The following is a 442,709-nucleotide window of genomic DNA, read 5'->3' on the forward strand; positions in this document are numbered from 1 at the left end:
ATGTACCCAGAATGACGACTGCTGACGTGTAAAGGAATAACCCATTCTTACCTGCAGACGGCTATTTATAACCCACAAGGCCGGAGTTTATCCTTAATCCTGCCATTGTTTAACAAAGACACACACGCACACACTAACACACACCACACAAACACACACACACAAGCGAAAGAAACACACTCTCACTGTAATTCCAAGTGCAACATTTCCAGTAGTGTATTAACTCAAAAGTTTGTGTATTTGCTGTCAACCGACCTTTGACCTCCCTCCAAGTCTCTCCTCCTATTTTCGTCTCTTTCCACCGCTCTTTTTTATAATCAATGACATGTCTGATTCCTAACGTCAGCTCATGTGTGCGTATGTTCCTGCCTGTATGGTATTGCGTGTCACGTATGTATGGCTCGCATACAGAAAGAGGAAACCCTTTTTTTTATAGCCTGCCTATCTGCCAAACCCATCATCTGTGGCAAAAGATCCGCCGCCTCCTGTCCCTCCGTCTCGCTATCACCTTGGCAACCGCTGCCGAGGTGAACTGCCAGCTGGGATAGCCGACCTCTGTTGGCCACGATCCACAGAGCTGCAGTCCATCCATAGCTTCGCCACAGGATGGATGGATGTGAGTGGACTGGTAGGCAGAATAACACACAGTAAATGTAGAGGCAAACTTTGTGAACAGACGTGTGTGTTAGTTTGAAGAGCGCTGACAAAACTAAGGACAAATGACTTGAAAAGTGGGAAATGTAGCAGATTACATGGATTATATATATTTATGTTACAGTAACCATGAAGATTACTGGATGAAGGGGCTTGAGATGCAACTGACAGTTATTTTTATAATTTCTTTCCTGCATTCTCAGATTAATGAGAGTCAAAAACGCCTTTTTACCTCCTTAAATACATTCCACATCTGGCAGTTTTTTTTGGACCTGGATCAGTTCTACAAAACTTAATGAGTTTGTTATCAGTTATGGATCTGAAGTTCATCTTATCATCACATCTAAAGATGTTTTCTTTGTGATGGACATGTACAAGATTAGATTTAAGTGTTGCCATTTGATGCAGTGTACCCGAGTTAACTTAAAGCTGCAGTGAGGAACTTTTAGTGTGTGTTAATTTTGGTGCCCTCTTTGGGTAAAGATGTGCATCTAATAGCTTTGCTGATTTTATCTTACATGGTATTATTTCCAACAAAAACTCTTGCCCTGCTCTCTGTTAACACCTGAAAGTGTCGCTTAGTGTGAATAATTGCTATTTAAAGGCACAAAAAAAGGCTGTTTCTTCAGTGTGCTGTCAATCACCTTGTTTGACACCTACAGCTGTTTCAGGCATTCAAAATTAAGGTATAGAAATGTGCAATGTGGTTGTTGATGGTTTTGTACGCTTTTGATGGTCATAGAGAGGCATCACTATCAATTTCAATCTGTTTCACAACAAGTGCAAAAACTTCTCATTGTTGCTTTAAAGCAAATTAACATTTGCAGCCCTTTGCAGATCACAGTTAATACAACACATAGCTATAAAACAGCACTGGATAAACAGGACATCCACAGATAAGTTAATTCCAACACACAGACACATTCACACCAGCAACAAGGATATGTTTAAAGTTTAAAGCAGTGATATCAAATCAGTGGATACAGAGTTCAGTTTCTTTTAGCAGAGTTTCAGTTTGATTGTAAAGCTGCACATCTGTATGTATCATCCACCCAGGCGCTCCACTGAGTTGTGGCTTTCACAGATGAAGCTGACCGACCAAAGGCAGTGCGGCAAAAGAGTTCAGAACAATCTCGTATTAAAGATATCCTCTGCAATTTTATGGAGTGGGCAAACTGATGATTAGGAGGTGTGGCCAAATTATTTAAAATCTTTTGCATATGACACACAATTGAAAGTAACCTAAAATTCTCAAAGCCAAAAAGATGATGTTTCTCTGGTATCCTACAGTGATGACATTGCAGAGATTTTTGGTCAAGAAGTTTAGAGACTCTAAAAGTTTTGACTGTTTCTTCAGATTGTGCCCAAAAATCTAGGACATGCAAAACTGCAAAATTTGACATTTTTGCTCAGAAAGTGACTCTAACAACTGATCAATTATTATATTTTTCTCCTTTTGATTTACCAGAGTCATCGGGGCTCTGGAAACTGCTGCTATCAGGTAAGCTGAGGTAGAAAAACTAAATATCTTCATAATAAGACTTTAATTGAGGCCTTTACAAAAAAAAATTGGCTACTCATGTCTATGCCCTTTTATTTATCTGAACATATCAAAAATATGCTTTAAACACACTTAAAACTTTTTTGAATTTGAGGATTTTCATCAAAAAGCATGATAACACATTATATATTTTACTGTTAAGTTGCCCATGTGTGTGCCTGCCTGCATGTGAGTGTGTGTGTGTGTTTGTGTAAATAACAATGGTAAGCTCAGATATCTTAACACAACTCTTTCTTTTTTGGTCATATTTATTAAATAATTATACTATTCCATGAAAATAAACACAGTGGGAAGAAAATAAATAGTCCAAATCATCACACAGGAATACACAGCAGAATAACTTGTACATGATAAAGTCTAGGGAGTTTGTTCTAGTTTAAAAAAATAAGTTTCCTATGCAGGAAAACAAAAAAGTGGAAAAGTTTTAAATGTTCTTTGATTATGTTAAACTGTGTCACCACAGAAATCCACTGACACACAACACAAAGTGAGAAACATGTTTAAAGGAAGGGAAATTATTGCTCATTTAAAACAGCTTAATGCTTTAAATCAGTGTTTTTCTTTTATCTAAGAACACCCCAGCCTTGGGACAGCAAATCATCCAGGAAGTCAATGGAGTTTTAACGTTACAGATAAATGGAACTTTTATCGTCAGAACTTTTTGACGTGTGAATGATCAAATATCTCACCTCGTGTGGTAATCAAACAGAGCCTTTAGGAGACAAACAATTATTCTTTAAGTCCTATTTCAGTTCAGTTGTTCATTTATGGTCCCCAAGGCTGTTTTATAGTGCAGAAAAATACCCGGTGATGCATGAAGCAGACACAGGTCCTGCAGACACAGGTCCTGCTCTGAAATGGATACACAACATTATCGTGGGTCAAAGGACAAGTGGGTCTGTAAGAAAAGTTAATCAACTATCAGATTTTTTTTTTTTAGGAAACATGAAATATTTTGTATTCAAACACTTGCAGTCAGATTTCTTTTCACGTGTCACTGTACATCCTCTTGCAGTCTATGGAGGGTGACGGGGTGTCAGGTCCCATGCTGCCCACCTGTGAGTACGCGTCCTCCGGGGTGCGCGGCAGTCCAGGCGGCGTCATGCGCTTCTCTTTTTGCCTGCGGTTGCAGAACCAAACCCGGACCACTTCCTTCTCCAACTGCAGAGTGTCCGCCAACGAGTTGATCTCCTGTGCGGCGGGTTTGGGACACTTGAGGAAGTGGCTCTCCAGCGCGCCTTTTACGCTCACCTCGATGGAGGTGCGCTTTTTCCTTTTTCTGCCCTGCGTGGCGATCTTGTCGATGCTGGTCGGGCTCCCCGTGGTGGAGTCGGCCTCCTCCAGCCATTTGTTGAGCAGAGGCTTCAGCTTACACATGTTCTTGAAGCTGAGCTGCAGCGCTTCGAACCTGCAGATGGTGGTCTGAGAGAACACGTTGCCGTACAGCGTGCCCAGAGCTAAACCCACGTCCGCCTGCGTGAAACCCAGCTTGATGCGTCGCTGCTTGAACTGTTTGGCGAAATGTTCCAGGTCATCAGAGGTCGGGGTGTCTTCGTCTGAGTGCGCGTCGTGGCTCACACCGTGGTGCTGGTGATGGTGCGCGTGATGATCATGATGGTGGTGGTGATGATGGTGGCTGCTGTGGTCCAGCTCCGGGGATTCCCCGCGCACCAGCCCTGCATGCATGAGACTCTGGCCGGTGTGCGCGCTGAGCATCCCGTTGACAGTGAACCCTCCGGGCTGAGAGTAAATCAGAGATTGCTGCTGTTGCTGATGCTGCTGCCCCTCACTGATGCTGATGTGCGTAGAGGAGCCTCCCCAACTTCCCGCGTGCGCCTGATGATTTCCTAGATGTGGGGATCTGTGGTGCAGAGAGGAGCCTGGGTGGAGGTCCTCTCTGTTTCTCTTGACGTCCTGTGGCTGGGAGCTGGGGGGCCACGGGGAGCCAGCCTCGGCTGCAGCCACTGCAGCTGCGGCTGCTGCGGCTGCCGCGTGAGGCAACGATGTAACCCACTGGTGGGCATGGCTCAGCATGTGGCCACCGTTGCTCCCCACCATGGCACCCTGCATAAAGTCACTCTGCACCATCTTGACTGAAGGGTCTCCTCTGTAACCTGAAGACACCGTGGTGACAGCGGGGCTGCCCGGCTGCATGCCGCCTCCTCTCCGGTCAGAGTGAAGGACCGGGCCGGATAAAATCCTGCTGCTGGCGAGGTATGGGCTCGAAGTTGCTGTTGCCATGTCCCAAAGCATCAATGTGATGGTGTATTTCTTTCTTCTGAAGTCTCAGTTTATTCTAATCCATCGGTAAATTCAGTCTCAGCATGAGCGACAAAAGTAGCTTTAAAAAAGTGATGCGAAATCACTCTAGAGAGTCAAAAAGAAGTTCTGCACATGCAAAGAAGTGTTTGATAAATACACTTTATGTAATTCCTGTGTAAAGAAAACACAATAGTGCTCCAAACTTTTTGCTGTCCCGGGAGCTCCGCTGTGCGTAATCCACCAACCTGGTAATATAGGAAACACCGTCTCCAGTCCAAACAAAGCAGCCTTGAAATCGCTCCCAGAAGACCCGTTTCTCTGATGCAGACGCTTAATAAAAGCGATTCAATTTTAAAGACATAAACTTTAAAGCCTTATTGGTTCTCCAGTTTTCGTTTACTCCATCTGCTCTATCCGATGCGTCCTCCACGGAGCGAGGGAGACGAGCATGTGTGTTTACGTTGTGCCAAAGCTGCGTATTCCTTTCCCATCTCCATCCAATTAGAGTAGAAAGGCGCTGCAGAGCTCCCGCTGATTGGACGCACGGACAGAGAGGAGTGTGTGCTTTTCATTCGAGCCTCGGGTGAATAAAAGTTATAGGTGCAGGGAAAAAAGCAACAAAGAGCTAAAATATTCAGAATTCAAAAAAAAAAAGAAAAAGACGCAGAGCAGTGCATGTGTCTTTGCGGACGCGCAAAGTGAATTATATTGAGAGACATGGTAAGACATTCTGTAACAAAACAAAACGTCCTCCATAGTATATAAAACGAATAAGAAGTGACGAAGAGTATGAACGCTTATTATTAATATCCAATCTTTTAAACAAATTACGATCTCATCTACCGAAAAACGTGATACAAAACTCAAAGAATACGTCCCATAGGTGGTTGTATACTATCTCTTTGAACTTAACACAGCAACTGAGGCCTATGTCAAGGAGTATTCTTTGGGTACATAGGAGGATTGTACGCGTCATGCATCTTAATGCGCTCTGCTTTTCTCATGGTAAAGGAAAGGCCACAGTGGCGTGACGCACAGCTACAACGCGCGCTACACCAGTGAGCACAAAAACCGGTCAGCACTTCGATATTTACATCCTCAGAAAACAGGCTGGTTTTGGTGGGACCTTTTAATGCTGGTCAGATTATGGATCGTATGTTAAATAAACGTGTCTTTGGGAGCTTTCGCCTCGGATTTCAAGGCCTTCAGAGAGTAAAACATCGACTGAAACGCAGGAAGTTTTGTGAGCAGAAGAGAGACCAGGTGCAGCCTTATAAATGTGCTAATTTATGTTTTTCAGCGGATTTGTCTTGGATCGTTTCCAAAAGGTAAAAGATAAATGGTCAGACGAAAATGTGTTTGCCCAATCTGCAAGTGAAACAGACTTTTAATACAGCATTCAAATACACCTCCACCTCCACTGAGTTCAAAGCTATGTTTATCCAAAGTTTGAACAAGAAACGCAGTTTTGTAGAAATAAGAATATGCTTTATGATTCGTCAGCAAAGTTTTTTTTTTTTCTCCTGGATCTCTTTTGTAATTAAGCTGTGCTGAGGCTCTTAAAAAGCAGATGACAGCCTCAGCTAAAGTTAGTTTTTCATTCATTTCATTGAGTAATGCAGATACAATTTATCAAAACACAGTTGATGAACTTTGAAATAAACATGCTCTCAAGTTTAGATGGAAAATGACGCACAGGGAAACAATTCAACCCAACTACTGTCAGACAAAACCAGTTTCACAGCACAATACTCTGTGTGCAGTTAAAGAACACACAGAAATTCAGCTGTATCACTTTTTAATGATTAAAATTGTACAAAAAATAACAGTAGGATTTTACGTAGCTTGAAAAATACCCAAAGATTCAAGTAGTACATTTATTTTACCAGGCTGTTTAATGTCTCTATGGCTGATTTGTTCTCCTCTAACACTTGATGAAAATAAATGTGAACTAGTTATTAATCACAGGGTTTTAAAATAACTAGCTCTATAGTTAGCAAGCATTTAAAAGCAGGGTAACTTTGAGTGCACTGCAAAAGATGCAAGTTTCAAACTATAAGTCTATTTTTACGTTTACTTATATGTTTCAGTCTTTACTTCCAGCACAACTCTAATTTTCTTTGTGCTTCTAAGGATTTGTATTTTATTCTAAATGTTGTATCAATGAATGAACGTGAGCACCAAAGTGAGAAGACTTCATCAGCGTTGAGTTTGTACTGTGAATTGTTTCATTGATGTATCTCTGCAGTTGGCTCAGTGTCGATGAAACTAGAGATGTACTTTCTCCCTTCCAGCTCTGCAGCAGTTCTAGAATGAAGTGTTGTATCCTCTTGTACAGCCACATTTAATTGTATGTATATCCACAATATATATAAGATATAAACATGTAGTATATATCTGCAACTAGTCTGCATTAACTTTCCATAACATTATTTAAAGGCTCTTAGGTCACCATTTTTAAACCTCACATTCAGTGGTGCAGACTAATTGTACTGATGTTGTATCAGTGCTGGGAAGTAGAACATTTAAAATAAAGTATAGAATAGAAACTAACTTCTCCGTCTTCTTCATGTAAGCAAAGTTGATATTTGTCTTTGACTTGCGTTTGCACGAATATGCAATCATAAACACAAGGTAACAACTCAATGCGACACATTTTAAAGCAATAAAAACATGTTTAAAATACAACATAATCCTAACAAAACAGATGCAATAAAATAAAAGAAAAGAAGAGTACCAGGTTATTAAAGCAGGGGTACCACCACCTGGGATTTGGCCCCATTAAAATGATCACATTTGGCCCTGCCAGTCAGTAACGCAAGCATTCTAGTATTTTTCAAGGCATCTGACAGTCGTGCACCCTTAGAATGTGTCCCACCATTTGCTCCCTCATATGGCGCCCTGTATTAAAGTTACAGTATTAAGTGCTATGTGTGACGAGGCAGGCTGACCGTACAGTGCATTACTGTTTGAGAATTTTTTTTGGAAACTCTGATAAACATTTTTCATCCATATTTGTCTTTGCACAGGAGACTCTGTGCCTTTGTCCTGAAGGCAAAAGCTGAAAGCAGTGCTTTAATGAACAACTGTGGTCATCTAAAATGTCCTGATACAAGCGTTGAGCTGCCTAACCCTAACCCTCCATGTTGATGTGACGGCCTTTGTAGACCCACAAACTAAAACTTTGAGCAACTTGAACTTTACTAGACTTCACTTTTTCAGCGTGTTACTACTTTCACTCAAATTCAGAAGAAAATACTTTCACCACTCTACAGTGATTTGAGAACTTGAGTATCTTTGCAGATTCCGATAAATAATATTAAATTTAAAATGTACCCTTTTAAACCTTAATAGTAGTTAATATATTTAATTTGTTAAGGGACCATGTGAAATACTAAACATATGTGCATGCATATAGGTCATTTGACCTATTGTACCAGAGTTAGCTTAGAGCTAGGTTACATCTGAAGTCCCTTTGTAGGTCATATATTAATCATCTCATAGCAATAAATCAGCACCGGAAAAAAAAGATGAAAACACAACACTAAAAATAGAAAATATAATAATTTCATGAGCTTTATTGTGATTAGGATGAATTAAGTGAGACTTCTTTTTATCTGCTGTGTCAGTGAAGGAACCTGACTTTGATGCATCAAATTATTTTATTACAATATCCATTATTATGTAAACTGGATACTCTTTAGGTTGAGATGTACCTTTGTACTTAAAGCTCCAGTGATACGTTTTTAACAGGTTGTGAAACAGAGCAAAATATATACTGATGCAGTTTTATGACCTACAATTGCAAACAAGACCAACAGCAACAAGACTGACTGTTTTCATATTGTAGTGTTCAATGTCTAAAGCTGCTTCGAGGGAGTAGGTGTCAGAGCAGACGATTAACATCATGCTGACAAAAAAAGCCTTTCTTTGCATTTTCAACAACAAGAATTCACAACAAGTGACACATTTGACTGTTAAAATACAGCAGGATGATATTGTTTGTCCATCATTACAACCTCAACATGTACAGGCTAAGATAAGCAATGAGATGAGATTTAAATATTTGCCCACAGGGGGTGCCAAAACTCACACAATCTGAAAGTTCCTCACAGGAGCTTTAAAGTGTATTTCACTTTGCTTCAACTTTTAGTAAAAGTTGGAGTGCCTGGTATTTCTGAAGGACATTTCTGTCCTTCATCAATGACTTATTAACATTTGGCATTTGTAGGAAAACAAATATATAGGGATGTACTACCAAGTTTGATTTTAGCCCAAAAGTTATTATAAGGCTTTAGCTGATCAATAACAGAAACATTTCAAGATTTTTTACAAAATAAAAAATAAAATAAGTAAATAAATAAAAGTGACAGTTTATTCCATGGTCTATAAAACTTGTTAATTGATGATCTGTGTTCAGTGAGACGCGGTAAAAACATTGGAACTGTACAAAAACCAGCTCAGTGTTACGAGCCTCGCAGCACAATGTAAGAAACCAGACGAGTCGGGGAATGCAGTAATGTTTTTCATGTGTTGTGCTGGCTGGTCGCAGTGCTGCCTCTCTATTTGTTATTCATGAAGGAAGCTGGGTGAAGAGGCCTTCTTATGATGCACATTTTTCTCCCCGCTCTCTACCCCTCTCTGCTTAAAACGCCCTGACAACTAACTGAAGGATCTGCTGTAGTTATAGTGATACTGCAATGAATCCAGCATAATAAACACAACCCCAACAGCTAATTGACATTATTGTTTCTTCTAGATCCTCATCAAATCATTCACTCAGACACGTCCTCTCCCTCTCTCCCTCTCTCTTTCTTTCTCTCTCTGTCGGTCTTCCTCTCTTTGCCCTCTGTTGAGTCTTCAATATGCAGATCGGTCCATTTCTGCCCCCGGGCTATTTTCTTTGGTAGACTTTTGAAATATGCAAATGCTTCCAACAAAAAAATTGCAAAAGAAGGAAAGAAAAAAAGAAAACCTTCATCTGGGCTCCAGGAGTTTTCCATTCAAAGAAGCAGATGATTTTTGCAGCTTGTTCCTGCTCTTGTTCTTGTTTGTTTTGTCAGTCAGTTACAGTAAAAAATCATAAAACCTAACAGAACTGTTGTTGTTGTTGTTGTTGTTATTGCATTTCCACAACCATGAAGTTTATTCATTTTCTTTTCAGCAAAAAAAAATCTCACTCTGATAAAGTTTGCAGCAATTATCAGTTAATAACAGGTATGCAAATTAACCAATACAACTACTTTTTTAATCAACCTATTATATATAGCAAATCAAAACAAAATTGAAGGTCTACACTTAACTCTTTGTTACATTATTTACTGAGTCCTGACATAAATCCACTGTGAGAAAGCCCTTGACAACATTTAACAGTAGTGGCAAGGATAAACTTCCCTTTAGATGACATATTCTGTAACCTTGTCGCTTGTCTTTTCACTTGGTGTTATGTGGTGTAATATTGTGTTGGATAGGAATTTACACTTTTCCTTTCCTATCTTGTAACATCACCAAACAGTGATTTATCTTTCAGCCGCTTCCTTCATAATGGCAATATTAAATAGTTAGTGGCTCAATGCTAAAATTAGAAGTTGTCTTACTATTGCTGAGTATAAAATATGCAGTTTAACTTGAAATGAGACCTGGTGTCTCTCCAGGTTGTCACCATACAGTACTCTTTTAGTTGATACTGATCACACTTACAGTAGTGAACTGAAAACAAAGACAAACACATTTAGTATAAAAGGAAAACAGCCGCTATTGTTTTTTTAAGTTTTGATTTATCAATATTATGTAGGGGCAGCTTAATGTGTCCAGAACTTGTGTCCAATACACATTTTCCCAAGTAGACTATAAAGTGTCTCCCATAAGATAGTATTGCACCTTAAAGTATAATATATCTTATCATATCCTATCATATCATATATGTATAATATGGAATGGAATGGTAGGGTATGGTATGGTATTGAATCATATCCTGTTGTATTGAGTGTATTGTATGCTACCCTATCTCATCATATCCTATTGATAAGCATGTTATAGTAGGCTGTTTTATGATATTGAATCGTATCGTATATCGTTATTGTAGGGTGCACAATATAAAAGGGTATGGTATCATCTTGGATCATACTTTATCATACCCTATGTCATCATATCATATTCTATTGCTATGCATGGTATGGTAACCTATGTAATTTTATTTTATCGTGTCATGTTGTATCCAAGCGGCAACCTCCGGTGAAACCCATGCAGAAGTGTTATAAACTGCAGTTCATTGAGAATCTGCTTGAGGCTGGCTGCAGAAACACCGGAAATCACATAGACACCAATTTTAAAAAGACGATCTTTGCAGCATTAATAAACATGTTTACAGCCTGGTTCAAAGAACGGCTTGGCTCTACGTAGCTAATCTCTCAATCAGCACACACTGTACAGGGGGTGAATTTTTTTCTAACGTAACAGTTCAGAAAATATTAAGATTACGAGTTTTTGCCCAAATAAGGACATGACTGACTTGACTCCCGGTCGGGAACACATAGCTGTTGGCTAGGAGGCTCAAACTCCGCCCCTTTACGTCACACTCTGCCTAGTTGAGTTCTGCATTTCCAATATGGCTGCCGCCGTCGATTGGCTTTAAAACAGCGCTCAGGAACAGATGGGTGACGTCACGGATACTACTTCCATATTTTATACAGTCTATGGTCGTATCGTATCGTATCCTGTCCAGCTATCCTATCCTCTGTTGAAAGATGAATTTCAAAATAAGTACCCAGTTCTCTGTATGAAGTTATAATCACTGTTTTATCAAGTCCATAATCCAAAACCAGTTGTTAGCTTTAGAGTCTGAGTCTGAGAAATGTATTATACTACCCCAAATTTAAAATCAGGGAGAGCAACCCTGTGGTCTTTTCTGGACTTAGGAAAAGGAACAGTTAAGCGAATCTTGCTGACTACTTCTCTGTGCATTGTAAATATGAGCATAGGCTTTAAAAGCTACAAGACCAGGTATGCTGTCTCTCACAGCTCGTCCATTCTGAGTCGCACACTGTTGTGTTTACTGAGTGAACCGCACTGAACACACTGCTGAGAGAAGACAAACTTCTCTGCGTGCCTTTCATCCCCGCACTCTTTCTATTCCACCTCTTCAGTGTCATCCTGCGGTTCTGATCATGAGCGTGTTTGACCTTCAGCTCTCCCTGAGTCAGAGAGATCCTTCGCAGTGTGAGTCTCTTACCCACAACCCCCTGCTGTGTGCTTAAATCAGAAGCAGGAGGCAGCCGCGGAGAAGAGGAACAGAGAGAGGAGAGACAAAGTGTGTAAGAGAAAGAACAAGAGAGAGAGAGAGAGAAGAAAAAAGGGTCTATGGCGAGGAAATGATCAAAGTACATCCATTTCCAAAGTCCTCATTCACAGAGACGGAGAAATATGAGACCAACACAAACAACATATTCAAATTTAAAGGCAGATCTCTCTGAGGTTTGGCCACATGTCTGAAATCTCTGTGATGTGCTGCTTCAAAATTGCTCTTCAGTCAACAGCGAGTTTAAAGATGAGTCATCAGGCATGAAAAGTTTTCAGGGACAGACATCAATTTCTCAACTGCGCTTGATGTGGTGGAATTACTCGCAGTGAAAGCGAGAGGAAAAAGGAAACGAAGGAGTTGTGTTTACCAGCTGGAACAATAGTCAATTAGAACCCCCTGCTGTGATTTGAACGATGACACCCGACGGACAGATGCACCAGTTAAGCACCGCGGTGGTTCAGCCCATCATGAGTGAGTGGGGGAAAGTTAATGTGTGAAAATTACATTCATTAATCCCAATGGATCAGTTGAAAGGGGCCAAAGTGACAAGAAACAACACGGAGGATACAGCCGGGGAAATGTTACAAAGACTGGTGTGTGTACAGGTGTTTGCAGGTGTGTCCAGGGCCTGAAATTCACCTGTTTCTAAGTATCCGTATTCATTAACATAATGGTGAAAGATTTTCATGGAATGATGGCCTGTTACAAGCAGACGTCTTCCCTGCATATTTATGCTAAGCTAACAGGCCCAGGAAGAAAGGAGAAACATCTGGGCTGTCAGAGAAAAAAAGACAGAGGAAATTGAGAGAGGATGAGAGTCATAGGGTTTGGTGTATTTAGATAAAGTCATAGCTTATGTAAAAAAAAAAAAAAAAAAACAGGCTGCAGAAAATAAGACATGGAAGTTGGATTAGAAAAAAGGAAGTCTATGAGATTTTAATTTCCTTTCAGATTGTACAAAAGCACATGAGCTGAAACAGAAATAAAAAAAGGGCACGCTGCAACTACATTTGTGTCCTCCCACTATAAGGCATCTAATGAGATATGATCCATCCTCTCTCTCTCTCTCTCTCTCTCTCTCTCTCTCTCTCTCTCTCTCTCTCTCTCTCTCTCTCTCTCTCTCTCTCTCTCTCTCTCTCTCTCTCTAAAAGTCCCTCTCCATCCTCTGATTTCAGCTGCAAACAGTATGACAGAGAAATTTAGTCAGGAAATACCTGCAGCTCTGCAGCCTGTGGCTCCGGACAACTGCAGCCCTGTACCCAGTCCCGGTCCTGAGCCAAGGCAAACAGCGGGAGTCCCTGAAGGGGTTGGTCTGGCTCAGTCTGGCCGGCTCTGCGTCTTTCATGAATGGACAGATTTCTGTATGAAGCTGCACGTTCTTATAAAGGCTCTCTGTAGTTCAGATGATTTCTTAGGTGGCTTTGGAGGGAGAGAGGGAAGTATCACACATTGAAATATTAAGTGATTTCTGATACAAGTGGGTGAATGCTCTGTGGTGTTTTTATACATTAATTTGGCCTGTTACTCTGTGTTCCAGAAGATTATAACTGCATGTATATAAGTCAGTCCCTCCAGGGTTTTGCAGTTTTTTTTTCTGGGATGTTGCCGCCCAAACTACTTAAAAGAAGCAGCCCTGTAAGAGTTGCCATGTTTTGAGGCTTTTTTTTCTTCTGTCCACTGAGTAACCAACAGAAACACTCCATTATCAAAGACATACATTGGCCACTTGAGCTGTTTATCTCATAATGTCGCTTTCCATAAACTTCAGTGTTAAGACAGAAAATAAAATGCATAAAAACAGTATGAAGTGCTTCTGGAACGGTTAACATGCTCTCACATTACACTTCAGTGTTTAGTCAAGTCACCAAACATCAAGTCCACGTTGAATCTGAAGTCCAGTTTTCTTGTCAGAGTTGAATCTGAGCCACCAAAGAAGAATCTGAGTCAAGTCCTCATTATTTATATCACTTACAATGAGGAGAACAGCTGTTTCACTCACACTATTCACTGTATGAACCCCTTCTGACCTTTTGGATGAGAAGAAAACACATTGACATTAGATTCTGACTGATCCTGTCGGCATGTCTGGAAATGTATGATATAATCAATGATGTTACAGTGCTGTGTGTCTTGTGTAAATGCACACTGCACTTCTCTAAAAGAGACCGACTCATTGATTCTGCTGCGGTGTGATCACTGCACGTTTCCAATAACCTCAAAAATGCCTGCAACCAACCTGCTATTAGTCATGATTTTAACTTGCCAAACATATTGGCTTCAGCAGTTGAGTCATTTTAGTTGCTAACATTACTGTTAGCTTGTAAACAGCAACGTTATCAAGGGTCCGAGCAAGTTTAGCATCTCTGACTTTTCTGGGTGCATCCTGGACAGCTGCCTGTTAAAGTTTGAGTGTTTATTTTATTTGATTGTTCTTTTACATATTAAACATGTCACATTTCTCTTGCTGCATTTACTTAAAAATTGGCCTAGAGGTTAAGGCGTGCGCACCGTGTGCAGAGGCTCTAGTCCTTATTGCAGTGGTCACTAGTTTGACTCCCGACCTGGACTATTTGCTGCATGTCTTCCCCAACTCTCTGGTCCCTAGATTTCCTGTTTCCCTTTTGCTGTCCTATCCAATAAAGGTAAAAAATAAAACTCAAAATATAGCTTGAAAGCAAAACGTGATTCGTTTCACCTCTTAAGGCATCCTGGTGGGAACTGTTGTTAAACGAGACAACACGAAACTCGAAACTGAATAAATGATTAAGGCTTTATATTATTTTTAAAAGTAGCATAAACAATAAAACGGTCTCTGAACAATAAATAAGTCTAAGTCCTCCTCTGCATGCCCACACAGTGGCGTGTCCAGAGAGGTGGCCAAGGGTAGCACTGGCACCCCTTAAAATCCAATTGGCCACCCCAAAATCCTAAACTATGATTGGCTGTTTGCCTTGTCAGAGGTGGGGTTTCTGTTAAAATCTATAATTTGGGATGAGTTAAAAGGCTGACAGTAGATTTCTTTATTAGTGCCCTCAAATGTAACTTTGAAAAAACATCTATTTTAAGTCCTTAAATAATTAAGCTTAGAAGATTTATGCCACTTTGTCATGTTTTTTTTTAAGTCAAAAGGAATATAACAACTGTTTAATACTTTAATGAAAGTAGGTTGTGAAGACAGAAAGGGTAAATGTTATTTAATTGTAAATGCACTGGCCACCCCTGCCTATGTAAGAGCCTCAGTTGGGCCACCCCTGTCAAAAAGTTCTGGACATGCCCCTGTGCCCACAGTCCTAATACAATCAATACTTGAGTCCAATTCCAGGTCCTGGACCTGAGACCCTCAACACTGTTACAAAGCAATCAAATTGTGCAGGTGAGAATCTATCTTTGTGATATTACCTACTACTTGTTATAGTTTCTGCTAGATGTGTCACAACTATTTTACTACACACATCAGTGACAAATCTTGTAGTTCATTGAAAGTCAGAAGCAAAGCCTCTGATTGGTCAGTTGATTCAATCAGAGGTATAGCTAATCGAGCAGCCAGCTTTTTTCAAAGACTGAAAAATAAAAGTAAATAATAACATGAAGACTCTGAGTGATGGATTTATCATGTTGGAGATTAGTCAGGTACTGAAAGAGACACAAAACCTTTTGATTTTTTGGGGAATATTTAAGAGACTCAAGTTTAGTGATGTATGCCGACAGTGCAGGACAAACAGGCTGATCGGTCAAACATGCAGAAAATTGGCAGCGATCGGACAAAATTGCAAGGTCAAGCAGAATGCACCAGGATTGGTTAAATTTGCATAATTGTTGTGATTGCAACATTGAGACTTCCTGCCGGTATTACAAATTAAAAGCACTTGTAAATCAATGGTTATTTAAATTATGAATGATCATAGTATAGCCATAAACGACCTCCTTTGTCTTGTATTTCTCCACCCTCAAGGACAGCTTGCAAAGAGCTTCACTGTCTCTGTACCAGCATCACAAACCTGAGTTCAAACAAAAACCCACCTGTGATTATTCAGCAGGCAGAGGAAAAAAAAGGTCTGAATTTATAATTACTTTTTTGTTCAGGCGTGTTTGAATTATCTGAGCAACTTGAGAATAGCGTAAACAAAAGAACATGAATACGTCGGTGTTATCTTAAACGTATCAGCGCTGAGGAAAAATATGCCGATCAGCTGTGACATCAATCAAGACACCTTACAGTGGAATCTAATTAAGTAGACAGGATGAATACCTTTAAACTCAGCAGGTAAATAATGTCGTGCAGCTGTGGTGTTAACACTTATTCACTGCACAGTGAGGGGAGGTTCACATCAATACTGCACACTTGGGGAGTTAGAACTTCTCCTCACTAAAGCTAATTTTAGTCTCCCAATTTTAACTTTGTGTTAAAGTGACACATTTAATGTTTTACTGAAGGACAGCATGCAGGCTGGCTGATTAATTTAAGTGCAGGTGAAAGTTTTGAAAGATATTGTTGCTTCTTTACTGTAGTAGTAGTATTGAGTATAGCCTATTAACGTTACTCCGCCATGAGTACATATAACAATGACAAGCCTAGGTGGAAAATAAACCATTCTATAATGCAGACACACCATGCAGCCACTGAATCTTTGCTCATCTATAAAAAAAAAAAAGGTGTACAACCATCCTGACCATGTGATATGACTGACTAAGAGGCATTCAAAAAGTGCTTTTTTGAAGTATAATAGCACAGGGACTTTAAACTAGATGAGTAACTTGTCTGAAATGTTCTGGATATCATTGGTGAATGACAAATCATAAACCTTAAGGCAAACTGCAGCTTTTTGGAGAGTAACATCCTCTGCAACGTAGACATAGACTGATTTCTTCAAATCACATGCAAGTTTATTCATGAATCATCTTCATGAAAGGAGGAAGGGGAAGATGGAAGCTTGGCAACTTAGCACACCCCTTCAGGTGCTCTTTAAGTGAACGGTCTGAGGTAATATGAGTAATGTGCGTTATACTGTATGTTTTTTTTCTGTGGTTCCCTTCAGTTTGTGATTCTCTGTTTGAATTGTTCCTGTTTGTTTTAGTGTTTACTATTTGTACAGCTGTGGAGGCAGTTGAGCATGTGCAGCACTTAAGTCTGAGTTATATTTCTCCAAGGAGACAATGAAGTGCTTCATATCATGTCGTATTGAATTATTAAATTAAATTGTATTTAGTGGTATTTAATGGTAGTTAATCGTGTCGTGTTGAGTCGTATCATGTCAGTACGTAGATCCAAGTTTTTTCAAAGGGGACGTATCGAATCGCATAGCCTTGTACATATTTAATGGTATTTCATGGTAGTTAACAGTATCCTGTCATTTCCTTTCGTGCCATATCGTATCATGTCCTATGGTGTCTTATCCTGTCATATTGTGTCATATCGTGTCCTATCATGTCCTATTGTCTTGTATTGTCTTATATGGTGTCATATATCACGTCGTATCATGTCAGCACTTCGGTCCATGTTATATTTGTCCATGGGGACAATAAAGTGCCTTGTCCTGTATTGTATCGAATTGCATAGCATTGTGCATCGTGTCGTGTTGTGTCGTATCCTGTCATATATTGTGTGTATATATATCTGTGCAGTCTACTTGAATGCAGAGAATGGCGCCTTTAAATAAAATGTATTATTGTTATTATTACTATCATTATTATTATTATTATTATTATTATTATGATATTGTGTCATATTGTGTCCTATCGTCTCATATCATGTCACATCATGTCCTATCGTGTCCTATTTTGTCATACCATGTCATATTGTGTCCTATTGTCTCATATAGTGTCATATCGTGTCGTATCGTGTTGAAGCCCACTGTGTGGACACAAAGCAGAAATATTCCAGTAAACTTAGGTGTTGCTTGACCAAAGGGATCGTATCATGTCAGCACTTCGGTCCATGTTACATTTCTCCAAGGGGACAATAAAGTGCCTCGTCCTGTATCGTATCGAATTCATGGTAGCTAGTCGTGTCGTGTCGTATCATGTCGTATTGTTTCATATTCTGTCATATCATGTCATATCATGTCATATCATGTCATATCGTGTCATATCGTGTCCTACTTTGTCATGCCATGTCATATTGTGTTGAAGCCCACTGTGTGAACACAAAGCAGAAATAATCCAGTAAACGTAGGTGTTGCTTGACCAAAGGGAAGTTCCAGTTAAACTGCCGAACATAAAAACTAAATTAACAATTTATTGTTTTCTTTTACTTTTAACTCATACACTGAACTGTTGTAAAAAAGCAATATTGCACCAGAGCCGTGCTGTAGTATGGGAGTATGGGCACAGTGTGATAACCATGGGCACTCAGCAGTCTTGTGCCTTTCAACCAAATCACACATTCTGTTTTTTTTTGGTGTGTTCTGTGAGATGACAGTTTTTAAGGACTCTGATCAATTTTAGTTTCTGCCGGGGTCATTGAAAGCCAAAACATCTGTTTGATGCTTGCTTGTTGCTGCACATCAAAAAGCTCTTCATTGGACACTTAAGTTTAAGAAGTCCTCCGTCTGTCAGCCTGTGGATGCACAAAGTCCCGGGGCTTGATGTTGTAGTTTTTCAGCAAAGATAAAGATTTCCCACTGAGCAAGTTGGTGTGTCGAAATCCACAGATTTAATGGTGGTGTTGTTCCCGGAAGACATTTCAGATTTCAGGATATCAATGTCAATCAAGGACCACAACTTTAACCTATGATGAGTGTGTGCTGGTTTCAGTGTTTGACTTCCCATCTTTAGAACACATCCTGTACACCGAGCAGTTCACCTTACACCATCAGACCTGAAGCACACCACACGAGCAGGATCAGAGACAACCTTGGCATGCACGCAATGAAAACACAGCCTACTTCACGTCTCTCTTTGATGTACATTATCAAAGACCTCTCCTCCCTGGACCAAAGGCTACTATTGTTTTTGTTGTTGTTATTGATATTGTTTTCCACCCTTATAACACAAAGCAGTCTGACCATGACTCTGATGCTAATGCGGAGGTGGAGAGGGTGTTTTAATGAGCTGCAGAGGAGATCAGAGGGGCTCAGGGGGTTAGAGAAAGGGAATAGGTAGCACTGAACATCAAAACACAGCTAGTACTCCAGCTCCTGCTCCCCACCAGCCATGACCTTTCAGGGAAGCAGCCGCTACAGGATTGTATCATGGAAATTACGAATTATTGCTTTATTGCGGACACAAAATTAGCTGAAGGTTTTTCATAAATTAAAAGAATTTTAAAAAGAAGGGGGGATTACTTGTTTTAGCATTATTAAAATCAATGTTATTTAATTATGAAAGAAAAATCTACACAAAAAACTACTTTTGAGATTGGGCCAAATACCTTTGGAATATGAGATTTTAGTGTTGCTATTATTTTGATAATGGTGACAGAATTAATGCTAACCTTTATAACTCAACCACTCAGATGTTACAGTGTCTCTGTAGTCCTAGCTTGTCACATGAATCCCTTGTTTACCCAGCAGGCATCCTTCAGTATAGAGAAAATGAAACCAATGCCAACTGCAGTTCCTCAAGTGTCCACTTGAGACTGGCTCCAAAAGCAAAGGAAAACCCATTAAGTCCCATTTTTACACATGTTTCATTTATTAATGCTAAGAGTTATACATAATTTGGCATAATTATTGGTGTGGCTGATTTGATTAAAAGCTGGGCGTATAGCTGTAAGGGAAAGACTAATGGACGGCATCATCTCCACCTCTTTGCCATATCTGATATGTCAACTGCTATTAATGGCTTTTTATCCCCTCTTCAGAAACCCATGGGTGACGTCACTAAGGTTACATCCATGTTTTACCTCTCTTCTTCTTTTAAAAGATCTTTAAGTTTGTATTTTATGTGACAAATGAGGGGACAGAACACACAGTAAATGGCGATGATACTCATGCTGCTTTTTCAGTTAGCTGTACAAAAATAGTGTTTAATAAGTGGGTTTTCAGCTTACCTTCTTACTCTTTGAGAAATTTGCTTGTGTTTGCTGTTTCCCTAGAAGATATTGTAACTAATTCTTATTCCGTAAGCCGACTGAAATTGATGCAATTGACTGGACAGCGGAAGTAACTACTTTGAGCACCATACCTACATCCGTTTTTTAGGAACCCATGTTTGATCTGAAAAAAAAGTGCCAGTACTCCCCTCAAAGGATTGTTGTGGTGCAAGTTTTTTTCCATTTATCACATAAAACGTTTAGCACATACATTAAACACTAATACAGTGACAGTGACTGGTGGTTGATTAGTAATGCCTGCAGTGTTATGACGTCAGTCAAGTGCTACCCTTGCCTCTCAGCAGGCAGTACAAGTCAACCACCATTCTGTTTAAATCCAACACTTACATAACCAATCAGACATCAGCTTGACATTCTTAACTTCCTATATTTTTGCTCATGCTCCAAAATCTGAGGTAGGGAGCACCAGTGCTACCAACAGACTGTGTGAAATATGGACGTAGTATCCGTGACGTCACCCATCTGTTCCTGAGAGCTGTTTTGAAGCAAATCGATGGCGGCAGCCATATTGGAAATGCTGAACCAGGCATAGTGTGACGTTAAGAGGCGGAGTTTGAGCCTCCTAGCCAACAGCTATGTGGTCCTGTCCAGGAGTCAAGTCAATCATGTCCTTATTTGGGCAAAAACTCGTAATCTTAATATTTTCTGAACCGTCGCATTTGAAAAAAATTCACCCCCTGTACAGTGTGTGCCGATAGAGAAATTAGATACATAGAGCCAAGCCATTTTTTGAACCAGGCTGTAAACATGTTTATTAATGCTGCAAAGATCGTCTTTTTTGAATTGGTGTCTATGTGGTTTCCAGTGTTTCTGCAGCCAGCCTCAAGCAGATTCTCGATGAATTGCACTTTATAACACTTCTGCATGGGCTTCATAGTTTGAGACCGGAGGTTGCCGCTTGGTGCTACCCAGAAAAAATAGTACTTTCAAGGCCTGGGTGGTATGAATTGAGAAACTGGAACAGGAAAAGGACGTTGGCAGCTCCTGCCACTGCACCAAAGCTGGATCACCAAATGATCAACTCAGGAGGTCCTCTGGGAACCTTGAACATCAAATGTTATTGCTCATTCAATTTAAATTCATTTCTAAGTATGCACCCCTACAGCACATTATCAACCACAAATGGGCCCTGTTTGATCACTAATATTTGAAATATGACATGGAGTGCATCCCTGTTTCATATCTGTGACCATGACTTTTTCTGTTTTTGTTCCTTGATTGCATACATCCTTAAATTAATTGATTACCATATGGAGGCAGATCAGGCAGCAGTTCAAAACCCCTCCCAGTATTTGTTCATCATGAGTTTGAATGACTCACTCCGTCTGCACATATTGTTTTAATAGCTTAAAAGTAAACCTTCAAGAAATCATTCCAGCACATAATGTGACAGTTATTCAAAAATGGACAAAAGCTCTGGAGGAGACAATAAAAGGTAAACCCGAACTGATTGGAAAATAAATATTGTCTGAACATTTCTAGCTCCGACATCAGAACAATTTGTTGTTGCTTTGTTTTCTTAAAGAAGCCTGAAAATGACTTCAGACTGCTTCTTTCTGCTGCTGATCTTCAAAGTCAGAAGAGTTGTTTGAGTGAAGGCTAACAATTATTTCCTTGTGGGTGAAAAAAAAACTTCTAAGTCTTCAACTTCTCATATCTTTCTGTTCACATGCTCCAGCATTGCTCCCAACTTTCGGAGCAGTCTTCACGAGATGCTCAGTAAATACACACGTGTCAGTCTGTTTTTACCGCAGCAAAGTATGACCCCTATGCTGCTGCTGTCTGATATTTTGTTTTCCGAGCTCCTGCTGTGATGAAAGTTTATGAGCATCTCTCTCTTCTCCACTGTTTGTATAATGAGACAACAAAACATCTACTGCTTCTGTTGTGGTTCCTTTTAAACTCGTACTTTGGTGCCACTAAGGTACAGCTATTGTACAGGAAGCTGAATTTGACACAGACATGAACCATACAGACAGTTTCATACAGTGCTAGGCAGTGTATGCACAGCACCTAAATACCTCTTAGATATATTGTCAGAAGCTGTCCACAAACTGGTTTTGAATGAAGTGAATATGTGACCAATCAAAAATGATCAATCCCAGGGCGCCGGCTTCACTGAGTTGGTAGCACAGGTGGTGCATGTATAGAGGCTACAGTCCTGGTTGGTCCTGACAATATGTGGTGCATGTTGTCTTCTACTTTCTCTTCTCCCCCTTCACATAGAGACATAAAGCCACCAAAAATAAAAAATAAATAAATAAATACAAAATAATTCAGTTCCTCAGTTCCCACCCCCAAAGTCTCCCAAAAAGGCAAAGTTCCATCAGGATCTTTTTTTTTGGGGGGGGGGGGGGGGGGGGAGTTCTGGGGACCTCATTTATGCTGACATAGTGTAATGCAGAGCTGAAGATATTTGTCCGAACCCGAACCCGAGATGTGGAGACTTGAGACCCAGAGCTCTCCAGAGAAGAGAACACTCATCCTCAGGCAAAAAGAATGAATTTTGAGGAGTGGGAAAATGCACAGCAAGCTGACTGGGAAGACGACGAGGTATCTCGCTACATTAAAACGACTGTCATGGAAGATGAAACCGATGTTCTTGGCCTCTGGAAGATCAACAGACTAGTGATGGGAAGTTCGGCTGTTTTTGACTATCCAACGGCTCTTAATTTAGGATCTTTTGTAACTTTTCAAACTTTTTCAATTGCACAATTTAATAAAAAACTGCAAACATATCCACAGAACAGAACAAGGGGTTGTGATTACGGTTAGGGTTAGGGTTAGGATTAGGATTAGGGTTAGGATTAGGGTTAGGGTTAGGATTAGGGTTAGTGTTAGGATTAGGGTTAGGGTTAAGATTAGGGTTAGGGTTAAAATTAAGGTTAGGGCGAGGGTTAGGATTAGGGTTAGGGTTGGGATTAGGGTTAGGGTTAGGATTAGGGTTGGGATTAGGGATATGGTTAGGGCTAGGACTAGGGTTAGGGTTAGGGTTGGGATAAGGGTTGGGATTAGCGTTAGGTTTAGGGTTAGGGTTGGGAATCAGGATTAGGGTTAGAATTGGGGTTAGGGTTGGGATTAGGGTTGGGGTTGGGATTAGGGTTAGGGTTAGGATTAGGATTAGGTTTAGGACTAGGGTTAGGGTTGGGATTAGGGTTAGGGTTGGGATTAGGGTTAGGATTAGGGTTTGGTGTAGGTTTAGGGTTAGGGTTGGGATTAGGGTTAGGGTTAGAATTAGGGTTAGGGTTGGGATTAGGGTTGGGGTTGGGATTAGGGTTAGGATTAGGGTTAGGATCAGGGTTAGGATTAGAGTTAGGATTAGGGTTAGGGTTAGGATTAGGGTTAGGATTAGGGTTAGGATTAGGGTTAGGGTTGGGATTAGGGTTAGGGTTAGGGTTGGGATTAGGATTAGGGTTAGAACAAGAACTTAATTTAGGCAAACAGAACCAGAACAAAACTCAAGCAAACAGAACCAGAACCAAGTCAAGAAAACGGAACCAGAACCGAACCAGAACCAAACTCAAGCAAATATAACCAGAACCGAACCAGAACCACACTTAAGCAAACAGAACCAGAACCGAACCAGAACCGAACCAGAACCGAACCAGAAACGAACCAGAACCGAACTCAAGCAAACAGAACCAGAACCGAACCTTAACCAAACTCAAGAAAATTGAACCAGAACCGAACCAGAACCGATCCAGAACCGAACCAGAACCGAACTCAAGCAAACAGAACCAGAACCGAACCTTAACCAAGCTCAAGAAAATGGAACCAGAACCAGAACCAAACTCAAGCAAACAGAACCAGAACAAAACTGGAGCAAACAGAACACCGAACCAGAACCAAACTCAAGAAAACAGAACCAAACCAGAACCACACTCAAGCAAACAGAACACCGAACCAGAACCAAACTCAAGAAAATGGAACCAGAACCAGAACCAAACTCAAGCAAACAGAAACAGAACCAAACTCAAGCAAACAGAACCAGAACCAACTCAAGCAAACAGAACCAGAACCAACTCAAGTAAACAGAGAGAAGAACCAAACTCGAGCAAACAGAACCAGAACCAGACCCAAACTCAAGCAAACAGAACCAGAACAAAACTGGAGCAAACATTATTATTGTCCTCAGTGCAGGTTGGCATTGAGAAAAATCAGATGCTTCAGCTCTGATTTCTCCTCTCAGTGAGAATTTGCCCTGTCTTCGAGAAGACTCTCTCAGAAGGAACAGATGAAGCCAGGATACAGAGCCTCCCCTCCATCACCTCCATCCATCATCAATAAAGTAATATCTTATCTTATCTTATCTTATCTTATCTTACCTGTATCCCTTATCCTCACATGTGATTGGCCGCATGACCGCCATGCTGACCAATCAAAACAAAGTTCTGCACTGAGCAGAGCTGGGGCTGAGCAGCAAAAGGAAAAAACTGGGAGCCGGCTCTCTCTCGACCCGAGCCGGCTCTTCTGATTCACCATAAAGCATCGGCTCTCAGAGCCGCAACTCTTTTGATCATGACACATCACTACAACAGACCATCCTACCCAAAACTCGCAAAATTAGTCAGATCAGTAATGAATAATGTTGAGGCTTTAAAAAAATCTAGGTCACTCGAGTTCGAACGGGTTGGAGCAGAATTTTGTCGGGCTCGGGTCGGATCGTGTCTAACTTTTGAGGCCCAACTACAGCTCTAGTGTAATGTTTACCATATCAAATATAACTTTCTTAGTACTTAATAAGCCTAACACCATTTTTGATTAGAGTAATTAGAAAGATGCAAACAAAAAAGCATAGTGCAACTTTAATTTTGACCAACTGGTTCTATCTGTCTGCTCTAGCTGTCTTGTTAACACAGTGGAAAAGCAAAAGTAAAGGGGAAATCTATCAGGACTCTCAGAGCCTCTAAACAAGATTAAAGTTCGATACAGAGAGCAAAGTGTACTCAAACAAGGCAGATGGAAGGAAGGAAAAAGAAAAGACTTGTTTACCTTTCCTCCCCTTCTGGGTGGAGGGGGATTCATTAGCTGCTGTGTAAATCAATCTGCTTCTCCTTAAAGGCCTGTCAATTTAGCCCTGATGTCTGGCAGCCTGACATCGCTCACTGGATATTTAACTTGAAAGCCAATTAATCATCATGATTAATTCACTCACAAACCGCATGGAACTGTTCGGCTTTACCTTATGGAATAAGAGCCGAATTGGTCCGGCTTGAAAAGAGAGAGAAGTACTGAAAGTCTCACGGCTTAATTCACTCTTGATCAGTCTCTCGGTGCGCAGTTTCAGCTGCAACGCTACACTCTGCTGTTTGTCCAACCTCAAACCCAACGCTCTGTCTTTTTCACCACAAACGCATTTACACACTTCTACACACACACACAGTCGTTTTGCATGATTATAGTGAGTCTGGTTTTACTCTTCAAACCTATGACGTTAACACACTTGAACTGTGAATATAAATTCACATGTGTAGTGAAGTAACTCCTTTCCAAAGGAAAAGAGCAATTTTAAACACCGGCTAGCTAATATTTTCTTAGCTTAAATTAATATTTCCTTGTCTTTCTTATGCAAATAGTGGGATAACATATAAGTTCAATGTGAATATGTAATCATTTCAGCTCTTCAGTATTATCTGTGTGGGTCTCAGCTGAGGTAATGGAAATGACCCTACTGTGTGCAGAGTTACTGAGAAAGACGGTTCCTCTATCAGAAAAAAAAAGATGATTTCCCTCCTCTGTAATCATCTATCCTTGTTTCCTCAGTCAAGGGAGATATTAATCCATACTTTTGGTCTGATGTGGTTAAAGCTCCAGTGAGGAGACTCTGGCTTGTTACAAATCAAACTGAAATTAATACCAATGCTTCTGTATGAGATACAAAAGCAAACAAAACCATCAGAATAAAGATTAACTATTATATAGTTATTTCTAATGCATGAAAACGCTGATACAGCATTGTGATTGACAGAACGCTAATGAGAACAGCCTTATGTTTAACTTTTGTTGAAAAATATTCTCAATAAATGATACATTAAGCTTGGAAAAGACAGCAGGACAATATTTTTTTTGAGAACTGCTACTGCAACCAATCAGCAATGAGATCAAAATTTGCATTTGTCCTCAGGGGGTGCCTAAATTGGCACAACTGGTGAAGTTCCTCACTGGAGCTTCAAGCTAGTTTTTGTCTGAATCTCACAATAAAACTGAGAGACTACATAAATACAAATTTTGGCTGTCCAACAATACATTTTTTAAACAGATATTAATAATTGTTGTATTTAAATAGTGAATTGCAATTAATCACATTTTAATCAATGTTTAAAATTCCAATATTTTGCATTTCAAAACAGGTTTTAAGTCCATATCAACAATGTAAAGCAATTCTTACCAGAGTTTTGATTTGGGAATCAAATTAAGACAGTGAAATGTATTTTCTATTCTTGATTTTGATATTTATTAATTCAAATAAATGCTACACTGCCACATCATTTTTTTTAAAGAATAACACTGTTATGCATTAAGAAATATGCAGGAGTGCAATAAACAAAATGCTAAGCACATTTTTCTTTAAGTGCATAATAAACAAAAAACCCCAAAGCTCAATTACCATTGCCTGCTAACAGTCAGATAAGCTTCACCAGTATGCTTAGCTAATATGTGGGAACTCAAAATCAAAGTACTTTTGTGATCATTTAGTTCTGTTTGACACAAAGTGCATATTACCTTTGACTTGTGGGCTGTTTGGGAGTTCTTTAAAGTGAAATGTGTCATTCAAAAGCACAGTGGGGTTATTATTTTTCCATCAGCAGCAGGAACCAGGAAGACGCTGCAATGGGTTAACTATGCCACACAAAAAGGGATAAAATAGCATGCAATTTCAAAATATAAAACGTTAATTTTGGACCTCGATTGTATCACAATAGACATATTAACAGAACCAGAAAATTTGCAACAAAAACATGTCAAAATGTTATTCAATATCTGCACAACATGTCTTGTTCCTATCCTCCTGAACCGTTCAATGTGATTGGCTGAAGCTGACTCAACAAAGTGATGAAGTCAAAGGTTGAATGATTCATCACACCAATTGGCTGACTGATGACTTCCTGTTCCAGCTGCTTTTATGAAGCTGCACACTCTCAGAGAGCATGAGCAGCAGATCAATCAATCCATCATATTTCCCCTGACAATACCGAGAGAACATTCTTTAATCGCAGTCTAATCACTTTGGAAGCAGCGGATGATCACTGTCATCACAAAGTCCAAGTGCAACGGCTGACACTCGTACTGACAGACTCAGCACATTTCACTCAGGCTATCCCTACACCTTTGCCAAAAGCAAAGGGTCCTTTGTGTGCCGAAGCATCTGTTAAACACATGTCACAACTTTATATTGTGCCTGAGGTACACATGCAGCTGGACTGAAAACTCCTCTGCTCATTTCTAAGACAGACAGAGATACCTGTGGTTTCAGACCAGAACAAATGTTCCTCTTTGAGAAAGAAAAGCCTATTCTTTCACTGGACAAAACATTTCCTCAAAGATTAACTTGCTGGACATGCATCTTTGAGGCTGTATGATCGCTGTTTTATCTAATTATACAACACGCTGGCAAAGCTGAAGCTTGGCATGGCCAAATTAATTCACAAATGCAAATTGGTCTGGAACCTCTCCATGCTGTTTTATTTCTAAGGGGCGTTATTATCTGGCACAGAACAAAATGCCTCTGGACGCTTTAGCTATTCAGAACAACAACACTTGTCATGTAGCATTAGCCTGCTAGGCTAGGTAGTTATACCCAGCATTCAATTAATATAGCTTCAAGTTCAACATAAAACACAGACGTTTGGTATGACATGATATAGCGACCAAGACTTATCTGTTGTATGGAATTCAAACTTCTGTCCATTGTGTTTGATAAAATAGCAGGCTCAGAACGGCAGCCATCTTTGTTTTTTACAGAGCAGTTTCCAGCCCTCACCAATCAACCCCATACTATATACACAGTTATGATAAACAAAATTTGTCTGGATAGAAACCTGTCTTAACCTTTGACTGTATATTACTATGGACGACACACCTCCATCTCCTCAAACAGTGAAAGGTGAAGCCAAAATACTGCCTTGATGAATGCTGACATTTTGCACTGGTAGGGTTATGGTCAGTGTTGCCAACTCCTCAGTGAGGAAAGTAGTTATTGGCTGTCCTAAAAGTCGCCAGAAGTCGCTAAATAACGTCATCGCCCAATTTGCATAATGTGAATTGTAATAAACACTGCAGGAGAGACGTGTAACTTCGAGGGAGAGACACAGAGGTTAAAAAACACCCTAAATGTGTTTATAACTACACTTTAGAGCCTAAAAAAATCCAAGTAAAATATAAAATTTTTCAGCAATATAATTTTCAAAATATTTATTGTATACAATCCACATTAACTATCTAAATGGATTGGCCTGCAGTGGCTTCGTACATTCGCGATTCATTTGCAGTCTGGACGCGGAGGGGTTAACATCTCTGCTCTGACTGCAGCTGCGAGGGTCTGCTGCGCCACTCGGACTGAGCTGTTTGCGAGTGCTTTGGGAGCACCCGCTGCTCATTTAGAACGATAGAACGACATGCTTTCATTTCAGGGTCTCCAAAAGTCTCAAATAACACCAGAGAAAGTCACTAGATTTGTCACTAGTCACTTTTTTGAAAAAGAGTCGCTAGAGGGGTCTGAAAAGTCGCTAAAACTAGCGACAAACTCGCTAAGTTGGCAACACTGGTTATGGTACGAGTAGAAGCTATCTGGCTGTTAGAGCAATGGAACTGATGTAACTTCCCTTCCGCTAACCAAAACACACACTTAATGATAAATCACTGCAGATACCTCAGGTGGGCACAGTCCACAGCTAAACAGATTCTTGTGTTGATATGAAGTGGACACTCACCTTTCCTCCTCTACTCTGTTAATCTGGTACAGAACACTGCAGGGGAAACATTTGTCAACATAGCTGTCAATCAATCATTTGTCTAAACCTCATAAAAATAGAGAAAAAAATATTTAACATTCATTTTAATTTTATAGTTTGGCCCATGTTCCATCTGTTTTAATGGAGGAGGTGGGCTCTAAGATCAATAACTACCACCAGGGGAAGCTCTTAAGATTTGACTTCACTTTTGAGGAGCAGTTGTTCCATCCATTGTTTTATACTGTCTATGTTCTTAACCAAAGAGGAACCAAATGTACCTGCACCAAATGAGCTTGTCTGGTCCCCAAGGTACTTTATTATATAATTTGAGCAGGCGATGAACAAAATTTAAAGGAAAACCATCTTCTTGAACATTTGTAACTCCCTAAATGTTATGAGTGCATACATCTTAACTCTTGACTTGTTTCGTCCTGTACATGTATAAGCAGTTTTTGCTTTATTTGAACCGTCAAACGAATCACACTAAATATTTGCTTGGTATTGTTTTCTAAAGTTTTGTCCTCAGAATGATGTAATGCATTCCTTACAGGAGCTTTAACTTTCAGGTTTAAGTTTGATGGTAGACAAGGTATGAAAAGTGCTTTCCTTTTTTCCCCTTCTCATTTCCCTCTTTATTAACAGAGTCAAAAAAAAAGACTGGGTTTGAGATTCTACAAGCAAGAAATGCTTAGTCTGATGCACCACCAAAGAGTCTGTTTGTCAAACTACAGCTGTGGCTTAACACATTTTCTTACACAGCACAATATGAAGGAGGAGTTTGAACTGGAACAAGCTGTTTCCACATGACTGAAAGAAGTTAATCAATCACATTAGAGCTCTTTAAATTGACTGATCCACCCCTTGTGATACCTCCCTATTACACACACATCCACAACTCTCACACCCACACACTCCTCCCTGCACAACCTCCCAGTGAGCCAAACTCAGCACCGACTGTCCGCCACTCTCGCTCCGGCCTCTGCTTCAGGAGCGGGACATGAAAGCAACTGCAGACCCTCCGTGTGGGCTTGTATCGGATCTTAATTAAAAAGCTTGGCATATTATTTGCTGTAACAAAGGGAAATTTGGGGGTTCATTTAAATCCAATTAGGCCTGCGCTGATGCCTCAGGAGATGAGAGAGTAATTGCTGTTTGAACACGGAGGTCTTTGTTCTGGGCATGGGTAGATTGATAAAGGCAATGAGCACACAATGTGGAGCGACTGGAGACGGGACGGGGCTGTGAACTTACAGTACCAAAGCTTTAACACACCAGGACCGTATAACAAGACAATTAGTGGTATGGTTCATTGCTGTGATTGAGCTCTCTGTGCTGCAGGTGTGACTGGAGAGATCAGTAGAGTTAATTGCTTCAGTCATTATTTCCTTATATTGCACACAGTGAGCCTGAAGATAATCAAAGGGCAGACAGTTAGTGAATAATTCTTCTAAATGAAATATATTTCCTGTTGTTACGTGGTTTCATCATTTATCTGTTCCTCACTTCTAATGTCATTTCTCGTTCATGAGAGACTCAGGTGTTCTCTCCCATTGTCCAAGGTGGGTGGGGGTAGTGATCAATAACACATACAATAACCAACATCCTCAACACACACTGGTTTTATTCAAACAACATGTGCATTTCTAGAAAGTCACGAATCGTCTGAATAAAGAGGAATACATTTGCTTTGTCTTGAGAACCCAGATTCAATAAAATATCCTGACTCATTACACCTTCACAAAGAGTATGTGTATGCGAACACACAGACGAACATGCAAAAGCCATGACCTTTCACCTTTAACCTGGTGATCTATTGATTGTGTCTGGCTGAGTCTGAGCCACCACTTCATATCCAGAAAGAAAAAGGACATTTGTTGGGCTATATAGTGAGTCTGAAAAGAATGTTCCAAATTTCTACCGTTAATAAAAAATACCAGAAAATGAGTCCTGATTTTCACATCATGTATTTATTTAAAAAAAACGACCTCACTGTGTCACAACCTCTGCATCATCATGCTCCTACATGACTTAGAGCATCATTTAACACCAAAAAAAAAAACTCAATAATAATAATAATAACAATAATAATAATAACCCTATTCATAGAGCACATTTTAAAAACCAGGTTACAGATTGCTTTACATCAGCAGCAAAATAAAACAAGATGGTCATAATATCGCACAAGGCAGGATCAAGAAATATAACTTATTTTTTTAGTCAAAATGTTTTTACTGAGATACAAACAAGGTATACATGAAGCGCAGTGCAGATCAGTCACTGATATTAGAGGATGTTATAAATAAACACCAAACGCAGTTAGCAGTCACATCTACATGAGAAAAGTGAGAGACGCGCGCAAAGGGAAAAAAAAGAACCATTAATTGCACATGGTAAGTAAGTGAAGCATGGTTAAACCTATAACAACAGCCTGTGTTACTGTTTTGATTTTTAGGTTAAATGGATGTAATATAAAAATGTATGTCTGATGAGAAACATGATGCCTAAATCACAACTATTGAATGTATATTTGTACAGATTTCAGAAAGGGTCCCCAAATTTCAATAAACTGTGCATTTGAATGTTGGAGTGAGAATCTTATTTTCTCTAGCTTTAAGCAAACCATAATACCTGCCAACCATTGTGCATGCGTGGTCGGGTTAGCGTCTCTCCATCGGAGCAGCACTAATGTTACATTTTAAAGACATAAATTATTATAAAGTTCAGGTAAAATCAGGGAAATCTCTGCGGTAAAATAATGGTTTAAGAAGGGATTTAAGAGAGCTCACTGACTCAGTAGACCTGATCTAGTCGGGCAGATCGTCCCAGAAGTTTCAGACCCCTCACTGCAAACACCCTGTCCACTTTCGTTTTTATTTTGGCATTTCGAACACTCAGCAAACCTCTGCCCAAGGATCTCAATGCACGCGTCAGCTCGTGCAGTGTTAACTACAGCACCATAGGTAATATATTTGAGGTGCCATAATGAATTGCTGAGAGAAACTGTGTTATTGAGAGGACAGGAAAGGTAACTGGCGAAAAATATTTGTACGTCAACGGGGCACATTTAGAAGAGGCGGGTTTGAGTATCGACTTGCTTTAAGCACTTCTAACATCAACAATCCCTCATTTGCATTAAAGGGTGTTTTAGCCTCAACAGCTTAAAACTACCTTCAGGACAATTCCCACCAAAAAAACACTTTTTTTTTAAAGAGCTAGAAATCATGGCATATTCTTATCCTAACTTTTAAGCACTATTTCAGGCTTTTCTTGGAATCCTCCTTTGTTGTAGATTTACACAAAGAAAGCAAAGACTGACTCTGTGATCCATCACTGACTGTGTGTTTGAGTGTGTTTAATGCGTGCTCATGTAATTAAATTACCAGATCAATACCACTGAGCTTCTAGTAACCTCATGACTACACCTGCTTCTTGTTGGTGTAAAAGACACTCCTACCTTCTCACTGTACCCTTCTTTGTACTCTCACTCCATCTCTCTCTCTCTCTGTCTCTCTCTCAACTCTAACACTTTGTTCTCACCACTCTTGCCTAGAAGTGAAACCTTAGTCTTACCTCCACACTCCTCCTGAGCTCCCTGGAGTTGTTCCTATGGCTCAAGAAATGTGTGCAGGAGAAAGGTATAGCACACCCAGGACACTAAAAACACTGAGCACAGGTCACATCTGGAGCCTCCTGTGGGTCAGAGGTCACAGGATGGAGGTCAAAGGTCAGCTTTCTGGCTTTAGGCCAAGGTCAAGGTGGCAGAGGTCAGTGTCTGAATTGTCAGCCTCCTCCTGCCCTTGGCCTTGAGCTGATCAATAGGAGCAGGGTCTCTGCCTGCGATCAATGGAACATTTACATTTAGCCGGTCACTCAAACACAAAACCCCCATTCCACCTTTTTTTACCCAGCTTCCACTTTCTGTTGGCAGTTATTCTCTCAAAACGTGTTTTCTTTTTTTCTCTTTTCACTGACTTTCCTGTTTTGTTCTTCGGGTAAAAAGCTGCCTCATATCTGTAATGCAATCTTTTTATTTCAGAGTAATATTTTAGCATATTGCTTTCATTTCGTACAATGATTGAGTTGTGAGTTCTGAGCGTGTGGCTTTACACTCCTCTCTTTGATGTCTGGCTGAAAGTCTGCACCTCATTACAGTTGTGGTCCTCTTCTCTGAGTGTTTCAGGTAAAAGCTCACATTAGATGTTTTTCATTATTGTGATGTTGCTAAAGAAAATGTCTCAATACTATCAATATCAAGTAGACGCCCTGGCTCTGTTTGGTAAATGTTTGTGTGTTTGGTTGCTGGTAGTATTGTTCTCTATTTTCTGTAAAATTGGCTTTTTAGAATGGGTGTGTATGTGGTTTCCATGGCTTTTGCAGCCAGCCTCAAGAGGATATTGAACTGCTTTTTAGTACTTTTTTAAAGTTAGTTTTTTTTTTGGGCCCATTCAACTTTATGATAGGATTGCTGACGTGAGTAGGTTAACATGGGGGGTAGAAAGTGGGGGAAGATATGCAGCAGATGATCAAGGCTAGGAGGCGAACCACAACCTCTGCGACGAGGACTATAGCCTCTGTTTACCAGGCGCACTAAGACTGCTAGGCCACCAGCCTTAGTACTTTCTACATTGACTTCATGTCTCAAAAATAGACTGTATAGATAATGGATGTAGTATCCGTGACGTCACCCATCTGTTCCTGAGCGCTGTTTTCGTCGGCAGGAGCCATATTGGTAATGCTGAACTCAACCAAACTTAGTGAGGTAAAGAGGCGGAGTTTGAGCCTCCTGGCCAACAGCTATGTGTTCCCGCCTGTCAGTCAAGTCAGCCATGTCCTTATTTGGGCAAAAACTAGTAATCTTAATATCTTCTGAACCATTGCGTTAGAAAAAAAATCACCCCATACAGTGTGTGCTGATGGATAAATTAGCTACATAGAGCCAAGCTGTTTTTTGAACCAGGCTGTAAACATGTTTATTAATGCTGCAAAGATCGTCTTTTTTTGAATTGGTGTCTATGTGGTTTCCGGTGTTCCTGCAGCCAGCCTCAAGCAGATGCTCGATGAATTGCAGTTTATTACACTTCCACATAGGCTTCATATTTTGAGACCGTAGGTTGCCGCCTGTATGATATTGACTCACTTAATGATGATTAAAATGTAAATAAATGTGATAATGATTTAGAGGAGCCTTTTTTATTACTAATTTGTATTGTATTATTATTGTAATAATATAATAATTGTAATTATAATAATGTATATTTTTTCATTATAACTATTGTTTTCGTTTTTATTATTATTATTTGTTATTCTTTTTTTTTTTCTTTTAACCATTAACCTCCTTGCCTTGGAGAACCATCCACAATCACACACACACTACTCATCATCAAACACACAAACACACACACAAACACACACACACACACACACACACACACACACACACACACACACACACCTACTTATTGGAATTTTCGTAAATTTGAAATCTGTGCCTGTCACCACCTCTTCCTATGTTATAGTGTTTGTCTTTTGTCTTGCAAATAATTAAAAAATACTTTAAAAAAAAAAGACTCACTTTTCAAATTCCTTGAGTTTGGCATAGTTTTTCCATATTCATCTATGGAGAAAATGGGTTAACTCTGAACAAATAAGAAGAAGGAAGGATGATGTGTCAGATAACTAACTGACTGAATCTCCGAGAAGTAAGATTACACAAGATATCATTTAACTTTTGCAACTTCAAAGTGCAACTGTGCAAAAATCCCATGTCATATTGATGTAGTAAAAAAAGGCAGCAGTTTGCTAACCACCCTCATCCTATGGTAATCCTGCTGAATGTCCATGTGCATCACAGACCACCTCTCTGTTTTGAGCAATGAGTTAAATTACCAAAGAGCACTATGAATATTTTCCTCCCTTCCTCACCCTGTTATGTAAATCCCTTCCAAATAAGGCTAAAGCTTAACATTGGAAATTTGTATCTAACAGTGTGCTGTTATTAGCAGTCCTCTGTCACTTTTTATCTCCTCTCTTGTTCCTCCCTGTTAGCCTCTCTTCGTCTCAGTGCTGGTTGCTGCTATCATGAACCTCCTTTCATTCTCTGTGGCGTCTCTGTGACATGGGACATTTAGACAAACTGAAGCTATGTTGTTTGGACAGTGCTTCCTATTAAATGTCCCTTCCTTTATATTCACACACGGTGCATTTCCAGTCCCAGAGCAATTATACACATGACTACACTTGGAGCTAAAGGAACCGGCTGAATCTTTATCGGCCAGCCAAAGAGCAGCAGCACTGTGACTCCTACCAAGCGCTCGGCTGTCTGTGCCTGTGTCTGCAGTCCCAGTCACAGAAGAGGGAATATTATTTAGTTCTAATCAAACGACCACGACTTGGACAAGAGAAGTTAGCATGCAGCTCAATTAGCATTTTGCGTTCTTGGCAAAATCACTCCACTGAACGAGCTGAGATAATTATTCACCACAACTAAAAGTTTGGTTATGACAAAGGTTCAGTAACATCACCTCATAACTATGCATAGCAGTTGTACAGTGACAATAGCAAAGGGAAAATAGGGGTTTAAGTCCAGATGGCAGTGTCATGTTAGCAGTTGGTGTAACTAAAGGAAACAAGCCTTTCTTTTGTCAGACTTCCCGTAAAACGAATAAACTCTATTCTATCTTCTGAAGCTTTTGCTGATATTAAGATTGATGTGATTTTAAAAACATTGGCAGGCTCTTTATGCTAACATAATGTGTTAGCATTCAACACAGCTCAAGTGTACCATGATAGTATGACGTATTCTTTATCCATTGTGGAAGTTGTGGAGATGGCAATGGTATCTGGTTACTCTACAATGCTCCAAACTGAATTATCTCCAGATTTATTGGATGGAATTATGTACAGGCATGCATAGTCCACAGAGGGTATATCAGTGACACTTTGGTGATCTCCTGACTTTGAATCTTAAGCTAACGGCAGTGACCTTTCCTGTCCAACATATACAGGTAAATAAGCAAAACAAAAATCGTATGTATTGTACAAAGGAAATATATCCTGGCAACTTGATGATGACTTCCACAGGCATGTCTAAAAGGGTAGCCAGGAGTGGTACTGCTTAGCACAGGTAGTTAGCAGAGAAAGCATGCCATGGACAGATACTAAAGTCCTTTTCAATGGCAGAACCAATTCCTGATCCCGACAGTATTCAGTGCATGCAACCTCCTACTCTCTTTCCACATTTTCTCTCTCTCTGAAGCTGTACTAATAATTAAAATCTAAAAGCTAAAACGTTTTTTTTAAAAGAGCTAGCAGTCCTAGCTAGCTGAACAAAACGACCAGGGTAACATCAGGCTGGACATCCAGGCATGCCATGTACAGAGGCTCCAGTCTTAGTTTCACCAATGGTAGGACCAATTCCTGATCTCTACAGTATTTAGTGCATGCCATCTCCTACTCTCTTTCCACATGTTCTGTCTCTCTGAAGCTGTCCTATTGATTAAAAACTAAAAGCAATAAAATACATTTTAAAAAAATAGTAAGCTAGCTAGCTTCATATCCTTGTTATTTTAGTGCCGTAAGACAAAAAAGCAAAGCTTTGCAGATATTGCAAGTACATAGAATGTGTCAGCATAACAAGTCTGAACACCAACGATTAGCAGAATCCTAACACCGTCAGACTTCCCTCCACACAAAAGGACAGCCTAGCATGCTGCTCACACATGACAGAGTAAACAAACTTAAATTCAAACATAGAATTCTGTTGGAAATCCAAGATACTGAAACGGATACCCAATCCATGTCTTCCCACTACCTTTACAACTTTAAGCATTCATCAATATTCAAAATAATTTTAAAAAATGCTCATAATGTTTGCAAAGTTGAATTGACAATTGGACATTGAGTGGGGATAAATATGAATATCCACATGTGCTTCAGCAGCCAGGTTGCGCAACTTCTTCCTCCCTCCAGCCTGGACTTTAGGATATTAGTAAATGTTCCTCAGCTCAAAGAGATTCTTCCAGGACAAGGACAAATGTGCCCAAAAATGAGTGGCATTGCCCTTTAACAGTCGTTCATTGTAGGCACTACCTGCTGTAAGCAGTGTCAGAAAATCTGGCAGCTGTAAGGTGAAGGCAGGACGTTTGAAGATGAGGGAAGATGTTTGAACGTGCAACCTCTCCTCCGTGTCCCAGTGGGTAGAGTATCTGTGAAGGGGAGTCATGTATTATTTACAGTCAGATCTGCCTTTGGGTTTGATCAGGGTTTGATTGAGAGGGTCTGTGACTGGTGCTTTTCTCTCCCTGTGCAGGAACGTCGGCTCAGGGATGAAGGTGAACTTGTGACCTCTAAACAGAACTCGGTCAATACCTGCATAGATTGAATGCAAAAAAACGTAGGAAATGCATTACACTCCCGTGGTGTTGTGTGCATGATCAGGTCATCAGAATACAGGATGAAGACGGCTCCACTGCATTACATTATTAGACAGCTCTGGGATAACGTACAGTCCTTGTGGAGTTGTTTTAAACACTAATAGACTCGTGCACATGAGTATTGGTAATTTGTCCAGACTACAGGGAGATGTATTTTATCCAATCCCTAATTAAAGTAGCAACTCCAAGCACCGTGCTCCTCTGTGGTTCAACAAACGAACCACAGCTGATATGCTCTTTAAGTCATTAGCAGCTCTGTTTCAGAGCCACAGCAGCTTGTTAACAGAACAGGGCTCATAACCCCGAGACCACAAGATGCTCTCATGCTGGTGGAGCAGTGACTTTAGTCCAAATCAGAATACCAGTCAGTATTGAATGAGCAATTAGGCATTACCTGTTAGACTTAATTATCATACTCACAGCTGTAAAAAGCTGCTGTTGATGGTTTCTGGTTCAGTGTTTACAAGCAAGCAGAGGAAACAGGGTCTGTTAACCAGGCATGTGCACAAGGGGGGAGCGAGGGTGCTTGAGCCCCTGTCCTATAATTCAGATTCAGAAGCCTTTATTGTAATTGGCCACGGTTACATGATGTTTTTTAATTCGGAATTCATTTTTCAGAATTAAATAATTCTGAATTAAAGTATTCTCCTTCGTGTTTACATGGAAATAGTAATTCCGAATTGAGGTTTACATAGAAAACACGTTTAATCGTCTTTATTCAATTCCGCTTAAGGTCTGGGGGTTGGGAAGGGTTCTGATTGGACAGGGGCGGGCGTGACGTATTTACGTCTACCGGAAGGAAACAGACTCCAGTTCCTGCTTCTTTTATTTTTGGTTACAACATGGAAGACCACACAATAAGTACAATTTTCGTTTTGATTTTGATTATAGTTTTGAAAAAGCGACTTGACACAAACATACTGTTTCACTTTCGTCAGCTGAGGAGGAGAAGAGAGATAGAGGACAGGAGAAGGGAGGCAGAAGACTGTACTTTGGCGAATCAAAGCCCACGGTTAGTGCAACGGCTGCTCTACCTCATCCCACTGCCACATCCCACTCGCTTCCATCCATCAACTCTTTTCATGATATCCATTTCTTTTTAAGGCTCCTTTTAAATAAATAGTCTCGGCTCGAGTCCGACGCTTGCTTCGGACGGCCATCCTGGAATATGTGCCCGGCCGGCGCCAGCATGGATTATGTGCGTCATCGCAATAGGACAAGGGAACGAGCATGCGCAGAACGACCGGAATTAATTTAAAGCGAAATGAACGTATACATGATCGAGGAATTATTAAATTCGGATTTAAAATCAGAATAACCAGCCACTTACTTCGGATTTAAGTGTGATTCGGAATGGTCGTTTTAATTCGGAATTTACAAGGTCATTTTTAATCTTTTTAAAGAGGATTTAATTTTTATTCTGAATTAAAGAGGAATTAAAAGTCTCATGTAAATGTAGCCATTGTAGTGATAAAACAAAATTAATATTGACACTAAATTCAAATGATGCACTAACAGTCATAAGAAAATACACACATGTAATAAAAGACATGATATTCCATAAGACAATTTTAACCCCCCAAAGTGCCCCTTATTCAGGTTACTTTGTATTAAATGTAATTCAATTTTATTTTGAAGGGGAAGGTATGAAAGCCTGTTTTCTGTCCTTATCTAGGAAAACAAAATAACAATGAAAGTAATTACGATGTAGATAAAATGAGCTGACAGTTGATGGTGGACGTCACATGATGACCTTTAACCTGAGGGCATCTGTGGCATGCCGGATGCAGCTACAGCACATAGATGGGGGCGGGCTTTCTTTAGGAGAGGGGATTTGTAATGCTGCCGAGAAGTGTTTACAGTGCTATGAGTAGTAACTTTTATTTAATGATGACTAATATTGACACATGCTTGCTCAACTTTAAAGGTGTCATGCCCTCCTGCTTCTTCACACCCAGGATATAAAAATGATTTTGGCTCTTACCAAACGGGCTGCAGAAAAACGCTATGTTTCCCCATTTGATGCTCCAAAGTCAAAATGAGGTCAGGATGTGAGCGTCAAGTCAGTTTGATGCACATATTTGAAATACAACTACTGTTTTAAATGGCCAAACTTGCACCTAAAGCAATATGTAGCACATTAAACTGCCTTGACACATGAAATCTGGCCTTGTTTCAGTTTTGGAGCATCAATGAGGCTTCTCTGCTTTCCTGCTTTTCCTCCAGTTAGGAGGCAAAGGAAAGAAGGTAAGGAAAAAATGAACAAAATTCAAGGAGAGAGGAGGGGATGAGGGAGGCAGCGATATCACAGCTGAGGGGCTCCATTCTGCTGCACTCTGCACCTTAATTCTACCAGATTAAGGTACGATTAATTCCTCTGCCATAAAATCACACACATACATAGAGAGCAAATCACAGTCACCTTACTGCAGAATTTACCTGATATAATATAGTGTGTCCAGCTAGGTTAAATGTTACCTTCACATATAGAATATCCAAGTATGCCCCTTCCATATCATGAAATATATAGAGTCAATATTTGGCAGCAGTATTAACAAATCTGTGGCTATAAAAATACTGAGGGAACATCAGAAATGCAACATTTGTGACATCCATAAAAAAGTATGAAAGTGTCTTGACTTCATATTGTAACAGCGTCAAAGTGGTCCCATCCCAGAGATCTGATATGCTTCAGATATGACATTTTACAACGCTTTGGTCGGACAATATTGAGTATGGATTTCATCATTCATGTTTCATACTTTACAATATCTGGGTTCTCAGGGGTTTTGTGCAACTGCCTGAACATTAACTGAACTGTCAAAGATCTAGTTGCATTGTGGGTAATGTAGTGTAATGTGGATGTTCTTTTGAGCAATGCTAAATCCATTAACCTCTATGTCTGTATGTTCACATACCATACTGAAGAGAGGCACAAAATGTCAGATGTATTAAAAAGGTCTGAGGTCAACCTGTCTTCCCTGGAGAGCTAAGCCCTGCTCTTTAGACATTTTTGTTATCACTAAACAAAGCTTAAAAATATACAGATGCAACCCTTTCTTTTTTTTAAGGTCAAATGTTGTTTCATTTTATTTTTTACGATGACTCACAGACAATCAGTGGAGTATGCATAAGTGCTGTGAATAGACAAAGGCTGCCGTAGCAGGCGGGCTACATTTGAATAACAAATGTGAACAAAAAAAAGCAGGTTAACCTTCAAACTGCAGTGTACATTGATTCAGTGTTGAATATGCATTCAGAAGATTTATTGTCCTGCACTGATCGGTCTGTGAAGTCGGACAAACGCCACCTAAAGATGGTTTATCCTGATTCTCTCCCCCCACCCTTCCACCCTCTTGCTCTTGTCAACGCTCGGATCTACAATCAAGATAATCCATCATTGTGGCACATAATGCAAAAAAAGATATTAAACTCACTCTGAGAAAATGTATTCACAGGGACTGAAATGAGAATAAAATGCTGCTTAAGCATTTAGTGAAGGTTAAAAAAGGAGAAGACTGCAGGTGATGCACTTTTAAACCCATCATAATAAAAAGGCATTCATATCCTGATGAACTTCACGTACAAACATTTGAACCAAACACACTTTTTATTCACAGGGAACAAGGTGTATAAATATGTCCAAGAAGACGTCATGTTGCAACAGATACTGACATTTAAATTTTTACTGAAGCACAACTATGCAGGGTGTAGATCTTGTTAAAGTCTGCCAGATTTACAACAAAGATCAACATCACATAGAGTTCCTGTGATGTATTTAAAGTAACTGTGTGTTTGTGAGATGATCAACTGAGGTATTATAAACAAAAATCTAATATTATGTATTTCAAACTCAAGGCTGGAACTAAGAGCGTCCTTATCTCAACCCAAACCGCAACCTTTTTTCTAACGTTACCTGCTACACTGCAAAAACTCAAAATCTTACCGAGTGAAATTGTCTCATTTTTAGTCAAAATGTCTTATCCCACTTGATTTAAGATAAATTTATTTAACAAGTAACATTTGAGCAAGATAGAGCGACTTGTTTTAAGACAGTGCATCTTAAATATCTTGTTAAGTCAAACAATCTTGAAATGATCTTGTTTTGAGTTGTAATTTATAAGAAACAAGGTTTATTTTACATTTCATACATTTTGCAAGCTGAGATCTTATTTGTAGAAGACGGATAATCTTGATTTAAGACAATAATTTTACTTGATGTAATTAAATACATTTTATTGGAGAATATATCAGAAAACAGCTCCATTGATTAAAAAGAAAGAAAGAAAGAAAGAAAGAAAGAAAGAAAGAAAGAAAGAAAGAAAGAAAGAAAGAAAGAAAGAAAGAGGCTTTTTTTTAAGGGTGGCTTACAGTTTTCAGGCACTGTTTCTTCTAAATCAGATAAAAATATACATCCTCAAACCACATGCACACAATTAAACTACTTACTACCTACTTTTGAGCATAGCTGGCTTATCCTAAAAAAACAACATGACTGAATATTAGTATATCCAACTAACTATGAGAAGACATATCACAAAATGCTCAAATTAAACTTTGTAGTCTTATTTCAAGTACAAGATGGTCTTAAACCTAGAGAAGTGCCGCTATAATACAACTCAAATTAATATGAATATGAATATGTCTCAAATGAAGAAGTTGACACGAAATTTATTAATGCAGAAATCTTTTTTTGAGTGAAAAAATACTAACAGTTAGCATTCCTGGCTTATTCTGAGACACTAAGCCTTAAAATACTGGTAAAATATTGCTTAAAATATTTTTTTTCCTGTTAATTTTAAGATCACAGTTTTCTAAATATTACGTCTTATTTTAAGAAATCTTACCAAGCAAAATTTCACTTGTTCTATTGGCAGATTTTTTTGCTTATTTCAAGGTAAAAGTACCTTCAAATAAGGTTTTTTTCTTGTTTTTGGAGGGGCTTTGTTTCCAGTGTACATATATCTCTGATGTCCAGACCTTACCATAAGATATGCACCTGCATGAAATGACATGCAAAAAAAGATAAATATACATAGACATGTCGCCCAAAACTGACCTAAACAGTCCCATGTCATTTATCCTTGGAGAGTATGTTGAGAGCAGATGCCGAGTCCTGCTCAGAAGTCTGTCTCAGAGGACAACCTGTTTAGCCCTCTGTCTGCTCAACAGATGCCCCTCCACTCGTCCCAGGGTCTCATATGCTGCCATGCCAACAAGCAGGTGTCCTGTGTGTGTCTTCTGCAGAGTTTGAAGGGGGTTTCATTCAAAGGTTACGTAGAGGCTGGGATACAGTCTGATAGAAACAGAGACACATGCTCATATAAACAGAGAGACCAAGTAACAAAATCACGATTCTGACATCACCGTTCGCATTCTGCTGTGGTGATAATGTTGGATTCAGTGTTGATTCTCAGTGGGATTAGAAACATCACTGGCGTCACCATTACATATTCGATATTGAATTGTTTCTTATTAAGTATCCAAAGTTGCATTTAATTTCTTCCATCTCTAAACCCAGATATGCTGGGATAAAAAAAACGCAGTATCAGTATCTTGTTTCACAAGACTTATATGTTGCTTTGCCAAGTACAACGACATGTAGCAGAACATTTAAAACATCCCCCTAGTGATTATAAATATTCTACTTCTCTACATTTTGCCAGAGATAAATATGTTACAATCATTTTGGATTGTTCAGCAGGAGTGAAATGCACAGATGTAAACTTGTTTTCCGTTGCTTTACAAGGTGAAAGAAAAACAACAGAAAATACATTTTGATGGGTTGACAGGGTTTTAAACTCTTTATCTCACCCAAGCTAACCTCAATTTGAGCACCTAACACTAAAAACAAAAAGTCTTCCTATTTATCAGCAAATAAGGCCTGCAGCTGTCCCAAATGCTATTATTCAAGATTTTTTTTCATCATGCCATCAATGAGTATAATAAATTAACATGTGCCATAATGATTGGTTGATTTATAGATATACATTAAAGTAATTAGCTTCTAATTGTTTTTGAATAATCTTTTCTGTCATGGAAAAATCTAAACATTGCATCATTGTAGACACACATGTGATATTTTTTTTTGCTGTTTTTCAATTATCATTAATAGCGTTTTGGCTGTAAATTCATTTTGAAGCTCCAGTGAGGAACTTTTGGGTTTGTGTTGGCGACCCCTGTAAACAGAACAGTACCTTTTTTCTCCTTGCTGATTTCGTCCAAGTGGCAACCTAAGGTGTTGAAAATTAAGTTTATGCAGAAATGCAAAAAACTGCAGTTCCTTGAGTGTCCACTTGAAGCTGGCTGTAAAAGCTTCAAATCATCTCCATGCTAATATGTCAAAACTACAGCAAAACTAAATGTGTATTCAGTCTGATCCAAAAAAAGTTTTTGGCATTTAGCTTATTTATTTATACAGTAGTAGGGGGTGTTATAATGCGTTCGTTTTGGCTTTATACAAACTAATATTAATATAGAATGTAATTTAAGGTTGTTTAAGCAGTATGTAGTTAATTACTACAACTGGCACCTATCCCCCAGTGGTTTCAGACATATGAAGCAACCAAATATTGATGGTAAAATCTGATGTTGCTGGTCTAGTTTGCTTTTTTTGGGTAATAAAGGGGTGTCAATATTCATTTCAGGCAGTTTCATAACCAGCTTTTAAAGATTCCTTACAGGAGCTTTAACATTTTTTGAATATATACTGTATGTATATTTATATACACACACTAACAAGGTTCATGGTTGTTGTCATCATAGATACAACATCACGTCAGAGACCTGAATGAAAACTTCACATCTGTCTTTTTCTGTGTGTGTGTGTGTGTGTGTGTGTGTGTGTGTGTGTGTGTGTGTGTGTGTGTGTGTGTGTGTGTGTGTGTGTGTGTGTGTGTGTGTGTGTGTGTGTGTGTGTTTAAAATTGTCATATCAAATGCTAAAAAGTCTCAATCCTGACTTTAAAAATGTAACAATACTGGGCGCAGACTTAGCCTGATGGTTAAGTTGCACGTCCATGTAGAGGGTGACCCGGGTTCGAATCCAGCCGGCGGCCTCTTTTCTGCATGTCAATCCCCAACTCGTTCCTGATTTCCTACACTGTCCTCTCTTCTATAAAGCAAAGGTGTAAAAGCCAAAAAATATAACTAAAAAAATAAATGTAGGCTATATATATACTACCATCAGTTTTCTTTTGAAGTAACATCCTTTAACAAAGGCTGTAATATCTGCTGTTAAGACACCTTAAATACAATGATCCAGTATTGATGAGCTCCTCTGTGTTAACATTAATCTGTTTTCTATTTGAGTAGCTGATGCCATGTTTTGCTCAGGTTTTTCAAAGAAAGTGTGTAATGTTTCAACTTTTACATGCACACAGATTTAAATCAGCTCTATGTAAATCTTAAATCTCACTGCATAAGTCATCATGGATGTGAGTGCTTGTGGCTCCCAGGAAACAGTATCAGTGATTATTCATATCATTCAGAGCAGTGATTAAATATTCCTTTTACCCTCAGAGCAGTGAAACAAATGAAGCACGGCTTCGTTCTAACAGGGCCTGACACATCTTTTAAATAATGTTTATTTATCACCGGTAACATTTACCAGCCTGCGTATGCTCCCTCTGGCATGTGACTTCCACCGCCTGCAGCCCGCCAACGTCTCCTCACATGGCATTTCCCTTTTACTTTGTGAAACTTTGCAGAACTTTGAGTTGTGTTTATGTGGACTTTTCAGTTCATCTTCAGATATAAACAAGAAAGAGACGGAGAGAGGGTGAAATGAAGGAAAGAGATTCAGTAAACATGAGATTTTTACAAGTTCACACAAAGAGGAGACAGAAAGAGGAGAAAGTGAGGAAAAATAAACACTCCACTGCAGAGTGCAGTCTGAATTTTTCCTTGGTTTGTGTTGGGGATGTTTGGATTGTCCTTGCATTCCTAAAATGAAATTATCACAGTTGTAAAGAACTAAACATTTCTTTAACGGCAGATTATACCAGCAGAGGTATTTGCAGAAAAGAAATGGAAGTATAAGGACAATCAAAATTGCAATTCAAACGTATGAATTAATAAATGAATATATGAACATATTCATTTATCATCTGCATGGAGATACATTATTCACCACCCGCTTTCTCCTTTCCAAGTAAGGGATATCATTATACTTCAATTAATACAAAGTCTACTCTTTCCATTGCAAAAACCAAACACCACAGTCTGCGCATAAGATTTTACTTTCAAGGAATGTCAGCCCTACTCGGGGTCAAAGGTATGATTTTGCAAGTTGAAACCAGTATAAAAGCACGACAGCAGCCACAGGACCAGGACTCACGTGAAGCCTGGTTGGTTGCGGAGGTGAAGAAAAAGGATTGTAACGTTGGTTTTGTTTGAAACTTTAACTCTAAGAGGGATTTTTTTGTCAAAGAAGCTGCTGAAACATTCAACGGAAATCAGAAGGTAACGTGATCAGTTTGTGGCTTTCAATTTGAAATTCAGTCAGTGTTTGTGTCTGCTTTGCTGCATGAATGAGAGTTTTATTCTTCAAATTATAAAAGCATATTCAAATCTTTTGCAGCTTTTTTTGAGCTTACATTTTGAAACTTCATCCTCTTTCTCCTCCTGTTTTGTCTTCTTCTAACCAGAGCTGTAATCCTGCAGTGTACAAGCGTTACATAAAACCAGCTGATGGATAGTTTTTGAACATTTGTGTCACAAACTTAGCAAAAGTATTCAGCTGAGGCTTCTGTAACTTCAGAGATTCCTCCTACGTTAACATCCAGGCGATGTGACTCTAATGTCTGTACACATGTAGTTCAAGTGTTAATAATAGGGCCTGCTTTGCCTTGCTGTAATCTCAATACATAATGTGTGATTTTCATAAATGTTCCTCTAATGAAGTGAGGTTGCATATGAAGCTCCTCTAATGAATACACATGAAGAGTGAAACAAAGAGAGGAGGCAGCATTTGAATAGTAACATTAGAATTGTATATTTTTCTTCTATTAAATATGGTAAACAGTGTGTGCTCCTGTTTATTTAGCTGAATCCATTTACACACACTGACATGTTTAAGAGGAACAGAGATGACAGTGCCCCCTTGTAATGTTGCATTAATAAACATGTATAACATAAAGACACACTGAGGGCTTGTGGTTCAGCAGGACAGATCAAAAAATATTGAATTTTTCCGCTGAGATGCACTGATGGAGAATCAGAGGTTAAAAAGTGATTGTAAGAGCGAGGACATGAAAAAAAGAAGTAGTAAAAATTCTAAAAGCATCATTATTGTTTGAAATTGACTGTGATCAAAGTAGATCACAGTATAAGGAAGAAAGGCATTATTGATGTGAATGAAATAGCTTTGTTTTAGTGAGATGGATGTATATAACTCCATGTTTTTATGAAATATGTGTAACTTTTATCTTTTCCTCATTTTTAGAATCCTTGAGTGTTTTTAAGTTATTCAATTAGAAGTAGTAGTTTAACTCTTGCGCATCTCAGATTGAAGTTAAAATATTTTTCCACCGCCAGTCAGTTCACAGTTTAATCAGGCACAACTGTAACATCTCTCACAAATGTATATATACATATATATATATGTCCATATACCTTCATATTTGGAAATGTGTGCATCCTTTGAGATGATGCGCTATAGGCTTCATTTTACTGTGTATTAATTTCTATGTCTATGGGAAGCAGATTATTAGAAACACCTCTAAATTGAGGAATAAAAAATGATCACAAAAGAAACAACGCTGAATACACACTGCAAGACTACAAAAACATAAAACTGAAATTACACCTCTGTGACAGTGAAAAATAAAGATATGACGTTTTATTAAAAAGGAAAAGTATGCAAAGATAGTCATGAAATTTAGTAGGACTTCAGAATGATTTCAAAACCGGCATGAGCTGTAAAAATGTTAACAAAGCCAGTCATTCTTCTACGTTGATTAATGTAATTAAGTGTGTTTGAAGATTATTTAGCTGTCTTATTTATTTTTCTGAGTATTTAGTGAGACATTAGACCACTTTATGTCTTCATTATGTATTTTTCTAAGGTTGTTTCTTTTAAAGAAGCTTCTTCAGACTCCTTGGTAGTTTTTGTTTTAATGCATAAGACTGTATGTTTGTATTTCTGTACACTAGTGTGGTGCTGTCTTTCTGTTATTGTTTTTAATGCTTTTATTTTTTATTAATCGCTTTATTTGCTTTGATTCAATGCTTTAACGATGTTAAAGATCTGTCTGTGAATCACTTGTATTCCTTTTATTTGCATTAGTTCTTCTTGACTACTTGAGTTGCGTTTCTGTTTTTGCATTCACTGAATTTTCCAGACTACTCTCTCTTTAGTCTGACTGTTGAATGTTTATTCTGTTATCCTCCCAAGTTCCTGCCTTTTCTTTGTCCCGTTAAAGCACTTTGTAAGCATCTGTTTTTAAAGGTGCTGTATAAATACAGTTGTTATGATTATCATTTTTATTAAACAGGCAGTTCATAGAAAAGTTCATAGAAAATACCAAAATGACAGGTTAGGAGGGGAAAAGGGCAATAAAAGTGCAAAAATATGTTGGCACATTCTACAGTCTAACTTTAAAAAATAAAAGCGTGCTCTTGCTCTCTGTTCAGACGAGCACACGTACAGGAACCGTAACAGGCTCTGAAGCCATGCTGCCTGCCTCACATCATCAGCGGCCTGTGTTACAACACTGCATAAGAAATGATATGCACGAGGTAGATTTGAATATTCATGAGGCAGATCCACCGGCTTTTTGTGCTGTGGCATTAATTAATAGCTGCAGGGGAAGCTGTACCCAAATACAGAGAAACACTGAATCCCTACGAAAGCTTTCAAAAAGTGAGAAAATGTTGACCAGTGAGCGCTAAAACAGCATGAAATACACCTTTTTAAGGATTTCACTCATTTATTTCACACCTTACAAACACAAGGCGTAAAAATTCAAGCAATAAAGTTGAAAACTGGAATCTCAAATCTGTCTTTGTTTAGCATTTTTTTCGATATACATGTTCCATTAAAAAAGTATGAATATTCAAGAGTAAAGATGGCTGAAGAGTCCCCATCATCTCCTACACAGTTGCTCTGGCAGTTAAAAGAGGGCCGCTGAGAGGAGTTTCACTGTGAAAGACATTAGCATGCCTTTGAAACAAGAGACCTTGAGCATGAACGAGGGCTTTCCACACACACTTTGGAATGTAATTTATATGCACAAACTGAGGTGTGAGGCCGGAGCATGTGAGAGGGGCAGAAAGGAGCCACTCACAGGTGTAGTTTTTACTGGCCAACAATGTAATAAACTAGCAGCATAGACTTGACTGAAAGCATAAAGACAACTTATATACAGATAACTGGATGATGTTGTTGTATTCTCTCTCTGATCTCAAGACGTTGCCTCATGAAAGAGATGTTATTTCATGTTTTGAGTCCATAAAAGTGTTGATTTGTTGATGACCTGAGTTACTTTTTGTGCCACAGCCACCGGTGACCTATGAGCTCCCCTCTCTGAATAATGCATGCCGATTATACGCACAGTCCTCTGAATTGTAAATCCTCACAATTATACAGCCCATTGTCTATTCATTATTTCAAAACGAATGGGAAATTATGTAAAACTATCTCTAAAGAGGAAAGCAGCGTGTAATATGACTTGCCATATTGTTCATGCAATTCAAATACTTAGCTTTTTTCTGAGAGTTGAAAGTAATCTGATTTAAATGAAATCTGACTTGCATGTCGTGTGGGATTATGATACGTTTGGGAGATAAGCTATGATAACTGCGCTACGTGCCACGAGGTGAGAGCACTCAGGCAAAGAGTGTTTTCCAATTAACTTAAACCTCCCTCAAGGTTAAAAATACAAGTGTTGACTGAGGGTCCGACTCTTCTTCCTTTTCTCGACCAGACCAGGGAAGGTCTTCAACAAAGTCTCACTGCTCACAAGCTGACCACATTTCTTTACAAAGATAACACTATCTCCAGATAAAGAATCCTCTTATTTGAGGGATGTTTTTTGGGGGGGACTTTAGAAGTAGCAGCTTACTTTTATTAGTCTTAGTTTCCAGTATGCAAAGGTCCAACCTCAGATCCTGCAACGAAACTCAAACAGTGCTCTGGCAGCTCTCGTCAGGAGCTGGTTATTTAAGAGTCTAAAATGAATACTGATGCCTCTTTGTGACAGGAAAGAGAAACTGAGACCATCAGGGAGAAGATTGATTACTTTTATAGAGTTGAATTTATTGCCTATAACAACTGCCGTCAGGTCAGTGTCAGATGAGGGAATTTGTTATAGACTGCTACAGTATGCACATACAGGACAGGAATGAACATTCTTTACTGTAGCTTTAAAATGCATTTACTGGGGTGCTGGTGGCTTAGCGATCTAAGCGCCCCACATTACTGCCAAAATGCCAAAAAAATATAACTATAAAAAAATGCATTTGCTGTCCAAGCCTCAAAACTCTGTTACAAGTGTGCCTTTCTATCTTAGTAACTACTTTCAAATCTGGGATAAACACTTGTAGTAATATCTGCAGTTGGGCCTCATGTACCCTCACACTTTCAAAGTCCCCCTCCACTTTTAAGTTTTCTTCTACCTGTTCAGGACACCTGAGACACATCTGTGCAGTCTGACACTAGAAAAAAAAGATTTTCTATTTGTTTCATTCAGTTTCTTTGTGCTTGACTTTTCTTAAATTACTTATTTGTTTTTTATGTCTTTATTGAGAGACAGGGAAGTGGATATACTCAGAAACAGAGAAGAGAGCATCAGCACAGGGCCGAGGTAGGGAACTGAACCCATGACCGCTGCTGCAAGAAATTAACCCTCTGTCTGAAGAACACACAATTTAACCATGGAGCTAAACTAGCGTCTGTGCTTATCCTTATCTAAGTGTAGTTAGGTAAAGATGTCTGTGAATATGTGCAGGCAGGAGTTTTGAGACAACACAGCTAAGTTAATTTAATTTGAGTTTATTTGATTAGGTCAATGCACATTAATCAACATTTCAACAGTATGCCTCAATGTAAATATGCCAGAGTTAGCACAATAGCTAAATTTCATCCGTAGTCCTAAGGCAGGTACTTACATAAAACATAAAACAAGTTTTAAAATTACAGGATGTCACAAAACGGTTAACAGGACACTACACAAACTGACAGATTTTACATACAAAACGTTTGTGACATTATAAAAACAGGATGGAAGGTGAGGCCAAAGCCCCTGCGAACGGGCATCAAGTGAGAAAACAGATTATTCATGAGTACATGACTGGTTTGTTTTTAACCAATGTTTCACTGTTTTTTTAAAGGGACCATAGTTCTCAAGCTCCCGAATGTGCGCTGGTAGTTTGTTCCAGGACTGTGTGCCTCTGACAGACACTACCATTTGGCTGAATTTGAATTTTCGTCTCGGTAAAAACAGCTAGTTTGGAAGTCAGTCATGGTTCGGGGTGCGTCTTCTACTTGTGTGATGTAGGAACTTAAAGTGTGTCAGCACATGCATTCTCATCTCCACTCCATGTGCATCACCACACCTCACCATGCCACATCACACCAAGATTGGCTGTGAAGAGAAAGGATCAATCTGTGAGTAGCATTCCGCTTTGAATTTTTAAGTTTTTTGTAAGTACATTTTTGCCTTTATTAGATAGGACAGCTGAAGAGAGACAGGAACTGTAGGGAGAAGACAGTGAGGGAAGACATGCAGCAAATGGCCTGGAGTTGAACCACTAAGGGCTGCAACGAGGGCTAAAGCCTCTGTACATGGAGCTCACCGAAACTGCTAGGTCAACGGCACCCCATGTACAGATATTAGCTTAATAAGGCCAATTTACAACTTACCTCAACATTATCATCATTTACCAATGCTTATTAAGATCTATACTATTTCCTTCCTTTTAATTTTTCCTTTTAAAAATAATTAAGACCTAAAAAGTGAGCCTTGAATTTGTCTCAATGAACTGTTTAACTCCATATCAAACTCAAAAATTTAATTAGAGTAATTACATTTATTTAATTTAATAATTTTTTGGGTTTTTTTGTTGTTGTTTTTTCAAATACACATAATTTTTGTTGCAGGTATTTTTCATGTTTCTTTGTTTTTGTATTTTTTGAGGGTTTTGTATTTACACCTGACATAAAGTCACTTTAGCATGATGACATGTGTACACATAAATATTCTGTATATTTAAATTCCTCCATTCCGTTCTGTTTCTCTCTAAATTGTTCTATTATATCACATTCTGTTCTATTACATTCTCATCTGCCTCTTTAAATATTCTATTCTATTTTATTCTGTTCTGTTCTATTCTATCTTGCCATGAGGTAGCAGTGGCTCAATCTGTATGAGCTTGGCTAAGGAACCAGATGGTTGCTGGTCCAAGTCCAGGTAGGTACGTATATTAGTATAGAAATTGGACTGGATGCTGGAGAGGTGCCAGTTCACTTCCTGGCCACTGCAGAGGAGCCCTCAAGCAAGATACTGAACCCCCAACATACTCGTCCATGTGCAGCCTCCTCACTCTGACATCTGTCTATTAGTGCATGCTCATAGGACCCTGAAATACCCATACGTACCCTGCATGTATGTGTACTTCTGGCCTATGTGTGTTTTGCATGTTCAGTAACTGAGTGTAAAAATTTAACTACCCTATAGGGATCCTTCCTCGTCTTGTTTTACTTTCTATTCTATCCTAGTCAGTTCATTTTTTAAATTCTATTACTTTATATTAAATTTTATTCTGCCATTTACATTTCTACTCTTCCATGTTATCCTATTTATTCTTTTTAGTCTGTTCCTCAAAGAAGTTTTCTTTCTGATTATGTTTAAGATGCCATATAAGTACTATGCTTTTCCATTACTCTGCTAAGGTTGCATTATGAACAGATTACAAACCTGCAGTCAGACCACTGCTTCCTCCTCCTCCTCCTCCTCCTCCTCCTCTGGAAGTGTTACCCTCTCATCCTCTATCTTCCCCTCATCCGCTATTCTCCTCCTCACCTCCTGCCGCACTCCATCCCCTCTGCTGAGCACAGGTATTTGTTTAGGAATCTCTCGGTGGAAATTATACTCCATCTCCGGCGCTCCCTATCAACACACAATTATCATGGGCAATCATGCAGAACAGTGCTGAATTCAGCTGGGACTCTGATGACATTACTGACTGCTGAAGGCCCCGCTGCTGCTGCTGGAGGTAGCCTACACCTGCATTAAAACCACCACTCTCCCTCTCTTCCTCTCTCTCTCTCTCTTTCTCCCCCTCTCTCTCACTCTTTCTCTCTTCCTCGGATATGGATTGAGAAATTATTAAATATTTCTTTATCTTATTATGATTTCATTTAAACCGGGAAGTCCACCAGATAAGAAATCTCTTTCCCCAGGGAGACTTGGCTGAAAGGACCACTCCATGCCTGAATCAGAACAAATCCTGTGATCTTATCTCACAATTTATCATCAACTGCCAACCTCTGTGGCCTCCTCTTGTGACCTGTAGTGGTGTTGCCTCAGTGTATAGCCTCTCATACGGCTGACTTGAAGTTTTTTTTGTGGCTTCTCCCTTTTCAATTTGAAATTTCAGGAATCAGGAAGTGTGAATCTCCATCCTCATCCTCATCCGTAAAGGCAAAGTCAATCTCACAAAGTAATCAATGCCTCACATTGTGTCTCTCACTCCTACATTCTGAGGCATTTCCCTATGTATGATAAGTACATTTTTAAGCTGGAAAGGCACAGAGTTGATACAGACACATGAGAATCGACACAGGAGTCCATTCAGATCCTGATCAAATGCTCCATTCATGAGTGAAATTACCATCCGTCTGTCAGCCAAGGTGTGAATTCTTTCATCTACAGATCCTGCCTCTGAAGCTGTGATTAAATGCATAACGCCACATACGCTCCGCACTGACTCTAGATAAGCAAAATAGGATTTCTGCTGCTCTCCTGTAGGTTAATGTGGGGACCAAATGATGCAACGGTGCCCTCTTGTGGCTGGTGGATGCTTTTTGCTGCTTAAACACATTTATGACAAGAAAATAATCCCATGTCACTGAAGACTTCCCTGCATGTGTGAAATGATTTGTTACAGCAATAGTCCTTTAACCCTCCTGTTATGTTGCAGGTCAAATTTACCCATTTTAAAAAATGTTAAAAATGTTTTTTCGCCATGAAACTTCTTCTGCTTGGCTTAATTAGGGTGAACAACATATACAATGAAAATGGTTCATTACACACATTTACAACCCTCCTTCATGTTTATATTACAGAGATACTATTCATGGTTCAATTTGACCCTGCAGTCAAAGTTGAGGCTAAAAGGGGTCAGAAGTGTCAAATACTAATTTTTCTTTCTAACTGTGTCACCTATTTCACCCCAATCACTTTCCAATGTACATAAAAAAAAAGTTTAAACATTATTTTTTATTTAAAAAAATGAGTGAATTATAATAAATTCTAAATGGTAAATGGACTTGTACTTATTTAGCGCTTTTCTAGTCTTTCTGACTACTCAAAGCACTTTTTACACTACTCGTCACATTCACCCATTCATACCCATTCACTCACTGATGGTAGAGGCTGCTATTTAGTGAGGGACCATCAGTATTAGCTAATATCATTCATTCACATTATCCTCATTGAACCATGATCTGTGAGAATTAAAGAATACCAATGCACTAAATATTGACTGAAATGGTTAATAATGAGATTTAAGAAATGTTTATTGGGATTTTTTGGGGTTCTGACACTTATGAATCATTAAATATGCCCCGGGTCAAGTTGACCCTAGAAAATTATTGTTGTCCCTAGGAAACGAACAAACAGGAGGGTTAACTAACTTTACCAGTTTTTACACTATTTCAATTTTGACCATACATTGATACTGTTTGTGTCTTAAAGCCCCTGTGAGTAACTTTCTCTTTGCTGATTTCCTCCAGTACATCTGTAAGTTATGCTTGTAACAAGAAAAAAGTAGTCTGGATTTCTTTAATCAGTCAAATGTGTCACTAATTCACAATCTTTGCTGTGATATATTAAAGAAAGAGGATGATTTAGCGACATGCATTAATCACTTTGTCTGACACATCTTTCGCTGCAACTTTTCAAGCATTGATAATAATGAGGAAGAACTCCTAACTGGAGCTTTAAGACACTCTTCTGCATTTTCAGTGTGCAGGCTCTTTGTTAATGAAATGGGACAGCTGAATTTGACTACCTACGTCTGTCACTGTGTCTTAGACCAGGGGTTCTCAAACTTTTTGGAGCCAGGGACCCCTCACAGGTGACAACATTTTCCAAGGACCCCCTCATAATTGTAACATAGATTAAGGACATGCTTACTACCAATTGCACTCTTAGATGCCCTTGGAACTATTTGTATTGTAAAACTTATCAATCAAAATACTTCAGACCTGTTCCATAGTTATAAACAAATAACAATTCAATTTGAATCAAGTAAATACCACTTGCATACTTTAAAACTGAGGGTCATTTCATTCCTTGTGGACTCAACATGACAGCATTTATACTTTTCAAGTAATTGATCTTAAACGCTTTCAGAAAATGAACAGTGGCAAGACTGGCATATCCCTTCAAGCCACTACATGGTATCCTAACAATGGTATATATGCTGTTTTTAATGACACAGCACAATTTGATAATTTATTAGAAATGTATTCTAATTAATTCACGGACCCCCATACTATGGTACAAAGACCCCCAGGGGTCCCAAAACCCCACTTTGAGAGCCACTGTCTTAGACTGCTCTAGTTCAAGAGCCCAAATTGTTTCCAATTCTTTGACATGTTATAAAGAAAAAAACATATCAGACACCAAAGCTGTCATCACCTTGTTGTTTTAATTTTTAAATAGATCACAGAAATTACATTTACTTAGACATATATGAACATCAGTGTCTCAAAGCACACTTAAAACTGCAGTAGGCGATTCTTTTAAAGGCATTATTCTTATTATTACATTTTTCAATTTCTTTACTTCCTGGTGGCAAATAATAAATAAAATCCTCTGGGGAAAGAAAGAGAACAAATATGCAAATTATGCAGCAATCACAGGCCTGTAAATCCAGGAAATCAATGATTTAACATCTCACCTGTGTGTCTGTGCATCTGTACGACGACCTCCACTAAAACAGAAGTGAGTAAAGAATTGCTGAAGTATTGCAGATAAAAGCAGCTGTCTGATGTTTTTAGTCATGCAAGTTTCTCCGAAGATATGCTAGCTAAGCTAATGTTAGCCATACTCTGCAAACCAGTTTGACATTGGTTACCTGCAGACTCTGTGATCCCATGTTAAGCTATGGCACATCAATTGTGCTCATTTGTGTCTGTTTTCTGAGTGTTTTCTTACCATTAGACTCGTCCGTTAGTTTGAATTAAAAAGATCAGTCGCTTCAGAACATCCCTAATCCAAAGCCAACTTTGACATGTGTCCCATCTTTTGTTACAATAGACTTTAATGGGCTAATAATGTTTGTAAAGTGTATCACTGAGTCATACTGCTGCACTGAGTCTCATGTTCACTTATTATGAACTGTTTATACCATAGACATATAAAGAGTAGACACCGCATTGGCTGCTGGGGCGCAAGAAATACGGCTGCCATCTTGGTCCGGTCATCCTACACATGATCCTACCTGTAAACGTAAACTGAAGCAGCAGAGACTTCAAGATGCCAGAGCACTGTGCGGCAAAATACCTATCATACATCACACATATCACATATCAGAATATTCTATTACTGTTAAGCCCACTATGAATATCAAAATACGCAAAACCATGTGGCCTGTATCATACCTACATGTATGATGTTTGCAGAAAAAAACAACCCTACTTGAAAATCAGTTTAGTATTCAGCGAGTTATGATTGATTAAATGTGCTGATGCTTAATTGCGCCTGCCAAACAGATTACACTGAGTGGAGTGGGTGACTGGACCAAGATGGCGGCCCCATGGCTCGTCAGCGCCAATAGGTAGTGGCGGTCGATGCGGTGTCTACTCTTTATATGTCTATGGTTTTTACTGTGTTGACACACAGACACAGACTGCTGTCCTAAATGCTCACCAGAGCCCCAAATGTATAGCCCTCCACAGTTAAAAAGTAATCCCGAACAAATGCACTCTCATTAAGTAATGGCAGTTGTTGTTTAGAAACTTATATAAGCCCTTTTAAAAAAAAAAAAATTTGTAATTGCATTTTTTTTTAAACTTACATTGTAGAAATGAATTAGTTTGGAGCTGTTCAATGCTACAGACAAGGTAGGGTAGCTAAAGAGAAAGAATATTAAACATCATAAGTCTTAGCCTTTACAGTGACAGCAGAATCACCAGGTGCTGTTTGCCGAACACTCACTCCATTATTGTATATACATAATATAAAAATAATCATGCAACCATAAACTCCTCACAGGATACTTTTTTTTAATTTTGCAGACATTAAATTGTTTCAGCTGATATCATTCTATTCATCATAATTTAAATGCTGGTGATTGTGAATTGCAGGAACACACCAAGAGCCCTCACAAGCATATACAAACTGAAGTGAAAGGCACCACAGATTATTATTTTTACTGTAGGTGTGCTGAGAATTTGATTTATTGCTTATGACAAGAACAAAACAGTTTGATTCCTGCGGCAAAAAGTTCAAAACGGTCAGCGGATTTGTTGTTCCACGGAGCAACCATACAAAATCTACAGAGCTCTGCTATTATAGTGCAGACAAAATGGGCAAAATATCAACACTACATTGGACGAACAGAAAACCTCATCCACAGCCCCCACTGTTCCTCTAACCTGGATAAAGTTAGTGGCAGTGAATCCGAATGGTTCTGCCAATGAGGAGGAAAAGAAGGCCGGCCAATAGGCAGAAGAAGATGCCAACAGGGGCGAACATGAAGGATAGTCCGTAGTGGATGGACAGCTGGAAGTTTGGACACACTGTGGCGCGCTGGTGTTGTACGTACAGATCCACAACATCCAACACCTGCAGCCACAGGACGTACATCACCACCACACACAGCAGGAACAGAGCTGGGGCAGAGAGGGATAGAGACAAGATGGTGATGAGTCAGGGTAAGTTACAAACTTTTTTAAAAACAGAAAATGCAGAAAGGACTATTCATGCTGGTGAAGAAGTATTCAGATCAGATCTTTAAAGCTGTAGTAGGTAACACTTTTCCATTAGAATTTTGGTTAAAATGGGGTGCCAATGTGGTTGGCCTGGGGTCTAAGTGCGCCACATAGACAGAGGCTATAGCCTTTGTCACAGAGGTCACAGGTTTGATTCCAGCCTCGACCATTTTCTGTATGTCCTCCCCCTCTCTCTACTCCCCACATTCCTGTCTCTCTTCAGCTGTCCTATCCATTGGAGGCAAAAATGTCCAAAATAAAAGGAAATAGTTTTGGTCAAAATAGCAAATTTATGATTATTGCATATTGTAGGAGCAATGAAGGATTCAAGTGCTTATTGTATCTTATTTTGAGGTTTAGGGTAGGTTCTTGTTTGTATATTTTTTGTGGTGTTATTTTTCTGTTGTTTGTTTAAGATATGGTTTATTATGGGGTCAGTTAATGAGGTTATTTACGGGTCATGTGTTGGGGCGGGGATATTCAGTTCATTTAGGCCACCTGTTTTCTTTTGTATGGAGGTAGAGAGAGGGGGTAAGCTGGGTCTCCGTATTTGTTGTTGACCGCTCATTTTTCGCTTATTATCGCTTATTTTCGCTATTTTCTTTTGTGCTTTTTATCATGAGTTGATTATCCTTTTTCGTTAATAAAAAGTTAAATTTACTTTTTTGTGCATTAGTGATTTTTGCTTTTAGGGCGTCCAACACTAAATAGGCCCAACCTCAGCCTCTCAGCAGCTTTTGGCCTTTTGTAGGCACTGCACATATCTTAACAAGATTAAATTGAAATGTTGCTTTAAATAAATGTGTATCTGGCCTGTGTCTTTGAGTACCTGTCCCCTTTTGTGTTTAATTGTTTATGGCCCAGTCTTAATCAAACAACTAATCAGTGTTAGCTTGAATGCAGCCCGCAACTCTGTACAAACCAAGTGGCAAATTTGGTTTCTGATTTTTTAAATATGAAGCCAATGCTGAAGTGCAAAACACTGCAGTTCCAATAGTGTCCACTAGAGGCTGGCACTGAGAACAAATTAACACCCATTTTTACAACACAAATCAACTTATTCACAGCCTGATAAAAAAAAATTGCCGTTCTTAATTGCCAATTTATATGTTAGTGCAAACCGTCAGTGTTTTGCAAGGTAGCATAAAATGGTAAATTATTCAAGTACAGAACAAGAATCATAAGTTTGAAAAGTAGCGTAGTATTCACTACTGGATTAAAGCATATCAAAGTCTTACCTGATGTCAAGAAGAAGCCTCCTCCGGCTTTGTACAGACGGTGACTGGCGAACGGAGCAGCACAGATAATAAAGAACCCACCAAGCACCACAGCTGCCACACCGATCAGCATGAAGATGCTCCAGAAGCCTCTGTAGACTGGAACATGCAAAGATTAGTCCACTGTATACCGACAGCAAATGAACAAATAATATAATAAGAATTGTTTATAATATAAACAATTCTGTTGGGGGAGGGCGGCATTTCATTAAACGGACACTTACTTATAGCAGTGTCATATTCTGTTGCATTGTTGGGCTGTTGAGACAGGGGGAAGGGGAAGAGGTAGGCGTGGGTGCAAACTTTGGAGTGGGGCTGATTTGCTGGAGACAGAAAGAATAAATCAACACAACAAGTTAATGAGAATGTAGCCTTCAACGTAAACAAACACTCTGGATTTAAAGGACTTAAACCAAAGAACAACATGATGTCTTCCTGAGAGAACAACAAAAAAGAAACACGTCAGATATTGCAAAATTATACAATATGTTCTGTTCTTTACAATTTGATGATTCACATTCAATTTTTGAATATCAACTCTGGATAAGACTAAATTAAGTTTAAGTATGAGATACTAAGTAAACTAACTCAGATGTTTTTCCTCATAATGTTTTGTATTTTTCTTTCTGGCTCTCTTCTTCTCCAGCATGTGAAATTCAACAGAACCCTCACAAGGTCCTTTTAGTGCTGGAGGCTGTTTCTGACAATGAGCCACCATTCAGAGTCTCCTTCAGAAAATAGATGACACACAATCACCTGACAGAGACTCAAATAACATCACATGGCTCAACCTCTTAACAGTCACATGGGACGGTTTCTATTGATGATGCCATACTAGTTTAATTGACAGAAAAAAAACTGATATGCATTCTGCTGCTAAACACTGTAAACAGAGATATTTAGGGAATGTATAAAATAAAACTTGTCTTCCTTGTGTAAAATTGTATTTCGATCATGTTTCTGATCTGATGAAGAAACTTTATGCTCGTCTGACATTTGGATCAGCTTTCAGAGCAACTAGACACTTTAGCCACATTAGAATCAGAGCTAGATTTGCTCTTGTTGCATGTTTTGGTGGATGCACTCCCCTTTTATTGCTCTTTCTGCCTGTCGGAGCCATGGGATGAGTAACACCCAAGCGGCAACCTCCGGTCTAAAAATATTAGTCCAATGCAAAAGCACTAAAAACTGCAGTTCATCGAGGATGCGCTTGAGGCTGGCTCAGGAAGTACTGGAAACCACATAGACACCAATTCAAAAAAGCTGATCTTTACAGCAGAAATAAACATGTTTACAGCCTGGTACAAAAGACAGGTGTAGTCTGGATAGCTAATTTCTTGATCGGCACACACTGTGGGGGATGAATATTTTTGTAACGCTGCAATTTGGAAGATATTGAGATTGCGAGTCTTCTAATGAGAGGCACAGCTGACTTGATTGACAGGCGGGAACACTGTAGCTGTTGGCGAGGAGACTAAAAGCCCGCCTCTTTACGTTACAATCGATCAACAGCAGCAATATGGCTGCCGTCGACGACTGGCTTCAAAACAGCTCTTCAGAAACAGATGGGTGACATCACGGGTCCTACGTCCATATTTTATACAGTCTATGGTAATACCACAGTTTTACATGGAATGTGATCTCTGTAAAGTTGGTTAAATTGCTGTTGCTCAAAGCAAAATGAGTAGCTAAACTTCAGGCAGCCATTCCTCAGCTTGTGTCATAGCACACCCTGTGAAACGCATTGTTTAAAATGTAAAAAAACGTAGGCTTAATGGTTTTAAATGACCACAAAAAGATGAAAGCATAATAGGCATTTCTTTTTTCTGTGAATGCCTTTATAGCAAAAGGGAAAGGGTATTTGTTATGCAACTATAAGAGAGCATAAAATGTAACTTGTTATGGTGTAATAATACTTTGGTGGACTGATCACATGTACAAGCACAGTTTGTTGCATAAGGAAGGGTCACCACACAACATGATGTTTTCAGCACATCAAACAAAGAGAGAAAGAAATAAAATGCTCATAACAAAACATTAGTTACTCTATTTTCATTATAATACACACAGAAAGTTTAGACAATAATAATAATACTTTTATTTGTATAGCACTTTTCAATACAGGTAACTGCTTCACAAGAACAATAAAAACAGACAAAGTAAAGCATTAAAATTTTACTAAAATCACAGAATAAGCGCTTTATTATAAACGTGTGTCTTGAGGAGTGAAATAAAATTCAGGACTGACTCTTTAAATCTGATTTCCTATTGCCGTTACAAAGTCAGGAAGCTCTGACAGGAAAGACCCTGACCCTTTTAGTTTCAGTTTAGACCTTAGAGCAGCCAGCAGAGCAGTGCCAAAGGATCTCAACCTGGCTCATAGGGGGATAAAAGCTCAGAAACATATGGAGGAATGACATAATGTGTCTGTGTGACTTACTGAACCAGAGCTTCCACAGTAGGTCGGCATCATCCTCACTGCCTCCAAACGAACACTTCCAGAAAAACCCCTCATGGTACAACGTGACATCACTGGTTTCACTGGCTGCATCCTGTAACACCACATCTCCACGCTGACAGACATAATACCAGAGAAAATTAGGATTTCAAATATGGTTTCATTTTTAAAAAGCAAGCAGAGTAAGGTTTGTGTGAACACAGAATATGTTATCTGTGGATGTATGAAATCCTGGAGGTGGTCTCACGATCATGGATGGCAGGTGTACTGTACAAAGCAGCTGCTAATTCGGGTCAAGGGTTGAGCCGAGCAAGCACCTCCAACCTCACGACAGGTTTGGTGTGGTGCCGTGTGAACCTGCAGTTCAAGGGTGTTCCCACCCAGGAAACATTTGTCTATGGTGGTGGATATTTTTGCAAATTAAGAAACCATCCTAGATTGAGTATTATCTCACTCATGCCATATTGAGGAGGCAAGCTGTGAAGAAGGCAGACATTAAAGTTTTGGCATCTAATCAGGTTGTATTTTTGATTTTAAGATAGGCTTTGAAGACCATATTTTGGGGCATGTGGATGGACCTTATCTTCCATTGCAGATCTTATTACCCTGACAAAAGAGCCATCCAAATTAGGATTGAAATAAAATGACAGTTTTGATGGTTCAGTTGTATTACTGTATGGACTACTACTTTGGTTTTATTGTGGTGATATCATGTGTTGATTCCAGTATCAGTGCCCACTATGAAGAGCTAAGTATGTTCAAGTCGGTGATATTTAATATAGCAACATACCACGACTGGTATTTGTATTTCTATCATGAGGACACGTGGTATATGCAACGTCTCAACTACTGCATAGCTGCACACACAATCAGACACACACGCTGCATTAAACAGTGTCTGATTACATGAGGATGTCCTGCAGCAGAGATGCCTCTCCACCCTGCTAGTTATCCACTTAAAGAAATAATCAAAATAAGAAAAAATGGATATGGTACAATTCCAAACAAAACCATATAATACAATATAATATGTTATGATTTGATAAGTTACGATACGATACAATACAATACGATACGATCTTATATAAATGATTCTATTTTCTACAACATTTTGTGATATTACTCCAAACAGTACCATACAATATGATACAATACGGTACGATACGTTACGATATGATACGATTCAATACTATTTGATTTATGATACGATACGACATGACACGATACGATACAAAATGATTCTATTTGATACAACTTTATATGATATTACTGCAAACACTATGATACTATACAGTACAATCGGGTACGATCAGGTCTGATAGGGTACAATCGGGTACAATCGGGTACGATCGGGTACAATCGGGTACGATACGGTACAATATGGTACGATACGGCACAATACGATACGGTACAATACAATACCAGACGATACAATATGATGTGATACAATATAAGGTACACTTTATTGCCCCTATGGGGACATTTGGCTAGGACTAGAATATTACACATGTTTAGCTGTCTATTAGTTTAGTTTGGAAAAAAGAAACATTCAACTTGAATGAAACATTTACAGATTTGCTTTTTTTAAGACCAACACAGTTTAAAGGTCCACCATTAGATCTACCTATCTATACCAAGTAATCTCTAAGAGGGAGTGCTGTAAGTATTCACATTTCACCATTTAAAAGTTAAGTGCAAAAAATATTTATGAAATTACTGGTCTCTGGCCCTGAAGCAAGAACAACTGACCTAACATACACACATAATCTTATTTTTATACTAAAAACACACTCACACAACATTCAACTTGGACACAAGAAATGATAAGTTCCTATCCCTCTACCCTTCCACACCCACCTCTATGGTTACACCATCCGGGCTGACAGCTCCTCCAGGGTTTGGGTTGCAGGTCTCTGAGGCCAGAAGCCAATAATCAGTTCCAAAAGAGAGCAGGATGAAGACAGCAGCAAGAGCCCCAAAGAGCCCTGCAAAAAACAACGCCACACTGAGCTTCATGATCCTGGATTCACCAGCCTCTTAGATACTGAATGCAGACACTTGGACTGTTCCCTCCAATTACTGCAAGGGTATGTGACGAAAAGAGGCAAAAACAATCACTCCTTTGACATTTCAGTAAATCCACTTGAAAAGTTGTGGTCCAGCTTATTCTAAGTTTCTGGATCTTGACTCCTTTCCTGTCTCTCTGTCTGTGTTATGGGAGGACAAGGTTGAACACATGACTCCTCTGGACCCTACTGGGGTCTTCAGTCTGCCAGCCAGCCCGCCCTCCCTTTCTCCCAAACACCCCGAGCTATTTTGGGGGTCTGATTGAAGGCGGTTGCTTCTCTCCACTGTGGGACTGAGAGTGTGGAGCAGTTGGATAGTGTGAAGGGAGTGGATCAGAAATAACCTGTGGCAACTGGACACCCAGCGTCTGCATGGGAATGTCAGGGCAGGGTGGGACTGAAAGCACAGAAGAGGGGTGAAGAAGTATCCCACAACACTGGCCAAAGCTTCTGCCTCACTGGAACAGCACGCATGTAAACAGAGAAACCCAGCAAGTCTGTTTCCTGTAAATGGGGTTTGATAAACATTACTGTAAATGCACCCATGCTTGATGGGAATCTAGTTGCAATGACTACCAAATGAAGCTTTATAAACTTTTAGATTTGACATTATGGGATACCAAAAACTTCTAAAAACTGTGAAAGCATTACCAAGAAAAAACTCTCACATGAATTACACAGATACACAAATATCCCACTCTTTGGTTAAATTCAGAAACAGGGACTACATTAAACTAAAAGCAAGCGGCTAATTCACAACAACTGTTCGGCAATTTAGTGCGTGGCACATAAACAGAAGTTTTGTTTGTTAAATCTGTTTAGTATTATAACCATCAATGATTCATCAACATTCACCTAAAATGAACTGGGTTAAGTCCAGATCCTTTTTTTTTTTTAACAACACTTAGTTTGAGTTGAGGATAACTGCTGCTTAGCATCCAAGAGGCATTTTTAACTGTGAACCTAAAAGTAGACTTTACACACCGATGTGACCCAGGCCCTTCCTCAGCCTGAAGCATCCCACCTTTATCCACTGCTGTGTGGAACAGCTGACCAGTTTGGAAAACTTTTTTTGGCTTTTGGAGGCCAGTTGCTCCTTTTTCATCCACCTTTCTTTAGGCTAATCCTCGGATTAATTGGATTAAAGATACAGATATTTGATCCTGTTCATCTTTTTTTTTTTTCAACTTTATTTGTAGAACATTTTCAACATTTTAGACAGACAGTATGATATACAACATAAGGTACAAAAATATAGAATATAGAATAGACATCAGTTGTCACATCTGAATGTCAACACCCTTCCCCACCCATCACCCATTACAAGGACATTCAACAATTACAAAAAATAACAATAATAATACATAAATAAATAAATAAATACATAAATAAATAAATAAATAAATAAATAAATAAATAAATAAATAAATAAATAAATAAATAAATAAATAAATAAATAAATAATAAAATAAAATTTATAAATAAAATAAATAATGATGATAAATAAGTGGGAGAAAACAGTATTAAGGTACAATAGACGTATTAGATAAAATAGATAACAAAGAGTAAGTTAAGATTGCACACATCAGTCCTCCAACTCCGAGGAGAAATCTAGAGAATGTATATAGTTCAAAGGGATCCCAAGTAACAGGAAATGATTTCACCGTGCCTTTTAGTTTAAACCTAAGCTTCTCAACATCCTGTTCATCTTTATGCAACACTATTGAACATATGGGTGTGAATATATGAATAATATGTGTGATTCTGTCATGTATTTGAGTTGATTAACTGGTCAAATGATTAACTAGCTCACAAAATAGTGTGTAGGAAGTAACCATCGATGTTGTAGAAGCAAATTCTTTATCATCTATTGACTATTTTTGGACTTCTTTCTTGTTTTCCTTAAATTTGCATTTAGAGATGGCTCTTTTAACTTTTTTTTATTTACTGTGATTTTATCGATTGATGTAATATTCATCTTGTTTTGTTTTATTCTGGATTTAACTGAGGGTTACCTTATCTCATATCTACATAATTGATTGTGTCTGATTAAGGACGCCAACTCAATTACATGTACCAAATCTACCAACAGGTAAAACTTTAAATTACAAAACCAAAATCTAAACCTATTACTTATAAATATTTAAAGCATATATGTGCAAATTTTGTTTTGTCTTTTTTTTTATACTGGTTTATTTATTTTGGTCATATAACAACAAATCATATAATCTTAAAGGTTGTCTTCTTGTACAGGCTAACTTTCTAACAAAAAGGTCACCTCATTGGATCCTTTAGATGTGTTATTTTCATCATAACTTAGAAAATGTAAGCTGAAATTGTGGTTCAAAGTCCAAAGTTTCGAATGTGTAACTTTCGCATTCAGCTTTCGAGCACATCCAAAACACATTATTTTGTAGGTTTCTGATAAGGATCGTTCTGCTGGCTTAATGAGTTGCAAGCAGCAAAGCAGCACTACAGCTTGTAAATTACTGTTTGTCCAGCAGGTGGTGTAAAAGTTACTGAAATCTCAGTTTGTTCAATTGTTACAGCAGAATGCAAGGAAGCTCATTTAATACTATGAGAAATAAAGGAGTCAGAAGTTTGTTTTATAGTAGTGGGTAAGGAAGTATTCAGATCATGAGAAGAAAGTAGACATACACACATACAGTCAGCAATATTGTGTTTTATCTCAGGTACAAGAGGGGGAAAATGTTGGTAATTGATTTAACCATACATGAATAAATAATGGTTAAATAGATCATGTAAAAAAAATTAAAAAACAAGGATTAGGGAATCTGAAAATATTTACAATTTAGTAGAAGTGAGTGCATTAAAGGTATTTGTTTTGTTCTCTGTGTAACAAATGAGATAAGTTAAAGAAAATATAAAATATTGTGCAGGTCTTCAAAAGGCGATTGTTTTTTATATTCATTGGAAAACAATTTAATTAATACTAAATGTTATGTTACATTACTTTCTTGCTGTATCATATTTTATTATATTATATTATATTATATTATATTATAACTACCTCTGCAACTCACCACTGCACTTTATCATATTATTTTAGCCTGTACATATTAGTCAAGCTATTTGTTGTTTCTTTGTATTTATAGCTAAGGTTATTGTTATTATATTTTCATTTTATTTTTTATTGTAGTTCTTATTCTTATTCCTATTCTTATGCCTTGTACAAAGAGAGCACAGTTTACCAAAGTCAAATTCCTTGTGTGTTCAAGCATACTTGGCGAATAAAGCTGATTCTGATTCTGATTCTGATTCTATTATATTATATTATATTATATTATATTATATTATATCATATTATATTATATTATATCATATTATATTATTATATAATGTTATATTACATCATTATTGTTTACTACAAGTTATGGCCATATTATATACCCATATGTATTTATTATATTAATCTTTCATTACCAACCATAATCACATCATGTCAACCTGTCACCACGAAAACATTTTTAATACTGCCTGTAATTACTGCAATTTAATCCATTTGTAACATTTGTATTTATCTAAATTCCATTTGTAACATTGTATATATCTAAATTGTATTCTGTTGTTATTTATCAATTTTTATTTTTACTTATTTTATTTTACTAATTGGAACTTTTTTTGATTGTACTTATGTCTTGGTTGCTGCAACAACTGTATTTCCTCCCCGGGGGATCAATAAAGTAATAAAATATCTTAAACACGTGATCAACATAATTATATCGATGAATAGAATAGAGGAAAAAAAATTAGATTCATTAATAACGAAATGAAAAAATAGCAATACTACAACATTGCCATCTATTCATCAATATTTTACTTTTTATCTGATAATGTGAAAGAAATTTTACAATCAGTTATGTGACGTCAGAGGACGATACCAACTCTCAAAGCAGACGCGGGGGAGTCAGAGCAGACCACATCAAGAAATCCACCACGTCTTTCTAGGTTCTGCAACATTTTGGGACGAATATTTTGAACCCCTCTCAAAAGTCTTCCACCTTTCACCTGCTACATTTTTGGATGCCATCGAAACCGAGCCGTTTAGCCCCCACCCCCCTGCTCGTCGTGAGACCTCCACCAGGACGCCTCACAGTAAATAATCCGTGTGGATGATTTACAGTAGAGCGGAGGGACTTCCGCCTTTGCTTGGAGCGGTGCTGTCACAGCGGGAGGATGAACAACCACAAATGTAGCACTTTATTCCAGAGGCCAAGAAGGCGGTCAAGAATCATACAATGTATCTACGTGGTGGGTTTCATGGTGAGTAGCTAACTGAGGCATGAAGGTGCTGGACTGAGAGGACTGAGAGGACTGATATGGTCATGCTTGCTTTCACAACTAAACAGTATTGTGCAGAAATACATTATGCAATAACAAGAGTGAGTCTTAATGTTAAAACGTGTTCTAATATAAACAGTGGTGGACAAAGTACAGAGCCTCATTACTTAAGTCAAAGTAAAGATCCTCCAGGTCAAATATTACTCCAATACAAGTGAAAGTTGCTCTGTTGAATAATTACAGAGCACTGAAGTACTTGCTTTTAAGAGCACTTTAGAGCACTGATAGAAATGTAGTGGAGTAAAAAGTACAATAATTGTCTTCTGAATGTAGTGCAGTAAAGGTAATAAGTTCCTTCAAAAAATAATACTCAAGTAAAGTACAGATACTCAAAAAATGTACTTAAGCGCAGTACTCAAGTAAATTTACTTTGCTACTGTCCACCACTGAATATAAAGATAGTTGAATGTAGGAAGGTTTGTCATTACCTGAACTTTACCTGGAAAGCAAAAGCACAAGTTTTTACAGCCTGTATTGGTTTTAACATGTTACCTATCTAATTCTTGCACTGATCTTACAGAGAGATATGAAACGTTCAAAGAGGTATGTTGAATTGTAGCATTTTTTTTTGCCTATATGACAGTATAATTATAGGTCACTCAGGGGGTTGAACTTACTGACTTCAGTTTGCACCTGTTATTTTTTTCTAATTGAAAAAAAATGGCCTCATGTTTTATGGTTCAATTAAATATAAAGCAGCAATTAAATGAAACAAGTGCAAATGGCAGAGCTGTAAAGTGCAGGTTGCTGTGACACCTACAAGTGGTTGCTCTTGAACGCATCACTGTCAGTTCAATATGTTGCAAAGAGGATGGGTGCTTTCTGGACTTTGAATGTTAATACAACATGTGGTTTACGGAGATTTTATTTCCCAATCATCTCTTTGTAAAGATGATTCAAATACCTTTTAAACAAAAGTGTCTCTATCCTTCGAAAAACAAACTTGACATTTCCACCTTCAGAGTTAAAACATTCATTAAATACCTCTGTAAGAATCCAGGCACTACTTTTTTTTTGCACAGAGGGCAAATAGAAATAGCAGGAACAGTACATTGTAACCCCACTGAAAGTTAAGCAATTAGTGTAATAAGGTGAATCAGTGCACTTTATGAAGCACTGTGTGACTTGAATCAAGTGTTTGGCAAGAGCGGCTCTGATGTCAGAATGCAGAAAAACTGCAGAAACCCCAGACGAATGATGGACACTGGCTACATACATTTTAAAGCTGACATTTTCCTCAGATTCACCGCCTCCTTATCGAGAAGAAACTTAAAATACTTTTCCAGGGTGACTTTGGATTGGGCCATATTTCAGGGTCAACTAATATTTGTCTGGGTACTTACAGCTAAGTCAAAAGAACTAATTTTAGCATGAAGAATAACTTGCTTTTTGGCTAATACCTGCTGGAGCTTTCAAAAAACATCTGGTGCGTGTTCAATGCTGATAGGCGGGTATTTATGGCAGAACCTGTGGCCAATCAACTTGAAGCACTTTGTTGCACTTACTAAGGTTTTTCCCTCCAGTCTAAATTATTGCTTGTGTTGTACGTCGCTTTGGACAAAAGCGTCTGCTAAATGAAATTGTAGAATTGTAGAATTTAACACCTTGCAAGTTTAGAGACATGGTGGACCTTTAAGAGTCAATGGCGGTGAATTCTGACCTTTCTATAATCTTGATTTTAAGATTTTGCTTTTTGTTTTTAAAGCTCTGAATGGTCTGGCCCCTCCCTATATAACTGACCCCCTGAGCCTTACAAAACCTCCAGACCTCTGAGGTCTTCTGACATGGGTCTCCTGGCAGTTCCCTGGTCAAAATATAAGCTGAAGGGCGACCGCACTTTTAGTGTAAAGGCCCCGCGTCTTTGGAACAGCCTCCCCTCCTCAATCAGGGACCCCTCTGTCGACTCTTTTAAGACTCCTCAAAATGTACTTTTATATTTTAGCATTTGAGTCCTCTAGCCCTGAATAGGTTCTCATTTCCAATGCTGTGCTTTCCTTCTCCTTTGTTTGTCTCTTTTTAAATGATTGCTTGTTTGGTCTCACACTGTGTTTTTTATGTATTGTACAGCACTTTGGTCACCTTCTGCTGTGTTTTAAAATGTGCTTTATGAATGAATTTGACTTGAATTTGACTTAAATTCTCACTGTTTCCTAGTCTGTTGAGCTTCTTTCATTCATTGAAGATGATATGATAGTGTAGTATGATGAATAATAAAGGCTTTTGAATCACTTTGCTTCAATGGTTGAAGGTTCAGACTTCAACACTGGATGATGGCTTCATTAACAAGTCAAGCTGTAATCATTTCCCCCAACTTCTCTGTTTTCTTTAGGATTTGTTCGGGGTGAGCATGATCATCCCTCTGCTCAGCCATCATGTGAAAGCTCTTGGAGCAAGTCCCACCGTGGCCGGTATAGTAGGTAAGCGGTGTCCTTTGCACAGAGTAAATATTTAAGTTGCATCACAGTATGTACTGTAGTGTCGGCATTTTGAGCTCACCTGTAAAGCTTGCAAAGATCTAACATCCAACTTATAGACCACTACTTATCTGCAGACTGTAAAGACAAAAAGTTACACATGCAGTCTGTGCCTTGTGTTATATGTGCTCCATGTATTTTATGTCCATGGACACTTTCTCAAAGACTGTCATATCATGTCCTTATGTAGCTGTTAGTCTTTTTTTTTTACTTATATTTTATTTGCTTTTCTTGACGAGGTTACATCAAAATAAACACATTAAACAAACTTGGTGTCAGGTAACAAACGTCATTTGAGCCTCCTTTAAAATAGTCCATTCTCTTCAGACTTTCTGATGGGTTATAGAGTCAGTCCATCTTTTCCATTTTCCTTGGCTGGCAGATTGTTGAAGTCTTAAATTGTGTGTAAAGTGCTCCATACCGTGTAGTTTTTCAACAATGTCCAACCAGTTTCTCTGAGTGGGGGGGTCCTCCTTACACCACTTTCTTGTTATAGCTTTCTTTGATGCCAGTAGTAATATTCCAACCAGGTACATGTCTTTGCTTTGTATATTTTCCTGTGTTAAATCTCCCAGATACAGCACTTCAGAACATCTTAGGCAGTTCATAACCTTTAATTGCTGTCATTCCTTTGCACACTTCATCCCAGTATTCAGTAATTTTCACACATTGCCAAAAAAACATGAGGGTGATCAACATCATGCTTACCACACTGTCTCCAGCAAGGCTGTGGGACAGGTGAGAATTTTCCTTTAAGTTTCGGTGTGATGAAAAATCTCACAATATTTCTCCACCCGTATTGCCTCCACATTCTAGAGCTTGATGATCTACTCTGTGTCCTACACATGTTATGCCATTGTTCCATGTTTTTTTTTCTCTCCAGTTCCTTTTCCCATTTATCTCTAATGTACAGAGTGAAAGCTCTCCTATTTCTCACCATATTTTGATACAGCACCGAAATTACTCTCTTAACTGTACCTCTGTATGCAGCTTTTAGTCATTTTTAATCGTATGGTGTTATTTGTACTTTTGTTTGTTTGTTTTTGTTGTTTGTTTGTTTGCTTGTTTGCTTGTTTGCTTGTTTGTTTGTTTGTTTGTTTGTGTTTTGGTTTCTCCTCTCCCTTCTTATTTTGATTTTATTTTACTCTATTTTATCTTTGTTTAATCTTGATCTTTTTAGTGAGCCTTTTTAAAATCTGGCAATGGACTACAGATGTAACTAGCCTTTTGGCTAATTCCGGCATATTTACAGAAGTGTTAATTAATATGCATGGTCCTTTTAAAAAAATAAATATTAAATAATAAAATGTCTGATCTTAACAAATGTGTTGCAGGATCTACATACGGGATCTTACAGCTCTTCTCTAGCACAATAGTTGTAAGTATTGACTCCTCTCTCTGTCTCAAACAAATGTTCAGGCTCCCCTGCTTGGCATTCTTAACAAAATGCTTGCACTTCAGGTCATCTCTGGTATTTCCTGAAACAATAAACATGCCTGTTTAAGGTTGGTTGAGGTTACACAATTCATTCAGTCTCTCCAACAGCTACTAGCTAGCTGCATGCACACACTTATGGCCGAGTCGAGTAGAGCCGAGCCAAGTCGAGTCGAGTAGGGCTGGAACTGTGTAGTGGAAAAGGGACAATAGATCACTATTTGCGTCCGTCTGTGACTCCTCTGACAGGTGAGTGAGTCAGTTGTGGATGGTTTGAGGGGAAATCTTAACCTTGATCATTTAAACTTAGTCCAAGATGATAAGAAATGACTGGAAATACACACTACTCCACCATAAGAAGCTGATAAAAGATTCCCCACTTATCCATGCTCCTCTCTTCACTGCCTATCGCTCTTGAAATTGGTTAAATTCTCAGGGGTCATGTGACAAATTAAACTGATAAAGAGTCGACTGTTGGGTCATGCGTGCCGATGGCTGGATCCTGAAAAACGTTAAGATGCTTAGACAGCTGGGCCTCTGTGAAATTTCTAACAGGCTACATCTCGAGCACAGCAAACTCAATTGGTCCTAATTAAGTTATTTCATCAGTGTGTGTGTGTGTGTGTGTGTGTGTGTGTGTGTGTGTGTGTGTGTGTGTGTGTGTGTGTGTGTGTGTGTGTGTGTGTGTGTGTGTGTGTGTGTGTGTAACAGAATGAAAAAAAGACAGGGTGAGAATCTAATAAAATCCTCAGTTGCAAGAAAACCAAAGATTTAGTTTTCTGCTTCAAGGATTGTAAGAAGATACTTCTAGTTGTTGGATTTTGAATCTCTACCACATTATAATCCCATTGGATTGGAGAGAAACTGACATACATGATATGGGAGTATCAAATACTGATATCAAATGTAATGTTTTTAGTTTATGCCTTGATATGAAAACTTTTTTTATTTTTTTTATTTTCAGTGTTGCAAAAAAAAACAACATATTCTTCACATTTCAATTTACATACTACATTTACATTATTCATTACAACAGGTATATACTGAAATCAAACTTGTCTTTTGTTTAGACAAAAGCAGCACTCTTTCTTTTTTTAACTCCTTCAGACTTCCCCCATCTCCTCTCTTGATAAAGAAATAAAAAACTTACAAAGAACTGTACAATCCAGACTGAATACCACTTGGCCACAAATTGAATCAGGGAGCACAATGAACACCGCAACATACATTAAATAGTTGTATAGAAAAATAACTTCTTGATAAAACATCTAAAAAAAGTGTGGACTGGTGCCATGTATAAACAGTCTATGAACTGCAGCTACAAACTTCTATACAGTAAACTCTGGTTTGCAATGATTAACATGGCTATTATTTACAGACACATATTTTTAACAGTAGTAACATAGTAAGTCATTGAATAAGATTAAGAAACTGAAAGATCTATTTATATAAAAACTAGTTTTTATATATATATATATATATATATATATATATATATATATATATATATAGTAGGAGTAGTGTCTGCAGAGGAGGTGGGGAAAGGAAGCGGCATCATTTTTAAGGAGTTTACTTCTTAAGACAATATAACCACCAGAGTCGCTTGATAACGTAGAGTAATGTTCAATATTTTTCTATATAGTTAACAAGTTGGGTCTAAAAAATGTCTGTTCAGTATCTTTTCGTGGTTGTGAGTCCTCCCCTGTGTGTGATTGTCAGGGCAGCTGGAGTGATGTGGTGGGACGGCGGTACTCTCTGCTCACATGTCTGCTGCTGAGCGCGTTCGGCTACGGCCTGCTTGGGATGTCCAGCAGCATCGCGTTGTTTGTCCTGGCGAGGATACCTGTGGGTGAGTTCCATACTCCATCTGTTTTTACAGAAGATATTTTGCCATCACTGAAATCAAAGGTTTGAATAGTAAAATGAGTGATGGCTGAATCTCAATGGTTCACATCAGATTGAGGGTCCCGATATTTTGCATCCTGCATTCGGACTGTGAAGACTTTCTGGGACTCTTGACTGAAACAGAGTTATATTACTTGTAACTTCTGTGCTTCTTATTGTGACAGGTGAAGAATGACTTCCATAGAAAAACACATTAGTGTCATTACTTCTGTGTTTTTACAGTATTTTAAATGTTTTAACTCCTTGTTAGCATCAACAAGATTCCTGTCCTTGGATTTTTTACACCACATCCAGGTTAGGAAGGTAACCTATTAACTAGAATAGGTTCTTCATGGATTGATATTTTGAAAACAAAAAAGACTACCAAGTTGAATAATTTGTGCAAAGCTGAAAGCTGAAAACTGATTTTAACTCACTGTTTGTTTGACAGTCAAATCCAATCCAATCCAGCTTTATTTGTATAGCACCTTTAATGCATACAGGCTTGCAGTCAAAGTGCTTCACATAGATTAAACAGACAGAAGAGACAGTGTTCAATAAAAGACTAAGGCAAGAAAGATGATAGTAGAATGAGAAGTTCAGTAATAACAGATCACTCATAGTTTGCACAAAGCTGCTACATTTAGCTTGAAGTCAGTGATCCTTTTATTCTAACCAAGTCGTCATTTTTCTGTCTCAGGGTTGTTCAAGCACTCCCTGTCCATCTGCAGAGCTCTGCTGTCTGACCTGGTGTCTGACTCAGAGCGCCCCCTGGTGATGGGACACTTCAATGCAGCCTCCAGTGTTGGCTTCATCCTGGGTCCTGTTGTTGGAGGCTACCTCACAGAGCATGAAGGAGGATTTTATACCTCCTCTTTCACATGTGCAGCCATCTTTATTATCAATGCAGGTGGGTAGAAAACTGAAAGGGAAACAGTTTGAAGGATCAGATTGAGATATTTATCCTAAATTATGTGTTTGTATTCCAGGGTTGGTGTCGATGCTGCCATGGAGCGAGGCACTGGTCCATCTTAACGACAACAACTCAAGTAAAGACTGTCATGACAACAACTGCAGGAAGTTGGTTCAAAATGGTATTCATGCCAATAAACTCCACCCAGTGAACACAGCAGAGACCGATCCCGGATCCAAAGCTCCAGAGAAGCTTAGAGGTGGACTCAGGTGGAGGAAGGTGTCTTTGCTTCAGCCTGCCTGGAGACAGCTCTCCTCTGTCATCTCAAAGATCCACATTGTGGCTTCCTCTGACATGTGGGACCTCTTCCTGGTGCGTCTTCTGATGGCCATAGCTATCATGCTTTACTACAGTAACTTCTCTCTGGCCATGGAAGAGCGTTTCTCTCTCAAACCAAAGGTGACGGGTTATCTCATCAGCTACAGCAGCACCTTAGGGGCCTTGGCTGGGTTCCTGGTGGGTCCCGTCACCAAGCTGTACGGAAACAACATGCCCACTCTGCTGCTTCACTCCACTATTCTAACCTGTTTGCTCATACTCCTGTACGCTGCTGCTCCAAACGTGTGGCAGGTGCTGCTCACCTCCACCTTCTTTGCCATTTCCACCTCTATTGGACGGACTTGCATCACAGACCTTGAGCTGCAAAGAGGAGGGGTACAGGCCAGTGGGACTCTGATTGGAGCCGGGCAGTCAGTCACAGCTGTCGGTCGGATCCTGGCCCCTCTTCTGTCCGGTCTGACCCAGGAGTTCAGCCCCTGTGGTCCCCCTAGTCTGGGAGTGGTTTTGGCTCTTGCAGCTGTGGGCTTACTGCTCATCAGGATCCCAAATTGGGATGGGAGGGGGTTGACAAAAGCTGCCAAACTTGGAAAGTCTGAGTGACTGCATGAATGTGAGATAATGAGATTGAATGCGTGTCTTCCAGAAAGATAAGGGCTCTTATTTTTAAGGGGCCAGCTGTGAGGATGAACAGCAGACTGGTAATGGGATCAGTGTTTCCTGCTCTAATGCCTCTGAAAAACATGTGATGACATCACAGGGTCAAAATGGCACTTCATCACCAGCATTGCAGTCCTCCTCTCGGGGAGAGAAGCCTAAGATGAAGTCAGGGATGAGACGTTTAATGTGCTTCCCTTTGTACTGAAGTCCGATCAGACTCAAACAAATGGGCCTTGTTTTGGGTACATAGTATGCTGCCTGAAATCGTAGTTGAACAAACGTTGAATGCACACTTTAATTTCTCATGCATTCTCTAACCACTACATTATCTGAAGTCTGTGAAGCTACACTCAGGCTTTCTTGCTGTCCACAGGTAGATCACACTGTTTTTGTTTTGAAGTAGACATGTTGGCTGCGACTAATCGAACACTTTTTACCTCGATAGCAGTTGTTGTTGTTTTTTAATGTGGTATCAGAAAAGGGTCCTAACTTCCCACTGTGGCACAAAAGCCAATTATATCTTGTTTCTGACTACTGAGATTTTTTTTTTTATATAAAAAAGGATTTGTCTAAGCTAATTCTGTCTTATCTATGTGTAACTGGTGAATGTTGTCCTGCTTTACTTTGACTGTTCTAATAATAATAATAATAATAATAAACTTTATTTATGAAGCACTTATCAAAACAGATGTTATAAAGTGCTTTACATCATAAAAACCCACAATAAAGAGAACAAAGCATGGGGGGGGGGGGTATGGGCTGCAGTGGCGGTTCTGGGGAGGGGCCAGCAGGGCCCAGTGCCCCTGTGAAACTGAACCTGGACCCCCCTGTGGCCCCCCCTCCACACCAAAATAATATTATACAATAAAAAAGTGTGTGTGTGTGACTTAGGATTCTAATAAAAAATCATGTACCAAGGCCTTTCTATCAGTATTTGGAAAAAAATATATATTATACTGTTAATATAGGCCTCAAGACTTTCAGATGCTGCACTACATGGAATAGGGGTCACAGTAATGAAGACAAAATTTTTAAGTTGTTATTGTTCACTCTTTTACTTTAATAAAACCCATTAACTCTTAAAGTTATAACAGTTAACTGAATCAGTCTTCCTCAAATCTTGAGTAAACTGTCATTTTTTAAGTCCACGAGTTCTGCACAGAACTTCATTTCTTTTCTCAAACACAAATGTTAAAAGTTCAGCTGAGAGTCCTCATCAGGATCCCCTTCCCAGCTGCACAGGTCCTGAAGCATTTCCATTTGTTCCTCTTCATCCATGGAAAGGACAGTGGGAAGTTTCAGACCTCCTTCAAATTTTATCTTGCTGCACCATTCAGATGCAGCCATGGTGTCTTTCATGATAGTGTTTTCCTGTAATAAAGAAGAAAGAGTGACCAAAGTAATTAGTGCATAGCTGCTGTCAACAGTATCAGCTGCCTGAACCAAGTCATTGGGTGCGTCTCAAAGCTCTTAACTGCAGTCTCCTCTCTCCTTGCCTGCTCGAACCAGAAGCAGTTACTGACCCGCCATTTTAACTTGCATCCCAAAGCTCTTAACTCTGCTGGAGGAGAGAGGAGAGAGGACGGAGGAGACTGGTCGAGGAGGGATAATCAAGGAGACAAGAGAGCAGGCTTCGCGGAAGTCTTTTCTCTGACAGACGGTTTAACAGATACCTCTCACTGATTGGACGCTGCAGTGGCTCGGATTACTCTGAAACTTACAAGAGTTTAATGGCAGAAAAAAGGGTGTCCTGAGACAGATCATGAACATCCGTCGGTGTGTGATGAGCTGAGATTAAAAGGTGTTTGATGTGAAATTTAAAAAGAAAATACTGAACATAAAAGCAAAATCATCAAACCAAAATAACAGGATCACTCCTGAGTTTTATATCTGATTGTTTATTTCAGATTCACTGTCTAACGAAATAGAGTCACAATATATAATAACCTAGATAGAATATATATTCATGATCAGTTATTTCTCCTGTTAGTTTCCTGTTTGTTCTCGTTTTCATCAGTTTCATATAAGGCTGATAATTATTGCACACAGGGTTTGAAACGCTCGGGCACCCTTAGATTTTAACTTTGTGACCGGAACTTTAAGGAGGTTCCTCCCTGAGGATCTGAAGCTGCGCCCGGGCTGGTAGGGTGACAGCAAGTCACAGATATATTCAGGGGCCAGGCCGTGAAGTGCTTTAAAAGTGATAAGTAAAACCTTAAAATATATTCTAAAAGCAATGGGCAGCCAGTGTAGGGTCATTAAAACAGGAGTAATGTGCTCTCTTCTTGGTTTTAGTTAAATGTATAATGTATAATGTGTATGTGTATAATGTGCCAGAGAAACCACCTCCAGCTAAACGCAGGAAAGACCAAAGAGCTGGTGGTGGATTTCAGAAGACGCAAGTCCCCTCCTCCCACACCAGTGAACATCCAGGGAACGGACATTGAGATTGTGAAATCTTACAAGTACCTGGGTGTTCACCTGAACAACAAACTGGACTGGTCAGACAAATCAAATGCGCTGTACAAGAAGGGACAAAGCAGACTCTTTCTGCTCATTAGACTCAGGTCTTTTGGTATGGAGGGGGCTCTTCTGAAGTCCTTCTTTGACTCTGTGGTGGCATCAGCCATCTTCTTTGGAGTAGTCTGCTGGGGAAGTAGCATCTCTGCTGCTGACAGGAAGAAGCTGAACAGACTGGTGAAGAAGGCCAGCTCTGTCCTGGGCTGCCCACTGGACCCTGTGGAGGTGGTGGCTGACAGGAGGATGATAGCAAAGCTATCTTCTCTGATGGACAACACGTCACACCCCCTCCAGGAGACCATAACAACACTAAGTAGCTCATTCAGTGACAGACTTCTTCACCCACGGTGTCTCACGGAGAGATACCGCAGGTCTTTTCTTCCTGCAGTGGTCAGATTATATAACCAATAATATATATATATATATATATTTAAATATGTGTGTGTGATTTAAGATATGCTTATCTTAATCTTTTATCTTTAATCTTTTACCTCTTCAATTTTGATTTTAATTTTAATTGCTAATAACTTTTTGATAATTGTTCATTTATAGGCTCTTGTTTGCTTTATATATTTCTTTTGCACTTTATCTACTCTGTTACTGTAACACTTGAATTTCCCCGTGTGGGACGAGTAAAGGAATCTCTTGTCTTATCTTAACTTATCTTAAACATCAAGAGTCTTTGCCAACGGGTGCAGTTAATCACTTCATCTGACCGCGACCCCCCCACCTGCAGCTGTTTCAGACATTAAACAAACTAAGTCTTTATGTTGACGGTCTCGTTTGCTTTTGTAGATCATAAAGGGGCGTCAATATTGAAATCAGCTTGTTTCATAGCCAACTAAAAACTCCATACAGGAGCTTTAAGTCTATTTTAGGAGACTTTTTTAAAGTTTTAACTCCACACTGTAAGCAAAGCTTGTACGAGTGAATGTAAGTCAAGTCCATCAGGCACACGCTCATTTCTGACCTGTAAGCCACAAGGAATAAACAACCTTTTCTATTTGACTCTGTTGTGTTTTTTGTTGTGTATTTACGCTGAAATGATGCTGCTGTTTAACTTCACACATGTAATAACTGCTTCCAAGGGTGTCGTAGTGGGTAAAAAATGGGACTGACTACCTGGGGCCCAAGTAGGGACGGGGGACGGGACAGGGGGACGGGACGGGGGGGCTTAGTGGGTCTGATGGGGCCTACTGAGATCTTTTTAGGGGCCCATAATTCCTGGCGACGCCCCTGACTGCTTCTTTTCTTCTGTGTTCAGTGTCCCATTCATTTATCTATTTCTATTATCTAGTTATATTTTGGAGCATGTTCACCTTCAATGGGTAGGACAGCTGAAGAGAGACAGGAAATGAGGGAATTAGAAAGTGGGGGAAGACATGCAGCAAAGGGTTGAGGCCGGGAGTCGAACATGTGAACGCTGCAACAAGGACTATAGCCTCTGTATATGGTTCATGTGCTGAGACCACAAGGCCAACGGCGCCAACAATGTTGCATATATAATCTAACAACATACGCAGGGTTAAAAAAAAAAAAAGAATGCGTCATGACAGTTCTCGACAATATCGAAAATTTATTACAGAAAGTGAAACGATAATGAAATGGGCTCTGATTTATGAGCTCCATCAGTGAAACAAACATGGCCTCAGTTTTTCCTGAGAGTACTCTGCACAGCAATAGATCCTCATGTTGAATTCATGTGGCCTTAAATATAAAAGTAGACTCATTCATTACATACAAAAAGCAAAAAAATCATACATATAAAGACAATATTTACATGGAAAGTAAAGACATAAAATAGTTTAAATTAAACTGCATTAAAAACTTACAGGATATAAAGTATCTAAAATCACGTGATGGTTGAAATAACTACGAGTACAGTTACTTCACTGCAGTGTGCTCTGCCTCTCATATGGCTAAAAAATCTACTTTACTGTCCATTTCAGCTCATTTTGGAGGCACACTCTCACCTCTAATAAGAAAGTAATGGATCTCCAGTGTAAATTGGCTTAATGTTTCAGTGGTATGAAGGCACAGTTTTCTTTAGGAGCAGAAATTGAGTCTGTTGCAGTCCAGCTGCTCTTAAAGTCCCTGAGAGGTTTCCATTACTTCTTTGGGTTCCACTGCGGCCTCCTGAGTAGAGGGTTTCTGGTCGTGTTGTCTCTGCCCTCAGCAGCCCAGGCTGGAGGAGGAGACGTAGGCTCCTGCTGCTCCTCCTCTGCTTCATGATGACTGTTTCTCAAGTTATCAACGGAGCCCCTGTCTCCACCATCAAAAGGATGACGAGGAGCAGGAACACGGGAGTCACTGGCGGAGGAGTTTATTCTGGGCATGCCGCGCCCCGTCCCGCCTCGCTCCTCTCCTGAGGTTTCATCCAGCACGCTGACGGAGGGAGACTCCTGCAGGGTGTCGAGTCTGCGCAGGGGTATCATGGCTCTGGAGGATGAGCGGGACGGCTGGTTAAACCGAGAGTGTCTGGGTGGGTAGGCTGCTTCTGACATGGTTTCCTGATCATCTGGAACAGGTGGAGAAAATGGTAACATGACCTAAGAACTTATGCTTGATTAAATATATGTATATTTCAACAGGTTAGTCCTTTTGTATGAGCAGATAACTGTGCACACTAAAACCTAACTGAGCTGCTAGCGGATCGGGTCACTCATTACAAACTTTTGCTGTTAAAGTCAAATGAAGCATTATTTGAGATTCTGGTGGATTAAATGATCTGCAGAACATTTCCATTTGATTTAACTAAGACTGTATTTGGATAGTTAGTGAGAGCAGACATATGTTCTTCATATTCACCCTTTGGTTTACATGTTAGGATGTTAGTATCTGCTAATTAGTAATTGACACAAAATACAGCGGACTGAAATATTACTTTTACCCATATTTGGTCATAAATTAAGACACTGGAGAATTTTGATTTCTTGTGGCACTGGAGGAGTAATCAGGCTCCCAAAATGTATCAAATTTCATCAGGTGAGGACCAAGCAGCAACCTGCGGTCTAAACATGAGTCCAATGCAGAAGTGCTAAAAACTGCAGTTCATGGAGGATCCGCTTGAGGCTGGCTCCGGAAGTACCGGAAACCACATACACACCAGTTCAAAAAAGCCAATCTTTACAGCAGAAATAAACATGTTTACAGCCTGGTACAAAAGACGAGTGTAGTCTGGATAGCTCATTTCTCGATCGGCACACACTGTACGGGGGATGAATCTAATGTGGCAATTATGAAGATATTGAGATTACGAGTCCTCCAATGAGGGGCACAGCTGACTGCGGGAACACTGTAGCTATTGGCTAGGAGGCTCAAACTCCACCTCTTTACGTTACACTCACTCGACAGCAGCAATATGGCTGCCGCCCACAATTGGCCACAAACAGCTCTTCAGAAACAGATGGGTGACGTCAAGGATACTACGTCCATATTTTATATGGTGTATGGTGAGAAGTTGAACACAAATGTTCATCCTTAATATAATAACAATCTATATAATAGTTATTTAGATATTTTTCAGCTCAAACACAAGTAATGAATAACAATACAATGTATTTTTATAGCACTTTTCTTTACAAAGTTACAAAGTGCTTCACAACAAAAATGCAGAAACAGATCAAAATACACAGCATAGCAAGACTGAAAAAAATATGAAAAAATGCCTGATTACTTAGAAATTAGAATAGCTTATAAAGCCTATAAAATGTTCAAGTTTTGGTTTGGAGAACATTTAAAAGATGCTCAACAGCGTTACACAAAAAAACATCTGGACTGGAGATTGATTTAAAGACAGTGTGAGGATATCAAATGGGTGATTCCCTGCTTTAATCTCTCATTGTAAGACTTTGTTTTCCTGCATCATCATTGCCACACTGGTGACCAAACAGATAGCATTGTGCTGTAGTTAATAAACGCAGTTGTTTGTGAACATGATAATGCTGCACTTGAGCTGCTCTGCACTGTTTTTCCTGTCCTCCTCATTCTTGTAACGTTGAACATCTTTTTTTAATTTTTTTTATACAAACATGGCCCCCTTTTTAAACATGTCTAGTTTTTTGTTTAATGTTTTCATTCGTTGAAAAGAAGGTTGAAAGCTGCCGAATAGCTAACAGTAAAGTCTGGGAAAGGGAAAGTAAAAAATTGAAATAATATATTGAGTAGTTAAGAAGCCTACCTGTGTTGCTCAACCTCCTAGGAGGAAACTTTGAGTCCAGATTTTTCCCAGCAGGTAGAGAGAAGTATTTTTGAGATTTGGGTACCACCTGTGTGAAAACATAAAAACGGCAGAATAAGTGTGGAGAAAGAAAATAGAGAATGATGAAGAAGAGACCAGATATAGTAGCCAGAGAATCATGTCTCTTCTTACCGATGTCTGAAAGCTGCCAGGTCTGATGCTTCGACGGATGCTTGCATGGCGTCTGATCAGGATCTCTCTCGTTTGGGTGTCATTGGGAAGCTTGTGCTTGTTTGTGTATGACACCGTCTGGTTAGAAAACACAAAAGATACCACACTCCACACTGTTAGAAGACTTTGAAGGCTCACAGGTTTCACCATTTTGTACATAAAATCTGCCTACAGGCAACCACACTACTTCCCCCCCTGACATCTACAGGCGGCGGAGATAACAAAAGGTTGGGACAATCAAACAGTTTAGACTGTCTGAGAGGGGGAAGCATTCTTTAAAGCTCAGATTACTCAATGTAAACTGGCCACACCTGTTTGAGCAGCGAAGGTCCGTGTCTCTGTTTGGACACGTGAGCTGCAACACTAACCTCCTCCATACAGTGAACACATCACTGTCAACATACGGGTATATCTCTGTCCTGATGCTTTTAGTTCAAGCTAACGCAAAATGTCCCATGTTAACATTAAGCTCCTGTTTGTCTCAAATGTGGTTTAAGAACAGGAAACTATTTAATGTTCTCTTCTGTGGATTACATTCTTTTCTAATACAATGTCAACACAAACAAGGCTACACACACTGCTAAATGCTGTAATGTGACATGAGTTCAAGAGCGCTACATGTGACCGGTTTGATGCACATCACAGAGAGAAGGGGATGAGTCTGTGTGACGAAAAGTTGGATGAGATACTTTTAAAAGGGAGGTATTTAAGAACAGGAGCACATGCTCTGTTTGTCCATAAATCTAAGTGTCTCTTTGGGCTTTTTAAGTGGTGATGTCATTTCACTAATGGAAAAGAACTGCCAGCCACAGCCTGTGGTTATGCAAAACAGCGCCTAGTTTCAGAGGCTGGAGTAATAACATCAGTGTGTGTGAGGTGGTGTCGCAGGAACTCGATGTTTCACTTTAACAAGGGATGACAAATATGTCAAAAGGAATGAGATCATGAGACTGACGGTTAAAGAGTTTGATGTCAAATGAATGATTGATAGCCTTGTAGAGAGGCATGATAAACTGAGCTACTTATGATTCAAGCAGACGAGTTTTCAGACTTTTGCATGAGATGAAAGCTGTTGAAAGTTTACTCCATGGGGACCGTGCTTATATGGCAATTATTTAATCATATAATATCTACAGTGTAAAGAGATGGATATTTGTTTGTATTACCTATGTTTGCTGGGTCGCTTGCTGCTGCATGAGCTCAGAAAAATATTGAATTATACTGTATGTGCATATCCTGCATTGCTACTACTTGAGTTCAATTATTTTCAGGATGTACTGGCTCTGCAGAAACTCACAAATATCATACTTTAATATCATTAGATTGTTAATACAAACACATCAATTTTTTTTCCAATCTAAGGTCCTGAAAAAATATCTGAGGGGCCGTGAGATGACTAATGGCAGAGGTAAAAAAAAATGTAAATGTAAATATAACAAAACATTTTAGGCAAATACTTTTTAGACATTTCCATATCATTGCTGAGTTTTTTTTACATTTTTGTTATCACCTCTTTTTTTTCTTTATTTTATCTTTTATATATTTTTTTGTTGTTGTTTATTTTGTTTGTGTATTTGTTTTTTTTGTGAAGCACATTATTCTCAAAAGGTGCAATATAGATATAATTATTATTATTATTATTATTATTATTATTATTATTATTATTTTTATTATTATTAGACAGTTAATGCAATGAAACAATCTCAGGCACGAGCAATCAAGAAATCACTGAGTGTGTTTAAAGGCTCAAAAAAGCATACTTAATAACCGGTTTTAGCATCTTCTTTATGTATAATTTAAAAAATGTCAGCGTTGTAAAAACTAAAATGTTTCTCTTTAGAATAAAACTCTAAGAATTAGTTCTCATGCAAATTTCATGTAACTCAAAACTGTGCTGTAACATGTTGACTAAAGGTGTTTTATTAATTTCTATAACATGGATAAGTGATAATTCCACACAGCAGTTATCTTGTAGTGTTGTTGAGCATCTCACCCGTTGCCTGATATTATACATGTTCTTGGACAGGATGTCATGCATGTTCCTCAGGTCAGCAGCCAGGAACTTCTTCTTAGGTTTAGCAGCATTTTTCTTCTCCTCGCTGTTAAAAAACAAATTAAAAAACAGACAATGAGACAAAAGAAATCACCATCATGTAGTAGTAGGTGTGATGGTCAGATACAGAGACATAATAAATGTTCCATACTATAGAGAGACGATGGACGGAGAAGCACTGATGTCTCCAGACACAGTGTCCAGGATCTCCATGGCGTTCTGCAGCTCCAGCTTTTTGTACAGAGCCACAATACTGGACTCGGCTCTGCTGTCCCGGATCAGGATCCTCCGCAGGACTCGAGTGTTGAACTTCATAAATCTGACACGAGGAGAGAGAGGAGTATGTTGATACTGGTTCTCACATGGTGTGAAAGAGAGAGTCATGCAGAGGCCATGATGCTATGACACAGTAAGGCCTTATAATACTTCAGTGCAACGACAAACACACACAAATAAAGGGACGCATTCCTATAGTGTTTCTGTTCTTCATCAATCTGGAAGTAATCAATGTCATAATGACAATTATGAATTCATGATGAGCTTCCTTTTTGGGAAAAAGTCCCTTTTGAAATGAGATTGTAGCATACGATGGGTTCTTAATGAAGATAATGTCAGTCAGTGTAATAACTTTTCATAACTTTTTGTTTTTAATTAATGAGGCTCTAGTGCACAGAGGGATGAACTACATTTTCTTGGGATCTTTTAAGAAAGACAGAAATAATCAGCAGTCATATTCATTTAAAAAAGATAAACAAAGGTGGTGTTCCTCTACTTCCATTAGAGAGTTGCTCGTTAAACTAAACAGTGAGAATAATAAACACTCAACTCAGATGACAGAAATTAATAACTTGACATTTATAGTCTTTTTTTAATATATTAAATCTTGTTTATAACACTGTTCACAAGTATTTCTAATTAACTTTTCCTTCAACTTTAATGATCAATTCCTGTATTTTCCAACTTGTGTCTCACTCATAGGTTCAAGTTGTAATTTAAAAGCTAAAGAACTCAGCACTCGTCAGCGTACAAACTAGCAACGTTGCCAGTCCGTACTCCGCTTGGCTCAGATGAAAGTTGTGAAAGGACATTTAGTGTTGGCTTCTTTACCTGTCACTTGAAGTCTTCCTGTACTAATTAAGCTACTAACGTATACATCTTTCACTTTGATTTTAAATTGCACAATAGCAAAGTTTTTGCACTGTTTCAAACCTGTATTTTATTATTTTTATTAGCTTACTCTTTTTCATTTTAGCTTATCTTTTTCTAGCTATTTCCTATGTTTATCTGTTGTTGTCGTTCCTAGGGTCTGAGAGAGAAACGTAACATCAAATACTCTGTATGTCTGGTGCATACTGCAGTATTTGACAATAAAGAAGACTATGAACTTTTGAACTTTAAGTCCCTGAGCTCCCTTGTCTCGTAGGTTCCTCTGGCCTGCTGCTGTGGACGTGCCAGACTCCAGCTGCTACAACTACTACCATCTGTCTCACCACTATCATCTCTCCATCTCTTCATCTCCCTCAATCCCTCTTTCTAACCCCATCACAGCAGAGGCAGATGACACATTAACATGAGTCTGGTTCTGCTCAAGGTTTCTGCCTTACTTTTCATTCTTGTAGCTTGTAACAGGATACAACTTTGTGAATCAGCAGACACTATGTGTTTTCTCTGATATCCTACATACATCTTCATTATGGTGTATTGCAACTGTAGCCTAGGCACTTCTTGGTGATGTCAGCTTGTTAGGACTTGTGAAATCTCAACCTAAAATCAACATTGTGAGACTAGAGGAACCTGTTTTACGAGGCCAAACACAGCTGTTTATGTTTGGTGGCCCGGGCTTAGTATGAGGATGAAGAATAGAAATGGGGCTATGAGGAAGTAGGTGAAAATTAAAAAAGAAAATCCTCAATGAACTGATGCAGGGGGCTGAGCTCAGCTTCAGGGTCTGATTGTAGCTGCAAAGATTCCCGTGGCCTCGCAGCAGTGAACAATAGCAGCGTCACACAAAACCACAAAGAGGGAAGCTGAGAGCAGGTAAGCTAAAACTGCCATCCAGCCAATAGTCCCACGACAGTTTTCTTCTCTTTAAACTTAATGGAGTGACACAGCTGTAGTGTGGGTAGTTAAAGTTAAAGTTTGTGGACATTTCTCAGGCTGCTCATGACTCACAGTGAACATCAAGTGGTAAATGAAAGCTTTAGATTGAGCAAAAAGAGAGGGAAAAAACATACTTGTCCTTCCAGTAGAAATGGCTCCACTGTCCACACAGATCCTCGATGCCAGCTATGGTGTGCTCCATGAGCTGAAAGCAAAGGGAAAGCTGTTAACTCTGTGTGCTATGAAAACATGCCTGCAACAATAACAATCAGAGAATCAGTGCGTCTCACCCTGCAGTGAATCTCTGCGTTGATGGTGCCCAGATTGCGGTTTGTTTTGCGGACGTTGATGAACTCAATCAAAGGACGAATACTGATTCCCTGTGGAGGAGGATAACAGTTGTTACAGATGTAGTAAAAACAAAGCAGAGCCCAACATGCAGTTAAGATAGTAAACTAACACTGTGCAGAGGAATCATGTTTCACTACATTTTACTTTTATGCCCACAAGAGATATTTCAGTATAACTTTTTTACTTTAATCTTTTGATAGTTTTATCAAATTTGCTAATTTTAGCATTCATAAGACTCCTCTGGTGCTCAGAGATCTTGTGGTTCCACTAAAAATTTTGATGCTCAGAAGCATTAGAGTAACTAACTAGAATTATAAGATGTCTTATCACAAATCCTCACTTGGACAACAACCTTTGAAGTATTCTAAGTATCATCACACTGAAAACCTAACCTACAGAGGTCATGCCATCATTTCACCTCAAACTTTGACTTTAAAAAAAAGAATGTATCACCAGAATGCAGTCATTTAGTCAAGAATGATCAAGTGTTCAATTTAATCCAATCACACATATTAACTTCCAGGTTAGTGCTCTGAACGTTCCCTTGTATGTTGATGATTTTTTTTATATATTGTTCAAGGTCACACATTGAAAATTGTACAAGTAAATGCAAATTAAATTGTTGTGGTCTGTATGTTTTTTGTTTTTTTACTTGCCACCAACTTGTCCCTTAGAATAAATAAATAAATAAATAAATAAATAAATAATCATAGCATCTCAATAGGAAAGTAAAGAGATGAATTTGAAGCAGTAAATGAAGAAATTGTAAACATAAAAAAAGGCTAAATTCAGAATCTTTAATAGGTCATTAAGACAAAACTTACTGCTCAGACATCAAGTCCTATATCCTACATACTAGACAATTACTGTATTTAAAAATCCAACAAAACTTAACCCTCCTGTTATGTTCATTTCTCTGGAACAGCAATAATGTTCCTGGGTCAATTTGACCCGGGGGCATATTCAATTATCCAAAAGTGTCAGAACCCCAAAAAATCCCAATACACATTTTGTTAAATCTAATTTTTGACTCCATTACTAACCATTTAAATATAGAATTAGTCCATTGGTGTTCTTTAATTCTCACAGATCATGGTTCAATGAGGATAACTCACTCGTTTTTCATTAAAATTAATGTTAAAACTTTTTTGAATGTACATTGGAAAGACCTAAATATAAATATAATAGTTTTACATGACATATATTTTTGTTTATATTATTTTATATTTTGATTTTTCTTTTTTTTTTATGAAGTGATGTTGATAAACTAACACGACACCTCTTCTGTCACATGCTGCCCAGATTTTTATGCTGCATTTAGCCAGTTTGGGAGGCATATATTGCCTAAAATATACTTTAAAAAGTGTCAATTTGACCTGCAACATAACAGGAGGGTTAATGTAAAATAACGAGAGAAAATCATGGAACAATCTGCCTGTTCTTCATGACAATAGGATTTGGTTCTGGACTTTTTCTTTCTAATTTTTGAAGAACTTCTACTCCGACAAATGTTACTATGTGTCATACTAAACAAGTTATAGAGACAGATGATGGTTTGATAATCTCTTACCTGTAGAAAGACGGTGAAGAGGATGATAGCAATTGTGGCAGTGATGAAGAGCTGCTTGCGTTGGATGTTATCAGGAAGCGTAAAAGCCAAGGCGAATGAAATTGCCCCTCGCAGGCCCCCGTAGGCAAGACCAAACTGATCTTTCAGGTTGAAGGGGATGGTGCGGAAAGGGTTGATGATCTGAGTCAGCACCAGGACCCCTGAGAGGAAGGAGAAGAAAAACAATGTAATTACTTTTTTTTTCAGAGGACAATTGAAGCAACTTGTCACAATCCAAAATTTCAAGGTTTTACTGATATCTGTATCAAATAGAAAACTTTTGCTCACATCCCAAAATATGTTTGCATTGGCAGCATTTTTGTGTGTCAATACCAAAGAAGAAGAGTAACAAAGGCAGTAATAAGTAATTGAAGAAGCTTTACAAACCACTTCAATGCATTTACCCTCGTAAAAGATGTGCAAAGAGTAAAGAAAGGATATGATTTACACTGCTTCTGTGCTGTGCATGTAAATCCTCCAAATATATGCCAAAGAAATAGCATCCAACTCATGAAGTGTTCCTTCAACACAACCAGACACCTTTGACCCTGCAACAGGGCTGACAGAAGCTGAGTCACACAAACCCTGACCTGACCCTCTGCTTACCTAGACCTCTCCACACAAAAGCAAACAGCAGTGTGAACAGGATGTAGCCCCAGTTCCACTCATGTTCTGTTGTTATGGTGACCACCCCCAGGAAGAAGAAGATGAGGGTCTCTGAGATGGAGCCCAGCATCTTAACAACATGGCGGATGGTGGTGCACGAACGCTGGGACACATTTTCCTCCACGTAGTACTTCATGGTGAGGGCACAGGTTACAATGCTGCAGAAGAAATTATGTTAATGCACTCCTGCTGCCTCAAAAATATCAGTTTTCAAAGTACATAGACTCAAAAAAGTGGTCAAATCTACTCACGCCATGATGGATGAGATGGCGAACAGCTCAGCCACCAGGTACGCCAGGTAGCTGTACATGAATATGAAGAGCGGCTCGATTTCTCGCACCTTGGAGGTGAATCTTGTAGTGAAAGCGGCCACAAAACCGAACAGAATACCGAAGCCCATCCCACCGAACCCAACCACAAAGAACCTCGCCATTCCGAGGAAAACGTCCACCGGCTCCACCACCGGCATGTCCGCCACAAAGTTGAACATGTTGTACAACACCTGTAAATACAAACACAGGTCCATGCATGTTAAAACAGGGTCTTTGATGTGCAGTTTAAATGCATGCATGTGCAGCCCACACATCCCAGTGAGAGGTCATGGGTGAGGTCAGGGGTTGCGGTCTCTGATGACATGATCCTAGATAACAGTGATTTATTGATGTATTTACTCTGCACTGTTTGCAGATTGATAATTTCATTTCACCATGTAGAGTAATGACTGATGGAGACTAAGCCTGTGCCAGAGCCGCCAAGCTGTCTCCCTTTGTCCTCTAGCTCAGTATCTTAAGGTGGCTGGGTAACATCTCTGCACTGACTCAACACATTGTCAAAGAAAGCAAGATGTTTGCAAAAAAAACAAACACATCTGAAGCCTAATGCAAAGGACAGGACACTGGACACACAACTCATTTAACATTTCCATGCCATGTTCATGCACAATTGTTCAGTCACAAAGTTATTGTCTTTGTTTTTTACTAGTGTGTGTGGACAATGCAGAGTAAAGACTCCCAATAAAAGACAGCATCCCTTCTCTGCACAGGGCTAATTTTAGAATACACCTGGAGATATTTGATATGTTTGTCCCAATAAAAGAACAAAACCAACCAAAGTATTACGACTCGAACTACAAGGCCTGTTTGTGAAGCTGAGCACTAATTCAATTGTTCCAACCAAGTCTTTTTTCAGTTATTATCTTGAGGCTTTTTGACCTTTATTAGACAGGACAGCTAAAGACAGACAGGAAATATGAGAAGTAGAAAGTGGAGAAGACATGCACCAAAGGCTCATGGTCAGGAGCCGAACCAGTGACCACTACGACGAGGACTATAGCCTCTGCACTTGGGCCATGTGATTTAATCCCTAGGCCAAACTGGTGCCCCGAAAGATGTTAATCTCTACATTTTCTAAATACATGACTTATTTGATGATTTCCTGAAAACAGCTTCACACTGTTTTAATTATGAGGCTATGTTCTGCCACAGTTCTGATCTTCAAGTGAGTATTTTCATTGTCTTTTGTCAGCAATGGATGATTTACATTTCACTAGATTCTGATTGGATGTGTTGTATAAGGAGGGACTGGGGCCACTAAAAAAACATTTTTTGGGAGGGCAGGTGAGAAAAACAACATTATTAAGGTTTTTTCTAATTTATAGATTAGAGTCAATTTCTGGGATTAATGTCAGTATTCTGAGATTAAAGTCAGAAATCGGAGATTAAAGTCAGAATTCAGGGAGAAAAGTAATATTTCTGAGATTAATTTACAGTCAGAAATATGGGGAAAAAAGTCTGAATTCTGAGATTTAAGTGTTCTTAAAAAAAAAGGCAGAAAATGACACCTTGAACATTTTTTTTTGCTGCCCTACCCTTCAAACAATATTTTTCAGTTGCCACCAACTCTTTTGCAGTTGTAGGTACAAAATGTGTTATTTTCAGATGTTCTCTTTTCTGCTCTGGGATGAGACTCTCAAACACTGTGATTAACAATCCTTTGAATGATCAGAGAACAGTAGGAGCTTATTGGTGCTTTTTTTAAAATATCTTTTAGGAGATATGTTAGAGTGAGAGAGCAACAGTTCTCTTTTTCGAATTTGCATATTTGAAGATACAAAAGATAATCAGTATCACCAGTCGAATAATAGGATAAGCCTTTGCTCTTTTGCCACCAACCTCTGGCTTCCTAAAACTTACAACTTGTAGCCCAACTTAGAAATGTGACAATCATCTGAGACATTTATATTTGAGCATATGGCAGATCTTCTGATGACTGCTCTCTCTGCAGGTATCACACCTGGGCTTTCCCGGTCTTCAGAGTAAATGTTTGTCCTCACTTTCTGAATCAGCTTGGCTACTGTGTACCAAACAAAGGGGTCAACACCACACCAAAGCTAAGAGCCGCTTTAATGAGGTGGATGGGTGGGTGTGTTTGAGCACAATGAGACGAGGAAGAGGGGGGGAATTTGAGATCTGCTTCATTTCAGTCAAGTTTCGGAAGATGTGTGTGTGTGCGTGTGTGCGTGTGCGTGTGCGTGTGTGTGTGTGTGTGTGTGTGTGTGTGTGTGTATCCTAACTCCTCCCGCTGTACAACCAAATGAAACCATGACCTCAGAAACAGGTTTTGCAGCATCAGAGCAAACAAAGCAGCGCAGCTCAGATCTGCAGAAACATCCGTTTTAACGTCTCCAACAACATTCCCTCACTTCCATTTTTGAGCTGGTTATCTTTTCAAATATCTCACCAGAGCAGAGATATTTCTCTCTTACACACTCAGTCCTCATGCATGCACACTGAACCAGAAACATGAAAAATGTACAGTCACCAGTGATATCTGGTGAAACCTGAGCTCAGCCTTTAGAGAAAGAACAGAAAAGAATCAACATGATACTAAATCTGCTGTTCATATTAAAGCAGTTAAGTGTTCAAGATTGGGAGAGAAGTTCAAAGCACTGAAGCATAAAAGAAGAAGCAGGAGACAGAAGACAGGCAAATTAAGAAGAGCACAAATACAACCAAAACAGCATAACAGCATAAAAGACATACGTAAGAAACAGCAAAATATGAAAAAAAAAAGGCAAAAAAACATGATGCATGAAAACAATGACTTGCGTTTAAGCTAAAACAAGGAAAGGACAATGTGGCAGTTAGTTAAGTTACAAATAGTTACCAAAAAGCCATCCTTCAGAGTCAATTTTCTTACCTGTGTGATGATTTTTGTACTTTGAAAACTGGCTGCAAAGATTTGTGATTATGAAGGATGAAGATTTAGTAATGTGGGCCATTTCAAAAACCATTAAGAGCCTGTACAGCCATTAAACAACTTTAAAATCAATACAAAAAGATCCTAGGAGAGTGTGCAGGAGAGTTAAAACAGCTACTCTTATGAATGAATGAATTTGTGTAGTCACCTTTTTCTGTTATTTTGTGTTTACGTTATCAAGTTCAAGTTAAATCTATGGTGGTCATTTTGGAGACAAAGATGTTTATGCCTGTTGAGGGATCTCAACCTACTTTTTTATGTAACAGTCAAATGTATCACTCACTTTGAATTATTGCTGTGGAAAAAGTACTTCTTCAGTGTGCACTCAATCATCTGATCTGACACCTACCCTTCACAGCGGTTACTAACTTGAAAATTACAATATAGAAGCTGTCAACTTTGTTGGTGATGGTTTCATTTGGTCATAAAAAGGCATCACTGTTTATATCAGTGTGTTTCATAACATGCTAAAAACTCCACACAGGAGCTTTAAACTCTGACGGCAGTGTTTAGAATAAATTGTTGTTAATTAATGTATAGTTCAGGAAAACCAGAGAACAGAGTGTTACAGAAGTCATTCTATTTGGTTAAGAGGCATGAATACCTTGTTCAGCATCTTTGGGGATACTATAGTGTTACTAAAGTGAAAAAACCTACATGTCTGTGGATCTCATTTGTAGAATTTGAAGTGCACGGACCTCTTTGTGAAGGCGTTTTTCGACCGCAGGAACTTTACCCTGAAACTAGGGACTTTACCCTTGATCTACGTGCGTTTCGACCGGAGGAACCAGGGTCTAAATTTAGTTCAGGGGTAGATAATCTCCCCCTGAAAAGCCCCTGCTTGGGAGGGGTAGTACTTATCAAAGGTCCTGGGACTTTTGGTTGAACGTAACGGTGTTTGTGGAGTTTACACAGTTGTTGAAACACAGAGAGAGTTCCTGGGAATGCATACTAGTTTAGATTTGTATTAAGATTTCAAAATATTATTTAATATAATTATTTTTCTACATGCGTCATTGGTCTGATTTGCACAATCTACCCGAGACTTCAGCCCGCGGTCAAAACGCAGACAACAACGGGGGCATAGGAACCTTTTAGTTCAATATAAAGTAGTTCTGGGGGGTAAAAAGCCCCCCAGAACTCTTGGTCGAAATGCATCTAAAGACTCTTTACAGTCCCTTAATTTGTTCCCTTTTTGTTGGTTCAAGATTACAATTTGTACTCTTATCAGATGCATCACTTTCTATCTCTCTTTCTAGTTTTTTATCATCAAACTATGTTTAACTACGCCAAACAGTGCCACAAACAATTCTATAGAACAGAGAAGTGACACCTTGTCGGCATGTTTCCAAAACAAGCAGTAGCCTGGAGGTATCCAAAGCAAGACAACGTGTTGCTGCAGGTTTCAGTTTAGAGTAAAGGGCACTCTTAACAGAAACAATCCCAAAATATTCCACTGACCTGCAAAAAATATTCACATTCTAACAGTTTCTGCATCACCATACTCACCACAGTGACAGCATCATTGAAGAGGCATTCCCCAAACACCACGATGTAGAGCTGCTCGTTCACAGACACATCCTCAAACACGCTCAGCACGGCCACAGGGTCCACAGCTGAGATGATAGTGGCAAACAGCAGGTTCTCCTGGAGGTTGATGTCTTGAACGCCGAATGCCTCAATCTGACAGATAGCAAACAGAGACATGCCAATGCCAATGCTGTTCCACAGAGTCCCCACCACTGCAAACCACAACACCTGCGAGCAAAACAGAAAGAAAATATCAAATTTACTGCAGAGGGGGAGAACAAGTTGAACCTGTTTAGGAGGAAGCTGGGGCAGATTAGAAACGAACCGTGCCGATGTTTTCAAAGAAAGGCTGGGTGGGCATGAAGTAGCCTGAGTCGAGGACAATCGGGGGTAGCATGTAGAGGAAGAAGACATTACTGGACAGCACAGCAGGGGGTTCCTCATTGACAGAGTGCATGATGCCCCCAACTATCAGACCAATGGTGATCAGAAGGCATGACTCGGGCACCCAGATGGTGATCTTATGGTACACATGGAAACCTGAAACAGGAAGATTTGACTTTAGCTCAACATCAGAACAAAGCTGCTGAAAAAGGGACACTTTCTAACCATTAAAAACTCACTATGCAAAAAGATATATTACTACAGTGTCAGCATATGTTTCTGTTACTCACCAATCTTTGCAAACGAAGCCAGCAGAATCCAGAGAGTGATCTCAAAAGGTATCTGTATCCTCGGGTAATCCATGGTAAACACAGGTAAATTGTCTTTACCTGTGTCTGGATAGGCCTGAGGAACATCAGGCTGTATGGGAGGCACAATGGTGACACCACTGGTTGCTGGTTTAGGTGGAATTTCTCCTTTAGAGCCATAAAGAAGACTTACAAATGTAAAAAGAAGCAGAGCTCCCGTTAGTCTGGTAATCCTTAAATTCATTGTGCACAAACGCCAAAGCTCCACCACAGGAATCCAAACAGATGTCACAGTCAAAGAAGGAGAAAAATAAATAAGGGTGAGGAACACACGATCCTCTTCTCCAAAAGCTGATTGTCTTAATTTTCTCGCATCCTCGCGATTTTTTTCCAGCAGTAATCCTCCGTTGTTTTCCTCAGACTTAAAAGTTGTGTGATCCTGATGAGTCTCCTTCAAACTGCGGGACTACACACCTGTGCTTCACCTCCGGCGCGTCCATGAGTTCCGATACAGGCTGGGTGCGGCCACGACCGCGGCTCTGATTGGATGTCACCTGCAGACAGATCTTAAGGGTGGGACGTAAAGGTGTCTCTGCGGGACATTCAAGGCCCACTTTGTAGTTTCGGTGACACCTGTTTTCAGCGTTTCATTTTTCACCAGATTTAAAGGCATTTCCCGAAAGTGAGTTATGAATAACCCACTTAGACCCTCAAAAGGCTAATGGGAAAACACTTCCACCTTAGGATACAGTGTAAAACTAACAAAAACAACTGTAAAAGTTAGTTTGTATTTTTTTTCAGTCAAATATGAATTCAGCAAAGGGGTGGTGACATTTTGTAGTTTATGTAGGCCATGAAATAGGCTATTTCTTTTTCAAGAATTTCACTTTTTTAATTTGCTTGTACGTTTGACAAAAAATAATAATAAATAAAAATGTTTAATTACACACTTAATAGCCATTAATTCTTACATCCCAAAAATAACCTATAAATATCAAAATGTCGATTTAAAACTGTATGCAAATTATGCAAGTGCTTTTTAGTAGGCTAAATAAAAAAAATTATAGGCCTTCAAAAAATTACCATTATGAATTTTACCGCGCAGTGTAAAAAAAAAAAAAAGACCTTACCTTACAAAGTAGCCCACCAAAAATATACTTTGAGACTTTTCAGAATTGTCTGTGATATTTATAGCCTACCTTTAGTTTTGTTAATCATCTGAGTCACTATTCTACGGTGGCCCTGGAGGACAAAACAAATTTACAAAAGATGTAACACTTTTACAACGTTGTAGAAGAATTTACATTTCGGAAAATAAATTTACATTTAAGAAAACAAAATTACAAAAGATGAAACACTTTTACAATGTTGTAGAAAAATGTACATTTTGGAAAACATTTTTACATTTTATAAAACAAAATTACAAAATCAAAAAAAACACTTTTACCAAGGACAAACAAATTTACAAAAGATATAACACTTAACAATTTAACATTTCATTTTTTACGGAAAGGGAATGTACCAAGTGATCGAGTGAGGAGTCATTTAGTTTGTTTTGATGGAGGGTAACCAAACAGAGCGACATGGTTTACATATTAGGACATCATCGGGTCTCAGAGAGAGGTGTCAGACCTCAGATGAAAAAGGATAATGTCTCCTGGAAAAGCTCCATCATATCTCTGCAAAACCTTCATCATGTGTCAGAATCAAGCGGCAAAATCCGGTCTCAAACGATGAAGCCAATGCGGAAGTGATATAAACTGCAATACATCGAAAATCCGCTTGAGGCTGGCTGCAGAAACACCGGAAACCACATAGATATGAATGGGAAAAAGACGATCTTTGCAGCATCAATAAACATGTTTACAGCCTGGTTCAAAAAACGGCTTGGCCCTACAACGCTAATCTCTCTAATGGCACACACTGTACGGGGGGTGAATTTTTTTCTAACATGACGGTTAAGAAGATATTAAGATTATGAGTTTTGCCCAAATAAGGACATGACTGACGTGACTCCTGGTCGGGAACACACAGCCATTGGCTAAGAGACTCACACTACGTCACACTCTGCCTAGTTGAGTTCCGCATTACCAATATGGCTGCTGCCGTCGATTTGCTTCAAAACAGCTCTCAGGAACAGATGGGTGACGTCACGGATACTACGTCCATATTTTATACAGTCTATGGTCAGAATTCAGTTGAAGCGGCCTCAGACCACATCGCCTCAGGCTAAACGGAGTCAGGCTAAAAGGAGTCAGGCTAAACGGAGTCAGGCTAAAAGGAGTCAGGCTAAACGGAGTCAGGCTAAAAGGAGTCAGGCTAAACGGAGTCAGGCTAAAAGGAGTCAGACTAAATGGAGTCAGACTTAATGGTAAAAGTGGTCCATTGTTTGTAAATTTGTCTCCAACTTGGTAAAAGTGTTTCACTTTTTGTAAATTTGTTTTCTTAAATGAAAATTAGTTTTGGCCTTGGTAAAAGTGTTTTGCTGATGTAACTTTGTTTTATAAAATGTAAAAATGTTTTCCAAAATGTAAATTTGTCTCCAACTTTGTAAAAGTGTTTCATCTTTTGTAAATATGTTTTGTCTTTCAGGGCCACCGTACAATTCCCTATCCCACACATGTACCACAACCAGCATGAGGGCTTTGTGTTGATGGTGTTGATGCAGTCTGAGCTATGAGTCTGAGCAGCACATCAGTCCGTCGGCACCCCCTAGTGGACTGAGGAGGTACTGCACCCAAAGGAGGAATTACGTCTCGATGTGTCAGAGGGAGTCAGGGCGAGTCTTGACTGCAGACATCGTCGAGTGTGGAAGCAGGATGCGCATCAACATGAACAGAAACCTTCACATTTCTCATAACGGTATGTGATTGTTATTGTCTGATTGTGTTCAGCATTTGTCATGTCATCATTTCCTTTGAACAGGGCGTGTGTCCAGATGCCACCTCTCTAATGAGAGCTGCATATCGTAAGGGGATCAGAACAGTCATGAGAACAGCCACCAGCAAGGACTCAAATGTGGATTTAATTTGGTTTGTTTCAATACATAATGTGTCTTTAACTGTGCTGAACGAGGTGTACATCCTGCAGCATCATGCAGTAGCATCACTGTATGAGCATCAGCAGATATCATGACGCAATATTTGTTATTGTCCGTGTGACAGTAGGAAAAAAAAGATCCATCCATATATTTATAGTATGGTGCCATAAATAGATGTACAGCTTTGGCCTCTGTTCCTGTGTTTTTCCTCCCACGATTTCAGCCTGGTAAACAGACTGGATGACACCCGGTTTCATGCAGGTTTGTAGGGCTAGGTCAGTGTTGGCTCAGGATTATGGAGAATAATGTTCCATATTTGTTTTGTTTTTTTAAGACCTATTGCATCTAAAACCTAATGTAGTGCTCATGAAGAAAGTATCACGCTATGCCCAGGCCACGCAGATGCTCTCAACAGAGCGTGAAGGATTGGATTTGATCTGTTGAATCATAGTTTTCACTCATTTGATAACAGAATAGAGATTAAAATATGCTGAGGTCGTCTTTGTTTCACCCCAGAGTGTCTCATCTTTGAATAATTGCATCTGTGTGTGCTGGAGGGCTTGTTTTCATGAGGATTTGATGATGAATCAGCTAAGGAAGACTTCTAAACAAGCCCATAACTCAGAGTGTGAATCTGTAGCATCACAGTGATACTTACAGTACAGTAGGCCACAGTGCTACAATATGATACAGTAACATTATACAGTGCAATATAATATAGTAAGATTCAATATGATAAGATACAGTATGGTGCAATACGATGTTTTACTATATGTGGTGTTAGGAGACATTATGACATGATTCGATATGATAGGACACAATACAGTATGATAACATACCAGACGATACAATACAATAGGATACGAAACAATACAATATGATATCATATCATACGATCTACAATAAGGTATGATATGATATGATATGATATGATATGATGCAATAATATGTGCTGAATTATCCCCATAGGGAAATTCCCCTGTGGCCTTTGTGCTTCAGCAAGAGTTCATTATCATCATCTTCTCCAAGGGTCTCTTTCTTGGGCTTAGTTTACCGTCCGCTATATGTTCTTCTCATAGGAATAAACTGCTTTGCATGTTCTCCTCCTTTTTAATCAATCAAATCAGAAAGCAGTCGCTCTGGATGGAGTCAGCCGTCCACGTGTCCAGGACTAATGCATCAAGTTGGCGATTGTCAATCAGACTCAAGGGACTGCAGATCTGAACAGCTCAGCTCTGGACTGAATCAGGATCAATATATGCTGAAATTGAGAGGAGCAGCAGGGTTATAGAGGGACACAGGGAAGAAGGAGAGATAATTGGAGATAAAGATTGGGGGAAGGGTTGATGACAAAGCAGAAAAAAGAGGGATATGAGACCCTGAGAGTTAAAGCCATGAGGGAGGTGGTTGATTTATGAAAAAGGATATGTGGGAGAAAAGCTCTGCAGTGCAGCCGGTAGTGACAGCATCTGCAGGGGGCCAGCTGTGTGCTGGCAGCCAGCCGGACTAACTGGGTCAGTTTTACTTCCAGACCTTCCCCAGAGGACGGTCTACCACAAGGAACACCTGAATCCTCCCTTTCTGCTCACAAACAGCTCCCCTTACTTTCTAACTGCACAAGACTATTTGTCCTCTTCACTTAAATCCATAGAACTACTGAAACAACCATCCCACTGCATGACCCTCTTTGCTTCAAAGTCAGAGGTCACTGAACGAGCAGCAGCTGTGAGGCTGCTCAGACTTATGCTAACATGAATGATAGCAATGAAAAGGCACCATAACTCAACTCAACTCAACTCAACTTTATTTATATAGCACCTTTCAGACATAGAAACATGCAGCCCAAAGTGCTTCACAGAATAACAGAGACAGAAAACAACAGCAATGGTAAAATTATAAAAAGCATGATTATAAATAAAACACTTAAAAATAGAATAAAATAGAGTAAAATTAATAAAATAAGTAATAGTGGAAAGAAAAGTTAAAAAATAAGGTAGCGTTAACACGATCAGATGAATACATAAATAAATAAGATAAATAAATGTTAAAGCAATGATTAAAATAATAATTACTATTGTTGTTGCTACAGAACTATTGTTCTAAAACAACTATCACTGTTCAGAAACTGGTTATTAACATCAGCCTTTTGTTAGGAGGAATGACAATATTTACCAGCATCTAACATCACAAACACACTAAAATAGCTGCTGTTCATTGTATAAATGTGTTTCAAACGTCCACATGTTGGACTCAAACAAGCACTTCAAAAAGATCTCCTTTCATATCTGATGAATAAGATTTTTGTCATAATATATTTGACTTTCTAGTTACCAAGTGAATCGATTGGAAACTATATCAATGATGAATTTGATGCTTTTTTAAGCAGAAATAACAACCACTCTTTGCTTCCTATAGGCATGCCAGTTATTAGATTTTTGGCACTAGCCGTTATGTCCAGATTTTTAAACTCTTACACACACACCATCTTTTGACTGCAAAGCACACTAAGCCTCTCCTTTATCAAAATTCACTTGTTACACTTATTGTGAAAGTCTGAGAATTGCTATGGATTACATGTTGTCAATCCACTGGGCAGTGCGGCTCAACATGCTGAAAGGATCTCCACTCGATGTCCAGATGTCTGTGGTGAAGCTAATATGAGCAGACGAAGCTTTGCAGTTCATGTAAGGCTACATCTGAAAAGTAAGGCATAGTGAGGCTCAAAGAACATCATAAGCCTGCATCTTCATCCGCACTGAGAGACTGGTTACTTGGAGTAAAGAATTCAGTGGGCTTTTTTGTTAAGCTCCTTTACCTTTGGGTGGTCTCTGCAATATTTCTTAGCTTTGCTAAATGACTGAAGTAGAGACTGCTGACAGGTTTTCTTCAGGACCGATGCTGTTATGTTCTTACTTTTCAGAAACTCTTGATGCTTTTCAGGAGGACGGTTCTTGAGATGGACAGTTAAATTGGTTGTGTTGAAAGAGTGTTGTGTTGCTCCTCCTTGCATCAGCTGGGCTTTACAAACATTTAAATAGCTGTTTTTGCTTTCAGTTTCCAACACTTCAAAATGCTTCCATACAGCTGACATGTTGAAGCTTGATGTTGGTGCACAGACGTTGTCATTGCATGTGTATAATAAATGCTTTATCAGATATGCACATCAGCAGAAAATGTCAAAGCTGTCAATATCGACGATTCACTTTTTTAGTTATTATCTGCCAATAAAGATGTCATGCCGATAATATCATGGATAGTTCCAGCTATATATTTCTCTATATTATCATAACATCATAACATAGTTCATATTTGGGGTTTTTGACTATTAAAGATGTGTGTTTCTAGGATATTGTTAGGGGCCATATTATTCTGTCCTTTTAAAACCAACTACAAGCATAAATCATAGATGAACTTAAATTATTCTATCTATTCATCAGATAGAAGTGTACATAGTGTGTATATATCTGTAATATTTGCCATAATTTATTCTATTTCATTTTATTCTAGTTTATTTTATTCTAGTTTATTTTATTTTATGCTAGTTTATTTTATTTTATTCTAGTTTATTTTATTTTATTCTAGTTTTATTTTATTCTATTGTTGTTTTTATATCTTTAACTATGTAAGTACATTGCTATATTCCCCTGTCCCGTGTTGTAAGCTGCTGTAACAAAAACATTTTCCCCAATGGGGGATCAAATAAAGTATATCTCTCTTAAATCTCTTAAAAAAATCTTAAATTTCTGATATATATTTTCTTGCTGAATGTTTTATCTTCAGTCAGGTGTTAGGTGTTGTTCAGCAGGTCGCATATTCCTTTAATGGTTTAAAAAATGTGAAAACGCCGTCTACAGTTTTCTAACTGGATGTTGAAAGGTTTCTAGTTTTGTCCGACCTACAGTCCAAAATCAAAGATAGCTTGTGATGACATAAAAACAACAAAGTATGAATACAAATAAAGTACAGCAAGTCCAGAAGAGGTGAAACCAGAGATTGTTGCCTTCATTTCTTGGATAACTTACTTAAATGATTTAACAATCACCAAGTTGTTGCTAATTAGATTTCCATCCTCTGATAAAGCTGTAAATTGACTAATCGTCTCAGCAGCAGTCCTGGGCATTTCCTCTCCCTTCAAGCATGTCGCTTATGACTGTTAGACAGATGCAGTGATGATGATGATCTTGGCTCCCTGTGGTTTTGCATTAGATCCACATAGTGTTTCAGAGAGCTCCACGCTGTGCTCCAGGACGTGTAGATTACAGCATTTTATAGACAGCCCCCACTGACAATGACGCCCTCGCAGCTTAATGAGGCAGAGCTTCACGCTGTAATGTCATCTGTTTTGGTCTCACATGAAGGAACCAAAATGGAGATTATACTGGCCAAAAACATCATCACACTCACACTTTGGATTTCCCCTGTGTCACTATGCTGATTATTTGTTGTGTTTACACAGTAGTAGGGGGTGTTATAATGCATTAGTTTTGACTTTATAAAAACTAATATTTATATAGAATGTAATTTAAGGTTGCTCCAGCAGTATGTAGTTAATCACTGCAACTGGCACCTACCCCCCAGTGGTTTCAGACATATGAAGCAACCAAATATTGATGGTCAAATCTGATGTTACTAGTCTAGTTTGCTTTTTTGGGTCATCAAGGGGTGTGTTACAGATGGAGGTAGTCTGTGACCTCCAGGGCTCCTAACGAGCCCATCATTGAGAGCACCTGCCCTCATTGCACCCAGCTTGAGCTCATCAGCCTGGCTGCTCAATAAAAGGAGCTCCTTTCCCTCGGTTAGGGGTGTGCAACAGAGAAGACAACACCTTCAGTTGTTTCCTCTGGGTTTTGTTTGAAGAGTGTGTTGTGAGAAAGTGTGAATGTTTGTGGATGTATTGTGGAGGGAAGGAGGGTGGCAAAAGGATAATTAAAAAGAGGATTGATCTCTCAGGAGAGTTTTTTTTTTGCAGATTACAGTTGGTTTAGGCCATTTCCTTAGTTTGTCTACTCTTTGTAGTAGAATTAGTGGATGGCTGTGGAGCTTTACACCTCCACTCCACCTTTTAGACCCCAAAGGCCTTACATTTGTTTGTATTTGAGGGTTTTAAGTTTCTTTTTGTTAGTGTCCCTGTCCATGACCTCTGACTTCCGTGTGTGTGTGTGTGTGTGTGTGTGTGTGTGTGTGTGTGTGTGTGTGTGTGTGTGTGTGTGTGTGTGTGTGTGTGTGTGTGTGTGTGTGTGTGTGTGTGCGTGCGTGTATATACACTAACAATGGTCAATTATGAAGAAGCATTATTGGCAGATTTGTCATTGAATTTTGTTCAATGTGGTTGTTGTCATCATAGATACATCATGTCAGGGACCTGAACGATATTTCCACCTCTGTCTGTCTGTCTGTATTCTTATCTTACATTTGGGGGTCCTTTAACAAATTGGGACAGTGGATGTGCCCCCAAATGAAACAAACAAAAACAACAACACAGATTTGTGGGTCACTGGTTAGGGTAAGGCTTAGGTTAGGTTAGCCAAGTTGTGGTTAGGTTAGCATAGATGTCCAGAAAATTGAAGTAAGTTTCCATAATGTCCCCATATGTAACCTAAGCGTGTGTGTGTGTGTGTGTTAGTGTGTGTGTGTGTGTGTGTGTGTGTTCAGTTGGAGTGGGTTTTTATTTGCAAGTGGCGTGTGACGTCATAACTGATTCACATGTAAAAATAGACCTCCATTGCAGAAATCTTAACACATGAATGCACAGTACCGAACATACTCACTTGTGTTCTTTTGTCAGTGTCGTATCAACACACAGAGACACACACAAGACGTACACACACCCGTACAGTGCTAGATATTTCCTCAGTTTAACTGGTCTGTGTACATCTGGGCTAAGGAAAGGATTCAAGGAAATTTTTTGAACACTCTGTGTAAAGGAAGGTGGATATTTGTATTGTATATTCACTCAAGTAGTTAACAGTAAAATGTAGCTGAATCTGACACGCCACATGACATGTTAACATTTAGCTCTTTCAGCCGTCTGCAGCAGCTTTTCAGCTCAGATGAGTCATCATCAGATCACTTTTTCACCCCTCTTCACCTTTCACATTTTCTTCACGCAACCTTTTGATGTTTCATATTTCTCTTTCCGTCCTCATCTCACTCTTCTGTTGATCATATTTGTGCTCACCGGTGCTTTACAGGAACTGAATCAACAAGCTGACAGCTTGCTCGTCTTGTGGCTGATTCCCACTCTCGCGTCAGTGTTTCCTCCCAGTGTCCACCGTGTGCCACACTTGGCATGGCTGTAGCTTCCTGCCCTCTCACTGTTACACATAATTTTGGCAGGTATAGAGTTAGCTTGGTAAAAAACATAAGCAGCCCACTGAAGTGATGCTTTTGCATTAAGAGCTGTGTCTTGGCAGTGATAATTGATCAGAGTAATTTTCCATCCTGAAAAAATATGTATTTGAGCTTTCATATGTTGTTAGTTAGGCCCTTACAAGAGTTGTAAGGGTGGCTGTAAAGTGTGTGCCTGCTGTTGCTTCTGTTCTACACAATTCCTACATTTGAATCATGTCCCTCCTGAATCCGGAATAAATACCCAAAATGTGTTTTTTTCCCACCATTTATTTGGCATCAATTAATCTAAGGGTACCAGATAGCTAGCTTGAAGTTCATTATAACCAGGCCTCCATCACTTTGAAAAAGCTTTGGTTGACTTTTCTTTTTTATTGCTGAAATTCAGACTCATACGCTCATTTTGTGATTTTATGAAATTACGATTATTTGCCCAGCTTCGGTTTGAATCCAAGTTTGGCTTTTCTGTTCAAGTCTCCCTGAGGATAATCCCAGATCTTGATGGCCCCACGATCTTTTAGATGCTTATGAAAATGTAATATTTATGAGCACTTTGAATTGACATGTGGTAAAGATTTAGAAAACACTGTTGACATTCATGTTCCCCTGATGACAGTTCCTCATGTTACAGGTGGTGTGCACTTGTGGTCCTTGTCCACACAACCTCTGTGTTTTGAGTCCAACCCAGAGACTGTATAAAATACGGACGTAGGATCCGTGACGTCAACCATCTGTTTCTGAAGAGCTGTTTTGAGGCCAATCGGCGGCGGCGGCAGCCATATTGCTGCTGTCGAGCGATTGTGACATTGAGAGGCCGGCTTTGAGTCTCCTAGCCAACAGCTACAGTGTTCCTGCCTGTCAATCAAGTCAGCTGTGCCTCTCATTGGAAGACTCGTAATCTCACTATCTTCGAAATTGCCGCATTAGAAAAATATTAACCCCCCTCACAGTGTGTGCCGATCGAGAAATGAGCTATCCAGACTACACTTGTCTTTTTGTACTAGGCTGTAAACATGTTTATTTCTGCTGTAAAGATCGTCTTTTTTGAATTGGTGTGAATGTGGTTTCTGGTACTTCTGGAGCCAGCCTCAAGCGGATCCTTGATGAACTGCAGTTTTTAGCACTTCCACATCGGACTCGTATTTTTAGACCGAAGGTTGCCGCTTGGTCCAACCAGGGTGCTCTGTTATTTCCCATCTCTCTGGCACCTCTCTCCTTGTCAGCTCTCTGAAAAATTCTACATTTGGATCCTCTACTGAACAGATTAACGATGTGCCCGTTTAGTCTACAAAACAATGACATGTTGTCACTCCAGCTAGCCGGCTCTAGAACTAGTTGATTAACAAATTATTGATACTTTTTAGAATTATATGGTTAAACTGGCATAAAACCACTCGACTGAAGCAATGAGTAACCAGCACAGACATGTGGATGTTAACCTCTAAGGGGGACTGAAGGCTGTTGGAGCCACACACGGCTAATCCTGTGTTTAGCTGTTTCAGATAAATTGTACTAAATTTTGACTGGTTTCTGAGTGCTTTCTTACCAAGTTGACTCATCAGAATTCAAATAAGTAAACACTTAGGACATGAATCTCTTCTGAAAGTTCTTAAAACAGATTAGGATAACTGAGAGAAAAGTCATGCTCCTCAGGGGATGATGCAACAACAAACACTGTACTCTGATTTTTTGTGGAACACAAATTATTCTGTAGGGGCTGCTACTTGGCACTGTTTAGAAGCAAGCACTTACACTTAAAATGTCCTTATTTAACAGAAACAAGGCACCAACATATCAAATATTTAGTCTAGATGCTAAGAATCTATGCAAGATCATTCCCACAGTGTTCACAAAGCTACTTCTGAAAAACTGATGCTCTCTATGTATTCTTAGAAGAAGCATATCTGAAGTAGATTTGCTCAGGTTCCAAATACACAACAGTGGCACTCACTTCATCATCATTTTCCTGTGTATTTTATTTCTTACATTAGTCATTAGTCAGAAAGTAAAAGTAGCAGCAAGAAATGAAAAGTGAGGATTCAATCTGCTGCAGTGTTTCACATCCTGCAGATGTGTGAAAAGTCACACTTTGCCTCAGAATTCTTTCCACTGACTTTATTAGCACGTTTTTATAGGAATGAGAGAGACGTCAAGCACTGTGAGACACTACAAAACCTCTTACACGTTATTGATCTCCGCCTCGAGCATCATAGCAAATCTTCTATGAGTGATTCATTGCTTTAACGCTGTATACTGATGGCTGTAATGTGATGCTGCCTGAATGAAGCCAATTATGAGCAATTTTCTAATTTTCTGAGCTTCGCTGACATTTTGATGAACACATGTCTCAAAATGAAATATGTCACGTCAGTTTTAATGGCGAGAAAAGATTATCACTTTGTTGTTTTATTTTCTTTCTTTCAGTTTCCTCATTGACAAAGGTGTGAGTGCAGCTCAATTCAACACACAAGGACAAACGTTACCCTCAGAGAACCAGAAGACAAAAGAGTTTGAGTCTGATCTACGCTGCACCTCTCAGCCCTTCTACTGTAAAGTCCACCCTCAGCCCTGACGTGAACCAAGCCATGTCCGGGAAGGAGCGCAGCCCCCGCCATCGGCCATGGTCGGTCTACCGGGCCAACACCTTTGATCTCTCGTCTGAGATGATGGGGCTGGCTCTCTCAGGTAACCAAGTAACTGCAACCATGGCAACCCTTGTGTTTCACTGATGATGAAATAGCAGGATGAGGAAAAAAACATCCCCCCTTCCTCTTTCTCTTTATCTTACAGGCAACAGTCAGGATCCAGACGAGCCAGTGCTGGAGTTCAGCGTGGGTAAGTCCAAGAGGCTACACAGAGACACAATGCTGCACACTGCATGGATCAAACTGTGTGTAACCACTGATCATAAAAAAAGATGGAGAGTTAATTAATAAAAAAGACCCAACATCAAGAGAGGATAAGAGCCAGTCTCATCTTACTGGCTGGACATCTGTCTTATCTCATCTTAATCCACAATAAGCAGAGCACTTTGCAGCATTTAGGCAAGGAAAAATGTCCTTTTGACAGGCAGAAATCTGAGCAGAACCAGATTTGTGTTAGACAGCCATCTGCCTTGACCGAGTTGGGGTTAGAAAGAGGGATAGAGGAGATTGTTGGAACCAGAGTCTGCATAACAGGGATCCTTTGGTGGAGCCAGGGTATTGATGTCCCCTCCCTCAAACAAAAGCCCATAATTAACTTGCCGATAAAATCAGCAAAAATCCCTTGCTGTTTGGTCGGGTTGAGGTCGAGGATCTGTGCAGGCCAATTGAGTTCCTCTACATCAGATTCATCCAGTGGTAATGCCTTCATTGACCTCTGTTGTGCACAGGCACACAGTAGTACTAGAAATGTTCGTCTCTTATAATTAAATTTGGGAGCAACAGATATGCTAAACTTTCATTTTATTCTGTTGTATAAAGGAGACACTTCACTTAAACTCAACTCGCCTTTGTTAACCATCCACATCATCCTGGTATCAGCCAAACCATAATGAGGAATGCTTCATCACTCCAGCAAACACAATTATGCTGCTCTCTGGAGTCAAGTTGCAGTTTGCTTCACTTCACGCCTCAGTGGGCAAAATGTTGGCGTCTTGAGCATCATGTTGTGAGGCTATAACTGTCCATTTCATAAAGCTTCAGATGCAAAGTCTATCCAAAGGCAGTTTGTGGCTCTAGTGTGTGATGCGATAAATGATAGGCTTGTTTTATGCCTTTGAGCACTGGTTGGTCCATCCCTGCGATTTTCGTCTTCTACTTTGTGGCTGAGCTGCTGTTGTTAACTGAAACTTTTATATCACAATGACCAGGTGGCATATAGCAGGGCAAAAATATACCTAACTATTTTGTTAGCAAAGGTTGCATCTTATGACAGCACCACTATCGAAGGCATTGAGTTCTTTACAACTCATATATTTGCCTTCATAGCTACAGGCTTATTTTCATGCGCCTTTTTACAGAAAGTGCAGCAGTAAGTACCTGGAAGAGCTTACCTTAGTTCCTGGAAGAATAGTTCCGGTGGCTAAAGTTCCTGGAACTTCTGGTTGAAATGCACCTATAGAGTCATGATTAGAGAGACTGTCCACTGGCTTTTGGACATATAGTGTATGTGAATATTGTGTTTACAGCTGTTCCAACTGTGCCAAAAACATGCACTGCTGCTTTGAAGGATGACAGATGATGTGTTGTATGCTGAAGAGGTGACTACATCATTTCTATGAAAGGGCTTTCCTTCATTTTTATCCCTTGTTCAACCTTCAATCGTGAATGTAAACAACTGCAGCTCATCAAGTCACTACTCAAAACTACTGTATTACATTCCCTCCATGCTCAGGGATTAGTGAGCAGCCCACTATTAAATCCCACAGTTTGTAATCTCCTTCCGTGTTTTTATGTCACTGCAGCCTGTAGTGAGCTGGTTACTCCCTCTCTGGACCGTAAACCAACCAGCTTTGTTGCCGTCAGCTGCACCACTCCGCCTCAGGCCTTCTGGACCAAGCACGCTCAAACGGAGATCATAGAGGTACATGAGGATTCACTCCCCCCCTCCCCTCACTGCCTTCTCTAGAGAGTTTAAAGTGTTTTCACCTCCCTCTTTTGTCTCTTTCTTCAGGGCACCAGTAACCCCATATTCCTGAGCAGTGTTGCCTTCTTCCAGGACTCCATGATCACTCAGCAGACTCAGGTCAAGCTTTCTGTCTACGATGTGAAAGACCGCTCACAGGGCACGGTAAGTTCAAACACAAGAATCAGCTCTTGCAAAAAACCTTGACTCCACTTGTCCTTAAATCTCCTCTCAGGAAAGGACTGAAGTTTTATACACTAAATCCTGAACAGTCCACACTCATCTGTGGAAATCCTCTAAATCCTGTGTGCTTTCATGTGACAGATGTACATGCTCGGCTCGTCCATGTTTACTGTGAAAGAGCTGCTGCAGGACAAACACCACAGGCTGCACCTGACTCTCAGGTAACAGGCAGACATGAGAGACTGCTCGTTTGACTCTGTCAGCTGTAAAATGAATGACACGGCTTGATGTATTTGGGCTTAGGGACGTTTAATTCACTGGTTGTCACTGTGGATCAGGTCGTCGGAGAGTGAGCGCGTTGGGAACATCACTGTCATTGCCTGGCAGATAGAGGAGAAGAGAGAGCAGAGGGCTCCTGTGGCCAGATTACAGAGAGGAGACACTGTGAATGGAAGGGTGAGTGATATGGAAACTTTCAGGACAAACTTTTAAAGAGTTGGACTAATCTCTGCAAATTCTACTTCAAACGAATCCATAGGCACAGGACCAGATTTAGGTATTTGCTGTGCTCTGGCTTCTTACCGTCAGAGTAGCACTGTTAACGAGAAGTTCAGAAGTTCAGAAGTACAGAAGCTCTTTATTGCTAACTGCTTGCTTCAATGGAAGTCAGGGGAAGTTTGCCGTCATTTCCAGAATTTATATTGTCATCAGAAAAAGAACAACGGCTTCTGAAATTGTGATTTCTACATGTGTACAACTTTGCCCCTTTAATGTGGACATGATCAGTTGATGATAGATCAAGCAGAAAGAAACAATGAGTAACTATTCTAAAAATAGATCAATTCCAAATACTAAGAATTACTCATTACCAGCTTCTCAGCTGATTTTTTTTTCTCTTATTAAAGGTTATTTAAGTTTTTGAGTGTTGGTCTGACAAAAGAAGCTGTTTTTTAAAGTTTATTTCCGGACTTCAATGCCTTTAATGAGAGGATAGGACCGTGGATAGGGTAGGAAACAAGCAGCAACCTCCGGTCTCAAACTATGAAGCCCATGCGGAAGTGTTATAAACTGCAATTCATCGAGAATCCGCTTGAGGCTGGCTGCAGAACCACCATAAACCACATACACACCCATTCAAAAAGGCGATCTTTGCAGCATTAATAAACATGTTTACAGACCTGGTTCAAAAAACAGCTTGGCTCTTTGTAGCTAATTTCTCTATCGGCACACACTGTACAGGGGGTGAATTTTTTTCCAACGCGGCGGTTCAGAAGATATTAAGATTACGAGTTTTTGCCCAAATAAGGACATGACTGACTGGACTCCCGGACGGGAACACATAGCTGTTGGCTAGGGTGCTCAAACTCCGCCTCTTTACGCCACACTATGATGCCTAGTTGAGTTCCACATTTCCAATATTGCTGCTGCCGTCGATTGGCTTCAAAACAAAGTTCAGGAACAGATGGGTGACATCACGGATACTACGTCCATATTTTATACAGTCTATGGTAGGAAAGAGCAAGGGATCAAATAGGTCGAAGGTCACGCTCAGAATCAAACCTAAGCCGCCTGCTTCTAGGACTATAGCCTCCACACTATGTCAGCAATTTAACTGCTTAGCCAAACTGACGTCCTGAAAACAAACAATTTGATGTCATTACATTTTAAAAGTCATCAGCTTCAGTTTGTAAAAACTACGACTGATTTTTTGGGGGAGAGCTGCGCACAATCGTGTAAACATTAGATAAAAAGATTGAAGCAGTAGAACTTCTATTTAGCATTAATTGTTTTGCCCAAGTGAGTATATTTTCCTTCAGCCTGTTTCTGTGTTTTATTTTGTTTTAGTAAGATAAGATAAGATAAGATAAGATAAGATAAGATATTACTTTATTGATCCCCCGGGGGTGGGGTGGGGGTGGGGGGGATTCAGTTGTTACAGCAACCCAGACATAACTACAATCAAGACGAAGTTTCAATAAGTAAAATAAAATAAGTAAAAATAAAACTAGATAAATAAAGCTAGAATACAATTTAGATATATACAATGTTACAAATGGAATTTAGATTAGATAGCAGTAATTACAGGTCGTATTAAAAATGTTTCAGTAGTGGTGGTTTGACATGGTGTGATTATGGTTGGTAATGGCAGATTAAGCAATAAATAAAAATAAATATGGGTATGTAATATGACTTTGAGTTGTAGTAAAAAATAATAATGTAATATAACATAATATAGTAAGTCCTCTCAGATCAGAGGCTGAGAGTTATTAACAGGATTTTCTTTGTATGCTTGAGTCAGATGGTTCTCCCTGTTGATGCAAGCCTGACTGAATCCATGGGCATTAAATCCAAGTCCTCATCTCTGTGTAAAGACCCTCTGCTGAAGGCTGGTGAGTGTGTCTGCTGTGACTGAAAATAAACCTCCTGTTTGACTTTGTGTACGAGTTTTATCAAATGTGACATCTGGATTGTTGACCACGTTACAGTGATTCACAGCTGTGACGTTGTGTTTTGGTTTGGTTCAGTGTTCGGGGGCGTTATGTCGAGAACGTATCGCTTCCCCACCACAGACGGAAACCACCTCCGGATTCTGGAGCAGATGGCAGAGAGCGCACTCTCCCTACACATTCCTCGACAGTTTGTGAAGCTGTTGCTGGAGGAAGATGCCGTCAGGTAACGTCTGAAAACTGTCTGACCGGAGCCAGGGAAGCAGTAGGGTGTTTTGGTTAGACCCCATGGAATAAAGCAATGTCTACCTCCTGCTCTTAAGGGGTTTAGTGCTTGAGTCTGATCTCAACCCCTACTGGGACTCTTGATTTTAATTTTAAAACACATGACTTGAAATTGTGTCAGACTTGATGAGTCTTAAGTTGGCTGCAGCTCTATATTTCTTCACAGGTTGCAAATGAGTGTGTAACCAAAGAAGGATGTTTTACTCCCGGATGTTTTTTGTTTTGTATTAAGCAGCCAAGGGAGATAAAAGCATCTAGTGCTTCACAATGAAAGAGAGATTGATGAAGTGAAAAAAAGCTTGATTGCAGTATGTGTTTATAAGTAATTTCAGTTCTTCTTAATCTTGCCGTCCCACAGAAGTACATTCCATTCTTATTTACAACACATTCTTGCCAGTGTGTGTGTGGAATGTCTTAAATTAGTGTTTTTCATATATTATTAATTAATTAATTAATTTAATATATATTACTAACGATTAGGACTCCCACTGTTAACATTCTTACCGACTGTTTATTGTATTGTGGGTGTTTTAGTTGGAATTTCTGGAAGCTATGAGGTCAGAATGTCATTCGCTGCTTGTCTTTATTGTATGTGCATGTGTGTTTGTGTGTGTGTGTGTGTGTGTGTGTGTGTGTGTGTGTGTGTGTGTGTGTGTGTGTGTGTGTGTGTGTGTGTGTGTGTGTGTTACATGCAGGGTGTGTGAGCTGGAAGAGCTAGGTGAGCTGTCTGCGTGTTGGGAGAACCTCAGGAGGCAGATCATCACTCAGTACCAGACCATCATTCTTACCTACCAGGAGACCATAAGTGACCTGCACGAATACAAAGGTAACAACCACAAGCTATTTATAACAACAGCATCCACAAACTATTCATGACATATAATTATGCAGGAGCACTCCACCAATTTTACATGTCAAAGTCAATTAATCACAGGAGGTAAGGAGAGCTATGCGTTTGGGAGATATTTCCAGGCCTGAGGACGTCACATCAACAGGATATCTCAACGAGGACTCTGAATCCACTAATTTGTGTGGATTCAAATAATACTTTGAATACTGGGTGTTGTGAAAAAAAACCATACATTTTCATGATGAGAAGTGCAGAATCTCATGTTTTTTAGCTTAACTCGATTTACTGTTTTCTTAAGGAAACCAGTTTCCTCTGATGAAACTCAGGTTGTTAAAATGCTGACAGAATGTTGTACTGTAGTTGTTTAAGTGTTAGTTGAAGATAGGTATTATGTCACCACTTCTCCATAAGCATTAGGAGAGATAATTGTTAATGTAATCCAAAGAGGATAGGTCAAACTATACATTTGACGACTTATTAGATACATAATGATACATAATACATACGTTACATAATGTAAGCTAGGAGTATTTGCCTCTCCTAATGTATTGTGTTACACCCCCAAATTTTAAAATGACCTTTCAGTCACTTTGTAGCTGATGGTTTATGTAGAATATAGTTACCTACTACTGCAAGGAGCAGAATGTTAATGCTAGCTGTTGTCTGACTGTAACTAGTGAGTTGTTATACCTTGAAATATGACGAGATTTACTCAGAGTTTACTATTTTATGGTCTTTTTAGTTGGCTTAGTTGGTGATACATCTATTATATATATATATTCTATATCTAAATGTATAAGACTCACAAACTGTAACACAGCAGTTTGACACCTCCAGCATTAGAGCTTCCCATCCTGAGCATGACTTCAGAGGACAATGGTACTGTGTTAACAAGAAAGGGACTGAAAGCTGGATGTCTCGTACTTCTGCTTTTAATATTTTTCTTCATGTACAACTTTTGTTGCAACAGTTTTGATATTCTGAAATGATATTCAGAATTCCTGTGTGATGTCTTAAGCAAAAAAAATATTGTATATACAGGGCTCTCAAGTCTACCGCATTGGGCTTTAGACACATGCATTTCAACCTCTTCACACGCTCACACGTCACACTTTGTATTTATCACGCAGAGTAATTACTAGGACAACGCTATCCAAGTTGCGTCGGTTTTCCTTAAACTGTGGAACAGGAAGTAATCAAGTGGGTTCTCCGTAGAGTTCAGAATGAGCTTACCACGCACCAGCTAATCAAAAAGAAAGAAAGATATATAGCTACCTGCTGCCAAAATCTCACTCTGAACTGAGTTCAAAACTTGAGAGCCCTGTATATACTTATGGGGACACTGAAGAAGATTACCAGCCCACATCCTTTAAATGTTTATATTTTAATTTGAAGAATTACACTTTATCAATAATCTGCTGTATCTTCATAAAGAGAACCTCTTTCCTCCTCTCTGTTTCCCCCCAGGTCCATCCTTTAAGTCTAGTACCTTAAAAGCTGAGAGGAAGTTGGAGTTTATTCCTACAAACCTGCACATCCAGAGGATGAGAGTACAGGGAGAGACCGGCTATGGTCAGTATTTTCACACGCACAATATGTTTGCATCTACTACAAGTATTCAATAGAAGTGTTCTTCCAGTTTATTAACCCTCGTTTATCTGCTGTCCTCTGTTTAGACCGGACATACGATGTTGTGACTATTGGTGCTCCTGCAGCACATCATCAAGGCTTTAAAGGCTGCGGTCTCCGAAAAATGCTGAACAAGCTGGAGGAAGCTCGGAAACAGTGAGTAGAGCAAATTAGAAAAAAGTTTTTTTCTGTGTATTTATAGTGGATTTGTTTGTATGATTAACTTATCAATCTGTTTTATGTGTTTTTTTATTTTGTATAACTCCATCAGCACTCATGGGGAGGACAGGTGAGCTTCTACGTGATGTATTTGAAATTTCTAGCATTTTTTTCCTCATCACTGCTTTCTTTAATTTACCTTCTCTTTTATTTATTTTCTCTGTCACACACACACATCCAGCTCACAAAGCTCTGGCGGCTCTGGCCTCAAAGGAATGGCATACCAGCCTCAGGATGTTGTGAAAGCAAAGGAGTTGATCGCTCAGATAAACACTCTGAAGACACAAGTGTGTTACTACACTGAACGTCTGTCTCGAGCTGCAAAGGAGCGCTCGGCCAACGCTCTGGAGAGAACGCTGGCCATCCTGACAGAGAAGGTAAGAGAGGGAAGGGCGTGTGCTAGTTCTGCTCTGTTCAATCTCTTTTTCACTCCCTCTCTCCCTCAGGCTTTCACTGATTCTTCCACAATCTCGACTTTTTATCTCAGCTCTTATTGCCTAGATAAAAAACGAACTGTCCTTGTGAGCTAAAAATGTCTTCAAAGTCGATATCAGCGGTGGAGTGTAGACAAATTAAGGGCGAATGTAATACAGTACAACAGATAAAAGACTATGTTCTCAGTCTTGCAGAGAAGATGAGACTAAGACAGGCAGCATCATCAGCAAAGCTCTGAGTCACAGAAACACTGATGCATCAAGACTAAGAAGGTTATTTTTTACTCTTTATTTTTGTACCGTTGTTGTACTTTATACAGTGGGTATGGAAAGTATTCATACCCCTTCACTTTTTCTACATTTGTTATGTTACAGCCTTATTTCCCTCAACATTCTACACACAATACTCCATAATGACTAAGTGAAAAATGTTTTGTAGAAATTTTTGCAAATTAATTACAAATAAAACACTCAAATATCGCATGTACAAAGGTATTCAGACCCTTTACTAAATACTTTGTTGAAGCTCCTTTGGCAGTGATTACAGCCTCCAGTCTTCTCAGGTATGAAGGTACAAGCTTAGCACACCTGGGTTTGAGGAGTTTCTCCCATTCTTCTTTGCACAGCCTCTCAAATTCAATGAGGTTGGATGGGGAGCGTCAGTGCACAGCTATTCTCAGGTCTTTTCAGAGATGTTCAATCAGGTTTAAGTCCGGGCTCTGGCTGAGCTACTCAAGGACATTCAGAGACTTGTCCTGAAGCCACTCCTTTGTTATCTTGGCTGTGTACTGAGGATCGTTGTCCTGTTGGAAGGTGAACCTTTGCTGCAGTTTGAGGTCCAGATCGCTCTGGAGCAGGTTTTCGTCAAGAATCTCTCTGTACTTTGCTGCGTTCATCCTTCCCTTGATCCTGACTAGTCTCCCAGTTCCTGCCGCTGAAAAACATCCCTACAGCATGATGCTGCCACCACCATGCTTCACTGTAGGGACGGTATTTGCCAGATGATGAGCGGTGCCTGGTTTCCTCCAGACATTCAGGCCAAAGAGTTCAATTTTGCTTTCATCAGACCAGAGAATGTTGTTTCTCATGGTCTGAGAGTCCTTTAGGTTCCTATTGGCAAACTTTCATGTGCTTTGTGCTGAGGAGTGGCTTCCATCTGGCCCCTCTACCATAAAGACCTGATCTGTGGAGTGCTGCAGAGATGGTTGTCCTTCTGGAAGGTTCTCCCATCTCCACAGAGGAACGCTGGAGCTCTGTCAGAGTGACTGTTGGGTTCTTGGTCACCTCCCTGAACATGGCCCTTCTCCCCCGATCGCTTATTTTGGCCAGGCGGCCAGCTCTAGGGAGAGTCCTGGTGATTTCAACTTCTTTCATTTACGTATGATGGACACCACTGTGCTCTTTGGGACCTTCAATGCAGCAGAAATTTTGTCTGTGCTGTTCCCCAGATCTGTGCCTGGATACAATCCTGTCTCAGAGGTCTACAGACAATTCCTTCGACTTTGTGGATTGGTTTGTGCTCTGACATGCACTGTCAACTGTGGAATCTTATATAGACAGGTGTGTGCCTTTCCAAATCAAGTCCAATCAATTGAATTTACCACAGGTGGACTCCAATCAAGTTGTAGAAACATTTCAAGGATGGTCAGAGGAAACAGGATGCACCTGAGCTCAATTTTGAGTTTCAAAGCAAAGGGTCTGAATACTTATGCACATGTGATATTTCAGTGTTTTATCTCTAATTCATTTGCAAAAATTTCTACCAAACATTTTTCCTTTTGTCATTATGGAGTATTGTGTGTAGAGTGATGAGGGAAAAATGAATTTAATCCATTTTGGAATAAGGCTGTAACATAACAAAATGTAGAAAAAATGAAGGGGTCTGAATACTTTCCGTACCCACTGTACATTAAGTGAGACTTCAAACTGGAACATAGTTGTTTTTTGTTAGAAGCAGAGATATTTTCCCTCTCTTACATGATGGTACAGGATTTTTTTTGCACCCACTGCCAGCCCAAATTAGATATTTTTTATCCCAGGATTTATTTTCTTTAATTTTTCAGCATTTTGAAGATATTTTTCCTTCTATTGCTTTTAATTTGAAGCCTCAGTATTACCACTCATCACTGTTTAAACTTTATTAAATAGGGGTTTGAAAACTCTTATTTATACTCTGTTCTGGAACTGTTTCCTTCTAAAGAGATTAACTTAAGCTGAATTTCTTACGCTCTTATGTCTCTCCTCTTCTCCCCCTGCAGACTCGTCAGTTGGTAACCGTGTGTGACTCAAAGTTGCTCTCCACAGCCATCCTCGCGCTGGCAGCTGCCCGCCCAGAAATCACCCTGCAAAGCACCCCGTCCCCATCCTCCTCCTCCCTCTCACCCTCCTCTCGTTCCCCATCGCGCTCCCCCTCCCGCAACCCCACCTCCCCGTCTCGCGCTGCCACCTCGCCGTCCCGTCGTATTTCTCCCACGGACGTCAGCGATGGGAGTAAAAACAAGCGCGCCTCTTTGCAGGCAGATCAGCAGGAGGAGGAGTGGGTAAGAGGAGAGTTCATGTGCTTCGTTCATATCTCTGTTAATGCTTTTATTTCATTCTGACTGATTTTGTGGTGTGTGTGTTTGTGTGCAGGAGAAAGTTTGGCTAAATGTGGATAAGAGCCTGGAGTGTGTGATTCAGAGGGTGGACAGTCTGCTGCAGAGAGACAAACTACAGAGTGACAGCAGCTCAGAGGACGTCTTCGAGCTTGCCACAGAGGAGCCGAGCACTGTTAAGAAGGGTACACACACAAAAACAAACACACACGCATACATGAGAGGTTTTTGGCTGTGTGGTGCGTGAAAAAGGCCAAATCATGCACCCCTGCTGAGAGCAGAGGTGATAGGCCTTATATTCAACATGTCACTCTCATGAAGTATCCATAGTAACAAAAGGCTTTCCAGATAAATGGTGAGCATGACAACCATCACTTCATCCTCCATTAACCTCTCCATCCACCCATCTATTCATCTGTCATCATCATCATCATCCCTTCAACAGACTTCTGTATGCCTTTCACATCCTGTTTATCATCTGTGAGCTCAGTCTTATAGTTGTGTTCACTACTTATGTGTTTCTGGATGTTTGGAGCTCAAATAAAACAGTACTTTGCAGCTCTTCTAATCTCAGCTAATCTAAATGTTCTTTATTTCCTCTTGTTTATAGACAGAAGCCCAGAGGTAGAAAAGGCGTCCCCAGGTGAGAGCACTACTGCCTTTATAAATCATTCCATATAACAAGAAGGGGGATTAAACTGCAAAAATAAGATATCTATAACATCATCTCAGTTTAACAAGACTTGTGCACATTTTTTCAATTTAACAATATGTGCATTGTTAATGGCACAAGGTGCTTATATATGTATTTTATACCATTGATGTATAATCCAGTGAATGCCAAGACAAAAATGTAAAAAAAAAAAATACCTACTATATGTAACAAAAAATGTATTCCTGCAGTTTGAAATGTTTAGGTGTAGAATTATTACGTATATTATTTTTCAGTAAATGATGTGAACTATAAATACACTTTTAAATGAACACACTCAGCTGTATTCTACTTGAAACCAGATCTAAATTAATGATTATAGCTCCAATGAAAAACCAAATCCTGTGAGTTGTTCAACCTTGATCTCAGGAGTTCATTTGAGGAAGTATTTTTCTTAAATTTCCACAACAAAAAGTTTGGGATACTCTGTGACATAGTAGACCCAAAAGTACTTCTGGTTTGACCGAGGACCGAGGTAATATTATTTAAGAGCTTTGGGCAGCAGCTTAGTGTCGCTGTCCGTGGTGCTGAAAAGGAGCATAGTGACAGCTGTCCCTCAGAGATTGAAGAAGCACATCATAAACAGCTGATAAGTCTCTTAAAGACACCAAAGCAGCAAAAACTCTGCGACTGCTCAGCACCCCGGCTTTTGCCACACCCGGACATGCATTGCACCTCGACGTGCAAGAAGATGCAAGGGGCTGTTAAATTCTGCTTGCAGCTTGAATTTCTTTAAAAAAAAACATTATTTTCATATGAACCCCCCTTTATTCTCCTGAAAACATATACCATAACTGGAAATAACACGGCTGCTGAATTAATATAAAAGTATGCTCTGACCAGTAGAGGGAAACTGGTTACATGTATGTTTATGTATCAATTAAAGTATAAGCACTTGAAGTCACTTGTCTCATTTATGCCCCATGTATTCAATTGTTGCATTATCTTATGATCAATAAATGTTCTGACATAACTTTAAAGACTTCAAATGCTGATGCACTCAGACTTTTTCCATGCAGTAACACCAAAAACTGACTGTGTGTGTTTCACCTTTCTGTACGTCCACAGTTGAGTGGAGTGAAGCCCTGCACCCCCTCCTCACCACGCTGACAGACTGTGCCACTCTGATGAGCGACAAAGCAAAAAAGTCCATGGTGTTTCTGCTGATGCAAGACTGCGCTCCCACCATCGCCATGAGCCTCACCCTGCAGTACCGCCGTGATGTCGTCTTCTGTCAGACAGTCAGTCAAATCCTTTCTCCCGCGCATGCAATCTTTATGTCGAGATGAGAATTGCACAGTATGCAAAATGCGTGTTAACAACATGACCATTCAATGTGGTGCTTCCAGCTGACGGCGTTGATCTGTGGCTTCGTCATCAAGCTGAGGAACTCTCTGTGTGACTCGGGCTTCCTCAGGCAGCTGCACACCATCGGACTGCTGGTGCAGTATGAGAGCCTGCTCAGTACTTATGGTACCTTGTGTGTGACTGTCTGTGTGTGAGTGTATTAGAGTGTGCTTAAAATATATCACCCCACACTAAAAAAATCTTGGAATATCCAAGATGTCAGATTTTGCAGATATTGTTAAACAGTCATTTGACAATGATCTGAAAATTTCAAATTTCAGGTAGATCAAATATTAAAAATACATTTTGATAAAGTTTGTAAGCAGCTGTGATTTATTTAAAGTCATTAAAAAAAAATTAAATAATGACTTCTAAGCTTTCGTACCAAAAATACATCGTGTTGATGAGCTGCGTTAATTCATTAAATGCAATCAAAACTCCAACCAATCAAAATCACTCAGATAGACATAACTTAAATATGACACTGCCTGTTTTCTTCATTAAGAAGGTAATGCCATTTTTTGCTACACCTTGCCAAAGGACCAAAAACAAACAGTAGGTACAACAAAAACAAAAGCACAAGGCAGATTTTAGATATATGTTCTATATTCAGACATAGTAAGCACTCTGATCATGGTAATAAAGATAAGTAAGTATTCTTTATTCAGTAAGTTGTTTAGTTTTTAAAACTGACCTGTTCTCATAGATATCTGTTCTTCTTCTTTCTTAAAGGAGAGGAGCTGGCCATGCTGGAGGACATGAGTGTCGGAGTCACTGACCTCAGAAACGTCACCTTCAAAGTCACCCAGGCGACCTCGGCTTTCGCCCCGGATATGCTGCCGGTGATCACAGGAAACAGGAACGGCTTTAATGTCAGGGTCCCGATGCCGGGAGTGATGTTCGACACGCTCCCCCGAGAGATCCAGAACGGGATGCTGCTGCGGGTGCAGCCGGTTCTCTTTAATGTGGGGATCAACGAGCAGCAGACACTAGCTGAGAAGTGAGTCACTGAGGCCTTAGCTCAGGAAAAATGAAAGGCAAAAGACACAGAGAAATCATTTGGCATGGCATTTTTATACTTGATCATGAACTAAATCTTATGAATCTTTATATACAGCTAAAAAAACACAGTTATTTATCCCTCATTAATGCTGCTTAGCCATACAATTACTGTGTTAGCCTTCCTGTTATGTTGGTTTCTTAGGGACAGCAATAATGTTCCTGGGTCAACTTGACCCGGGGCATGTTTAATTATCCAGAAGTGTCAACTCAAAAAATCCCAATAAACATTTTTTAATCTCATTATTAACTCCATTACTAACCATTTAAATGGGTATTTGGTGCAATGGTGTTCTTTAATCCTCAAAGATCATGGTTCAATGAGGATAACTCACTCATGGCTCTTTTGACTCGGCTCCCAAAGATGAGTCGGCTCTTTCGACTCCCAAACGGCTCTTAATTTAGGGTCTTTTGAAGCTGTATGTTTTACCTTACTTTGCTAAAACTAATGGTTTGTGTGTTGAAAACCCTTTTACGTTAGAAGCTTTATAATTACCCAATTTTGTGCATTTATTCTGTTACAAAACCATTCTTACTTTTGTTTAGTATTTTAATCAATCTTTTTTTTGGACAAATTAACAAAAAACTGCAAACATATCCACAGAACAGAACCAAACTCAAGCAAACAGAACCAGAACCAAACTCAAGCTAACAGAACCAGAACCAGAACCAAACTCAAGCAAACAGAACCAGACCAAACTCAAGCTAACAGAACCAGAACCAAACTCAAGCAAACAGAACCAGAACCAAACTCAAGCAAACAGAACCAGGGAACAGAGAAGGTTCCCGTCAAAAGTCATGCCAACACCTGCATTCTCGCACTTTACAGATGAGGTCAAGAGATAGGGAGAGGGTGTGCGTGTGTGTGTGTGTGTGTGTGTTTACTTGTGTATGTGTGCGTGTGTGCGTGTGTGTGTGTTTACGTGTGTGTGTGTGTGTGTGTGTGTATGTGTACATGATTGGGGTGAAATATGTCACACAGTTGCAAAGAAACAATTAGTATTTGACCCTTCTGACTCCTTTTAGCCTCCACTTTGACTGCTGGGTCAAACTGACCCACAAACAGTATCTATGCTACATAGACATGCAGGGGAGGTTGCAAATATGTGAAAGGAACCATTTTTATTTTATACGTTGATTACGCTAATTAAGGCAAGTAGAAGAAGTTTCATACTGAAAAAACACTTTTAACAATTTTTTTTTTATTTTTGAACTTTGAAAAGGGTCAATCTGACCCTGAACATAACAGGAGGGTTAAACAGGGTTTTTTCCCCTCGCTCTGCTGATTGTATTGATGGAAGAGAACATGGGAAAATAAGGATACAGTGTTGAGTGGGTGGTTGAGTGGTTATGGTCTGAATCCCAAAACCAAAGCTTGGCTGTGAATATTAAATAAAAAGCATGCATGAACTGATTCAAAGATAAAATATTAAAAATGCTTTAGGTTGCACAGTAGAGCGATCAAATATTTCAAAATGAAGCAGCATCGTATGAACAGGACAAGTTTGACAGAAATGAAGTATTTAAACTCTTGTATCTTACATTTGTGTCCAGGTTTGGAGACACTTCCCTACAAGATGTGATCAACATGGAGAACATCACCCGTCTCAGCTCCTACTACGACCAATTCAAAGAAGTCCTGCCAGAAGACTGTGAGCTTATATACATTTTCTTCATAAGGAAATGTTCATCTTCTTATCATTTAACTCTGCTAACCTCCACTTTTCTCTCCTCAGGCCTGCCTCGCTCCCGCAGCACCACCAGTCTGCCTGATCTACTCAAACTGCTGAGCCAGAATGTGAACGCCAAGAAGAGCAAGAACGTGGAGATTCTTTGGCAAGCAGCCGAGGTAGACTTCTCATTTCCTTTCAATCCAGCTCCCAAATTGAAATACTCCATCCCTCTCCACTAATGTATCTCTTTCTGCTATCTTAAAAAGACATGTCGTCGCTTGAACGGAGTGCGCTTCACCAGCTGTAAGAGCGCAAAGGACCGCACGGCCATGTCTCTGACTCTGGAGCAGTGTCAGATACTGCAGCAGGAGCACGCCCTCGCACCCCAGGTCTTCTACCAGGCCTTGGACTGTATGCGCAGGTCAGCAGATGACAACACCCATCTCACAGATGTTATTACTGAACAGGGCAGATGTGATGCACTGACTCAAATATTTAAATGAATGGAAAGAGGCTGCAAATGATGACTTATTTTGTGAATTAGATATATACTAAAGTGCAAAACAAATAGAACAATGCACATTTGCTGCCAATGGGTAAAACCTGCTGAAAATTGTCAAGTCACATGCATTAACAACAATCGCACTGCAAATACGCAAACACAGAAAACTACTGCAGTAGAAAGTTGCTGTAAATCCGTCACAAACAGGAGTGCTCCAGGCCAGTAGGGGGCGCTTAAGGTACATTAGTTTGGTCAAATGATTTTTTATGGAAGCAAAATATTTTCAAAGAGATCAGGGCCTCAGTGAGGACAAGATTTTGCACATTTTGGGGCTTTTTGCTCAAGATTCAAGATCAAAATTCAGTTTATGGTCATTTCCTTTCGTAATTTCATACTCAGTGAAATAAAATACTGTTTCTCAACCAGCTTTACAGTGCAAAATAAAAAGACTTTAAAGACAGGCTAAAACATTTAAAAACAAGCTAAAACATTTAAAGACACGTTAAAAAAAAACTCATAAAACACAGTATTAGCAGCACGATAGATCAAAAGGTAGAAAGTGCATATTTTTCTAAATGTAGCATGTTTCCATTGTTGTATTTACTTTGGACTTAATGTTGTTGAATTTGCATGTCATTTTTTGCAGCTTGTTCCACCTTATTGAAATGTTTTTGGCAGTTTCAGTACATTTGCACTTGTTAACAGCTGCATAGTTAGCTAATACTATGGGAAAAAATAATGAATGGATTATTAATGAGTATGTTTCTTCACAGTGAGGGCTGCAGGAGAGAGAACACCATGAAGAATGTGGGATGTCGTAAATACGCCTTTAACGCTCTCCAGCTCAAAGCCTTCCCCAAACAGTACCGCCCTCCAGAGGGGACGTACGGGAAAGTTGAGACCTAAATGGACTACTCCACCAAAAAAAGACTGAAGGGGATAATGATGACAGCACCACACAAACAAAAATACCAACACAAACTGGAATAAAACATCCCTTTGTTTTGTGCTTAGTCACTGTTAAGATGTCCAAGTGCCAGTGCTACTGTAGATCGTTTTATAGCAGTACCCCCCCCTCCACCTCATCTAGTACTCACATCACTTCACAACCACTCCACAGCCAATAACTGTAAAAAGTGTCTCTCTGTGTTGCATTATAGCCACTGTGCAGACCTCACTGTCGGCTGTGCCAGTTGTAGCACGAGGAAGCAGACCGAGTAATTTTTAAGTTGCGTCCCTTTGAATAAGACGTGTAATCCCAGCCTTTAGGAGGACACACGGGGACACGTCTGCACTTGTTCTAATTTCTTTTTCTTTATTAGATCAGTTTGTCTATGAAAGGATAAGGCTGTACAGAGCCTGTGTTTTCCTTATTATGAAGAAATCCCATAAATAGATCAAAACATGCAATGAAGTGATCCTTGCCAAGAGTGTGTAGACAAAACCTCACAGCTTATTTCTTGTATCTTCAAGTATTGTCCAAAACACCGGAATGAGCTGCAGACATGACGGTAAACAAAGGCAGCTTCTTTTTGTTAAGTCAAGTCCACATCACACACTGCTTATGCTTAATAACTTACTGGAACACAAAATATTCCAACCTTTGTTGAAAAGAATCCCACACAAATCAACTCACACTTTTTAAAGATCAAAATGTTCGGCTGTTTTAAGCAGTGTATGGCTTGTTGGGTGCTGAGAGCCACAGACAATAAATGATGTGGGAGGATTTCTTGACAGTAAAAAAACAAAAAAAAAACACTGAACACTGCCAGCCTTAGGCAACACTAGAACAATGTTTATCAAGGATTTACTGGTCTAGTGTAGCTTTGACGACTGGATCCTTTCCTTTGCCTGTTGAGAGATTCCTCTGGACCTAAACTGCTCCGCTGAATGACAGCTGTCAAACTCGAAGCACTTCTTCTGTTTCATTTTAGTGCTTTAAGCCTGTCGTTTGTTTCCCTTCCACTGTCTCATTCCTCTTCAATCGCATTTATAGTCAGTATCACACAGTATCACTCCTGACAACAAGCACAGACATCGAAAGAGTACATATCTGACTCTACTCTCTGAGTGTGATGTCTCATCTTAAGGGATCTTTGAGGTTACCCTGATGCTGTTCTGGAAGCATTGATGTGGGACTGGATCACAAATCTTGGGCTTCAGAAGTGGTGCATCCCATTATTCTATAATACTTACATATTTGCAGATACTCAACACTGTTCTCCAGGTTATATGCAGCACTAAAACGGTATATAGCCCTTTAAATTATGGGTTTTATTTACTGACAGTGTATGTTTCCAGCGCCACAGCACTCTTGAGATGCAATTGGATTAGAACTTCATTAATTTAATCTGCATGATGCTTGAAATACACTACAGCTTTTTACTATTGCAACTGTATACTGTTGAGGAAACCCACGTCAAGAGAAATAATGCATATTGCGTTATTCTACCAAGCATCAACAACACTTCTTCTGTTGTAAGTCTACCAGCACTGAGCTCCAGTGTACCTTACTGTACAGAACTTACAGAGACAGTGGACTTTATTTTGAAAATGTTATTTTGCTTACAGGTATTTATGTTGAGATGGCTGCCGTTGCCAAATGCTGTTAGAGTTTTATCCATTGTTATCGAGTAAGTGATGGCCTAGTTATGATCAGTTGTACATGCACAAATGTTAGACAGGGCAGTGTGGGAGGCGCCTGGACTCTGACAGAGGTATGATGTGAACCCAGGTGAATAAAGGTTTGTCAATGCCAAAACAATGTGAATGTGTCATATTATAAGACATTATGGTTTGTGAATTGAGTAACAAAATTTGTCTTTAGTATCCAGTCATAATTCAATATAACTTGCAGAACATGTTCAACAAAGATAAGAACAGACTGAGAGTCAAGAGTTGTCTAAAAACAAATAGAAGACAACATATTTGTATGAATGTTAGTAAAATCTCAAAAGCAACAATTACCTACAACATACAGTGTCTATATGCCTAGTGTCATTATAAAATGTAGAAGAATAGTCCAAAGAAATGATAAATGAAAATGTAATATATAAATTAAAACTGCAAGCGGCGATGAACGGGCCCTCGCACATCTGTCGCAACCGCCTTATATGCAGCAGGTGTTGCTGTGCTGCAGCTAATTAGGCCTATGCTCAAACATTGGTCATTAGGGATGTGACGGTACACAAACATTTCGGTTTGGTTCAGTATTTTGAAGCTTCGATTCGCAGTTTTCAATACGGTAAGAGAAAAAAAAAAAAGCAACCATTAAAATTTGTTTTCCTTCATTAGTAACTTAGTAACACACACTATCTAAAGTGGAGCATTGTAAGTTGCGGCTTGGAGGATTGCTCAGGTTTTCCTTTCCTTATTTTACATTTCAAATGAAATATAATCTTTGTAAAGCATTGGAGTGCGCAGCTGTCTTCTTCTTGCGTGTGAAGAATATGCAAAGCTTGACTCGGTCTCTGCTCTTTAGCCTTTTGGCATATTTATTGAGGCCAGTACATGAGGTTTCATCGTTAATACCCTTGCATAAAAAACCACAGGTGTCGTGCCTGCACTGCTCATCATTAAAGCTGCTGTTGGTAGGAATGGTGTAAATAACTTAACTTTTTTTCTGCTGGGTTTGGAGAAAAGGTCATAATGCCCATCGGTACTCATCGGTAAGTGGAGTAATTTGAGACTATTGCACAATCTCTGTGTTTTCCAATGCCTTTGTATCAAGCAATGTTATTATTCCCCTCATTCCCCTTATGACGGACCAATCATAGCTGATCTCCAATCCTCTGTCCTGATTGGTTAAGGGGCAGCCCCTACTACAATATCCGATTGGTTATGAGTCCAGCACCATCATGACTGCACATGCCGATCTGTGTTGGGGGGCTAAGAGGAAATCTGGTTGGGAGGGATGTTGTTGACATTCAAAGTCCCTCTCTCAGAACAGATGTTTACTCTGTGACTACCAACAGCAGCTTTAATGGTTTGTTCACACCACACACGAATAAAATCCAGGCCTCCAAAAGCAGGGAAAGAAGTGGCAGAAAAAAGGAAAATAATCCTTAGGGTTCCAATAGAGCCTAGCTGCCACTGTGTGTCAGTGCCCGGGCCCAAAAAATAATGACATCAAATTTAGACTAAACTTTTTTTTTTTTGATTGGCTTTAGCTGAAAAAAGTTTAAATAAATGATGTGGAAAAAAAGTCTAAAGTTGTACCAAAGTAAACGTCTATTATCCTTTGCTTCTTTTACTTTCTTTCATTTTAATTGCTAATAACTTCATAATAATTTCTATGTTATATGCTCTTGTTTACTGTAGCTACTTTGCTGCTGTAACACTTTACATTACCCCTTAGAGCAGGGGTGTCCAAAGTACGGCCCGGGGGCCAATTGCGGCCCCAGGTCCATTTATTTATGGCCCCAAGCTTCCATCTTAAATTGTGTTATTTATAGCAAAGAAATTAATCAGTTTCTTTCTACAAACAAAACTAAAGTCAATCCAGAAACGTCTCAAAAAGCTTCATATGGACTACTTGTCTAAAGCCAAAGCTCTGGGAATTCTGCAAGGCGGCAATAAAGAAGAAACACAAGGACTCTTAAAGTTGACAAGTTTTCAAATTAATGTTTTTATCATGATGTGAAAATGTTCTTGATGAACACTAAAACTTCAGAAGACACAAAAGAGGACACAAGACAAGATCAAATTATGAAATTGTGCAGTAAAGGCAAAATTTGGTGCATCAAAAATGTTCAGAACGCAGGAAAACAATTATTTTGTTCTTAAAATGTTGTCTGCTGGTCAGAAAGGTCTTAAAAACCACATAAAAAAGAAGCGTGATGAAATCTAGATCATGATCCTGCCATAGGAAAATAATGATACAATACTTTTCCCACATTGCCCGACCCTAATGAGAAACATTTTCCTCCAGAAGAAGATAACGTTTACTCATGTGTACATGGCTTGTGGAGAACTGAGGACTACCTAGTTACTGATTTATTGAGACAAAATTTAAAATGATTGTTATTAAATGAATATTTCATATATAACTTTTGGGATTCCTAAGTCTCAGTAGGAGCCACTGGCCCTGAGGTATTCTGACATCATATGTGGCCCTCTTTGAAAAAAGTTTGGACACCCCTGCCTTAGAGGGACAAATAAAGGAATATGTTATCTTGTATCTTTAAGAGTCTGCGGGCGTGGCGTAATCATCACAGATTGTATGATGTTAAGAAGACTCACCTAATAAAGGATTCACTCTCCCTAAAGGAGCTGTCTGCGCATGCGCTCATTGCTGTTTGGTGTTGGAAATCGGTCAGAGGTTACCTTGACAAATTCAGTTTTTCTTCGAGGAATAAACCTGAAACGTATTCAGTCACACATTTAACCCTGACATGACATTTCTAAAAAAAAAAAAAAAAAACATTGGTTGGATACAATTCAAGAAATTCAAAACTGGCGCTTGTTGGCTTCGGCCTGCCTTCTTAACGCAGTTTGTGGCACCTGAAAAAAAATCAGAGTGAGACCTCACAGTGTTCTTATGCTCTCTGGTGTGAGTTTGTCTGCATGGCGGTGATTATTCGATGCTTTGCAGTAAAGTCTCATGTTTTCAGCGGCTGTGTGGGAAGGTGAGGAGACGCTCCACTCTTACACATTAGTTTTAACACTGTAGACATTTTGGAAACATTTCATATAATATACAGTCTATGATAAGGACACAAACTCTGCTTCACATTTCTTTCAGACGGCTATGTTGCTATAGCGTGTTATGTTTCTGAGCTTGTGTTGACCGCTGTGTGAACCTCAAGGAGGTGTCATGCTCTCACACGCAGAAATCAATGAAGTGTGATCTTCAATTAGGCTATTTTTATACACAAATACACGACATGTGTACTGTTAGCTGTTACTAGTGATCTAAGTCTTTTTACTTGTGGTTATGAAGGTAAATTGGCTGTGCTGAATACATTAACCTAATGCTGTTGCAGAATTTAGATACTTTTTTAATTGAGGTATTTATGTCACTTCACTATATTTCAAGTATTGGCTATATCTGAATACAACACAGCTTGTACTTTAAACAGTAAAATATTAATGTTTGGAACACAGATCAAGTGCTTTACACAGTGGTATAAACAGTGGTGGACAAAGTACACAGCTTCATTACTTAAGTAAAAGTATAGATACTCCAGGTCAAATATTACTCCAATACAAGTGAAAGTTTCTCTGTCAGATTATTGCTTGAGTTAAAGTACTGAAGTACCTGCTTTTAAAAATACTTAAGTATTCAAAGTACTTCTTAAAAAATCTCAATTTTCACATTACATAAGTGCAGTCAAGAATACATAGGAGTACATTCTGTTACATCATGTTTATTTAGAAAACATTACTTGAAATCTCTTAAAATCTATACCATGGAATAAAAACAGCAACTAAGTTACTCCAAGCACAGACAACTTGTTCAATGTTCATCTGGAATGAACCAAATGTTACGTAGCTCAACACGCTTTCTCAGGTTGGACAGTGAATTTTTGTATGTTTGTGCAGAGTGGGAAACATGGAGAACATTTCAAACTATACATATCATTCTTCATTTCAAAAACCTCTAACACGGGCTGAAGATATGGCCATGGGTGCTGAGGTGGAGATTTATAGCCATCATTACCACCTCTAAATGAACTGCCTGATCTGAGTGAAATTTGCTCTGTGTTTGCTCCACGTTCAACCGAGGAGACACACGGTATACAGGTACGTCTAAACCACTGAGACAAACAGAACTACACAAACACATTTTACTGTCTTAGGGATCAGATTTCAGAAAAGAGAAGGAAATTCATGAGCTGACTTCAAAGAAAAGTAGAGAGTAACTAGAGCATTGATAGAAATGTAGTGGAGTAAAAAGTACAATAATTGTCTTCTGAATGTAGTGGAATAAAAGTCATAAGTACCCCAAAGAAATAATACTCAAGTAAAGTACAGATACTCAAAACTTAAGTACAGTACTCAAGTAAATTTACTCTGTTACTGTCCACCACTGGGTATAACTAATATTACTCAAGCTCTGTATCTGAGCCTTTCCTTAAAGTAGACTTTACTTCTATGCAGGTTACACTTAGAATGTGTTTTACAGGATAAATAGGTCTGAACAAGTCTAGTGAATATTCCAGAAGTGATAATAGAAGTCACTGATCGACAAGACTCGGATAAATATTAACCTTTGTTCACTAGTAACTCCTCCCTTTTAGTCCACTCTCCATTCAGAGTTTGAATTCCCTCTCTCTGTTCAAAGATTGTTTGCAGCTGACCTCCTGCGGTTCCAGTCTGTAAGAGGAAGAGCACCAGACAGCAAACACTACAGTTCATCTTGCTCACGCTCAGCTACAGGTTGGTGTTGTCTCATAATGCAGATGTGCCTACTCTTTTAAATGTCATCATGTTAAATTAACTGAACTTTACCACCATTGTCTGGAACATGGTTGATGAAGAAATGTCATCTCTAGCTCACTAATAAACCAGGGCTGTCAGGACAGTGGTGTTTTGTTCTTCCTGGACTTAAGTCTTTGCTCTTCAGGGTCCACGATGAGAAAAAAGCTGCTGGCAGATGTGGACTGTGGGACAGACGATGCTCAGGCCATCATGTTGGCTCTGGCCGCCCCAAACGTGGAGCTGCTGGGTGTCACTTGTGTGCACGGAAACACCACTGTGGAGAACGTGTGTAAGAACACACTGAGAGTTCTTCAGGCCTGCAATAAACTAGAGGTGAGGGCAGCCCTGTTATTTATTGATAGTGATTTATGATCTGATCTGACCTCTTAGTTAATATTTAGTTTTTATAAGAGCAACATGAATGTATTTGCAGAACAGTCAGGTTTAATTGGTTGGAATTTAAATTGGAATTAACTGGTATCATGTGAAAAACTAGACGGCCTGACATTGAGTTGTTGTTCCTCAGGCCACATGACTTGAGGCAGAAACATGAGAAACTACACAACCACTATGAGCTCTGTTAGGTAGAGTGACCTATAGTGACCATCCCTGTTGTAGTCTGGTTTAAGCTGCATGCACTGAGGAAGGAAATGAAACCAAACTTCATCATAATTATTATGTCAAACAAAACCATTACCCTGTTTAATGATAAGAAAATCAATGTTATTTAGTTAGTTAGTTATGTAAGTGGTGTTATTAAATCAAGAGTCTCATGTCTCTTAGAATAAAAAAATAACCAATTTAATTAATCAACCAGTGCCTTTGACTTCAAGACAGCACACTCAGTAATTGTTAAAGGGTGACATGAGGTGAACTAGAGGTTTAGAGCTGCCACTTCGAAATGCAACTTCCCCGTAATGTTGTTTTTTCTCATCTCTGTCGGGCCTCATCTTTTGTCCTGCTCCTTATAACTACTGAAGGCATAAAATGTCCCTGACAGGACTTTGAAAAGTACTTAATGACAGAGTTGTCACTGTATTTGTTTGCAAATCTTAATGGATTACGAAGAATTAGTGACACTGTGATGATTTTTTTTTTTCAATTTCCCCGTCATTAATTCATTTTTAAATATTAATTTCAATACATCATCAGTTATTTGATAGATAAATGCTGCTGTATCAAAGCATGATCCAATCCATCCTCCTGTACTGTTCCACCTGCTTCTACAACATGTTATCTGTTAAAAACAAGGCCAACTCACACCATAACCACCACAGTTTCTAAAATAATCCGTCTCCCCACACCAAACCTCACAGACTTTAAACCACAAGGCCATCAGACGCATTGCAACCTCAATAGAACAGGACATCACACATCCACTAAACACCCACCTCATCCCACTCCCCTCAGGACATTGGTACAGAGCACTGAGGTGCAGAAGGGCTCGCCTTGGCAAGAGCCGGATCCCTGCCGTTATAGGGGCCCTGAACAACAGGCCTCGCTGAATAACACTACTTTCTCTGTTTGATTGTTGATGCCTCTGTGGATAGTTTGTTTAGTAGAGTTGAGCAATGTATGTTTTTGGTGAATGTCTTCATCTATGCCTGTGGAAACGCAGAGGGTGCTGTGGAAAAGAATTTCCCCAAGAGGATAAAGTCTAAAGTCTAAAAAAGTCTAGATTCGCTCAGATCCTGTGTGTTTATTGTTGCTCTTGTGTGTTTTGATTGTAGTTTAAGGTGAGATCCTTTTGTATAAGTCTGGTGGCGTCTTGACCTCTCCTGACACACTCTTCTTACTTATTTTATAATCACATCTTATGCAATCTTATGAGTGCAAATAAATAATACATACATTTGAAAATTGAAGGGGTGTGTTACATGATGAGAACTTTTGAAGTTCAGTATTAATTAGTGTCAAAACATCACACATTAAAACTTAATTTAATTTATGAAAGGAATAGTTTTCTTTTTCTTTAGTCAGTGTTCATTTGAAAGACATGTTTTCCATACCCTACCTTACTAAACTTTGAATCTGTAAAAGTTTAAACCATAAGCAGGATGTTGTCAATTTGAAATATATCATTGTCTTGCACAAAAGTAAAGGTCAATCTCTTGTTTTCACAGTGGTTTTAACATTTACAGAATTAGGCATCTTTGCTCACCTCCAACCTCCAAATTGTGACTGTTAATGAATGTCTGTTGGATCCCTTATAGTGAATAGAAAGCGAATGTTCCCTTTTAGAGAGATGTTTAATCCGAAGCACTTCTTTTTACACATACTAGATACCAGTGTTCAAAGGAGCCGATAAGCCCATCCTCGGGAACACCATAGATACTGGACACTTCCACGGGCTGGATGGGCTGGGAGACGCTCCTGACCCCAACCCTCCCGGTCTGGACCTGGTTCAGAAAGAGAACGCTGTGTCGGCTATGATCAGGATCATCAATGAGAACCCAGGAGAGGTAAAAGATGTGAAATGTCTCTCTCTTTTTCTCCATGTGTGGTCATTTAAGGTTTTTTAAGTCTGAGTGTTCTCCTTAGGTGTCTCTTGTTGCCACAGCACCGCTAACCAACCTGGCTCTGGCTGTGAGGATGGATCCGTCCCTACCGAGCAAACTCCGAGGGCTCTACATCATGGGAGGCAACACTGAATGTCAGTAGAGTTATTAATCCAGACAAGATGAGTCCAAAATGAATATCTTCCCTGAGCTGCAGGCCTCTGTGGTTATTTTATTGTGTCTGCCTCCTTTGAGGGTAGTCAGTAGGTAATCAGTGGTTTTTATGTGATTTGCTCTTGCAGCTCGAGGAAACACCACAGTGTGTGCTGAGTTTAATTTTGCTGCTGATCCAGAAGCTGCGTACATTGTGCTGAAGGACTACAATTGTACCACATACCTGGCCTGCTGGGAGTTCACCTGCCACAGCAAGCTGTCCTGGGTAAGGCCTCTTCTGCATACTGTAACTCAGAAATAGAGTTAAACTGTTAACGAAAATTATGAAGATAGATATTCGTCAGTGACTCATTTTTTCATGACGAAAACGAGACTATGACGAGCTTAAGTGCATCACTGATAATAAAAACTCTGACGAACGTATGTTTTGATTTTGTTGACAAGCCCATTACGAGATGAAAACTTAATTGGCCGACCGTCGGACATAAAGAATCCATGTTTCCCCCGCTGTGCCTCTTATCTTTAAAGATAAAAGTGATGCCTTCCTGTGACAGGTTGAGATATTATCTGAGGGGCTCAGTGTTAGCTTGGTCTCTACCTGCAGTATGATTTGCTTTATGAACCAGCTCTCCATGCATCTGTCTCATCTTCATTGAGGATTTTTACCTCCCGGTGTGCATAAGTGACAAAGACACAATCGGGGGACGTCTGTTTAATATTTGATGTTTGACGTTTTTGCCTCATAACCGTAAAAAGCTCTGTGTCTACAGCTTGATTTAATCCAGTTTGGTGATACATCAGACACCTTCAGTAAGTTTTGATCAACTCCTAGTCATCAAAGATGAAGGTGCATTTTTGAGTGCCGTGAACTGACTGACTGTGTAGTGCGCCTGTCACTGCAGGTGCATTCAAGGGCCGTCGTAAATGTGCAATACGGTCCTTTCATGGCATTTTTCTGTGAATCAAGAGAATCAAACAGTCACAGTGGTCACATCAAGAATGTTTTCTTTATGTTTTAGAGGCAGGTTGAATTATTTAACTTAAGATATTACACAAGCAAAAGTGTTAAAGGAGTGAAATGTCAATGATGTTAACACTTGGTATAACCCTGTTACCAATATCTGATCAACTACATGAATTATTTAAAGAGTGAAGATGTTTTGTCAAAAATCAAAGACTAAAATGTTTTGAGTTTCCGTCGACTAAAACTAGACAAAAACTATAAAGGGCTGAAAAGACTAAAATGTGACTAAAACTAACAGGCATTTTCGTCTAAAGACTAAGACTAAATCTAAAATAGTCGCCAAAATCAACACTACTCAGAAATGTCTTTGTCATAAATTAATGTGGACCAATAGGTGGCTGGTGAGCTAAATCTAACCTTCAAATCTGGCCATTCTAAAACTACTTCCTGTGGTAACTAAGTTAGCATCAGTAAAGAATTTCCTCTGCTCAGTGTTTACATCCCTCTTTCCTTAAACAGGACTTTTGTGACGCCTGGTTGGCGCAGGACACCGACAAAGCTCGCTTCATGTCACGGATCTTCCGCCACAGCATGGAGGCTTCACGGAGCGAGCGCTTCGAGAAAGAGTTCGTCGCTGGATCAGGGTTTGTCTCCTGTGACTCGTACGCCATGGCGGCCGCCATAGACGACACGTTCATCTTAGAAAGCGACGAGTACCCCGTTAGCGTGGAGCTGGCCGGCACACACACCAGAGGCATGATGGTGGTAGATACTGTGGGGTTCATGAAGGGGAAGGAGGCTCCTAAGAAGGCTTTTATTATGAAGAAGGTGGATATGAAGAAGTTTGAGCAGATGATGATGGCTGCTTTAAAATAAGAGCGTCTGAGCATGCTTAAAGGTGGAGTAGGACATGTTGTTTTGATGCATTTTTCTCAATCACGAGCAAAAAGCGATGTATACATCGATAGGGAGTAATACACAAAGTGATCTAACACTGAGATGAGAAATCTCAGTTGTCTGTGTCAGCAGCTAGACTGCAATAAGTTCGTCCAATCATTCATTCGCCACCGAGCGCAATGATTGGCTGACCGGCCGGATGACCTGTGACCTGCCGAAAGACACACCTCCTGTTTACAGGAGTGCGCGTGACCTGACTGAGATCGTCATCAACAGGCTGTTCACTAACGCAGAACATCTGATAAACATGTCAGAGAGAGAGTAACCAACGATTTAGCTCAACTTCTGCCCTCAAGTTCTGCCGCTAAACAGAGCAAGAAGAGGGAGACTGTGATGGAAAAGGAGACGACTTAAAAACACTGGATGAAGATACAAACACGAGTCAATATTCGGGCTGCATTTCTGCGACGGCTGAAGGATTTGAAGGGTCTCTAAAGCGACGCCATGGTTGCTGATTTTCTACTGGACAGGTAATCATGTCATTTCATTTGTCTTTGTGTTCATGGTTTAGTTCATCTATGAGACAGCTAGCGATAACTTTGGCTAATGCTAGCGGCCGGCTAACGTCTTGTAGCTCTGTTTATAGAGACCTGTACACAGTCTGTTAGCTTGTAGCTCTGTTTATAGAGACCAGTATACAGTCTGTTAGCTTGTAGCTCTGTTTATAGAGACCAGTATACAGTCTGTTAGCTTGTAGCTCTGTTTATAGAGACCTGTACACAGTCTGTTAGCTTGTAGCTCTGTTTATAGAGCCCTGTATACAGTCTGTTAGCTGGTAGCTCTTCGGTTGCTCTTTATCAGCATGAATGGGGTGTTGTACTAAGTCTAAATGCCGTCTTGCCTGTGTTTTCATAGCTACGAGAAGGAGACATCGACGTCCACACCGTTAAAACACGGGACGCAGAGGCCTCCACCCCAGCTGTTTCATGTGTTCGGAGTCCCCCTCTGACCGGTGAGTTTCAGGCCCGATAAGAACTCCATGAACATGAACGTTGCTTTGACCACTGCTTGCGTGGAGGTATAAATACTGCTCTCTTTTTTTATTGTGAGCTATTTTTGATTTACGTACGCAGAAGGTTTTTTTTTAATGTCCGCACAAAATAAAATCCAAACCATTCTCTTTCACTTCACGTGATCTGCATGCTAAATCGCAATCTGAGACCACACCATACAGACTAAAGAGATGAGAGACAAAAAGTTTGGCTGATAAAAAATCCTGTGAATGTTAGCTGCTTCTCTAAAAGCTTGGTTTGGTGAAGGAAAGCATGAATAAAAGTGTTCAACGAGGAATCAAATACACAGAATAATTGTATCAATAATCTGTGGGCACAGTCTTCCTCTCCAAAGAGGGAGAGAGCACATTTTGACATCACTTACTCTGAAAATATTAGATAATATTCAAGATATCAATAAGAAATACAGTATATGTACCATATGTGCACAATACACACTGCAGTAGGCACTAAGCACACACTAGTGATAGTGGTGTCAACTCCTTGCATGGCTAGAAGAAATAACTGTTTACATATGGGGCTGAAGGAAGGGTTATTATGATGGAAATCAAATGCACAGTGCTGTAAGATAACGAGAACCTTTGACTAAACTTCTGATTCTTTCTTCTATGTCAGGTATTGCACAATATTTAACAAGAAGTCAAAAAAGTGGAGCCTGTACACAATGAAGGTGGGTAAGGACTACAAGTACATCACAGACCTCCAGAGCACAATCCTGCACAGAAAGCTGACAGCAACTGGGGGGATGCCAAAGAAGAGAACAAGGAGGCCGGATGATCCACGCCAACATGTTTACCTTCAACAGCCATTCTTTTTATTTCTGTAATAAATACATTTTCTAATAAAAGTAAATGTAAAAAAACTCTTTGATATTGCAATTATTTGTTTATAATGTTGTATGTTACTTGATATGGATTTAAATTATTTTGTGATTTGAAGAGAGCAGGCCAGTGTAAATTTAAAGATTTATTTAACAAATGTAAACACAGCACACTCAAGTATTTTTTTACATGAAGATAAAATATATACAAAGGAACTAAAGGGTCACCATACAAGTATTGTATGTAATCATGTCATAGTTTCATTCACTCTCCACTGAAACCTTTATACTGTCCATGTGGAAGGTTCACGGATTTTCCAGATACAGCAACAAGGTATTACTCCTCTATGACCTGCACCAAGTGCTCCATGCTGCCAGACAACAACCTGTCAGTGCAGCATGGCGGAACTTTCTGTTGCTGTCCCCAGGATCTGGAGCTCGTCCCCGGTCGTTGCTCTCCCTCTCGCTCGTATGGCTCTGCCTTGCACTCGACCCCGGTCTCGTCCTCTCCGACCTGAGGTGCTTGGCTCAGGATCGTAATCAGAAGTCATCATGAGAGCTCTAACAAGCACAAAAAACAGTCAATATGTTGTAGTTCCAACACGAAAATGAAGACTGTCAACAATGGTGAACGCTAATAAATATATAGGCACTGTAGCCGTCTAGTAACTAAACATCATGACATGCTAAATCAAAATAAACATGGCTAGCCGGAGTTATTAGCCCGGCAGCAACAACTTGCTCTAGCTGTATTTCAGATGATAAAAAACAAACACACATAAAGCTAACATGCAGGCTATGCTGTGCATTCTAACTAATTACATAATTTTTTAATGTGGTAATATAATCGGTTTACTTACATGGGAGATAGACGTGTTTTTCCTCCGATGAAAATAAAGTCAATCGCTCGCAGCTCCACAGCTAGCTATCGTGACGTCATCCTCCAGCTGGAGTCTGCCACAGCGCGTTCATGTGTTTGGAGGCGTGTCCCTCCCCTCTCCCTACAGGCTGCTCTGAATGGAGGGGGAGGGCTCTGTTCGGCTGTGTGCTTTCAAAATCAAGCTAACTGCCGCGGCTTTCTCAGGATCTCCTACTCCACCTTTAAGAGGCATGAGTCAGAAACTTCTTACTGTTCCAGTGTTTGTTACATTTTTTTGAGTCTTCTGCGGTTTTATAATTGTTTCTACAGTATGTTTGTATTTTTTTAACAAGGCCACAAACAATAAAAACACTGAATTTGTTAGATGGAGTAGGAAACACTAAAAATTAGCTCATTTTTTAGACTGTAATAGACATTGTATTGTACATGCATACCTCAGTTATATGATGTCACATGTTTTTAATTTGATAAAAAAAAGACATCTACAACAAAGTGTTCCTCATCATTTATTCATTGTTTCTTTCATTACAGGTGTTGTTTCATAACAAACTCATACTCGTATATCCAGGAAACAGCTCCAGTGAGCTCGTCATTACCTGCTGATGAACAGTTCATCTTTTCACTGTCAGTGGAAACTGTCCTTTAAACATTACAAGTCCTTTTGAGTTCCACTGTCTTTGCACGTGTCCTTCAGATGAGATTGTAAAGCTGCACGTAAACTGACCTGCGAGCAGCACTCATTCATTATAATTCACGAAGAGTATTCAGTCTCATCCTGTAGCCGTTCACCAGTATGGTAGCATTCAGATGGTTCCTCAGTATCCTTTCCTTCCTCTGAATCTCGATCTTGTGTCCAGCTGTTTAAAAGAGGAAACAATAAATGTTTTTGTTGCATCTGGTCACTTTGGGGGAACACAGTCAAGAGTAATGTCAGAAAAGAGGAAGACAAGTCATCCCACTATTCCCTTTACTCCTCCATTACCCACCACTTCCTACTTCTCAGTGTGGTTCACAAATGTAACGTCACCCCTGCTGACTTACCATTGACCTCTTGCACTCAAAGAAAGATGTCTGCAAGGCTTTGCAGTGGCCTTCCTTCAGACATTCACTGGGCAGCTTCCCATCCTGAGAAATTACAAAGAGCAGTCAAAAATACAGGTTGGAAATCAGAGGATGAGAGGAATCTTTACATGTAAAGACCAACTGTAACTGCTGATGTGACTCATATTTATTTAGTAAGGTGCCTGATTCTATTGGTTAAAGCTGCAGTTGGTAGTCGCAGAGTAAACATCTGTTCAGAGAGAGGGACTTCGAATGTCAACACTTTCCCTCCCAACCAGATTTCTTCTTAGCCCCCCAACACAGATCGGTGTGTGCAGTCATGATAGTGCCGGACTTATAACCAATTGGAGGACGTAGTAGGGGCCGCTCATTAACCAATCAAGACAGAGGATTGGAGATTAGCTATGATGGTCCGTCATAACGGGAACGAGGGGAATGATAACATTGCTTGATACAAAGGCATTGGAAAAGACTTTCTCCAAACCCAGCAGGAAAAAAGTAAAAGTTTTTACAGCATTCCTACCAACAGCAGCTTTAAGAGGTAACTTGATCAGATGGAAGCTTTACCCATTAAATTATGTTGTGTGAATGGTTGAAGATTTGCAAGTTATGAACAGCAAGGTGCATATTTGTTTAAAATAATTAACTTGAACATTTTTATTAAGATCGTAGGAGTATGGTAATCTCATCTCATCATTATTTTCATTTATTATAATTATAATATAATATGAGGTGATGCATCCCAAGTATAAAATATCCAAAACAGCTGCAAAAATATTGATATAATGAAAATTAGTGTTGCAAAATTCTGGGAATTTTCAAAGTTGGAAACTTTTCATGGGAATAAATGGGAATAAACCAGGAATTTACTAAATTGAAGGTTGGCTCTAAATAGGGAACTTTAGTTGGGAATATATATTTTATCATAATCCTGACTAAAACAACCAGATTTCATGCAAGTACAGTTCAATATCTATGCAGAGCCATCCTCAACAAGGCTGGACAGTGACACTGCAGAGTCAGAGTCAGATAATGAGGAAATGGACGTGGAGGATGTTGGTGAGACCCAGGAGGAGCCCATTGTCTGAAAGGGTTGAGCAAAAATGCAGAGGCTAGGCTTGAGAAGCTTGAGGGAAGATGCTTTTTTTATTTGCATGTTGAATGGGACTTTTTTGGGATTTGTAAATTTTTGTTAATTTTTGAATGGGTTGGGTCTGAGGGATGAGTAATATTTAACTCAACATTCATGTTTTTGTTCTTCAATGAAATAATTGATTGTTCAATAAAATATTTGACACTTGATAAAGTTCTACTTACAAATAAATCTGTTTTAATTGTATTATTTTGGATGGATGTCTGCTTATAACAAAACAAATATTTAGGCTTGAATGTTATACCTTTCCATTAAATTAACTTCAATTCTCAGTTAATTCCCATTAATTCCCATGGAAAGTTTCCAATTTGGAATATTTCCAAAATTCCCCAAATTCTGCAACCCTATTGAAACCCAAAAAAAAATCTTAAGGAAGAAAAAATATGCTTAGATAAAGGACAATAGGATTCACAAATATGGACAGTTACAAGTCTTATCCTGTGGTTCTTCGTGTGGTCTCAATCTTTTTATTTACAGTCTATGATCTCAATGCAGTGTCTGGCCGTGACGTCACGACGCATAAGGAATCACGTATTATACAATGTATGGTTATAACCATAGACTGTATAAAATAGGTTATAACTCGGTCTGACGACACGAAGAAGGCAGGTGTAATAGTACTATAAGGAAACCTAAGTGATGGTGAAAGTGTCCCAAAACGTGTTCGTGTCGACGCACAGACATCAGGTGTAATAAAGAAACCAGACGTCATCTCCCTACCTGTGTATCAGACAACATGAAACGCTAAGGTATCCACACACACACTAAGGACGTTCACTCACCTTTACCACACAGTCAGTCTGAAGGAGACAGGCCTTGAAGTCCTCTCTGATTCCGGCGCATGCTCTGTTGTCTTCCTCTTTATCCTCGTAGTACTTCGGCATTTTGCAGAATCTTCTGATACATCCAGTATCTCCTTACAGAAGTGCAATAGTCAGCAATGTTATGGCTGTTACATCGATGTTATGAAGGCTTTCGGCCATGTTTCTCAAACTGCATCATGGGTAAACGGAAGTATTTGCCGCAGAGGGCAAAGAAATGCATGCTGGGAGCATTTGTAGTTTACTACGGGAGAGGATTAGGACCAATGAAAAATAATAAATAATTAAGGTTAATTTTTTTAAATTATTATTATTATGAGAAAAAAGTCACAATTCTGAGATTAAAGTCAGAATTCTGAGAAAAAAAAGAGAATTCTGAGATTAAAGACAGAATTCTGAAATTAAAGTCAGAATTCTGAGAAAAAAAATCTGAATTCTGAGAATAAAAGAGAATTCTGAGATTAAAGACAGAATTCTAAAATTAAAGTCAGAATTTTTAAATTAAACTCAGAATTCTTAGAAACAAGTCAGAATTCTGAGATTAAAGTCAGACTTCATAACCTTTGATCCTTGTCAGTGGACCTTATTCCTAAGACCTTGTCTCTGGACATGTCTTGTATGGAACACCTTACCCAAAATCTTGCCCTAACCACTCAGGCTTTTCAATATCCTTGGACAGTAATTAATGGATGGATTGACATGTCAAACTGCACAAAATCCAAGTGATACATACCTATGGCAAGGGGTTCTGAATTACAATGAAAGCTGAATTCTTAGAAAAAAAGTCAGAATTCTGACTTTTATTTCAGAATAATAAAAAAATAAAAATAAATTGACCTTAATTTTAGATTTTTTTTTGGTGGCCCCAATCCTCTTCAGTAGTTTTCCTTATAAGTCATGTTCAAAAGCTCGACATATGCATACTTCTGTGAAAAAACATTACAGTTCACGTCAGATAACTTTGAGGCTAGCCTGAAAATAGATGTACTTTGCTTTGAACCCGTTGCACTCAAATCAAACCTGGTGATGTAGATGGATGAATGATGCAAGTTGAATGAAATCACAACACAAAAATGGCCATGACTATTAACAATCGTATCATTTATTTCAAAGATGTCCATGAAAAATGATGTCCAAAACATCAAAAGGCAGGCATACACACATAAATGATGAAGGCACATGAACTGATGGGCGTATGAGGTTGTTTCAAGTCTACTTTCTGCTAATACAGTATGGAGATCACATGACCAGTCATGCTACTTTCATGCATTCAGTGTCTGTTTGAATGTGGATGCAGAGCAAGGAGGTGAAGCCATTCCTTTTTAGCAGTATCTTCCCCCTTTTAAAAACGTGTTGCATTTAAGTTAAAGAGGTTTGCTCTCATCTCTTAGTCTCCCAATTAAAAAACAAGCTGATTACGAGGCAGAGGTAAAGCTACGACAGACTTCTGAGCAGCTCTAGCGTGGAGGACCAAAACATATCGTTTATAGCGTACAACACGACCATGCAAATATTGTCCTGCCTTCATACTTATTCCACCGAAAGGCACTTCACTGCCTCCTTAAATAACCTTACGATAATGTAAAATAAGTGAGGTTTCACATAAAAATAGCTTCCACTTAAAACATTGGCCACACACACACACAAATAGAAAACATGTCAAGTGAGTTTCGATAAACCTTAAAGTGAGGGAGAAGAGAAAGAGAGTGAGGGAAAGACTGAAATAATGCTTGTTGCCTTTTATATATTTACAATCAGTGAAAGTACTACACAGCCTCAGCCAAACCATACAACAAAAGGCGCACTCTGCAGTGATCAGTAGTCATGATATTCTGTCCAAACTGAAAGACCAGACATTTGATTGGACAGAATAAATCGCTGCATGGATTTGGAGGAATCAGCGGAACAAGCGTCTACTATGGTAAGATGAAAAATTTAAAGTACACTGATGAAGGATGCGATGGTCACAAAACATAGTGAAAAAACAGTGCAAATCACGCTGTTTCAGATGAGTACTCAGAGATATTGTTCTTAAAATCCAATCACTTATTGGATGACGTGTTATTTTGAAATGGTTAGTATTCCAGCAATCAAAAGAGTAGGACAAGTGAAGGGGAACAGATTGGAATAGAGTTTCTGAGACTACTTCAAGGGACCTGGATGTAAGGCACATTTTCTTTAAAACTTGGACACAACTCCTTCAACAGCAAACCCTTCACACTCCTCCTACCGGTCAGCTTTTTAGCAGTGAAAATTAATCCTTTTAGTCGGAACATTTCAAATCAAGTGAAAAAGAAATGGCACAGCTACTTGCATCAACAGAATAAGCAACTTTGCAAGTAGCTATTAAATGAAAATAAAATGTTCATTAACAATATAGAAAAAAAAAACCCAAACACAAACGTAAACAAGTAAAACAGACTCTCAACTACCATAAACATCTCTCATAGAATAAAAATATATTTTACCTCTTGTACAAATTAAAGATTTATTTCAAATAAATTAAGTCACCTTCATAGATCGTCATAGCTGTAATAATATATCAATATAACAATATATTCCTTCAGGAAAATGACGCCAAGGCAATGTCTGATTGGTTTACTATAAATGGACACTGAGGTCACAGACGGCCTGTCAGACAGGAGGTGAAATAGATAAGGAGTCATGGTATTTATTTCCTTGATGGATCGGGGTAGTTGCCACTGAATCTGGCCTATTGGTCGTTGACGTTGTTACTGGCTGGCTCATCCTGAGTTTTCTTTTGTTTTCAGGAGAATTGGAGTATTTGAGCGTGTCTGACAATACTCTGGAAGTGATGGAAACATTTGTTTTAGTTGGGCTGGTGTTGATCAAGAGCTCCGTCACCTCTCCGTGGAGAACAGAGAGAGAGACCGGCCATTAGTGATGACAACATTCTTGGTCATCACGGGCTCAGCTGAGGCGCTAGTGACAGTGCAATGCCCCAGCTCGCCCAGAGGTGGCAGCATCGAGTAACAGAGAAAGATTTGGCAGCATGTACACCAGTGGCCAGGTGACTGGTTCTCCCACGTGATGATTTGTCTTCATTCATCCCAGACCTTTGTCTGATTGTGTTCAAAGCTGCTGACTTACACAGTCCTTTTTGAGAGCCAGAGCTGGGAACAGATGTCTTCACATACTTCACTGTTGTTTGTTAGACAGTAGTATTCACATTCTTACTAAAATGAATTAAGAGCACAAGAGTGATGGAGAGATGCAGATAAAAACTCAATGGATGGGAAGCAAAATAAAGTACGTTAGGAAGAGCGGGAAGAGAGAGGTGGCGTTCCTCAGACGAGCTCAGACGAGCTACTCTAGTGGGCTCTAATGACGTCACTGCTGGTTGCCGAGTGCCAGAGGGCCCTGCATAAGCAGTCCAGGACATTTTGGTTCCCCTAGGGCTATGATTCATATGCCCCAGACCAGAAGAGTCAGCCAGCTATCCTCTTAATGTGTATCTGCAGGAGGAGAGAACAGCATCACATGTATTAAACAAACAAGGAGGCAGTGGCATTTATCGTGCGATTGGAAAGATCAACAGAGCAGAAAGTTTTTGCTTACCTCACTGACGATGGCCCACACAGCCGAGTCTTTGATAACGGAAAGTCGAAGTGCAATGATGGGATTGAAGGACGGATCCACAGCACCTTCTGCCACACCCTTCACAAACTGACCTGTGAGATTCAGCACACACACACACACACACAAACACACACACCGAAACATGTATGAAGTAAGATTAATTATATTTGTGAAGAGGGAGTACTTGCCAATAAGTGACTGATTCCTTATGTGCTCAAGTTAGAGAATCCTTAATGTGGAACATACCTTGGCAACACTTACTGACTCACGTAAGGGTTTACATTTTTTAAAAGCTCATCTAAATTATCAGTAAAGCCAGAAGTATAAAAAAAAATGGACTAAAGGAAGAGCAGATAACTTCAGATGAAAAAAAATTGGTGTGAAAAAGGCTGTGACTGAGTACATTTCACACACTTTTGTACATAGTCTTTCACTGCAGGCACCATCAGTGTGAGTGTGTAATCTGATCACGATGCTTCAGTTTTTGTATGCACTCACACACTTTCAGGGTTTTAGGGGACTGTCAGATCCACTCACCGATCCTGTAAAAGCGGTCTTCGGTCCGTTTGTACTTGTCTTTGGTCTGCAGTCTGGTTTCCTAACGTGTGGAAAAAGAGAAGGATGGACAGCAGAGTCAAAAAAATGAGCTACAAATGTTAATGATTTCTCATTTGAGCAGCACTTCAACACATGCTAGCCGCTGCGCCTGCATGAACCACAGTGTGAGAATGCATCGCCTCTGGCAAACCAGCGATTCTGTCACGCTTACATTCCTGTCAATAATCAATACGCTACGTCCCAAAGAGCAACCGCTCAATGTAATCTAATCAAAACCGTTTGCACATCACACCACAAAAGGGGTGACAGACTGCGGGTGTGGGGTGGAGGTGGGAGCGGATGTGTGTGTGTGCGTGCATGTGTGCATGGGGTGTTTCCTTACCGAAACAGGCAGTATTTCCACTGTGGTGTTCTCGATCCTGTCCCCTGGGTGCTCCTGGTTACCACTGCGAAACAGGAACCTGCCAATCAAATCAGGCGATCATTTTAATATTCCATCCACAGAGAACAGCTTTTTACGCAGAGTCATGGTACACAAGTGGTGGCACAGGGAGAAAAATAGATGAACTTATTTGTACAGTAAGTTTGATTTGATTGTGCTTTGAGCAAACATTGCTTTCATTGGAGGCTTTCAAGGTGCTTTTGAAGAACTTGAAGGCGAGCACATCTAGCTTTAGATGTCTTTTTTGACATTCTTCTGAGTGTGGTTGGTTTTGACATATATTGGCTGTTGTACATTATAATATTTTATTTTATTTTATGTCAAGTTTACTACTCTGTAGTCTACTCTGTTGACTTTCTTCATCAGCAGTATGTTTTATAGTGTCACTCAAAAAACACACATCTTTTGGGATGTGTTGCTTGCAATTCTCTTATTAAAACTGGTGACCCGTGTGTGGAGGAGGCTTTAATGATGACATAGAGTATCAACCTCATCGGGGTGAGAGTGCACAGACAATTACTGTGAATACTTGTCATGTCTGCTGATGTGGTCTTATTGCAGTAATGAGAACAGCTACTATGGATAATTTGGAACTTGTTGTGTGGTGTCTAGCGTGCTTTTTAATGTTTGTATGCTGTTCTGTACCACAAATTGCCTCAAATTGAGGACATGAAAGTTCTCTGAAATAAACCAGACAAAGCGATCCAAAACTTAAAAACTTAAGTATGACATCAGCAGCGACCTACTCCAAAAACTCTTCAAACAACAGCTTCAGGAAATCTAAAACGAGACTTCACACCTTAGCCAATGTATGAACAAGAGGACCCCACCACTTATACACCAGGGCTAGAGAGTTAGCCTTTAACCCCCCCCAAGATAAATGCCACAGATATATTCAGTCCATCAAGTCCCTCATGGAAATGTGTTGGGGTTTTTTTTTTGTTAAAAGCAAAGCTCATGCCCTCCTTTTGATTTTGTCACCATGACTTGATTTGAAAGAAGAAGAAGATCCCCATGGGGAAATTCAATTTTATTTTTCTACTTGTGTTATGTTTTGGTCATGCTACACACACAGTTTGGTATATGCATAAAATTTTAAAATTGGATTAAATTTAATGTGATTCAAAAAAAGAAAAGTCATTATTCTGTTGCCATTTCCAAAAGGAGGCTTTTTTTTAACTCATGCCAGTTAGTGCTCAGAAACCACCTGTATTTAATGTCTCACAGCTAGAAAACAGGAGCCAGAGGAAGAGCTACAGCCTGAGGCTGAGGCAGCGACACATCACGCAGCACGCTGTATCTCTTGACCAACTGCTGATGTGATGCTGCCTAATCAGCAGGGCTAAAGAGTCCGAGCCAGCGTAATTGGTGTCATTCAAAAGCAGACAAAACACTTCAGAGTCAGACGGTGGAACAGTGCATGGCTCCTGTCCAACTCGCTGCCACTTCAATGGCAAGTGACTTGCTGTCTCACGCACTTGTCACACTGTCCTGAAAGTATCTTTACAGGAGCAGCAGATACACTTATCACTATCAAATGAGGCTTCACGTGAGGAGATGTAATGAACGGTTCAAATTAATAAGCTGAGACTTTTCTTAGTTTGCCCACTGAAGGCTTAATTTCCTCACATCTGTTCAAAATATATTTTTTAAATCTGTGTTAGTCAGTGAGCACAATTATCAGCATGGTTACTACAGGTGTGGTTGAGGGCTCAACACCATAAAACTCCACTATTAAATGAGTGTGCACATTTACTACGGATGACAACGCCACAGCTGATGCAAGATTTTAAAAAAGCATGTAAATGGCATGTTGAGTGAAAGAAACGTCCAGGAGAGTTCCTGCCTTTGGGTTAAATGTTCATCTATCTAACATTAAGTGTCTCTGATGGCATGTTTTGTAATTTGTCTGTACATCAAACCTGCATCACAACCAATCAACGCTAAGCACACCCCTAATTCAAAGTGTTTGTTTGTATATTTCTGTCTTATAAATATTAACAATCCTTTGCATCAGGTCATCAATCTCCTCATCATATCTCTTTATATTCACCGCCTTGCCCTTTCTCTACCCCGCTGTCCTCAGAGAGAAGGCTGGGCTGTGAATGCTTATTTTAGAGCACTCTCATTAGCTCACCCTGATCCCTGCAGACATGCAGCGCACACACACATTCAAACACACATTCAAACACACATTCAAACACACATTCAAACACACACACACACACACACACACACACACACACACACACACACGTTCACACGTGCACACACACACACACGTGCACACACACACACAGACACACACACAGTGGAGCTAAACCTGATTTACTGAAGGGCAGCAGGCAGAAAAGGATTTTGCATGTGCCTGTATGTGCAAAGGTAGTGGTAAAAATAACTAAATATGTCACAAGTAAGACTCCTTTTTTTGCATGCTCAGGATATTATTTGAATAGGAACAGAAAGGGTCCATGCACACTGTAGGTGAAGTCTTCATACCTTTCTATGCTGATAGGTCTGTCAAATTTGAAGAGGACGTAGTCTCCTGCGGTCGGGGTGATGGCCCAGAAAAAGTCCTCTCCGAGATACGTCTTCTCGAGTGTGTGACCCTGATAAACCTGTGTGAAACATCACAAATTTCAGGTTATAGGATAACTGATTACATCAAACACCATTACTATAACTCAAATAACTTAAAGTTAAAAGCCAGAGATGATGTACTCTTAAAAACCCTGACACAATACCTTCATTGAAGTGGAAACTTCAGCCGGGGGGTTGACATGCATCTTATGGAGCAGAGGCTTCAGGAAGTCCTTGTCCTAGACGCACACACAAAGGAGAGGCCAACGTTTCTAGACAGGAAGTGGACTGTGCTTTCCTGCAAACGATCGTGAGCGTCTAAGACTCACTGTGAGCTTTTGGATTTTTCCAGCAAGAGAAGAATGGAGTCCCACATGCTGAAAAAGGGAGGGCCTGAACCGCACACGTAGGCTGGACTTCTGTCGCTCACAGTGTTTCTGTAAAGATGGAAAAAAGGAACAATAATAGGACCGTTTCCTTTGAGGATCACTCAGATCTACACTCAATTTACTATAAATACTACACTGGGATTCCTTTTCCACCCCTCTCTCTGCCTATCACTTACTTTAACTCTTCCTGTTACATTAAAGTTACCAACCATAGGCCTTTCTGGAGTCCCTGAGCTCCCTTTTCTCGTTGGTTCCTCTGAGACGCTCCTCTGCTACATCTCCTCTGTCCCTCTTTGCAACCGCAACTCAGTCGAGACAGATGGCTGTCTAACATGAGTCTGGTTATGCTCGAGGTTTCTGCCTGTTAAAGTTTTCCTTGTCACTGTAACTAGCTGAATCCTGCGTGGTGCTCTGCTCATGGTTGATTAAGATGAGATCAGACTGAGCCCTGTCTGGAAGATGGGACTGTATCTTATCCTGTCTTGATGTTGGGTCTTTGTTAATCATATAACATAGAGTACGGTCTAGACCTGCTCTGTTTGTAAAGCATCTTGAAATAATATGTGTTGTGATTTGGCGCTATATGAATAAACATTGATTGATTGATTGATTGATTGATTGATTGATTGATTGATTGATTGATACGTACAGCATCTTTCTCAGGATTGCAGACTTTGACCCAGAGGATGTGGTCCAGCAGCCAGTCGATGGGCTTCTCTTTGTAGAACATGAATATAAACTCAACAATGAGGTTTAGGTCGGGAGCCTGGAACATTTTTCCTGTATGACATAGAACAAGAGGGGTTAACTTGTGCACAAGTATTCAGCATCATAATCTAAAAATAACCGGCCATGAGATGTGAAAGTTATAATGTCAACCAAATGGAATAAATATAAAAATCTGTTTCACTTCAAAGCAAAATTAACCTACTTTGAATCTAAATACATAGTGACATGTTTAATTTGAATTAGCTTTGCTAATACCAATTTCTTTTGAAAGCTTATTCAAAAGGATAACTTTAAAAGCTGCTGATTACACAAGGGTGGAAGCTTGACTCAATAAAGCTACTTAGAAAATGTAGTTTGAACTACTCTGTAAAACAATGAGGAAATTCTCAATGTAAACAATTTAACACAAAAAGGTCATATGTCAAAATATAAAAGCATTTTAGCATTCTCAGCGTAAACCCTTCAAATGCCATGCTCGGATGATTTGAAAATCCTAAACCCTGACAAAGGGATCATTTAAGCCAGAATGCCACACTGATTTTCCAATAAGCTGACTATTCAGGTCTTGTTTTATCTGTCAGATAAAACAGAGTATTGATCATGTGCTTGATGGATCGCACCGATGAACCCCAGCTGAGAGAACTCCAGGATCATCCAGTCCTCTGACGAGAGCTGCAGTGCAAAGTTCTTCATGGTGGCAAAGTAGTTCGGCTTTGCCACGATGTCATCCTCCAGCTGAATACAAAAAGGCACAGGAAGAAGAAAATGTAAGGCAGAGGGAAAATGTTTCATGAGGGATGAGTTTTTATTGATGCAGAGGGAGGGGACTCCTCTATGTCCACAAAAAGGGAAGCTTTCTGAACAGAAGTAGGAAGCTTCTAAAGTTGCCACACTAAACTAGAGTAGGTGTCAGATAGGAAATACCTCTTCCCTTCAGCTGAGAGCAGAGAAGGAAAATGACACATCCGGTCCATAAAACAGAAATGTAGAAGAATAACAACACAGTGAAACTAAGCAGAGGATGTCTGGTGTTCATATCTGCTGAGAGTTAGCGCAACATTACCAAATTGGACGCATAGTTTAGCCAAGACGCAGATAAGAGCTGTAGAGGTCTAAGAGGATTCGGCTAAGAATATTTGAAACTGGCTCTTGTCTAAAAATATACAACAGTGGCTCTAATGAATGACTGCAACAACACACATTCCCAGCAGGTTTTAATTTGGTAAGACACCTGTTAGCTGAACAACAGGCCTTCGCACTGAGGGTGTAGAGCAACCTTTAAAACATGCAGTTCAACAAGTTTAATATTACAACATCTACTGGTGTTGACTTTAAGATTCAAGATTCAAGATTCAAGAAAGCTTAATTGCCAAGTGAGCTCGCACACACAATGAATTTGATGTGGTGAATGGAACACTGGTACTTAACAAGATAGTAGGGACACAACAAGAGCACATACCTGGACATAATAAACCCCTTTGCTCACAGCATACATCATGAGGAAGGAATAGTCCAAGTTCTGCTTGGTTCGCCATCTGAACAAAGACAGAAATATTGGAAAACATGAGAAGTGAGTGAGTGAACGGGTCTTTGCCGAGTCGATGCAGCCTCTGGGGTTTCTCACCTTTGAAGAGCCTGTCAGAGACACCTCTTGACATGCAAAACTTAAATTGTGCAAATTAGGCCCTCCTAGGTATACTGAATGTTACAACAGCAGGCTCTGCTTGAATAATTTATACAGCAGCGCTGCCACTAATTGTTTGATCTGAATGATCTGCCCTTGTTGCGGTGTGACTCATGAGCTGCAGGTGTTCATGATGCTTCTGGCAGGTGTTGGAAGACACACACGCCAACACATACGCTGACACATACACTCACACATGTTTTTAACATTCAGGTGAGCAGACTCCAGAGATATGACGAGGGCATGGATGCACATACGCTCAAACATGGCCAGGTGGGTGCTGCAGCTTTACTAGTTAAGGAAGGTGGTGGGCCTTTTTCTTTACACACACACTTAGACACACATTACAGAGACATAACAGTTATAAAAAAAAAGTAACAGTTCAGACAGCCACCAGCAGCATCTGTGCTCACTAACTCCCACACATAAACATGCTTGTCAGGGCCTAAAGGCTATAGACAGGTATTATCAGAGACTTGATTGTCTTGAAAATTTAGTGGGTAGCGCTCTGAGACCAGAAACGTTAAAACAAACAGATAAGATACATGATGGAATAAGATAAAAGTGTAGTAAAAAGAGAACATTCAACAAAGAGTTTTCACAAACTGCAGCGTAAACAGATTTCTAATGTAACCAGTTGTTTGCCGACTATAAAGAGAAGATAAGTCCGGAGGATGATAGGAGGGAGCATTACAAAGAAAAAGAGATAGAGGGTGCTGCTGCTGATGACCGTGATCTGACTTTGAGAAATGCCTGTGGAATACTAAGTACCCAGGCATCCTACCTAAAAGCTCTCTCTCTCTCTCTTTCTCTCTCTCTCTCTATCTTGCTCTCTCTCTCTCTCTCTTGCTCGCTCCCTCCCACTTTCCCCCTGACTCATCCTTCCACTTTTTTTTTTCTGCAACCCTCATCACAGCTCGCCTGTGTTTCATTTCTCTCGGGGCTGATTTCTCTATCATTTGCAGAGCGATTTCTATCACATTTTGCTAATTACATGGCAGAGCAGCGAATAACACATAACACAGATGGTACGCCTTGAAAAAAGCTGCTTACCTGACTCTTTCTCTGGAGTCCCCAAACGTCTCTTTGAGGTTTGTGAGGTCGGGGTAATAGGCAGCGGGAGGGGAGATCACCTCCAGCAAGCCTGAATTCAGCTCAGTAGAAAACCTGTGGAAGAGAGGGTTTAGAAGAGTCAACAGAGTCTCGCCACCAAGGTTATAACAAGTTAAAATTTTTGATTTATTCATATTTCATTTCATTTTGACTTTTTGTTTCCAATTTAAGTTTAGTTTTAATTTATTTTCAAGGTTGTTTTTTTTAGTTCAGTTTAGTCTCTATCTTTTGAAATGCTTCGTTTTAGTTAATTTTTTATTAATTCTAGTGTAAGTTTGAGTTTTTTGTAATATAGAATGGGCCTGAACTCAAAGGGCCTGAAATGATATTATTTGCTATTTATTGACTTGGGCAACCCCTGCATATGCCTGTGCCCCAGTTAGACTCCCCATGTCTAAAAAGTCTGGTTGCGCCCCTGCTTGTTAGCGCGTACCTCATCGCAAGTGTGCCTTTTTACTTTGCTTAGCAACACATGGACCCATGTGGAATGGAGTGTTCCATTGATGGAATAAAGGCCGCTACAGTGAAAGATTAGGGACTCAACTTTCACCCAGTTAAAAGTCAGACTACTAGCTACTGAAGGATTTATGCCCATGTAGTGTGCTGCTCTCTCTCTCTCCAATTAAAAGCCAATGGGGATCGCCCATCAGTGACCCCTCTCCCTCCCTGCTATTAATATAACAAATAATAATCCATCCAGGTCATCAAAAAGGAGGGATTTACTTAAACCAAATTAGAATGATGGTGTTCTGAAATATTATGTGTATGTCTTCACCGTCTACTGTATAGCAAAAAAAGAACAGGACAGTGTTTTTGAAGAGCAGCATGCTTTACTCGGGTGTGTCAATCGGAATATTAACAGAGGGTGAACAAAAAGCTCTTTCTGTATAAATGTTTCAAAGAAAGATCTCGAGCAAGCTCTTTAAAAATTCTGCATAGAACATAGAAAAATTAAAGAGGAAGGCTTTCATCTTTTGCTGTTAGGAGGTCTAGCCAAGACTGAACTCCTGGTGCAGCGTCTGAGACAGACCATAAGGAAGGTGTCAGTCAGGCTGCATGAGTCAAAGACGAAAACTAAAAGGACCTTCTCTCTGTAATTACATTTTATTTTCGTACGTTTTCTAAGCAAACTGAAGCGGCTATGATAGAAAAAGTCCCGCTGAGACTAAGTGGGATTGAAAAATCATAATATCCAATTCGGTGAAAGCTTTCTAGTTTGTTAACAAAAGACTCAAAATGACTCAATACTAAATGATCTAAATGTACGATGACGGTCAACAGAAAATATTCAAACCCACTCACCCTCTTTGTCTGCCTCCCACCACACAACTGAACAGGTTCATTAAAGGTTAACCACACTCATGAGCCCAATACCAGACATGAAGGCATAGCCAAGAAAGGGAAGAATCATGATGGATAATCAACACAAATAAAACACATTATTGCTCCTGTACAAACAATACAGCTTTATTTAAGTTAGAGATTTTATATAACACCTTGGTTTTTTTTTCAGTTAAAGGTTAATTTTTGGCGTTCTATTTTCCCTTATTTAGTTTAGTATTTGTTGTTGATAAGCGTTGCTCTTCATTCCTTCAGGATATTTTAACATAATGTGAATAATAAACTCGCAAAACTCTAAAGAACCGATCTTATACAAGCCCTTGTGTATATAAATTGCCTTTATTCCACGCCTGAGAAACACCCTACCTGAAGATCTGAGGTCTGCACAGAGGATAAATATTTTTAAAAGCAAATTCAAGACCTACCTTTTTAGTCTCGCTTTTAACTGAGTTTTATTTTTCACAGTTTTATTTATTTATGATCTAGTTCAAATTGTAGTCACTTTTATTCAACTTTATTTATTTATTTATTTATTTATGTACTTATTTATTTTATTTTTTTAAGTATAGCATCTTATTTTGTTTTAATGGTTTAATATTTTAGTGTGTAATGTATTTTATTTTGGTGATTTTAATTTCCTGTGTTGATTTTTAACATCTTATTTTACCTCCAGTGTTTCCTCATTAAGATATCATGAGAGCGTTTCCTCAGTTCGTTCAGCAACTTCTGTTTTATTCATTTTTTATTTATCTTATTTGTATTGTTTTTATTATTATTGTTTCATATATTGTGTTCTTAACCTTAGAATTGTGGGGTGGGTTTAGGTCTGGGCTGGGGGTGGGATCTTTTTCTTAATTTATTCTATTTTAGGTTGTTTTTATGTGCAGCACTTTGTGTTACAATGCCATTGTATGAAAAGCGCTTTATAAATGAAGTCTGATTGATTGATTGATTTATTTGATTGATTATAAAGCATCTCCTTTTATATTCTAATAAGTGCATTTTTGTTAATAACAAAGTGTGTACTTTGTTTATTTTTATTCAGAAATTTGGCTTTTGCTTAATATATATATATTTTTTTTTTTTAAGCTGACTTTAGAAGCACAGCTTATGGACTCTAATGTATTTGCACACATACCTGAACAAATGGCAATAAGCATCTGTTCTATACTTTCTATTTTAGTCTATTCTATCTATCAGGAAGCAATGCAGTGCACTCACTCTTTCTCCAGGCCAGCAACCACACTGTGAACATAGTCCTCATCAGTCTGCAGGGAACAGACAAGAAACGCATATGACACACTTAACACACACAGCCTTTACATTAATTTTGAATGTGTTATGCAGAACAATCCTTGCGATGACTCATCCGGGTCAAACACCAGCTCTCACCTCCCCGACAAAGACGATTATGACACAGTCCAGTTTCTCCTCTGGCGACAGCTTGTCTATCAGCGAATGCAGCGTCTCTGACAAGTAAGACTTCACCTTTCGCTTAACTGTGGGGATCCCCATCACCATGGTGACTGAAAAGAAAAGACAGAGAGTGTGAGGTGAGAGAAGAAGCGTGGTAGGCTGCCTGTCGAATCAAACGGATCCAAAACCAAATAATGTTTGCTGTTGGATAACTGCAGATTACATGGGCCAAGATCCACAAGAAGGAGAAATTCGTGCCCAGGCTGACAGATGGCGGTGGGACGAAGGACTGAGGTAGTTTTGTAATGCATCTATCTACAACACCATGCTGCTTGTTATTAAAGAAACATGTCTTTATAATGAACTTACACAATGTAGGTAAACTTCTCAATCCTTTTCAAGTTTGAAATCTGGGACACAAGCTCATTTGTGTTATGACAACGTGTGGATTCTGGCGAAGGTAACCATCATTTATGATAGCTGGCAGCTTCAATCTCTCTCCAGCAAAGCGTGGCTAAGCTAATATATGAGCTTTACCTAACAGCTAAAATAAACAAAGGCAGGCAGGCCAAAGTAAACAGCAACAGGATAAACAAAGGAATTAAGTCCTGAGAGACCATTTCTGATTGATCAAGAATCCAACCCCAGAGGCTCGGAAACACCTTGGAGAAAAAGTTCAAAGGTCACACAAGGGATACCCTTAACATTCAACTGAAGACAGGCTACTGGAGCGAGACAACAGAGACGAGAGGACAGAGAGTGGCTATTGTTGTCTCCTTATCGCCCCCATTGTACGGCGCTTGGAGCGGAGTGGCTAAACAGACGGCCTCTTCTTCTTTATTGTCTGAGGATTTCTTGAAAAGTACACCAGATGAAAGACCGCAACACACTGACGCAGACATAAAGCCAGTTCATTTTACCCGCGAGGATACAAGGATCACTTTCACAAGGAAGCGGAGAGTGGCGAGTGCACAAAAAGCCCACGCTGGTGTGAAAAGCAAATGTGAGGATGGAGAAGTTTTCTGGCTCATAATCTGACACGACAACTTTTTCTTAATGCTGGAGAAAAACATCAACAGCATGATCTTGCAAATTAGCCTGTATGCTCCCTGGTTGTGTTTAGAGGACTCTTCCTTGAGGCGTATTGTACTTGTCCTTTACTGATTTCAAAGCAAGGAACAATTTGCATAATGTTTTGCTTATATGTACATCGCTCTTCCAAAGAACGTGAAAGCAGATTGTTTGTATTAGTGAGAAACAACTTGTCCTTAAGGAACAGCACGGATTGTAAAGAACATGGAGCAAGGTTACAGTGTGCATGTGCTTCCCTGTGTGTGTGAGTGTGCATGTTACAGAGAAAGCATGCTAGCTGAGCTTATGTAGGGGCAAAACAAGAGGCCCCGGTAATTGAAAAAAGAGAACAAAACAAAGTTGCAGTATGAGCGAGCAGCACAGTGGACTTGAGAGAGGGCGCAATCCTCCAGAGTGATCTGTGCAGCGTGGAGAATCTGTCCCAGTTTCGCTTTGTGTTTCTCACACTGAGCGACACCCACCACCACCGGGAAAGTAGGTCGAGGATGAAAGGAGAATGTGGGAGGAAGGAAAAGAGACAGAGAGTGACAGAATAAGGAGGGAGGGGGGGTGAGACAGTGAGTGAGTGGTAATGCATGCAAGTGCGGCGTGAGCAGGACCGACTTGGAGACGGAGGCCCCCCTCCCCGTGTCCCTTGATCAGCCTGCCCACTTCCCTCTGCCATTCTTTCATCTCATTCAGGACGGGGGGAAAAATATCAAAACAATCTCTGTCTGCTTCTGTAACATCATGTGGCGCCTCATAAACACGGAGGAGCTGCTGTTCAACTGTACATGTGACATCCGACAAATGTTGCTTGACTGTTAGTTTAAACATGTAGAGCAAGTAAAGGGTTTTACTTCCCTTCTTGTTGTCTAGGGTTCAGGTTGGTGTCACAGAGGGAATTGACATCAACATACGTATGCTTTTGAAGTAAGTATGGTGATATTTGCATAGGTGTGTTCGCAAATAACACTTTGGTTTGATGACTCATCAATTAGTTTGAAGTTCAGTGTGACCTTTCAAACTTATTTTGGGTGTTTTGGGGGATTTTTTCATGTCTATATTTAGAGGACAGTAAACAGAGTAAGGAACTGTGAGAGAGTGATTCTGAACTCAAGCTGCCCACTCTGAGGAGGATATCCTCTGTACATTGGGCGCTTAATTTAACCACTAAGCTAAAACAGCGAACCAAAACGTATGAACTTTTAAGTAAGTCATGAAAATAATCACTTATGGCTACATGTCAATAGGAGGAACCATAAGATATTTTTAAATATGAGTAGGTTTAAGTTCTTGTAGATTAGAGAAAAATTATTCTAAGATTTTGAGACCAAAGATTCTACAATTTTAATGGTTTAGGGGTTTAATAATTCACAACCATAGACTGTATAAAATATGGACGTTCGTATCCATGGCATCACCCATCTGTTTCTGAAGTACTGTTTTGAGGCCAATTGTTGGCGGCATCCATATTGCTGCTGTCGAGCGATTGTGATGTAAAGAGGCGTGCTTTGAGCCTCCTAGCCAACAGCTACAGTGTTCCCGTTTGTCAATCAAGTCAGCTGTGCCTCTCATTGGAAGACTCGTAATCTCAATATCTTCAAAATTGCCGCGTTAGAACCCCCCCCCCGTACAGTGTGTGCCGATCGAGAAATGAGCTATTCAGACTACACTTGTCTTTTGTACCGGGCTGTAAACATGTTTATTTCTGCTGTAAAGATCGTCTTTTTTTGAATTGGTGTGTATGTGGTTTCTGGTACTTCCAGAGCCAGCCTCAAGCGGATCCTTGATGAATTGCAGTTTTTAGCACTTCCACATTGGACTCATATTTTTAGACCGGAGGTTGCTGCTTGTTCACAACCTGAAATATGACAATGACATATAATTAATACAGTTATATGTGGTCACAGTCACAGTGGATGTAATACTGGGTCCATCTGTTTTATTCACAACAGCATGGTGGGGAGTTTGTTTTGTTTTAGTTGGAAGCAGGGCTTTGATGCATATTTGATGTCCTGGTTTGTTTTTGTATATACATGTTTGCTTTTGATATTTCATTAACATTTTCCAAATGAAGCCTTTGTAATGATTTATTCAAACACTTTGAGGTTAGCTGGGTATCAGAGCATCCTCAATATAATTTTGTCATTTTTGAGCCCACTTCTGTAAAGTGAGAATGCAACACTGGTTTCCAAAGGTGGGTAAGATTTTAAGGAGACCAAGGTCCGACAAAGCCTGAGGGAAGGGACACTAAGCTGTGTACAGTATGTGTCAATTCATCTTTATGTATATAGTGCCAATTAAAAGTTACTAAGTAACTAAGTTATATTATTATCCAAAGGGAAAGTTTTAAGAGTACTCCAAGCGACAACCTCCAGCCGTGAGAAATGAAGCCGATGTGGAAGTGTTATAAACTGCAGTTCCTCGAGTGTCCACTTGAGGCTGGCTACGGAAGTACCAGAAACCACATACACACCCATTCAAAGAAAACAATCTTTACGGCAGAAATAAACATGTTTACAGCTCATTTCTCTTTTTCCGCAAACACTGTACAGGGGTTGAATTTTTTTATAGCTCAATAGTTTAGAAGATATTAAGACAACAAGTGTTGCATGATTAGAGGCATGTCTGACTTGACTAACAAGAGCATAAACAGTAGCTGTTAGCGAGGAGGCTAAAGGCCGCCTCCTTGCCTCTTGCTAGGTCAGCCAAAATTAGGTTGAGTCAGCATTTCCAGTATGACCACCGCCGGTGATAGGCTTCAAAAATCTGTTTCAGACACAAATGGGTGACATCACGGAGACTACATCCATGTGTTATACAGTCTATGGCATCCTTAAAAAAGTACAGAGGGGGTCTGTCTCCTGTACCCTGACTGGCATATGTTTCCAAAGGAGAGGGGCCTGATAACTGAAGGCTCTACCTCCCATACTACTTTTAGAGACTTAAGGAACGACGAGCAGGCCTGCATTCTGGGAGCGTAGTTATCTAGAGGGATAATAGGGCACTATGAGATCTTTAAGATATGGAGGTGCCTGACCATTCAGAGCTTTGTAGGTCAGAAGGATATTAAAATTATATTCTAGGTTTTATGGGGAGCCAGGATAGGGAGTTCCAGTCAGTGTAGTACAGAAGTGTGTGTATGTGTGCGTGCGTGCGTGCGTGCGTGCGTGCGTGCGTGCGTGCAGACAAGCAAGTATGTCAGACCACCTGAGTGGAAATTGATCAAAGTCTAAGTGAGTATTAGTTCTAGACTAATACTAAGTCACATCAGTCACATTCTGCATGTAAAGGCAGATTTGAATATGTATGTGTGACCTGTGTCTGTGTTTAAGGTCGTACGGGGTTATTGGCGATCATTTCCCATTTAAGGTAGGAACCTTTGTTGTGTAGTCAGGTGTTCCGCCCGGAAAGGTAAAACAGTTTTTGTCCGCTAAAGCAGCCTGGTGCTGCGTGAGTTATGTGTGTATGTGCGTTTGTGATATGTTTGTATTGGACACTTTGGGAGCACAGAACATGAAAATAAACGGACCAGGAGTTCAACTTGCAAATATGACTTGGACTTTAATTCATGAAGCACGGTAATTCCCAGCGCGTCAAATAGGTATTCCAGGTGCAGCACCTCAGTGGCTTAAAGCTTTGGCTTGGCCTCTACACTGCATTTACAAAATATTATTGAGGGAGTATAATCCTTCCATAAAACTATCTGTTACAAAAGGGGGCCTTGTAAAAAAAAAAAAAAAAAAAAAGGCTAACTATCAAGAACTAGTCTTATCAATAAAACATGAACAGCTGTGGATTTTCAGAGCCTGAAGGTGAATAAGGACAGACCTGTAGATGACACACTGTGTGACAAGCATCCACAAACAGCCATATGTCAGTCAGGTGAAGACAATAAACGTGATTATTATATTCCAAAGTCAACAACGTGTGCAAATAGTTTACGCCCTGAGCTGGTGAAAAGCAGTGTGCAGATTCCACCTGCTTTGACGGGAGACTGTTGGGAACAAAAATAACTAGGGTCTCATTTGTTTTCCTTAAGCTATGCCTTGTAAATGAGGTGTGTACAATGACTTTTTTTTTCATATAATTCAAAAGAAACCAGAGACAGTTGAAAGCTTTGGATTTCACTGGGTGACGGTGAGGTTTGGTGCAAAAGGTTTGAAAACTTTGACTGGAATGCCAAGTTCAAAGATTGGATTAAACACAATCATTTAGCTTCTACTCATAGATTCCTAACTTTTGTATTTTCACAGTACAGATACTCTGCAGTGTGTAAAGAAACAAGAAAGCATGTAGGAAAAGGCATTTCTGTTTGCATCCTGCTAGCTTGACTATAAGAAAAAAAAAAAAGCAAAATGTAAAAACCATAGAAAGGAAACAGGAGGAAGGAGATATGTTTGATGTGTGACTGTCTCCTGGAAACAACCATTTTCGTCCCATTTTATTCAACATAACATTTTTATATACAGTATGTCTTTTGATATATTATTCACTGCATGTTCAAATCCCCGTCATTTTTTTTCCAATCTTTTAATTTAAAAAAATAACACACACCACTCCAGCCTTTCAGACTTAAGCAGCCGCTATGAGTGACACTGATACATCGGAAGTTGCTATACGGCTGAAAATGATCCACCTACTTCCTCTCACAGTGGAAACACTTCCAAAAAAAGACTCAAAAGTCTTAGACAATCAGGCGAATGTAAAGTGCTGCAGCAAAGCCAAAACCACAGAGTATCACCACCAGCATCTAAAACTTGACGGTATGAGCCAGAAAATATCAAATATGGCTTGAAGATGGCCATGATGTGCTTGAATATGCTCTCAGAGAAATCATAAAAGACTGCTGACAAACAAAGACATTAACTGTTGATAAAAAATAGTGAATATGTGAAGAGGTAGTATGTTTAATTTATGTCTTTAGGGAGCATGACAGAGTTTGGGAACACCTGCCCTAAAAAACAATTTAGGCTAACCAAAGCAACAAGTGACTCTTGGGTAAATGTTTGTTCTGTCTTCCCCTCTATAACACATTGGATTAAGACACAAGATCCTTTAAACCGAAAGAGATTGGGACGATTAAACACTGAAAACACTTTAGACAGGGTTTTAAGTATAACTGGGTATTGGTGAGTCAGTGTGTCTGTGTCCACTGAGCTGATTACATTCGTGTTGATTAGATTGCATTGATTAATGTAGCGAAATCAAAACTTTGCTAATCAGGCTGAACAAGCAATAGTCAAAGATTTTATCTGCTGTTTGATTCTCCTCTGATTGAGAACAAGCATTCCTATCAGAGGAAAGAAGTAAACACAGGTTGGCACAATAGATTTTGATTTTACTGTCAACTTGTAATTTAGCTGTTCATGCCTCATCCACAGAAACAGAAATCTGTGTTGCATTTTAACAAGCACAAATGGCAGCGTAATGAGCAGCAGTGAGTGGGAAGCTGATGAGGGGTCATAGTCTTGACACCGCACTGGCAACTGCTACTTGTTAGTCAGAAAACATGCACAGAGACAGGTGGGATCTGAGAGAGGAAGCATGAATCGTCACATGTGTAAAGCCCTTGCAGTGAATGTTGTTTTTTTTTCCGTAGCAGCTGGCACAGTGTCTTTAAGCAGACCCGTGATTGTCCACACAGTGTCTTCAAGCTAGTCGAAGACAGTCAGCTAAGACAAAGACTACAATGTAAGGAATGTTGAGAAGGGGGAAAAGGAAAAAAACAAGTTTTTCAACTGTAGCATGTGACATGTTTAATGGCTGGACAGTGTAAACAAGCGTTGGTGTTGCTTGGCAACATATCAAGCCATGACTTTGTGAAAAAAGGGCAAAAGTTGGAATGCTGGTTGTTTGCCAACTTCTTATGTGTTTCTGTTTGAAACAAGCACAGCTGTATAAAGCTCTTTTGTCAGTTTCAGTGTTAAAGTTCCTTCAGCAGACTCTCCTTCAAATGTTTTAGCCAGAAAGGTTCTCTGAACCGTTTCTTAACATAATCCTTATTTCAGTTTTAAAGAGGGATTATGTCCTAATTTGCACAGCTATAAATATCCCAAAGTCAGATATACCAGAACCAGCTGAAAGTCTTTCCTCTCATGAATAATCAAACTGTAAACCACTAAAGACTCCTGTGACTGATCACATACATGTGCAATACTTTGATTTCCAGTGCAATGCCTCATAACCATGTGCAATATTGTAATTTATCCCATAACATATTTTATTATCACATTCATCTACTAAATGTGCACTCTGGCTTAGACTAAGTTAACTTATTTCATGTTTTTAAAAGTACTTCTTTACCTTTCTTTGTACAGATAGTATTTTTATTTAGAACTTTTGGATTTGTGTTTAGGTTTATATATTTATTGTCCTTATTGTCTTGTTGTGTCCTTACTGTATTGTTGTGTCCTTACCAGTGTTGCCACAGTTACCTTTAAAAAGTAACTCAGTTACTTTACTGAATACTTGATTTTAAAAGTAACTAAGTTAGATTACTAGTTACTTTATTAGTTACTTTTGGCAGCTGCCGAAAACGACCCCCGCCTCAACATAAAAATGACAATCGGTCTTGCCAATACTCACATTTTAAGTTTAAGTCAAAGTGATTTAATGTGTCTTCATTTAGCTGGTCTGCAGAAAATGACCCTACCTATATGAGCATGTGTCTGTGGTTCATGTGCTGTTATGAATTAACCTACTGCTACTGATGCTTTTGATAATTAACTGTTCACTAACCCTAAACTTAGGAGTCATCTGGCAAAAAGAAAGGCAGAAAACTCATTACACTTTCTATTTGTCTTGTTGTCCTTACTGTATTGTTGTTTCCTTACTGTCTTGTTGTGTCCTCACTGTCTTGCTGTGTCCTACTGTCGTGTTATGTCCTTACTGTATTGCTGTTTCCCCACTGTCTTGTTGTTTCTTTACTGTATTGTTTTTCCTTTACTGTCTTGTTGTGTCCTTACTGTATTGTTGTTTCATTACTGTCTTGTTGTGTCCTTACTGTCTTGTTTTGTCCTTACAGTCTTGTTGTGTCCTTATTGCATTATTTCCTTACTGTCTTGTTATATCCTTACTGTGTTGTTGTTTCCATACTGTGTTGTTGTTTCCTTAATGTTTTGTTGTGTCCTTACTGTGTTGTTGTTTCCATACTGTGTTGTTGTTTCCTTACTGTATTGTTGGGTCCTTACTGTATTTTTGTTTCCTTCCTGTCTTGTTGTTTCCTTCCTGTCTTGTTGTTTCCTTCCTGTCTTGTTGTTTCCTTCCTGTCTTGTTGTGTCCTTACTGTCTTGTTGTTCCCTTACTGTCTTGTTGTGTCCTTACTGTCTTGTTGTTCCCTTACTGTATTGTTGTGTCCTTACTGTCTTGTTGTGTCCTTCCTGTCTTGTTGTGTCCTTACTGTCTTGTTGTGTCCTTACTGTCTTGTTGTTTTCTTACTTTCTTGTTGTGTCCTTACTGTCTTGTTGTGTCCTTACTGTCTTGTTGTGTCCTTACTGTCTTGTTGTTAAGTTCCAGTGTTTCATTCACCAGGTAAAATTCCTTGTGTGTGCGAGTTCATTTGGCAATAAACCTTTCTTGAATCTTGAAGTAAGGGTTACAGATATGTGAGGGCAAAGGAAACCAACAAGAAAATGATAAAAGTGAATGTCAAAGGGACTGTTGGGGCCTTGACGCACAAGTTAGCCTTGGCTATTTGAGTATGTCACAAGATAAGCACGGGTGGTGGGCAAAACTTCTGTGAGCCAGTCCTGTGACTCTCTGACCTTTAACCCCACAGATTCACAATCTCTTCACAGTGGCAGTATCTCCGGCTGGTTGGTGCATTCCACTGAACACAACTGATAGTGTTTAACAGGGGAAAGCCTGTGAGAACGCGACGGCAGGCAGCAACAAACTGTTCATTATCTGGGGGCAGGAATCTCTCTAGGTTTTCTTCTTTTAAAAGAAAGCCAAAGAAAGAAGAGTCTTAAAACCTTCTGTGGAGGTAACAGATACCTGCCCACCTGTCATAAAAGCAGACAGACTGGCAACGAGTAGGAGATGGCAATGATAGGCCTTTTTCTCTTGTTCCCGTGGGAATACCTCGTACCCAGTGATCAAACAGGCCAGGGACAAGAAACTCCCACTTGTCCCAGACTTCTCCCTCTGTCTTCTCCTTTAATTTGTCAAGGGCCTCTGTTCCTTGCCCCACTCTTTGTCATTAGGAATGTGGAAACACAATTCAAGCTGTTCAGCCCCCCTAAACCTGCACCCAAAATTCACTGCACACCTATCAAACTAGCAAAGCCAGATAAGTAATCCTCTTAGAGAGACCTTGATATAGCAGAGGTCACATTCACGCTGCTGCTTAGGCGTGAAAGGAAGAAATTTAAAAATAAAACTGGGGTGGCTGAAAATAGGAGTTAATAGAAAAGAGTGAAACAGTGGAGGATTCATTTAAATAAAAGAGGAGGCTGATGAGAAGCAGAAGCATTAACAGGTCACATGGGCTTAGTAAGGAGATTTGTTGGTTCTTCCCTGTTGAAGGCCAAAATAGCAAATAAAGCAAAACAAAAGGGACAAAGGAGAAGCACGTAAATGATTATAAAGAAAGAAATCCAGTCTAATCAGGCTGGAAGATGGGACACACAACATGCAAACAAACTGTACATACACAACAATTATCTTTAACTCTGAAAATGTTATTTAGAATCATCTAAATGCAAAGCTCAGTCCAAAGGGGATACTTGTTGTGAACTAGTCATCAACTGAAACTTGTTGAGACTTGGCTCCTTCCCTGGTGTAATGAGAGTCTCTGGAGGTTTCACTGTGTTTGTGTGGGATGAAGTGTACATATTCCAAAGAGGAGCCTCATTAATCAGTGCAGATACTGAATTTGCAGCGTGCGTGTATGCCTCTCACCTCCTGTGCGGCCCAGACCAACCTGCACGGCAGGGTGCAGGCTGCCCTCATTGTTGAGTAGGTGAGGCAGGTGGTGGTAGATATTTGGCACCTGGAGAGGTTTCCTATTCGCGAGCTCCTTCAGTAGCTTCTGTGTTTCATCTGGAAGCAGGAAGAGAAATGAGTGAAGAGGACGCTTAGTGAATTTTAAAGCACTACAAAAGCTTCAGTGGAGCAGTGATGCTCTATCTACATATGATTCTAAATACAGTAGCTGTACACTTACTCACTCACAACAGAGGAACACACTTCTGTCTAAGAATATCAGAACTCACAGGCTATAGGACCCTGTCTATGCTTGTAGGTTTCACCATACTGCACAGTGTTGAAGTTAGCACTGCGTTTCCCTTACACAAGGATCTGGATGTTTTCTCCCAGTCTACTGCAGCTGATAATAAGATGATATTACATAATCATGCAGACATTTCATTCAACATTTGTGTGCTCATGATGTATGACATAAAGGACTTAAAAGAGAGAATTGTGGCAATATCTACATTTTTAATAATACTAAATTGAAATAACTTTCAGTTTGAAATGTGTAGAACTCCTTTATGTCAATGGACTGAACATAAAAAGCAGTTTTCATTTTAAAATTGGCAGCCAACGAGCGCCATAAGCTTAAAAACTGAATTACAAACTCAACTTTTACATTTATTTTTATTATGTGCCATACCAAGCTCTGAAATGTTCTCATCATTGCCATTTTCCCAGCCAATTTGGTTTTATAACCCAGCCAGTGGCTTACAGGTGTACAGGATGGATTTAACAACAGAAGCTTGCAAGAGTACTGCAAGTCTGAAAATAAGCAAGTTAAATCTGGTTTCATTTCATTTTATATTAGAAATGACCTGGCTTTGAGAAAGGTGCTTCCCCTTGGTACCTTGTGGTATTTTGTTTGAACTCATACAGATGAGGTCTTCTTCATGAAACTGAAACTGTGACTAGAAATCTAAAAGGCAATAACCAGAAAGGTGGAGCACTGATTTTCATTTTAACCTTTTGACAAGGTGATGAAGAGCCAATGCAGGGAGGAATTCTTGATACTTATTGAATCTGCCAGAGCTGAGCACCAACACTCCATCTGTTTTGCACCAATCCCTGAAGAGCTTCCACGTTGTCTTAATAGAGTAACGTGGGACTTCCACCAGATCCGTGTCTGGTCCGTCTTCGAAAGGCTGCTGTCCAGAGCAGGACCACTGGACAGCTGGAGTCATGTGACCAAGGTTTTCCTGTGGTAATCACTGAATCAACAATTATCCGACTCCTCATCCATGTTGTCTTTAACGTCCTCTGAAAACCTCTGACCTGTTGACTCCAGCCCTGACTCTGCTCATCGTTACAGTTTGTTGTTGTAGTTAAGTGAAAAACGATCTGGCGATAATACGGAGTGTTTTATTCTGAAAATTAAACTGATGTTTTAGTTTTTGTTTTGGTGCCTGACTTCCTGTCCCGGACGATCTGCTCTGTGCAGATTTATGCATCATGCTCCGGCATCCGGCAAAAAACAGAAGGCTCCAACCTGCCAGATCAGAGTCTTAATGAAACTGAGCGGATCCAGAGAGAGATAACACATTGACTAGAATAGAAACCTATCAGATCTGGTGTAGTGATGGATCGGTGACGGACCGAATACAGATCTGAGGGAATTTGGTCATAAAAGCTCATTTAGGGTTAATACGTCTTTTATTGTGTCTGTACATGGCAGTTACCTGAGAAGTTGGTGAGGGCATCTTTGCTGCTGTTTGTCTCGGCGATGGCACGTCTGAACTGCTCGAGGATGTTGTTGAGCTCAGACGAGCGCTGCAGCGTTCTGTGCTCTGCCACACGGAGGCGCTCTTTCAAGGCATGGAACTCACGCTGGTATGCTATCAGCTTCTCTGTAGAAATAAAACACAAAGTAGAGGATGATGGGTTACATAGTGTCAACTATCAATACATACATTTCCAATCATTAACAATAGTCTGCCTAAAGACACTTGTACTTTAAACCCTGGAAGTGATGCACTTGGCCATGGCATAAAATGCTTAACAGACCTCTAGTCAGATCTAATGCTATAAGGATCTAAAAGTTAGATGACTGTGACTTGTAAGTTGATCAGTTTGGTTTGGATTTTGCTGTAAAATATTATGTGTAATGTTAATTTCTACTGACCCACCAAGGGAATTAAATACAGCTTTTGCAGCTTACATTTCATCACACTGTCCCCTTCTTAAGTGGCATGTATGAATAACCAGAATGTTCATAGTTAATGTTAGAGCCATATGTGTGTGTTGCAATATTATGTGTGCACTGTTTATTTGTTTGATGCACTTGTGTGCACACTAGGTGGCGGGTGTGTCAAGCCAGGTGTAAAAAGCATATAGGGAAGAAGACCCAATCAGTGAGCGGCCTACCAGTTTTTGACCGTCGTCACGTCTCGTCATCGTCACCGTGTTGGCTGTTTTCGTTGTGTTTGTCATCGTATCGTCTACAATAGCTTTATGCCTTTATTCTACAAGTAGTAAATGCAAGTGTGGATTGATCGGCTGAGCGTATATTGTCTGTGTAAATAAACCCTTGTTGATGTCAATGCACGATCAGACTTCATTCAGTCATCCTGGCGAGGAGGACGCGTCAACTGAGTCCTGGTAAAGCAGCCCCTCAGTGGCTTATAGGTGTTTGTTTCGTTTGGCGAAAGCAAGCCACTACAGTTAATCAATTAGACTCTCATTGTATCTAGTGTAACAGTATAAATACAGATGTTCTAAAGTGACTCATTTCCAAGTAATTTAAACAGAAATGACTTGGTAAACAAGGTTAGAAAACACTCAGAAAACAGTTATAAGCAGGAGTCTGCTGGTAAACTATGGCAAATTGGTTTGCCATGTGTGGCTAATGTTGGCTAAACTAGCAAAACCAGCCTTCAGTCCTCCTTGGATAATAACATCCACACACCTGTGCTGCTTACGCATTGCCCCAGTCAAGTGGTTATGTATTAGCATTACCAGACAGAGCCTACAAACAACTGTATCTCCATTTTATTGTGCTTCTAGACACCATCTAGAATAACACTAAGGAGCTTGTTCAGTGACAGACTTCTTCATTGGTCCGACTATATAACCAATAAAATATATTTACATATATATGTTGTAAATGTTTTGATTTTTTACCTCCTTAATTTTAATTTTGAATTGAATTGCTAATAACTTTTTAATAAATGTTACTTTATAGGCTCTTGTTTGCTTTATATATATTTTTTGCACTATCTACTTGCTACTGTGACACTTGAATTTCCCCGTTGTGGGACGAGTAAAGGACTTTCTTATCTTATCTTATCTTATCTGCCCTCTGTGTTCGTTTACATCCAGGTAGTAGAGCAATAAAACATAATGGCAGTAGTCAATAAACTGGAGCTACAGCCATAGCTAATGGCAGGTTACTGCACTGAAGCTTAAATGAAATATATGATGTGGTCGGCATTTTGGGTCTACAATAACTAAAATACTAAATACGGTTTCCAACAGTACCACCTCGGTTGCTCAATAAAGACAGTCTGAATTAGACGTTTTTCAACACCTTTACCGGAGCCGTAAGAAGGGAAGGGTATTGCATCTGTAGGGTTATGAAGACAAGATTCTAAGTGAGGGGATTAAACAGGTATTTATAAGTTATTTACAGTACTTAAAACCTCTGAACTACTGCAGTGTCATGTGATTATATATCATGGACAATGGTAAAGCTTTGAATATGTTGGCATTGCCAGTTACATGTTCATACACACACGTGCGTGTGGGTGTTCAACTTTTTGAAGTATCTGAAGGGGCAGTTTCCGGGAAGCAGTTGGTGGAAACTGCTCTTGGTGAGCTCTTATCAGGAAACAGAGGTTTGGTGGTTGATGTGGGTGTTGGAACAAAAGTTGAGGCTGTGAATTCTATGAAAAAAGGGCGGAGCTGTTGCTAGGTTAAGATTATAGATGGATAAAATGAGCCAAATGGTAGGAAAGCTTTGCAGCTTGTTCAGAGTTATTAAATGAAAATATTTTTAAAGTTAGGAACACAGTTTTACTATTTTATTTTTACAAACAAACAACATGGAAGTGCTTAATGAGTAAAGCTAATTTCAGTTATTGGGTGTGTAACAATATATAGTCTGAAATTATGTATTAATCCAATATCATTGATGTAAAAAAAGGGTTTGTCATATGCTTGTACTTTTTTGTACTTTTTATCCTTATTGCAAATAACCAAGTGGAAAGTCCTATTAGTAAAGAAAAAATTTCCATTCTGTTCCTATTGAAAGGCAGTGTTGTAGTACTCAAGTCCAGGCCTAGGGCTCAACTACTGACGACCCAGACATGTACTTGGACAAGAGCATTGACTAGAGAGGGGGCCTCAGACGTATTTATTTTTTTATAAACCACTTCCTAACTTTTTAAATCAGAAGAGGATTCTAAAGTAGTTTCTCTATTAGCTCGGCCGTTGTTTACTTCCGCTTTCCGAAACAGGAAATTCAGTGACGTCTGGCCCAGCGTGCTGCAACACAGATCGAACAGAATAGTCATACTACAGACTAAATTCAAACGCAGTATGTAGTAGGCAGCACCTACTGCCTACTACATTAGTAGGTAGTATGTAGAAGGCCGTTTTGAAAACAGCCTGTGTCCATGTATTAAGCAGTCTATGGTTTAGCTACATTTCCTGCCAAGACAAAGAGACACCACAAACTGTCCATTTTGCATGCAAGGATTTTGCAGGAATTGCAAACAAGAGCACTGTAACATGTTCAATATAAAAAAGAACATCAAGGAGAAGATGAGGACAAGCTCAATCTTTAGATAGAATAGATATCTTTCCAGAATGAACTCAGAAAAGGGAGATGCCAAAGTTACTTAGACTGTTGAATATGTCCCTGTTAGAAAACTAACGGTAATGGTAGCCTCTAAAGGGACCGCTGAATACAAGATGTTTGGTTAGTTAACATTCTGATTAAAACCAGGTGGATTGAAGGTATTTTTGAGTTCATAAGAAACCTGCAGCAGAATCATGTGTCCACTCATTTAGTGCCAAGGTTCATACAGTCAAAAACTTAAGGTGTAATAGTCACCCTGAGGGAATGGGGACTTGACTCAGGCTCAACTTGGGTTCATCTCTGGTGACACAGAGTGAACTCCAACTTGAACACTGAGGACTTTGAGACACTACAATACATTCCACTATACATCATGAGAAGGAGTCTATAACAGACGGTCAACAGTTCCCCAAAAGAAAAGAGGATTTCATTTAATAATGGGCTCACTAGAGTCCTCTAGTTTGAACTCCTTATATAGGAAGTAGAGTCGTGAATGAGTGAATGATTTCAGGTCCATCCTTTGTGTCGGTGTTAGCGCTACGGACTTGAATTGGTTTCATGATTCATGAGGTTGCAGGGCCTACAAAAAAACATCTCTGGTGTGTATTTATATATGTGAGTACATGTGTGTGTGCCTGTGTGAGGATGTGTGTGCGTTAGGTGGGGTTGTGGATTTGGCCGGTCTCTGATCTTCCTCTTCTGGGAGATTTATTGTGCCCTTTCCGAGAGCCCTTCACAACAACAAAACCCCCAACTCCCTTTATCTTCCCCTCTCCATCACTCTCTCTCTCTCTTCCTGACTGAACTATTGTCCGTCCACTCTGCCCCGGCTCCTCTTTCGCACAGACCCAATGCTGTTCCTCCTGAATGTTGATCTCTAAGACACACGGACAGATGCTGTCACTTGGCCCGAAAAGCTCACGAAAAGGGCAGCTTCAAACTACAACACACTTTCATCTTCACATCAGTCCTGCATGTTGAGAAGAAACCACACCTGTACTCTCACTGTGCAAAAAGACAAAGACTAATAGAAATCCACAGAGATAAAAACATGAGTGGATTCCAGCTCTATTTCACTCTGTTTTCAATGCAAACACGTATCAGAGGGTGAATCTTCAGGTTTGTCCGTGTTTAGAGTAATATCATTCTCTTATGAGTAAATGCCGCTCTTATTACCTGAGCTGTGTGTATGATGGGTAGTGTTTACAAAAGTCTCTTGACATTTCAGCTAAAGGTCGCTCATGATAAACTTCAATTACTTCCAAACAAAAGCTGTCCTTGACTTCACAAAAAAAACTCGCTCCATCCACAATAGAAATGTTTCGCCCTAACAGCAATCAGATAAAGTTTTAGTGATGGGCCTGAGGTGTGCTGTTTGAACTACTCTCCTGGCATACAGCCACTAGATGACTCAATTGGCACAGAAACAGCATTAAGCAATTACACCTACCTGAGGTCTGGAGTAAATCCATACAATCACATTATTCTGCTCTGCTCTTGAGTAGTGAAGGAGGGGCTAAGCAGCTATGCTTAGCCACTGAGCCAGAGAGCTTCTCCTCTTCTGTCTTATGCTTGAAAGATTGCTCCAACCTGTATCTTAACCTCATCACCCACTCTTTATTTCACATTTTGCACATCTAATCTATTTAGAATGTATGTTTGTATTAGGTATGCATGATATTATCGGCACGTTATCGGTATTGGCCGATATTGGCTTAAAAATGAACTATCGGACATCGGCCAACACGCCGATATCCACTGATATAATTAACTGATAAAATAATGGGCTGCTTCACACATGTTGGGCTCATGTTTTAAGTTAAATTTGAATTTAAGCAGCAGTCTGTAAGGTAGATGTAGCTGACTAATTTCAGGTCAACGCACCAGGTGGTTTTAGATGTTCTGAGAACGAGGCTCAAAACTTGAGGTGACCGAGCCTTTGCGGTGGCTGCTCCCACGCTGTGGAACAGTCTGCCTCCTGATATAAGGCATGCTCAGACACTTGAGAAATTTTAAATCTCTACTTAAAACACACCTCTTCATACTGGCTTGTAATACCTATTGAGCGAGGCATCAAACATATTATTTTTGTTTTTATTCATTGTGGCTTTTTTCTTGTGTTATCTATTATGTTTTTAACATCTGTTCTATTTTAATTACTATTTGTTTTTATTGACTGTGTTTTTTAAGTTTGTACAGCACTTTTGCCAACTGCGGTTGTTTTTGAAATGTGCTATATAAATAAAGTTGACTTGACTTGACATTTACCGTTAAAGAGTAAACCATTTTATTAGATTTGGGTTTAATTGCTGTACAGTTGCACTTTTCACATGTTCCCTGTGAACAGAGGTTATGTTTACTTACTATGTCAAATGTGAAATAGGCCAAATTTGGTTGTGGGTATTGTTATGATTGTCTCAGGGAGAACATCATCCAAGTTTTAAGTAGGATGTATCTTTTTGTATGAATTTTGTTTGAAAGCAATTGTCATAAATAAATATGCAGTTTTAAGTATTAAGTGTTGCTCTTATTTTATTTTTAATGTACGCTAATTCCAATACAGAAGAGAATTGATGATCTCTGCAATTAGGTGTGCGGGAAAAAAATATTGGTAATTGGCTAAATGAGTTGTAAAATATCGGCATATCGGATATCAGAGAAAAAAAAACAATATTGTGCATCCCTAGTTCGTATCCCTGCATATACTCTGGGTATGGGTTGATTAAACAGATGTGTTCCTCTTAATGCCCACACTACCCCCATAAGTGCTATATAAGGCAAAAGAATAGACATCAGATTTGGCACAGCTGATGGCATATGGAAATTCGGGAAAGGGAAAAAGTATAATTTCATCAACCATTACACTTTCTATCAGTCTTTAAACATTAGCTCCTCAGAGGAAGATTTCCCCAGGAAAGAGGAACATCAGTTATGGAGCCAAATGTGCAGAGACTTTCAACGTGTAGTTTATTGTCTCTCGCTGTAAAACTAAAACCTCTTCTAACGACTATGTTTAGAGGCTCTCACTGATCCACGGTGACAACAGAGTGTAGCTTTATTTGCTTTGACACTGTGCTTACCCTCTCTGACCTTGGTAATAGCATTTATGAATCTGAAGAGATGACAAGCCACAAGCTTTGTGTTATGGATCTTCAAACGATCACCTCTGAACTTCACCGTTTAAAAGAGAACGAGGAAGATCCGAGCGCTGAGAAATACTCTGCAGAAATCCAACCCTGAACTCACCAGAGTGTTAAGAGTTTTATCAGTCAATCCATTACCTCATCAAAAGCCCCCTCTGTGATCTTGTCCTTGACCTGCCTCTCCTGTGCTGATGCATGCTGCTGACTGCAGGCTTGTGACTGCTGATGAGGGACTTGTGCAGTTAATGTTGGCGTGAGGGAGAGAAAGTTGCAATACATGCTATGCAGATGTCCACGCTCTGACAGATTTTTCTTTTTTATGGTTTATACAGAAAAAAACAAAAACTGCTCAGCTACAAATAGACAGTCATACATTATGTATGCCTGGAAATGAATAGAGATAAGATCACTGTTACAGCGTGTCAGTAACAGAACTTTAAATGCCGAATTCAACATTTTGTTTCCTCATGGCTAAACAAATCAACCCTGCGCCTCTGTGATCAGGTGTTAGCTCTCAAAAACTTCCTGCTAATACAGGAAACATTTTTCATTCCTTTGGGTTACTTTGTCATTAAACAAGCTCAGCTACATTTCACAAGAACTTTTGAACGCCAGCTGTTCAGATGTGTCTAAAACATAGACTGTATAAAATATGGACGTAGTATCCCTGACGTCACCCATCTGTTTCTGAAGCGCTGTTTTGAGGCCAATCGGCGGCGGCAGCCATATTGCTGCTGTCGAGCGATTGTGACGTAAAGAGGCGGGCTTTGAGCCTCCTAGCCAACAGCTACAGTGTTCCCGCCTGTCCATCAAGTCAGCGTTGCCTCTCATTGGAAGACTCGCAATCTCAATATCTTAGAAATTGCTGCGTTAGAAATAAAATCACCCCCCGTACACTGTGTGCCGATCGAGAAATGAGCTATCCAGACTACACTCGTCTTTTTTGAATGGGTGTGTATGTGGTTTCCGGTACTTCCGGAGCCAGCCTGAAGCGGATCCTTGATGAACTGCAGTTTTTAACACTTGCGCATTTGACTCATATTTTTAGACCGGAGGTTGCCGCTTGGTCTAAAAGTGTCTCTTCATATTGGTTACCAAGAAAACAAACATAAAAGAAACAATCTTGAACTTTGGTTTTATCATGATGGAGCTACTCCTTCTAAGATTTCCGCTGCCATTCTAACAGATTGAATACAAATGGAGATTTTTGTTGTTCCCCGTACGGGCCAACGCGTGTTTGTACTTATTTAGTTGTGTATATACATTCTTCAGATATGCTTATTTTACTTCTTTAATTTTAATTGCTAATAACTTTTAATAATTGCTATTTTATAGGCTCTTGTTTACTTACAATGTTACAATGTTACAATGTCATTTAGCAGACGCTTTTATCTAAAGCGACGTACATACGAGAACAAGAACAACACAAGCAAAGATCTAGACAAGAGGAAACAAGATCAGTAAGAGTAACAAAGTGCTTTAAGTCCATTTGAATGCAGGTACTGCCAAGCAGTGTAATGGCTATACACAAAAGTAAATAAGGTTTTTTTTGGGTTTCTTTTTTGTAAAATAAGGAACGTCTACAATGATACAATTATACTGTTTTGCACAGTCTACTTCCACGTTGTGGGGCGAATAAAGGAATATCTTATCTTATCTCTTACCTTGGTAGTAATTTAAAGACATTTGGCAGACATGTTTTTTTATGAATACAATGTATCGATCTGAGCCAAACTGCTCTGCAAGTGTTCATTTGTTTCTAGAGATTCAATAGTTAGCATTTCAAGATAAAATTTTTCATCAGTTCTACCCGCTTGTATCCAATACAACCAGTTACAACATGCTGTGCTTGCAATCTTGTCATGTTATTCTCAGAAAGAAAGCACATATAAAATATGTAACAAAATATTGAACTTTTCTTTCAACTGTGTATTCTACCTGCCAAGTGTCTAGACTTATGTACCACACAGTTTGGCAAGACCTGAATAAAAAAAAAAGTTAGGCAAAGCAAGGAGCTCCAGAAGAGCTGGTGCAGCATGCGATGTGACCTTCCAGTGAAAGCAGAGAACATTATGCAAAATAGACCTAATATTAAAGTGTCTAGAGTTAGAGTGTCTTTTTGCGGCTTCCAGTGTCACACAGGTGTCTAGTGTCTAATTTGCATTCGTATCAATAAAGCTCTTGGTTTGCAGACATCAAAATAGCATTCTGTGTTCATATCAACTTATGCTCTGTCCTCCCTCTTTTTAATGCATCATATTCAAAGTATGAATGGGGCACTTTGCCAGAAGTACCATTAAACAACAGTAGCAAAGAACCCTCTGCAGACCGTCTCTGTGTACGCTCTACAGCTCTTTAAAGCACTACAGCTGTTATTGTGATAAACTGTTTAACCAGCGACAGCAACAAAACAAAGGAAAAGATCAAATGAATGGTGCAGTGTGTAGTAAGAAGCAGTGTTGGAGAACTGACTTGCTAGAAATTGGGTATTTTTTGGGTATGAAAACAGCGCTTCAGAAACAGATGGTTAACATCACGGATACTACGTCATTATATTATACAGTCTATGGTTCGACTTCCGGCCTCAACCGTTTGATGCATGTCTTACCCCACTCTCTACTCCCTACATTTCCTGTATCTCCTCAACTGTCCAATCAGATAAAGGCAAAAATGCCCCTAAATATAACTTTACATTAGTGTATAATCACCTGGATAAGGAATGTCCCAATCAGCTTCTATTGCCAGATCCAGTTTTTTTATTTTGAGTATCTGCAGATACAGATACCAAGTCCTAGTCCGATACTTGTGTTTGCCTGGAAAGAAGAGCTGTTGCTTCATCAATTGTATGGGAAAGCAAGTGAGCGTTTCAATCTAGATTAATCTGTCTGCTACATATTGCTAAATATTCTCACTTCTACACAGTGTACCTTTCAACTTGTTGAATCACTGCAAAGAGACGCTCTGTCATTGAGCCTTTTCTTATTGACTGGATAGGACTGGGACACACGTGCATGCAAAACATTTCCAAAGGCATTATGCGTGTGTGAGGACTCTCAATGGTGCACCTGCTCACCACATGGTTCTACACTGCAGCTGCTATGAGCAACACAAAGCATTTAACCGGACTGTAATCTATTAAGTAGGGCAGATGGTGGAAAAATCAACTAGGGATTAATTTAATGAACACAGAATTGGCTATAATGTTACCATTTACAGGTGACCCAACACCAACACGGGCCGACTTGTAACTGATACAAAACAAATGAGGAGTGAGGAGCAGTTTTGTACAATGACACATTACTTGGACAGAAAAAGGTCTTTTTTTTTTTTTCTTGAAGGTGACCTCTTTTGGTGAGCAGTCCCTCAATGTTTGAGTTGTGCAACTCTCATCTGCACAACAGGCACAACAACGCACCTTGAGCATTTCTGCATATGCATAGAGTTGTAGTATTGATTTTTTGTGGTATTTCCCTGAAGAGGAGTGCAAATCGATCAATGAGTAGGCGAGTGATACTCCCTGGTTGCCCACTTGGTTTGCAAAGAAAAAGCTGAAAAAAGCTGAAAGAAGCACACTTATATCCTTTTTTTGTCATTTCTCTTACAACCCTTTCACTGTCTTTTAAAGTAAAAAGGTTGCAGGGTCAAATACTAGTGCAGCATCAGATTAAAGTGACAGATAATTGCACCCTGTTGGCAAATTGCCAACTCAGAGTCCTAATTTGTCTTCCTCACCATGGGCTTTATTGTTTCCCCTGTTCTGTATCTCATGCTGAGCTCCTGCAGTCTGCTGTGTCACTTTGTGGCGGCACATGCTGTCTGACAGCACCAAACAGAGTGCCGCCCCCCCTGCTCTCCTTATTGCCGCTGCTCTGGCTCCACTTGGCTCATATACGGCTTTCATCAGCCAGAACTGTCACTCTTCTTTTGACCCCGATCCAAACGCCACTTTCAGGGAGGATTTTTTTTTTTTCCTTTGAGTCCATACTGTCATTACTTTATAAGAACTACAACCTGATTTATTTAATGTTAAATTACGCTTTCATTTGGCTTATTATCTAAACAAATATGTATGGTTAAACTGAAGGACAGAAAACATCCCCATATACGAACTGAGTTGTACACAACGTTTCCTGTATGTACAGAAAAGCTGATGCCGCAGATCGATCGACAGAGAGCCGACTGAGCTCAACAGTCACCATCTTGTAGAAACTGTGCGACGTCAGGGGAATGCTGTCCAGATGCAGAGAAGGAACATGCATGAATTAATGAATGAATAGCTGTGTGGGACACAGGAAGTGAGCCAAAGCAAGAGGAGGGAAACAATCATTGTTAAGTCACTAACAGCTGAAGACGCCTGTTCCTGTTTAGACAGAATAAGGGCTGTCTTGGATAAAGGAGTGTGTGTGTATGTGCGTGTGTGTGTGTGTGTGTGTGTGTGTGTGTGTGTGTGTGTGTGTGTGTGTGTGTGTGTGTGTGTGTGTGTATGTGTGTGTTTGACTATGCACAGTACAAAATGCAGAAATAAGAACTTATCCCTCAGTCTCACTGCCATGTCAGCACTTACATCCTTTCTCGCCAACATGCAACCCACCTCAGGCTTTTCTCATCCTCTCTCTTTTAATACTCTGCCTTTTATGCTCTCTTCCTCCTTCCAGGCCACTTAGGATTTGTCTGGCAGACTGCCCTGCCTCACGAAGCACACCAACTTAGTGTAGACACACTCATAAACAGACACATAAATGAGAACCCACAATGTGCCGTCCATATTCTCCCTCTTTTTCCCCCAACTAATATACCATATATCTGGCCTACCAGCCTGCTTAATCTGCCTGCTCATTTACACCCTCCTCCTCTGCAATCACCGCTGCTATTTTTGGCCTATTGTGTTTGGAATGATGTGATGATGGAAGAAAACCATGGCTTCTAACACAGAGGAAGGGTAACACATGGCTCAAGGCTAGAAACGGAGGAAGTTACATTTGCAAAAAGGAAGTTCTCGGATGTTGAACTGGTTGTAAAATTTGCTAAACGGATAAGCAACTTCAAACTGCATCAAACTACAAATAGAAATCAAAGACTAGAGGTGCTCATAACTACAGAAACATCAAAACACATCACCAATTTTGTAGAAGTTTGAATACTTTGCATAATGTTGATAAAAATACAGATTTTGATGGTTTGCAAATCATGTAAACCCTATATTTTATAGAAAATAGTGCAAGGACTACATCTCAAATGTTGAAACTGAAAAGTGTTTTGATTTATTAAAAGTATATGAACATTTTAAATGGAATTGTAGCAACACCTTTTTTTAAATAAGTAGGGACAGGGGCCTGTATATATTGTGAAGCACTAATGCCATGCCATGAACTCTTATGGCTCGTTTCCACCAAGCTGTCTGGTAACGCCCGGGTCGGATCGGTAACGCCTGATCCTGTTTGTGTTTCCACAGCCAGACATGCCCTACTTGGTGGGCGGCGTGTAAGACGGATGCCGATAGCCGCGTCAGCTACGTAATAGCGTGACGTCATGGCAGCGCAACACAGTGTACCCCGCTAATAAATGCAACAAAGAAGAAAAACGCAAGGAGAGTCTGCACCTCGGTGGTTGACCATGGAACGCTGTTTCTTGACGCCATTTCCCCCCCCCAAAAAAAATCTTCCCGAAGTCCACTAGAGATTTAAACATGGCGGTGTTGTTCTTTATTACCGGTGTCACATGGGAAGTGACAATTCTTTTGACCAATCAACGGACTGCAGTGTTTCTAGCTCCACCTTCTGGGGTCAGATCGGTATCTCTGGCACCCCAACAGAAGGGTACCAAAAAGTGGGACGCTACAGCTCGGTAAATTGGGGACCTGTCTCGGTTTTAGTCAATGGAAATGCCACAAAATGCGTGCCATACCGAGACGAACTGAACTGAACCGCTTGGTGGAAACGGCACCCCATACAATCAAGGATGCTGTCTTTTGAACTGTGCTCTGATAACAAGCCAGATGTTCCCTCTCCTCTTCATGGCAGTGGATGCAGCGTCCATGATTTCCAAAAAGAATGTCAAATTGCGATTCATCAGACCACGAGACAGTCGTCTAATTCGCCTCAGTCCATCTAAAGCGGCCCTGGGCCCAGAGATGTCTCTGGCATTTCTGGATCACAGATGTGAATGGTTTCCTCTTTGCCTGGAACAGTTCTAACCTGAGGATGCCGTAATGAATTGTGTTCACAGACAGTGGTTTTTGGGGAGTGATTTTGAGCCCATGCAGTGATTTTCACTACAGAGGCATGTCTATTTTTAATGAAGTGCTGCCTGAGGACCAGAACACCAGGGCCATCCAGTATTGGTTTTGTCTCTTTGGTTGCAGGGACTTTCCAAGATTCTCCAGTGAACATCTTCCCATCTCTTCTTCTGGGAGACTCAGCCTCACAGCAATGCCCTTTTTATACCCCGTATATCGTGTTACTGGGAGATGTCCATCCAAGTGTTTTTTTTCTACAGCTTTTACAGTGTTTTTTGCCCTGTTTCCGCTGTCTTGAGTGTGTTGCTGGCATCAAATTTAAAATGAAGATATATTTTTCATAAAATAATATTAATTGTCTGTTTTTTAAAGACTATGTTTGAGGCTTTTTGCCTTTATTTTGAAGGGACGACTTGCGAGAGACAGTGGGGTGAGATCGAGGGAATGACATGCACCAAATGATGCTGGACTAGGAATTTGTTGTATGACCAGTGCAAGGAGGACTGTAACCTCTGTACATCAGGCGCCTTATCTAGCAAATTAACTTAAGTGGTGCACTTAATATTTTGTCTTTGCACTAATTTCAATTAAACATGGAGTTGAAATGATTTGCAGACTACATTTTGTGTTTACCAACATTTTACACTGTAGTCAACATTTTCGGAGTCAGGGTTATACAAACATGTGTTGCAATTATCTAACATCATTTGTAAAATCAAAAACTGGATTTATTTTTTCAGAAAATAACATTTTCTCTGCCTAAAGAAAAGAAAAGAGAGCATTCAATTCAGAGTATTATTTCTACTACACTTGATTTCCAATCATGCTTCCATTAAACCATTTACCGCAGCGGCCTTCAACATGTCACTGAAGACATGTGTCACATTGTCATCACTACACCACTTATCTAAGTATGAAAGCTAGGGATAATGATGACTTACACATGGAAAGCACCAACACAATTTTATGTATTGCCATTGTTACGTACAGCAAGCCAGTCCCTCCAGGAAGTTGCGATATCGCGATCGCAACTATTGGCACTTTTGAACAGCAAAGCACGCTGGGAGAATGGGTGAAAAGCGAGCACAGCAGGCAAGACAAGTGACGGTGTCAACGTTGTTATTCATAGATACTCAAATACCCTTTTAGTATTAATAAGCTACTGATCACACGTTTTGATTTTGTGGACGAGACGATGATGAAACGAAAACTTTAGTAGAGGACCGCTGGACATTAAGAATTGATGTTTCCCTCGCTGTGCGTCTAATCTTTAGAAATAAAAGTGATGCCTTTCTGTGACAGGCTGAGTTATTATTTGAGGGGCACAGTGTTAGCTTGGTCACCATTCCTGACCTACATCAGGAATTTTTTCTAAAAACAACTGCCAATAATTTAGCATAGTTACTTGCCCCTGAGATGTTATTGGGGAAAAAAGCTTTTTTAAAAGTTGCAACTTTCAGTGCAATTTTTTTCAAAAAGCTGTTGCAAAATCAGGCTTTTTGGGCCGCAACAATCACACAAAAAAACCTGGAGGGACTGGTAAGCTGTTAAGACACATCGTTAGCTAAGTTTACAGTGAACAATGATGACGTCAGATCACAGTTTAGCTTCTCTATAAAAGTTTGTCATACCAACTCTAAACTGGAGGAGCCACTTCACTACAGTGATGTACTGTATAAACTAACTGAACTTTGACACAGTATTTCCTTCATGGGTTGTTCTTCCTGGTTTTTGAATAATATTTGTGTCTGTTTGAATAAGTGTCTGCTTGTGATGACTCTGTCACTCCCTCATCTTACTATATTGTGTAAATAGCATTGTTCCAAGGCCATCTATTCAAATAAATCTTGACCTGAAAACTGCTTGTGACCCGCCCTGATAATACACCTCTGAATGAATACAATTCTAATAGTTAGAATGAATAATCTGGATGATAAAGTCAGTTAATCTTGAGTGGAAACACCACAGCCAATCAGAAAGGAGTCAACATGAAAACAGAGCCGCTAATGCTGGAGTCAAGCGACAGTAAACATTAAAGCCCTTTGGATTTCTGCTTGCTAGCATATTACTGTTAAGTTGAAATCTCACCCCTACTTCTTACAGAAGACTACACTCCCTGCACTGACTATGTCTCCCGGCCCTTTTCTTATTCAGACTAGTTAAGCCCTCTGCTTTAGTCTTTCCTTACTGCAAAGCATTACTACAGCAGGTTGTTGCACCACCAGTCTCCTTTGATTTTCGTCTGCTTCCCTGTTGGATCACATGGGATCATGTGAGGTACTCTGCTGCGGCGCACACAATAATCTGAACACTATCCTGTAATTAGGAATGTATCATTATTTTAAAAAATGTGTAGTGCAGCATGTTTAAGGTTTGAAAGAAGAAGACATGTAAAGTGTATTCATGTGTAACTGATTCAAAATCTTCCAGAATCAGAGCCTGGCTTTGGTTACTATAACCATGTCTGAAGGAGAGAGAAAATCATGTACACTGCAAAAAAAATCATTTTTAAAACAATTTCTAATTATATTATGTGGCGCCAGTAGTACTTCTGTATAACAGGATTACTAAGCATGTTTGCTGTCATCACAAGTGATCTTTATCATCAAATAGACTGTGTCGTTTTTATCAAGTTTGTTTGAGACTGTAGCTTTTTAATCTGCTTCTTGCGTTTTAACCCTCTGGTTATGTTTGCTTCTCTGGGACAGCAATAATGTTCCTGGGTCATTTTGACCCGGGGCATATTTAATTATCCAAAAGCGTCAGAACCCCAAAAAATCCCAATACACATTTTTTTAATATAATTTTTAACTCCATTACTAACCATTTAAATCAATATTTAGTCCATTGGTGTTCTCTACTTCTCAGATCATGGTTCAATGGGGATAACTCACTCGTTTTTCATTAAAATTAATGTTAAAACTTTTTCTAATGTACATAGGAAAGCCCTAAATATAAATACAATAGTTTTACATGACATTGATTTTGTTTATTTTATTTTACATTTTGAATCTTTTTTTTTTAGGAAGTGATGTTGACAAATTAACACGACACCCCTTCTGTCACATGCTGCCCAGATTTCTATGCTGCATTTAGCTGGTTTGGAAGGCATATATTGCCTAAACTAGACTTTAAAAAGGGTCAATTTGACCCGCAACATAACAGAAGGGTTAATGTGTACAACAAAAAAAAAATCACACTTTACTATCATTAATAAGCCAAATACAAGGACTCATCATGGCACAAAGCTTGTTGAGAGCACCAGTTCCATGTTTGTGGCAAATCAGGGCATCTGTAATAAAATACTATATTACTGGATCATTTTTTTTACAGCCTTAACTCAAACATTTTTATTTACATCCATCCAGCTTGTCAATAGCGTTGAAGCTTTTGGAGATCTAACCACTGAGATACTAGAGAGCAGTCTCTCCCTGGGAGACGAGGCCGACTCTGACAGAGAGGTACACATTCTGGAGAGTCATTCAACATGGAGTGTTTGGACAGCTGACTGGCGCACAGCTCTCATTCACAGCAGTCGAGTGACCAGGAACAAGACAGGCTGTAGGAAGCGAAGGGTTAGGCTAAAAAAAATAAAGAATAAAAAATGTCGCCCAAGATAACCTCTCCACTTCAACACGTCCCTCAAACTAAACAGTGTCCTTTTGATAGAAATAATCTAATCATGAATATAGCCGGGAGCCAAAACACAAATGTTCAACTCTCAAATGTGTACGACGACTACAAGAGAAGGTTTGAGAATTTTCATTTTCAGAACAACTAAATTTGCCTGTAGCCAAGTACACTCTGAAAACACCCACGCTGGGCAGCATCAAGCGGAGGAGCCATCTATAACCACAGGGAGGAATGATGAACAGGATACAAAAGAGGCTCGTATGTTGGAGAAAAAAACCTGAAAGAGATGCTGTATTAAAACATCTCCTGTTAACACCAGAAAGGACACACTGTGAAAAATGAGGAGCACATGCAGCACACAGATAAATACATGTTCAAATCTTGTGATGTGACTGATTTAAGTAAAGCCAAAAAAAAAATCAGAGTTTTCTGCGTCCTGACTGAAATAGTGTTCCAATAAATATTCAGTTTCAGCTCTCTTGGATTAAAAAAAATAAATCACTGGAGCATTTGAAGTACGCTTTAAGTGTCCATACCTAACTGCACCTCTTTTATTTGTTCCCCTCCCCCTGCTAGTGGACTTACAGTGACAGCTTAGTGTTGTGCATAAAGAATGCAAGTTTTCAGCAAAGAAAGAGAGCTGTTCGGGTCAGTGGGCTTCATAGGAGCTAATGGCTAGACTGTATGGTAGAAATCCATATTGTATGATTTACTACAACAAGGTGATAAAGAACTACTACCCTTCTACTCCCTGGAACATCAACGTTGGACATATTTTGTGGTGTATACTAAAGTATAATTCTATTGGACAAAAGACTTCCTGGTTTGATTCTATTGCTTGATGCGATGCAAGAAAATAAAATACAGTAAATACTTTTAACATTACATGAAAAATAGACTTGTACTTATATCTCTTTTCTAGTCTTTCTGACCCAAAGCGCTTTTACACTACTCGTCACTTTCACCCATTCACACAACATTCACTCACAGATGGTAGATGCTATATAATAAGGGACCATCAGTATTAGCTGATCTCATTCATACACATTCACACACCGCTGAAAAACAGCAGGAACAATTTGAGGTCTTGGAGTTTTGGGGTCTCAGTGTCTTGCCCATTGACTGTATAAATAATAGACGTAGCGTCCGAGACGTCACCCATCTGTTTCTGAAGCACTGTTGTGAATCCAATCATCAGCAGTAGCCATATTGGAAATGCTGAACTCAATGTAACCGCTGTTGAGCTAGTGTGAGGTAAAGAGGCGGGCTTTGAGTCTCCTAGCCAACAGCTACAGTGTTCCCGCCTGTCAATCGAATCAGCCCGTAAAGCTAGTAAACTTGTAATCTTAAAATCTTCGAAATTGAAGCGTTATGAAAAAATTCACCCCCCGTACGGTGTGTGCCGATCGAGAAGTGAGCTATCCAGACTACACTTGTATTTTGCACCAGGCTGTAAACATGTTTATTTCTGCTGTAAAGATCAGCTTTTTTGAATTTGTGTGTATGTGGTTTCCGCTACTTCCGGAGCCAGCCTCAAGCGGATCCTCGATTAACTTCAGTTTTTAACACTTCCGCATTGGCTTCATGCTTGCGGCCGGAGGTTGCTGCTTGGTCTTGCCCAAGGACACTTGAGCATGTGACTGAAGGGTCTGGGATCAAACCGCCAACCTTCCAATTGATAGACGACCGACCCTTCCAGCTGAGCCACAGCCGGCCCGTCATCTTTCTCATTAAAATTTGAGAAAGAAATGCTGTAAATAAACATTACACTATCAGGTAAATAAGTGCATTCTTTAATACCACGAATACTGCAGAACCAAACTGGTTGCATGTAAGGACAAAAACAGAAACTGCCAAAGCCACCAGCCCAACAATAGACTGAAGATGCTCGTAAACTACCAAAAACTGTCAATGTTTGAAAAATAGCAAAAAAAATTATGTTCATTTTAGTTTCAGTTTAGAAATGTTATCTATTCTCCTTTGACTGAATGCTGGCACTACCCTGAGAAACTTCCATAATATCATAAAATCCTTTTGTTGTTTATGATATTATGGAGTGTTACTGTATTTACAACACATCTCTTTATGATGCATGTCTAGTAAAATGGAAACTGTGTGGTTTACGTGGCAGTAAGCAAGATTGAGAAGGTTTCTTTTGGGATTGAAATCATGTTCTTTTGGTATGAAGTCCTCTAAAACTGAATAGATGGAGACCTAAAACTAAAATGCTGAACGCTAAGATGCTAAGTTGAAAGCTTTCTTAAAAAAGCTATTAATAGACGAGGAAACTGATTTGTAGTTAGATTTAAGCAAATCTGTTTATCCGTTTATCTTTGCAACACAGATGTCAGAAAGGTCAAGGATCAGTACCACATGATAAGTTTCACAGTTTCATTTTTACTTATGGAGCCAATTTCACGTAAAGCAGCCTGGATGTCATTTCAACGGTAGCAGGTTGAGGTAGAGTAGAGTTAAAGAAGGATTTGTTTTTGAGCTGCTTTACATTAGTTGACACTGATCCACTTAAATATGCCCTGATCAGCTCTGATGCCAATCTTTTAGATCGGCTCAGGAAAACCCCTAGTTTCTTCATTTGCTCATGTTTGGTTTATTAGCACGAGACTCTTTTTAATGCTGTGTGACGAGCCTCCTCTGCCACCATATGGGCCAGCAGCTTTTTACAGCAGCTTTAGTGTTTCTTTTTACTCATCAGACTTTTTCACTGGGAACATTTTTACAAGTTGCATTGGTGAACCACACATGAATAATAAAAGTGAAGTGGTTGAATCCCACTTTTGCTTCAGTTTTAGGGACTTGGTATAAGGAAGGTTGGCTCACTGACACACTGAAGGCCCACTGGGACATTCCCAAAGAACAGAAGCAATATTAATGTTATTAGTGTCAACTGTGCTTAACCCACTATGACTATCAAAACGCCTGCGGGTATTACAAAAATATCCAATGGATCCTGATATTTGTCACAAATGAAGGTGATAATGGATTTAAAATTGGACATTTTTATCTCTTATAAATATCAGACAACAAATATCACTCCTTATTTTTGATTGAATGGTTCAAAAGTTGCATATATCATCATCTGCTTTTAGAACAGATAGAAAAATGTAGTTTTTTCTGGCTAATAGAAAACTCCTGTTGAATTTGTGCCCCCGCTGTTCTGACTACAAGCCTCCTGACCTGTATTAACAGGTGCCACAGTGACAATACAGAGGATATCAACACTTGACCTCTGCTTATCACAAGGCCAGTTTCATCAAACTGTTGACTAGTCTCTGTCTGTCTATGTGGTGGACTCCTTTAACAGCGAAATATTTCATCAAGCTGATAAGCTCTATGGTAATCACAACATGAAGCCTTGGCTTGGAATCTATCTAAAGGCTGCAATTATTTACACTCTGCTGATAATAGTCACTAAGACCCATAGCTCCTCCCTCGTGGATTGAGTTAACCCTAGCAAGTATGTAAGCACTGGGCCTTTGCGTGCTACTCAAACACAGCCACACTTGTGCAATATGCTGGAGCCCAGATGTTGTACAGGATATGTAAAATGTGTTTAACGTTCTCATGATGAATTTTTTTGCAGGGAGGGCGGAAAGGTACTGAATAGTGCAGTTGTGGAGACGTTTCAAACTGTGCTGTGTGCTGTTTTGAGACTAATGGGGATGTAAAAACAAAAACGTATTCGTAACTGATTGAGGCCCGTTGGAAACTGAGCAGTGATGAGGGGTCAGAAACTCACTGAAGAACTACTAAGCTGTCAAACTACAGATAATGCTAGCTTTAAGGAGAGTAATGTCACAAAATAAATATCACACAAGATAAAGACCTTTGTACTGACTGTAAGCACAGCTGTGATTCCATCAAGGCTGCAGCGTGGGTGCAAAAGATAATCACAGCTGTGTTGGGATTCACCACCTTGGTGCTAGAGGACAGTTCTACAAGTCGTATAGAACTACAGGGTGATATAAGACATCTATGAAAATGGTTTGCATTCATTTAAGCATTTGTGTGGTTACACAACCAGTTCTGCAACCTGTCTGAGACTTGACTGTGGCCCAAGCCCCCAGATATTTCCTGCTCTCTTGTCACAGCTACAGTGAGTACATTTATCGATTTGTTTCCGTTTAGAATGCAGCACATACAAGTCTGCTTTAGTGGCATGTTACATTGATTAATCTAGAAAGACAGTTGTGTCCTTAATCAAAGGTATTCAGCTGTTCTACACATATCTAAACGTCTGTGTTTTTGTGCTGTATATCGACACTCATGGAGCCCATGTTGGCCAACAACTGATCCAAAAGAATATAGAAAACCAATGTTTAGGTAAAAAACTATCCCCTAAACCAGAGGTGTCAAACATGCGGCCCGTGGGAACGACTTTCTAAAGTGAAAAAATGACAGAGAAGACATTAACTGCAATTTTTCAAGGAAAGTAACTACTATTTTAAATTTGTAAAATCATAGTGCTGACTGAGCGCACCTGAACAGCACTTTATTTCTCAAAGTGAGAAAATAGATGACTTGCTGTTTGCATAATCCGGTTGAGATTCATAAAGTCTTTTTAGAGCACTATAAGATGATCCACTAACTACTAACACTAGCACTACACCCTTCCATACAACACTGTCCAGCAAGCACACTGTTCCTGCTGGAGCTGAGGGGTCTAAAATAGTCAACTTTACCTTCTTCATTATTATAATCTATCTGTTCTTTTGATGTAAACATTACACTCTGTGTCAGGTGAATGGGTAACCTGTGTGTTTGGTGTGTTCGCAGCAGGTTTCAGTCCTTAAAGAGTAAAATATTCTGCCCCACTATGAGACTCATCATGGCAAAAAATACAACAGCTGTTTTTGTAGAAAGACAGTTCATTAAATGTGAACATTTTCAGAATATACTTGTACTTTTTTTTGCACTAAAACAAGGGAAACATTTGGAGTTTTCATTATTTATAGGTTATTATGTTATGATTTTACTGGTACCACTTCAGATCAACTGGGGCTGTATGTGGCCCCTGAGCTGAAATCAGTTTGAAGCCCCTGCCCATTGACATCAAAGTCTGCTGTAGTGGCATGTTACATTGATTAATTTAGAAAGACAGTTGTGTCATTAATCAAAGGTATTCATCTGTTATACATATATCTAAACGTCTCAGTGTTGTTGTGCTGTATATCGACACTCATGGAGCCCATGTTGGATTTTGGACGATCTTCCAAACAATGAATTTCTAAATTACTGTCTCGTTGCCTTTTGGGACCAATCTGCTGGTTGGAAACAGGATGGGGGGTAAGTTCCACAGTAACACCTGCTGGACCCACGTATAAGCCTGCTGCCAGCCGGTTGTTAACCAGGCCTCATACCCGTCGCTTGACACTTTAAATATGTGCGAGACCCTTTATGACAGGAATATTCAACCTACCTTTGCCATTCTGCCACGCTGTGTACCAGGACAGGCTGAGGAAAGACGTGAAGAAAATAATCGCAGTGGCCACAGTACCATTTCTGAGCCTCATCTCATTTCAGCGATGCCTCTCCTCGGCTGTGTGTCGGGGACCCTGGAGCTGCCTCCCTCCCTCCTTCTCTCGCTGCCTTCAGGGTGTCGATCCGGGCGTAGGCGCCGGCATGTGTAGGCGTTTAACGGTTAAACCGCTGTGGTAAACAGGTCTGGTAACCCGGACTTCTGCACTGTAGGGCGAGTGCTCGGACGTACCCTCAATCTTAGTACGTCTTCTCTTGTCGTTGTTCGGAGCACTGGCTTCTTCCTGTACCGTCCTACGGCGCTCAGTCACGAGTCAACAACCTTCCGTGGAAAGACAGCTTACATGGTGGGTTAAAGAAGAAGCTAGCTACCGATACAACCCATTGTAATTATTTGCAGCCTGTCGTTAGCTACAAGTTACAAGTAAGGAGGCATTTCCAGTGTGTGACGGTTGATCCTCTGGGATAGGCTGTTCCGTGTGTGACGGTGTCCGAAAGGAAACGCCCCACATCACGTTGAATCCGCTTCAATTGGTAACAAATAATTAAAAGCACTAAAGATGACTAAAAGTGAAACCTCCGTCATTACTCTCTGTAACAGCTGAAGCGGGATTAGGATATGTTATACTGCTTTTCTGTAAATTAGGTGATATTCTGGTTTAAAACGGTTTTAAAGTGTCGGTTAACATTTGTAACGGTTTCTTCTGGATGAGTCAGATTTGAACTGAGATACCTGCCCGCGTGAGCATGGGCGTCGCCAGGACTTCTGCCCCCACCCCCTGAAAAGAATATCAGTGGTCCCCATCACCACAGCCAACCCTGCAAAATGAAGAGTTAATTTGCAAAAACAGTTAACTCACTTTTGAAAAAGTAAAAAAAAATGTTTCAAAAAACACATGTTTTCAAATACTAGCTTTTGGTATGATCTTCAAACTCCTCTCCTGGCAGGTGCTACAGATCACTGTGCGCCAAAACAACCCGCCATAAGAACAGTTTCTTCAGTGTCATATCTGTAGGATCAATACTCTGTAAATATACATGTAAATATACAATGCAACAATTCTCCAACCAGAATTTCATATTTCTATTTAATATTATTTAACTACTATTTTTTTAAATGTAACAACTACCTCTGCTACTCACCACTGCACTATTATCATATTATTTTAGCCTGTACATATTAGTCATGCCTATTTGTTGTTATTTTGTATTTATAGCTGATGTTATTGTTATTATATTTTTATTTTTATTTGTATGTCTTATTCTTATGCCTTGTACAAAGAGAGCACAGTTGACCAAGTCAAATTCCTTGTGTGTTCAAGCATACCTGGCCAATAAAGCTGATTCTGATTCTGATTCTGATTCTGATTCATCAACTGAGGTTGGGTGGCTTTGAAATAACTTTACTAATCAGAGAAATCCTAAAAATGTAACTTTATTAGGAATCTATATAAAAAAGAAATGTGTTTTTTGAATATTTATAAAAACGGATTCATCTGTTTTTGCAAATGAACTCTTCAAATACAACATTGCTGCCATAATACTGTTTTATTTGCATTAAACAAAAATATATGCTTAAAACTATCCTGGTTAACTGACTTAAATCTAAGTAACATATCAATATTTTTTTTTTTTCAAATTTCTCCAAATGTAACTGCATAATATTGACCTTCAGATTGTCCACCTCTTTAAACAACATTATTTGAAGCCAAGTCACTTGTTGAATAACAACAAGGGGGTATTATTTGGTATAATCTAACCTCATGAAGTCAAATGAAATTGTAAAAACCTACATTTAACTTCCAATCAGATTCAGCCACACTTGATGCTATGAAAATATGACCATTAGCCACTTTAGGCATGAGACGCTCATCTCACGGAGCCGGAAAGAATTACTTGTCAGGAATTCTGAGTGTTTGTTTATTTATTCAGACAATTTTAGTTATCTTATTGCAGTTATAACACAACAAAATTGAAGTGTAGTAGAAAACACATTTTATTTTAGGCCATTAAGGGCCCCCCCTCCCCACTTGGGCCCTAGGTAGTCATTCCCACTTTTCCCCCCACTACAGCGCCCCTGCGTGTGAGGTCTAGCGGTGATTCGGCAGGATGAGGTTTAACTGTTTTAGTAGAAACAGGTGTGTTTCTGTGCCCTTCCAAATTGCCATATGATAGAGTGGTGGATGGAAAATGGCTTCTAAACCATTCTTAGCATTTGAAGCCTTCTGTGAAAACATTACATGTTTCCAGAGACCGAGTTATGCCATCTTTTCTGCAATGACACCAGTTTACTATTAGTAGAAGTTCAGTACAGAACAATAAAAGGGGTCATCTGCTCTTGCTGGATGAAACACAGTCATTGTATGTGACAAACTGATACAGTAATAGTTTTCAAAGGTCCTAGAGGTGAGGTCCCAAAATTGCAGTGCTGAAACTGCAGACTCTGGCTCTTCAGGCACTTCATATTTGGCAAGTTGCAGTGACTTACTTTTTATTCTGCAAGTAGTAAGCATGCCATCTAGTGGGCCATTCTTTTACCTACATTGATGTTCATATCATTTGTATCTGTACCAAAGCAAGCAAATAGGCTCCTCCACTAGGAATGATTGGAACACAGCCTTTGATTGTCATGTTAACACCAAAAAATATCATCACACTTATAAATAAGGTTTCAAATGTTGAAATGTAAATTATAGCAGGTAACTCTGACCCCGATATTGGGGTATATTAAACAACTATTATTTTCTCTAAAAAGATGTCACAGCAATTTAGTGCTCACATTCATTTATTGTTTTCACTGCACACATTTTTAAAATCAACTCCCAAAAAATAGCAATTAGTGTTCATAGAGAATACATTAGACAGGACACATAATTCCATATGACACCTGTGATTATCACATCCCTACCATATTTAGTGAGAATACATTCAAACATCAAATTTAGGAATCTGATGAACTCACTGTGACAAACAGAGTTTAGAAGCAAATGACTCAGCAAAAATAAGCACCTGTATTTCTACCAATTTGAAAAATAGCAGTACTGAAAATATTCTGCGCACATTCACTGCTTTGGATTTCTTCTTACCCTATATTAGATTGACATTTCAGGCGCTGACTGCTGAAGCTGGGGGTGTGCCATGAAGCAAGATTAAAGGGTAAGCTGGGGCTGTTGAGCCTAAACCAGGAGTTTTCCATGTCATGAAGCTGGCTCTCTACTAACCTTTCTAGATCAACATGGTAACTTACTCCTAACTCAACCTGGTTGGTAGCAGGTTACATTCAGAGTTATGGCTTGAGATTGGATGCAAAGTGATATAATTTAACTAATCAATTCTTGCAGATGCCATAAATGAGCAATATAGATAATCAGCTGGCTTTTTGGAACCTTCACACTTGACTTTTTTAATGAACACAGAACAAAAATGTAATGACGGTGACACTCTATGCATCGCAACACAGGAGCCTAAATGCATCTAATTGAATTATCCTTGTCAAGAATATAATCGGACCCCCTCCAGTCTCCCTCATCTTTAATACTCAGTTTGCTCCAGGCAAAACTAATACTTTCAGTTTCAGCTGATCATCCACAAAGTGAGAGAACTTTAACGGCACATCATCTGAAAATTACATTTTAATAGACCTACCTTTTTATGTTTGGTTCTAAAATTGATTAGTTTATTGATATCTATCACTGATTAAATCAAGGTACTGAACTATTAGACGTTTGGCCAAACAGGTTACAAAAGTGATTCCAGAGTTGTTTATAAAGTAGAGGTATCTGATGTAATTGCAGTTTCTGCCCACACTGATGAAATCATGTGCATCCCTGGTTAAGTTCAAGAGTTCTACTGTGAGTAGCAGTCATATTAGAAATAAACCACTCAGCGTGTACTATCTGGTAAAATCAACAACTAAATTTACAAAGTAACACAATCATTTTCCGCAGCATGTCTCTCTTTCATAAGTGCAGCAGCAGTGCTGATTTTCACCGCAATAATGTTTAAAGATTCATTATCTCCTCTCATTATATCAGCCTGACTGAAGCAGACAGCTGGTGATCGTTCATGTTTGTGCTGAAGTATCAAATGATGTGCTAAATCCCTCCTTTCATGTGAGCGTGCACAGAGCCTGAAGCAGAAAGCTAACAGAGAAACAGAGAACCAGCTTCATTATACCTGTCATCTCTAAACAGAGCATCAGGCTTTGTGGAGCCAGCTAACTCAAAGAAAGCCTGGGTATGTCGTGCATTGCTTCGTGGTATTCGCCCTTGGTCTGTTTTACCAAGCTAACATGATGCAGGGGAAGAGATGTTTTCAAAACGGTGTAGCTTTAAAGTAGTCCTCCAGTGGAATGAGTGATACGCCTCCAACCCAGTCCTGCAGCCAGATCTGGATCAACTCCAGCCTCATGAAGAACCACTTGTGTCCCACTGGCCACTTTGCCATCACAGGATGTCTGTAAGAAAGAGGAACACACAAAAAATGTGTTCAAATTGTGTTGTTTGCTAAATTTCAGCATTGAAGGAATCCACTGAGTATTTCTACACGACTACAGAGTCAACAAGCCAAGTTACCGTGAGAACATCGCCTCCTTGGCAAATGCAAGGTCCTCAGGGGCCACCTCCACCATCTTGCCTGTAAGTGTGAGTCGAGCACATCTTGGATCCTCTGGATCATACACCATTTGCCTTGAAACACAGAGGACCATGTTTCCATTATAACAAACACAGACTGAACAGTTGTAGTAGCTCTTGCAAGCCAACAGGTAACTTGCAGTAATTCAATTCAGTCAAGCTTGGATCAACAACGAACTAAAGAAGCCAGCTGCAGGTTTGCTGACTGATTTGTAAAGCACTTATTTTATTAAAGCCCTGCAAAGGCAGAATGTCAACTAATGTGAATAAGTTGTAGATCCTGCTTCTTTACTTCATTACATGTCCCAGAGCTGAAATTGATCCATGTTTTAGGTAGTCTAAACACATTCATTTGCACAGAACATGAAATAATAGGGGCTCACCTGCAGAATTCTCCTTCAGCCTCTGAGAATGTCAGTGAGGCATAGGGGTTATTTTTCAGGTCTGTCACTGTGTAGTCCATTGGAGTTACGTAAAAGTAGATGACTCCAGTGCTGTTGTCCAGCGGTCCATCACTGACTGAGAAGATGTTTCCAAATGGGATTCCTTTAATCTGTGCAGGAATATAGACAAATACATATTGTTTTACAGATTGTAGAAGTGATGCAGTCAGTTTTCTAAAATCTTGTTTAAGTGAGTTGATTCTGCAGATTGTCTCTTGGTTAATTACTGGGCTGTAGCCACCACAGGAAGTCATATCCTGAACTATTTACATTATAAAGGTAGGTCTTCCATATGTTCATAATGTTCAATCCACTATGCACTCATAGCATTCAGAAAGGAGCACTGTTTTACAAGCAGAAAAATTAAAATAACATAAAGATGCTTAACTCATTCTGAGGTGCAGTGGAGTACAGACAGAAGTTCCATTGCATGTTACTGGATATTAGAACAGCGAAGACTCTGGCTGTTTCTAAATGTAAACTTAAGGTTTACCTTTTTAATCTAGCTTTTATATATGTATATGTAATGTATGTAATGTAATGTATGTGTATGATTTTTATGTGCTTTGGCAATACCATGTCTTTGTTCATGCCAATAAAGCAAACTTGAATTTGAATTTTTAATTTGGAGTAATTTATTTTCAGCCCTCGACTGCATTATTATTATTTTTATTATAATTTCTTTATTGTATTTATCTGATATTTTTTACTTTTACTTATCTGTCTACTCTTACTTATTTTATCAAATTTACTGTATTAATCTTTTTTTTTTTAAGTATTTTATTTATGATCATGCCTTTTATAATTGTACCATTGCTGTTGTTTTCTGTCTCTCTGTTCTTTTGTAAAGAACTTTGGGCTGCATGCTTGTATGTATGAAAGCTGCTGTATAAATCAAGTTGAGTTGAGTTGAGTTGAGTTACTATCTATGAAATCTGCCAGTGCATGGAACTTACACTTATGCACTGTAACTCCAAGACAACTATAGCCCTGACTGTCCAAAGGTCCTCTTGCTGTTAATCTGAGGTGCCTTACATAAATTACCCCCTTGTACCTTTACAAAATGTAGATAGCAACAGCGTTAAATTTAAATAGATGTTTTGGCTTTTCTTTGAACCCTTTGCATAACAAAAAAGGAGTCCAAACAGCAAACTTCTGGTGGCTGCAAAAGTTAACATTCAGGCAAGTGGTTGCACAAGATCCAGGGGGTTTGACAGTGATACACTCAAAGCTATTAATTTTTTCTATGTTATTAAAACCGACATTCACAGGTAGTTTGAGACCAGCTTGCTTGTGCTTTAGCTTGTCTTGTTTTAAATATAAAACTGGACATATCCTGTATCACCTTGTCTTGAGTTGAAATGGTGGCTAGATGTCCCCAGTCACTGCTGTGGGCTATGTATCTGGCAGTCCTGGCGGTCTCCTCGTGAGGTGGAGGGCCGCCGCTGTTAGAGTTCTTCACCTTGTCCAGCCGATATGAAAACAGTCGAGAGGAAAGCTGCGCCACATTCTCCTCCTTCTGCTTGACTAGCTCCGAGGGGATCTCCACGCTGTCTGCGAGAGCGTTTGGAGACGGGTAAGCCTGCTTCCACAGCCCGGCTCCGTCCACCAGCAGAGCCGAGGCGACCTCCTCGGACAGGTCCGCGTCCTCCACCACATCGTTGGAGGAGACGACCCACGACACGGGGCTCCTCAGTGTGTAGCTCAGACACACACAAATAACATTGGCAGCGAGTGCCAGGAAAAAGAGAGGGGACTTCATGTCATTGAGCCCAGGTAATAATGGCCGCCCAGCTCCTCCAGTTTGTTGTTTACAACCTCACGTGTTTGAAGCCCACTTCACACATGTGTTATAACACTCCACTCCTCCGGATGTTCATCAGAGGAGGTGTGTGTGAGGATATAATACACTCTCCAAGCACTTATGCAAAACACTAACAGACCCAACCTTAACAACTTTACAGAACTGTGTCCGTGTATAATCCCTGTTCGAGCCTTTGTTCACTGTAGGAAAGATCTATACATTTTCCATGTTTTCGTAACACCAGTTAACTTGCAGGGAAGAACAGCGACCCCTATTGACTAAACAGGGACATTTAAAAAAATATATATAATTTTATACTTCAGAGCAGGGGTCCTCTAAATTTATCTAAAAAAAATATTATAATGTATTTTGGTTTATTTACCTTGCTTTCTTATGTTTATCTTCCTTTTTGTTCGTACTGTAAATTACTGTTTTTTCTTTATTATTATTATTATTATTATTATTATATGTTTTTTTTGTATTTATTTATTTTTCCTCTCTTTGTTGGTTTTGTATTACTCATATCATTTTTTAACTCTTGCTGAACAAAGAAATACTGAAAAAATGCAAAAGAAAAATTGAATGACATAAGTTATCTAAAATAATTATTAATATTATTTATTTGTGTTTATTTATATTGTTGTCTTATGTTTATCTTTCGTTTTGTTTGTACTGTTAATTATTAGTATTTCTTTATTATTATTATTTATTGTGTACATTTTGTATTTAATTATTTTTTCCTCTCTGTTGGTTTTGTGTTACTCATTTAATTTTTTAACTCTTGGTGAACAAAGAAATACAAAAAAAAATGCAATAAAAAATGTTGAATGACAAAAGTTATCTCAAATAGTACATTTTACCCATTATAGTAAAAAAATATCAACATAAGTAGTAGCTTAACTTGAATTAAAACCTTGAAAATAGAAAAGGTAATGAGTTTTCTGCCTTTCTTTTTGCCAGATGACTCCTAAGTTTAGGGTTAGTGAACAGGGAATTATCAAAAGCATCAGTAGCAGTAGGTTAATTCATAACAGCACAGGGAACACAGCCACTTGCTCATATAGGAAGGCTAATTTTCTGCAGACCAGCTAAATGAAGCCACATTAAATCACTTTAAGGGACAGTGGGGGTCACAAGTCTTTGGCATCTATATTTGGGGGGTCATGGGCTGAAACGTTTGTGAGCCCAAGCTTTAGATGGCTCCTAAGGTTAGGGTTAGAATTAGGCTTAGTTTACAGTTAATTAACAAAAGCATCAGTACCACATGTGCATGTTGGTGGCTACTTTTCTGCAGACTAGCTAAATTAAGTATGAAGCTACATTTAATCACTTCGAGGGACAGTGGGGTCACAACTCTTTGGCACCTATATTTTGGGGGTCGTAGCCTGAAAAATTTGTTGACCCCTGCTTTAGAGCAGTATGTTTTAAGTGGTGGTAAAAAAAAGTTACTCAAGGATTTAATACACTTGCATGGTTTCAATGCTACTCTCAAGCGAAAGAACAGATCAAAATTGAATTTTAATATATATTTTTTAGGTCTTCAAAATGGTTGACCCAAGTCCAAAGTATTATTGTCTTTGATAATATTTCATGTTAGACACTTAACCTCTACATATCACACTCCATGCAGAAAAACATAATTGTGAATTCAAAGAAAATGTCAAAAAAATCCAACAAATACATGTAGGACTTTTACCTTTTACAAAAAACACTTAGAATGTAGTGTCTGCTGACTGCTTGTATTTAGTTAAAGGGTCTACATTCTTCCACCACCATCATTTAGACGATATTCTGTATTTCTAATGTTGCATTTGACTTAATTTAGCCCAAGCTGTAATGCATTTGTGATAGATTTCTCTCATGAGTAAAGCCCCACATTGTTAAATGACATACTGATAGTATTGTGAGTTCATATGTGACCACACACCCAAGAATAAGGTGCTTGAATTATGATTTTGAAATATCCTCTGGTCTCAGGTTAAAAACTTTACTTCTATACACCCACACACAATACAGCGTGGGACAGATCAGGTATGGAAGAAGCGCAGTCGTCCAAATAAGCCAACAGTTAGATGTCATTACTGATAAGTTCAAGTAAAGCCAGGACAGCAATCAGAACATTGTGTCCTAGAGCTTTGGCCTTGACCCACACTCACTGCTAAATGCTTTCAAGAAATATTACAGAAAACAAACAAAATTCCATAAATGGAAAGTTTGGCAATCTTAACTTTGTAATTTAATTTAGTTCTGGTGTGTTTGAGCAATCTCACATAAAATAACTTGACAAATGACACAAAACTTAGCTTAGAAATTTTATTAAACATCACTATCAACAGCAATGACATGCTGAATCACATAAAACTTCAGTCAGATATGGTATCAGCATTAAAGAGTGATTTTAATTAACTTTTCAATATATACTTTCTCTCTGCTTGCCTCTAAATATTACATTAACACTTTAGAATTAAATAAAACTCAGTATGCAAACTCACAATCCTAAACAGAGTTGAATCATCACCTTTCTGCCAGACTCACCTAAAATTTCAACGTAAGATTTTGTGTAGGGCTGCTGTATTTGCTGATTGTCTGTCCCCCCCCCTCTCAGTCCATGGACTTATCACTCCAGGCCATTGACTTTCTTTTGGCCAGTTCCATCCAGGATGGCTGGCCGCCCTCAGGCATGGACTGTAATGGTGACGGCACTGTGGGTGACAGCGAGCGCGCGGGGGATGACGCCACATTTTTCCTGGGCCATTTGTCATCCTGAGGCCGGTCTGGAATTTTGGTGGGACTTGACTCTGAAAGCAAAAAAAACGTCATGTTATTGATGCACATAGTGAATCAGAGTATTTATTTATTAGTACTCATTAATAACACACCTGCAGGTTTGGCCCATTGTCTCCCCTCTGGTTTAGTGTCTTGGACTACTGTTGAGGTTTTGGGTGAGACCGGGGTTTCCACTAGTGTCTGTGCCTCCGTTGGAGCTTTCTTCAATTCAACCTGAGGAAAACTGTAAGTTAGATCATCTCCTCGAGAAAATTGGGCAACTTCAAAGAAAGGAGTTAGAAAATAATCTAGTAATCTCATTCATTTCACAATTATTATCTAATCCTCCTATCAAAATTGTCAGTCTAGCTAAAGCCTGGTGTATCCTCCTCTACATCAAAGATCTTCTATGGTGACCATAAACTGTTAAAAACTCATCAATTAGCCACCATGTTGCTTTGAGGTGCATTTAGACCAAGAGTTCTGGGGTCTTTTAGCCCCCAGAACTACTTTCCCCGGAACTAAAAGGTTCCTGTGCCCCCATTGTTGTCTGCGTTTCGACCGCAGGCTGACGTCCCGGGTGGATTGTGCAAATTCAGGCCAGTGACGTATGGAAAAAAAATTATATTCAATAATATTTTGAAATCTTAATAAAAAACTAAACTAGGATGCATTTCCAGGAACTCCACAAACACCGTTACGTTCAGCCGAAAGTCCCAGGACCTTTGAAAAGTACTACCCCCCCAAGCAGGGGCTTTTCAGGTAGGAGATTATGTACCCCAGAACTAAATTTAGACCCTGGTTCCTCCAGTCGAAACTCACGTAGTTCAGAGGTAAGGTCCCTAGTTCCAGGGTAAAGTTCCTGCGGGCGAAATAAAATTCCCTAAATACGGTGGACATTGCAACTATACTGTGTTTTAAATCAACACCGTACTGGGCAAGAAATAGTCCCCACACATCCACTTATAATTTCTGTTTCAGTAATGTTTGCTCAAACTAAAGTGCTCAGCTTGTTAAGATGACACTTTTAAAACTTCAGAAGGTCAGACCAGGCATCAGTATCAATCTGTTTCACAACCTGTTAAAAACTCCTCACAGGGACTGGAAGTGCGCAGAAAGAATACAACGACTTGAGTCTGGATGCCCAGAACAAGGTTTAGAGGCTCATAAATAAAACAATTACACCATTGTTTTTTTCCCTTCCATTGGATTTGATCTAGCCAAACTCTGAGGATAGTTATAAAAACAAAGCAACACAAACCCCTTTGGTTGCTGGTGGAGTTACCCGCTCTGCCCGTTTCTCCAAAAAAGCAGCCCTCTGGCTCACTGACAGGGGTGCAGGTTCTTTTTCCTGCACAGGGGTTTCTTTTTCTTCTCCTGATGCAGATTCTGGAGCAGGAGGAACAGGAGGAGCTGGCGCGGTGGTTGAAACTGAAGCAAGAGCTGGAGTCACTGATTTGACCGGGTTGGCCGACTGAGGAGCTCGATTGGTCCAGGGAGGTTGCTGCTGCTGCTGGGCTGAAGAAAGGTAAGACTGTGCAAGAGATTGTGTGGTGCTCCCTTGTGCCAACTGAGATGTTGTTGGGGTTTTTGTAGCAGAGAGCAAGGGAGGCTGGGTTGTCGGAGATGTGGTCTGGGTTTTTGTAGCAGAGAGCAAGGGGGACTGAGCTGCTGTCTGGGTTTTTGTAGCAGAGAGCAACGGTGCCTGAGCTGCTCCCTGGGTTTTTGTAGCAGAGAGCAAGGGAGGCTGGGTCATCGGAGACGGGGTCTGGGTTTTTGTAGCAGAGAGCAAGGGGGGCTGAGCTGCTGTTGGGTTTGTCTTCACAGCTGGGCGAGATGCAGAAGGAGTTGAATTCAGTTGTGGCTGGGGTTGACTGATCTGTTTGGATGTTATCGGTTCTCTCGGGGTGTTTGACTTCACTGGAGACGCCGTTAATGTCTTCTGTTGCACTGCCACCAGCGACGGTTTGACAACCTGTGCTTGACTTCTACTCTGCGCCATTTCCGCTTTGACTGCATCAGTCGGTGGCTGTTTCGCCACCTCTAATGGCATCACACTTTGTTGCATTTTCACAGTCTGTGTCTGCGTGGGCGCCACAGGCGGTGTAGGTGCCTGACTCGCTGGTGGCGCTTGTGCTTGTGGTCTCGGTGGTGCACCTGAGAATTCTCTGGGAAATCTAGTAAAAAGCTGCTGGATGCTTTTGGTCTTCTCCATAGCCAGACTCATCCAGGACACCTCAGAGGAGGCAGATTGAGGGGTGGGTGCAGGCTCCTGAGGTGCTGCAGGGATACTTTCAATTTCTTTGAGGGTGAAACTGGAGTTTTCAACTTTGGCAGTCGATTGGACGTCTGTCCATGGTGATGGTGGAGTTTTTTTAACCGGGGAAGAGAGGCCAGGTAGGGTCGGATCTAAGGAATGACACAGTTCAGTTAGACAACACAGTGGTGTTTTAAAACGTACAAAGGTTCTCTGTGATGAGTAGATCACTGTAAGGAAATGATTACTCCGTGAAAACTGCTGTGTGAATCTATACAATGTTTAACCCTTTGGGGAACTGAAAACAGCTCATTATGGAGCAACAAAGCATGTTTCTTAAAATATAAGACCACCTTTATGATATGTTTTAAAAGGGGCTTTCTACATGGGACTCACCTGTCTGTCGTAGGTCTCCAGAGGTGAGTGGTACACTCGAGATGACACTCTCAGGTGTCACTTTCCTGGACTTGTTGCTGGTGTTATTGCTCACTTCCTCTCCTTTTTGTTTGTCACACTGCTCTTCGCTTGCTGCCGCTTCAGACCGGAATCTCATTGACAGAGATGTGGAGCGCAGTTTGACACCAAATGCCACCTTTCCTTCTTCCTCCCGCGCCTCCTGTCTTTCCACTTCTTCCTTCTCTTCCTCACTTTTGACAGCGTCCGTGTCTGAGGTGACACTCGTCGGTGGTACCACAGAGTCCAGTTTTTTGAGGCTCTCTCTCTTGTCCAGTAGAAAATCTGAGCTTTTCTGCTGAGCTCCCCCCTGTCTGAGTCTTCCAGCAGCAGAGCTTGCTCCTCTTAACTGTAACTCTCTCAGTTCTTCCTTCTCCTTCATGCTTGAAATGGGTTTCTTTTCATATCTGTGCCTGCCCTCAGTCTTTTCAAGAACTCCTGCAAAACTGCCTGATCTGGGTCTTTCTCCGTCTCTGTTTTTGGCAGTGGTGACGGAGAAATGGAAGGACCCAGATCCCTGGGAGGATCGTTTTATAACTGATGTGCCTTCTGGCACATTTTGAACCTGCTGCTGAGGGGAGGAGGACCTGAATGGTTCCTCTAAGCCAGCAGCGGAGGAGAGCTGGTCGGTTATCCCAGTCTTGTTCAGAGTATGTCTCATTACTTCTATCTCAAAACCAGCATCTCTTTTGTCTTTCATCTCTGATGGTAAGAAGCACGAGTGTGGCCGCTCACTGGACATTGTGTCCCCTGTTCTGTGAGTCTTGACTCTAAGAACCTGGGAGGGTACAGAGGGCACTGCCTCAAGAGGAGTTAGGTCCGTCATTGATTTATTTTCTACAGCTGATGTAAGTGGTACCACTTCTGGGGGTTTTGAAGGTTGAAGTTGAGATGTAACAGGACTGATGGTTTCTCCTTGTTGTGTTTCCAATGTCACTTCTTCTTGACTATCAGACTGCAGCTCTTTTTCACTGTCAGAATCGGGGTGGTCGATGTTGTTCAGTGCCAAGTCAGACTGAAAAACAGAGATATAAGGAAAGTACATAAGGTCGGAGTTTGTCTAATAATTTAACAAAACATAAAGTTAGAACAAAAAGTGAATCCACTTACATCAGCTTCACCAATTTTCTTCTTGGAGCCTGCTCGCTGGTTTCTGGGCTTGACTGACATCCGGTGGCGAGCAGCAGAGGTGTCCAGGCGAGGGGTTAACTGGGCCGGAGAGCTGAAGTCTGACGGAGACTCATCCACAGAAGAATTGGAAGGAACAGAGACAGGCACAGTCTGGGATGCGTATTTGGTGGGTGATTGTTTGGGGTTGGGTGAGATTGGAGAAGTCTGAAAAGAAAGGAACAACAAAATAGTGAGTCACTCTCTTTAGCTAAACTTATTTTCTTATACCTCATATGGAAGTGCCATGAACACACGTGTTTATGATGAAAAAGACTGCATTGTACTTTTACTTTTGTACCTTAGCTCTGCCTGTGGTGATAGCTGAATTGTCATCCTTGATGATTAAGTGTTGACCAAATGAAATGTCTAACTAAATATGCTCTCCAATATATCCCCAAACTAGAATATATATACAGGTACCAAGGCTTTGAGGCAGAGCTATTAAAGTTAACAACAGCAAAAAGTGTTGTACGTCAAACATTAAACTGAAGTCACCTCATGGCTAGTTGTGGCTTCGTCACTAACATTATCACTGATGATTTTTTCCTGATGCAAGAAAAGATTTTTCACTGCGTCATTGGTTTTGGAAATATTTGTAAATTTACTTATTTAGTTGTGTATATATGTTGTAAGATATGCTTATTTTCACTTCTTTAATTTTAATTGCTAATAACTATTTAATAATTGCTATTTCATATGCTGTCTACTTTGCTGCTGTTGACAACTATTGACAACTTCTGTCTTTGTATAAGTCTGTGCTGTTTTCCTCTGCTAGTTATTTACACAGCACTGAGCATCACTGTTACACTGTCTGAGATGTTTATTCATAGCATGAACATGAACCCTCTGGTTTAAGTCATCCCACACACTCAGTCCTGCTGCTTGTACTCAAAAGTGCATTTTAATCTGTGCCTGTGAAGCCCCAGCAGATGTAATATTTACTATTCTGTATATTTTGTAATGTTTGCTCAAAACTGCAGTCCCAGAGGTTTAGGGATTACAATGGCTTTAAAAAAGAAGAAACTATTTGTTTGTGACCCATTTTTTTAAGATTACTGCCCTAAGCAGGACTAAATGAGCTTTGTTAGAGCTGAGTCCTGCAGACAGGGCAGGGACGTCAGGAAACATTTGGAGACAAACTAATGCATTGTTTGTTTTAGCCTTTTTCACTGGAATTGTTTACAGCAAGAAAAATATATGATATCTCAAGCCTTTTCTTTCAATCTGTACCTCATACTGTACCCAAGCACAACTCTAATCTCAGATTTGAAGCTCTGAGCATTAGAGATTGGTGAAATGTTCACAATTTAGCAGGATTTTTTTCCTTGTAGGGAAAGTGCAGGAATAGCTACAGACATATCCGAATGATAATGCACACAAAGAAATACATGGACACTTTAAAACAAGTAGGAGAAGTTGGCAACATTTTTGCATGAGCTAGCTGGAGCGGTTAATATTGTTTTGGTCACATTTTGTGTAGGAAACTACAGAAACTCCTGATTGTACATACAAATTTAGGCAGTTGAAGATCGTTTGCTTAATTTGTCAGAAAATACTAGATTCAGCTATATTCAGAACAAACACATAACAATAATTGAATGCCTGTGAATAAGCAAAGCTTATATGGGATTGTTCTAGACATGTTTAGGTCTCTAGGGTGGTGGAAAATACTGGATTTTAAGCTCACCTGAAATATCTTTTTCTTTGATTCTAAAAGTTTTAAGAAAAGCTCAAAAGAAATTGGTTCTTTCTTTCTTTCTTTCTTTCTTTTTTCTATCTTTCTTTTAAAGTTATACTTTTTATGCATTATCACATTTACTGGATAGGACAGCTGGAGAGAGACAGGAAACATGGGGAGTAGAGAGTGTGCAGCAAATGGTCGAAGGTGGGACTTGAACCAGCAACCTCTGCGATAAGGGCCTCTGTACATGGGGCGTATGCTCAAGTTGAGAAGATGTTGCATGCTAGTTAAATAGCTCTAGCTAACTGAATTATCTTGCTTGTAACAGTTTTCATAGCCCACTGATAGACATGAGGGGTCTTTTTTTTGGTATAACCCGTGAACAGATTGGTACTTTCCACCGTAAATTAAATCAAACAGCATGCTTAATATAATATGACTTATCTAATTAACACAGTTTGAACACAACATCACGTGTAGCGTGCGTGGTCCGTTTGTTTTTGTTATGTGTTGACCTACTTTTTCTAACTGGCTTTAGTTAACTAAGATTTCCCCAGAGGGGAGCCTGATTGTAGTTCAATGTCTTCCAGCTTGAAAAGTAGCTTTCAGAGTTCAAAGGAGCTCTCCTGACACACAGTGTTGTTCTCGCTGCACTGCTGTTCTCTTAGGTGGAGGATAGGACTTGTCTTAACTTCTGCCTCATGTTTAATTATAGTCTTTTATTTGTTTAATTAAGGCTTTTGCTCTTGGTTACTGGAGCAGGGTTGAGCTGAACTGAAATGCATGAGGAATGAGGCTCTGTGTCCAATAAGAGAGTGATTGGCAAAGCCACACAGGCATCAAAATGTACCCTGAAAATTCCCTACCTGAACTTGAAGTGGTTGGATAAGCAGGTAACTGATCATGCGTTGTGTTTGTGGGATTATAATCACATCACTGAGTGTTCCCTGACTCTCACTTACTGAGATCTCAGCGGGGCTGCTGGAGAGATAATCGTCATCTGAGCGGCCTTCTGGATCTTCTGGTCGTCTGATGGGCAGAACCAGAGGTGGCGGACCCAAATGCATTTTCTGCTGTTGGAGCTTCTTCTATGAAACAACAGAATGGGTATTTTAAAGTGTTTTTTTTTTAAAGGTTCAGTTCCTAAAAATTGCCTTAAATATGTAAGTTTACCTGAAGAGCTTTGATCCTGCCCTGCACATTCTCCTGGGATGAAACCCTGTCTGGTTCAGCTTCTTTAAGGACCTGATCATCCAGAAAGATGCTGTCGTGGGACAAAGCTCGTGATGACATCATTCCCTGGGGACATCTGTTGGCACAGCAGCGGAAAAACAGAGGAGGAGCAGATGAATAGACTGGAAGTCTGAAATGAAGTGGCAAACATTTAAATGTTTTATCCTCCACTCACGACAAATCTTCCTCCGATCCGAGTTCCTTTCCTGACGTGATGTTGCTCTCCGACTGGCTGAGTTTGGGGTTCTTCTTCGTCGAGCTCCCTCTCTTACTCCTCCCAAAGAGGCGCGTTTTCAGAGACCTGAGCTTGGACTTTTTACGTCCTAACATAGATTGAGACAGAGACGGATCCAGGTCACAGCAGCTCCTACACACACATGCGCAGAACTCACAGAGTTCTCTCTGAAGCCTATATGTTCCCTCATTATCTACATCAGAAACCTGTCACCCAGTGTTGTAGATTAGGATCTGTTACTGACAATAAGCAGTCCCTGTTCACATGTTTCAATGTTATGCCAACTAAGCCTTTCATTCTGACAGCTCTAAAGAAAGGAGCACCTTCTTTACAAAGACTTCACTTTAACTCTACTGTGTAAAACGACACCACAAATAATCTCACCTGTAATGTCTTCAGTGCTCCCTTCTGCATCTCCAGAGAAGGACGCCATCAGTCTGATCCCTGCAGGAAGCACAGAGCAGACAGAGAAATGTGTAAAGAAAGGCGGCAGGCAATTTGGACGACTAGAACCTCAGGCAGGCTGACTTTTGAGGCGGTTGTCACTCGCTGGAGGGCTTCTAACGTGGTGTAAATACACACAAGTCGCGTTGTCTCCTGCAGACACGCACATGCACTTAGTGCACTTGAGTGAGCGCCTGAGGATGTGACAGTGGACTTGCGGTTCAAAGGTTTATTGGCATTACTAGGAACAGTACAAACCTTTGCCGTAGCTAGGTGGGGCATGTTGAGAAAACACATGAACAAAATGTCATGTAGAGGCTTTTACAGAAGCCGCAGAAATAGAGGAAAACACGTACTCTATTATGAGTAGGCAAATATCACAATGTCACAGAGCAGCACAGCCTGGGTGAAGTATTATATTCTGTTAACAAAGCAAAAGCTTTCCTCAGACAGCTTAACTTGTGCAACACTTGATTGACAAACATCAGAATGGGCTGCTTGTTTCTTATGTTTCACAGACTTTGTTTTGTTTGCAGCTCAGCAGCTAATGTCCAATTTCAGATACACCTTCCTTTTTTCTTTTCCATGAATCCCTGTGTGGCCTGCTGTCAACACATGATCCTGTAAAGGATGTGCGCCTGATAAGACAAGATGTGTTAGGTTATGGATAAACATGCAAAGTCCACACAGCACCTCTCATATCAACCCAGCTTTAAGGAGACACCCTGTCGGAAAAGATAGAAGCATGTAAGACCATAAGATGCATGTGTTTGTGCAACATGTGAGCCTCCACACATTTTCAACTTACTGAAATCAGACATCAGGGCATTCCTTTGAGTCATGCATAGTAAAGCTATAGCCTCAAGAGAAATGGAGGATAATCTGGTGGATTATTAACATTGCAGAGAGATCCTTGCAAGATTTCACAGCACCATAATCCACAACAACAGCTTAATCGCAAACTTCCCATCACACACACACTGCAGAGTTAAATCCACCTGACATTCAGAGTGAAAAGTGCTTCCTATCTCGGTGTGAGAAGCTGTTAGAACACACACATTCACACACACACTTCGAAAAGAGTGAACTCACCCAAGGTCTGATTTGCAGCCCCTCTGCTTTTCTTCCTCCTCCTATCTTCGTCCTCCTCCTGTCCCGTCCTGGCTGTGTCACCGTCTTAATGTTTCAACCTCAGGCGTGCGCCTTCCACATCTGCAGACGGAGGGAGATGCGGAGGGAAAGGAGCGAGGTGAGGTGGAAGGAGACAGAAAAAAAAAAAAAAAACAAGAAAGAGAGAGGGAGAGAAGGAGAGAGAGAAGGACACTCCACGGCAGGGTAAGCAAATGCACAAAGAGAAAAGAGGACAGAAGAGAATGAGAGAGAGAGAGAAAGAGAGAGAGAGAGAGAGAGAGAGAGAGAGAGAGAGAGGGAGAGTGAGAGTGAGAAAGAGAGAGAGAGAGAGATACTCTATTACATTAGTGGCACACTGTGGCCCTCTGCGCTAAGCTCCTTATAAAACGCTAACCTGATTTTAGGCCCAGAAATGAGAGTAGAGGGAGAAAAAATAAAGCTCCACTTGGAAAGAGGACAGGAATTACTCAGGCTCATAGGACTGTTTATACATTACACTAGGTTACTTACCTCCCTGGTCGACCACAGTGCAAGGGAGAGACTGTATGTATGTGTGAATGTGTGTCTTGAAAAGTTAAAAATTAAGTGAAGAGAAAAAAAAAAACCCCAAAGCAGCCAGGAATTAGCCCGCTCCTGCATGGTGAGATCCAGAGTTCAAAATCCACTGGACGCTGGAGCTAAAATAATCTCTTAGAGCATTCTGCTGGTGTTACAAAACTCTGGGTTTTTGCATTTGCAGATTCAGAATCAGGGTTTGTTGAAAGGAAGGTTCTTAAATATATGAGGAAATTGATTAGTTATGATATACATAAAATACAATAACATGATAGGAGAAAATGTGAAGAGGCAACAAGGTGTAATGCTACTGCTATAAACTTAAAGAATTTAACATCAAATATGTACAGTCTTTGTTTTTACTGCATAAGAAGAGCTGTATCATTCACGCAGTAATGTACAAGATACATTGCATGTCTAAACCTTCCTCATGCAAAAATAAGTTTGACCCATGGCTGCTTATTTCCATCAAAAACTCCTCCACAAAGGTCTACAAGTGGTTCTAGTGCTAACTAAATGCTGATTTGATTCCATGTGGGCACTTTTGTTGCATGTTTTCTCTAAATACCTCCTGTAAACTGTGCAATAAAGTCTGAAAGTCATCTTAAAACACCAAGAATGGAGTCTGTCTGCTAGTAAAAGGAAAAAATATCTCCCACACAGATGTGGTTTTTGGTGAAAATGATCCATGTGTTGCAGCAAATCCAGCTTCCTGCACATCCACACATCCAGGATGGTATCCACAGATGGGAGCTCTATAACTATCTAGGCCACTGGGCTACGATCAGCGAGAGGGAGGGCCGCTGGAAGAGGAGGGAAAGCAAACCTTCCTCTGTGTTCATATTTTTGTTTGTCTGGGTGTGTTGGCATCTCTGATGGGACTCCTCTCACCGCACAAATCCTCATCTCTTCCACCAGAACATAAACCCAGCTGCTGACATCTGGATTACATGCGACAAACCACATGCAGCGTGTTATTAGAGCACAGTGACATAAGAGTCTGGGATGTGGTTTTTGTTTAATTCCCTTATTCATGGATTTATTGCTCTTAATCTACACATAAGGGACAATATGTGTGTGGGATTATCTTATCTTTTAATGTGATTACTGCTGATTTGTCGCTAATGTTTGGAAATACTGAAATGTAATGCACTCCATTCTCTTTTCACCGCAGTCTTCATCTTTTCCAGACATGTACAAGAGAAACAGCAGCGTTTGTTACAGTTAAATTCAGCTGTGGTTCATGTGTTTTTCTGGTGGATTATATTTTCTTACTCTCAGAGCCCAGATGAGGACTGTGCATATCGAGATTAAGGCCGATAGATAAGCTGATCACGGCTGGACTAAGCAGGGAAGCCATTCATTATAAAACAAACAGTCTCCCATGAAAATTTAATGAGAGGAATATTTATCCCTCTCTTTTGGATCTGAGGTGAAAACATTTCAGTCATTACAGTGTATCTGCATTTAGAGACCCTGACAAGTAACCACAATGACATCAGCACGTCTTCACAAGCTTTACACCCCTGTAACAGCACACATACTGTAACATGTTTTAATTATGTATATTTAAATATTAAAAAGGCAGAATGTTTTACATGAATGCTAGAAATCCATTAGTTATGTAATATGTTAATACATCCATTCAAAACTTAAGACTGCTTTGACCCAGTTTGAAATCTAAAAATATTCCTGTGTCCACCCAAACCTCTATTCTCACGTCAGATCAACACGAGACCAGGATACATTTTTTCCAAAATATTTTTACATTAGAGGGAAAAAAACTTCAATGTAAAAGTTCACCGAAAGCTAAAAGTTAAATAATTAAAATATTTCTTTCAAGCTAAAGAATAAGTGGAAATTGTACAACTTGTGATTTTAACATAAAAACGTTTACATTATTTATTTTAAATTATAATTTGGCATTCTCTGTATTAATGTGTACATTTAATAGATTTGAGAGCAGTTTACTCCTCAGCAAACAGAATCAAAGAATCATAATGACACTTTTGTATAAGTCCAACTTGATCAACCTGCATCAATAGCTGCTGTTCACAAATGTTGAACATGCACATTTTAAGTAATTTAAAATGAAAGATTATGAAACGATGCCTTTTGAATTGCGGAGTCCAGAAGAGACCGAACTGAGTAATCAAGTTGTTTACTCAACCTTGGAAATAAGTTGAGTGTCAGAGACAGAGTTACCTCAGTCTGCTGAAGAGGAACAAATGGTCTGGTCAAAGGCTCTTGAATAAAATGACCTTGAACTGAGACTTTTTGTTAATTTGAAAAAGTAGGAAAAAAACAAATGAATTCAATGCTGACTATTAGAGAATAACTTTACATAATGCATAACTTACAAACCTGCACTACTTTAACTTAATCTGCTGCAAGGAAACGCATTAATTCTGATTTACTGAATGCAGGAGTAACTTTTGTAAAATTTAACCCAGCTGGTTTAAGTGAGACAGTTTTAGCAGAGCTCAGGACTTAAGATGTTTTAATATGTGTGGAACATATAAACAAAAGTTATCTTTTTTTAATCCTTTTAAACTGAGCTCAACTGTCCTACATTACCTGATGGATCTGCTTCATAGCAAACAAGTAAACTAGATTTATTTATATCTATTTAATGCTTTTTTAAAGCAGCTGCATGATCTAAAAATCTGTCCACACAGCAAGCAGGGATTAAGGACGTACATTTGTTCCACTTTCATGTGTTTGTGAGGACTCAGCAGCTGCCTCGATGATTTCTTACTCAAACCCGTGTGAACACCTCAGCAGTGCCGCAGCTAAAAACAAACAACTGAACAAGTTTATCGGTATATTGTACCAACAAACATCCTTTAATTGTTAGGGGGTTTTCTTAATATATATTTTGGGGGCTTTTACACCTTTTTATTTTATAGAGGAGAGGAATGACATGCTGGAAAGGGGTTGCAGGCTGGAATCAGGCCAAACATAACTTAACCATATAGCTAAATCTGCACCAAATTATGTTTTAACCCTAGAACACTATCGCCGGGTGATTTTCCCCCGAGCAAACACATTCACATGATTTTCATTATGTTGCGTTTGTCTGAGTGTCATGGGTCCCTGGGTAGCTTCAGCATTGTCTTTGACGTCTTTGAAAGCGTGGGTGTTTCCCTACTCCAAAACACGCTTTTTCCTACAGGCACGTGTTCAGGTGATTTTCACCCTTTTCTGTTTCTCTCTCCTGCAGCTGTTTGTGTGTCAAGGAGATTGTGCCTTCACCAGGGAAGTCTCAAATGTCCAAGGAATGGGTGGACCGAACACCAAGTTTCCAGTTTCAATATTTTTATTTTTAGGAATTTTTGGTCCCAAGTTCCACATTTTTCAGTAATTTTGGAGCATTTTTATAGGGTCCCCCCCATGTTTTTTTCCCATTTTGTTAGACATGGCACAGTTGAAAATAAAAGAACACTACTCTAATTTGTCATGTGTTGTCATATTTTGATGACAAGTACTTTTTATTAGGTATATTATATCGGGTTAAGGTTGAAGTAGGAGGGTTTTAAAATTGTCTTCATGTGCCTGATACAGTTTCAGTTCAAAACTCCAACAAATCAAAAAAGGGAATAATGAAACACAGACATTTCATGGTATTACAAAAGAGTTTTTAATATAATTTGAACAATTTTAATTTAGTTTTCCACCAGATGGTGGTATAAGGCCTTTAAAACTATCTTCCCTTCTCAATATCTTGGACAACCCATTCATAGAAAGAGTTACAATAAGGTCAATAAAAAAAAAACCTTATAAATAAGAAATAAACTATCATTTTCATAAAGAATAAGAAAGTAACAATTTATAAAAATTATAATCAAAAAGGTGAAAGACACACCAGTAAAATGACATGTATTGCTTGTTACACTGTTTAAGGCTGATGACATGCACCTGTCTGTTAGAGAAAATACAACAACACATTAGATTTGTTTTAGCAATCTGAGAGCAGGAAGGTAAACTCAGTCACTTGAGATATTAAAAAGAGGTTATAACAGTTTTATATCTCATAGTGTCTTTGTATGTTTGGTGTGAAAGATGTCTACGTTGGTCTCCTGGCACTGTCGAAGGTCATAGTCACAATAACCAATTGAGAACCGCCCCTGAAAGATCAAATCAACACCTCTTACTAACACAAATCAACACATGGGTACTAGAAAAAACAGCTTGATCCTGATGAGTGCAGTAAGAAAATAAATCATCTCTAAAAAGACTCACCTTAGGTCTCTGGAAGTAATCAAGCCCTCTTCCTATCTTTATGATCCATCCATTATCAAACCTGTAAACAATTATCATTTTTGATTACTACCATAAAGGAGCTGAAATCAAAGAGAGTGGAATACAGATGGGGGATATACTTCATACTGTAGTATCTGTACCTGATCTCCCTGTCATGAATGGAGGAGGAATACTGCAGGTCCAGAGTCACGCCCTGAGAACTGAGACTCTGTTTAAGCTCTGCCAGAGCGCTGCTCTGCTGGCTGCTATCCCCCTACAGGACGGGATTAAAGAGAGGAAAACGGCAGCACAAACTGAACATGTGACTGCTGAAGCTGCCGTGTAGTTGATAGATAGTGTGTATTGATAACATAACCTACCTCATCCTGTGAAGTAAGGAGATGGATCTTTTTCACCTTGCAGGACGCTTTGAGTAACATCTCACAGAACCGCAGGAAGTTATACAACTGAGGTGTAGAGAAAGGGAAGAGGTTAGTTTGACATGTCCAGTAAGTTTGGTACAGCTTTATTTTTAACCAATTGTTTTTACAAGGGTACGAGTACTTTGTGCATTATTTAAATAAACAAAGTGATCACATTTAAGAAAATATACTCCAGTAATATCAAATATTATCATTAAAATGTTCTGTGGAATTTAGAGTTCACTTCAGGTTTACTTTCCAAGACAAAACCCCCGGACAACCCCTTCACGGCGGTTATTAGCTTTCATTAACATGAGCAACGCCAGAGGCAAACTGATCACACGTCATGTCCAATCAATCCGCAGAAAAGAGGTTCCGGCATTTTGCTTCTGCTTGTTGACACAATAGACTTACTCCCCTCTATCCCTCTTTCAAGACCCAACTTGGTCGAGGCATGATGGCTGTCTAACATGAGTCTGGTTCTGCCTGAGGTTTCTGCCTGTTAAAAGGAAGTTTTTCCTCGCCACTATAACTAGCTAAATATTGCGATGTGCAATGCTCATGGTGGATTAAGGTGGGATCAGACTGAGTCTTACCCTGTCTTGAAGTTGGGTCTCTGTTCATAATTTGACATAGAGTGGTCTAGACCTCCTATGTTTGTAAAAGCGTCTTGAGATAACGTTTGTTGTGATTTGGCGATATACAAATAAAGATTGATTGATTGATTGATTGATTGATTGATTGATTGATTGATTGATTGACACCGTAAGATGAGGTAAAACCATTTAGCATCATATTGGTTAATAGTGAAGCTAAAACGTGAGTTTTCGGTCAGTATGCAACATGCATATGTACACTACCAGTCAAAAGTTTGGACACACCTTCTCATTCAATGAGTTTCATTTATTTTAATTATTTTCAACATTGTAGTTTAATACTGAAGTCATCAAAACTATGACATAATATGGTTTTACCATAATATGGATTACAACAGTAGTCAAATAGGGCTATCCATTGTGTACTAACCCTACCTCTGAACAACACAACTGATGGTCTCAAACACATTAAGAAGGCAAGTCATACCACAAATGAACTCTTGACAAGGCTCATGCTAATTAGAAACCATTCCAGGAGACCACTTCATGAAGCAGACTGAGAGAATACCAAGAGTGTGCAAAACTTAAAATATTTAAAAACAATACAAACCCTTGAATGAGAAGGTGTTTCCAAACTTTTGACTGGTAGTGTACACATTGAATGCTGTCCTCTTCGTTTATTGATTTTGATTTGTCTTTGTTTACACCCGAGGGGCAGGTGTTCTCTATATGTGGCTGTATTTTTGTCAGCAAAACTGAAAATTCAGAAATAAAATAGAAAAGAAACTGTATTGATCTGTGAAGCTTGAAGCTAATTCAACCAATACAACAGATTCATTGTTAACACAAAATGACTGAATATGTGTCGTGCCACAGAGGTCGATTGAAGGCAAATTGAGAAGTTTAATTATTGAATGATCATTTTTCCTCACCTATAAATCATCAAAGCAGTTAATCCTTTTCAATTATTTCACCTGTAGTTCTACAAATTACAGTTATTCTAACATCTCACCTTTAACCAAAGTAACAACCAATCACATCTTATTGTCACACAATGAAATGACAGGTTTTGATCCTGAGGTGCAGAAACCAGATTTCCCAGTCATTAATCCAGCTTCTCATTAATTAAAGAACTCAATTATCCAAATCCTTATAACAACAAAAACAATTCCACACACAAACACTGATGGAAACAAAGATCATACTTGGTGCGTGTGCCGTATGTACGGGTCCTGTACCCAGACTTCTGTGAGTAAACTGCTGATGTATGGTTTGAAAAGGGACTCGAAGCTGTAACCAGTGGCATCCTCTGCTATTTTTATCTGCTCATGGTACTTCCCATCTGAGGGGTGAGGAAACAGAAAGAAGTTAGGACACCGCTGAAAAAGTCAGACGTCTGAGAAAGGTGTTGACACTGTAACATTAATATCTCCACAGTCATACACACACAAGAGGATTCTTCATAACAGAGACGTGTCATCCAAACTCACCCTCTACATGCCCACATGTTTGTTTTTTTACTGCAGATGAATCCATTCTGAATAATTCCTTTATAAATGGTTCTCTGAAATGTGTACTTCACAAAGTTGACCAAGCGATCATGTGTAGTAGTTATAGAGTAGTTATGCAAACAAACACATAAGAAAAAATAACTACATTCATAATCAGGCTTTTTGTTGTTTTTCAAATAATAACAATAATAAACTTTATCTATATAGCTGTTTTCTTAACAAGGTTAAAAAGTGCTTCAGAACAAAAAAGCAGAGAATTACAAAGCATAAAAAACGGTGCAAACAGGGGGGAGAAAAAAGACAGAAGCAAAACAAGACATCTGAGTGCAGAACAAATTCAAGAATTAGGGGTGGAGAAATGCCTTCTTACATAAAAATGTCTTCAGTGAGGATTTAAAAGCAGTTAAGGTTGTAGACTGTCTAATTGTCAATGGCAGGGAGTTCCACAAACTTGAAGCTCTGATTGAAAAGGCGGATCACCTTTTGTTTTAAGGTGGTGCACAACCAGCAGAGATGCATCCACAGACCTGAGGGGTCACGCTTAAATAGTTTGGGGCCTGTCCATTTGAAATTTTAAAAGTAATCAATAAGATCGAAATCGACAAGATAAAAAACTGGCAGCCAATGTAAGCTGGCGAGGACAGGAGTGATGTGTTGAAATTTTGATGTGCCTGTTAAAATCTGAGCGGCTGCATTTTGAACTAGTTGGAGTCTGTGGAGGGAGCTCTGACTGATACCTGTTAAAAATGCATTACAATAATCAAGACTAGAAAAAATAAAAACATGGATGACTTTGGACAGATCGGAGGGGGAAAGGAAAGATCTTATTTTTCAAGATTTGTTTGAGGTGGAAAAAGGAAGATTTATCAGTATTTTTTTACATGAGTGTCAAAGCAAAGATCTGTGTCAAATGTCACTCCTAAATTTTTGACCTTCATTGTGATGTTATTGTTAAATGAACAACAGAGATGTGTGCCTGAGTAATGTGATCTTCCCTGATTGGTTGATTTCATCTCTATTAAGTTACTGAAAAAAACTCATAGGATTAAATACCTGACACTCGTTGACTGCTGCTGTCAATCAGCCCAACCCAAGTGTTTACATTACTTACCTTCTTTCATCTGGTTCACGTGAACTTTGATCTGCTCAGCTCTGTCCATGTAGCCCTTAATCTTGTCCCTGTAGTGTCCTCTCTTTGAGTCATCTTTAACAGCTGATGGCAAAACAAAGGAAACGAGAGTAAGTTATGATTCCTATCTGTATCATAATGCTTCTACTTTGTACTAAAATGATGGAGACCTTTCAACACGTCCATAAGCAGCTGGATGCCCTCCTGATAACAGACAAGAGAATCCTGGAAGCGACCGCTCTGGTCTAACTCCACCGCCCGCTTCAGGACGGAGACGGCGGAGGTCTCCATCCCTGACACATGGTTCTGGGTCATTGTTGTGTCCTTTTTCGTCTTAAAAGAGCTTAGCGGAAGATTACCAGAGTAGCGTTTCTCATTTCTTGTCAGAAGAGCCAGGTAGGAAGTTAAACCACCTCACAAACTAGACGACTAGAGGGGTGCGTCACCAAAATAATTCCCGGAGAAACATGGAAGTCAAACTCAAGACCTACCTTTTTAAGTCTCGCTTTTAACTGAGTTTCATTCTTATAACAGTTTTATTTATTTATTTATTTATTTATTTATCTATTATCTAGTTCAAATTTCAGTCACTTTTATTCTATTTTATTTATTAATGTACTTATTTATTTTATTTTTTTAAGTATAGCATCTTATTTTCTTTTAATGGTTTAATTTTTTATTGTTGTGTTATCTTAGAAATTTACTTTATTTTGGTGATTTTAATTTCCTGAGTTAAGTTTAAACTTCATATTTTACCTCCAGTGTTTCCTCATTAAGATATCATGAGAGCGTTTCCTCAGTTCGTTCAGCAACTTATTTTTCATTTATTTATTTCTATTTTTATTGTCTTTATTATCATTGTTGCATATATTGTGTTCTTAACCTTAGGAACACAATATAATCTTAATTTATTCTACTCTAGGTTGTTTTTATGTACAGCACTTTTGTTACAATGTCATTGTATGAAAAGCGCTTGATAAATAAAATCTGATTGATTGATGAAGTCTGATAAAAGACGAGGGCAACAAAATATGAAAATAATTAAATTTGATAATAACTCATTTTATTTTTACTTCAGTAGTTCTTCTTTCTTGTTGCGAACATAGAACCGCATAGAACCAAATGAACAACTGTAGGAACCTTGTACATGGAATATGTGACACTCCGGCACAGTTTCTCCGTAACTCACTGGCACTTCCGGTGGAGATGTCCATGGTGGAGAGAAAACTGTCAGGACAAAAACGTGATAGTCAGTTTAGAGTGTTTTCCAAACACTGGTTCGTCTTAATACTTTTCAGTGCTGTGGATATGGAGGGAATGAAGCTGCATTAGGTTTTCTTCACTCCACGTTAAGTTGTGTTTGCAGCACGGTCTTGTTTATCCGTCAGTAGGTTGTAACCTTGGAGTGTATGAGTGTGGTTTTTGTAACAAGGTGTCGTTAACAGAAACCTTACTTAAAAAAAATAACATGTTAGGGTTGTGTCGCAGGTTGGGCTCCTTTCCAGTGAAGGTAAGAAGAGCAGTGTATTTCATGGATCAAATGAAATTGTTTTATTGTTCTCTTCTGTAATACATCACACTTGCTACTAGTCTTTTTATTTTTGATTAGATAGTTTGTTTGTTAAAGCAGTAGCCCCCCCCAGTAACAAAATAGAAGCAGTTTTAGGAAGCATATATTATTGAAAGTATAAATGCAAAGCAAACTCTAAAACTAGACAGCTTTTTGGCTAAGTGGTCCCAAAACACTTATTCCATTTTTAAGTCGTGATCAAAGATGTGATATGTATTTCTATCTGGCCCTTTCTGTCATTTGTGGGGATGCTGTTGCTCAGTAGTTAAGCTTGAAGTCTATCTGAAGGTTTGGGGTTTGATCCTAGCTCCTGCAGTTACAAGCTGAAGTGCCCTTGGGCAAGATCCTGAGCCCCTAATCACAGACAAGCAAAGAGCTATATAAGTGCAAGTCTCTCTCTCTATATATATATGATAAATAAAAACTTCATAAATTATCCTTGCTGTCCATAATTGAACAACACTTAATCACCTTTCTGTTATTACTGCTTTAGATGTACTGCCAGAAAAGACATGATGAACCTATATTGTTGAACATTTGACTGCAGTGTGTGACCAAAAAAAACCAAGTCCAAATGAAATAAAGCTGATCAGCTCATAAACTTTTCACAACATCAGGGATACTTAAGTATTAGAGCAAAATCTTATGGTTGTCAAATGTGAATAGCCTCACATCATGCTCCGTTATCCCACAGAACACACTGCAGTTTTTTGCTGCTGTAACAAATCTGCTTTCTAGTGTATGATTGTGTTTTAATCCTGCTTTTAAATTTGTCTCATGACTATGTTTGTTTTTCAGATCCTCACAGAAGCCACTCTTTTGTCACCTTCTCCATGGTTTGTGTCTGCACGCAGCAAAGTCACAAGATCAATGATCCCAAAAGAGGTAAGAAATAAGGCAAAATCATGCTTTATGTCTGTTAGATCGATGTCATTTAATGAAATTCAAAAGTGTGGTGGAATTTGCAAAACTAAATCTTAATACCTTTGAGATTTTATTTTACATTTTGCTCGTGTCATTTTGTTAAATTTGAAAGGGTTGAAAAATCCAGCAGGGTCTAAAAACAGTGCAGAATAAAGGCTGTCTGAGAGTGTAACCTGTCTGTGGATATATTAATGCTCCTGTGTCTACGTCTACAAAACCTCAAAGCCTTATGTCATTTGTCTTATCACCGAAGTTCAAAGACTCTGCGTTGTTCTTCACAGCTTTTTGAAGAGAGATCAAAAGAACATGAGAAATATGGTGGGGATCCAGACCAACCTCATAAACTACACATCGTGACACGAGTGAAAAGTGTGATGCGGAGGCCGCACTGGGAGAAAAAGATGGTGAAACACTTGGGGCTTGAAAAGGTGAGGCTTGAAAACTGATGTTTTAAAGCTTAAAGGAAATAATTAAAGAATGGAAAAGAAATAATGGAAGAAAGTTAATAATACAAGATATGTTTGTACAGGGCGACGTTTGTAAAGTTGTGCACACTGAAAATAAACAGAAACAATTCTCCATATTTAGCACCAAAACATCATAAAAATGTAGAGTGAATTTTTAAAAGTCACCTTGTTATCACATTTAGAGGAATATTTGTGATCTTCACATTTAATTTATTAAAAATATATTAAGTTAAAATTTTGTTAAATCCAAATGCTAAATATAAATCTAAATGTTAAATTTAAATCTAAATTTTCAACGATAAATATAAATGTTAAATATAATAAATATTAAATATAAATATAAATGTTAAATCTCAATAAAAATCTGAATGTTACATCTAAATGTTAAATATTAATATAAATATTAAATAAAAATATAACTGTTCAACGATAAATCTAAGTGTTAAATATAAATATAAATATAGAATATAAATATGAATGTTAAATATAAATATAAAGGTTAAATATAAATGTTAAATGTTGATCTGCGATCGTAAATGTTTAGCTGATAAGCAAATTCACACTGTCACATATCAGCTAAATATTTATGATCAAGGAGCAACATTTAATATTTATATTTAAAATGTTACATTTATATTTAAAATGTAACATTTATATTTATATTTAGCATTTGGATTTAACAATGATTTAACTTCATATATCTTTCACAAGAAAATTTAATGTGAAGAAGATCACAAATATTTCTCTAAATATAATAAAAAATTGACTTTTAAAAATGACAACCACACAAGAACAATGTTGTTATATTGGCAAATAAATTGTATCCATTTCATGTTTTGCATCTTTGGTTGTAATACCTGTAATCAGATTTCGCTTCAGGGTAAAGCTCAATTCAGGATTTCCTTCATTTTGTACTCACTGTGTTCTCACTATGTCACACATTAAGGCACATGTACCTGTGATTCACAAAAACACACCTGCAGTCAACCACCAGCTGAAGTTTGTCAAACATCTTGTAAGGTAAGACTCATGCACAGAGAGAGGAACATTTCTTACCTCTTTTATACTGTGTTTAATTTCCTGCTTTTCCATCCTCTCTTTTGTGTTGCATTCAGGATCCAGCCGCTGAAGACACCCTATGGACTCCCTGCTGAAGAGGACATGGCGGACACCTACATCAACAGCCATGGAGAGCTGATAGTCCGTCGTCTCCTCAAGCCTGTGGAACCGAAAGCTATCGAATCCTAGCCCCACTTTCAATCAGATAAGTTAACATGAAAATCTTGTGCTCCGTAGCTTCCTGTTCTTCCTTTTCAACACTGAGGAAGTGCTTCAATTTAGTCTGATGCCTGTTTTGAGTTATCCGACTTTAGACAGCAGAAGAATGAGAGGAAATGCTGTCATCAAACTCACAACTGTGTCAGCTGAAGTCACTGTGAAGGTGCATTGGAACAATTGTGACCTGTTATCCATGACAACTCAGTTAATGTGATGGTTTGTGTATTAAACGTGATGTGTATAAATTAAACACTTTTTTGAAATGAAATCTAGCCTTCATCTTTTTCTTTCATTTTGAAGAGACTGTTTTTTTTTATTGAGTGAGACTATGAATTTGAATCTATCAGACCTGGTTGCAGAGGGTAATTTTAAACCCGCACACAACTAGTGTCCATTCATGTAATTTTTCACGCCTAGTAGTATTAAACCTGTAGACAGGAATGTTTAGAGATGTAATTTCTTACTACATACTGTGTAAAAACATCCATCAACTATATCGGCTTATTCTTTAGAGTTTTCTTTTTTAGGTCTTTTCATTCAACCACTATGTTGCAGTGGTTTAAAAGCACAGCTCAACCACATTGTGAGGAAACTGATTCATTTTTATCTCACAATGGAGGCCCTTGGTGGGATTTCAACCCAGAAACATCAGGTTGAAAGGTAGCAGGCCTATCCTCAACACCACAGGGCTGCTTGGATGGACTTACTTTTGTAGGTCTTTTCATTCCACCATTTGAATATTGTACTTCAACAGCATATTTCTTATAACAGTGTGAGGAAAGTGTCTTAACTCCATCTCCCATGGGCATTACATGTTTGGGATTTAAACCTTGCATGGAAAGACAGCTGTCATATCCACAACATCACAGAGCTGCCTGGCAGTGATTACTTTTTTAGGTCTTTTTGTTCCATCACTTTGTGAGGAAACTGTTTCACTTTCATCTCACATTGGAGGCCCTTAGTGGGATTTGAACCCAGAACCATCAGATTGAAAGGTAGCAGGCCTGTCCTCAACACCACAGAGCTGCTTGCCAGTGCCTGCTTTTTTTTTTAGGTCTTCTCATTCCACCACTTTGTTGTAGTGGTTTAAAAGCAAAGCTCAACCACATTGTGAGGAAACTGTATCATTCTCATCTCACATTGGAAGCCCTTAGTGGGATTTGAACCCCAAACCATCAGACTAATGCAGAGGCCATGTCCACCACACCACAGGGCCACTTTGTAATGCTAGCTTTCCTAGGTGTTTTAATTCAAGCATTTTGTTGTAGTTTAAAAGCTTAGCTGAACTACACTCTGAGGAAAGTGTTCCAACTCACATTGGGATTTGAACCCAGAACCATTTGATTTGAAGGTTGCAGTTCTATCTGCAACACAACAGGACTGCTTGGAAAGCATAGAGTAATAAAACTATGTTGATGCTTTATGGCCTCTGCTTCTGTTACTCTCTACAATTAACTACCTTCAATTTGATGGTAAAAACACCTTAGACCTCCATATGTCTAACATTTTCTTCTATCGCGGTGATATACTGTCATTTATAAGTATTAGCCAGGTAACCGGGTTGTGTTGTCAGATGATGAGTAAAGTGACAGAGGAAACAGGGCTGTGAAGAATGTGTGAGTGTTTCCACAGATTTTCAGACCCAAATATTTACAGAGTTTTATTGGCAACTGGATTTCACACAGGTTCAAAAGGTTAAAACATAAAATGTCATAAACAATAAAATAATAAAGCAAAACGTTTGCTGACACCTTATGTGCCCTCTACAGACTGATGAAATGCATGTTTGTCATTTTTAAGTATTTAAATATAAAACACAGGAGAGGAGTCACTACATGAGATTGAAACAAAAATTCTAACAGCTTGTTGATGAGAAAAAGGGATGAAAAAAATCAAAGCGGGCCGTCTGCTGGACTTTTTATTTACGGTGAGGTAGCCCTGGGAGAGAAAACCACACGACTGTCAGTGCTTCTCAGTCGTCATCAGTATCAGAGTCTGAGTCATATCCTCGACCTCTGATGGTTTTCTTCTCCACCTTTGTGAACTTTGTTCCTGTTCTTTTGTTCACTGTCGGAGGCTCCATCAGGTTACCACTAGAACAGGGCAAGAAGTTACATTTTATAAAGCATGCTACTGTGATGCTTTTTGAAGGAGACAATCTGTAGTGCGACTCACCTGTAGTTGATGACATCAGCACAGCCAAGTCTCCACTCAAGCATCTCTGTGGGAAACTCGTCTGTGTTTCCCAGATCAGCGAAGCCCACCACATAGTCTTTTGTTATTCCATCTGTGAGCAGGGCCATGGTGGGAATGACTTTGATCCGCAGCCTATCTGTCAGGAAGGGGGCCTTGTCCACGTTCAGTTTGATGAATTTAGTCTCAACGTGCTTCTTTGCCAAGATAGTCAAGTGTTTGTCGAGGATCTTACATCTGTACAGAGGAGGGGAGAGGACAGGAGGTATATAGCATTAATTAACAACAGACCCCTGTGACAAGAACTTAAAAAAATTATTAACAAACTTGCAGAAGAATGTAACGTAAAAAATGTTTATGTACTGCAGTGTTCATGAACTCTCTCTCTGAATGTTAGGCTTATGAAACGGTAAAGATGACTAAGCAAGGGCAGCAAATCAAGATGTTTTTGATATATTTAACATGAATTGTATCTTAAAACTGCTTGTTTTATTTCATAAGGAGTTACAAACACAATCAGATGCATACTTCATGTTTGTGAAGCAAGGGACGTTTTTTATTTTCACTTGATAAATGTCTGAAATAGGGATGTACACAATTAATGGATTATCGATTGATTGTTAAGAAATTACTCGAAACACGCATTTTTGTTTTCAATTTTCTGTCACATGGAACAAACATCATGTGGTCTCATATTACACTCATCCAACAGGGAGGTGTTTTAAGTTTAAAGCATGATGTGAATCAGCTTTTAACGGTGTTGCACACAGCGGAGATGCTCAGCTGGCGGCTGTGCGTCAGTTCTCCACTTTTTAAAAGAGGATCAATGCGCAACTGCTGCCAACAACAACACGAAGGTTGACAACTTTAAACAGGACATTTCCCTACCTTTAGATACAAAGCCAACAGACTGGTGGGAATTGCTAGTACGCTATGTTTGCAGAGTAGCAACATCAGAGCTGTCTGAGCTTTTCTGCAGCTGGACTGATTATGACCCAGTTGCGCTCCCCGCTGACACCTGACCAAATCCACGTTTATTTTTCTCAATAAGAACGAGTAGACAGAAAACTGGACACTGTGAGTCTGAAGTACGTTTCTGTTAGTATTATGAGGCTTCACTTTATAAGACTGTCCATGGAGAATATTTTTATGAGCCTGATCGTTGATAATCAGTGTTAAACATGAACACGTATTCAATACCGTCAGTTATATGCATTTTGTTGCTGTAGAAAATATAATTTAGGGGGGAAAAACCTATTTGGTCTTGTTTTTGACATAAAAATAGTAATGTTTTTTTTATTGATTAATCTATAATTGATGGTTAACATTTCTAAAAATCGATAATGGAAAATACTACAAATGTACATCCTTACTCTGAGACCCTGAATGAATTATTAGTACTGTTGCATGTGCTGCTCTGTAGACTCATCTATTCACTGACTGACTAACTGGTCAAAGGCCCCACTTTACATTTGCTCCAAATATAGTTATAAAGTGTTGTTTTGTTTTTTTGCACTGACCTGAAGGTGGAACTTTTGTAGAAGTGGCAGACAACATTCTTGCTATCTTTGACCTCGCCGAAAAAGTCTTTTTCACTTGAGATTTCTCTGTACTCCCCGTGGCCTTTAGACAACCACTCCTTAAAAAGACACAGCAGAACAAAGATCAGCATCAGAACAATGAAATCACAAAGATGAAGAAAAAAATTGATTTGTATTCAAACACGATAAAAACATCCAGGCTCTTTGTTTGGCTGCTTTGGGATGAAACATGCAGCAAACAATTCTCTCACTAAAAAGAACACTTGGCGGCTCGGACTTAGCCTAATGGTTAAGTTGCGCGCCCATGTAGCGGGTGGCCCGGGTTTGAATCCAGCCTGCGGCCTCTTTCCTGCATGCCAATCCCCCACTCTCTCCTGGTTTCCTACACTATCCACTGTCCTCTCCTATATAAATAAAAGGTGTAAATAAAAAAATATAACTTCAAAAGGAAACACTTGGCTGTTATGTCAAAATCTGGACAGGTTACCCAGTCTTCTTAGAATGAACGGATAATTTTCTCAATTACTTTATACCATTGTTGCTTTCCATCTGGTCCCCATAATACTTTTTTTCTTTGTTTTTTGCTTCAGATCATAGAAAAATTGACAATAAAGAGCCCATAATATTTTAAATCTCTGGCCTTCAGAATATGTTCAAGTAAAAAATCAAACTTCAACTTTTTGTTTGAAAAAAGATCTCAAAGAAAATAGGATTTTTTTTAATAGCAGGTCTTTAGATTTCTACTTCAAGCAGTGGCATGAACACTTAAAATGCTGCACATGCTTCAACAAGCAGATTTACTAAATTGGTCAAGATGATGCAAACTACTTTGAAAGTCTTAGTCAGACAATATCCAACAGTTTTAAAAAAAAATCATCCCACACACCTGCTTCTGTTTCTGGGCTTTTTTGAGTGCCTCTAATCGCCTCTCCTTCAGTCTATCCAAATCATCATCATCCAGGTCATTCAGTTTGCTCAGCTGTGCATCCACCTTCTCCTCCACCTGCTCCAACACCTTGGTAAGGATGTCCATCTGCTGGTTTGCCATTGTTTACAGCTGGGAGTGAAACTCTTTCTGAGTCTGGGGAAGTAAAGAACAGGTCATGAGTACTGGGACATGATATCGGATAACTGGGTCATTTAGAAAAGGACGCCTGCTGACTATCTCCTGTCTACAGTTACTTTTGACTTAAAGAAATAATAACATACATTAGAGAAAATGAAGTGTTTTTATACATATGTTTAGAACATCCAGTCACCAGTATAAAAATAAACACAGCTAGAGATGCAATAATTAGACCATGATGAGAAATGCAATGACAATAGTCAATTTAATCTGTAGACTTCAAATAGATTTGATAAGAGAGGAACTATTTTGTTGATTGTGACTCATCTGCTAGTTCCAGCTTCATTAACATGCGGTCTATTTAGCTTGTCTTCATCAGTTTTGAAGACTTTCAGATTGTTAACAGTTTATTTTACCTTTATTTTACCAGGTAAGTCAATTGAGAACCAATTCTCATTTAACAGAAACAATGTAAAAACTTGAGTATGGTCTTGATAATTTTGAAGAAAACGCTTGACATTTTCTTGACATTAACTAACACACCATTTTAACTAAGAAGTCAATTTTCTCAAGCTTCTATATCAACTTTTAGAAGAGTTCTGATTGAATATTTTGTCACTTTAGAGGCTGTAGGTAGTAAAAATGTTGATATTTTCAATTACATATATATTTTTAATGATTTATGTAACATTAATGAATACAAACTAGTGGGATAAACTATTAGAACCACATCTGGAGTACATGTTTAACACTGAACAGGAAACCTCTATGAAGGAAGGTTTGATCTGTTATGTATAGAGCCATTACAATGTGAAATAATTTACAAGTTACTATAATTGAAGCACCCAGTAAAGCCAGTTTTAAAATACTCTCAAAAGGAACACCTTAACAATAACCCTAACATTAATTACTTTCAGTGAACACTTAGGATAAGTCTTAATTTGATGTGATGTTATGTTGGTAGTGGTATTTTCTGTTTCATTTCTATATAATATCCATAGCTTTTCTTTGTTATGTTTGTAGTATTTTTAGTGTTGTGCATGTTTGTAGCTTTTTTTTGTTCTTGTGTTTCATGTTTGTAGTATTTTTCTGTTTTTGTATTTCATGTATATTTCGTATGTTATGTTTGTTTTATGTGGACCCCATGAAGAGTAGAATAATGGGGATCTGAATAAAGTATCTGAAGGATCTGATATATTAAAGCTGCATTAAAAGTAGCCAGATGCACCTTTTAAGATGTATCTGTGCCAATTGCATTAGATCAGTGGCGTACATACCGCAGCAAAGTACAATGATCACCACTTGTCAGAGAAACAAAGTGTGTAATGAAGGACTAAACGTTATAATCAAGTCATTGAGAAAAACTCAGCAACCTGTCGTCAAGACAAAGCCACAACGTAACGTCAGGGCACGCCTTATTTTTGCCGGTTGGTTAGCATACATGGAGCTACTTGGTAATGCTTTGTTTATTCAACGATTATCTATTCGCTTCAAGTGCAGCTTATTCATACACACTTGTTAACGTCAAAATAAATCCATGCCCTCACTTTTTTATGCAGAAATCCTTAAAATATACACACAACAGTAGCGCGTGTTAGCCTGTTAGACTAGCTAACGTTAGCCATGAGAGTGGATAACACTACCATGAACACGTACACACGCGTTATTTATCTTAGAGGCTGAAGTTAATGTTCTTTGTACATGGTGTTCAAACAAAATAAGCCAATTTAACGATAAAGAAGATTATTTGTTACCTGATGGAAATGTGAGCTAGCCGTCAGGCTGTCAGTAGTCTCTGCAGTTCGTGCGCGAAATGCAAAATGATGTCCCGGATATGACGTCAAATTAGGCCGCTTGACGTGGAACTGCAGGCTGACGATTTATATACTAAAAATAATAATTTTATTATTTTTTTGATACAAATTTTAAGCGTTATACGCGATGTATTTTGTAAATAAAGTGTCCACGTTAATTTTTATTTTTTAATTAAACCCTCCGACACTGCTTTGTGCTTTGCTATGTTATTCCTGCGTTTTATCCATCGATAATAAAAAAAACCAACATAAACTAATAAACGAGATTTATCTTTTAAATTATTGCATGTCGACTCAAGATTTTTATATAATGGATACAGTTTAAATGAAAACAGGAATCTTACAAGATCAGACACCCTCACTTCATTTTGTTTTCAATATACCTTTAATAGAATAGAATAGAATAGACTATAATAGAATAGAATGTACTTTATTCACTCCTGAAATTCAGGTGTGTCAGATAAAATTATAAAAAATCACATTAAACAAGTAATTCAGGTGTCTGTCAGCTCATCTCCTATTGGCTAGAGAGTTGTGAAGCCTAATGGCTGCAGGGATGGATGATTTTCTGCATCTCTCAGTCCTGCAGCGCAGAGAGATGAGCCGTCCACTGCTGCTGTTTCTCTGTTCCACAAAGAAGTTGTGAAGTGGATGATCTGTGTCATTTAGAACGGCCTCTAGCTTCTTCTGTGTGCATCTCCACCACAGTACCTAGCGAGTCCAACGTGGTTCCAATCAGTGCCAGCTTTTTTCACTAGTTTGTCCAGTCACATCGCATCCTTGTGTTCTATACTGCTTCCCCAGCCGACTGCAGCATAGAATAACACACTTGCCACCAGACTGATAAAACATCTGCAGCATCTTACTGCAATGTCTAAGGATCTGAGCCTCCTTAAGAAAAAGAAGTGGCTCTGCCCCTTCCTGTCCTCCAACTTGTTGTCCAGGTGTACACCTAGATATTTGTAGGTTGGCACCACCTCGATGTTAACCCCTTGAATGTTAACTAGCTGATGGCAGAGCCTGGATCTTAAGAAAACTACTATCATTTCCTTGTCTTTGAGGAGTTCAGTAGGAGGCAGTTTTTGTGACTCCAGTCACTGAAGGCTTTTGTCAGAAATATAATAATAGAGGGACATTAGCCATATTGGGATAACATGCAGAATTAACTATATATCTTGATAGGACAACCCTCTGCTTGGCAGGTTTCACTTTAAAACACGACAAGGACAAATTAATTAATACAGAGTTTACAGTTTATTACCAAGATTTAGAAAACTTACAAACAAGTTCACAGCTTCAGGTCTTCAGGCACAAGCCAGTTTAGAGAAGTCAAGACTGGCCAATTTCAACGTCTGGCCATTTCCTTCTGGACAGATATGACAGGTGAAGAGAAGCAAACGTTTTGAAAGTGAGCGGAGACTTGCACATTCGGAGTTACATTCATATCAACGGTTTGATTGATTTGGTTTGCATATAGGGAAACTGTAATAAATGTGTTTTTAACCCACACACTTCACATTATGTCATGGTGAGATCTCAAACCAGCCAGCCAACCGCATAAACTGAGTCCTTCTTATCACTGTTAGTAAAAAGTCACCTTTACAGATACAATAATGCAGCCACAATTGTCTCCAATGTATGAAGTAAACATGAGCATAGGACAGGTGTGAAAAATCAGGTAAACTGTTCCAACAGATCCAGCATTATTTCAAGATTCAACTTTGTGAAACTGGTTAGTAAAACACGCTTGAAAACCAACATTTACTCCAGATACAAAGGCTGTCTGAAATGTTACATCATCTTGAAGGGACATCTCGCTTGTTAGAGAAAATAAGAAATGCATAGGCTACTTATTGATTGCCTGTCAACATCCTCATGAGTCAGAGTGCTACTGAGAATCAACAGTTAACCTCACATGAAGTGCTTTGGCCAGCTTCTGATGTCCATGTTGGAACACTTACAAACAGTGAAAGAGTGAGAAGATTTACAATTTATAGACGATTACTAAGAATTTACTACATGTAAACAATACAAGAGGGAACCCCTCCACATACATCTTTTCCTTTAAAACTTTGAACGCGCATCTTTAAAAACATTATTTACACACTTTAGTAACAGAGTTTGGCACTTTTTTTTTTTTGCAAAGGGATAAAAATACACACAAGTGTCTGCAGCAGACAATCAGCTGTTTGCTTTTTGGTGACACAGTAAGTTGTCGATTCATCACAGGTCAGTCCAAGCAGCATGGAGCACCAAAGAAAACACTGATGATAGGGTGTTTATGTCTACAATTTCTGGGATTATCGACTGAAGTCTGAGGAGTGCTGCAAAACTGAGTGATTCTTACATCTTTGCATCTGAACATGATGATTGTGTTAAACACAGGAAATAGTTCAAACCTCACCAATTTACTGCATAACTGAATACAAATAAAGCTCAAAAATGTGCCTTTGTGGCACTAATCAAACGTTAGGAACACAGGGAAGGAGTCAACAGCTCAGCTGTGCAGAAAAAGTTCTAGAAGAAGGGGTTAGAAAATGTGAAATCTTAGAAGTTATCAAACACTGTCTGCAAAAATCTTCAAAGAAATATCACATAGCGTTTATGGGAAAGTGAGTCTAAGCAGATTTAGGGAAAGAACACCTACTGAAAAGGAGATAATCTAAAAAAAAATGCTACAATTATTACTCTTCTGGGTTTTTTGTGAGGACATTTCCTGCCTTTAGTCAATGAAACGCATCCCTTAAAAAAAGCTAATATAAAAAAAGTTGCTGCACTTATAAAAGTCAAATACTATCATGGCTCCTGTAACACTTTCTCATACTGTGGGTTTGTTGGAAGTCATCACTTAGTTTGACCGCTGAGCATGTTCTGGCAGTTTTTGCAAACCTCGAAAATAAGAATCATCATTTTGATGTCATGATTTCAAAAGGCAGAGGACCTTATAAAAGTTGGTAAAAAAAAACAGTACGATGGTAGCACACAGTGAGAGCAGAACACCCTTTCTTCTTTATGATGATACCTTCAGGGTGCTCCCGTAAGCCTGCTGCACAACCACCTGCACGTTGTCCAGTATGAAGTCAAAAGCCATGCTCCAAACAGACTCCACAGACTGCTGCATGATTCTGCAGGAAAAAAGAACAAAAGTCAACATAAAGGTAAAAAAGAAATAAAGGATATGAGGAGGGTGAAGTGTGCAGAGCTGACCTTTTCATATATTTTATGATCAGATCCAGCCTCTCCAGATCTTTATCTTCAATCAGATCAGTGCAGTATTTCACCACCTGCAGGATGTCTTCCTCCATGGGTTCTAGCAGAAAAAGAGAGAGGTGGTTTGAAATGCATGTTTGCTACTACTTCAATAACATCACAGGCAAATCAATAAAATCATTGATAAGAGATTCAACACTCCGAAGGCTGGTTTATACTTCTTCGTGGACCCTATGCAGCAGTGGTCCACGCGGACGTGAGAACTACATACTTGTGCGTCGATGTTCAGCCCGCCCAAACACTTGAGGGCTGTCTGGTCTGATAGTCGGGTCACCTGTTTCCTTTTTCACAGTGATTCTGAACGTATTATGTTAATTTACAGCTGATACATGTTGCTGTTTATCATGCAGCAACGTTTACAGAAAGAAGTAGAGAGGAGAGGTCAGAGGTGATGAAATAAACGGCTGATGTGCAGGGATCCCAGAAGTGCTGTAAATTCAGGAAATACAATGCTATCGAGGGGACCAATCACAGGGCTTGCGGTCTGCGTCAATTCGACGCAAATGGCCCTTTTCCACCAGCCCGTCTTAGCCCTACTCTAATCAACTTGACTGGACTCGACTCTACTTGGTTTGTGTTCCACGGGCGCGGTACTTCATGTCAGATAACAGTTTTTCGTACCTGCTCTGCTCTGGTTCCAAGTGAGGTGAGCCGATACTAAAAGGTGACAGTGACAGACTGCCGGCCACTGATTGGTCAGAGAATGTCGTCACTGAAGAGTCATTAGCTATCCTCTCTCGCTCGGCCTGCGACAAAAACAGACCGAGCAGCAAGTACACCATTGCTTCCATGTCCTCCATTGTTTGTGATTGTTGTGTTTGTGTCGCGTTCAAAATGACATGAACACAGTTTCGCGCAGCTATGTTATGACGACCCCGCCCACCGCGAGGCCGTACTCGGGCTAGGGGGAGAAGGTACCCAAACCAAGTAGAGTCGAGTCGAGTAGTGCCAGGTCGAGTAGGGCTGGAACTGTGTAGTGTAAAAGGGCCATTAGTAACATTTTGGAGGAGGTGCGTCAGCTACATGCATAGGCCTCTGCGGTGTAGGCTACACCATTGATTTGACGCAGAAGTATAAACCAGGCTTAAGAAGTTCTACGTGTAGATAAATATGTTTACATACCTATTTATTATCCTTCTTTTTTTTTTTACATACAGACACTAGTTCCACCACCATATTATACTAATTTGTTAACACAGCTATTATTGAAGCTATGAGTCGCTCTTCACAGTATACCTGTTATGGTGGCGACCCACTCCCGTAGAAGCGTTTTTATGTCGGTGAGGTCGCAGGCTCCGGCCAATGCAGGAGCTGGGCGGGGGATGAATTTAGAAAGAGACTCTGGGATGATGGCTTTAGAGGTTGAGGAGGAGGAGGGACAGGTTTCACTCTGTGAAGAGAAAAAAAATGCAGAATCTATTCAGCTCAAAGCAGCTATGAAATGTCAATTTGCTCATACTGCCTCTTTAAATAGAAAACAATCTATATTTAAAAGTGTGAACTGTCTGTTTGCTCACCTTTACCATGGTCACTGTCTCCCGTGATTTTAAAGGTAGTGGTAATGTCTTGACTGGGCTGTTGATCATGTGGCGCTTCTTCAGAGGAGACGGACCGTTTTTAAGCGGGCTCACTGCATTTTTTCTCTTGTAGCGTCGCTTCACACGACCGATACCAATCCCGACTCCTGACTGTTTGAGCTGCAACAGTGGATTCTTCTGCTCCACAGCTGAGAAGCAAAGAAGAAAATGAGGTAAGGACTATATGAATGCTGACATTAACAATTCCAGTCCTCCTGTCATCTGGGAACGTACAGATTTTTGCCTGTGGCTGGATGTTTGTAACACGGTTGTAGGCTGACTTCAGTTCCTCCTGGAGCTCTTTGGGAAGGGCAGCAAAAACATCTGGATCGACCTGCAGTCAGAAAGTCAAGAGAGTTCAAGTTCCTCTTTGTAAAACAGGAGAAAAGCTTTGATCTTTCCAGAATGTGTGTTTTAAAGATTGATATTCATACCACCATCAGTCCTCATTATAACAAAGCTGTGGTTCTAGTGTTTGAGTTACCAAATGTAGTGTTTGTTTTTTAAAACTTGGGCTTCTGATGGAATTTTACCCAGAGGAAAATCCTTAAAAAACTTTGGGGGGAAAAAGAAGAAGGCAATCACTCTTCCAGGACAATCAGACATGCAACAGATGCCTTGCACACAGAACAGACCAACAGGGCATAGTAACAGCATAGACAACCAGAATGACAATTATTAGGATGATAGAAATGGTGAGAGGTGAAACAGTACAACATTTTTTTGTTTGGTTTGGTTCTTGGGTCTCTGTTCAGTATATTTTCAGTAGAACGAGGGAAACAAATGCAACAAAAGTCGCTGCTTAGACGGCCTGCTGATGTGGTCATGCCAGACTCCAGCTGCTACAACTACTACTATCCGTCTCACCACTATCATCTCATCTCTCTCTTTCCAACCCCAACTCAGTCGAGGGGCAGATGGCTGACTAACATGAGTTTGGTTCTGCTCGAGGTTTCTGCCTGTTAAAAGGACGTTTTTTTTTAATGCCATTTTCTCATGCTCTGCTCATGGTGGATGAAGATGAGATAAGACTGAGTCCTGGATCTTCTCCTGTCTTGTTGTTGGGTCTTTTTTAATAATTTAAGATAAGAGTATGGTCTAGACCTGCTCTGTTTGTAAAGCCTTTTGAGATAAAGTCTGTTGTGATTTCAAGCTATATAAATAAAGATTGATTGTATATGTATTTTCCTTTATTAGGAAAAAAAAAAACAACATGTAAAAAAACAATACTGTAGGGTCTGAATTAACTCCCCAGCAGAGTGCCAGATACAGGCAGATTTTCCATTCGGCGAGTACATTTCAAAGGGCTGCTCGCCACATAACGGGTAATTATTTGTACCAAAGTAGTGAAATGATTAATCAATAACAATGATGAGCTTTTACCGCGTTTGGTGTCGCTGCTACTTCTCTTTCTTTCCTGCTCCTCTACTGTCTGCAAGTAAAAGCTTTGCAGATATGGACTGACACACACACACACACACAGAAACATATGCACACTAATGTACACACAGGAACGCAGGCCATGACGAGCCACTGTTTACTACACTGGAATTCAGCGACTCTGCTTAAACTGAGATTTTGTGATCAGGACCAGATGACCGGACTATGTTTAATGGTTATTTGTTGATGAAGTCTCTGTTCTGAAACCAATGTGTAATAATTGTGTATTAAGAATATGATATAAGAGGCTTATCAGCAACTTCCAGATAAAGCTTAAAAGGGTACATTAAAATGCATGAGGATGGTTTTATCATTATCTCAATCTCCTGTATTACCTGTGAAAAACTTGGTAGTTCCAGAACAATTCCCGGACTGTCAGGCTGGTTTGGAATCTGCAGGACCAGCGTGCCGACAGGAGGAGAGTACAATGCAGAAACAGACACTAGAGGATGAGGAGGGGAGGCTGGACGGGACTTCAGGGAGGGAGGTTGTGGAGGAGGAGCAGCAAAGGTATGTGGACTGGGAGGCTGACGGTTACTTGGCCTCCCGTCTCGATTAGTCCAACACTGCTCCACCTGTTCTCTCAGCTCTGCGGGGAGAGCCTCCAACACGGAACGATCCACCTGAGATATCAAAGAATAAAACAAGGTGAGAAAAACGTCTGACTGTCAACCCGTGTGTTTTTAAAATGTATTTGTTTAATGTGATGTCATTTCTAAGATTATCTTTTACCGTTTTGGATACCTAAAAACTCTACATTAAAAAACTCCAATAAATCAGAGTGTTTGATTTAAGTATTGAAATTGTGTCATTAAAAAATAATAAAATGTGACTTATTTTCATTCGACTTTACTAAATAAACACAAACAAAAAGGTCAAAAAATGTATAGTAATCAGGAATCTAACATTCATTATCATTCCAAATTTATCCAAACTTTATACATTTTAATAATTATTTTTATATTCTTATTTCATATGCTTATGCTTATTTCATGAGCAGATTCCAACGACATTTTAAAAAATATATTTGATCACAAAAAAGTTCTACATCATCGTTTTTGCTCATTGTGATGCCATTTCTTTAAGATTCTTCAAATATTTAATATTCCTAAAAATCTATACAACCTAAAAATGATGTATGTTTTACCTAGTTACACTCTAATTGTTGTGTTTTTTATCAAGAACTATTTAAAACCAGATTATTCAACTATCCCCTGTTGTCAGAATGCTCCCCTGGGACACGTATCATGCAGAAGATTTAGATCTTAACCTTCAGTTGAGTCAAGAATTATGTCTCTAGCTCTTATAGCTTTTATTCTATGATTGCTTTAAAAAGGGTTGTGTAAAAACAAAAACAAAAACCATCAATGAGAGCTTTGTTTGAATATATTGCAGAAGTGCTTAAATCCTCACCTGTGAAGGGGACGGGACTTCGATACTGAAGTTGAGGCGAGTTCGAGTATGCTTCGGAGTTTGTCTGCACACCTGCTGATCTCCGCTTGTCCCTGGTACTGGCTCAGCAGGAATCAGAGGAAATGGAGAGGAGTTGGTTGATGGTGCTCTGGATGAGGAAATCTTTTCCTGATGTCTGTTGTTTTCTGCAGCATCTGTAACAACAGACATCAGGAAAACTGATTTTAAAGACAGCAACAAAGAGATAAACACAACAAAAGTAAGGACAGGACACAAACCTCTGCTGCTGGATCTCACACTTGTTCCCTGACCGAGCAGCATGTCTTTGATGGAGCGAGTCCTGGTGCTGGTGGAGTCCTGCGTGACAGAGTTTCCATCAAGAAGCTGAACCATGATGCCGATTCCTCGCAGGTCTTCAACCGGCAGCTTCATGCCATGAAACAACTTGATGACTGCAGTGGCGATCAGCTCACCGCTGTCAGTGGAATGAGCCAGCATCACAGTCCTGACAGAGAGAAAGAAGAGAGGAAGATGAGTAAGGAAAGAGGGTGTTATCAGTCACTTGTAAAAAACAGGAAAAAACTGTCTTTGTCTTACTTGGCGAGGTTGTCACAAATGCCATGACCGCCATATTTAGCCGGCTCCAGTGGAGCTCCTACTTTGCGAACCATGATTTTGAGAGTGACTCTGCGACCCCTTAACCCGGCTTCTTGTAAACGCTTTTGCACCTCCATGGACAAGTTAGTGAGGAAACACTCAGCCTCGTCAACCTGGGCACAGAATGAGGAGGACAAGAGGGTTAAGAGAGAGAGGGGGTGAGGAGAGGAAAGAAGAGAGAATGCAGAGGAAGACAGAAATGTGATGCAACCTTTGTAAAGCGAATGTTGTAGTTCATCTCAGCTGACACAGACTTCCTCTCCTTCTCGTAGCGGACCGGCCGGTCGTCCAGCCCCCTGCAGAAACGAAACAGGGTTTGTCCAGTCCGGGGTCCGAACTTCTTCTGCAGCTGAGACAGAGACACCTGCTGGAGGTCCCCGCATGACCTTACACCCATAGCAGAGAGCTTTCTGCCCATAACAGGCCCAACACCTACAAAATACATCATGATTGATCAGAAATGTATCACAAAAGAAACATTTAGACCTTTTCAGGGTTTTTTTTTCAGACCAGCAGGTGGTGCTGTCTCTACCTGGTAAGCTGGTCACTGGCAGATCTCTGATAAAATCATCCACTTCCTCACTCTTTAAGAAGTGCTGTCCTTCAGGTTTAGCCTTGCGAGTCGCCAGCCGAGCAAGCAGGATGTTGGATCCTGAACAGATGAGCAGTAAGTAGGTTGTAGTTTGCAAAATACGTACAGTCTTAATCTGTTACACAGCATGAGACCAACATTAACTCACCCATGCCCACTGAGGCACTACATCCTGTTTTCTCCTTGATGTCGGCCCGGATTGCTTTGGCTAGGTCTTCTGCAGCAATGCCGAGCTCAGCTAGCAGCGCAGAAGCGTCTACCAACAGTTCATCACAGCTCAGAGCCTCGATGTCATGAGTGTAACTGCACAAGAAAAGAAAAGGAAGGTGAGCTTTAATTAATTTTGCATGTGGTTTTAATGTGATTCGTTACGTTTAAAGTTTTTTCTTACCCTGCAAGAGTTTCATACATGGTGATAGCCACCTCTTTGTAGGCCTCAAAATCATACGGGACAGACACCAGTGAGGGACACAGCTGCTTAGCCTTGCCGAAAAACATCCCATTTCGCACGCCCGCCTGCCTGTGAGAGACGACATCTTTATAGACATCAAAATCAGATTTTTGAGCTTTTCATTGTGACCAAATGAGGCAGATTTTTTTACCTAGCTTCATAACTGCAGGATGCAATCTCTGCCATCGAGAGAGTAGCAACATCCTGGTCCACTCCGTTAGCATGCGAGTCTGGACTCTCCTGCGAGGGAGTTCTGTACAGATCTCCATCTGCACTCTCTAAAAGACAGAACAAGGATGCACTCAGTCCAGAATGTCAGATAAAGAGTAAGAACAGGATTACACGGGTAATTACACAGGCCTGTGGATATCAAGATGAGCTGGCTCAGTGACAAACACTTGAAGTATGATAACCTCACCAGGTTGAGGCTGAGCTTTTTTCCTCTGGTAGTACTGCTGCTCCAGCAGAGGGTCAGCCCCGGCTCTCTGGGGCACTCGGACCTGTCCACGGTTACTGGTCACAGCAACAGGCTTCCCTGTGGAAAGAAAGAAAAAAATCCTCAACCAGGAGCTCTGTCGGTTTGAAGACTATTCTCTGGACAGTTCGACTTTTCACTTGCAGAGAATAAGTTAAACAGATAAAAAGAAGCCTCACCTTTGAGCTCAGGTCGATGTCGGATCCCCACAGACACAAAGAAACAGTCCATGTCCACATGAAAAATACAAGACTTGACACTTGTGGATGCTGACGTACCTGACCACAAAATAAATACAGAGCAGATTATTGGAGGAAAGTTCCCCTGAAATCACAAACAGACCTAGACGCAGCACTAAACGATGACATGTGCATCCTCTGAAACGCAGTTTGATCTGAGGGAGTTACACAGGACCAGAGTGATGAAAACAAACACCCCTAAAATCTAGATCATGTCAGCCTTGATTTTTAGAGAAAACAGCAATAAAGAACCTTCTTCTCCTACCTTGACTGTCTACCAGGCGCTGTCCCAAAGATTTCCTCAGTCGCTCTTTCCCTGGAAAGGAGGCGCCCCCTGCTGTTTTCCGTTTGCTGTGCAGCTCGTTGACATACTCGGAGAAGCCCGACCTCCATGTGGAGATCTGGTGAAAACGTGAGTGAGAGTAGAACTCGGAGAGCAAGCCGCTCGTCTGTGCCTGCAGCTGCGTTGAAGACTTAGATGATGATGATGAAGATGACTTGTCAGAGGGAGGATCTGGTTTGGCTGTCATGTTATTCAGTGAGGCGGGGTCGGATGAAAAGGCATTATGGTGACTTCCATTTAGTCGAGGTGGAGAGTGTTGAAAAGATGCGGATGATCTGAGTGTCTTTTCAGAGTTGGAATCGAATTGAGACGATGGCGGGTGCTGTTTCGGGTGTAGGTGGGTGTTGACTGCTTCCTGATCCCTTGGAGGTGAAGGTTTAGTTCTTTGCTCCTCGTCTCCCGGTGACAGGGATAACTCCAAAAGATCGAGAGAATGGTCGGATTGCTTTGGAGGACTGTGGGGGAACTCATAGGGGTCAGGTTTGGTCTGAAATTGTCTTGGAGGAGTCTTGGCTCTGTATTCAGGCAGCTCCATGTCAACAGAGGTTGGATCTGTAACAGGGGACAGGTCCTCTGGCTTTAAGGCACCATTATGAAGGTGAGTGTGTCCATTGGTAAGAGGTGGTTCTTTCACCACCTGCTGCAGACGATCTTCTCTGCCACACTCTTGCATTTCATTCACTTTTGAATGGCTCATTAAGTCCAGTGAGGTTTGCAGTGATCCGTTTCTGGAGGGTGAAGAGACAAAGAAGAGATATCATGTTTAATCCAAATAACCTTTATCATGATGTTTCCATATTGCTCTCATGAAGTATGAAAATAACAACTGGATTGCTCTCTTTCTACACTTCAAATACTCACATTTTCAGCTCCCCTTGTTTGCAGCTGCTCAGAGCACTGTTGCATGAAGAGTTAATCTGAGGTTGTGGTTGGCCAGCTCTCTGGTGCTGGAGAATAGGATGAGGTGTTTGAAGAGAAGTCTGAGGGGGTCTCTGTGGGTGTATGGAGGGAGCAGTGTAGGTGTATAAAGAGCTTTTGTGCCTGGGATCTGCACTGAGGTGACTGGGTGCTAAGTGACTAGATTTGGGGTTAAAGGAGCGAGCTGCAGAGCTCTGCAGGATGGACTGAGGTTGGATGTTGCCTTGGTGAAGTCGACTGTTGCCAGGGTCAGGGAGGGAGTTGTTTTGGCAGCTGGATGATTGCTCATTGTTGAGAGCGGAGTGCTGAACGCTGCGCTGTGGTGGGTGAAGCTTTTGATGGCTGGGTCCGGGGATCTCAGAGTTCTGGCGCGGGGTCATGCCAGGGAAGAGTGGACCTTTCTGTTTGGCGTACAGCTGGTACTGCAGGTAGGGCAGGAGACGCCCAGCCTTGATACTGTTGAAACAAAGAACAGCATAAACACTATTAATTACAGATAATGTAGTATGGTATGAGATAAACTACACTAATCTGGGGCAGCATTGGTTTAGTAGTTTGTGAAGGGGCCACATAAGGTGCAAGAGTTCCGGGGTCTTTTAGCCCCCAGGACTACTTTCCCCGGAACTAAAAGGTTTCTGTGCCCCCATTGTTGTCTGTGTTTCGACCAAGGGCTGAAGTCCCGGGTAGATTGTGCAAATCAGGCCAGTGGCGTATGGAGAAAAAAAATTATATTAAATAATATTTTGAAATCTTAATAAAAAAATAAACTAGTGTGCATTCCCAGGAACTCCCTCTGTGTTTCAACAACTGTGTAAACTCCACAAACACTGTTATGTTCAGCCGACAGTCCCAGGACCTTTGAAAAGTACTACCCCCCAAACAGGGGCTTTTCAGGGTGGAGATTATCTACCCCTGAACTAAATTTAGACTCTGGTTCCTCCGGTCGAAACGCATTTAGTTCAGGGGTAAAGTCCCTAGTTCCAGGGTAAAGTTCCTGCGGTCAAAAACGCCTATGATTAAAAAAGAGGTGTCAAATATAATAATACTAATGGGAAACAAGGGCATTGTTTGATTTTTGTTTAATGCTGTGAAATGTAAAGGTTCCACTGTCAATGAGAGGTAGCTGTATATGTGGCTTTTAGTGTTATTATATGGAGTATGAGTGAAGGGATATAAGGAGGATGTGAGGTAGAGGAAGGGGAGGAACAGAGGACTCCGTGAAAAAAGTTAATCGTGTAGCGCCAGGCCGGACTGCAGCTACTGTGTGCACAGACGCAGTAATTTGGAAGTAAATGTATGTAATATATCAGAAGTCGTTAAATGAAACTGTGCAGAATAAATGTGTTAAAAGCGGATTAACGCAGACCTCCAGCTGGATACCTCACGAGTGCAACAGGACACACAAGGTGATTTCTCTCCTGCCATGGATCTGGTGAGTTTTTCCCCTTTTTGTTTTTTCCTGTTAAACCAGTATGCTATCGATCTGTTTTCTTTTGGTGGACACTTTTGTGTTTGCTTGAGGAACTGAAGTGTTTTGTTTTAAAGGATTGGTGGAGGACGGTGGCATCAGTGGGTTTTTAGATCATCACTGAAGACAGCAAAAAAAGCTTAAAAGACTGTTAAAAGTGAACTGTCATTAATTTGATTTCATATTTGGTTAGGTTGGGACTCTAAGTTTTTTTTGGTTAATCACCTTCACAACAAGTGTTTCACCAAACTCAAGTATTTACTTTAGAAAAATGACATTTACCTACAGTATGTGCTTTAATACATTTACTGCCTATGACAAAATACACCTTATCTTAACCACATTTTTGCATTCATATATTTATGCAGAATATTGATTTATTAGGGGGTAAATTGATTTTGATTTATAATTTGATGCAGTATGTGCTTTCACTTTCATGTACTATTTGTATTTATTTATTTACGTATGTATTTATTATTGGCTGATTTGAATGAATGCACTTGAATTTGAATGTGTTTCTAAGTTTATTTCAAATCTATAAAGTTTTAATTCAAATGTTTATGTTTGACGTCATTACATTTTAATTCGCTGAGCAAAGCTGAGAGCTTTTAAGTATCTTGCATGTTTCATGCAGTTTCCACTATTAAGTAGCCCTAAACAGCAGAAAGGAAAAGGGTCAAAAGTAGCATTAAAAATATTAAAACTGTTTATGTTTCGGTTTCCTATATTTAACAGTCTAGTGGTATTTACAAAAGAACCCCTTGAGCGTTTAACTCCAACAAGGTACCAAGTCGAGTGTTACAAGTTTAAGTGCACGCCCCATACACAGAGGCTGTAGTCCTTGCCACAGCTGCTGGGCTGCATGTCATCCCCCACTCTCTGCTCCCCACATTCCCTGTCTGTCTTCAGCTGCCCTATCCAATCAAGGCAAAATTGCCAGACAAAACAACAACAACAAAAAGCAACAACAACTGCCAAACTGACCTGTCAGTGATCCACTCTGGTCTGATGATCTTCTCCCCCTTCAGCTCCTGGATTTTGCTGTTTGGCAGGTTATTGGCGATGATGTGGGTGATCTTGGAGCGAGAGTAGTAGACGTGGAACTGGCCACCATGCAGCATCATCAGTCTGCGCAGCTCATCTGCACTCGGGTCTGATCATGACAAGTCAACAAAAAAAAGAACACAAGTTTAATCAGAAACCCTCTTTTAGTTTCATTCATGTTCTTAATCATCCTGCTTTAACACCCTCAAGCTGCCAAGACTGATAGATGCTGCTGCTAAATGTTAGATTCATGCAACACAGCATCATATTACCTGTGTAACCGTTGACGTAGATAGCCACTCCACTGAAGATGTTGGTGCATGAGCCGTCCTTCTGCTTTTCTCTGGGGGCATCGAGTCTAAACTGCTCCTCCAGTTTAGAAACTTTAGCAGCCATGTAGCCGCCCTGCGAGAAAGGAGAGAGGAGAGCAGTGACAGTCCAGGGTAGAAAAATCATTCACAATTATTTCTGGTGTGCAAATGACCACATGGAGGATTTTATACACACACGCACAGATTTCAAACACACACTAATCAAGTTATGCTAATATTGTTGTTTAAATAATAAACTCCAAGAATTCATGGTTGCGTACTATACATTGATTTGTGGTTTATGCAGACCACTTTTAGAAGCTGGAAGGATTGTTGGGGATTTAGCAAAGAAAGAAAAGTGAGCATTTGAGCTCAAGTAAAATAAATATATTATACTTGGACTGTGCAGCCATTCTGCACAGATATGACTTTACAAAGACACGTAGAAGGCTGATCTGCAGCCCCAGTGCTGCAAACTGTATGAACATGCTAATATCTGGCATGCAACTTTCTAATGTGCATGGACAAAATTAAAACAGAGCTGTTTCGAGGCTACAGCATTCCATGTCTTACTGTTCACTTGTGGTGAGCAGTGAGCTGTTACACAAAAGGAACGGCTCCTCAAGATCCGGTTTCCTTCAAAGAGCCATAAATCCCATCTCTAACTCCTGCTATACATTGTTGTTTATGATGACATGATCAATACTTACCCTTTCAGCCCAACCATTGTCCCCACTGGCATTGGCTTTCTTCTTCATCCACCCATCTCGACTCATACTGAGCTGCCTGAACACACAGGAAAATAAATGTATCAATACTGAGTCCTATTGGGTCAAAGCTGAACCAGAATCCATACGGTTTTGTGATAAGATTATGCTGCTACAGAAGAGGATTAGGGCCACTGAAAAAAAAAAGGAAAATAAGGTTAAACATTTTTTTTAATTATTATTCTAAGCAAAAAGTCAGAATTCTGAGATTAAAATCCGAACTGAGAAAAAGTCAGAATTTTGAGAAAAAACGTCAGAATTCTTACTTTAATCTAAGAATTATGACCTTTTTCTCAGATGAATGATATATATTTTAATTGACCTTAATTTTTAATTCATTTTTCAGTGGCCCATATCCTCTTCCATAGGTTGCTTTACTCACAGAGAAAAAAATACTCACCAAGTAAGCACACTAGCTAACACACAAGTGTATCAAAAATGTGCACTGACTTTTGTATGAAGTGAATGTTGCTGCAAGTTTTCAAAGCTTCCTCGTGCAGACTAGCAATGACACTTCTATCACCCAATATTTCTAGCTGCTGTCCCAGCTAGCAGGGAATGTTCTCACCACACACATTGGCTAACATTTCCTTTAAGTTCTGATTATGTTTCAAGACAAGGTTTTGAGTGTATATTCAAAGAACATCTTAAGGATCTAATCAATTTAAAAATGCTCCTTTTTTGTTAACTATTAATGAAAGAAGAAAAATGTGTCTTTAACATTCAGATGGTGTTTTGATAATATTCCTTAAGTAACAGACACGGTTCTGGGTGTAATATTCAAAGAACATCTTATGGATGTTTATCGATTTAAATAATGTTCCTTTTTTGTTAACTACCAATGAAAGAAGAACATTTTGTCTTTAACGTTCAGATGATGTTTTGATAATATTCTTTAGGTAACAGATTATTGAATGTTTTCTATAAAATGTTCCCATAATGTTACTTAATAACAATGAAGCAACATTCTCAAAGCAACATGTAAAGAATGTTTTCATGATATTTTTGACGTTTCAAATCACAAAGTGTTTTATTTAAGAATATTCTGATGATATTTAATTAGAACAAAGACAGAATGTTTTATCTTAACATTCAAAAGATGTTTTAATAACATGATTTGGGTCAGAGATTACTGAATGTTTTTAGAGTACGTTATCTGAGAACAAATTATGAACATAAAGAAAACTTCCCCCTGAGAATGTTTCAAGAACATTAGGGCACTGTTGTCACTTAACATTTTATGAATGTTTCTAGAGAATGTTACTGTAGAACGTTCTGTGAACACAAAATAACTTCCTGCTGAAAACATTACAGTAACATTCTCTGTAACATTACCAGAATGTTTTTAGAGCACCATATGTGTTGCTGTGTTGTCATTTCATGTCATTTCAGCTGTAGTGTTGTTATGTTGGTTTCCGCCCAGGGCAGGAGCCTCGTGTCCAGGGGCATGCCCGGGCAGGACCTCCTCAGCCACTGACAGGTAGGGGACACAACAGAGCCCCATGTGGCACTCTAACAATCTTCATGCAGGCAGCTAATATTAGCATAGCAAGTCCAATCGATGAATGACTGGTTAATCATGCATGTCGCTGCGCCATGACACGACAGTAACATCATGTCAGTTGAAGCAAGCTGAAATACCATTTTAAGTGTGTTGCTTGCACTCGGTAACACTGCTTGGAAAAAATAGCTGCTGAACAATGGGTGAGCTAAACGACAAGGCAACTTCAGCACTGTGTTAATAGAAGCTGTAAACAAGTAAAGCCCCGAGTGGAGTGAATGCACGTCAAAGAAGTCACTTGCTTTTTACCTTTTCTCCTGTCAGACTGTTTGTAGCCTCACACTTCTCTCTGCAGATCCTGCCCAACACTAACGTTGTGTGCGCTCTGATTACGAGGAGGGACAAAAAAACCCTGAGCGAAATCAAAAAATCCTCCAAACAGTCAGCTCGACCCTCCAGCCTTGACTTTGTTCTGCAAAGAAAGTCCTTTAGCTGAACTGAGGTCCTCTTATTTTGTCATGTTGCCACGCCATGTCTCCTGAACGTTTTCGTTTACCCTCCCAGTCCCTTTGCTCTCCATTTCTGCCGCCTGGTCGCTTTGCTTTCCCTTTCCTCACAGAGGGTCCAAAGTGACCGAGAAGGAACACAGTACTTCCGGTGAGGATTTTCAAAATAAAACATTCGATGACAAGTGTCGCCAAAAATCTGTGGGAAAAGAAAGATTTGTGGAAAAAGTCACACTTCGTATTACTTACTACAGATATCTAAAAGCTTTTCTATCAGTGGTGGAGTCTAACTTTTTTCACTGAAGTGGCAAACTGGGGCACCACAGATCAGGGAAGTCTGTGTGCACACACACATATGTAGGCATAGTTTACCTCTCTATATCTACTAATCACATTGGCTTTGACTCGTAACATCATAGTTTTTTAAATTTCATTGTAGTGTATCTTTTTACTTTAAAAGGTAGCATTTCTGAGAGGAAACATTCAATCTTCTTGGTTTTTGATTTTTTGATTTGAAAGTTTTTATTTCGAACATGTAAAAAAAATAAATACAAATAAACAAAAAGACATACCTCCCCCCAAAAAAGCGATGCAAAAAAAACATTCTTTAACATGTCCGAAAATGAGTGGGAAGAAGTAATGCTTATTAAATCCCACCCCTTCTCCCTAATTAATTAGTAATAAATAATCAAGTAAGCTTCCCTTTTATATACAAACATATCCCATATTCATCTCTTATACATACATACATACATACATACATACATACATACATACATACATACATACATACATACATACATACATAGCCTACATATATAGCATACATACATACATACATACATACATAGCTTACATACATACATACATACATACATACATACATACATACATACATACATACATACATACATACATATGTATGCTTTTCTTTGCTTTTTTTGCACTGTTTTCCTTTTGCTTTCCTATTGTATAATTGTATTTTACTGTAAAGCGCTTGGAGAACCTTTTAAAGCGCTTTTATAAATAAAATGTATTATTATTATTATTGTTATTACATAAGATAAGATAAGATAGTCCTTTACTCGTCCCACAATGGGGAAATTCAAGTGTCATAGTAGCAAGTAGACAGTGCAAAAAATATATAAAGCAAACAAGAGCCTATAAAGTAACAATTATTAAAAGTTATTAGCAATTAAAATTAAAATTAAAGAGGTAAAAAATAATATATATACATACATACAAGACACATGAATTCATGACTTTAAAAAATATGTCTTTGGCCTATTTCCAAAGTAACAGGGTAAAGGCCTTATATGACTTGGCAAGCCAAAACACTAAACAAATAAAATATTTATTGAATGTATTTAAAACTATATAATGTTGTCTTTCTTTTTGACTTGATCTTGCTCAGTTTAATCATTCCAGTCATATTTTGAGGCATGTTCTGTATTTTATTTCCTCTATGAAATGTATGTAACTTCCGGTTTTTGTAACCTCTCCTCGTTAGCTTGACCAAGCTTATCCCCGGCTTCTTGTTTTTAGCTTCAAGTTGTGCTGTAGTGCTGCCGCTATGCGGTCACCTGAGTACATGTCACCTCAGATGACTGTATGAAAGCTCCTGAAAGCTCTGTATAGTTTTACCCTCTCTGCTCCGTTCATATGGATTTATTCATTGGGCTTGATAGACAAAAGAAAGACGTGTAGTTTGAAGCGGTTGGATGTAGAGGTGGTCTGTTGGTTATGACTGTTGGTGGTCCTCTCTGACAGTTTGTGTCCCTTTAAATGTTGTATCTTATTAAATCAGGAGGGCTGGTTGTCTATACAGCTCCCACCTCCTGCTGCCCTGTAGTAGACAGTCGATAAAGAGCATTCAGTCTGGATCATAGGTCTGGATGTTTTTCTTTTTTTTTGTCTATACTGTCTGGATCCTGTCTCAGTCTGTCTGTGGGACCGGATGTCCTCAGACGGCCCGGCACACGGGCACTAACGGCCGTGACGCAGAGGCACGTGCAGGTTGAACGAGCCAGGCGCGTAACGGCAGACAGAGACCCAGAGACCATCAGACCTGGTCCGCTTCCAGGAGACAATAACAACCATAGATAGACCATCAGACCATGGTCAGGAGACAATAACAACCCCGTACAGTCCAAAATTGCACGGCTTAATTCCATTGTCACGCTTTAAGAATGGACTGAAAAAATAGAGAATTAAGGTCACACAGACACCGAGCCTGGACCAGACAAGACTGTCAAAGGGTTTAACCTTGTAGGAAAGTGTCTCCGTTATAGCTGTGTAGTAGTAGTGGGTGTATCGAATCTGTGGTATCGATATATCAATTCTCACACACTACTCATTTGAGTATCGATTACTCTAATAAAATATTGATACTAATTAATAAATTCAAAATAAAAGCGCATGTGTCACTTCTGATTCTTTTAGGGTAACTTACTCCAAAGTTTTGTACCGAAGAGGCTGTTTTAATCTTTCCACTCAGATAATTTAAATACAGGATGTTAATTATGCATCATAAAGGCACGAGAGGGGAAGTATTCCGGAGAATTTTGATTGGTCAAGTTTAAGACATCTCAATAAAGTAGGTCAAAGAAAGTAAAATAAGATTGCAGTTGACGCATAATTCAAACTCAAACTAGATATGTGTGCTAAGTACATTAATATATATTCATTTTTATTTTCTCTTCGTGATTCTTTAATCAATACTTTGAATATACTTTTATTTTCTTATTTGTATTACTATTAGCCAGCTGGGATGGGCTCCGGCCCCCGTGACCCCTACCGGGATAAGCGGTCAAGATAATGGATGGATGGTATTACTATTATTACTCTTAATCTAATTATCATTGTTATATTCATTGCTTTATTCAGCTATTTACCTGTTTACTTATGAGAAGTAATATACATAAATACAATTATTGTATTTAATATTACTATCTTTTATATTCATTTTATTTTATTAGTGTGGGTATATATACATATTTATTATTTCAATTTACGTATGTATATATTATTATTATCTATTTATCTTTTTTGTGTATATATATATATATATATATATTAATATGTTAAAAACATGTAAAGATGTTTGAAATAATGGACCTGTATTGTAAAGTTTGCGTTTGCCAATAAAAAACAAATCTTGGGAGAGAAAAAAAAGAAAGTAAAATGTGTAGGTTATAGTCTGGTGCTGGATTTGTTAGCGACAGACCCAATTTCACGGAGCGAAAAAAAAAAAGGAATGCTATTGACCCGAGGCTCGTCGTGTCCCGAGGAGCCCCCTTATTGGTTGTTCGCTGTTGCTATGGTACCAGACATCAGATGCTGAAGTTTCATACAGCGGCTTCTGTGTTGATGCAGCAGGAAGTAGTGTCAACGATAAAGCGTCAGAGAGAGATGAATGTAAAGAAGAGAGGGGAGAGATTTCTGCAGAACTGGGCTGAATAATGAGTCTGACTCACACACACTGTCTCTCACGCCTGTCTCTGCGGAGCGCTTGTGTGCGTCAACCATTGCAAGAAAGAGAAAGCGAGCAACAACTTATAGAGGATGGGCATATTTTCTAAGCAAATTTGCAGCAACGTGAATGTATGATTTAAAAAACATAATTCAAAGCAGATTAATGATTCTTGCATAGCAAAAACTAAAGACATCCTAAAAGGTTAAAAACAGGCTCGTTCGTTAGGATGGATTAAATGATTGTCTCCACCTAGATTAAGAAGCGTGTGTAAGAAATACTGACAGACGCCAGAGGACATGGGATCACTCTGAAGTCAATGCTTCACACTGTTAAAATAATTGATAATGATTTGCTGCCATCTAGTGGATGAATTTGGGGACATGCAAGAAAGGAGGTTGTTGCCCCTGTGTGAACCCAGTGTAAGACATTCTTGACCCAACATGACTTTCATTTTGTAAATAGCTATTGTCCCATTTAGGGAAAAATAGATAGAAATGCAGACAATGCATTTGGCAAAGTTACCTCGACATTGATAAGATGTGATAACTAATCTCAAAATGCATTTTTTTGTTACATTTTGTAAAATGGTCCAAGTTGAGTTAGGTTAAGACAATAAACTTACTTACTGGGCTATGTTACAGAAAGTATTATCTTAACAAAGTAGGCTCCAATTACTAATTACTATTTGTGTTTCCATGTCAGAGAGTAGACATACTGAAGATCCAGGCAGGAATGCGTCAATACTTATGGTTTACTCTGTTTTCCTGTGATAAGGAGTCTATTTCAGTTGTTGTCTTTAAGTCACATGATCATATCTCATATCCCCAAAAGCAAACAAACACAGAAATGGTTTGTTGGAGTGGGCGATGGCAACATGGTCTATCCAGTGACCAGACATTGCTGTATTTTCTATATAGCCAGAAAATGATCACAAGAAATCAGGTTAGTCATCTCGAGAACATAGGATGCAATTTTAGAGAGCCCACTATGTTATTCTGAAGAAATGGTCTACACCTCAATACAACAACCAAATTTAACTCACTATCATGGGTAAACCACCATTATCTTAAGATAACAAGATGAATAGTGTGAATATTCTGAAGAAAGAACATAAAATCGATTTTTAAAATCCGAAAATCGCTTAGTTTTTTATAACAGCTGAGGTTCAACTTCCAACTGTACCTGCGCAAATTGTAGTCCAACTGCGCACGCGTGCGTCCGGACGCCGGTTGTGTCTGACTCTACAGCTGCAGCAGTCATTTTTGACGGAAGTTATAAACAACAAACGTTATTGTTATGAAAAATATCAGTTTGATACAAAGTGATACTAAAATGTTGTAATTCGATGCTATCATTTGTGTAAAAAGACAAAGTTCTGCTGAGACATCTCAGATCTCAGCCACGCACGCGTTCACTTCCTGTGAGAACGTGCTAACATACCTTGAATGTTTGTAAAGACCCACAGTAGGATTTCTTGTCCTTCAAAACCCCTTCAAAGAATCAGCTGTTCATTTTTCCTGGTGAGTACGTTTTGTCTAAAGCCTGTTCTCGTTGCCAAAATCAGCTTCATAAATTGTAACAGCGTAGGTTAATCATGGCTACACCTTGGTAATCTAGCTGACAGTTGCATTAGCCTCCAACTTTGCGTCTGTTAAAGCTGCTGTTGGTAGGAATGGTGTAAAAAACTGCACTTTTTTTCTGCTGGGTTTGGAGAAAAGGTCATAATACCCATCGGTACTCATCTGTAAGTGAAGTAATTTGAATTTAGGAAAAAATCTCTGTGTTTTCCAATGCCTTTATATCAAGCAATGTTATTATCCCCCTTGTTCCTGTTATCACGGACCAATCAGAGCTACTCCCCAACCCTCTGTCCTGATTGGTCAAGTGGAGGCCTCACTACTTCCTGGGAAGCCACTACTTCCTCATACAACACGCACAACCATAGACATGTAAGAGTAGACGCCGCATTGGCTGCTGTGGCGCGAGAAATACGGCCACCATCTTGGTCCGGTCATCCTACACATGATCCTACGTGTAAACGTAAACTGACGCAGCAGAGACTTCAAGATGCCAGAGCACTGTACGGCAAAATACCTATCATACATCACATATATCACATATCACAATATTCTATTACTGTTAAGCCCACTATGAATATCAAAATATGCCGAACCATGTGTCCTGTATCATAACCTACATGTAGGATGTTTGCAGAAAAAAAAAACCTGCATGAAAATCAGTTTAATATTCAGCTTATGATTGATTAAATGCGCTGACACCTAATTGCGCTTGCCAAACAGATTACACTGAGTGGAGCGGGTGACCGGACCAAGATAGCGGCCCCACGGCTGGTCAGCGCCAATAGGTAGTAGCAGTCGATGCGGCGTCTTCTCTTTATATTTCTATGTGCACAACAATCTTTTGTGGGCGGGGTTACGACCACAGAGAGGGGAGGGGTAGTGTTGACATTCCAAATCTCTCTCAGAACTGATGTTTATATCACGACTACCAACAGCAGCTTTAACCCCTCGCTTGTAGTTTAAGTTCTCCCTCCAAATATGGTCACTTCCGGCAAAAAAAAGAAAAGGAAACCGTCTTTTCCTTTTCAAGGTAATCTATCTATCTATCTATCTATCTATCTATCTATCTATCTATCTATCTATCTATCTATCTATCTATCTATCTGTTGCTATGTTACAAGTTGCTCTTTTGCTGTTAGTGCTGCCGAGCCAGACACAAAAAAAGTAAACACAACCAAGAGGAAGTCCAAGTGACACCTTCACCTTCATTATTCACTCACACTCAAAACAATGACATAATACATTTTGCATAAGAAGTGCCTGGATTATAAATAATGACACTCGCCAACATTTTATTTGTCTCTTGTACTTTTCCTTGCTTTTCTAGAAACACATCATCCATCAAATATTGCACGGTAAAAACACATACAAATGGAAAATATAAAATATTTAGAAAAAAAAGAGGTAATTCAGTCACCTTAAAAATAAAAATGTAGACAAACACCCTACAATGCAGAACATGGTCGATGATGGTTGGTTGGTTGTTTTAAGCATCTCCTCTCCCAGGAAAAACAGTTCATTCCAAAGAATGAAAATTGGCGTGCACATGAAAATGCACAAACAAAGGTGTATTCGTCCTGCTTTGATCACAATGAGACATTTGGCAAACGACTTTAAATCCATAGCACACACAGCAAATTAATCCTTTGATGAGGAAGTAGTTGCATGGAGTTCTTCTGTGAAAGGTTTCATTATGATCCTTCAGAAGGCTTTGCACACAGTAAGGCCTGGATGGTGTGTAGCTCAACATCATATGAGGATGGGATCAGACTTCATTTCATCCAGGTCAATATCACACAGGAAGCCCAGCAAGTTTCAGGACTGGCCTGTCAGCTGCACAGAGATCGAAAGTTCCATCTTTTCAAAATAAGGCCTGTAATTCCAGTGGGCAGGCTTAATGAGATCTCCTCCATGTTAGTTAAGTTTGGCACTAATACGTATCCACTGAAGAGCCTGTCTGGTGTATTGGACTGCATGAGCAATGCTACTGTGAAGTGTCAGTGGCCCAGACAACGTATTCAAGTAGTTGAAGAATTCTGCAAAGACAAAATAAAAAACGTACAGATTAATTCAACATTATGCCGTTTAATCTCTCTGTGGGAGATCTCACATGTCATAGGCTATTGGTAGCTGTTCAACTCCTGATAAAGTGCACAAACATGAGTAAAGTGATCAAAGAAAATAGCGGTCATAAAAATATAAGGCAATCCAGCTCAACCCTTCTCTCCCACTCCAAACAAAAGAAAAAACAGGTGGCTTAAATGAGTAGAACTTCCCCGCCCCTGACACACGACCTGCTATTTACCAATCAACGTGACAACACAATAAACCGTACCATTAACAAACAAAAATAACACTACATTAAAATATGCTAACAATAACCTAGCACCTTCTGTTGGACTCAGTGTACCATGCTGCATTGCGGTTTGTTTCTGGTTTAGGTTTCCGCACACATCACTGTATCTTGTATGAAAAGGTTGGCTTGTCTTCCTTATACAATGGAAGAATGGACCATTGGCATTTCTTTCTTTATAAAGCCATACTACAGGAGCTGCTGTCTTATTTATGCTCTTTATTGACTCCTAAAGTCGTCAGTTGCTGTCATCTTCGGTCCCATGGACAATTTCTTTTTGTCATTCCTCAGATTCGCTGTCTTTGGTAAAAGTGCTTTTAATGTCTTTGCTCCCTCTTCTTAGTTTGAGCTTCAGGGTCACCTGAAACTGGATTGTTTAATTCAATTGGAGGATTTTAAAACTAGGATAAAGGATCATCTGATCAGCTTGTGCACATCTTTTAGAGTTTAACACTGCTAATTTATTAATCGATGTAATAGGCACTTGTCACTATATGTTTTGTCCTGTTCTATTTGTGAAAGTTTTCATGCTGTTGTCTTGGCCAGGACTCCCTTGTTTAAGAGACTTTGTATCTCAATGGGACTATTCCTAGTAAATTAAAGGTTAAATAAAAAAATAAAATAAAATAAAAACCTACTCTAAACCTCAAAAATATATACTATACACAATTCAAATAATTCATCCATGGCTCCTACATCCATCTCACTCTCTCATACCTTTATTTTCCTTTGCAAGGTTGTCTGCCACCTCCCAGTACTCGTAGCTGTACAAGACACTGTTGGTAATGTTCAGGTGATTCGCTGCCATCTGGTGGATACGTTGAGGAATGCTTATGTGAGAGGGGAAGTCGCTGCCCCCGTGTGAACCCCGCCCGTGTTGTTTTGCATTCGGTGAGAGTGAAGAAGGGGGTCCTCCTGTACCCCTTGGAGTTAAAAGCACAACAAAGAGTGATAGGAATAAACAAAGGTTCAGTGGCTGGAATGAGAGCAAAAACAGAGAAAACAAATACCCTATAATATAAAGTTATTATCCACCTACTTCCCAGAGTCGTTCCAACCCGGAGGTGTTGTAGGCACTTTGGGAGAACTCTGTAATGGCACCATAAACAAGGCTTTAAAGTAATTCAAATCTAAATATTTATACTCTTGTAAAATCAAAGAAGCAATAAAAACGTCCTGTGAAAGACACATCAGATTTGGTTTTATATGTACCTTAAAGTAGTCCAGTAGGACTTTGGAGTATTTCAGTGCATGGTCCTTCTTTAAACGAAACATTTGCCAGTAAAGGAGGGCAAGGCATCGGAAACTGTGGACACAAACAAATGTCAAACGGACTCAGACAGACCACAACCCATGCTCAAAATTCAGGTCCTTTAGCCCGATGACAGATGTGGTATAAACAGCGGAGATGAGATACGCACCACAGAACCGCCAGCTGTTTGTCTTCCTGTCTCGCCCCAGGGCCAGAGTGACTCTTCAGCCTCATCGCGTACCTTAAGACACATGTCTGTTAACAATTGAACTGCAGAAACTCAAGTTTGTTTGTACCTTTTTCTGTGACATTACTTTTGTCTTTTCTTTGCATGAAGAGTGATTCACCTGATGAGCTCTACTGTCTCTGAGTACATGGTATAAGGAGACTTCGCCTCCAGTGGCCCTTCCTCCATGGCCTTCCCGCATTCCATGAAAGACAGAGCAGCATCAATGTAATTCACAGCCTTCCCAAGTTTGTCCACCTGAAAAAACAATCACACAAAATTGATTAAATAAGAGTCAACATTAAAGGAATATAATATTAATGTTATCTTAAGTGAATAAAATTAGACAGAAATAACCAAGATGGACTTCAGCTCTGTGCTGTTTAGATTAATACATGAACTGTCAAGTGAACAGCTGTTCTTGCTCCATAAAACATGCTTTCAACTGTGTGGCTCAGGTCAAGTCAACTTCTCCACAGCGGGTTGTGGATAACATGGCCAAAATATTCGGTTTTAAATTTAGCGTCTTCCCAGGGTCAGTATTTGTGCCGGGTGCTGAGGTTTAAAAGTTAACTTCTCAGATGAAAACAGTGTAGATGACTGTCGGAGAAATTATAGTTTATCTTTTATTTTATTTCATTCCTAAATGGTATACAACCAAATCTATGATAAGCTAAAAGATTTATTGGATAATTAATGGGGCATGTCCCACTCGAGAATTAACTTTATTTTGTACGTTTTTGAAAAGTAGAACCTTGTATAATTGAAAACAATTTAAAATTGGCTTGCTGAGTATGGCTAACGTCAACATGCCTGTAGTTGTTGTGCATTGTAGGCAGTGTCAACCAAACACAGCCTACATACAGCTTTATCTCCATTTTCTAAATCAAAATACTGCCAAACCATTGCGTGCTATGAAAAATTATAAGTCATCTGTGCTTGTTTACATACAGATGGTAGAGCATTATAACATTATGGCATTCGCCAATAACTGGAGCTACAGCCTCAGCTAGTACTGGGGGCTGCCTAACAGCTTAGACACAGGGGATGACCCACACTTCAGGCCTACAATAACAGTGTTAATAACTTGTTTAACCAACTAGTAATTCTGGTGCCTACTAGCGAGGGTGACAACATCTAATTGTTTAGCCAACTAAACATGCACTTCCATAGTAACCACTGGACAAGTGCGTGTTTGGGGAACTAGCTCAGATGTGAACTAGCTCAGATGTCTTCTTAAGGATGCAAGAAACAATGTTTAATTTGTAACTCCGATTTGATATTTGTTGAAATTTTAACCATTTATTGACCTTTTGCAGGCATGGTTTTTAGATTATGCAAAAATCCTTTCCATTCATCCAGCACAAAAGATTGAGCGAATAAACTCTAACTAAACTCAGAACACTTTGCACGTTGACACGGTCTCAAACTTGTTTGCTTCAGTCCACACCTGATTGTTATCACTTGAAGCCTTGGCTTTAGGCGCAACATAAACCAAAGGAGCACTTTGAGCCTGGTGTGTGTCTTAACCAAGTCAGAGCCAAAATACACACTCCCACCAGCACCACAGGTACAGCGTCACACTGTGGGAAACACTGTAACTTGTGGCGAGAAAGCAAATGATCGTATCTTCCAAAATGGCAGATCATTTCTTCATTGATTTCAAAGATAGTACATCATCTCAAATCAAGGACTCACCATTGCATCTGCACGGTGCTTCATCCTTTTAGCTTCATGTAAGTAGTATTCAGCATGATGTGGGCTAGAAAGAGAGATGTAAACAAGTAAGTCAAAACACCCAGGTTGGTCTGTATCTTGCATTGTGGGCTATGCAGTAATGATGCACTGTGTTGACTTTGTGTGGCAACTCACGTTTCATGGTTTGGCAAGGCCCCTCTGTGTCCCCCAGGGCCCCAGGACTCAGATGGAGGTTGGGGCTGTCTTGACACTTTAACAATTTCCACCTCCATCTTGGGCTGTATGTACAAGTATAACAGAGGTGGAATAAAACAAAAAGCTGCAGGCAATGGTGTTAGAATGACTTAGACTGGTACAAGTAGGGGTGTGGGATACGATAATATCAGATTGTTCAGGATACGAACGTGTCCACAATCTACACATCCAGACAGGCTGCAGCATCGGCACATTCTGGTATCATCTGTTGCAGTGCTATGCTCATACACGGATGCATGTTGATGTCATTTATAATGCAGAGACCAGGCGCTTTTTTGCAGACCACAGGTTTAACAAACGGCACATCCTCCACATCTAGTGAATCTACTGCAAGTTTTAAGCTGTGCGCACTAATTCCGAAAATAATGGGCTAACATTTCAAAAGTTTACTGTGAGTTCTCAGGGTTTTGTGATAATCATATGAGCAATGGAGCAGCAGACTCTGTCTTTGTCTCTCTGTTAGACTACAACCATGCTGTGCACTGCAAAGATGGTATACTGAAAGATACTCTCACTCTGCTGAAACAATGATCCCACTCTGAAATTACTAAATTACTGACTAACTCACAATTTAGCCAAATCTCACACACAGATTTAAATAGTTCAAAAAGGCACTATTTTCTTTAAAGCTGGGGTGGGTAGTCAGATTTAGATACACTTTTTGTTATACTGGTTAAAATGATCTTTATCTCCCGATGGCAATCAATACATGATGTGTTCTTTAAAAAGAGTGAAAAAAAACCTGCTATCTACAGCCGGAGTAAACCTGGGAAAACACCAACCAATCCCCGCCTTTAGGGTCCAATTTATGAAACCAATCAAATCTCGTTCTGCCCGCCTCCTGCACGTACATTTCCCCAGCGTTCACTCCCCGACCCCTGCCTCTGCTTCCCCTGACTCTATGTACTGCCCCTCTCGCTGAACCTCGGGCCTGTCCCCTCTGACCCGATGACATGCTTTGCTCAGGACTGTAGTCCGGATCAGAGTCTAAAAAGCTGTCACCACGGGGGCTCTGACAAGCAAAAGAATTAATGACATTTAGTAAGTCCTACAGAAGATTTACATTGTAGAGTTACGCTGTAGTGATGACGAGCCGGTTCGTGAACATGTTGAGCTTTTATAACCGGTCACTGTCAGCCGTGATCACGCCAACCAACAAAACAACAATCAATGTTTGAATGAATGAAAAACTTCTCCTCTTGTCTCTCCTCTCTCCCACTCTCCTACTCTACACCTCTCCTGATGCCTTCACTGACTGTCAACACTGTAGGAATTAAGAACATCTACACTGAACACGTTTAACAAACAGTAGAGCTGTTACAGTATTATATGTATTATAGCTTTTCTCCTGATATCGTGTCACCAGTACAACTGGATAATGCTAGCATGTTAGTTGTGAGTACTAACAATAGACATGTTTGCTTGTGTTTTTAACTTTCACTATGATAATGTTTTGGTGAGGACCGGTTTTGAATCAGTCACCATCATATGGTCGCAAAGCAGCAGCGCTCGTGCATGTGTGCATGTGAGCGGGGGCGCCGTTTTGGAGGAGCTCCGAGGGGAGGAGGGGAGGGGTTAGACAGAGTCCTGAGGAAATGCTACATTCAAATTCATGCTACTTTTCCATGACTACCAACCCCAGCTTTAAGGACTACATTTCTTAATAGTAAAATTAGTTTAGTTTAACTGGCCAGTAACTAGCAAAATAGCAAATTAGAAAAAGAACGGTGAAAATATCAAGACTGCGATTCTGAAATCCTTGTGATATTTTTGCCACATTGCCCACCCCTCTGTGCATGTTCGTATTACCTTGATAACAGAATCTCGGTTCTTGTCTCTGTTCTTGGAGATGTGGTGCTGGTCTGGTATCTTTGTTTTGGAGGGAGGCTTGGCCGACTCTGGGCTGTCAGACAGCGGTGACAGGGGAGTCAGTGGCCTTTTGCTGTCCATGTACTCTTCCAAGTACCTGAAAGTGCACACACCCACAGACTGTGTACACTGACACAGACTCACAGAACACCTGATGTAGATAAAGTAACGTGTTTGGTGTTTTCTTACCCATTGTGTGTGGTTTCAGTCACAAAGTCGTGCTCTGCTGTGTGAGATGAAGACCCAGAGTGGACAGGAGGGTCATTCGCGTAAGGGATACTCCTCTTGCTATCTCTGTGTGACACACCATTCTCCAGCTGGTTATACACAAACAAACATGCATGCTTTGAGGAACAAGCCTATATTAAATCTTTCTTCCTAATTTTTCAGCATAAAAAAATATTGAGATATATAAATGGTGTCAACCTTGCGTTTCCTTTTGCTGTCTTTCGTCCCAGTCTCAGGGACATACAGGTGTTTCATAGCCTCTCTTTGCTTGTCCTTGGTAGATGAAGCAGTAGAGGAAGTGGAGGATTTTTTAACAGGGGAACTAGTTGTGCTGTCAGGGACCCGTTTAAGAAGAGAGAGGTCTATGTGCACAACCAGATTTCGAAGCCCTCGCTGGGAAGGTGCTGTAGCCTTTTCACCTCGCCCGAATGGTACCAGGGTGTACAGTTTTTGCTTCCCCTCACCTGGGTCCCCTGATGTGGGTTCTCTGTGGTGCACCACCTTCGGCCTGTTAGTGTCTGGTCTACCTGGACCTTGTTGCCTTGTCTTGGAGAGTCTCTTATTAGAGGTAGAGTCAGCTGGGACTTTGGCGATTGGGACCTGATATTCAGATTCTGAGTCTGAATTTGAAGAGGAGGAGGTAGAGGGTGAAGAGGACACTCTATGAGGAGTTGAGGAACATAAAGGAGGAGTTGATGGTTCTTGCTGTAACTCTCTTTCCTCCTGGCTTCTTCCTCCCTTTTTTGTCCTCCCCTGGTTCTGTGAGTCGTCTCGAGGACGGTGTTGCCTGGTGTTGGTAGATAGTCTCTGTTTGGCCTGGGCTGTTTGCCATTCGTGTCTATTCTGCTGCTCCCTTCGCCTCCTATTGTCCTCTCTTTCTGTCTCCTCTCTCCTTCTTTGCCTCTCTATCACACTCTCCCTTTCCTCTTCCTCCTCCTCTTCTTCTGCTGAACTCTGGATCCAGGGACGTCTCAGTAACTGCTCCTCCGCCAGCCTCTTGTCTTCCTTTCTCTCCTGCTTTCCCTGTTGTTTTTCCTGAAGTCTGTCCTCTTTTCTGTCTTTTCTCCCCTCTTTTTGGGTCGGATGATTTCCTGTGTGAGCTACCTCCTGTTCTTTGGTCTGGGGTTTCTTCTGAGGATTTTTTTTATGGTTGACATGCACAGAACTTTGGGCAGTACCTACAAAAGACTTGACCCAATGATCTAGGCTAGGGTTTGATTTAGAGTTTAACCCAGTGTCAGAATTAGTAGTAGCAGCTTTAGAGGTAGATTTGGAATGAGCACTATGACCAGAGTTGGTTACACGACTAGTGGGAACTACGTGCTTTGCTCTAGTGGGGGTATGTTGTGTGATCGATGGAATCGAAGGCCTGCTCTTGTGGTTTGAATTGGGGTTGGATGTACTTCTTTGGAGTTGCTGAACATGTGATGTGTGTTTGGCTTTTGGTGCCTCTGAGATCTGTCTACAACTTGGATTTGAGTTAGGCTTGGGTCTAGATTTGTGGTTAGAGTTCAAAGCAGTAGAATCCTTGGATTTGCTTTGGTTCTGGTCTTGGTCCTGTATGGGTCGAAACTTGGCTGTGTGCTGCTGAGGTTGCTGATAATGAGTACTGTTTGAAGGCTTGGTCTTGTTGGTGTTAGGCAATGGGGCAATCCAAGATCTATTTATTGTCCTGTGTGGATTGGTTTCTTGGATTTTTTGTGTTTGGATCTGACTCTGAACTTCTGGATGGTGACGAACCCTGGAAGGAGCAGGCAGACTTGGACTTGGGCTTCGTGGGGGGTCTCGAAGTATAGGGCTAGGGCTTCGGCTGGCTCTTGGGCTCCCACTTGGACTAGGGCAAACCAGCGTTTGGATTGGGCTGTGTCTCGGGCTGGGGCTGGGACTTGGACAGGTGCTGGGGAACGGGCTTGGGCTAGGGCAGAAGCTATAGCCAGGACTGGGAAGGGGGCTGTTGTTGTCGCTGTAATTGAACTGAGGGCTGGGAATAGGGCTTTGGCTTGGGCTGTATTCCCGATTACTGTCCCAGGATCTGGCTGGAGATGGGGCTCTTTGGGTGCAGGGAGAGGGAAGGCGTCCTGGAATGCTCTGGGAGGGGTCTTGTTCACTGCTGGCAGATTTTTTCTTCAGCCATTTATCCAACTGCCACTGAGCAGCAGAGGGGTGATCAGCCTTCAGAAGGCAAAAGAGAGAAACAAATATCCATTATCATTCAGAAGGTACACAGTTTACAATGAGTCCCTGCTAATAGGTGAAAGAAGTTGACAAATGCTGTCTTTGACAGAGTGATGAATAAAAAAGACTTGATTGTAAGCTAAATAGAGATGATAAGGAGAACATAAATGCAAAGTAAGTCAGAATGATGACAAACTAAAATGTACCTAAATGTATCTGCAAAAAAAACAGAGTATAAAAAAGCAATAAAATGGTAATTAAAAAAAAGAAGTTAATGTACTTTTTAAAACTCCAACTAGGTACACTTGTTTTATGTGAGATAACTGTTGAAGCCAAGAATGCAGGATCATGGTTAACCAAGGAGGACCTATTTTTGTGTATACCCACACACCACAACATTCTCACTCTACAAAACAGTCATCAAAAATGCATGAATAACAATTAAAATTCCATGCAGACAACTTGGATCATGACACAAGAGTGAAAAAGTTCCTACTGACACTGTAACCTCCTTTCAATAGCCTACTTTCTACTTGGTCTCACAGTCCACATCTGTGCTTACAGTAGCTCAACCCCCATCCAATTATGCCAAATGACTCACATAATGTTTGCTTAACAACCGGCGTGGTAACATTAAAAACAAGAAAAGCACAAGAGAAAGCAGGAGCGTCTCCTCAAACCGTAAATGAAGATGATACTCACGGCTTGAAAGCAGATTTCTTCCCCTTTCTCCCGTTGTCTTATTCCCTCTTTGCTGACCAGGAGCTAAATTAAACCTCTACTTACTCCTCAAGTCAAACAGTGACCCCCTCCCTCCCTCCCCACATCCCGCGCCCTGTTTCCAGTGAAGACACTGCATCTCTTGTATCGTCTCGACGGCCCTCCCTCCTTCTTTTTCTGTCCCTCCCTCTTTCTCTCACTACCTGGAACTTTGGATTTGCTGCTTCCATAACTCCAACCCCCATCTCTTCCTTGCAAGACATTTAAACAGTCCACGTAAATGAAAAACACATGGTGTGCCCCCCTCCAAACACACACTCCAATCCCTCCCCCTTTCTCTCTCTCCCTCTCTCTCTCTCTCTCCATAGGGGCCCAATATAGTGCATGTTAAGTAATAGAGTTCACTGAGTTGTACAGGGCCGTCCATTCATAAAAGAGGAGCAGGTTTCCCTTTCATTCCTATCACAGCACATGTCTCAAATCATTGCCCCACATCTTCAAAAGCTCACCTCAGAACTCAGTCATCCATTCAGATCGTGTACAAGAAGTCCACATTCTCCTGTGTGCGCTTTTATTTTGAAGGGGAAGGTTTCCCTAGTTGTAGTGTTCAGTAAGAACTCGAGGCAGAGAGACTTCCTTACGTCCTGAGGGCTTTCCTCTGTAAGACTCGACCTGTTGACATGACACTCAGGCACTAATACCCAAAGCCACCTCTGTGCCCTCCACCCCAGTCATCCTCCTCTCCTACTCCCATGCATTCCTCATTCCTATGACCCCCCCCCTCCCCAACACACACACACACCTGCCATCAACTGCCTCGAGGCAACCACTCCCTTAAGAGAATTCCCCCAAAACCACACAACCCGTGGAAGAAACAGAGAAAAGGGACAGTGATAGAGAAGAAGGAGAGGAGGCAGCAGCACAGTGTTTGTCAGTACCTCTTTGCTGTTGCATGGCTGCTGTGTATTGGTAGGCGACGGAGGATCCGGGTTAACTTCTGGGCTTCGGTGGGGGCTCCAGGAGTGAAGGCTACTGCTGTCTGATTCAGCGCTGGAGTCTGAGCCGGAGTCCGAGCTGGAATGTCTCACCCGTCTGCCATGTGTGTGCGCTCGCTGTGCTGACAGACTGTCAGTCAACACACACAAACATCAGTAGGGTCAGCGTACGTACACAGCCGAGGGAAGTACATGCAGACAGGCAGAAGGATAATTCACACAGTTTTACTTATGTTTACAGGCAAACATCTAGAAGCTCACATCTAGTTTTTTTTAATCACGTACCTTTGTCCACCCCAGGAAGATGACTCATGAGTTCCCTTCAGGGGCACAAAACAGACATATCATTCACAGCAGCATGTAACCTCAGCTGCTTGATATCTTAAAATGATCAGCAAATACAGAACAAGGTTGTGAATTTTAACTGTGCCAAACTCTGCATGGGTGGGTACTGCAACAATTAACACTACCAGAAAAACCGGCATCATCAACAACAGCTGCCAAAAACTCTGCCCATTGTTTTGGTTTTGTTTCCCTTCATCCTTTGTCTTCCTTTCGTTTTACACTCTCATTCTGTGTCCAACCGGCCTCTTAAGGCACCAACAATTACATGAACACACGTCAGACTTGTGCCAAAACAACCTTCAAGAGAAACAGATTACAAGTAGCTTCTGTCTTAAAAAGCATGCACCTTCTTGTAAAATAAGATCTGTCACAGCAATATCAACACATGATGAGAAAAACATCATGAAATGTAAACTTTAAGAACTGCTACAAGCCAGCAGTAAAGCCTGATTAAGGGCTTTTTTATTCTGACAGGCTTTCTCAAAATAATGTCAATGTTTCTTAAATGCACAACCAATAAATTAAAGAAGTACTGAACAATTCATCTTCACTAGCACACTTGTTCTGGCAATGTCCTGTGCTTGGTAAGTTCTGGTGTGATATATTTCATTGGTTTTCTAAACAATATCAAATAACCATTCAGCCTGATAGCAATCTGGCGATATTTGGCTGCTCAGACAGGAAGAGGGCCCTCTCTCCCCATCAGAAACAGGCCCTTAATACAGGCATGGTTGCAGCTAAAAAAATAATATTACTTAATTGGAAGTCTCTGGTGTCCCCATGTTTCAGGAGATGGCTCAATGAAATGCGCTCTATCGTTGAGATGGAAAAAACTCACAGTGAAAGACATAATTCATTTAACTATTTTCTAAAAGTGTGGAAGCCATTTCTGTCGTTTGATGAGACCCAACTACGTTACTCATAATCTTTGCTGCTATGATAATAATGTATATATGTGTATATACATTAAAATTTAATAATGTAATGTATGTGCTTTTTCTGTATTTTAATTAATGATCTGATTGGGTCCCACCCAGTTTTTTTTATTATGATTATTTTAGTCCTTACTATTAACATAGTGTCTGTACTTTTACTATTATTTATGGGGCTTTTTGTGTGTGTGTGTGTGTGTGTGTGTGTGTGTGTGTGTGTGTGTGTGTGTGTGTGTGTGTGTGTGTGTGTGTGTGTGTGTGTGTGTGTGTTCTTTCTGTTGGTGTTCTCTTTTGTTGTTGTTGTTGTAAGTAATGGTTGTTAGACCATGGAATCTTTTGGAAGCAGGGGCAGCCTTCCTTTCTTTTGTAGATGTCGCTATTGTTAGCATCTAGGGACTATCTGTGGATCCTTCAGATCTTTTCATGGTATCTTGTGTCTGTTGTGTGTGAGTGTGTATATGTTAAGAAAACAAAAAATCACAAATAAAATATTCAAAGAAATACTGAACAATATTGACATACAGTATATTGGTATTAATCTTATATAGGACAGATGGAGAGTGTTACCTACCCTGTGAGTGTCCTCATCATCACTGCTCAGCCTCAGGTCATCAGCAAGCATCCTGTGAGCAAAGACAGATTCAGAGAATCACACACTGTTGTACATTTGATCACAATAAAGTTGTCACAGGGGGCAGATTGAGCCTAATGCTTAAATAGTACACCCAGCGGACTTAGCCTACTGGCCCGGGTTTGAATCCAGCCTGTGGCCTCTTTCCTGCATGTAATTCCCCCCACTCTCTCCCAGTTTCATACACTATCCACTTTCCTCTGCTCTCCTCTATTAATAAAGGTATAAAAGCCTCCAAAAAATATAACTTAAAAAAAAATAGATAAATAAAAAATAGTGCGCCCATATAGCGGGTGGCCTCGGTTCGATTCCAGACTGCAGCCCCTTCCCCCCCACACTCTCTCCTAGTTTCCTGCTCTATTCACTGTCCTTGCCTCTCTAAATAAAGGTGTAAAAGCCCCAAAACATAACTTAAATGAACCCCAATGAACTCATGATGGTATAATAATTCTAAATATTAACTAAATTTAAATTTGGATATATTAAACACTTGTACTTTTTCTCTAGAAGGATTCTTTGCATCTATATTTTCCACATTAAGAAAAAAACAAGTAATGTTTCACTAAAAAAATACCTTATTTATTTATTTGTTTATTTCAACAGGGACAGTGTACAGCCCTTTAAGTTGTACCAGAGTTAGCTATGAGCTAATTTACATCTGTAGTCCCTGGGCAGGAGACAGAGCTGATACCTCTGTTAAAAACAAACAGTACATCATTTAAACAGCTACACAATAATACATAACCACTATAAAACAACAGGGATAAATTTACATCAAAACTATCAACACAATAATAAAATATAAATAGCTAAAAGCACCACACTATGAAGGCCGTTATATTTCAGAGTGATGAGTACATGATTGGGTTGATTTTAGCCTGGATTTCACCCTGGACTTAAATTCAGCAAAGCTGCATCACTCTCTGATTTTGCTATGTAATGAGTTCCAAGCAGTTGTTGCTCTAATAGAGAGGGCTGATTTACCAAATTCAGAAGATCTTTGGTGTATGACACAGTCACCTCTATTTGCTGTCCTAGTTGTTCTTCCATTATCTACAACTTAACAAGTTGTTTTTGTCAAACAGTACAAACCAAGCTTCTAAAAATGTGGTTATATTTAAAATAGTATTAATTGTAATGATAATAATTTTTACATTCATTCTGAGGGCCAAACAATAAGGCATCTACAGCTGATGTATACCAAAGATTCAAACTGCCATCAATTAATTATAAAACTTGTCCTTTTTTGTTTCCACATCTTGTTTGGATTAGATTCTCAATGTATCACATTGAGACTTGTTCTTCTTATAGATGAACACATTTTAGAAAGCTTGCACAGATTTATCAAATAAGTGAAAAAACTGCTTCAAATGTTTTAGAAATGTTCACCATCATTAAACTGCCATGTTACATAACATAGGCTGTATGATAACGTTAAACATGCTGTTGGCCTACAACACTGAACATGTGTTCCACACTTAAAGGAGGAAATAAAGAGGCAACAAACAGCAGCCACATCATTCTCCACTGACAGCTTAAAAAAATGTTCCCTGACCTTTGACCTGACCCGTATTATGCAGCCTGAAAACTGTGCTGACTGACTTCAAGGGTATATTTCCCTTCACTCTTGTTCCCTTTCTTTAATGCTTCTCTTTCTTGCTGATGTTTATGATTTTCATCCGCTTTAACAAAAACTGCTGAGAAGAAAAATAAACTGTGTTGATATTTGGTTGTCTATGTGCATCCCAAAGCAGCAGCTCAGGTTAGATGACCTTTGGTGGATCATGTTTCCTTGTGTCCTACTTACGATTTGTGGGGTGCAACGTGAGGGTGACGGTTCATTCGCAGCTGAACATCCCCCCTACCTTATGGAGATAGAGGAAACAGGGATCAAAGGCAGGCAACAAACCATGTCGTAATAAAAAATGTACTGTGAATTATTATATTATAACCAGACTTATTGTATTAAGGAAAAACATACTTTGCCTCTGTTGTGTAGTTGCTGGTTTTGCTTCCTTTTAGGAAAGAAGGACAAAAAAATTGATTTCTTCAGCAGAGTTAGCACAACAAGACGACATAACATCGATGGACAAAAGACTGATCAAAGTCAATGCAGCTAATCCAAAGATAGTGTGCCAGTATAACCAGTATACATTACCCACAATACAGCAGGTGTTTAAGAAAAGTTGTTATCCAACGTTGAAATTAGCTAGCCTTGGGTCACTTAAGCTTCAAACAAAGATCCTACAGAGGGGACGCTGGTGGCCTAGCGGTCTGGGCACCCCACGTATAGAGGCTACAGTCCTCGTTGCAGAGGTCGCTGGTTGGACTCCCGGCCAGTCGACCATTTGCTGCATGTCTTCCCCTACTTTCTACTCCCCATGTTTGCTGTCTCTCTCCAGCTTTCCTATCCAATGAAGGCAAAAAGCCCAAAAATATAACTTAAAAGGTCTTGTTTGCCTCACGACTGTCTAACCCCCACACCTCATGTGACTTTTAGACCAAAAGAGTGAATCACATGAGGAAACTTGTTTCATAAATGCAGAAAGACACGAAAACACACTTAAAATGGGAAATTGATGGGCTTCCATTTTAACTATCAAAGATAGAACACTGAAACACATACACAACATGGATGAGTTAGTGGACATGCCTGGGGACCCAAGAGTTCAAGGGGTAATTAAACCAAATCCCCTGCTTAAAGTGCCTTTTCCTTTTTTTTTGTGGCAACAAAACAATGCTAAACAGCCACAAGAAGATGCTACACAAACAAAGTGGATTGCAAGGACACAAAACCAATATGGATGCTAAACTTTTATCAAGGAGACACAAACTACTGCCTGCAGAAACAAGCGGACTCCAAAAAGATATTAAATAAAACTGTAGAGAGACACAAAGCTGTAACAAAAGAACAAAATATGACAGGAATTGAAAAAGAAACAAAAAAGATAGAGACACAAAACAACTACAAAACATTCAAAACAACTACAAAGACACACTAAACAACCTCAGAGATTAAAACTGTCCTCAAAGATACACTAAACATCAACAAAGACATGGGAAAAACTAACAAACACAACCACAAAGAGACAAAAACATCCACAAAGACACACAAAATACCTTCAAACAACACAAACACAAGTATGTCTCAGATGAAGCAGAGATTTACCCACAGGCCAAACAAACCATGCAGCACACACACACACACACACATTCACACAAACACACATAAACACATACCTTAGGGTTGTATAGGATTCGTTGGGCCTGGTCACAGGCCTGCTGAGACGGCCAGGACTGAGTCATGTCCTGTGTGTGACACAGAAGTCGGGGTCAAAGGTGAATTGAGAGACATCACTGTGATTGATGGTGCTCACATACAGAACATCCAGACATCCTAAATCAGTCTCTGGAACTTTCTTTATATTTCTATGATTTAGGAGTAACTCCTCGCTTTTATTTCCACACATATAATGTAGAGAGCTTTATTTCACAGTTGACCCAGGTTATCAGTATTATTTCTCACCAACAGGGGGCGTGTGACTGGTCTTAAACATGAAACAGGCCCAGGTGGTAAGATTTCAGCTGTGTTTTAAGTATCACAGTGTCAGTCTTGTTTTTTTCTGCGTTTGACTGTCTTCCCCTTTGGAGCTGTATCCCAACAGAGGTTTATGCAGAATCTGCTAAACTTGTTTTATTAATTAACCAGTTACCTACTTTGGGCTAAGAATACTTCTTTGCTCTTCAACGGCAGGAACCTATCAGGTGTGCACTCATGGAATCAAAAAACCAAGACAGCTTTTCAGAACATGTGTTGTTTTTAAGACTGCTCAGGAGAAATGAACATAACAGACGTCAGGCAGTTCAGATCAAAACAAGTTATCATCACAGTTTAAATCCCAGTAAAGGTGTTGAGTGAGCTAAAGTAGACCACTAAAGAGTGCAATATGCTGATGGAAATTGCAAGTAAATGATCAGAATTTAATTGCTGTTTAATTGAGAGCTAAATGAACTATCAGCTCATTAACCCTGGCAGTGGCAGGTAACACTGATACAGTTGAGCACAGTTATCTTTTTTTTTTATTCTTTATTTTTGTTATTGGACAGCAGTTTGTTGTAAAAAGCATTGACATATAAAAGAGAGAATAATGTTCATTTCCTCTGCAGTCCTCTGTTTTTAAAGATTATTAGAACTAAATACAACCTGGGGGAGACGATATGTAAACACTAGAGTGAGCCAGAAACATTTCAGGGAGAGATAAGTGACAGAAAATCACACACACAAAAAAACAAATAAACATGTAATTAGCTAAGACAAGACAGCATCACCGGGTCCTTGAATGGTATCATCCACAAAATCTGTCTGGAGGGGTTTTACATACTTAGTCCACTTGGTCCAGGGTTTAATAAATACATCCTTCTGAAGTTGTAAACAGAAAGTAATCCTTTCCATAACATAAATATCATTTACTAGTGATGCAATCCTGGCCGATCCGATCCTGGTATTTATTTAACAATCTAATTTCCTTAATGTGTGGATTGAATCATGTTTTGGCAACTTCAGGCTTTTCTGACTTTGTAAACCAAAATAAAATGAACATTTTTAAACTGACAGTATCATTATTCAAGATATTATAAATGTGTACCAGCAGTCTAGTGAGTTAATCTTCATAAACAATAAATATTGTAAACACAGAAAAGCATAGAACTGAAATGAATAGATCTGCCATATGGATCAGCACTATATATCGGCCCCTTGTTACCGATATCCGGTCTAGCTTTTTGAGTCCGAGCTAGCCAATATCCGTTACCAGGATCGGATCGGTGCATCCCTATAATTCACTATATCAATCCACTCCTGTATTGCGGGAGGTTCAGGAAGCAACCAACACCTCGTAATGGCTTTTTTACAAGCACAACTCAAAATGGTGAACAGGTATTTATCAACAGCCCTCGGCTGTAGGTATTTATCAACAGGCCTCCTGTAGAATGAGCTTGAGCACAGTCATCTTTATCGTCCGTAAGTCCTCTGATAAGTCACTGCTGTGAGTTTTTCAGTTTTTATGGAACAGTGCTACCAAAGGCCCAGTCAACTAAATTACGTGATCTTGTAACAGTAAGTTTAAGAAAGTTCTCCTTTGAAAATATCAGCTGGTTACAATAACCTGAACCTGAGGATTTTACTTTTTATTTCTATTTATATGTATATTGTTCAAATTTAGGCCAAATACACTATTTTACAACACTGATAATCAGTTAAATTGAGATAAACATGGAAGTTATTTTTTCTCATTTAATAGATTAAAAAATATAAACCATCTATAAAATAACAAATACATTCATTCTGCAGGAAAAATATTGTCTATGTAACTAAAGTGATTGGAGAAAAAACACTCATCAAACTTTTTTCAGTCTACGCGAATAGAGAAACATTTGTTGATGGTGTTTCACCTATAGGTGGTGCCAGAGTAAGATGATACATTTGATGACTAAAACTCAGTCAGGGATTTATACCTCTTTTCTGCATACCCAATCCTCAAACAAGTCCCCAATATTCCCTCACATGATCATAGGGACACTCAAAAATCATGTTTGTACCATAGACTGTATAAAATATTGACGTAGGATCCGTGACGTCACCCATCTGTTTCTGAAGAGCTGTTTTGAGGCCAATCGGCAGCGGCAGCCATATTGCTGCTGTCGAGCAAGTGTGATGTAAAGAGGCGGAGTTTGAGTCTCCTAGCCAACAGCTACAGTGTTCCCGCCTGTCAATCAAGTCAGTTGTGCCTCTCATTGGAAGACTTGTAATATCAATATCTTCAAAAGTACCACATAAGGAAAAAAATCACCCCCCCCACAGTGTGAGCCAATCGAGAAATGAGCTATCCAGACTACACTCGTCTTTAGTACCAGGCTATAAACATGTTTATTTCTGCTGAAAAGATCCTCTTTTTCACACTCATGTGTATGTGACTTCCGGTACTTCCGGAGCCAGCCTCAAGCAGATCCTTGATGAGCTGCAGTTTTTAACACTTCCGCATTGGACTAATTTTTTTAGACTGGAGGTTGCTGCTTAGTTTGTACCCACCAGTCAATATGACAGACTTTTTGACACAGATTAAAAATTTCATTTTCACAAAAAATAGTAAAATATGTATTTGAAGAGATATGAATGCTTTACTTTGTTTGAACTAACAAAAAAAATATTAACTTTAGAATTATGAATTAAAAATGAAAGGTAACCAAAGCAGAATTACTTAAAGACACATATATTTGATGCTCACAGCTGCCACATCATGCTGCTCGCTGTTGCACTGCTCATCATGAAGGAAGATGGAACAGCCTGGGATGATTACCTATGATTATACACTAAGACTTTGATGAAAATTTACCCCATTCCTTATTTGTTCTCTGCACAGCATTTCAGAGGAAACCAGCAACATAGAGGAAGCTCTGCACCAACAGTACACTGTCTCATATTATTCTGATAATAATCTCTGCTGATTAGATTTGCCCGCAGTCACACTCAGACTAACCAGGCCTCATGGATGCTGACAAAGTGTCCTTATTTTGTACCATTCATGTACGATGATCTTGATCTAGTTACTCAGCTATGTTATAGTGTGGGAATACTGGGGCTCAGTTTGTTATACACACGTGATTATCACTGATTGTGGGACAGCTGAAGGTAACTTAAAGGCTCAAACATTAAGTAATCAAAAGAGAAGAAATGACTCAGTGCTATGGCTACTGCAAAGTTTATTTCAGAAAATACACTCATTCACTTTCTTGGTAAAGGTTAAATAAAATGATTGATATCATTCTCATGCCTCTGCACTAAATTTGAAGCTAAAGCACTGCATGACTAGCATGAAAACAAATAGATAAAGTCTGTCCACCTAAAATTATTTTATGGTTAAAAACAATTGAACGTGCATTAGAAGATGAAAGCATAATTTATACTTTTAGAGATGATGTGGAAAAAAATCTATAAAATGTACCCTAAAATTAAGATTTGGCGGAATGTACAATTTCATAAACTTACATCAAGAACAGAGAAGCTCTAGACCACCCCCTTTTTTATTTTTACTTTATTTTAGTTGTATTATTATTTATTTATTTATGTATTTATTGTTCCCTTTTTCTTATACTGTGTTATTTTGTATATATTTTTTTATATTTTTTTAATTTATTTTTTGGGATTGTTTTGAGTTTGGGTTATTTTATTGTTATGCCATTTTTCATTTAATGTATGTAACAATCTGGGAAAAAATGCGATGTACTTGAAAGTATAGTGATCTTGAAAGTTGAAATTGTTTTCCATTCAATAAAGTAATACAAAAAAATTTAAAAAAGAAAACAAACAGCTAATTTTACGTGACAAACCTGGCCCACATTTTAAAATACTGTACTTAATGGACTATTTAGTAAGTTTCAAGTTTTCTTTACACAGAATTTGAAGCTACACCTGGCTGGCAGTTACAGCCCCGTAAAATCTATAGACAGTGGCTAATTAGCATAGCTAAGCTGAGCAAAAGACACCGTGGTTACCAGCATCTACACCCTTTAAAAACAAATTTAAAAATAGACCTTGCCCACATTTTTTTTTAAACTAGATTTTATAGGTTGTACTGAAATCTAAAAATCTCATGTGCACTGAATTTAAAGCTAACGTCAGTACCTGATTAGCCTAGCCAAGCAAAGCAAAAGTCCCTGTACTTGGTTCAAGTTAACACAACTGCGAGAAGAACTAAATATAACTTGCTGTTAAGTGAGTTCAAGTCTTTGCTGCACTGAATTTGAAGCTACGGCCAGTTGTGAGTTCATGTAGCCTAGCTAAGCCACAGTGACTGTGCCTCACATTTTAATCTTGTGAAACCACATGTCACATTTAAAAACACTTAACAGAACATCTACTGAGTTTAAGAGGAAGAAACAAACAGATTTTGTTTTCTTCAGACAACTAAAGGCTAGCGCTTCCTCTATTAGACGTTTTAATGCTAAGCTAGTGTAAGATGAGATTTATTTTGGTCTAATTTAAAGTGTCACCAAATAGTCCTTATTTAATTCTAATTTTATCTGTATCTTTGAGTTCTTTAATGAAGTTCAAAAGACTTCGATCTTATATATTGCATTGCCTCTTTAAGGTTGCTCAGGGTGATGTAGTTTTAGTTGAAGTAAAGGTGTCACACGAGTTTGACGTGCTGTTGTCCAACATTGATGAAGAGTCATTAAAGGCATCATGACGCACAGCAGAAGTTGTCCCATGCACTTTCTTCCCCACAGCGTTCAAGTATGATTACATTAAGTTTCTAGTTAACGCTGTTGAAGTTTAAAAATTCCGAAGAGATACTTAAACAAGTTACGGCGTTACAACAGCTAACCAAATAACATAAGAAAGGTACAAACCTTCTGATCTAACTCTGAGCAAGAGAACATCCAGAGTATTACCCAAAATATCAAATAAATTCTTTGACCCTAAATGGGAATCTGCTCAGAGGAATGCTCCCGCTTTCATATTTTAAAATCCACAGATGTTCATGAGTTGACACATTTTTATGAACCTGTCTGCTGGCTCTACAGCTTCTCTTTCCCTCTTCTCCTCGCCCCTCGACAGTAAGCCCTGGAGGGCAAGTGTTTCCTCTCTCTGCTCATCCTTTCACTTCATTATCTCTCCTCCCCCAGTCACCAAGGACACAGCACCAGGCCTCGCCACTTTCCTCCTCCAACAACAACAAGGTCTCCCAGGTGGAGCATTATGTGTTGCTATCTTCCCCCCACCCTTCCCCTCCCCATATTCTGTACCTCTATTCTTCTTCTTTGCTTTTCCTAGCTGTCCCACACTGTGACAGGGGACAGGAGGTAATGATCCTCTGCTCTGTAAAACTCTCAATATGAACCCCAGGACCACTGAGCACACACTGAGAAATCTGAGTCAATTCCCTGCTCTGTTATTAAAAAACAACTTTTTTAAGAATACATCAATAGTAATTATATTAAATACATGTTCCAACTTGGTGTTTATTTGTTCCATAGCATAATTTAACAGACAAAATGATCCTAAATGTGTGCTCCTCTGCCTTTTACTAGATAATTTGAGATGCTTCAATTTTGGACTGTCGAAAATTTTGTATACAGCAAATTGGATTCTGGGACTCTAATCACTAAAAATTTGAAAGGGTACTTTTCAGATATTGAGAAAAATAATCATAGATGACTCACATGCTTTGGTTTCTACCCAAAGCAGCAATCTATTTCAGGTATTTTGTTCAGTCTGACCCCAAATGTCTATCGCTTAAAGGGCATCAAATATGTTTTAATGACGAACAATTTGTACCACAACACATCTACTACAACTTTGATTATAACTTAAGGTTTTTGGTTGCTTTTTGAGATTGATTTTTGGGCTTTGAGAGAGAAGGGAAATCTGGGGAGAAAGTAGGTGATGACCAAGTGGCAACCTCTGGTGTTGAAAAATTAAGCCAATGTGGAAGTACAAAAAACTGCAGTTCCACAAGTATCCACTTGAGGCTGGCTCCAAAGCCACAGTGAAACCAAGCGGCAACCTCTGGTCTAAAAATATGAGTCCAATGTTGAAGAGCTAAAAACTGCAGTTCATCCAGGATCCCCTTGAGGCTGGCTCCGGAAGTACCGGAAACAACATACACACCAGTTCAAAAAAGCCGATCTTTACAGCAGAAATAAACATGTTTACAGCCTGGTACAAAAGACGAGTGTAGTCTGGATAGCTCATTTCTCGACCGGCACACAGTGTAGGGGGGGTTAATTTTTTTCTAACGCAGCAATTTCAAAGATATTGAGATCACGAGTCTTCCAATGAGAGGCACAGCTGACTTGATTGACAGAAGGGAACACTGTAGCTGTTGGCTAGGAAGCTCAAAGCCCGCCTCTTTACATCACAATCACTCGACAGCAGCAATATGGCTGCCGCAGACGACTGGCCTCAAAACAACGCTTTAGAAACAGAAGGGTGATGTCACAGATACTACATCCATATTTTACACAGTCTGAGTGGAACCAACTACCACCCATGTTAAAATGCCAAACTTTTACAGAAGGGTACAAATAACTGATTTTAGTCTGTATGGCTGACTTCTTCAGTTGCACACATTTTCTATAACTCATCCATTTTGATTATATTATGGCTAAAGTTATTAATAGAATTGCATACTAAGGGGTGTGGTGAGTCAACAGACAGGTTTATGAGTTATAGCTGTTTGCCAGGAGGCTGAAAGCTCGCCTCAGCTTCACATCATTGCCTTTGGATTGGTTGATCAAAAGTTAGGTTGAATCAGCATTTCCAATATGGCAACCACCCTCATTGGGCTTCATAATGCCACTTCAGAAACCTATGGTCAATCAATCAATCTTTATTTATATAGTGCCAAATCACAACAAACGTTATCTCAAGACATTTTTACAAACATAGCAGGTCTAGACCATACTCTATGTTAGATTATTAACAAAGACCCAACATCAACACAGGATAAGACTCAGTCCCCTCTTACAGAGAGGAATTAGTTTTATCTCATCTTAACTCACCATGAGCATTCCACATCGCAGTATTTAGCTAGTTACAGCAGTGAGGAAAAACTTCCTTTTAACAGGCAGAAACCTTGAGCAGAACCAGACTCGTGTTAGACAGCCAGCTGCCTCGACCAAGATGGGGATTGAAAGAGGGATAGAGGAGATAAAGGGAGAAGTCTAGGAGGGTGACATGGACCAAATTCTGGAAGGACTGAGAGTTCAGCCTTTGGCCAGTGGGACAAGGACTGGAGCCTCTGTGTATGTTCAGCCTGTGGTACCATCTGAGCTAAATCGTCGCCCTTGTAGTTTTTGACACACACAATATTTAATTGCTGCCTTCATGAGTCTTTCAATAAAAACTGTAACAAAATGACTGGTTGAGTGTTTCTAGAAGTAGCAAAAGATAACACTAGTTGTTGCTTTCTTTGTAATATCTGCTATATTTTTTCACTTTTTAATTTATTTTGATTTTGATTAAAACATTTTTTTAAACATCAAAGAAAATGTTAGTACCAAACCTAAAAACATGGCTGTTTTATGGGGGGGGGGTTGTGGGAAAAGAGGAAATGGTCCATATTACACCACTTACACTGAAAAAAATATCGCATGCAAAAGGAAAATATAAATGCTTACCTCTAGAATATCTTTGGCACAACCGTTGCGTTGGTTTCTTGATACCTACGCAAACACAAGAATGGAGCGAAATTTACAGTAATTGAAGACGGACACATCATCGGGGTGGGAGTTTAGTATTAATAACTTGAGTTCAGTAATAACACAGAACTAGTCTAAATATCAAAGACACATTCATATGGAGAAAGTTGTTGTTGACTGCACACCATTTTTAAACATCAAAACGCAGCAAAGTTTGTCTTGTCTAAGATTCAGGTGGAGCACACACAAGTGCACGTACTCAAAATGAGAGTAAATTTACTTCTTCATTTCTGTAATTACTCATCTCTCAACATATGTCCCTTAACCTTTTAACCTCTATGACAAAGAGAGACACAGTCATTGAACATAAATGTTTAAAGATTCACCTTCTTCATTCTGCTTCCCGCCTTTTTTGTCATTCAAAAACACAGCGTAGCACTGTACTGTGAAAGTACAGTCACACACACCCACAGTAATTGTGAGAGTTGTGAGACGGTTGAAGCTGGAGGATGACTCATATCTTTGAATTCTCAGCTGCAGATGATCAGACGGATGCTGACTTTGTTGCAGGCTACTTTCTGTTTCCATCTGCGTTAAGAAACCCTTCCCTCCCCCACGTCTCTCCCCTTTTCACATCTCAGCTCACAATTCAAATTCACCGCTCTGGCATGAGAGCAGAGAACAGTGTTGCTCAAGCATTATGATAAAGAAAAATTCTTGACATTACTTTCACTTCCCTATTTGTGTTGGTTCTGTAGGTGTAGGCAAGGACTGTGTTTCATTTTGACAGTAAGTTCTGTGTGAAAAAAAGATGATCCCAAAGAATACACTTATTTCAAAAAGGATTGCTCCCTGTTTTATTCATTATTATTATTAATAAAAAATTGTAAAGTATATATATTTTTTCCACTTTGGGGTCAATTGAATCTCAGTTTGACCTCATCCACTGAACATTTAATCTTTGTACTTACTTTCAAAAATTTAATTTCCTGCACACACACCGTTTCCTCCTCATTTTGGTGATTTGCTTCTAGCTTTTATGCCCCACTCTGTCTTCTGTGCCATCTGTGCAGCACCAGTATGCACAGTTGAAAAAATGTGTGCAGCGCGCATGCTTGTGTATGTGTGTGAGCCTGTGAAACTGACTCTTCTTGCTTGCATGACTCACTAAGGTCAGAGTCTGAGTGGCTAGACCCAGAGCCTGCGGATGGAAAACAATGTGTGTGAGAACTGTCTGATTATCAAAGCCACCAGGCGGTTATGAGGCCATGGGCACAAAATGAAAAATATAAACATAGACAGCCAGTATTTTACCTCCCTGTGGCAACGCACAAGCCAAAATAAGGCCAGCTTTTCTTGGCTTTACACTTCACTGGCCCATTAGAGAGGGTATTATCATGTGCAATGTGTTTCACACATCCACAGCCTCCAGCACTTCTGGCTACAGCTCTGTTGCAATACCCTGGTGAGTGAAACCCCCAAGGAAAAAACAAACCACAACCCATCATAACACCTGCATCATGGAGCATGGAAGCCGTACAACACTAGCCACCTGTTACATTCTTTAAGTATCTGCCGTTACTGAAGTTATGCTCAGTTTTGAAGGTGCTGTGCAAGACTTCATCTGTGTTCAATGCCCTGCAGGAAATCTTGAATGGCTTCATCTGTAAACTGAATCTTGCAGAGGACAGGAGCACAAAATGTATGGCTCTACAGGAATGATTCCCTTATATTAGTTCAGTAATTCTTCACAAATAACCTGCAGGAACTCAAGGTGCAAATTTATGAATGTAAACAAGCAGTCAGAAGATCCCTGAAGCTGACAGTGACTTGTCTATGAGGCTTTAAACATGCTGTTATAACTCTTCATTCTATTTATAAGAAAGCTATTTCTTCATGCAGCCTCTTACCTGAGAATACGCGCATTTGAGTAGAAAACAGACAATGGAAAGTTTCCCTTTGCCACCGAGGACAGTAGGCATGGTTCCAGGATGGTCAGTGCTCTCCTCCGGTGTCCATTCCAGAGAGGATTCGCGTTGAGAGCGGCGGATGCCCTCGCCGGTCTGTGTCTCCTTCAGCCCGGCTCTTCTTCACTCGTGAATGCGTCGATATGCAGCTGCCGGAAAGTCAGTATGAGTGTGTGTTCGTGTGCGTGCATGTGTGTGACTGGGGGAGACAGAGGGCGATGTAGGCGGGCCGGTAACGTCAGAGATGACACACACGCAGCTCACGCAGGGAGATCACGACTCAGAGCGGCCCTGGGGATGGTCACCACCGGATCTGTCTTACATATTTTAGAAAGCGAATTTAGGATGACAGGGCAGCTCAGTAAAAACTCTGATGTATTAAGCATTATGATTTCCTGTACAACCAAAAGGAGCGAAATAATTAATTAAAGGGACTGCATAATTATTTTTAAAAATGTGTCCACTAAGAGGATACTAAAAAAAACACCACTTCCAACCACTTACAGCTGGGGTTGGTAGTCAGATTTAGGATACATAGATATACTTTATTTCAGACCCATAGGTCCATATCAGCACAAGAGTAACATAAAATACTAAAAATAATTCAAATACATTTCCAGCAAGAAATAAAAAGATCATATGACTACAGTGTACACATTCATTGTGATTAGAGCATAAAAAGGCTTTTGTTCCAATGTTTCCAAAAGCACGAAAAATACCTTGTGTCACTTAATGTGGGCTGAGTGAGCTCCCTTAAAATGTTATTTTCTGGATCAGGTAAGCGACACATAAATTTGTACATCAAATTTCTCAGTACAGCATGAAATACACTTTTTGTTAAACTGGTTAATATGATCTTTACGTCCCAATGGCAATCAATACATAATGTGTTCTTAAAAAAGAGTGAAAAAAAGCTGCTATCTACAGCCGGAGTAAACCTGGGAAAACACCAACCAATCCCTGCCATCAGGAGCCAAATTATGAAACCAATCAAATCTCGTCCTGCCGTTCTGCCCGCCTCCTGCGAGTATGTTTGTTTGTGTTTTTAACTTTCACTATGATAATGTTTTGGTGTTTTCTTACCGCTGAGTGAGACATGAGTTGACGTAGTGCAAAACACAAACAATGTGCTGAGGACCGGTTTTGAATTAGTCACGATCATATGGTTGCGAATCAGCGGCGTCATTTTGGAGGAGCTCCAAGGGAAGGGGGAGGGGTTAGACGGAGTCCTAAGGAAATGCTACATTGAACTCGTGACTACCAACCCTAGCTTTAAAGAGTTAATGGTGTTAGCAAACATCGACCTGTAGGCATACATCTAGGAAGTTTGCCAATAGTAGCCAATACAATTTTGTTCAAGTGACAAATGCGAGTTTGATATTTACAATTTAATTTAAGCTTTGTTTCAATCTTCACTATTGACTGTATAAAAGATGGATGGCACATTCCAAAGTATTTTGGCTGTACAACACACAAAGGCTGACATCTCTGTGGCACTAGTTGAAGCAGCTAAAGTTGAAGTTGAAGTGCCGCAGAGACTAAGTGGGCTCGTGTTTGTGACGCGTCTTGCAGTAAATCAAAGTGCATGGAAAGTTTTCTATTTATAAACAAAACCCTCAAAATAATTCAGTACCAAAAAAGATCTAAAATAAACGATGATAATGACAGTGGCGATGGCGGCCAATGAAAAATATTCAAACCCACTCACCCTCTTTGTATGCCTCCCGCCACACAACTGAACAAGGTATACCACACAGCCATGAACCCAAAACCGGAAATGAAGTCACCCATAAAAAGGAAATAATCATGATTAACAATAAGACATGAAAATCAACAGTATGACCCCTACGCTAGTGCTGATATGAACTTTCCAAAACCACATTAAAGATCCTCATGTGCACATAACAAAAGCTACAGTTGTTATCAGAGCTGTCAATCAAGGTGTTACACCCATTTTTATAGAATCAAATGCCCACAACTTAAAGCTCCTGTAAAGAGCTGGTTATGAAATGTATTGAGATTAATGTTGATGTCTCTTTATGCCTTACAAAATCAAACAAGACCATCCACATAAAGATGGACTATTTCTATGTAGTTTTTTTTACTGTCTGAACCCACAGGCAAAGGGTGGGTGTCAGTCAAAATGATTGACTGCATGTTACCAAAACAGTCATTGTTTACTTTTTCCATCGCAAAGATTTTTAACCAGTGATACATTGAAGTGTTAAAACAAAGCAGGATGAGTTTTATTGTTAAAAACACGACTTGTAAAACACAAAAACTGCAGAGAAATAAGAGATTTTTCCCAGGGGATGCCAGAATCAACACAACTTCTCAGAATAATTCATATATGGGTAAAATCAGCATGATAAGCGCTAAGTACAAAGGCAGAAACCATGTTTCAGAAAGATTTATTTGGTGTATATTTTTATAGTTTGAAGCATGTCCCATCTGTTTACATGGAGAAGGGGGGAGGTGTCAGTCGTCAGTCAGTAGGTGGAGCTCAAATTGATTTGGCTTCACTTTCAGGTAGATGTCATGTTTATCTTTAAATACAAAACCTCCAATAAGATTTTAATTTAGTGGCTAGCATCAATGCCTCCCCTTCTAATAACTTTGTCATGGTAGTGTAGAGTAAATCTGAGTTTTCTTTATCAAATCAACTACCTGTGGATGATGGCAACAGTAAAGTGAGATTCTTGAGTAATTCAATCAGGAAATGACCAAAGCTTGAAGTTGATATAGCCACTGTAACATCAACCATCAGCTTAAGGCCTTAGGTGTAATATTGGTCATATCCATTTGGACTGGTAGCAACATGGAAACCTTAGAGCTATCACACCCCCAGGAAGTTGCTTAATAGTCTATTTTAATCTTAATGGGACTAGAATTTGCTAAATGAAATTTGTTTTAACCCTCCTGTTATGTTCGATTCTCAGGACTGAGTCAATTTGACCCGGGACATGTTTAATTATCCAAAAGTGTCAGAAACCAAAAAACAAAACAAAACAAACATTGTTTATATCTCATTATTAACTCCTTACTAATCATTTAAATAAACTTTAGTGCAATGGTCTTCTTTACCTCTCACAGATCATGGTTCAATGGTTGAAATAAGTTAAATGAATCATTTACATTTTATGTGTTGATAAAACTAATTAAGCCAAGAAGAAGTTTCATACCAAAAAAATACCTTTGAAACACTTTTTTAGATTTACTGCAGTAATAAATCAAGTGAAAATTTGGTACATTTTGACTACATTAATTAATTATTGTATAGATATTTACTGCATAGGTTTCAATTGGACTTGTTTTTACAACCAGTGGAGTTGACCCTGGCAAAAAAAAAAATCTATTTCTCATAGACAGTCCATGGCATTTATATATCCGTCTGTGTGTTCTGCCCCTGTCACCCTGAGTAAAGATAAGCAAGTCATTCTTAGCCATACATAGCACAACATACATACTGCCTCTTACATTTGTGTTAGGGTCAGTATATTGAGCTAATGGCAATGTAAGGGTGGTCCAGGCTACCCCTCTACAGAAAATATACTGTATGTCTGATCATATCTCCCTCCAACATCTTGGCCTTGTGATCTTGTCTCCTCCATCTATTATTCGACTTAATATATTCTGGTCTGCACAGTGACTCTGGGTTTTACCTTGTGATAAAATATGAGCTGTCTCTCTGAGCCGGGTGGCTCTGGGCAGAGAGAAGAGGTAAAGTCAGACAAAAGAAGGTTGATTTATTGAGCGTTGACCGCATTGATAAGAGGGTGCATGGGTGACACGATCTTATTCTCTAAGGCAGACAAAAATCCTCAAATGATGGAGCAGAAAATGTTTTGCTTCTATTTGGTTCACTTACGCTTGCTGAGGCAACAGACGTTCTTCCTGAGACACACCTAGGAAGCAAAAATGCTGTTTTTATTTTATTTTATTCTGTTCTTTTTTTGTTCTGCTGCTGTGTTTTGGTTATCTCACATCATTTGAATTCCTGTGTTCTCAATTAATCAGCAACTCAATACACAATTGTTTGGAAAAATCTGGAGAACATCTTGACCACATCCAAGGTTAAACAACACACATACTTGTCAAGAGCAAACGTACTCATCAGCCATTTCCTAGCTAACATTATATTTAAAGAAGAGTTACAACATGAAAATACATATTTAGATTCCTAGCTAACAGTATTTTTAGCTTGCTCTATGTATATGTAAGTAAGTAAACTTTATTTAGTATAGCACCTTTCACAGACATAGTCACAAAGTGTTTTACAGAGAATCAATACAATGAGCAATAAATAAGATAATTAAGAAAGCAGACAAAATTACATCAAATTACGACGGAAGGTCAAAAGCCATAACAAACAAATGTGTCTTAAGCTGCTTTTAGATAGTCACAGTCGAATCAGCACAGCGCACTTGGGGCGGAAGACTGTTCCAGAGATATGGAGTCACATGCTCAAAGGCACGGTCACACTTAGTTTTAAGCCTGACACGAGGAACAGCAAGCAGACCCTGGTCTGAGGATCTGAGGGTTCTACTGGGGGTGTAAGGGGGGAGCAGGTCGGAGATATAAGAGGGTGCTTGATGATGGATTGCTTTGTATGTTAATATGAGGATCTTAAACTGTATTCTGAATTTGATTGGCAGCCAGTGTAAGGAGAATAGGATTGGAGTGATGTGGGATGCTTTACTGGACCTGGTTAACAGTCTTGCAGCAGCATTTTGAATTAATTGTAGTTGGTGAAGAGAGGACTTATTTAGGCTGGTGAAGAGAGAATTGCAGTAGTCAAGCCGTGAGGAAATAAACGCATGAACAAGCATTTCTAACTCTGTGTGTGAGACCATGGATTTAATTTTAGCTAAGTTATGTCCCTTTATTCCTAATACTTTCCATTTTTTGCCCATCTAATGATAATGCTAGTCAGCTAAAGATATAGTTAGTTAGCTAGTAATATTAGCCAAGATTTTTTGGAATGCCATTGTTAGCTGTTGACGTAGCTGCTATGATGATAGTAGCTTGTAACTTAAAAATCATCCTAGAAGCACTAATCTATGAGTGCATTCAATTATTTTTATTTTTAAAAGTTTTAGAAAACCTGGAGGACAGCTGTACAGAATTACAACAGCATTTTAGCACCCGGCATGATTTTTTTTAATTATTAAACCTTTATTTAACCAGATAAAATCCATTGAGATCAGGATCTCTTTCACAAGGGTGACCTGGCCAAGAGGTCAGCAGCACATGTAATAAAAAACAGTTAGAAGAAAATGACAATACAATTTATAGATAGTGTTTTTCAATAGGAATAAGAGGTGAGGAGGCTGTGACAAAACAACAAACAATATATCAGAAGAAAATGGTGACTCTCCCATTGAATATATGCTTTTGTACGTTGCATTGAATTGAAGTTATCGAGGTGATAAGCTACTAGCAAAGCCATACAAGTACTCATTATTTCATTGATCTGAAACATGCAGTTATTGTTTGGTTGAAGCAGTTTTAATATTTCCTGCTACTTGGTTATTTGGTCAATATCACCAGACATTGATTCATCGCCCTGCATTTTTCAGCAACTGTCAGAATCTGTGTCACGTATGGAGAAAAGTAAAAAGTAGAGAACCCAAAATGCAGTTTCAAAATAATAATTTGATAAACCAAAATTTACTGACTGTTGAACAAAAAAACACTGGCACATGCGGGTGGGAAGACATACAATGATCTGACAAGAGACAGGGGAAACAGAGGAACTAAATACACAGAGTAATTAACACAGTGGACTGGTCACAGGTGAAACTAATGAGGTTAATCAAAAAGGAGGGAATGCAAGAGTAGAAAGTAACCTGGAAACACAGGGGATTCAGAAATACAAAACAGAGAACACAAGACAAGACACCAGAAAGTAAAAAAAGAGACATGTTTCACAAAACCCACAAGGGACACAAAGGATAACTGACACTGAATAAACACAAGAGAAACCAAGGCATGAAACACACGGAAAAACCAAACCAAACATCGACTCATGAGAATCTGGCTACAGGAGCAGCCCCAGATGATTGTGTGACACTGAGTTTTGATATGAGTCAAGATGTAGAAGATAATCTCTGCAGTGTTGAAGAAATGCAAAACATTTTTTATTGTTCTTGGTGTTCATGAAGCTTGTTCTGGGGTTCATCATCCTGTAAGAAATGTAAGTGGAAAGCATTTAATAAATCAGTTATTTGGTTAGCTATGAGTTTCTAGGGGATAGTTCAACCTAAGTTGGCAGCAGTAGTTCATTCCTCTTCGTTCAGGTGGTCGATCTTCTGTGTGTTTGTGGGGGTGTGCACATGTTTGTCTGTGGCTTTCATCTTTCTGTGCTTCAAAGAGTTTCATTCTCACTGCATGTTATTTTTGGGCTTCTTTCTTGTGCATTGAGGCATGAGCATGCCAAGGTAAGAGGAGCCCTGCATTCTCAAGAAAGACAAAAAAGTCTTACCTTTTGATGCCTTTAAAGGTTGCTGATATTGTCATTAAGTGACCCTTGAAGGGTGATATTCTTGTGGAGTAAAGCTTTCTAATTGACTAAGTGACAAACAGGGAAATCCAAACATTTCAGTGGAGTCGAATTAACTTCTGCAGTGTCAAAAAATCTGACTGTTACAGGCATTTTGCATAGACTGTGATATTCCTGGTTGGAAGGATTTGCTGCTCTCATTGACCAAACATTGAAGTAAATTGTTGTTTTCTAAAGTTTTGTAGACCAAACTGTTCTCACATTAATCGAAAGAATGGTGCACAGAGTAGTCCTGAAGGTAAGCATGATATATGATGTCCTGTGCAGGTTTATCTGATAAGGGGACCACTGAGTGCACATGGCTGGCTCATAATGAGTTGTTGTCTTTATATAACAGAGTTTACCGTTCTCTCTCTCTGTCTTTTTGTTGTCTTATTCAAGGAAACAAAGATAACAAAGAAACAATCACATTCCCTGTGGTGTAAATATAAGTATGAACTGGAAACGGAGAAGAAGAAATGCCTGGAGGCGCAGAGTAGCACCCTTGGTTACAGACCCATGGCGACAGGACCTCGAAGGCACAACAGCATCCCTCGATGCTGCGTGTTTAGAGCACAGCCGGCCTCAAGAGTCAACCTTCCTGACAACACTTTCACACACGCTCTCTTTCTCTGTCTCTTTCTTGTGTCTCTTTCTCTCTCTCCTTCTGTTCTTCTCTCACCAAAAACAAGGACGGGAAAGACTAAGGAGTGTTGGGAGAAAACCTACACTACACAGACAGTCCCTGCACCTTGTTCTGTTTCCACCAGGATCCTGTGGGTATTCCAAATTCCTGCAGGTAAAGGAGAGGAAAAAGTAAACAATGTAGTATCACCTATACTGTAAGATCTAACTAGTATCTTTATTTATAGATAGGATTATAAGCTATAAGAGTAACTTTTGGGTTGCCATCTTGACAGAAATTTTGCCTTGTTTCTCCAGTAGCACAGAACAGACGTACTAGTAATGGCCAGATGTGGTTTTGTATTTAGTGAACAGCCATCCAAAAATACATTCGTTGGAAGAAGAAGAAGAAGGAGGAGAAGAAGAGAGTGGTTGTTGTGTGCAAAATAATTCGTATTGATTGATGTTTTTGATAGTACAAACTTGCCAAATGGAAGATCATACTTAACATGCATCACAGAAGCTTCTTGTCCTCAGAGGCCACTGTCGCTTCACCAACGGGAGGGGGTGAGAAAGGGAGTGTTCAGTCTTGAATCTGACTGCTAGATATTGCTGAATATTCCAAGTTCTACATACAGAAAGAAAAAATGTACTTTACGCACAAACGAAAATTCAATTTTTCCACTTGTGTTATTTTTTGGTCATGCTACACACAGTAGCAGTCAACATGCACTAGGGAGAGATGTCAGAGTGAGGATGCTGCCATCAACCAGCGCACCCCGAGCAGTTGGGGGTTCAGTGCCTTGCTCAAGGGCACATCGGCAGTGCCCAGGCAAGTGAACCAGCACCTCTCCAGCCACCAGTCCACTTGCCAAACTTTGTCGATGCTCAAACCGGCGACCCTCTGGTTCAAGCCAAGTCCCTATGGACTGAGCTAATGACGCCCCCAATACTGTACCTTTAAAAATATTAGATTACATTACTAATATTTTTACTCTATACTGAATGTATTATTTTATTTGCTTTACCTTTATTTTAACAGGAAGACCCATACAAATTAAGAATACTTTACAAGAGAGAGCTGGCCAAGGACACAGCCATACAAAATCACAGACACATTAAAAACTTGATTAACTCATAACAAATCACACCTATTTAAAAGATATATCCCTATACACAGTGACCCTTTCAAGACAACACACCTAGTGTTTTGTCCTGTTGTTGCTGGGGCTTCTATATGAGATCTTTTGGTGAACCTTAGAGTTAAAAAGGAGGACAGCAACCAAAACCTGTAAACCCAAATGTGTTCTTATTGATGTCAAAGTGGATTTATATACTTTAAAATACAGTCATGAATCATGATGCAAACTGTCTTATCAGAAATAGTTGGCCTACATTTTTCAGTCTAAATGGAAATTACTCATAATAAGTTGCATGTATTTTTTAACTTCTCTATGAGAAGAAATTATTTATGTTTCAAAATCTGACTTTAAAAATCTGACTTAATGGACATATCTTAGTTTGATTAGTACTGCACTTTCTTACATAGGCTCATGTTACCTCCAGAAAATTGATGAATTTATAAGCAATAATTGACATATAGGTGATACAGTTTTCTAGAAGGAGGTATCTGGCATGTTGTTTCTTTGGCAGTCTGATAGTTTGTATACTAGGCTGAGCAGAGAGCTCCACCCTGTGGCCAAAGAGAGAAGTGAAGCTCTACTTTACTCCACCACCAGATCCTGCATGAACGTGACAAGAATCATACATATTTTATTCTTGGTTTGCCTCAGGACAAACACAATAACAGAGCTGGGCTATAAATTCTTGTTTAGTAACACCTCAGCAGCAGGCACTCAGACGAACACACGTACACACACACAAGCACATTTAACCTAGAAACAGATTATTGGAATTATCATGTACATGGGATGTTATTGGATGATGATCAGATGTGCCAATAAGGCTCCAGTATTAAGATTTTTTTTTTTTTTACTGATCTTTTCAACATATTAAATCTTTAGTCTAAAACATAAGATCCACTTTATCAGTTACTGAGAAATGCAGCAGATTGCACAACAATCAAAATGAAGGCTGCAGATAGTGAAAACTTTCATGGTTAATTTATCTGCCGATCATTTTTTTAACTTGGCATTTAAAGACAGTGTAAGAATGAGAAATCACAATGTCAACGCGCATCAACAGAGCCGAATGTGATGCCTCTTAGCTCCTTTTTTGTGTACTTCAGATTAACTTAAACCCTGTCATTTCTGTTCAGTTCACTATAAGGATGATAAAGGTGGATTGATTGCTCTTGGGAAGCCAGGAAACAACAAATATTAGAATTTTCCAATAGAAGTTGACATAAAAAATAATCATGTATCCTAAAGTTTGGTAATTATGTTTCTGGAGTAAATATTCATGGACTAACTGTTTCAGCTATACAGACACGATTTTGCATAATGTGTATGTGTCTTTCAGCAGGCTCCAGCTTAACGAACAGCTGGTTCATAGACACCAATGGATTATAGAATGTAAAGGTTATCTCCATGTGCATGTACAGTATTTGCTCATGTAAATAGAGTGAAGTGAACATGTGACCCCGCAGCATATCATTGCCTCAGTGGAAACATTTTTCCTTCATAGGAAAGGTTTTGGGATTTTTTATATAGTGCAGACAAGATAGGACCTTGTGTGCACAGTATCTTGTTATCTCGAGGGGAACTAGTTGATTATCTTGTGCAAATGATACAATTATTTTGTCAGTACAAGTTATTATAATTTGTGCACGATATAATTATCTCATGGTAAAAAGTTATTAACTTGTGTGCACAAGATAATACCTCATAACTTTTTTTCCCCCTCATAATGCAATTATCTTGTGGTGGCAAGTAATCTTGTGCACACAGTGTAGTAAATTTGTCCACAGAACATATTCATCTTGAGGGAACAAGATAACTATTAGTACCCACAAGATACAATTTTCACTTTTTGGAACTCTGTAGTTTTTTGGTCTTTTTACTCATTAGATTTATGATGTTTAGGAGATGTATTCTTAAATTTGATCAAATCCATCCTGACTCAAAATGAGTTATTAATTGGCTTTTTGTATGACAATGTATTAAATTATACCTTTTAATGTAACCATGATTAAATAAAATAGCATTGTTACACCCTGCACTGTATCTGACCTACCTGCTCATCTGCTTTGAATAGAGGCCTGTTTAAACCACCGCAGCTTACAGCAGATAACAACAGATAGCCTGTGGCGTGGCTATAATAAACGGATAAAAAGAGCAGGATATGCAAAGCCACGCAGAGGAAGCCTATTCATGTCACGCTGAAGTGCCCTGTAACAACTGCTCGGACAGGCTTGTCCCTCTTGTGTGATGTCATCCAATGGATGAGTGGCTGGCGGCTGCGATGCGCATGTATGCAGTCCAGTGCCTGAACGCATCACAGCGAACCGCACTTGACAGCTTGCCAGGTTGGAGGGGGGGAGAAAACACACCATTCAGGGGAGGAAACCAGACCTGCTGAATATCCACCAGCAGCCAGCCGTCATCCGCATCCCGCAGACATCTCATCGACATCTCATGCGCTTCATTTTCTGGATTAATTATGTTTCTATTCTAACGCACAGATGACAGCGTAACCGAGGCGGTGAGCTGTTAAGAAAACCCAAAACACAGGCGCTTTGTTGAAAAGGATCTGTTGTGAGTGGACATGAATTCGGCGGAACAGACGGTTACGTGGTTGATTACGCTCGGGGTGCTGGAGTCGCCGAAGAAGACCATCTCGGATCCTGAAGCGTTTCTGCAGACCTCCCTGAAAGATGGGGTGGTTTTGTGCAAGCTGCTGGAGCGGCTCAGCCCGGGCTCCACTGAGAAAGTAAGGGCAATACAACACCTCCTCACCCCCCACCATCACCACCTCCTCCTCCACTAACACCACCACCACCACTCTCCTCTGCATAACCAACCGCCCTCCCGCCCCGTCGGCGCGTCTGTGTGTTGCCCAGATCCGTGAAACCGACGCTGTTGGGTTGTTGTCTAGCTTCTCTTTCTGCCCACTGGTCCATGAGGCGATTTCTTTTGTAGGTCACGACAGCCCGGGTTATTGTCTGCGAAAACAGCTCTATATGGCTGCACATACGTGTGTCAGCGTGTGTAAAAAAACACAGGGCTATAGGGCTTGTCTCCAGTGCGTAACGTTTTATTCTAATTAAGAAAACAACACAGCAAATGGATAAATGATTGATCAATTTATCATAAGATCCACCAGTGGTTTGCTCCAATTATGAAGGCCTCGTTTGATATGCTTGTAATGCTGGTCTAAACACTCAACAGATGTGCGTTATCACTCGAAGCCCCTATTTTAAATTCCTCTTTATTCCAGGGCGATGTAGTATGTATATCAATGTATTTTGGTGTACACAATATGATCATCCAGGGATACACAAACCACAGCAATAATAGTGGGCCGCCATTGACTGCAAAGGCGCACAGACAGAGATGGACCCTCTCCCCATTTAAAGAAACAGCGCAGTGTTTGTGTCTGTCAACGTATAGCGTCAGCCTGTGTAGACAGCTACCTGAGGGAGGCAATGTTTTCCTGAAAAGAGGCTCTTCCTCTGCCTGCTGCTGCACCTCCACACAAGCGTGACAAAATTTGACTGTTAAATGGCAAACAGGTTCCTCCATTTTCCACCTCACAGTGACAATGGGGGTGTCGTTAAATGTCTGTCTGACATAACGAATCATGTTTCAGTATTCTGCACACATGAGAGGATGGGATGTAGGTTAAAAGAAAGCCTCTCAGTTATGCTGGTTTATTTATTTATTTGGGGGGAGGGAGGGTTGGAATGGAGAAACATCCTTGAAATAGCTGCCTCATCCTGACGGGGGGGGATCCACGTCAGCGTGGCATTATCATTTAATGTCCTTAAAATCTGCTGCTATCTCATTTGATTTGAGGAGGATAACATGTTTTATTGCCATATAACTGTTAAGAGGATTGTCCAGAACTTGGAAAACGGTCATAGCTTAAGTATGTTTGCCCTCCCCCAAATAGTATTTGTACAATTTGGATCTATTGGTATGATAGATTAATCCCAAATGTATGAAATAGCAAAAGTGCAGCGTTAACATGAAACTAAACCTCATGATTTCCTGGTCAGAGATGGCGGGGTTCTCTTCGTGGCTACTATAGTTGAACCCCAAATATGTTGTTATTTACTCTGAAGAAAATGAAGATCCCATTAAAATTTGCCCATTAAATGTTATGACCAATGAATACAGTAATCTATAGCTAAAGAAAAGACATAAACATAGCATAAGCTACTGACTTCTACATTGAACTATAAAACATATACTAGATCACCTAACATCTTCCCTATGCCATTGCATTGCACTTCTCCTAACAGTTGCTTGTTTTTTTTATGTAAACATGTTATGGAGTAGGGTCTCTCTCCAGCCCCTGGACTTCTCAGTAAATTGGACATATGGTCATATTGTGTCACTGTCTGGCCCTGATGTAGCTCTCATCTGGTTCTGTTTTGGCCCCACTTCAGTCATCCCCCTTATGCAATGCTGTATATGGGCCAGAATGAGGTTGTTGATGCAGGTCACAATTTGGTCAGATGTCAGTGTCTGTCAGCATAGATACCAGCTCTATAGACCACAGATGAAATAGTGTCGTTTTTCACCGTTATATTTTTGAGGGAGACATTGGTTGTGATCTATAGGGTTGCACATATTGCCCAAACCCCTCATCTATGATCCAGTTCAACCAAAGACATTTTAAAGTCTGGTAAAGCATTATATTAAGGTCTCTAGACAAAATTGATCACTAAGGCTTGGTTGCACCGACAAGGATTGATTTAATCTTGGATAAATTGTAATTAAAGTTTAGGGAATCTTTAAAATGAGTAAATCCAGATTTAGCTTAAGCAGTGCCCTGTTGCACAATTAAAACTAATCCTCCTTCAGTAGGGCTGCACTCATGCATCGGTTTAACGTCAGAATAGGTCGATATTGGTACTATTGACGAGCAACAGCCATCTGCAAACTGATGTCAGTGGCCGAATTTCTCTGTTGGGTTTCATATATTTTGTAAGACACGTGACATTTAAAGAGGAGGGACAAAAGCAAGTATTTAAATGCATCAATCTCATTTGAAAGACAGAGATTTATAAAGAGGTAACGAAAAAAAAACAATGGTGACAGTCCTGTCAGACAGTCCACTTATAAGTGATCAAGTTTCAACCAAGCGGCAACCTCTGGTCTAAAAATATGAGTCCAATGCAGAAATGCTAAAAACTGCAGTTTATCGAGAATCCGCTTGACGTTGGCTCCGGAAATACCAGAAACCACACACACACCAATTCAAAAAGACGATCTTTGCAGCAGAAATAAACATGTTTACAGACTGGTACAAAAGACGAGTGTAGTCTGGATAGCTCATGCCTTGATCAGCTCACACTGTAAGGGGGGTGATTTTTTTTCTAACGCAGCAATTTCAAAGATATTTAGAATACGAGTCTTCCAATGAGAGGCACAGCTGACTGCGGGAACACTGTAGCTGTTGGCTAGGAGGCTCAAAGCCCACCTCTTTACCTCACAATCGCTCAACAGCAGCAATATGGCTGCCGCCGACTGGCCTCAACAGCACTTCGGAAACGGATGGGTGACGTCACGGATACTACGTCCATATTTTATACAGTCTATGTTGCAAACATAAGAAACATGACATATAGTCATAATTTCACTTCTTCTTGACTGTTCTTCAACTAAATAGATAAAATAAAGTGAAAATTCTGAGGAATATTGAAGGTATTTCAAAGACAACCCATTTTAAAACCCATTAATAACCTAACGACAACAGCTTAAGTAGCATTAACTTAATGCATAGAGGAAAACACTCAAGGTACGATAATGTTAGCAAGGGTACAAACGGTCAGTCAGTGTCCCTCAGAACAGTCAAGTAGCAGATGACTATGACTTGTTGGGTTCCCTACATTTGTTCAACTTACAACCTGGAACACAGTGGTAAAACACTGACAGCATTACAGCTTCACATCCTGACCTTGATGTCAGAAGGAAATGACAGCTTTGTGGATATGTTGGCTCGGTCTGTTACTAGCTTAGGCAGATCTCTTGGTATTAGCATATTTGATAATCAGCCAGTGCCAATGATATGAAAACCATATTTATCTAACAGAGAGCACTGTCCAATTTTCCACAAAAAAAAAAAAATCCTGACCTGTATAGTACAGCCAAAAGGGACCAGCTGTGGGTCAAATCTGGGCCAGACAGTGGTGCTACATGACTTAACATTACTAGCTAAATTCTAGAGACACACTTCAAGTTATCTTTACATAGGTATATTGTAGAAGCGGTATTTAATTAATCATGTGATACAATGATTAATTGCAGCAAATGTGAGTCCAGATATGCTTACTAAATGTTTTGGTGTTAATTGATAGTATCTCCTACATAGTAATTGTCCACTAGGGGGCACAAATTAGTTGCCTTTTTAATTATAAAGTAACTGGAGGTACATTTTGACAACTTGTTAAGGCCATTGTTGAAAAAAGAAATAGTTTAGAGGGTTCAACCTTGATAAAAAATCTGAATTTCTAAGATTACATCATGAATTTTATCAGAGATTAAAGTGGGACATTCTAGTGAAACTACTTTAACATTTTACAAGAAAATGAATTGAATACTGTCAGAGTTTAATAAGTTGGACGAAAATGAAACTTATAACTAGTTGTAAGAGATAAAAAGTTGTCATGCTTAGCCTTTAATGTTTATGTATCGGGTTATATAAAAAATTGAATACTGGCATTGTTATCGGCTGCAAAAAAACTGTATTAGTGCAGGGGTTCCCAAACTTTTCATCCCGCGACCCCCACTGTCCCTCAAAGTGATTTAGTATGTCTTCATTTAGCTGGTCTGCAGAAAATGACCCTATGAGCATGTGGCTGTTTCCTGTGCCTTTATGAATTAACCTACTGCTACTGATGCTTTTGATAATTAATTGTTCACTAACCCTAAACTTAGGAGTCATCTGGCAAAAAGAAAGGAAGAAAACTCATTACATATTCTATTTTCAAGGTTTTATTTCAAGTTTAGCTTCTATTTTTGTTGATATTATTTACTGTAATGGGTAAAATTTACTATTTTATAGATAACTTAAAAACAACAAATATTCTTGAAGACATCTCACGACTCCCCATTTGTGTCTCGCCACCCCCCCAGGGGGTCCCGACCCACACTTTGGGAACCCCTGTAATAGTGGACTGTTAGAATTATTTTCAGTTTCCAGTGCATGTGGTCTACATATATAAAATGAATGCACAACAATTTAAAAGCCCTGCAACAAGCACATCCATGAAAAAGGTTTGAATATCTAAGAGGGGATACAATTCAACACTGTTTTAAAGATTAAAGAACTATATAGTATGGTCTAGGAGAAGACAGAGAAGACATTATCTGCAATTTTCAATAAAAGTAACTACTATTTCAAATTTGTCCTCTGGGGGTTGCATATAATCATAGTGCTGACTGAGCGCACCTGAACAGCGCTTTTTTCCCAGGACTTTTTTTCTCAAAGTGAGAAAATAGATGACTTTCTGTTTGCATAATTCAGTTGAGATTGATAAAGAATTTTTAGAGCACTATAAGAGGATCCACTAACTACTAATACTAGCACTACACCCCTGCATACAACACTGTCCAGCAAGTAAACTGTTCCTGCTGGAGTTGAGGGGTCCAAAATAATCACCTTTACCTTCTTCATTATTATAATCAATTTGTTCTTTTGATGTAAACATTACACTCTGTGTCAGGTGAATGGGTATCCTGTGTGTTTGGTGTGTTAGCAGCAGGTTTCAGGGCTTACAGAGTAAAATATTCTGCCCACTATGAGACTCATCATGGCAAAAAATACAACCGCTGTTTTTGTAGAAAGATAGTTCATTAAAAGTGAACATTTTCAGAATGTAGTTGTACTTTTTTGCGCTAAAACAAAGGGAAACATTTGGAGTTTTCATTATTTATAGGTTATTATGTTATGATTTTACTGGTCCGGCCCACTTCAGATCAACTTAGGCTGTATGTGGCCCCTGAACTGAAACGAGTCTGACGCCCCTGGTCTAGGAGGATTTTTTTTTCCATTTATATAAACAAGGAAAGAGGGTTTTTTTGCCTCAACATATTTCTGCTTTACCACTTTGTTGAAGTAGGTTATATAAAAGAACCAGTGCACCCATAGGCTACAACGACATTAGTGGGGATCCTTATTTGTCGACGTCATTTCCCTCGACCCAACACCACAGCCTCCTCCACTTCCCCGCTGCGGGATCTGCGTCCAGCCTCCCGGAGTGTCAGGCCCTGTGCTAACAGTGTCTCTGCAAAAATGAAGAAGATACATTGTTAGGGACTTTTGTATGCGCATAAACCCGACAGTGTGAAAAGAGTGAACTCGTGGAATGAGTTGGAAGGTTACCTTTAACCAGCGTTTCCGTCTTTCCAGATTTACCCTGAGCCGAAGAACGACGGCGAGTGCCTCAGCAACATAAAGGAGTTTCTTAAGGGCTGCACATCGTTTCGCGTCGAGGTAAGTGCATTCTGAGATTTGTGTTAGTCTTGTGTTCACACCACACCCTTCTACACACAGCACTACCTTGTTTTTATACGAATAGCTTGCGTGTTTAAGAGGAGACACTGATACAATAAACAATGGACTAATGGAGGGGACGGACGGAGCCCCTGACAGAGGGAGGAGGAGTGAACTCCCAAGCCGAGAACAATCACCCCTCACCCGGCTGAGAGTGATAGAGTCGGCCGGTTGAATTGTGGCGATACTCGTGCTCCCTTTTAAACACACTCAAGTGAAAAAAGTGCATGATACAAACTTACATACTTGAGCCAATTAAGTTAACACTGATATTTCAAAGCGCGTGGCCCCATTAATTTATGCAGAGCTTTGTCTTTCTGCTCATGCGTGGCTTTATTGTCACCACCAGTTCACTCAAGTCCTTGTGTATAAACACTTCTTGATAAAAACAGATCTTAAATGCACCTATCAAAAAAATGGCTTTGTAAGAGGGTCTTGTTCTAACATAGTAATTACTTATTATGCTAAGGTGCAAAGTCTAAACATGTCCCAAGATTAGTCTCACCCTTGCAGGCCAATATGGAAATATGTGGGCATGATGCAGCAGCACAATACCTTTTAATATTGTTAGCAAATAGAGGACGGTGCACAGTTTAGGGTTGTGTGTTAGTCAGTGCATAGAAGGGTCATTGAACCAGCCTAGTTTGACAATACAACACAGTGTTCCCCAGCCTTCCTCTCCCTACTGAGTCTGCAGCCACTGAGTGAGAGGTGGAGATGGGGTTAGACAGAGCACTGTCATATGAAGTGTGTGAAGCATGCAGACAGCTGACATGCCAGGAAAAGTACAATGCATGTATTGCCATTTCATTGGAAAAGGTCACTGTTTGTTTGCACTCCAAACAGGGACATGTTTTGGCATCCATGAGCAATAATCTGCAGGTTTATTACTCACAAATATTAAAATTCCCTACGAAAAACACTAGGACTGTTTTTAGTTCCTTACGTGCAAACCTAATGTGACTTTTTTTGTTGTTAATATGGGACTGGACGGAGCAGGATTACAGTAGTTTGGGACATGGCAGTCTTCCCGCTCACCATCTGTAGAGCATAGATGGATCGTCTCCAGAGCCAAGAGCACTGCTGGCTCTGACCCCAGGTAGCCACGGCAGCAGATTAAAGCAGTGGACGCTCACATGAGGAGGACAGACAGACAGACTGAAGCTGTGCTTTTTTTTTAAAGTCCTGACCTACCAATTTTTTTTTTTAATAGAGTTAAGCTGGATGTTTGGCTGAGGATCAGCATACTAGCCCTGCTTGGTCTGCATGTTTAGTGAGGATATTTCTACGGTGGCCCTGAAGTGCAAATCACAACGGTAATCAGAAAACACAACGGCAAATCAGGGTCAAAGGATAGACCAGTCCAATCAACGAGTCATGTCCTCCGGGTACCTACTTCTCCCGGTTTGGTTAATGTTGTTGTGTTTTTTGATTTGCCGTAGTGTTTTCTGAATTGCCGTAGTGTTTTCTGATTTGCCGTTGTGATTTGCACTTAAGGGCCAACGTAGGACTCCGATCTAATTTAGATAAGACAGACATTGAAGACCACGTCTGACACTCCGGCAGCTGCTGTTACCGACCCTTAACCCCTGGTGCCTTTGACCACAGGAAGTGATCATTAGGGTTCCCATGACCCCATGACTGGTCCCTCTGGAATAGTAACCTTACCCTGCTAGGTCTGCCCTGAGAATAATCACAGATCCATCTGTCTCCACTAATGGTACACTTTGAATCCATCAAAAATTCAAGCAAGTATCGAATAGCTTGAAGAGCAGACATATAGTGCTGTTAGAGGCATGAACACTGATGTATTTTTGCAGTTGCTCTGGCTGGAGGGCTGCAACAAACACTTTTTCATCAGCCCTTCTTATTTAGCTTACTTATCAACAACTGGTTGAGTATCTGTGTACTGTAGTCTAAAGAAACATCCATCCAAGAATACAGAACAGAATGTGAAATCTTGAAATATTTGGTCTTTTAAGTCTAACAATAACAGTCCAAATAAGTCTACAGAAGTTAGTGAATAATTTGCAGCTGCTGAAATATAATAATAATAATATATATGTTTTTTGTTATCCTGGATTTGGATTGTTATGGAAGAGCAGGTATTTGAATCATCATCAAAAGGAAACATCGAATATATAGACATTTCTGTCAGATGCATATTTATGTTTAGTTGAAATCCTAATGTATTCTACCCATTGTCTTCTGCAGCAGATCTGCACTGCAGCTGTCTTCATCTTATCTACCCTGATACATTTCATGGGCCGATAAATCAAATCAAGATTTTTTGAATTCTCACATACCAACATTGGATTAAAAACATCCAGTATTGCTTGTTCTGTTGTCATCACGTCTTGCTTGTCTCTGAGGCTTTTTGTCTTCAGGACCTGAAACACATGATCAGCTGTGATTGAGGTCCTGTGACTTCCTTGGCCGGTGAAGAATATTCCTCTGTTTGGCATTCGAGAAAACTGCTGCTCTGCCTTTCCTGCATGTTTAGGGTAGTTGTCCTGTTGAATTGGAGGACAATACAGGTTGGTGTTTATTCCCTCAGAACATCTCTGCTAGCTGCACCTCTGCTGGTGCATGGGTACCAGCCGCATGGTCTCCAACTGGGAGCCATCCATTACTGATGTTTCACCCCATTAATATCAGAATATCTCAGGATGGTGGGGGACCTCTCCCTGCTGCTCCATGCAGCTGGATTTTGGTATTTTGCTAAGTGGCTTCCTGGTTGACCCAGTTCTTGTCACTTCTTCAGAAGCCAGATCTGGTTCCGGGTGTACTCTTTTTCTGCTTCTTCAGAAAGATCCAGTATGACCCTTATTAACTTTGTTGCTGCGAGGCTAATAACGCCTTGTCAGCTGACTTCAACCCTGAGACAAGGCTGTCAACAAAGCATGCATGTAAACAACCCCCAAAATCATGCAAGTCAGTACTTTTACGTAATTGTTTTGTTATATTTTATGATGCAGTATGATTAGATACAATACAATATGACACGATAGACAGATGCAACACAATCCGATATGATTTGATATGATGTAGGGATGTACATTTTAAGTATTTTCCGTGATCAATTTTTGGAAATGTTAACGGTCAATTATCGATTAAGCAAAAATAAATAAATCTTAAATTATATTTTCTACAGCAACAAAATGCATCTAACTGACGGTATTGAATACATGTTCATGTTTAACACTGAATATCAACGATCAGGCTCATAAAAATATTCTCCATGGACAGAGTCTTATAATGTGAAGGCTCATAATACTAACAGAAAAATACTTCAGACTCACAGTGTCCAGTTTTCTGCCTACTCGTTCTTATTGAGAAAAATAAACATGTGCATTTGATCAGGTGTCAGCTGGGAGTGCAACTGGGTCATAATCAGTCCAGCGGGAGAAAAGCCCAGACAGCTCTGATGCTGCTGGTCTGCAAACATAGCGTACTAGCAATTCCCACCAGTCTGTTGGCTTTGTATCTAAAGGTGGGGAAATGTCCCGTTCAAAGTTGTCAACCTTCATGTTGTTGTTGGCAGCGTATTGATCCTCTTTAAAAAGCGCTCGTGGAGACCCGACGCACAGCCGCAGCCCCCAGCTGAGCGTCTCCGCTGCCCTCAACACCTTTAAAAGCTGATTCACATCGAAACATGCTTTAAACTTAAAACACCTCTCTGATAGCTGAATGAAATATGAGAACACATGATGTTTGTTCCACGTGATGGAAAATTGAAAACAAAAATGCGTGTTTGGAGTAACTTCTTAACGATCAATTAATCTATAATTGATTAATTGTGTACATCCCTAATATGATCCCCATTGTCGATTAATTTAGGACTTGTGTGCTGCATGCATTTAGCTGCTCTCTGTAGTATCAGTGAACAAAAACAAAAAATCAAGCAGCAATAAACAATCCACATGTACACAGTGAAGCACACACCAATAACAACAACAAACAATATGTTGCATACAATACCCATATGCACATAACCCAGTGTCACTTGTTGAACAGTAAACATACATATTCTAAGCTACCTTCCTTCAGGTAGTTGTATTACACTGAACTCTATCTCTTTGGGGCTTCACATAAGCATTCAGTACATTTGAGTAATATTTGGCTTAGACATTTATTACATAACCATATTTAATTACACGTTGTGCAAATTAAGCTATTTGTAGAATTACATTTTGCATGTAAACATTGATTTCTCCAATCATAACAAGTGTGGAGTAACTCAGCATGTTGTTGTAGCCCGATGAGTCACGGTGGGGTGTTGCACTACAGTCTTGTTATGCTCAGAGGGATCATTACCTGACTGATGCTGAGGCTCAGCGGACACGTCTTAGCTTGTTGAGTTAGTCATTATGTTCACGAATGAATGTTTAATTTCCATCATTCACCGTGAGCCAATGTGAAGACTCGTCTAATGGAGAGTCTGCTTAAAGATTCATTCTGGATGGGGGCAGAGCCTAAAATATAGAGGTTGTTTGGGGGAAGAAATGCTGAAAGTTAGAAGTAGTTTTAATAAAGTGAAAGCATAGCTGTATATAAAGAGAGGATGCTTTCGCATGGATACTCCCAAAGGACAGCGAGCGGTCCAGTAGCCTGCACAGTCTTTCGTTGCAATAACACACTCACAGAAACACAGTTATTCACATATTCCCTCAGGACATATCTGCAATCAGAGCGGAAGATAAAAAGACTCATATCTCACAGTCACTCATCCTCAATATAACTGAAGCGAGAGTAACTAATCAGTGGGAGACGTTACACAGGAAGCGAGGGGACAACTACAGTCGTCAACAGAGATACAATCACTGCCATTCATACTCATGTAGACAAGAGTGAGAGTCACACTGATAGTAACACACACACATACATTTTATTGATAGAGGGAGAGGACAGTGGATAGTGTAGGAAACTGGGAGAGAGTGGGGCAAAGACATGTGGGAAAGAACCACAGGCTGGATTCGAGCCCGGGCTGGCCACTACATGGGTGCGCAACTTAACCAGTAGGCCAAGTCAGCGCCCCACTCTTGGGTTTTTAAAAGTGGATTGCCCATCTCTTAACTTCTTTGCCCGCTGCTGACAGTATCCCACTGTCTTCTTCTTCTTCTTCTTCATCTTCTTCTTCTTCTTTGGCCTATTAACATCCACTCACATTACCCTCATTTTTGTTAAAAAGACCACCGCAAGTAGAAACACAGTGAGGCAACTTCACAGAGAAATCTGCACTGTATTTTTTTATTTTTTATGACCAAAGTTTTTTTTAATTATTTTTCATATTTTAACAACATCATAACACAATAACTGACAAGACACAGTGTTGATTGTCCACAGAGGACAATCAACAATGATGCCAAAGAAAACGACCTGACAGAAACAAATCAATAAAATTACAAATGCACAAGTGAATAAATACACATATAAATAAAATAAAATTGTATTTTTTCAATAAAATATCAGCATTTGTTGCTTGTGCATAACTGTATCACACAAGCCAGGACAATGATATAATGCTGTATTGATATTTTGTCCCAGTATGTACATCAAGGTACTGAGGGGTACTGGAGTAACCTCTGTATAAAAGACAGAAACGACTACAGACAAATCTTGACTGAGTAAGCTTTGATATGTTGCAACTTTGTGCTCAATGATTCAGAAGTGACTGTAACTAAGCAGACAGGGATGGCCGATGGCAGCCAAAGTTAGTCACTCAGTATGATCAAATGTGAAGAATACAGTGTTACGGTCAGAAGTCGTAATTCTAACCCTTACATGACAAACTCTGCAACCACACATCACATATGATTGGAAGGGACATCAGTCTAAACTAGGGACTTGCATGTTTTGTTGACTGAACGTCGTCACCCTGGCTAGTTGTCAGCAGAATTACAAATCAGTGAAACAAATCATGTATATTCTTATAATATAGATCAGAAATGTTGCTCATACGTTGCGTCCAAGCTCTAGATCAGCTGCCTGGCACCAACCAGGGATGCGCTGAAAACCAAACTCTCTCACCTGGTGCAGACTGCCATGAAGGCCATAGGAAAGACTGGCAACCCTTCCCTACAGGCCGCTTATGAGCAGTCTGTTCTTTTGCAGGCTTAGAGAGTACCTTTAGAGCCATTGCACATCCTGGAAGAAGGTACAGAGTCCCCAAATGTAAATTGAATTGTTTAAAAAAACTCCTTTGGGCCTATCTCTATCAGAATTTTAAATAGTAAATAGCCTGTTACGGTTCGGACAGTGTTATGGTGCTCTTAAAGAGTATTCTGTGTGATCTGATGTATGACCGTGTATTATTTATTGTTTTTTTCATGTGTTCTTGTTGTCATTGTTATCTTTCAAAAAGTAGGGAACGTGTGCAGCAATGATGTCAAAGACAAATTTTCCTACGGGGACAATAAAGGACATTGTATCGTATCGTATCGTAGCGTATCGTATCGTATCGTATCGTAGCGTAGCGTAGCGTATCTCGTTAATGGCTGATTCCACATGCTGTAATGCTCTACTACCCAGATGTAGACAGGCGCAGATGACAGATGTCACCTCGTAGTGCATTGTGGTTTGTCAGTATTTTGCTCTTGTTAATGGAGATAAACTCGTAACCGGCACAGGCTTAACCTGCAAGGGGGACCCAACGCTGATGGTGCTAGCTCTGCTAATGTTAACCACACTCAGCAAACCAATCTTATTGTATTTATTGTATTATTGTATTTACTTATTTGCATTAGTGCACAGCTGAAGAGAGACAGGAAATGTGGGGAGTAGAGAGTGAGAGAAGACATGCAGCAAATGGTTGAGGCCAGTAAATTGTGCTCAGTTTTGACTGTTTCTGAGTGTGTTCTTACCTTTAGAGCAGTCAGTCAGTTGGATTTTAAATATATGTTTAAACGACCAGGAAATTAGTTGCTTCAGAACACCCTTAGCCTGGTTAAAGCTGGGGTTGGTAATCAGATTTAGATACACTTTTTGTTATACTGGTTAAAATGATCTTTATGTCCTGATGGCAATCAATACATGATGTGTTCCTAAAAAAGAGTGAAAAAAAACTGCTATCTACAGCCGGAGTAAACCTGGGAAAACACTAACCAATCACCGTTTTTTGGCTCCCCAAATTTTAAACCAATCATATCCCGTCCAGCCGTTCTGCCCGCCTCCTGCGCATACATTTCCCCGGCGTGCACTCCTCCGAGTCCCCGTCTCCTGCCTCTACTTCCCCTGACTCTATTTACTGCCCCTCTCGCTCGTCCTCGGGCCTGTCCCCTCTGACCTGATGAGGTGCTTTGCTCAGGACTGTAGTCCGGATCAGAGTCTAAAAAGCTCTCACCAACAGAATAATTAATGACGTTCAGTAAGTCCTACAGAAAATTTATATTTATTGTAGCGTCCGTCCGGACGCTGTAGGGATGACGAGCCGATTCGTGAACACGTTGAGTTTTAATAACCGGTCACTGTCGGCCGTGATCACGCCAACCAACAAAGCAACAATCAATGTTTGAATGAATGAAAAAATTCTCCTATCCTCTCTCCCTCTCGCACTCTCTACACCTCTCCTGATGCCTTCACTGACCGTCAACACTGTAGGAATTAAGAACATCTACACTGAACATGTTTAACAAACAGTAGAGCTGTCACAGTATTACATATGTGTTATAACTTTTCTCCTGATATCGTGTCACCGGTACAACTGGATAATGCTAGCATGATAGTTGTGAGTACTAACAGCAGCCATGTTTGTTTGTGTTTTTAACTTTCACTATGAGAATGTTTTGGTGAGGACCGGTTTTGAATCAGTCACAATCATATGGTTGAGAATCAGCGGCGCTCGTGCATGTGAGCGGGGGGGCGTCGTTTTGGAGGAGCTCCGAGGGAGGAGGGGAGGGGTTAGACGGAGTCATGAGGAAAAGCTACATTCAAATTCATGCTGGTTTTCCGAGACGACCAACCCTAGCTTTAAACACAGATCACAAAAAAAAGCTATTTTCTAAAACTCTTCCACCCTTCAGCATTTAAGAAAACCTTCCTATCCTGCTCTGTACCTCCTCCCTGCTAGCTCTCAGCCCCCATCATACCCGCTTGTGAAACGGGGAAAGACAAGAGAGAAACAGAAAGAGCAGTTTGTGGAGAGGTGTTAGAAAGAGGACAGGGCAGAGTCAGGGTGAGAAGTCTGTTTGGGCTGGAGCTCGACCCTGCTGAGTGAGCTGTGGTTTGGCTGAATGCTCTACGTCTCTCTCTACTGTTGAGTGCAGCTGATTTTGTCACTTAACTTCAGACATACTTTGTGTGGTTAAAAACACAGATTTCTTTACTGAAACTAAGGCGAACCATGCAGTTGTTGGGAACATTTTGTCTGTGGATTGATGCACATCTAAAGTGCCAGTGAGTGTTTTTGTTTGGTTCGGACATCAGTGGGTAATGGACGGAGAAGGTGGATCATTAAAGATGATTAAACAGCTAGTCACTTAATTTATTAGTTAGAGAAATAGCTTAAAAATAATGTAGTTACACCTTTATCATCACATTGTTCTATGTCACTATGAATTACATTTTTTAATATATACATTTATATATTTTTGGGGGGCTTTACACCTTTATTTGGCGAGGATAGGACGGTGAATAGAGCAGGAAACTGGGAGAGAAGGTGGAGGAATGACATGCGGGAAAGGGACTGGCTGGAATCGAGCCCAGGCCTAGCACTATATGAGGATCCAGTTTAACCCTCCTGTTATGTTTGTTTCTTAGGGACACAGTAATGTTCCTGGGTCAACTTTACCCAGGGCATATTTAATTATCCAAGAAACCTAAAAAATCCCATACATTTTTTTGTAATCTCATTATTAACTCCATTACTAACCATTTAAATCAATATTTAGTGCAATGGTGTTCTTCAACCCTCACAGATCATGATTTAATGACGATAACTCACCTTTTTTTTCATGTGTGTTCGTGATTGGGGTGAAATATTTCACACAGTTGCAAAGAAACATTTAGTATTTGACACTTCTGACCTGTTTTAGTCTCCACTTTGACTGCCAACAGTATCTATGTGATATAAACATGCAGGGGGGGTTGTAAAAATGTTAAATGAACTATTTTTATTTCATATGTGGATTACGCTAATTAAGCCAAGCAGAAGAAGTTTCATACCAAAAAAACACTTATAACATTTTTTTTCTTTTTAACTCTGAATTGGGTCAATCTGACCCAGAACATAACAGGAGGGTTAACCAAATTTAGGCCAAATTTGTGCCCATTACTTATGTATTTTTAGAATTTTAACTTTTGGACAGTCAAAATAAGAAGCTTAAAGATTTTAACTTGGGTTTTTGGAAATTATGATTTTCCTTTTCCTCAAATTTTCTGGCATTATTAAAGAGTTAATGTCTCATTAAATAAAATACCAGACACAATGGTAATGAAAGGTTAATTTAATCCTTCGCTCTGACACCCCTCCCTGCTTTTTGCTCTAGCTAAGGTAGAAAAGGGAACTCTACTTTTCTCAGTGTTTCTTGTTATGCAGAGAAACAAATGAACCTGTTTCTTGGAACGCTATAAAAAGTGTCTTTCTGAAGCTGCTGCAGATCTGTGTTCCTGCTGAGTGTGTGTGTTTCGCCCACTACTCCTGTCAAAGATAGTGAGAGTTATCGATTGACTGCTCAGTGCAGGCAGTGTAGCTGAGTGATGACACAGTTCTGCTTCACAGGAATTAGTGATTAGCTTTACAAAGGAAATGCACTTTCTGATGACTCTCTCTCTCTCTCTCTCTCTCTCTCTCTCTCTCTCTCTCTCTCTCTCTCTCTCTCTCTCTCTCTCACAGCCGTTCGAGGCCAGTGACCTGCTGCTGGGGCTGAACTTCTCAAAGGTGCTCAGCAGTCTGGTTGCTTTGAATAAAGTGACAGCAGGTTAGTAAAATACATGTGCAATGTGTTTGTTTTATGATGCATGTGTGTGTTTTTTTTAATCAAAGACAGACTGGTAGTCATGAGTGTGTGGGTGCTACCAGTAGAAACCAGGCCAGATGTATTAATAATTTGCTCTTTCTGTGCAGATATTGGCGTGGGCAGTGATTCGGTGTGCGCCCGGCACTCTTCAGCCCATCGCATCAAGTCGTTCGAGTCTCTGTCCTCTCAGGCTTCACTCGGCCGAACCTCCAAGCTGCTGCAGAACCAGTTTCGCAGTCTGGTAAGGTCAACATTCGCCCCAACAGCAGCGTAACACTGATGATCTATGTTACTGAAAAGATACAACCTGAAGCCACAGCTACATGCACAAACTGAATACTATATTTGAGGAGCTCTTAATGCAAAGTTTGTGATGAAACTGCAGAATGTGATTTGTCAGGGGGTGAAAAGGAGAAAAGGTAATGATAGCTTGTATCCCAATATCACAACCTGACAACAATGCATACTGCTTATGTTAGCCAGCTTGCTCCTGCAGATCCACACCCTTGCTTTTTCTTCACCGACCTTTAAACATTTTAAAATCTATTAAGTTAAACAAAGGCTGTTTTTGAAACTGCCTACTACATACTACCTAAAAATGTAGTATGCCGTGGGTACTGCATACTTCATACTGCATACTGCGTTTGAAGGTAGTATGTAGTATGACTGTTCTATTGGATCTGTTTTGTAGTATGTGTGGTCAGGTGTTGCTGGATTTCCGGTTTTGGAAAGCGGAAGTAAACAATGGTCAAGCTGGGAGCCAAACTGCATCTTTAGCATCTACAGAATTTACCATTTAAAAAGTTTAGAAGTGGTTTATATGGAATTGAATAATCTTCACAGCTTCTAAAAGCAAAGTGCTCCACGTATTATACAGAAAAAATAAGAAGCAAAACGTTAGCGCTGTGCATTGTGGGAAACACTACGTAACAGAGACTGGTCTGCTGCATACTGAGACATTTTCCTGAATCCACATCTCCCGGCTGCATCCATCTCTCTCTGATTCAGTTGCTGAAACCCTCATCCATGCTTTCATTACCTCCCGGCTGGATTATTGCAATGGAGTCCTGTTTGGGGTACCCAGCAATGCCCTGGACAGGCTCCAGTATGTGCAGAACTCAGCTGCCAGGGTTCTCACGCATACAAAGCCCTGGCAGCACATCACCCCCACTCTCATTCACCTCCACTAGCTCCTTGTTAAGTACCTGATCTCTTATAAACTCCTCCTCCTCACCTACAAATCCTTGCATGCCCTTGCCCCCCAATACCTGGCTGACCTCCTCCACCAACACACTCCATCCCGGAACCTACGGTCTTCGGTCCTGGGTCTCCTCTCCATCCCCTGGACTAAGCTGCAGACTTTTGGAGACAGAGCCTTCAGTGTGACAGCCCCTATGCTGTGGAAATCTCTCCCTCCTGACATCCACAGCGCCCCAACCCTGGACAGCTTTAAAACAGCGGTCAAAACGCACCTTTTCCTCAAGGCTTTTCCCCATTAGATAGACTGTTATTATTTGAATCAGTACGACATCCAGGTAGTTTTGGCATACTGCAAATTTTGCTCTTGTTCACATACTGCATACTGAATTTTGGCCAAATCAAGAACGTACAGCTAGTATAATGGGGGGATTCGAAAACAGCCAAAGACCCCATGATGAATCTGAACCAAGGTTATTATAGTTAACGAAAACTAACGAAATAACGAAAACGAGAGGTGAAAAAACATTTTCGTTAACTGAAATAAAAATAAAAACGAGGCTTCACAAAAAAACGAAAACTAACTGAAACTGTATTGTGAGTTTACAAAACTAACTAAAATAAACTAAAATGATAGAGAACATGTCTTTAGTTTTCGTCTTAAACTCAGTATTTTGAGTGGATATGTAATAAAGTCAGAGACTGATCGGATGGACGTCTCTGCTCTCTGCTCTCTGCATCTGCGCGGGAGCGCGCCGAACGGAGCCTGCAGCTGACGGGCGCGCGCACTCACAGCGAGGCAGAACTGCAGGGGGATTAAATCGAGACGAACTCTCTCGCTCCGACTACCTGCCCTGTTTATAACCGTTCCTGTGTGAATGCCCAACAAGTAAGTATAATGAGACGGAGAACTGACTTTTCCTGTCCATAAGCATTCACGTGTGTTAAAACTCCCGAGAGAGAAAATAGACGCCATGAGCGCATGCGTCATCTCATATTATGAATCACCCATATGATCCTGTTCTGTTCATTTATCATTATAAGTGTTAATGGTTAATTGGTGGCAGTGGTATTAGAGTGATATGATTATTAGTATACTTGTAGTGGTAGCATCTGAATCATTATCTCTGTATCAATGATTATTGTTTATTGCTGATTTTATTGTTAAAGATGTATCAGTGAGTCACCATATTATTTAACACTATAGAGGGTCAGTAATGCTAGCCTAAGTGTCCATATTGTGACCATCACCCTTATGTTTGTGTATTTATTTGATGTGTTTCCGACCACACTCATACCTATTCCTCTGTGGCCTCATTGGGTCTGCTGTACTGTTGTGCTGTACAAGGAGAATATTCACTAAACGGTTAAAGCTCCCTCCTGTCTCCTGTCCAGTGTGTTCTGACCGACACCCCAGGGAGAGTACTATCCTACAGAGTATCCACCAGTATTCCCTATTTTTTAGGATATGAATTTTTTGTTTGTTTTCTGCCAGTTTCACTTCAGTTGGCTCATTCGCACAAGCAGGCACACGTCCACACTTTGCCTGCAGAGCGTTAATGGCAGCGAAAGTCAGGAGAAAGCGGCAGAGCCCCATTTGGGATTACTTTGAATATGACTGTCTCTGATAGGAGTAAGTGCCTTGCAATGGAAGGTGATAAAATATGTTGAAAATATGTTTCTCAAGGGGGAAAATCCCACTAATCTTAAAGTCCATTTGAAAAGCTCACACAAGACGGCTAACCTAGCATACCTTGTCAAGGCAAGAGAGAGCGGCCAGGCCCCTTACCCTGAAACAGAAGCTAACCCCCGGCCAGGCACACAGGCAAAAAAGACTAAAACTAATACTGAAACTAATAAAAACTAAACTAAAACTAAGCATTTTCAAAAAATAGAAACTAAACTAAACTAGCAAACCCGCTTCAAAAACTAATTAAAACTAAACTGAAATTGAAAACAAAAAGTCAAAACGAAATAAAAATAAAAACTAATGAAAAATGCAAAACTATAATAACCTTGATCTGAACCAGGGACTTTGTGATTGTATAAAGGGCCCAAATTCTAAGTATTTTCCTCAATTGATCTACCAATTACTCATTAAAATAATCCATAGATATTTCCCATGACTTAAACAATATATGATATATACAATTTTTATTTTACACCGCAACATAATGCATATAACTGACACTGTTGCATAGCTTAAGAACATGTTAAAGCTTAAAAGTGGTAATGGACGCTAGATTTCAACATGGACACATGAAAATAATCTCTGAAGACATTTAGTCACATAAAGTGAGGCTAAACAACTACAAGATGTAAAACTGCTGCAACAAGAGAACTGAACAGAAAAATATTCCCGACTCAGTGTCCAGTCTTCTGCCTACTTTCTCTCTCTGAGAAAAATGAGCACGTCCACATGGTCAGGTGTCACTCTGGAGCACAACTGGGTCACAATCAGTCCAGAGGCAGAAAACGCGCTCAGAAGGCACTGATGTTGCCAGTATGCAGAGTTACTGGCGTGCCAGCTTTGCCAGTCTGGGAAAACTCTCTGCAGTGACTTTCTACCAGTGTGTCGGCTTGTATCCAAAGGTGGGGTAATGTCCCGTAAAAAGTTCTCAATCTCTGTGTGTCCATGTCCATGCAGTTAGTGGAGGGGAGCTGTTGTGTTTTACTCCGCTGAAAGAAGAGCCCTCATGGACATGTGGCACACGGCTGCAGCCCCAGCTGAGCGCCTCTGCTGGAGGCAACACCTTCAGCCAGTTGGTTCGCATTGAAGCATGCCTTAAATTTAAACACCACCCTAATAGCTGAATGTAATATGAGACAACTTGTTGTTTATTTCAGGTTCATAGAAAACCTCCTGGAAATAAAAGGATGTTGGAGCATGATCTTAACAATGAAATAATCAATACTCGATGAACTTTTAACATCCCTAATAGCATCATAAACAGTTTAACTAAGGCCATCAGCCTGTCATCTTTAAATGTGCCTTCAAATGGAAATTTATGGAGACAATGTTTTAGTGCCCTAAGCAGCACTGACTGGAGTTAGAGTTAGAATAGTTCATTGGTTCATAATCGGGGCCGATGCGATTTTCTGGATGACAGAGCAGGCGCTGTCTCACAGTGGCACGTTCCTCCAAAATAAAAGCAATTTAACCTCCCCTCCCTAACTCCCTCCCTCTCTCCAACTTGTCTGTATGATAGTTGTATGTATGATGGTCAGTCGGGATTTAATTATGGGTCATGCAAGTTCAGGCTTTATGCATGGCTGTTAGGCACCCACTTGGAAAAAAGAATGAGACGTTGGAAATAAAAACAAACAACCAGACTTGGTCTCCTTACTCTTTTACTGAGGAGAACAGTGGCTTTGAATATTTGCAATGCTTCAGTGTGTCTGTACACAAAGAAATGTCCGTAGCCTGCTGATTTAGCAAGCTAACCAAAACTAATGTTTTAGGCTCATTGTTTTGATGCAAGCAGAAATGGTTTTACTTCGCCTAACAGTCTATGGTGTCAACGAGCAGAAGAAAAATATGCAGGGACTATTTTCCGCTAATTGATTTGACATGATGTGATCAGTTTGCCTCTGGCATCGCCCATGTTAGGCAAAGTTAAAGCTGCTGTTGGTAGTCGTAATATAAACATAAGTTCTGAGAGACTTCTCAAATGTCAACACTACCTCTCCACTCTCTGCTGTTGTAACTCTGCCCACAAAAGATCATTGTGCACTATCTATGAGGAAGTAGTGGCTTCCCAGCCAATCAGGGTGACGTAGTGGGGCCGCCTCTCGACCAATCAGGACAAAGGGTTGGAGAGTAGCTCTGATTGGTTTGTGATAACGGGAACAAGGGGAATAATAACATTGCTTGATACAAAGGCATTGGAAAACACAGAGATTTCGTCATAGTCTCAAATTACTTCACTTACAGATGAGTACCGATTGGTATTACGACCTGTTCTTTAAACCCAGCAGAAAAAAGTAACGTTTTTTCACACCATTCCTACCGACAGCAGCTTTAATTACTGTCGTCAAGGGATTAATAAGTTAATCTAACAACTAAACTTTAGGTTTTTACATTAATACATTAACCACAGCTGGAAAATAACTTTGTAAAAATGCTGTAAAACTAATAAGTTCAGTCATCCTTTGAACAGTAACGTATCATCACGTATCGTTTACCTGCAAAAACTGTGATTTCCTGTTTGTCTGTGTTAAAAAGATATGGACTGTTTCCTGGTATATTCTGACAATTACACAAGTCAGTTAGTCTGAATATAAATTACAGTTCAGATGACTAGGGAATGAGTTGCTTTGGATTTGAACATACCTAGTTATGGTATGAACAGAAGCAATATAGTACAACTGCAGTGACAGTGGAATCCTACCTTGAGGGTCTTGTTGTAACGTGTTGTAACGTGTTGTCCTTGCAGCATGGAAAGATCAGAGTGATGAGTAATACATGTTACATAATATTTACTTTCCTTGTTTCACAAGATGGATAAACTGCTCTATGATGGCTTAACTTTTCTTACTGACACATGTCTTTCTGAATCTTTCATGACTCTGTCCTCACCAGTCATTTGTCTCCTGTCTGCTCTTTGTCCCTTTCTGTCCTCTCACAGGACATGTCAGAAAACAGCGGACAGCAGCTGCTGGTGAAGGCGCGTTTTAACTTCCAGCAAACCAACGAGGATGAGCTCAGCTTTGAAAAGGGCGACATCATCAGCGTGTGTCGTCAGGAGGATGGCGGCTGGTGGGAGGGGTTGCTCAACGGAAGGACTGGGTGGTTTCCTAGCAACTATGTTCGTGAGGTTAAAGGCTCTGGTAAGTAGCTCCGCTACTCTTTTAAGAAATGCAACAGTAATACAATTGTGCTGTTTTTCATAAGCTTCATAAGCTCCAAAGTGTCTTGTTGCATGCTTTAAATTCCACAAGTTATCCCCCTCTTTTTGTATGTGACTCATTACACAGCAGATTGTGCATTAGATAATCTGAAAACAGACGCTTTCACATCTCTGTCAGACAAAAAAGTCCCAGCCACTTCACTACATCACAGTTTCTACTGTCATCTGCATTCCATCTGGTTTTGTGACAAACACAGATGCACATCTTGAGGCCTGCTGTGGTCTGCTGTTCAAATGATCCTTTGTTCGACTGATCTGATCATTACCTCTATATTCAATGATCAGACTGTTTAACAACCACTGATGCAGAAAGTTGTAAAAACATGCAGAAAATTCTCATCTGCAATCACATGACAGTGATATTCTGTCAACATTTGCAAATTATTCAATTATTGTGATGCTTGTTTTTGGTCCAAGTCAAATTATTCAGTCCCTTAAGAGAGTAATTTTGCAGTATGACATCAGAAAAAACTCATTAAGGCTATGGGGAATAAATAATAAAAGTGTCATTTTTTTCAAAGTTATATTTTGGGCATTTTTGCCTTTATTCGATAGGACAGCTGAAGAGAGACAGAAAATGTGGGGAGCAGAGAGGGGGGGACAGACATGCAGTAAATTGTCGAGGCTGGAATCAAACCTGCGACCTCTGGGACGAGGGCTAAAGCCTCTGTATATGGGGCGCCCACTTAGACCACTAGGCCAACAACGCCCCAAAAGTGTAATTTTGAATCACCCAATAAAGAAAACAAACAAGGTAAATAAAGACAAGGAAGGTGAATAAGAACAATTACTTCATATGAATCTGGTTCTGATAAAATAAAGTGCTTAACAGTGCTGGGAACACAGACCGCTTATTGCACAGGGGGTAGATAAAACACAGAGATGTACTGTTTATAGAAAAGTGGGATAGGTGGTGGCTATAGTGCTAGTGATGCTGCATATTATACACTGTTTTCCTAATATTATTGTCACTGCAAATCTGTTAAACACTTACAGTAAATATAAACACAAGGTGCAAGCCTGATCAAAACAGACTTTACAAAGTGCTTTACATCATAAAAACCCACAGCAAAGAGAACAAAACATGTATATGGGCTGGCAAGATAATTTAAGACGAACAGCTGAGAAAACAGTAAAAGAGAAACTACTTGAAGCAATTAAAACAATAAAACAATTCAAATCAGTAAAACAAATATAACAACAAATGAATAAAAGTAGATTAAAAATAAATGTAGCATCGTGGATAAAAAGGATCACTTGTGTTTAAAGATTTATAATAAAATCACTGTGCCCCAGATCAGCTTTGTTGCTGAATTTGCAGGAAATTAAGGAAACAATTATTTATGCTTAAAGCATATTTAAGTAACATTGTTGCACTCAATCATATATGTTTCAGTATAAGAAGTCATACATCAGTAACACTGCTTAATTTGTACTATTTTTTACATTTGTCCACTACAATATGTAATTCAATATTTCCTAAAATAACTTCCTGACGTTCAGTGTTGATTGAAATGTCTCATGATCAGGACAAACTGTGTGAATTAACTTGAATCTTTTACTTTTTGAACCAAGTGTCCCCGAAGTCTGGCACCCTGAAGAGCCCGCCTAAAGGTTTTGACACCTCTGCAATCAGCAAGACGTACTACAACCTGGTGAGGATGCAGTTCTCTATTTTTGTGCTCTCTTGTTTATCTTTCCTTTTCTTCACAAACAACACGAAAAAATGTTTCATACATTCTGCTTCATTTTGTTTTGTTCCTTTTATGAGTCCCCTGTTTTTATCCAGGCTTTGCATGAAGGCCTTGTCAGGATTCTATTTTGCATCACCACCCGCTCACTATAAATGATCCCTTACTTAAAATCCACTATTTGTATTGTGTCATATATATAATCATATGCCCAGCCTGCATGGGCTTACAAGGCACTCTGAGTTCATGAAGTCCAGGTTCAGAGCGCACAGCATGTTCATTCATTGTCACAAAAGAGAGGACGAAAATTAAAACTAAATTAAACAAAATGCACACTACTTAAAGAGACTATCTGTTCCAGGCTATTGAGACAGAATTAGCGAGCTTAAACATGTCATAATAAAACAACAATTCCTTTTTTTCGTCCTCTGTCCACCACAATATTTTTAAATGATCTCCCTGAATATTAATGAGGAAGTAAATCTTGTTGGTTTCTTTAACTTCAGCTATTTAATCCATTGTCTGAGATTCTTTGTGACAAATATTTCCACAGCTGAGGGCAGGTGTGGTTTGTCAAAGCGTCATTACAGCTGCTTGGTTGGCAAATAGAATTGATTTCCATTAGTATTCGTCTGTCTCTCTCACACACTGCAGGAAACATCATGTCGGTGGCTCCTTTTAAATAACAGACGTTTTTGAGATAGATGTTGCAAAGGCTCTCTTGGCTGACTGTGGTTTACTTTTTTACATCAGTTTTGTTTGTTTATACTATTGACACAGCTTTTGAAAACATGTCCTTGTCGGCAAGAGAGTAAACACACACACATCAGTTTTGTCCTGTACCTTTATGCTATAAAGAAAACTTGTAAGAAAATCATATTTAGCACACAATCCTTTATGTTGTTTTTTTTTCAGGTGTTTTAGTTTTCTACGTACAGTCATGTACATTTTCAAAACATTTACAATAATGCTTAATTGAGTTCATTTGTTACACTGATGATTACATAAAACTGGAATGTCTGAAAAAATAGCAGATATGAACAACAGAGCTGTCTGTCCAAACCTCTTTATAATAAAGCTCTCTTTTCTCTTCATTACAGGTGTTACAGAACATTCTAGAAACAGAGACAGAATACTCCAAGGACCTCCAGAGCCTCCTGACAAACTACCTGCGACCTCTTCAAAGCATTGACAAGTACGTCTCATTTGAGCATGATTGTTATGTAACAGGAAGTCTACAAAGTCTGACTGATCCAGGTTCCTAACAGTAAAATAACCGTCTATTATGTGACTTCCTTTGGGTTCGTCTCTGAATGTGTCATCTTTAGTTTTTTTCCTAACCCGTCCCATGTTTTCCTTCAGGCTGAGCAGCTCAGATGTGGCTTTGATTCTGGGAAACTTGGAGGAGATCAGCACCTTCCAGCAGATGCTCGTTCAGTCGCTGGAGGAGTGCACCAAGTGAGTCCCCTCCCTGCACTCACAGACACACTGCAGCAGCTGCATCCTCATAGTATCAAAATAAGCAGAGGGTCATCTAGTGGTGGGATGAGTGTACTGCAGAGATCCGACTGGAAATATCCTAAAGCATGTTTGTTTTTGCTTTTCTTTAGGCTTCCAGAGAGCCAGCAGAAAGTGGGAGGCTTCTTCCTCAACCTGATAACACAGATGAAGGCTCTTTATACAGGTTACTGCTCCAACCACCCCTCGGCAGTCAACGTGCTGACCGAGCATGGGTATGTTCACACACCAAAACATTACCTCTTATTCTTGCAATGTCTAAAACTTATTTTCTTGCATCATTTCTGAGGCCATGTTATTTCTAATTAAAAGGAAAACTCATGCTCTTTACAGCTTTTACCAGAAAAGGGAAAGGGACTGTATGCTTTTGTTGGAGGTTATCTTTGTTTTACAGTCCTAGCCCTGTTTGTTTGCTGGTTTTGGCAGCTCTTGTGGTTTGTCACAATGGACATAAAGTGTGCACTCTGCAGTTGGCTGTTTGTGATCAGCACAGATGCAGTTTTTGCATTAATTTGCAGAAATCATTGGAAAACAGCTGCAAGCAGGGGAACGAGGTTTAAATTTTGGACCCGTTTATAAAGAGATATGCGTGAATGCGTCTTACATGAATTCACTTTTACAAAAAAAGTCAAGAAAAAAAAATCCAAAAGGGACCAAAAGGACAGACAAAAAGAGTCTGAAGAAGGTCAGTGAATGATGAGAGCTGATACATTACGAAGTTAAAGTCTGTCTAATCTAATCTGGCAGCAGCATGATGCTTCTTCAATCTACTACCAGCAAAACTGTCTCTTACAACAGCACTCAAAGTGTGTCTGAAGTATGCACCAGACACACTGAGGATTTGATATTATGTTTCTCTCTAAGACCCTAGCAACAACATCAACAGATTAACATAGGAAATAGCTAGGAAAAGATAAGAAGTAAGCTAATAAAAACAATAAAATACAGTTTAAAACTTTGCTATAGTGCAATTTAAAATCAAAGTGAGTGTGTGCGATCCCTGAGGAACACAGACCTCAGCGTTGATTTTGGGGGGGGGGGGGGGTCAGTGACCGGGTTAAGTCTGTGAAGGGGGCACTATGGGAAGAGGGGGCAAAACAGGGAGAGGGTTCAGCATCCTGACTGCCTGGATGATAAAACTGTCCCTCAGTCTGCGGTCGCCTGCTATGCGCAGGGCTTTTCGGGTGAGGCGGAAAGAGTAAATGTCATGGAGGTAGGGGAGACAGGCACCAACAATCTTCCAAGCTGTTCTCACGATGCTCACTGCAATTAACACGTTGTAGTAAAAAAAAAAAAGAAGAACTCTACTTATGGATATGGCTAAATTGTAAAGATTTGTTGTTATAATCAGTGTCAGAAAAGCTTGTGATATAGTCTAAAATGCGGTGTTGAGTATCAGCAAGAGCACCAGCCAATTTACCAATCCAAAACTGCATGTCTTTGCCCGCTCTACGTCAACTTGTTTTCCTTCTCTAAAACAGTAGCAGTGCTTCTTGTTTATCTTGGCTGGCTCTATCAACTACTGTGCTAGAGCAGCTCATTTCAGGTTAATTGCTAAGTTACAGTTGTAAACAAAAACAGTGGGTATCATAATATAATGTAATATGATGTATGAAAGTATGATTCATCACAGGACTGTTCTATAAGATTGCATCAGTCCAAGCAAAGGTGTTCCTCAGCCTGCAGTTGATTCTGTTATGTGTCTTTTATCAGTGCTGTTGGGGGTTCTCTCTCTATGTTGTCCTGGTTGATTTTAAAGCTATCTTTTTCCCAGTTTGACAGCCAAAGAATGAGTGACTGGTAGAAATTTGAAAGCCAGTTGTCAATGTGTGTCAGCTTCAATAGAAGCGTAGTTATTTTGCGAAGCACTTTGGGCTGCATGTTTACATGTATGAAAGGTGCTATATAAATAAAGTTGAGTTGAGTTAGGCTTTCTATGAGTGTGAAGAGATATCTTGTGACATCTTCTAAGTCTCTTCTTAAAACTCCCTTTTACAAACTCGCTTTTATATGACTTCCCTTTTTTCATTGCTTTTTATTTTATTTATTTGATTATTTATTGTTTTATTATTTCCTTTTTCCTTTTTATTTGTTCTTAATCTATCTTTTCTATTTTCTCCGACGTGATGCCGTCTTCCTCTTAAACCTTTCTTTTGTCCATTAATGTTTTTTGTTCTTTTAAACCTCTATAACAAAGATGTATTGGTCTGATGTTTCATCTCTTTATTCTGTTTAATTTGTATTTATAATTTTTTTGTATTGTTAGAATTTTCTACACTTCTCCTTGTCTGTTAAAGGTTTATTCCTTCATCCTCCTGAATTCTACTATGCTTTTTTTGTGAAAGCACTTCGTAAAAATTTTTTTTAGGTACTGTTTAAGTTAATTAATTAGTTATTCTAATTATTCTAAGTGTTGGAATAATAATAACTATTATAATTATAATAATACTAATTATTTTTTATTTATTAATTTCATTTTTGAATGGTTTAATTATTATTATTTTAAAAATATTACAGTTTCACCATTATTATTATTATTATTATTGTTATTCTTAATAATAATAATGATAATAATAATAATAATTATTATTATTATTGTTATTCTTCTTCTTCTTCTTATTAATAATAATAATAATAATAATAATAATAATAATAATAATAATAATTATTATTATTATTATTATTATTATTATTATTATTATTATTATCTAACATAGACCAGTGAGTTATACCAGTGAGTCTCTTGATTGTTTGTTAATTGTCTACCTCTTCCCCTCCTCTTCTAGTGATGCATTAGGAGAGTTTATGGAAGGAAGAGGTGCAGTCAGTCCTGGGATCCTCACCCTGACTACAGGCCTCAGTAAACCCTTCATGAGACTTGATAAATACCCCACCTTACTCAAAGAGCTGGAGAGGCACATGGAGGTGTGTATCCAAACATATTTCCTGAGTGTGTTTGTTTTCTTGTGTTTTGATTATTTTTAAGCATGTTTTAATTTTGTTCTTCCAGGAGAGTCATCCAGACCGGCCTGACATTCAGAAGTGTATGGTGTCTTTCAAGAGTCTATCTGTAAGCCGATGCCTCACGCTTCCTCTCCTGTCAGATGGAGCACATAGACGGACCAGATGTAGAAAATACAATGAGTTAACTGTGTGTGTCTTTTGTGCCAGGCTCAGTGCCAAGAGGTACGGAAGCGCAAGGAGCTGGAGCTGCAGATTCTCACAGAGTCCATCCGGCTGTGGGAGGGGGACGACATCAAGACCCTGGGCTCTGTGCTCTACATGAGCCAGGTCCTAGTCCAGAGTCCTGGATCAGAGGTACAAGCCGCACCAACCTCCTTTGCTGTGCACTGTATTTTCCTAGAAACTTCTGCTAATATCGCTTCCGCGCTAAGCGGTTACTTAGCGATGAATGTAACAGTAATTACTACGTGGCTTTGAACACCTCGGTTGTGTAGATAAGTGCACTTTGTGTGTGTGTGTTCTTTTATAGAGAATTTAAGGGAAATAAAGGACAAATTACGGGTTATGCGAGACCTTTTATATACCATTTAAATGTGTTTTATAGAGCTTTACTGGTATTTCTGTTGCACGTAGCGGTTATCCACAGCAGCATAAAAGCATTTTCCTTTTTTTAATCTATAGCCAGTAAGTGCTGATACGCTTACTGGTCATTCCCTTATTATTTTCTATCATTCACCCTCTCCTATTCCCTCTCTATCTCTACTCCTGTTTCTGAAATCTCTTCCTCTCAGGAGAAGAGTGAGCGTTACCTCATGCTCTTCCCTCATGTCCTCCTGATGCTGTCTGCCAGTCCCAGGATGAGCGGCTTCATATTCCAGGTCAGATATAAACATTTCCTGTGACAATCCTGAAAAGGATATCTTTTTAATTCCCCCTCTAGAGTTAAACCTTCGAGTTATGTGCTTAATATGCTTGCTGAAAGGCATTTTCTATGTTACATCCTAATTCTAATGAGATTATATCCTCATGTAGGGAAAGTTGCCTCTGGCCAGCATGACTGTATCCAAACTAGAAGACTGTGAAGCTCATAAAAACGCCTTTGAGCTCAATGGTAAGACTGCATGAAATGAGCAAGATGCTAAGTGCAATTAACTTACACATAATGTTGTAACCATCATCATCATCTCTGACCCTGCAGGTACGATGTTTGACCGTCTCACGGTGGTGTGCACCAACCAGCAGGACCTGCAGGACTGGTCTGAACACTTGACCCGACAGATCAAGCACACAGCTGCAACAGCGCCCAGCCACAAACCGCTCACCGTTCCCTGCCACACGGTCAGGAGCCAATCAGTATACAATATAGCAACATGCAGATCATTTTCCTCTCTTCATTTGTACCCAGTGTTGTGGATCTCATGCAGATCTTTGTTATGTAAACCCTAAACATCTGCCATTAGTACTCTGGCTAACATAATGTCTGGTAATCATCTAAAGTCATGAAACAGTGATGTGTGAAGTGGCTCACGCTGGGAATGTCTGTAATACACAATTACATTTAATCAATATACAGCCTTTTTCTTTAATGAACCATCAACAATCATGACTATTGTTTACACAATAAGTCACTGTATGTTGATTGTGAGAGACCGCTGTTTGAAAAATATTCTCTTTTGACCGACAGCTCTTGCAGTCGGTTGCTAGAAACTCAAAACTATGAACTGAAAGATGCTAAAAATCAACTCTCAACTTATCTTTATTTATAGAGCACTTTTCAAAAATTCAAGCATGCAGCCCAAATTGCTTCACAAAAGAACTGAGAGACAGGAAATAACAGCAAAAGGTAAAATGATAAAAGACTAAAACAAGAGGATAGTTAAATGAAATACTGAAAACTAAAATAAAATCATTAAAGTAAAATAAATGAAATAACATCTGAAAAAAAACAGAAAGGAAAAAAGATGGAATAAAATTGAATCAAAATGATGCTAGAAAAATGGTAGAATCAGTAATAAGTAAGGATGCACAATATTGGATTTTTTGCCAATATCCGATATTTTACAACTCATTTAGCCGATTTCTGATACCGATATTTTATTTCCGCATACCTAATTGCAGAGATCATCAATTCTCTTCTGTTTTGGAATTAGCGTACAGTATTGTGATGATACTCTTATCACATTTGTTATGTAATATTAATTTCTTGTGCAAAATAAGAAAAACACTTAATACTTAAAACTTCATATTTATTTATGACAATTGCTTTCAAACAACATTCATACAAAAAGATACACCCTACTTAAAACTTGGATGATGCTGACCTGAGACAATCATAACAACCAGGGAGAATTTGGCCAATTTCACATTTGACATAGTAAGTAAACCTAACCTCTGTCCACAGGGAACATGTGAAAAGTGCAACTGTACAGCAATTAAACCCACATTAAATAAAATGGATTACCCTTTGACAGTAAATGTGCCTAAATTAGTCAGCTACATGTACCTTACAGACTGCTGCTTAAAGTCAAATTGAACTTAAAACATGAGCCCAACATGTGTGCAGCAGCCCATTATTTTATTGGTTAATTATATCGGTGATAGTTCATTTTAAAGCCAATATCGGCCGATACCGATAATGTGCCGATGATATTGTGCATCCTAGTAATAAGGGTAATAACTCCAAATTAAAAGCTAGATTAAAAAAGGGAAGTCTTCAGTTTACTTGTCGAGAGGCAGAGAGTTCCAAAGTTTAGGGGCGTAGAAACAGAAAGCTCTTTACCCCGGTACTTGTGAGGGACACAATAAACAATACATAGAATTAGGAGATAAGTACAGTGACAGTTGTAGGCGTGTTCCTGGGTGAGGTCCTTATCACTCTGGAAAAAAACACAGCTGGTGGCTTGTGATGACAAACGGTGATGCAAGTGTGATTTTATCAGGCACTTAAGGTCTGTTGTCAAAGGTATGATTCAGATGTTTTTGAAGTGGGGTCATATGAGTGACTTCAACAGACTTGATCTGTTTTCAAAGTATTTGGGTGTCAGCGTGGCCCCTACTTGGAAAACAAACATGGACTGGAGTGTCAACATGTGAAAAAGTAAATGCACCCCAGTTGACAGTGTCTACACTAAAAGGCATTTTAAAACACCTTTATAAGGTTCATCTGAAAAATAATTTCCAGTTTGAATGTTTGCGATTATTTTTAATATTTTGACCATGTAAACAGAAAGCTTGTTCAGTGTCGGTCTTTTTAACCCTAGACAAGCACTGAAACTCTACTGTAGGTGATAGAATGCTTGTGTATGAGTACCTCCCAAATATAAAATACATCAACTAAAGGCGTTTTTCAACTGCAGGAACTTTACCCCGGAACTAGGGACTGTACCCCTGAACTACTTGAGTTTCGACCGGAGGAACCAGGGTCTAAATTTAGTTCAGTGGTAGATAATCTCCCCCCTGAAAAGCCCCTGTTTGGGGGGTAGTACTTTTCAAAGGTCCCTGGGACTTTCGTTTAACCGTTACAGTGTTTGTGGAGTTTACACAGTTGTTGAAACTCAGAGGGAGTTCCTGGGAATGCATCCAAGTTTAGTTTTTTTATTGGGCTTTCAAAATTTTTAATATAATTTTTTTTCCTCCATACGTCACTGGTCTGATTTGCACAATCTACCCGGGACTTCAGCCCACGGTCAAAACGCAGACAACAATGGGGGCACAGGAACCTTTTAGTTCTAGGGAAAGTATTTCTGGGGGCTAAAAGACCCCGGAACTCTTGGTCCAAATGCACCATAACACCTTGAAGACTGAACAATCTTTTTTTGTGATAACATTTTCTTAAATATGCTGTTTTGTGTTTCGTCCCTCAGCTACCATCCCACCCTCTCACCCCATCCCGGCATGCTGAGGGGAGATCCATGACGGTGGCTCCCACCTACCACACCCTGCCTCACCCGTCCTCACACGGCACGTCTCACAGCACCATGATGTGGGGTCCACTGGAGCCACCCAACACCCCGAAACCCTGGAGCCTGAGCTGTTTGCGGCCCGCGCCTCCTCTACGTCCCTCTGCAGCCCTCTGTTACAAAGAGGTGAGGGATCCTGTGTGTTTATTAAGATAAGACCCTTTCATGTGTTTTTTTGGTTTGCATTGCTTTTCTAATTCACATTCTATCGTTGCCACCTCCACATACAGGATCTCAGTAAAAGCCCTAAGAGTGTGAAGAAGCTCCTTCCTAAGCGTAAGCCTGAAAGGAAACAGTCTGAGGAAGAATTTGCCTTGAGGAAGAGTATGTTCAAATTCTTGTTCTTTGTTTTGTTGTCGATTTAGATATTTTTTTTAGAGTGGTTCAGTGTGACTTTTTGGTGAAAGTTTTATCTGCTTACCAAGAGCTAGATGGGAGAATCAATATCACAATCATTTCTGCACTAAGATAAGTCCAAGCCTCTTCCTGAATGGACAGCTGAAGCCCTGCTCAGCTCAATTCCTCAGTCTAGGCTTAGGAGCATTGATCAGTTGTAGCTCTTTGCACAATGTTGTATACATTTTAAACAAATAATGAATGTCTTTATCATTGCCTACTATTTTTTGTATAAGGTTGAGCACATATTAACTCTTTTTTTATGGTGCTTTATCTTCTCACTCTCAGCAAAAAGGCTAATAAGAACACTTCCCTAAATGTTTAACTATTTGTCATTGCTTCAGATGTTTTGATTTTTTTGTATAGTATGAGGTAAGCAGTGGTCAGAGAGAGAAAGTTCTGCAATGATTTCAATTCACACAGAACCTTCTTCCTCCCTCTCTTTCTGCAGGTACTGCTGCTCTGGAAGAAGACGCCCAGATCCTGAAAGTTATTGAGGCGTACTGCACCAGCGCCAAAACCAGGCAGACTCTGAACTCCAGTAAGAAAACACAAAGTCTTACTTTTACATGTGCATGCTAAGAAAACGGGTGCGGTTCAAAAAGTAGCTCTCTGTCTTTGTTGATGCTACACCTGTACTCTATTACTCAATGCCTGTCTTTAACACCGGTGTTCTGAGCTGATCTTTCTAACAGTTTCTTCTTCTGTCTGTTTCTCCTCCACTCCTCACTTTTTGGCATTGTTGTGGTTTTTCTTCTTTTTTCATCATGTTCTTTTTCATCATACTTTTCTGTAATTTTCTCCACACACTCACCTCATCATCCCATCTTGCATCTCTCCTTGGTTTTTATGATTTACCATTTGCTGCATATGCTACCTCTTCCCTCTGCACCACCACTCCTTTTTTTATTTTTTTGCCCAACATTTCCTCCATCCACATTTGAAAAACTTCACCTGGCCCGAGCAGCCTGGCAGGGCACTGACCTGATGCACAACCACGTGCTGGCCGACGTAGACCGGTCCTGCGCGGACCCGCCTGGCCGCCGTAGCAGCGTGTCCCGGCCTGAATTGTCCTCTGACCTTTCGGAGGACTCTGACTACGACTCCATCTGGACCACCCACAGTTACAGGATGGGTTCAGTGCCGCGCAAGAGCTGCATCTCTCACCAGAACTAAAGAACGTACAGTACTGCCACGCTGTACTGTAATGTAACGTACAGCGCGCTTACCTCTTTATCTTCAATGTATTGAAAGAAACTAGATTTTTTTAATTTATCTATTTATTTTCTATTATGAATTTTGTTCATTTTTTGTTAACTTATTTGGTTTATTTATTTTCAGACTTTGTTTTAAGATGTTTTGAGCATCTCCCTGTTGCCTTGCCACTTTCCCTTTTATGTGCCTCCTCTCTTCGTGTAGTTGTCATGCAGTAGGTGTTCAGTAATTAATGTTCATTTATCTTGAATGTGACCACTCCCCTTGTTTGACCATAAAATGTGGCGGACTCTCTCAGCAGGGAGGGCAGGGTTGTTGGAGTGGAATAAAGGGGAGGGATTCCTGAGGGGAGGGAGAGGTGGGGACTGAGCTTTTCCTGTCTGATATTCAGATGTAATTCAGGAACGAGTGTATTCTAATGACCATGTACTACTTCTCTCCAGTATGGTTCTTGAGTATGTATGCTCAAACATAGCACAGATGCCATTCACACATGCACAGGTTCAGGCACCTGCCCCTGTAGCCTAATAACATAGCAGCATGCAAATGAAATATCCAAATTATTTTCATTTAATACCATAGCTGTTTCTCAGTTTAAGTCTCAACTCATGTTTCAAGTGCTTAGCAGGATTCAATTTAACCACACGACCAAAAGCTACTAAAATTCTTTGCTTAATTTTAATAGTCAGTAAAACATAATTATTTTGCTGTAGCTGCTACAGGAAGAGGAGATTATCACATACACTTTACACCTTTTAAGCCAAGCGTTCCTCAGCTACTGGAATAAAAATTATGAATTTAAAGGGTCAGTTCACTCAAATTTCTTTGAAAAACACATTTACACAGACATAGACAAGCCAAAGACCTACCTTTTTAATTGCTTGAATTCTCTACTGCTATACTTTACTTTTTTCTAGATGAGAACAATAAAAAAAACATTAACTGAAAATCCTACGAGCTAAATTGTAATGTTGTAAATGCAGAAAGACGATAAGCTGGTCAATCATTTTTTGAATTTTTAGTGAATTGGCCCATTAATTCTTAATTGTTGATAATTTGCTGTATCGTGTAATCTCCTGAGCATCATTCTTCAAAGACAGATCTTACATCTAGTAATGTTGCTGTCTGTCAGCGGTTCTACAGGGTTACATTTACAAAATAATACATTTACTTAAACTAGGCAAAGCATAAGAGCCTGGTGCTAACAATCTCCAAAACTGCAGCGTCACTGAACTACAGTCCTTTAATGCAAATAATGTTTTTATTTTCTTCAAGTTGAAGAAATTCTCTGACATTTTTTGAATATTATTTTCTTTCTGAGAGTTTGATGAAGCATTGATTCCACTCCAAAATCTGCCTGTTCGAAATGAAGCTGAAGCCAGGAGTAGGTTTGCCTAGCTTAGGACACAGAATGTTAAATGGAGGGAACAGCTAGCATTGCTCATTTCAAGGGAGATAAAGACACCTTCTGAAATCTCTTATCTTAATTTTAAAATATATTTAAAAGATAATACAAATTATATAAAGCTGTGCCCTTTGATGTATCTTTAACCTTAGAAGTGAGCTAGGCTAGCTGTTTAACTCATAGCACTCTTTAAGTTAGCTTGATAACACGTGTCTGAACTCCTGGGCCCGTATGCACGTCCAGCCATTACACAAACCTCACCATTAGTCTTAACGTACTGTTATGGAATGGCCCATTTGGCCGTAGTGTTAGCCGCATGCACGACTGCAAATAATTGGCCAATTAACTAATTGCGCCATGAGAGCGAGGCTGGTGTAAAAAGTCATATGTCCAGAGAACCTCCTGGAAAACCCCTATCCAACAAATTTTAACTGCGAATGCCTACTATGCATAAACAACAATAAACATGGCGAGCCATACCGGTGTGACTGAGAGAAGGTCAAGAAAAAACAAATTTTCAGCAGAAGAAGAAATAGACATTTTATTACAAGATTATAGAATGAACAAACAGCTACTATCAGCAAGTCAATCATCAAAGATAACAAACAAGGATAAAGGGAAAGTTTGGCTTAAGATCTTGAACCGGGTAAATGTGTGTGGTGTTTCTGAGCTCACAGTTGAAGACCTAAAATATAAAATCAGCAACATGAAAGCCATTTTGCGCAACAAGCACCGCCACCAACGTGGTACAGGTAGAGGACTAAACATGCTTAAACGGTAATGCATAAGCACAATGTCTGCCATCCTTTAAACAGCCTAACAGGTGCTTTACCTGCCGTTAGCACCTGTAATGGTGGGGTCTACCGCCATTAAAATGAATGCTTTGTTGGGGCGTTAACCTGGCTCATGCATACCGCTAATCAATTGTTTTTCACCATTAGTACAAACGGGCAGTTTTCATAGCTAATGGCTGGACATGCATACGGGCTCTGCTCTCTACCTAATACAGAATGATTTTTGTAGCAAGACATTACAAAAACAGCACAATAGTTAAAATTAGCAAGGCTAGCTGTTTCTTGTGTTTCCTGTATTTTCACTAAGACAAGCTAACAAGCTGCTCGCTGCAGCTTAATATTTATCGTGAAGACATTAGGGTGGTATCATCTTTCTAAACTCTCAGCAAGAAAGCAAACATGCCTATATTTCAAAATGTTGAACTCTTTCTTTAATGTAATACCTTTTACCAGATTGATAATTTGACATAGTTAGCTCAACGTCAATAACACACCTCCCGTGTGTCACAGTAAACTAGCACCTATGCTACAGCCTCATTAGCCAGACATGGCCTAGTGATGTCTGGCTTGTGTGGTTTCCCATGACTTTTCTTGCATTAATGACTATTTTTATGAAGAAGTATTTTTCCAGTGTTGGTATTAAAAGTACAGGTTGGCATCCATTTAGAGTCTATCTCCTCTTACAGCAAGCAAATATGAATGAGGTATGAAGTATATATTGGTCCATGTTATGGTACTATTTACTGTTTCTGTATTGTATTTATTATTTTATATACAGGCTTTTTTTTATTTTATTTATTTTATTCTGTATGCCAATGTTTACAAAATGATCCCCTGAAGTTTTTTTTTTAATTTTATTGGTATGTATGAAAGTTTACACTGAAAATTATAACATGAAGTGTTTGAATTATTTTGCACAATCATGTAATGGGCCAGTGGGCGTGGGGGATAGAATCTGTTAATTCTGTACTTTCTGTGTGTATGATATAGTCCTAAAGGTAGACTTGAGTATTTAGTGTTACCGTAAAGTAAATGCTCATTTGTAGTGTAAATTCTCACCCTCAGTGTTTTGAAAGCTTTAGGGTAAAAAAAAAAAAAATCAAAAAACCGTAATATTACAGGAAACATTTCTATGTAAACTACTCATTCAACTTCAGAATACTGTCAGAATGGACTTGAAATATAAGAGCACAGTCTCCCTTTCTGTAAATAATAGTTGTCATAGAGAAAGGAAATAAAAGATCCATTATATGAGTATTTGAGCTAAGAATATCACTGTCCTTATATCATGTGCTAAACTTTGTGACAGGTGTATTCTGTGGTCTTAAAGAGAAACTAAAACAAACTGTGGCACAGGCAGGGTGAAGAGACCGACTGTCTTTGACCAACATTGTCGTCTGTGTGCTCTAATGCTGTATTCAGTTTACACATGTGACCACGTCTTATCTGCAAAACAGCGCCTTCAGTGTATTTGTCCAACACGGCTGAAGTGTCCAAGTCCCAAACGCTGTATTATGAGTTTTGAATAAATCTGTCATTTGGTAGACACTGGTATTTTGGTGGTTTATTAGAAAGACTTATCTGATTGTGTTTGATGTGTGTTCTCATTTGGGGAAGATGGTGGAGTTCTCATTAATGTAAAATTGACAGAAAATTGCAATTTGAATGGATTTTTGCTGGATTATCTCAACAGTCTCTCTACTTTTTCCACTTTCCTCTGGCTTGTATCTGATTTCTGCTCCGTGCATGACTAACACTCTTCCAATAATAATTATTGTGCATGTTTGATTCACTTTGATGTGTCACTTGTTCCACTAAAGCAGTTCAGAAAAGCACATCTTCTTACAGAAAGTGACTCACTGCTGGCTCATCTCACTACAAGGTGAGACCTATCACACCACAGATGGTTTTAGTGCTCTTCTGTTTTGATGCAGGACCACGAAAGGAAACAGGGCTTCAAATGATCATCCCTGGGGAGAGGAAAGTCCTGGTGGAGGGTCCCAATCGCAACGGACAGAGTGCAGCGGAAGAGAAGTAAGATAATAGATCACTTGCTTCCCTGCTTTGTTACCACATGTTGTTTATGTTTTATACCCTGCCTGTGGCACCAAGAAGCACATTTGTTCTAGCTGATGCCTGAAGTTTTGTAAAACAACTCACAAATATATTACTTAATTCTTAAAATGCTTTGTAATACTCTAAATCTGATGGCATTGATTTCAAGCATTTCTAAAAACAGGAGTTAGAGCTTTTGTCTAGTAAAAATGATGGCAAGACTGATACTGTTAAATTATTTCTGGGACCCACCAGTTGGACAGTGGCTATGCTGTCAAAATTTTCTCTTTCATGTGGTGGTGACTGTGTATGGTTTGACAAAAGTCTGTACAAAGTATGACGTTATCACTGTGACCCATTGGTTCCTGAAAAGGCGTTTAGAACATAGACATAAAGAGCAGACGCCGCATCGACCGCTACTACCTATTGGCGCTGACGAGCCGTGGGGCCGCCATCTTGGTCCGGTCACCCGCTCCACTCAGTGTAATCTGTTTGGCAGGCGCAATTAAGTGTCAGCGCATTTAATCAATCATAACTCGCTGAATATTAAAATGATTTTCAAGCAGGTTTTTTTTTCTGCAACTGTCATACATGTAGGTATGATACAGGACACATGGTTTTGTGTATTTTGATATTCATAGTGGGCTTAACAGTAATAGAATATTCGGATATGTGATATATGTGATGTATGATAGGTATTTTGCCGCACAGTGCTCTGGCATCTTGAAGTCTCTGCCGCTTCAGTTTACGTTTACACGTAGGATCATGTGTAGGATGACCGGACCAAGATGGCGGCTGTATTTCTTGCGCCCCAGCAGCCAATACGGCATCTACTCTTTATATGTCTATGGTTATGAAGCTCATTTTATTCGGTTGATTGGCTGCCATTTTGGAAACGCTGACTCAACCTCAGTTTGGTGACTGGCAAAAAGTGAACCAGGCTGTCGACATATTTATTCATGCTGGGAACATTTTAACCTTTTATAAGCTTTGCAGTCAGCCTCAAGTGGACTCTCAAGGATCTGCAGTTTTGTGAACTTCTGCATAGGCTTTATTTTTGAACACCGGAGTTTAGCGCTTGAATCAGACTAGAAATCCCAGAAGTTAGAAATGAGTTGGAGTTGTAAAACATCAACAAAAGCATTTACAGTTACCTGTGTATACATGCAGGTTTGCTTTCTTTTTAAAAAGCTCATCAAAAGAAACATTTTTATCAGAATGTTAATGGCTTCTAAAGTTTTATTTCCCCATTGTATTTTCCTCATTTGCTTCTCTCCACCTTGCTATCATATAAATAAGTTAATTCTACTTGCGCCCAAATGAACTGCAAATGGTCATCGAAAGTAACAAATTTTCACCGTCGGGCAGAAACCTTGTATCTCCAAAACCGCTGCTTTCCAGGAAGTAAAAAAACAATGTATTTCACATTACTAAACACTACTTAAGATTCAACCACGAGGTTTGTTTTTAAGACTTTCATCTGTTATATTTGAGATATTTGACAGACTTAAAGGAAGACCCATAGCATTGATCAATGGAAAAAAATTAATATGATTAAATATGGAGATGCAAAGTTTCTGCCGGACAGCAATGAAATTCTTGTTCCTTACAGAATGTTCTTATAAATGCAGATATCAGTTTATGAAGATAAACGTTTGAATGACCTGAAACACTAAAAAACAAAGTTCAATATATTGAAGGAACATTTTCAACACTTTTTTTTAAATTTGTTTTTGTAGTTTTTAAACCTCAATGGAGTACTGCATCAGTTCATTACAACTTTAATGTATTCCACAGCCATAAAATCTTGACAGTGTTATTAGAAAATGCAATGAATATTGATAAACCGACTGCTTTTAGTTTACGCTACAGCTCCGAGTTATTCTGACTGGCTCAAATCTTGTCAAATTTGTCCCATAGAAGCAGTGAAATAACAGTATACGAAAACTTAAATGAAGTACTTGTCTTCCACATCAATACTTGTTGGTAAGCCAATTGCAGTAAATGCAGAGAACGTGAATATATTTATTTGAGTTGTACTTGAAGATACATTTAAAAACATGAACCTGTCAGTCTTATGCACATGACAAATTTGTAACTTTTATCTTTCCAATATAAGGAGCCTGGTGGATGTGGTCTACGCCCTTAGGGATGAGGTTCGAGAGCTGAAACAGGTGAACGAATATAATATTGGTTTTCAGCTACTATCACCGGGTCAGTTTGTCATAAATCTGTATTACAGCAACATAAACGACAGGATTGTTTTAACCTCACAGGATAACAAGAAGATGAAGAGGTCGCTGGAAGAGGAGCAGAGAGCACGGAAGGATCTGGAAAAGGTTGTGAAGAGGGTTTTAAAGAGTATGAATGACCCGACCTGGGATGAGACAAACCTTTGAGGAGCTTGGGCGCCATCTCTACCTGAATATTTAAAAGAAAACTAGATAAAGCATGTATGTGTGGGCTTGCTTGAAATGCACACCATGACACACCTAACTTAAAGCTGTTTATTTCATTGAGAAAGCAGTGAATCCGTCAGCAGGTACTTTTGTGCTTGTCTGAGATGGATGTGTGTGTTTGCTTTAAGATGAGTGTCATTGCTGCCTGTCTGGTTTGGTGATTAAACACAGGAATCACTGTGGAAGTGCTGAACAGGCATGACCATCTATTCCATGATTACATTCCTAGAAACATAAGGAGATTACACTCAACCCGCAGTGTATCCATCACTACAACATTCATCATCAGTGTCTTTGGATGTGTTCAATAAAGCTGCAGAACCATTCAAGAGAAATCCTCTGTTTACACAAATGTATGCTGTCCAGTGGTACATATATGGTACGTTAATGGTGTCAGTGGTCACAGATGGCCTTGGACAAGTCTTAACTTTAACCATACCATTTCATAACCTTCCCTTATGTTATTTAATTTTTTTTAATAATAATTGTATGAATTTCCTTTGGTGTCTTTCTTTGGCTAAGGCTTAGCCTGTTGTTTCTAGGCTAAGTGAAGCTTTTTACAGGAAACTCTTAAGTGTCTGTTTTATTTTATTTTATTTTATTTTGCCTTTTTTTCGTTTTGTTAACTTGACTTTCTCTCTAGCCATTCTAGAGAATTGTACAGATATTGAACTTGTACTGTATAATGTAAATACTGCTTAAAGATGAGCCTTTTGTCCTCGGGGGGGGGGGGAATAAAGGTGGTTTTAAAATAATGTTTTTGAGTCACTGCTCAGTCTTCTGCATCATTACAAAGAAATAGTAAAACTGTGCTTTATGTTTTTTCAGCTGAAACACTGAAAACACAAAAACATCATGACTAGATAAGCATGTAGGTTAGGGGGCAATTCTAGTAGAGAATACTTGAACACTATTTGCATATAAAATCAAATGTGATAATTTTCCCAACTATAGTGAGTAGGCTACAACTATAAAACAGACCTATGGTTTTAGAGTCTTATACAACTATTTAGTAGCATAATACCTTGGTAAAATGAGAAAAAATAATGAAAATGGAGCCTAACTTTCGGTTAGTTTGCCCAAAAAGTCTCACAAGAAACTGCAGCTTGTTCAAAACGCTGCTGCCAGAGTTTTAATAAGGAAAAAGAAAACTGATCACATAACCGCTCTTCTTAAAACTCTGCACTGGCTCCCTGTTTAATTTAGAATTGATTTTAAAGTTATTGTACTTGTTTTTAAAGCTCTTATCAGCCTCGCTCCTCTGTACATCACTGATCTCCTGTCATTTTATGTTCCAACCCGATAACTGAGGTCCTCAATGCTTCCCTTTTAAATGTTCCTCTTGTGTCTCACACAAAGAGAGAGAGCTTTCTGTTTTTACACCCCTAAGCTTTGGAACTCTCTGCCTCTGGACATTAAAACGGCAAGCTCTCTGGGTGTTTTTAAAAGTAAACTTAAGACTTACCTTTTTAATCTAGCTTTTAATTTTGAAGTAATTTATTTTTAGCCCTGGACTGCATTATTTTTATTCTTTTAATTATTATTTTAATCAGTATTATTTTATCAATATCTTTTTAATCATTGCTTTAACATATATTTATCTTATTTAATTATCTATTTATTTCTTGAATTCATCTGATCTTGTTAATGCTTCCTTATTTTTAACTTTTCTTTCCACTATTACTTATTTTATTAATTCTACTGTGTTGATTTTTAACTATTTTATTTATAATCATCCCTTTTATAATTTTACCATTGCTGTTGTTTTCTGTCTCTCTGTTATTCTGTGAAGCACTTTGGGCTGCATGTTTTAATGTATCAAAGGTGCTATATAAATAAAGTTGAGTTAGTTCAGATATCAAACGTGAGTGATTTTGAAAAGTTTATATTATTCTGTCACCAAAGTTTAGAGGGTTAGAAGCAAACTAATTTAAGGAAGTGAGATAAGGCTTCTTAATTTTAGGGTATTTGTAATGTTAATGCTTTGAAAGTGCTTTATAATCGTTTTTTTATTCTTTAGGTAGGCACTAGTTTGGACCGAACCACTCATTGTACTACTCCGCTTGCTCGTGACACATTCCAGGTGCTGCAATTCAGATCAAACGCCTCTCGCGAAATTGGCGGGAAATCCAAACAGCTTCCGCCTTACATGTGGGCCGTAGCCTGCTTTGTTTTTAATGATGTATTTTAAAGTATGAACACAACCACTTCTCCTTCGGCTACAGTAAAATTTCTACAAACAACAATTTCACTACTATTGCTAGCACGCCATTTCCCTGAATGAGCATTTTATCAAGTTAATTGGTGCTTAGTCTCTGGAATACTGGAAGTTTCAGTCCACCTGCACCTTTTCCAAAACTACCTCACCTGGAATAAGTCAAGGAGAACTGCGCCACATCCTCAAGTTAAGTAGCTGCTGGTTGTACAAACATACTGTTGACTTTACCTTGTTATGGTTCTGCTTAGTTGGTGTTTTTGAACTATAATAATATGAGGCTGAGTTTTGATTGCTGTTCAACAGCTTATGAACTGCATTACATGATATCTGGAACAGTTACCCTTATTAATAGCTGATATTTTGGAATAGATCATCATGTAGCAGAGGCTAAGTGGTAGCTCTACCAAAAGAGATTGCAGGTTCTTTAATGGACTCCAACTTGAGTTGTTCAGTGGTCTCTGGACACTGATATATGAATTTGACATTTCCAATGCTGCAATTATATTAGAAAAACCTGCCTTGTCATTGGCCAGTTGGATTTATATTTTGTCAGTGCACACTGTTATTATTTCTGTGTTGCATGATTGGATATGAAAGTGGTTTTGTTGTATCAAAGCTCATGAGATGCTTTGCTTAGTGCTTTTATGTGTACTTAATAATTGAAGATTTATTGTTAGACTACGTTGCCTAATAACTGGTCATTAAGTGTTTGCTGCTCTTATTATCTCGTATCATTTCTGATGTGCAAAAAGCTGAGTGCCCACTCATGAGCAGATGCTGTGAAGACTTGATTTCACCTGAATCCGGTTTCTCTTATTTATGTTTGATGCAACAAAAAGATTTTGGATTAAAACGCCCCCACATAACTCTTAAACTACAACTTAAAACATTAATATGATGTTCTAGACATGAATGAATGAAAGAATTTGTCTACTGACGCGTGTTTCACTTTCAAAAAAATCGTACGCTTCTAAATGCTCTGTTGCTAGAATGATCACATGGTTGCTAGAAGTCTGTCTGCTAGTTGTTGCAGGTAGTGTACAGGTGCATGCTGTTAAAAAAAAATCTTTTTTTGATATTTAAAAAAAAAAAGAACTTTCATATTCATTGAAAAGTGAAATATTTCAAGCCTTTTTTAAATGTTGGGGTTAGCTCATGGAAATCAGATCTCAAATTATCAGGATATTTCCTAAGACTAATCTGAAACAAAGGTTTTATGATAAAGAAATGTCCAACTTCTGAGGAGCGTCCATCACTGGATTGGGACTCCTTTCCCACAAATATCTACATTGATGCAGCATGGCATGGAGGCGATCAGTCTGTGGCATTAAAGCTAAGGTTGTTTTTATAGCCGCCTTCACGTCATGTTTATTTTTGGCTCATGTGTTTCTCATCATCCTCTTAACAATACTCCATAGATTATCTGTGGAGTTCAGGCTAGGTCAGTTGGCTGGCCATTCCAACGCAGTGATATGATGGTCAGCTAATCATTTGGCATTTGTTTTGGCACTGCAGGCAGGTACTAATCGCAGACTCACTGTATATATAATGGATGTGGTATCCGGGACATCACCCATCTGTTTCTGAAGCGCTGTTTTGAAGCCGATTGTCGGCGGGAGCCATATTGGAAATTCTGAACTCAACCTAACTGCTGTCAAGCTAGTGTGAGGTAAAGAGGCGGGCTTTGAGTCTCCTCGCCAACAGCTACAGTGTTCCCACCGGTCAATCAAGTCAGCTGTGTCTCATAATGGAAAACTCATAATCTTAATATCTTTGAAATTGCTGCATTATGAAAAAATTCAACCCCCCGTACAGTGTGTGCAGATCGAGAAATGAGCTATCCAGACTACACTCGTTTTTTGTACCAGGCTGTAAACATGTTTATTTCTGCTGTAAAGATCGGCTCTTTAAATTGGTGTTTATGTGGTTTGTGGTACTTCCGGGGGGCCAGCGTCAAGCGGACACTCGAGGAACTGCAGTTTTTAACACTTCTGCATTGGTTTCGATTCACGCAGCCGGAGGTTACTGAGTAAAATCTAGCTAGTCAGCAGATAGAAGCATGAAGGGCTCTAAAACCTCTTTATTGGGTGGCGTTGATACAACACAGGTCTCCCTGTGGACCCTCCTCCTTACCCTCCTAGTGAAGGGTGTCTATGCTGATTTGACATTTGTCCAGAGAGGATCACTCTTCCTGATGACTGTGGTTGCGTGTCCTGAACTCAACTGAGCGATACACTGTATTCAGTTTGAATGGTAATGTACTCAAACTTGAGATGAAATATTCTCATATTTGAAATGTGTTATTACGTTTTTTGATATGCAGTCCATAACTATCAAAATGAATCTACAACAAGTCTGGAAACATTGGAGTTTACTTGTAAACTAATAAAAGTAGTGGACACAGCCTTTTCCACCTGGACTGAAGCTAAATCATGAAAACAACTCATTGTCGTGGTGCTTTGGGCATAAACTCATAAAAAGCAGAGGATAGGCTCATGATATTGATTGCATCTTGTTGTTGACCCAACAATAACAGCACAAGTGTGTAGATGTTTGTGTGTATTTGTGCCTCCTCTTTTTGTAACAACTAGCCTTTTGAAATCCATTGTGTTTCCTGATAATCGTGACAAGCTTTGTCGGGGGAGATGATCCCTTTCTGCTGCTGTTGCATGAATAAGCGCAGATGTCAACCTTTTCACTGTGACTCTCACCTTGTCCACTCATTAGTAATGAAAACAGTGGCCTTTGTTTCTTGTTGAATATTCTTTCATAGGAAACAAAAGCGTGGTTCTCATTCATCCTGTGTGGAGCAGATCTGGGACGATAAAGCCCGGCCAGTGCTGTCACACTCTGACCTCGTTGGTCCGACTCTTGCACAGTTTTGTGGCGAGCCGACTGACATTCAGTCTCTGAAATAATGAACTGAGAGGGGAAAAGAGTCACGGCTCTGGGACTGCGAGGTGTACCTTGATCTCTCTGCTGATTCATCCAGGTGGAGGAACACACATAAACACACATTTCATGGACTCCATATTTCCTTTATTCCACCAATACTTTACCAAGTCAGTTCTTCTTCCCGTCAAGTGTCTGTTAGGTGAGAAACGTGTGAAATGAAGAAGCAGACGTGTTTTATCAAGTCTGACCTGCCCCAGCCCTTCTTCCTTCTCTCTGCCTCTTTCTTCCTCCCGGGATGGAGTGACAGCCTGTCACTGTGGGCGCTCCACAATACGCCTCAGACCCCCCGACTATTGTGGCGCTCAGAAAAAGCATCAAGGTCTTCCTCTCTCTTCGCGTTCACTCTTTTCTCTCTCTTTTCAAAGCAGAGAATCAATCAGCTGTACACACACACACATGCATACACACTTCTTTCCCCTTCCATCTGTCTATTCAGCAGCCAGTGATCATTTAGACTTGACATGTATTGTGAAAAACTGAGCTGCTCTGCCTCTTTCTTCTTCTCTTTCTTTCACTCCCTTTCTCTTTCAACTGTCTGTCATTAATGTCCAGGTCTTACAATATACGAACAGAGGAGGAGAAGAAAGCGAAGAGTGAGGGATGAATTGATGGATGGGAGGATAAGCACTCAGTGTCCTTTCTTTAAAGATTTGTTATTGTACAGTACTGTCTCCCAGTCATTTTTGGTTGGTGTTTCAGTCTGAAAGCCCGTCCACGTGCTCTTTTGTATGGGAAAGCAATAAGGCCCCATTGAATGAAGCTGAATGGACCTGCCATCCTTAGGGGCTGAGGCCTGAGGACTCCTATTCTTTAGCCCCCAATCTAATTGGAGCTGAAATGAAATGGAGGTTTCTTATGAAAATAGGCTTTGTTTGGCCGCAAGGCTGGTAATTCATAAACAATAAGCAGGGCCCCATTGTGTAGATAATAATATATTCATGCTGCTGGAGATGGGGAGAAGGCAAAGCAAAGGCTGAGGATATATAAGGAGGATAGGCAGAGACAGAGATGGAGAGTGGAGGGAGAGGAGGAAGGGGAGGAGGAAGACTAATAGCAAATAGTGGGTCAGAGAAAATTGGTAATGGTCGGGTAGCAGCGGAGGACTTATTAGAGGAAGTGAAAGGACTAAAAGTGGGTAGGAGTGAGTGGGAGTTAGGTGAAAGTGACGGGAATAGGAGAGATAGACGAGATGAGAATGAGGCAAGGAGGGAAGGAGGGAGATTGGGGAATGCTTTTGAGTACTGAAGCCTACAGGTGACTGCAGAGGGGGGGAGAAGCCAAGTGAGTGAGAGGATCTTCAAAATAGAATAAGGTTGCAGAAGGGAAAACCTGCGTTGGATGTGAGAGTGGTGGAGCTGATGGAGTGGATTGGTCAAGTGCAGAGATGGAGCAGAGCAGAGCAGCACTAACAGGGGAGCGAGCGGAGGGGAGGAAGAGGAGACCGGCGTGTCAGCGGAGGAATAAAACTGACAGGAAGCTTTTCACTGACTGGAGACGCGGTGGCTTGCTGGAAGAGGAACAGGTGAGCCTTCATTACACTTTGCTGCATCAGTCCATCTGGATTATCTCTCACTGTTATCATCTGTAATCTCACAGGTCAGAGACGCGTCTCGAAGAGGATCCTGAGCTGAGACTCTACACTCTCTAAGAAGTGAGTTTCTCTGTTCGACACTCTCATACAGCGGGACTATAAAAGTGCTGGACTTAAGTGCTCTGTGGAGTGATGGACTGACCGAAGAGGGACCCTGCTTCCTGTATCTGCTGCTCTGAGCTGTTACAGTTCACGTTACAGGCTTTTGGGTTATGTTATTGGAGAGGGACTGGAGACTGGACACTGGAGACAACTATTCCTTGGACTTTCCATTGACTCTCTGTTTCTCCGTTTGTTCTCTGGACAGAGTTTTGTGACAGTGGAGGGAGCGGAAGATGATGAGGACATGGATGCAGAACTCAAATTGTAAAAACACATCTGAATTGATTGCACTGCTTGAGACATCTTGACTAATGGTGAGTGATTTGAAATGTCGTTCTTTGGGGTGGACTGTGAGTTTGTGTCTGGAGTGTTTACTCACTTCTAAACTGACGGCAAAGAACTATTCTGCATATGCACTCTGTAGGAGAATAGCATCATTCATGAAAATGTCAAATGTAAGAAGTGATGCATGTGGTCAGCAAAAAATAAGTGATTCATTCAGACCAATGCAACTTCTCAGCAGTGTTCAGGTCACTAAGGTAGGCAGGACATCAAACAGGACAACTCTGAGAGCTGAATCAGGCTTTAAAGGGAAACAACATTTAAAGTTGTATTTACAATGCTTTACAATGTGTGTGCATGTGTGTTTGAAGCTCTCCTCTTCACTTTGAATCCATGTACACAATTTAGCTCATCTAAATAACTTGTTTTTGATTAGTTATGGTGTTACAGAAATATAGGCATCACTTTGTATCCTGTTATAAAGCACAGCACATCACTTCCTTTACACTCGCAGCTCATACAGGAGGAGTAAAATGCTCTTTAATATTAAGCGGTGTTACCTGACTGTCTTGGCCATAAGGTGGTGGTATTCACTTAGATCCAAACGCATGTGATCCAAGACACCTGACATTGACAGTTCTGCGGTTTGGCCACAAGATGTCAGTACTGATCAACCTATAATCCCGAACTGCTGCTCTTCTTGGTATTTAGCCATTCGACCACATACAGCTGAAAGTGTGTGCTGATATTCTCCCATTTAATGTCCCTACTGAAACACATGCTGTTTATTTAAACTATAACAGATCTAACATTGAAGATTTAAACTAAACACTCGGATTTAATTCCACAACATCATGCTTATACTCTTCGGCTTCAGTTTATTTTTTAATTTAAAGTGTCACTTTTCAAATTTTCTAAAATCTCCTGGAAAAAACAGAAACATCCTCCAGGTTATTGCCTCTGCTGAGTGTCAAACTGAATCCCCACTGAATGCAACAGCAAAGGTTCTTCATAGTTTCTGTTACCACGAGATGGCAATCACACATAATGTAAACCCTCTGATCTGTCTGAACGTGTGTAACTGTGTGCGTGTGTTTGTTTGTTTCCAGTGAGCATGGATGCATGCTTCTGCATTTCAGCAGATGTCTTTACACCAGTATTTTGGATTCATTTGACTCCCCCCTGTCCGTTTCTGTCTGAGTGTGTCTTGTTATTAAGCTGCAGTACTTAGTGAATGTATCAGAGCGAACTGAGGTAGTGGATGTCCCCCCCCCCCCTGCTGTAGGTCCTTGTTTGTTTTGTTTATTTGCATGCAGCAAAGTGGTTGCTGGCGGTGCTGGTCACTACAAGTGGCTGGCATTTGAAGCCTTGGTAATCAGGCTGCGGGCAAACTGGGTGGCAGAGCTCCGAATGGTTTGCTGGAGATTATCCCAAAATTATCCATGAATTATCCCCGAGAATTACGCCATTCCAGTCAGGCCTTGTCCATTGATGGGACCGGGAAGAGGGAGAGTGTTGGAAGAAGGAGAAGAAGAAGTGTGTGTGTTGTATGCTTTGTCGGGGAGGGGGGGGGGATTTGGATGGAGCAGTGTTGGTGTCATGCAGCCCGTATTTCTGTGTGTGTGCCCTGTAATGATTCTGGCAGTGTTGTTACATTGGGGTAATGGAGCATGTTATCCACATCAAACAGCTATTAGCAGCAGATTTTACTCATAAAATTACGAGTTACAGCGAGAGGAAGAAACATGTAATAATCGCACATCACCAACTTGTTACCTTATTTCTATTTTACTTTGTCAAAAAGTGTTTTTTTTTTTAAGTAATCTTGCACTAAAAAGAGACGACTATGCTCCGATCTCACGCAGCAGAAGTTTGGAGTCCTGTCAGGTAACTACTAAACTATCATCAAACCCCCTAAAATCTTCAACAAACTGCTGTGTGAATGTTGTGTATTTCAACACTGCCATAAGAGGTCTTCATTCCCAGAGCTCCAGGTTTTTCATGCCATTTGGAGGATTGTATTAAAATCATTTCTGTGCGGCTGCTGTCACTGCACATTTGTGCTGTCATTAAGTCTGGGCAGATAGGAGGGACTAGTCGCCTGCTTGTGTGCGGCTGCTGAAGCCGCAGGAGATGAATAGTGCTGGTGAACCTCTCTGCGATAAGTGTTGGGTAAACGGGTCAGTGGATTGTCCTCTGAGGCTCAATCTGAGCTATTTTCCCTGACTGAGAACACAAATTATCCGTTGTATTCATCCCGTAAACAGACCACCAGTGGCGCAGACTCCACATAGTTTGTTGTGGCTTGGTCATCCTGTTTTCTTGTGCTTTGGCTGAAAACACAACTGTGTGTACATGTGAACCAAAATACTGGGATAACACACGCTTCTCACCCACTCAACAACAGAGTCCGAATGCGGCGCTGGCTGACAGATTAGAGCGGAACTATTGAGGAAAACAATTACATGTAGAGCAGGTACAAGTGGAGGATCAAAGAGAAACACACACACACACACACACACACACACACACACACACACACACACACACACACACACACACACACACACACACACACACACACACACACCGCTGAGGCAGAGGAAAAAAACGCTGCAACGCGAAAGAGGTGAAGGAAGGAGAGGCCAAGGTGGTTAAAGGTTAAGTACTCCCCTTTTTTGGATGCTGTACTTCCTGCGGAGCCTTGTTCCTTGACCCGTTGTTAGAGGAGGGAGGTAAAAAAAAAAATTTGGAGAGAGGGAAGGAAGGGAGAAAAGGCTAAAGCTGCATGTGAGGTTTGCAAGGTGAGAGGTGGAAGAGCTAAAATAGGAGGAGTATTTGCCTCTGACTGATGGGGAACAATTGGACCCGCAAGGAGGCACACAGGCACACACACACACACACACACACACACACACACACACGAGATGCAGAAACAAAAAAATGGACATTCACATACAAACACACATACACACGTGCACACACACATGCACGCACTTAGAACTACAGTCCCAGCGGGCTATGAACTTCAGTGCAGTTGTTGCCATGGCGATACACTGAGTTGCTGACCCCCCGACTCCATTTTTCCTGCCGCTTTGCTATTGAAAGAGATGATTGACAAGTGTCCAAATGTCAGCCGACCCAGCCGGCCACACAGATAGGAGGGGGTTGGGTTGGTGTGTGTGTGTGTGTGTGTGTGTGAGAGAGGAGGGGGGGGGGGGTGTAGCCATTTTATGCTATGTTCATTCACAGAGCAGGAAAGGTGTGTGAGTGTCTGTGTGTGGATACTTGCATGTGTGGAAACATATATTTAATGCATTAAATGTTTGTTGTTAACACTATAAAAGTACTTATATAGCGATCAGGGTGAATTGTATGGACCCCCTGATGCTGAGGATACATTTAACAAACAAATTGCCACACACACACACACACACATACACTCACACATACACACACACACACTCACAGAGACACACATGCATTGTAACTGTTGTATTAACCTGCACAAAGAAAGCCTCCAAATAAAGCCCCTTTGAACGCAAGACAAGGTCGTATATTTGTTTGTCTTAAAGCAGCACTGATAACACACTCACTAAGAATCCACATTTGTTGGTGGCAGCCAATCGAGTTCTCAGTGTTCAGCTCTCTTGTGCTGTGTGTAGATTTATGTGCACGGTCCTGATGCACAGAATCTACATTAAAGAAGCCCAGATATTACAAACAGGAGTCTACATGCAGCGACTAGTCATGCACAATCAACTCCATGTAGTCTCAAATGTTGTTTTTTTTGCTTATTTCTGTATATCCCCCCCTCCCCTCCCCACTGCCTGTACCTCTGCTTTTTGTGTGCTCTCTCTCCTCCTTTCTCACCGTCTCATTGTCCGCAGGCTTAAAGGGATCGGCCTTATCTTGATCACCCACAGCAACACATTAACCTCTCCTCTCTTATCTCTACACTGGTCATTAGTGCCAAAACCCTTAACGTCCTATTGACAAGGGGCACCCAACTCTGTCTGTGTGTGTGTTTTTTGTGTGTGTGTGTGTGTGTGTGTGTGTGTGTGTGTGTGTGTGTGTGTGTGTGTGTGTGTGTGTGGGTGTGTGTGTGGGTGTGTTGAGTTATCGTAGGTGACATGCAGCTGAGATCTTGCTGAGTTGGTGATCTGAGGCGATAACATTATTAGCCTGTGTGTGTGTGTGTGTGTGTGTGTGTGTGTGTGTGTGTGTGTGTGTGTGTGTGTGTGTGTGTGTGTGTGTGTGTGTGTGTGTGTGTGTGTGTGTGTGTGTGTGTGTGTGTGTGTGTGTGTGTGTGTGTGTGTGTGTGCGCGCGCAAAAGAGACTGAGGGTGAAAAGAGCTGCATATGTCTTGTGGTTATATTTACGATTAGGAGACATCACACTAAAATGAAGTTGTTGATGGTGTTTATTTTTGTGCTTGTCTTGCCTTTTTTAGCAGTGTGTACATTTTCAAAGCATCTCATGGTAAGTTTCTGATTCATTTAGAAGAGATATTGACTTTTTCTATGCTAAACGTGGAGTCGTTTCAGAAGGAAATCTTGATTGACGCTCTCCTCCCACCTGCAGTAAAATGTAATCATTCAGAAGCTTGCCACCAGTTTTACTCTGAGGTAATTTAGAAAGTATTGAGGGCCCATAAAATGTACTTCCTGCCTCTAATGCGGCAGTATTGGTGTTGAATGGGTTACTCTATTCGCTGCTGATGGAGCGTCACACTTCAGCTCAGTCAAACAGCTGTCAACAGCGAGTGTATCTCAAATGAAATCAATTCAATGATATCATAGTTTGACACGCAGCAATCAAATCTCTTATAGAAGTAATACCAGCACCTGATTTAAACACTTCTCACGCATTGGAAGGGCTTTGAACTGCAACAACAAAATATACGTTCATATAAATCCTGTCATTCAATACTTTAATCCGCTCAGGGTCACAGGTGCTTCAAATATTGTCATTTTAAATAAAGAGGAATAATACTGAATAGAATATGTTAATGTCTCTTTTGCAGACATACTATAAAATCATTAAACCGCATTCATTCTGGCGGAAAAACAAAATCACATTTCTGCTGATACATGTCATAGAGGCAGATTGTAAGTATTTATTTTCGAGTTAAACATGAGCCACTAAATGCAGTACTTATCAGTCTGTCTCTGTCTGTTTTCTGTCTCCTCTCGGCCCTGTGTGTTAGCGGGGCTGACAATCTAACAGGTTAAAAGAATAATTGCAACTCTATTTACCCCAAACAGCCTCTCCTCTGCACATAATTACATCCACACACACACACACACACACACACACACACACACACACACACACACACACACACACACACACACACACACACACACACACACACACACATGTACACACACACACACACATGTACACAGACACACTATCACATACTGAGGCACACTCAGAGAGAGACAGAGAGGGAGAGCGAAAGAGAGAGAGAGGGAGAGAGAGAGAGAGAGAGTCCCTGCACTAATATTTAGGTAGTAACAGTCATGTGTTTGAGTGAACCCTCCTCTTGTCCTCCTCTTCAACGCAGAGCACTGTTAACCACCGGCACTCACTGTGAGAGGAATACACCCCACATTGACCGTACTCATCATGCTGTGGGTGTGGAGGTGTTCAGTTTGTTGTGTGTGTGTGTGTGTGTTGTGTGTGTGTGTGTGTGTGTGTGGTGTGTGTGTGTGTGTGTGTGTGTGTGTGTGTGTGTGTGTGTGTGTGTGTGTGTGTGTGTGTGTGTGTGTGTGTGTGTGTGTGCTCTTTATGAGAGATGTGTTTGTGAAAATATTATGACAGTACCATCCTCCAAGGTGAGGGGCTCTTTAATGGCCGATAACATATCTGTAGTCTATGAAAACACTGCAGATACATACAATGTTTGCTTTCATTTTCAATCAGTCCGTTTTGAGGTTCATTAATCAACCTTAAAATCATAAAAATAAATAGTAATATTAAAATACAGATCCCAGAGGTTAGGGCGAGATATTTTAATCGCTTGTTTGGTACAATAAAAAGATCTCAACCCAAAAGAAAGAGTGTAAAATGATCTAAAACAAATGTTTTACAAATGTTACAAATGTTCTGCTTAACCCTCCTGATATATTGCGGGTCAAATTTACTCTTTTGAAAGTTCAGAAATCCCCCATAAATTGTTAAAAGTATTTTTGGGTATGAATCCTATTCTGCTTGGCTTTATAAGTGAAAACAACATATAAAATGAAAATGGTTGATTTCACATATTTGCAACCCCCCTTGCATGTATATAGATATACTGTTTGTGGGTCAATTTGACCCTGCAGTCAAAGTGGTGGCTGAAAGGGGTCAGAACTATCAAATAAAACATAACAGGAGGGTTAAAAGACAACCTTAAGTGTTGATCATCAAAATGTTGTTTTCTTTTCAAACTAATTGGTAACCGATGCAAAAAATACATATGCATGTTTTATTTACTCTCACTTTTGCTTGTCCTTGATTTGAATGATTTCAGTGCTACTGGCGTGAAACAAGAGTGACTGTGATAACTTAAATTAAGGTTAAATAAAGTTTGCTCAATAGTCAGACTCTAAATCAGCTATGTAGGTCAAACTAAGAGTTTATTCAACCTTTTTTAAACTTAGATTTATTTTGCTTTAGGCAACTTAAACATACATTTACACAACTTACTGCATCTGTTGCTATTGGTTCATGGAATATAATATAACAATAAACAAAACACCAAAAGACATACATTTAAATGAGTGAGTTAATAAAGAAGAGTAAATAATACATATATACATAGAGAGAGATAATAGAAAAGGGAAGGAAAAGAAAAATATAAATAAAAATAAGTGAATAAATGAAAGAAACAAAAAGAGCATTTTACTTCACCGACAAAATCAAGGTAGGGCTCCACCTTCAAGCAAACACATCCCTCTGCAGTCTCACAGAGTATCTTATCTTTTCCATCAGAGTATTTGGAAATTTTGTAGAGTTTTTGATACATATACCATTGTGCTCATAAGTTTACATACCCTGGTAGAATTTGTGATTTTTTTTTGGCCATTTTTCAGAGAATAGAATGATAAGAGAAAAACTTTATTTTCACTCATGGTTAGTGGTTGGGTGAAGCCATTATTGTCAAGCAACTGTGTTTACTCTTTTTATATCATAATGACAACAGAAACTACCCAAGAAGTCATACATTCTGCCATGGTATGTAAACTTATGAGCACAACTGTAGATGAGCAAATATAAATGTTTAGATAAAAATGAATCATATACAGACTAGGGTTGAGTATTGCCAAGAACCTCATGATACGATAGTATCACGATAGTATCACGATAGTATCACGATAGTATCACGATAGTATCACGATATCGCAATATTGTGATATATTGCGATATTCTACACAGTAAACTAAGAATAAATAGGGATGGTGTATAAGTAAATCACACAATATACTCAAAATTGAAAGGGACAAATAAAGTCAAAACTATTTGATTGAAAACAACTTTTCCACTTTATTGTTTTTGAAATACTGAAGTCGTATTTTAGTTCCAACTCGGCTTAATGTGATTTTTTTATTATAACAACAGTATCGATATTAAGAGTTGAAATATCGATATCATATGGGAGGTCAAAGTATCGCGATATATTGCTGTATTGATAGTTTTTCACACCTCTAAAAATAGACGAGTTTGGAAATTATATATATAAAAGCAGATATTGTACTTTGAAAAATCACATACATACAAGTAGTCCAGAATTTCATGTCGAAACCACAAATAGAAACACTGATTTCAATAAACAGATGAGCTATTGCACAATAATGAAGTGTTTTGCATGCAGTTAAGAGAACCTGGTTTATTATTTATGAGTCATGTAATTATTGTGATGCTGTGATGTCTGCTCATATTCAGTTTTCTTAATGATGGATAATCTGCACATTTGACTGTCGTATAATTTGTAGGTCCATTAGATAATCTTGATATAAAAAAACCCCCATGAACTTAATATTAGAATGCAGCTTTGGGTCCTGCTTCCTGAGTCCTGTCTGCAGGTGTTTGATGTCAGCCTGCAGCTCTGTGACGCAGTGCTCGTCTTCAGATATTGGTGGCGCTGCTGCTGCATTCTGATTAATGACTGCTGCGGCTATACCGTGCGGATCCACTCACGGCCCCAGCATTACATTAGGAGACATTATCTAAATACTCAACAAAGTGAAATTGAATTTAGGGCTCCATCTCCAGACCCCCCTCCCCATCCCATCAACCCCCCACACACCCCCCCTCTCCCTTTCCCTCCCCTCCCTTGCTGCTGGTTGAACTGGGCCGCTCTCGGATCCCATTCTCTCCTTATTGTTAAAGCGAGTCGAGCAGCATCCTCTGCTCCTCATCCACTCTCAAATTGAATCAGTCTCAATTTGACCTTTTATGTACCAGAATCTGCTCCAGATGTACAGTATGTGCATGCAAGTAACGCTTGACACGTGTGTGAGTGTGTGTTTGTGTGGTGTGTGTGTGTGTGTGTGTGTGTGTGTGTGTGTGTGTGCCCATATGTGCCCCCGTGTCAGCTCGCATTGCTTACAGTGAAGTGGGAAACAGCATCACCCTATTTGCGGCAGAATAGACCAATTAGTGTTTAGCAAAGAGCAGGAACCCATGTGAATGTGTCATTGATTAGCAGGATTTGGCTAATCATCACATCTCATAAACTCAGCCGCTAATGTCAGCTGGATCTCCTACAGTACGCCTCCTTCTCCTCGCTCAATCTATCCCCTCCATCTCCTCTCCTGCTCCTTTCAGCTCCCTCTTCCCGGCTGTCTTTCCGCACTTGTCTTTTCGCCCCATCTGTCTCCGTCTGTCTTCTCTCCCTTCCTTCCTCTGTTTTTTCTCCCCTCTTCTCAATTTCTTCCTTCCTCTCTCCTGCTTTCTTCTCCTTTTTTTTTCTCTTTCCAACACTGGAGGGGTGACAGTGGAAGGAGCCAGAGCAGATGCTGACTTCTCCTCCTCAAACATCAGGAAAGGAGAACAAGAATCTGCATTACTGCATGTATAACAGCAATATGCACATCTTTAATTTTAATATAACATTCTGCAGTTGTACAGCTTTTAATCAGTGATGACTTTTTACTATTAAGTAAAACAAAAACTGTGTTACATCTAATTTCAGTTTTTGACATCTGTTAAGTGTTCCTCAAAAGAGAAAGAAATATCAAGAAACAGTCTAATGCTATCACTTTCACTTTTACTGTCTTAAATAGTTGGATTACCTTATCTAATTAAAGCCTCCCCTTTTGGGATTTGTCACTTGAGGTCAAAACAGCAGAAAGAGATACGTGGGACTGTTCAGAAAAACCAAAAGCCTCATTTTAAAGTGTCTAAAAACAAATGTGAGTTGTTCCAAGATGTCTGCATCAATCCGAGCTGTCTTCATTAGCGAGAATGTTCATTTCCTTCATGTAAAAAGCAAAATGATGTGCTAGATTCAGTCCTTTCAGGTGTTGAAACAAACTCTTATTTCTATTATGAATTCATTTGGGGAATATTTTCTTAACAAATCAATCAGTCCTTTTGTGTGTTTAATGTCAAAAAGCTACAAAAAAGCGCATAAAAGCCGAAGGTGACATCCTCAAAATGCTCTCTATATTTGAAATCACATAGGACAAAGAGAAGCAGAAAAGCCTCGATTAAGAAGTCTAAACAATTAATCCATTACCAAATAGTTGATTATTATTCTTTTGATTGACACGTAAGGAAATCATCTTGACGCTCATTCAGCTCTAATATATTTCATTGTTATTATTTTGATAAAAAGCACAAGGAGAGGAGTTTGAGTAGAAAAATGTTCTTTACAGAAATAAACTTTACTCACCACGGTGGGATTCAGTCACGATTTTAAAGGTGTTTATTTTTACAGCTTGGTGTCAATAAATCTTTAAGTATAGCCAAATCAACCACCTCAAATATTTACTGTGTCAGCAGAGAAACAAACAGGAAGTATATTTTTCTTCTTTGATTTAGAATAGCAAAAAATAAATGATTGGTTTTGGAGCTTTGTAAGTTGTGTATAGGTATTAGTTATCATGTAATTAGCATCTGTTTGACACCATACGGTGGCCAGCTGGGAGCATGAAGGACATGCAGTGTAAGTGTGTGTGTGTGTGTATGTGTGTGTGTGAGACAGAGAGGTTGCACGGGGGAAACTCACAGTGTTTGATTTGTTGTGTTGCTAATGTGACACTGATTATACAGGTCAGAGTAAAACAAAGCCGTGAGACGCTGCAATGCTAATACAGACGCTGTGATAACAGGGTTGTCATCTCTCACACACACACATACACCACACACACAATCAGACACACACACACAGACACACACCGATACAGACGCTCTCCAACACAGATAGACAGATATACCACCATGTAAATGTATACACATCTACAAGTACGCACTCTTGTGCCCTTGTGAAAAAAAATACATGCAATGACACACGACACACCGACACACTCGCAGCACACACATTCGCAGGTCATGGAAAAACATCTCACAATGACTTCAACAAACCACACTAAGCCTTTCTTTCTTTTCTTTTTTTTTTTTTTTGTAAGAGGTAGACTGTTGCCATGGAGAGAAGAGGTTAGTGAATTTGACCTACACTATCATGCTAGCTTGGTCCCGCAGCTGTAATTTCAAATGAGAGAAAAAAAATATGTGTTTCTCTCTGAATTGATTTATCCCTATGGTTATGAGTAGATAAGTGCAGTGATGCTTAGATGGAGGGTTATTTCATGGGGTGACTCTTTTGTGTGTATTGTTTATCTAGGCCACTGTTGATGCAGGGAGTACTGGAGCTCTTATTCTTTCTTTGTGTCGGTGCGTGTGGGTTTTTTTATTTTTTCGTTTTGCTACCGTCTGTATGTGCGCCTGCGATTTGTTGGTGTTTGTGTGTGTGTGTGTGTTGTGGCGCCAATCTCCACTGCAGGTACAGAAAAGGCATGGGAGACATTGTGTTTTTTGATGAGCGGAGCGGATCGCAGTGGCGGCTAAATCAATAACAATAGGACGAAAAAACTCGAAGTGACTAAATAACATACAGCGCATTTGTTCTGATTTAGTCACCTCATAACCTGTTCTTCCATTTCAGCTGAGCCTTGTGGCCTTGGTTCAGCTTGTGTTACCTTGGTGCTGTAGGAAAATATAAAACTCATCTCTACATTTTAATTTAGGCTTTAAAAAAAAAACAGAATCAGACTGCTTTATTTGCAAGATATGTTAAAACCCTCAATGAGTTTGACTCCAGTTTTGCATTACTCTGAATGTTTAAAACGAGGAAAAAGCTTGAGAAAAGTAACATAATGCTGGATTACGTACAGTATAGTGTTTTAAACAGAGTGTGGGTATATAGTGTGTGTGCGTAAAGTATGGAAGACGACCACAGAGCAAATGGGGCAGCAAAGATACGGCCGCCTGTCTGGCTTTTGGGGTAATTTGACGTGGCCGGTGTCAGTGTTAGTGGAGATGGGCGGCGACATGTCAATCATGCATTTGACAGCGCCTTGTATAGGTTGTCATGTTGCCTGGCAGCCGAGGCAGAGGAGCCGCAGACCAGGAGGCCAAGCAGGGGTCACCCGTCTGCCCTAAACGGTCCCCTCAACAGCACGGGGTGCAGATAGGCGAGGCGGATGCTCCGAGGAGGTCAGCCCAGGGGTGATCCAATTCTCCACGTTCAGGGCGTTGGGAGATTGTGTGCTCACCTCTGTCAACCCCTCCACATACAGGTCAGCAAAAAAATACGATAGAGAGTCAGAGCAGCCGGCAGGAAGGTTGACGTTATAGAGTAGAGTCTGTGTGATGTGTGTGAATGTATGTATAATTCACCAACAAGGTTGTGTCCCCTTCACTTGTCTGCTCAGGCGGTGTACTGAACATAATGTGTCCCTTCATTTTCAGTTGACCCTTGAAGGCCCCAGTGGGGGTAGTGGTGGTGGTGACTTTGCTCCTGAAGCCTGGGAGACTTCCATATTCATTGTGTCCTCTCTTCACATACCTGTTATCTCTCCTCCATTGTCTTTCTGTACTTCTCTGTTACTCTTAATTTGTCTTTCAACTTTCCTCCTCATGGACACTTCTCACCTCGCTCCATACGAAGAGGAATGCCCCTTTGTAAACCTATCCCTGTTGGGATACAATACAATCAATCAAGCGCAACTTCTATCTGTTTTTTTTTTTTAACTTTACCTTCAGGTTTTGCCCATAAGTGTGAAATAAGTCAGGTTTTTAGAGATTGTTGAAGACCTTGAAACACATGTATAATAATAATAATACATTTATTTATATAGCACCTTAAAAACAAATGTTTACAAGTGCTTTGACAAACAAAGCTGGTTAAAATAGCAGAGTAAACATTTGACCGACAGGGAGGAGAAAATTTTACATGCAAAACAAAATGCAACACAAGAGGTTAAAAGGGAATACACAGAAACAGTATGGAGTGGTGTGACAATGGACCAGTAAATCATTGTTGAGAGGTTTTTCAGGGTAATAGATAAAAATAAATAAATATAAAAAGATAGATAAAAATGGAGAAGTAATAAAAGCATTAAAAGGGCAATAAAAGAGGGTTTTCAGAGTAAAAGGACGACATCACATCTGGAAAATTAGAAAAGGTGTAAAGGATGAAGGAAGGAACATTAAATAATAAAAAAGAAACAATAATAATAATAAATTACAGCAATAAATAATCAAATAAATAAGACTTATGACAATGAATTAGTTGGATAAAAACTATAATTAATAATAAAATAGAATTAAAAGCGGTTAGAAAGATAAGTCACATAAAAGCTAGTCTGTAAAAAAGGGTTTTAAGAAGAGACTTAAAAGATGTCACTGACTCTGCCTTGGGAGGTCGTTCCAAAGTCGAGGAGTTCTGACAGAGAAAGCATGATCCCCCTTTGGATTTGAGCCTCGACTTTAGTACGACCAAAAATGCCCCACCTGAGGATCTAAGGCCACGAGATGGCTCATAATTTATTCGCATTTCTTCAATGTATCCCGGGGCGAGACCCCTACGAGCTTTAAAATGTTCAGTAAAATCTTAAAATCTATTCTAAAACGCACAGGAAGCCAGTGGAGAGAAGCAAGGACAGGAGTGATGTGATGTCGTCTGTTTAAAACCAGTCAGAAGCCTAGCTGCTGCGTTCTGGACCAGTTGGAGGCAAGTGATCATCAAAAGACTCACTCTAGTAGTCATAAATCCAGATTTGGGCCATAGTCTGACAATTATTAAGGATATGAACACAATCGGTGTATTGATCATCTTACATTTATACTTAAAGTAACATCATGCAACTCACTCTACTATAATGAAAATTAATTGTGATGATCCTCCACAGAGCCCGGCATAAATAGATCTGATCAATTTGTGTTAGGTACTGTATCTCCTATTAACTCCTCATCTACAAATCCCTGCATGCCCTTGCCCCCCAATACATCGCTGACCTCCTCCACCAACACACTCCATCCTTGAACCTACTGTCTTCGGACCTGGGTCTCCTCTCCATCCCCCGGACTAAGCTGTGGACTTTTGGAGACAGAGCCTTCAGTGTGGCAGCCCCCACTCTGACGAACTCTCTCCCTCCAGACATCAGCAGCGCCCTCAACCATAGACTGTATAAAATATGGACGTAGTATCTGTGACATCACCCATCTGTTCCTGAGCGCTGTTTTGAGTCCAATCACCGGCAGCAGCCATATTGGAAATGTGGAACTCAACCAGGCAGAGTGTGACGTAGTGTGAGCCTCTTAGCCAACAAGCTATGTGTTCCCGACCCAGGAGTTAAGTCAGTCATGTCCTTATTTGAGCAAAAACTCTTAATCTTAATATCTTCTGAACCATCGGGTTAGAAAAAAAATCATTCCCCGTACAGTGTGTGTTGTTAGAGAAATTTGCTTTGTAGGGCCAAGCCGTTTTTTGTACCAGGCTGTAAACATGTTCATTAATGCTGCAAATATCGTCTTTTTTCCCATTCATGTCTATGTGGGTTTCTGGTGTTACTGCAGCCAGCCTCAAGTGGATTCTCGATGTATTGCAGTTTATAACACTTCCGCGTGGGCTTCATATTTGAGACCGGAGGTTGCCGCTTGGCCCTAACCCTGGACTGTTTTAAAAAAGCTGTCAAAATGCACCTTTTCCAAGGCCTTTTCCCCATTAGATAGTGTTATCCCCGCCTACCCCCCAGACCCCCCTACCTGACCCTGTGAAGAGACCTTTGGTTTCTTGAAAGGCGTTATATAAATACAAGTTGTTAGTGTTGTTATTATTAATTAATTACAGAAATGATGGTTAAGTGAGAATCGACACTCTGTCCATCAGTTTAGGTTACTGCCACCCTCTACCCTGAACATCAGTTATTTGTAAAAACACAAGAGTTGTCCCTCTGGCACAGTTAAAATGCCAACATAGTGGCATGCACCAACAGAAGTGAGAAGATGAGTCCTCAAAAAGGCACCTGCTCTCCTGCTCTGGATCTGAATGATAAGTAATAACCGTGCATGCAGATTGGAAATTTAGATCATCTGGAAAGTCGACTTTCAAAGTGAGTGGTTCAGGATTTTTTGTGTTTATCTGACACAGCATCACATAAAAATCTGAAATGCATTTCAAGGAGCAGAGTTCTTCCTCTCTCTTTTGTTGTGAGCAGAGGCAAATTGTCCAGTTTTGCATAAAGTTTATTTTTAAATTCAAAGCTTTAAATTTGTACGGTGAGCCTGTTCTCAGTCTGTGGCTATGTGCGTATGTGTGCGTATGTGTGTGCGTAGGTGCGTGTGTGTGCGTGCGTGTGTGTGTGTTCAGTGTCTAAGGAGAACTAGTGGGAACCGCCATCTGGTTGTGAAGGCCCGTAAACCGTTTGAGGCCTTTGCTGTCCTACCCTTGTCACTGGCAGCTGTGTAAGTGTGTGGGTGTTATGCATGTATGTGAATGTGTGTTTTGTGTGCACTCACATATGATCACTAATTACAATCATGATGTGTGTCAGACTATGACCAGAGCAGTAACAGTCATCATGTGTTGACACAGTAGTTTCAAGTTCCTGCTGCAGTGAACTCTGACTCCTACTGTGAAAACGCTTGCTTATGATCAGTGATGTTTTTTTTTTTCTGACACTTATCGACTTATACGTGCGACACTTTCCTATATTTAAAAAAAAAAAAAATTTCCGCAACTAGCAATCCTTATAAAGATTGCATAATGGCGTGATGTCTTCTTTATTAATCTATTAATTGTTGGGTCCAGAAACGTTACATTGAAAAATCCCTTAGCAGAGATGACTAGGCTGAATCATGTAGTAGACTCAAGCGGCAACCTCCAGTCTCAAAATATCAAGCCCATGCGGAAGTGTTATAAACTGCAATTCATCGACAATCTGCTTGAGGCTGGCTGCTGAAACATAGGAAACACATAGACACCAATTCAAAAAAGACGATCTTTACAGCATTAATAAACATGTTTACAGCCTGGTTCCAAAAACACTTTGGCTCTACGTAGCTAATCTCTCTATCAGCACACACTGTACAGGGGGTGACTTTTTTTCTAAACACAACGGTTCAGAAGATATTAAGATTACCAGTTTTTCCCCAAATAAGGACATGACTGACTTGACTCCTGGACGGGAACACATAGCTGTTGGCTAGGAGGCTCAAGCTCCGCCTCTTTACGTCACACTCTGCCTGGTTGAGTTCTGCATTTCCAATATGGCTGCTGCCGTCGATTTGCTTTAAAAACAGCGCTCAGGAACAGATGGGTGACATCACGGATACTACGTCCATTATTTATACAGTCTATGAGTAGACTATACACACACATCCCTAGCTGAAGTGATAGGTATACAGGGGGTTCCATGTACATGAGAAAAGTTGGAACAATTTTGTGGGACTAATAGCTGACAAGGTCCCAAAAATATGGCACCATTTGCAGTATTGGAGTAGTGAGGCCCATTGTGTTTTTTTACATAGGGCCCAAATCCCTGCCCCTTAGTAGATGGACCAAAAGATCCAACTAAACCTATTTTGTTTATTTTCTTAAACATGAATGTCTGACATGTCCTCCTTCCAGCCTTCCTAGAGTGAGGATCTGCTGCTTTTTCTATCTCTTTTTATCAGTCCTTATACATAAATACCTCCAGCTTTTAAGACTTTTATTTTGAAAAACTAGATATTTGATTCCAAACTTCGGCTCAGAGAAAAAATGTGATGGGCATTTCTCTCTGTTTGCCAACATTTTTGTAGAGCAATTGATTAATTAATGAGAGAATAATTAGTTGCAGCCCTAGGGAGGATTGCCCTTTTCTGAGAGGTACTTGATTATGTGACTGATTGTGTGGGCACAGATTGCAGAGACCCCTGCCACCTTTTTTGTAACTGAAAAGCGTTACTAGTGGTTAAAACGGGGTGAGACATGAAGGCCAGGATGAGCAGACTTCCCAGTATCTGTTTGATATTCTTCAGTAAAAATAACCTTGCTTTTGATTTATCTCAGAGTGTTAAGTCTAGGTTATTTTTTTGTGTGTGAGCTGGAATACCATTGAAAACATTAGTGCACTAAGAGATCCTGCAGAATTAGCCCATGCTTATTTACTTATTAGGTGTTTAATTTTACCAACAAAGCTCATGATGGGAATGCAACTGGACTTCAACATCAGAATGTCAGAGCTCCAATGAACACGCCACCAAGGAAGATTCAACGATTTCACTCTCGCTGAAACATCACCACTGTAGTTTAAATTTAATTTCCATTTAGCATTTTCTCATGGTTAAAGAAGAAAAAGAAATATTTTGAGGGCAGTCAGTTAAATTAAATTAAATACTTTTATAAGTGTTGAAAAAAATGGTTGAAAAAAACCCATTGAATCAAATGTTTTCTGAGGAAAACCTCAGTGACCCCCTCTGTGGCAGTCAGTTTGTTATCATAATATACATATTTAAGTATTAATAAAAATGTTTAATGTGCAGGCTTTGTCCAAACAAATATTTTTAAGCATTTGTCAACTTGTAAAGCTTAGTCAACCTGCTTAGTGTCTCCTCTCCTCTTCTTCCCCCTTCATCACTCGTTCACCCCCACCCCCCACTCCAATCCCAAGGGCAAGCCAAAGGCTGACAGCTTTGTTTGTGTTCTCCACTAAGTGATTTTAATCAACTGGTCTGCATGAGTCCTCCCAAGGGCCGGAGCAGCAGAGGCTGAGAGAGAATGAGCTGAGGGGCTGCTGATAGAGGAGGTGAGAAGAGCAGTAGAGTACATCCACAGTAAGCTGGCTAATTTTTGAAAGCACTGTTTGGGTGTAAAAAAAAAACTTGTGTCCACACTCGTGTTTTTCAGATCATTGTTGTGCAGACCCCTGTCAAAACTAGAGTGGCTGCGCAACATGAAAAAGGCTAAATCTATCATGTCATTATGCGTGAAAACAGTAGCAGACAGGTTATATTATTGAGCCTCAATGGTGGACACCTTCCATCAGTCTGTTCACCTGCCTCATGCTTTACCACAGACAAACTTATTATTCAGATATCTTTATTTATATCATAATACTTAATAATCATCACTTTCTCTTTTTTTTGCTGTGTTTTTTTTGCAAGGTTCAGTTAACGCAGCATGAACATTTAATTTATTTATCTAGTTTATTTGATAGGAACAATGCTAGTGACATAGTGCGACTTCTGCCTTTTGCAAACAGCTGCAGTAACTGATGCTTCACATATAGACATTATAGCTGTTGCTAGTTTCCACCTCCTGTTCCTAGTATGTTGAAATAAGAATCAAGAATCAATCAAGTGAGCTTGCAGACAGAAGGAATTTGACTTAGTGATTGGAACACCAGTGCTTAACAACAAGACAGTAAGGACAATAAATACAGAAACCTTAAATCTAATCTAAAAATTCTAAAAAAAAGAAGAAAAATACTGTACAAAGAAAAGTATAGAAGTTGTTATTATTATTATTATTATTATTATTATTATTATCATTATTATTATTATTATAACCCTTATTTAACCAGGAAATGCTCATTGAGATTAAAAATCTCTTTTCCAAGAGAGTCCTGGCCAAGATAGGCAGCAGCACAGTTACAGAGTTACAATATTGCAATAGAAATAAATCCAAATAGTAGACACATACAACAGCTACACAACAGGTACCTCCAGAAAAACAGCATGTCACATTTAAACAAAACATCTACAGACAGATGCTTCAGCCTCCAAGTCATTTAAGGACCGCTTAAAAGCATTCAAAGATATAATATCAGACAGTTTTAGATCCTTTTGTAGGTATTTTTGTAGGTATTCCAGGTGGAGGGAGCAGCAAACCTGAAGGCCTTTTTCCCAAGTTCAGTCCAGACCCTCGGAGCAGATATTAAAGATCTTGAGATCGAAGATTATGACTTCCATAGTTCTTTTGTGCAATATATGCAAGGAGGTAAGAGGGAAGTAGTCCTAGGATGCATTTATAAATAAGAATATGCTAATGTTTTTTTTTTCTGCGTGACGACAGGGACCACCATCCTACTCTCGAGTACAGCACTCAGTGATGAGTCATCGTTTTAAAATTTGTGATAAACCTCAAAGCTCCATGATATACAAGTACAAGTACTTTTAAGACATGAATAAGTTAAATTAGCCTAAGCCTAAGTGCACATTTTAGCTGATGAATATAATGATAAACTATGTTATGGATTAAATTACAATATTGCACATAGTTATTGAGGTATTGCACCGGAAATCTAAGTATTGCACATAGAGTAACATGCATACAATAACAGCTGTTGTAAAAAATATAAGAAGACCAGATGGTAAATATTTATATCAAGGTAACATACAATTACAACAAACTGTTATAGATCATTTCAGAAGAGTTAAAAATGCTCACACCTCTGATTTTACTTTAGCTCAACTTTAACACTTTGTTAAAAGTCTTCATATCTTGTGTTACTTTTATTATCCTTGGTAGTGTGTTCCACATTTGAGAGCCTTTTATGGAAAAAGCTGACTGCCCCATAAATTTTCTTTGTGGCTTTTACTGGAAATACATGATACAATACAATTAATAGAATGTGTGTCATTTTTAGACATCCAGAACTTGACTGCAGTTTTATGACTCCCTGTTAATGATCATCACTGTCCTAAGCATGTAGCTGCTGGTAGCTTTAAAATATGAGTAACTATGTTATACATAGAGTAGTGACATCGATGGAGGGAGTGTTTTTAAACATAGCAAGAGGAAAAAACTAAAAAAGACATCTAGTATTTTCGACATACTAAATTCCGTAAAATGACAAACTGACAGGATCACATACAGATAATGCTCCAACACAGACACCTGAGGAGAAGATAAAGAAAGTCATTCAATATTTATTTGGGGATGAAGCAAAGTCAATTCATCTGCTCAATTGACTGTTATGCTCCAAGGTAGTGATCTCATACTTAAGAGCTAAGCAATGTACACATACAACTGTTTATTCAGATATAAACTAGTTTATAGACTTTACATATATTTAAAATAAAGTGCAGAGTCTGCAAATTCAAACATAACCTGTGTGCGCTCACCTTGAATCTTTGTTTCTTTTCCCTCATCTCTGTATGTAGATTTGAAACATGTTGATACGCTTAAATTCCACCTGCTGTAAAGCCTCCATTCACTTTAGACAATCAACATGACCCCTTTAACTTACCTCTTCTTCTGTCTATACACTGTAACCTTGGTGAACAAAATAACCACACAAAAAAGTGACTCCCGCAGAGTTACTGGAGACACATAACTGTTAAATACAACAACAACACATATATTGACTATGAAGTGAGTCAACATAGGGCCACTGACAGGTCTGGGTGACACGTTCTTGATGCCATACAGTCTCTATAATCATGCATATTCTTACTTCTTTGTAGTGCTTTGCATAGCCAGATTTCAGTTTTATAGTTGCAGCTGTTGAAAAGTTATCTGCTTTGATGGGTTTGTTTTCAAAGCCTAAATTTTTGTAGGGGAAACCTGTGGAGTACTGTGAATGTGAGACCAAATTGTGGGAAAAACAATACATGCACAGGGGATATTCAAATTGAATATCTTTATTGTCAGGCACAACAAAATTGAATGCATATGGTAATAAGTGCAGTATCAGTAAAAATAGTAAATAATAAATAAATAAGAGAAAAAAAAACAAATTAGTCCAACTTAAAAAAAAAGATGTTAAAAAAAGTTAGTTTAGTGTAGTTTATTGCGCAACAGAACTGCTGAGTCAGATCTTCCTGCTCAGGGACCACAGATGTAAATGAGCTTTTTTAGCTAACTCTAACAACATACAATACAAACAATCTCAAACAGTACATCACATTAAAACATATATCACACTTTTTATTGAACTTTTTTTTAACATTAATTCACACATCTCAACATGTATCAACCACTACATCGACAAATAACAGCACAACTCTACAAGCCAATCCAAGACTAACACTTTGACAGATATACAAATAAAATATACAAATACAACATCATATGTATTTAAAGCAAATCAAAGCCAAACAAAACAAAACAAGACAGCAATTTAAGCTTGTGCAGTCACAAATGTAATTAAATGTGGACTGGTTTATTATGTTTCCATTGTTTGGTTGGTTGTCCAAGTTTTGCTGTCTCTCCCATTCAACCTTTATTGAGCCAGGTTAGTCCCATGAGATCAGTGATCTCTTTTCCAAGGGAGACCTGGCCAAGTATGGCAGCAACACAAGCAGAATCATACATACATAGAACTAAAAACATTTGCATACAGAAAGCCTGGATCCAGAAGGTTTGAAAAATATTTAGGCTATTGGGGCGCTGGTGGCCTAACAGTCTAAGCGCCCCATGTTTAGAGGCTACAGTCCTCGTCGCAGATGTCGCTGGTTCGACTCCCGGCCGGTCGACCATTCCTGCATGTCTTCCCCCGATCTCTACTCCCCACATTTCCTGTCTCTCTTCAGCTGTCCTGTCATTAAAGGCAAAAATGCCCCAAAACATAACTTTGAAAAAAAATATATATATATATACATATATATATGAATATATATATACATTGTTCAAGGCGAAAGGTGCCAAACACCTAAAGGCTTTCTACCCCAATTCAGTTCCGACTTTAGGAACAAAAAATTGCATAATGTCCAATGAATGAATAATAATAATAATAATAATAATAATAATAAACTTTATTCATATAGCACTTTTCTAAACAGTTACAAAGTGCTTCACAGAAAGTAAACAATAATAATAATAAATATAAACAAAAGATAATATTAAATATTAAAAAAATATATATATAGTACATATACATACATACACATACAATATATATATACACATACATATGGACACACATACTAATATATATACACATATATATACATAGACCCATGCACATGTATACTTCTGTACATACATACACACATACATACACACATACACACATACATACGTACACATGCACATGTGTACATATGTACATACATACATATATGCATACATACATACATACATACATACATACATACATACATACATACATACATACATACATACAAACGTACATACAAACGTACATATGTACATACCTACATACGTATAAATAAAGGAACTCCAAAGTATGAGACATAACAAGACGTCCAGGGCATAATAACATGTTACAAAGTTATGAAGATTGTGAATTCTTCCCTTTAGGATTAAAGAGAGGAAAGGTATTCTGGAATTTTACCCAGAATGGCTTTATAAATCAAGACATACCAATAACTGAGCCGACATGGAGTATAAAGTACAATGATTAGTGAGAAAGCCACAGTTTGTGATGGCTGTAAAGGCTTTGAGCAGAGGCATTTATGTACAATAAGTCACCATAATCAAGGACTGGTAAAAAAAGTACAAGGAGGACAATAAGAGGGCAAGGTTTAGAAAGAAGCTTAGAAGTTTAGAAGACAGCTAAAGCTGAGTCATGCAGTCTTAAGATTGGTTGATGAGTTTTTGTTAAATAGTGTTGATGCATTAGATGCCCCCACAAAGAAAATGTTGTAAATCACTAGCTGGATTTGTCAGGTATTAGCTTGAAACTGCGTTTACATTAGGATACATTTCCCCCCAAAATGTCCGTAGTGTGCAGCAATAAATATAGCCATTAGTGTTTTAAAATAACATCTACCACTACAGCAGATTTTTTTTTGTCCATAATGTCACTTTAAAGTATGTTAAAGAGGGAGAGAGAGCACTCAGCTGATATTTTAAACCATGAGGTGCAGTACAACGTCAAAGGGAGTGTGCACGGATGAATTGTCGTCTGGCAGCTGTCAAAGTGGAGGCGTTGAGTCTATGATGCTACTTATTAGTAGATGGGATTAGTCTACAGATTATTTATGTTATTATTTATGTGGTAATCCGCAGACAGTGGCGACAGAGATTCTCACCTTATCAAAACAAACAGCCATCACATGCGTCCCCTCTCTCCTTATAGAACAGATGATACATGCAAACAGCCTCTCTCTCTCTCTTACGCCACTCTGTAACCCTGGATGGTTTAAGACCCCTGATGATACACGAGGATGTGTTGCAGTGATTTCAAGCTGTATCTGTGTCCCCCGTGCTTATTTTGCTTTAGCTACCACATTGCTCATAAAGCACTCAGAGATCAGGTGTATAAAGTATATAAATATCACGTTACAAGCCTTCTGGCAGGACAGAGAGTACATAAAGCAAGGGAGGAATGACAACACTTAGCATCTCTCAGTGGAGTAGCCCACACACGGAGTAAAAGGCCATGCACTGAGGGCTCCATTCAGTGTTTTACTCTTCTTATTTCATTTATTCTACCCTGAGCAAGTCAAGGTCTTGGGCCTGCAGAGAAATGGAAAGAGAGCGAGTCGAGTGTTACAGTTCTGGAGCACAGGGGAGCTGTTGAAGGGGAGGGGAGGGCGGGTGGGGGGGGGGGCTACTCAGAGGAGCTGTACTTATGTCGTCCTATTGTTAAACAACCTTCAGGGAGCTACTACCAATATTAGTGATCAGGCCTTCAGACTGAAGGTCGAGATTAGAACTGACAGGAAGAATGCATCTGTTTAAGAAAAAGTTTCAATGTGATTTCTTCCATCTATCACTTCTACCATCCTTTTTCTCTTCATCTCCTTCTCCTTTGAAACTCGAGACAAACTTCTGCCTCCGTTTCATGACTTCACGTGTTCCATGATTGAATCAGAAAATGTCATTCACTCACATCCAGCTCAGGCAGAACGAGATAACTCTTCCTCTTTGGCTCAACTTTTAGCACCAACAAACCACGGTAGAGGATTCATTGAACGCATTCAGCATCCTATATACCCACACTCTCTTTTAGCTGTTTGCTATCCTGGGTGTCTGGTCTCTTTCCTTCTTCCCTGCTCTGCAGAAGCAGCTGCGGAGGAGCAGAGATAACTCTTAACTTTGTTTTGACACTTTTGATTAAGGACCATTGAAGGAACACCTGTATGGCGGGCGGGAACAATGCGCCGAGCCCGTAGAGAGATTGATTTTGTGCATTAGAGAAGCAGCCTTTGTCTAAAGCCACGAGGCCCTTTGTTATGCTAACCAGCCGTGGAAGATTTCCAATTCAATTTCACCTGAACGCTGGTCAGCAGCACGCTCCATTGTATGGCGTCCCTCGGGCCCCGGCGGCCCCCCCACTACCGCTGCCACTGCTGCCTCTCCCCTGTCGTCTCTCAAACTGCAATTTAGCCACTGAGGAGGGTGCGTGCATGTGTGTTCACTTCAGTTACGTGTGTGTGCGTGTGTGTGTTCAGGGAGGTGTGTGGGGGGGTGGCACAGCTTAGATTGACAGCCGACTGGATACTCTTGCCACAATATTCTGCTGCATTCTGTCCTTGTGTGTGCAGCGGGCCGCGGAGAGGATCACAGTGAAATGAGATGATATTAATTATCCTAATCCTGATAGCTCTCTCTGGAACTCTTGCCTCCACTCGTCTGTCTCAGGAGAGGACTTGGATGGTCAGACAGAGAGAATGTCAGAGAAATGAAATGAAAGCCGGCAAATTCAGTAGAGAATACTCGCAACAAAAACAGCGCTCAGTGAATAAGGTAGATTTGCTGCTCCGTTTGTCTTTTTCGCTTTTCTTTTCAGGATTTCACGGTCGCTTAATTGTCCTTCTTTTTCCAATATTCCACTTTAATCTTGTAATTGAGAGTTCTTTTTTGCCTCATTGAATATCTCAATTTAAAGAAAGCAGTGTGAATAATATGCCATCAAATACAAAAAAATATCCAATGTGTCTTTGAGTGGATTTTTTCTTTTGAGTTTCAACACAAAACAGATATTTTTCCTCAACTTTCTTCTTCTTTTACTGAGTAAAACATTCACACTCACGCACAGGCCTGCGTGCATTCTTTTCTTGAGATATTTCAAAATTTATTTTCTAACAAAATCAAAGGGGGAGCCTTTTTTTTAATTGAGAATCTCTGCAAAAGAGCACATGATAATTGAACCAGAGGCAGCATGAATAGGCCTGTATTACACAGAGATTTGCATTAAGATCAAGTCTCTACAGTGATGAAGTAACACAATGCTCAGCTGCAACCATTTCCTCCTATAGATGCACTAAGAGAAACTTCTTTACTCGGTCATTATGCTTGATGATTGTATTATTTTAGTGGCGTCACACTCCAGTAGACTGGATGTGATAACATAACTCTCTCAGCTCGCTTTCATTAATTAGTTTTTCTTTGATAAAATGAAGAAGCTGCGTGGTTTTGCTGCTTGAAAATGCAACTTAAAGGTACTTTCAAGTTCTTCAGCAGCGTTTAAAGCATTTGTGAGAGAGTGCATGTAAGCAAGGATACCTCCTTCATTTGGAGTTTGCTCTGTATTCATGTGTATTATCCGCGGTGGGGAATCTGGCTCTCCTGTGCAGCATTTCTTTATAATAACCTTTTATATTAAAAGCAATCAAGCCACAGTGTTTGCACAGTTTATTTTACCATGTTTAAAATTAATTGATTTGTCGTTTATCTGTGTGTTTGCATGCTTGTTTTCGATTCTGATAGTTCTTTGTCCCGTAATGCAGCACATCAACACAAATGTGCGCACAGAAAGGCCCTAATCCTGGCCTGAAGTGGAGGTACAGTATATTTAGAGCGCTTTTGATTGTGAAGGTTGTTATTATTGAATTTGAGTGACAATCACGCTCGTTTGATCATGAATCAATGCCTCGCTGTTTTTCCGTCGCGATGTGCTCGAGGGGACACAGAAGTGTAGAAATTGTTTCATGGGGCATTTCTTTCCCTCTGTTTCTTGGTCTTTGAGGGGCTCTTGTTTTCCTCTCTTGAGCTCGCCCTGTAGCCTGATGAGACCCCTGCAGGCACCCGACCCCCCTCCGCCCCTCCACCCCCCCACACTTACTCACTCACACCCTGAAACCACTGCACCAGACGGAGTGAAGTGAGGAGAATAGCTGTTTACCCCTTGTGCCTGAGGTATCAGTGCCAGCATAGAGTGGCACGTCTTCCTCCTCCCACCTCCCCTCCCTCCCTCCTCCCTCCCCCACCCTTCAATAGGCTTGTGAAGTGTGAAGTATATTTTTGTTCTCGTGTTTTTATACCAATTTTAATTCCACAGCTGCATATCTGAGAAGCAGGATTTCCTTGGTTAGCTTCCCAGATTTTCTTTCTCTCCATCTTGCTATTTCCCTCCCTTATATCCTCCCTTCTCCCTCACCCACCCCGTCTCCTTCTCCTACCCCTACAATCCCTAACCTCTCTGTGTCTCCCTTCCCGACACCCCCCCCCCCACCACCACCAAAACCCCTCCCACCCCCTTCCGTTGCCTGGGGGCTGATTATTTTAGTGGAAATACCGCCATCGTGTATCGCTGCCAGATCCTGCCAGCCCAAGCCTCTACCACCCCACCCCATCCCTCCCCCCCGCCCCCCCCGCCCCCATACCCACATCCCTCCACTTAGAATAACCAATCTGATGATGTGACAGTTTCTTTCTCCCCGTAGAAAATCTGCCTCTAACCCTTTTTCTCTCCCTCTTGCATTTGGATTCCAGCGTTGTTTGACATGTTATGGAAGGGTTTCAGCATCCCACCTCCGCAATCCCTTATTCTATCCCAGGGAAGCGGTTGGCATGGGAATCTAATACTTGGCAAAGAGGGCAAGGAAGGAGCTGGTGACGGAGGGGAGGGGGTTGATGTTTAAAAAACACATCTCTGTGTAGTTTCTCTCTCTCAAATATCCTCTTCAGTTCCAGCAAATCATCCATTTAAACTTTGATTTCCTCACTTTTTTTCTTCTCGTGTGTCTCAGTTCTTGAGCAACTTCACACTGAGTTAAAATATAAGGGATTGTCTCTGTGTTATACAAGTGCAGGGCTTTCTGTTTATTTGTGTGTCATGTAACTATGCCAGTGGTCTTTAGCCTTCAGGTCGATGGTCATTGGTTGCTATGGCGCTTGCAGGAGGAGAAATCAGGTCCGGTTACAAAGCTTTGATGAGCGAGACATGAAAGCCTCTTTCTTCATAACACAGAGAAGAAACCTGAAGTGTCGTAACCCCGGCTGCATCCGTCAGAGCCTGCGGTGAAGTTGGCCTCAGTTTGCAGACATGTAGCATGAGGCTAAAGCACGTCTGATGGCTCACGCTGATTCCAATCACACTGTTACGCCAGCTTCAAAATGCACCTTTAAAATTTTCACTTTGCCAACTGATGGCTGATGGTGGTCATGAGCTAATTTTTCATCATCGTCTGTCATCAGCTTCATTGTCATGCAATCATATAGTTAGAATTTGCCAATTATGATTCACTTCTGTTGGTTTAAGGTGTTTTAGACACAGGGTGAGCCTGGAAGAGGTTAATCAGCGCTCTCTTGTTACATTGTCTCAGCTAATGTATTGCCCAAAAGTGCTATCTCTCCCTCTCTTTCTCTTTTCCACTCTGTCTCTCTGTCTTTTTTTCACAATGGCTCAGCCTTGGTGGGATCTGGCCGCCTACAGATAACTGCAGGCTTTGTGCAACCCATTCTTAGCAGATACATACTGTACCATTCAGGCAGGGTTAGGTTATTTACTCGTCCATTCTGCTCATTTACATTGCATCAACATCATATGTCCATGAACTGATATGTTTATTCAATAACACATTGGCACGGTTTTGCATCGCACATAAGAGTGATCATAATGTGGAATTGTTGTAATTTAATCTTGTATCAATCAACAGCTCACAACATGTCCAATCTGCAAATGCAAATGCGAGTGGGCCACATATGTGTTGCATTGCGGCCCATATTAACATGTATGAGAGCGGAGATTGGTGCAGATAGCGCCCTGTCTGCTCTGAGCTGTTTATCAATGTGCAGGTCCTCTCAGCATGCAGAGCAGCCTGGCGGCCCCCGGTGTGAGGCTGAGCAGCCAGAGCTGTCATTGTTTAACGCCTCCTCTGATTAGTTTACTCTCGCCTGATTAGAAATTAATTAAAATGATGACACAGATCCCAGCAGAGGAGAAGGAGGAGGAGGAGGAGGTGGTGGGGAGAAATGGGGGGGATATGTGCATGGGGGAAAAGGGGGGGGGGGTTGAGGTGAAAAGAGGGTTAGTGGTTTGTTGGTGAATTCCATTGGGAAGGGGTGATGTTAAGTCGGGGAGCTTTTAGCAGGAGAGTGTGCAGTAGGGAGGGATTTGGTGTGGAGTGTGTGGCAGGCATGGGGGGTAAGTGTTTTGGGGCCTGTGTGTGTGTTTGGGAGGTTGTGGCGTGCAGGGAGTAGGGGGGGACAAACATGGCTTAATGAGTGACTCTTGTCGCAATCAGAACATCGTTTCCTCATGCATTCTAATGAGCTGGATGCTGCATAGAAGATCGGTTCGCGCTCTAATTTATTCAATATATTTTGTGTATTCACCCTGTTTATTTAATAACAGGGACGGTGCACATTAATCAACATCTCAGCCATCATCACATCAGCGCAAATATTCCACAGTGAGATTTCTTCTCTCTGTGGGTCATGTCACGGCTTCTCAGGACAACACTGCCGCCAAACATCGAGCCGCTGCTATCTGCATCTCGGTTATTGCATTTGCAGACTCTGAGTGTTGCTCTGCATGTCAGAACAAAAGCTTTAGAGTATTACATTGAGGCCTGATAGCATCGCGTTTGAGCAAATATCAGTGTTGTAAACATTTTGAGTGTGCGGCTGAGGCTTACATGTCACCCATGGATGAGTCTGTAATTCTCTCCACTAATAATTCTCCCTGGAGTCCCGCGCCTCTTATCCCTGTTGTGTTGATTTCTTCCTCTCACTCTTGTGTTTTCTCTTGTATTAGTGGAAGCTCATACTTTGAATCCACAGGGATGTCCCCAATGTATATTTTTCGGAACAGAACTTGGTACGGTACCTAGACTTCAATACCGACCAACACTTTTACCCTACAAAATCAGTGTTAAAGTTATATTTTTGGGGGCTTTTTGCCTTTATTGATAGGACAGCTGAAGAGAGACAAGAAATGTGGGGAGTAGAGAGTGGGGGGAGACATGCAGGACATGGTCGCGGACAGGAGTCGAACCAGCGACCTCTAGCCTCTGTATGTGGGGCACTTAGACCACTAGGCCACCAGCGCCCCCCGAAACCAGTGTTATAAAAGATGCATACCAGTGTTGGAAAAACGTCTTGATCACTTTTTTCTAGCCTTTGTGCTAACACCAAACTGTTGCACAGCTACAAGGGACAGAGATACCAGTAGGGCGACTCAGCAAAAATCATTATCATGATTTGACATCTGCATCACATGCATTTCTTGAACTGAAACACTCTGCATGCATTTTATCACAGGCTAGAGATCTAACCCATCCTTCAGCCTTTCAAGCCTTCATCTTTATAACCTCAAGACCCAGGCTTATGATTTATTATGATGAAACAAATCAACCAGTTGGTCTTCCATTTCGGAGGTCCAAGAGACTGTTTTGTTTTCACCGGCGCCATGTTTTTGTTTGTTTTTTACTTCCTCTTCTGTCAGTCAGCTGAGTCAGCTCGCGTCTTGATTGGCTTTTGCTCCGGTACACGTGGCATTACACATGCTCGGCTCCTCTCGGAGCGTCCCACACATTACAGGATTTCTAGTCGCAAATATTAAACATGTTCATTATTTACGATCTCTCCTTCTGAGGCCTTCCAAGCGGCTCCAACCGGACAGAATCACTCTTAACACACCCCACACCACAGGAAAATCACACACAATGTCGTTCACAAACATCAGACAATCTGGCCTTTGCTGGCTTTGATCGTAAGGGGGAGTTTGGGACAAAAATCAGCCCGATTATCCTGTAAAGTGTACCTGCCTTAACTGCAGTTTGGAAGTACTTCACACTTGTTCCACCAACAACTTGATGGCAAGATGCATTATGTGTAAAGCCAATGTTTCAAGGGGTGGCAGTAACTTAATGAAATGTATCACAATCAATTAAATGAAGCATCTGAAGAACCAACACACTAAAGAATTCAAGAAGTTCAACCACTCAAAAACAGTATTATTGTCACACGATGAGTAGTCAGTATTATTGTGGGGCTGCTTAATGATGGTACTAGATTTGTTTAGTGTCTGGTATACTTTCAAAAATCATTAACCCATGTAATGCAACTTTAGAGGCTGATACTGATCCTGGTATCAATTTCGAAATCACTCTAATACTCTCAAAGTTAACTCCTCGTGGCGACAAACTTTTGCTTTTCCAGCTCTAACCTTTTGAACCAAACAGTCATTTTGTACTTTCCGTTGCAGTGTCTTCTCTTCCTTTCTCCCCTTGGCCTCCCCTTATATGCGTCATAATGTAATCAAAGGGTTGGAGAAGGTAGCACATGAGGCCAAGGGTGCATGAATGTGTGAGTGCGAGGGGCGGTGTGGTGTGGAGACTAGTGGGTTTCCCATAGTGATAAGGGCCCACGGTTTCTCCTGGTAACCTAATTGGCATGTGTTTCCTGGCAGGTCTCATTGTGGCCTCTCCTAATCACTGTCCCCAGCCCTAACAAGAGCGACCTACAGTACTGCTGCTGCGCTGAAGGAGCACTGCTTTTGTTGTTTTATTTCTTTCTCTTTTTCTTCCTTCTTTTTTTTTCGGTCCTCTTCCCCCTCGTCCTAACAGGGGGACTCGTTCAGACAGCCTGATTACCACAGTCAGATCTGGAAATTCATGTGTGTGTGTGTGTGTGTGTGTGTGTGTGTGTGTGTGTGTGTGTGTGTGTGTGTGTGTGTGTGTGTGTGTGTGTGTGTGTGTGTGTGTGTGTGTGTGTGTGTGTGTGTGTGTGTGTGTGTGTGTGTGAACATACGCATGAGCTTGCCGTTTCCCCCCTTGCCATAAAACCAGTTGGTTTATGGAGGCAGACTCCTGCCCAACTGAGCATGTAAACCCTAATTGGGAAATGCTTTAAATAATTTCTAATTAGTACAAGTGTGGTAATAATTGGCTGGGTAATCTGAGGATTAATTAGCGGTGTTGTGCATGTGTGAGTGACTGACTGTGAATGTGTGTGTCTGTGTGTTGGTTGTGTGCGTGTGCATCAGGCCTAGACGGGCGCTTGAATAGACCCCAGGTTCTGCAGCTTGCTAATGGAATCCTGCCCACTCAAGGAGGTCTGTGGAGGAGGGAGGCCAAGACAGAAGCAGCTTTGTTGGCCAAGTTGTACTGTGGGTGGCCCCCCCTGCCTGCAGACCCTCATTTGTATCACGGTGGGCATCCACCCCCTTCTCTTATGACCCCCACCTTATTTAACAGCTAACCTCGCCTCCACCTCCCCTTCACCTCGCCCCGACGCCCCAGCCCTCTCCCCCCCCCCCGCCCCCCTCCTCTTCGTCTTGCACACTGCTCTCATCTTCTTTCTTTGGCTAAATGACACGTTTTATTTTCTTTGACCCAATATGCTCCCAAGCCCCATCTCCCCTCTCCCCCCTTTCTTACCCAGACGTATTCTTCCACTTTCTCCTCTCATGTTCACCCTCTTCTACCCACCTCCACATCTCCCTCTTCCCATCTTCCTGTGGAGGAGGAGGAGGAGGAGGAGGAGGAGAGGGTGAGCGAGCAGGCGAGGGAGCGCCGGGGCTCTTGAGTTGTGTACTTCCACCTGGTCTACCCTTTAATTACTGCATCCTTTCTTTTGAAAAAAGAAATGGAGGAAAAAAAGAAGGAAATGAAGAGCAAGAAGAGTACAACCACTTGTTGCTGCAAGCATTGCTTTTATAACACTCCCCTTTGAATTGGCATCATTGAGCAACAAGAACATACGCTTTTATGGATTAATTGGATTAAGAATTTTTATTTCCAAAAAAGCTTTACTTTTTAAAAGCACTATTTCAAAATGTTGTCATTACATTTTCCCTTTATATATCATATCGAGTCTCCAATCATAACCTAATGAAAGCTTCTCTATCCATCTTTATCTCACCCGCTGCCGGCGTCGTACATCACCCTCCCTTCCACTCTGTCACCTCCTGCCTCTACCCTCTCCCTCTCCCTCTCTCACTCGCTGTGTGACAGATGGCTGTCAAGGCCAGACAAATGGAAAGCAGTAAGCGAGTAAACAAACAAGCCGAGATCAATATGGGAGACTAATTGAACAATGACACAAACAATTTTGCTGAGGCCTGTTGCAGTCATTTGTCGGTCTGTGTGGATCTCGCCCAGCTGGAAAACTTGACTGTCAGGCGAGGCCAGTGTGATCAGATATGTGTCAGAGCGGTGTCACTCATAAATACAATTCATCACACCAACTCACACGTAATCCTTTATAGATTTGAAGGAGGAGGAAACATTCACAAATAAGGAAAGTCAATTTATTTTTTCTTTGCTTATGGTGATTCATCTTTTCCTCTTTTTGCAGGTGAGTAGATTTTTTATATTTTTCTAAAGTTATATATTTGGGCATTTTTGCCTTTAATGAACAAGACAGCTGAAGAGAGACAGGACATGTGGGAGCAGAGAGTAGGGGAGGACATGCAGTAAATGGTTGAGGGTGGAATCGAACCTGCGACCTCTGCGACGAGGGCCATACATAGCCTCTGCATATGGGGTGCGTACTTAGACCACTAGGTCAATGGCGCCCCGGTGAGTAGATTTTTTAACAATTAATTTAATTAATGGACAGATGGGGATAATCAAATCAACATTAATTCCTTCATTATGCACCCCAAAAAATGACCACCAATCATGAATGGAAACATTGCTGCTACTAATGAAGTACATTTTTGGGGAAGCCCAAAATTTTAAGGATGGGAGTGTTTCTCAAAACAGTGTTAGTCTGAGAGGCTCTTTGGTAGACTTCATATCACAAGAACATCTCAGGGCACCCTGGACCTTTCCAACTATGAATATTACTTCTACACTTCCAGAACATGGTTGTGTAGACCTTTAAACACAGTGCAGTATGTTTAGGCATCAGTTTTTGATCAGGGAGTCTAACAGATCAGAAGGAACATTTTAGTGTTAGGAATCCTCCACTTGAACATGGAGATGTGGTTTTAAGAGGATTTAGATGTAGTTGGAATTAAAAAGTTTGTTTTGGGACGTGGTATTCATGAAAACTAGACTTGTACATGAACAATTTATTAAAGCAATATAGTGCGAAGTGTGGCACTGGTAACAGGATGTTACAACTAACCCAACTCTTAAGCCTCAGGCTGTGTCCACGTGTAAATGGATGCTTCTTTCTCTCTCTCTCTCCTGTAAAGAAAATCCTCTCCACACCAGAGGTGTCTTTGAATGTTGCTCTGTCCACACGACAACATAGAAACTGTTAAAAACACCTGCATAAGCATGTCAGGCCAGTAGATGGTGATTGGGTGTAATAGGTCTGTCACGTCAAACACCATAGAAGAACATTCTGCACATGTGTGTTGAGTGTCTTCTTGAGCAAGCCTACACTTGACCTACACCATGACTTGTGAGAAGTTCCACCTGAAAACCTTTGGTCAGCATTGCTAAGGATGGATTCCTCTTGATCCTGATACCTTTTGTGGTCTTCGTGTTTGACTGTCTTCCTTATACCAGTGAGATGCTGTTGAGCAACACAGCGAACGTTGGACTTCATCACATCCTTGAATTTAAACTGCAGCTTAAGACTGCGACGTCCATTTTGCAACTTCTTAGAATGCTCCACATTTCAATGACTCGTGCCTCCTTTTTTAGACATAACCTTTTTGTCCTCAGCAAACTTTCCATTGAAATTATTTCCATACTGCTTTTCCAATAGCAATGGTTGAACAGATTCCTCCTTTACTGTATTTATTTGCCCTTGCGCCGCCATATAATGATGTAGAACCGTGAAGTTTCCTTCCAACCATTTATTTAAACCCAACAGTTTTGATCCAACGTAAACAAGCCGCTAGCTTCCATCTTGGCACGTGTGTACTACATATAAACAACCTGTTGCAGACGAAACTGCATCGCTAGCTGGAGTCCTGGCTTACACGTGTCTCCCTGTTGCATCCAGAGCAATCATCCACTCGTGAGCCGTTGTATGTTGTAAAAACTAAAACAACATTATTTTGATGTTCCATCAGTGTCACACATTCAAGTATTTGGCAGATGATGCATGATTCCACAATAATTAACACAACTCTAGACAGACACGTTAAAAAAACATGCGACTCCAAACCAGTCTAGCTTCCACTGACTCCTCCCACTGTCTGTGCCACACACAAACCTACACTAAAGAGACAGTCTTCTTATCAAAAAATAAACTATAATAATATGTTAAACAACCAAACCTATTATGTTGTTCTACATTCTTTACCACAGCAATTTCTTAATTATATTAACGCTAAATAAATCTATAAACAGTCACTAACAACCGGAAACATTACTTTGCCCCATACACAACCCTTGCCAGGCGTAAGCACGTAAGCGTTTACTTAAAGTTTCATTTTTGCTGTCTGCACGAGAACAAAAAAACAGAGATTTCAAACTCTGGAGATCTCCAACTTGGAAGGCGTTTTTGGAAACCTCGGTGTTCAGTGACCTAAAATTCAGTTTACATGTGGAAGTGAGGCCAAAATGGAGAGAACAAACATATCTTACATTACCTTACATACAGCAATTCCCTAACAGCACTGGAATGGAATTCCGCCATCATTAAGCCTTTGTTCTTTGCATTGCACCACGAAACAGTGTAATAGTATCCCTGTATGTTATTTCAAGATCAAATTACAGCTTTGAGGAAGCCAGCAGTACGGCTTGTAAACACATAGCAGGAGCGCCACCCAGCCTTTGCCGGCTCCTACATTACACATCGCCGCCTTCTTCCCCCCCATTCCACCTAAGTTAAGGGAGAATCAAAGGTGGAGTGACTTTGCCCCACCACTACGCCTCTGTGAGTCATGTTTTGCAGTTGATATCCTGACTTGAAATGAAAGTATGTAAGCGCCTTTACAAAAGATTTGAAATCTCCTGTAAAAAATGTAGAATCGATATCCTCATCCAGGTCACAGTGTTTCGGTATTCGTACATCAAGGTTATACATTAAGGTGTCGAAGTTAGTCAGTGTGCTCCAAGATGAACTTGACCGTACTTTGACATCAAAAGCATTTTAATTGTTTAAAAAGAGAGAGCACCCTGGAGTTTTCTCATGGTTTGAATTTTTGAAAAGTATTGATTATTTTATTCTCGTCTCTAAACTGGACATCTTTAGCACCCAGCCGTGCTTTATGTTGCTCCTGTGACTGATAACACCTACATTTCCCTAATGGTGCTTAAAGGTGCTTATCCCTCCCTTGCTAATCTGGTCAGTGAGATACATTAACAAAGGTTGCAGATTTATTATCGCATGCTAACACGGCTAACCTGCTTGAGCAGGATGTGGGTTTTACAGTGGGTGTAAAACTGTCCCCCATTTTTCAAGTGATGTATCCTGAAACCATGAGGCCAGTCCGGGTGCCTGTCCCATTCTGTGACATTTACTGGGCTGGTACAAGGACGTACCCTTTCCCTTCCCCTCCTCTTCCTCCCATTCCTCCCAGTTAATCAGACTGGTGTGAAAAGGAGGCTGATAAGGCCATTGTCTGGCTGACAATGTCTTGGTGATAGGCCCGAAGCGTCCTCCTCTCCTCCTGCATCAACCCATCCCGCATTTCCTCACCCTGAACCCCTCTCTGTCCTCAGCCCCCCTCCCCTTCTTACTCACCCCTTTATCAACCCTTCTTCACCCTTTTCTTAAAACTCTCTCACCCCCCTTCACTCTTTGCCATGTCTGCACCTCTCCCCCCTCTCAGTGCTCTCCCTCCCTGACCCCTCTCCTCTCCACCCCTCCCCTCTCTGCTCACCCTTTCCTCTCCTCCATTGAGCAGCGCAGAGCCACCAGAGGGAACTCATTAGTGCACTGCTCCCAGGTTAATTGGCTAGCTCAAAGAAAAGGAGCGAGAAAGAAGAAATGAATGAGAAGAACACCCACTCCGTCCCAGGGAGAAAAGGGAATCGACCTGTGTGTTTCTCACGCCGGTGGCTCCTCTAAACAGTGATGCAGCTGCTGTCAGGCCAGATGTGATTCTCTGGGGCTGATTAGCGCTGCGGCTCTGCTAACTGTGCATGCAGAGGGAGCGAGGCCCTGGCCCCTTTTGTTGGGTTTATCTATCGTGGAACTATGTAACAAATCTGTAAGGCGCCCCATGTGACAGGTTCATATTTCTCTAAGAAAGGAAAAAGCGATAACATCAAGCCGAATTGAAAGTGTTATCCGTTGGTTATCTGGATGAGTTTATGCAGAGATGGCGGGGTGCGCGTTCCATGCGTGCACATGTCCACGAGAGCGTCCGGCAAGGCCCTCCACGGCCCTCCACATCCTAAGAAACAGAGGGAAATGACTCTTGAGTTAGTGTGTGGTAGGAGTGGTGCTCATGACAATACCAGGAGTGTGTGAGTGGACTGTGGAGTGCTGTCCACTCTTTAATTAACCACACTGCTTCCTGTCACCTCGGGCAACCAGCACATGGTGGACAGAAAAACACAGATCCTGTGGTGTCAAAACAACAACAAATCAATCAGGTTTCATATGCTCCAGCTTTCAAAGAAGGTAATCATTATATGGAGGGTATTGATAACGTGCTAAATTACATATAACAAGATCCTCTCTTCACTGTTTTTAAAGATGCAGAACAAATGCAGCATAGGAGTAAAATTTGAGAACCAAAGAAACACTTTTCAGGGATCTTGAATTTTACTTGCTAAGAATTCTCGATAGACACTTTAATTTAGCTCATTACAAGTTTTTTTTTTTTTTTACCTCAATAATTTTTTATTGATTTTCACACATAAACAAATATAAAAAATGTAAACAGAAGACTGCACGATGAGATCAGCTGGTTCTAACACAAAACCCATCCCTCATAACCCAACAGTCCCAATGTCCGTATAGGGGCTCCATAGTGCAAACATTTAGTAGAACAGTCCTGGAGTAAACAGCGTTCAAGTGCTGGAAGTCAGGTTGTCAGTTATTTTTGAGGATTACAATGGTACTAGACAAAACAATACTTGGGTGGAAATGCATAGAATAAAAGAATGTAAACAAATACTACAAGATTATTTAATACATAATAATAAAATGATTATTTAACCCCAAACAATGCTGATGTTATCACTTAAAAATTAACCTACTGTGTTATCCCCATTGAAACAAAGCTTGACAACTTCAAATATAAACAAACAAAATATATATATCATGTAGGAAATATAAGACATAACAAAGAGCTTGTACACTTGAAATACACATTACTTTAAAAACATTCCTTCAATTAACAAAGTGCCTCAGTTAGAACACAATTAGTTGAAGTGATTTAAAGTGAGAGCAAACTATGTCAAGTTTGTTGAATTAGAATTTAATGCGCTTATTTTCACATGTGATGACAGCATGAACCTATTGCACTCTGACTCTCCAACAAGACCAGAGGCAGTCAATTTTAGTAGAAGAAGAAGAAGAAGAGAATAGTTCAGATTTGATGATGCCTAAAGCATTATTAAGTTTTTGTAAACATGTCAGATAACAAAAAGCCAACAATGCCTGCGTTTGCAATTTCACCAACGTTGTCCCGCTGATTCCTGTTTTGCTCATTTAAATTCCTGTGTATCTATAACGCCATCAGTTTTCTATGAGAACGCAGAGGTTTGAGCTCCCAGCTTTAATACTAATCATCACCTGCACTCTATCAACTCAGCTGCACCAGAAACTACTTAAACACCTGAGATACTTTTTGAAAAGGTGTCCAAAAACATGGAACAAATGCAGTTTATTGAGTGTGTTTATGGGTAGATTTGAGTGCTGGCGGAGGACATGAGTCTTAGTGACGAATATACAGCGCACATCTCCTCTCCTCTTCTTCTTCTGCGCCTCTCTCCGCTGAGATGATAACAGGATCAGTGGTTCACTGGGCTTCAGCCAGCACAGGGATCATATTCATATGAGAGGGGCTGAGGCGCTCTCCAGATTGGCTGCTGCACCTGTCAGAGAGGTGGTGGTGGTGGTGGTGGTGAGGGGGGAGTGTATGGGGAGGAGGGGGGGGATTAGGAGTATAGGGATAGCAACAGTGTTAGTCACAAGCTCATCTTTTTACAGTCTTCACTTCTTCTTTTGGACCTGCTGCAGTTTGTTGGACATCACTCCTTGTAAATGCGCCCCCCCCTCTTCCCCACGAGCACGCACACACTTTCACACACACTTTCACACTTTCACTCACTCACTCACACACACACACACACTCTCTCTCACAGACACACACACACACACACACACACACACACACACACACACACACACACAGTAAACCCCCCTTGTCTTTTCAGCTGGGAGAGAGAAAGCAAAAAGCAAGACAGGGGGGCTCTGCATAGATTCGCTACCATTGTGTGTCAATCATTCTGCGCCTGTGTGTGTGTTCATACGTTTGTGTATGTGTGAGAGAGAGAGAGCGGTAGAGAGAGCCCTTGCCTCCAGTGATTAGCTCTGTCAATGCTGGGCTCTTGCTGCTTACAGAATAATACAGTAAGGCCTTGAGGAGCAGGAGGGAGAGGAGACGAAGGTGGTCCTCCTATAGGCCCTGCCGGCTCAGCGGTCAATGGTTTCTCTTATTGTGTGTGTGTGTGTGTGTGTGTGTGTGTGTGTGTGTGTGTGAGAGAGAGAGAGAGTGTGTGTGTGTGTGACTGTGTGTGTGTTGGCTCATCTATCCTCTGGACTATCTCCCTGCGTATTTTTGGAAGTGAATTCAAGCCGAGTTACTTGGTTTTGCTAGACGACGCATGAAATAGGAGCTGGATGTCTGAGACTCAAGGCGCAAAGTCTGAACACATAAAAAGAAAATTAAACACACACACACACACACACGCACACAATCACACACACATTGGGTCTCCCTTCATCTCCTGATCAGTTAGCTGCATGCATCCGTCCTCTCTCTCTCTCTCTCTCTCTCTCTCTCTCTCTCTCTCTCTCTTTATATCCAGTAGTCTCTTGCTCTGTATCTCCCTCACACACACACACACACACACACACACACACACACAAACACACACACACACACACACACACACACACACACACACACACAAACGCACGCGCACATCTTTTTGCTCATGTCATAAGTGGGTGTGCAGAGTATCGCCTTGAGCTGCAGCTGAACATGAAATAAACACAAACTAGGCTAGTGACAGTCTTAAATCGGCTTTAGATCACTATGAAAGGTAAAGGATTAGGATGCTTTTTCCCGTCCTGAGGAGATAGGACACAGTGTTGGAGGAGAGCCCACTGCGGGCCGCCCGTCTATCTCCTAATCTTCTAAAGCACTCTCTCATCCACCATTTGCATGTAGTGTGGCCTACATACTTCCCATATGCCCGTCTATATATGGGTGATGATAAAAGCGGATCTTTTCCACAATAAAGGAGGAATAATTTTGTGACAGAGTCATCAATTTCAGCCCATTTTTTTTCCTCATAGTTTATGCACAATCTAGATTAGAAATGTTCTGCTGTGGGCTGCTTATAATTTTAATGAAAACTTGTTTTTCTTGTGTCGAGTGGGTTAATTTTTGCATTTATTGTGCTGTAGCCTTTTAAAATGTTAATGTAAGGCCTCTCAGTCATCAGAACCCTTTATATTTACATTTATTCAGTTAATCATTTATTACTTCAGAATAAAACTCAGTTTCTCTGAATGTTTGAGTCGTTTTATACCTCAGCATTTTTAATCTGGTATATGTTATCCAAAGTTTTCTATAATTCATAAAATAAATGTATACTTTTTTATCTTCGTCTTTTTTTTTATTCTTAAATGAGAACAAACTTTATCCAAACTTTTTCTAGCTTTATGCAAGTTTTTATTTTTAATTGAAGCCAATATTTGTTACTACCTTATCACTCTCTAATTGTGAACATATAGACTATGGTGTGTATCGAACACTCGGGTTATTCAGCTTATTTCTTTTAACTAAATCAGTCATAAACTCGTCCCGGGAAGACTTCATTTTTTTGTTAATTTGTTCTAAAAACGCGTTTCTCTCACTTTCCCTTACGAGTGCACGGAGGGAACTCGCAACAAAATCAAATTAAATTTCCCATTGAAAATGTTGCTCTTGTTATTCAGATGCCGGTTTGGGCTCTTTTGTGTGGATCTAATTATTCTCCACTATCAGGACGGTCCACAGGGTAATTAGTCACTTCTCACCAAAGTCCTCCCTGCATCCTCAGATTCTTATCACCATAACTCTGACATTTTAAAAAGAGACATTTTTGTCTCTTTTATGATAGCCTGCAATTTTTTTTCCTTATCCCCTCGCGCTCGCTTTTTTTTTTTTTTTTTTTAAACAATCTGGTAACAACGCACGAGCGTAAATAGCCAAAACGCGCAGCCTTTCAATTGTGTTTGAGAGGCGGTGAAACACACACACACACACACACACACACACGCACACACACACGACGACGGTACTGCCTGTGTATTTTACAGACGGACACAAATGCTGCTCCGTGCCAATCAGAGCAATAAAACGTCGCAGAGTGTGGAGGTGAGGAGGATGAGGAGGACGAAGAGAAGGAGGTAACGCTGTTCTGAAATCAAAAAAGGAGCGCGTGAGTAGGTGCTTTAAGGTCCGGCCGCGCGAGAGGGTCCGGAGCACGAGGACAATTCAGCTCCTGTATGGCTCTCAGCGACCTGCAACAGTTGTGGTGGTAAATTGGTAAAGTGGCTGTAATAATCTGTGCAGTCTCTCACTTACAGGAGGCAGACTTGGTGCCCTAGGCAAGATTTTAACTGGTGCCCCTTGTATTGTAACCAACTCCACCAACAATCACATCACATATACACTGAAAGGCAACTGACATCCAGCTTCATGTTTACAGGTTTTCTTCTTTCTTTGTTTTAAAATAAAAATAACCTCTTAAAAACATTAATAAAATGGTAGTAACACTGATATTTAGCAGGGGGAAATATATATAATTTCAAAACATAATGTAATAGTAGCAGAATTTATTCAGTCATTATATAACACAATAATTTTCACAGTGCAGACACTTTCAACAAAGCAACAGTCATGTATTAAGTGATGACTTAAAAAGGCAGAGGCAACATGCTTATTTAAGCCTAGCCTACATTTTCTATGTAATTAAGCTACCAGCTTCCAAAGTGTGAGGAAAACAACAAAAACAAAACAAAAATAAGTAAATCATTAACACTTAAAGACTTCAAAAACTGATTTGCATAGCATTATTTTAAAAACCAAAAGTGAATCACAAGCTTTTAAATGTTTACTGGCATCACTCCGCAATTTTATCCAGAATTAAATTAGATAAAACAATATTGTTTTTCCTATTATCTTCAAATTTTCTTCCTCGCTCATATACAGCACCCCCTATGGATGGCCAGCACCCCTAGCATTTGCCTATACTGCCCATGCCACGAGAAAACAAATAACTTCCACCTTAAATATAATTGAACAAGTGCAGGGATAAATAATCTATAATAAATATTTTCTGTAAAACAAAATGTACCCAATCAGAATTTGATATGAACTCAGTAATACACTCCTCCTTTTCTCTACACGTTTAATGACTCCTATATAACAACCTGTAAAATATGTGTTCGTGCTTCAGCAGCACACAGCCAGTTAACTGATATTTAATTGTTGGAAATCGACTCTGCTGCTGATTGTTGCACAGCATGACATAATTTTTTTCTGCAAGCATTTATTTTAGGTCCACTTTTCTTTTTCTTCCTTTGTTTCCAAGAGCATTATTGTTTCATTTTTGATGGCACTTTGGAGCGTGGGGCATAGAATGGCTGTGTTGGTGATTAGGCGTGAACAACCCCTTTCTCACTAACTCCCATTGCAATTTATGAGAAAGCTTTTTTTTATTACTTGCACATGAAATCTTGTGATACAGCAGTCCATGCAGCGATGAAAACTTCTAGTACTTCTCACCAAAAAAAAACGTCATTGCCAGGTGCAAATTCTATTTTTTCACTTAAATTCTTTCATCAATTGACCTCTGTTACTTCATATGCTCATTTCTGCCACCTGTAGGCTGCGACCTTTTAGTCAGTGAGTGCACACTCCAAAAAATGTCTAAAATATTTTGTGCATCTAATCTAATATCCAGTCAAATATATTAAGGGCTCTGCAGTCTGAGCTGGCTCAAGAGGAGTAGCATTAAAAAAATGACTCATGTGCATTAAATAATGAAACAGGGGACACAGACAGCAGCGGGCAGATCAGCAGATCAGCAGATCATAGCTCAGAGTCAATCAGACTGACAGCTGGAGCACAGAGGACTTACCAGTAATTAAGATTGGAGGACAAGAGAAGCAACATAGAGTGTCTGTGATGCAGCAAGTTATGCATGTCTGCTCATGCGTCTGCAAACATCTGTTTATTTGTGTTTCATACCTGGCCAGTGTTGATAAAATGTGATTTTGATGTTTTTAAAAGAGAGAATGAGGGAGAATGGTGTAAAAGGTGGGGGGAGGAGGGTGTTTTCTAATCAGAGTCACTGTCGTTTTGTTGTCACCTGCTCCCAGACAGACAAAGTGGCATTTCCTGACTGTTCCCCATCCCCGTCTGAGTTATCTGACACCCAAAAATACGGCAAACGGGTGGTGGCGGTGGTGGTGGTGGTGGTGGGGAAGCAGGGGAGACGAGGCAGCGCAGCCTTATCCTGGTAAGGAGATGGCTTCTTATCAGATCAGGCTAGGAAGTTTATTTTATGGAGTAAATCTGTATAGAGGGGATAAAGAAATGACACATCCCTTGCGGACACAAAGGGAGAAGGAGATTAGTCCTCCAGCAGCATATATGGCTTTAGTTCAACCTGACAGGCAGCGGATTGAAAGGTCATGAAATAATAATCCCCCTATTCTTCCGCTCTAATCCTACGAGGGTGTGTTTCACTATGGGAACGTATAGGCTCAGGCTATGTGCTGCAGGGCGGATGTTCATTTAGTGTTGTCACTGTATTTAGATAGGCCTCCAACACTGATTTAAATTAATTAGACTAATTATGATTGAAGAGGGGATTTTTTATGATGAATGTCAGCGCCAGTGCGTCTGTCTCTGATGTGTTTTTTCTTCCCTATTTATGTTTTTCATGTTTGTGCATATGCTGGAGGTTATTTCTCTCTGTGTCTGTGCATTTTTTTTTTATTATGCTGAGGTTAAAGGAACATTACAAAAGTCCTGAGCTTTTTTTTTTCTCCATACAGCAAGCATCAGGTGTGATGCATACACACACTTCACCAGCACTGTGTGTGTGTATGTGTGTGTGTGTGTAGTGTGTATGCATGCACGTGAGAAAGAGGGGGAGATTATGCCATTTAGGGAAGTGTGATCTCGGTAGGCGTGTGTGTGTGTCTGTGTCTGTGTCTGTGTGTGTGTGTGTGTGTGTGTGTGTGTGTGTGTGTGTGTTATGTGTTTGGAGTGTGGTGGGTAGAAGAGAGGTGAAGGGGAGGAGGTGAAGAGGGGGAGGGGGGTGGTGGGGGGATGTAGAGTCTGCCCAACAGCCTGATAATCAAGCATCGAAAATGAGAGAGGGAAATTCAATGCAAACTAATGTGTTCCACACAATTACTCGATTAATAATTCTTATTCCATTACAGTGCCATGGAGACTCAGAGAAAGAAAGAAAGAGAAAGAGAGGGAGAGAGACGGTGGGAGCGAGGGATTTTTCAGAAACAGGAATGGAGACAAGAGAGAGAGAGAGGGAGGGAGGGAGACGAGGGGAGAGCGGAGAGCACATCAGGCTAAGAGATCTGCAGTGGCTGTATATTTCCCAATGCCTAGTTAAGGCTGCACGGCAGGGGTCAGGAAACTTAATTATAGCGTAAGTGGATAGAAACTGCAGAATGATAAAGAGAAACATGCAGACAGATTGGAATGGCAAGGACAGGTTTAATACTATTTTCTCCTGTCTGCTCCCCTCCCACAATACAAGCCAGGCCTGCAATCACACAAGGAAACAGCCAATACACCCCGCCTGACAAAAACACTAATGCATATCAAAATTACATACTCGACAACTGCAAGACATTTTGCATGGCCACTATTACTTTCCAATTTCGTGAGTTCAAGAAAATACATATCCCATCATGTAATGGTGATATCAGAGGAACTTATTTCCATGCGGTGTGTGGCGGAGCTTCAGATAAGCGTTCACCTGTAGTCGAACACGAGTTATTAAACCATATCTACCCTGATGGACTCGCTGAATAAATAGTGTTTTTTTAATTTTTAAGTCCGCCATTAATTCACCCTCTCCTCTTTTATTTATTTCCCCTTAATATCTCAAAGTCCACATTTTTTTTTGTTAGGATAGCCACACGTGCGTCTTGATTTGGATTTCAAATCAGCCAGGGCCTCAATGGGGCCGATCCAATACACGGCGACTACCGTGCGAGCTCCGCAATCTATTTGCACTGTATGAGATTTGCATATCTGCAGCTCATGAAGCAAGGCTTTAATTTCCTCCTGCAGGAGATAAACATCACCTTGTTGGAGCAGATGGGCGGAGGCAGGATGGGGTCAATGAAGAAGAGGCAGGACAATGGCATTGGTGCAGACACTGAATGAGCAGAAGTAATAAAATTGCACAATTTCCATACGGTGGGCAATTTTATTTTGATAAATTAGGATCTAATGTGATATAAGGGGACGCTGTGAAATTCTGTGATGGAAGGTTGGATGGCGGGGGGGGTGTTATATTGAGGTTTCTGCATACTTGTAGCCTACATTTGTTCATATTCTGGGCAAAGGTAAGGAATGACACTTCTAGGAAAGTTAAAAGCCCTCATTTTTGCTGAATTTTTGTTTAAAACTCCCACCATGACTGTGATTTTAAATGTTAAGTGTCACCACTTCCTGCTGGTTCATTTTTCCCATCATTCTCTAACATATTGTCTCGCTCAATGTCTATATTGAATATAATTAATGCCCTCAGTAGCGCTAGATTCTATTTCTTGCTACTGTTGGCATATTGTACTGATCACATTAAACGAGTGGTGCCATATTCCATGAATGAGAGTGTCAACTAAGCACCTTTCTTATGACAGTATTAGACACAATGGGAATGATTAATTAGCTTCAGATAGATGGAATTTAATACGCTGGATTTTCATTCACATGTAAGTTAAATTGGACATAAGGTTAGACAAAGTGAACTTCCCTTAATTTTCTGTTTTAACTTATGGGAAGTGCATTATGGGAGCTTGCACATTGTTGTGCATGATCTGTATTAGAGGAGGGGAGACAGGGACAGCAAGAATAGTTTCTGAATAATGAGCGGCTCATGCGGGAGTTATGTAAACCTCTTGTTATTTAGCTGTAGGAACCTTGTAATTAAAGTACTTCTACAGGGGATGGTTCTGCTTTCTGCCTCGAGGAGAGCCGGGCGGGCGTGGAGGTTACAGAGGGTTAGAGGAGGTGGAGGAGATTGATTTATATTTATTTATCCAAGACACCCATGAAATCTGGATCCCGAGTAATGGATCCGGCTAATGACACAGACAAGAGTAATTAATTAAAAAGCAGATGCACTCACACACACACACACACACGCACACATAACATGTGCAAACCCTCGTGTAACAAGTTCATCTGATTTTCAAAGACGCCACACCATCGGATAAGGCGTGTAAAGAGTGCACGGAAAAGGCAAGAAAATCTGCATCACAGTGTTAATTTAATCAGACTTCAGTAATACCTCTTCTTCTCCTCTCTCCCCAGGCAGCTCGCCGTTTCTCTGCTAGCTTGAGGAGAAGATGAAGGGAGCTTTCAGCCTCTTAGAAGATGAGGGTTAAAGAACGGAGAGATTAAGGAAGTGAGAGTGCGACTGAAAAGAGGGCCGAGGATTATGTCATCTACAATTGATGTGCTCTCTTAATGTACCTTTAAACATGTGCCACTGGGGCCTGCTTTTATAATGTCTATTCACTCGTGGGAGGGGGGGGGTTAAAGCATTAACCCAGAAATACTTTGCAACATATGTGTGGCTCGTCGTGTATTGAGCGTAGTTATCAGGATTTATGTCGCTTTGATATGTATACGGCGTGTGGAGAGATCGTCTTTGTCAAAGGAAGTCCGTTTCTCCTCGGCTTCCCATACACGGCCATGCATTGTACTGATCTCCATATCAAAAAAGAGATCCTTTATCAAACGATCATAGGGACAAAATCTGTCTTTATTCCACGTCTTCAGCTCCAATGAAAATGTTCCCGCAATCTAGTCCAACTTGGACTATGAGCAAAGGATTTATTAAATTGACTGATTCTCCTCTAACTGCTGCATGAATTGTCTCTCAAATTGCTGCTTGTTTCAACAAAATGACAACGCAGACAGTGTGGGGAAAATCTTCAGATCTTATCCACGAGGATGTTATGGGGTTAAGTGTACTTTGAGGCGTGTGTGCGCACATACACTTGTCTGCGTGTCTGTTCAGTGTGCAACCATTCGATTAAATCCACAGCTATCACTAACAGGATTAGCTGAGTGGACAGCAGAAGTCTATCATTGCTTATTGATTTCCTCTGATTCCCATCAGCCCATCAGGGCAGGACATTCAGTGAGTGGCCCCAGTGGGAATCGCCGCTGCAGGTCCCAGGTTAACGTATCTGAGAGGCTTCAAAGCAGGCACCCATCTCTCTGTGTCAGGAAAAGTCAAATAAGTCAAAGCTATCAGGGGCAACAGATGCTCCCGTCGCTCCTTCCTGTGTGAAAAATACAGTTTGACTCCATTGCTGGAGAAACACTCAATCTAATCAATGGAACACTGAAACAGGAGTGTTGAGTAACAGCTACTCACTCTCCCAGAACACTGTGGAGGGCATGACTTCTCCACCTTCATGTGGTCATTTCTGGACAAATGAAACAATGAAATGATTTGGAATTTTGTCCTACCTTTGACCAAATCTTGTATGCTTGCATTTTACAGTTTGTGCTGTCAAATACTGCCTTTATTTACGCCATGATGGAAGAAAGTGCGGTTCTGTTTCTTGGTTAGCATCTAATTTCTCAAAATGATATCATCGATTAAAAACTTGATGGTATGTGACTGGGCTAAGTTGGCTCTTTGTCCTTTCACAGAGCATCTTTGTTGACACTGTTTCTAAGGTATTACTTCAGTAATGTGTAAAAGCATTGATTTCATAGCAAGTGTTGGTGTTATACCTGGCTTTCTTTTACTTTGGAGTGTTCTCTGCTTTTTTCATTTATACAAACAGGAAGCACAAAGAATTGAAACCAACGTAATCTAATGTATTCCAGTACATCATGATCTTTGCTGTTGCTACAATAATAAACATATAATTGAGTTAACCCCTTTAAGAGCAGTTAGCAGATGGTTTGCATTATTTTCATTTAACACTTCCAGTAGAGTACCCTTTAAACCAATACCAAACTATAACATACATGTATCTAAACCAAGTGGCAACCTCCGCCCACAAAAAAATTAGTCCAATGCAGATGTGCTTAAACTGCAGTTCCTCGAGTTGTCCACTTGAGGCTGGCTCCAGAAGTACTTGGAAACCACATACACACCCATTCAAAAAACACGATCTTTACACCAAAATTAACATTTTTACAGCCTGGTACGAATCACATTTTTATTCTGAATAGCTTATATCTCTATCAGCACACACCGCACAGGGGGTGATTTTTTTCTAAACCTGTAGTTTGGAAGATATCAAGATTACAAGTTTTGCATGATTATAGGCCCAGCTGACTCGACTGACAGGTGGGCATCCTGTAACTGTTATTGAAGAGGCTGAAGACCTCCCTCAACTCCACATTTTTGCGTCATACTTGACCAACCAAAGTTAGGTGGAGTCAGCATTTATATGGCACCCGCAGACGATAGGCTTCAAAACTCAACTTTAGAAAGAAATGGGTGACATCACGGTGACTACGTCTATGTTTTATACAGTCTATGATCTAAACCTTACACTTGTGTAGACAGCACACTTAAAAATCTAGGGGCGGGTTGATTTCGGATGGTCAAAGCTCTTTGAACTATGTACTGCATATCATATCTTACCAAAGCAGAAACCTGCTGTGTTGAAAAATGATACCAATGCGTAAGTGCAAAGAACTACAGTTCTTCCAATATCCTGTTCCAATTGGAGTTGAGGCTGACTCCAGAAGCCAAGGAGGCCCTATTAAAACTCATGTTAAAATGCCCAAGCCAACAGCATAAATAAGTGTGCTACAGAACAAAAGGTTTCTGTCCATGTAGCTCATTTCTCCATTTTTACACATTGTATGGACTGTTTTTATTCTCATGTAATTCATCGGTTTTCAAGGCATCATAACCAAGAATTATAAATAATGAGGGATAATTAGGGGTGCAGCAGCGTTGACTGGTACGTAGACAAGTAGTCGCTGTTGTCCAAGAGGTTTAAGACCCGCCTCAACTCCTCCTTCATGAAGGTCTCTAGGTTGAGTCAGCATTTCAAAATGGTTATCGCCATCGTTCTGCTTTATGACGCCTCCTCAGAAACCAATGAGTGACGTGACTGAGGCTAAGTCCTCATGCCCCAATCTACAGTTATTGTCCACAAATTGCACCATGATTTGGTTGGAATGTTTAGAGGTTGTCACAATCAGTTGGACTTTAAAACATTGAAAAGTATTGATCCTCTTGTCATGAGTTTTTGTACAAGGTACTTAAACAAAGGAGTCTAGTTCTGTCCTCCACTACTTTAGACAATGGAGGTGGAAAAGTAACCATTCTAGTGCCGCGTAGAAGTAAACCTTAATGGGAAATTTTGACGGAGTCTGTTTCCAACATACTTCTTGCTGTATTCACTTTGAGTATTTTCTACTGTGTTGAAAACTCAAAGGGAGTGGAACACAAGTAGCCTCCGTTTACAGTTAACACTGTTACCATGTCCAGTTGAGCCTCTGGTCAGGTCAAAACTACGGGACCTAACGCTGTAACTGTGCCTGTAGAGGCTCTGTCCAGAATAGGACAGGTTCAAGCATGTTCAAGTGTTAATTCTCTTTAAGTGTAGGAAATATGAGATAATCAGGCAACCAATGGATATTTTCATTTCGCTCTTATTTCGATATTCATTGCTTTGGAAACGGTCAATGGAATATCAGCGGAGAGGAGCATGTCAGGCTACTTTGTCCATTTCTCTAGTGACAACAAAACCTTGGCGTCTTTTCTGAGGAGACATGTACAAGTTAGTTTTGAGTAAGGTGATTTTTGTACACCATACTGTTGGAAAAATCCTGTTTGCTTCTCCATGCTAATAACAACTTACATGATTATATGAACAGGGAAAACAATAATTGGATTCTCAGCTATCACAGACAAATCTGATGTTCAAACAGCCAAGCAGACGTATAAAAGGTCAAACATAAGTGGCTGAGAGGTTACATTTATGGGGGTCATTTGTCCTAAAGGTTTTCTAGGTATCATTAAAGCTCATCTGTTAATTATAACCATCTTCCTCCATCATGAAAAAAAAACCTGCACTATTGTTCCTGTTCCTTTAAGAATAAGAGAAGAAGAAGTGATGGGGCACGGAGGGATAAAGGGCGTTTAGTGTGTCTGTGTGAGAGGGAGCGAGCGAGAGAGATACTAACTGAAGATAATAATCTAGTGGAAGCTGTCAGCAGTTCACCCTCGATGGCTTGGGTGTCAAAGGCTAAAAGAGGTCCACGGAAATTTGTGAAATTAATAACAGTGTTTGTGAAAGGGTGAAAAAGACGTGTACGGGCGAGGCTTTACAGTCTGCCTCTGGATGCAGCTGTGACAGGACCAGAAGAATTAGTCCAATTAAAAGTGGTAATTGCTTTGCTAATTTCTCCTATTAATTTCTCAGAGTGTAGAAAGAGTGGGTGCATAATAGGCAAAAATGTTTTAACCCTTCACGGCCTTAATTTCTTCTCTCACCTCCTCCTTACTGATGTCTGCATTCTCTGCTTGTATTTTAATAGCTCATCTCAGCCCCTACTCCTCACACACTCACCTCTAATTTTACAAAGCTTCAAAAATGTCTTTGTCTGTTTCTACAACCGGTGGATTCCTAAATGATTTTTATTTTGCATTGGCAGATGGAGACGAATGAAAATTGCAACATCGATAAACGTTTATTTAGATCGTCGTTTAACAGGGTTATTGTTCATAATGTGTCAAAATAATGACATGAATATGATCAGACTACCAAGGTTCATTCTCCCCATATTTAGTTAGATGACAGATAAACTACAAAGACAGATTTTGTGAATACTTTTCCATATTCAAAGAATGCAATTTTTATATGTATTCATGGAAACAGTTTCAACTGTAGTTGTTTGCATCTGACAAAACAGTCGAACACTAAAGCCCTGTATTCCATAAAAGGTGACACAAATGTTCCCCTTTTTTGGTTTTTGGTTATTTTTGGAGCATTTTGGCCAAGAGTTGAACCAGAGGCCTCTGTCGCCTCGATACATGGGGCGCCTGAAATATTCCCCTTTTTTTAATATCTGAAAATGGTGCTGATTAGGATTAGATTGTGATGTAAGATATCTTGTTAATGCTTTGCATTTGGGAGATCTCTTTCACTAAATCAAAACAGCGTCCATTTTCATTTGACGTCACACTCCACTTTCCTCATTGTGGTACAGGCTGCTTGGCTATCCCTTCACAATAGGTTAACCGTTCACCAAAACTACAACTTTATGACAATTTTATTTTTGTAATATTATGACTTTTTCTTCAAATGTATTCTCGTAACATTACTTAATTTTCTTACACCGGGATTTTCAGGGCCGTAGCGTTAGCCGCATGCACGACTGCAAATAATTGGCCAATTCACTAATTGCGCCATTAACGAGAGGCTGGTGCAAAACGTCATATGTCCAGGGAACCTTCTGGAAAACCCCTATCCAACAAATTCGAATTGCACATGCCTACTACGCAGGAACAACAATAAACATGGCTAGCGGTACAGGTGTGACTGAGAGAAGATCAAGAAAAAATACATTTTCAGCGGAAAAAGAAATGTACATTTTATTACAAGAATGTAGAATGAACAGACAGCTGTTATCAGCAAGTCAATCATCAAAGATAACAAACAAGGATAAAGGGAAAGTTTGGCTTAAGATCTTGAACAGGGTAAATGCGTGTGGTGTTTCTGAGCTCACAGTAGAAGACCTACATAATAAAATAATGTCTTTGCATATTTTGTCTGCAACGGTAACGCATACGCTCGATGTCTGCCATTCTTTAAACAGCCTAACAGTTGCGGTAATCCTGCTGTTTGCACCTGTAACAGTGGATCTACGGCCATTAAATGAATGTGAGTGCATACGGGCCCGTAACGTTACAACTTTGATCTTGAAATCGTATTATATTTTTCCTTAATGTGGCCTTAAAACTCTGTTGTATTTTCTAAATTGAATAAAAGCAGTGAATCTGAATTGTTGTTTTCATTAAACCACTGATCAGCTGCTGTGAAGACATGGCATAGAGAAAATATCAAGTGGCCTTTTTGCTACATTTGGTGGTGACAAAACCCATACACTATAAACAACTAAGCACACACAGTAAGGTTATTAATCGACCAACTCTGAGCTAATATTGGTGTCAGAAAACCAACATTATCCTTTACTTGACATTTTTCAGAAGTTATGTTTTCTGGCATAATTCCCTTTTTTACTTACATCAGCTAAAGATAGACAAGAAATGTGGGGAGTAGAGAGTTGGGAATGACATGCAGCAAAGGATTAAGACCAAGAGTCAAACCAACCAAACTGCTTAGCTAACCGGTGCCCCCCTTTGTGATTCAATTTACTCATGTCCTGTCGTTTCATGTTTTCAAACTGTCATTTTGGCTTGCCATTGGTTGATTGTGATGTGAGTTGTTCTCAAGCAGAATCCAATGCATAATCAATGATTCTGTTTGACCTTGAAATCTGGCTGATGTCTCTCCAGATATTTACTATGCTTTGTTTTCTGAGCACTTGTGAAGCTGTGAAATCAATATGAGTTGTCACTTTGCAAACACAGCAGGAGGACATTATAAAAAGATATTTTCTCTGTGCCTTGAGTGTAACGTCAAAGGAAAAGTGGAGTTCAAACATAAATGAATTACAATTGCAGTCCACCAAAACTAGTACGCTATCTGGAGAAGCTGATAGACTAGCATTACTTTGTGTCTTTGTAATCTCAGCAACAGCAGAATCTTAGCATGTCAAATGTGAAATTGGCCAAATTTGCCCTGGTTTTGGGTACTGTTATGATTGTTTCAGGGAGAACATCATCCTAGTTTTAAGTAGGATGTGTCTTTTTGTATGAATTTTGTTTGAACGCAATTGTCATAAGTAAATATGCAGTTTTAAGTATTATGTATTGCACAAGAAATGAATATTACATAACAAATGTGATCAGAGTATCACCATACTACTGTACACTAATTCCAATACAGAAGAGAATTGATGATCTCTGCAATTAGGTGTGCGGAAAAAAAATATCGGTATCGTTAATCGGCCAAATGAGTTGTAAAATATCGGCATATCGGATATCGGCAAAAAATCCAATATTGTGCATCCCTAATCTTCTTCCTTCAGTTCTTACATTTGGAGCCAAATTGTGAGTTGATTGAACATCTAACAGTTAAACTGGATTTTTGTGTTCTTAAAAGAATTTAGTTGAAGCATGCTAGTCGAGGAGTTCAACATCACTGAAGAAAACTGCCTCATCATATTTATTTTCAAACACAGAAAGAACAAGGGGGAATTTATTTTCTCAGTAATCACTTTGTGTTGATTGGATATCACAGGGTCGGAGGGGAGGATTTCCCACAGAATGCTCTCATGTCTGACTTGATTACAGTCTGTACAGGTATCAAAAAAAGAAAAACACCTCATGAACAAATGAATCTTCTCCTCTGCTCAGACGCCAAGGTGGTCAGCTCTGTAATTTGTTCCCCCGTCTAGCTCAGAGAGTGTAGTGTAGGCAGTCCATTGAATTCCCATCCGTCATGGTTAGTTACACGCTTGTCAGCTGCTCTCTGACTGCCCAGCAGTGTAGCCATCACCCCTGACCTGGAAGCATTATATCTAAATCACATTACATGGCCCTGTGTTCTTTCTTCCCCTTTTGAAGTCACCAGAGTGAGACATCTGTCCGGCCCTGTTTGAGTTTACTTCCCACTCAGCCGCCACGTCTTAATTAGCTGATCTGATTTTCTCCCTCTGTGTGTGGGTGTGTGCTTTTTTTGTGTGTGCCTGTTTGGGTGTTTCTGAGTTGGTGTGTGTTCGGCTGTGTTTGCATCGGCAGATAGCGGATTGTTTGTGGGCTGAGGGTGATTGACGGGCTGATGGGAAGATAATACGCTGAGAACGACAACCAAAAGGAGCCGGAATTCATTCATTGTGACGATAATGAATCTGAGAGAAAATCCTTGTGTTTGTTCATTAGCTATTGAGGCTGGATGACATGGCCTTCCCAGCACTGTCAGCCACAGATGTCCCTCACTGAAGGATTCTGTGGCACCTGAGTCCTTCCTGGCTAATAAGCTTGTAATTAGCGCAGCAGCGAGCGAGAGCCGCATGGCCCTGAGATGAGCTGCTCAAAAAAAAAAAAGGGAAAGTAAACATTTCGACTAGTTTTGAAATCAAGGCAATTTCCTCTCCACTCAGAACAAATGTGCAAATTTACCCTTGTGTAATCCACAGCTACTGAGAGTGAGCTGAGGCTCTCCACCGCATGCTTAGATGCAACCCCCATCTATTCCTGCCCTTTGCAGTCTCTATAGAACTTAATATGACTGAATGTGTTGGTTTCAGTTCTGTTTTGTCCTTGCTCCTATATTATGTGAGTATGGCTTAGTGTATATATTAGAGTCTCCATGTTCATGCCCTTTAACACACAGTTTTGACTAAACAGCAGAAGGAGGAAGGTTTGAAAAGCCAATGTAGTTTTTTTTCTAATGTGAAATACAGACACAAGTCTTTTCTTCCACCTCCACCTTTCACTCCTCTCCATATTGAGGCCACAGCCCTGAACCTGTAGCTACAAACATTGTACCCTGAAATAGTCTCATTTATACTCTGCTAGAAAACTAATTAGCCTAGCAGTACTTGACCCCTACCTTAGCTTCACGTACAGTTTTGTGAACGACTGAATGTGTGTAGTTCTCAATGTGTTAAATAACCGTATTACAATGAGTCTACATGGCAACACCAAAAGATTTGATTTGATCAGGGCCATTAACCCCATAAGTTAGACAGCTGTGTTGTGTGTTAAATTTATTCAGAAAGTCGAATTTTGACACTCACCAATATGCCGGTTTTTAAATGAGCTGAGTGTTTTCAGTCCCTCATTAAAATAGTTAACAAAATACGCTTCATGATTTAAGTTTTGCACTTACCGGGCTGTTGAGCATGGCGAATAAAAGTAGTCATAAAAGGAGAGTTCTTCAGATACCAGTATCAGAAAATGGCCCTGATACTCCCAGGAATGAGACCTTTGGCATAGCCGGGTTCACTTGTCTGCACAACATCCGATGCAGTAATTAATCCATGTGGAATACTTGATTCTGACAGGTCAAAACCCCATAACAATTGTGATTAGTTTTCAACAGAGAAAAACCTCATCAATCATGTGACATCAAATCAATCAGCAGAAAAAAAGTTGTGGTATGTTTCTCCTCTGCATGTTGACACTGTGGCAAAACTGTTTGTTTATGTTAGCATTCTAAATGAATGGCAAAAAATGTTAGTTTCTATCACAGGCTGGACCAACACCAGCAGATGACGTGGCGCCCCAAATCATCACAGATTGTAGAAACTTCACATTGGACTTAGATTCACTGCAAAAACTCAAAATCTTACCAAGTGAAATTGTCTCATTTTTAGTCGAGATGTCTTATCCCACTTGATTTAAGATACATTTGTTAAGTCAAACATTTGAGCAAGATAGAGGGACTTGTTTTAAGACATCTTAAATATCTTGTTAAGTCAAACAATCTTGAATGATCTTGTTTTGAGTTGGCATTTAGAAGAAACAAGGTTTATTTTACATTTCATACTTTTTTCAAGGTGAGATCTTATTTGAAGACAGATAATCTTGATTTAAGACAAACCGTTTACTTGATTTAAGTAAATGCATTTTATTGGAGAATCTATCAGAAAACAGCTCCATTGATGAAAGAAAGAAAGAGGCTGTTTTTTTTAAGGGGTTACAGTTTTCAGGCACTGTTTCTTCTAAATCAGATAAAGATATACATTCTCAAACTACATGCACACAATGAAACACCTCAAATTAAATCTTATTAATTAATCTTATTTCAAGTACCAGATGGTTTTCTACCCAGAGAAGTGCAGCTATAATACAACTCAAATTAAGGTGAATATATCTCAAATGAGGAAGTTGACATGAAATGTATTAGTGCAAAAATCTATTTTTGAGTGGAAAATACTAATTGTTAGCATGCCTGGCTTATTCTGAGACACTAAGCTTTAATATACTGGTCAAATATTACTTAAAATAAGTTTCCCTGCTATCTTTAAGATCACAGTTTTTCTAAATATTACGTCTTATTTTAAGAAATCTTAACAAGCACATTTTCACTTGTTCTATTGGCAGATTTTTTCCAGTGTACGCCTCTCCACTCTTCCTTCAGACTCTTGGACCTTGATTTCCAAATGAAATGAGAATAAAAACTCATCTCATTCATTCAGATGTTGGACCACTGAGCAACAGTTCAGTTCTTTTTCTCCTTAGCCCAGGTAAGATGCTTCTGGCTTTGCCTCTGGATCAGGAGTGGTTCGATATAAGGAATGTGACAGTTGAGGACTCTCTCCTGTGCGTGACGTTTCTCAATGAAATGACACCAGCCTCAGGCCACTTCTTATGAAGTTCTCCCAAGTTCTTGAATCAACTTTTCTTGACAATCCTCTCAAGGCTGCAGTCATCCCTGCTGCTTGTGCACCCTGCAACCCTTTTTACTTCCAGTCAACTCTCCATTGATATTCTTCCAGTATTCTGTGAACAGCCTTTTCAGCAATGACCTTCTGTGGCTTATGTTCATCTTCTGGACAACTGTCAAGTCAGCAGTCTTCCCCATGACTGTGGATATGTGTTTACTGAACATGACTGAGAGAAACATGATGTTTGCATCATGATTTACTCAAACTCTAAATGAAATATTCATCTTTTTGAGTTCATAATTAGCTCAATTTAATTAGAAAATTGCATGAAACATTTTAGTTTATGATTAATGAGTCTAGAATATATATTTTTCACTTTCTGGAACAACTAAGAAAATATACAACCTCTTCATGATATTCTAAAACACCCACATGCATCTGTTCTGCTGTTACAGGTGAGTCAGTTCTCTGTGTGGATACAGAAAAAGGTGCACTTGAATGTCTTAAACAAACAAACACCCGTCACTGTATCCATTTCATTACAGTGCAGATAATCTTTGAAAACTAATTTGTATTCATAATGACTTAATCAGAATCACCTTTAAGTATCTCCTCCTGCTGCTGGACTCTTTCATATTTCATTGCACTAACTCTACGAAATGGTTGGACTTTCATACTTTCTTGTGTGTACACCTCTACGGTCCCTTTTCACTTAGCTGCTCTGGGGAAGTCTACAAAGCATAACTCTGTAAACATAGCAAAGTGAACACAGTAAAGACCCTGATTTATCTTGTGCCAACACTCACTGCCCTGGAGATCCAGTGAATACGTGCAGGGCAGAGTAAAAAAAATATGTCATGTAGTTCGAGCAGCTAAAGATAGGATCACGCTGTTGTAAAGGGCAAGTGAAAGTTAAGTGAATCTAAGGGTAGGCAAATCTTAAGAATAAGAGTCTGCTATTGAGGGAGTAATGTTGAGGCAGTAGCTGCGGTTGAAATTCACTTTCCCACTTTTAGACAGTTTTCAAATGCGGTTACGGGTTGGGGAAACACTTAATGCATAAAGGCTCTTCAAGTAATCTAACACTTTCAGTGTGCCAGAGTGAAAGGACACAGATGGATGGCTGGCTATGCTGTGCGCTGTACTAAAGCAGCCATGTTCACACTTGTATGGACCATGGCTCCTGAATATATATGTGCTTTGTTAGATAACCACGTAAATGTGCTATCATATTCACGATGAAATCAAAAGGATTTTGCATGGAATGAATCCTAGAAATAATATTTTGGACGCAACCAAGTGTGATACCCTGGAACACCAAAAATGGCAGTTTTAAAAAAGGTCTATTATAAAATGAAATAAAAAACTACAACAAATAGCAAACTATGACTGCATTAAAAGAAACACACAAAAAATGTAGTAAAATAACACTTAATGAAACATGATATTGCACAAATCCTGATGTAATATCATAAATCATAAAATTTACAGAATCAGAACTTTTTCCAAATAACAGAACATTTTCAAAATAGACCAGTTCACAAATTAGCACTTTATGTGAATTACATCAAATAAAAACACAACATTTTTACTGAACACATCTCCAAAACACATTTCACAAATTACAACAATATTAATCACACACATCCAAGTCTCCTTTTTAAAGCTCCTGTAGGGAGTTTTTTTAGCTGGTGACAAAGCGGACTAAAACATGTTGCAAAAACAGCTCATAGTGTAATATCCAGAATATAAGTTGCACCAGTATATAAGATACAGTCTATTTTTGAGGGGCTCCCAGAGGTAAAAAGGTTTAAACAGTGCTCCTGCATGAAGACTTCTACTGTGTTCAACAGCACTCAGTTTCTATGCAGATGTGTAGCGCTTTCTGGTCCCATCTGTTAAAGTTGCTCCAACACTTTGACACTACAAAGTCACAATTAACTGAGTAGAAAAGTGCTGCATGGTGATTGACTTCACCATGCATTCTCTTCTACCTCTAGACCAAAGGCCACATACAGAGTTCTCCTCAGACTATGGGTGCATCTCAAAGCTCTTAACTTCAGTCTCCTCTCTCCTCTCTCCTCGCTCCTTCCAAAACGGAAGTAATTACTGACTGCTGGAGGAGAGAGGAGTGTGTGCAGACACAAACAGCTGTTAAAGCCGCCATCACCAACCGACGTCGCTTCACTTGATGCTCTGGAGGAAAGGACGTCTCATGTCTCTTAATACAAATCTCCTGGTTTCCTCTCTCCTCTTGTTTCATTTCCTTGCATCTCTGGTGGGAGGGGCTAAGATACGAGTGAATGACGTGAGGATGGAAGTTTAGAGCTTTACAAATTTGGGTGTGATTTATACCATATATATAAACCAGAGATAAGCAACTTGAAGGTTTATTTATGTTATTAAATATGTGTCCTCTGTCAAAGGAAAGTTTTACTCCTTTTGTAAAGGAATCATCATCAGTGTTGATTTAACAATCTCTATTCCTTAATGTGAGGATAAAACTAAGAATCATGTTTTGGTAACTTCAGGCTTTTCTGACTTTGAAAAGCACAAAAGAAGCGTGACATGCACTTAAACTGCAAAACCTCTGTAGTTATCCTATATCATGCTCCGCCGGGCAAAAATGCACAGACCGGCCAGCGCTGATGATGTAGGAGACACTGTTGTAAACACAAAAAAAGTATAGAACTGAGATGAATAGATCTGCCATATGGATCGGCACTATATATCGGCCCCTTGTGACCGATATCTGATCTAGATTTTTGAGTCTGATCTGGCCGATATCTGATACCAGGATCGGATCGGTGCATCCCTTATTATATTAAAAAGTGAAGTTGATGATAAAGATGATATTGCTGAGGGGCCCAGTTTTTTCTCAAAGCTATAACTGTAATTCTAAATAGTGTCATGGCAGCTACTTCTGTTTTATTAGAGACTAAAGTCTTTGCGTTAACTCTTGAAACTTGCTCACAAATTTGTAATACCTGATAGATTCTTACTGTTGTAAGACCATTAACCTTCTAAACATGCTAATAAGGTTGTGGATATGGTTTTCTAGTGGCTTTAAGTTCTCCAGATTTACACTAGATGTTCCTTAATAACACTAATGTAACAACTAACTAAAGTTAGATTGAACAAAGTTCCCTTTCAGCTACACCACTTAAGCCAAGTATTTTTTTTATTGTCGCACTTCACTCATAAAATGATTTTTTCATTGTTCACAACTACTGCAGAATGATGCTGGACTAGGGGTGGGAATTGATAAGATTTTATCAATGTCAATGCCATTGTCGGTTCTGCTTATCAATCAAATTCCTTATCAATTCTCCTAATGATTCCTGAGGGGAAAAAAAGTAGTTCTATACAGTCTTCCGCACCAAAAGGAACCATTTTATTTTTCCAAAATTATGTCTGCACAAGACTGAACATGAACATTTTCAACTTGAACATACTGAACAATAGGTTGACCTCATTCTCGGCCACGTGAGTCCGGACGTGGCCCCTGGAGCCTGGAAGAAAATACTCTGAATTTGGAGAGCGAAGACGCTTTTCCTCTCCTCTACAGAACTATAAAGAAAATTATTTTCCTTACTTTTTTTACGGTTCAGGTCTTTTTACTGCTTGAGTCAAGGGAAATGTAGGAAAAATAAGTTTCTCACCTGGCCTTGACTTAGAAGTGTTGCATTTTATAACAAAAAAACAACTGATGCAAGATTATTCTGGGTCATCTGACTAAATGTCTTCAGCAATAACCAAACTTTTCTGTCTTTATCCAAAGTTCTCAGCTCACTCTATTCTTAGTGCACCTTTCACCAATTCTCTTTTTTCTTTTTTTCTTTTTTTTCTTTTATATGCAAGGAGTGCAAATACACAAAAGTGCTCAATATTAAACAGAACATAAAGAAAGGAAAAGGCAGTTTTTGAAAGCAATAATCAAATAAAATTATCCTGTATAGACTACCTTACACAAATAGGGGTTTAGAGAAAGGAAAAAATAAATAAAAAAATATGTCTTTGTCTGCACACTTCAGGACACCAGTTACAGATTAGCTTTTTATATTTGTAACCATCCCAATAAAATCAAGAAAGGCTACGTACTGTATGTAATGTATTGTATGTTGTGAAGATCAGCAACCTTAATTCTATGACTGATTGTTGATCCTAAAATAAGTAGCATACTACTGTATGTCACACTATAAATATGTCCGAATCATGATGGGGGAAATATTAATTACCTGCTGCATGTACACATTTAAATGTTACAGCTGCTGCAGTGCTGTACAGTTTCTTGTATGCATGTCAGCATGTTCTCTGGTGTACTCTGAATCAGCTGTAAAACAATAGTGAGTAAATTGTATTAAAGCTGCAGTGTGCAGGGTTCAGCAGTGTGTAGCAGAACAGACTTGGGAGAAATGAAATATAATATTCATAAGTATGTTTAAATGAGTGTATAATCACCTGAATATATTTACATAAGGAGTAGATCCCATTCCAGGGAGGCTGCCATCTTGCCCCGCCATGCTTCTGCAGTAGCACAGACAAAGATAAACTATACGCCATACACATTGTTTTATTTAGCCAAAAATGTGCCGGTTGTAGGAGTAAGAAGAAGATGGAAGGGGTGAGCAATCTCGTTGAATACTTTCATTTGAGCACACTGCACCTTTAAGGAATAGACAGGTGTACTGAATGAACAACTGAGTCGAATTAATCAATAAATGCAACACAACAGCTGTGATGTACAGTATGTGCTGTATGTGGGTATGCTGCGTCCTGACAAAGAACAGAATCAATAGAAAACACAAACTTAAATTTAAACTAAATTATAAACTGTCCCACGTCCTACAGTCTAAATGCACATTGCTGTTTTACATGTCTGTATTCATGAGGACGAGTACAAATCTGCTGCACATACTAAGTCCCCAGATCCTTCATAATGTGGCAACAGAATAACTTCACATTAAATATATATATTATATATATATAGCTGTGTAATAAATTAGTAACCCATAAGGACCAACGGTGACATGGGTGTCACATACATTTTAAATACCCTGAAATCTTCCTCATACAACTTTATGCTTCACCTCAACTCATTAAGTCTCTAAGTGACATATACTAAACATCCTGGTGTGGTTTAATGTGACTGGGACAGGATGTGACTTCCCAAAAATGGTGGTGTGACATGTAAACAAAAGTGAAGGAACTAGATAATTTTGAAAAGCTTTTTTTTTTTTTGATACTATAGGTAAGTTCAAAGCCATTTAACACTTGTAATGCTTTAATAGTAAGTCCTGTATTATAGTTATCCAGTTCTGATCATATTTTTTCAACACATTAATATCAAACAAGTTGGGGAAAAAATTGCTGACATATGCGTCACATTGGGCTTTTAGCCTTAACATTTCATGAAAAATCTCATGTGACCTCTGTGTCACAATAACAAAAAAAAGGTAATAACCCACTCAATGAAACCCCTAAACTGCTCACAATAGAATGATGGTAAGATTAATACTTAGTTGAAATAACACAGTGATTAGAAAACAAGTCAGCCAACACAAAAATATTCATATTTGTACAAAAGTTATATGAACTTCCTTGATTCAAACTTTTCTTTTTATTGGATTTATATTTCTGTTGATTTCAACTTTATTTCTATATTATCTCATCACACAAACACATGCGCTTTCAGATCACATTATAAACTATTGATTTTTTTCTAAAGATTTATTAGATTATAAACATACAGATTAGTTGAATGATATAGCCAGTGTCTGTGTGTCTATATATCTGTGTATGTACTGAATGTACATAAATGGAATCCATTGCTTATTCTCTGTTTACAAAAAGAGAGTGTCCATATACACACTGTACTTGTGAGAGTACACACAGCGCTTTTAGCTCCTTCCATTGTGATGTTCTCAGTCCAAGGCCGGGTGCCATTCAGGCTGAGCTCTCACAGCTCCCATCCAAACCTCTGCTGCCTTCAATTAGCATTTAACTCATGAGTGTCAGTCAGTGTCTCCTCTTTCACCAAAGTAACAGGGAATTCAATTTCTCCCTGTCCTTACAATCATCTGCACCCCCCCCCCCCCCCCAACTCCTGTCTCTCTCTATCCAACACCTCTCTCTCTCTCTCTCTCTCTCTCTCTCTCTCTCTCTCTCTCTCTCTCTCTCTCTTTCTCTCTCTTTCTCTCTCTTTCTCTTTCTCTCTCTGTCTTCACTCCTTAGTTTGACTTACTAAGCTGTTGAAGCCAGTATAACAATATCATTTAGACTATTAATCTTTGAGGATGCACACAGTGATAAAGAAGCAGACTGTTCCCCTTCTGCCATCTTAAAAAAGAACGAACATATAAAAGAATATCAACCTTAAAATAAGGGTTAAAATGTGAAATATTTGCCTCCTTGAGAATAACCCATTCTTCTGTAATAAACCGGCTTCAAATATTGAAATACATCATTTCAACTGCATCAGCACTTGAGCATTTGCTTATTTCCAATGAATTAATTCCAATGTGTAAATGTCATTTCTACTATTACATTTATACATTTTCTATATTCAATTTAAACTATTAAAGTCTGACATTTCTGTAGCCTGATTTGATCCTAACATCTCTTTGGTGGAATGTTTTTCACAATGTTAAATCACGATACAGAACAGCTCATAAAGGTGAGCAAACCTTGTTGCTTCCTCGTGTTAATTGTGAAATGTTAAAAAATTTTAACATTTATTTTTGTGGCATTTCTCCTTTTACAGACATATTTAAAAGCGCAGATACCAAAAAGAGAAAATTAGTCTGCAAAAAGGGACATTCATCAGGAGTCCTTAGCCAATATTGAACCAGAACACTGATGAATGATGCTCTCCTTAATTACTTCTCACATAAGGACTAATACATAGTGAGCAGGTTGTAACAGAGGATTGAAACCCTCAACAGGGTGAGCAGGGAGGTTGTGTTTGTGCGTTTCAGTCTTTTGCAAAACATCCATTTCTGTTTATTTTCTCTGTTTTCTTCCTCTCTTCCTCTTAAACATACAATATTAAAGATGTACTCAATGGCCACGGTTACATGATGTTTTTTTAATTCTGATTTTTTTTTTTTCAGAATTAAATAATTCGGAATTAAAGTATTCTTCTTCGTGTTTACATGGAAATAGTAATTCCAAACTGAGGTCTATATGGAAAACGAGTTTAATCGTCTTATTCAATTCCGCTTAAGGTCTTGGGGTTAGGAAGGGTTCTGATTGGACAGGGGTGGGCGTGACGTATTTATGTCTACCGGAAGAAAACAGACTCCAGTTCCTGCTTCTTTTATTTTCAGTTACAACATGGAAGACCACACAATAAGTACAATTTTCGCTTTGATTTTGATTATAGTTTTGAATAAGCAGCTCGACACAAACATACTGCTTCACTTTCGTCAGCTGAGGAGGAGAAGAGAGATAGAGGACCGGAGAAGGGAGGCAGAAGACCGTATTTTGGCGAATCAAAGCCGGTTAGTGTAACAGCTGCTCTACCTCATCCTGGAATATGTGTCCGCCAGTGCGGAATATGTGCGTCATCGCGACAGGACAAGGGTACGAGCATGCGCAGAACGACCGGAATTAATTTAAAGTGGAATGAACGTATACATGATCGAGGAATTATTCAATTCGGATTTAAAATCAGAATTAACCTGCCACTTACTTCGGATTTAAGTTTAATTCGGAATGGTCATTTTCATTCGGAATTAGGTGTTTACACGGTCAATTTTAATCTTTTTAAAGAGGATTTAATTTTTATTCTGAATTAAAGAGGAATTAAAAGTCTCATGTAAACGTAGCCATTGTTGTTTGCCGATTTTGGAATGCTAACGTTTTCACCAGTGTCAACAGGCAGGGGTGAAGTGTGCTGGACTCCTTTCTTCAGATAGATTTGATTTGATGTGTTCAATCAGGTTGTTCCTGGCAACACTTTGCTGTCTAGAAATAACACACCGCTGTTATGGGGTTCTGATCAATCAGAATCCATTATTTAACACAGCCATGTAATATCATGGGATACAGCATCTGTTACAGCTGCACCCAGTGAGTTATATCAGCAAACTTCTATATCTTAAGGCCAATGCATCACGCTGATTGAATCATATTAAGCACAAACTGAGCCGAGGACATGTTGCACACAGCTCCATCTTCCTCGTCGTTTATAGAAAAGTTGTTATAGTCACTTCATTCAAGTCGTAATGCTGAGCAGTGTGGCAGGGTTTATTTTTATCAAGGTTGCAGCATGTTATTGTTCCAAGGGAATAGGTCTTTTTCTTGAGCGTCGGCACTGCAGGAGCTTCAGGTGAACAGTCCTATAATCTTTTTTCTGTATGTGGTAAGCACTTGCTGATATACAGGTCAAATGAAAAAGACCTCTACATTCTATAATGATTATACTTTACAGAACATTCGACATTCTGCAGGTATGGAGATGGAAATTTCACCTTGAAATGACAAAATTATGGATTTTTTTGCCAGATTAAAACCAACATTCAGTGACTTTTACATCAGTTCTTGGGACACTAAAAATGCTCCAAAATTGCTGAAAATTTTTGAATTCGGGACCAAAAATTCCTAAAAGCAAAAAAATTATGAAACTGGAAACTTGGTGTTCGGTCCACCCATTCCTGGATTACATTTGAGACTTCCCTGGTGAAGTCTCCTTGACACACAAACAGCTGCAGGAGAGAGAAACAAAAAATCACTACTAACACGTGCCTGTTGGAAAAAGCGGGTTTTGGAGTAGAGAAACACCCACGCCTTCAAAGACGTCAAAGAAGATGCTGAAGCTACCCAGGGACCCATGACACTCAGACAAACGCAGCATAATGAAAATCATGTAATGTGTTTGCTCGGGTGAAAATCACCCGGCGATAGTGTTCTAGGGTTAAGTCCTGTGACTGGAAAGCTTTGCTTTTGCTTTCCTTTGGGGTTTTATCCATTTCAAATTTTTTGTCACTGGTTATCAATCAGACCATGATAAATCTCATCTCGCAGTCAATTCCATTCCTGAAGTCCCTTCTTTCAGGGCACAAACTCCTCCACAGCTGGCAGCCATGTTTAAAGGTGACATATTATGCTTTTTTTCATCAAAATATATTGGTCTAAGAGGTCCCCAAAACATGTCTTTGAAGTTTATGCTCAAAAAAACACTGTGAAATCAGATTTTGGAGTGCCTGTAAACCCCTCTTTTTCAGCCCTGCTCAGAACAGGCTGTTTTCAGTGTCTGTGCCTTTAAATGAAATTGAGCTCTCTGACCACGCCCCCTAAAGAAGTGGATGTGCCCTTGGCTGTTCAGCACGTTGATCTAATGTTAACATGTTCGCTGAATATACACGGCTGCTCACAGACCAGGGTTACTTCAACCCTCTGAATCTGATCCAGAATCTGATCCTGACGGAGAGGCACCTGCAGCAGGACGTTTCTGAACGATTGGTCACAGATTTAGTGTTTCTTGCTGTTTTATTTGTCAGTATGTCGACGTGTGTCATGGTACTCAGCGACGAACATGTAGCTATGTGGCTATGCTAACTAGCGCTAGCACTTTTCCATGAAAAATAAAAATCATCCACTAGATCTTCAAATCTGCAGACATGGGGAGTAAAACTGACCTTTGTGTTTATTAAGACAGCCTACAACTAGCATGCCTCCCTCCTAAGCTCCTTGTTAGCACACGTATACAGGTAATGAAAAATGGAGGAGGGGTTGAGTTGTATTTTATAGAGTCTATGGGCTGAACAAGCTCCGAGCTCTGACTTCCGTTACAGACCGGATGTTGTTTTGACATATGAAAAACACGTAAAACTGAAACGGCTCGTTTCATCACACATTTACAGAAAGGTGGAGACATCAGAACAGGGGCAGAATGGATTTTTTTCATTTTCAGGGGGTTTGTAGACATGCCAGGGAAACATATTTCAGGTAGAGAACCATTAAAAAGGGGATTTTGCATGATATGTCACCTTTAAGTCTCCAGCATGAACATAAATAAGTAGACACATTGCAAATTAAGAAAAATATATGATATGACATGGTTCACCAAGCATGTGTAAGCAACTGAAAACTTGAACCCGTAACTACCTAGATTGTGCACAAAGCTTTTAGTACTTGGTGCTGTTGTTCTCTCTTTCCAAGGCCAAGTAGCTCTCTGTGTCAGCATTACATCTGCAACATGCATCTGCGCAGCTGTGACATACTTTGACAGCCCCCATATGATCAGTAATGCAAATCATCTTGTTCTGTAATGATCACTTTCTCACTTTAATCAACAGATTTGTGAACATATTTTTTTTTAATTCTAAATAATTTCCCCACAAAATCTAAAAAGCCCTCCAGACTTATTAAAACATCTGCACACACATAACAAGGACACACATTTGGTACACATACACAAGCACAAACATTGGTCTATCAGGCTGCTCTTCATCTGTATATCCAAGGGTCTCCTGCGACCTTCCTCCCAACAAGGCCAAGGGACATTCATACTGATTTATTCAAAGGGACGGTTCTCATTCAATTTTCTCCATATTCATAAGCGTGTTTCGCACCCCCGCTCTCGTTTTCCTTTTCAGCTTTAAATTAAAGGTACAGGAACGAGCCAGGCCTTTCATCTAGGGCTGGGGGTGGAGGGGCTGTGGGAGAACGGAAAAGGCGTGTGTGTGTGTGTGTGTTGTTTTGGGGGGGCTGGTTGGGGTGAGGGAACGAGGGAAAGGATTGGTAGTGCTGAGGCTCTCTCCACTCTGTATTTATTAGCCCCCTCTCTCTCCCCTTTGCCCACCCTCCCCACCTCCACCTCCTCCATCCCCTCCCACCCCTCCACCCAACGACACCTGGCGAAAAATGATTCATTAATTCAAAAAGCAGCATTTTTGAAAGCCGTATTTCAAAGGCTTCGACAGGAAAGAGAGAGGAGCTGAGTGGGGTAAGGGTGAGCTGGGGGAGAGCTGAGCGAAACAGGGGGAGGTGGAGGAGGTGGAGGAGAGGGCAGGGGGGAGTCGGAGCCAAGGTGTTTGAAGGGGTAGAGTACACTTCAAGTTTCTGTCACGCCAAAGATCAAGCTGGGGAAGGGAGTAGGAACAGGGGAAAGTGGAGAGGATGCAGGAGGGGTTACTGCTCGTACTTTCTGGATTTTTGTTCAGATGGATTTTTATTAAGCATGAAAATTAAAGGGTGCTACAAGGGGCCTGCAAACTTCACCCAATGCAATTGCATATGCAGATGCACATTGTCTGAATTATTTGTAAAAGATAATGTTTTGAGGGTATGCACACAATGTCACGGTAGGTGAAGTCACTGCAGTTGTATCGACGAGTGTCAGAAAGCACATAGCATTGAAAGTACTAACAGCGTCAGCGTTCAGTGAATACACAAAAATCTTCCACATAAAGAACTCTGGAGTGCACTACAAGCAAGACTAAAAGGAAAATCAGGCCTGTTGATTTTAAAGTCAGAGTTTTCAGTGTAATGAAGCAAGATCTCTTCTTAAACTGGCTAGATCATCATGCTAACTTTTTTCGCCAAGCTAACCGGGTCAGTACCAGGTTTTATCCAGAGTAGGGACAGACCAATAATTATTTTTCAGGGCTGATTCTGATCATAGACTGTAAAAAATATGGACGTAGTATCCGTGACGTCACCCATCTGTTTCTGAAGCGCTGTTTTGAGACCAATTGGCTGCAGCAGCCATATTGCTTCTGTCGAGCCAGTGTGACGTAAAGAGGCGGGCTTTGAGCCTCCTAGCCAACAGCTGCAGTGTTCCCACAGGCAGCTATGCCTCTCATTGGAAGACTGGTAATCTCAATATCTTCGAAATTGCCGAATTAGAAAAAAATTCACCCCCCTCACAGTGAGAGGACATCGAGAAATCAGCTATTCAGACTACACTCATCTTTTGTACCAGGCTGTAAACATGTTTATTAATGCTGCAAAAATCGTCTTTTTCCCATTCATGTGTATGTGACTTCCGGTACTTCCGGAGCCAGCCTCAAGCGGATCCTCGATGAACTGCAGCTTTTAAAACTTCCGCATTGGACTCATATTTTTAGACCGAAGGTTGCTGCTTGATTCTGATACAGATTATTAGAAGTTCATAAGACAGATAATCAAAATTGGAACCAATATTCATAAACAGAAGAAATGAAAAGCTTTCTGTCAAAATCCTTGGTGTAATAATAGATGAAAATATTTGCTGAAAACCTCACATAAAACACGTTCAATCCAAGCTGTCAAGAAGCATTTCAGGTCTCGCCAAAGCCAAGAACATTCTGGATCATAAATCTCTACACATTCTCTACTGTTCACTTATTTTACCATATCTCAGTTACTGTACTGAGGTTAGAGGAAACACTTATAAAAGCTCACTACAACCACTGTCAGTACAACAGAAAAGACCCATCAGAATAGTTCACAATGTTGATTTCCATGAACACACAAATTCATTGTTCCTCAAATCTAAAATATTGAAATTATTTGACCTTGTAGATTTTAAAACTGCTTAAAAATTGTGTACAAGGCAAGGAAAAATCTCTACCCAGGAAATATCCAAAGATTGTTCTTTGAAAGAGAGGGGGGTTATAACTTAAGAGGGAAGTTGAGATTAAAGATGGTGAGTGTTCGGACCACAAGGAGAAGTTTTTGTATTTCAATCTGTGGTGTAAAACTGTGGAACAGACTCAATATAGAGCTACAGCAATGTCTGAATATGATCCAGTTCAGGACGAAGTATAAAGAAATGATTTTCATGAGGTACAAGGAGGAAGACAAGTGTTGATAATCACGAGGGGTTTACTTTGGATTGTCGGTGTAAATATGAAGATTTGACTTGTGGGAGTGCACTAGTATAATGCCAGATAATAGTGAATGAAGGGGTAGGATTAGATGAGTTTTAACTTCTTCCTACTCCTTTTTCGAATGTAAAGTAAAATGTTTCAGTGCTTGCTAATGTAACTGATTGATTTTGTTTCTTTTGTATAACTATTTCTTCTTTTCTATTTTACTTTTACATGTTCAAAATAAAGACATCAATCAAATCAAATCAAAATTTAGAATTTGGAATATTACAAACTTCAACACAAGACAAATGTTTCATCAAAACTGAAACTTTCACTATAATACACAGGAGCTAACAATTAACCAGTTACAGTAGACGTTGTGTGACATCTAGCCAATCAGATAGTGTTGTGGGTGGGACATGAGGTGAGATAGAGTGTTGAGTGAAAACAGACCCAGAAGAATTACATTTCACTCCCGTTTTGTTGTTTCCCTAACTGAAAGCGATCATGTTACAGGACGTTTTGCTGCTTGGTTCAACTGAGATGTGTGTCCCAGTTAGAATGTGACGTCAGTGTATGCTCTCTGTAGTGAACAGGTGGCAAATTAAAATCCTGACAGGGTGAGCAAGACTCCAACGCCACTCATTACCCAGCTGTGAACAAAAGACAAAGAAGTTGACTCAAAATATTGATTAAAAGATCTTTTGATTGATTTAAAATTATTTATATTTTCAGCTAAAGTAAACAGTTCCTCTGATTCCACAGTCAGCAACCGTTCTTGTAGATTTAGGGGACGAGTTAAGATTAAACTGAACATTTCACTTCATGGTAAAGTTAAAACATTAGCCTACCTAAAGATAAGCACTGAGTCTACTTTCAACAGAGCCCACATCCAGCACACATCAAGCTAAACAGAGAAGATTGTCCTGGACAGGAAGTCAAACACTGGAACGGCATGGACCATCCGCTCCATTTCAAAATATATACACCATGCACAGACTCCTCACTGCATATCATATTGTATAGATAAGAAATACTTATTGGGGTGCAAACTTGGCCTAATAGTTAAGTTGCACGCCCATGCAGCGGGTGGCCCGGGCTCGAGTCCAGCCAGCGCCTCCCTCCCACATGTCATTCCCCAACTCTCTCCCAGTTTCCTGCACTATCCACTGTCCTCTCCTCTATAAAACAAAGGTGTAAAAGCCCAAAAATATAACTTTAAAAAAAAAAAATACTTATTGATCATGAATATGGTGTAACAACTACAAAACAGCCCCATATCTGTGATCAGTGTCGACCACAATAGAACTTCTAGCTGTTCACTTGTAACAGCACAACCAAGTAGAACATAATTATGAACACTGTACTAAACATACACTCAAAAGTTTCAAATAATAATGTGAAAAGTTAGTCAGGCTGCTCTGAATGCCAGGTTCCAGATTTTTTCTTTGTAAGCCGCAAGATTTTGTGAAAAACAAAGTCACAGATTTCTTTAGATGGTTCTCTGCTTTGGGCTGAAGCCATTCGCAAAGTTTAAAGGTACGCCAACCCAGTACCATCAGTCTTAAAATCCTGCCCTGCACCAAAAAGCTGTGCTTATGTTTGGGATATTTGGGGAAGAACAGCCAATGTTTACTGTAATGCATGCACAATTTATTCAACAGAAAACCACAACAATAATAAAAAAAATCTGGACATTGGTATTAGAGGTGCCCTTTAAGCAATTTTAACACCTGTCGGCTAAATCAATTGCAGCTACAACGCACCAACCCAGCACACACACACATTTATACACACAAGCGGTAAACACCAACAGAGGGATCATGTGTCGGCCACTCCCAGTCCAGCTGAATCTTTCATACGGCCGCAGATGATGTGCTTAATTATAGATGGCAGGACAAGCCAGGATCCTTAGCCTCAATTAGACGGGGCCACAGGGTTACTGACCTGCACAGCGACTGTCAGTGCCTATTACACACTACACATGGCCGCTGACAGCGAGCGGGGCCGGGGCGGGAGGGCAGGGCTGGGTTACAAGGGCTACTACTGTATTCTTTTCTTTACCAGGAACACACACTCAATCAGAGACCCACAAATGAAAACACACAGGAAGGCGGATTTTCTAATAAGTGGAATCAAGGGCTTCATAAGCGTATTACTCCTGCCCAGTTTTCTTTGTGTGTGTGTGCGTGTGTGTGTGCATGTGCGTGTGCGTGTGCGTATGTGTGTGCGCTCATGAAGTGTCGCATCTTATCTCCCAGTTTAAACAAAGTGGAGTTGTTTGTTACTGTCTATTCTTGATCATCCAGCTCAAATCGTAAATCGTAAACCCAATCTTGGACCTGCAAAGGCCCAAGAAGCAGAGATGCTGGCTGCACTGTGACGATTTGGTTTACGACTTAGGCAGTGTTTTTGTGTGCTTTGGTTGTTTAAAAGGAAATGTAAATTTAAACCAACTGACTCGTCTAAAGGCAAGAAAAAAATCAAAAACAGTCAAAATTGAACATAACTTATGGAACACAGCTAACTACAGGATTACACACTCTGCAGGTAAATGATGTTCTACCATCTTACAGTCCACATGTTTTTGCTCGTTACTGTTGCTCCTCGTGTGTTTGTATTCCAGTTTAAAGTTATATTTTTGGAGCTTTTTTACACCTTTATTTGGAGAGGACAAAACAGTGGATAGAGTAGGAAACTGGGAGAGAGCGGGGGAAGGGGGGCTGCAGGCTTGAGTTGAAGCCTGGCCGCCAGCTACACTACCACTCAAAAGTTTGGACACACCCTCTCATTTAACGTTTTTTATTTATTTTAATTATTTTAAACACTGTAGATTAATACTGAAGGCATCAAACTATAAAAGAACATATATGGAATTATTTAATTAACAAAAAAGTCTTAAAGTCAGAATATGTTTTATATTTTACATTATTATTAAATATTATTATTTTAATTTTGATTTTAATTTTAATTGTTAATAACTTTTTAATAATTGTTAATTTATAGGCTCTTGTTTGCTCTATATATTTCTTTTGAACTGTCTACTCTGTTACTGTTACACCTGAATTTCCCCGTTGTGGGACAAGTAAAGGACTCTCTTATCTTATCTTAACTTATTCAAAGTAGCCCCCTTTTTCCTTCATGACAGCTTTGCACACTCCTGGTATTCTCTCAGTCTGCTTCATGAAGTGGTCTCCTGGAATGGTTTCTAATTAGCATGAGCCTTGTCAAGAGTTAATTTGTGGAACTACTTGCCTTAATGTGTTTGAGACCATCAGTTGTGTTGTTCAGAGGTAGGGTTAGTATACAATGGATAGCCCTATTTGACTACTGTTGAAATCCATATTTTGGTAAAACCTTATCATTTAATAGTTTTGATGTCTTCAGTATTAATCTACCAAGTCAAAAATAATTAAATTGAATAAAACTCATTGAACGAGAAGGTGTGTCCAAACTTTTGACTGGTAGTGTATATGGGTGCGCGGCTTAACCATTACGCCAAGCTCTCACCCAATATATCCCAATTTAACCAGACACAGCCCACACACATTTATTTCCATTTTCTAGATGAAAATTCTGCCAAACTACGCTGCACTATGAGATGCCATCAGTCATCTGTGTTTGTTTACATCTGGGTAGTAGAGCATCGTAGCATTAACCAGAGTTACAGCCCCAGCTAGCATCAGGTGGCTGTCCTAGGTTTAACTGACTAGTTATTCTGGTGCCGACTAGCAAAGTTGACAACGTTTAATTGACTTCAACTAATCCTCCAAACTCCACAGTAAAGCATTTACTGTCCTGACAATGATTTTTTATTTTTTTATTTTTTATAACTTTATTTTTCAAGTGTGTTACACCAATGTGACATACAACAAGGTTGTACACAACACTTACAAAGTAGACCACCTAAACAGAACAAAAACAAAAGAAACAACAAAGGGAAGAAGACAGATTAATCAAGCATACAGATTGACAGATTTAAAGTTTTGTACTGACAATTACATACACAAAAAATCCATAAACTTTTTTTATCATACTCCACCCTTTTTATTGTTCATCCCCACATGCAGTACCTCAACTGGGGTGCATAGCATGAGATAAGTTAATGGGCAAAGAATAAAAAAACAACAAAAATAAAAAATAATAATCACAAAGCGGCTAAAAAAAAACCAAACAGACAGGCACATAGGTGCCTTTGCTTTTTTAGTTTCTGGTCTTTGAAAATATGTGAAATGAACCATTTTAAATATATATGTTGATTTAATCTATTAAACCAAGCAGAAGAAGTGTCATACCCCCAAAAATATTTTAACAATTTCTTTTAGAATTTTGGGGTGAATTTGACCCGCATCATAACAGGAGGGTTAATCTCATTCTCTGTGTGCAGATGTCGTAGTTCTTGAAGAGGCTTCAATTCCAACCTGTGCCCTTCACTGAAAGGCATTCCCTACTTTCTCTCAAAGTTTATTTCTCAATAAAGGACAAGAAATAAACTTTAAAAATAAAATTTCAGTGGAGTTCATTTATGAGGAAATAATATGATTTTGCTTACTCGTATAAAATGTGTGTTACTAGCCTTTGTTTGCCACGGAGCTTATTTTTGCCCTGATCTGGAGCTGAATTGAAGAACCCATAGACTTCTTGTAAAGGGAACCAGGGCAATGCTACAAAAATATGCGATTCATGCTATTCAGGCAGCAAAAGTTCCTAAGGTAAAAGAGGAAGCTAGAATCCACACATTTCAGACATCTCTGGAACATTTAGTAAACTGTCCAAACTTTCGGATACTGTTTACACTTTCTTTTGCTCTGTTGTTCGTGAAAGCAAAAACCTGAGTGTCACCCACAGCTTGGCGCGGAGCATCGATATTTGCTGTGTTTTTCTCACGGAGGTAGCTCTTGGTGTAGAGTGTCCCATTCCCAGGGTGTCTCTCGTAATACTGTCTCTGGGAACAAAACCAGGCAAATAGCCCTGAAATCTATCATATAATGATCCAGGCCTAATGACGATGGCTTCAGGAATAAGACCGTCCTGGAGTTAATCACTGCTGTCTACCTTTAAACTCTGTATCTTGTAATTACCGTGTCCTCCTGGCCCCCTGTGTCCTCTCCATTCCATCTCTCTTTACCCCTCTATCTACGAGAGAGAGAAAGTTTTATGCACACAAAATTCTCTCTAACTGAGATTGTTTAACATAATAATTTGGCGCAAGGCTGAGAGGATGCACCACCGGCAATTCAAGGATCTATATCTCGATCTGAGTCCAGTTTAAGCCGCTGAGTCAACGCCAAACCTTCTCCATTCTCTGTCTTCTTCTCTCCCTGCTGCCTCACCTGTGCTCACCTGTGTCTGTCTCTGGATGAGTGAGAGCCAAGCCCCCGTTGGGACCTGCTGATTAGAGTATTAAAAATAAATGGGCTCAGTTTAGGGGGGGTTTGGTGGCACGGCGGTATATATTTCTGTTAATTTTTCCCCCTCCTCCTCCTCCCCTCCTCTCCCATGTAGTGACTGATCTGGCAGAATATGATAGCGCGGGCTGTCACGGCAATAATTAGGCCTATTTTCCGTGAGGTCATCTTACAGGGACGCTGGGCGGCTGTGGTTCACACACAGGGTGCTCTGTGCTGCTCCTCCTGCCCCAGAGCCCCCCAGGATATGATCGTCCACGCAGGAGCAACAAAGAATCACTCCGCAGCAAATGAACGAAACATAAAACACCTACAATCTGATATGGACCCTGGTTCCCAACGCTTTGGACGCTGGGAGAATTTACCTCGCTTGGGCTTTTCACCACTCAAAATCAAACAGCCTTTTTATGAAACTGTGTCCAAGCTAAAATATTAAACAAGATCTGGAGAAGGATTAAGCTGTTGAGGGAATCACCTGTGATGGATTTCAGAAAAGAGAGCCTCATTTTTGTTTGCACACCAAGGTCAAGTAAATAAATGTGGAACTTACCGTCTGAGTGCTTTAAGTGTGAGTTAGACATGAGGGGTATTTGGTAATGGTTCTGCAACTAGAAAGCCGACAGTGCCAAGTCAGAGCGCAACATATTTCAGCTCCATTGAAAACACTCCCTGGTTGGGTCAACAGCTGCAGGCTAGAATTAGAAATCAATTATTCAGCTTCGACAAGCTCATTAAGTCTCTGAATAGGATTTTCTGTTCTGAGTCTGCCTGCTCATTTCTCCTAGCTTGCAGTTTCTAATTAGTATTTCTTTTCTCTTTAAAGTTTGATGGGAGTTTGGGTAAAAAAAAAAAAAAAAAAAAGTGGGCACTGACTTAACACTGCAAGGCCAAACAGTATCAGTATCTGTAGAAGAGGCTGTATCGGTACATTGGAAGACCACTGAGGTTGTTTGCTTTCAGATCGGGCACCGTCTAATGATTGGTGTCATCGGGGCTAAATTAGGCATTAATAATCAAAGGAGTGTAATCTGGGTAAATTAAGCATTAATAATCAAAGGATGACTGGAAATGAAGCAGCACTAATCAGAGGGCGCGGGCTGACAAAGTATTTTGAGACCGAAAATGGAGGGATGTGTTTGCTAAAAGTGCATTTATAATCAGATCCGGCTGAAGGACTGCTCTGAGCTTACATGATTGATGTTGTCATAGAAACTTGCATCCATCCCACTCGATGGCATCCGAGCGAAGTAAGCTTTGCATTTCATAATGTCGCCTACTGTTGCCTACATCACCTACAGTGCAAGAAGGCTTATTAGCAAAAACCCTCTTCATCCCTTGTCCTCTCTCTCTTTCCCTCCTCGCTCTGCCTCCTCCCATCCCTCCCTCTCCCTCTCTCCATCCCTCTCTTCCTCTCCTCTCCACATTGTGTCTGTCTATCTGATCCCGTGGCCTTTTGTTGCGCTATGAAAGGCCTGATGCCACACTCATTATTTTCTCCTTTATCTCTCTCCCCACTGCTCTGATTAGAACAGTCGCCCCTGACAGACGCCCTCAGCCAGCTCCTATCCATTACACTTTGTGTGTGTGTGCTTGTGCGCGTGTGTGTGTGTGCGAGAGAGAGAGAGAGAGAGAGAGAGAGAGAGAGAGAGAGAGAGAGAGAGAGAGAGAGAGAGAGAGAGAGAGAGAGAGAGAGAGAGAGAGAGAGAGAGAGAGAGAGAGAGAGAGAGAGAGATGTGAAGCTACCTACCCTGTATAAATCCTGAGTGTTTTCAGCACAGTAAATGTCTGTTTTTATAAAGTAATAAAGGCAAACACAGATATTGCATAAAGGGTAAAATATGAGGAGGAAAATTAGGTACATTTTGAGCATTTTAAGGTTTTTGTGCAGGAAAATTACACTCAGCCCCACACATGCACACATTATACACACTCTCTCACACTCACATCCACACACACACACCATGGGAAAACTGACTTGCACATGCCAAGTTTTCTTTTGGGGCTTTTGGTGCAGCAAAGCTGGACGACTTCTGAAAGCTGCAGAACAATTCTCAGTGCAAAAAGAAAAGCCCACATGTCCATCGCCCAGTTTATGTATACATGCATTTTCATTCTGCATGCCTTTATGTCGATTATCACACTTTTACATCCACTGCAGAACGTCCTTTTTGTGGGTTAAAGCACCAGAACACACCACAGAAAATGGAAGCGATTGCTGTTTCACTATTTCACTGCTGATCTTGAGGGTTCTGGAGGGTGTACTCCTTCACATGAGAAAACTCTCATGGCTTCAACCTTTGGTGATAATGTAATAGAGGTGTCATGCATAGACGGTGTGCTGAAAACCAGCAGGGAGTATTTAATACATCAGTCGCTAATCTCTAATAAGCTATTTACAGTTAAAAATTTAATTTATGCAGAAATCAGTCTCGCTGAATTATGGAAACACTTTTAAATATTTACAAATACATGTGAAATAGAAGGGGAAGCCTTTTTACACATTTAGCGGTATATTATTTCCTCATTGGTGCTCTGCCTCCATGAGTAGTCTGAATATGTCATTTGCTTTTAAATTGCATTATCATGCAAAATGAAGCAGAAATTTGATGAAACTCAGATGGATTCACCTGAGTTAATGGAATCTGGGTTTAAGAGGGAACTAATTATCCCAGTTTAGCAGCGACTGAATGTATTTCTCTGGGAGGCCTGATTCTGAATGTAAACATTAATGGCCTCCTTGATTAGCATAAGAATCGCGTATTATTGTCCTGCTCACTCTGCCTCCTATTGGATATGCATCTGTGCTGCTCCACACACACACACACACACTCACACACACACACACACACACACACACACACACACACACACACACACACACACACACACACACACACACACTCACACACACACACCACACACAGACCACAAGCTTTAATACACTTATTACCTGCCTTATCTACTAATGATGCCATTTCTGTCTTTATTGTTTTGCTAATCCATAAAATTCATTTCTGCAATCAAATTACGGTTTTAAATAACATTACAGGATGCTTCTTGGTTTTTTTTTGCAGAAGCTGTGCAAAAACAAACAAAAACAAGCTCTAACTGTCGAGGTTCCGACAATATTTAATCTAAGTGAAGAGGCTGAGTCATTGTTTGGCTTCTTCTCTTTGCTCTCTTTGGGAATCTGTGAAACAAACCAGAGGAAGAGGACGTGATGGAAGAGAAATAAAAGGAAAGAACAGACATGTAGAAAAGTAAAAGAGAGGATTTGGGGATCCATGCGAAGAGTTAAATTAAGAAAAGGTGGCAATGAGGAGAGTTAAAGGGCAGGTGAAGGAGGGAGGCTTTGACTTGGGGCCTCCCGGGGACGATGACCTTATTTCAAATTCTGGGTGAGGGACTCTAGTTGGGTACCTAAGGAGCCCCCCTAAGTCTTGGAGACACACATGCAGACACACACCTCCAATACACTTTCAAGGCTGAGTTCAGGGACAGAGAGCCCCCCTGAAGTCCTGCAGCTCCCTCAAAGGCCAACCTGCTGCTATTGTAGTTAGTGAAGCTACACAATAGGTTACAGCACGCAATACTGCTCCACTCGGCTTCAACTACTTGATGCAGAACAGAACGCTGGAAACCAAATCCTCCTTTAACTTTTTGGAGCCTGAGTGAGGAAGAAACAGAGCGACATTTATAGTTTGTAACGTTCATACGTGAATCAAATTAGACTCACTTTAAAGCTCCTCTGTGGCTGATTCTCGGTAGCTGCACCATCTGCTCTTGAACGCAGCATGAGACAATGATGCCGAATCTGAAAAGCCCCTAACAAATACCAACTTAGACTTTAGTTGTAAATTTAGAGAGGGAAGCTGTTTTGTTGTAACCCCTGAAAACAGATTTTACAATTTTCCCCTATCTGACAAATGCTTACCACGAACATTTTAGATAGAAAGTTTTTTAAATTATGAATAATTGTCTCTTTTTAGAAAAAAAAGTTTAAAAGGACAGTTCTTTCTTCTTGTTTTGAAGTGAGGTTTTATGAGGTAATTGTCAGGAGTAAGTGTGTTACTCACAGGGGATCCCGTTCAGCTTGGAAGCTAGGCTATCAACCGCTGTAGACATGGTCAACTCCACCACGTAATTGCATGTAGAACAAGTGCACTCCTCCCTCTTTGTCAATTCCGTTTGTTTGAAGGCATCCTCTTGTGTCCACATTAATCTTCATGTCATTTTCACTGTCAAAAAGTTTGGTTAAAGCCTGCAGACTTGATCGGCTGATCAATACGCTGCAGATGCAGGAACCGAAAGTGTTGCGTCCAAAATTGGTGCTATAACAAATTAGTTCTCTTAATAGCAAAGAGGAACAATTTCCTGAATATAGCTTACACTTAAGCTAGCATTTATGTTTCAATTGGACTTTCTTAAAACTAGCTAGATACATGGTTGAGTTGACCCCGTCTGTAGTGGTTGGTAGCCTAGCTTCAGTCCCACTTCTTCAGCTGCTTTTCAAGAAAGACGCTAAACTGACCAGGATCCCTGGTGGATCAAATATCTAGAAATGACAAAAACCTCATACAACCCCACTTTAAAGAAAAAAAAAAGTTTGAATCAGGCATACCTTTGGTAATGAACTTAAGAAGCATTCCTAACTTAAAAAACAACAGTAGTAGGGGTGCTGGTGGCCTAGCGGAGGCTGCCGTCTTCAAGGCAGGGGTCGCTGGTTCGATCCCCAACCGCGGCCATTTCCTGCATGTCTTCCCCCGCTCTCTCCCCACGTTTCCTGTCTCTCTTCGCCTGTCCTATCGGATATAGGCAAAAAGCCCGAAAAAATATAACTTTAGCAAAAGAAAAAAGAAAAAAACAGTAGCAGTTTTTGAGCCACCTCAGGGTTAGAAAAACAAGAACATTTCCAAGACACAGAACTGGACTGATCAGAATAAGTTGAGGTTGTGTTTGAAAACACTGTCATGAATAAAATACACCAGTCATATTAATTACTCTGTGAACTAGAAACGTGCTTGATGTGGCTCTGTGAAGGGTAGTTATCCAGTTTTACATGACATACAGATCTGCAAGCTCAGCTCATATTTGCCCTGTACAATTAAAAAATAAATAATAATTAAAATGAAGGCTTAAAATTCCATGACGTTTGGCGATCAACACTGGCCAAAGATTATCAAAAGCCCCACAACAGCTTCTAAGTAGACTTTGTGGAAAGACTGTTAAGTCAAATATTTTTAGATAGACTAAGTGCTTCTGTTAGCCTCAAGAAAAAAGCATGAGAAGGTTTTTGCTGATGTTTACTGAAACATCAGTTGACCAGTTTAACACAAAAATTAGCTGTGCTGTACATACATTATTGGCCTTGCTCCAATCATAAATACAACTTGTGAATACCCCTTTTCTATACATCAGATCCACTTTAACAACACTGTTTGCATTGAAGGTGGCAAACTGTGAGGTTAACTGTTTATTGTATACCTACCATAGACTGTATGGAATATGGACGTAGTATCCATGACGTCACCCATCTGTTTCTGAAGCGCAGTTTTGAGGCCAATTTTCGGCGGCAGCCATATTGCTGCTGTCGAGCAAGTGTGACGTAAAGAGGCGGGCTTTGAGCCTCCTAGCCAACAGCTACAGTGTTCCCACCTGTCAATGAAGTCAGCGTTGCCTCTCATTGGAAGACTCGTAATCTAAATATCTTTGAAATTGCTGCCTTAGAAAAAAATTCACCCCCCCTACAGTGTGAGCTGATCGAGAAATGAGCTATCCAGACTACACTCGTGTTTTGTACCAGGCTGTAAACATGTTTATTTCTGCTGTAAAGATTGTCTTTTTTGAATTGGTGTCTATGTGGTTTTGGGTACTTCCGGAGCCAGCCTCAAGTGGATCCTCGATGAACTGCAGTTTTAGCACTTCCACATTCAACTCATATTTTTAAACTGGAGGTTGCTGCTTGATACCTACTGTACCGACCCTGTTCTCGGGTCATGGGTGAGATCATCTGGACGGCTCTTTAGTGCAACTTTGTTCACATTGAATGGTCCCCAGACAAATCAAATTTGAGGACTTTTCCATTGGATTTTTATTTTAGGGGCGCTTTTTGATGTCTTTATTTAGAGTATGGACTATGATAGAGTTTGATTGATTGATTGATTGATTGATTGATTGATTGATTGATTGATTGATTGATTGATTGATTGATTGATTGATTGATTGATTGATTTCATACGACAAGAAAACATGCCAATCCAACAACTGCAGAAAATTAAAGACACGTGAAAAGGACATATTAACAATAACACAATAGTCGCTAAACACTACATTAGTCCATTGGAGTTGCAAACTGGGAAGAGAGAGACAGAGAGAGAGAGAGAGAGAGAGAGAGACAGACAGACAGACAGACAGACAAGGGTTACGGCCAATGAGAGTTCTGGGAGTTCTTCAGGATTATAAATAAGAAGGCGGTTCATGTAGTTTGGCCTTTTTCAACAGAGACGCACAAATGATCCTGCTTTTGGTTGGACAAAGAAGATAAACACATTTTCATACGAGAACGGAAACCCAAAACTGAGACCAATCAGAAAGCAGCACAGAGGATGAGGTAGCATTAAAACAAAGATCCAGTCATTGTAAAATACATATGACTAATGAGTAGTGTATCCTCATAAACGTTAAATTAAAGGTGATCTAATAACAGATTTTTCCCTCTCCCTCAGAAACTTTTCCCTCTCAGTTCAAGCCTCTTTTCATTTCACATGTCAACCACCTCACTTATCTTTCCCTCTATCACGCAGTTTTTTACAGTCTAGTGCCATAAGGTGTAAAACATGTATCTCCACCTGAATGGGTTTCAGCGCATCCGTGCTAACAAGGTCTAAAAGCTGAAATGCTTAACCAGGAGTGTTTCTGACCGTCTTTCTACCTCTCTTTCCGAGCTGCTCATACCTCCTTTACTCTTCTCCATTTTTATCTCATCTTCACCTCGACGAAGACCAACGTGACAGATTTCAGCATCATCAAAGAAAGACTTTCCATTAATGGGCCGTGACCCTCTGAACACTGCTTAAAAACCTTCTCTGCCGCCGCTCGCCGCTCACTCCCTTAATCACTCCCCTCACTCCTTGACACCCCCACTTTCCATTTCACCGTCTCCTCGCCTTGATTTTTTTCTTTCCCTCCCTTTCTCCATAAATTTTCTGCTCCTCTCACCTTACAAGAACCCCCCTCTGTTGTTTGTGGGGGCTTGCCTGATAGCCATTAGTGTTACACCCTATTACATCAGTAATGACTGACTGTGAGCTCTAATTAGAGATGTGTTAGAGAGAGCTGACTTTCCCCCCTCCAACCCCCTGCCTCCCCCCTTCCTCCCCTCCTCCTTCCTGCTTTTTCCGCAGAGCTGTTACTGTGACTCCCGACACCATTAGCACAGCACCTCTAAGAGTTGCAACTCCTGACTGTTAAAACCATTACGTTCATTACAGACCAATCAGAGGGGAAGGTGTTATGGCTAATTGATAAGCCGAACAATGCGTAAAATCTTGTCTCTAATTGCCCTGCGGGAAAGGGAGAAAGAGACAGTGAGAGAATGGAAAAAAAAAAGGAGAGAGAGTAGGGAAGCGACTGGCGTGCTAATTTCAAAATCTGATATTTTTCCACTCGAATACTTTAGGCGTACAATATGTCTTCATCCAAACATGCTGTAGATTTTTCCCCCTCTCTTCTTGAATAATGGGATGTTTCTTCTGGGTTTGTCATCTGTGATAAGATGATTATCTGAAAGGTCTGTGGCACATTGTGAAGAGAGTCTCGCCTGCTCGGCTGGAGTAGGTAATCCTGGGTAATAGCATTATGGACACAGTGTTTTCCTAAAGCCCATGATTATCCACTGCTGTTTGTCGTGGGATTGACACTGGCCTCCCTGCTCTCTCTCTCTCCTCACTCCTCTCTTCTCACTCCTCTTCTGTTTTTTCTTACTCTCTTTCTCACTTGTTCATGTCATCCTGTCTCTGACTCACCGCTCCATCAGGCTCTTACATGCTCTTCTCTTACGATTCCATCGAGAGGAGAAGATGAAAATAGAGCACATGGAGCGACAAAGGAACAAATTGCTTGTAGACAAGAGTGGGCCCAGATTTGAATGGCATGTTATGTTCTCTCTGTCAAAAAATCGCACTTTCACTTTGTCAGTTTGGGGTTACCATCGCGCTCAAAAAAACTCAATAAGAGCATGATGCATTATGCTATTTACTAAAATGTTTCTAATCCTACATACAAACTTGTTTCGGCCTTTTTCTGACTGTAAATACACTCGACACTGGATTACACCTGATTCTTATTGGTGTGTTTGTACATCTTCCAGTCTGTTTTTATCAATTTATTTACATCTTTACTGCCAGAGGACTTGTTACCCTACACTCCTTATACATCATGTTCTTATGCTACCCTTGGATTCTGCTGAAATTGTCTACTTCGGTGGACAATAAGTCAAAACAATAGACCAAAACCAAAGCTCTAAGCATATTTCCTTCACATAAATATATTCAAAAGCAAGTTTTACAGTAAATAAGAACGAACGTTCCAGCATCTCTACTTTTTGCGATATACCTCTTTTTTCAGAGGTCTTTAGGTTCTCGAGTGTCGTCGTATGGAGAGAGTTCCGCGCTCGAAAGACACCGGATGAACCGAGCTAAGACCTTGTGCTTTTAGCCGATTGGCTCACTCTTCCCTCAAGCTTTTAGGCCTGAACCCGACCTGATCTCCTACTCAATGTCTCTCTAGTTGTTTTCTCACCTGTTAATAGTTTCAATGTTACCTTTTACCAAGCTTTACCACTTTATGTCAGTCCCCTGCGTGCCTTGTTTACGTGAGGTGCTTGTGATGTGGTGTGTCAAGCAAAGTAAAATGTAAAACCTATGGTGAATTGATAAAAATGATGAACTGTTTATCACATGTGCATACAGTGAATGTAACGGCTGGTTAAACAACATCCACTATGAGTTTAATCAGTCTAAAACAAGAAAGAAGCACAGGAAATTATAATACAGAGGACTAATGTGCCAGAGAATATATTCTCACTAAAAAATTACAGATTTCTGCAGGGAATGTAATAGCGTCACGACTCATTTTTAACCTTTACTTGGACAAGAAATCTTGCTATTAAATTGGGTTTACTTCTAAAAGAAAGTGTGGTCAAGACAGAAAAGCAGCAAACTAACTCATAGTCACACACAGACAGGATATTTAATGCACTGACAAAGCAGAACACACATGATAAGGACAAGAATTCAAAATGAGGGAAGAGGTTGTCTGATTTTAAAACACCACCCCACTGTACTCCTCTATCCCTCTTTCCAACCCCGACTCAGACGAGGCAGATGGCTGCCCAACATGAGTCTGGTTCTGCTTGAGGTTTCTGCCTGTTAAAAAGGAAGTTTGTCCTTGCCACTGTAACTTGCTGAATGCTGCAAAGTGCTCTGCTCATGGTAGATTAAGATGAGATCAGACTGAGTCCTGTCTGTAAGATGGGCCTGGATCTTATCCTGTCTTGATGTTGGGTCACTGTTTATAATTATAAATTATAAGACCTGCTATTTTTGTGACACGTCTTGAGATAACGGTTGTTGTGATTTGGCGCTATACAAATAAAAATTAATGGATTGAGATTGATTGGCTGTTCATCAGTGGATGATCATTTCCTTATTTAAGCATCTCTAAGAGATAAGATAATTACTCCAGCTGTGCTTGTGAATTGTACTTTGGTTCTCTGTGTGTCTATGTCTGTAACTTTGATTTTTTTTGATGCTGACTGTCTTGGCCATGTCTCCCTTGAAAAAGAGATTTTTGATCTCAATGGGACCAACCTTGTTAAATAAAAGTTAAGTAAATGTAGACAGGCAGAAGAGACGCAGTCAGCAGCAGCAGCATGTTTCATGAACAGTGAAGGAGCTGCTCGGCCACACTCTGCTTCTGTGTTTGCAAAACAAACAGCACATGTGAGGGTCAGACTGAGAAGGAAGCAATCTGTGAGGCGATCAAGTCTGAGTTTCTAGCAGAGAGGAGTTGATTAAGCTGACCTGTATGAGTGTGAGGAGATGTTTGAATACAACCATTTCCTTGCTAATTCATACACCTAGGATATTTACTGATACAGGGAACCTCTCTGATTCTATTGGGATTAAAACATCTGCACAGTATTGGTGGAAAAACTCTGACTTCAGGCATTTTGCTAGCCTAAACTTAAATTACACTCTGCTAGCAGCACAATGATGCTATTTGTGAGTGTCACATGATGATTTACCTGAAACCAGCTGACCTTTTGGGACTTTTTTGTACGGTACCAGATCAATGCATTGTCTGGTATTCTCTTCGATACCTGGTGCCAAATGTTGAACAGCACTGGAGGCCAAGATCAACTTGGACGTACATGTGTATGCATGTATGTGTCAGAAGCAGGGTGCTAAAAATGCATGTTGAAAAAAATGCGCCATTACTGAGCCAAGCTGTGTTTTGTACCATATTTACCTTCTATGCTGTGTGTGTGTGTGTTTTGTGCTTGTGAGTTTCTCTGTGTGTGGAAGCTGTCAGAGCCACATGCTTGCAAGCTGTGCAGGCTCATATAAACTGCATCTAATTGGATGCTGCAGACTTCACAGTATGAAGCAATATTTGGTGATTTGGGGATCACATTGTTGGACACAGTGTATGTTCTGAGTGAAAAAACACAGCCTCCAAAGTCAATACCACCCTCCCTTCACCTCCTCTTCTGTTTGCATCCTCCTCTGCTCCAGGATCAGTAAATGAGTCAGTATCCAGGAGGAGGCGAAGGGTTGCGGGGCTCCTCCTCAACTCTCGCCCCTCCTCCCTGAATGCGGCACAGCTGCCTTTCAGAACCCCCGCCGCTCCAGCCCCATTCATCCTGAAGAGCCAAAAAAAAAAGCGGCTATTTATTAGAATACTTGTTTTGTATTGTTCTGTGCCACACAAAAGACGCTTCATTATGTTAGAAGCAAGCCCCCTTTCACAGAGAGAAACAATAAGTTGGAATTGTCTTTTTTAGAGTGTATAATAAATGTCATTTCTTCTTGTCTCTTCCCCTCAGTGTGTGTGGAGTGGTGGGTTTGGGCACCGGGCGGGCATGCATGCATGGATGGATGGATGGATGGATGGCCTTGGCACTCGAGCGGCCAGATTGTAGTGAGAGTAGCGGTCTTACATGCAGCTTTGGAGGGTTTAGGACGGCTTTAGGAGGATGGAGGGGGAAATCTGCCCACTTGCTCTGGAGTAAAAGGGACGAGGGGAACATGAGTAAGTTTGCAAATGACAACATCATGCACAAAGTGGTCATGTTTTTTTAAGTGTTTGCCTAATTGTTGTGCGTAAAATGTGTGGGTTTTTTTTTTCCAAAAATTACGCATGAAAAATTCTTTATTGGCAGCCTTTGTTTCGGAGGTTTTGCGCTTTGCAGTGTTCATTTCAGTGTAGATAATGTGTGTTTCTATGGATGCAGGCAGCCGTTTTGTTATGGGACAAGTGAGATCCAGCAGGGCTCGGCTGCAGAGCGCACAGCTCGTGGTGCTACCAGTTGCTCTCTGAGGGACTCATGTTGATTTTCCAACGTGAAATTTCCGGCCAGTGATCCGTGCCAACTGTATCCCGCCGTACGAGGGAAAAAATGTGTTTCATGCTGTAAATTGTGGAAGTGTTTGTCCGACTGTGTGATTTTTTTTTTTTCGCGGTTTGTCAATATTTAGGTGACATGATGAGGTGGCACGTGTTTTACTTTTGAGGAGGCAGGGGGAGGCGCGTGGAAGTGGTTGGGGGGCTGATCATCACATCTGTAGATTTTAGGATGTGTGTATGTGCGTGCGTATGTGTGTGTGTAGATTTCAGATCGCTTTCTCTTGCTTAACTCATTTTTGTTCGGAGGTTATCAGCAAGGAATCACGACTCTTTTATTTTCTCCGTCCAATACAACTTCACGCGGTTCCATACACCCACAGCCACGCGCAATACGTGGATTTTTCTTTTTTCTTTCTGTCTGTCTTTCTTTCTTTTGTTTTATTTCAACTGTAGGAGAAAATATCACAGCTACAGTGGGTAATCCAGTTACCAAATCCGCTTTACGTCTTTGCGCACGAGGTTTCTTTGCAAGAGAAATGCAGTGTTTAGAAAAAAAACCACACTTGATTTTTTCACAATCTTCACTTTTTGTTTTAATTTATTCGTGGTTGGAGTACGGTGACGGTGGTTGTGAAGGGGGGGGGGGGGGGGGGGGGGGGGGGGGGGGGGCGTTGCTTTAACGGCTTTGACCCCTGGCCTCTGTCGTGCACCATCATCGCGGTGCTCGCATCCTGTTGCACAGTCCGCGCGCGCACAAAGGAGCGAGGAGGTTTGAAAAGAGGTTTGTTAAAAGAGGGGTGAGTGATGGGGGATGACAGAGAGAGTAAACAGGAGGGCCACCGGGGTCCCGGTGTCACTGTGAGGGCTAATCTCGCACAAACCTAACGCCTCTTTACAAGGAAAACAAATAATAAAAATCCGTTTCATGATTATTCCCCATTGATTCTTAAATTTACAGCCTGAAATAGATCTGTTTTAATCAATCTATCACTGTGAATGAAATTAACGTTACCAGTGTGGATGCATCCTCTATTGTTGATTTTTTTAATTAATTTTGAAAATATGGAAAAATATACCGAAATCTAAATCATTTCTCGCTTTATTTTCGTCAATAAAATATCATTACTTATTTTAAACCCACAAACAAAACCCTTTTAATTCACATATTTCTAATCTAACTCCTATACTGTCTTATTAGCCCAGCTATAGCTAGCTCTCAGTGTGATTTGTTTACAAGAAGCCACATCACTGTGTTTATGTTTGTTTTTGTGGTGTGAAGGCTTCACTGGCTCTCACAGCCCCGCAGGTCTCCGGGTGTCATCATTACATTGTCATCTCCTCCTCGGGCCTGAAGCCACATGGCCCTCGACCACTGGAAACGTTCTATTGACCATTGTGATCTCCCGTTAACCCCATTACCCAAAGACGCATGGATCCGTCCGAGTGATCCCGCTCCCTCAGGCCCAGAACACAGAGCTACATCAAGCTAAGCTCCAATTAAAATAAAAAAAACAACACAGTGAAGAACGATGGAATGATTAAATCGTTAGTCTCACCGCGGGAAGTGGTATTTCGTTTTCCCTTTCAATTAGAGGTTGATTGGGCTTTTCAGGGGAGGTCAGCTGTGAAATCTGGATTAAATATGCGCAGAGTCGAAGACGCACGGGCAGTTTCCCTCCTTAGGTTACTTCACTGATAAAGAACATAAAATGTATCAGCCACATTACTCTCCTCTGAAATCAACAACATGTGGCCTTTCTTCTCATCTTTCGCTGCACCACCCGGACGCTTACACCATCACCAGCAGACGGCGATAACGGCGCGTTGCCCCGCCAATTTCACGTCATTATATGGCTATCTATCCTCTGGGGCTTCTCCTCTTAGACCAACAGTTTTTTAACAAATCTCTCGCACATCATCTTCCGCATCGAGAGTGTGTAATTTCTCTCCCTGACACCTGCTATTACTACATACCTTAATTACATACCTGGAAGGAGAGAGAGGCGCACAGAGAGGAGGAGAGAGGGAGGAGAGGTGGTCTTAAAAAGCGTTCGAGGCGCAGGTTGAGCATCAAGTCGACTGGGATTGAACTGACTGTTGTGCGTAAAAATAAATTTTACGCAGGCTTCGGGGACGCACAGTGAATTAGAGAATAAAGTATTAATGATGGGAGGAAATGTTTGTGTTTTACGCACAGATAAAGTGAGAGAAGGTGGAGGGTGGACGAATAATTTAAAAATAACTTTTTTTTTGAAAATTGAGAATCCAAAGTACCTCACATCAAAGCTTTTTTTGAGACTGGTAGTTAAATTTAAACGAGTGATTTTAAAAAATACATCAGGTTGTTTGACTCATTGTAAACACAGGCAGCACCCACCTTTTGGCCGCCACATCGCTGCTAACAAGTCTTAGTTATTTTTGTTTAGCTGAAGTCTCTGAGAGCGTGTTTGGAAATTTCAAATGCCTTGTGCTATTTGTGGGATTGACCCTCCTCTTTGCCTCCTCCCCCTCCTCCTCCTTTCTCCTCCTCCTCCGGTGTGTTCTTCCTCTATGGTCCCTAGTCACCTGACCAAACGCCATGCAAATCACTCTGCTGCTAGAGCCTCATTGGCCGCTTGTGGCTCATTTAACCGCTGTCAGTGCGCATCATATGGCCGCCGCTTTAACTAACTTCTCAACTCCGACAGGGAAAGTGGCTCCAATGCGCATTCTCTCACAGTGGATGTGAAGACAGACTCAAATACTGGTTGGAGAACATTTTATTCCACTTTTCGGATTATTTTTCATCTCGTGTTTGATTAATTTGGGGTTAGAATTAATTTTGAAAGCCTGCCCTGTGCGCACTCGCTCCTGTGCGCGCCTTGAGCTATCTTGAAAAGACTTTTTCTCTGTTGGTGGCGAAGTTTAAAAACCAGGTGAATGTATAGCATGATGATGGAAACTGACCTCCATTCCCCCGGCCCCCAAACGAACACAACCACGGGGCAAACGGGGCCGAATAGTGGGTCCAAAGCGAACCAGGAACGGGTGAAGAGACCGATGAACGCGTTCATGGTTTGGTCCCGCGGGCAGCGCAGGAAGATGGCACAGGAGAATCCCAAAATGCACAACTCTGAGATCAGCAAGCGGCTGGGCGCCGAGTGGAAAGTGATGTCCGAGGCTGAGAAGCGCCCTTTCATCGATGAGGCGAAAAGACTGCGCGCCATGCACATGAAGGAGCATCCGGATTACAAGTACCGGCCCAGAAGGAAGACCAAGACACTGCTGAAAAAGGACAAATACTCCCTCGCCGGTGGACTGCTTTCTGGGCCCAGCGGGGGCGGTGGAGTTGGTTTAGGGGTTGGAATGGGTTCATCCGGGGTCGGTCAGAGGTTAGAGAGCCCCGGGGGTCACGGAGGCTCCGCCAGCTCCGGCTACGCGCACATGAACGGCTGGGCAAACGGTGCGTACTCGGGGCAGGTGGCTGCAGCAGCGGCGGCCGCAGCGATGATGCAGGAGGCTCAGCTCGCCTACAGCCAGCACCCGGGCAGTGGGGCGCACCACCACCACCACTCACACCACCACCACTCACACAACCCGCAGCCCATGCACCGCTACGACATGACGGCGCTGCAGTACAGCCCCATCTCGAACTCTCAGAGCTACATGAACGCTTCTCCATCCGGCTACGGCGGGATCACCTACACGCAGCACCAGGGCTCCGGCGTCTCCTCCTCGGCTGCCATGGGGACGTTAGGGTCGCTGGTGAAGTCGGAGCCGAGTGTAAGCCCTCCCGTCAGCAGCACACACTCTCGGGGTCCGTGCCCCGGAGACTTGAGAGAGATGATAAGCATGTATTTACCGACCGGAGAGCCGGGGGACCCGTCAATGCAGAGTAGACTCCACGCGTTGCCGCAGCATTACCAGAGCGCAGCGGCTGGAGTGAATGGGACGGTCCCTCTAACACACATTTAGACTCCCAGAATAATTGAAAACTGCAAACGAACACATAACCAAATATTTACCTCTTTTCTAAACCACCCCGGCCCCGAGAACTACCTGCATTTTGTACAGAATGTTTATTGTAAATGAAGGTAAATAGCAGATTCATCTCGGCTCTTTTGGATTAGCCACCAGTGGAATTATATAACGTACATGAAGCTGAGATATTGGTTATTGTGCTCTCATCTTTTTGTCCATCACTTCAGTCTTTAGTTGAGGGATCCACCAGGTTCACATGCTGGTGTTTGGTTTAATTGTCTCATAATATTTTTTTGGGGGGGAGGGAGGGGGATTCTTGTAAGTTATTGAAAATGAGAAAACGTGTCATAATCTTAAGAAAGTGCTTTAAAAGAAATGGGAAAGTCACATTCTTTAAAAACATTTGTGTTCATTTGCAGAAGCCTGTGTCTTAATTCTTGGAAATCATCTTTTTATTGTAACGCTAATTATTGTAAATTGTGAATAATTTTAATATTTCAAAGATGACGGGCAACTGCTGTTGTAATTTAAGTGCTTTTCTGTAAGTGAAAAGCCCTGATTATTGCAATGAAGAAGAATTGAATAAATTTCACAAGATCTTGCTTTGATTCTTAAGACGACCGTCTTACGTTGATTATTTTTGGACTATTATTTTCCATCTTTCTTGAGGTCTTAGGACACATGAATATCACCGAGTCTCCTCTCGTGTAAAAGAAACACCTGTTTAGATTTTCACACCGCTGCTGCTCACAGATCCACCAGCTTTTAGGTGGCCTAATTGTTGAGTGATTGTTTTCTAACTGTGCGTAATTGTGCGTAAAAACTTCAGGCCTGAGAGGAAACCTTACTGAATGGATGAGTTTGTTTTAGGCTCTAAACTTGTATGTTTGTTATTTAATCCATCTATTTACGAAGTACAAACGTCATGCTTTTTTTATTGACATTTCAGTTTCATGCAGGCCAAACTTTATGGAGCTGAAATTTCAATTTACAACGCAGCATGTAATGATTAATTCCTTGAGAGTATTGCTAAGATTCCACTTAAATTCATACAAATGTATTATTGAAACATTCGTTCGAAAGTATTCTCTCAAAAAGTCTAACTGTAAAAAGAGTACATGAAGGCCTCATATGAAATAACACAAAACATCTTGTTCATTAATCAGAGGAGGTTTTATCCAATTTGTGGCATTAACAGATTTCGTTTCTCCTTTAAATGGCTGATGAGATGAAACTGTATTCATAACAAAAGAACATTAATGTGCAGTTACGCTGCGAAAACATATTTTATCATTGTTTTAATTGTTTCAATATGAAGTGATTAAATTGATCAAAAGGTTTATTTTATTTATCAATCATACGTCTCTTCATCAGATCATGTCAAATGAGGAATGACAAAATAAATAAGACTTGAAAACATCTTTATTATTGACGCCTTTTAATACAAAGAATGTTACTCTGATTTTACATAAAATCATGTGTAATTATTATAAGAGAAATAACATTTTTCATGCACTAAGCACATTATTTCAGAGAGGTTTTGATATAATTTCACTTATTGTGTTGTGAGAAAACAAACGGGAAATATAATACAATCATAATTGAAATTGAAATGAAATTGAGCACCCTGGAACTTCAATTAATAAAAACGCAAATGAATAAATAGTAATAATGAATAAATCAAACATTGACATCTCAGTGATCTTTTACGTGATCTTGTTAATTGAACACCGTCAGCTCATGGGACATGGAGTCCTTTTAATCACCCATATTCTTTGGTTATGGCATTTTGTTGTTTATAACTGAGAGAATAAAAACGTAAACTGAAGGATGAAACATCTTTTGTTAATTCATTGAAAGCTGCGTGGTGGTGATGAAACATCACAGCTCAGAACATGAAAATGTGAATCTTCAGAATCTGAAATTTCCCTTTCTTCCGCTGTGTTTCGGTTGCCCTGCTCACAGAATGAACAATGATTAATGATGATGAAAACAAGTTCATATAATATCTGTGGTAAACGTCATCTCAGATTCTCATCAGGCTCGTTATTTTAAGAGAATACTGAAACAAAAAAGGGTATTTGAATGATAATTTCTTGAATTATGTCAATTTTTCATAAAGTTGTGAGAGGGAAGTTCAATCCTGTCAAAGGAAGAAAGAAAATCTTAATTTTAATCTGTGGAAACAGAAATCAAAATTTAAAAAAGACGCAAACCAAGGCATGAAATAACTGAATATTTGATGCACTTATTCACTCGCACTACCAAGACCATTGAGTCTAACATGTGCCTGGATTTTAACTCCACATGACCACATGGTGACAATCAGCTGATGTGGTCACTGATGACTCATCAGATTTCACAGCTGGAGATGTTTGATTCTCCAGGTCACTTTTTAAGTTTTCATACTTCCTTCACTGCTACATGTTTACGAGAAACGACATCTATGTATCCACTCAGATTATTAATCCTCTTAAAATGATTAAATTACTCTGATCATGACGTCACTTTTTGACAGGCCACAGCTGGTTTTGACGTGTACATCTGTGTGTTGCCTGTAGGCCACGTATGGAGATACAGACAAATAACCATACACATGCAAATGAGGGACATTTACGCATACTTAGGCATTTAAAAATCAATTAATCTGAAATACATAGTTAAAGGGCCTATTTCACACTGATGAAGACTTGCATGGTATGTCAATTAAACCTGTTAGGCCTCCTAGTAGAGCGTGTAACGTCTGCAGGCTGCGCATTAATCTAATGAAAGAAACCACAAGAACAAAGTCTGGAAATTACTTTTAAATTCCAAAAGCGCAAAAGAAAGCACATCTGCGGAGACATCTCTGCGTACCGCTGCCTCCTGGTGTGTTTTGCATCTGTTTCCATCTTATCTGTTGATGTGAAGAGATGCGGATTAACACTGAAAGCGAAGAGAGGCGGAGCGCGTCACGGCGCATCGCCAAGCTAAAAAGAGGAGCGTTCTGGCAAATTTAACCCGAATAAATTACACCTTAAGGTGCAAGAGGGGTAAGTGTAGGGTGCAGTGTATACAGGCGATGGTTGTTGGCTTGTGTGTGTGTGTGTGTGTGTGTGTGTGTGTGTGTGTGTGTGTGTGTGTGTGTGTATGTATGTGTGTGCGTGCGCGCGTGTGAGTGGCGTGTTTGCGCGCGCGTCTGTTTAGCTGACCGGCCAATAAATCTCTTCACTGCGCGATACTCTTATCTTGTAGCCACCGATATATTCCGTGCTAGGAGGCCATCAGCTCCAGCGCACACTCTGTGCCTCGTAAAGCCCCGATCCCTTGCACTCCCTGTCCTAAATGGGGATAATTAGCGTCACTTTATCACGCCTCTGCATATTTTCTCCGCATCTCCCCCCCTTTTCCTAAAAAAATTACCAGGCAGCCTGCTCTCGTCGCCCGCTCTGTCACAGAAGATTATGGAGACAGATTGCACAGAGCGAATGTGCCGGGCGAGATTAGCGCGGAATAGAGAAAGCAACTGGGCCAATGAATTCCTCGGAAGGGCCTTATCGTGCAATTACACGTTGACATGTTTAACAATCTTGCTGCCTCTTAATCCTGCAGTGCTGCTCTATCTACCCACAGCTACCACGCTGCACGCCGGCACACAGACCTAATGCACCGAAACGCAGCACAAATGCCCTGAAAGTTATGAGAAATTGCTTTATTTTCAAACTTTGTGCAGCATTCAAACGCCTTTTTATTTTGCTTTTTTATTTTTCAGATTTCTCCGTTGTTGGAATAACATCTGCACTGGAACTTTTTGACAAGAGGTGAGATATTAAAATGAAATAGATATATTTATTTTTCTGGTTTATTGTTATCAAAAATCAATGTTTCATTAAAAAATAATCAAAAAGGGACGAAAACCCCGAAAAATGTTAAAGCCATCTCTATCCTGAGGGGTGATTTTACGCACAAAGTGTCCGTTTTGTTTGGAGTTATATGTAGACTTTACCATCTCTCTGCCCAACACACACTCCCCCTCTGCTCTCCCCTCCCTGTCCCCCCCCCCTGCCTGGCGGTATATCGGGGCCTGTGTGGGAGTGATTGTGGAGCGCCACTGTAGGAATTTGGCAGCGGCCGCAGTTTGGAGAGCCGCCCCACGCTGAGCCCCATTCAGCGGCCAGCGCGCTGTGAGGTTGGGAAGTTTCACTCAGCCGTACAACTCAATGGCCCCCACAAAGGCGATTACAAGCCCCAGCGCATTCCTGTAGGGACCTGGGAGCGGCGCAGGTGCGAGGGGGACCCGGGTAACCCGTCAGAGGAGTGATAAACACGGGACAGTGCCGGGGCCACACAAAACCAGCTGCTCCACAGGAACCGGGGAGTTTTTGGTGGCAGGGGGAGAAAGGGAAGAATAAGTTTGAGGAAGATGGAAGTTGGGTGGGAGGGGGTGAAGAATACTGAGTGGCCTCACTGTCCATCACTGAATGAAAGGAGGAGGAGACTCCCAAACAGGAATCAGGGTTGCAGCCAGGATTTCACTGAGGTCATGAGTCCAAAGTGCCACAGCACAAACCCATCACACACCTATCTCAAGAAAATAGACTATCCACTAAATCTTCATATAAAAATCATGTGAAACTGAATAACTGAACTGATCAAATGAACTGTTAGTGCATTTGTTTTATGGTGCAAATGCTCTCTCTATGAGTTAGGGTTGCAGCTGCTGTACAAAATACTACATTTCTTTAAAATTATGTATTGTTCTTATTATTCAGACCTCCATGCTTACAAGTAAACCCACTGGAATCTCAAAAATGCAACAAGATATCTAACATATCAGTCCAATTGTCAAGTCTAAATTTTTACTTTAACGAAAACCTTTCAGAATTCCTCTGAATGTTACACAAACTGTGATCTCTGAGTTCTCAGCCTTGCTGCCGAAAAAGGATCCAGTCGAAAAGTCTGCTGAACACCAGCTTCTTTATTATTCTGCTAGTAAAATGAGTCCAAGCTTTACATTTATTCTTACATAAAGGTGCTTTGTGAGGAACTGAATTAAATTCCACAAATTCTTGCTTTTAAATACCTTCACAGGATCAGCCAGTATGTTTGAACAGAGGAAATACAATTTGTAGGAAAAGTATTTCTGCCTGAGCAACACTTTTCTTTTTTCAATACCCATATTCAAGAGGACATCTTGTTATTCATCCAACACACAACTGAAAACTGTCCATGGGCAACGGATGATTTAATATACTGTGAACACACTTTGCCTTTTCTGAAATATTTGCTTTGCACACAGACTTTATACGCAACTAGTCCTCACAGGGAGGCCTTAAGCATCCAGAGAGTCATGTCCTCTAGACAACCTTTGGTAAATGTTTGCAACTTTATAAGGAGATAATATGTCAGTGTTTTGTTTTCAGGTTATTGAACCGCTCCCCGATGGCCCCAAAATACAAATGCAGCTTTAAAGCTAGGGTTCGCCATTTAGTTAATATTTGTTGAAATTTTCATACATCAGAAATACTCCAAAAATCCATAAATCTGATGGGTGGACAAAACAAAACAAAATATAACTAACAAGTTTGACAGCTTTATATGGCAATTATATGTCAGTACAGTGTTTTCAGATAATTGAACTGCCCCCTAGTGGTCAATTAATCTTTGAGCAGCTTTAAACTTACAGTCAGCGATTTACTTAAAAAGCTTTTTTTGGATTAGTGAAAATGTACTTGCAACTTTCCACCAACTGGCTACCAAATAAGTCAATAAAACAGGAAAAACGTTGGCTACATTTCTGTGTACTTTATATAGATATAATATGTCAGTGTAATGTTTTCAGACTATTAAATTGTAGAATTGTAGCTTTAAGATTAGGTAAAGCAATTACTTTCAGATTTTTATTTGTTGAAATTCTCTTTACATCCTGCTGAAAATCAATTTCAGCTTTAAAGCTTTCTTTTGGAAGTATTTTCAATATTTGTTGAAGTTCTTTATATTTACTATTTAACAATAATAATAACAAAACAAGAAAATGAGTCATGGATCTTGTGCTGGCAAGCTCGCTTCATTAGAATAGTAAATTTTGGTTTGATTTGATCATTAATGTTGGCCCTAGTGATGTTCGATACCACCGATTTCCTTTCCGATCCGATACTGAGTAAAATTCAGGCTGGTATCGGCGATACCGATCCGATACCAATACTTTGTGCAAATACACCTAATGTTTCTGGTAAATCTAAAAAAAAGTAGCGTATTTCTGAGTTTTTTATTTATGTATTTTAAACCCGTAAGTATATCGAGGTAGCGGCCTCATTTACAACAAAGCCGAGCTAACACAACAACAGAAAAACCAAACAGAGGACACAATCAAACAAAATGTGTGAAAATGGTGTTTTAAACTCTAAAAAAAAAGAACATAAATTAAACAATAAAACCATTACAATAAATTATGTTTAAGTATTAAGAACTAGAACTAGTAGTTCCCACCAACTGTGTATCATTTAGACAAGATCTCAATGGTTTCTTACTTTCCACTGTGTTCCTGTTCATGAAATGCCTCAAATGACTGAAGTATCAAAAGTATTCTATTTTGATTTGAGAATCGATTTTAGAGCATAAAGATCTGGTATCAGATATTTCAGTATCGACCTGCACATCACTTGTTGGCTCGTTTACAGGTTTATCCTTAAGCAGTAGTGAGGCATTCAGTCTACATGCGTTTGGAATTTTCTCAGTCAGAAACTCAACTTATTGAATCTATTGTACACAGCATGTTCTTTCAAAATAACCATCTGGGCCTTAAGTTTAGATGTTGCTGGTTAAGATTGCATGTAAAAGGAACCATTGGGTGCAGCCAGTAGTAGAGCTAGAGGGTTTTTACTATCTGCCTCACCTGTCAGTCACATGTTTGTATTTCTATCTTTCAAAAGTTGTGTGTTTATTTCACTTCTCTGTGAAATAACAGCTAAACATGCTGATTAAAGCTAATGATGAAGATCCAAAGGTATCAGTAGTTACCTGTTGGAGACAGGTTGTAACCAAGGAGACAGGTGGTAGCTATATTTAGAATGTTGGGCGTTGTGTTCGGTGCAGAGGTGGCCATGGGAGGCGAGATGCAAACAAGAGGCAGTTTCATTCAAGTGAAGTCTCTCAGTCTGGGATGATGTTACAAAGACTAAGAGGGACACAAGTGCAGGAAAGTGCTTTAAAATGTAAACTGTAATGGATTAATTCTCCAAATACACCCAGGATCAGTCAAATGACAGTAAATTAGCCTCTATTGATCCATGAAAACCTCACTCAGTTATTTAACTCTGTCCAGCAAAAGTGCCCGTCACACAATCTGATCATGACAAAAAAACACCAGGATGTCACAAAATAACTCATGTATGTACACAAATAAAGAAGTGGGTTTATAACCCAGCATTCTCAATATGTTCAGCAAATGCTGGACCTGCATGACTCAGATCATTCTTTCCAACCTCTTGTGGTTTCACGTTTTTTCTCTGAGATGATGGGAAACAGAATTATGACTGAAAGAGTATTGGTTTGATATCCCGAAAGCAATTGTATTATCATAGACATAATTTAGTTTCTATTTTTTACCACTACTCTCCTCCTGCCACCAAAAATAATTTTTACTAAACACTTTTGTAGACTTGTTTAAGGATCACAGAGTTTCCTGAAAAATCTGGTAAAACAGGATCACTGAAACTCAAAAGACAAAAATTATACAAACATCCACTAGACTTCCATTTCTCCTTTTGCCAACCTGAATTTGACACTTCAGTTTTATTTCGGTGAAATGTCTAATGACTACAAAATTTGGCACACCATCCAAATAAACCAGAAAATGGACTACATTATTTCCAGTGACTTTGCATTGATTATCAGTATCTTATATTCAAATGTTTGCATGCAGACACACTAAACCAAGATGGTAACCATTATATCTGCTACACAGTGTTTCACTTTCATGTCTTTGAATGAATTCATCAGGTTGAGAACATTTGATATACCCAAATGACTGGGAAATTTAATTCTCCTCTATAAATGGCCTGGTACTACAGTCCATAAATAAATAAAGATATCAGAGCTTACACAAATACTCATCTTTGCTATACAATGGGCAAATTTCTACTTGCTAACCCTAGATGAGCGAATCCTCTACATGTTTTGTAGTTGTTTCTTCATCGTACGATTGGTCTTTCATTGTATTTTGTGGTACGATGTCAAGTCAAGTCCATACAATCAGCAGCTTGGGGTTGGTTTTATTTGTTTAGCCATTGGTTTTATTGTGTGTCGGAGTAAATGTCAGTGCTGACTTATTATTTTCCCAAAACTAGCCAGTAAAGTACTCTCAAGTCCGAAACCTAACCAAACATGGTTGTACAATATTTGGTTAGGTTTAGGCAGCTAAACTGCTCTGTAAGGTTCATGACAAGATCATGGTTTTGGCTAAAAGTCAACTTTAACAGCGGACACAAAAACAACAGAGTCCTGATAAAAAAAAGTGAGTGGTTTTGAAAAAGAGAGAGTCTAGCTAATCTTAAGTTACAATCGAGACATGACTCATGACTCATTACTCAAAGTGGGATACTCAAAGTGGGATACACACTAGAACAGGGGTTCCCAAACTTGTCAGCCCGCAACTCCCAAAAAATAGGTGCCAAAGACTTGCGACCCCTACATTTGCTCAAAGTGATTTAATGTGTCTTCATTTAGCTGGTCTGCAGAAAATCAGTCTACCTATATAAGCATGTGGCTGTGTTTCCTCTGCTGTTATGAATTAACCTACTGCTACTGATGCTTTTGATAATTAACTGTTCACTAACCCTAAACTTAGGAGTCACCTGGCAAAAAAGAAAGTCAGAAAACTCATTACATTTTCCATTTTCAAGGTTTTATTTCAAGTTAAGCTAATTTGGATACTGTTTTGTGGATATTTGTTTACTATAATTGGTAAAAATGTACTATTTTTAGATAACTTAAAAAAAAAAAATCTTTAAGACATCTCACAACCCACCATTTGTGTCTCATGACCCACCAGGGGGTCCTGACCCACACTTTGGGAACCCCTGCACTAGAAGATAACCAGCTTTCCTTCCCCTGATGTGCTCGGAAGACGATTGGGGTCATACTAATTTGAAATCTTAAATATTAAGCATGTTCAATATTTACACAGAGCACACACTCGGTGTATTCTCACGTGGAATGTAACAATGACCAATCAGGAAGCAATCTAAATGAAAAAGGAAACATAGCAAACACAGCCATGGAGACGATAGTAAACATGAAGCACAAAGTTAGATGGACGTTAGAAATGGAGGACCAACTTGTTGATTTGTAGCAACATCACTCTGTGTCCTGTTAAACATACCGCAAGGCAGGCAGCTTTATTTGTATAGCGCATTTCATACACAAGAGCAACTCAATGTGCTTTACATTAAAAGATTAAAAGCATTGGAAACAGTCAGACAAGCATAAAATAACACAATTAAAATGAATAAATATAATAAAACAGAAAAGAAAAGGAAAATTAGAATATATTAAAAGTACAAAATTTGCATTTAAAGCAAGTTAAAATAAGCTAAAATTGGAAGGCAGTGGCAAATAAAAAAGTCTTTGATTTAAAAGAGGTGAGAGTTGGAGCGGACCTACAGCTTTCAGGGAGTGTGTTCCAGATATGTGGTGCATAATGACTAAACGCTGCTTCACCATGTTTCGTTCTGACTCTCGGGATTGAAAGCAGACCAGTACCTGATGACCTCAGAGGTAGAGATGGTTCATAAAGCAGCAGCAGATCAGCAATGTATTTTGGGCCTAAACCATTCAGTGCTTTATAAACCATCAGCAGGATTTTAAAGTCTATCTATCAATCAAACTGACATGGATTTGAACAGAAATTGTGTGATGGATGTAGCAGATTGCTAAGAAGCTATCTGTGTTTAGCTTGAAAACCAAGCAGTAGTCTGCCATGTTTTTTGACTCTAAAGTCACTTTTAGAGATTTTGCGAGATTTCTAGTTTCGATAGTTGGGACTCAGGTTGTTGTAGAATGGAATGTGCTACTGTGTGGTGTGCTGGGTTGGTCATATTGTTGCACTCCACACGTTATAAGAGTAAAACTGTTGAACTTGTAATGATATGTCGTCATGTGTGGGGTCACTCACATTTTCAACATCCTTATGATCTTAAAAACATTTTGGTATGGACCAGGCATTAGACATTAACAAGGCACCAAAGTGCTCTCATTGTTACTTTGAGCGTGTTAGCATTCAATATTTTTACAGCCTCTGAAACACTTTGTAATACCTCACCAAATGCAATAATAAATGTGTTACTCGCCTTTGATCGGTTTTGACCAAGCGGCAACCTCCAGTCTAAAAATATGAGTCAATGCGGAAGTGTTAAAAGCTGCAGTTCATCGAGGATCCGCTTGAGGCTGGTTCCGGAAGTACCGGAAGTCACATACACATGAATGGGAAAAAGACAATCTTTACAGCAGAAATAAACATGTTTACAGCCTGGTACAAAAGATGAGTGTAGTCTGAATAGCTCATTTCTCGATGTCCTCTCTCTGTGAGGAGGGTGCATTTTTTTTCTAACGCGGCAAATTTGAAGATATTGAGATTACGAGTCTTCCAATGAGAGGCACAGCTGACTGTGGGAACACTGCAGCTGTTGGCTATGAGGCTCAAAGCCCACCTCTTTACGTCACACTGGCTCGACAGAAGCAATATGGCTGCCGCTGCCGATTGACTTGAAAACAGCGCTTCAGAAACAGATGGGTGACGTCACGGATTCTACGTCCATATTTTATACAGTCTATGGTTTTGACCAAACACAACAAGGTGTGGTTTGTTTGTTTCAAGTTAGGTACAGTGGATTGCTGTCAGGGAAGTTTTTTCTCATATCAACGGCACACCAACAAAACATGATAAATACATTTATAATAAAAGTCAGGGAAATGTTTGGAGGGAGTGAGCACGTATAGGATAGGATAGGATAGGATAGGATAGGATAGGACAGGCACTTTATTGTCATTGGAAAGAGATTAAACGAAACTCTGTTTGGCTGCATTTCCTTACAGCAGTTTTCAATCTATCAATCAACAAATACAATTTAGAAAGGTACTACAAATAAATATGTACCTATATAAAATATAAATATGTGCATTCGTCACTTTAAGTAAGTAAGGAGTTCAGAACCAAAATTGCCGCCACTGATTTTGCATATGTCTTCTAAACTAACCTTCGCATTGCCAAGGCTGCGTAAATACAAACTTGAAACTGATGCAGCATTTGGAAAAGAAATAGAAGTGTATTGATATTTCCTGACACCCCTAATTACAACTAGCACATAATTCGGCTCAAATCTCACGCTTCCAGTCCCTCACTAACTCAAGCATTCACTCAGCACGTGTTGTACAACCCACCTGCAGTCTCCCTCTATCTCAGGCTCGCACACACACAAACCCACCAGATGCTGTAAAGGATTTCTGCTCCTGTGTGGCAGGTGATAACTCTCCGTGCGGTAGAGATGGGGTTAATGAGGGGTCAAAGTGGTCAAATAAGTAACAGCAGTTTTATGGTGCCTGCTGTGCACTGATAGCTGTTTGAACTGGCTGACCTTTGACCTCTGTTGGGTCAAGTGATCAACAAACTGGGTCGTTTAGATAGGTCAGATTGGTACAAGTGAAGGATGTGTGTGTCCCAGGAATATGTCCAAAAGGTACAGATAAATAGTTCTTAATGGTTATAACCCTAATCAATTTGTATCCAGAGCCATTAGATTGTTGTCAGCTATCAGGCTGTTTAGGCTTCAGGATGAATCTGATTCATTTGTAACTGAATTGATAACCTTCTGCCCATTAAGTATTCAACCGCCTGAGAAGTGTGCATGTTACTCTTTGTATCAGAAAATGTAAACACATGTACAATAATTATTAGCAATCCCACTTCATCCTCATTACACTCATTTCTACTATTACTATTATTCAGATTCACATTCAGACAACTTTATTGATCCCAAGAAGGGCAATTCATTTATAGCTTACCATACAACAACCATACAACATTTAACATCTACAACACATCCATCATATATACATGCTACAAGTCACAAGTCAAGCACCGGGTCTGTACTAGAGGGTCTGTGGAGGACAGCAATAAGTTAATGTAATAAATAAATACCAGTAAAATATGACAACGATTAAAATACAATATAATCTCTTGTCATACCAATGTTATTTAAATGTATTATTAAATTACTGACATTCAACAATAGCTCTGTATTATCTGTTTCTACTTGTATTATTGTGTGTACATCTCTGTGTTTGTCTGTTTGTCTCTCTCTCTACCTCTATCTGGTTTTCTCATCCTAAAGTGGTAGATGCCTGTCCACCAATATGTCTGGTCCTGCTTGAAGTTTCTGCTTGTTCAGAGGATTTTTTTTGTCTCTCTATCTGTATGTGCCCCTTTCTCCATGTCTGTTTGCTTGTGTGTTTTTATTTGTATGTATTGTTCTATTTTGTCTCCCTCCAAGGTGGACGGCTGTCCATTGATGAGTCTGGTTTCTGATTTTGAGGTTTCTGTCTCCTTTTTTTGTCTGTCTCCCTGTAAGTCTATTTGTCTGTGTGTCTGTTCGTCTCAAACCATCACTATCCTAGCAGATGCTTGTCAAATAATAAGTGTGGATCTACACAAGGTTTCTGCATGTTGGGAGGTTCTTTTGTGCTCTTTATCTGTCTATTTCCTTGTCTTCTACTCTTTGTCTGTTTATTTCTTTGTGTCACCTTTCTCTCTTTCTTTGCCTGTCTGGTCAAGGCAGGTGGCTGTCCATCTATGAGTCTGGTTCTGCTTGAGGTCTCTGCCTGTTAGGAGGATTTATTTTCTATCTTTTCTATCTATCTGTATCCCTTTCTTCCTATCTGTTCTTGATTCTATTTATTTATATCAACTACTTTATCCGGGTCTATCAAGTCAAGGCACAAGGCTGTCTACTGATGACTCTGGTTCTGCTCAAGATTTCTGCCTCTTATAAGGATTTATTTTGCTATTTTTTTTCTTTATACAATACAATAATGTATTTTTATTTATATAGCACCTTTTAAAAACATGTTTACAAAGTGCTTTACAGAGTGCAAGCCATAGCAAGTGAAAACAAAAACAATAAAGCACATGACAAAGGTAAGGAGAGCTAAAATGAGTGAAGTAAAAACAATAAGAAAAACCATGCACAAATTAAAAAGTCAGTGATGAGTTAAGAAATAAAAGCACATTTTAAAAAGTGTGTTTTTAAAAAAGGTTTAAAAGAGAGCAAGGAGGTGGCTTGCCTGATCTCCTCCAGCAGGTCATTCCAGAGTGACAAGGCCCTGACTGCAAATGCCGGGTAGCCTCTGTTTTTTTTCTTCGCCCTTGGGAGTTCCAAGAGGGACCTGCCAGAAGATCTCGGGCAGCAGTTGGGGACATACATTTTAATGCATTTACTTAGGTACAATTGGTGTGATGTGTTCTCTTGCATTGTGTGTGAGGAGTCTGGCAGTGGCGTTTTGGACTAACAGTCTCAAACCATCACTGTCTTTCTGTGTCTCCTATCCAACTCTCACCTGATCATGGCACATGTCTGTCCATCTATGAGTCTGGTTCTGCTTGAGGTCTCTGCCTGTTTGGAGGATTTATTTTCTATCTTTTCTATTTATCTGTATCCCTTTCTTCCTGTCTGTTCTTGATTCTATTTATTTATATCAACTACTTTATCCGGGCCCATCCAGTCAAGGCAGAAGGCTGTCTACTGATGACTCTGGTTCTGCTCAAGATTTCTGCCTCTTATTAGGATTTATTTTACTATTTTTGTTTTTCTTTAACCGTCTCAAACCATCACTGTCTTTCTGTGTCTCCTTCTATCCAACTCTCACCTGATCATGGAACATGGCTATCCAGCTACGAGTCTGGTTCTTCTCTGAGTTTCTGCCTGTTAAAAGACAAAAAATGTTCCCAGTCGAGACCCTCTTGTGAAGTGCCTTGAGATAATTAATGTTGGGATTTGGCACTGTATAACAATTGACTAATTAATTGACACCGTATGTTTTTCTTGATATTTAACCAAACTAAAGGTTTCTGTTTGCTCTCTTCTTCTGTGCCTTTATTTATTGACTTTGTAACATTTTTATATTTCTACTTTAAGTCAATATCCTTTCTTTGTCCATCACTTTCTCTGTCACTCTATCTGTTTGTCTCTTCCAGAAAAGCGTCCACCGCAGCCATCACCAGTGGACATGGATCCCTGTGGGGGCTTGTGATTAACAGATAGCAGCTCATCTCCTCTGCTGGCAGGCCTACATTACCACAAGCACTAGAAGACAGGTGACGTGGGCGAGAAGACCTTTTGGAAAATGTCAGTGACAGTCAGAGCCCCAAATTTCCTCCATTCACTTCCCTCTGTGATGCTATCTACTCCAAACCCCTTCATTACACAATCTCTTTCTCCCTGTTGAGCAATGTTTTGTATCTAAGTACAGTGTCTGATTCCAGAGCATGTGGACATTTTATTTTATTTTACAAAGCTTACCTGAAGATCGGGCAAAAAGTGGAAAACAAAAAACACAGCCATGTATTTCAGCAGTATTGGAAGAAACAAAAACTGAGTGAAAAAAACAGAAGAGAAACAGCAGTGTCGGCAGCAGCTCCCCTTTCCCATTTTTTCCTTTCACTGGAGCCAGCTTCACTGTCTTAATACTCTTAGTCCCTCAGTTGGCATGTTTTCCAAGAACCCGCTGCATTTCCAGATTTGTAAAATCCATCAAAATGCCTGTAATGAATATTTCTACAGCCCTGAGTGTATTTAATGTGCTGTGTGACCAGCCCAGTAAGAAACATGCACTTGATCTGGCACTACACACAAAGATCTGCAGGGGTTTGTTGTTCGCCTCCGTTCAGACAGAGGTCAGTGTGAAAACTGCTTGTTTCTGATTTAAACACAAACATTCATTTCTCTGTTTGCCCTTTTTTTTTGTTTTCAAATCAAATCTTTCCTGTGCATGAAATGTTATGCCATGTATATTTGTGTTTTGAAATTTAAAAAAAAAAGAAACTACGGTTATCTAGTTTGATTTTCCGGCATCGTGTGAGTTTTCTTTAAATGTACTAAACACTTGGCACCTTTTTTTTTTTTTTTTCCTGTTGTCTTAGCTTTTACCTGAAAAAATGAGACACTATTAAATAAAGTCTTGCATCTTATTGCTGCTTAGGAACAAAATATTGCCCTGTCTGTTTTTTCCCCCACATTCAATTTGGGAACTAAATTAATATTTCAAAGTGAGAAGTTATGGAAAAGTTTCAACTATTAGACTATGTATTAATTTCAAGGCCTGAACGCGCCCTCAATTATTTTAGCAATGCCCTGAAGTAATTGATTTTAGGTAGAGAAAGAGAGAGGTGCAGGAGGGGTGCTTTTTGTTGATGTGCGGGAACGGCAAAGCCAATAAATGAAAAATTACTAACAGCATAATTGCTCTGAGCGTTAACCTTGCTTTATTGATTATTTTGCTCCCATCAAGGTATTTTTTTTACATGAAAGTTGGGCCTTTAATAACATGAGTTGTTTCACAGCTTTCTGCAATAATGCATATTTTGGATCCTTCTGTCTATCACTGACTTGTCCTGATGTGTGCAAGCAGCCTGTACAAAGACACACACTTGTGAGACTCAAGTCCAGTGTGTGTGTTTGTGTGTGTGCTGACTCTGTAAGCACACGTACACAAAAAGCATACAGGGACTAGATAATGAGCATCTCAGGTGACTACATGCAGTGATTACCAGGTTTGCTGCTGTTATAGGAGCTATATCACATAAACATACACTTCCACCCTGCTCATGCACACACATTTAGACACACACACAGTCATACACACACTCTTGAGAGATCCTTGGTTATCACACCCTTCCAGATTGTTCTGAACTACTTATGGAAAACACACACATCTCAAGATGTGGCCACTCTTGCCAATATGAGCCCAGTGTTAAGAACAGTTGTTGTCGTTGTCTTGGTGTGTTTTTTTTTAGCATCTCTAAATTCCTAGCGTTGCTAAGGTGCTTTGGGAGGGGATTAACAGAGGCTGGCGCCGATGAGCAAGCCTCGCAGATTTCCAACCAGCAGGAAAAAGACAAAGAAAGAGGGGAAAGACGGAGGAAAAAACAGCAGAGGGTTAGACAACAGGGAAATGGCAGTAACAGCTTGTGTAAACATGATGACTTGAGAGAGGTAAAGAGGTAGAAGTGAACGAGGGCTGAGCGACGGAAAGTGAGACTAAACGAGAATCCTAAAGAGGAGGCCTCAACTTTCACACAGAGGAGACTCTCCCTTTTCACTTTTTCTTCTCCTCTCCATCTAGCACATTTCTCTTCACCCCTCCTCCTCCTCCTCCTCCTCCTCCTCCTCCTCCTCTCATTTCTTCCTATCTTCTTTATTCCCCCACAGGCAACAGTTTGAGATCCAGACTCTTTTTTTTCTCCGTCTCTCCTTCTCCCTGTCACAACTTCAAACGGCACCGGCATTCAGGTCACCCTGATGTGCCCGGAGCGTCGGTGACTGTGCCATCTCAGGTGTACGTCTCCCAGCGTGTCCTTGATGACACTCTCTCTCTCTCCCTTTCTCCCATCTCGCTGCTTTTAATTAGCGTAGTGAGCAGAGGAGACAGCTGAGCCACGAATTATCGACCTATAGGTACAACAGCTCAATGCTTTAATACATCTGCAGCTGGGAAAAAAAACACACACAAATACAAAAGGAGTGAATCAGAGGAGAAATCAGAATGTGTTTTCTAAGCTGCACCAAACAGGGAGGTCCTCGTTGCTTCTCTTTGAATCCTCTCCTCAGGCTCGGCGTCTCAGGTGGAGTGTAACTCTATGCGGCCTGTTTGTGGAATACAAGGCACTTGACCAAGGGCCAGCTCTGCTCCTCCCTCCCCTCCCCTCTTATCCCCTCCCTCCCCTTTCCTTCCCCCCTACCTGGGTCAGGTTACACCCCCCTCCCCTCCTTCATCCCTTTCTCCTCTCCTTGAGCGATGGCAGGTAGTCTGTTTTGCAACCTGTGGATGTTGAAAAGCATGTGTCTGTATGTTTGTACTCTACCCAGACAGGTGTTTGGGGCTCCTGTATCTCTTCCCCCCCTGTCTGGGCCTGCGATGGCTAATGTGACCAGGTTGGCTATGAGCGAGGAGGCGGCCTGTCTTTCAACCACTGATCCCCTCAGAACTACTCATCTGATCAGGCTGGATCCGCGCTTCACGGCTGCCGGGGTCACACAACCCAACCCCGGGGTCAAGCAGCTAATTACAGAGCGCTGTGTCCTCCGTCTCTGTCGGAGATGGGGAAGGTGGGGCGGAGAGGAGAGGAGAGAGAAGAGAGAGAATATTGACTTAGACATCAAAAGGTCAACAGTGAGTATAACCAAGCTTTTTCCCCGTCAGTTCAGAGTGTGAGGCTCTGCTTTTCTGCAGTGCCTTGGTCACACCCTTCCTTTTCCCCTCAGGCGGAGGGAGAAGCTTACACCCATGGGACCAGAGCTGCGTCAGTCTATGTGGATTTATGTGTCACTAACTTTACATACAAGGGCTGTGCCAGTTTCTGCTTTCTTGTCTTTGTCTCTAAGATTTACTGCAGAGGGGATGCTCCAAATCTTGCCCCTATCATGCCTCCAAAATGAGACTGACGCTGAGTCCAAATGTTTGATTTCTTCTCCTCTTCCTGACCTTTGTATCTGACTACTGAACGGAGCTGTATAGGTACAAGTCATAAAGAAAACACACATGCCCATTTACTCACTCATACACACACACACATAAACATCTACCAAACCTCCATTCTGCTGTATATTTATTAGACTGCAGGTTCATTAATCACAAATGCGGGGGCTCTTCTCTGCCAGCGCAGGAAATTAATCAAAAAAAGGGGACATTAATCACATGCATGAACAGCAGTAGTTACACCTGTGACAATGCCATCTGATTTAAACGTGTTACTCCAGACTGTGTTAATGATGCCACCCAGGGCCAGGCAAAGCAACCTCTCCGCGACGGCTGAAACAATAATGCGCTAACTATGAAGCAATTTTCTTACACGTAGTCATGGGGCACGCTGATGCACATCGCACAGGGGTCAGTGGGTGTTGCAGCAATTACCAGGCGTAGCTTTTTCCTCACAGCTTGACCACTGGGTTTTTCACTCTGACTGCTCAAATGTCGGTTGAAATTGTATTAGTCATACTTTCTATTTTTTTCTTTCACTCCATTCTGCCATGATAAATAGACTAATTTAAAAAAAAAAACACAATTAGTTGCTTCAGGAAACGGTTGATTTGCAGGGATGCAGAGTTGAACTTGCACAGATGTGAATGTGATGCAAAGAGAAAGTAAATGTTTGTGTGAGACCGATCATTTTGGGAGAGATAGAAGAGGCATCCAAGCCCTGCATGTGTGCTTACACTGCCCTCTTTTGAATGCTCTGCAGTGCATCCTGGTGAAGTCCTGCAGCAGTGAAATGTAGATGTGAAAAGAGTCCGACATAACTGATGGTATTTTTAAACAAGACGGGATACAAGAGCATTTAAGAATAGACTTTCAATTCTTTCCAAAAGATGCACAATAGAAATTGAAATTGTGAGAAGATGTCACTGTTACATTGTCTTTTTACGCTCAAATAATTCTTCTTTTTGTCCCTGAATTTTAGAACTTAGTGTTTTATTCCCTTTATGAAATAAAAAGGAAAAGAGGGCTTTAATGGCCATGATCCTTTCAGGGTTTTTTTGGATGCTGCTCAATTCTATCGAAGGTGAATGGATGTTTCTGTCCTTGTACACCATTAAAAAAAGTAAACCATTGGGGTGCAGATTCAGCCTGATGGATAAATCGCACGCCCATATAGCGGGGGGGCCTGGGCTCGATTCCAGCCTGTGGCCCCTTTCCCCACATAACATTCCCCTACTCTCTCTCTCCCAGCTTCCAGTTGTATCCACTCTCCTCTCTAATAAAGTTGTAAAAGCCCCAACTTATAATTATTAAAAAATAATTCATACAATGTAACGCCAGAGCTGGCCCTAACCGACTTGGTGCCCTAGACAAGATTTTAACTGGTGCCCCTTGTGTTGTTACCAACTCCAACAATCACATCACATATACACTGAAATACAATTGACATCTGGCTTTATGTTTTACAGGTTTCCTTTGTTTTAAAATAAAAATAACCTCTAAAAGAACATTAATAAAATGGTGATAACACTGATATTTAGCAGGAAAATAATTACACAATTTTAAAATGTATAATGTAACAGTAGCAGAATATATTCAGTTATTATATAACACAATCATTTTTACAGTGCAGACACTTTCAACAAAGCAACAGTCATGTATTAAGTGATGACTGAAAAGGCAGAAGCAAAATGCTTATTTAAGCCTAGCCTACATTTTCTATGTAATTAAGCTAACAGCTTCCAAAGTGTAAAGAAAACAACAACAAAAAAAAAAAGTAAATCATGAACACCTAAAGACTTGAAAAACTGATTTGCATAGCATTATTTTAAAAAACAAAAGTGAACTGTTTACAGGCATCAGTCCACAATTTAATCCAAAATTAAACTAGATAAAACAATATTGTTTTTCCTAGTATTTTCAAATTTTCTTCCTCACTCATTTAGCAGCGCCCTCTATGGACGGCCAGCGCCCCTAGCATTTGCCTATACTGCCTATGCCATGGACCGACCCTGTGTAACGCTGTAAACGCAGTTAGCTCAGGCAGTTTTTCCACTTGCTGAAACTCCCTAAATTGTAAATTCAAACAGCTGTTTTGATTTTCAAAGAGAGATCTTACAAAATAAATACAAAATGCTAAGTTAAGAGTGAATTAAAGTTGTGATATGTCTTAATTACATCCTCGGTAAGGGCATGCAAAGTGTCAGAATATCGTGCATTTGATTCAATATATATAAAAAACACTTCAATATAGAAGTTCGAGCTACTGCGGCCTCAGCAGGTGTAGCATATTCAAGGATTATAATAACATGAGTTATTAATCTATTAAAGGGCTTTAGCTGCTTAAGAATTTACATTTATGCTTAAAAGCTTCAACCATGAGACAAAGCTGCATATTTGAAACACATTTATGTACAACACATTCCCAGAAATAAAGAAATAGTTGAGAAGACCTCCTTCAGAAAGGCCAGCCTCTCAAGCACCCATTCACAGATTCATCATAAAAAAAAAAATCAGCAGCTGATGGAAACAGAAAGACGCTGAAGTTCAAGTGATGCTAAGACAGTCATCTTCATCTCAGTGTGTTTTTTTTACGATCTCAATGATAACAGGGAAGAGAAAGGTCAAATCAAGACCTGCTGCTTTCATTCCATGTTGCACATTTTGTGCCACATTTTAATACAAAGTGCTGCAAAGAGAAAAAATAAAGACAAGGAAACAATTCAGGAGATACGAGGCGGGTGAACTTTAGGCTTCACAGGGAGCTAACTTCTTTTGAAGATTCATCTTTAAACACAGAAAGTGCATGGCAGAACACTCCTCAGTGAAAACCTGTTAAACTGTTTCTGTTTGTGTCACGTGAAGTGCACTGAGAGATGAACTTTAACTCAGAATAGTGGGTGCTTGTTTTGCCTGTAATAATTAAACTGGTACACAGTGTACCGATAATGGCAATTAGCATCCTCCCAGTGAGTTCTGGTGTTATGTTTAGCCTTTTAGCGGCGTCTCTGTGCTTGAAAACTCCAGATAGTATCTCCTTTATTTCAGATCCGTCAGATAGTTTGCTCCTCTCTTGTAGCCGTGTCTTGTACCGCCGTTTCCGGGCTGCAGGCCGGCCCCAAACAGCACCGCTTTGTGACCCCTGAAGCCTGACAGGCAGCTCTGATAAACTCATATCACACATGACAGGGAAACCCAAGACCTGGCCTAATTAGCAGGCCGGACGAGAAGGATGGAGAGAGGGAGAGAGGGGGAGAAAGGAGTGAGAGAAGATTGAAAATCAAAACGAGGTAAGAGTTTATTAACAGAGCTGGTGACCTCTACTTATTTATTCATGGGATTACTAAAGAGGACTTTGGAACAGAGCGCTCTGCCAAGTTCCCAACCAGCATGTTTTGCTCCTGAGAGCGTTGCTAAGCATCACAAACTTTCCTCTCTTTCTTTTTCTTTCTTTCTTTCTCTCCCTCTTTCCTCTTCTTCACATTCA

The 442,709-nt window shown here is 39.9% G+C and overlaps 17 protein-coding genes and 3 long non-coding RNA genes across 33 annotated transcripts; 8 read left to right on the forward strand and 12 right to left on the reverse strand.

Moving 5' to 3' along the window:
• Nucleotides 1-2,461: 2,461 nt before the first annotated feature.
• On the reverse strand, nucleotides 2,462-5,519 carry pou3f3a (POU class 3 homeobox 3a). Its single transcript, XM_034693878.1, has one exon. The coding sequence runs from the start codon at nucleotides 4,466-4,468 to the stop codon at nucleotides 3,203-3,205; it is 1,266 nt and encodes a 421-aa protein (XP_034549769.1). The 5' UTR covers nucleotides 4,469-5,519; the 3' UTR covers nucleotides 2,462-3,202.
• Nucleotides 5,520-56,582: 51,063 nt separating this feature from the next.
• tmem182a (transmembrane protein 182a) lies at nucleotides 56,583-63,127 on the reverse strand. The gene is made up of 5 exons (XM_034694358.1): nucleotides 62,969-63,127; nucleotides 61,094-61,226; nucleotides 58,878-58,976; nucleotides 58,615-58,752; nucleotides 56,583-57,277 (listed from the first exon to the last, which is right to left on the reverse strand). The coding sequence occupies exons 1-5, from the start codon at nucleotides 63,125-63,127 to the stop codon at nucleotides 57,051-57,053; spliced, it is 756 nt and encodes a 251-aa protein (XP_034550249.1). The 3' UTR covers nucleotides 56,583-57,050.
• A 3,993-nt stretch (nucleotides 63,128-67,120) lies between these two features.
• Nucleotides 67,121-75,818, forward strand: mfsd9 (major facilitator superfamily domain containing 9). Its single transcript, XM_034694698.1, has 6 exons — nucleotides 67,121-67,461; nucleotides 69,869-69,956; nucleotides 71,348-71,391; nucleotides 73,167-73,296; nucleotides 74,032-74,241; nucleotides 74,321-75,818. Exons 1-6 carry the CDS (start codon nucleotides 67,375-67,377, stop codon nucleotides 75,181-75,183), a joined length of 1,422 nt encoding a protein of 473 aa, XP_034550589.1. The 5' UTR covers nucleotides 67,121-67,374; the 3' UTR covers nucleotides 75,184-75,818.
• Nucleotides 75,819-79,310: 3,492 nt separating this feature from the next.
• On the reverse strand, nucleotides 79,311-94,965 carry slc9a2 (solute carrier family 9 member 2). Of its 2 annotated transcripts, XM_034694424.1 has the most exons (14): nucleotides 94,905-94,919; nucleotides 94,413-94,598; nucleotides 94,064-94,278; nucleotides 93,718-93,966; nucleotides 89,202-89,452; nucleotides 88,891-89,108; nucleotides 88,246-88,445; nucleotides 86,615-86,704; nucleotides 86,459-86,529; nucleotides 84,376-84,543; nucleotides 84,165-84,270; nucleotides 82,133-82,249; nucleotides 81,941-82,028; nucleotides 79,311-80,278 (listed from the first exon to the last, which is right to left on the reverse strand). In XM_034694424.1, exons 2-14 carry the CDS (start codon nucleotides 94,483-94,485, stop codon nucleotides 79,869-79,871), a joined length of 2,256 nt encoding a protein of 751 aa, XP_034550315.1. In that variant the 5' UTR covers nucleotides 94,486-94,598; nucleotides 94,905-94,919; the 3' UTR covers nucleotides 79,311-79,868. The 2 variants fall into 2 exon arrangements, with proteins under 2 accessions (XP_034550315.1, XP_034550314.1); XM_034694423.1 differs by having other exon boundaries at nucleotides 94,413-94,965.
• A 2,111-nt stretch (nucleotides 94,966-97,076) lies between these two features.
• On the forward strand, nucleotides 97,077-125,124 carry inpp4aa (inositol polyphosphate-4-phosphatase type I Aa). The gene is made up of 24 exons (XM_034694684.1): nucleotides 97,077-97,292; nucleotides 106,243-106,503; nucleotides 106,609-106,653; nucleotides 108,266-108,384; nucleotides 108,475-108,591; nucleotides 108,751-108,830; nucleotides 108,948-109,065; nucleotides 110,909-110,999; nucleotides 111,135-111,282; nucleotides 112,037-112,167; nucleotides 113,659-113,763; nucleotides 113,868-113,976; nucleotides 114,092-114,109; nucleotides 114,221-114,416; nucleotides 116,732-117,013; nucleotides 117,105-117,252; nucleotides 117,678-117,710; nucleotides 118,848-119,020; nucleotides 119,129-119,252; nucleotides 119,859-120,126; nucleotides 121,740-121,837; nucleotides 121,922-122,034; nucleotides 122,125-122,279; nucleotides 123,134-125,124. Exons 2-24 carry the CDS (start codon nucleotides 106,404-106,406, stop codon nucleotides 123,264-123,266), a joined length of 2,904 nt encoding a protein of 967 aa, XP_034550575.1. The 5' UTR covers nucleotides 97,077-97,292; nucleotides 106,243-106,403; the 3' UTR covers nucleotides 123,267-125,124.
• Nucleotides 125,125-127,855: 2,731 nt separating this feature from the next.
• On the forward strand, nucleotides 127,856-137,451 carry si:dkey-4e7.3 (uncharacterized protein LOC402865 homolog). Of its 2 annotated transcripts, none has more exons than XM_034694688.1 (8): nucleotides 127,856-127,987; nucleotides 129,646-129,740; nucleotides 129,928-130,115; nucleotides 132,065-132,244; nucleotides 132,324-132,435; nucleotides 132,583-132,719; nucleotides 133,938-134,310; nucleotides 137,310-137,451. In XM_034694688.1, exons 1-7 carry the CDS (start codon nucleotides 127,926-127,928, stop codon nucleotides 134,292-134,294), a joined length of 1,131 nt encoding a protein of 376 aa, XP_034550579.1. In that variant the 5' UTR covers nucleotides 127,856-127,925; the 3' UTR covers nucleotides 134,295-134,310; nucleotides 137,310-137,451. The 2 variants fall into 2 exon arrangements, with proteins under 2 accessions (XP_034550579.1, XP_034550581.1); XM_034694690.1 differs by having other exon boundaries at nucleotides 133,938-134,294; nucleotides 137,321-137,451.
• Nucleotides 137,452-137,581: 130 nt separating this feature from the next.
• LOC117820769 (cytochrome c oxidase assembly factor 5) lies at nucleotides 137,582-140,335 on the reverse strand. Its single transcript, XM_034694691.1, has 3 exons — nucleotides 140,086-140,335; nucleotides 138,130-138,213; nucleotides 137,582-137,945 (listed from the first exon to the last, which is right to left on the reverse strand). The coding sequence occupies exons 1-3, from the start codon at nucleotides 140,185-140,187 to the stop codon at nucleotides 137,904-137,906; spliced, it is 228 nt and encodes a 75-aa protein (XP_034550582.1). The 5' UTR covers nucleotides 140,188-140,335; the 3' UTR covers nucleotides 137,582-137,903.
• An 869-nt stretch (nucleotides 140,336-141,204) lies between these two features.
• mgat4a (alpha-1,3-mannosyl-glycoprotein 4-beta-N-acetylglucosaminyltransferase A) lies at nucleotides 141,205-188,042 on the reverse strand. 2 transcript variants are annotated; one of them, XM_034694686.1, is made up of 15 exons: nucleotides 187,273-188,042; nucleotides 165,706-165,873; nucleotides 163,955-164,095; nucleotides 153,953-154,086; nucleotides 153,782-153,828; nucleotides 151,160-151,273; nucleotides 149,882-149,957; nucleotides 149,043-149,157; nucleotides 147,634-148,473; nucleotides 147,469-147,543; nucleotides 147,224-147,342; nucleotides 144,665-144,743; nucleotides 144,262-144,322; nucleotides 143,704-143,816; nucleotides 141,205-143,600 (listed from the first exon to the last, which is right to left on the reverse strand). In XM_034694686.1, exons 1-9 carry the CDS (start codon nucleotides 187,364-187,366, stop codon nucleotides 148,193-148,195), a joined length of 1,170 nt encoding a protein of 389 aa, XP_034550577.1. In that variant the 5' UTR covers nucleotides 187,367-188,042; the 3' UTR covers nucleotides 141,205-143,600; nucleotides 143,704-143,816; nucleotides 144,262-144,322; nucleotides 144,665-144,743; nucleotides 147,224-147,342; nucleotides 147,469-147,543; nucleotides 147,634-148,192. The 2 variants fall into 2 exon arrangements, with proteins under 2 accessions (XP_034550577.1, XP_034550578.1); XM_034694687.1 differs by having other exon boundaries at nucleotides 147,634-147,741; nucleotides 148,343-149,157.
• Nucleotides 188,043-190,098: 2,056 nt separating this feature from the next.
• Nucleotides 190,099-194,457, reverse strand: creg2 (cellular repressor of E1A-stimulated genes 2). The gene is made up of 4 exons (XM_034694554.1): nucleotides 193,754-194,457; nucleotides 192,349-192,518; nucleotides 191,906-192,019; nucleotides 190,099-191,787 (listed from the first exon to the last, which is right to left on the reverse strand). Exons 1-4 carry the CDS (start codon nucleotides 194,168-194,170, stop codon nucleotides 191,646-191,648), a joined length of 843 nt encoding a protein of 280 aa, XP_034550445.1. The 5' UTR covers nucleotides 194,171-194,457; the 3' UTR covers nucleotides 190,099-191,645.
• A 2,085-nt stretch (nucleotides 194,458-196,542) lies between these two features.
• On the reverse strand, nucleotides 196,543-205,637 carry cracdla (cracd like a). The gene is made up of 10 exons (XM_034694188.1): nucleotides 205,544-205,637; nucleotides 204,392-204,451; nucleotides 203,948-204,095; nucleotides 203,713-203,848; nucleotides 203,472-203,627; nucleotides 200,799-201,023; nucleotides 199,632-200,703; nucleotides 198,240-199,387; nucleotides 197,092-197,212; nucleotides 196,543-197,010 (listed from the first exon to the last, which is right to left on the reverse strand). Exons 2-10 carry the CDS (start codon nucleotides 204,438-204,440, stop codon nucleotides 196,814-196,816), a joined length of 3,252 nt encoding a protein of 1,083 aa, XP_034550079.1. The 5' UTR covers nucleotides 204,441-204,451; nucleotides 205,544-205,637; the 3' UTR covers nucleotides 196,543-196,813.
• Nucleotides 198,325-201,357, forward strand: LOC117820430. The gene is made up of 2 exons (XR_004632740.1): nucleotides 198,325-198,506; nucleotides 200,827-201,357. It is a non-coding gene; the product is annotated as an uncharacterized LOC117820430 (long non-coding RNA).
• Nucleotides 205,638-209,758: 4,121 nt separating the features above from the next.
• On the reverse strand, nucleotides 209,759-214,504 carry mitd1 (MIT, microtubule interacting and transport, domain containing 1). Its single transcript, XM_034693801.1, has 7 exons — nucleotides 214,208-214,504; nucleotides 214,020-214,121; nucleotides 212,603-212,739; nucleotides 210,760-210,846; nucleotides 210,541-210,653; nucleotides 210,380-210,440; nucleotides 209,759-210,264 (listed from the first exon to the last, which is right to left on the reverse strand). The coding sequence occupies exons 1-7, from the start codon at nucleotides 214,350-214,352 to the stop codon at nucleotides 210,169-210,171; spliced, it is 741 nt and encodes a 246-aa protein (XP_034549692.1). The 5' UTR covers nucleotides 214,353-214,504; the 3' UTR covers nucleotides 209,759-210,168.
• A 697-nt stretch (nucleotides 214,505-215,201) lies between these two features.
• On the forward strand, nucleotides 215,202-218,544 carry mrpl30 (mitochondrial ribosomal protein L30). The gene is made up of 5 exons (XM_034694573.1): nucleotides 215,202-215,547; nucleotides 216,406-216,492; nucleotides 216,813-216,959; nucleotides 217,945-218,018; nucleotides 218,114-218,544. Exons 1-5 carry the CDS (start codon nucleotides 215,506-215,508, stop codon nucleotides 218,244-218,246), a joined length of 483 nt encoding a protein of 160 aa, XP_034550464.1. The 5' UTR covers nucleotides 215,202-215,505; the 3' UTR covers nucleotides 218,247-218,544.
• A 1,377-nt stretch (nucleotides 218,545-219,921) lies between these two features.
• Nucleotides 219,922-224,943, reverse strand: txndc9 (thioredoxin domain containing 9). The gene is made up of 5 exons (XM_034694405.1): nucleotides 224,831-224,943; nucleotides 222,897-223,091; nucleotides 221,990-222,108; nucleotides 220,452-220,706; nucleotides 219,922-220,369 (listed from the first exon to the last, which is right to left on the reverse strand). The coding sequence occupies exons 2-5, from the start codon at nucleotides 223,056-223,058 to the stop codon at nucleotides 220,249-220,251; spliced, it is 657 nt and encodes a 218-aa protein (XP_034550296.1). The 5' UTR covers nucleotides 223,059-223,091; nucleotides 224,831-224,943; the 3' UTR covers nucleotides 219,922-220,248.
• A 1,182-nt stretch (nucleotides 224,944-226,125) lies between these two features.
• On the reverse strand, nucleotides 226,126-246,940 carry rev1 (REV1 DNA directed polymerase). 4 transcript variants are annotated; one of them, XM_034694203.1, is made up of 23 exons: nucleotides 241,666-242,013; nucleotides 239,799-239,874; nucleotides 239,050-239,182; nucleotides 238,718-238,886; nucleotides 236,209-236,721; nucleotides 235,270-236,075; nucleotides 234,945-235,043; nucleotides 234,709-234,825; nucleotides 234,442-234,568; nucleotides 234,231-234,359; nucleotides 233,988-234,142; nucleotides 233,780-233,899; nucleotides 233,459-233,679; nucleotides 233,188-233,360; nucleotides 232,869-233,095; nucleotides 232,591-232,688; nucleotides 231,513-231,800; nucleotides 229,972-230,071; nucleotides 229,678-229,886; nucleotides 229,397-229,550; nucleotides 228,098-228,200; nucleotides 227,913-228,015; nucleotides 226,126-226,256 (listed from the first exon to the last, which is right to left on the reverse strand). In XM_034694203.1, the coding sequence occupies exons 2-23, from the start codon at nucleotides 239,862-239,864 to the stop codon at nucleotides 226,236-226,238; spliced, it is 4,131 nt and encodes a 1,376-aa protein (XP_034550094.1). In that variant the 5' UTR covers nucleotides 239,865-239,874; nucleotides 241,666-242,013; the 3' UTR covers nucleotides 226,126-226,235. The 4 variants fall into 4 exon arrangements, with proteins under 4 accessions (XP_034550094.1, XP_034550093.1, XP_034550092.1 ...); XM_034694202.1 differs by having other exon boundaries at nucleotides 232,591-232,784; nucleotides 241,666-242,007; XM_034694201.1 differs by lacking the exon at nucleotides 241,666-242,013 and adding an exon at nucleotides 246,778-246,940 and having other exon boundaries at nucleotides 232,591-233,095.
• On the forward strand, nucleotides 246,682-325,459 carry arhgef7a (Rho guanine nucleotide exchange factor (GEF) 7a). Of its 4 annotated transcripts, none has more exons than XM_034694207.1 (21): nucleotides 246,682-246,857; nucleotides 290,471-290,554; nucleotides 300,447-300,531; nucleotides 300,678-300,811; nucleotides 306,396-306,597; nucleotides 308,253-308,332; nucleotides 309,469-309,563; nucleotides 309,731-309,826; nucleotides 309,979-310,101; nucleotides 312,673-312,811; nucleotides 312,897-312,956; nucleotides 313,058-313,204; nucleotides 313,642-313,728; nucleotides 313,883-313,961; nucleotides 314,049-314,188; nucleotides 316,714-316,935; nucleotides 317,040-317,133; nucleotides 317,657-317,746; nucleotides 322,554-322,653; nucleotides 324,794-324,848; nucleotides 324,951-325,459. In XM_034694207.1, exons 1-21 carry the CDS (start codon nucleotides 246,783-246,785, stop codon nucleotides 325,071-325,073), a joined length of 2,310 nt encoding a protein of 769 aa, XP_034550098.1. In that variant the 5' UTR covers nucleotides 246,682-246,782; the 3' UTR covers nucleotides 325,074-325,459. The 4 variants fall into 4 exon arrangements, with proteins under 4 accessions (XP_034550098.1, XP_034550096.1, XP_034550097.1 ...); XM_034694205.1 differs by lacking the exon at nucleotides 246,682-246,857 and adding an exon at nucleotides 280,718-281,105; XM_034694206.1 differs by lacking the exon at nucleotides 246,682-246,857 and adding an exon at nucleotides 284,243-284,821.
• Nucleotides 248,103-273,941, reverse strand: aff3 (AF4/FMR2 family, member 3). The gene is made up of 19 exons (XM_034694204.1): nucleotides 273,709-273,941; nucleotides 271,778-271,822; nucleotides 263,837-263,905; nucleotides 262,578-262,611; nucleotides 262,404-262,461; nucleotides 260,537-260,588; nucleotides 258,974-259,008; nucleotides 258,632-258,818; nucleotides 254,997-256,970; nucleotides 254,760-254,887; nucleotides 254,511-254,667; nucleotides 252,621-252,724; nucleotides 252,447-252,510; nucleotides 250,870-251,006; nucleotides 250,692-250,763; nucleotides 250,483-250,576; nucleotides 250,310-250,359; nucleotides 249,988-250,193; nucleotides 248,103-248,953 (listed from the first exon to the last, which is right to left on the reverse strand). The coding sequence occupies exons 1-19, from the start codon at nucleotides 273,778-273,780 to the stop codon at nucleotides 248,832-248,834; spliced, it is 3,660 nt and encodes a 1,219-aa protein (XP_034550095.1). The 5' UTR covers nucleotides 273,781-273,941; the 3' UTR covers nucleotides 248,103-248,831.
• LOC117820439 lies at nucleotides 280,454-284,302 on the reverse strand. Its single transcript, XR_004632741.1, has 3 exons — nucleotides 284,126-284,302; nucleotides 281,435-281,558; nucleotides 280,454-281,099 (listed from the first exon to the last, which is right to left on the reverse strand). It is a non-coding gene; the product is annotated as an uncharacterized LOC117820439 (long non-coding RNA).
• A 3,744-nt stretch (nucleotides 325,460-329,203) lies between the features above and the next one.
• LOC117820821 lies at nucleotides 329,204-436,727 on the forward strand. 5 transcript variants are annotated; one of them, XR_004632849.1, is made up of 7 exons: nucleotides 329,204-330,625; nucleotides 330,859-331,828; nucleotides 331,903-331,957; nucleotides 332,205-332,313; nucleotides 417,015-417,220; nucleotides 425,247-425,295; nucleotides 435,723-436,727. It is a non-coding gene; the product is annotated as an uncharacterized LOC117820821 (long non-coding RNA). The 5 variants fall into 5 exon arrangements; XR_004632851.1 differs by having other exon boundaries at nucleotides 329,204-330,343; nucleotides 330,436-331,828; XR_004632847.1 differs by having other exon boundaries at nucleotides 329,204-331,828.
• Nucleotides 419,744-421,770, forward strand: sox1a (SRY-box transcription factor 1a). The gene has a single exon (XM_034694760.1). The coding sequence runs from the start codon at nucleotides 420,455-420,457 to the stop codon at nucleotides 421,487-421,489; it is 1,035 nt and encodes a 344-aa protein (XP_034550651.1). The 5' UTR covers nucleotides 419,744-420,454; the 3' UTR covers nucleotides 421,490-421,770.
• Nucleotides 436,728-442,709: the final 5,982 nt, after the last annotated feature.

Source organism: Notolabrus celidotus, chromosome 10 (genome assembly GCF_009762535.1).
Source record: "Notolabrus celidotus isolate fNotCel1 chromosome 10, fNotCel1.pri, whole genome shotgun sequence".
NCBI classification, from domain to species: Eukaryota; Metazoa; Chordata; class Actinopteri; order Labriformes; family Labridae; genus Notolabrus; species Notolabrus celidotus.

Bases quoted from the DNA above. Each gene is read 5' to 3' on its own strand.
- cracdla (XM_034694188.1), bottom strand. From the start codon at position 204,440: ATGGCGTCCTTCTCTGGAGATGCAGAAGGGAGCACTGAAGACATTACA. The intron at 204,096-204,391 runs GTGAGATTATTT...AATCTATGTTAG, and splicing joins GAGCACTGAAGACATTACAG to GACGTAAAAAGTCCAAGCTC. The intron at 199,388-199,631 runs GTGAGTCCCATG...GTCATTCCTTAG, and splicing joins TGGAGACCTACGACAGACAG to ATCCGACCCTACCTGGCCTC.
- aff3 (XM_034694204.1), bottom strand. From the start codon at position 273,780: ATGCCTACTGTCCTCGGTGGCAAAGGGAAACTTTCCATTGTCTGTTTT. The intron at 254,668-254,759 runs GTAAGAAAACAC...GTGCACTTTCAG, and splicing joins ACTGAAACCACACACAATGG to GTACTTGGAAGAGTACATGG. The intron at 250,764-250,869 runs GTGAATCACTCT...ATGTGTCTTAAG, and splicing joins GAGACAGTAGAGCTCATCAG to GTACGCGATGAGGCTGAAGA.
- LOC117820769 (XM_034694691.1), bottom strand. From the start codon at position 140,187: ATGCCGAAGTACTACGAGGATAAAGAGGAAGACAACAGAGCATGCGCC. The intron at 138,214-140,085 runs GTGAGTGAACGT...GTAATTTCTCAG, and splicing joins AGACTGACTGTGTGGTAAAG to GATGGGAAGCTGCCCAGTGA. The intron at 137,946-138,129 runs GTAAGTCAGCAG...TCTTTTAAACAG, and splicing joins TTGAGTGCAAGAGGTCAATG to CTGGACACAAGATCGAGATT.
- tmem182a (XM_034694358.1), bottom strand. From the start codon at position 63,127: ATGAAGCTCAGTGTGGCGTTGTTTTTTGCAGGGCTCTTTGGGGCTCTT. The intron at 58,977-61,093 runs GTAAGTCACACA...TTCTGTCTCCAG, and splicing joins ACTGTGGAAGCTCTGGTTCA to CAAATCAGCCCCACTCCAAA. The intron at 57,278-58,614 runs GTAAGACTTTGA...TCTCTGCCCCAG, and splicing joins AGGCTTCTTCTTGACATCAG to CTCTGTTCCTGCTGTGTGTG.
- slc9a2 (XM_034694423.1), bottom strand. From the start codon at position 94,674: ATGAATTTAAGGATTACCAGACTAACGGGAGCTCTGCTTCTTTTTACA. The intron at 86,705-88,245 runs GTAAGAGATTAT...CCTCCTCCACAG, and splicing joins TCTTCACCGTCTTTCTACAG to GGAATCAGTATTCGTCCTTT. The intron at 82,250-84,164 runs GTGAGATGCTCA...TTTTCTAACCAG, and splicing joins TGTATAATATCAGGCAACGG to ACGGTGTCATACACAAACAA.
- creg2 (XM_034694554.1), bottom strand. From the start codon at position 194,170: ATGAAGTCCCCTCTCTTTTTCCTGGCACTCGCTGCCAATGTTATTTGT. The intron at 192,020-192,348 runs GTGAGCCCCTAT...CTGTGTTTCAAG, and splicing joins GCTGAAGGAGAATTCTGCAG to GCAAATGGTGTATGATCCAG. The intron at 191,788-191,905 runs GTAACTTGGCTT...TCTTTCTTACAG, and splicing joins AAGGAGGCGATGTTCTCACG to ACATCCTGTGATGGCAAAGT.
- mitd1 (XM_034693801.1), bottom strand. From the start codon at position 214,352: ATGACCCAGAACCATGTGTCAGGGATGGAGACCTCCGCCGTCTCCGTC. The intron at 214,122-214,207 runs GTCTCCATCATT...TTTTGCCATCAG, and splicing joins GCTTATGGACGTGTTGAAAG to CTGTTAAAGATGACTCAAAG. The intron at 210,441-210,540 runs GTACAGATACTA...AATTGTTTACAG, and splicing joins ATTCATGACAGGGAGATCAG to GTTTGATAATGGATGGATCA.
- rev1 (XM_034694201.1), bottom strand. From the start codon at position 239,864: ATGAGTCGAGATGGGTGGATGAAGAAGAAAGCCAATGCCAGTGGGGAC. The intron at 236,076-236,208 runs GTGAGTATTTGA...TTCACCCTCCAG, and splicing joins AAACAAGGGGAGCTGAAAAT to AAACGGATCACTGCAAACCT. The intron at 233,096-233,187 runs GTAAGACAAAGA...TCTCTCTGTCAG, and splicing joins ATTTGTGACAACCTCGCCAA to GACTGTGATGCTGGCTCATT.
- mfsd9 (XM_034694698.1), top strand. From the start codon at position 67,375: ATGAACAACCACAAATGTAGCACTTTATTCCAGAGGCCAAGAAGGCGG. The intron at 69,957-71,347 runs GTAAGCGGTGTC...AATGTGTTGCAG, and splicing joins CACCGTGGCCGGTATAGTAG to GATCTACATACGGGATCTTA. The intron at 71,392-73,166 runs GTAAGTATTGAC...TGTGATTGTCAG, and splicing joins TCTTCTCTAGCACAATAGTT to GGCAGCTGGAGTGATGTGGT.
- txndc9 (XM_034694405.1), bottom strand. From the start codon at position 223,058: ATGGCAAACCAGCAGATGGACATCCTTACCAAGGTGTTGGAGCAGGTG. The intron at 220,707-221,989 runs GTCAGTGCAAAA...TCCTCTGTACAG, and splicing joins TACAAAAGTTCCACCTTCAG to ATGTAAGATCCTCGACAAAC. The intron at 220,370-220,451 runs GTGAGTCGCACT...GCCCTGTTCTAG, and splicing joins GCTGATGTCATCAACTACAG to TGGTAACCTGATGGAGCCTC.
- mgat4a (XM_034694686.1), bottom strand. From the start codon at position 187,366: ATGAGGCTCAGAAATGGTACTGTGGCCACTGCGATTATTTTCTTCACG. The intron at 153,829-153,952 runs GTGAGAGCTGGT...TGTTCCCTGCAG, and splicing joins TAATCGTCTTTGTCGGGGAG to ACTGATGAGGACTATGTTCA. The intron at 149,958-151,159 runs GTAAGCAGCTTT...GTCTTTGTTCAG, and splicing joins GACTCCAGAGAAAGAGTCAG to ATGGCGAACCAAGCAGAACT.
- mrpl30 (XM_034694573.1), top strand. From the start codon at position 215,506: ATGTTAGGGTTGTGTCGCAGGTTGGGCTCCTTTCCAGTGAAG. The intron at 216,493-216,812 runs GTAAGAAATAAG...TGTTCTTCACAG, and splicing joins GATCAATGATCCCAAAAGAG to CTTTTTGAAGAGAGATCAAA. The intron at 218,019-218,113 runs GTAAGACTCATG...TGTTGCATTCAG, and splicing joins TTTGTCAAACATCTTGTAAG to GATCCAGCCGCTGAAGACAC.
- arhgef7a (XM_034694205.1), top strand. From the start codon at position 280,761: ATGAACTGGAAACGGAGAAGAAGAAATGCCTGGAGGCGCAGAGTAGCA. The intron at 313,205-313,641 runs GTACAAGCCGCA...TCTTCCTCTCAG, and splicing joins TCCAGAGTCCTGGATCAGAG to GAGAAGAGTGAGCGTTACCT. The intron at 317,134-317,656 runs GTATGTTCAAAT...CTCTTTCTGCAG, and splicing joins AGAATTTGCCTTGAGGAAGA to GTACTGCTGCTCTGGAAGAA.
- sox1a (XM_034694760.1), top strand. From the start codon at position 420,455: ATGTATAGCATGATGATGGAAACTGACCTCCATTCCCCCGGCCCCCAA.
- pou3f3a (XM_034693878.1), bottom strand. From the start codon at position 4,468: ATGCTTTGGGACATGGCAACAGCAACTTCGAGCCCATACCTCGCCAGC.
- si:dkey-4e7.3 (XM_034694688.1), top strand. From the start codon at position 127,926: ATGGCGGTGATTATTCGATGCTTTGCAGTAAAGTCTCATGTTTTCAGC. The intron at 129,741-129,927 runs GTTGGTGTTGTC...TTTGCTCTTCAG, and splicing joins TTGCTCACGCTCAGCTACAG to GGTCCACGATGAGAAAAAAG. The intron at 132,245-132,323 runs GTAAAAGATGTG...TGTTCTCCTTAG, and splicing joins TCAATGAGAACCCAGGAGAG to GTGTCTCTTGTTGCCACAGC.
- inpp4aa (XM_034694684.1), top strand. From the start codon at position 106,404: ATGTCCGGGAAGGAGCGCAGCCCCCGCCATCGGCCATGGTCGGTCTAC. The intron at 108,592-108,750 runs GTAAGTTCAAAC...TTCATGTGACAG, and splicing joins AAGACCGCTCACAGGGCACG to ATGTACATGCTCGGCTCGTC. The intron at 119,021-119,128 runs GTCAGTCAAATC...TGGTGCTTCCAG, and splicing joins ATGTCGTCTTCTGTCAGACA to CTGACGGCGTTGATCTGTGG.